General features: G+C 41.3%; 9 protein-coding genes across 16 annotated transcripts; 6 read left to right on the top strand and 3 right to left on the bottom strand.

Moving 5' to 3' along the window:
- Positions 1-53,050: 53,050 nt before the first annotated feature.
- Positions 53,051-55,770, top strand: NEUROD2 (neuronal differentiation 2). 2 transcript variants are annotated; one of them, XM_063301990.1, is made up of 2 exons: positions 53,051-53,065; positions 54,844-55,770. In XM_063301990.1, the coding sequence occupies exon 2, from the start codon at positions 54,859-54,861 to the stop codon at positions 55,768-55,770; it is 912 nt and encodes a 303-aa protein (XP_063158060.1). In that variant the 5' UTR covers positions 53,051-53,065; positions 54,844-54,858. The 2 variants fall into 2 exon arrangements, with proteins under 2 accessions (XP_063158060.1, XP_063158059.1); XM_063301989.1 differs by lacking the exon at positions 53,051-53,065 and having other exon boundaries at positions 54,709-55,770.
- Positions 55,771-175,460: 119,690 nt separating this feature from the next.
- Positions 175,461-211,378, bottom strand: CDK12 (cyclin dependent kinase 12). 2 transcript variants are annotated; one of them, XM_063300633.1, is made up of 14 exons: positions 209,218-211,378; positions 199,966-200,844; positions 197,393-197,569; positions 193,251-193,390; positions 191,836-192,006; positions 191,090-191,279; positions 189,858-189,914; positions 189,017-189,118; positions 188,429-188,506; positions 186,721-186,837; positions 184,737-184,868; positions 183,648-183,862; positions 179,580-180,032; positions 175,461-178,097 (listed from the first exon to the last, which is right to left on the bottom strand). In XM_063300633.1, exons 1-14 carry the CDS (start codon positions 210,276-210,278, stop codon positions 177,403-177,405), a joined length of 4,467 nt encoding a protein of 1,488 aa, XP_063156703.1. In that variant the 5' UTR covers positions 210,279-211,378; the 3' UTR covers positions 175,461-177,402. The 2 variants fall into 2 exon arrangements, with proteins under 2 accessions (XP_063156703.1, XP_063156704.1); XM_063300634.1 differs by having other exon boundaries at positions 175,461-178,073; positions 209,218-211,377.
- Positions 211,379-212,215: 837 nt separating this feature from the next.
- Positions 212,216-461,283, top strand: MED1 (mediator complex subunit 1). 3 transcript variants are annotated; one of them, XM_063300631.1, is made up of 18 exons: positions 212,216-212,478; positions 216,364-216,473; positions 216,927-217,005; positions 218,270-218,324; positions 219,212-219,344; positions 219,691-219,719; positions 220,824-220,895; positions 221,246-221,320; positions 222,417-222,490; positions 225,503-225,592; positions 227,440-227,551; positions 227,849-227,973; positions 229,342-229,466; positions 231,524-231,725; positions 233,787-233,882; positions 233,993-234,098; positions 235,583-237,522; positions 237,692-237,857. In XM_063300631.1, the coding sequence occupies exons 1-18, from the start codon at positions 212,448-212,450 to the stop codon at positions 237,727-237,729; spliced, it is 3,492 nt and encodes a 1,163-aa protein (XP_063156701.1). In that variant the 5' UTR covers positions 212,216-212,447; the 3' UTR covers positions 237,730-237,857. The 3 variants fall into 3 exon arrangements, 2 of the variants coding, with proteins under 2 accessions (XP_063156701.1, XP_063156700.1); XR_010067799.1 differs by adding an exon at positions 461,271-461,283 and having other exon boundaries at positions 212,218-212,478; positions 235,583-239,398; XM_063300630.1 differs by having other exon boundaries at positions 212,218-212,478; positions 235,583-241,382.
- Positions 256,607-324,328, top strand: FBXL20 (F-box and leucine rich repeat protein 20). 2 transcript variants are annotated; one of them, XM_063300629.1, is made up of 15 exons: positions 256,607-256,959; positions 282,494-282,555; positions 294,091-294,145; positions 296,192-296,266; positions 297,556-297,650; positions 299,259-299,327; positions 300,258-300,353; positions 301,018-301,144; positions 303,269-303,343; positions 306,552-306,682; positions 315,796-315,856; positions 317,248-317,292; positions 318,566-318,622; positions 320,023-320,235; positions 321,368-324,328. In XM_063300629.1, the coding sequence occupies exons 1-15, from the start codon at positions 256,918-256,920 to the stop codon at positions 321,473-321,475; spliced, it is 1,311 nt and encodes a 436-aa protein (XP_063156699.1). In that variant the 5' UTR covers positions 256,607-256,917; the 3' UTR covers positions 321,476-324,328. The 2 variants fall into 2 exon arrangements, with proteins under 2 accessions (XP_063156699.1, XP_063156698.1); XM_063300628.1 differs by lacking the exon at positions 256,607-256,959 and adding an exon at positions 258,614-258,833.
- On the bottom strand, positions 331,449-350,899 carry LOC134495299 (transcription factor CP2-like protein 1). Its single transcript, XM_063300639.1, has 15 exons — positions 350,817-350,899; positions 347,855-348,009; positions 345,876-345,949; positions 345,179-345,284; positions 343,994-344,100; positions 342,766-342,918; positions 342,038-342,148; positions 341,242-341,339; positions 341,084-341,138; positions 338,997-339,090; positions 338,340-338,430; positions 336,695-336,777; positions 335,697-335,842; positions 332,780-332,831; positions 331,449-331,616 (listed from the first exon to the last, which is right to left on the bottom strand). Exons 1-15 carry the CDS (start codon positions 350,897-350,899, stop codon positions 331,579-331,581), a joined length of 1,446 nt encoding a protein of 481 aa, XP_063156709.1. The 3' UTR covers positions 331,449-331,578.
- On the top strand, positions 387,049-431,009 carry STAC2 (SH3 and cysteine rich domain 2). Its single transcript, XM_063301988.1, has 11 exons — positions 387,049-387,368; positions 414,705-414,996; positions 415,809-415,906; positions 418,616-418,709; positions 419,414-419,529; positions 420,261-420,333; positions 423,622-423,683; positions 425,165-425,262; positions 425,555-425,606; positions 427,356-427,493; positions 430,323-431,009. The coding sequence occupies exons 1-11, from the start codon at positions 387,276-387,278 to the stop codon at positions 430,425-430,427; spliced, it is 1,221 nt and encodes a 406-aa protein (XP_063158058.1). The 5' UTR covers positions 387,049-387,275; the 3' UTR covers positions 430,428-431,009.
- Positions 451,946-456,819, bottom strand: RPL19 (ribosomal protein L19). Its single transcript, XM_063300627.1, has 6 exons — positions 456,713-456,819; positions 454,845-454,951; positions 453,968-454,090; positions 453,596-453,716; positions 453,056-453,166; positions 451,946-452,130 (listed from the first exon to the last, which is right to left on the bottom strand). The coding sequence occupies exons 1-6, from the start codon at positions 456,715-456,717 to the stop codon at positions 452,007-452,009; spliced, it is 591 nt and encodes a 196-aa protein (XP_063156697.1). The 5' UTR covers positions 456,718-456,819; the 3' UTR covers positions 451,946-452,006.
- A 2,974-nt stretch (positions 461,284-464,257) lies between the features above and the next one.
- Positions 464,258-519,376, top strand: CACNB1 (calcium voltage-gated channel auxiliary subunit beta 1). Of its 3 annotated transcripts, none has more exons than XM_063300636.1 (14): positions 464,259-464,529; positions 469,565-469,651; positions 490,256-490,375; positions 498,954-499,076; positions 499,901-500,037; positions 503,058-503,134; positions 503,831-503,991; positions 507,476-507,556; positions 509,237-509,295; positions 509,774-509,883; positions 511,915-512,066; positions 513,824-513,919; positions 514,783-514,968; positions 517,364-519,376. In XM_063300636.1, exons 1-14 carry the CDS (start codon positions 464,443-464,445, stop codon positions 517,892-517,894), a joined length of 2,007 nt encoding a protein of 668 aa, XP_063156706.1. In that variant the 5' UTR covers positions 464,259-464,442; the 3' UTR covers positions 517,895-519,376. The 3 variants fall into 3 exon arrangements, with proteins under 3 accessions (XP_063156708.1, XP_063156706.1, XP_063156707.1); XM_063300637.1 differs by lacking the exon at positions 503,831-503,991 and adding an exon at positions 505,893-505,912 and having other exon boundaries at positions 464,260-464,529; XM_063300638.1 differs by lacking the exon at positions 517,364-519,376 and having other exon boundaries at positions 464,258-464,529; positions 514,783-516,109.
- A 25,334-nt stretch (positions 519,377-544,710) lies between these two features.
- Positions 544,711-558,869, top strand: MYL4 (myosin light chain 4). The gene is made up of 6 exons (XM_063301987.1): positions 544,711-545,133; positions 552,765-552,792; positions 555,272-555,421; positions 555,887-556,060; positions 557,284-557,361; positions 558,785-558,869. The coding sequence occupies exons 1-6, from the start codon at positions 544,942-544,944 to the stop codon at positions 558,811-558,813; spliced, it is 651 nt and encodes a 216-aa protein (XP_063158057.1). The 5' UTR covers positions 544,711-544,941; the 3' UTR covers positions 558,814-558,869.
- Positions 558,870-576,716: the final 17,847 nt, after the last annotated feature.

The raw sequence follows: 576,716 nt of genomic DNA, 5'->3' as shown, positions 1-576,716 counted from the left end.
ATCTGATTGAGCAGCTCCAGATGTGTGTGTGTGTGTGTGTGTATTGGGGGCAGGGAGAGCAGAATTTGGAATCAGCATTGTCTTTTTATTAGCATGACAAGAAAGCATTTCTCTTTTTTCCTAAGCTACTACATAAAGGTTAATTCAACTAAGGTAAGTTTGATTTTTGACAAATCATAGCAGTATAACTAAGGCAGTGGTCTCCATTTTCCTGTCTTCCAGGGATGTTGGCACTGATTCCCCCAATCCCTAACCAGGTTGGTGAAGCTGATCTAGGAAAATGCTCTCTAAAGTTGGGATGTGCTGGTAAAAAAAAAATAATTGGACAGCTGAAGGCAGTAATGGTGACAGATATCACCACTGCAGTGGGAAGGAAGTTTAAAAGAAGACTTATATACAGTTCTTATTTGTACCAAAAAGATTGTAATCCAGTGGTTACTTTCTTGGGTATTAAGCTCTTTAAAGTCAGTAAGGATTATTTTTAAGAAGGAAAAAAGAATGACAAAAGAAAAATGAGACATTGGCTAAAATCTGGGTAAAGAGAAATGCTTGGATTTTATTTCATTTTTTGTAAGTTTTTTAAAAAAACCCTTGCCCCTAACATCACCTTCACAAATTTTGCAAATGTGAGTGTGTGCATTACACATCTATTGAGGATGTCAAATTTACCAATTTGCTATTTTCCTCTAAGGGGCGACAGGCTTGTGATGCTTGCTGGCTATCCACCTTATGTACGTTTTTTAAAAAAATAAATAAATCCCACCTTAACTGCCAATACTTCTACACCAGGCATTTATGGAAAATGTCTATGCTTCATCCATCTATCCATTCATTTTTACAGAGCATATATTATGCTGACATCCATTGGCCATCCTATGTGCTTTCTGTTCTTCCTCAAACAGTGGAAGCTCTGATTTTTTTTGTGGGGTGGGGGGAAGAAGAGAACAGTAGTGCAATGCAATTTTTATAGCATGTGATGAGTGTTCAGTATAAGTCTTCCAACTTACCAAAAGGTACAGTTTTAAAATGTGCAATGATGCATGCGACAGATTTGCCTATTGCCATTTAGTCATGATGATGACTAAATCATCATGAATGCCTTTTCAGTTGGCACAATTTTACCACCTTATTAATTGTTTAATTGATAATATAATTAACGTTAAAATGTGTAGTCAAACCTTGATTTAATGGATCCCCATTTAGTGGGCTTTGGACAATAATGGACCACATTGCTGTCCAGACCTCCTCCCTAAATAATGGACAATTATGTTGCATCCAACATAGGCCAGATGAGGCAGTTAATCATACATTAATTTTATGATATCAACATCAATTTATGACATTGGTGTAGTGATGTCATTATGCAAATGATGCAAATGACATCATTTGTGCCCATTTATGTGTCGTTGACACCAGTACCCAAATAACATAAATGATGAAACTTGTATTAGTTATGTAACGATGCAAAAGACACACTTTGCTATGAGTTAACAGACATTCAGGAATAATGGGCAACTGTTCCCCCACAATGGTCATTAAAAAAGGTGTGTGTGTGTGTGTGTTAGGGCTGTGTAGCACTGGATTTGAAGGCATAAAGGACCTCAGCTTGTGAGGGGGTGCAAACGTAGCACCTGTCGGCAGCTCCTTAAACCAAACATGTCTTTTCCCAGCTTTGCATGGAGGAGGGGCATTGTGTGATCACAGACAGGGGCTACATCCACACCGCCACATAACCCAAAGCCTTTTTGGTCACCACTGATTTAGCAACAGGTATGGGAGCCCATTTCTGTCAAAAACTTCTGTTCAAACACCTGGGTTCTAAAAAAAAACATTTTTTAAAAACGTATTTTCCAAGCCAGAACAGATACTGGGCAATCACACTTCACAAATCAGCATTACAGTGCAGTTTCAGTAATTGATTAAAAACAACCACCAGAAATAAATGCCGTGATTGTCGTTTTTAAAGGTATCAGCCCAAGTGAAGTACGTGTTTCTCTTCCCTGGGCTCGCTGCTGTGTTCCTTCAGCTTTTGTGGATGGGACACACAGGAAAGCCTCAGTGCTCCCAAAGGAGCATCAGCTAAATTAAAATGCTGCCTGCACAGTACAGCACCAGACACACAACTTTTGCTCAGCGGAGGGCTTCACTTCAAAGACAGCTTGGGCCAGAACAGAGAAGTGGGTCAGGCCAGGACAAAACTCAACTTGATTTAATTTAAATTAAATGTGAATTAAAATGAAATTAAACACAGTTAAAATGATTACTCTCCATGTATTTAATCATCTCCCCCTTCTGTCACATTAAAAATTACATATGATGGCAACTCTTAGAGAGGCTTTCAAGGCTTTTGCAGGCCGCCTGTGGCTCGAGAGCCTTGTGTTGTGCATTGGCAGAGCGGCAAAGGTTCAGTAGCCTCCTGAGCAACCGTTCTAGCAGACTTCTGCCATGGCTGCCCCCAAAGAATCGTGGGAATTGTAGTTGGGTAAGATACTGCATGAGACCCACTTTGGTGTAGCGGTTAAGGCACCAGGCTAGAACCCAGGAGACGGTGAATTCTAGTCCCACCTTAGGCACGAAGCCAGCTGGGCCAGTCACTTTCTCTCAGCCCTAGGAAGGAGGCAATGGCAAACCACTTCCAAAAATCCTTGCCAAGAAAACTGCAGGGACTTGTCCAGGCAGTCTCTGAGAATCAGACACGATTGAACGGATAAAAAAAAAGATACTGTGTATTCTCCATCACAGCACTAGGATTCCTTGGAAACTTCCCAAAGGCTCCTGTTCCTGAGGAAAGAGACAATAATGGCCAACGAGCTTCTTTGAAAAGCAGCTTCTGGTACTATACTCTTCTTTGCTTACAATAAAGGAGAATGCAGAGGGCATTCTGGGTCTCACTTCAAATACAAGTGCTTGGAATGAGAATAAGTCAGTCAATAGTATTGCGGTTGCTGCCACCCCAGATATAAGGCACCGGATCTATTGACATTGCTAAAGTCTGTGTATCTGCCCAACTCTGTGCTGTTAGGGAAGCTCAATCAAATAGTGCTAGAGACGTTACAATTGCTAAATAAATAAATAATCCCACAGTAGTCGGCACATTACAATACAGATTATATTCAGTGAAAGTTGCTCAATTAACAGTTATTCCATAGTACCACATAATTAGGCTGGACCCACAACATAACACTTCTAATTATTTAACACATCCTTTGATGCTTCGGTATCTCTGCGTGTCTTCAATTCCCGCACGTACCATAGTACCAAGATATACCAGCATGGATGAGCTTGTCCCCATAGAGATTCTTCCCATGCATCAGAGGGAAGCATTCTGGTGCCCTCTTGTTACTTTGGGTTTCAACTATCTGGTCATTATGGCCATAGGAAGCGGGCTGTGAGAACTGTCATTCAAGACAGTGGAGAACACCAGACTGTCCATCCTGCTGATATCCTAGAGTCGAGTCCATGGCCCAGTGTGGCTTTTCACATAATTTCATTGCTCCTTCCAAGCTCTTTAGGTATAGATTGGACAGAGTGACAACAGACACGCTCTTAGCTAAAGATTTATATCAAGCAGGCTGGTAGATGGCCTAATCCGTACTTTCAAGGGTGCCTTTTTATTTCTGTATGATCTCTAATTCCTGCCCCCCCCCTCTTTTGGATTAATGACATGCAAATTTTTTAAAAAAGAGTTTTCCATCCCATTTTAGAAATCTGGACAGCTCTTGAATTTTTCCCACTTTTTTCATGCTAGTTAAGAAGGATTGTAGGGCTCCAATGACTCCATACAAATGAGGAATTGATTAAAATATGTTTGCAGTGGGTATAAGTAAGTATATTTGCTGACAATGAAGCCAGTGAGAAGGAGGAACTTGCTTTGAGTAAGGTGATGCTAATGACTTGGAAAGCAGACAGAATCAGAGAAGAAAGTAATATGGAGACTAAGCCAGAATCAGTGCAAAACCTGGTCTTGATGTACTGTAGAGCAAAACAGATTCTGGAACTTCAGGATATTGCTATGGAAGGACCTAAGGCATATTTATCATTATAAGTGAATATTGTTGTTCTCTGAAATGCATTGGTTTTCCAGGCCCTAGAATGGTCACCCGATTCAGTAAATGTATTGCAAGGCCCATAATAATATTGGCTGGTTATCCCTGTTAGAGTGCAAGGCTGGCAATGATATTTTCTGGTTCCTGCAAGAATCTCGACCTGGGCATCCCACATCCCCAAAGTGTAGTGCTCTTTCTTACCCTGTTCCGTGTTGGCTGATGAAGATGTGAGCTGTAAAAGGAGGAAAGTTAATGATGCATCACGTCCAGCCTGCCTACACCAGGCAGAGTCACCCCACAGGACAGACCTGCTGTCCACAGACGGCTCTCTTGATGGGCAAGGGCTTGCGGAAAGGAGCCAGGGCAGAGACTTCCCTCCCTGCATCCTTCTCCTCCCTGAGTCCCAACCTGATGCTTGACTCACAATCACCAACCAGTTTGCAGCCTCCAGTCCCCAAAGAAAGACTAAAGTTAAAACATCTGTTAATTTATAAACCAATTTAACCATGACTGGTTAATAAATAGCGAACAGCTGCCAATTCCACTACCCCTTAGCTCAGAAGAAGGGCACTCTGGGAACCAGGATGGGAACAGATTAATTGAGCTGCCTTTTTAAAAAAACTCTGTTCTTTCTTGGGCACACATGTGGCTTTCTTTTACCCCTCCCCATCAATTCTCTGGTTAGAATTACTCCCCCAGAACTGAATCGCTTTCTTTAGGAAATTGAAGATTTGTAAGCGAGACGGATGGAAATACAACAAATGGAAAGATGTTCATTAATCTGATGCTGCTAGTTTTCTAAAATAGAGATGCTAAAGAAATAAGCTTCTAACCTACGGCAGGATACACATTCTGCTCTGAAAACCTTCACTTCCAACCCCTGCATGAATGAGGGCTAGTAGTAATTCCTCACTGGTTAAAAAGAGTACTCTTCATATGCGCAGAGGCAGAGTTACTTTATGCCAGCTTCCCTACAGAACTGCAGGGAAGAGTGCCAGTGATGCTCAGCTTCAGACTTTTCTACTTTTCTGGTTTATATTCACAAGGAAGAAATCAGAAGACATTTCAATCAAGCAAGACTTACGGTTAGTTTTAAACAAGCCACTTGCAAACCATGTTTTATGTATATCAGGCTAAACTATGACGCGGTATTATATGAGAACTGGATATCATAAACCAAATACTGACGTTTCATATATTTCAGTGCTGAGGTAGTTCATATTTGAGATCTTTCCTAAGGCATGCTACATGTTGAATTTAGGGCACATCATATATTGTTCCTGTTTCTTTGAACGGGGCATGTGGAGGAGAAGCTTCTAATGCAGCCTTTCTCAACCTTGACAACTTTAAGATAGGTGGACTTCAACTCCCAGAATTCCCCAGCCAGCATAGCTCCTGAGGTCAAAGGCCTAATTGGACAAAAGGTTGCAAGTCAGAGAAAGTTTTCAGCTTGCTCCCTGATATGCTGCCTTTCTAGATGTAGACATTTGGAGTGTGTCGTATTGTAAACTTTCACTTCAGGCTGAAATTCGGTAATTAAAAAAATCGCCACCTTACTGAATGGCTTACGTGATATTCCACACTTAGTGCCTTCTTAAATCTGCCACCTGAGGCAGCTCTCTCATTACGATACACAGGTTAATTATACATGAGCAGAAAGCCATTTGATATTAGGCCTGCCCATGGTATTTTGCTATCTAAGGCAAATGACAAAATGGCATCCCTGCCTACCAATTTCAAGTACAGAAAGCAAACAGATTAGAAAATGATGCTTTCTCTTATACTGGTGGCAGGGGCATGGGGTAGCAGGCAAGCCTATGACTGCAGGAAAGGCTGAGTTGCATACTGAGCCCTGAGTTTCTCAGCCCGACTCCCTAACCCATAGTAGCACCACCTTGCTCAGGCAGATGGTTCACTGAGTTTACCGAGGGGCTGGGCCTGACTTATTGCGCTAAAACCGTCCTACCACACTTAGCTGATTGGGTTTGTAAGCTGTTCCCCAAAGAACGGAAATCTGGACCTCGGACCCTCCACGCTGCTGTAGATGCAGTTGGTAGACTGGGAAGCAGTAATTCCAGATAAGGGTGAGCCTCTCCAACTGGACAACAAAGTCCAGGAGAGACCTGCAGAAATGCACATTATTCCCCAAGTAGGGGTGCACTAGGGCTCAAAAAATTCATTTCCAGCATTTGCAGAGCAGCTGGATTCTTCCCTCTCAACAATGCACCTCGCTGCCAGATTGCAGGCGTGAGAACATTGCATGTGACCTGAGAACACTACAGGATTAGAGATACATTTTTTTCCTGCATGTGGTAGGTCCCTGGGAGTGGCCTCTAATGAACTTTGCTGCCAGTTTAACTTGGTCTCTGTGAAAAAAATTATCCAATTGCTTTGCCATGTCCTGCACATCAGTCTAGGTACAGGTCTGATATAACAGGTCACAATCGGGGTGTGCCTCAAGGACCATATTTATATTGTCTAGATTGAAGCAACATTTTTGCAAGTGTTCAGAAATGTGTGGGGTTTTTTAAATCTAGTTGTGAAATGGGATGTGTCAATGTGTCAAAAATAGCCTGGGGAAACCACATTTTCAACCGACATTTGTATGCTTCTATAACTTATATCTTGCTCCATTTCCAGAGACTGAGCAGCTTATGGTATTAATATAAGAAGATTTTAAAAATCAGTTAATACCGTTATAATCAATCAATCTGATCTACCATCATTTGTGAACACCAATGTTTTACTCATCCCCAAATGCCACTTTGAAGAGCCATGTTTTTATAGCTCTCCAAAAATGAAGTAAGAAGGGGGTGGTCTGAATATCTGGTAGTAAGCCATTCCAGAAGAGGGGGCCATCACCAAGAAGGCTTAAGCCTAAGGTTGCTGAAGATGGTATGCCATTGGTGGTGAAACCTTCAACAAGCCCTTTCTCCCAGACTGGTCAGAGCCATTGAGATATCCAGGTCCAGAGCCATCTAGGTCTTTAAAGATGACAACAGTACCTTGAACTGCACTCAGAAACTAACTGGTAGCCAGTGTGGCTCCCCTAGTAGTGATGTTGCATTGGTGAACCTTGGTGTACCCATAACTACCTCGTGGCCACATGTTATGCCAGTTAAAGCTTCTGGACAGTATTCAAGGGCAGCCCCATGTAAAATGCATTGCAGTAATCTAGTCTAAAGATAAGAAGGCCATGAGTGACTGCGAGTAAAGCTTTTGATCCAGGAAAGACAAAAACTGACATACGTGGTGTAATTGTGCAAAAGCCCTCCTGGCCACAGCCTCTGCCTGCTATTCAAACAGGAACTGGGAATCCATGAGTATCCCCATGTTGCAGGTCATTTCTGTCAGTGTTACCCCATCCAGAATCAAAGACAGATTATCTTAGGGCTCAGTTGACTTCCAAATCCACAGCCACTCTGTCTAAGAACAGAATTTAACCTAAGCTTGTTTTTCCCCTTCCGGATTCACAGCCTCCGGGAACTCAGTCAGGACCTTTACCACATCTTCTGCTTAGCCTAGAGTATAGATATATAAGTGCAGCAATACTAGGGTATACAGCAAGATAGTATACATTGATTTATTCATTGAGCCATCATTCTAACTCAGGTCTGGAGAACTGAATGTGGAATTCTGAACTGCAACATTCAACACTACAAAATAGTTGTCTCCATTTGTACAACCTTATGACCCTAGGCTGTAATTACATTTCAAATTTTAAATAATATTTCCCCCCCCCTTTTTTTCTGGCTTTAATTTGCATTCTGTATGAGGCTACTTAGGAGCATATATTTTCTTCCTTGCCTTTTCCTAATGATAAAGTGACTTCTTTTTGGAAAACCCCACGGTGGGAAGCAACTCCCAACATTCTTCATTCTGAGCATGCTGCTGGGGGCTGCTGGGGTTTGTAGGTCAGCAGCACCTGGAGAGCCACAAGTTCCCATCTTTGCCTTAGAGAATCTTCAGCCATGTGGAATCTGGAATAGTGGCCATTCTAGAACTGTCCACATCCCCTTTTTGGCTGATGCAATGCAGCTGCCTACCAATGTATATGCTGGGAGTGGGGCAGATGAAGTAGTAGAAAATGAGAGAGGTCTAGGAAATGGGATTGGGCATTAAAAGTCTATACTTTTAGGTTGGTTTTTTTTTCAAATGGAAAGAAAACAGTCTACTCTATTTAAAGTAGTTTTGATATCGGTAGGATACATATTTCTTTCCATAAAATCTCACTGAAGATATCCTACAACAGGCCACCGTAATGTCTAATTTTTCCATCTATATTGTATAGGTGCTAAAATTAAGTTAAATTAAGTTATTTTCCTTCAGTTTGATCTTCAGATCTGTGACACCAGCAATTACTTCTGTAAACACTGTGCAGCCAAAGCCTTATCATATGCTATAGAAATAAATGCTGCTCTGTAGGATGCCTCAAATGAAAGAGTCGAGCTGACACCCAGAAGTGGGCCTCAGAGCGTCAGCTCTCTTAATGTCCATACAGCAGGGGGAAATTCTTTGGGACTCTGGTCCCAAGCTGTTTAAGGCTTTAAAATTTTAAAACCAACCATGTGAACTATGCTCAGAAAGACTGGCACCAATGTACTTGATGAAAAATCGGTAGGATATATTCTGTGTATCCAATCCCAGTCAATAAATTTGCCACTGCGTTTTGCTTTAACAAGTTTCCAGACAGTGTTCAAACGCAGTTTCATTTACAACACATTGAAGTAGTTTCTGTTATCTGTTCATGCATAAGTGGATGAAAAGAGGAGAAAGTGACTTGGGCCACCAAGGGTAGTCCTAAATCTCAAAGCATAATCTCACACTGCATGCCTGATCTTTTAGGAACAGTGGAACTGCATCCAGAAAGCTGTGTATAAGTGGCCTCTCATAATTCACCACCCTAAATGTAGGCAGGAAAATCAGGGGTGGGAGAGGGACCATTGCAATAAATCTTTCTAGAGCAGTGTTTGTTAAACTGTGGTCTGAGGACCCCTGGGGGTCCCCCACGACCCTCTCAGGGGTCTGCTAAATCAAATTTATTTGTCAGATATTGAAGATACTTGCAAAAATTAAAGCAATGTCACTCTTCTCATTGTTATTTTTTATTTGTTTAAAAAATAAAGGGTTTTTCATGAAAAATATATCTAATGGGTTCAATATTGTTATTTTTACATGATTCAATAAATATTCTACAAATGCATCAATTTTAGTTTTTAATACAGTAAATATTGATAAATATAATCCACGCAAACAAAACCTCTTTTGGACTCCTCCATAATCTTTAAAGAGGGAAAGGGTCTTGGAGCAAACAGTTTAAGAAACTGTTCTAGAGGAAAAAGATTTTTGAGCAATTTTTTGCACCCGAGGATTACAACTAGCAATGGGAAAACACAGTTTTTCTTCTTGTTTTTTGTCCAGTTTTGTGGTTGTTGTTATTGGCTATAACTATAAATGGCAGCAGTAATAACCATGTCAATAGATCACACCGTGCTCTAGATCTAGCATCATTTCAGAATATTGTGGGAAGATGGGATGTGACTCTTGATTCCACAAACATTGAGAAACATTCTGAGAAAATTCTGCAGTGGCCTTGAAGAAGGTGACAAGAGGAGAATCTCTGAAATGTTCTCAGGGGAAAATCCCTGAGACATCTTAACACCACTTCATTTTATTTAAAAATTGTTTAGTTGATAGCTGATTGGATTTCTATCTTAAATTTCTTCAGCAATCAAGGCAGCTTGTAGTGATAAAAAAAAACCTGTTAATTTACGTGAAGTGCTTTGAATTGTTGAAAGTGCTGTATAAATGTGAGCTATTGTTTACTGGCATACATGGAGCCTGGCAGCAGGAAACAATCCCGTGGATTTTGCAGCTTGAAACTACTGTTTCCTATCATTTCAGAGTTTTGGGTTGATTGATAATCTGGGAAACAAAAGATCATGGTCCAAAAGCTGTGCAGAGTCTGTTCAGCCTCTATCTGTATACTCAGTTGGTTATGGCTATTGGCCTGAACGAAGCACCGTCTTCTAGAAAATACTTCCCATGCTCTGGTTTGGTTGATTATGTACATCAGGCTGGAAGTGCAGTTTTGGAATTTGGTTTGTCTCTAATTACAATGATCACATCAACCTGAACTCTTCTTTTCCCTTCCCCCTTCCCCTCTTCACCATCAATAATGCATGGCTTTGTGTTTATTGCTACTTAATTAATCCACACTTAGGAAAATTAAAAGCCTACAGAATTCCCCAAAGTGGGTTGGAAGAGGGGGCAATATGCCATCATCATGACTACGGGCCAGGGGAAGTTGACAGGAGGAAATGGTCGAAATGGGAAAACTCATCTAGCTACAATCTCCCATGGATTCCCAGGAGTGGGATACCTATCTCCTCCTAGTGTAGAATGATGGGATGTTGCAAGCTCCAAGGCAGCCGATAAAAACTACTCACAGTTGTAAATGACAATTGTAAGCAGTGTCACTAGAGGTTCCAAAAAAGTTACAAATCCAAGAAATAGGGTTGGTACAAGTATTGGACATGTGAAATTACTTTCATTGGTTATGTTGGCAGGAATTCATGAAGTTATAATTCCACATCTGGAATGTCCCGATTTGGGGTGGCAATAGATTGACCTGTGGTCAATCCAAAAGGCAGTTTTCAATCCTTATGAGACTCTTCCCTCAAGTAGAGTAGGGTGCAATTGTCCTGTTAAACACTGAATGTTCACACACACAGCCTGTTCAGGAAACTCCTATTATGCAGCCAAATTGGCATATCTCTGAGGAGTCTTCTCTTAACCCTGTACTATTCAAGTCCAAAAACTCACCCATCTGAAGTTTCTTATTCTTAAAAAGGAGACCATTTTATTTTTGGATTAGCTTTCCTGTACTCTGCTCTCACACTAAAACACACAGAAGCAATTAAGTGGTTTCAAGGACAGTTGTTTGAATGTTAAAATAAAATACCTTTACGAACTCTTCACTTTAAAGTGAATTTCTTAATTCCATTTTGTAATGCAAAAAGAATCCATGGCTTTTGCTGGGACTGTAATTTTCCCAATTATATTTTGGGATGCTTGCAAATGTGGCTCTTATTGAGAAATCTCACTGAGTCATGATTTTTCCTTTTGAACACTCACATTTTCCATTACATTCTTCTGTCATTTTCACATCCAAGAAAATCCATTAAGGAGGGAACCATTCATCCAGAATCACCCTGTGTATCTTTTTCATTGCTGTGTGAGGAAGACACCAGCAGCCTGTTCCAGGGCTGATGGAACAGTAAGCAGTGTTAGTATGTGTCCACTGAGAGATAGACAGACAGAGAGACAGACAGAAATGTATTGGATCAGACCAAACACCTGTCAACATGGTGTTCCTACAGTTCCAACCAGATGATTCTGGGAAGCTCACAAGCAAAACATGAATGCAACTGATCTCCCATTTATCCCGCATTAGGTTGTAGAAGCTGGTAAGTCCTAAGAAAAGATAAGAACATGATAGCAACCCAGCTGAATTAGGCTAAGACCTGTCTCGGTCACTCCTTTGCTTGTCACAGTGGCCAACTAGTACCTCTGGTTGTTTGCAAGCAGGAAACGTAGACATTTCCCTTTCCCACTACTGTTCCCCTGCAACTGTTATTTGGAGCTATGCTGCTTCCAACCTGGAACTTGGAATGTCAAGATAAACAGTCTTTGACAGACCTGTCCTTTCATGAATGTATTTATCCCCTTTTAAAGCCATCCATGTTAGTGACCATCACCATATCTTGTGGTAATGAATACCACAGAGGAATGAAACAGTGTGAGGAACCCTTTCTTTTGGTTGTTTTAAATATTCTTTGAATGACCTCCAGTCCTAGTATTTTGGGATGGGAGACTTTTCCAGGTCCACTTTCTCCATTTTATACCCCTCAATCATGTCCCTTCCCATCACCTTTTTGCCAAGCTGAAGAGTACCAAATATTCTAGCCATTTCTCATAAAGAAGGTCTTCAGGCCCTCTAATAATTTTAATTGCCATCTTCTGCATTTCTTCCAGCTTTATTATACCCTATTTCAAATGTGATTACCAGAATTGTACACAGTACTCCAGATGCACATGGATCATATATTTGTATAAGAGCATTATAATGCTGGCATTTTTATTTTCTTTCCATTTCCTAATGATACTTAGTAGGAAATTTGCCTTTTTCACTACTGCCACATACTAAGTTAATATTTTCACTCTGTTATCCATTATAACCCCAAGTTTTTTACCCTGGCTATGTACAGTTCAGACTCCATCAATCTGTATGTGGAATTAGGGCTTTTGATACTAATCCGCATCACTTTACACTTACTCAGTCTGAGTTGTATTTGACCATTGATCAAATTTAAAGAGAGGTTCTGGAGATCTTCACAGTCATATTTTATTTCTCTACCCTGAATGGCAGATTTGGTCAGCTTCCTCCTAAATCAAGGTCATTTATGAGCAAATTAAAAAGCACTGATCCCAACACAAATTGTTCAGATTCTCCACTTCTTACTGTCCTCCATTGAGAAAATATGCTTTGCTTTCTGTTTTTTAACATGTTAGCAGACCAGAAAAGGAGAGTCTTCTTCTTCTATGGCCACTAACTTTACCAAAGAACCTTTGATGAAGAACCTTGTCAAAGGCATTTTGAAGCCTTTGATAAACTAATCAAGTTAGGAAAAATAATCAAGAAAGCAAACTAATCAAGCACTGATATTTGCCCTCCACAGACATCCTGTAATTCCTCCAGAGTTCTTGAGTCAGAAAGGAGTAAATTTCCAGACTTCCTGAGAAATTCCTAAGGGCTTCTTCCTATTCTTCTCTCACAGAACATTCAAGAACCTGCCCACTGTGAAGTACGTTTAGAAGGAAAGAGGTGTGGGCCCTCTTCCTAAAGGGACTTCCCCTAAACCCAGGGACAGAATGTCCCCAACAGAGAACTAGTGAACAATGTCAGTAGTTGCTAAGTAACTGCCAAGGTGTTGCTTCCTCCCTTCCTTGGAACCAGCAGAGCAGCTGGTGGGATGTATAATCTGGAGAAGTGTTAATAGTTGTTCTACAGAACTTGGACTAAAGATGGAATGCAATGGTTGCTATGCAACTACCAAGTGCTTCCTCTGTGTGTGTGTGTGAGTGTGTGAAAGAGAATGTTGCATGTAGAATTAATGGAAGCAGTAGCAAAAGCTAAAAACTGACAGATGTGAGAAAATGAGGAAATTAGCTTGGGAGGCAGTTATCAGTCATGGGGTGGGGTAGGGGTGGGGTAGGGGTCGGGTAGTGGTGGTATTTTTCAGGATCATCATTCTGAAGAAGGGGTTATAAACTTTCTTCTAAGTATAACATAGTTCTGGTCCAGATCCTTCTGCCCCATGACTATAATAACTTAGTTACAACTACACTTTTAAATTATAAGACATTAAATGTCAGATGTAGCTACAGCTTAGAAGGACATAACAGCCAATGATATTAGTAGCCACTAGCTAGGGAAAGGGAAGGGAGGGGAAGGGGAAGGGGGAGGGGAGAGGAAGGGAGGAGAGAAGAGGAGAGAAGAGGAACAGAGTTAGTGTTTCCTGGGATACATTGGAACAGAAGTAGGGATAGCCTTGCAGAAAGTTAAGGATGACACACTGCTAGTTGTTCTAGCATTCAACTGTAAGCTGTAATTTTGTTGTTATAAACAAGCATGTTTTGCATCCTAATCTGTATAGTGGAAGCTCATTGGCAATCCTGTTCAGACAGTATTGGAAAACCTTTCAGAGACAGTGGCTTTGAAAAAGGAGACCCATGCCCTGGAACATCGGTAATGCTCTGTATGTGGCTAATAGCCACAACATGTAACTGGAACTTTATTTACATTTTAAAATATTGGACAGATCTTTCCTTTGAGCTTACATGTGACATTCTTGATGATATATTATTTTTTTCAGATAAACATTCTAGGTTCCTTCTGCCTAACCTGTATTTGTATGTCTAGCATTTCTCTCATACTCTTTTGATCTGTCATGATTTATCTTTCACCAGAATTAGTTTTGGTTTTCTTTTGCATGTCTGTCTGATCTATCTATCTATCTATCTATCTATCTATCTATCTATCTATCTATCTATCTACCTATCTATCATCATCATCACCCTCAAGAAGGCCTCTGTCCCTTTAAGATGCTGCCGTTGTCCTGGATCAGCCCAAGCACCTATTAAAATTTTATGCGAAGTGTAAATGGGGCAAGTCTCCAGCTTCCTCGCTCCCATCGAATGATTTATTACTCGCAAATACCACAGAACTAATTAGTATAGTAATTAATTAATACGAATTTGCATATTTGCATGTGCAATTAGCGCAGTGGAGTGATTACTCTGAAAATGAGAAACTTGGGCTTGTCAGATGTTGGTGTGAACTGGACTGGAAAGGGGTGTGCAAATGAACTTTAAACAGCCTCACACGCCAGGCAAAGGAGAGAGACACACACACATATACACCCAGACAAATAGAAAGAAGACCTTGATTAGGAGAAAAACAGGAAGAAAAAAGGAAGGAAAAGGGTTAGACTGTGTGTGTGTATGTACAAGGAAGGGTGAGGCACATTTACACTTTGCATGAACACATGCTTGGCACTATTCTCCCGCTCTGCAAACTTATGTACGTGCTACATCAAAGCTGTCGATGTTATAAAGAAATCTCTTTCCCTCCACTTTCTGCTAGAAAGAAAAAGGTCCCTTTTATTCATTTCTTTCTTTCTATGGCACAGTTCCAACTTTGCCAGATCCAACCTTATTGTCATGCATTGCGCTTCCCTTTTGTAGCTAAGCTATGTGTAATGGGATAACGCAAGCTGTTTTCCAACCTGGGTCTAGAATTGTAGTGGTGACACCTTTAAGGTGCCGGACTTTATTTATATTTGCTTCTTCAGCATCTCTTTGTGAATATCTACCATTTCCCTCACTTGCAAACTGCAAAATCTGCCAACTTATAGAATTAACTTTGAATGTTTTTTTTTAACATTTCATTTCATTTTGCTTTTGGTTTAATAGGAAAATCACATAAACCCATGAACAGAATGCCAGTGTACTTTGTATGCTACGCTAGCAGTTGTGCCATTGAATGGTGGGAATAAGTCCCATATATGCAGAAAAATACCACTATGTCTCCCCCTCTTGTATTCACTTCCATGTTGCTGAAAGTTTATGACAAAAGGCCCTTATTATGATGATGTTTATCAGGAGGGGTGGTTGCAATAAAATTGCATTCGCACATATCCAGCCATGCCATGCTTTGCTTGTTTCTCTTATTTCCAGGGCTCCTCATGCCATCCTAGAGGTGAAATGTGAATCAGGCACAGAATTTAACATCTATAAGGTATTAGCTTTCTGGTAGCAGTTGTTTTTAAAGATCTAAGTGCTACAAAATTAAACATGAAAGTACAGGAAGAACTTCTGGAAAATCAGGTTTCCTGTGGCCAAGGGGCAGGTCCTCAGTACTTTCATTGTTCTCTCCAGTGGCTAGCAGCAAGATAATTGTACAGCACACAAAATCCTTTAAAAAATCTGCTAGCAAATAGCATATGCAAGCCTATGTATAATCTGGTGCAAACGGCTATGTTCAAGAACAAAGGAAGTGCAATATCAGAGCTGGTTATTGGATTCTGGATTCTTTAAACCTGAAATGAGTGTCTAAGAACACAACTAGTAATCTAAGTTTCATGGCTGGTAAAGCATTATCTTTGGCTTGTTATATTTCAGGCTTTCTTCCAGATAGGAATCTCAGTAGAGTAAACTAGGGAGTGGCTTTAATACTTTTCTGTCCTTGCTGCTGAAAATAACAAAAACATTTTTCTTTGGATTAGGAGGCCATATTCTGACTTTTCTGACATTTGAGACCCTGGCCTCCTTATTCCACCATTTTGTTAACTATCACAGAAATTCTATTTGTTTTTGAGTCCTGGGGAAATATCTTATTCTATATAATATATTCTGTACAATAGAAATCTAAGAAGATCCTTGCACTAGCAAATCAAGGGTCCATCTAGTCCTGTGATTCTGAACCACAGGACTTTTAAAGGATTTTCTCTTATTTCCAGGGCTCAGGACTTATCATTCCCAGCAGGGCTGCAACTAGGGTCTGTGTCATCTGGGGCAAACATGGATTCCACGCCCATTTTGGTGCCCCCCCCAGCGCTCATTGTGGCAGCCCACCAGCGTGGCGCCCGGGGCACATGCCCCAGTTGCCCCCCCACTAGTTGCGGCTCTGATTCCTAGCCAATGTAGCCAATGATCAGGATGATGGGTGCTAGAGACAACATTTGGACAACATAATAAGAGAAGCAAACATTGATTGTAGTCCAGCATTCTGTCTAGCCTGGTGCCCTTCAAAATGAACAACCATGCTGGGGAGATCATCATTTGTGGGGGAGTGGGACTAGTTGGGGGAATTCTGGCCTTTCAGAAGCCCATAAGTGGAGCATGAGAGCCCTATACGGTGTACATTTTAGTAAAATTTCTTTCAAGTCAAACTTGACTACAGTACTGGTGACTTTGTGGACAAGTCTATGTAAAGGGGTGGTGATGGTGGTGGTAACGTGATGGAATGGTTTGCAACTGTCCTCTTCCAGGATATTTTTTTTTCAACTTTGAATTCTAGTCTACAGCCCTGGAATTTCCTGATGATTTTTCATTCAAGTACTAATCAGGTCCAACCTTGCTTAGCTTTTTAAGATCAGCTAGGGTTGACTAGGTGCTGCCACCTGTCTACACTTTACATCTGAGCATAAACTACCTCTAAAGATGGAGGTTCCATTTATCTAGCATGGCTAATAATTGTGCAATTCCATTCTGTAACACTTTGAATTGCTTATTAGCTCTGGCAGAGTTTGGTGCTGGAACCCTTTGCCCATTGTTTAGACATTCCCAATTGTATTCAGTAGGCCATCTGTCTTTCCATCTCTTCTTCCTGTTCCCAAGAAGCAAGAACATAACACATTCATGGGGAAAACTATATGCAGAAAGTAGTCTAGCTGCTGCTGCTGCTGCAAAAAAAAAAGTGATGGGTTACTACTACAACCTTCTGTTTCAGAATGTCCAATGGTGGAGCCCACCTTTATCAGTCTAGCTTGGCAACCATCCAATTCTTGAAAGTCTTGCTTGGACACCAGCACTGCCCAGTAATTGTCACTTCCAGACTTGAGATTTTTGTATCAGAGGTTACGACATAACATTCTAAAGCTTTGGACTGCAATTCTTTTGCCTGCTTGTTCTTAATGACACAGAAAGTTTTTCAGATCTTTTTCTCCAGGCGCATAGCTACACCCACTGTCATAAGCACTGGTCAAATCTCCCAGTATCCATACATGGGATCATCATTGGACTGAAGGGGTGTTTGTGTGTATGTAAAAGTGTATGTGCAATATATGTAAAGTGCATGTGAAAGAACACCATCATGCCAATAAGTTCCCTGATTGGCCATGATCTGAATTGGTAAGTAGGAGCCCATGAATGCACATCTGAACATGCGTAGGATCTATTTACACAGCAGACACTTTATCAAGCATGTCAATAATTGGTAGCCTGCCTGATACAAAGCAAGTTCATGGACTAGCTCTGTCTGTTGCTGGGCTACTTCTTGCCTCTCCTCCAACATCATTTTTCTACCGTATTTGCTGCCTGGTATCAGCCAAGAGGGTAGCTGAGAATAAAACCTTCCATGCAATAAATGAGTATGTGATGAAGGACTGGGATTTCTCCAGTTATGTCCACCCCTATACTTGCTGGCCAACTCTCTTTAGCCATCATGCACACTCTGCAAAGTTTCATCTGAACAGGCCCTGAACCAATTTCAGTGGTACCACCTTTGGGTCACCTAGAATGATCCTGCCTGCTTCCAAATGGGATTTAAACTAAGATCAGGGAAGAAATTAGCTTGTTCATATTTTAATGGGAATTTGCCACATTTGCAGTTCTCAAATGCATGTGCAAACCAGAATGTAATATCTATACTCTTTCAAATTTTGTGATGCAGTTCACACACCCACACACTGCAGGTTAGGGTTGTGCACATGCTTTGAAAATGATTCAGAAAAAGTGCTTTGGATTTTGCATGAATAAAGCAATTATGTGCTATTCATTAAAGTAGCCTGACTTGTTTAGGTTTCTGGGCAAGCCTGTGGAAAAGATGCTGCTGCTTTAAGAGTTGCCTTAACTTTAACAAGTAAATTGCTCAAAGCAGCAGTGTCTTTTTTTTTTTTAGCTCACAATGAAGCTTGAAAAAAGTCAGGCTATTTTAATGAATAACAGATCCTGTCCAGGGAGCCACCTGAGTTTACGTGCATTCAGATCTCAGAGCCCTCTTCAGGCCCAGTAGGCAAATAGCAGCATGCAGCCATGGTCCCTGAAAGTCTCTATTCATCTGCTGTTGTGGCTCCAGAAGTCCCACTATCTGCCATCATGAGTTACTCATTGAGTTCCTCACTAAAATTAACTTCAGACTCAATTTCTACAGATACGACTCATCCTCAGTGATGGACCATGCCATATTCCACCCCCCCTATTTTTTCCACTTTATTTATTTATTTATTTATTTATTTATTGCCATGTGCTGTCTCTGTGGCAACCACCAGCATTACGTATTGTTGCTATGGCAATAGCTGTTGATGTGTGCCATCATCTCCACATTGCCTGTCTCCATCAAGGCCCATCTCCATGGTGACTTCTTCTGAGGCTATATATCCATGGTATTCTTATTAAGGCTCCATCTTGTGGCCAAGAGACAGCAGGCAGCCATGAACAAGCATCTTTAGCAAACTGTGTTCTGCCGCTCCCTAGTACCCTCTTAAGGCCACCAACTGATAAATGCAACATCTGTCCAATAGTGCAGCCAGACCTAGATTGCCTTCCTTTTCCTATTACATCAGTCTTCCCCAAAATTCTTAGCTTTCACAGTCTTGGAAATTCTGGAACTGGTAGTCTGAACATGCTTGGTGAGTAGCAAAGATGGTTAAGGGTATCAACACATAAAGTACAAATATAAACACATGTAGCATATGCATTCTACATGGATAGCTGAGTTAGTCTGTTGTAGCAAAATAACCATTGAAAGTCTTAGGGCACTTTAAATACATTCCTGTAGTAGAACATTTAATGATTTAGAGATATTCACAGAAAAAAAAGTAGGGGACAAAAAGATTTGAAAACAAGCCCAAGAAATCTAAAATGTTTCTGGGACTAGAACAGTATGTTTGTCATCTTTGGTAGTATCTTCCTGCATATCTTAGGTTAATTTGATATACAGTATGTGATCAGAGAAAAAAAAATCATGACTTCCTACTTAGTCAAACAGTGAATTTCACAGTTACTTGATTTTGGAATCTGAATTTGTCCCACTCATAGGAAGGTTTTATTCTGAACGGAGAGCTTTCTTGCACCAGCAGTTCTTTTCTGGTTATGAACGTAATATGCCATTTTTAAAAGCATGTGCTAAAAGCTTTCAGGCAGAATAAAGGTACTATAGGTCAACAGTGGACAACCTTGGCCTAATTTCTGGCAGCTGTCTCCATGAGATCACTCAAGACCTCTCCTGGGAGCACTCTGCCCCTTTCCTGAAGACTGCTGATGGGGTGAAAGAGAAAAGGATGTCAGAAAGAGAGAGAGAAGAGAGAGAATTCATAACAAAAGAAGAAAGTGTACTCAGGTTCCACCCACCGTTTGTTCAACCCCATGTACCATGCAGCCTCCCGGAAGGGTGATTTGGAGACAATGCAACCCTGGACAGTAGAAAATATTGCCCATCTCTACATACAAAAGTCATTTAATGTTAATCCCAGAGTCTTGATGACCTCTCATCAACTGCTGTGGAACTATATGAAGTTTTAATCTTCTGATGTGCGAGCAGATATATCATCATCCATAATATCCCTTACTCTCAGATGAACTCATCGATTGCCATGAGCAATGTGATTATAACAACTTCCCATGCGGCCTCTTGTTTTGTGCGTAAACTGCTTTGCACTTTTCTGTTTCTTGCAAACATTATGTAGCTGATATCCCATGTCTATGGCTCTATTTCGCTTGCACGTGTCTTTCTCTGGGATGTTAAATTTATAAATGGCAACTTGCTATGGTTGATGCTGGAATCTTTCATTTTCCTCATCTGGAGCTACTGTTCCCAAGTGACCTTGTGCATAAAAAAATTACGTCATTTTGAACTGTCCCATTAAAAAAAAAACTTATTTCCCCCCAATAGTCTCTGATGTTACACATGAAGACTGGGCTGTGAAACAAGCTGTCCATTGCCAGTCCTAATTTAAATTTAATAAAATCCAATTTGCTGAAATTCTCATTCAGGCTTAAGGTTCTCCTTGAGGTATTTTTTGGTGAAATATGGTGACATTCAGCTTAACATACGGATGTTTTATAGGCACTGTTATTCCAGAACCAGAATTAGTTAAAGCTCCCATTCAGTTGTCCATTTATATGTAAACCCAAATTTCCTGTTGCCTCCACCCTTGCCAGAGTATCTTCATCCTAAGATCCTTCTCTGTGCTCGGATCATGATGAAAGCTTTGGTGACAGGGACAAGACGGTGTTGTTTTTATGAAACGGTGTGCATTGTATAATTGATGTCAATGGTCATAACCAGCCTGGGTTCTACATAGGTGCTAGAAAAGTGGGAAGCTTTTCTCGCAATGATGTTTTACAAACTTTAATTGTCAAAATGTTATTCTGAGACAGAACCATGCACCCCTTTTCTCTTTATTCTCCTTTCTCTACCATCCTATGTGTTGAATAAAAGTTGTGTTGCAGTATTCCAAACACAACAGAATGACCTCTGACAAGGGATTTGCTCAAGAGTTATTTTTTTTCCTTGCAGCTTCCATCACATGATATACTTCTTGCATCTGAACTGTGCCATTTCAAAGAGCAGGTGGGAATTTCATACTTCACAGGATTGGAGATTTCTCTTTATCAGTCAATCAGTTCTTGCATATGAAAATCTAGATGTCAAAGGAAAAAGCTCTAGTCTGGCCTCTTTGTGCTACGTTTCTAGAGGCAGGGATTTTTTTTTTAACACCATATATAGTAAGAGTTCAGTATCACCCCATTAAGCCCTTGCATATAGTGGTGGTGAATGTGTAGAACGCATTCATTTTGGTATGTTTATTTAATTTTATATAATCCTGACTTCAGAACAAGGGCCCATTGCAGGTAAACTTTTATGAAGTCAAAAGTATATCTGTATGAAACTCAAACAGATTTGTTAAAGCATATAGTTTTTTAAAAAGCGTTTATCTGCTTTCTCCAAATAATAAATGTAAGGCCCACAGGATCACCTTGCATCCTGGTAAATTTTCTTATCCAGTGGATCGTGGTCCTCAGTTTCATCATGAGCTCACTGGGAGTATCTTCTAGGCCAGTGTTTTTCAAACTTGGCAATTTTAAGTTGTGTGGACTTCATGGCTGGCTGGGGAATTCTGGGAGTTGAAGTTCACACGTGTTAAAGTTGCCAAGTTTGAAAAACGCTGTTCTCTGCGTGAGAATCTATCTATTTCATGCTTTTCAGCTTAACTGGGGTACACGTCTTATCGTCCCTAGTTAGCCGAGCCATTGCTCATGTTGTCTAGGAATAACCGGAGTTGTAATCAAATATTTTTGGAGAATGCTGGATTGTGGAAGACTCCTAGAATGTTGGCTGCGTGCTTAAAGGTATTCTTAGTGATTGCCCCTGCCTCAAAACCCTTTTCCTGGAAAGGAGATCCTGTCCCAGACAATGGTTGATTTCAAAGTAACACGAGAGACTCTTCCTCAACGAGTTCCTGGTTTGATTTAAAGCAGGGACTCTGTTTATAACTAGTACTCTAGTCCAGTCTTACATCTAGCCCAGAGAGTCTGAGGTGGGCAGACTCTGTCCTTTTTTTTTTTTAACTAAAACTTTAGGTATCCTCCATCAGGTTCTGTGTAAAACTAGAGTACAGCTAGAATTGGAGGAATTCTTAGCTCAGGGTTTCTGTGCGTGTGTTCCTCTGTAAACTGGGTCTGAATAAAACTCATAACATTTCTACTCTGAAACTCTTCCATGGTTTGGGGAAATCATTTTGTGTCTCTTTGTTAAATAATTGGAAATCAGACATCCTTGTGATGCTGCTGCAAATCACTCAGAAATCTACCAGTAAATCCTGATCTACTTTCCCACACAATACTACGCTAGCTTTACTCACACCTTTGTCCTGTCCCTTATGGATTTCTGTAAGTTGCATTACATGGTGCTGCCCTTAAAGGTCTCTGAGCATCTCAATTGGTGCAAAGTGTGAACTCCCATATGTTCAGTGGGCAGTTGCAATACTGCCTTATCAGGAGCCACACTTGCATTGTTTACAAGTGCAATTCAAGCCTTTGATCACCTGTAAAACCTTATATTGCTCAGGGCTTGGGTATCTTGAAGGTCACCTATTCCTGAAGATCCCCACCTACCAACAGATGCAGTAGGAGGGGTCCCAAAGGGGGCATTTTCTGTGAGCGCTCCCCTCCTCTGGAACAGCTTGCCCTCCAAGGCAAGGGAGCGCTCACTCTCATGGGCTTCTGGGGGTTTGTAAAAGGTTGGTGTTTCAGAAGGCCTTTGGGACTGGAATGTTTTGGAACTCCCTGGGCCAGGACCAAAGTTATTATGTATGCTGATTACTGTAACTGACTTTAATATACTAGGTTTTATTGTATATTATTGCCTTTATTTTATTATTGCATTGGCTTTGTTGCTCTTGTACACTGCCTATAGTCTTTTGATGGAAACAGTATGTATGTGTGTGTGTGTGTGTGTGTGTACACACACACACACACACACATATATGAATAAATAAAGTACACGGGAGGAACAGAGTGAAGGATGGGCTTCAGAAAGGGGAAATAGCAAGGATCATTTAAACTGAAAACAGAGAGATGGAAAGCCCAAATTATAATGAACAAAATAAATTAGATAAGAAGAGATAGATAGATGATAGATAGATAGATAGATAGATAGATAGATAGATAGATAGATGATAGATAGATAGAGATATTCACTCTGTGCCAAATGTTGTGGCAGGCAGCCAACCCTGTAATATTCCATACGCCACTCCTGTGCTGCTTGGATTTAGCAAACGAGAAAGAAAAAGGAGGTGTGGATTGTGAGGGCCTGGAGCAAGTGGCACAAAGAAGAGAAGGGTTATTGCCCATCCCATGGGGGTAGCTGAGGAAAAAGAGACCATCACCGATCTGGCAGTGCTGCCATGGAAAATGGGGTCATCATACGCACACGCACACACACAGAGCTTTTCCCAGCTTCTGCATTTTCTGAAACTGGCAGTGCCAACCAAGCTCGCTTGCACAACGTCCTCCGAAATGGGACTAAGCCGACACCATCTGGGCAAGGGGAGGGGGTAGGTGGGTTTTTTTAGCACTTGTTCTCTCTCCCTGCAGACTGGCTCTGGCAAGTGCCAAAAGAGCTCTTGTTAATCCATGACATACTGTGGCGGTTTGGGTGCCAAGCATGCATTTGGGCTGCGAAATCTACCCTTTTCCCATTCTAACTGCCACACTCTTCCTTTCCAGCATTCTCGGCGTGGGTCCATCCATTTGTCCTAGCGGGGCAAGGCAAAATCCTGCACTCACTGCCCTTGCCCTCCTGCTTGTGCCCTCAAACCCACCCCACAGCATCCATTTCTTGCAATCAGAATTAATTATGTAAACCAGGAGATTTGCATAACATGATTAAAAGATGCAGCTTTCATTCTGGGTTGCGAATAGATGAGGTTTTCCTCTCTCCCATCTTTTCCCTTCTTTTTTGTTGTCGTTGCCAGAATTAGATGGTCCTTGCCTGGCCTGCTAAGAGAGAAAAAGGGAGGGAAGGGATGGGGTGTCAAGGCCAGAGCAGAGCTGCGGTGGCTGTCCCTGAATCCAGTCCTGGAACTGGGACATCCGAGCAAGGGGCACAGGTGTCACTTGCTGGAGATGGGAGCTGAGGTTTGCCCAAGGTACAGGCTGCTTGAGGCAAAGAACAAAATGGCGTTCTCTCCTCTCCTATGCACAAAAGCTAAGTAGACTGACTGGAATCTGTCTTCAGCGCTGGTGATGGTCACACACACATCTCCATCACTGGTAAAGGTAGCAGGATGTCTCAGGGTGAGTAGGGCAGGCCACATGGCACACTGCTCTCCAACGTCTTCCTGTCATTTCCAAACATCTATTACCTTGAGGCAGAGTTTCCCAACCTCGGCCGTTTTAAGATGTGTGGACTTCAACTCCCAGATTTCCCCAGCCAGCTTGCTGGGGAAAATGGCCAAGGTTGAGAAACCCTGCCTTAAGGGATGCCTCTCTCTGCCTAATAATTCAGCTGGCCCTGCAGCTGGTAAGGGGTTATGTATTGCCTGGGAAAAGAAGCAGCAGAAGCCCTCTACTTATAACCAAGCCAGGCCAATCATGTTACTGCTTACTACTGGGACTAATTTCTCATACTCCCTCCTTTCTGTGCCCTAAAGACTCAGACTGAAATTATTTTTGTGGCAGCTCCAACCCATGAGGTTCAGAATCATGGTGCTGGAATCCCTGTGATGGGCTGAAGACCACTATTAATGTGAAATGAAGTGGGGGGCTTTGCATTTTCTAGAGCAGTTCCCACCCTCACCCCTGCCCCAGACACAGACTGGACACCCTCCAGATGTGTTGGATTGCAACTCCAATTCTCCCAAGATGTGCTCATTATAGTGAGAACTGCAATCCTGCACATCTGGAGGTACCAGGTTGGGGAAGACTGCTTTAGCGGCCTCCCTGGAGGACTGAGTTAGTGAGTTATGGCTACGTGGGCTACTACAAGAAGGACACGCAGGAACTGAATTTGGGGGAGCCCTTTCAAGGCCACTATGGGTATCCTCATTTAGCAACCACAATTGGGACCAGCAACCTGGTCGTTAAGCAAAGCAGTCACTAAGTGAAACCACGACTGTGCTTGCACAGTCCTTCAGCTTTCCTTTGCTTTACAGACCTGCGAAGGACATAAATGTGAGGACTGGCCACAAAGTTACTTTTTCATCATTGTCATAATTGCAGTCACTAAATGAGGCAGTTGCTAAACAAGTACTACCCGTATAGATTTCTGTAAACTCCTCTCCCTTCCCAAAGGGCAGGAAACTATGCCAACTAGGATTGGCTTATAATTGGAGGGGTTTGGGGGGAACTGCCCAAGAGGGTTTCTGGACTGAGTGCTCAGAAAACCCAGAGCTAGGAGCTACAGACATGGCCCCATTCATAAGCAAAATAAGGCCTGCTGCCTCAGACAGAGGATTCTGTGTGTCCCCCAAGGACAATAAATTATTATTCATTTATTACAGCTATAATTCTGCTAACAGGTAAAGAGGAGAGATCCTTGTATTGTTCCCTGCCTCAGGTGCAAAAATATGCTGACTTGGCTCTGGTGCAATCTTCCTTGGATGAGGGAAGGAGAGACATTTGCCATTTTGTCTCAGCCAATAAAATGCCAATCCAGTTGACTTCATATTGGAACTGGTAGAAATGGTCTGGAACTTTCACCTACTCTGTATTTTAAGGAAGTGTTATTTATTTTGAATTAAAACATTGTGTTCCTTTTCAGTTAATAAGGAAAAGTATTGTAGCTGTTGACCTGGTGATTTTATGATGTGAGGTTTTAAGGTGAATTTTATTGTAAACTGCCCAGAGTCCCCCTTTTAGGGGGAGATGGGCGGTGATAGAAATGTGAATAATAAATAAATAAATAAATGAGTTTGGTTGGTTGGTTTTGGATTTTGGTGAAGGTGCTCTATAACTGCAAAACAAACAGCTTTATTGTAAGCTGCCATTGATTTAAACTGTTTAAGACTGTATTGACATCCAGCTCTGCTGCTTTCTTTTACTGCTATACTTCAAAATAGTTATTGTTACTTATTATGGAGTAGCATTCAGACTAAATTCCTCCAAAGATATCTTTGAAATCAATGAGGCAATAGATAATTCCTCTCTGAGCAAGTAATTTCTAGAATGTGTAGGTGTTCAGACAAACTAGGTCCCAGTTGTTTCAACAGGAGTTTATCTGAATACTTACGCATTCCAGAAATTACTTGCTTAGAAAGGAAATACATAAATGTACTTAATGCATGCTGTACAGTCTAATAAAGTACCAACATTCTCCCTCTGCCCAGGAAAGAAGGCAATGGCAAACTACTTCCAAAAATCTTGCCAAGAAAACTGCAGGGGCTAGTCCAGGCAATTGCCAGAAGTCAACACTGACTTGAAGGTTAAAAAAAATGAAATATGTAATTACTGTAGTCCTACAACTTTATATTTTAGGTGCTCTTCCTGTTAGAAGCCTACCTGCAGCATGCCTGCCATGGACCCTGGAAACAGGAACTCCAGGTGGGGTATCTTTCTGCCTGAAGAGGGCAGGGGATTTAGGTTGCTTGCTTATGAAGCTTCTCTCAGATTCAAAAGTGGGGGAAAGGCAGTTGCTGTTTGGAGAAAAATATTTGATAAGGTCCCTGTGGCATCAGGAAGGCAGTGCCTTTCACAAGACCAGTGTTATGACCCAGGCACCAAATGCCTCAGAAGTAACACCAGGCACTTCCATGCAACACAGTTTGCATTTCATTTCCACCTCACAAACCAGTTTAAATCTGATTTTCAGTTGTCTTCACCTGTGGAGCACAGGCAGGAAGAAACAGCAGCCAATCTGTTCTTCCTCCTGTTGATCAATAAGGGGGTTCCAAAAATAGTGTCCTGTCCCCTGAACTGCCACAACTCCTGGAGTAACAAAATCTACCCTCACTCCACTTCACATAAGACAGTAAATAGCTAGTGCCCATCCCACACCTATATTTTCATACATGCCGTGTGCACTTGTGTGGCAGTCTGCACATATATTGCGATTGTTACAAAGGAAAGCTGAGAATCTGTTAAGAAGCTGCTAGCTGGAATGCTTCACGTGCAATCTTGTGTGTGTATATTTGTGTGCGCACACATTTAATGATGCCACAGTGAGGTGGTGAGACTAGTACTTCCATTTAAATGAGTGCTGGGCTGAAAAATTACTCTGCTTTTATTGTTTTCATTCAGTTGGAACGAAAAATTACATATTTCTTCCCCCACACCCGCAAGAGTTTTAGTGAAACTCTCAAAGTTGGGGTTCATTTATAAGATGTTTGAAGTGTGTATTTCTATTTTGCCTGAATGTTTTTCAACAAACTTCTGCAGCCTCCTTGGCTTCCTAGGCCTCAGTTAAATCCCACAAAAACACTCTGGAGGAAGCCCAGCTGTGGGAACTGGGTGACAAGTGAAAAGTGTAAGCAGGTATGGCAGATGGAGAGACGGGGAACTGAACACTCCAGAACCCCAACAATGATAGTCTAATTTTAAAGTATCCTATAGAGAGAGCTAGAAAAACAGAAGGTTCTGCCTTAGGTGGAAAATCTAGAGAAATTGATAGACTGTTTTTCTTACAATATTATTTGCTTTTTGGAGCAGAGTCGGGACAGGGTAGGAATCATGAAACATAATACTAAGGATTCAATGCTCAGTTTTTTAAATCAGCATCTCTGAAGGCTTTTAACTTTACTTGGAATTGCTTGGTTAGAACCAACTACTTCGGAGATGATCTGATCTCTGCTGGAAGTGTCCAGAAGGTTCAAAGTTTTGAAAGATGTGGTAAATAAATCCCAAAGGGTGGCAGCCTTAGAATTGTATAGTGGTGGCTGACCAGAACAATGGAAACTGGTCCCTCCAGATTCCTCTGCACAGATAATTCATATAAACAAACCATAAGGTAAAGGTAAAGGTTTCCCTTGACGTAAAGTCCAGTCGAATCCGACTCTAGGGGGCGGTGCTCATCTCCGTTTCTAAGCCTTGGAGCCGGCGTTGTCCATAGGACACTTCCGGGTCATGTGGCCAGCATGACTCACGGAACGCCGTTACCTTCCCGCCGAAGCGGTACCTATTGATCTACTCACATTTGCATGTTTTCGAACTGCTTGGTGTGCAGGAGCTGGGACGAGCAACGGGAGCTCACCCCGCCGCGCGGTTTCGAACCGCCGACCTTCCGATCGGCAGCTCAGCGGTTTAACCCGCAGCGCCACCGCGTCCCAAAACAAACCATGCCATGTGTCAAATTCCTCTTTTTAAAAAATTTAAATGTTACCTTGTTTACCTCTTTTTTGTGTGCATTTATTTTTTTACCTTTATACTCCAGCTATTTATCATGTTTATACGTACCTGACAGCTAAAACATTTCCACATTCCCAAAATTAGATTGTTAAAAATGAATATTTGGCATTAAAATAGGAGTGTGCTTCTTTGTGATCATGCATTCTAGTTCTGGGAGTGTGTTCAGAATATCCAGTTCCTTAATTCTTAGCATATCTGTCTCTGGATTAAAGGATTTTAGGGCTCTTTTCTTTGATTCTGTGATTTATCAAGTTAGAAAAGAATTCTTGTATGAAAAGAACTTTTCATCACAGTCTTCCTCCACCATCTTCATTAATATTATCCTTTTACTTGTAAATAACTGTTCTTTTCAAAGTGGTTGAGGATGGTACATAACAAAATGAAAATATGGCCATGCTGCATCACAGTTTAAAAACCTAATGAAAGAGGCAAAAAGAAAACACAAAACACAATAAACAGATGGCTCTCAAAAGTAATGCTCAGATCACACCCCCCAAATTTGTGTGTACTTGTTTGAAACTAGACAGCATGGGGGCCAGCTGCACTTCAGAGGAAGAATGCTATGGCTGGGACTCTTGTCATTGAAAAGGCCCTATTAAAGTTGATTAGATTTAAGTGACACATAAATTAAATAAATAAAGTAAATGAATACTTGTTAAGTCATGTCACCCCCTGGCCAACCTGAGCTCATGAGTAAATACTTGCACCTACACAGTCATGTAGGGATATACACAAATATCAACATCTCAAATGGGGGCCTGAGAGATGATACTTTAAGGATGTTTTATGTGACCACAGTGTAGCCATGTCTCTTAGCAACCTGGCAGCTGTGTATCATCTTCAGCTTCTGACCTGGTTCAAGAATAACTTGAAATGCATTGCAGGACTCCAGCTGTGTGATTATTAGGACACGGAAAAATGTCATCAAGCTTGTGAATAGCCATAGTTGGTAAACCAAGACCATTCATTCAAGGAACTTGCAACTTAGAGCATATCTTCTTCTACTTGAAAAAGATATTCTACTACCTGAACTCTACTTCCATTCAGATGTGATGAAAAGGCCTGGCTGGGTTTAATTTGCCAAGAAAGTTCCATCAGTTTAGGGAAGCCAGGAAATTTTTGGCTGCGATGGTCACTTTTGTTAGTGGCCTGTACAGCAATGCATATTTTAAATAATATTTGTTTATCCTTTGCATATATGTCTGGGTTCCAGACTAGATCTTCATTGCTGAACTGGAGCTGTGCAATGATAGAATGTGAGAATTTAAACCAACCAACCAACAAACAAAAAACTTGCTGAATTCTAGCCTTCCTGGCAGTGAATAGCATGGCCTAACCAAAAGAAGCAGAAATACTATCATCTCTCATGTTGCCCAGGGAACCACTTGATTGGCGGACAGGCTGAAAGGCCGCTTGATTGCAAGGATGCTATTGGTTGGGAAACTTGGCTGTTCTTGGCCTCTCGTGTCCTTCCTAGGCAGCCATCCAGGATGGTCTGTTATCTGAGATCTAATACCATAGCTTATATCAGAGAAAAAGAGAGAAGAGGATATATATAGAGAGAGAGAAGCCAAATTTTCCAAATTGGGTAAAGTGCCAAAGGTGAATAAGGTGTTAGGAGATGGACAGGGATCCAACAGCTGTATTGGGCTGGCACAGCTGGGCAGCAGGGACGAAAATGGTCGAGCGAAGTTGGCTGTGGAGAATGTCAGGGAAATAGAGATCAAACAGGAGAATGACAGCAGCACAATTGAGACAGACAAACAAAATTAATGAGGAGCAAACCAAGGAGGAAAGGCAAAGAGAGATGCAGCCTAACAGCCACAAGCATCACCTTCATCGGGAAGCAACAGAAGCACAAAGTGGGCTCCAATCCATTTCCCAGACTACCAACATGGGTCGAAGTGGGGAGCTCTCACCAACCTAAAAGAGTTTCAGAATCCATAATAGTGTGACTAAAACAGATGACTTGACTTGAGCTGAAGCTGATCCAAGCTTTGCATAATGAATACAGTCACTGAGAGGCCAGTAGTGTCATACAGGTATGGCAATCCTCTCAAATGTGAATGACATAGCCTGCATCTTTTAACTTTTGGTGATACATGCACTTGGGCATCTTCATTTGACTTAGGGATCTCAACACATGTTTGCTGTTTACAGATAAGGATAAGCCAGCCACCCTTGATGCATTTGCTGTTAACACATCAGTGCAACCTAGGCATAGCACCCTCACCACAGCAGCTGTGACTGCCATGTAAAATGTGGTGCTACCACATTTCTCAGTCTGTCAAGATGTGTTTCAAAAGACAGGAAAACCCCACTTCTTAAGTCTTATATTAATCAACTGATTAAAAGTTTTTGGTTGTCTTTTAAATCAGGCGGTTAATTAAATCAATGCAGTTACAGTGGCTTGTTAAGCCAACCTCAGTATATAGATCTACTGTAAATGTCTTATTTGGTTCAAAGAAGAAGGTGGAAGCTCATTCTCAGAGGTAAATTGGTGCTCAGTCTCAGGCCCAAGATTTGAGTACTATTAAGTGTGGCCAAGCACAAGTCTGATCTGGTCCACAAAGAGGACAATCCATTGGAAAATGTTTCTGCATGCAACTGTTCAAAATTTTCAGTAGATCTGCAAGAGCACCATAATTGATCACTGCATGCCTGTAATCCCTTGACAAGTCAAGTAAGAAAAGAGGGAGGAGGGTTTCAATTCCATGGCTGCAGCTGCTATCTTGACTTTCTTGACAGCCCTCAGGTATGTAGTTAGCTGCCCAGAATAGCATCTGTGAGATGGGTGGCCATACATACAGATTAAATAAATACATAAATATCCCTGCCAGCAACTTCTTACATTTTAGAGGAAGGGTGGAAAAACCTTCTCAGTCAAGAAAGTTCACTTATCTGAGACAAACCCTATTAGGGAGTCACCTCCCAATGGAAGTATAGGCAACATAAGATATGAATTAAGCCAGAGCCAAGTAGGAAAAGTTTGTAGATGGGCTAAGAGCTGTATGAAACTAGGCTGAGGTCCACGTGCAATCCTTGAACGCTCTGCCCATCCGAGTGCTCAGCAATCAGAAGCCACTTAAGTTTTCTCTGCTCTCTCTGGCCTTCCCAATCACTCTGCAAATGGCCACAGGATCAAGGAGTATATAAAAGATCATAGATCTTGGATGGGAAATTTGTGGCTTCCCAGATGTTGCTACATTTCATGCCCCAGTATCTGTTGCCCAAATTAGCTGGGGCTGCTGGGAGTTATATGTATATATGTATGTATTTTGTAATTGGCGACGGTGATGGTAGCAGCAGTAACATCCCACCTTTCTCCCTGAAGGACATGCAAGGCAACTTAGTTTAGCAATATCAGCCATCATGCAGCAAGACCTGGAGGACCACAGAATTAAAACTGAGCCCTTGGGTGAGAAATCTGAATTTCTTCTTCTTTTATATAATAGATAATAAGAAATACATTCAAAGAAAAATATATAGCAAAGTAAGTGTGAAAAAGAAAAAAAAGGAAAGGAAAAGGAAAAGGGGAAAAAAACAGAGAGAAAAGAAGATACAGAAAAGAAAAAGAAAATTAAAAAACCAGAAAGCATATATAACGAAATGGTTTCCAATATCCCTCTTGGCCAGTGTTTCTCAACCTTGGCAACTTCAGGCTGTGTGGACTTCAACTCCCAGAATTCCCCAGCCAGTATGCATTTGCCAAGGTTGAGAAACACCGCTTAGCAGTTACATGTACAATTCTAATCAAAGCACTCTCTCCAATTTTGAAATCTGAACAGCATTTCTGAGCAAGACAAAAATTTTCTTAGGATCTGGCAGAATGCTACAGTTGACCAACTCACCAAGGGAACCTTGGTATCTCTGACCATGCCTGAGAGTGTTGGGTACTTGTACACCAGGAGTCCCCAGAGTCCCCAAATATTAGGGGATGGAAAAAGATGATGATGGGAGGTTGGTGTCACAGAAAGAACATAATGTACTCAAGGTCACATGATAGTCAGTAGTAGAGGTTCTAATATGCTCTATTTGGAAGAAAAAGAAAACTTGACAGACTGTATACCCAACACAGGGGAAAGAAATGGCTGACCAGACACCAGCCATGCTGCTGGAAACAGAGCCCAGCTGCTGCAGTTCCCTGTTGAATCTCCCCCAACCCCCACTGACAGACCATCAGTGCTTTGACACCACCATAAATCCCTCCCCCCACCTAGAAGCTTGCCAGTTTGGCTGGTAGCCAGATTTCCTTCCGCAGCCCTGCTGTCTATCGCTGAGATACTCTGGGGTGATGGGGTGGGAATGGTGGCTTATTAATACGCCTGTGCCCCATTAGAAACATCTGCATCGGTGGGGGAATGTGGATGGGGGAAAGTAGAGGTATAAATGAATTGCTACCCTGCAGGGATGCCTAAATATGAAACTCCTGTGTTCATTGGATGAATCTGTATATGTCTGCAAATGTGTGCATGTGGGTGATGGGGATGCTGCAGGAAATTGGGGTGCTCTCCACCTTGCCTCTCTTCTCATTCTCCTGTCCTTGTAATGAGTCCATTACACACTTTGTCACTGTGATCTCTCTCTTATATTCACTTCTCAGAAATACAGCAGCTTGTTCCATCTGGCTCCACTGTCATGCTCTCCCCCCCCCCCGCCGCCGCCACACACACACACACACACACACACACACACACTTTCACCAGCCCAAGACTTCCCCTAGCAGCCATTGCTCTGCCACACAGCAAGGAATTTCACTGAGGACATCGGGCTAGCCACAGTTTGATTTACAACAAAGAAGGAAGGAAGGAAGGAAGGAAGGAAGGAAGGAAGGAAGGAAGGAAGGAAGGAAGGAAGGAAGGAAGGAAGGAAGGAAGGAAGGAAGGGGTTCACTTATGTCCATGAAGCATATGTACTTCTCAGCTGGCACCCTTATCTTCAAATCCCAGATTCCCACCAACTGTATAGTATATGGCTCTTAAATGTTAAAGCATTCTGCTCATGCCCAGAGGTAATGGTTTGGCATACGAAATATATCCAAAATTTACACAAGGTCTGTGACAGCCTCTCTCAGCTTTTCTGCTTCAGCTGCACAAGGACTACAATTCCCAAAGTTTTCACTTCTGGAATTAATAGCCCAAAGTGCCAGGTTGCAATGGTCAGAAATTCATACAATTCCTTTTCTGAGACTATCAGAGAGAGAGAGAGAGAGAGAGAGAGAGAGAGATCATGTGGTTGGATGCCCAAGGCTGTCTTACAGGCAACATAATTGGACAAGGACATATCTCTGCAGTAGTTATGAAGACATGTTGGTCAGGATACCATGTTTCACTGTTCAGCAAAATTCACTATTGGACATTCAGAACATTTCCAAATGCACAATCTCAGTTATTGTTACAACTCTGTGAAGAAGATAGGTATTATCACACCTGGGCAGTTGAGAAGAGGTAGAGCTCACATGTCGTTCCAACCTGGTGCCATCCAACACTTGGGAGCATGAAGAACTCAACCATATGGCCAGGAGCAATTGTGATAGGCTCTCCGGCAGGAAGCCGTTAATGACCGAAAGGGATTCACGCTATTAATGCTGCTCACATATTTTCTTCTATTGGAATGGTTCATATTGTTGCGTTATTCACACACATATCCCTGCTGGGTAGAGGGGCAACATGTCAAAGTGGCTGCCATCACTGAAAACATGTGTGAAGGGAGGAGAGAGCTTCACGTGGTGAGAATAATGTCTAAAGCAGTGCTTCTCAACGTTTGGCCACTTTAAGATGCATGGACTTCAACTCCCAGAATTCCCCAGCCAGCCATGCTGGCTAGGGAATTCTGGGAGTTGAAGTCTACGCATCTTAAAGTGGCCAAGGTTGAGAAGCACTGGTCTAAAGGCTACTTTGTTCGATGACCCTAAAATCTAAATCAGGGCCTTCTTTGAAATTCACAGTCCTGCGACTGATAGCATTTCTGCTGAAAAAGCAAGCCACTTTTCAGAAGTATAATAAAGTACAGCTATTAAATGATTGCATGGGCAACAAGAAACTTTCATTTTTTATGGCATTTCAGTAGCATAGTGGTCATGGGGCAGAACTATGAACCAACCACATGGCTAGTTTGTTTCTCAGTTCTGTCGCTTCAGGCCTTTCCTCACTAACAGGTTAAAGTGCGCTGTCTATGTCCATTTCTGTGTCTGCAGAAAGCAATGTAGGCATCAAAACGGTGTCCCTGTTGCCGATCCTTACCCTGCTTCTGCTGCATGTGTTCCAAATTGCTGCCAAGTGATAGTGTCCTCACTTGTGAGTGTGCCTGTCACTGTAGGCAAGGTGACTGGTTTTCTCCTCTGACTTCGCAGCTCTCGCCTTTCAATAGGTCACCGTCCAGTGGGGAAAGCAGCATCAATGGGTCACTGCTGTACCAATGGGTTGGATCTGACTTCATGACTCTGCTTGGCATTTCCAAGCTGATTGGCCAGCTTACCCTCCTACACCCCATTTGGGCATCTCCCAAGCTATAATAACACTGTATGAAAAAAGGAAGTACATGGGAAATAGCAGAGCAGAAATAACTCTAGCGAGGGGGGTGGCAGTTATCCATGACTGTCAGCTAGCTAGGCTCTGTAGAATGGGGTAATGGGAACTAACAAACTGTGCTGAGCAATCACCTTTTCTACTTCACCGGGAGGGATAGGTGATTAAAAGGAAGAAAAACATGGAAGCTGCCGTTCAGCCTCCCTCCGTATTTTCTGGAGACTGCAATGAGAAACATCAAAGTCGCTGCAGGTGAAGGTGCGGGTTCATTCCAGAAGACGATTGAAGTGGGACAGCGCAAGCATGCTACTACTGCCTCTCCAGACAGAACGGCAGAGGTCCGCACAGAGGAACTGAGCAAGTGCGCCCCTCTCCTTCCCTAAATAAAACAGGGAAACTCTGCTCTGCCCTCTTCTGCCTTGTTTGAAGCCTAGAACTAAACTACGTTGAAAGCAAGGGGGAGAGGGGACTGGTATGAAAGGAATTCAGGAAACAAAGTGCTAGTGGAAAGGGCCAATGCTGGGAGAGAAATAGCTGTAGCTGAGGCTGGCTAATAACAAGTGGGAGGGAGCATACCCACATTTCCCAGTGTTCCCCAAACTCTCCTCTGACCAGGGGCATCTGCAAGGAGGGGTGGGGGGGTATTGAAAAGTCAAGATGGTGGCTGCAGTTACGTGATCGAAGCCCCAGCCCTTTCTTACATGCATCCTACTTTTCTTCTTTGCAACCTATCCCCCCAATAGGACTCGTCACTGGGACTGCTGAAAATAATGGGTATCAAACCATTCAAATCAAGATTAATTGCTTGAAAACTTTGACCCTTCAGAGACCATTTTTCATTCTTGAGAAATGGCACCACTAAATGACCCTCTCCTTCTTTTCCTGCTTTCTCTGCCACCTTCTGCTCTCTAGAGATCTGTGGAGAGGTGAGCTGAGGATCCTAACCTGCTAAGACAAGGACAATCACTGTCATATCTTCAGCATGAAGGGAGATGTGAGTGCTGAAGCTTCCCTCAGGCCCTGGCAGGGGTGGGGGGGAGGAGAAGGAGGAGGAGGAGAAGGAGGAGGAGGAGTTGAAAGAAGGAGGCAAGCCGGGTGGGCATGTGGACAATTGGACCTGCGCTGTATTCTGTGGGAAAAGAGTTGGGAAGTGAAAAGAGTTGGGAACTTGAACTTAGAGAAAGGTACTAATAGCACCATGAAAAGAACAATTTTCAAATAATAAGTCAAATTATGAGGTTGCCATCCTCATGTCTGGGCTGTACAAATCCATGAAGCCACTGGATGCAGCAAAATATTATAAGGGGGGGGGGGTATTGCTTTGGTGACATCTGGTGGTCATTTGGATTTTTGTAGACCAGATATGGAATGTCCACTTCTGTTGGACTTTTCAATCTCACAATTGGATTTGTACTTTTTTTTTTGTGCCGTCAAGTCAGTGTTGACTCTTGGTAATTGCCTGGACAAGTCCGTGCAGTTTTCTTGGCAAGGTTTTTCAGAAGTGGTTTGCCATTGCTGCCTTCCCAGGGCTGAGAGAAAGTGATTGGCCCAAGGTCACCCAGCTGGCTTTGTGCCTAAGGCAGGACTAGAACTCATGGTCCCCTGGTTTCTATTCTGGTGCCTTAACCACTACCCCTAACTGGCTCTCATATTCATACTAGTATTGATATATTAGTTTTAGAATTAGTGGTTTACTTACTCAGGCTGGAATCTAATCTTCTGGAAAGCTTGCCTAAGACTTATCTTGCCCAGGCTATCCTGCCAATTTAGCCAAACTAGAGGATAGCAGCCGAGCGCAAGCTGCTTTGTGTTTTATAAGTATTATAAAAGATAGGACTTAGCATCTGGCCAATCTTGTATGGGCTCAGAAGCTAAGCATGGTTAGGCCTGGTTCCTGGGAAGTCAAGAACATTCCATAATAAGGCAAAGGCAGCCCACTTTCATACTGTGGCCAGGAAAAATGTACAGTTGTATGCATGTACTTACTAGGAATTGAGTTCAATTTGTGGGGATCTTTTCTTTTTTATGGTACATTTATTGTTTACACACACACACACACACCATATTGCTGGACTTTGAATGGAATGAATTTTATCCTAGACAGCAACAGGTTTTTTTAAGGTTTTAAGATTTAACGTTTTTAATATTTGAGATTTGAGGATGTTATGGTAAGCTGCACAGAGTTGTTCAAGTAAGAAGGCATAAAAATAGTTGAAATAAATAAATTGGTTTTGCTGTAGAGCAGATTCTGTTGGTGGCAAGAAGCATGCGTTGTGAATTGCCTCAACTTTTCAGATGTATTTTATTTCCAGAGCCAGATTTTGTAAAATGTTAAGCCCAAGTAGTATTATTGCCACATCTACAATATCTGTTAGAATGTAGAGCTTTTGTTCACAGAAAAATATTTGGGCCACTAATTTATCTCAGTTAACTGGCATATCCCACCATAAACCATAATCTGTGAAATTAAGTCACAAGAGCTGATCTGTAGCAGTAAGGGGCTCTGAAATTATTAGTTCCCCAGACCACAGGTAACCACTTTTCCACACCGTGATGGCATCTGGCAAGATGTTATATATAAGGAGGAACAGGTCAACCTCATGTTATGTTTTTGTTCTTTTTCATTTGTTTCTAGTTTATACTTGCATTTGCTACACACTGTTTTTTTTTTACTCTACATATACTGATAGGTAAGATATAGCAGTGTTTCTCCGCCTTGGCAACTTTAAGATATGTGACTCCCAGAATTTCCCAGCCAGCCTTGCTGCTGGGAATTTTGGGAGTCAAAGTCCACACGTCTAAAGTTGCTAAGGTGGAGAAGCACTGCCATATACTATGCAAACTGAGCTCTCTTGGTGTGTGGGTGGGTGTGAATAGAGATAGATAGATAGATGAGGGAGAGGGAGAGAGGGAGAGAGGGAGAGAACAGATATTCAGACATAGAGATGGAGAGAGTCAGTGTGGTATGGTGGTTGAGGTCCTGGGCTAGGAGTGAGCAGATCCAGGTTTTAGTCCTCCCTCAGGCATGGAAGTCAGCGGGGTTACTGTGGTCAGGCGCTGTCTCACAGTCTTGGGAGAGCTGAAAAACATCCACCAACCAACCCACACTGGACCAACATGATAGGTTATAACTTTTAATGAAGCAGCCTTCATCCTGTAGTGGATTGATTTGGATTGGTAATAATAATACAGATACAGGACCATAAATGTACAAAGTAGCACAATGCTTTTTAAAATTACTTAATAAACACAATTACAAATATAAAACAGTTTCTTCCTATTTCTATCAATTACTATGTACCTATTTAATTAATTAAACATATTCGTATATCTGTTCTATCCTAGTTTAGTGTGTATGTCCTAAAGGATTTCTGTGGAAGCTTTGTGGCTGGCATTGTTAGCAATTATATAGTCTCAAAATATCAGTTATTAAGATCTTCCTTTCTAGTTTCTGCTTAAAACTGAGCTAGGTTTAGACACTTCATCAATAAGCTTCCTACATATTTAGTTACACTTCCCAGGGTTTCTATCTTCCTCTTCCACCTTTTTCAATTATATAGACACTGAGACCAACTGATTCCACAACTAAGCTATAAAGCACAATTTCTAAAAAGGCTTAGCAGAGGCAGACCTGCTTACTATGAAGGTGAAAGACTAGACTTTGCAAGGCTGTAGATTAGAAATCCCAGATTTTTATTTTATTTATCGTATGGCACATTCACATAACAGTTCAATAGAATAAAAACACAAGAGATAATATACAAGATATAAAATATACAGTATAAAATTATAGACATATGTCTAGATTATGAATATAATTTTTTGCTTCATTTGTCACAGCCAGGAAATTGGCGAAATCTCTATTATAGGCTCTCTTTTGGCACTCTGTCACTATATGTCGGATAGTTTGTTTTTCAGCCCCACAGTCACAGTTCGGTGATGTCATTTTGCCCCACTTATAAAGGACATCAGCACATCAGAATATCCCAGAAGGAGCTCATGACAAGGTACTTCTATAATGTTGCCAAGAAGAGTACATGCATGTGTCTTGGACATCACCAGGAGTTGGCCATGACTCAAAGGAGTTTTTACTTTTTCCATAATGTGAGGCCCCAACATTTTATGTTCCCTCCAAAATCTTGGTTGCAGCCATCAAGAGTCCCTCCAAACATAGCTTCTGCCTTGTAATTTTTCATGACACAGAAGGGGAAAACAATGAAATCCTTGGGGGGAGGGTTGTAATTTAATTAAGCTCAAATCCAATTTAGTTTGGCTCTGGCTCTGTCCCAGCTTTTGCCTCAGCCCAGCCCACCTTTGAGAGAAAGGCCCTCAGTAGGTATCTCAGCCACAGGTTGAGCCCTTGGCCCAGAATTGCAGTCCTGCTTTAGAGGTGAGGTATGAAGCATGGCTGAACAGTGGGATGAGCTCTCCTCAAGTACTTTGTACAGTGTGCCTTTAATGAACAGATCTGCACAGTGCACACATTGACACCATACTGTCTTGGGCGGTGTATAGCCTTTATTGTGTTGTTGTTGTGATTTCTTTTCTTTTTTTATTGCCGCAATGGTTGCAAGCTGAGCTGTGCACAAATGGCCTCTCAAAACTGCCTCCTTTATTTGTCAGTAGAGAAGGGAGGGCGGATTATTTGCTCCACCAAGTCCTCAGAGTGAGGCTTGCCATTAGCAATCACAAGAGAACGTTTTTTTCTCCTTTTCTCCTAAGTTAGTTATTGTTGCTCCTGCTATAGCAAATGGTACCAATGGCATTTTTATGTCAGCAGCTTGGCCATTATTTTGTATCCTCCACAGACCTAGTATTATTCAAGACATTTTGAAAGGAAAGTGATGCCCTTCCCAATCAATCAATCAATTGAATATTCAGAAACTATTCTGCAAAGAGGACTTTTTTCTGGAGGTAAGAGGAAGGTTGAGAATAAAAAAAAAATACCTTTTTGTATTTCAGCAAAATGTCTTTGGAGAAATTTCAGCTCAAGTCTACAGTACATTCTAGGGTCATTCAAATCAGCACCACTTGTCTCCATGAACATCACACAAAGTTACTGTGTTCCAGGAAGCCCTGCTCCATCCCTTCTTGATCTGAATATTAAATGGATTCAAGTTACTACTCAATTCTGTGATTTTGAATGTTTTCCTCAGTGGTATTGCTAGTCATACCATAACAATAGCATTCTGCGAGGCTTTGGATGGGGAAGAACAGGCTCTGACTCAACCCTTGCAAGGCTTTGCGGTTTTTCCCCCACCCCCATCCCCACCCCGCGGTCTGGTGATGTGTTATCTCTGACTCTCGATGGGATAGAACTTCCCCAGACAGAGCTAGTGTGCAATTTGGTCCTCCTGGACTTGTGACTCCTGCCTGAGGAGCAGGTGGCTGCTGTAGCTAGGGGATCCTTTGCACAGATACATCTTGTACACCAGTTGTGCCATTCCTGGACTGGGAGGCCTTGCTCATGGTCACTCAAACCTTGGTCACTTCTCAGATGGATACACTCTTCATGTGGCTGCCATATGTGTGTGTGTGTGTGTGTGTGTATGTATGTATGTGTGCGTGTGTGTGTGTGTGTGTGTGTGTGTGTGTATGAATTTTTCAATATAGTAAAAGTATACAAAACAAAAAAAAGAAGGTAAGAAAAAGAAAGGAAAGGAAAAAAAGCCATACAGTTATGCCTCCCACCCTTCTTTCTACTGAGTAATTATCATAATCTTTTCCCCATCCTCTTCATCCTTTTCTAATCCCCGAATCCCAAAATCGTCGATTTGATCTTTTCTTCTTTCAACAAAAAGTCCATATAAGATTTCCAGTCTTTCAAAAAAATCTTTGTCATTTTTTTTCTCTGACCAAACTGGTCAGCTTCACCATTTCTGCAAGTTCAGTTAATTTTATAATCCAATCTTCCTCTGTCAGTATTTCATTGCTTTTCCAACTTTTTGCATACAATAATCTTGCCAGTTACCACATATAATATTGAAAAGGTGAAAGGTCCCCTGTGCAAGCACCAAGTCATGTCTGACCCTTTGGGGGGATGCCGCTTTCGTGACGTTTTCTTGGCAGATTATAGAGCGGGGTGGTTTGCCATTGCCTTCCCCAGTCGTCACCTTCCCCAGCCAGCTGGGTACTCATTTTACCGACCTCGGAAGGATGGAAGGCTGAGTCAACCTGAGCCGGCTACCCGGGAATCCAGCTTCCACTGGGATCGAACTGAGGTCGTGGGGAGAGTTTCGGTTGCAATACTGCTGCCTACCCCTCTGCGCCACACGAAGCTCTCACATATAATATTAATTTCCCATATTTCTTTTCCAACTTCTTGTCCATAAAACCCAGTAGGAATAATTCTGGTTTCATCATGATGTCAGTCCGCAATATCTTTTGCATCATTGTATGGATTTGCACCCATTTTCATTTATTTATTTATTTGGTTTTTCACAAGTTCACCATGCATGATAGAAAGTCCCCTCTTCCTTTTCACACTTCCAACACTGGTTACATGGGGCTGCCCATGAAGACCCCTCAAAAGTTACAACTGGTCTAGAATGTGGCAGCCCACACAGAGTTGGGCACCCCTCAGTTTGCTCTCAGTTCCTTTCCAGGTACAATTTAAGGTGCTAGTTATTGCCTTTAAAGCCTTACATGGCACAGGGCCAGGTTATTTGAGGGACCACCTTTTCCTGAGGGTATCTGCCTGCCCCACTAGCTTGGATAGGGTAGGCTCACTCCAGGTCCTTTCCCCTAAATGTTGCCATCTTGTGGGACCTAGTAAGTGTGCCTTTTCCATAGCAGCTTCTGCCCTGTAGAGCTTCCTCCCCGGGATATGGCAGGCCCCCACCTTCTTAGCTTTCCAGAAGACCGTAAAACAGTGTTTCTCAACCTTGGCAACTTTAAGATGTGTGGACTTCAATGCCCAGAATTCCCCAGCCAGCATGGGGAGTTGAAGTTCACACATCTTAAAGTAGCCAAGGTCGAGAAACACTGCCTTAAAGGATTGTCTTTTTCCCCAGGCACTGGGATAGGGTGAGGTTGGAGCCTGAGGACAGTATTGTTCAATGATTTGGAGATTGCTGATTAGGTGCCAGGTTTTGGGTTTTATTGTCTTTAGTTTTTATTATTGTTATGAGCTGCCCAGAGCTGTGTTTCATAAGATGGGTGGCTATATGAGTCAAATAAATAAATAAGCATTCACACGATAGTTTCTAAAAAATTGAAATAGTATTTAGAATGCTAGGGAAGTCTTTCAGGAGCCAGTAAATGCAAAGCATTACATTTTTTTTCCTCTTGTATATTCTTATAAGTTCTTTATAACCATATGATCCACAAACATCTTTTCTTTTTTTTCTATAATTATACAGTGCGTGCTGAATTAGCAGTTTATTCTATGGGCAATTTAAAATTGTGTCCCTATCTGAAGCAAGAAGGAGACCTGTACTATCTTAAAAACTAATGTATTTATTTTGTGGGCCTGATAAAGTGAACTCTAGTCCACAAAAGGCATATAGGTAGTTCTCGTTTAGCGACTACAGTTGGGCCTGGCAACTTGGTTGTTAAGCCAAGCGGTCGCTAAGTGGAATGGCAACTGTGCTTACAATCTTACTTCAGCTTTCCTTTGTTTTGCAGACCTGCGAAGGTCATAAAGGCGAGGACTGGTCACAAAGTTATTTTTGCATCATCATTGTAACTTCAAACAATCACTAAACGAGTCAGTTGCCAAAGGAGGACTACCATATCTTACAATAATTATATTAATTGTTAAAGTGATTCTGGCACAGGTGTGGGTGAGATAGAGAGTAGAGAATTTGGTGATCTGGACAGTATTTTTTTTTCAGTAGTGGCAATAATAAGCTTCAGTCTTCAAATTATTTCAGTCTTCCTCTAGAGGACTGGACAACAAAGTTAAAGAATTATTACTGCTTAATACATCTCATCCATACTTGGACAGATATAAATCTTTGCTCTCTGCTAAATAGAAACTTAACAAGCTTTATACTTCTGAAGCCAAACATTTATTACACTGAACAAGCAACAGTACTGTGAAAAATCTCGTAAGCTACTGGCTTCTAGTTACACAAAATAAGCAATGTACTATTATATTGACTATTCATGATACAAATCAGAAGGTCTATGCAGTTTCCAGACTCATTAATCAACTGCTTTTGAATTTTACTCTGAACGATATAAGACCAATTCTTCTGCAGAAGATGAGATGGATGTTATTAATAGTAGGCCAATTTACACATTTATCGTAAGATCAGGTTTCTAATTTTGCTTTACCTTTCCTGTTTTAAGAATCATCACTGCAATTACATTTATAAAATTGGGGAAGATCCCTTCACTTGATAGTTTTCCAGTTAATTCGTATAAAAAGTGTACTAGATTTCTGTTTCCTACTTTTAATAGGGGCTTTTAGTGAAACTATTTGAAATATACCTTTTAGTTGTAATGAGGCAAACATCACAATTATTACCAAGTCAGCAATGCTTCTAAAAGGTCTTCTAACTATAGATGTGTTTCCTTGATAAATCTAGGTGCTAAGATTACAGGGTATCCCTCTAATTATAGTGTTCTCAGCTCAAGCTGGCTTTATACAGGATTATCAAGCTAGCAATATTAGATTTTTAACTAGAGTCCTTGCTTTAACTCAGAATAGAGAAGATTAGGCTGTGGGTTTGTTGGTGTGTTGGTTTGTTTTGGGGGGGAGGAAACATAATGGCAAGGAAGAATAATTTCAAGCAAATGGGCTAGAGTTTTTGTTCTGTTTTTAATATAATTTCCAAGGGTTTTTTTTTCCTTTTTCCTTTCCTGTTATTTGCTTTGCTTGTTGGTTCTGTGTTGTGTTGATCCTTTAATACAATTGTCTCTGTTAGTATTTCTCCTTTGTTGATTTGTTTAGCATAATAAAAACATTTTATAAAAAATTCTAATATTTCTGTCCTGCACCAATAAGCAAATAAAAAGGAAAGATGTATTAATTTCGTAGAGATCTGCAAACAGCATCTATTGGATCTTGTATTACAGAAACCATGAATGCACTTTTTGACCCCTGTAATTCAGTTCCACAACAGTGACTGGCGGGAAGTTTCCACAGCTTTCAGGACCCTGTTGGGAGCCACAGTAATCATTATCCAAAACAAATGATGAAATAGTTGGGAGGATACTCCCACCCTCATTCCTCCATAGCTCCATGTGAAAGGATTCGCAACTGATTAAATGTAACCTGATGCTCTTCAGATAGGTTTTATTACAATTATTATAATCTCAGTGGACTTGATGATGAGTGGAGGGCAGTACCTTGGAGGAATGTGGATTACAGGATACTGCTGATCTTTAATGGATCTTTAAAAAATGTCCTCCTCAATCATTACCTGTTTTATCTTTTCCAGAAGCTTTCCAATTCTAAGTCGTTTTGGCTGTTCTCTTCTTCTTTTACCCATTCCATTCCTGTATCGTTGGTACTATTACAACGGCTAGCTACCCTACAAAACCATACATTCTGTTTAACTCAAAGCGGTGGAGGGAAATCATGAAGGTGTGCAGCCACTGAATTTATTACATGATATTCTGAAGTGCCAGGGGAATTCATGGATTCCCTTTACTCTAGCAAGTGCAAGTGTAATAAGGAGTATTTTCAGTTTTCTTATTATTTGTGATAGACATATCAGGAATCAGAGAACGAAATAAATAATTAAGCAGAGATCAACTGCTTCTTTTCTTTATTTGATGGCTTTCCTACTTCATGTTAGCAGTTTGTATAACACCATACAAAGTTAAAGCTGAAGCTCTTCCATTAGAGATCAGTATGAATTACAAATCAAAAACATCACTGATTTGTGAGCTCAATGGCGCTTACTCCCATTTAAAATATATGCGTTTTCAGCCATGCTAGTCTTAGGAGTTTTTTTGTTATATCTACATCTCCCATTATGTCAACAGTTCTGGTGGGCGTCTGACTGGAGAATGCTATTGCTTGCACGTTGCACTTATATTTCTGTGTGCACATGTGTATTGCTATATACATTGTCATGAAGAAATTCTGTTCTTCAAAATTTGATTGTGAGTCCAGAAATAAAGATAGGACATTCTTCTGTGTGTGTGTTTGTGTATTTGTCTGTTTGTGTATATTTGCTTTTTCTCCAGAGTTTTCTAGTAATATTTCTAATTGGCATTAAAGAGATTCTTTGGACGTATATGCTCCTTAGGTATTCCACTATCTCGTCTAGGGATTAAGATGGCATAAATGATTGAATAAATATGTGATGACTGCCTACTCAGCTTACCATTAAATCCGATTCATACGTGATTAAGTAGAAATCTCTTTAATGGGGTGTAGAGTGTGCAGTACAGTGAAAAAGTTGCAAATAGAAGTTCCTGTGCTTTCCCCAAGTTAAACAGCCCAATGACCTCAACCCTGTCCCCCTTCTTCGGTATGCAGCCCCCCTTTTTGTGCCAGTCCATTCAGTTCTGTGCAGATGTCTGCAACGGCTCTGCTGGTTGACCTTGGATGCCAGAGATAGTCCAAACAAGTTGCTTTCACACTCCTGGCTTGTCCCCCTCCCACTTCTACTGACTCGCAAGTCTCAACACACAAGTCTCACATCCACTCATGCATGTGAGTCAGATCAGATGTTCTGGGAATGTTTGATCTGGGAGCATGACAAAATAATAATAATAATAATAATAATAATAATAATAATAATAATAATAACGACTATATTTACAATCAGCCTACCAAACATTCCCTGTAGGGATTGACATGCCAAAATTTTACTAATTTCCCTTGTTATCAACTTGAACAATGCATTCTGTACCAGTTGAACTTTCCAAGATGTCTTCAAAGGCAGTCTCTTATATATCACATTGCAATGATCCAGGGGCTTGGTGGTAAGGACATAAGTTATCACCAAGGCTTCCTGGTTCAGGTAGGTTTGTAACTGGTGCAACAGGCAAAGTATAGCAAAGGCTTCCTCTGGTCACAAGACCTAATGTTGATGCAGGAGACATAAGTCCAGGAGAACCCACAAGCCAGAGATCTAATCCTTCAGGGGGAGTATGACCCCATCTAAAGCAACATCTGGAGAGCCTAAATGTTTGAAGGCAAACGGCAGTTCCACCATGATAGGGTTTAGTATCTTCTTCCCTTCTGTTCTCTCAGTCTCTAGAAACCAACTCAAGACTTCCACACCATCTTTGACCTAGCCTGGGGTAATGATCCAGAGTTGACCCAACATGATGCATAACCTCTCCCAGCAGTTCCATATAGACATGGGGGAGAGGTTGAAGCTCTGTGGCATTCCACACTGGAGCAACCACAGATTTGATCACTCTTCTTCCATGATTTCTGAGTAGGAGTGGAACTTATTGATTGATTGATTGATCAAATTTATATGCTGCCCATCTCACTATATAAGTGACACTGAGTGGCTGAACTACTGAAAAATAGTCCCTTCAACCTCCAATCATTGTATGTTGAACTTGTCCAGAAGAATAACATGGACTTCATCTACAAAGAAATCCACTGGAATATCCAGATGCTTTATCTTTTACCACTAGGTACCCTTTCACTCACTTCACATCCTGAGAAAAGATTTATCACCAAGTCTACACTGGATGGCAGTGGTAGAGATTTCCATTACTATAGTTGTCTAAAGACTGTCCTATCCATTTGTTCATCTGATTTACATCCCACCTTTCTTTTCAAACTGATCAATGTGTGTATATGAGAAAGAGAATGAGACAGGCAGAGCAGCTTTCCCACTGGCAGGAACTCTTACCTTATCCTGCCACCCAGTTGCTAAGGTCTCTCCCCTCCTTCCTGCAGCCAAGGTACCATGGAGCCTTGTTGTCACTCATCCCATTGGTCAGTTGGAGACAACATTGGCTGGCACTGCAGTGTGAGGACCCTAAATTGCCATTTCCTATGAGAATCCCCCTTTTATTGTACATTTTGGATAGGACCCAAACATGTTATTGACCTATTCTATTCAATAGGAGAATTAAAAACATGTACTTAAGTTACTCCAACTGAAATCAATGAGATAATGAAACATTTAACATTCACTAGACTATGACCTTTGTCGGATAGGCTAATTGCACAAGCAAATTTCTAGAACCTTTCATGAAAATATATCCTTATCTAAGGCACCACAACTTTATGGAATTTGATTTTGAGCAGGCTGGGAAACTTGAGGGTCAGAAACAACTGTTGAAGAACCACTCCCAGTTGTTAACAGGTCAGTTTTGTTTAAAAGCTGTAAAGTGAAAAATAGGCTACCCATGGAATCTTTGATGAATGGGAGCTTTTCAAATGAAATGTATTGAGACATGTGCTAATGACACTCTATTACAGTATGACCTGTACACTGCAGCATTTACTCACTGTGCTATGATCCATTACGAGTGTCCAAACATGAGTGAAATTGATCCCTGCGAAGTTCCCACATTCCCACCTTGGCCAGCTCAAAGTAGAACCTGGACATGGCCAGCCTATGCCACTTAGGAAATGAAAAGACCAAACTGGGAGAAGCTGGGGTGATAAGGGTGGTGGAAATATTGTGTGGCTTGAGAAAATAAGCAGAGTAGGCCAGGCTGCTTTTCTTGCTTATTGGTCTTTTCTCCTACTCGTTCAGCACTGCAGTCTTGAGTGCAAGCTACAGCCTTTTCTTTTATTTATTACATTTTTATCCCAAGCTTCCTCTAAGGACTTCAGGCCTAGGAATTTGTTTGCCTCTTAATTCATAACCCCTAGAACTGAAAGGCATTGTTCAGCAAGTGACCCCTCATTATGAAGGGCTAGATTCATCACTGGGCTAAGTGGTGCACCTGCATCTCAAGGGAGCCAAGACTGCCAACCTCGCTGCAGGCCAATGGCATTTTGCTGCCTAAGGCAGAACAAATAATGACTTCAAGCCACCTGTGTCAAGGTGCAGAGTGCCCAAAGTCCACTCAATTAGGAGGCAGAAAAACTAATCCCTGCCAGTAACAATAGAGTAATAACAACATAAATATTTCTTATCAAGTCATGTTCTACCTTTTGATGACATCCCTGATCTGCTACCTGAGGCAGCTGCTTCATTTGACCTAAGAGCAGAACTGGCCCCAGCTCAACCAATTCCTGTTTTGCAGCATCACTACGAGGTGCCTGCTGCCAATTTTTTTGCTGGCCAGTCACCTGCCATCCACATTGCTCCAGTCTTCTCTTGCCCAAGAAAGCCACATACTAGAGTCTTACTTCTCCCCTCAGATGCTGTGGAGCAGGAGAGGTCCACCTCATTAACCATGGTTGGCTGACTCCCTGGAGGAGAACAGGAAAAAAGACCGTAAATGCACAAGTACAGAACAATCTGACAGCTGCACTTGAACCTATGTGGCAGAAAGGGTGCAGGTATGGGAAAGGAAGGTGCAAGACACATGCACAGACATCAACAGGAGAGAGTGGCAAATCTAGCCATGAATGCATGTGCTGCTGCTGCTGCTGCTGCTGCTGCTGCTGCTGCTGCAGAAATCCTAAGAATTCCTGCCCCAGCCTTCCCAAGCTCAACCAGAATCCTTAGTAGTTGCTATATGAGCCACTGCCATTACCCTCCATCTCCTTTCTCTGTGGAAATGCTTCCATTCTTCAGCTACCTCTTAGCCCTTGCTGGATGAGAATTCTGAGAACTGGGAGAAGCTAAAAGGGGCAGACCCAGAAACACTAGTGAGGTAAGGGCTAGAACTAACCCATACTCTTCCTTCTGGAGACCCCAGTTACAGAGAATCAATGTTGTTTTTATATTCCCATCTTGGATTCACTGAAGTATAATTTTATTTATTATTTAATGGCATATTCAGAGAGTGTAATGGAATATTGGTGATTAACTCTGTGTGTGTGTCTGTGTGTGTGTGAGAGAGAGAGAGAAAGAGAGAGACAGAGAGAAAGAAAGATGGAAGGGAAAAGAGAAATGGTATGTAATATGGAGATTGCCTTTTTTAGAATTTAGAAGTAATTACAGCTACTCAGTCTGCCAGAATGAACACACTTTCCAGTCTGATCAAGCAAAACACTAAAAAAACCAAAGTTTTTTAAGACAGCATGTTAAGCATTAAACACAGAATAACAAAACCCAATTGCTGTGTTCATATAACATGCTATGTCTTTCCTCCTTCCCCCCGCCCAAATATTATGGATTAATGTGATTGCGTCACACAACATGGTGAGGCAATGTGTCATTACAGAACACGCTGAACCACAAACTACCAGACCATTTTAAATTAGCCTAACATGTTGTGGGAAGAACCCACCCAACATGTTCAGTACCTCTATGGCAATAGAGTCACCATCATTAGAAGTTACTGGGTTAGCTATCACTAGGATTAAGGTTAATGGAGGGACGGTTCTTTAATACAGTGATCCAGGTACTGAGATTATAATACCATCACACCAGTGATAGCCAGATTCTGTAAGAACTTGTGAAAACCTGAAATTCAGGATAGGCTTGGCCCAACATTTAGCCCTCAAGTGCATTGCATATGTATCCAAACATAACAGTGTCATAAAGACATTTCAATTCAACACCAACTTTAGACACAAAATTATTTTAAATTTATTTTCAAGGTTATGAAATATATCCTACCATACACATATATATGAAAAAAGTATATCAACATTACCATGAAGTATAGCAATAATGATTGACAATCAGAACAAATGTTGAATTTATTTCTCGTTCTGATAATTTTCCCTATTTACTCTAGGCATGTACCCATGAATCTAGCTCCAGTATTCTTGAGATGGAAGAAAGTTCAGTGGTACCCTGGAAGTAAAGTTCATTAAGCACTGGAGTCCTTCATCCTGTTTGGATATTGATGTTTGTCAATGAGAGTACAGGAAGGCAGAGATAACCTTGTGAAGGAATGCAAGATCTGTTAGCAGATAAAAGGGAAGTAATCAACATCTCAGCCCTGGGAAAGGTGGGAGCACAAGAAAGAGGTTCAAAATCACCAAACCTTGATTCTGTTTGGGAAACTCTGGCAGTTTTTCAGGATTCTATTATTATACCGTTCAACAACAGATTGGAAGGTTAATCTGTTCAGTGGAAGATGACCAAATTTAGTCTGTGCATGGACATTTTTGAGGTCACTTTTTGCATACATGAAGAAGAAAGTGGAAAGGACCCCTTATCAGCTGAGCTTACATGTACAGCTCTGAGAAATCATATTTAAATGAATGGCCCAGTATGGAGAATTCATTAGCTATCATGGCTATGGATAGAACTATCCTCCACAAATAAGTCTAATGCTTTCTTGGACCTATATAAATCAGTGGCAAGGGTCGGATCTTGTGGCACTGAATTCTGGAAATGAGTGACAGGGAAACCTTTTTACTGAATCTGCCATGAATGTATCGCCTTCCCATTTTAGAGTCTTCCTTGTTCCCATCGTTTAGAAAAAAAAGGGAAATTCCATCCATATGTCCAATTCCTATCACATTTTCTCTTAACTGCCTTTAAAAAATATACCATTTAAGCTTTTCCTTTTAGCAAGTCGCTCTAATACTATCACCATTTTGGGTTCTCAACTGTACAACATCCATTTTTTGAGGAATAACTATCCATCAAACTTCCCAAATGTGGTTCCATTATTTACCTTAAACTTCAGTGGCTGCTGACTATGCCAATTCTAGGGCTTGGTGGAGTGGACTCCAGCACATCTGGGAGACACCAGGTTGGGGAAGGTGCCATGAAGACAGTGTTTGAGATACAGCGTTCGAACTATAAATATTTCGTGAGACATGTGAGAAAGCAACTGAGCAAGCAATTAGGCAATTCTGCTACCTAACAGCTAAATATTGCATAAGTTTGCTTCTTTTCTCCTCCATCCCAATCTTTTTTTCTTTTGTCTAGTATTTCCTAGATTGTCTGTAAACTACCCTGGGAGGCTGTTTCAGTTAAAGAAGAGGGCTAAAAATATTTTTTTGAATTCAAGAAAAAGGGATCCACTCAGAAGGGGGCCCTGCTGTCAGATAAGGTAAGGTAGTCCTGTGAGATGGTTGAATATAGTCACCTTGAAGCTCAAAGGGTAGTGCTTCTTTCCCATTGTTAATACACGTTTTGAAAGAGAGCCCTTTCATGGTGATCCATCACCATCTAGGTCAGTAGAACAGGAGATGGACAATTCAGATCCAGGGGGCACACTCCATTAAGAACTGCTCCATTGCAGTGAATGGGATCTGGACAGGAACAGCTAACAATGGTGGGTGAGTATTTGTTTCCCATTCTGTTTCTTGGATGGCAGATTTTGGAGTAGCAAAGACTGACAGTGTAGAAGACCTGACAGTTCTGATCCATGAGGTACAGAATTATGGGAATGTTCACTTGTGCAAACCCAGGTGAATTGGAGTGGAATGGAAGCAGCACATTTCAGTTCAGTTCCATTAAGACCCTGCAAAAAATGTCCCAGGGTGGGGGGGGAATATGCTCCATGTTAATTAGTAATGGTTGGGGGGACAGAATTTGTCCCCAGAAGAAAGCAAGAGAGGAGCACAATGCTGCACATCACCCCAGTGTGAAATCCCAGTTCTTTTCAAAAATAATAGAAAACAAAACCAATCAATGATTTTTTTTAACTACCAAACAGGAAGGAAGGTTACCCCAAGTGGAAGAGGGTAGGCCCTCTTCTGCCATGAGTGGGCTGTGACCAGAGCATATGATAGGCTGTGGGGGTTGAGATAATTTTTTTAAAAACGTAAGGTCTTTCATCCTTTCCTTCAAGGAATATCACAACCAGCCACATCAAGGTACATTCCACTATCCAGTATTTTTCTAACCCCCTGCCCCCGCCCCCACATCCGCGAATTCTATTGTTCCCACCTCCCTTTGCTATTTTCTTTTCCTCCCATCTCCTTCATCTTGTAGATCTGCAGATCTGGAGTCAGTGTGGTGGCTGGGTTATGTCTCTCTCTCTCTCTCTCGCTCTCTCTCTTTCTCTCTTTCTCTTTCTTTCTTTCTTTCTTTCTTTCTTTCTTTCTCAAGAGTAGGGAGTGACAGATGGTGGTCTCGCTTTCCCCAGAGAACGAGATCTCCCTACACACGAGCGCATGTCAATCTCCGCAGCTCATGTGATAACTCCAGCGGATGACGTGCCAGCCATATGGTCTGGCATCAGAGTTGGTACCCCTCTGCCTGCTCGAAGCGTGCCACTTCCCTCCTCCTTTTGGATAAGACAGTGAAGAAGACGGGGTGGACCTCAAGGAGTCTTTCCCCCCTTTTCCTCCCCCCCATTTTTTTTCCTCCTTACTCCCAAAAGATGCGGGGTCCGAGGACTTGAGGACTCCTCAACTCAGCTTTGGAGGTAAGTTATGTAAGGAAGGGGGGGGGGGCAGAAACTTAAACACTGGGTTGCAACTTGTCTCATCTCACCCCACCCCTGGCCACTTTTTAAATCCCCCCTTGCAATTCTTATCTTTCTCTTTTCTCCCCCCCCCCCAATCTTTTGCACACCCCAATCGATTTGTATCTTTGAGGATGAATGAATGAATGAATGAAGTGCGGGGTGGGAGTGGGGGGGTGGGTAGAAAAGCTATCTCTACGTAAGATGTAATAGATCCAAAACCTCTTAAGTGGCAAAGGCCGGTTTTGTATAGGAAGGAAGCTTATCTGACACTCATACAAAAACACTTAAAAAAACAAAAAAAGGCAAAAGCAAACAATTTGGTAATTTGTCACCCTGAAATAAAATTATGTTTTTTAAAAGGTGTGGGGCGAAATGAACACAAACATACACACACACACACACCGTGGCCTTATGGAATCAGATCTCCGGCAATTACGGGTGCGAAAGGCTCCCTATCTTTTCGAATCTCGCCTCTCGAGCGATTTATTCTAGCCTCAGGGTTTATCTGCGGCGGGGTTTGGTTCGTCGTGGGCTTCTCTCTCTCCGTCTCTCTCTCTCTCTCCCTCTCTCTCAACACTCCCGTTGCCTCCCCCCACCCCTCCGAAGGCAAAATAAAATGACTGCAAACACTCGCGCACAAAACTGGCACATGGACTCATCAGTTTCTCCGGCAGCTCAATCTTCTCCCAGGAAAATGGTCTCAGGTCTGGATGTGCGGGTGATTGGGTGGGGGGGAGGAATGGAAGGGGGGAGAGAGGGAGAGGGAGAGGAGCAAGCAGGAGGAGGAGGAAGACGGATCGGGAAGGGAGAATCTGCCGAAGATGCCACAGCCTCCAGGGTCGCCCTGAGAAGGAGGAGGAGGAGGAGGAGGAGGAGGAGGAGGATAATAACGATGATGATGATGATGATGATGATGATGATGATGCCATAGTCAGAGAAGGAACGTTTGAATCCTTTCTCCTCCCCCCAGGGAGCATGGAGAGAACCCTCGGACGGGAAAACCGACGGGGGAAAAAACAAAAACCGGGGCCCGACGGAGAAGTTATCAGGATTTTGGCAAGCAAGGGAGGGACTCGGCGTGAAGATTGCGGGGTCGGTGGGGTTTCAGCGCTGCGAAGTGTCTACCTTCAGAAATGTAATGCTCGTTTTAATTCTTCTTAGAAAGGAAAGGACCCCGGGAAAGCTAAGGCAAAGGATCCGATTTTCTAAGGGGAGAAGGGGGCAGGAATTGGAGAGAAAAGTTCGAGGTTTAGCTGAGCATTCTCGAGATCTCCGCCTCAAAGCTGTGCTAGCGAGGGCAGCAGTCGTATGCTCTAACGTGCCGGGATGCAGATGAGACAGGTTTAATGATTTTTAATTCCATTAAATCTGGTAAACTAATCAAAAGACTTAAGCGGGAGTGGGGGGCGAGGCTGAAAAACGCAGCTCTGAGTACCCTCAAGAAGCGGAGAAAAATCCATTGTATTTCGATACAACAAAAGGAAGGGGGATTATTTGTAATGAACCGGGATCAAACAGAAATATCAAGCTCAGCTTTGCACCAATTCAGCGGGAAAGCAATGCAGACACCAATTAATGTTAATCACACTTTTTAAACGAGTCAGTTGTTTTCAGGGAAGGAGTGGGGGGAAACCTATTTCAGGCAAGTTCTAAACAAATCTTCCTCCCTCCCCCACAAAGCTCTGGTTTTGTGTGTATGTGCGATGTATGTGTACATACCCGTGCATATGTGCAATACTTTAAAAATGAAACGGGGAGGGAGCAAGAGAGGTTGGCTGCCACCATGCAAAAGTAAAGCGAGTACATTTCGACAAGGGTCCTTGCATGCTCTTCGCGGCAAATTGGTTGGGAGGACAGACTCGTTTGGGAGGCTCCTCAATGAAGAGGTTTAGGCAAGCGTTAGAACACTTCTATCCTGTGATTTGGTGGGCGGTATTCCCCCCGCCCCACACACACACACAGGTAAGGCGAGAGACCTGGGTAACAAGGAAGACATTAGGCACAAGCTTTTGCAGAAGCAGCTACGGTTTCTTAAGGAAACTCCGTGTGTGTGTGAGAGAGAGAAAGAGAGAGAGAGAGAATCAACTGCGGAGGAGGGTGGGTAATGATAATCGACCTATAGTTTAAAATAAGACCATAAAATAACTCCAGCTCGGCTGGAAACAGGTTGATGTTTTGGCAAGAGGTGGGTGTCTGAAGAAAGTCCTTTCTTTCTCCCTCCAAACCACCCCAAGAGTCTTGTGGCCAGGCTGATAGCAAAGATCTCCATTTGGTGAAGGGAGGGCCCTTCAACATCTTGGCCTGGAAGACTGAAATCTGTGTACGTATGAGAGAAACTGGCAGCTTTCCCAGCGATTGGCTGGAGAAGGCTGAGCGACCAACCTATGCGTGGGTTGAGGTAATCTTCTAGGGATCCAGGGTAGTTGACTGGTGGATGTTGCGTGGTGGCTGTTGAGAGCAACTTGTGTGACTATTTCTCGTTGCCATTCTTCCCTTCTTTCCGGCCCGCTCAATCCGTGCGCCTTTCCCCTCCCTCCCTTCTTCCCCGCCCCTATGTCACCCCTCCAGCCACCATGTTGACGCGCCTCTTCAGCGAACCCAGCTTGATCCCAGAAGTTCAGAAATTCTCCAGCTGGGCGGACGACTGTGAAGAGGATGAGTCGAGCGACAAAGAGGAGCGGAAAAGCAAAAGCTGCCCTCTTGGCCAGGAGGAGCCGAACGACATGGAGGTAAAAGAGGAGAACGACCTGGGCGCTGATGAAGAGGAGGAGGAGGAGGAGGAGGAAGGGGTCGAGGAAGTGGAAGGCGATCGGCCTAAGAAACGGGGCCCCAAAAAGAGGAAAATGACCAAGGCCAGGCTGGAGCGCTCCAAGCTGCGGCGCCAAAAGGCCAACGCCCGGGAACGCAACCGGATGCACGACCTCAATGCCGCCTTGGACAACCTCCGCAAGGTCGTGCCTTGTTACTCCAAAACTCAGAAATTGTCCAAGATCGAAACCTTGCGGCTGGCCAAGAACTACATCTGGGCCCTGTCCGAGATCCTGCGCTCGGGCAAGAGGCCGGACTTGGTCTCCTACGTGCAGACTTTGTGCAAAGGCTTGTCCCAGCCGACCACTAACTTGGTGGCCGGTTGCCTCCAGCTCAACTCGAGGAATTTCCTTACCGAGCAAGGCCAGGAGGCCGGGAGATACCACGGGCCCAACTCCACCTTTGCCATGCACCCCTACACCTACCAATGCTCGCGGATCTCCAGCTCGCAGTGCGCTTCCAGCACCATGGCTAGCTCCCACGCCTTGCGGACGCACGCCTACTGCGCCACCTACGAGTCCCTCTATGGGAACGCCTCGCCAGACTACAATAGCTCGGAATACGACGGGCCGCTGAGCCCCCCTTTGTGCGTGAACGGGAATTTTTCCCTCAAGCAAGACTCTTCCCCAGACCACGAGAAAAATTACCATTATTCTATGCACTACTCCGCCCTCCCAAGTTCTCGCCCCTCCGGGCACAATTTGGTGTTCGGGTCTTCTGGAATGCGCAGCGGCGTCCACTCCGAGAACGTTTTGCCTTACGAGATGCACCTCCATCACGACCGAGGTCCGATGTACGAGGAGCTCAATGCTTTTTTCCATAACTAGCGCCTTTCCCCCTATTCCCACCGGCGCCTTGGGCGTCGCGTTCTCCCACCGGTTCCACGGGTAACCGTGACCACTTGTAGATTTCCAGTGGATTGGACTGGGAAAGGGAGGGGGTATCCGGGGGAAACAAACTAATCAGAAAGAGAGAGAATGAGAGAGAGAGGGAGAGGGAGGGAGAGAGAGAGAGACTAAACAGATCCTCGGCCTTCTCTGATATTCCCCTGTACTTCGTCCCGAGAGCTGCAGTTTTTTAATTCAACTGTGAACCAGTTTTCTCCTAACAGTTAACAAAAAAACCGGAGGGGGGGAATAAAATAATAATCATTCCGATCCGTGAACTAATTGAGACGTTCTTGTTTTGAAGCTGGAGCAGGGTAGCCTGATCCAACAGCCTCTTGAGCTGAAGCAGCGGGTTTGATCCTTTCGAATCTCGTTGAATTCGACGGGTCGCATTCGGTGTTCAGTGGATGGTTTCGGTTTAAAAGGAAAGTCGACGGCGTTTTTACTCTCCTTGGTTTCCGCTGGACTCCAAACGCGATTGGGAGTCAGATTATAAACCGAATCTGCGACTTCCCTGCCCCCACTAAGTACTATGAAAAAAAATCTGGTGCAATATATATGCTAGCACAATTTTATATTTAAAAACAAACGAAAGGACTCTATAGCTAATAGACTGTTTAGCTGAGATTTTGCCCACCCGAAAACAAAGTTTTAGATCCAGATTGGTTTTGTTAGGAGAGAGGATCACATTATTCAAAATTAAGGAGGAGGGGAGAGTCAAAGTTTCACCCCATCCTAATGGACTGCCTATACTAAACCATGCCTTATGGGTATTTAAACTAGAATTTTCTTGAAGTTCAATATGGCTTTAGAACAGAACAGTTTGTAAAGGGCAGGTGATGGGAGGAGGGTTTCCATCCTTCCAGCAGCTGAATCAAGAATTCCCCGAAAAAGTATCCATGCCATCTGCAATCCTTTACATATTTATCTGGGAGTTAGTCTTCATGGGGCTTACTTCCGTGTAAACATGTATCAGCTTGCACAAGTAAGGGTGTTAAAATATTTGCAAACTTTAAATCAAACTTTCAATGCAGTGAGAACTTGAAAAAGCAATAAAGGGGCAAACAGATGATAAATATATTCTATCTCTATCTATGCAAGTAGGTATTGAAACTAGGGAAAGAAATTTTTAAAAGGAAGGGAAAGAGGAAAGAAAAAAGAAAACCAACAACAACAGAAAGAATCCATATCAAATGTTAGAAATATGGACCAACAAACTCGCTGAGGTTTAAAATCGTGCACTTTTTTGATTTGGGGGAAACGGACTGGAATGTTTCCCTGGTATTTAACAATCACTGACTTTTTGAACCACCCTTGTAACCCCAAGTAACTTATTTTCCAAAATTTGTGTGTCATGCTGTTTTTTACCTGTTTTAAAAATGTTAATGAAAAATGTGGGGGGAAAAGATTTTTATGAAATGGCAAAATGTTTTGTTATGCATGGATAGGTTGGGGAAACGCAAATATGCAAATTTTAAAGGTGATGTGAAGAGAACACTATTCTGCTTAATATTTATGTTGGCTTATCCCCCCCTTAATAGTAACTTACATTCTTTCTTTCTGTAATGGGTTTTGGGGAGGGGAAGCATATGTTTATGTAACAATACACCAGTATATAAATCTCTCTATAAAAAAAAACAAAAACAGTAACTTCTAAGGACTCAGACCCATATATTTTCCCCCAACACAGTAATATTTCATTTCTTGTTCATTTGATGACTTTATTTGAGCACGAGGAGGATGAAAAAATGTTGCCTCCGATTTTCCCCTCCTTTTAATATGACCTCCATCACCTTTAGACATACCAGCATTTTTAAAATTCAAAGGCAAAGAACTTACATTTCTGAACAATGTTTTTAAAACAAAACAACAAAAATCAACAACGTTTTACAAAAAAGAAAAGAAAAGAAAACTAACAGAGAGAGAGAGAGAGAAAAAAGTTGTAGACAATATGAAATGTCTATGGGACACCAGAAGTGCTTTTTTTGTGTGTTTCTGTTCAGTTTCCTTAAGATGAATAAATATTTACGTCAAATCATATGCTAAACAAAAAACAATCTCAAAGTCTTGTTTTAAGTAAGGACCATTTTATAACTATCTATCTATCTGTCTGTCTGTCTGTCTGTTTATCCATCCTAATCTTGTTTAGTTTGGTTTATAGCAGGGTATTCTGCATTTTAGACAAGAAAATTTTTTTACAGGTCCTTTTAAACAAAATAATACAGATCAAAAGGCAAAGAGATTATAAAGTGCAGGCCTTCTCCCCACCCCTTCCACAATAATAGCATCCACATTTTTTTAAAATCAGGAACATTGGGCAAAGTTTAGCTGTGAACTTCAGACTTAAAAAAAGATACATTATTAGTTAGAAAGAGAGAGGGAGGGAGTGTAAAATTCTGATACACAGTGGTATGCTTTAACATTAATTTGTTGCTCTTTCCTGAAATGATTCCCAACATTTTTTGATGGTCTGAGAGCTGAAAGTCAGCTATGACCTTATTCAGTGAATTGAAGCAGCATCCTAAGAAGATAATTAATAAATAATAGATGTTGACTTCACTCCCTTAGTATTAGTTTACTTCAAAGAAGTAATGCTAAATGTATATATAGGCAAGATCTGGTTATTTCATTAAGGCCAGGCATGTTTCCAAGAGAGGGGACTGAGACAATCTCTCAATCCCAAGGTGAGCTCTCAATCCCAAAATGACCCAAGACATTAAAATAACTTTAAAGCAGCTTTAGTTTGACAATAAGTCTTCAGAAGGCCTGCTTAAAATATATTCGAATTCTTTCACCATCTTTGTCTCTTTCTGAACACATAAAGTACACTTTTTATGTGCAGTGGAGTGGGGGAGGAAACCTACTTCTCATTTTATAAAGACTAATGCAGTTTCCTCCTCATGGACAGATGGCATTTTCCCTGCATACTCACCCCCTCCCCACGCACATACACATACACAAACACATACACATGTATCACTTCTCTCTCTGTTTCTTTCTCTCTCACATACACCCATACACATAGCCACCCACAACCACACTACCCCACTTTCTTTGTGATCACCTAAGCAAGTAGAAGTTCAAGACAAAGTACAAACACAAATGATGTGTTCATGTTTTAAAGCAAGCAAATCATATCTAGCAACTAAACATTGATAAATAATACATCTTTGACCGTTCCTCTCCCATCCCGAAAGGTTTCTCTTCATTTATTGAGGGAGCCAATCCAATTAAGTCATTTGGGAGCTGTCCCGAGTGCGTATGGTGCTGAACCGGAAGCTCTGGGAAAACGTGCCCTTGATCTTTAAAACCGCTTTTCTCCCACTCGGGAGATCTCGGAGCTGGTTAGCATTCCTATCTGATATTCAAACGTTGCATACGGAGACAGGAGAGATTTCGCCCGCAAAGCCAAAAGTTAGACCAGCAGGCACGAGTTATGTCTGGGTGAAAATTCTAACAGAGATAAGCATGTATATTTTTACTTCTGCTGGGTGTCACAGTGTCCCGGGCGTATGAAACAGGAGTTTCAGGAGTATGAAACAGCTATTCGAAACATGGGTTGAAGAGAGAAATCAGTCACCTTAGATTATTCACACGGGGCAACCACTCACTCCAAATGTTCGTTGTTCTTGAGACAACCCAGCCCTAACACATTCAAAGCCTACTGTAGTTTATCTCAAGAAAAACTGAATTTGAACTTTTGGCGACAGAAATGGGTCTCTGGTATGTGCAGATAACAGCAACAACCTGAACAGAGACTGTATCTTGCCTGCCCCATGATCTCCATTGCTGGCACGGCTATCCCCTAAGGGAGTTGAAGATGGCATAGGAGAGAAGCTTTATTAAAAACCGCCATAACGCAGTAAATTTCCTTGGCTTCCACAGAACAGGTCGTCTATTTCCGGTTCTTGCTGATAGCGAGAATTTGCTCACCTGCTCTTGGAAAGTAATCATCTTTGACACACACAGGCACACACCTTCTTCTCTTTCCTCAAGTACCCCTTTTGAGGAGGAAAGAATGAATCCAATAAATAAATATGAACCAGAAACCATAAGATCTTTAGCTTTTGAGTAACTTCTGTCTGCGAAGTTTCATTAGCTTTCACCTCTCTTTATGCTTCTTTCTTCCTTCATCATATTCTTCTCCCTCCCTCCCTCCCTCCCTCCCTCCCCTTCTTCATTCTCGTCCTTTTTCTTCTCCTCCTCCTCTTCCTCTTCATCTCCTTTTATATGTAAGTCCCTTTTCTCCCCTTGTCTAATAGAATTTTATTTTAAAGACAAACTGGGTACAGGTGGGGTGTCTCAAACAGCCCTTGGGCTCATTGCACGCCAACTTCAGCCATTTACTCGGGTTCCAGAAAGCCCTCCCCCCTCCCCCGCTGTTCTCTTGCCTTTTCTTTTCCCGCAAGTGCACTTGCACATTTTTTGCACGTTTCTCTGTCTTTATCCTGGACAGGGAAAGCGATGGCCTCCCACGCCGTCCTCCCTGCCCCGCCTTACAAATCAGTGCACCGTCGAAAGAAGGGAAGCATTGCTTTGCCTCACGAAGTCAGCTTTTCCTTCGCAGTCCATGGGGGGCTGGGCATCCCAGTGCTAGAATTCCGGGAGAGCCGGCTGTACGCTACGACTCCAACCGGATTGCTTTCAGGCTGATTAAAGCCTAAATCGGCACCGATCCGTGTTTTTCTGTTTAAGGGGCTGCAGATGGGCTGCGCACATCCCCCCTCTGCTTAACTAGGGCACAGGTCTTTCACTGCCGTCTAGGCAAGACGGCTGCAGCTTCCTTGGAGAATGTAATCGGTATGCTATAACCGTGGAAATGGTTTTAACCTAGATTGTCAGTCCTCCCGATCTTCCTTTTCTCCCTCCTTAAGCTTTTCTACGCATCTATGAACGTTTTGTTAGTGTATGTTCGTGGAGGGAGGGGTGTTGTGGGGTTTTCGGGCAGTTTTCTGGAAGCCTGCACACCTGTGCAAGAAAAGTACATGTACACATGCATATACACTGCATAACCTCTGCAGTTGCAGATTCAACTACAAACAGTTTCAGCCTTATGTACATCTGAATTTCTGAACCGTTCAATTCAACAGTCATCTTGAGTGTCCCCTGGGTAAGGGGGCAAGGTATATGCTGAAATAATAAATACAAAATAGTAATAAATGGTCGAGGATGCAAAGGAACTTCAGTATCCTTGCATGCACACATATACACACAGAGAAATAATTCTCATTAAGCTCTACATTTGCAGAAAGTGCTTTCACACCAACATGCGTGAGTATACATATGTACATATATATGTTCCAAAGATTTTTATGTGGATAAATATTCAGTAACAGGTATGGCTCAATTTCCAAACTGCTCGATTAACTGCGTCCTCAGATGGTCTATAGCATTTACCTACAGATCAACTACAGTACATAATCACACCAGTCTTCAGATCCCTATTTTATTTTATTTTAGGAGGGAGGGAGGGAGGAAAACTGTTATTTAGAAAGATCCTGAGGACCTACCACTTGCAATTATTTTATCCTATGAGGAAATAGTGGACAATTGTCCACAGATGGAACTATGCCTGAACTCAGTGAAAGTGAAGATTAAAAGCTCTTTTCTCCATTCCAAAAGACACAGGCTCTTTAGACATTGGCCCGTTTCACGTGTGCCTATTTTATCATACACACACACCCACACACGAAAGATATCTCCACTGTCTTATGAGGTTGGACACAAGGAAGACCCCCGGTCTTCCAAGCTAGTGTGAAGTCATTCCCAACCTATGAAGCACCTGTCTGAGCTTCACATATGAAAGCTAGGAGGGGGCATATTTTTTGTTTTCAGATGCCAGTGGTTATATGAAGATTGTGAGCTCAGCCATATTGTCTTGGAAGTAAATTCCATTTAGACTTTAAATGCTGCAGCCACAGAGAGACTTCATTACAGACACGATATAGAGGCCATCCCATCTCTCCGACGTGAACTGTTTGAAGCTATCACTCTACTGCATGTGATGAATTTAGCAATAATGAGTATGGAGGTGTATTTCTGTACGCTGGCATAGAAATACGTGTCTCTGTAATAGGAACAGAAAGAGCTGGTCAAAGAAGAGAGGGCAGTTACTTTATCAAAAGGCTGGTTCACACATGGGCTACCTGAATGCTCATTGCCCTCAGCTGGTTCACACATGCTTGTCCATCACTTGATTTCTCTGTGAGCTGTACCACCACAGAAATTCAGGTGCTCTGTGAGGGTTAGATTTGCAAAGGAGCCCTCCCACAAGCAAATTCCTGTTTTGCTGTGCAGCCAGAAGGGAGAGGAAAGCAACCACTCAAAACTGCTCAGTATTGGAAGACTTCACCTGGATGTCTGAACTAGGCGACCTGGCCTCGGAGAAGACCCTGGCTGAGAGGGTTATTCTCCTTCCTTAATGCTGGCAGACCCTTCTGACAAAAAAGCCCCGAACCCCTTCCAAAGCCCTTGCTTCATGCATACTCTTCACTGTAATAGACCCCCCTCCCGAAAAAAGTATACGTCGAAAGAAATTACAGCCGCGTTGAGTAGCGCGGCTAAATATTTCTCAGATGCTCATCAGCTCTGCTCTGAGTCGAAGCTTCCAAGAGCACCTTTTGCCCACCAGGATGCCCTCCTCACCCAGAGAGTTTGGCACGGCAATGCTCAGAATTTCTGGCCAACACAGTCCGAGTAAGCCCAGCACATCTGGAGGACACCGGGCTGGGGAAAGCTGCGGCTCAATAGCGCTAGAAGTTCAGCTAGAATGTCTTGAACCCACCTCCGACTCCTCACAGAAACTAGAATTAGATATGAATGTATTAATCACCACTATCATCTTCATCCTCATCAAGCTATCATTATATTTTTATCTGCACGGAAGAGGCGGGGGGGGGGGTGACCCGAAGACGTCTGTGTTTGCTACATCGGGTGAAGCCCTTCCAAGCGCTACTGGAGTTGGCTTTCTATAAAGTGACTACTAGAGAGATGGATGGACGTTTGGGAACGGTCTACGCAACTATCAACATATATCGCGGCAGGCAGGCAGGCAGGCAGGCAGGCAGGCAGGCAGGCACTTGGAAGATGCCTAGAACTGAAGCTTGTTGCACCAATGTTGGGAAACTTCCGCGTATGTCTAAAAGCGGATATATGTTTAGCGCAAGCCTCCCCACTCAGAAGTTTAAGTCCTGGGAAGTTCAATGGGACTTACTCTCAAGTAAGTATTATGGAATTTCAGCAGTAAAAACGCTGCGGCAATGTAACAAAAGACGCCTAACAAGGCTGTGAACTTTTTATTTCTGAGCCGCGACTGCTTCGGAAGAGTTTTGCGTGTGCGTTTTTGAGACAGGGGAATCAAGCGCCAGTTCTGGAGCCTAAGGGCTCTTCCTCCGGGTAATCTGAATCCCCAGCGCGCGGTGCGGAATCTCCCGATTCTTCGTGCTTTGCGGCGGAGGGGCGCCCAAGGACCGCCTTCCTGCCCCGACCTTTCCCCTGAAGTGGGTTTCAAGAGCCTTCTTGAAACCAGAGACCTCCCTATAGATACCGCCTCCCCACCTGCGCATTCCCAGCCCCTCCGCCATCCCGGCAGCCCTTCCTCCCCGACCGTCCCCAAATAGGGACAGCTAAGTCCACCCACTTTCGAGCCCCAAAATAAGGCCCTGGGCTCGCCGAAATGCAACGCGCAGTACAATCTACGTCTCCCAAACGAGGGGGGAAACCGACGAAGGGAAACGGAAGAGTGGTATTTCGGAGTTTCTGCCCCCGGGTTCTCCAAACGCGCTTAGGACCAGACCAGAGAGAGAATTCAGATCGCGTGCCTCACTTCAGATCGCGTATGTGTGTCTGTGTGCTCGCACCAATGGAAATAAATATGAAATCTAGCTGAACTCGACTTGTTTAAGGATGTAAGTTTGGTAACTTTGGAGGGAGGGATGCAAAATAGCAATATACATATACATACACATATACATATACATACACGTATACATATACATATACGTGCGTGTGTGTAAAGCAAATCAACCCAGTCTCTTAGAAAGTTTTGCTGGTGGGCAGAGGAAGAAAAGTGAGAGGAAAAGCACAGGTAGCTGGGTAGCTAAATGGGCAGGTAGCTGTGTCCTGAAAGCATCTTTTTAGTGTTATGAAATATCCGAGCATTTTCTCCCTCCCCAACCTTGTCGGCCCCTCTGAATTAGAGCAGGACATTTATTCTGGATTTCCCCTTTGCACTGAGCGGGTTTCCTCGTCTGCGCGAGGGCAGGGTCGCTGCTGTTGCTGCTGCTGCTGCTGCTGCTGCTGCGGTTGCTGGACGCCCATCTCCAGCTAGCTAGCTTAGCTGGCATCTTTCTGGTTGGCAGCGCCAGCTTCCCGATTTCCGCAGTAGTAAAAGAGAGGCTCTCTGTAGGGAGTTAGATGCCAGGCTGTTGCCCGTGCCAACTGCCAGCCAAGGGCCACTGAAGGGAAGTGGTTCGTTTGCTACAGCGGAGGGTCGGACATCTGTTCACTCCAGAGCGCATTTAAAGGGGAAGGCCTCTCTTTTAAAGGGGAAGGCGAAGGCAACGGGCACAAGCCTGCCCAAGAGTACTCAGGGACATTCGTCGGGGCGGGCGGCGAGAGCCCCCTGGATCTGGGCAGCTGGGGGGGGGGGGAGGGAGAGAGAAATCATCAGTATACCTCACCTGTAAAATGCAGAGATGGCGTTTAGGCAAGCTGCCAATTGAGAGAGGTTGGGGGGAGGGGCAGGGGTGGTTTCACCGAGTATTTTTGGGAGGTGGCGCTATACCCCTTTCTGTCCCCCCCCCCAAAATCCTTCAACTAACCCCCAATTTCAGATTGGGAGTGCCCCTCATCGTTTGTGACCCCGCGGGGTCCCCTGTTTTCTTTGTCAAGGTTAAAGCGGTTCGCGGGGAAACAAGAGCAAGCGCACGTTCCAGTTGCCACCCCGACGGCTTTGGCTGCCCGCTCTGAAGTGTGTTCCAGGGGTCACTCACGGCGGGTCTTCCCAGGTGACCAGGTGCTCTGAGGAACGCTTCGCAGCAATAGCAGCGCATTTCCAAAGGGAGCTGCGAAGAAAGAGGGGTGGACGAGGCCTGGGAAGAGACCCAACCCGTTCGGGAAATGGCTGTGGGGATTAGACCAGATAGAGCACGCCTAAAATAGTTAAATCTCCCGGCGAAAAGGTGAAGCCGAGCGTCACGGGCACTCACTGCCTCTGCCCGCTCCGGATCTGAGGAGGCGAGCTGGGAAATGATCTCCGCTTGTCACCCGCCTCTCTTTGGAAAGGAGTCCAAATTAGGATCCGGAAAATCCTTCTTTTATTATTAGTAATAAAGCGGATCATTGTGCGAGGCGAGCTCCCCCCGCAGCCGCCCCCCCAGCCCCACATTCCCTACATATATAGCCTTGGAATTCACCTTCTTTGCTGCAAATTCAGCCCAAGCCTGAAAATAATTTCTCTTAGAAATTTGGGGGGTGAACTGCCCCCTTGGCTCTTTACTGCTACTTCCCCCCCTCCCCTGCGCTAAAATGAGGGACGTCTTCCTATTTTTCTCTTTTTCATTGTACTTATTATTGTTTCCAAATCCAGGGAAACGGGGAGGGAGAGAGAGCGAGAGCGAGCGACTAAAAACAGCAAGATCCGTGCCAAACGGCCCCATGGCTCCGTCTCTGCCCAGTGGCCGGGTGAATGCCAGGCTAAGCAGAAGGGTGGGCAAAGAGGATGGGGAGGGGGAGGAGGAGACCTTGCTTCAGTTTAGATTTCGTGGCATCTGTTCACTATTATACAGTGTAGATTTTTATATGGACAGCTAAATTAAAGACAGATTTCTGCCAGAATTACAGATATTCTTTTTAAAAAGAGCACGATGGAGTAGAGAAAGCGGAGAAAAGGCGCTTGAGATGGGAGGAGGAGGAGGAGGAGGAGGAGGAGGAGGAGGAGGAGGAGGAGGAGGAGATAGGATTAAACATCTCGTCTGTACTGATTTATTTCATAGGTGTGGTGTGAGTGGTGTGAGGAATAAAATATTCATTATAAAGCACTCCCATGGCCGTCTTGACATTCTTCCATGTCTACCTGCCCACCTTTACTCTCTAAAGTAAAGTGGCCTAACCATGGCCCTTTCCAGTTCACCCCAACAGTCTGCCCTCCGTGCCATTCCAGCCCCTGGATATAGATTTTGCTTCCTTCTGATCATTCCATTCATCGATTTTTGGGCCTTCTTTTCCCAGTCTGGTTTCTTCTGGTCCTCTTCTACAACACTTCGTGCGGCTCCGAAATATCCTGTCCTTTTCTTCTCCTCCGGCCATCCCACCTCCCTCTCCCCCGCCCCACCCCGCCCGCACAGCGGACCAAAGGTGGACGCGGAAGGAGCTCCGGACCTCTTGAAACAGACAAGGAGGCCTGGGGAAATCGAGAGGCTCCGGCCAACAGGGAACCGCAGTCGGAGCCAAATTCCCGCGGTCGGAGACGCTCAGGGGCTGACCTAGGATCCGTAGTATCTCCTCAGGGCCCAGTGTGAAGGAAGAAAAACACGGCATCCAACTCCCTCCACAAATCCTTGGAAGAAAGGTGGGGCGCAGCAGGAAAGATTCCAATTTGTTGGAAGGAGGGAGCTTCCGAAAATGCAAGAATTTAGGGTACCTGTGGCAGAATATGTGCACAAACAACGCAGCCTGATTGGCGCTCAAGATGGAATTAAAAACTAAATGATCGATAATTTATTAATCTGTAATGATGCTCCCAAATGTATCAGGGTTATGTTATAAATAGAAAAGCAGTCCACTCAACTTCTTGTCTGAAATAAATTTATACTCTCTTCTATTGGGAAATCTAATTCACAAAAAAGTGTGTGTCTGCGTGTGCGTGTGCGTGCAAGCAGATGTCTTAAAGCGAGGGAAGGCTTTCAAGAAAGATCTTAAAGGATGGGAGACAGCTACAAGAGGGCCGTTGTGCTGAAGCCTGGATGGATTTCTTGACTGACATTTGAAAGAGACGCAGCTGAGTGAAGACGGGAACATTTCACCAGTCTATACAGAGCGGGTGGAAGTGACACCACAAGTCCTAAACCTAAAGTGTTTTCACACACACACACACACACACATACACACACACACACACACACACTTTCCAGTCTGACAGATTCCCACCGAAAGAGTTAAAGTAGGGACATCTGTGCCTGCGAACTGCGGGGAGATCAGAAACCGGCCAATGAGGGTTGGCAGAAAACGCGGAACAAATGCTTGATACTTCGGAATGCCGGGCCGCCTGGCAGGTTTTTGTGTTCTCACACACACAACAGTCAAGGGACCTATTGGAAAATAGAACACCATGCTTTGCCCTATTCAGTTTCTTTCCTGGCCCCGGTATATGGGGGAAGAAGGGGAGGCGATCGGCCTCCCCTTGGCCGACTCAGGCCGACTAAGAGCGACGCTTCTTCTCTTCTCATCAGAGAAATGGGTTTCCGCTCTCGGAGGGTGCTTTGAAAAAAAAGAAAAACGAAAAGAGAAGTCGCAAGGAAATGCTAAAGACGGTTTGGGGCTGCAGTCTTAACATCCATTTTCTTGCGGTTAAACTCAGCTGAACGGAGTAGAAAAACATGGGCTGCGTTCACACAGCACTAGCTAGCTAGCCCCCTTACTCAATTCACCCCTTTGCTGGATTAACTGGGAACTTTCCCTGCCCAGACGCCGCAAAACGAACATCGCGAGGCTTGCGCACGAGAAGTTCGCATCCCCGTGGATTGGGACCCTTGGTCGGGTGACTCCCTTCGGGGCAGGCCGCACCGAGACTCAGATCTCGATACCGGTTGTTCCGGTGTCAGACCCGAGTGCTGGAAAAATTGAAGAGAGTACGGGTGGGCGTGTGCGAAGAGCGCTCCTTGGCTCGGGAGGATCCGTTTCCCGGGCCTACTCACCCCTCCAATCCCCGAGGGCGATTTCTAGGTCTATATTCTGGGGCTGGGGGACTTCAGCCGCGGTCTTTCTTCCTTTGGCAGTCGGCCACCGAGAAGGAGCTGAAGACTGATGCGAGGGGAGAATAAGGCCTGGGGGTGCGACTGGCATTCCCACTGCCTGGGTTGAGTTGAGCCGCCTCTGTTCGCGGCGACGAACGTCACCAAAACCGGGCGCGTTAATAGCGCGCCTTTCCCTTTCTCGCCTTTTGGGGTACAGCACAATTTCCCGGGTTCTCCTCCTGCTTCCTTTAAGTCCACCAAGTTAGGCCTCCGCATTAGCCAGCCTCCCTCGGGAAAGGCATCTCTGAGCGGACCCCCTCAAAGCGGACCTCGGAAGAGAAAGGGGTTGAGAAGGGAGGAGACTAGGAATTGCGACTTGCCATGCTCGTTTTTTGCCAGCCAAAATCGCAGGCTGCGGGTTTGGGTATTTTTTGATTTTAAACCAAGAATATGAAGCTTCGCTCTAGGGGGACCTTGGTGCCATTCGGTGCTCGTGCCAGCTGGGGGGAGGAGAGAGAATAAGGCAGGAAAGGAGGGGGGAAACCGCGTCTGAAATTCCAGGACATCTGTTCGCTATATACGACGGCGCTCCGGATAAAAGGGCCTGCAGCCGGAGAAGCCAACATCCCTCCCTTGCCGATTTCCCTGGGAAAAAAACGTGGACTTTTTCGGGGGGAGCGGGATCGCTATCTCGTATTGCACGTGGGTAGATCCCGACCTTCCTCGAAGAGCAATGCCCTACCCAATGCGCTCTCCTTTTGTGGTGTTGAGGTTTGGGGGAGGGGGCTGCTGGGTTTCCCAGACCCTCGCCCCGCCCGCCCGATCTAATTAGGGATGCAAATCCGCCCCCTTTCCCTGCGAGCTGGCAGAACCCCGATTTTGGCAGGCTCCTGCGCAAAGGTTAGAGGACAAGCCTGGTGGCAGAAGCCAAAATCAATTACTCCGTGCCCCTGTTATTACCAGTTTAATTTGGATAAAGGCTTAAACACACAGCGCCCAACCCCAACCCCATCCACGGTGGCGGCGGGGCCGGAAAAGGCAGCGCGGGGTGGTCCCCGGCACCTACAGCTCTAGCCCCAGCGAGGGCCCGGGCGGGGCCTGGAGGACACCTAAAGGTCGGCGGGGTGGAGACGAAGAATCAGGGAGGGCGAGAGGCGCCCTGCCAAACTCACTGGCCGGGATGGAGGATAACTTTCACCAGCCAGCCAGCGCCCACCTCCACCCCCAGCACGAAGAAACAAAAGCGATTAAGCCACACTTCATACACCGCCGGCATCCCTTCCTCCCTCCCTTCTCCCCATTCCCTTCTTTTCCTTTCCTCTTTTTTATCATCCCCTTTTCCTACTGTCTTTCTCTTTCCCTTTTATCTTTTACTGTATTCTCAACTTCTTTTTCGAACTTTCCCTTTTTTATTCCTTTTTCTCCCTCTTTTATTCAGTTTCCCATTCTCTTCATATGTTTTTCTCCTTCTCTTAAATTTCCCAGCATCTTTCTCCTTTCCTTTTCCTTTTCCTTTTACCTTAGCAGCAAAGTCACCTTTCTTCCCTCCAATTAAAGTAATCTTTGCAAGCTGAAAACAGGAAAAATAATATTTTGGTGTTTTGTTTTCATGAATATGGGAGGCTGTGGGGAAAAAGTTGTTCCAATTATTTCTCATTCTCTTTTCCCTTCCTCGGTGTTAATAAAACAGCATATTAGACACAGACTATAACTGGCAGGTCAGTGCCCACTTACATTTTGGAAATGTCAAAGGAGCTAGGTGGAGATCAGGAAATGCTGGAGGTGCATGTATAGTGTGGTAGGGGTGGGGACTTGAGGGAGGATTATGATGCTGGAAAATACCGGTGACTTGGTGGCATTGGCTGAGGGAGCACCTTCACCAAGCCTTTGCTCTTCGTCCCAGTCCCTTGTAATCCAACACCTTTATTCCAGGCCAGCCTTCCCTGAGAGGGTGCCTTCTGCATAGGTTGGACTATAATCCCATGATCCGCAGCCAGCACTGGTTGGCTGTTCTGAGTGACAACAATCAGAGTTGTAGCCTAGCAGGGCTGGAAGGCAAGGCCCAGAAGGCTGTTACAGAGTAGCTGACCATTCCCTCCCTCGCTGCCTTCTTGTGCTGTGGCAGTTTTTAATACCCTGAACTTGGGCACCTCTGGCAAAGCTGACCATCCGGAAGGACTTTTTCCAACAAGGCTAGCTAGCAGCTGTGCACAATATGACTGATAAAAGGGGGCAATTTTCAAAAACCCAATATTTGTAGAACACTTGTCAGGCGAGAAGCATAAATTGATAACACCACCACTTTCTTCCTCCACTAAAATAATATAAAGATCCCAAAATCATTGTGGCAGATTCTTTCTTTGCTCCTTCTATTTCTCCTTCCCCCTCCTTCTCCTTCCTTCTCTTGTCCCGATCCCTTCTAAGTTTCCTTCTTGAAGAAGCCAAGCCTCTTTTGCTCTTAGGATCATGAGAGTGTCACTACCTACATTTTCCTTTTTGTTGTTCTGCTACCATATGCCCTGTGAAGTGCACACACAGGTCTAGCTGCTTTAAAAGACTGCAGGGCTGAAAACTAGGACAGGCCTGTGTCCTCTCAGGCACAATGAGCCATATTCCAAGGAACCAGGTGGCTGGCACCTGATCCGCTCTTCCAAAACCTCCTTTAGGAATGAGCCCCCCTCCCAAGTGGAGGAGGGAGCGCTGTATGGCAGGGAGGAGTGTGGGGAGGAAAATTGGCTCCTTCTGTTCAACATAGCTCTGGTTGTTGTTCTCGTGGCTTATGCTAAAATTGCACAACAGATCCCTCCTGAACACATTGGGCCGGCAAGCACAAGGTGATCTGTTCCAAAGAAAGGAGGCTAGTTTACCTGAACACACCTGCAGGCAGAAATGCCATTTCACCACTTCCTTCTTGGTTGCTTTTTATGGTGTATCTGATTGAAAGGAAAAAATTCTTCCTGATTGGTTTGTGGAAATGCTCAGAACCAAGCTCATTCTGAAATGGATGAAGTCTGGCAGCAGACCTAGGGGAAAAATAAGATAGAAAAGAGGATCACATCAAGTGATTGATGAGTTGGAGAATGTTTTCCAAGAATAAAGTCCTCTGAGATTTAGGCTGATTTTCATTAAGGGGAACAAACCTAAAACAAGTACATAAAAAGTTGTGGGGAGCACCATGCAGGTAGATAAAACATTGAAAGGAAGAAAGAGAGGAGGGAAGAAATGGGGGGAAAACCTCCTCTAAGAATAGGTGATGCTCACTTACAGCAACACAAAGGAGACATTTCTTCGCCCAGTGAAGTGGTTTGCTCCTTCAACCATTTTTCATTTTCTTCAGCCAAAAAGGCAACACTGACTGACATCCAATCAGTAAAAGCAAGAAAATCCTTCCCTGCAGAAATACAGTCTAAAAGGCAGGGTACCACACATTGCACGGGGCAGAGGATGCGGGGAGAGAAAGGGAGGGTTGAAGCAAACAGCAAATTCCGATACAAAGTTAAGCAGCCTTTCTTACAATGACCAGCTGGCATGGAAACAGAAATGGTTCAACAACAGGAGGATCCAAAAATAGATGGCCTCTCGGCAGAACTGATGAAAGCTCTTATCTTAACTCCTACCTTTACAACAGCCAGATGGAATAGGTGCTGACAGGTGCCAGTTACTGCAAGGGATTCGGTGCCGCAAGATTTGATTACGGTTACTAGCTTAAATTAAAAAAGAAAAGGGCAGGGAATAGACAATTCACTGGGGAGACTGCAGATCTATAAAGCATAGGCTTACTCATTTTAACTATGAATGGAACCTTCTTGTTTGGAGGAAATGTGCCCATTAATCCCTGTTGCTGTCTGAATCCCATGATGCCCTGCATGTGGCCTTCCAGAGGCATCCTGCTGACTGCTGAGAGAAACTAAATGCCAGACCGGAAAAAACCTTGGGTCTTATTTAGCTATGTAATTCTTACATACACAAGATATTTTGCAAGCCTAAATCAACAAGTTGGTGTTAATTATTGGGACAGGTTACCTTATGGTCCAGCTTAAGGACCATGAAATTATTGGTTACTGCCTTGCTAGTTTGCCTGTCAGTAAATAAGAAAGGTTGGCAAGCATGATAGACAAGATCTTCTCAATGATAGCCCTGTGATTACAACATTCTGGTTAATTTATACTGAGCTAGTCCTTAAGAGTATTAATATTTCCATATTTGGTGTGAAACGAAAGAAAGAAAATATTTATTGCCTACCGTATATTAATAAATTTCAAGGCAGGCCATAATCAATAAAAGCAATAGGACAATGAAATGAAATAATACAACCCCAAACAATTTGATGGTTTCCTTCTCATTAATCATAAATCTATTTCTTGCAACATTCCTCTTTGTATGTTGCAGCTGATAAAAACGTCGACTAACTAGGCAATTGTATGAATGAACGAATGCCCATGTTCCCCTCTTATGATCCTTTTAAGTCCAGTACTTCAAAGCAACATTTTCAGGAATGTAGAAGAAGGAAGGTGAGTTAATGTAACAAATTTTGAAAGCCCAAATACCTACTCCCACCTAAAGGAAAATGGTTCGCACTTAAATCCTTTGTCTGATCCACTGGACTGACAGGTGAAATTGGGAACAGTCTGAGTTCAAATCTCAGTTCAGCCACAAATCCAAAGAGATGTCATGCATTAACTATTCCTTTATTTACACACTTTATATACTACCTTTCACTTCAATCTTACTATTTGTTGTTCTTGTTGCTGAAATACTTACCTCTTGCTTCTCTTTGTAATGTCAGACCTGCAAGGTTGGTGACAAAACATGAACATTAAGATGGTATAAAAATTTATTTTGTAAAGGCAGTGATGATTTAAGCAAGTCTTGGGAATAAGAGCCTGGGAAATACCCCCTCCCCAGTTTTTAGATGTTGCTGCTGCAGCTGCTGTTCCAGCTGCTGTTCTTCAGAGGCTCCATGGTGACCATAGGACAGAAATGCTCCCCTTCATCGTGTGTAATACCAAGCAATCATAGCCAGTAGCAAGATGTTTTGATCCCTTGTATCTTTAGAAGTATACCTAAAATGTGGTAACAAACACCTAAAAATAGCAAGAGTGTCCATAGGCCATGGACATTTCTTTTGGGGGATGTCTTTCTATCTACTTACCTGGAGGGATATTTAGTATGCCCTGCTGGCGCATATTAACATTATTGTGCCCAATTATTTTTTTCCCACAGTGGGGTCATCTTATATTCTTCTGATTCCCCAAGCCTTTATTATCTTCCCCCTTTACTGTTTTTCTGCTGCATGCATCTTAAGATGGGGAGGAATCCAGCAGACCTATCCTTCTTTGTAAAATGTTATACCTGTACCTATAACTATACTTATACAGTATGTCTACCTCTATCTCTAATTGTACAAAGAACAGACCCCCCCCACGCCCTCTCTCTCTCTCTCTCTCTCATTATATAAAGGAGCTAACCAACATGCATCTATTTTGAAAAGGGGAATGCAACAAACAGGTTTTGGAAAGCAAGCTTACCAACCTGGAACCCAGGTTGCTGCAGTGTCCAGTGGGCACCAAATGGCAAATATAGCCTGTTGCTGCATAATGTGTGAAGTCACCTTCAATCGTTGAATCTAGGGAAGTCTTTTTAAAGTCAATCTTCCCCATCTTCCAGAATACAAAATTGGAGAGGGCAGAGAAATACTACCTTGCAGAGGCTCACCACAAGTGAATGAAATGACTTTTTTTCCCTACACAAAGTTACAGAGGCAATATTTATGTACAACAATATTTCTGAATGGCTTAGAAATGAAATAATCTTTCTGAATACTCCCCTGGAGCAGGTCTTGCTATGCTAATTCGGACAAAATGTTTAGGAACAGGCTGAACATTTTTTTTTTCCAATAGCCAAAGTTTGTGGGGGGAGAGAGGGGGAGAGAACCCTCCCCACAAATCAGAGGGTATATTCCCTACATGCAGTTGGAATAAAGCTGGAATAGGCCTAAATTCAGAATAGCCTCAGAAATTCAGGGGGTGACAGAGGGGAGTTCCCACACAGGTGTGTGACAGTTCAGTGCACTTCACAGAAGACCTAATGCCCATTTATTTCCCATATTCATATAGCAATTTGGAACATGAGCTTTCTGGGCCTTTTTCAACCCCACTAATTCCAGGACCCCGTCCTTCATATCTGCCACTTACAGGGCTGCTGGGAACACTTTCCCTTTCAGTGGCAGTGCATTCCCGCAGCCTTCCTTCTCCTGGTCCCTCACTCATATATTCACAGTCTCTCTCCCTCCCGCCCTCCCAAGTGACTATAAGCAGGCTGGTCGTCATGCTGGTACTCACAGCTGCAACCCATCTGCTTTGATTGAATGCTGACATTGACGAGACAGGTTCGCTGTTTGAAGCATCCTTCTTTTGCTTGCACTGGCTGAGACAAGATGCGGATGAGCTGGGGGCTCTTAAGGGAAGAGAATCAGATGAAACTTTAAAGGATGGGGGGCCCATGTGCATTACAGGGAGCATTATGTTTGCAAAGAAACCTAAATGCAATTGCAGTCCCAGAAATGGAACGTCCCTTTTATTTTCTTTGCTTGCCACACCTCAAGCCGCTCCGGATGATGAAAAGCAAAGTGACCCTTGGTTATAAACAGCTGATCTGATTATATTAAGTGGGTCCACCAACACTTACCTGTTGCTGTGCATGTGAGGAAATAACACCTGCTCAGTACATACGTTCCTACTGGGTGAAAGGCCAGTCTGGCTGGGAAGGACCAGAGCTGAAGTCCAACACGTTTGGAGAAATTGGGAAACGGTGCTCTGACCTCTGGGCTCCATTCTACACAACACGGCACACACTGAAGGTGGTCCTCCTTAGCATCTGCATTCCTTTCACTACATGTAGCGTAGCCTTTAGTTCAGAGGTAGGCAGCCTTGCACGCAGCCCTTGCAGTCCTCCAAAAGGCACTGCCAAATTTGAATTTCAAAGGTGATGGACAGGGAAAACAATTAAAGTAATCAGAAAGTAATCATAGTAATTAATTGCATGTAGTATCTTAATTGCATTTAAATTTAAACTAAATCAGTTTTAGGTTTTGTCCTGGCTCCACCCACTTCTTTGCCTTCATCCTACTTACCTGAAGTGTGGTCTTCAGTGCACAAGCACAAGTGTTCCCAAGTGGTGTGTGCACCCCTGTTTGGAACTGAGCTAGAATTACTATGCTTTAGAATAGCTATAGTAATAAGTAGGTGCGGTACAGCAGTAAAGAGCAGCTCTGTGCGTGTCTGGGTTAAATACGAGATGGCCAATGCTGGTTCATCCATGCACTAACCAGCGTATCCGCAGTGGCCCTGGTTCTCTCGGTTAGTGGCATCCTGGACTCCAAGCCATTCCCTGGAGCGTCTGATAGCATCTTCTCAACACATCACCCTGCCACTGTTGAAGCAGTATAAAGTTTGTCTTGAAGAGATGTAAAGTTTGTCTTCGTTAGGGTTATTCTGGCATCACCATGGTTAGACCTGAAGATGCTCTAAGCTGCTAGTGGAGAAAGGACCAAAGGAACCAACTGTCCCAGTTGGCAGGCAGAGAGTAGGGAACGTGGTTCCTGTCCACACATATGAAGCATCAGGTTCTTGGTCTTTAGCTGAAACGGCAGAAACAAGGAAACCGTCAAGCTGTAATGATTGCCTATTCCAATAAAAGGAGTCTCATCAGTAGTTACTAGAGAAAACTAATTTATTGAATGAATAGTATGCAAAGTACGAAGAAAGCTGAGAATGAGCAAAAGCGCGCCAATTACAAACTTAAAAAGCCTTGCTCCTGTTGCAAACCCTCCCCTCAGGCTAGCATAGCAACCACCCACCCCAGACGCTAGCAACCGTTAGAATCGGCCTGAGAAAGTAACCTTGAACAGCAGAGATAACCCAAACATACATTCCAGAAGATCACAAGTCAGCACAAAGGAAATTTACCAGCGTGGCCAGGCAGGCACGCAACTGCAGACATGACATGTGAAACGTTACGAGGAACCATAAACATCGGAACGGGAACATGACACAAGCCCACAGCAGGCCACAGGACAGCACGTGGCTGTTGGGCTATGATCAGTTTGGTGGGTGACAAATTATACAGGTTTGCTGGAGTGGAATTGAGAGCCAGTTTGGCGCCATGATCATGGCACCGGGCTAGAAACCAGGAGACCGGGAGTTCCAGTCTTGCCTTAGCCACGAAGCCAGCGGGGTGACCTTGGGCCAGTCCCTCTCTCTCAGCCCTAGGAAACAGGCAAGGGCCAACCACTTCTGCAAATCTTGCCCAGGAAACTGCAGGGACTTGTCCAGGCAGTCTCCAGGGATCAGCACTGACTTGAAGGCACCGCCCCAAAACAGGGGGGAATTGGGTGCCACACAGGAACCACTCTGGGAAGAAGCAGGTGGCAGTGGCCACAATAGGGTGCGAAGTCATTCCTTAAGTGCTGCAATTAGAGAAAATGATGCTGAATCAAAGAGAACATTCCCGGGAATTATGAGAATCTTTGACAGGCATTCCGTAGAGGACAAGACATCTGTGTGCACAGTATGCAGAAATGCACTGCAGCCTCTCTCAGAGTTTTCACACTTAAAATATTCTTGCATCCAAGCTATCAGAATGGACATTTTGTTGCTAAGTGCTGTTCATGGTTTGCAGGTTAATGGAAAGGATTCACCAGTGTAAGTAAGGGGAAAGAAAACAAGGAATGCAAAAATAAAAACAAACATAAGGAAAACTTACTATAATACATGTTTAAGGATCTGGGATGACACCATATTTCCATCATAAAATATTTTTTTTCATTATACTCCATGCTTGATAAGTCACTAATTCTTCATACATTGATAAATTCCAGTGTTGGGGGATATAAATCAAAATTATATTTACTTTTTTAGATTTTGCTATATTATTGTTTCTAAAACCATACTGACAAATGTCTGGACTAAAGCAAAATAAATGTGGGCCAAGTCCATGTCATATCTGTGAGCATCCCTTTCATCTTATACTTCCAAAATAACAAAGCTGACAACACTTCAACCCTTTTAAACATTTTTCTGAGGTGACCAATAAACATGAAAAATATTTTGTTGAGATGATCTCATTTAAGATAATAATAAAGACACTGTACAGACAAGTTTCAGGCCAGGGTACAGCATGGAACCTGTGTAGTTTGCTCTTGTGGGTGATCTTTGTTGGGACAAGAGTTGAGGAAATGCAGCCCTCCTGATCCTCCTGATCCTCCTTGGTTTCTCAGCAGCTTTTGATAGCACTAACTATGGTGCTCTTCTGGAGCACTTCCACTGGATTGAAATAGGGGGCTTATTTTGCAGTGATCTTCTCCTTCCTGAGAAGGAGGTTCTAATCAAGGGGTTGGGAAAGAGAAATCTGCCCAGAGCCTTCTACTCTGTGAATGTCTTGGGCTCTCTACACTCTCCACTTCTTTTTAACATCTACATGAAACCCTGGGGGAGGTCATCTACTGGCAATGGGGCTGGTATCATCAATATGCTGATGATACCCACCTACTGTATATATCTTGTCTCTGGCCCAAGCTGGCAATGTAGTAAAAATGTTAAAATGCTAATCCAGTGCTGGAGACTGTCAGAATCTGATAGGGAGGAACACAAGGATTGAATCCCTGATGGAATGGCTTTGGGTTTATGGGCAAACAATTCCAGAGAAATTCCATCCTTGACTCTGAACTGAGTTCTACTCCCCCATTCAGAGATGGTTTACAATTTAGGGATCCTCTTCAACTCACAATTCCTGCTTGATCAGCAGGTTGCAGCCATGGCTATGAGGACTTTTATACAGTTACCGCTTGTGCATCAGTGGTGGCCATTCCCAGATCAGGAGGCCACTCATGCCCTAGTCACTTCCTGCTTGGATTATTTTAATGCGCTTTGTGAAGATGTCCTTGGAAAGCATTCTGAAGTTACAGGTGGTACAAAATGCAGCAGCCTAGGAAGTGACGGTGTATCCAGATATACTCACGTGAACCTGCTGTTTCAGAAGCTGAATTGGTTGCCACTTGGCTTCCAGGTGCAATTCAGAAAAGTGCTGGTTGTCACTTTTAAGCACATCTACACAGCTCTGGACCAATATATCTGAGGAAATGCTTTCTCCTGCATGTATTAGTCCATCCAATCAGATCAGAGAAGGCCAACTCCCTCCAAGTCTCACCTATATAAGACTGTTCTCTGGCAGAACTTCAGAATCAGGCATTTTTTATTGCTGCCCCCATCCTTTGGAATGCTCTCCCTTTGGAATGAGTCCATAAGGAAGAGTTTGGAGATCTCAGCCCTCCTCCTCTCCTATAAGTCCTCCGGATCTACACACCCTGAATCTATTTCTTGCCATGGGGTCCAGCTTGAAAGTTCTTATGGCCACCCTCTATCTTTTAGGAAGTGCCTCCCCTTGTGCCCTTCCCCCTAACCCCAGTGTGTGAGAAAAACAGAGCTCTCACACTCTGTGTTACTTTCTGGCAAGTTAAAAGGAAAAAAGATGAGAAAATATAATGAATTAAATTATATAGCACCACCTCCTGGCCATACAGCACTGAGACATGTGGCTAAGAGAATAATCCAATAATCCACCCTCCCCTTGGGAAATAGATCACTCTCACAAGAGATTAACAAAATCAAACTTCATATAGGAAAAAAAGGGAAAAAGAATGTAAAAATCAGTCACGTGCAAGACATTCAGTGACAAAAGGAGATAAAAAATATAGAGCTTTTCAAATCATAGACAGTATCTTAGAAGGATCTCCCATATAAAAATATCAAGGAAAATATAAATCCCAGGTATATCGTAAGATTATGCTTGTCTGTTTCTATTTGGAGGCAACTCTGCTATAAAGTCCCAGGCTGCAGAGACACACAAGTACTTAGCTTATATGGGGGAAATAAATACCAGAGACAAAATACTAGGCTTAGAAGCATACACAGTCAAAATAACAATCATATGCAACCTTCCTAGTTAAACTTGTAATCCATTTCTTGGAGTGACTTGATGCCTGAAACTAAAATCCCCTGACTGCTTGCTTTTCATAGCCTCAGTACTCAGCTTCTTGGAATCCTCCCTTACGGAGAGCTGCCTGCATTTTCCAAAAGAACAAAAGACTTTCCGCTAGGAGAGGGAGGGGTTTAGGGAAGCGGGCTTTTTGTTACATGCTAAAGTGAGCATCTCTTCCTTCGGAAGATGCAGATCGGGGAAGTCTGTTTCAGAGGATATACATATTGGGAACATCTGAGTTCTGCTGGCTGGCAAGAGAACTCCATTCACAATAAACCCACTGATTATAATGCTGTTTCCCTCCATTCAGTCATGTCTCATAGGCCCCTCTTTTTTCATTCCATGTAAGTCATTGTCAGGTGATAGCAAGGTGTAAGATGTCTTGGAACTCAGAGGGCTACAGGAGACAGGTCACTTTTCCACTCACTGCTTGAGGCTAAGGATTTCATTTGAAAACTGTATCTGTAGATCTGGTCAGACTGTTTGTTTATCTAGTCCAATATTGCTTGCTATTATTGACTCTGATTTTTTTTAGTTGGGCAGTGATTTCCCTTATTATCCATTTCATAATAGGAGATACCTGTGGGATCTTCTGTCTAGAAGCATGTGCTCAACATCTCAGCTGTGATCCTCAGACTTCATGCATTTCCATGTGCTATTTTGTCCTTATTCCTTGAGCCCTACTGAATTCCTGTATTGATGAACTCAAAGGGGTTGAGTAGGAGGGCCAAAATGATCAAGTGGACTATAGAGGACTATAGAGTCTCTGACCCATGGAACAATGCAAAAGCAGTCTTTTTGAATCCTCTCAACAGCTGCTCTTGCCCCTTTCTTCCTATCTGTGTTCCAACTCAAATGCCCAACCAGCTTTCCCCACCATTGAAAAGAAAAAGCATAATATAAACCCTAAGAAGTCTTAGAATTGCTTCAAAAAAAAAAATAGAAACACTCCCCCAAACAAAAAACTCTTATTTGAAATTCAGAAGAAAATAGACAATTCTGTCCCCAATCCCAGAAAGTGACATGGCCCTGTCCTTTTGTTGTTGTTGTTGTTGTTGAATCATACCCCACTCCTGGCACCTCTCCTGAAAAATTAGAAGGCCTGTAGACTCCAAAATGTTGCATGGAAAACAATAACAACCATAACAACCCACACACCCCTTTCTTGCCTTACATGGTATTTCTCAGCAATTTTCCAAGAAGTCCTCTTCCCTCTGAGAGAATGTTTGTGAACCCACAACATCACTCCTGCAGCTCAGTGTGTGAAAACAAGCCACAGGTGTCAGGTTTGATTGAGTATTTTGACCAGACATGTAAAATTCACCCCACCTCACATAGCTGGTCCCTGGAGAACTGGATCGCTCTATTCCTCTTTGACTTTCCTGGCCTTCATAAGCTCTGCTTCTGCCCGCATCCGTGCTCTCTGTTCCCTATTAACAAAGGGACACAGATTGTTACCAGTAGCTTATTTTCTGCTTGTGTGTGCGTGTGTGTGCATCTTGAAGCCCAGGAGGTAACTAAACCCTTTGCCTGTTAGAAGCTCCCTGAGTATCTCTGGAGCTTCTACTGCAAAGTAAACATCTGTTATTTCAGCTTTAATCCCATTAATATGGCAACAATCTCATCAAGCACTGGGAGCACAGAGAATATCATCATATGTGAATGTTGCATATAGGCTCTGTGCACTCTTGCTCACCGACAGCCTGAGCTAAGTTTACAAGGCCCATCCCACTCCATCATTACACTGACCTTTATTCTTCATTGGACCAATTTTGCAGATAATCTTCTGAACAGATTAATAGAGTCTTCAGATCTAGCCAACAACCTGCACAAGCAAACCAAACTGTTCTTATTTTCATTTAAAGGTCCTAGACATCATGGGATAGGTGAAATAGGAAGAATGCCAGCTTCAACTAGCATGTAAAAGATACAAAAGATGAGTTTTCCCAAAATCTTATCTACATTGCTTTGATTACATCTGATTTTGAATTCTTTGCAGATATAGTCAAATATTTGCCTATTTGCCTAATAAATGTTAAACTCACTGATTGAGGCTTATAGTTATGGGCCAATGCATCTGAAGAGCAGCAGGTTGGAGGTTGCTGGTGTAGATGGCAGGTATGAGCCATGGTGAATCTCAGGAGAAGAGACTGAAAATGGATATTGTTGCTTTAGGACACTGCTCATAAGCCAATCAGTGCCAGAGGTTTTGTTACCGTGAGCACAGAATAAAGTAGCTTTTATGAATAAGACAGATTTCAAAGGCAGGCAGAAGAAAATATTAACAAGTGTTATGGCCATCTTATCATTTATTCTACTGAATGTGCACTGATATTAAGGAAGAGCACAATTTAAGCACAATTTGTGTCAAGAGCACAATTTAAGCACAATTTATGAAGTTCAGCCACCTGAGTAAATGCAACTTACTTCTTCTAAACCAGGACCAAGAAGATCAGTTGAATCACAACCTTAACCCTTGATTGTTCAAATGAGTTCTACCCATCATAAAAGAAAGTGGTGCTCAACTGCATACCAGGTGTTCAAATGGTCCCCTGTCTGCTTTAGAATTGCAGATTCTAATCCCACTCTGTTTTTATGATAGCCTCATCTATTTGAAACCCTAGCTGTGTAAACCTGGTTTTCAATCAATAAAAAAGATTCTTCTATGGTTTATGTGCACGTTCTCTGCTTACCTGATGCTCTTCCTTGCATTTTTGTGTTATTTTAGTTTGCTTTAAAATTTAAGCAATAAGAAGTTCATTTATTGTTTATAATTCATAAGGACAGTCTGATCCAGTGTTTGCATCACAGCCATAAAAATTAATTCCCAAACTGAGCTTTTATTAAACTTGTTGGGTGGAATTTTATTATTTTTAAAAAATTTATTTGAATTTATTAGCCACCCAACTCCAATGGACTCTGGGCAGTGTTCAAAACAAAGTGGACGGTGTAGTCATCTTGTAAATTCAAGCCCAATGTTTTCTCCAACCTGGCATGCTCCAGATGTGTTAAAGTATAGCCCCCACTTCCTCACCCAGCATGAGCTCTTTGGCTGAAGATGATGGTGTTGTAGACTTAAACCATTTTGAGAGCACCAGTCTACAAATAGCTGATATATTCCATGCCAAAAATTGCAATTTATGTCTATACTTAGAACTCTAGTTCAGAAGTATTCACTGTTGTGTTCTTTCTTGGAGGCTTCTTAACCCAGATCCCAGAGGAAGTTGTAACTTAAAACTATTATAGGACTGTTCTAGGAAACACTCTCTATGTTCTCTCCCCCACTCCACTCCCTTCCTGTCTGGTTGCATGACTCCTGGGATTTGTGGTGCATGTGGTCCTTGCTTAACAACCACTTGTTCAGCAACCATTTGAACTTGTGACAGTGCTGAGCAACTGCTACTTACAACCAGTCCTCAAAGTTCCAGCCTTTGCAGCAACCTGACAAATGGTTGCCATTTGTGACCTTCTTTGCCAGCTTCCCATAAGCAAGTCGATGGGAAAGCCAGCAGGAGCTATCCAGATAACATCTTTGTTAGTAAGATTGCAGCACAGTGCATGAAAATTGTTGATGATCCGACCCCGCGCATCCAACATAGACCCATTATATGTGTAGTAAATGCTGTAGTGATACCCCAGGAGGTACCTTTTTGCAGACGTTTTAATTTTAATAAGGCTGTGGATTAATTTTCGAGAACAACTGGAAAAAGATGTGGGAAAGATTTCCCTGCACCCGGATAAATATGATGAATGTGTGCATCTTGTGAAAGTAATATCAAGGAAAAATATCCCAAGAAGATGTCGTACTCAATATATCCAGGGTCTGACTGATGACGCCAAACCCCTGCTGGATAGGTATCAGGTGCTTTACAAGCAGGACCCATTTCAGGAGGATACAGTCGAAGCAGAGGAAAAGCTGATGCAAGCACTAGCTGAAAGTCAAAACTTGCACTGGTGTGCGTTAGTCAAGAATCTTGACATGAAGCAGAACAGTAGACAAGCCTGGAAACTACTTAAAACCTTAGGCCATGATCCAACTCAACTACAGAAGAAGTATATTGGTGTAACAGCAGACCAAGTAGCCAGCCAGCTGCTGAAGAATGGGAAAAAGCAAAGAAAAAAGATAAGGGAACAAGTCATTCGAGCAGGGAAACCAAGGGAGGGATCGTTAAATACCCCCTTTGTGATATCTGAATTGGAGCAAGCCATAAGGAATATGGAACTAAATAAAGCAGCAGGTATAGATGAAATAAGAACAGAGCAGATAAAACAGTTTGGCCCTCATACACTGGAGTGGCTTTTACAATTGATGAATAATTGTACTGATGAGTTTAAGATCCCCAAACAGTGGAGGCGGGCTAGAGTTGCCACTTTACTGAAACCTGGTAAAGACCCAGATGACCTGAAAAATTATTGACCAGTGTCTTTCCTTTGCCTTCTCTACAAGGTGTTGGAACGGATGATCCTTAACAGAATTGTGGATATTATTGATAGTAAAATCATGAAGGAGCAAGCAGGTTTCAGACTGGGGAGGTCATGCTGTGGCCAAATACTTAATCTTATGCAATACATTGAAGACAGCTATGAATGAAAGACGGTCACTGGAATGGCTTTTATTGACTTAACTGCAGCGTATGATACTGTTAATCAGAGGATATTGCTATGCAAGATAAATAGACTCACCAGAGACAGTAAGCTCACTAGGGTTATTGGCAGTCTATTACAGAATCAGAGATTTTATGTGACTTTGAATGGAAAGAACAGTAGATGGAGATTACAGAAGAATGGACTGCCACAACGGAGTGTACTGTGTTGGTATTTCAAGTTATTATGCAAGGAGCAAGTCATAGAGGAGCCAGGTATCCATGGTAGTTAAGTATCGGCAGGGTGAGAAGGTCAGACTTAATTGTCCTCAGGCTGAGGTGTGGAAAAGGATGACCAAATAAGCAAAAGCTGCTGCTTGCCTGGGGGACTTGCCTGGACTTGCCAGCAGAAGTTTCAGTTTCTGTTTCTGTTCAGCCCAGCTCAGCAGCCCTATCTTTTTGCTCAGCGCGTGTGTGCACATGTATGAGCTTTTAAAACGATTCTTTGTATTTAAGGACTTTGCCTATCCAGGGCTCTGGATAAGGAAACTGTTTTATGTTCTATGCTTTGTTTAAATACAATTGTTTTTGTAGAAATGCCTGGTGTTTTATTTCTGATCTCTTGGGCCGAACACCTTCTAGCACTCTGCAACATACTGTCCCCGATATTATATAATATATGTACAAATGATCAGCCAGTTCCCGACAACACACGACTGTTTATCTACGCAGATGATACAGCAGTGGCTACACAAGGATCAAGTCTTGATGGGATAGCTGGAAGACTCACTGTAGCACTTGAAAAATTAGGACAATATTACACTACTAATCATTTGAGGCCTAATCCAAGTAATACCCAAGTGTGCGCTTTCCATCTTCGAAATCGAGATGCCGGGGCTAAACCGAATGTTATATGGCAAGGGAACCGATTAGAGAATTGCCCTACACCAAAGTATCTCAGTGTGACACTTGATCGGACGCTTTCCTTTAAACCGCACTGCCTGAAAATTAAGGCCAAGGTTAGTGTGAGGAATAACATGATTAGGAAATTGACAAATTATACATGGGGAGCCCGGCCATCCAGGTTACGAACCTCAGCGTTGGCCTTGAGTGTCGCTGCAGCCGAGTACACCACTCCAGACTGGTGTGCCTCTACACACGCGAAACAAGTTGACATCACCGTAAATGAAGCTGTACAAATAGTGACAGGATGTCTTAAACCTACACCAATTGAGAAAATGTGTCCCCTTGTTGGTATTGCACCACCCAAGATCAGGAGAGAAGTAGCAGCAGATGCTGAGAGAACAAAACAAGAGAAGGATCCCTGGCACCCTCTGGATGGGTACGAGCCTCAGACTCGTTGACTAAAATTAGGAAGAGTTTCATGGCAAGAACAAACACTCCTGAGGGCACACAAGAGCAGAACCGAACTGGAAGATGGAGGAGAGAAATCACTGACCAAGGAATAGTCCCAGAGGAGAATATGGCTGAAGGATTCGACCTCCCTTATGCTATTTGGAGGACTCTGAATAGGTTAAAGGTTGGAGTGCCTAAGTGTAAGACTAAGATGCTCAAGTGGGGATTGTGATGGATAATAACACGCTGTGTGAATGTGGAGAGATACAGAATCCGGCCCCCCTGCTGACCTGCCAATTATTACTAATAGTATGCACTGAAAATGACTTGTTTCTGGCCAATGACAAAGCCAAGATGCTGGCGTCATATTGGCAGCTTAAAGTTTGATCTGGATACGAAAGAAGAAGCAGGAGGTCACAAATGGTGACCATGAGATGTCCTCACTTAACAACCCAGAGTGATTTGCTTAACGACAGCAACTGGGAAGTGCCGGAACTGCTGTTGCTAAGCGATGCAGTCACATGACATTGTGCTTTACAACCACGTTGCTTAGCAATGGAAATTCCGGTCCCAATTGCCGTCATGAACTGAGGACTATCTGCGCTACACTATGTCCATCTACAAATACATTTATTTGAAAGCACAACCAAATCTTTACAATATCCCCACTGCTATGCATATTTTTATTTTGTATATTCTTATTGGAAACTGAAACCCAAAATTTACCATGACTTCCACAATGAGTTCCGCCCATCATACTGTACTCTTTCTCCATCTTCTTTTAACAAGGCAATCTGCAACATTTCATAGAACTGCAGACTTGGAAAAGGCCATTTAAGTCATTGCATCCAGATCCCTGCTCAGAACCAGCACTGAAGTTAAAGCTTCCTGACAAGTGGCTGTCTAGGCTCATTTTAACAAACCCAGTTAAGGCTAGATCGCTCTCGCCCTGCTGCACTGTCAAATTGCTCTTACTGTTAGAATGTTTCTCCTCATAATCAAACAGAATCTGCCTTCAATAAAAGACCATTATTTGGTGTCCTGTGCATGGGACAATAGAAAACTAGTTTTGATCTTCTTTGGTGAGACACCTACACAGAGACTTGAAAAAAATGCCATCATCATATTCTCACTAAGTTACTATTTCTCAAGGCTGAGCACACTTACTTCCCTTGGTCTCTTCTCGTAAGTCTTAGTTTCCAGCCCTTTGATCATCCTTTGCCCTTCTGTATACCTGTTACAGTTTTTTCTGAATTTTTCTTTCCAGAACTGGACAGAATACTTGAGTTTTATTTGAGTTTTCATTTGATCAATGAAGACTATAGTAGAACTATTAATTCCTGCAGCCTGGAAACGATACTTCTTTTGACGTTCTCTAAAATTATACTTGCCTTTTTTAGAATTTGCTTAATTAAAATCGCATTTGCCTTTAACTTACTTCATCTATGCTTTTGACTGTTTCTTTGCTTGATGCGCTTCTATCTCATTCCTACGAATCAGTCCGAACACTCCTCTTCATAAGAGAAGCTCAGGATGTGTTGTTATCGTTGTTTGATCCAAGGGCAGCCAACCCAGAAGACGGAACCACCAGCTCAACTTAAATTCCCTGAGTTTTCCAGAATATCAGTGTCTGTATGTGCCAGCTCAGTGGAAATCAAATATCAGTTTCTTGAAACTTCCTCTTATCCTAAAACAAAATAGCTGGAATGGAAGTGTGGCCTGAGAAGCTGTGATTATAAAATTGTTTTAGTGTTGTTCTGATATTAAAATTCCTGAGCCTTCATTTCCAACTTGCCCCCTTGAATTCACCTTTGCCTCCTGATTTTACCTACACAGGCTGGTTCATGAGATTTCCTGGGTTTGATTCTACCCTTGACTTTGTTAACTCCAGAAGACATGAGACAGGTTTATGAGACGTCACTTAATTAAAATAAATAATAAAATCAATGCTTCCCCCCCCCCCAAAAAAGGGAAAAAATTCTTTTCAACTTTGTTCAACTATGATTTATTGAATAAACCTCAGTTGGCTGAGCTCACAATGGGTTCATAAAATATTTGAAGTCAAAATTGGGGGGAAATCATGGCTTAGCACAGTTTATCTGGCTTTGAGAAAAAGAGCTGCCAAAGCTTCAGACTCTCCAGAAATGTGATCCTCTCATAGGTAAGCCTCTTCCACTAAAAGCCAGACCAGTTTGATTTGATATATCCCACATGCAGGTGGATCTGCTCAACAACAAATGGTTTACTAGATTTCTTCACCGACTGTCCTCCAGTATGTTGGAGAACTCCAATACCTATGTTGGCTAGGGATGATGAATAGTGCAGTCCAACATCTCTGCACAGCATCAGGTCAAGGGAAGCTGTGCTATGCCCAGTAAAAGACTGGAATTAACCCTCAGAGAAAGTAAGAGGTGGATCAATCCTTTAGCATGCTCCTAATTAAATTACATTTGACTATAAATCTTTCAGAAATCCCTCTTAACCCCATCATAAAATAATTTAAAGAAAGAGAAGGAGAAAGATAAACAGTTTTGGGATCACTGTATTCACCTGCCTCCCCTTCAATTATTATCACAATTGAGCCTATTTAATGTTAGAGCTGGAAAAATTAGGCCAGGACATAGCGTGATCCCAGTAAAGTAAATAATAAAAAATAAAAGCAAATGAATTCCTGCCAAATTAATCACATTTAGCGCCATCTGTGATGCTAATCCAAATTCTGATCCTTTTTGGTGGCAGAAATCTAAACTTCCCACACACCACACTCTGGGAAGTGGGTGTCACAGAACAAAGAGGAAAATAGGAAACAAGCAGTTCATGCATCTATAAGGACAAGGATGTTTTCACTGGAAAACATCTGTCTGAAGATAGGGATGATGGGGTCAGGTGCTTTGGGAAGAAGCCAAGAACAGAGTTGTCATCCCCAGCCACTGGATCCTCCATAAAGTTGCCTGATTTATCTTTTTCCAACCTGGGTGCCCACTAGGATTCTAATTCCTATCAACCCCACCAACATTAAGCTGACCATGTGAGTGGAGGTCGTGGGAGTTGTCATATAAAACATCCAGGGGTTGGGAGAGTTGCTTGATGTACTTTTTTTTTTTCCTTTGTTTTGGTGCCTTTGAGTCAACATTGACTCCTGGTGACTGCCTGGACTAGTCCCTGTAGTTTTCTTGGCGTGATTTCGGAAGTGGTTTAACATTGCCTTCTTCCTAGGGCTGAGAGAGAGTGACTGTCCCAAGGTCACCCAGCTGGCTTTGTGCCTAAGGAGGAACTAGAACTGCTTTATTTACCCAAAAGGAAGGCTAGTTCTTTCCACTAAAATAATTCATTGCTAAAATGGGAAAGACATCAAGTATTAGATTCTAAGAATTTGGTAATGGAGGCAAACCAGTTTTTTTTTTTCATTGTAATCTTGTCTTTTTGGCATAGGGAACCATCTTAATTTCAGTACTGTTTTTCTTTTGGATAAATTCAGAATGTTAGGAAGCCATATAAGGATCACTGCAATATGGAAACATTCTTCCACTCATGGGCCCTCAGTCTAAGTGCCCAATCAACTTCTAGAAGAGCTCACAGTACATGCGTTCCAGGGCTGCCTGTGCCCTCCCCACTCCCTGTAAATCCTTAAATGGAGCTCCTAGAACTTCTCCAAAATCTGCTGCCAGATTTAAACTTTTAACATGACAGAAAGGAGATATTATTAAATACATGGGAAATAATCATACTAACCATGCATAATCCAGTCATTATTACATTTAAATTAAAACAATGCTACTTTATCCTGGCCCCATCCATTTCCTTGTTTTGACCCCCACCTACTTTGGGACAGTGGCCCCCAGTACAGCATGCATATCCCTTTCCTTGAAAATGTTTATGCAACCCTGAACTTGAATCACGACTGGGAGAAGATAGTTTCCCTTTCTTCACACCCCATGCTTAATTTTCTAGACCACTGTGAGGTAAGTCCTCCACTTGTTGTATTTTTAGAGGGAAAAAGTGCCCCCAACCAAGTATACCTAGAGTGTGGTCCCACAAGTTTTTTGTCTGCCATTTCCATCTTTGTGGAATTTCTTAAATGGGGTGGCCATTTTGAGAGCTCTGTGAACCAGCAGAAAGCCAGTTTGGTCTAGTGGTTAAGGCACCAGGCTAGAAACCAGGAGACTGTGAGTTCTAGTCCCATCTTAGGCACGAAGCCAGCTGGGTGACCTTGGGCCAGTTACTCTCTCTCAGCCCTAGGAAAGAGGACATGGCAAACCACTTCCGGAAAAACTTGCCAAAATTTTTTGGCACCTTCATCTTTCAAGAGCAGAGGATCTTTAGGATGACTTATCTACAACCAGAACCCACTCTATCATGGGAGCCCCGCTTGTGAGCTGTCCATAGGAAGGGATCATGTTCTAGTCCGGTGCGCTCTCAGCACTTGGCATGCAGTGAATGTGAACATCCTCCGACAGTAAACCTGACAGGAAAGCAGTCCGCAAAGTATAATAGGCACAGGATCCTCTGCACCTACCATTAGCTGTCAAATGGCTGCCTCTATGTGCGGTACCAGCATTCATCACCTCGAAAATGTAAATACAGTTAAAAAGCCACAGGAAGAAACATTTCTGCATTTCACTTCATTCTAATTCAATCTAATTACAACTCAAATATATGTTAAAAGGTATTTAGGGTCTCTGTGCATGCGTGCGTATAATTATATGCTAGTACATATACACAGACACACAAACTCATACGTGCACACATGTTCCTTAATGCTACATTACATCATTTCTTTTTTTTAAAAGAACTTCATTGATTTTCAAAGTATAGTTAAAATACAAAACATAGAATATAGATAAGCTAGAATACAGAACTAAAAAGAAAAAGAAAAGCTATAGAATTATGAAATTAGATAGAGAGCAGAAAAAGAAAGTGACTTCCAACCTTCTCCAACTCAGATATAAATGCATTTTGTACAAATATAATCTCTTACCATTAATTAAACCTTAGTAACATTATTTCTATAAAATCAAACCATTTAATCATCAAAACCCAAAATCAAAACTTCATTTTTTTCAGACACAAGCAAATAGTCCAAAAGTGGTTGCCAAGTATGCACAAACATGGAAAGATTCACAAATCCCTACAGTGGAAGAATGGAAGATTGAATTAATGGAATTGGCCCAAATGGCTAAATCAGCAGAGAAAATACTGTGTCTGGATTGTTACATTACATCATTTCTTATTGTCCAACCTCTATCCCCTTTCACCATCATTGGCTAAGAGACTTCTTCATATGTTTATTAAAGCTGCTTTTGAGTTCTTGATGCGGTTCCGACCCCTTCCTGCACAAATCTCACTTCCCACAAAAGCAGCCAGTGGTCACAAGATTCCAACTGCCAGGGTACATGCATGGGCAGAGATCATTGGTTCAAGAATGTCCATTGGCTGTGGTCAAAAAGGTCAAGATGCCAGCCACAACAGTGCAATTGAAGTTCCACCCATTTTTTATGTGAGAGGCATATAAAAACCAGGTGGAGCTTCAATTGCACCATCTTGGCACCATCTTGACTTTTTTACCATACCCTGTGGACACCTTGTATTAGTTCTCCACAAGGGAGACTCTCTTCCTTGTAGCAAAAATTAGCTGCAAAGAAAATGTCTCTGTAGGTGTGGCAGCATTTGGCCGACCTCATCTGGACTCAGAAGCTAAACTGAATCAGGCCTAGGTAACCCACAGAGAGGAGTCTACTTGGAAGTTCCAGTTCACAGGTTAGACTGGGGTTGAAAATTGAAAAAGCATCGTGAAAGAAGGGCGAATCATTTCCCTGTTGCTGCCAAGAGAATTTCATGGACCATCAACTGCGGTGTCCATGGGGAGGGTAAAGGGGGTCCAAGTGGTACAACCTGGGTTGCATCATCATAGCATTGTGCCAGAAGCCCTGACCTTTTTCTACATGCACCACAATGTCCCATACACGCCCCAAAGGGATGGAGCTTGCAGCATGGAACAGTGACACTGCTTCTGTCATTTTGATGGAAGCAGCAAAAACCCAAGTGTCAATGATTCTTCAGGAGTCAAGAAGGAGACCTAATCTTTTGCACAGGAAATGTACTGTGTACATGCTTTGGGGCCCACTCTTTGTTCCATCGTTCTAACTTTAAAAATCCTACCCTGCTGGCAAGAACAGCTATTATCTACAAGGTAAACTCTTTCAAGAGCCTTGTTCTCCTAATAGTGCAGAATTCTCATTTTGCAAGAGCCGCCTACCAAGACCCAAGTAGTGAAAGAGGAAGTCTTGAGTGGCTGCATCCTTCCTCTTCTAGGTCAAGAATATTGACAGAAAGACCTCAGACTTAGGCTTCTCCAAATCCTGATGTTCCTGGTTGCTGGAACATCAGGCGTGTTACCATCACAGGGGCCTTCTCTGAACCTAAAAAGGAGGTGTAAGGGTGAAACAAGCGATAACAAAGGAAAATCCCAATTATCCTAATTTTACAAAGCTGGCTGCCTTCCACTTAGGCTGCCGATTCCTTGAGGGCACACTGCTGAGTAGATTGGGCGACTGAATTTTCAGAAGACCTGGAAGGTCTCAATCTGCTCTTGCCAAGTTGTGGTCTGAAATTTCAAGGGGGCTGGGGATGTGTGTTTCCTCCTCAGTACAGCTTGGAGAATCTCCTTTCTCCCTTTTGCTGATTCTTCCCAGCCCCATTTTCCAACAATACATATGGTATTTCTGATTGACACCTCTGCCTTTTTAGAAGTATTGCACAACATAGGAGGACAAATGTCTGGGAGGTTTAAGGGGGATGCTCTCTCACCCCCTCACTTCCCTCCTGCAGTACATCCCCCCCCCACACACAAACACCTACAAATATTTATTCAGACAGATACAACAAGAAAGTTGTCAGGAAGAAAGAACATTGGAAAAACGGCTACCAAAAAGAATTAGGAAATTGGGAGAAGGAGAAGGAGGAAGAGGGGAGGGAAGGAATTGGTGTGAGGAGGGAAACGGAGAATAAAAGGTTATTCACATCTTTCAAAGGTACCTCAGGGAGCATTTGCTGCAAATGTCTATTGGCGCTTTTTTATTAAAGTTGCCAAAAAAATTGTGTTAGCTAATGGATTCTTAATTCTGTCGGAAAATGAGTGCAGGAAAATTATGCTATTCATCTTATATTGGTTCGAAATCACATCTGACATCTAATCGATCATGGTGCGCAACATTAACTCTTTGGATCGGGACCAAATTTCTCCCCCCACCTCGTACTGTGTGTGCTCCATCTCTCTTTGTGAGTGTGTGGGCGTGCGCGTGCGCATGTATGCCTCCATTTAACTACTTTATTGCTGGTGTTTTGCACCCATCAAAAGGGCTTTTAAAAAGGTACATGCCATGTGCTGTGTGAGTTCGTTCCGCAGCATTATTTTCATTCCTCATTTGCTGACAGATTGTGATGTTGCCTTATCATCAATTCTCCCCCTCCACCTCTTTTAATGCACATTTAAACTTCTCTATTCCTCCTCATCAGTGCTCCCTCAGTGACCTTTACTTGACCTTGTATCCTCCGTTCTCCTCTATAAGGAGAAACAATGGAGAAATTGGCTATTTTGCTGGCATCTTTGCACAGAATTTTGCTGTGGTTATTGATTTTTTAATGGGGCCCAGAATCATAAAATCTCCCGCTCTGTAGAGGAACATTGCTTCTCTGTTAAATGTTTTTGTGCCTATTCCAAATTATATGTCTTTCCTCTGAAAGAAGTTTCTTACAGGGAACATTCTCAAGGTCACACTACTAAAGTTGGGTACCTTTTAAGCACCTTCATTTCTTTTCTATTAGGGAACCTCACCCTCCTGACTCTTTCAGTGCACGTGTGTTACTTCGGAGATTACTCTGATGCCTGTTAATAATGAAAGCAGACCTAGGAAAAACTGTCCAATATTTCCAAAATACTGTGTTTTAAATAACCACTACTGTTGCTTGAAATGTTTTGTGTATTTCTTCCCAGGGCTGGCTTACTTTTCTACACATTTTGAGTTTGCATGGTATAAAACAAGAAAACTTTGAATCTTGTGAATTTATCAAGGAGCTTAGAAGGTTGGGTCTTTCTTCCACATGAAGAGAGAGTTCTCTGCCCAGAGAGAGAGAGAGAAGGAGAGAAAGAGCAAAAATTCAGTGGCCCCAAAAGGAGTACAATGTAAATACCCTCAATAAGGAGATAGATGTTCATGAGACAAGTACAGCTACTATCTATGTGAAAATCACAAGAGTAACAAAGGTTCTAACTATCTACAGGGGAGAAGAATATTCTTTCAGCCACAAAAGTTGCCTGGTCAAGTCTGACCCTTCCCCCAAACTATAATCAATGACCTAATTGTGGATGAAGGGTCAACCTGATATGCATTATAGGGACCTGTGGGGAGTTGGAGGGGGGGGGAATGGTTTCATCCAGCTGTGCCTACCTGGGTCCTCAGTACAGCACCAGCATAAGGTGGAACAGTAACCAATGTCCTTATGGCCATAATCCATTGTCCTCACTAGAATACCCTTCTCTGGTGCTAGGTTCTGGGCCTGTGCAGGCTCAAATGTTCCTGCAAGAAAGAGATTATCGGGACCAGTCTGAATTATACGATTTGAATTATATGATTGAATCAATCATGATCACCATGATGGATGATCTTCACGGAAAGAGAAATGAGGGAGTGTGATCTTGCTGGCTCTCCTGGTTCTCTCTGCAGTTTTTGATGCCTTTGATTTTTACTGTGAAATCCTTCTTGACTGGCTTTACGGCTTGAGATTTCAGGATACTGTATTTTACCGGGTTCCACTCCTACCCGTAGGAGCATGTTCAGAGGATGGCTTTGGGCCACCATCTCTTGGCTTCATGGCAATTAAGCTGTGGGGCCCACTGGGACACCAGTGCTGTATAAAATCTACAGAATCCCACTGAGGACGGCTTTCAAGAGGTTTGCAGCAAACGTTGTCAGTATACTGGAACTCTAATTTTTTATAACATCTGAATCAGAAAAGGCTATGTTGGATTAATGTTTGGATGCAATGGTGGACTGGATTAAGACCAATATACTGAAACTGAATCTCGTTTCTAAGAATTAGGGAGGTTGCCTCCTCTGGATGAGATTGTACTCCTGGGTAGACCAAGAGTGTGCCGAGAGCGATGGTTTTCATTGATGGCTCAAGCCTCTCTAATTAGGGGTGTCTTTTCCAGCTCATCCTGATTAATCAGCTATGGTTATTTCTGCACAGAGATAGCCTGGCCATAGTGAGTCATGCCCTGATACTGCAAGGCTGGACTATTGTAATGTGTCCTGCATAGGAATACCTTTAAAACTGAACTGGAACCAGCAGCTAGCACAAAAAAGTCATGGCTAAAAGGGTTGCTGAAAGAGGCAGCCTACTGTGAACTCATTCCATCGGATTTGAAGCAGCTGTACTGGCTGCCTGTGTGCTCTCAAGCCAAATTCAAATTGCTTCTACTGATATATAAAGCCCAAATGCTTTGAGACCTGGTTATCTCATGGACCATCTTGTTCCTTATATAGCTGCCCAGCTATTACAATCAAGTAGGTGGCGGGGCGGGGGGGGCGTTCTCTTGAGCACAATGCCTTAGGCATGACAGCCAGCTGGGTGACCTTGGGCCAGTCCCTCTCTCTCAGCCCAACTCATCTCACAGGATTGTTGTTGTGGGGAAAATAGGAGGAGGAAGGAGTATTAGGTATGTTCCCCACCTTGAGTTATTTGTAAAAATAATAAAGGTGGGATAATAAATAAATAAATAAATAAAATGTCCAGTTTTTGGTGCTGAGTCTTGTTAGCTGCTGGCCTCAACTAAAACCTAGCTGTTGCCCAAGCCTTGAGCTGAACCTATGCTACTATGTCATTTAACATGTCTACTATCATGTTATGGTGTGGTTTTATGGTTTGTTTTACTGTATCCCACTTGGCAGTGACTCATGACTAAAACGCAATTTTTCTCAAATATAAATAAACTGCCATGGTTCTGGTGAAAGGTCCCCCATGCAAGCACCGAGTCACATCTGACCCTTTGGGGGGATGCCACTTTCGTGACATTTTCCTGGCAGACTATAGAGCGGGGTGGCTTGCCATTGCCTTCCCCAGTCGTCACCTTCCCCAGCAAGCTGGGTACTCATTTTACCAACCTCCAAAGGATGGTTCTAGCCCTGAACAAATGTAGTATCTAAACAACTGAAACATGAATGTGATGGAAAACTTGCAGAAAAGCAATATTTTTCAGACTGAAAAAGAATGACATTGTCCTTTCATCTCTGATATTCTTGTTTTGTAAAGTGTGCTGTGAAATCTTCACCAGTGCCAAGCCCAGCAAATTGTTGCAAGCATCTTCCACTGGCTCTGCAAAAAGTATTCTTGCCTCTCAGGGTTTTTGCATAGCTCACTTCCCGAAGGTGCTGTCTTCATGAGCATCGGTGGCTGGTGGCTACTAGTTAATGTACATACTTCACCTGCTCAGGGCGAGTGCTGGAAAAACAGCCTGGGTAGTGGGAGTGTAGTCAGCACAGAAGGCTGAAGTGTGTATGGGGAATTTGCAGCTGGTTGACAAGAAGGAGCTATTACTCAGAGGGCATGGTGTTTGCTTTTGGGAAACTGGCGGTATTCAAAGATTAACATTCTCTGTCTGGGTGTTTGCCGGCTTCCTTATGTGCATAAACAGATGTTATGAAAGTCTTATTAAATCGTCACTGTTGTCTCCTCAAACGGAGAGTGACCATATAAAAGGTTGCCTTTTCCCTCCTCCCCCAAACATTCTATTGTTCGACAAAGGGGTACGTGGGAAACAATAGAGAAACACCTTCAGTCAATGGATAGAGCAGCAGTGTCTGGAAGCCATGGACACATCGCACACAAAGGGAGCCATGCTGCTACAGTCAGTCTGTGCAACCCGTTCTTCTGGCATCTGGACCTTTCAAACAGTGCACAAGAATCTTCCACCCTGGGAATGGGGGAGATGCTCGAAGGTGGTGGAATGCATTTCAGCCCTCTTACCTTAACCCACATAGCCATCCTAATTCTCCTTGCTTCCCAACATTGTTTTCCCTGGGATATGAAGTGTTTTTCTCTATCACTTTCATCCTTCCTAATGCACATGTTACACACACACACACACAATACACACCAATCTGGGTTTTTTCCCCACATTTTTATCCTCCTTTTTTTGGCATGATGTCTCTTGAGGGATGGGGTGGGGGAAATGGCAAAATAAATATATAAAAGGAGGCCTTATGGAGCCCACCAATCTAGACTCGGAGGTGCCTAGAGGCAAATGTTAATGCAACAGCAACTCTGAGAAGAAGAAATCTAAATGACTAAAGAGGGGGCAGCTAGAACCATATGTCAGGAAGGCTTGGGATGCATTTGGGGGAAGATGGGCTTCCGTCTGCCAGCCTGGGCCTTTCTGTTTCATTCCTGTGGATCCTGCTTTGGAGAGAAACACATACTCTCATACAACCAGTATTCTCCAACCTACAGCCTTCTGGGGGGTTGAGGGAGATTTCCAATAACCAAAGGCCAAGCCAACTGGGAATTTTGGGGTCTGCCATCTCAGTCCATCTGAAGGGAGCCTGGTTGGGGAAGGCAGACAGACACCAAGGGTGTCCTCAACACCATTGGCCACAGTTGCCAACCCAGAGGAGAGAGTAGGGGGTGCGGGGGTGGGGGGAATGAATTGGCTTTGTGGCAACAGGATCTGCAAGCCAGCAAGCAGAGTTTTGGTGGGGAAGGAGGATTGTTGGCCAGACCTATATATAAGAAACTAAATGGCAAACAACTCTCAAATTCAGTGTTTCAAAGGAACCACACGTTCATTCTGTTTTATTTTTGGTATTCTCCCTTCTCCCTCCACTAAATTTAGACTGTAAATTTAGCTTGTGGCTGCATTTTTAATTTTTTTTTCTGGTTAAAATTCTTGCTAACTCAAAACCTTGCATGCTATTTTGTAAGCCTTCAACTGGCCCACTAAAGATATTCCCTGGACGTTTTTCTCCTTGTATTCAAGCTTGCCTTTTGTTTGTCTTCGTCCCTGTTGCCTCTGTTCTGTAGTATGCACACTAATGGTACAGCAATAACTGCCAGGAAACATATGGGCATACTTTGCAATCCAGTCCAATTTCTTCCAGACTAAATCCCCTTGAATTCAATACGATTTTAGTTGCTTAGTTGCTCATTTTCCAGTATGATAGATGCCGTCATTTGTCAACAATGTGCCGCTGAGCTCTACGTGGGACAAGGTTGCTTGTCACTGTGCAAAATAATAAATGGATCCCAATCTGACATCAGAAATGACAATATTAAGGAACAACTACAACTACACAAGAACAGTCACAGGGAAGGAATGGTCAATTCCCCAGGATCCACTGTTGCACAACTAATCTGTTATAAACTTTAACAAACCTCGGGATTCTAGGCTGATTTTGCAGCAATCGAACATGAAAACTATTTGAGTCTACAAGCCACTGCCCTGAAGTTCACAGGAGGACAACTGGATGGAGGCAGACTTGCTTGTTCATTAACCTTAAACCATATGAAACAATACTTTGGTCCTCAGCTTTGTTTGGCATATTCCTCCCCCACCCAATAAACAAATAGCTGTTAATTTTCCCTATTGCTGCAGCTACAATATTAATTTTGTACTTTTGCTAAATCAAGTACTAGATCCCTGGGCCCTGATGAGACCAGGAGTAAGACCAGATTAGGCACAGTCAAGAGTAAAATTTAAGAGGAATAGGCAGCTATGAGCTGGAATCAGACAAAATCTGGAAGATTGTATATCCTATGCAAACAATGAATTGTGGTTGCAGACCAAGAACCTGGCAAATAATACAGCATCCTGTGTGGCACCATGGAAAAAAATAGGTTTATTGTGGTATAGTATAAGCATATGACACCATAGGCTCTACTTGCAAAAAAGGCTTAACCATGTTTAGCTTCACCATGGTTTGCTTAGCCCACTTAGCACAATGAACTATAACGTACTCTGCTAAAGTGTCATGGGCTAATTACTGGTTCGGTGTGTCATGCGAACACATCCAGAAAACGGAGAAACTGTGGTCCTCCAGATGTGTTGAATTACAACTCCCAGCAGGCCCAGTCTGTTAGCCAATAACAGAGAGTTGCTGGAAGTATAGTTCTGTAACATCTGGAGAACCTCATAAAATTTTCTATTTCTTCTCTCTCCCTGCAATAAAGGAACACAGGTTTCTTCATGGAAGCATATAGCGTTTGTTGATCTTTCAGACTTTAATTCTCAGATAGAACACAGATTTATTAAAATTCGAGCTGATTGGCAACATATAGTCTCCCAAGTCTCTCCTTTAATTATCTGAGAGCTTGTAGGACCCGGTGTTATTGGCTGTGACACTTTAGAGCTACATGATCCATACAGATCCATTGTATGCATGTGCAAACTTTATCGATCCAGGATGAAGCAAACTATATTGTCTGGAACATCTCAAACTGCTCCCAGTTTGGAGGAGTTAATTCTAGAAACTGCCAAATTCCTCCCAGAATGGCATGGTCCTGGAGGAGTTTGGCTTGGTCAGGAGGGAAATAGAACATTTGGAGTTCTCAGAACATTCCAGTCCTGGATCAATGAAGTTTGCACATTTCTAAAGCACAGGAAGCCAAACTTGTTGTAGCAGCAGTTCTGAACAAACAGGACCTTGAGAATCTATTATTGAGGTTCACGCAAAGGACATCAGCAGGTTCTTGAGGAAGAGGCATACAGAGGTTGTCCTAAATATTATTGTTTCCCACGTACTGTTTGTAACTTGCTGCTGCTTCTTTCGTCCCTCCAGGTGTCCCAAGCAATGATAATAGAAACTCTTCCCTCCTGCAGTTATCATATTTCAGTGGCAAAAGTCCAGAATAAGACTGATTTATATTTCCATTTCATCAAGATAGGGGCTGATAAAAAGTAGTATACCTCTTCCTTCCTTCCTTTTGCGCCATGGACCTACCCCCTGTGGTTAAGGTGCTAGGCTAGAAACCAGGAGGCTGTGAGTTCTAGTCCCTCCTTAGGCATGAAAGCCAGCTGGGTGACCTTGGGCCAGTCACTCTCTCTCAGCCCAACTCACCTCACAGGGTGGTTGTTGTGGGGAAAATAGGAGGAGGAAGGAATATTAGGTATGTTCCCCACTTTGAGTTATTTATAAAAATAATAAAGGTGGGATAAAAATTAAATAAATAAATAAATCTATCTATTCATTTCTATTAAATTAGGGCTACCAGATGTTGCTCCACTTTAATTTCTAGCAATCTCAGCCAGCATGGCCATTAGTGAGGGATGCTGGGAACTATAATTCAGTGTCATCTGGAGTGTTATTGACTACCCCATTTTAGATTCTGAAAAATAGTCTTACAGAGCCCATCTCTTTATGAGCCTCCAACTGTTGTGGGATTGACCCCCTGCAAGTTGAATAAACTTGAGAAACACCCATACAGTGCTCCCCAAGCCACACCTCCCAACAAGTGGCATACTTGCAAAACATCCCCTCTACTTCAGAGCTTATTAAGAGTCTACCTCACATTTCCTACCTAACTTTGTTATCTTTAAAATTGCAAGCAATATGGAGGTCACTTTCATTCCTGTGTGGTATAAATGTGGAGTATTTTGAGCCCTGGTCATTAGGACTAGTATAACTCCATTGCACAAATCAGGACAAGTACTAGATGACAGTAAAGAGATAGAGAAGACTGTAATGCCTTGCTTCCCTCTAGTGGTCATTTGGAGTTTTGCAGTGTAGATCTGGTAATCCTCCTGGTCATGGTCCACTTTATAAGTGAAACTGAAATCTGCCTGGCAAAATGGGTGAAAGCGTTCTTTAAACACCAAACCAAATAACAAAAACACCAGTTTAGATTTTCACAGCTTTTGACTTGTGGAGAAAAAAACCACAGGTGTTTATAAATAAACAGGACAGCAGCAGGCTAGGTGGGGTCTCTATTTTTAACATGCAAAAGCGAACAGGTGTGCTTGAAGATCAGATGGGCTCCCCCCCCCCCCCCCCCACACACACAGACACAAACTCAGAATTTGCTGGCAGATATCTGGTGGCATTGAATGGATGGCTCATGGTGCTCCAGAGACATTAATGAATGATTTTGGAGCCCATGCAGAAAATCAGTTGTTTGGTCACGGAACCACATAGCCTTCCTACAGACTCTTGCACCTTACTCAGTGTGCAATGAAAAAAAAAATCAGTGGTACTGCTGCTTCTACTCCCCCCACCCCCCAATAAGGAAGCAGTGATGGATCTGCATCTGTTGAATTTCTTTTGTACTGTGACTGTGTATCTATTGTGCTGCTCAGCCTTCAGCAGACTTCAGATTTCTAATGGGAAAAAAGAAAGTAATCCCAGAGAGGCTGTGAGTGCATTTTGGGGGGCAGAAGCCTGGGGTTCCACTTAGTGGAATGAACAATGAGCCAACCAAAACATTGGGGCAGTTTTTCCACATTTAGAAAAAATACTCTTTACTGTTTAAAAAGATCAGGCTGTTCAATGCTGCACTAAAAATTACCTGCTTGCTCTGCCATCCAGCATTCAGAAAAAAGGCAGCCAAGACTATGAGGAGTTTGTAGCCTTCCTCCTACAAAGAAAGGTTTAAGCGCTTTAGGGTAGGTGCTACCAAATCTGGGCTGCAAGCATCTGGATGACCACAAGATGCCAGCAAAGGGCAGAGTTTATGGGTTTCTTTGCTGCCACCTAGTGGCCATTGGGAAGTACTGAATTTAGGTATATCATCTATTAGCTTGGAAAATAATGTATGTGGGTGAATGAAACAGACATAAAGAGTCATTAGGGATATCAGTTTGAAAGTGGCATTTCCACCCCACCCCCCCTTAAGCCAATCCTATTCCACCATAGCTTCAAGGTATATAAAATATGTAATACTTTATTTCCCATTATCCTGGGAGATTTTTTTTCTGCATCATGTTTATTTGTTTGTTTATTTATACAACAAAAAATCAGCAAAAAGTTCTGCTTCTCCTTTAAAAAGCCATTAGAGCCCCAGAAACCAACAGGTCAAACTCTTGATCACATGTCATGCAGACAAATTTTCTGACTTGCTCATATTTGCAAGTAAAGCTACTTTTCTCAGCATACTTCTAGAATAATTATTACTTCTTCACTTAAAAATCCTGCTGATGACCTTTGACCAGCAATCTCGACCAGCAGAGCTCACAAGCAAATAAACTTGAAGATTGTTTAAAAGATGGCAACTTGAGTTTTGAATGAGACTGCCATTGTTTATTGGGCCAGTTATCCAACCCAGCTAAACGATACACATCTACCCTCTCCATCCATGGTCTCCATGCCAGGAAAAGCCTCATTTGCTGTATTTCTGCATAGCAAGATGCTATTGAGGGAACTGGAGGTGGGATCTAAAATGAAATGAAATAAAATAAAATAGTCCCTTGACAACTGTACCCTGGGAAGGAAAGGTATCTGAAGTCTTACTTTAAGGCTTCTATGGGGCAAAACTCTGCCTGTTCTGAAGCTTATTGACCACTAGAGGGATTCTAAGATTTTTAAAAAGAGACTCTGGGGAATTAGCATTCTTTTATGAGAAGAGGCAAGGGAGGCATAATGGGTTTGCTGCAAATATTGTCTGAGATGTTGAAAGACATTCCTACTTTTAAAATGAAAAAAGCCCCAAATATTCCATTTGAAAAATGCAGCATATCTGCCTACAACTATTACCTTCCCAAAATGCCTTACCAATCTCACCTCCTGAATTTTGTATTAAATAGATGATACACACTCATGGACAGAATTATTCAGCAGTTTCATTTCTAAATTTCCTAAGTCTGATCTTTAGGCTTATAACAAGGTGACATGGTCTATGTTGATTTTAAAAGGTAACGTCTCCTTTAGTCGAAGTCAACCCCTGGTGACTCCATGGCTACGTCGTCCACGCAATTTGTTTGGAAAGTGATTTACGGCAGCCCCTTGAGATGATGCTTTCAGCCTCCAGGTTTAACGCATAGTCCTAGCATTCTGAAGAAATCTCCTACCCAAGTACAAATCAGGCCTGACCCTGCTTAGCTTCTCAGCCCAGACAAGCAGGTGGGCCAGGTGCTACCACCCACTGAAGCACATCTAAATTGACTCACAGTAATTAAAGAACAACATTTTATAAAGGCAGTTTGCACACAGCAAGTTTTTCCAACACCAACTATTTCATCTGCTAGGCATTAAGCAGAGATTAGGCATATATTTAGTGGGGTATGGTGCAATACTTTTCACTGTATTGTACCACTGCTAGCTGTATGTGGCTTTGAACAATGGGAATTGCAGACCAAACACATCCAGGGGACTCTAGACCAGCAAAGGCTGCCACATGTGTTTGATTGCAACACAAAAGGCTGGCCCAGTCTTTTCTTGGACGTGCAGTTTTTCTACATGCTGAGCTCTGTAGTCCTGGGATGGCATTCCAAGAAGCAGCCTTCCTCCTCACCTGAAGCAGTGCTGTTTGATGAAAGCTTTACCACTTGATTTGGCATTGGAGCTGCCACTGCTTAGGAATACCAACAAGATGGCAAGGGCAATTCCTCATCCCATTTGAGTCCATGCCAGTCCAAGATTGTGCTGCCTTTGTGCATTCCCACAATGCCAGGGATGTTCAGCAGGCTTGGAAAACTGAGCCGATTAACTCTGCAAGCTATTTGGCTTGGCTCCTGCTCCAGAAGCAGCACTGCAATAGCAGTTCCACAGCACTCTTTCTAGAGCCACGGGACTGAAGGTTTTCTGTTGGAGGAAGCACCAGCCCACATCCACCATCTAGGATTTCCCTACTTTCCTGAGAAGTCAAGGTGCTGTGGTGCTTTGCTGCTCCCTTCTTGGCTTTGCCACTTCCCCACATTGTGGCCTGCTTGTCTGTTTCCTTGATAAGGAGAGCAAACATAGTAAGATGAAGCTTGAAGTTGGTGATGGGGTGCCAGGGGCCTGCTGTTTTTTTGCACTCCTTTACTGGCTGTTGACAATAGTGCCAGTTGGCAGAGTAGTGATCATTGAGACCACTTGTGTGGCAGCAAAACCAGTGAAGTTAACTCCCCATGTGGAAGTGCCCCAAGAGTAATTCAATCTTGCCACTTTACATTGATCTGTTTGGTGTTAAATTACCATGGAAATATCCAAAAATCATTTCTTCTTGCATCGCCAGGGATATTTGAAAGAGCTAGTCAAAATGCTTCAGGAGAGTAGCAGCCTAGAATTTCTTCGACCATGGAGATGGTTGGATAGACAGCCTTCGGGGAGGTAGAGCTCTCCATCTGCTACAGAGCATTATTTTTCTTTTCACCATAAAAAACAAAGAGAGAAAAAAAGGAAGTGATCGGGATAAAGTAAGATTAGGGAACCTATGGCCTGCTAGAAATGGATGGCCCTCCAATTCTCTCATCCCCAGAGTCAGTGGTGAAGGACAAAGGGTACAGTGGCTCCACAATGTCTGAAGAACCATGATCTCCCCATTGCTCGTGTAGCTGACCCCAGACTGGTCTTTCTTCCAATATGATAGTGGCAGCACTAGGCTAAATAATCTGGTACAGTTGCAAATGGGCAAGCAGAAATAATTTACTTTCAGAATTAATACAAAATTAAATTAAACTTCCATAGAAAAGAAGATATGAAACCAGCCTTCAAAGTCCCCATCTTGGCTGCAAAATTGAGACTTAGGACGAAAAAGAATTATTTCATAGTATTTTCTTAAAATGCAGGGTGTATTAGATACAAAACCAAAGCTGTTCTGTTCTCTTCTAACGTTGGTAATTTTAACCCTAACTAGGAAAGCACAGTCTGATCAGCCTCAAGTTTTGCCTCTCCCTGCTTGTAGCCTATAAAGATAGAACACATCTTTATAGGCTGTGATAGAGGCTTTAATTACTCAGTCTGGCAGGGCGAGAAACCCTCATGCTGGCGAGCTACGGCTCCCTGAGCCGAGCTGGGACTGGAGACAGCCAGCCTTGAGCCCCAGCTGCACGCTTCGTTGTTGACATAATGTTGAAGATTTTTCAAATGTCTGTGTCAGAAAAAGGAAATTGACCTGTGGGTCTTGCTTCTTTTATTATCTTGTCAAAAAGAAGAAGGCGATGGTAGGTGGGGTGGAAGTAGGAGGGATACTTTGCTCCAAACCAGCCAGGTGAGCACACTGTTGTGGTTTTATTGCAAGAAGGAGCTCTATGCCAAAAATATTGTAAGTCCGAAACCAGGTGGTTCATGTGAAGCCAAAGTCAGCTTCTACCCAGATCTAGGACAGGATTTTTCCAACCCAAGAAATTTGTTGCTGTCTGTGAGTGGAAATGGTGACACAAGCTGGAAGTAAAGCAGGTGGAAAGTATTGCTCCGTTAGCCAGGCAAGGATAGATGTATCCTATTTTTATATTAGGCCCATCTGTCCACGCAGAAACACCATATTTGCCTTCCAATCACAGAGGCCAGTGCGGAGCATCTGGGCTTTATAAAGAGCACCCACAGTCCTAGGTAATTTGTTTAGCCGGGTCCCAGGGTAAACCATGAAGCTTATGGACTGAGACACTAGGATCCTTCACAAACAGGCTTCAGTGGGATATGATGATTTCCCAATATTTATACATCTATCAAGTAAAATAGACATTTCATACAGTAGATGTGGAAGTATGGAAAAGGTCAACAGATGAAGGCCAGACCATGGACCACTGCCATATGCTTCTCCACATCTGTCTTTCTGTTCTTTCCCTCACAGGAAACATTTTGGAATGGAAGGGAAGGCAAAAAGAATACCTTTGCTGCAGCTGTTGGTTGGCATAAGGTGGATGTAGGGGGCAGACTCCCACTTCATTGATGGGTCCTTTTTGGCTTTCCAGTTAAAATCTGGTTTATGGACCTTTAAGAAAGTTGAGCAAAAACCTTGAAATTGGCTATCAGCCATTTTTCCCTGGTTTGAACATTCTACAAAAGTCACTTGATTTAGTCTTCCCCATCATGATAATATATATTGTATTCATACTTAAATTATAATAAATATTTCTAAATTGGCATCAGTGTCCTGGGGGATGGGGGGCAATACACAAGTGGGAACTCTGCTCTGACATCCACAGGCTTACACAGTGTATCCAGAATTCTCTCCAAGGTACTAGGATTCTGTTGCAGGTGAACAGAGTCCCTTAGAAGACATATTGGTGTAGAAAGTATTCTCGGAGACTGAAAAATACTGATCAATACAACTGATGTTTTGCCAAATCCCATCCAGAGAAGAGAAACCCTCTTGCAGTTTCTGATTTTGGTTCCCAGACTCACCCTGCAATTGTAAGAGGGACAAACATGCAAAGGCCAATTCTGAATCTTCCCCTCTTCCTCCCCTTTAGTCAATCTAGAGCAAGTCCTTCCCATACAAGGACTATAACCCAAAGAGGTACCAAGAAAAAGCATTTGTGGAAGTTGCAGTTCCTTCTTCTTCCCTGTGTCCCCTTTTTTGTTGGTAGCTGGGACCCCACTGTGTGTGAGCTGCTGAAAGAATCAATCATCATAATGATGCTGCAGCCTGCCATGCATGCTGGCTCTCTGTGGGAGCACTGAGGATTGGAACTGGTGCCAGCATTCCAGACGGTTCAGAGAGGATGGGCCTGAAACTTGCAGGAGAAGGAGGAGGAGGAGGCTGGTAGAATATGAATAACCTCATTTGTGCCATGGCAATTGCATCTTGGCAGCACTGAAGTTCAGCTGACGTGACCAAGAAGAAGAAAGGCTTGATTATAATGACTTGGTGAATCTTGGATTGATAGGGTTGTTAGTAAGGCAGCCCCAAGGGAGGAACTAAGTTCTCCACAAAGGTTCAGGAGACCGTCATAGGATGTGTAGCCACTGTCTATCTATTCCCAGCCATGGAAGATGACTGGGCGAGTTTGGGCTTAGCTGCCACCTTCAGCTCCTAGAGAAATATCATATTAGTAAAGTAAATAAATAATCTTGCTCTGACCCAAAGTAAGCACTGATTTCATGTACATAGTATATTTTCAACACCATTTGCACCAGATTCAAATTTTGCTGGTACTGCATGGATTCTGCTTCCAGAGCAATCCATTTACTGGTAAAGAAGCCCTTATATCCAATATTTTGTGAAAAACCCTGTTCTAGAAAACAATAGAGTTCTTGAGACTTTAAACAGAAATAGCCAATCATAACTGCACCATGGTTTTGGGGAGTTTCCACAAGAATGGCTATTGGTTCTCTCCCCAAAAGAATATACTTCACTGTGGGAGGAGGGGGGGAGTTGTGTTCATGCAAGGAACTTCACCCTCAGTGACCAATCTAACAACTGTAATTGCATAGTGTACTTGGTTAGTTTTAACCTTGGTTAAGGTTTTGAGGTTTAGCATGCTTTATGAACCCATCCATTTGGTTATTTAACAGTTGACTGTATTGTGCAAATCCAGAAAAAGGTTAATTCAGAAACTAGGTTGAGCTAGTGTGTGAACACAGTTATTGCCTTACCAAATGCTAGTTTCTCAGTCTGAGCCCAATGTGAAACATGGGGACAATGAAACTGATCTACATTCTAGGATACAGTTACAGAGGAGTATATTGGGCATGCTAAGTTTATAGCTTGAACTCAAATCTAAGAAAGCTTTATTGGTTTGTCTTTTCTTTCTCACTGTGTTCATGATAATCCTAAACCTGGGTTAAGAAAATATAATTACTGTTTTCACATGTGTCTCAAGTAAATAAACTATATTATGACTGAATCTAAAGGCCTGATCCCTACAACATGCTAATGCAATGCCAGCCTACCCACAAGTTACCCCACCCCATTTCTGCCTTATCTAGTATGTTGTATGAATCCAGCCCATCTGTAACATGGAGGGTGGATAAAATTTGCAAGATTATTTTGAGGATGTGTTAAGATTTGAGGTTCACTTTTGCATATTAATTGTACAATCTTAGAGAAAAATATTGCAAAGCTAGCTCAAAAAAATGTTCTTCCAAGACAGTTACATTGAATTAGAACCTGGTTACTGAATCCAGTAAGACCTACTGTACTTCCAGGTAAACATACATAGGGTCTCTCTTTGCATATGGCATTTTCTTTCTTGTTCTTTGTTCTTGCTTCGAAATTGGTGCACAGAAAAATGGTGGAAGATGTCAGAGAAACAGTCTGATAAATAGGAGAAGGCTATATTCCATGTGGAATGAGCAGGTTTTCTGAAGTGAAAAGAGGAAACAGTCAAGAGTCAGTAAAAGGAAATGGGTACAATGAGAATGCAAGAAAAGAGACCCAACTAGGGCAAAGACCTGGGATAGCTCTTACAACTGTATATGAAAATCTTGTCACTTCTGAAACTACTTCCCTTTATGAACCCATTAGGTCTGGTTTGGCTTGGGACAGTGGCAATGTAATCTGGGAATGGGGGATATTTACATCAGTCCTATGCCATGGTCAAATCACTCTCTGATTGTGTTTTTCCAAGCACCCCCTGCTACAGAGAGCTATGACCTATTTAGTTGGTCTGACCTAGGTGCCTAATGGAACCTGCTGGGTTTTAGACAGAATTTGGACTTATTTCTGAGGGTCTGGTACATGATTTGACTGAGACCTTAGTCACTTCTTGGAATGAGAGGGTGACAGTGGCCTTGGATTTGATCTTGCCTGTGTAGCCTCTCCCTGCTCATAGAATCTGGTGAACCCAATGATTTTCAGAGGAGCTCCAGGAGATGAAACAGTAGAAGAGATGCCTAGAATGCTGTTGGAGGGAGTCAAAGAGTGAATCTGACTGAACATAGGTAAGAACCTTTATTAAATATTACCTTGTGGCAGTAATAGCAGCAAAAACTAAAAAAACTGTTATTGCATCTGTAGATTGCTGGCCAGTGGTCCTATTTAAGGTGACTTGCTTGAAGAGGGGGCAGATGAACACCTGCAGAGCCATGGTGAGGAATATTCTAGGCATCTGTTGAATAAAGTCACTCGGAGCAGGACTCCAGCTATGCAAGTTCATTGGAGCTCAGTGATTGAGTGATGACAGTCCTACCCAGTTTTCTGGGATGAGTTTGAATTCATGAGGATCCTCAGGACTGTTAGCTCAGCCACCTGTGTTTTAAACCCATGGCCTTCCTGACTGGTTAAGGCCTCCCAGAAGACAACATCTAGTTGGGCCCAAGCAGTAGGGAATTCAGCCTTGAGCGTGAGGTGGTCCCACCTGCACTTATGGAGTCAGTGGTCCATCTCACCCTACCCCCCCAAGAACCCAAGGTCCCAATGATACAGAAAATGTTTTGTCTGTCCCCATCTTCTCCTTTTGGGGGGAAGGTTGAAAAGGTGGTCAGACTGTAGCTTCAGATGGCCCTGGAGGAAGTGGATTATCTGAAGCTATTTCAATCAGGTTTTAGACCTGGTTATAGAATTGAGACAGCTTTGGTCACTCTTGTTGATAACCTGTGGAAGGACTGATGTAGTGGGGGTGCATCCATCCTGGTCCTCCTTGACCTCTCAAGTGTCCTTTGATGTCATCAACTATGGTATCTTTCTGGACATATTTAGGGAGCTAGGAGTGGGAGGCATGGTGTTGGTAGTTCTTTCTCTGGGGTTTGTTCCAGCTGGTCACCTATAGCCCTAAACCCCTAATGTGTAGGATGCCACAGGGCTCTACTCCCTTCCAACTCCTATTTCATCTCCACAAGGCTAGTGGGTAGGTTCAACCAACAGGGTGGGATTTGTTATCATCAGTACACTGATGATATCCAGTTATATATCTCTACCCAAGGCCAGCCAAGTGATGCAGTCAAGGTGCTTTCTCAGTGTCTGGAAGTTATCAGGGGCAACCAAGTGGCCATGGGTTTGCGGAACCCCTATAGCTGGGGACCTACCATCTCTGGTTCTAAATGGGGTACAAATTGGGGAACCTGTTAGATTCTCAGCTCCTATTCAAGGAGCAGGAGGCAGCCATGGCTAGAAGGGTCTTTGCACTGCTTCAGCTTTTGTACTAATTGCACCCATTCCTAAACTGGGAGGCCCTATTCACTGTCACTTATGCCTTGGTCACCACCCATTTGGACTATTGCAACATACTCTACATGAGACTGCCATTGAAGACTATTTGGAAGTTGCATCTGGCCCAGAATGCAATGGCACAGGTAGTTATGGGTGTACTTCACTTCACCTGTGTAACACCTCTACTCTGCGAGCTATGTTTGTTCCCAGTGGACTTCCAGGTGTAATGTAAGGTGCTGTTTATCACCTATAAAGCTCTTTGTGTCATAGAGCTGGGTTATTTGTGAGACTGCCTGATTTCAACTGTGTCTGCTCAATCCCACAAAGTGTGGCAGGGTGGGCATGCTCCAGGTCCCTTCCATCAATGTTATCTAATAGGATCCAGAAGGTTTGCCTTCTGTGTCGCAGCATCTGCCTTATGGAATAGCAAACCCCCAAAATTCAGGTGGCCTCAACCTTGTCGACCTTCTGGTTCTTTCCCTTTGGGCCTGAGTACTGGGTGAACCTGTTTTAGTGGGGGAACTATTTGTTTGCTTGGGCTTTAATCTAGGCATGCAATAATCTTCTGACTTGTTTTTAATTGTTATTGTGGTTGTTTTATTGATTGCTAGTCACACAGAGTCACACAATTGGACAGTCATATATAAATGTATTAAACAAACAAATAATTTATCAAACTGTAACCTCCTAAACAATGTAAGACCTAAAATGAAAAGAGATACAACTGGGGCAAAGACTTGGGATAGATCCTTACAATCGTGTGTGAAAATCCTGTCAGTTTTGAAATTAATTCCATTTATGTAGCTCACTGTAATTTCCTAAACAGACCTGAAATGCAAGTTTACCTCCTTTGCTTTCCCATCATTTGAAGGAACATATGACCTCCAGAGATCTGTTAACAATGACAGCAGAATACTTGTTATGTACCATTTTGCCACTGTTTTGATTTGGGTTTAGTCTGCAATTAAGCCTAATTGTCCCCTTTACTTGTAAATGGGTTACAGCATGGACTGTCCCCATCCCTTGCATGACCTTGCAAAAGGCCCACTGGGTGTAGACAGTGCCCTATAGACTTCATTTTAAAAAACATTAAAATAGACTCAGAAATATTGGGGGGAAATGGCAAACATATTTTCATGAGTAATGAAGTGGTGTAGCAGCCATTTAAAAAGGATGTTGTTTGGTGTTTTTAGAATAATTAATTCCAAATGGCATCTTCTTATAGTGGCTGTGCATGCACTAAATCAGGACAGGCATTATCAAAGGCTGAAAATTCTGAAATTGGGGTTACCCAATGGTAGACTGGCTACATAAGGCAATCTGATGGAAGGGCAGCAAATTGTTAGTTATTTATTAATACCGTATGCATTGCCAAGTTGAGACTGTGGTGCTTGATGGACTTCAGCCTCAGGTACCAGAATGAGTGGACTGGACTTTGGTAATATGTAGTCTGCACTCTGAATTGGAGATGGGAAACCATTTGCTATTCTACCTTGGGCATCAAAATGACTTATGCCAGGGCAAAGTTAGGCTGGCAGGGAGATGGGGCATTCATTGGGCTTTGCATTGATTTTAACCAGGGATGCATAGACACGGTGAAAGTGGAGAAATATATACAGAAAATTGATCTGGACATAATGAGTTCCTGAATAATTATGTGAAAAATGTTCAGGCGGTGTCTGGTGAAATCTCAGGATGAAGAGCAGTAGCTCTGTAAAATTTTCCATGATGCCAGGGGAGAGGCAGATTTCAGTGATCTGCATGGCTTCTTGTATCTTCCTCATATCTATCCAAACATGGGTGGAGAGTACATGGAGCTAACCATATTTGATTAGTGTGGGGGATTGTTAAGTATACCACCCTGAATTCCATGACAGAAATACTGCAGAATGTAAATATGAATAAACATATATAAAATCTGAATAAATCTGGATTGTTAGGCAAAATAATAAAATTTGCACAGCACTCTGCGAAAAAAATAAAAGGCCATTTAATATGCATAATTTATACAGTTCAAAGAATTCCACCTGGCACATTGTTTAGGTGGCCTCGTCCAGGAGTCATAAACTAGGAAAACTTTTGATGTATTTAAAAGTAATAAAGCACTGTGTTCTGATCTGTATCGCCGCAATCTATTTTGCACTCCCCTCCACATTTAGAAATGAGAGAGAGGGTTGAATTGATTTTCATACCCGAAAGATAGCATGGTTTTCTTACGGTGCCAACCAGATTTCATTTTGAGATCCCATTATTCAAATGAGACATTGTACTTTCCTCTTTACACCTTCCCTGTCCCCTTGGAAACAGGTGCTAATAGCACTTAATATTCAACCTTCCCATGGAGCAAGGGAGCCTGAATATGGAAGCAAGTTTTACTTCAGGGCCTCAGTGTCCCATCCCACTACAAACTGCCAGATTGCCAGGCAGGCACCTTAAGCTGATGGCACAACTTTGCTTGGCCAATAAAGCAAAGTGTTTATAGAATATCATAAGCTTTGCAGAACGGTGCAAGCATGAAAAAGAGGGACCCTGTCATATTTCATTTAATGGCCAGAAGCGAGCTAAGTGTGCGTATGGCGGGAATTCACAGGGGATTTCCAAAGAACCATAGAATGAGCATTTGAATGCAGAGTTCTGCTTTGCAAACATGTCTTTCTGTTTTCCTGCTTTCTAGCTATTCTTCCCAAATGCAGCTTTCTGAACCTGTATACTTTCCCAGGTTTCTCAACTTTATACTTTCTCAAGTATATTGCGGAGGTAACACTTGGAGAGAGAGCCAATTTGGTTTACTGGTTAAGGTTCCAGGCTAGAAACCTGGAGACTGAATGATCTAGTCCTACCTTAGGCACAAAGCCAGCTGGGTGACTCTTGGCCAGTCACTCTCAGCCCTAGGAGGAGGGAAATGGCAAAGCACTTTCAAAAAACCTTGCCAGGAAAACTGCAGGGACTAGTCCAGACAGTCACCAGGAGTCAAAAACTGACTCAAAAACACCCCAAAAAACCTAACTTGGTGAAATCTAGGTTGAGGGGGATTTGATGAATATTTTCCAGGGCCCTTTCCCATGCTTTTTTTGAGGGGGGGCTTCAAGTCATTGTTGACTCCTGGTGACTGTCTGGACAAGTCCCTGCAGTTTTCTTGGCAAGGTTTTTCAGAAGTGGTTCACCACTGACTGCTTCTTAGGGCTAAGAGAAAGTGACTGGCCCAGGGTCACCCAGCTGGCTTCATGCCTAAGGGAGGACTAGAACTCACAGACTCCCGGTTTCTAGCCTGATGCCTTAACCACTACACCAAACTGGCTCTCATTTTCCATGGTTGCCAGAAGCAAAATTATTGATAAAAAAATCACAAATATTGTAGAAGATATGCAAAATGATGCAAATATTTTATTTATTTATTTATTTATTTATTAAACAGTTTTATAAGGCCGCCCAACTCACACACAGTGACTCCAGGTGGCTTACAGAATTAAAAACCATAAAAACACAATAGATATCCCCCAGCATCAGCAAACACATCATATCAGCCACTTGACTGGCTCCAAAGCAGCCTGGAGTCCCCAGGCCCGTTGACAGAACCAGATCTTCAGGGCCTTCCAGAAAAGGAGCAAGGAGTGGGGCAATCTTATATTTTGTTGTTTATTCGTTTAGTCGCTTCCGACTCTTCGTCACTTCATGGAACAGCCCACGCCAGAGCTTCCTGTCAGTCGTCAACACCCCCAGCTCCCCCAGGGATGAGTCCGTCACCTCTAGAATATCATCCATCCACCTTGCCCTTGGTCGGCCCCTCTTCCTTTTGCCCTCCACTCTCCCTAGCATCAGCATCTTCTCTAGGCTGTCCTGTCTTCTCATTATGTGGCCAAAGTATTTCAGTTTTGCCTTTAATTTCGTTCCCTCAAGTGAGCAGTCTGGCTTTATTTCCTGGAGGATGGACTGGTTTGATCTTCTTGCAGTCCAAGGCACTCTCAGAACTTTCCTCCAACACCACAGTTCACAAGCATTGATCTTCCTTCTCTCAGCCTTCCTTATGGTCCAGCTCTCGCAGCCATATGTTACTACAGGGAACACCATTGCTTTAACTATGCGGACCTTTGTTGTCAGTGTGATGTCTCTGCTCTTAACTATTTTATCGAGATTTGTCATTGCTCTTCTTCCAAGGATTAAGCGTCTTCCGATTTCCTGACTGCAGTCAGCATCTGCAGTAATCTTCGCACCTAGGAATACAAAGTCTTTCACTGCTTCTACATTTTCTCCCTCTATTTGCCAGTTATCAATCAAGCTGGTTGCCATAATCTTGGTTTTTTTGAGGTTTAGCTGCAAGCCAGCTTTTGCACTTTCTTCTTTCACCTTCATCATAAGGCTCCTCAGTTCCTCTTCGCTTTCAGCCATCAAAGAGGCATCATCTGCATATCTGAGATCGTTAATGTTTCTTCCAGCGATTTTAACTCCAGCCTTGGATTCCTCAAGCCCAGCATGTCGCATGATGTGTTCTGCGTACAAGTTGAATAGGTAGGGTGAGAGTATACAGCCCTGCCGTACTCCTTTCCCAATCTTAAACCAGTCCGTTGTTCCGTGGTCTGTTCTTACTGTTGCTACTTGGTCGTTATACAGATTCTTCAGGAGGCAGACAAGATGACTTGGTATCCCCATACCACTAAGAACTTGCCACAATTTGTTATGGTCCACACAGTCAGAGGCTTTAGAATAGTCAATAAAACAGAAATAGATGTTTTTCTGAAACTCCCTGGCTTTTTCCATTATCCATTGGATATTGGCAATTTGGTCCCTGGTTCCTCTGCCTTTTCTAAACCCAGCTTGTACATCTGGCAATTCTCGCTCCATGAATTGCTGAAGTCTACCTTGCAGGATCTTGAGCATTACCTTACTGGCATGTGAAATGAGTGCCACTGTTCGATAGTTTGAACATTCTTTAGTGTTTCCCTTTTTTTGGTATGGGGATATAAGTTGATTTTTTCCAGTCTGATGGCCATTCTTGTGTTTTCCAAATTTGCTGGCATATAGCATGCATTACCTTGACAGCATCATCTTGCAAGATTTTGAACAGTTCACCTGGGATGCCATCGTCTCCTACTGCCTTGTTATTAGCAATGCTTCTTAAAGCCCATTCAACCTCACTCTTCAGGATGTCTGGCTCTAGCTCACTGACCACACCGTCAAAGCTATCCCCGATATTGTTATCCTTCCTATACAGGTCTTCCGTATATTCTTGCCACCTTTTCTTGATCTCTTCTTCTTCTGTTAGGTCCTTGCCATCTTTGTTTTTGATCATACCCATTTTGGCCTGGCATTTACCTCCGATGTTTCTAATTTTCTGGAAGAAGTCTCTTGTCCTTCCTATTCTATTGTCTTCTTCCACTTCCGCGCATTGCTTGTTTAAAAATAATTCCTTATCTCTTCTGGCTAACCTCTGGAATTTTGCATTTAATTGGGCATATCTCCCCCTATCACTGTTGCCTTTGGCTTTCCTTCTTTCTTGGGCTACTTCTAGTGTCTCAGCAGACAGCCATTTTGCCTTCTTGGTTTTCTCTTTCTTTGGGATGTATTTTGTTGCCGCCTCTTGAACAATGTTGCGGACCTCTGTCCATAGTTCTTCTGGGACCCTATCTACTAAGTCCAGTCCCTTAAATCTGTTCTTCACCTCCATTGCATATTCCTTAGGAGTATTAGTGAGCTCATATCTAGCTGATCTGTGGGTCTTCCCTAATCTCTTTAGTCTGATCCTAAATTGTGCAAGAAGAAGTTTGTGATCTGAACTACAGTCAGCTCCAGGTCTTGTTTTTACTGACTGTATAGATGTCCGCCACCTTTGGCTGCAAAGGATGTAGTCAATCTGATTTCGGTGTTGTCCAACTGGTGAAGTCCATGTATAAAGCCATCTCTTCGGTTGCTGGAAGAGAGTGTTTGTTATGCAGAGTGAGTTGTCTTGGCAAAATTCTATCAGCCTATGTCCTACTTCGTTTTGTTCACCCAGGCCAAGCTTACCTGTAATTCCAGGTGTCATTTGACTGCCCACCTTAGCATTCCAGTCTCCCGTGATGAAAATAACATCTCTTTTAGGCGTGTTGTCCGGTAGGTGCTGCAGATCCTCATAGAACTGCTCTACTTCAGCTTCTTCAGCATCTGTGGTTGGGGCGTATATTTGGATCACTGTGATGTTACATGGCTTGCCCTGAATTCGAATTGAGATCATTCTATCGTTTTTTGGATTGTATCCGAGCACTGCTTTAGCCACTTTACTATTAATTATGAAGGCTACTCCATTTCTTCTGTGGTCCTCTTGTCCACAGTAGTAGATCTGGTGGTCATTTGATGTGAAGTGGCCCATTCCAGTCCATTTCAGTTCACTGACACCCAAAATGTCTATCTTTAATCTTGACATCTCACCAATAACCACATCCAATTTGCCCTGGCTCATAGATCTTACATTCCAGGTTCCAATGGTGTGTTGATCCTTAGAACATCAGATTCGCCGTTCACCACCAGCATCGTTGGCCGCTAGCCGTCCTTTCGGCTTTGAGCTAGCTGCGTCATCACGTCTGGGGCTAGTTGAACTCATCCTCTGTTCCTCCCCAGTAGCATTTTGACCATCTTCCGACCTGGGGGTCTCATCTTCCGATGGTATATCGACATATTTCTGGTTGTACTGATCCATTTAGTTTTCACGGCAAGAATACTGGGGTGGGTTGCCATTACCTTCCCCAGGGATCGCATTTAGTCTGACCTCTCTGTCATGACCTTCCCGTCTTGGGTGGCCCTTCACAGTTTAGCTCATGGCATCATTGAGGTGCTCAAGCTCCACCACCACGACAAGGTAATGATCCTTTGCTGAAGAATCTTGTATTTGGGGGAATGATATTCCAAAGGGAGGAAACCACTATGGAGAAGGCCCTTTTCCTTGGTCCCACTAGATGTAGCTCCCTAACTGAAGGGACCCGCAACATGCCCTGCCTCCCCGCTCTGGTGGGCCATGTAGATGTAACTGGGGAAAGGCAGTCCTGCAAATAACCTGGCCCCAAGCCATGTAGTGCTCTAAAGGTGATAACCAGCACCTTGATTTGGACCCGGAAGCAAATTGGCAACCAATGCAGCTTCCACAAAAGAGGTGACACATGTGCAAGTCTAGGCTTGTGCAAGACTATGCAGGCCGCTGCATTTTGAACCAACTGAAGCTTCCAGATAGTTTTCAAGGGCAGCTCCATGTAAAGCGCATTATGATAGTCCAAACGGGAGGTGACTAGGGCATGGGTGACTGTGAGAAGGGCCTGTTGGTCCAGGAAAGGGCATAGCTGGCACACAAGACGCAGTTGTGCAAAGGGTCTCTTGGCCATGACTGCCAGCTGCTCTTCAAGCAGGAATTGTGAGTCCAGGAGAACCCCCAGGTTACCCACAGGCAGTGCAACCCCATCCAAGACCAAAGATGGTAATTCTCTGGAAACCAAAGAGCTCCAAACCCACAGCCATTCTGTCTTGCCAGGGTTCAACTTCAACCTGTTGCTCCCCATCCAGACCTCAACAGCCTCTAGGCATCGGGAGAGGGTGGTCGCAGCATCGCTTAACTCACCATGGGCAGAGATGTACAACTGAGTATCATCAGCATACTGATGATCTTTCACCCCATGGTGACGGATGATCTCACCCAGGGGCTTCATGTAGATGTTAAACAGGAATGGAGAGAGCGCTGACCCCTGCAGCACCCCACAAAGCAGGGGCTGAGGGCGGGGCCTCTCACCCCCAATCATCACCAACTGGAAATGGCCCCAGAGGAAGGAGATAAACCAGGACAACACAGTGAGCCCCAGCCCCAGCCCCCAAAGCTGCTCCAGAAGGATACTATGGTCGATGGTATCAAAAACCGCTGAGAGGTCAAGTAGAGCCAGGATGGTTGCACAAATATTCATAACATAACAGTACACAGAATTCAGCTTTGCTTTCTTGGCCTCAGAACTTGGGATGCCTGGACTTAACATTTGAAAGGAGTGTGGGTACCATACAGATCCCAGGAGTACAGCATAGGTGGACCACAGGGCCAAAGTGCAAGGCCTCACAGCACAAGGGATGGTTCAGAAAGTGATAGCTGATGGGACAGCAGGACCTGGACCTGCATGGACATCCCAGAGCCACGTGCCACAAAATCTTTTTTTTTTTTAAACTCCTTTGTTTACAAAAAAATGGGGCTCATTCCCAGATGGGCAGCAGAAGCAACCTCCATTTTATTCCTATAAGCAGTGTTTCTCAACCTTGTCAACTTTAAGCTGTGTGGACGTCAACTCCCAGAATTCCCCAGCCAGCTGGCTGAGGAATTCTGGGAGTTGAAGTTCACAGACCTTAAAGCTGACAAGGTTGAGAAACACTGCCTATAAGTCATTAGGGTGCGATGTTCATGCTGCTTTTTCTTGCTGGGAAATCCTTGTAAGGTCCAGCAGCCAGATGTGTAGACTATTTAGCCGTGAGAAGTCACGTTGCCCAGGGTGCACCACGAGGAGGCTAGTCTACATTGCACCCCAGGTGCCAATACTGGAAACAAAAATGGGGGCTGGTCGATAATTCTAACTGTGGCTACACCATTTGCATGATGCACATGCCATCATTCTGCTCCCCCGTTCCTTGGTTGCATGGCTGTTTGAAGACCCCTGCATTAAAACCATAAACTCTATGGCCTAAAATTATCTAGCTGCACATGGAGTAATCCTGATCCTTATTTGGGGTATCAAATGCTGAAAGGTGATGTGTTCAGAAAATCCCATTAAGCAGCACTGGAAGATGTACATGTTTAACTGTGTGTTTTGACTCTGCAAAAAGAACTCATCACTTGTGTTGTGTGCATGGAGAGAAACACCTTTCTCCACCCCACCCACCCCCGTTCCTATCCTGCTGTTGGCCTCTCTTCCCACTCGCCCATACTATCGTATTTTATGTGGCACGACATCTTATGGAAAATGCTCGCTCTCCGACCCCACCTGTTCCCAAGCTGCCAAAAGCCTATTAATGAAGTTGGGCTGGTCTAGGAAGCCAGCCAAATCCTTGTGTCCTCATCAAAAGAGACATCTGTCCTTATGAAGAAGGAAGCGATTCCCCAAGGGACAGAGGGAAGGAAGGAGAGGACGAGGGCTGCCAAAGGGGGTGTTTGTGAGGAACGAAGGGCTATCTCTTTGATAGTGATTACCCCCTTCCCATTGTTTTTAAGTGCAACATTCCACAGCAGAACTAGACATTCCCTTCCTCCCTACCACAAATAGGGACAATGGCTTGAGTTCCAGGCCTTAAATGCCCTCATCCACGGCTTCAAACCTGCACCACCTTGTTTCTGCATATCGGGGAGGGGAAGAAATTGTTAAAAAGCTCCTGATTTTCTTTTATTCATGTGTTGTTTTATTGCTGGCAAAAGCTGTCAGAGGGCGACTTCTGCCAAAAAGCATCCCCGAGCATCTTGGCCTAACATACAAACGGCATGCTAATGTGGAAATTTTAAAGAGCCTCTTTTGGTTTTTAAATCAGAATTTTAAATGAATGGCAAGGCACAGAAGGGACCCAGTCAAACGCTAACAATAATAGCGCATCTTTCCCCCTACTTTCCCCCACCCCGCCTGAGATCCAGCAGGCAAGGAACGTGGCAAGAATATACCACGCTCGGCCTTCTTCAGGTTGATCGTTCTATGTTCCATTTTTGAGGGACATGAATACTAAGTTGGCGTGCTTGGAAGTACCATATTAGTAAGCTGGAGATAATATCTTGGAGACAGGCTACAGCTAGCCTATGCCTAAATTATCAAAACAGAGTGATTCTGCACATGGGCAGAGTGCCTCTCTCTGCAGCGATATAAAACAGCAGGGCTTTAAATCAGCTGCTCACAGTGGGCAAAACCTTCTACTCCTCACCCCCCCCCCTTTTCTCTCCTCACTGACACTTCTTACAAGAAAGGAACAAATTCATGTCGGCATCACTTATTTATATAGCGGCATTACAATTTCTTTATCTGCAATCCTAACACACTTGATGACTGACAATTGAATGTGTGGACTGACTATCAACAATTGGAGAGAGCACTCTGTTGGCAGGCCCAGTTAGATAGAAAGGTGTCAGATCTGTGTCCTTCACAATGAAACAGGAGTGTTTAAAGATCATAAAGAGCACCTAATGGAGGGAGAAAGAAGAATCTTTCCTCTGCAGTTCTTCTCCACAATTACTTCTCTCTCCCCTTCCTGAGGTGGCGTTTTGGGGGAGGAGGGCAACACTTATAGGAATGGTGAGGGTTTTGCTGTTCAAATCTACAAGCCGAAGTTTGCAGTTAAAAATGAACCTCATCCATTCCTGCTACAAGAGTCGAAGTGATCTGGATTTAAATACATGGAACAACCCCCATGGAGTCTGTTTGAGTGTGGAGTCCTTGGTGCTCTCTGAGCCTTGCAGTTTTCTTGCAGACGTTTCATTGCCAGACTAAGCAACATCTTCAGTGCGTAATGGGAGTGGGGTTTGCGCAAACCCCACTCCCTTTTCACACTGAAGATGCTGCCTAGTCTGGCAATGAAATGTCTGCAAGAAAACTACAAGGCTCAGAGAGCACCAAGGACTCTACAGTTCAACCCTGAGCCACGAATATTCTCTTCAATTAGTCTGTTTGAGTCCTGAGGTGATTAAAGAATACTGTGCAATTCAGCCTTCCTTATCCTGGTTTCCTTCAGATGTTCTGGGACTACAACTCAGAGTTGCTCCAAGATACCTGGTGAACCCTAGGTTGGAGAAGGCTGATGGAGAAAACTAGATCTGGAGTGGTCTGTTTACTCAGCTGCAACTCACTGTGTGGTTTATTCACTCAAATATTGATAGGGTGTCACTGAAGGAAAATCCTTCCCCCTCCCATGGTGTTTTCCATGATTTAAAATAAAACTACACTATGACTCACATGCCATGTGTATACAAGGGATACCTGGCCCATGTGTGAAATGCTTCAGCCTGGAAGACCCTGCTAGCAAAAACCACTGATTAATATCTCCAAGCACAAAGATGCAGAAGCTAAAGACCACTTAAAAGCCATGGCTTGTGGCCATTCTCCTTAAGTGGTAACTATATGTGTGAGGGAGAATACACGTATAACTGCAGCTGATATGTTGAGTAAACGTAATCTCAACGAAGCATCCCTGTTCATCCCTATACCCAATCCTTCATTTCAGAGGAGGAGAATCTCTCCACACAGGCATCCACAAGGAGCAAAGGGTGCAAGTGACAAAATGTGCATTGTAATGTCATGATTAACACTCTGCTCCTTACATACTTCTAGGCAATATTACGATGAAAGTCCGATGGGACAGAGCTTACACTATGATGTCACAATGTATGTTTCATCATTTTGGCTTCCTCATGCTTAGGTATGGACACCTACAGTATGCCTATCCAGTATTTGCTGAAGCACAACTCACTGTATTCTTCCACCATTGGCCATGATTGGTAGACTACTGAGAGTTGAAGACCATCTGTTCCTCACCCTGGCCCTCTTTCATTGCCATCTTTGTGTATGATTGATAGATAGATGGACGGATAGATAGATAATCTGAAGTTATTTCACTGTCTCAAACTTCACATAGCTTCCTTTCTATGTCTTTCTTACTGTCTTTGACACACTGTTCTGAATATTTAAGTTCAGCTTTTCACTCATTCTCACACATTCATACATCTCTCAGAAAGAGGTTGCTCCATGATGAGTCAATGTAAAGCTAAAATATTACATGGCAAAGGTTAAGTAGTGCTCCTTTTTTTTTTTTTGCTTTTTTGCCTTCGAGTCAGTCTTGACTCCTGGGGCTCTGAAGACAAGTCCATGCGGTTTTCTAGGCAACATTTCTGGAAATGGCTTACTAGGGCTGAGAGAAAGTGAGTGGCCCATGGTCACCATGATGGGGCCTTGTGCCTGAGGCAGGACTAGAACTCAGGTTTCCCCACTCCTAATCCAGCACCTTAGCCCCTGGAGTAAATTTCTTCTCAGTGTTCTTCTGTATATCCCATTAATGTCATGTGTAGGAGAATCTCTTTCTGAGCTGTGCCCCATAAATATTAATAACAGGGAGCAATCTGCCTTTTACATTTTCTGCCTTAATCTTCAATATGGCTTAGGCTGTCCTTTTTTCATCCATCTATCCATCTTTCATATAAAACCTTTCAGAAAGAAGCATCTCTTAGAAATGAGCTTTCCACAAATTGCAACTGGCTGCTTCTTTTTTTTTCTCTCCTCTCTTCCTCCATAAAATCAATTTATTGATATGAACCATGCACATGATTTAGGAAATATTGGAATGTGAGCACACAGTATTATTCATTGTTGCTTTGTTTATTATAATGTATCACAAAGAGTTCTGGAGAACTCAGTTGCACATTATTTTGTAATCTATTTTGTTGCTGTAACAAATAACATGAAGTTTGAGATTTTATTTATATTTCTGATTTGACATAATGGCTTATACATAAAAACAAATACATATTAAAATAATGGGAATTCAAAGTAACATCATTTACATATGGCACAGCCCCCATAAATAAACAAACTGCACGCGCGTAACTTTTGAATGAGTGGCCTCACTTGGAATATTTGTCCATGATTTAATAAAAAGCTAAGTTTTACAAAGCCAGAGATGAGGGCCACCATCTATGGATTTATCCCTTGAATATCCCTTCCTGCCCAAATCACAGTTTACATTATGTGAGTTCTTCCTTACATCCTCATTCAGAAACCTAATGTTTCGTACTAGACTCGAATAAGGTCAACATCAGATCCTAGTTTGTTATGTGAACTTCTTAAACTAGCAACATTAAACTATAATACCCCACTTAGGATGTATAAAAACTCACATAATGAAAACCATGACTGTGGACAAAATCAGCCCAAGAAAAGCATGAACCCATAACATATATCCATGGTTATTTGAACAATAGCATATAAAGCCAGAAGATCTAAATGTAGTCAGTGATTGAGGGACCTGCTCTAAATTTTGTTATTACTACATCGGTCTCCTCTTTCAATTGGGCAACATTTCACAATTCTTAAAAAGATTTGAGTTTACCTTTAAATACATCGTTTGAAACGTAATACTCCTCCATCTTGTTTGTTGTAAAATCCTTATGCTTAAACCCATGTTATAATTAGGAATCTTGTAAGCAGGGAAAGAGATTTTAATTAAAACATATATTTTGGACTGTTACAGAAAAAATTGATTGAGAAGTCTGCCATTCCCTCTTCATCTGTTCAAATCTCTTACACTTCCTTTTTAAAATATTGCATTAATTTTGGCAATTGAACTATAAGCCTTCTGCAAAACAACATTATCCTTACTACAGTACTCAACAAACAGTTGACTGAACAAAGTGAGGTCACTGGTTTAGCTAGCTCATTTGTTATTTCATTTACAAGTTTTTGTTTTTGTTTGTCTGTAATTGGAATAATTCTGATGATTACATGTAATTTAGAACATTTAGAACATTTGTATATATGTCACCTTTAGAATCCAACTGAACCACATAATGCAAATAAAATAGCTAATTAAAAACAACAGTCATCATAATTATCAACCTGTGTGGCAGAAAAAAATCCTGTAACATAAAGCCTGGGTTTACATATTGTACTAAGACATACAGTAGGTGGCTTTGCCTTAACTATAGTTTATTGAATAGAAATTAACTAGTTGGGTTCTTACAACACAACCATAAACCATGGCACACACATGCAGGAGCTGGATTTGTGTAAAACATTAAGCCAGAAGCAAATAAACCACACTGCTACTATGTCTGGGGGGAAGGGGAACAACCCACAAGTCACATGTGAGTCCCCCCAAAACCCCTTCTTCAACCCACAGAGTAAAATGGGTGCCTTAAGCCTTGCATATCAGATCAATAATGTCCAGAAAAGGCAGCACTGTGCATCAGGCACATACCAATAATAAAACACTGAGATACTAGAATGAAAATTGGTATCAATTATCTCCTTTTGCCTCCCAACATGCACTGGGAATTCAAAACATGATTCTCTCTTACAGTTTCAGCCCCAGATCCTTTTTATAGGAAGAGGAACAATGGGGAAAAAATGTAAAATATTCTGCAATGTACTCAGCTGTCTATTTTGTGACAAACGGGCCAATGCAAAATTCTCTGCAGCTCTTCTCTAACATTTACTGTATATAGATAAAACAAGATTACATCAAACCAGTACAAGGAACAGGGCTTCCAGATCTGTGGTCCATTTAAGCTCCAGCAGCTGTTTATTGCAAAAGCAGACACAGACTGGCTTCTCAAATTACTAAGCTATAATGTGATTTTTCCCTCCAAGTTTGTGCCTCAGCCTAGTACATGAAATCTGTTTGTAAACCATGACTTCTGGTTTAGCTGTCTGAACCCAGGCATCTCTACTTTTTTCCATAAATCATCATCAAACAATATGTGAACCAATATCTCCTTCTACTATTTTTACTAGTGATAAGTTTATTGTGTCTACTGAAGTTAGCAAAGTTCTCAGTCCAGGATCAAATCCAGAAGAACCATCTAGGAAATATTAGGAGCCAAATGTGAATTTAAAGAGTTAAACCAGGGTTAAAAACATTAAGGTAAAAGAGTAATACAGATTAAAAAGCAAAGTCCAAAGAACAATCAGATGTTCCAAGAACAAAAGAGACAGGATGTCAAGATCAGAGTTTGAGCAAAATTAAACTGTTGTTCTCAGCAATTAGCTGTGTTCAACCTTTCTATAATCAGAGTTTCTATTTTCAAGAAATTGATTTTTGGTTTTTCTTGTTATAAAGATAGACACCAAAATGTTCACATGCAGATGCCAGTGTTATGGAGAAGTCAAGCTTAGTTGATGCTTCTGTTTTCCAAGTTGGCGGCCTTCAAATCAAACACGTATGGTGATTTTCATGAGCTTCTTTCTGATCTTCCTCTGAAAAGGAGGACTCTGAGTTATAGCAGCAAGACAGAACTATATAAGATAAAGAAAAAGCATGATTGCCTATGTAGCAGGCTAAATTAATGAGCCAGTTTGGTCTAGTGGTTAAGGTGCTGGGCTAGAAACCAGGTGACTGAGAGTTCTAGTCCTGCCTCAGGCATGAAAGCCGGCTGGGTGACCTTGGGCCAGTCACTCTCTCTCAGCCCAACTCACCTCACAGGGTTGCTCTTGTGGGGAAAATAGGAGGAAGATTAGGTATGTTCGCCACCTTGAGATGTATAAAAATAATAAAGGCGGGGTAAAAATTAAAGAATAAATAAGAGCATCAGTGTGATATGACTGATTAAAATGGCAAATGCAATTTTAAGTTATATCATAAGAAGTATAACTTTCAAATCATGGAAAGAAATAGTTCTACTGTATTTGTCATTGGTCAGAACCCAACTTAAGTATTAGATCCAATTCTGGGCACAACTTTTAAAGAAGAATTAAAAGAAACTGGAGCAGGTGCAGAGAAAGGCAATGAGAATGATCAGAGGACTGGAAATTAAATCTTATGGGGAGAGATTGAGGAAATTAGGCATATTTAGCCTTGAGAAAAGATGAGGGATGGAGAGATGGAAACCAGCTGGGTGACTTTGGGCCACTCACTCTTTTTCAGCAAAACCCATGTCACAGCATCGTTGTTGTAGGAAAAAGAGGAGGAGGGACCATTACACAAAATAAAGACAGGATATAAATTGAATGAATGAATATTTTCAAGTCCCTAAAGTTGTGCCACACAGAATCCTGTTCTCAATTGTTCCAGATTGCAGAATATGGAATAATGTTCTTAAGTTAAAGGAAGGCAGATTCATACTGGTAAGAGAAGTTCAACAACAAAGCTAATTACCAAGGGAAGTGATGAGTTTCCCTTCCCTGGATACATTTGAAAGAGGCTGAACAGCCATCTGTTAGGGGTGCTTTCATCTGGATTCCTGCACTGACCCAGAGAGTTTGATGGCCTAAATGGTCCCTTCCAGCTTTGATTCTGTGATTCCATGTGAGATTTAAAAAACAGAAAGTAAGTAGGTTTTATTTGGGCTCTCATTCAGCATTTCTTCCATGTAGGTTTGATCATATTCTCTGGACTGAGCTGTTGAAGCAGGTATAAGTGTATTTGCCAACGAAAACTATTTCAGTCTTTAAGGTTGGCTTTCTGCTTCAGAAGTTGAGTTGGTTGCGTGGCTAGCACCCACCACAACACTTTCCTGGCAGTTCTAATTCCAAATGTGAAGCACAGTCTGGAGCATGATACCTCAACCCCCCTTTTATACATATGCACAATATACATGTCATGTGTTTGTGATTAGCTACTCCCATGTTGCTAGTGAAAGCCTATTCTTGTCTATGGGCTGACTCAATCTGGGCCAGTCTGTATCAACAGATTGCATTTTTAAAATGTTTTAATCTTTTCTTCCCCTTTCATTTTTGCAAACCACATGGTGTTCCCTTAAAAAAATAATAATAAAAGTCACCCAAATCAAACTCTCCTCTCTCCTCCTCCCTGCAGTCTTGGCCATCACGGTGCCAGCAATTTATTAAAGATGAATGTACCGATTGTTGCTAAGCAACAGGTCTCAGCACAGGACAATCAGAGGATGCAGCGTGTTGGCAACCTGATGGGAAATGTGCTTGGAAAAGTTGCCCAGAATTGAGTATCACCCTCAAAGCTGGGCACAAAGGTCCTTCTGAGCCTTTCCACATAATTATGTAAGGCATGCCCCAAATACCATTTTTTTTTTAACCTTAGTGCATCAGCCCCATAAGACACAACTAGAAAATGGCAGTGAAGCATCACACCTGCATGTAATGGATCTGGGAAGAACACCTTACATTGCTTGGTTTTTTGAAAGGTATATGAACTGCATGGCAAGTTGCCTGTTTTCTGTGCTAGTTGTTGATCTATGTATTTACAAATTATCTAGATCAGGGCTAAGCCTGGGGCTCACTTACTATTTAGGAGAGGGAATGAAGCCACAGTGGGTAGATAATGATGCCAAGTGGGCCGGGCTGCATTACATTCTTGGGCAAAGCTGGGATTCTCTTTTTTCTGATATTTGGCAAAGGAGCGAGGTTGGGATTTTTCTCATTATTATTGTAATCAGACCTTTTTAGAGCTTATTCTGCAAAGCTCCTGTGCTCCCCAGTTCAAAATGGTGGGAAGCTGAGACGAGGAAAAAAAAAGTGGTTTAGGGCCACATAGGCAGCACTGCCATGATCCATCCCAGAGAGTGTTTGAAAAGAGTGAAAGGGAGGAGCCACCACTGTAGATGTAGTTCTACCGATTTGAGGTGCAAAAATCAAGACAACCACTAGATGGCAGCAAATAATTTTTGGATTTTTTTTTTTCTCCAGTAGATGAGGCGTGCTTGGGAATAATTTAGATTGTAACCTAAGAAGCTTCAGCAAAGGATCGTTACCTTGTCGTGGTGCTGGAGCTTGAGCACCTCAATGATGCCATCAGCTAAACCGTGAAGGGCCACCCAAGACGGGAAGGTCATGACAGAGAGGTCAGACTAAATACGATCCCTGGGGAAGGTAATGGCAACCCACCCCAGTATTCTTGCCGTGAAAACTAAATGGATCAGTACAACCAGAGATATGTCGGTATACCATCGGAGGATGAGACCCCCAGGTCGGAAGATGGTCAAAATGCTACTGGGGAGGAACAGAGGATGAGTTCAACTAGCCCCAGACGTGATGACGCAGCTAGCTCAAAGCCAAAAGGACGGCTAGCGGCCGACGGTGCTGGTGGTGAACGGCGAATCCGATGTTCTAAGGATCAACACACCATTGGAACCTGGAATGTAAGATCTATGAGCCAGGGCAAATTGGATGTGGTTATTGGGGAGATGTCAAGATTAAAGATAGACATTCTGGGCGTCAGTGAACTGAAATGGACTGGAATGGGCCACTTCACATCAAATGACCACCAGATCTACTACTGTGGACAAGAGGACCACAGAAGAAATGGAGTAGCCTTCATAATTAATAGTAAAGTGGCTAAAGCAGTGCTCAGATACAATCCAAAAAACGATAGAATGATCTCAATTCGAATTCAGGGCAAGCCATGTAACATCACAGTGATCCAAATATACGCCCCAACCACAGATGCTGAAGAAGCTGAAGTAGAGCAGTTCTATGAGGATCTGCAGCACCTACCGGACAACACGCCTAAAAGAGATGTTATTTTCATCACGGGAGACTGGAATGCTAAGGTGGGCAGTCAAATGACACCTGGAATTACAGGTAAGCATGGCCTGGGTGAACAAAACGAAGCAGGACATAGGCTGATAGAATTTTGCCAAGACAACTCACTCTGCATAACAAACACTCTCTTCCAGCAACCTAAGAGACGGCTTTATACATGGACTTCACCAGATGGCCAACACCGAAATCAGATTGACTACATCCTTTGCAGCCAAAGGTGGCACACATCTATACAGTCGGTAAAAACAAGACCTGGAGCTGACTGTAGTTCAGATCACAAACTTCTTCTTGCACAATTTAGGATCAGACTAAAGAGATTAGGGAAGACCCACAGATCAGCTAGATATGAGCTCACTAATATTCCTAAGGAATATGCAGTGGAGGTGAAGAACAGATTTAAGGGACTGGACTTAGTAGATAGGGTCCCAGAAGAACTATGGACAGAAGTCCGCAACGTTGTTCAAGAGGCGGCAACAAAATACATCCCAAAAAAAGAGAAAACCAAGAAGGCAAAATGGCTGTCTGCTGAGACACTAGAAGTAGCCCAAGAAAGAAGGAAAGCCAAAGGCAACAGTGATAGGGGGAGATATGCCCAATTAAATGCAAAATTCCAGAGGTTAGCCAGAAGAGATAAGGAATTATTTTTAAACAAGCAATGCGCGGAAGTGGAAGAAGACAATAGAATAGGAAGGACAAGAGACTTCTTCCAGAAAATTAGAAACATCGGAGGTAAATGCCAGGCCAAAATGGGTATGATCAAAAACAAAGATGGCAAGGACCTAACAGAAGAAGAAGAGATCAAGAAAAGGTGGCAAGAATATACGGAAGACCTGTATAGGAAGGATAACAATATCGGGGATAGCTTTGACGGTGTGGTCAGTGAGCTAGAGCCAGACATCCTGAAGAGTGAGGTTGAATGGGCTTTAAGAAGCATTGCTAATAACAAGGCAGTAGGAGACGATGGCATCCCAGGTGAACTGTTCAAAATCTTGCAAGATGATGCTGTCAAGGTAATGCATGCTATATGCCAGCAAATTTGGAAAACACAAGAATGGCCATCAGACTAGAAAAAATCAACTTATATCCCCATACCAAAAAAAGGGAAACACTAAAGAATGTTCAAACTATCGAACAGTGGCACTCATTTCACATGCCAGTAAGGTGATGCTCAAGATCCTGCAAGGTAGACTTCAGCAATTCATGGAGCGAGAATTGCCAGAGGTACAAGCTGGGTTTAGAAAAGGCAGAGGAACTAGAGACCAAATTGCCAATATCCGATGGATAATGGAAAAAGCCAGGGAGTTTCAGAAAAACATCTATTTCTGTTTTATCGACTATTCTAAAGCCTCTGACTGTGTGGACCATAACAAATTGTGGCAAGTTCTTAGTGGTATGGGGATACCAAGTCATCTTGTCTGCCTCCTGAAGAATCTGTATAACGACCAAGCAGCAACAGTAAGAACAGACCACGGAACAACGGACTGGTTTAAGATTGGGAAAGGAGTACGGCAGGGCTGTATACTCTCACCCTACCTATTCAACTTGTACGCAGAACACATCATGCGACATGCTGGGCTTGAGGAATCCAAGGCTGGAGTTAAAATCGCTGGAAGAAACATTAACGATCTCAGATATGCAGATGATACCACTTTGATGGCTGAAAGTGAAGAGGAACTGAGGAGCCTTATGATGAAGGTGAAAGAAGAAAGTGCAAAAGCTGGCTTGCAGCTAAACCTCAAAAAAACCAAGATTATGGCAACCAGCTTGATTGATAACTGGCAAATAGAGGGAGAAAATGTAGAAGCAGTGAAACACTTCGTATTTCTAGGTGCGAAGATTACTGCAGATGCTGACTGCAGTCAGGAAATCAGAAGACGCTTAATCCTTGGGAGAAGAGCAATGACAAATCTCGATAAAATAGTTAAGAGCAGAGACATCACGCTGACAACAAAGGCCCGCATAGTTAAAGCAATGGTGTTCCCTGTAGTAACATATGGCTGCGAGAGCTGGACCATAAGGAAGGCTGAGCGAAGGAAGATCGATGCTTTTGAACTGTGGTGTTGGAGGAAAATTCTGAGAGTGCCTTGGACTGCAAGAAGATCAAACCAGTCCATACTCCAGGAAATAAAGCCAGACTGCTCACTTGAGGGAATGGCATTAAAGGCAAAACTGAAATACTTTGGCCACATAATGAGAAGACAGGACACCCTGGAGAAGATGCTGATGCTAGGGAGAGTGGAAGGCAAAAGGAAGAGGGGCCGACCAAGGTCAAGGTGGATGGATGATATTCTAGAGGTGACGGACTTGTCCCTGGGGGAGCTGGGGGTGTTGACGACTGACAGGAAGCTCTGGCGTGGGCTGGTCCATGAAGTGACGAAGAGTCGGAAGCGACTAAACGAATAAACAACAACCTAAGAAGCTATTTCTTTATTCATTTGCTAACAATATGTATCAGAATATTTTCTTCAACAAATTTCAAGATGGCTTACAAATAAGTAGTATCAAATTATTAATCTATAGTATATGGAAAGTTGCACTAATAACACTCAAAAGTAAACTCCCAGTATCAATTTAATCTTCTTTCAACAGACATTGTCTGCACTGAAAAACAACTACACATCACTCCATGTTCTAGCCAGCATTCAACCCTGGCGATCTATGTTTGCCATGTGGTATTGCAGGGCCTTCCCTCCTTCACCTCTTGAGAAATCAGTGTTTTTATTTACAGTTTGGGCATCAGGTCTACCTTATTGGAATGACCAGACAATGAGAACAGAATCCAAGTCATTTCCAAAGGGGCAAAGAAATCTGTTCAGATACTCTTTACATACAGTATATTAGTTATTTACTAGCCCTGTTGGTTGGGAATTTTGAGACTTGCAGATCCAATACACCTGAAGACATGGGACATGAAAAACCACAAGATATAAATCATGGACAGGCAACTTTTTTAGGCAATTGGTTTTGTTTAGAATGTTAAGGGTATGTTGTGGGTCCATGCACAAAGTGGCCGTCCCGTGGGGAACTGCACTCACAAAACTCAATGGCCAAAAGTCAGACTACTTTGCAACATCTCACCTCCCAATTTAATTATTTTTTGAATTATGGTAGAAGAACCTTTAAAGAAAACAGAGAATCTGGCAAGCACCAAGGGAAGTGTCCACAGGCATGTTGGCACTGGTGTGACCTATACTGCCTCCCTCAAAATAAATTACTAAATAAATGAAGCATGAACTTCCTAAGGCAAGTTTAGGGACAGAAAGGAGACAATCCATGAGGACTGAGCATGCTCCATGACTCTAGGAGCCTGAGTGACATGTTCAGTGGAAAAACAAAACAGAAAGTAACAAGAATGGACTGAATGCCTCAAGTCCCCTTAAGAATATTTGCAAAAATTCACAGCCAGCACCTGAACAAGAAATGTTCTCTGGAGGCAGAAATACAGACTGTAGGTTGAGAGCCTCTAGAAACACTCTACTCTAAAATGCAGTCACAGCATAGCTGCTTCATGAGTATTGTAGTTCTGTATTCACATGATTCATTTTGATCTTAGGTGAATGGTATCTATGCGATTCACTTGCCACTTGGCTGTCTATTGAGGAAAGAGGGACCTACTGGCTTCCCCCAAAGGGTAACAAGGTCTCTGAATGAAAAAAGAAAGAAAAAATGAAGTACAGTAGAGGTCCTGAGCTGAACACATAGGAAGGAGGGAGGCACGTATTAACTAAGCTGGAACCAGGTTGTGCACATGGAAATGTAGAATCCCCAGTTACCATATTTAGAAATCCTTCTTCATCTTTCTTAATACAAAAAAAAAAGGGGGGGGGTTATGATATCGGAAGAAAAGATTGAAATGAATTGGACTCTGCACTAGCAAATATTTGGGGAAAATATGTATCTCCCATTCTCCTAACAGCTTAGCTATGAAAAAATTACATACACACACATCATGTGGACCATAGGCTACAATCTCCCATGAGCTGTTAGAATTCTAGCTGGCTCTAAGAGCATCCACTGTAACATGAATAGTCACTACACATGTGCAGTTCGTTCAGAATCGTACACTGTCTTGTGTTACTGTCAAAAGACAGTTCAAATGTGATCTAGCAGCAGAATGTGTCTGGATGCCAGCTTAGACTGAGGAGGCGAGGGCATTCAACTAGGACTGGAGGACCTGACTTCAAATCTCATTTGACTATGAAGCCATTTCTCAATCTAATATACCGCACAGAATTGTTGTAGGATTGAGACAGGATGAACTGTATCAGGGAGGGAGGGGAAGGGAGATAGGGGTGGGACGGGATGATGACATCTGGTAAAGCTTTAGCTTTCATATTTTTAAAAGACAGCAGAAAACTGACCTTTCGAAAACAATTATTGGCACTACAGCATGTATGTGTTTGAGGACCTTCATTATTTAAGGCACACTTAAAGTTAATACAGAAGGAAACAATCCTCCCTCCCTTCTGTATTTTTGGGAGTGTTGGGGACCCACCAGCAATCTACAGTAGCTGTAATTTTACTTGCATCATTTACAGTTGTTGAAAACATGCATCTTTCCCTGCCTCCTCTTCTTTTTACTTCCTCAGTTGTTCTGAGGCTTAGACTGTAAACTCATCTGGGCAGGGACTTGTTCTCCTATGTAAAAGGCTAGTTACACTGATGAAACTAAAAAATAACAACAGTTTAAACACAAATTTGCAGCTGTCTAGTTGAGCTATATGAAATGCAGACTGATGCCTTGCCAATTGTTTCTTCTATAAGCAGTAGATGTCATCCAGGCCCAACTCCATGCAAAATAACCTAGGACAAGTAACCTCACCACGGCCCAAAACACCTTTGATCTCTGTCTCTCTGTGTCTGTATGTTCATATGTATCTCTGTGTTAATTTCTCCCTTCAGCAGGAGGGGTGTGGGTGTGGGGATTCAGTGTGCACTGAAGGGGAAATGGGAGTTGCTCTAAAGCAGGTAGAGGGAACATCTGGTTCAATTTGAAGTGACTCTTGTTCAGAGTCAGAAGGAACTGTTGTCAGATGCTTTAGAAAGCAAGAGGGAGAGGAAAGCTGAAGGCAAGCATGCCCCAGGAGGTAAATACAGGTAGTCCTTGTTTAGCAACTGCCTCGTTTAGTGACCATTCACCGTTATGACAGTAATGAAAAAGTAACTTTGCGACTAATCTTCGCAGGTCTATGAAGCAAAGGAAAGCTGAAGTAAGATCGTAAGCACAGTTGCAGTTTCATTTGGCAACCGTTTTGCTTAACAGCCAAGTTACTGGTCCTAATTGTGGTCTCTAAATGAGGACTACCTGTAAAACTAGTGAGATGAGATTGGAACCCAGATCAACACTGAGGTGGTCAGTTAGGACTGGCAATGCCAACTGAGCAAGTAGGAAGAGGTTGCCTCCACTTCAAGAGCTTTGTTTCCTGTCACTTTCCACCTCTGATTATGAACCATGCTTATTTTAAAAATTCAGAGAAGGAAGCTAAAGCAGAGATTCTCATCACAGAATAAGAAAAGAGTGCCAAGGAGCACATGATCTGTATCAAGTATAGACCTGCTCTCTGTAGGATTATCAGGCTGACCGAATTTACTGACATGGTCAGAATTTCATCCTCTGGGCCACTTGGTCAGAACAGAAGGATTTATTGAGGGAGTGGGGTAGAAATGTTCTTTTCACAAGCAGAAGGACCTATGAAAGGGCAAAACACTTTGCCCTTATATTGAATATTGAATATTGAAGGGCAGAACATTCAACACACGCACAGAGGCGTTCTGCTGGTGGGTACTTCCTTAGGAAAATGGGGGGAGGGTGTAGACAGAGGGGGCTTCTTGCCTTGGAAGAATAGCATGTTGCTTGAGGGGCAGCATGTTTGAAAGCAGCCTTGGCAGACTTAGTACTCTGAGATATACTGAGGCAATGGGGACAGTTTGGTAAGGTTCTTCACCTATCCATTGTGCATAAGAGTATACACCCCAGTAGCTATCATACTTGCCATCTTATGTTTGAGGTTTTGTCCAGAGGTGTCTTCATGAACTGTACTTTTGGCTAGGATCCATTTGTGAGTCATGTATTTATTGCATTTTTTTACATCTAATCTTCCTCTCAAAAAGGAGTCCAGGATGGCATGCATAGGCTTCTAAACTGGCCTCCCATCCAGGCCTTGACCATAATTAAGCCTGCTTAGCTTCAGAAATGTGACTTCGTATCATAAGCTGTGCATTACAAAAGTCAATAGCACTGCCCTGAATTAAAGACATTCAGGAATATTTCCAACAGTAGAAATTCTGGGAGTTGCAGTCCAAATCCATCTGGAGGGCATGAGTTGGGGAAAGATGCCTGTAGCCACTTGGATCCATCAGGGACTGTTAGCCATGATAACTTATCTCCCATCAAAGTTAGGGACTGTCACAACCATATCTGTGGCTGTGGAAATGAGCTCTGTGAGTGAAGTGCATTTAGATAAAATAGTCCTGACTCTTGCCTGTGTGAAGCCCTTATTGTCAAATGAATTCAACGGTCCTGATTTATCAAGTATTATGACAGAAGAAGAAAAACAAGTATTCCCTTTTGCTTCTCATTTTCCTCAATATATTTCATGGGGAAAAAAACTGGCCCCAAAGTCCACTGGTCGGACTAAAGGCAGGCAAAATTAAGATATAGAATGTTAACGTATGTCAGGAATAAATGAGTGCCACAAAGGAGTATAATCTGTTTTTCTAATATGACCACAAGCAGAGTGTTAGTGGAATTAGGCCGACAGCTGCTACGTTATTTTTTCCTCTTTCAGCCCCCCTTCTCTGCCACCCCTCCTCCCAATCACTCCACGCGCCAGTAGGAAAAAAAAAAAACAGCACCCACTACCATCCTATTTCTTTGCCTCCATTCTGCGGTTTTTCCGCAGGCACTGCTGCCGAGTTGGCAGTCCTTCGGCGTCACACCTTACTGCTTTTCAAGATTGCTCCATAGAGAGCTGGGGAAAATGGCAATTTTGTGTTGACGCCGCTTGGCAGCGGGGGAAGAGTGAAGAAAAAGTTGGAACCCGTGCCAAGGCTTCCCTAGGGAGAGATTGGAAAGATAGAGAGAGACAGGCATAGTGAAAGTTCAAACACACACACATCACATACATGAAATACAGTTGACTACCTATGCATGTTCCTGCTTCACAGACCATGCTGAAATCAAACTTCATTCTAAACATATAAACATGCAAATACATGTTGTGATGGGAAGATGGTAAGGGAGAAGGTGCTGAAAGTGTGTTCCTTTCTGTGTGTTTGTGTATGTTGCTTATTTTTTTTTTTTGGATAGCAGTAGAATGCAGTATGCAAATGAGATTGTTATTACCGCAATGTTCATCAAGCTGAGCTGAGAAGACATTAATAGCCTGATGAATATGCATGTGAATTTGTTAATTAAGTTAATTATTCTGCTGAAAATGCATTCGTCTTCCAAGGACATTCTCCCAATGATTTCTACATGCTCCACTCATTAGTCATGCTATATTTTATCAGTGAAATGAGTTTGCTTAAGTTGTTAAAAAAAAAAGGAAAAGGAAATACAAAATAAACGAATGAATTAAAAAGGGAGGCGATAAAGGGTAAAAGTGTCAAAAATAAATAGGGAGCTAAAGAATTTAAAGTGACAAATACCAAACAAAAGTTTGAAGGACTCCGTAGTTTGGGAACAACAATGTGATATTCCTGCATTTTTACTGGAGGAGGGAGCAGTGAGGGCAATCCAAGTGCAGTCAATTTGCCTTTCCGTCTGTCCATCTCTCTTCTTTAACTTCTGTCTTTTGTTTGATGAAAAAGAACTTTTTTTTTATTCTGGTGCCAAATTTCCAACACATTAATTAATTGTTGTAGCCAATTAACTGTAGTTGTGCAAATGAGTTTAGCACTAATTACCATGCAGTGCTTGTAATCACATAAAAACTTGCTGAGAGAGAGAAGGAGGGGGAGAGAAGAGAGAAAGAAAGAGAAAAAGGGAGGAAAGAGGAATAACTGATAAGGGCCGAGCATTGTTAGCTTAAAACAATGGTGGATGTGGATACTCTAAATTAGGGTCACCAGAATTCCAGAGCCACCAGGATAGGAATAATCAGACAAATTTTGGAAGAAGTTCTAGCCAATAATCTAAGTACTGTATAGAGCCCCAAAGCTATCTAGGGAGTGGCTTGATAGGTCAAAGGGTGGAGTCTAGCCATTGCATCATTCTATTTTTTAATGAAGGCAAGTTTTCAGAGGCAAAAATGTTTGCCCATATATATGGTTTCATTTAAAAACACTCAAGTGTTCAATGGCTGCTTATGATTTTTAATATGACAAAAAAAACCCCACTGTATTAAACCATCTTGGTTGTGGGAGAATATTGATATTCTCCTCGTGGCTACCTTCAGATTGAGTTTGCTTCAATCTAGCCCAAATAAGAAAGATCTCAGAAAGAAGATGAACCTAAGATTTTGTGGTGTTATAAAACAGCTTTCCCCAGCCAGTAGTTCTCCAGATGTTTCATGGTCCTGCTAACTGAAAGCGCTGGGAGTTGTATTCCAATACATCTAGAGGATTTCAGCTTGGAGAAGACTGGTATAAGTAAGGATGGAAAGATATCAAAGGATGGAAAGATGCCAAGAGGGAAGATACAAGTAAATACCATATTTATGGTCAGAATAAGCCTACCGGAATGACCACCCAAGGCCAAATCCAGCTAAGAGGGTCTAAAGCAGGGTTTCCCAACCTGAGCCACTTTAATTTGTGTGAGCTTCAACTCCCAGAATTCTGGGAGTTGCAGTCCACACATCTCAAAAGTGGCCCAGGTTGAGAAATCCTGGTCTAAAGACTTCCTGTGGGAATGGATCAATAAAAAAGTACATACAGAACTGAGAGAAGAGAGTCCTCTGTTTTTATGTTATGCATGCAATGCTTCAGTTGATAACTATTCTTGATCATGGTGTTCAGAATCTGATCAAAAGTTCAGAGCATGCAGCATAATACTGTATGTTTCCATCACTCTCTTTGGACCAGCATATCAGGTTTATTTGGACATCCTAAACTGGCCATCTATTTATTAGATAACAACTCTGGAGAAGGATTTATATTAAATTAGAACTCATGCTGTGCTACAAATTATAAAAAAAATCAAGAATTGTAAGATGTGGGGGGTTATCACCAGTATTACAGATAGGAGGAGCATCAGTAGAAGTGCATTTTTAGTCGGTTATGGAAACAATCAATTATGTTTTTGACACAGATAACATTCCATATATATGCTTACCTGTTAGTGTATACAAGAACCAATTACAGTACTTGCACTTTCTTTCCTTTCTTCTATCAGCTCCCACACTGATAGAAATAGGGTGCATAATTAATAAGAAAGAGAACAAAAAAAACAGTATTTCTATTCAAAAGAAATTCCAGATGAGTTGTTTCATGCTATATAGTAGACAAGTTGTGTGTGTGTGTGTGTTTGTGTTTGTGTGTGTGTGTATCTCCACACACTCCACCCCAGAGCAATTTACAGTACAGTGCTAAAACAGCAGCATCAGGTATGTCATAAAGCAGTAATTAATAAACACATAATAAACAATTAAATAAAACAATAACAAGAGAGAGAGAGAGAGAAACAGTGTTTCTCAACCTTGGCAACTTTAAGGTGTGTGGACTTCAACTCCCAGGATTCTGGGAGTTGAAGTCCACACATCTTAAGATTCCAAGGTTGAGAAACACTGATATAGATATAGATATAGATATAGATATAGATATATAGATATAGATATAGATATATCAGTGTTATAAATATATAAATTATAAATATATAAATATAAATGTTATATATAAATAATACACACACACACACACACTGTGTGTGTATGTATGTATGTGTATATACACATACAAATACAGTACATATACACATACGCATACATATATATACATATACATACATACACCCACATATACACACAGAGAGAGAATGAGAGAGAGAGAGAGAGAGAGAGAGAGAGAGGCTGTACACTTCAAAAACTATTCAGAAGCAATGCTTCAGAATTGCATGAACACAGCACCTCTCTGCTATTTATTACAGCAGCCCCTCTTTTTTAGGATTCCATGCCAGCCTTTAAAAAAAGGCACAGCTGGGTTTTTTTCCCTGCTTCATTTTGCACAGGAGCCTGAAGAAAGACCAGCTGCTTTACTGAATATCTGAGAAGGGCATTTCTGAATCATTTCTGAAGAGCACTTGCATGCAGGGAACTATTTAAAAAGGATGTCTTGTCTGCTAGTGCTACAGCATATGGCCTGTGTGAATAGTGTGTGCCTGCATGCCACTTGTGCAAATGGCAAGGACTGAAGAGTTACCACACCTAAACTATAGCTGGAAAGCAGCTTTCTCCAACCTGGTGTCTTCTGGGCATGTAGTTGCCAACCAGCCATCAGTGTTCGGAAGGAATTTTCTGTGCTGCCGGGCCTTATTTTTAAGTGATGGAGTGTCTTGCATTTACCACTGCTCTACACCTCTAAGTGACGGGACTCATCTGAGACACTGCCACTCAAATGAGTAGCTTTTGGATTCATACAACATAGCTGACCAGGAGAAGGTAATTCAATTCACATTTGCCCTGGTACAATTTGGAATTAAAACTGTCCTTCTTTTATAACAAACCACCGTCACCCACTGTACTCTGCTCTGTGGGTGATGGAAACTCAGGACAGACTGCACAGCAATGACTCCTGGTATGTAATGGTATGCGGGAAAAACCTTGGGAGACAGGGCAAAAAGATGCTGCCTAGGGAACAGTCAGTTAAGAGACAGCATAGCCCGCAGCTGGGTAGTCGGCAGGCCAAAGGCTCAGAAGAGACCCTCCCTGGTTTCTCAGGCTGTAAAGGAGATGAGGGGAGAATTGTACTTTCAGACTTGCAAGATTCTGATTCTTAACAAGCTGTTAAGGTAGCTTTACGATAAAGTAGAATTAGTTCATCTGGTTCTGTTTCCCGTCTGGTTTACCTAGTAAGGCTGATATAGTGTGCTTGCACCAAGTCCTCTGCCTCAGTGCATGATTCAAGAATCCCACGGACTTCAAGAAGGAGTTTTAATGCAAAAAATAAGGGATAAGGTACAGAATATTGGAAATTATGATAGGAACCTCCTGCCCTCATTTATTAGTGATTTCATAAAGGTGGAGTCTCTTTGATCACTTTTAATCTCTTCTTCCTGGGCTTTTTACAACCTGGACTGAGCTGTCATTTATGAGGTAAGCTACTAATGAACTCCTCTCCTGTCTTTTGGTTCTTTATGGCTAACAATCTTCCCCTTACTTTCCCAGCCTCCCAACAATCTCTCACAACTTGTAAAGACCTGAATATTATAAATACAGATTTTAGGATTGAGTAGTGCTTTGGATTAGATTCCAAAAAGAAGGAACAGGGGCACAAGCATACCATCTGCCTGAAACTCTTTAAAACACACATACTTTCTGTGATTGCCCTTGGCAGTTGCCTGTGATCCCAGGAAAAAACACTCTGTTCATGCTCTGAAATGCTTTTTTAGAATTGAAGAAACACTGTACCACTTCTGTCTATATATTAGGGCTGTGCAGTACTCCAAAATGGTACTGGCGTGTGTACATCAGTAAATATATAGACAATATTACTTTCCAAGTTCTGGTAAGTGCCATGGTGAGCTAGACATCCCTGCCAAAGCAGGACAGCATTTACGGCGGAGATCAGCGGCTGGATGCTGGATCCTGGCCGGAGAAATCTCTCCAGAGAAAGGAGAGATCATGAGATTGCCCATGCACACTCTGGGCACCCGCTCCTCATGAGTAGACCGCAGGAACTGAGGTTTTGCGGTCAGCTTATGAGTCAAGTGGCTGGGAGTCGAGGAATACCATCTAAGCTCACAGTCATAACGCAGCCTTTTAGGGACAAAAAGCTCCACCAAGCCTCATTTCTTAATCACCTTTGGAATTATTTTTTACTGCTTTGGAAATATTAAAACCCTTTGAAACAGCAAGTTTTTATTGCATTCACTGGGTGAGTCTCCTCCTTAAAGAAAGTTTTAAATGTGATTTTAAGGACTTGGAAAAATATTATTTTTTGGAATAAACAGCAAAAGGGGGTTTAGAGTATTGATTTTGGAAAATTAAAAATGGACTAAGGGTCCAGACTGATTTGGAATAAAAATGTAAAATTAATTGTAACTATCCTTCCCATGGGAAACTGTGGTTGTTTGGGGTTTTTTTGGGGAAAAAAAAACATGATAGGATGGGTCTTGGAAGGTTGGGCACTAGAGAGAACTAGAATAAAATAAAGATTACAATTAAAGGAGAAGAATACTTAATTTCAACTTGTTAGCAAAGAATGGAGCAAAATGAAGTATTAACGGTGGATATTTTGAAGGATATTTTTGAACAATGGACTCAGAAATTAATTTTAAGAATGCCTGATACCATAGATAGATAGTGTGTCAATGATGTCATAGAAAAGAACAAGCTATACTGGGTAAGATTGAAATAGATTTGGATATGGATTTAAATATGACAAGTTACAAGAACAACATGGAACAAGATGATAAAATTAAGATTGTTAGAAGTCCAGGAAAGGAACATAGAGTTGGTTTATTTGATCAAGGTCAAAATAGATATGTAGTTATTTCTGGTAACTCTTATTGGACTTTGGCTGATAAGGAATGAATGATGAGGCTTTTGGATTTTGTTTATAGTTAAGAGATGAGATATGGGATGAATAAAGTTTTTGTTGTATTTTAAGAGATGGTCATAATTATTATTTGTATACTTTCTTTTTTCTTTTTCTTTTTTCTTTTTATTCTTACATTTTTTGTAGTTTCTCTTAGTGTTTATGTTTTCTAACTATAATCTTTAATAAAAATATTATTAAAAAGACAATATTACTTTCCAAGCAACATTAAAGTCTTAAAATATTTGTTATGCCTTTGAAAATTGCAGAAACAGCCACTTACAGATTTTTATCTTGATACCTAGGGCAGACGCATCCCCATGCAAATGAGTATACAACTGAGTTATATACTGAGAGAAAAGAAAATAATTCTATGGATCCCTTCATTTGCATAGTGAAGAATTCCATAGCTGTGCAACCTGGCATGCTTCTTCATACCTATTCAGCCTTGTGCTACCACTACCTGCCCACTAAAAATCACAAAAAATCACAAAGCATTCTTGTGTCTTAGTCTGTGTAGGGAACAGGACACTGAGAAGACCTAAAGGCACATTTAGATGAACTTCCCCAGCTAGTTGTTTAGACTTTCTCTAAACTCTCTTTCCATTCCTCTTCCAGTTAAAGAGCAATCTTCTCTGTTCACTTCCTCCAAACTCCACTCTCATACCATGTCCCATAGTATGGCTTCCAGATCACATAGGAAATGCTGAAGATTTGTAAAGGCACTGTCATTTGGAGTCTGACATCCAAGTGATTTCTGGAGCTGCAAATTCCTAGAAGTGTCCCTATTGCATTCCAATGCTTCACTGGATTTTTCCAGACACTAACATCAAGGTGCTACACACCAGTCCTTAAGCTAATAGAAAAGTATGCCAGCAAAAACTGTGCTGACTCCCTTGCTGATCCCTTGATCCCTATTCTGCCACAGTAATGAGGCTGACAAATAGTGCTGCCCTTACTTATTTAATGCATGACAAGTTAAGGTAAGTCATTGGTGGACTGTCCTGGCTTTGCTTATTCTCTGACCAGTAGTCACTTTCCACTGAGAAAAATAAGAACCAATTACATTTTAGAGAGATATTTAGGCAGTGGGTTTAGCTAACTCTCACGTTGTCTGACTAACAGGTGGCAGATGCTAAAAGGGAGGTCATGTAATATGAGGGATCTCTCAATGTTTCTTCCAACCCATGCTCCATGTTGGAAACATCTGGCTTTCTTCCTTGTTTATATCAACTTCCTGTGCAGCACAAACTCTTTCAAGAGAATGCTAAACCAGTGTTTATCAAGCAGGTCTAGTGCTCTTTCCAAAGAATGCTAAGCCCATGTTTATAATAAGCTCATGTAAGACCTGACAAGCTCAGTGAAAATGCTGGCCAGGCTTATGCCTTTGGAGAAGCCAAATGACCCATCACTTTTGGAGCACAAACCAAAATGGCTATGGAGGCCAATGCCCAGTAACCAGAGGGGAGGGTTGTGCCTAGCACCCTAAAGTCACAGAAGTAACTAGATTAGCTGGATAGATCCTAATCTCCAACTTCCTTAGCAACCAAATGGTAAGTGAAGTATGCCAGATTGGGTCCACACACAAAAAAAATAACATGCCAGGAGAAGAGGAAAAACACTAATAGAACAGCAAAGGAGAACTTTAATTTGCCTCAACAGTGGGCTGAGGATGAGACAAATGCAGTGTCATGAGGACATGGCAGAAATAAGTGTTACTGAGGCATGTTCATGTTGTGGTAAGCGGCGCTTAAGGAATAGTGTCTTATAAAGCATTTAAGGGCAAACATCCACCCATCTCTCTGCCATTAGTTGGCAGAGAGAACAGGAAGGCTGCCAGACACAACAGAATTGGATTTTCTGAAATAAGAAAAATGAAACACAATAGCATTTAAAGGACAATTAAGTGTTGGATATAAAATTATGTATGTTCCACCCATATATGCGTACATAATCATCATTATCAACAACAACAGTAACAAATCACACATTTCATATTTATCTCTCAAAATGCCTAGCATCTTGAATAGGGGACAAATATAGCCAAAAGCATTTATACAACCAAGCAAGTGATGGTTTAGATTACAGTGTATTTTAGCAGAAGAGATTACTGGAGGACAATCTGTAGTACAACTTTCTCTCCTTCCTCAATGTATTATTCCTCTACCTGCAACTTAATTTTGCAGAATGCTGTTCCATCAGTGCTTAGCTTGGCCTTGAAATCCATGTCTTCATTTCAGACCATGTGAGATTTGCACAGTTTTAATGGCTGAAGTTTAAATGACTTTTCTCCACATTCCAGAATTGAGGGAGATAGTTGTGCTTACACAATAAACAAATGAAGAATCAAATTGCCACTTTGTCTAGTCCAGGCCTTTTATTCCTTCTGAAGGCATTGGTTTTTCAAGGCCTTGGGCAAAAGTCATTCTCCCAACCCAGCTCTTTCAGATGCCGTAACTTGAAATGCCAGGGATGAAACCTGGAAGTTTCTTCATGCAAAGCATGTGCTACATCACCAATCAGTAGCTTCTCCCTTGCTGAACTGGGGATGGGAGGATGATGGCTAAGAAATTGTGACTTCCAACCCCTCAGCCTTCTCAAAGGGGTGAGGAAAGACATTTTGTGTATGCTCAGAAATATCAAGGCCTGTATATCACCCCAGACCTTTGGCATTAAAAACAGATGCTGAGGTTAAAGTGCTAGATAGCCTTGGTACAAATTACACCCTGGTTGGTTGCCTCTCTGCCAAAGAGGGAAGGAGTTAACACATGGTGTGGGCATACCATAAATTTCCTTCTGCAGAATGCAGAGGGAACTGAGTTAGGAGAATGGGGCGGGGGGTAGCTGGGAAAACGCCAGTAGCTTGTCTCTAGGTAACAATAAAGACTACAACCAAGGAGCATCTGCTTCCTTTACTCCTGCTGCATCACAATGTTGGAATAATGTTAATAAATTGGCAAGCACAAACACACCCATGCACACAGACTTGGATTGCAAGGCCAAGCTAAGCTGACCCCGTACTTAGACAAGAAAGGAGAGATAATTCAGAAAGAGGCATCTTTAAAGTACCGTACAGACTATATCCTTCATGACATATAGGACTGTAACAATGCTTGGCACCCTTGGGGTCCACTGTTCCCAATATCTGAACCTTGGTGTTCTGAGCAACACATGCCCAGAACGCTGCTGAAGCAAGCAGCACTGCCTGTGGGCAAGATGGGAAATTTAAACAGTGGCACTTGCTAGTTCTGGTCAGTGCTGCTAGGATTGCTGCCAATGCAAGCAGGTAAGTCCACTGGGCTCATTAAAACAGGCAGAAATCCGACAGAAGATAATCTGTCCCAGGAGGGAAAGGGAGGCTGGTGCATAGTAACTGATAGAAACAATATACCTGCACAGATCTTACTGTAGCATTAGGGAGACCGGGGACAGAGCAGTGACCATTAGTGATCTACCCTGAATATACTAAAGAGAAGCAACTTCTGATCTTCTTTGCAGCAGTTACAAACATAGCATTTTTTAAAATAATAGATACCTTTTTCTGGCTTTTTTGTTATTCTTCTCTTTTTCTTTTACCCTGTTATAATCCATTTCTTTTTCTATTTCTTCTTCTATGCTTCTGTAGTTTTTCAAAGCCTTGTAAAACCTTTTAATAAAAAATATTTTTTTAAAAAAGGATATGCTAAGGAAATAAAGTATTGCTCTACACTGTAATATGTAAGAGTCGATTATCAGTCTTTGTAAAAGCCATATTGATGTGTACACATGTATACATACATACAGTACATGTATGTGCATCCCACACACACTGCAATGTTTGATTCCCAGACCAATAAAGATTCAGGAGACTGTTACATAAACAACCAACTGCAAGCATCACCATTATCACTGAAAAGGCCTGTGTCCTTGCCTGATCACAGGAAGAAAGAAACCAAAAGAATATCCACTCTAATGTATTAGGGGATAAATGGGATGTAAATGGGAAATAGTTTAATTGCTGAAATTCTTGTAACCCCATCCCTTCTATCTCAATAAATCTTGTGAAAGAAAACTATGAGAATGTTGTTTGGAAAGCATCATTTTTTATTTGAGGCAGCTGCCAAAGAACCTGACATACATACACACACACAAAAAGCCAAATCAGTAGTTTTTAGGGACTAGTTTCACTAGGATCAACCAAAGTGGCCCAAAAAGGTTGGGTTCATGGAACACAATAAATGTAAACTCAGGATAACAAAATACAGCAGCTGGGGTTGTATAAAACGCTACACCCGAATAAAGAAACCATATTGTGCTTCAACTGTATCATGGCCTGAATCAGACAGCATGCTAAGACAATAGCTGGGTTCACCCAATATTCTGACATTTTTTTTTATCCTAATCTAGTACATTGTGAAAATCTAGCTCAAATGTTTGATCATGTGTATTTGGAATGGGAAAGTCACCCCCTTGTCTGCTAGTGAAGACCAGAGTGAACAGAGTGAGTCTGTTAGTGAAGACCATATTTTAAGAGACGGTGACAAATTACAAAAATTGTTTATACTTGTTGTGATGAAGGGAAAAATTACTTCTTTATATATTTTTTTCTTTTTTACATTTTTACATTTTTTCTTTTTTCTTTTTATTCTAATATTTTTGTGGTTTGTATTAGTTTTTATGTTTTCTAATTGTAATCTTTAATAAACATTATTATTAAAAAAGATGTATAGGTATTGCAATAGGCTCATTTTTAGAAGAGCCATTTCTTCTTCGATCAGGAAAGATAGAGGGGTTGCTTTTCAAAGTCTATATATGATATAGTTTTTGTATGAAGTGGTTTAAAAAGCCAATTTCCCAATTTCTTTATTAATTGGGAACACTTATTTATTTATTTATCATATTTTTATTACACTTTTATCAATCAATCAAGTTTTTAGTGGATTAATGTAACTTGTTAGCCAAATAAAACACTATAATTTCTTTATACTTTAAAAATGACATTTTGTAATAATATGCTTTAAAGCAGCTTTATCTAGTAATGTTTAAGCCACATTCTTACTGTGCTTTAGTACATGTAAACTCTGAACCCATATAGATATTTGTTTACATACATACACACAGACACATCCATACACTTACACAGATGTGTGCCAGAATGATGATGTGAGAGAGAGAGAGATGCATCTCTTCATGCTGGTGGTGCCAATCTGCCTCTCTCCATTTCTTCTAAATAGACAGCAGTGACAGCAGGAATACCAAAAAAATAGATGGTCAGCGAGGCAGTGGCCATGCAAGGAAGGAGGCTGCATATGCACGAGGGAATTACTTAGCCTGCCAAACTCCTGCATTTCTAGGTTAGTGCACACAGCTAGCCTATGGCCTCAGCCAACCTCAGGATGGTTATCCAAAAGAAGGGAACTATAAAGCACTATCATCCTCAAAAGTCTCATATCCAAATTCTGTCCTTCTTGACCACTTCCCCTGAGGCCCCAAACTCCCTTTGGGTTTTTTTGAATGTGGTGTCATTTCTCTCATCCTTCAGATCTTTTCTCAGACCTCAGCTTTTCTAAGACACTTCACATTTATGGCTAAGTTGTAATAATTACTGTACATTTGTCCACACGTCTCCATCACTTTCCTTTTTCTCTGTTGCTTTTCCCACTTACAACATTTTGACCGTGCACTTTCCCTTCTCACACAGATGCACCCAGACACACCTAACAGGTCATGGGTGGATGGCAACTCTCTCTCCCAAGGACAGCTGTCAGTGTTTGGCCCAGGAATTGTGGCAGTCCTGAGTCAGTTATACTGTCATGGATTTGGAGTTGGGAGAGTCAAACCTCCAGAGAAAGGCAGCCACCTAAAGCTCCTCTCCCTATTAGCCTATCAAACTCACCACACAGTCTGCCACAAGCCAAGAATCTGTAGAAAGATACTGTTAGGACAAATAGTCAGAAATGGCTTGCAAACATGAGTCAAGTCTGGGGGAGATGGGCAGTGGCTAAATTTGAGTAATAAATAAATAAATAAATAAAAAGTCACCCATGCCTCACTTTATGTGAACTTTTCTTGCCATTCAAGTCATCTTTCTCCATATTCCCCTTCTCTTTATTCATTTGTCAGTCCCTGAGCTGTCACTGTTCTCCCCAGCTGCATATTCATTCATATATTTGCAGATTCAAAGTCTGATTAGGGACCATACTGTGTTTTGTTCAGGACCTTTTAACACTGGTATTCAGCTGCCCTTTCCAGTTGAAAAGACCTGATTCATAATCCCCAAATGTGCAGATAGGCTGTGACAATTTACAAGTGATCAGTACAGTTACAAGAATAAGAAATACTATATGCATGGTGTATAGCACATACAGTATGCCCTCACACACAGACCTCATGCACATGGTGCACATGGTGTAAACATCTGAATTGGGTATGGGGCTGCAACACTTTCCTCTCAGAAAATAGTTGGAAGGAGGGTAAGGACTGGCCATATCATATGTCCAAATGTATTGACTGCACAACAAGTTCATATATTCAGTTCTCCGTGCAGATGGCAGCTTCCCTCTCTGCTCTGTGCATTTCTAGTTTTTCTGAACGTGTGAAATAGGTTTTAGGAATGGAGACAATATCTTCTGCTAAATTTCAGGAACCATTCTAGATGACCCTTTTAATAAAGAGTAAATTATTACAGTGTGCATACAGCATATGTGTGGGATTGCCTTTGGTAGCCAACGTAGATAAGAGGGCAGAACATACCACATTCATTGGATGTCTTGACCTTCCTGCACTGAGGCAGGAGGTCTGCAGGAGCCTTCTGCTCACACTAGCTTAAATTTGAGTGGAAGTTTCCATGTAACCAGGAGGATCCATCACAATGATCATCTGCACAAAGTATTCTGTTTGCTTTCTGGTACAGGTATCACTAAAAGTCCCCTGCAAATTTTGCAATTTAAAATAGCACGACAACTGGCCCATCTGCCTCACTCCTCTTACTTGTACTCATGTATCCAATTCAGCTGTAACTTCTGAACAGAGCCTGCAAGCAAAAATTCATCATACTCCTAGTACTGAACATAAAAACAGGAATACAATTTAATTCACCTAATATATTATGCAGTGTTATAGATCTAACTAACTGTATTTTTAACTGTATTTTTATTATGTATTTTTATTATGTATTTTATTATTATAACTGTATTTTTATTATTATTAACTGTATTTTTATTATGAGGGAGGGGTAAACTATCCTTGATATTATTTACCTTAGATGAATGAATAATTTGGCAAGCCTCAGCAATTGTGCCCTTTGGGAGGAGAGAGAGAAAGAGAGAGAGAAAGAGTCTGTGTGTCAGTATTGGATGGCATTAACTGCCCTGCTTCAGGCAGCAGTATTTTGTGGGCCAGCCTTGTGTCTACATAGTTGCCAACTTTTTTTTTAATCAGCACCTGCTCTTATGCCTGTAGCAGCACACTGATCCATGTACAAGCAGGTGACATTTCCCACCATATTAGTTAAGGCTACCAGATCTATGCTGCAAAAATCCAGCCAACTACTATACAGCAGCACACTGACATAGAAAACACCAACTCTTTGCTGCCATCTAATGGTCGTCTGGATTCTTGCAATCCAAACATGGTACCCCAATACATACATTTCAAAAATGCTTCAATTATTATTTCTTTTTAAAATGGTGGTATTATAGATAAAAATAGCAATATAGCAGGGTGACTATTTATTTACTTATTAAATTGATTTATAAAGCTGTCCATCACAGTACATGACTCTGGGCATCTCACAATATTAAAACAAATATAAAAATACAAAATAAAACAAGAGATAAAACACACGGCAGCTGGAGAATCATAGAAAAGCACAGCCAGGAAACAGGCTCTGCCAGACACCTGGGGCTGCAGGCTTGAGCAAAGAACCAGGTCTTCAAGACCCTGTGGGAGGCCAGCAGGGTTGGAACCAACCTAATTTCTGGACGGATGATGTTCCAGAGGGTGAGTGCCATGGCAGAAAAGGTTCTCCTATGGGGCCCCACCAGCCAACAGTCCTTGGCCGAAAGTACCCACAGCATGCCCCTCTTGCTGCATTGGATAGGATGGGTAGAGACAACTGGGAAGAGCCAGTCCCATAAGTAACCCAGCCCCAAGCCCTATAGGGCTTTAAAGGTAGCTACTAACACCTTGAATTGTACCCAGAAGCAAACTGGCAGTCAATGCAACTTGCAGACCAGTGGTTTCACATGCATGTGTGCAAAGGCCCTCCTAGCCATGGCCACCACCTGCTCTTTGAGCAGGAGCTGTGAGTCCAGGAGGCCCCCTAGATTGCACACCGGCTATGAGGCAGTGCCACCCCATCCAGATCCAAAGATGGAAGGTCCCAGAACCAAGAAGCCCCAAAACCCAAAGCCACTTGGTCTTGCTTAGGTTGAGCAGAAGGTTGTTGTGCCCCATCCAATCCCCCACAGCCTCCAGAAACTGAGACAGAACGTCCATGACATCACTTAGACAGCCCAGGATGGAGATACAAAGCTAAGCATCATCTGCATACTGATGATACTTCACCCCAAACCACTAGATGACCTCACCCAGTGGCTTCATGTATATTTTACACAGGAGGGGACAGAGTACCAAACCCTGCAGCACCCCACAAAGTAGGATCCAGGGGCTAGACTTCTTCCCCCCTCATCAACACCAACTGGGACTGACCCTGGAGGAAGGAGGATGACCAGGACAACACTGTGCTGCCCACTCCCAACTCCCAGAGCTGATCCAGGAGGATACCTTGATTGATGGTATTGAAAGTATATTACTACTATATAGAAGAACTGCATAGTTAAAAAAGAAATATAAAAAATTCCCTTCTTACCCCTATGGGTGGTATGTCTCTTCCTCAACCTCAGATCCTCTACCAGAGGCCTGGGAGTTTGAGGGTTCTGTGCAGTATCTTAGCAGTTCCTAGATTGCACCCTTCTGGACAGAGAGCTCTGATGTTGTTCCTGGGATCTGTTGGAGCCACTCTCCCAGCTTAGGAGTCACAGCCCCGAGTGCTCCTACCACCACTGGGACCACTTTGGCCTTCTCTTTCCATATCATCTCCAGTTCCTCCTTCAGGCTCTGGTACTTCTCCAGTTTCTCATACTACTCCTTCCTGATGTTGCTGTCACTTGGCACCGCTACATCTATCACTACAGCTGTCGTCTGTCATCATATGGTATATGATGAAGGACAAAATGTAAAAGTAAAATCCTATATTAGATTACCTAAAAAACAAAACAAAAACAAAGGTAGGTAGGTAATAGATAGGTAGGTAGACAGACAGACAGACGTCAGACAACTGAAATTATGTAACTTTTCTATTTTTGCAAATTGTGATTCAATTTTTAAACAATGAATTACACCACAAGCATATGGAATCATATTTTCTGGTCTTGCCTTTCCATCAGTACAAAGCTGATTCAAAGGCTCAGAATTGACAAACTTCATTAAGCTATATGTAGAGCAGTGTTTCTCAACCTTGGCAACTTTAAGACGTGTTGACTTCAACTCCCAGAATTCCCCAGCCAGCATATGCATCTCACATGCAAACATATCCAGAGCACATTATAGAGTGAAAGAATCCAAATTTGGGGCCTATAATTTAACAAAACTTTAACGTCTTTAACCCTTACCTGGCTTCAAAGAACCTGGTTTACCATAGTCATACCAATAAGAAATTTCAGGTGAACATGCCAATGAGATATGCACCAAAGTTCCTTTAAATTTATTACATCTCCAACATAAAAATGATGAGAGCCAACCTTGAATTGAATTAAATTAAGAAGTTTTTAACATCTCTATCTTGGATTTTATACTTTTACTTGCTTTTATTGTATTTTAATATTTATTTATTCTAGTTTTATTGTAAACTGCCCAGAGTCACTCTTTGAGTAAGACAGGCAGTGGCTTAATTCAAACTATAAATAAATAAAAGTCTCTAGGGGATCCAAGAGCATTTTTGCTAAATACTCACATTTTTAAGTTGCAAGAAACATTTGATATTCTTTAAAATCTGAACCCACTGACTGAGCAATATAGGACATTCCAATTCTCAAATTTTTCATACTGTTCAAATTATTTTTGAAAATTTTAAACCATTTTGGCAATAATAAATTGTCAGTCCTATGCCCCAGGCTACCATGAAAAACACAACTGCATTGATAAGGGCTCTTAAAACCTCAGAAACTGCTGGCGGGGGGTGTCCCTTTTTTCTGTACAAGATTTTTGGAGTTAGTATTCCTTAAGATAGGAATGTTTGGGGCATGCAACCATCCAGTCTTGAGGTGAAATAAATTTCAGGAGGACCACAGCAGCTTTAATCCTTCAGGCCAGATAAATCTCCAGAGGCTTTTTGGGCCTAGCATCTGGTACCCCTAAATGTCTGCCTGGGTAAACACATTCCAATGCAGAGGAGGCGGTATAGGCCAAGCTAGATGAAATCTCCCTGCCACACATTTGCACTTTCTTCCAATGACACTAAATATTAATGAGTGGCCTACATTAAATCCACAAGCACCTGACTCTCCCTCCCCTCTCTCCTTCTGCAGGGCAGCTGCCCTGGCGCATCACCGCAGAAACCATCATCTTTACTAGCAGGAACCCATCCTCCCCTCCTTCCCCCTGCCATCCCCTCCCCCCACTGCCAACTGGGGACTCGCCAGAAGGCAAAGGGAGGCTGGTGCAGCTGAGCAGGAAGAGAGCAGCACCAGCTGTGCATTCATTTCCAGAGGTTTCAATTCTAACCGGCCTTGCTATTCTTCCTTTCAACATCGGCAGTGAAATTACAAAGTACTAACATTGGGGAGAAGGGATAGAATAGGCAAAAAGAAAAAAGAAAAAGGTGTACCTGTGTCTGTAGGGCAATCATATCTTCTTTGAAGAACTAGTGTAAATATTAGATTCCTCACCCTTCAGCCAAAATGAATAGGGTTGCCATCTGATGAGGGAAAAGTCATTATCTGGCCAGTTCTGGTGCGGGGGTGTGTGTGCCCATTGGCACACCTGCTCCCAGAAAAGATAAAGAAAGCAAACAGGAACAAGACTAGTTATTATCCACCCCACCCTATCTCATCCCCTGCTTTAGTTTTAGCTATACACCAGATTAGGGGAATCAGTAGCTTGTGTTTCCAGCCTGCCAGAATATAGTGGGGGCAAACCCTAGACTCCACCCAAAGCAACCCCAATAACTCATACAGTTCTAAACTTGCAAGAAAAGCCTACAGTAAGCAAAAATGCGACTGATAGGTTCATCTTGTGGAATAAACCCTTCCCCAACAAGGTGTCCTCTGTCCTCAACAATTATCTGCCAAGGGCCACATTTCTTCAGGAATTATCTGTTTATTTTATTCCATTCTTGGAATTAGTACTTGCCTTTGTCAGTGGATGACACTCTAGGCCAGTGTTTCTCAACCTTAGTCACTTTCAGATGTGTGGACTTCAACTCCCAGAATTCCCCAGCCAGCAAGGCTGGTTGGGGAATTCTGGGAGTTGAAGTCCACACATCTGAAAGTGGCCAAGGTTCAGCAACACTGCTCTAGGCAGCTAATAAAATATATTTAAAACACATTAAAAACCATACCATAACAACAACAAAATCTATACACAGAAATAGATAGGTTTTAACTTTTGTTTTATATTTTTCCCAACTTCATCACTTGATCAGCTAAAACCTGCATGCTAATGATCAGCAGAGCCAAAGCCAGCCATGGGTGGGGCCAGATCCGAATTGGCACGGGGCTGTTCATTTCCTCCCCTACTTTCTGCCCCCTCCCCATCTCTCTTCCCCAAACAGCAGGTATGTCTGGGAAAGGCGGCTCTTGTCACAACTTTGAAATGAACTCCAGAGGACAGCTTGCCAAGTGAAGCCTGAGGGAGGCAGGCTGCCATCCCCCTGACCTATTTCTTTGGCTACCTTATTGGTTGTACACATTTCTAGAGAGTTGTAAACCATCAAAAGGCCTTATATATCAAGAGTGCATGCCAAAGGCATACAGCAGGGGTCAGCTTACCCGAAATGCCTGGACTATACAATGTGGGGTTCCCGGTGCCTCCCTGGATTTGAGGCCATCAGAGGGTGTGTGGGTGGGTGCATGTGTGTGTGCATGTGTGTGTGAGAGAGAGAGAGAGAGAGAGAGAGAGAGAGAGAGAGAGAGAGAGAGAGAGAGAGAGATGAATGCCTTGATTCTTCTGTAAGTTTCAGGCCTCCATTTCCTTCCCAAATTAGGCCTAGCCCTTGCCCTTTTTGGGGGGTTTAAGGACAGGAGCTTCATGCACCTATTTGACCCTTCAATGTCCCTAAAAATATGCCAAACATTTGGGCTCTTCCACCCCAGAAACCCCTGGGAAGTTGAAAAAGAATCCCCCCCCAACTGCAGGAAATTGCCTACTCCTGGCCAAAGGGCACCCATGTCTTTGTTTTCAAGCGGTGGTTGGCCTCTTCCAGTAGTTGCTGTTGTGTTACACACATATATATGCACACACATGAAACATTATTAATACATTCTACCATGAAAAGACCTTTGAGCCTTGCTGAGAATCGTGCTGTGTATATTCTCACCCAAAGTGAGAAGAAAGATGTGGGAACTTAACTATGGATACATAAGAATCTCATCTTTTTGAAGGCTGAAGTAAAAACAAGCTGCTGCAAACCTCTATCTCAACCTACCTATATTGAGATTCCTGACTTGCCCCGAGAGATTTCCTCCCATTGGCCAGGGTTCATCCTTAGAAGTAGGGAAGGCAAATTATTCTCTTTGATTCCTTGCCTGTCCTACACACACATCACATCCACACTCTACCCATTTCCCTTTATGCTGTGTTCCATCCAAACAGCCCAAAGTGGTCCTTGATTGATGGCAGTGTTTGCCCGCTAAGCGCACCCTGCGGTCCAATCCTTGCACATTCCCCAATTCCTCCCCAGTCCCTATTCAAAGACCGACTGTGTCTCATGTCAGTCCCCGAGGTGCTATTAATTAAAAATACATCCAATTAAATGGCAGGTGAGGACGTGCCACACAAGCTCCCTCCCCCTCCTGCTACGATTGGCTCATCTGTGCTCTGATTTGAGCGAGATGCAGAGAGAGGCTACAGGAGAGCTCTCTGAACCTGTGCCAACATGGGCCATGCCAGTCTGTTCGGGTGGTGCTGTGAGTGTATGTTGCTGTGTGTGCATATGCAAAAGAGACGTGGCAGGCTGATTTCCATAGCCAATGGTTGGGATTATTAGAGTTTGTCAGCTGCGGCCTCCCCATTTTTATGCTTGCTTTCTCCCAAATACCAAATTGAAATTAAGGGGAAGAAAAGCTTATCTAGCAGAGGGAGAGTTTGCTAAGCCGACAACAGATTCATTTAAAAACAAGTCTAAGGAATGGAGGCCTACAAGCAAAGATTTGGCTAGCAATTTCTAAGTATGAGACTAATTTCAATTTCTCCTTTGCAGTTTGGCCTGGATTACCACTGCCTCCCAAGCTTCTTGGCCTCCTTTGCCCATTTTAGCAGCCTTCCTCTTCCTCGGCTATACCATGCAGGCTTTACTTCAGTTCTGTGGTCTCCCAAGTCTCAGTATCCAACTGTGGAAGCTTCACAATCAGTCTATGGGGACCTAGACTTGGACTGGGGATGGGGGTAGTGAGGAAGGCTAAATTATTTTTCTCAGTCTGGTTTCTGTAACAGGAATCGATTCCCCAGTCTGCTAATATCCCTGGGAGACGGGTATTGTCTTACATGCTTAATAACAATAACCGAAATACAGTATAGAAGTGGTGAGACAGAGACAGAGACAGAGACAGGCAAAATATGGAATCTCTGAATGCTGATTTAGTCAGCAATGCTAATTTTACTCTTCTTATGGTGGTACAATTGCAAAATACCCATCTTTTTGCCAAGCTGGCAATGTATTTGTGTCCTATTAAAGGCAAAAATCCAACAGCCTTGTCTTTCAATAATGCTGAGGTAAAGGGAAAAGTATGCAGTTGAATAAACATTTCAACAAGTTAGTTCTATATCAATATCAGTCATCTACAATGACTCATAACAGTATAAACAACATTTTTCATAACTCATGGGCTCTTTTTGAGATCTGGTTCATAGCTACATGTCAGCTGATAGTATCACAGCTGATTCTGTGTTCCAAGTCATACTTTTCTGAAAGCAAACACTGAACTCAGTGGGACTTATTTCAGGTAACAAGAATCCATAAATTCTATAAATACTTTCCTCGGTCATGGATAATTTACTTAGCTGTTGCAAGTAGTTCAGATTAACTGGTATTGGTCAGTGATGCACTGAAACTGAATTCTATTGGACTGCACCACAAACTATATCTTTAAATGCTACCCAAGGAAAGCTAGAAATATGACTCTTCCTGCAACATCTAAAAATGACCAAATTTCAATCAGACATATAGTTGGCATTTTACATTTCAAAAGTTGAGATAGTGACACTGAAAAGGGGTTCTCAGGCTGAAAACTGAGCTTTGCTTGTCAGACGAATTTGGGAACAAAAGTATTCCTTCTGAAAGTGATATTGAAAGGAGGAGCATGGAGCAACATGGAACAAATCAGAAAAACCTTGCAATGAGCCTGGAAATGGGGTGGTTGGTTCAGAAGCCTGCATGGAGGAAGCCCTCCAAAGGTGTTCCTTTTTAGTTTTGGAATCTGCCGCATTTCTTGCCGACTTCACATTCCTGCTAATTGGAGATTTTAATCTTCAGCGACTTTCTGCTCAGGGGTGCTGACAGGATCACCAGCTGTGCAGCTATTCCAGCAGCAGCGGCTTTTTAATCAAGCCATCTTGGCAGGGAAGGTGGGATAGTGGAATTAGGGAAAGGGAGGGTGAGGTTAGGAGGATGAGGAAGGTGAGAGCTTGGTGTTTGCCCCCCTCCAAGGGCAAAGCTAATATGTGCGGGGGAAGAGAGACTGGTTTTTCCCTGCAGAAACCAAGGGTGGCAAGACCCCAAGAAAGACATGAGTCTATGCAGACTGCAGTTTCCCACCAGCCATGTATTAAAAGGGTATTTAAATTACATCAAGAAGCAGAGAAGGAAAACCCCGGACCCTTTCCTTTTTGTAGCAATCTTTAGCTACTATTTTAGAAGGCTAGAGAGCTATTTTTGGCTATATACGGTAAGGATAAAGAAATTGGGTTTCTGCTTACAGTATAATTAAGTGTCTTCCCATTTTTCCCCTCACAGCCATGATTCAAACACTGAGGAGAGACTTCAAGTGTTTGTATTGGAGTGGGAGATATAAGAGTCAGCTCCAAGATTTGGCACTAAACCACTCAATACAGTCCCTATGACTCATGGATAACTCATGGATCACTGTATTTGACCCATAGGCAATTAATGTCCATCTAATCTGCTCCTCATACAACATGGGGCCGAAAGTTCATCAAATAGTCTGACAGGAAACAACTTCCTTGGTTTCCTTTGGTTGTCTGGTAAGCAGCATTTTTGGTCCTCTGCAGATGGAGGCCTCTTCCTAGCTGTCAAGGCTTATCATTGTCATGGCAGATTTTTCCTCTAAAATCTGCCCTTTTTGGAAAAAATTATCAACTAGGCAAGAATCTATGATACACAGCTTTGGGGCTTCAGGCCTCCCTTTCAGTCCCTGCTGAAAGGTCCCACAGCCTCGCCAACAGCTACAGCTGAATTGTCTTTATTAAGAGGATAAAAGGAGAAAATTACATAGATGGAGAATTATCCAATGAATGATATTTAGATGTATTTTTAATGACTCTAATTAAATTAAATCCAGTGTTGTTTTATCCTGACCCAACCCCAGCTTTTAGAACGAAGCCTCTGGAATGACGTTAAAAAGCCTGAAAAGGTTTGCAGACCTCTGGTTTAGGAATCATTGAGAAAAGAAAGTGCATTACCAATAAAGAAGAAAGTGTGCATAAATTTACATATGCTAATTGATATGCATAAATGCCAAATTCAAAATAATTATGCTAATATAAATGAATATACACCCATCTTGGCAAAATGATAGGATGATAGTGTCTAGGAGGTCTCTGCACCAGCTCAGTCTGTTGTTCTGGAGGGAAGCGCTCTTAGGACTCCTTATCTCACTCAAAGAGTGACTCTGGGCAGTTTACAATAAAACTGAAAATAAATACATAGTGTAAGATAGTTGGTACTCTTGTATCTTCACTACATATTTTGGCAATCATTGTGTTATTTATTGTGTGTGTTCAAGCCAATAGATCTCATGCTCTGTTCTTAGGAAAGAAGGTGGAAAATGTCACTTGACACTCAGCAGTCCTATTTGCATTAATTTCTCCCATACTCTCCCATTTTTATTTTTATTTAACCAATTTACATGGCTGCCCATCTCGCAAATGCAATTCTGGGCAGCTAACAACACACAAACAATAAAACAATATTTGTTGTTGTTGTTTATTCGTTTAGTCACTTCTGACTCTTCGTGACTTCATGGACCAGCCCACGCCAGAGCTTCCTGTCGGTCGTCAACACCCCCAGCTCCCCCAGGGACGAGTCCGTCACCTCTAGAATATCATCCATCCACCTTGCCCTTGGTCAGCCCCTCTTCCTTTTGCCCTCCACTCTCCCTAGCATCAGCATCTTCTCCAGGGTGTCCTGTCTTCTCATTATGTGGCCAAAGTATTTCAGTTTTGCCTTTAATATCGTTCCCTCAAGTGAGCAGTCTGGCTTTATTTCCTGGAGGATGGACTGGTTTGATCTTCTTGCAGTCCAAGGCACTCTCAGAATTTTCCTCCAACACCACAGTTCCAAAGCATCTATCTTCCTTCTCTCAGCCTTCCTTATGGTCCAGCTCTCGCAGCCATATTTTACTATGGGGAACACCATTTCTTTAACTATGTGGACCTTTGTTGTCAGTGTGATGTCTCTGCTCTTAACTATGCTTCTTAAGGCCCATTCAACCTCACTCTTCAGGATGTCTGGCTCTAGCTCACTGACCACACTGTCAAAGCTATCCCCGATATTGTTATCCTTCCTATACAGGTCTTCTGTATATTCTTGCCACCTTTTCTTGATCTCTTCTTCTTCTGTTAGGTCCTTGCCATCTTTGTTTTTGATCACACCCATTTTGGCCTGGCATTTACCTCCGATGTTTCTAATTTTCTGGAAGAGGTCTCTTGTCCTTCCTATTCTATTGTCTTCTTCCACTTCCACGCATTGCTTGTTTAAAAATAATTCCTTGTCTCTTCTGGCTAACCTCTGGAATTTTGCATTCAATTGGGCATATCTCCCCCTATCACTGTTGCCTTTGGCTTTCCTTCTTTCTTGGGCTACTTCCAGTGTCTCAGCAGACAGCCATTTTGCCTTCTTGGTTTTCTCTCTCTTTGGGATGTATTTTGTTGCCGCCTCCTGAACAATGTTGCAAACTTCTGTCCAGAGTTCTTCCGGGACCCTATCTACTAAGTCCAGTCCCTTAAATCTATTCTTCACCTCCACTGCATATTCCTTAAGAATATTAGTGAGCTCATATCTAGCTGATCTGTGGGTCTTCCCTAATCTCTTTAGTCTGATCCTAAATTGTGCAAGAAGTAGTTCGTGATCTGAACTACAGTCAGCTCCAGGTCTTGTTTTTACTGACTGTATAGATGTGTGCCACCTTTGGCTGCAAAGGATGTAGTCAATCTGATTTCGGTGTTGTCCATCTGGTGAAGTCCATGTATAATGCCGTCTCTTAGGTTGTCGGAAGAGACTATTTGTTATGCAGAGTGAGGTGTCTTGGCAAAATTCTATCAGCCTATGTCCTGCTTCGTTTTGTTCACCCAGGCCAAGCTTACCCGTAATTCCAGGTGTCATTTGACTGCCCACCTTAGCATTCCAGTCTCCCGTGATGAAAATAACATCTCTTTTAGGCGTGTTGTCCGGTAGGTGCTGCAGATCCTCATAGAACTGCTCTACTTCAGCTTCTTCAGCATCTGTGGTTGGGGCGTATATTTGGATCACTGTGATGTTACATGGCTTGCCCTGAATTCAAATTGAGATCATTCTATCGTTTTTTGGATTGTATCCGAGCACTGCTTTAGCCACTTTACTATTAATTATGAAGGCTACTCCATTTCTTCTGTGGTCCTCTTGTCCACAGTAGTAGATCTGGTGGTCATTTGATGTGAAGTGGCCCATTCCAGTCCATTTCAGTTCACTGACGCCCAGAATGTCTATCTTTAATCTTGACATCTCCCCAATAACCACATCCAATTTGCCCTGGCTCATAGATCTTACATTCCAGGTTCCAATGGTGTGTTGATCCTTAGAACATCGGATTCGCCATTCACCACCAGCACCGTCGGCCGCTAGCCGTCCTTTCGGCTTTGAGCTAGCTGCGTCATCACGTCTGGGGCTAGTTGAACTCATCCTCTGTTCCTCCCCAGTAGCATTTTGACCATCTTCCAACCTGGGGGTCTCATCCGCCGATGGTATATCGACATATCTCTGGTTGTACTGATCCATTTAGTTTTCATGGCAAGAATACTGGGGTGGGTTGCCATTACCTTCCCCAGGGATCGCATTTAGTCTGACCTCTCTGTCATGACCTTCCCGTCTTGGGTGGCCCTTCACGGTTTAGCTCATGGCATCATTGAGGTGCTCAAGCTCCAGCACCACGACAAGGTAACGATCCTTTGCTGAAGATTAAAACAATATTAACGAAGAGTAAAAATCTACAGTGGTCCCTGAGGGTAAACCAAAACAGAACAGTCAACAAAAACCTTTCAATGGGCTATCTAACCTTCTGATTACCAGGCACACTTACTAGGTCCCATTAGATGACATTCTTTAATTGAAGGGACCTGGACCGTGTCCCTCCGGGTGGACCTAAAAGGATGGGTAAAAACAACCAGGGAGAGGCAGTCCTGCAAATAACCAGCCCCGTGCCATGGTCTTTTTAAGTGTCAAGGAGCATCTTCAGTTCCACCACACTGGGAGGCAGTGCAGCTCACAGAGTAGAGATGTAACATGGGTGTACCATGGTGCACCAATAATTGTCTGCACTGCTGCTTTTTGGACCAGCTGGATGGTCTTAAAGGGCAGCCCCATGAAGAGTGTGTTGCAGTAATCCACTCAGGATGTGATTAAAGCATGAGTAACTGTGACCAGTGCATCCTAGTCCAGGAAAGTTATGCAAAATCCCTCCTGGCCATGGCTGCCACTTGCTCTTCAAACAGAAACTGTGAGTACAGGAGGACCCCCAAATTGTTCACCAGTCCTGTTTGGAGTAGTGCAACCCCACCTAGAACCAAAGATGGCAAAAAACTGGAGCCAGGGGGCCTTAAAACCCACAGCCAATCAGTGATTAGATTTATGATCCCACCTTTTTTTTAATCACTGTTAACTTTTTTTAATAACTTTTTAAAAATAACTATATATGTTCCTGTTTTCCATTTTTCCCACAATAACAAACCTGTCAGGTGGATTGGGCTAAAGAGTGTGACTGGCCCAAGTTGGCTTTCATACCTAAGGGGAGACAAGAACCTCCCAGTTTCTAATGCAGCATCATAACCACCGCACCAAGCTGGCTCTTTTGTTATTTTAAGTTGTGATCCTCTCCACAGAAGTAAGTCCAGTTCTGAGTAGGTTTAAGATTACGTTGGCATTCTTAAACTTCACCAAAGCCCAAACAGTAGCCCAGGCCAGGAAGAAAGAACCTGTGACTGACCAGGTATTGTTGAACTGGAGCTACATAGTTCACCAATGGTTATGTTGACTGAAGCTGTTGTGAACTGTAGTTCAGTTACATCTAGAGAACCCAAAGACCCCTTAGTCTCTCTTCACAGGAAGGGCTCCAATGCTTTTTTTAAAAAACATCATTTTGATTGCTTTTTTCTATATCTTTCTCAGCTCTATTATATTTTCCAGAATTAAAATATTCCCCAAAGGCATACTGTTTGGGCTTTCACTCCAAACTTGTACAGTTTTCAATATTCTGTCATTTATTCCTTTTGTCCTATAGAATCTGGGAGAATTACTGTCTGGTGAGCATGCTGAAAATATTGCATCAGAAATACTTAACCCTTTTCCTACATTTTACAAATCTAAGGACCCTGATCTAAAAAAAAAAGGCTTTACAATCAGTATAAGTCTATTGTATTGCCAGGATTCTTAATCTTTGTATCTGAGCTATCACAAAGAATAAGGACAATAGGAACCCTAGTACAGCATAAAACATGCACAACTCTTGAGTTTGCTATTAAGTTGGGAGCATTTTGAAATGTCATCTTTATAAGAAGTTAAAACAATTATGATTAAGGGATGAATGCAGGTTTTATTGTTACTGACTACACCAACCTACATTGTGTACAGCTATAGCTCTACCTGGTAACTCTTTTGGCTTTCATTAGACTAAAGTTATTCAGCTAGAAACTAAAATGTGGTCAGTACAGAGAGAGGACTGTGGGGAGTGGGGGGCACCTGGTTTATGTGGCAGAAAAGAAATGAATAATAGGTGAGATCTGCCCTGGATGCAAAATAGGGGGCCAAGGGGCCCTTTTTATTCCCCATTAGAACCCTTCCTACAATCTTCCCTCCACCAACCCTACTGCCCTTACGTGCTGGAAAGTCTTGACTTCCAATCTGATAAGCATCCTCACTTGGGTTCCCATGAACCCCCACATCATGCCAACTTTTCCATCTTTCTTCAAATCCATCCTCAAACCATTATTTAGCATTCATTCATTAGCCATAGTCACACAATACTGCTCATCTTCACACTCAAGGGAAGCTTGAGAGTTGAAAGTAGGAAAAGAGATGGGGCCTGCAGACCATGTCCATATTTCTTCATCTAGTTTCACCCACCCCATCTCCCCTCAATTTCAGGCATTCATCTTGCTGTGTTGTGTTTCTATTTCCTTGTAATGGTGGTCCTCAAAACAGCAAGAACTATTATCTTAAACCTTGTAGTTCTGCATGGAAAGATCTGAAAGGGGCTGGGCTCAGCACATATTAGGATACTTAGCAAAAAAGCTGCTATGGGCAACACTCCCCACATTGAGCCCTCACAGGCTCTACACTTAATCATTTTGATGACTATAAGGATATAAATAAGTGTGTTTTATTCCATTTCATCACATAGATCCATTCTTAACTCTCTTGCTCTCCACTTGTTATCTTTTCCATTGTCAGTTTTAGTTTGTAAGGTCTGTGATGGCAAGAATCTGTCTATTTCTGTTTTGCTTTGGTTAAGAGATTGTTCACATGGCATGCTAAACCATGATATGTTTCATTTGGCTTGGACTTAGCTGATGTGAACCCAGCCCATATTAAATGCTATGAACATGGCACTCTACATAATCAGCTGACATGCACAAACCATATTGCTTTTCATATTCTGGAGAATGTAATTGGTGGTGTTGTCTGGCCAGTTTGGATTTTCCTTAATGTAAAACTAAGGAAGTAGGAAATATTTTTTCCTCCTGTGCAGCAGAAACTAGGAGGTTATCCTTCTTTCTTTTCTTTTCTTTCCATCCATTTCCTTCCATTTTGGTCAACAAGGAAGAGTGACTTCAGATGCATACGGATTTTCCAAGAACCTTTTCTGTCTCAGTATAGAGACTTCTTTGGCTACAAATACCTCCCTTCCTCAAATGGTAAAATGAAATGAAACCAAAAGAGAGGTCCGATGGGGTTAACAAGCCATGATGACCCAAAAGTGAGATGCCAGAACAGAATTTCCTATGGAAATGCTTGGAAGTTTTATTGGCATGAGCTGCCCTCTTGTGTCTAAAAGAAAAATGCCAGTTGTCATGAGGCGGAAACCAACCAACTACCCATCTTTAAAGATCTGCATTTATTTTATTGAACAGCAATATTTTATACAGTACCTTTGTTGTTCAGTCTTATGTTTAATTATGTAATGTACTTTTATATTTAATTTATGCAGCATTTCTTTTTTATCACATCTCAGAGAGATAGATTAATCATTCATTTTTAAATTTTTAAATATTTCTGTTCTACTTTTCCATAGAAGTAACCATTTTTAAGTTAGTAAAAATTTAAAACTGAAACTATTAAGAACAAATATAAGAACAAGATTTAGTTAAAACAGAATAAGCATTCTAAAACAGCCAGAAGCAGACTAAGAAACTTGGCATGACAAAGTTTAAAGATCTTCTTCAACTGTATAAATGGCAACATTGTATGCTATCAGCTACTACTGGCACCACCACTTGTAAATGTCCTCAACTCTTAACCTTAGGAGGAAGACTAGAACCAAGGGGGATAAGCTGAATCTAAATTGGGAAATTGTGTATCTCCAAAGATTGTGTCTCTCCACAATAGGTGACAACTTCCATCAGCTATGATCACGATCCATGATGGTGTAGTGATATTAAGGTATTGCACAGAATTGGGACACTCATGTTTAAGCCTACCCTCAACCATGGAAAATTCACTTGGAAAGGGAAGAATATGGGAAGAAGAGAATTATGATATAATCTTATAGAGGGAGGATAGATGATAAATTCATTTATAACAGCCTTAAAAAAGATTGGAAGCTGCTTATTTTTTTCTTTTCTTTTTCTCTATTTTCTTTTTTCACTTGTTTTATATCTTTCTTCACTTTTTCTTTTCTATAAATATATACTGAATGTTTTTCTTTTATTACTGTAAAAAACTTTTTAATAAAAATTATTTTAAAAAAAGAAAGAAAACCTACTTGGTGTTTTAGACTAGTCATTCTGTCTCAGGTCATGCCATATAAATTAGGCAGTTGTCAAAATGAAGCTTCTTGAATTTCTGGATAAAAAAAATCAGAATATAAATCTAACAAATAAAACGGTGATGATTGTGGCTAATGGGAGATGGAGTCAAAGAATATCTGGAAACTCACAGGTTTCACAATCCTGACCTGCACAAAGGGGCAGGTCTTTCAGTCACACAGAGAACTGAGGGAGTCTGGATTGATGAAGACCACTCACAAGAATTCCATTGGTTCGTCAGCTCAGAACTAATTCTATCACTGCTACCTGCAAATCACTGATTCCGGTGAACCATGTAATGAACTCGTTTTTGGTTCTATGCGCAAAGTACATCACTCCTTTAGTAATCTTTAATAACCTCAATGGTAACAACATTGCCATATAGGTAATCCTCATTTAGTGACCCCAAGTGGGACTCGCAACTCAGTCATTAAACAAAGTGGTTGCTAAGTGAACCCATGACTGTGTTTATGATCTTACTTCAGCTTTCCTTTGCTTTACAGACCTGTGAAGATCGTAAATGCCAGGATTGGTCATAAAATTACATAATCTCACCCTGTAACCATTCTGTTATACTGACTTTCTAATTAGATTCAGGACAGATGTATAAATTCTGGATGTGCTTCAGATCTGACTAAATCCTGAATTGTGTTAATTTGGGCAGATCTGGGAAATAGGTGAATGGCAGCAGGGAACCCAGAAGTAATTTGGATAGATTATTTCAACACCCCATCCCTAAACTATTGTGACGGAAGAGCTCTCCCTAAGCCACTCACTTTGAATAAAAGCTAGAATACTCAGTCACGAAACTAGATCTACCCTTCCCTTCCTCTGTCTGCTCTGTAGCTCTCCTCATATAAAAGGCTTGATGAGAGCGTGCACCATTGTGCAGAAGTGCATAAACTCTCTTCCTCTCATATACACAAAAACACACATAGGCGCATGGGGTTTTCCTAGCTATGAGATGGCCATGGGCTGAACTGGGAGATAACATTTACTTCTTCGCCCTTTTTTGCCTTTGATTAGAGTGCCACCTAGTGTCCTTCGTTAACACTGAAGTTAGAGCAGGAAGTATATAAAGGGGCCCAAGACTGTCTGTCTATCCGTCCATTTGCCAGCCGAATAATTCTCTGAAAACTGAAAAGAATAGGACTTTTCTCTCCACAAGAATCTGATGTGGGGAGAAAAACCACAAAAACAAAAAAATCAGTTTGCAAATGGGTTGGTTCTGGCAGGGGGCTGTGGAGGAAAACATTCCAGAAAAAAAAATCCCTCAGTGTAGCCCTGGATTAACGTAGAACAAAATAAGCCTGTGCTTAGGGCACCGAGGGAAGGGGGGCACCACAGAGTTTTTTTCCCTAGCTATCAGGCCCTTAACTCTTTCACTGCCACAGTTGATTTTAAATTTTTTTTTTTTTGGTAATTGTCCTTATCTTTTGTGTTTGACTTTAATCTGCAGCGTTAAAAAATGTTTTCTTTGGCATAGTGAGTGACTAAAGTTTAAAAGTTTGGTTGGAAGGTGTTGCCAGAAATCACACTTGTTTCCATCTCATGGCATGAGAGTTTCACTTCCGTTGAGGGGCACCATTGTTGGGCTGTGCTTAGGGCATCAGTTGGCCTAAATCTGGTCCTACCTCAATGCATCATTGTGGGTGTGCATGCAAACACACACATTCACACAGATGTAACACCAGGGGAGAGGAGAAACACACACACGCACATACACAAGCAAATGCAAGATGTCACACACATAAGAAAATAGAAACACCTCCTGTGGCTATTGCTGGTAAAGGGGTTGGAAAGAACTCCAGAAGCGATGCTCTGCCTGCTTTCCCTACCGTGTGTGTTTTTTTTAAAGGAAGTTAAAGAAAAGAGATCATTCCAATCTCAAATTGAGCCCATCTCAGTGCTGCTTTTATCAGAAGGGGTGTTGCAGGTTTTTTTAAAAAGTCCTGTCAAAATTAAAGGCAATATTGGGGTGACTAGAACATATGAGCAACTGTTTTCAATTCTCTGAAGAAAAAAAAATTAAGGATCCCCTGAGAAACACCAGACTTTTTTCCTGTGGGATTTGAATACCCAGAGAAAGAACAACTTGTCAGGTATGGGTCAGGTGTCCAAGGCCATCAAGCAGTGCAGTTAGGGAATCTGTGCTGTAGTTTATATGAAACTATAAAAGAGAGAAGCTTCAGTCTATTTTCTACTTCAGTTGTTTTGCCTCGGACCTTCCCAAGCAGGCCCCACTTTGCAAATTCACCTTTGTCTTAAATGAACAGATTATAATAATAAAACAATCACAAGGTACTGTTGATGTACCTTTTAAGAGAAGGAAATGAATATGTATGTATTCTGTATATGCTGCATTATTGTTAAAACTGTTTAAAAAAGGGAATTGTTTTAAATGAAAACAGTTTAAGATCCTGCCTGCCTGCCTTCCTGTTATAACCCCGCCTTTCCGAGAAAAAATGGTGGATGTTAAGGTCAGCTGAGTAGAGATAAATAAAATGCATCATGCTTTAATTAAAAACACAATTCAAAAACTACAGTTCAGCAAGAATGCAGGGATTATAAACATAAAACATGAAACAAGTACATTCCTATGAGAAAGTTCTTCCATCCAGCCTACCTAATCTTGTCTAGTCTATTCTGTGCCTCTACGCTCCGCCATGTCCTGCTGATGTTCACTTGGTAGCGGGGACGAGCAGGGTCTTCCCACTGTGGAACCACCTCTCCATTAAGATATTTGTTTGTTCAGTGAACTCAACCGAGCACGCAAGCCATGTCATATCAATAGTTTTTAGAGGTGGCTGGCAATGAGATAGTCAGGAAAATGCCCATCTTATTACCAGCTAAGTATAATGTTTGCTATTGCATTGTTTAACATTTTGATTGATTTACAATGATTTATTGTTTTATCCTTTGTATTTGGGATAACAAAGCATATATAAATTTAAAATTATTATAAAGAATGTCTTTAAATAATGAAAGGCTAAAAGCTAAAATTTTTAATTAAAAATTTTAAAGGACATACTGGCACCCACTGTGAAAACAAAGAGAATGAGATCCATCACAGTCCCAAAGGAAGAGTTTCTGAGAAACACAGGAGAAGGCCCTTTCATGTATGAACAACAAATATGTTCCCTCCAACTAGGTAATCTTTAGATGGGCTTTTCCTTGAACCTGGAGAGCAACTGCCAACCAGTGCAAATATTTAGTATGGGTACAGTACAATTATGACTCCGTACCCTGTTAAACAGCCTAGCTGCTGAATTTTGCTACATCAGGAAGCTTCTTTGTGGCGTTCAAGGTCCACCCATAGAACTTACTGCTACAGTCTAGTTATTATGCAATCAAGGCATGGATATTTGTTGCCAGATTAGCCAAGTAAGGAATAGTTGCAGCTATTTTACTCTCTGTAAAAGCACAAAGATATACTTATCACCAATGCCTGCAAGTCAACGGTCAGCGCAGCATCAATTTCAATCACTTCGACGTAGCTTGCTTTGATTCTAAATTTTAGCAGGACCAGCCCTTGAAAAAATAGCATTCAGGGCAAAGAGTACCTGAGCCACTCTCATTCTCATCCAAGAAACAATTTTGCATTTGCAAACTTGTAGCTTATGCAGAATTGTAAAACTTAGCAGCATAACAAGGCCAAGGGCTTCCAACATATGTAGGTGAAAGTACTGTTATTTTGCCTACAGCCTATCAAACTGTGCTGATATGTAATTTTACCTGCTGTGTGTTATTTAGGCAAGATAGATTAATAGCTTTGATAAAATTTGCTTTCGAATGGAAAGTTGCACTAGTGGATTTAAGGCATGTAGTTTGGGGTTTGTTCTTTTTTCTTTGTAATGTGAACAATATGCTGTGTCTTGTGTTTAAAAATAAGAGTTGAATATAACAGTTCCTGATTTTTAAAACTTATGGTTTTAAAGCTGATGTCTTACAGCTTTTAAACATTTACTGTTAGAGTTTATTATGTTCGTGGTGTTTGACAATCTTTTATTGTTTGACAAAGTCCTTTTAAAGAATCCATTTAAATTTTTGTCTAAAACAAATGGCAACAAACTAGATATTGAAACAGAACCACACTGTCAAATGAATTGCTGGGAGCTAATTTTCATAATTAATAGTATGCATGTATGTGTGTGTGTTTATCTATGTGCCTGTGTGTGTATATACATGTATGTGTGTGTTAGATAGCTGTCTACTTGACCGGGAAAAAGTTATATGGAATTCAGTGAGAATTATTTCTGAGTAGTCCATTATGGGGTTGCACATTTGCTTCTTTTTTTATTTTTGTCCAAGCCTACTCTGGACAGAGGACTCAACAAACACCAATCCATGAGCTCAGCTTGGCATCACCTTCAGCTTGGCTCTTGGGTGGGGGTCCAATTCATCCATCTCCAAGGTTGGTCCTGGATTTGGGCATTCATTGTAACAAATGGATACAGAGCATTTATAAAGAACAGAAAGCCAAGATAATAGTAAATAGCTTTTTATCACAACAATGCAACACACCAAAGGGAACAAGACAAGGTTGCCCCTTTTCACCTTCTTTATTTTTATTGGCATTAGAACCATTAGCAATGAAAATACATCCGGAAAACTCCTGAAATTTTAAATAAACAACTCAAGAACATAAATTGAAATTATATGCTGACAAAGTTGTACTTACAATTACCCAACCAAAACACTCTTTAGTTCTGTTCACGGAATGTATGGTCTTGTGTCAGTTTATGGGATTGTGTCACACAATACGGTCTTGTGTCAGTTTATGGGATTAATAAAGAAAAAAAAATCAAATGTTGACATGAAATTTAGCAGCAGAAGAAAAGCAATATCTGAACTTCATAGTGAGGTTTAACATTCCTGTAAAAAAGGTTAAATACTTAGGAATTTATATGACCAAAGATAATAAGGATTTATTTAAAAACAACTACCTACTGAATTAGAAAAATATAACAGCAAAAATCTCCAGATGGAAAAAATTAGATTTATCTTGGCTAAGTAGAACTGTAGCCATTAAAATGAATATTTTACAAACACTTAATTTTCTTCTTCAGATGGTTCTAGTACAATTGAAAATAAGATATTAAGTGACTGGCGTAAGCAAGTACTGAACTACATATGGTCCAATAAAAGATCAAGGATTAAATTCAAAATTCTGAAGGATTCAAAAGAGTGAGGTGGATCAGTGGCTCTGAACTTTAAAATTGTATTACAATGCTAGCTACTTAACATGGATTTCAGAGTGGACTGTATCTCCTTATGGCTCAGTTAATCTATAGAAGGGACATGACTTTCAAATGGTTTGCATAAATATCTCTGGTTGACATAAACAGAAACAAACAATCCATAAGAAATCATGCAATAATAAGTAATGTATTGAGATAAAAACAGGAAAAGGATCAGATCTCTGCCCATTCTTATCATTACCTGTTTATTTTTATGAAGAGGAAGGTGCCAAGAAATTTGTCCAGTAGAGAGCTAATATTTTGTTCACATTGCAAGATTTAATTATTAATAAGATAAAGATAAAATCATCTTTATGAAACTCTTAGTTGACAACGGCCCAGTTTACCCAATTCATGTTAGTATTTGCAGATAGGTAGCATACTGAAAAGTTGACTGAATTTGAAAAACCTGTAATACATAATTCAGAACATTTATTGGGTGGTATCTATAGAGTGCTACTGCAGTATGATTCAGAACCTGAATAAGTCAGACTGTATGTTTAAATGGATGCAGTAATAAGAGATGCAACAACTGGAATTGCAATGGAAGAAGAATGTCAAACTTACTTCAAACTTAGAGAAAATTGATTAAGATGTGTTATTGTAGATATATCACCCAGTGTGATAGCTAAAATGGATAATTCATTTTCAAAAAATTGCTGGAACCAGAATGAGCAGGTTGGATCATTTTTTCATATTTGGTGGCAATGCCATAAAGCTCAACAATTCTGGAAAACAATTCATACATTTTCAATATAAAAACTGAATTCCCATTTCAACCTATTATATTCTTATTAAACTTTACCAAACCATATACATCCCTTCAAAGTATACTGAATAGCTTTATATATGATAACTGCTGCAAGGGTACTATATTGCTATATGCTTCTTACCGGAAAGGTCATCTGATCCCTTTAAGAACGGCTAACGAAATTGTGGAAATAAGCTTCACTGTCTAGAATATCTTCATACTTTAAAAGCAGATCTGACACAGATTTCAACTCAAACTGGAAACCATTCTTAGATTATAATCTAATACATAGATTGGTACCATATCCAAAAATCGGGTTAACTTGTGCGTAATATCTATATTTCAATTTTATGAGACACTAAATCAGAATAAATTTTTAGTAATATGGACTAAATTTATTACAGTATGTAATTCCGTTCTATGATTTATATTGTCAACCATGGTTCTTGATGTTTTTTTGTAGCTTAAGTTTAATCGTGATTGTTAATCCTTTGACATGATATAATATATATGTAATATATTTAACTATTTATCAATGGTATAGTAGAAAACTATAACCTTGATGACATTTTAAAATCTTATTTATATCTTAAAATCCCTGGTTTATTTATTTGTATCAGAGTTAGCATGTAAGGGTTTATGAGGGTCACAGTTCAAAATATCCAGAGGACATCAGGTTACTTACCCCTTCTCTTCTCTGCTGGATGCAGAAATGGCTCCAGCACTAAGCACTATTTCTCCAAAGTGTCCTCTTCCACCAGGCAGACCCATTCAGCTCCAATGGAAACACTGAAGCAAGCTGAGAAATGTCTGGAATGCACGACATCTTTGAGTCAACCTGCCTAAACACATTATCAAGCCCATGTTGCAATGATGATGGCAGACTAACTGTCTTCACCACCACTTAATTCACAGCATGCTGCCAGCATAGTTTTCCTCCAATTAGGAGCTTAATATAACTTCCAGGAAAACTTGTAAGTCACTAATCATCTGAAGAATAAAATTGCTTATTTTATTCCGCTATATTTTCTGCCCATATAGATGCATACTATAAAAAACTACGTACATATGCCTTTGTAAAACTTCACCCAACACTGCCATTGAGTGCCCTTGTTTTGAAGTTATTTAATCCCTGACAACTTCCCCACACACTGCATAGCTTGCCTCAATGGCCTGATCTGGAATTATTGACCCAATTAGGGGACATTTCGATAGCAGAATGCTATCAATAACCCAGAAAGTATGGCAAGGCAGAAAAATAAGACCTCATTTATCTGGAGTCTATGCAGTAACCACTGTAGGTAATATTGAACTGTAATGTATTGGGAGTTAATAGCCTATAGAATGCAATTACTTACAAAGTTTGGTTCTCTTCTCCCTGAAGAGCAGGAACTTGCATGCTTCCTGAGCTGTTTGCTGAAAGTAGACATCTTTTAGCCAATATCCAAGAATTTAACCTGCAGTTGGAAAAAAAATAAGTTTGTTGTTGTTGTTGTTGTTGTTGTTAAAGCAGCTTAATTCAGATAGATGCAATCAAGAGAGCTGATGTAGCATAATGATTAAAAGCATAAACTAGGAGCTAGCCACCCTCCCACCCATCCAGATATCTGCTCAGCCTAGTTCCAATTTCAGTCAAAGTTCATCAAAAACTCACTTGGAGGCCTTCCACAAGCTGTGTTCTTTCAGCCTTCAGGGTCTGGTCTGATATTTCAAGATTTGAGCCTCCTTCCCTGGGTCTCTAAGGGAAATCTCAGAGTAAGGGGTCAAAACCAAGGACCATATCATTATTTTTATATTTGGCTCAAAAAAAGCCAGGTCATGTTCTTTGCTCTATGCTACCACGCTCCACCCCTTGCTCCAAGGCTCCACCTCCCAGTCAGCTGGATATTTGTTAGCCAAATGTGGGCATGGAAACAATGCAGGCATATCTTAGTGACTGCAGAGTCTATTACTAAGATAATGTCACTGTTTCGTACCATTAAAAAAACAGAAGTAGAAATACTAAGGGTTTTATAGAGTCATGATACTAAGAATAAAGAAGAACAAGAGAAAAATTATTTTCTGCTGCATAGATCGGAACTGTTTTAGAATTTTTGCGAACATTCAGATTTATACACATTCATCACAGTCTGCATTCAAACATCAGCAACAAGTGTTTGAATTCTAATGGGAAAGCATTCTGAACTAAATCCTTGCAAATTCTATGCCCATAGAAAACTTCAAGTGCCATAGGTTGGCTGAATCATACATGGAAGCTTGGCACTGGAAGGTTCCAGGCTTGCTTGATTTACATGTGCAAATAAGTTGGCACAAGTCTAAGCTGCAGAATAACACTTTCATACTGGTTAGTGAAGTGGGTCCTCATGTACTGCCAGCGCTAAGCATACAACCCTCAAGCAATACACATATGTGTGAACTGGTCCAGTAACTGAAACAGATATAGCAAATGGTTATGTAGGCAAACTTCATTCTGGAGGCAAAATCAGCATGTTTGTGTGGGGTTATGGCTATTAGGACTGTTAACAGAATTGTGCTTTAAAAAACAGCAAGTGGAACACTAAGGGGCGTATGAGCTTTAGGTCCACCTACAAAATTGTATGGCCTTCTTAAAGGCTGCATATATTTTGTCTTCTCTTCAGATTTCTTTAAAACTAGAAGTAATTTCTGTTGAACAAATCATGCCTGATTTGTTCATGTGTCTTGAAGGGAATCTGCTTAGTTTTCGTATTTGAATTACTGGAGATGAGCCAGCGTCCTTGAGTGATGGGTGTGTGCATGTTCTTTGGACTTGAGGTAGCATTCCCTGGCCTGATGCCCTTCAGATGTGTTGAGCTACATCTCTCATAACAACTAACAAGCCCACTGATTCTAGTTGGAGATACTTGGACTTGCACTCCAAAAGATATGGAGTGCACCAGATTTGGAGCAATTTGCTTTAGATATAGCATTAAGAGATTGAAAATGCTCTCAGGATAGAAACTGACCAAAGAAAACTGTGAAGGACATATAAACATGCTTTTTTCATCCATGTGATTGTGGAGATGACCCTGTATGTTGTTTTAAAATTGGGTCCTGTTCTGTATGGAAATGCTGATTTTTCCATGGGCAATTTGGTTGGAGATTAAATGTATGAGTGTACTCTGTCATACTCTGTCACTATAGCACAGTGCAAAAAATTGGCCTCATAGCACACACACAAGCACACATACCACTGCCACCACCACCACCATCAAATAGCTCCTACTTTCACCAATGTTTATATCATGGAGGAGTGAACTATTCCAGTTCTATGAGAAGAAACAAGCATATTTTAATCACATGCACCTATACAGGAAAGAAAAGAAACAGAAACACGGGAGCAATCTTCTTAGGAGTTGGGTAGAAGTCCTACCAAATGGGAGAAGAAAGAAGTCTAATTGTTGTTAATTTTGTAATGAGTACTCAAAAAGAGGAACACTGGTTAATCTTTCATTATTTGATGCCACATGTTGTTAATGCGCTCTGTGGTCCTCATTACAGCAATATTAGTTTTGCAGTTCAAATCTATAAATAATGGATAACTCATTGATGTTAGCCAAGCCCATGGAAGGTTAAAGAAATACATGACTCCCTATACTGCCAATTTCCTATAAAAAAAATTCTACATAAAATTTCAAAGGACAAGTGACATTCTGCTGTTTACATTTATGTTTGTATGTCTATATATCTACATAGAGATATCCACATATACAAGTCTGTGTGTGTGCGTGTGTGTGCACTTGGGGTGTGTGTCATGGAAATTTGAGGGTCAAAAATGAAATAAAATATTGTTTAAAGGAAAATCATTCAGAAAAGTACAGCATACAAAAATGTACAGCATATAGCATTCTCTACACTGAATCAAGGAAGCCTATAAAAAGAAGCAGAAATTTGATAGCAGGAAATTTGAATTAAAAAATTGCTTATGAAATATATATTAATTGGCCACAATGACCCAATACTGAAGCAGCAACAGCAGGATGCTGTTGTACTAGCAAATGAGTATCAATGTACAGTAATGACATGATGTGAAAGGTACAGGAAGGGCTTTCCCTGGAATTACAGCCAGGAATGTAGATTTGGGCTTCTTGAAACTGTTTTTCATTAATTAAAAAAAGCATGTTCCTAGTCCTTGTGGTTGCAAAAAGAAATACCATATATACAAATAGCTGATTAATTAACTTCTGCATTTCAATCTTCTGAATATTCTGCTTTGGTACTTCAATGGAGACATTTTGAATTGAATATTGTGAATTAGTTTGCAGTTTATTAACTGCTTCTAAAATGCTAATTGTAAGCAAGCGTTCACAAACCTGCAGCATTAATCAAGATCAAAGGCTGGAATTCTATTAAACACAATGTGGTTTCTGCAAAATACGTATATAATTGCACTGGAGATTGTCAAAACTGATGGAATTTATGATTTCTTAGCAAATAAAAACGGCTCACTTTTCTACATGCAAGATATAATTTAAGAATGAATACACTCAGAACTTGTTCTATGTCAATCTCTCACCCCTTTTTTTCTCTTTTCTCCCCTTCTGATGATTTTTAGAATAATGACTTTAAATATTTAAGAGATGGGCATAGTTTGACAACATTTTGAAAGGCACAAGAGTTTTTGAATAAAATTTCCAGTAATTAGCAAGGGGATCCAAATCCCGTCTCCTTGTTCTTCTCTTATGACTAGCAAAACAGGAATCACACAATTGTAAATAATGAAAAATAAAATATCTCAACAGTTTCAACTGTATGATTTAGACCAATCTTAATTTACCTTTCTTTAGCGCAGAAATTATGTTTTATAAATGTACAGCACACACACAACTCTGTGCATGAGTTGCAGAGATACTTTATAGCATTGAAACTGCAGTGTTGTACATTGTATGGGCAATTTACCAACCACCACTGGACTATTTAAACAGGATCAGGGCCTTGGTGTAGCTTGCAATTTCTCTATTTGCATCCTTTACTCAAGTTCAAATTAGCTTTTTTTTTTTTCTTCCAAATTTTGTTATGTATTTCTGGCACTGTAAGAGTAGAAGTCACAGGTAAATGATGGATCATAAAGGCTTACAAATAGAATTAAATAATGAACAATTCACAGGACAGAGGCACAGACCAGTAGCATTGATTTTTCATTTTTGTTTCCCCCCCCCACACACATTTTACATCTTTGAGCAATCCTTTCTCAGATGAGCACAATACATTTTTAAGATCTCAAACACTGTTCACGCTTGGTATTGTCCAGGTCTGTGTCTTGCATTTGCTTTGCACAGAGTTGGAAAACAATCTATTATTTGCCTATACTGTATATATTGCATAAGAAAGTTCAATGAACAACTGTCCTTCAGGGAAGACCTGCCTTCTGTCACTGATCAGAACCTTTAATGAACTTGCCAGACTACAGATAGAAGTCCTCTCTAATCTTTGCACTGGAATTTTGCAGGCAGCAACTGCAAGTTTTTCAATGCATTTTCCCAACACCCAAGAATAGACATGGTATTAAACATACAAAACTAGTATTAGCATGAACTGCTAGATTTTTTGGTGTTTTGTAGAAAATGTTGTAAGTAAAGACTTTTGCAATGATCCCTGAGGGTGCCATTGCTGATGTACTTGACAAGAAAAGCTAATGTTCTGTTACATGAGCACTGCAGTTCTGAGGCTGAAACAGACAGCAGAAATCTCCAGCTCTGATACAGAAAATCTATTTTACTAGATGTATCCTGCCACATTGTCAAAAGCTATGTACATGTCAACTTTCCAACTATTTTGAAAAGTATCACGTCCGAAGAACTAAGCCACTTAGTGTGTGATGAGACTTTCAGATAAGCAAGTAATTACTTGCAAGCAAGCAACATGAGGCATCTGTAGTTCCAAATTAGGGATTTAACCCTTTTCCTTTTCCAAAGGTTGGCTCAAATGATATTTGTATTTTCTTCTACCTCTTAATGGCTTAGTAGTCTTTTCAAAAGAAGTTCCCTCAGTTTCACCCAACAAGTTAATTGGGTATTATGGTTCCTTAAGAGTAGAGAGGGCACTCTTAAGAGAAACCATGGCAATCAAGATCAGGACACCATCCTATGGAAAGGGGCAGGTGGGGTGTGGAATAAAGTAGTGGCCCTCGGTGAACTATATCTCAATTGAATAGCACTAATTCAGAAATGTTAACATGGTTCGATGGTGATGATTTTAAAAAAGAACAAGGAAGGCAACCATGTATAAAAACTGGTAGGATAGTTGTTGAGAATTCAAGGATTAAGATCAGAGAAAGGCTTCTCAACTCCCTCCCAATGTACCTTTAATTGCACTAAAATTCAAAGCAATACCTTATTTCATTCAATGTACCAAATTATGTACTGGTATTCTGCAAAGTCTATTAGCCTGGTCTGCAAAGGACTAAGCGTGAAGAAGAGAGGGAGTTGAAGGTTCCCTACTAGAAGAGAAGAAAAAATGTCCTCTGAATCAATTTGCAATATCAAACCCTTCATCTGAAGAAAAGTGATCTAGAGTAGAGTTGTGCAATGCTTCTGATTCAAAGGCAAAAAGGTGCTTTGGGACACGTAAGTGTGCACACATGGCAGCAGTCCTTAAACCAAACACACCTTTTTCATAGGGTCACACAGTAGCTCTAGAGGGCAGCTACAAGATCTCAGGAAAAAAACAGTTATTTTAAGTAGTAGTAGTTAGGTGCTACAGGAGTGTCCCCATGCATACCGAAGCATCTATTTGCTTTGGAACCCAAAATGCTGCATAATTCTGGTCTGTAGAGTTTGATTACATGCCATCAAGCCATTGTCAACTCCTAGCCACCACACAGATTTTCTCTATGATAATCTGTCCCTAATCTGGTCTTTCAGGTCTTCCAACGGTTGGGGGGGGGGGGGGATTGTAAAGCAGGTGGTTGAATCTGGGATGGTCAAATTCTTTCAGGTGAATACAAGAGAAAATGAATGGCCATATGGCTGAATTATAGTAATTCTGTCCTTTGCCAAGAGGAAGGATGGAGAGAATATGGAAGGATGGAGAGCAGCAAAGACATAGCTGGGGCACCAGGACGGCTTAAGCTGGTTAAGGTAAGAAAACAGCAGGAAAAATGCATAATAAAGGAGGGGGGATCAGAGAGAGAAAACCCTCCCTTTTATTTGCCATACTCTACACATATAATACTTTTTTTTTGCACATTAAGTATGAACTGAAGATTCAGTTTAAAAGTACACACAAAATTTACACTTTGAATTTTGCAAACTTTGCAGAATGGAGAAAAACAGTATTTAAATATAAGGTGGCACATTATTATACTTAATGGGTCCCCCTCCCCCCTTTGCTTCAACTTCCAATTATGACATCACTCCCTCATCATGTTTAAGGCATATTTTTTTCCTCCAGACAGCAGCAGTGTGCTTCCCCAAATAATGTAGCTTTTCTTCTCTATAATATGAAAGCAGTTAAAAGTCCAATTTTTATTCATGAATGATCTGTAACAACTGTCAGAATTCCCTTTGCCCCTCAATTTCTGGCATGCTTCTCCCTTTGCAAACTGCCAAGTTAAAAGAATTGGAGGTGGGGAGGTGGAGATATGTTACTAAGAAATTATGTCTCTCCATAATTCTGCACTTTGAAATCTTGGAGCATAATACAGTCTCCAGTGAAATTTTTCCACTAAGATCTACATGGGGGGAGAGGGAGCAAAAAAATTAAAATTAAAAATTAATCAGTATGAGTGAAACTACTAAAGCAAAAAATAAAAAAGAACAATTAAAAATAAATAAGTACCCTCATTTCGAGGAATGCTGCAAAAAGTCTTCTCCAACACTGAAAACAGTGTTTTACCACATAAGAGATAGCAACACTTGTTATCTTTTAAAGATTGAGAGAAATAAACTTATTCAGGTTTCCTTCACTTTAGGATTTAATACCCTCCACCCCAAGAATTTAAGAATTACAAAGTTTTTGGTTTTTATTTTATTTTAGCCATTCACTCAGGCTGTATGAACTTCAACAAAAAGACACTTGCCATTCTTAAGAGAGGAAATTAAAAAAGAAATTCATTCCATCCACAAGTCAGTGGACTCATGGACACTACAGAAACTTAGTTCAGCTAAGGTTTGAAAGGTGAGTATAACAGCACAGGGCTTTTCACAGTAAACCAGGGAACAGCTTACCCTTGGAAGAATGTAGCATCCTGCCTTTTCACGTAAAGGAACTATAAGAAGGGGAAAAATATCCCAAGACTTACATAACATAAACAAAGTTCTCCTAATTCAGTATAAAAGGCATGTAGGCACCATCCGACAAATCTTGAAATTCAAGAAGGCAAGGGAAAAACAAAACACGTATGGACTTTGCAATACTGAGATTAGACCTACATGAGCCATAGAATGAGCTGGCTGAGTGACCAATGGTGCCAAACTGCACTTTTCAAATGCTCGTCTTCCCACAGAGGCACAGTCTTGCCTCTAGGAAGAAAATTAATACAGCCAAGGGTGGGCTGGGCCAGTATCTCTCCACAATATGCTGATTTTTCTACCTGCAAGAGGGCAAATTTCTGTCTCTTGGTCCCCACATGGACTCCTCCACCTATCGGAAACAGTACAGCTCATTCTAAGACCTCATTTTGTGACATGGATAGACCAGGACACTGATTCACCTCATCCAGATCTTCAGTGGGCTGTCAGAAATAATGGCTCAAGTCTTGCAAGCACATTCAATCCATGTTTCCAATTTATTGTTTTGTTTAAGGAAATTTTCCTTCTTTTCCCCCACCCCACCCATCTCAATGTAGCACAACTCACCACATCAAACCCAAATCAGTAGATTTTGGGGGATGGAATGATGTCACAAAAAGGCTAAAGAATTTTCACTCTAAAGCCCCAGAGGGGAAAGAGACAGCAGCAGCCTGGTGAGCAAAAGTGGGGAAAGTATCAACAATAAACCATTTCTATGGAGGGTGGTCAATGGTTTGCCCATCAAACTAGTTGCTCTAACGTCAAGAGAATAGGAGGGTAAACAACCTCCCATGCCACCTCTTCAGTCATTTTAGTAAGGTACCCCTCTTCCTCCTCTGGGAGGTACTCTATTCTGCCCACGAAAGGCTTTCCCATAAGCAGTGGACTGGATGGGGTTTCCCCACGTGTGGCTTGTTCCTGTGTCACTTGAATGAGCATCTGTTACTCCCACCTCATTGTAGTTATGAATTTTGGCCTCTGAGTGTACCAGTGTATTGTTACTCCCCTCAGTTTTGATGAAGGACTGCCCAACAGCAGAATGTATCCCTAGGGGGACTCGGGTGAAACGGAGGTCCTGGTCCCCAGGGAATTGAACTGATCCTGCGCTCTGGTAACTGCTCGACTCCCTGATGTGACTTGTGGAACCCAGGAAGGTCCTACTTTTCCCCAAGGTTGGGGATGATGTCTCTGTTAAAGTCTGGCTGGAATTCCTTTCATCAACATCAAAGTTGCAGCCCTCAGGCCCGTCGATGCTGTAAGTCCTGGATGAAGTTTGTGACCTGGTGTATTCCAAGGAGGGCCTCCCAACTTGGGGTTCCTGCTTTGTGTGGCTCAGCAGCCCTGCCTCTTGCTGGGATAAAAGTTGGAGGAGAGCGGCTGTCACAGCCGGGTTCAACTCCTGAGCTGCATTAGAGTTGTTCTCTTCAGCCAGATTGGGTGGTGGCAGCGGTGGTGGTCCAGAAGGCTCAGGGGGTCTCTTCTCTGGTGGGAGAATGTGAGGACAGGCTGTGGAATGGTTACTTCTTTTAAACACCATCTCAAAAGTACATGTGAACAAACATCAAACATTTCAGACACAGATATATAGGAAGTGGCCAAATTTATGGAAGAGCACATTCTTTGAATAAAAGAACTTCCAGATTATCAGACATAAAAAAGATTTCATATTGCAGGACTCAAAAATTCTCTTTCTGAGATCTTTGAGAGCCACTGCCAGTCAGCATAACGGTACTAGGTATGAAATTGCTGTGTGCGCTTTAAAACTTTTTTAAAAAGAGGTAAACAAAAGCAAAATAAATTTCTGTATCAAAGTAATCCAAATTCTGGGACCCAGGTACAAGATAAACATTTCTGTTTTTTACTGTTTATTATACATCTGATAGTCACAGTCAGTTGCAAAGATCTAGGCAGGATACTGAAGTTGCCCCCCCCCCCGGAAAAAATGGTGCTGAGTCCCTCCTTCATCTTCTAATATTTCAGCATTCATGGCCCATGTATTTTCAAATACTATCTCTGCAAATAAAATGGCTAAATATACTCCTTTAAACAAATGAAGAGATTATTTTCACTATGAAGAATATTGTATAGACAGAAAATTCCATGTAGAGCATACAGTAGCCCTTCCCATAATCAAAACCCATATGGAATGCCCAAAAGTAAGAAATGTGTACTGCTCCAATTGTACAAGAGAGACCAAACGATATGCTGCTCATTTCCATCCTGGTAAAATTTAGAGATTCTCCTCATAGTTACCTTGGAGTACTGCTGACAGCCCAAACCAGTACAGCTGATTAAGAATGGACCCCCTCCACCAAAATTAGCCTAGTTCAGACTAAGCACCTGGCATTTCTACTTCAGTTTAGACTGTGGTAGTTTCTTCCATAAGAAGGGTGAGATGATGGGGCAGGGCTCAGTCTCAGTGGGAGAATCTGTGTCCTCTCATAAGTAGAGCAGACGTCTTTTGAACTCCTTTCCTCAGCACAGATCAGCACCTATTTTAAGTTCATCTTCATAAAGTGCTTCAAGATACTTAATTTGAATAACATTAACTGCAGGTTTAAGTCGTAGTCTTCTAACATCTAAAGACTAAACTTAAGGTTTCCAAGCACAAAGCTAGGGCAGTAATGAGGAGACTACAACCTAGCCTTCTCAGTACCATGCTAGCTTCCACATGCATGAAAACTGACATGAGAGAGTATCTGAGCAATCACTTCTCACTCTAATGTGGTACAAGCCAAGACTTCCCAACCCTGCAGCCTGAAAATCTTTTACATGAGAGGAGCTGGGGGCAAGAGTACGCAACCTGTCAAGGTCTTACGACGAGTATTTTCAGGAACCCAAAGCTGTCGCCAGATTCCACACACACTCAGAGACGACTACCAGGCTTGGTTAAAGAATATTCAAAGTGTTTTTTATTTACCACATGGAAAGACCCACATAATTTCTCCCCTTAAGTCCTAGGAGCAAGGGGGTGTCACAATTATTTACCTGCAGTTTCCTCCTGAGGCAAAGTGGGGGTTTTCCGTGGCCCCCGCAGATCGCTGTTCTTCTCACTGCTATTCTCCTCCATGTTTGTTGCAGGCTCTTGGGTTTTAATTAGCTGGCTCAGCAAAACTGCCAGGACGCTTTGCATGTCCCCCTGAGTGCTTGCCGCTTCTGGAGTGGCTTGCTCCTCAGAGGGCCGGGCTGGTGGTTCCTCAACAGCTGTTTCCTCTTCAGGCACTTTCTGAGAATCCTGCAGTTGCTGAGTGGTGGTGGCTTCATTGAGTGCATTGATAGACTGGTTAAGGGCCTCTAGCTGTTGCTGCATCTCAGGGTTTGAATGGATGTTGAGTAGCTGGGCCATCTGTGGAACACTTAGGTCTGTCTGGCTCTGCAACAAGTTCAATAAGACAGCCAGCTCACTCTGATTCAGCTGCTGTGTGATGTCACCAAGACCTGCTGCAAACATAAGGCAAGGCACCAGGGAACAGAAAAACAAGAAACAAAAAGGCCTTAGGAAAAGTAGAGCAGGAAATTGTCATGAACATGCAATTCTATCCCCTGCTTAGACACATTTGGAGAACAGTTTCTCTCCTCCTCTGTCAAGAAATAACTTTTAAAATTATTCAGTGCAAGACCAGTAGATAAGTTCAATGCAAGACCAGTAGATAGGTTAACAATCTAAGGACATAGGATGTGTACACCAGGGCAAAGCAGCAACGTCAACCAGAATATTCAGTCAACATGCTGGATGGAGAACTGTGATGTAGGCCCAGCTGCTCAGCTGCCATACCAGGATGGATTGTATGCCTACTTGTGGAGCTGAATCTATGGCAGCCTCTCTCAATCTGGTATCCTCTAGTCATACGGAACTCAGTCTTCGTATTACTGGCTAGGGATTATAAGAACTGAAGTTCAGGAAGACTGAAATTCACGAGATGTGGAGAGATCAGTCTAAACTATAGAACAGGAAGGCACAGGTTTCAGCCTTGCTGGGTATGACTACAACACTATTAAGGAATTTCCTGTTTGATACACCTGCTAGTTCACACTACTGCCTGTTGGAATTGCAGCCTCAGCTCCCTCAGTGCATTTGCCCCATCTGTCTTCAGCTTCCAGAATATTCTGCTCTGGTCAGTGTGGTGGATGATAGATGTCAGGAAAGACAGAAGAATGACCCCTGTTAATTTTTCTGGAACTCTTCAGGAACTATTAATGCACTAGTCTTCTGCAAGGATCTTCTGAACTGAATGAAAAATAGCATTTTAGGGATTTATATTCTGTTTTTACCAGTCCCCAGGACTGTTTTTGTTGTGATTTGTGATAAGTCTTTGAAGTCAGTGATACACCGAGTAAGAAACAGAAGGAGACACTAGGAATAGATGCTTCAACAGTTCTTGAATGGTTAACTAAATTGTGGGAGTATGCATCTATGTCTAAAATAACCTTGTATCTCAAAAGTAAATCTGGCACAGATTTAATTCAAAGTGGAAACCATTCTTCAATGACAATTCAATACATGGATTTGGACCACACCCAAAACTTGGATTCCTCTCTGCACAAATTTTTACTAATAAAATACAATCAATGACCAGCATGACTGCATAAAATTTATATTGTAATTTTATAGGACTTCTAAAGTAGAATAGACTTTTAGTACTATGGACTGAATTTACTGTTGTTCACAAATTTCATTTTATGATTTATACTGTATTGACTGGTTTTTGATATTTATGCTTTGCTTAGAGCTTAATAGTGATGTTCAAGCTTTTAAAGTAATATAATATATTCCATTATTCACAACCAATTAATTATATTCTGGAAAATTACAATCTCTATAACATTTGTAAATCTCTTGCTTACTCTTTTGTCCCTTTCGTTCTTTTTCCTTCTTTCTCTAAAATGTCTAATAAAAATATATTAAAGGGGAGGGAGGGAGCTGGCTCCATAACAGGCACAAATAAATCCTGTTTGAAGAACACAATCTATTTATTGAAGTTAGTACATAATGTATTATACGTTTATTATTTATTACATAGATGCATAAACGAGAATGGGATTTTATGCACATGTAAAATGGTGAAGAGATTTCCATCAAGAGACTGCTAAACTGGAAAAGGATTTACTGGGTCTTCACCCAGGCCCTTGGCGAGGGAGAGTGAGACCCCTTGCTCCACTGTGCTTGCCATCTTTTTATCTTTACCTTTTATTGATTTTATTGTAATTTCTTGGTTTGATTGTTGTGAGCTGCCCAGAATTGTTGAGAATCAGGTGCCATACAATAGATTATTACTACTGTTGTATAAATTTCCAAAAACTGCCAAGAAACTTCAATTAAGATCGAATACAGCTCTGAAGAGTCTAATCAAAATTGGGTGTAGGGATACACATAGTGTTAACAAAAAGCACACGTGTCACTATTCTAAGCACATCTAAAAGTGTTGAGGCTTAGCTTTAAAGTCCTACAATGGCTTGGCACTCATGTACCTGAAGGAATGCAATTCCTTGAATGTGTTGAAATAATCCGTGGAGATTCATCTTTGGATTTGAAACAAGGTGACAGTGCCCACTAAATTTCAAATGAGGAGTTAGTGCCTCCAAGATCTGAAATGAAGTTGCAGTGCCCCGGGATCAGAAATGAGGCAGCAGTGTTTGCGGATTGTCCAATTTATAGAATTCCCTCCCAGAAAGGTTTGCCAGGTCCTACTCCAATTCCCTCCCCCACAAATTCAATACTTTAATTATAACCTCCTGTTTTAACTTAATGTTATAATAATAAAGATTATTACAGGTAGTCCTCAACTTATGTCAACAACTGGACTGGAATTTCTGTCACTAAGCTACGCGGTCATAAAATGTGACCCTGCAGTCTCTGTTGCCATCGTTAACTGAATCCCATGGTCATTAGGCAACTTCCTGAAGGCTTCCTACAACCAAAGTCAGTGGGGAACCCAGCAGGAAGTTGCAAGTCTTATGCTGGCATACACATAAGTGGGGAAGGGAGTGAGGGGACACATGGGAGTGCAGGGAGGGTGCAGGAAGGTGCATGAGAGGTACTGCGTGGGCTGGGAAGGGTGCACGGGGGTGCAGTGCTGGTTGGGAATGGTGCACAGGGCTATGTGAGAGGTGCGGTGCAGGTCAGGGAGGGCACATGGGGGTATGGTGCAGGCTGGGAAAGGTGTGCAGGATGTGCAAGAGGTGCCACATGGTTTGGGGAGGGCACACAGGGATGCAGCACGGGTTGGGAACGGTGCACAGGAGTGAGGCGTGGGTCAGGGAGGGCACGTGGGGGTGCATGAGGTGTGCGCCATGGGTTGCGGAGGACACATGGGGGTGCAGAATGGGTTGAGGAGGGTGCGCAGGGATGTGCAAGTGGCCAGTGCAGCATGAGTGCAGAGGGGCTGTGGAGGGTGCACAGGGGGAAGACTTACCCCAGCGACTTGTGACCTTCCCTGTTGGCTTCCCCATTGACTTTCTGGGGAAGCTGGCAGGGAAGGTTGAAAATGGCGATCACATGATAGTGGGGGGCAGCTGCAATGACCGTAACTTTGGGGGCCAGTCGTAAGTCCCTTCGTTCAGCACTGTTATAACTTTGAACGGTGCTGAACAAATGGTTGTAAGTCAAGGACTACCCATATACCAGTTTTTATGCTGGATTTCTTATACTTTGATTTTCTTGAAAGCTGTCTGGCAACAAATTAACTGAAGCTGTGATATAAATACATAAATTTAATATCTGCAATAGGATTATCTTTTTCTTCCTTGCTATGATGCATAACTCCTTTCAAAAGGAATTATAACTCCTTTCGCCGTCTTTCAAAAGGAGTTATAACTCCTTTCACCACCCAGAGTCCCCTTTTCAGGAGAGATGGGCGGTGATAGAAATTTGAAGTGTGTGTGTGCGTGCGTGCACGTGTGTATGTGTGTGTGTGTGTGTGTGTGTGTCTGTCTGTCTGTCTGTCTATCTATCTATCTATCTATCTTCCATTTAATGAACTTCCCAAGTATTTAAGGGGGCAAGAGGTTCTGCCAGTTAATTAAAACTTGGAGGATTTTCCTAGGCTATGCACTAACCAAATGAGTCTCCAGCACCAGGTTGTGTTTTGATCTGAGCAGGCTGGGGGTGTACTGGACTGCTATGATTCTTGATGGCATCGGTGCTTATTACAGAGGTTGTGTCCTTCCGGGAAACCTTTGCCAAGGGGGGTTCCTCCACCACAATCCCACTTTGTCGTTGCCTCCGGCGTTTCTTGCTCCACAGTTCATGACAGTCCTGCCAATGAGGGAGACTAGAAAGACAACGCATGAACATTAGAGACAATAATAGCAAAGGCAGAGAATCAAAAGAAAAATGCTAACATTAGATTACCAGTAGTATTTCTCTCCTCACAGATGATGTTTACACCTATAGGCCAACACAAAACTTCTCTTTTTCCCATGTTTTAGCAACTCTTAGATAAGTCAAAAAAGGAAGACATGTCATTTGGGGTGAGTGAATGACTCAGAAGAGGAACAAAGCTTGTCTTAAACTTCACAATGGGGCTTAAAGGCATATGGAATCAGCAAGAGTTGCACTACTGATTTTTGCAAAGTTTAGGACATATATATCTTGGGCCATTTCAGTAAATAAAATTTATATCTTGGGCCATTTCAGTAAATAAAATTTAAGATTGCAGAAAAATATGCTTTGTAATCTGGATATGCCTATTGTTTTCTTTGATCAAACAGTTCTCTCCTTGCCTCATCTACTGTAGGGGTGGTGGTAGTGGTTTTGTGTGCACATGAAATAAAGGAGATGGCCAGCAGCATCCTTGCATGTACAAAGAAAAAGGAGATATCGGGACTGAAGCATAAGGAAGGTAATTCTAAGCCATTTTCATCCTCCAAATTTTAACTAGCTTGTAAACCAGGGGTGGGATTCCTTTTCCCTGTGACGTGCAGGTTGAGTAAGTTCCTTGAATCTTCTGCTGGTACATTTAAGATGCTTCCTTCCTAACTGTGCAGGCAGTGATTCTAAAGGCACATATTTTTATGAGTGAAGCTAACTTACCTGCCTTGCTGTGAATCCAACAAACCCACCACATACAGATATATGAAGAGCACGTCTAAAAGACTAGGTATTTCATTCCTCAGTTTCCTTTCCTTAGAGAGTGGGATACTTACTCTGGAGGTTCCATCTTGCTGACATCAACATCCTTCAGGAAATCACTCTGCAAGGCTTGCTCTGCTGTACATCGTTTATTAGGGTCCAGTGTTAGCATGTGGTCTAGCAGGTCAAGGGCAGCAGAAGGAATGCTGGAAGATGAGAGAAAATATTGGGGGGGGGAGGAAGCCCACAGTCCCCAAGATGATCAGCACAGCTATTTTGTATCATTTTCAAATGTTTGAGGCAATCTGCATACTTTGTATCAGGCATGGCCAACTTGTAGCAGACAACTATGTATTTTGTGCCTCCAGAGCCCCCTCCAATATGAATACTAGGGCTATGTAGTACTTCAGTATCAGTCTCCAAAATGTGCTTCAGAGAGCATGGGAACACAAACAGTCCTTGTTTGCATTATGCCTTTCCCCAGGAAATTCCCCCATGAGGTAGAGATGGGCAGTGGATAAATTTATTTATTAAATAAATAAATACATAAATAAATAATAACAATAATAACAAATTCAACTGGCACCTGCAGAACTACATTTTTAGAGGGGAGCACTCCCTTGAAAGGTAGGTAAGACTGAGACATTTGGTGTCAAGGAAATGGAAAAGAACTTATTCATTGAACATTGATACAAATCTGCCTTTCACGCTGCAATCTGGTACTTGCAAGTAGACAGTACTGGCAATTTGTGCTTCAAACCCATGTATCTATAGTTAACAATTATAAATTGTTTGCCTGAAGAACTGCTACTACTGTAGTCAAAGTAGATGTTTCAGGATTACATGGACAAGTATGACTTCCTATTAGTCATCTCCACATGTTCATGTAAAAACCAATCCAGTGCACCAGCTCTAAGAAAGGATAGGATGATCTTAAAATGTGGTATCAGCAATGTTAGGATTAAATCACTGAAAAATAAGCCACATGTATGGATTTGCTCCTTTCTTTCCTGCCTACTGCCTCAAAATACTTTCAAAAGAGAGGATGTGGATCACCATGATGTTCAGAGGTCTAATACTCTTACTCTGCTGGCTAATCAGATGATTATGCCTCCATTCCCTTCCAGTAGATGTTCATGGTCATGGCACACACAGTAATGTCAAATGAGATCACATATATGATCTATGTACTGACAAAAGAGAATACAGTTTGGGAATTTGGCAGCAAAACCTGTATTTAGTCATACCCATGTGCCCTCTCCTTTCAACTCAAGACACAACTGAAATGAATGCATAGTAATACCAGCACCAGTTACTTATCAAAAAAGTCAATTCCAATAACAAAGTATTAGGAGTATATCCCCAATCCCTGAAATGAGAGCCTTGTAGCACTTTTTCAGCCTATCTTCTCTATATTTTCCCAACAAAGCATTGCTAAAGAGTTGATGCTTTAGGTGGGAAGGGTTCTCAAGTATGAAAAAAAGGAAAAATCTGTATTTTTTCCATTGTGCTGGCAGGAAGCTATCACTCATCCCAATATTAAGCCCTATATCCAAGACACTTACTGGACACTATTAAAAGCAGCTAAGGGCTGCAGCAGGTAAAAGTCTCCATTTCTTCTCCTAAACCCCATGTAGAAACCACCAAAATTCAATGGCTTTATGCCCATTAATGTTTTATGGACCCTAGAAGTTCACAGGTATTGAAGTTCATAGTCCAGTACAATTAACAACACATATTAGGGAACATAAAGTTATCTACAGCTGCAATAAGCACATATAAGACAGAGCTGCAAACAATTTCACCTTTCTCTCCTTCCCATCCTCAAAATTCCCAAAAATGCTCCCCAGAAAGTCTTAACCTGTTTCCTGAAAAGGAGGATCCCAAGCAAGCCCTTTTAGGAAGACAAGTGGAAAGCCTCTGCACCATATTACCTCATATTCACAGAGGCAGTATATGGAAATTAAAAAACTGGACATTGTGTTTTGTAGTGCTATACTAAACATGAGGACCTACCACACACTATGCTATGCTCTCACCCAAAGAACACAAACTTACAAGGAAAACTCCTCCCGCAGGCGCCTACGATATTGCTTCTTCGGTTTCATTGTGTTGAAGTAGGGGAGTTTGATGACATCTGGCCATACAGCCGGACAGGGGCTCCCACAAAGGCGGCTGCAAGGAAATGTAAGCACAGTTTTAAACCTCTCAATAAAAATAACACTTGAATTAAAGTCATTCACTTCTTTATCCACCCAAACGTAATGCCAAATAGTACAATAATCACATGTACCAACATACATGCATCACCCTTCACCCACTGCTTTATATCCTGCAGTGTGGAGAGAAGATGGATAACTTTATAAGAAAGTTTGCTGTTGTGGTTAAGGTGCTGGCCTAGAAACCAGGAGACTATGAGTTCTAGGACTCCCTTAGGCATGAAAGCCAACTGGGTGACTTTGGGCCAGTCACTATCTTTCAGCCCAACCCACCTCACAGGATTGTTGTTGTGGGGAAAATAAGAGGCGAGAGTATTAAGTATGTTCGCCACCTTGAGTTAACCAAAATATATTATAAAAGGTGGGATAAAATAATATTAATAACAACAACAGACTAAAGCATGAACAGAAACAAGAGATAGCAATTTTCATAAAGTTTATGAAGATCAGGCACAAGGTTAACTATATAGAATTGCCCAGAACTTTCCTATTTAAAGAACTATCATGATTGATTTAACTTTTAACCAGGATGTTTTTCACAATAAAGGTAAAAGATAAATCTAGCCACTAAATATTAAAGAGGAGATATACAAAGAGTACACATAAATGATCTTCAGTTCTAATTAACCTCAAGTTTTATTTTAAATATCCCAAAGGTTTCATAAATAGCTATTGGCATGGACTTTAAAACTGAAGTATAAAGGGCATCAGGGAAAATAAAATGAAATATAATTTGGGCAGCAAAAATGAACTTTCCACTAGGGATCTCTAAATGTGGAAGACATATAACTACTGTGACCTTAAGTATTTAAAGGAAGAGCCTATTTTTCTGTGGTATTCAGAGCACACAGAAAAGTCTCCCCATTCAATACACAACAGGATGGAACCTTCCTTGTACAAACAAGATTCTGACAAGCACAGAGATGATTACGATTAGCTATGGAAGATGGCCCAAGGCAATGGGTTTCAGATTTTAGAAAGATCCTCAGGCAAGGATTAAGTTATTTGAGGAGAGAATGGTGAAACTGGAAACACTTTTTTCCCAGGAATAGCAGATGTTACGTGACCAACTAATCTATTACATAAACCGCATAGCCATTCTTTTCTGCTCCTGCCTCTTTCCCAACTTTGTGTGCTATTTAAAGAGAATCTAAGATACCAGCTTCTAAGTCCTCCAATAGCACCATTAGAACCACAATTCACAGGTCCTTATAGATAGGAATAAGCTGCACATATAGAATTCTGGGTTCCTGTCTGCTGAAGGGTGGATTGCCAGGCTGGGGACTGGGACAGGGACTTAGAAGATAAAACACAGTCACGTAAGTTCAAAAAACTCAAGAAAGGCATTTTTCTCTTAAGAAGAAGAGATCTATGTACATTTCTAACACAAGCAACCAGCTGGTACATATTGTTCATAGATCTGATCTGGACCTAATATAATTGCTGACAATTCCAGGAAATATCACAACTGCTGGCACTGCCGAGGCAGAATACACAAACTATTTTCTGTACCCAATCTCCTTTCCACCACTCACAGAATGCTTTACCTGATTAATTCAAGCTGGGACAACTCAAGATTAGCTTGAAAAATAGGTTTCTTTGTAAACAGTTCCCCAAGGATGCAGCTAGGAAGAAAACAGAACAAGCTGAAACACCAACAGCAGAAATTGGATTATTTGGGGGGGAGGGGGCAGCAAGCTTCTCTTGGCTGCCTAGGGGTCTTATTAGATATCCCACCAATGAAAGGTGCGTGCAAAGGAATTTGTAACGCTATCTGCATTTTTACAGAGCAGCATTTTCCCATTGCCTTGTAGAATAGTTAGGTCTTCATCATTTCTGAAGAAAATTATTGCCATGAACAGTAGTAATGTTTCAGGTCACATTTATAAAAAAATAATAGAATATCTTGAATATAAAAACCTAAAAGTTATTTTTTTAGAAATTAGTTCCTGGATGTGCTTGTGGCTACTGCCCCAAAGCAACAGTAAAAGTTGATATTTATCACAGTTATTGAAGGTGGATCAGAAGTATATGCCATTTCAGCCACACTACGCTTAAAGTTTGAAGTATGAGCCACTGCAGGTAGTAGCCACAAGCTAACATCAGAAACCAAAGCACGAGAGTCACCGGCTTACCCACAGCTCCAGACATCTATAGCTGGTGTGTAACGCTCCTCGCCTAGCAGCAACTCAGGTGGTCGATACCATAATGTAATGACTTTATTGGTATATGGACGGCTAAGTGAGAAAATAATTATATAAAACAACACTTTAGGCTCAATACTTCTTTAAGAATCAAAGTAAATATAGAAGAATTAGATGGTGCAATCAACAGAGTAACTAATTGATTCTCTAAGCAGCACTTTTAAGCCACTACAAGTTTTATCTAAAGTCAACCTCAAGCCCAGTCAGAGCATTCGGAATGAGAAGGGATCAAGATGCAGTTGCAGAACACGTGTTTCTGGGTATCTGTACATCACAGTTCAGAGACAACAAGAAACAATAAAACTGCCTCTGATCTCATACAAACACTCCTCTCTCTAGAGAAAACCCCCACATGTCAGGAGATCAAGGAGGATATCTTCACTGAGAGAGGAAGATAGGTTAACACTTTCTCTCTGGTTTTAATTTCAAACACTATTAGGAAAAGCACTGCTTTTATTGTCAGGGATCTAAGGCTCAGAATAATTTGCCGAATGGCTTCAGTCAAGTTCAAGACTGAGGTGTGTTATACAGCAAACCATAAATTTAGATATAAGTCCAAGACACAACCAAGAAGATTACCAGGCAATAAAAAGGTAAAGACAGTACAATCAGCTCCCTCAGGAACACCACCAACTCAAAAAGAGAGACAACAAAGAGAACTCCTATATGCTAGTTTGCAAGTGAATTCAGTAGGGTTCGTACAGAAGCCCATTCTGGTGTATTATGTGTAAAATACCTAAAGTCACACCTACACTCCTCTCAAACATCTTACCTTTCTTCTGAACTGTAAAGTCGGGCAAGACCGAAGTCTGCCAGCTTGATCTGTCCACTGCAAAAAGATAATAGCAGACATTTAATAATAAAAGTTTACACAAAAAGGCAATAATACATGAACAAGAATTACTGAACTGGCAACAGGCTCTTGTAACTCACATTTTCAAAACAGAGATCTCCTACAGAAGAGGTCTCCACAAAATTATCCTACAAATTTATAGATATAACTCTATTTTCCAACTAAAGAGTCTGTCTTTTATAAAATTTTGGGGCAGGAAGAATGCATGCAATAACTATTTCAAGTCATCCACCACTCCCTCATTCCTTTCTGCTTCCTGTGTAATAACAGGGAAAATATGCACCAGGAACAGAATTACAAATGGTGAAGGAAAGCAACTGCGAAGCAGCCTCAGAATTTTTACCGTATCAGGCAGGGTCATCAGGCAAGCAATCTATCAGCAGAGGGCTGGGGGTCTGGGCCATCCAATAGCTCTGCTGAGGCCAGCTGCATCTGGCCAGCCCTCTCTCTAAACTGTTTCCATGATAAGAACTACTATTTAGCTATTTACTATTTAGCCTCTTCCTCTTCTGTCTAATTTGCCTTTCCTACCATGTATTTTAGTTTGTAAACATGATGCTGGGAATCCAATATGTTCTAAGAAGCTCTCTGACTGAAGTCAGATTAAAATATATTAAATAATACAAACAATCATGACAAATCCCTATTTGCTGTGAAAATGTATATATGACGTCACATATATGAACTGGGTTGGATCTTGTGCAACTGTCACTTCAATAAGAAAGATTTATACTTGAAACACCCTGACAGAAAACTATCAGCTAACTGTTTAACAGAAATGGCAGCCAGCTATTCAAATGCTATTGTATGGCAAAGACAGATGTAACTCACATGAATAAATAGAGGTATTACATAAAGGACATTTTACTTGCTGGAATGATGCCAATGAAGCAGTCAAGTAGATCTCCATTAGAAACATGTTTCATGATACTGGTATGTTAATAAGAAAAAGTTTTACTGTTTGCTTTCAAATTTTTACTTCAGCAGTCAAAAGAATACAGAGCAAAGCATCTTCCTCAGATCTCAGGAAGGAGAAGGATACAAAGAAGACATTTCTTAAATATACTGGACAGAACACACAGAAATCCATCTTCCAATACCCATAGAAAGTCATCTAATTGATCCAATATAAAATAAATTCACACAGTTACCTGTTGTTTAATAAGATGTTGGAACATTTGATATCTCGATGAAGAAAGTTTTTTTTGTGACAATAGTCCAATCCCTCCATCAACTGCTTCATGAACGATTTGATATGGTCCTCTGAGAAATGCACCAACCCAGATTCTAGCAATCCCATGAGGTCATGGTCCATATATTCAAATACAAGGTAAAAGGCACCTAACAGAAGATGAAAAAGAGAAAACACCACCACTTTTACTGAGAATGAAAGTATGAACATTTAGCACAACAAATGTCCTATGAATTTTCTAAGGTAAATTATGCCATAAGTAGGAAAATATAAGTGCCATAAATCTTGCTTTGGGAAAAAAGGAGGATTCAGGATTACTGTTTAATTTTTTTCTCTATCTCCCTTAACATTCATCATCAAGACAGTTGTGTCTACAAACCTAAGTCTCCCTTCCTAAGAATAGCAACATTCCTTCCCTTACCTATTATTAAGGTTAACCTGATCATCCTACACAGCACAGAACTCTTCTCAAAATTTCACAAAAGAATCTCAAGATAAATAGGAAACTTCTAACCCAGATATTTGTTATAAGGTAAGTCTTTGCCATTCTGGCATTTTAACAAAATTAAAATATATCTACTCACAATACATTAAGTTCTTCATGTACAAAACATGTTCATTACTGCTAAGTAAAGCAGCTGATTTGACGTGCGGGCCATAATCTCACATTTTTTTTTCTGAACAAACTTCATTGACAATGAATACCTTTGTCCTTCTTGAAATCCAGTGCATCTTGTTTGTCTGTAACGATTTCCTTCATGTTGACAACACTCCGGTGAATCAACTGTCGGAGGATCTTGATTTCACGGATGGCTGTAATAGGGAAGCCTTCCTTTTCATTGTCCAGTCTTACTTTTTTCAAAGCCACCAATTCACCTGCAAAATACAGATCACAGCAAATAACAATCAAAGTAATAATGGGCAAAGGAAACAAGAGAAATGAAAAATATCATCTTCTTAAAAGTGCCCCTGTCAATTACCTGAGGGGACACTGTCAGTACAATGAAGAATTTTGATTAGATCAACATAGGGTGTATGAGAAGTATAAAAGCTTTCATATTTCAGAACTCTTCATTTCCATACTTGAAACTGGTCCGATAACAGATACTTTGCATCCCTTATCATTGAAACCAAGAGAGCAACCAGTTTATCTTCTTCAATTTATTCTTACAAACTATTATAGGCAGGTCATTTGTTTCTTTTCATTTTTTATTTTATAATAAAAATAATCAAAAACAATCTTATAATCTCAATTTAGACAGGTGAGCAGAAAGGAGAGGAAAGACAGTGAAAAGAATGCGATGGGAAAGTCAAGGGTAACACATATGTACAAATAAATGTATTCAATGGGAGACTTCCTAAAAGTCCAAAATAATCTCAACAACACTACTACACTCTTGGAAGATGACTCATGCTACCTGGATTAGATATAGATCTGAAAGCAAGGGAAACAAGGATACTCATATGTATTATAGGTTTTGCTGGATACAATCTAGGATAACATCTAGCTGCATTCATTTGGGAATAATTTCCCAGTGCTATATGAGCTTTGGAAGCCAGTATTACACAGCTGCTAATGTCACAATCCCCTCCACCTCTACTTAGCCTTCTGTTCACTGAGTGATCTGCTATATCGACATTCTTTAGTCTAATTTTGCACTATTGATGAAGTGACAAAAATCTATCTTTTGGGGAAAGGCAAGAATTACATTATACCAGACTGTAAAATAAACTGATGGGCAACAGGTTCAGGACAAAGACTAGCAGTGTATACAATGCATACTACACATGCCTAGTTCATTTTGAGTTTGGTGCAATAGATAGCAGGGATGGCCACTGAGTTAGTTGTTCTAAGAGCTCTATCAATGGGTACTATCTATGTTAGTGCCATGGAATCTCCATATACAAAGGAAACACAGTTAGCTAACAATAAGGAACTGCTGAGATATTCAAGCTCTCTTCTTATATTGTCAAGATATCAAAAGGGACCCAAGTTTCTTATGAGAAAGCCATACCATCACCAAATCATGTGTGAAACTTCTGCTAGCCAATCTACTGAGTTTTATAGTTATCATACAACAGAAAAAGAAGGCTAAAAATAGTCCATGTTTTATACTCACCTGTATCCTTGTCCTTGGCTTTGTACACTTGCCCATATGTTCCCTCACCAATAATACCAATAATGTCAAATTTGTCCACACAGCGCTTTCCCCAATCACTTTCTGTCTGTCTCCTCTCACCATAACGAGGGCAACAGATTCTGGGAGAGATTGTGAGTGGGGGAGAATACACAAGAACTGTTAAAATGCAAAATTCTTATTTAGACAAAATTCTTTCATAAATCTTCTTATCCAGATTTGCATGTGTGTATGCATGTAAAGTGTATATAAGAATTGCTGTGTTACCTAACACATTTATTTATTATATATATGCTCCACTCTTTTTCTAAGAAGCTCAAAGAAAATTACACAGTTTTCAAGGTAGGCAGATTACAGTACTAAATAAAATTAATACAATTTAAGTATGAAACTGCATATTCCAACTTCAGATTGGAACCATGGTTTACCAGTTTTATTAAATAAACCACAATTGGCTAGATTCATACAACATGATAAAATACTAACCTTCGTTTACAAACCACAATGGCTATAGTATGTTCACATAATGTGCTAAACCAAAATGAAAAAGGTATCACTGTTTAGCATAATATCTGAGTAAAGTCACTTCCAAGTTGTCACCAATTTCAGATTTCTTGTGCAAGAAATTTGAAGACTCTTGACTCACATGATTTGTTCATATCCAGTCATGGTTTCCTTTTGGTTTCAAGTTACATTATATGCAACACAGTCTTAAGAAAATATAGATGTTAAAGATATATACGCGATGATGAATTATACGATGATGAAGTATGGAATTTGACATTTTATGAAGAATTCTGACTTAATTAAGTGTAGGGTTCAACAAAGATAATTATTTTATGTAGATGGAAAGAAATGTATATTCCTGATGTTAAGGAATGGATTCAAATATGTGGTCTTTACCAATTTTTGAAATTCTTTTATATTCTAAAAATAAGAAAATATTTTCCTATAGTTTTAATAATAAGTTTAAGGATTTAATTAATGTTATATTATTATTATTATACGGACCTTATTTTTTTGTTTTCCTACATTTTTTCTTCTTTCTCTCTTCAGTTTATTTTAATTACTGCAATATATGTATTTCTTCACTGTATTATCACTGATTATTACTATTTCTGGTTGGTTGGTTTTTTAACTTTTCAAAATTTTTATTAGTGAAGTATAACAATAGTCATTTCATCAGCCAGCATCTCTGAATCTCAGGCAATAATGCTGAGTATCTGGGCCTGGAGGGAGAGACATGTAAGCAATGATAATGAAGCAGGAGAAGATTTCTAATAACCAAAACGCTTGAAAATAAATTTCAAAGTTGACTTCTGGGGGACGCATAGCGAACTGAAGACAGTTCTGCGAAAGCGGTGCCAACAACCACGGCAAAGAGCGAGGAGCTTGTGAGTAGACTAGTTCCCTGGAACCTCTCCGAATAAGGAGGATGGGAGATTGCTTACATGTGCTCCGGATGGTTGCTCCTCACGAGACCGCAGAACAGCAGTTTTCTGCAGGTTTGAGCACTGGGAGATGATGTGCCGGAGACTTTTAAAGGACACTAAGTTCACAAACCTCACTTCCTAATCACTTTTGAAAATTGCTCATTAACTACTTCTAAGCCACAAGACTTTCAGAACGACAAGTCTGAAAATTCCACGTGAGTCTGCCTTCAATCCTGGGCGAAAGAAAATTTTAATCATAAGCTCAAGAATTTAAAGAATCTGAAATAAACAGCAAAAAGCTAAATAAGATTTTGAACTTAGAAAGTTATAAATGGATTAAGGGTCTATATAAAATTGAAATACTGAAACTTTTATAATATGATTTTGGAATTAATTATAAAGAACAAACATATTCTTGTGGGAAATAGATTCTGTTTTGGTTTTTATAAGACATAACAAAGATAAGCAATTTCATTACTTCAAAAACTGAACACTAGAGGGGACTAAAGTTTTTAGGTAGAGGAAAGATTTACAAGCCTGTAAAATGATGCAAAATGCTTTAACAATAAAAATACTGAAGGAGACTTTTGAAGAATGGAATCAGAAAATAGTAGCCACAATATCATCAATGTCAGTAATGATGTCTGCTTCTATGGATAGACTATGTCCAAAAGTTGTTATTGAAGAAATGAGATGTAAAATAAATTTTATCTGACAAGATAGAGAAGATATTGAAAGTGGATTTCGAACTGGCAGGCCAAGAGAATGACTTAGAAAAGGAGATCTTCACCAGATCTATAAAAGAAACTGGCTGAGGTTTCAAAATTCAAAAGGGAAATACAAATGACAAACTAAGAGAGTAACCTGGATAATTTTTTCCTATTAGATTTGCAAAAGAGGCTTGTTTCCTATTGGATTTACAAAAAAGCCTTGAAGAACTCTGTGCGATGGGACAAAGAAGAAATGAAGAGAAATCAAATCCTATGACAATATTTGAATGAACAAAAGATTAAGACTGTTAGAAGTAAAAGGAAGGAATATGAAGTTGGTTTATTTGATCAAGGTTAAAACAAGGTATGTTGTTACTTCTGGCAACCCTTTATGGACTTTCTGCTGACACCAGGATTGAAAAGATGATGTTTTCTGGATTTGTTTGTAGATAAGATGGGACATAGGATGAAGAGATCTTTGTAACCTTAGAGGGGGTGAAGAGTCACTAAATTTGTTTATACTTATTGTGATAAAGGTTGGAAGTCACTTCTTTATGAATTTGTCTTATTTATTATATTCTTACTTTTCTCTTTATTTTTTATTTTTTCTTGCACTTTCTCTCCTTTCTATTCTCGTTTCTTTTAGTTTGTGTTAGATTTTACCATTATAATAAAAATTCTTAATAAAAATTATATATATTAAAAATAGATTTCAAAGTTGTTCCCTGTAAAGCAATAGCTGAAAGAATATTATTGACTGCATTTGAATTATAACTCTGTTTTTCTGCTCTGTATATATGAAGGGTATTCATTAAACTGTTTTACCTTTAAGGTAGATAAAGGATCAATACAAATGTACATTCAAGTACTTGAAGTTCTGATACCTGCATACTGATCAGAGCATCCAAATTTTCTGGGCACTTGGACCACATATGACTTTAAAAAAAAGCAACTCGTGGGAGTTATCACAAAATGGCTGGGGTGTGTGTGAGATGCCTCATCACAAAATGATTTCTATAGGGTAGTTAACAGTGTGTATAGGAGGTCCCTCCCTGAATGTTGGTAATTTTTTCCAGACTGGATTCTCACAATACACTAAATCTTAAACTCAGGTAAACAAAATACAACTGCAATGTTCACATAAAATATACGAGCCATATTATTCCTTAATGATAATTACAGGGTTCCTGAAATACACTAAAATACAAAGTACTTAAACTATTTTATCTCAGTAAAAATACTGTTCTGAGCATTTTAGTATTGTTTTATTTTATTTATTAGTTAAATTTATATTACTTATAACAGAGTTTCAAGTTCAAAATGCTTCCAAAATGCTGAAAAACAGCCAGTTTTGCATCCAAACAGGACACTTAGCTTATCTTTATTTTATTTTTTTTCTGGGGAAATAGGTATCCTTAGAAACAAAGATCTAGCTGCGACCACCAGCCATTTTATTTTCAAGAATATTTTTGAGTTCTAGGTGAAGCCCAAAGGCATTAATAGAAATACAGATATTTGAGGGTGCTGCTTTGCCACTTGCTTGACTCTTATTTTAAATTATAGTATATAAAATAAATTAAAACTAGATAGGCACGAAGTCTGGCAATTACCAAGGGAGATGTTGTTGGACACGCTGGCACCCATGGGTACCAAGCTGAGGACCAAACCTGGTCAAACTGAATCTGCATTGTAAGCTTCTCTCATTTTCCATTTTTTTTCCATTTCAAAATGGGTTGTATTTCAATTGGAAATACCATAGTGATATTTACCAGTACTAATCAAAACAACCTAGAGACATGAGAATAAACAGATATATTAGCCACTCTTACTACAATATATGTCACTGGACAAGATGAAAGGTGATCTGGCTAGCTATGTGGACCATCCAATTTTTTCTTCTATGCCAATCCTAAATATTATCCTAAAGGTAATAAAGTACTCTGAAACAGATGCCATCAAATAAAGTATATTTAGTTCTTACTTTGGTCTCTTTCTCAATGATTGCTGAGGTGGTGTGGCTGCCTTTGGTTCTGGAGACTCTGGCGGTGAAGGGTCTCCACCAAGAAGCTCTGGAGGGAGCGGGAGGTCTGTAAGCAAGTGTCGTGGTCTCTGTTCTTTCTCTTTCTTCACAGACTTCAGAGGAACAATCTCTTTTGGACTAAAGCACCAGAGAAAACAGGGAAAGTGTTATGAATTATTCAGAGGCTGACCACTGCTCCACGTCTCCAAGGCATCACACACATGGATAATAATTTCTAGTATTGTAAGAACAATACAGCAGCTGCTACAATTTCAATTTTATTGATAGAAATATCTACTGGAAATCAATCCAACCAAAGGCTGTACCATATTAGCATTAAAGACCAGTATCTGGTATACAGTTGGAATCTCAAAATTCTGGGTTTTAGAAAATATATCACTTTTCATGTGATGGAAGGAAACAAAAATAAATTTAAAGAACACAACCACTAATTGAACTAATTTAATTTAATTTAAATCAAATGAATTTTCTCTTGGCCTCATACATTCTCAAGTACTTTCTCCCTCCACACCCACCACACTACTCAAACGTCAAGTGCAGCCATTGCTTGAAAGCGACTGTGAACTCCAGGCCAGGGTTGATTATCCTTTTTTCCTTAAACCAGCTGTCTGCCCCTCCACACACTTATATGAGTTATCTGACATTATTAATTTTGAAGTGAGGATTGAAAATATTCCCACGACTTGCTACAGAAGAAAAAAGAATACCCCCAGATTACTACAAATACCTAGAAATGAGTCTGCAGATAAACAAGTATACTAACTACAGCTCTGTAAATGAACACATTCAAAATAGCATTCTCTCCATAGATTAGTATTTGTCATTCATTCTTTTACAGTTCCTGGATATTATAATGTGCTGCCTCCCCAATTAACAGATATAGAGATAGGACTGCAGGCTGATTGACACGTGGAAGGTTAGCAGTGCAGTGTCAAGCGATGATGTCTAACTGCACCATCAAAGATATAACTATGAACAGAACTCTCGTCACTTCACTTTACACACTTTCAGTGGCCCCTGCCAAACATGGGATGGTGCAAATGCACCTGAGAATTAATACTGTTTGCTAGATTTAGAATCCAAAAAACTCCTTTCCCTGGAAATCAAACTGGCTAGAAGTCTGAAAAACAACTGATGGTCCCTGAAGTATTCAACCTGGCTTATTTATTGGAATATCAAGAGTTATTTGCTCTGAAGACTATCTCCCAGACTTCTGTTGTACAATTCTGCTTGATGAAGATTGTGATCTGTGGGCTGGTGGATAGAAATGCCTTCTCTTAGACAGAGGTTTAAGTTGTCTGGGTTCTGTGTCAAATTCCAACACAATTACAAAGACGGTAGGGATGCTTACACTCAAATACTAGAAATTGACTTATTGCCTCTCCTTCTCCCCATAACAGTTTCTTAAACAAACTATTTTTCTACAGTGTCATTCTTCCAGATGACTTTTGAAGCAAAAAAGAAAACTATTTTAATTTAAGCAATATTTCTGCTATAATAATAATTAGTAGTAGTAATAATAATAATCCACACAGGTAAGATTTACATAAATTTCCCTGTCTAGAATTACTTTGGTTTCATCAGACAGAATCCAGTCATGCTGCATCACTCAAGCTCTCAAAGGATCATAAAAATCCAGCTTTGCGCCCCCCAAAATCTAAGTGTTAGGCTCATGATTGTTACACTTTTTACTAGTTAGAAGCTCCCTACAACATGAGGAATATTTTGATAGACTGGAAGAGAAAAAGACTCAGACTAAAATAATGAAAATGGAAATAGTGCAAAGACTATAATCTAGCTGAGAAAAATCAGGTCACAACCACAGCAAATCTTGGTCTAGCACAGTCCTCCTATCATCCTATTTATGTATAAAAGGAGACAGGTGAAAACAGGATAACATGTCCAGTGAGACAGCAACCAAGACAGCTTCATGAAAAGGCAAAATTATGCTTTACTGCCAAAAAAAGAAAATCAGTATCTGACTTAAGAAGATCATTGCTGGCTCCAAATATGGCAAGCAAATACTGATAATAAAACAAACTGCTATGCATTGGCTATTTAAAGGGAACTTTGGATCCAAAAGCACAGTGCTAGCCTACTTAAAAATTTTCCAGACATGAACATTTCTGGGCTATCTTCATAAAGAGCAGTGCAAGCAAGAGTAAACACTGAAAACAACAGTAGGATTATCAGCCACATCATCTGAGTCTAAAACAATCTCGACATACCAAGCATTTCAGGCTAAGCACTCCCAGCAGTGCTACCCATGTTCTTCTCTATTAAGGAGAAACATCCTTCATATCCTGCAAGGAATTCCCAGTTCTGTCCACATTACTAATTCAAGGTTCCAGAGGTAGGAACCAGACTACTACTTCTGCCAATAATAACTGACTACAGAACTTACCTCACCAGGTCAACAGTTTTCAAATACCAACATTTGCATCAGAACAGTGAAGTAAGCGATCTATTACACTAACAAGCCTTTGTAGAATAGCAGTGTCTATAAACCTTACCTTTCCAACTCATCTTCCCCAGGCAAGATTGGTGGGAAAGGGAGTGGAGGCAACGTTGATGTTTTCAGATGTGGGACAGCTATGGTCACAGAAACATGTCCCTTTGAGGAGGATTGCATGGTGGACTGAGAGTTAGCCTGAGAAGTCAAGGATGTCTTAGAATGGGCAGAAGATGGCAGACACAAAGGAACTAAAGCAGGGCTGTGAATGGTAGATGACTGGGCAGGTGGTAGAGGGGGGACAACTGGCAATGGAGGCAAAGGGGGCAATGGAGGAGGAATCTGAGGAGGTGGGGATGATGTTGGTAAAGGAGGGAGTGACTTTACAGAAGGCAAAGGAGGTGGGACCTCTTGCTCAACGGTCTCTATTTCTTTTGGAGTCACAGTTTCCTCCTTTGCTATAACAAGTTTCATATCTTTTGTTCCCACTGTTTTTGAGTCTTTAACTGAAGCAGGTAGTTTCTTCTCAGAATTTTCTACTGTCTTTGTTTTGACAGGTTCAGGAGTTGTTTTCGCCTCTGCATTGTGCTGTAGAGTATTTACTGTCTCTAGATCAGGAGGACATTTTTCAGGCTTAGCCATTTTTGCCTTCTTGACATCCATTACAGACTCTTTTACTTCAGCTAAGTTATTTTCTTTCCTAGACAACAGGCTAGGTGAGTCCTTGCTCTCCTTTCCATCAACCTTTGCTGCAGCAGCTGCTGCTGCAGCTCTCTCCTTTTTCTTCCTACTCAGCTCAGCTCCCAAACTGGAGGTCAGTGGTAGCCGAGCAGGTGAGATACTGGAATGGCGACTGCGAGACCCAGTTCTCTGCTTTTTGTTATGTGATGATGAATGCCTTGAATAAGCGGGACTTCTGCTTCGGGATTTCATGGGCTTCCTATGAAAACAGAATAGGATATATCAGAATCCCATAAGATCAACTGCCATAGTTTTTGTAAAAATCAACCTCCAGCTCTCAGGAAGTATGCTTGATATGTTTTTCTACTACACCATATATATTTGGTTTGGGATTACAAGATATGTGAACCCAGCCATTGCAGTCTGTAAGCCATGGTTAAGTGCTGCATAAACCCAGCTGACTTATTCATCAAACCATGGTTAAAATACATCATGGTTTAACCATTTGTGAACCCAATCTATGTATACACAGTGACAATGACCCTAAAGCTCCAGTGCACATTCCAACTTGCTACAGACTTCTCCATTTTCTTCTATAGGTTCACTTTATTTATTTTATTTATTTACCAAATTTATCACAGCCCATCTCCCCCCCACTTTATGTGCATAAGCTGAATCTGCACCTTCCACTCATGTATACCGGATAACATAATACAACAATCTTCATTGTACCACCTGTTAAAATAAAAGGGGTCAAACATTTTAGGCCTGGATATGTTTATACCTCAACCTTTTGCTTAGAAGCTGGAAACCATGATATCACTTCGTTTGTATGTGCATAAACAGTGATATACTCCCTGCACTAAACATCACAGAAACTTCTGTGATAAGGCAGAAATCTTTACTACAAAGCTTTTCTTTAAAATGTTCTGACTGGAAGAGGGATGGGAGAGAGGGAAGCAGAGTTGCCTCTGTTTGGGTCAGCACTGCTTTCAAGCTTCACTTTCCCACATTGGTGGTTACTCTCCTAAGATGCCCTTAGAGATTCCATGTAACCAGAAAAAGAACTCATTGATGTTTCCTTTTCTTTAGCACCAAGAAGACTGAAAGTTCACTGGCCAGCTCAGAAAGGAAATAGATTTTCAGCTCTGCTGTTCAGCATGGGCTATGTACTTTCCAGTATAGTGTGGCAGTTAAGGTGTTAGACTAGAATAGGGAGACCCAGGTTCTAGTGCATCCTCAGCCACAGAAGCTTACTGTGTGACTATGGGCCAATCACTCTTTTTTAGATCAACCTATTTCACAGGGTTATTATGATATAAAAATAAGAGGATGGAGTGCTATATACCCTACCCACAGCTCCTGAAAGTAGAAATTAAATTAAAAGAACTGGCAAAATCAAAACTTAATACCATGTGTTAGAAACCCACACATTGGTTCTTAGTCTTCCCTAATCTTTCCCTGACAGTGTGCCTCCTCAGTTCTAACACTAGTGGACAAAACTGTTCTAAGAATCAGATCTAAGTAGATCAGTAATCTTACCTAAATCATTACTAACCCCAAACACTAGAACTCCAACAAAATTAACCTACAAACATAAAGATTTCAAAGCAATTTCTGTACTCAACTACAGGCAGAAATTACAGGCAGTTGAGAATTTATTTACTCCTGAGGTCTAACAGGAGCACCTCAGGTCTTTGCACTGTAGGTTACTAATCTAAAATTTAGGAGATATAGTAGCAGTTTGAAATGTGGATGTTAGCTGCCTTACTTTTTAATTTTTTAATTTTTTTTATTAGGGAACTATATTAAAAGCTGCCTCCTTACTTTACTTCATTATTTTCAGATTATTTAAAAGTTTTAGTATTTTTTTTACCTTAACTACATTCATTATTAAGACAGTATGGTTACCAAGACATGCAGACGCTGGTGTCCAGAAATCCAGTTGCCTGGATCATTACATAGGCAACATCGAACATGCAGTTGTTTATGACAGGCACTGTTGATTTAAATTAAACTCAGAAGATAAATTAGGCCATGAAAGAGGCCAGAAACAGCAGTAAGCCACCCACAAAGCCAGTAGAGGTCACTAAATAAACGTGATTGAGAAAAGAATGTCATTAAGTCACGAAATAGGGCTGAACTCAGATTTAAGCCAATTATTCTAATTTTATTCTAACTTTGAATAAGCTATCAGTAAGTACTTCAGCAAAGGATCATTACCTTGTCGTGGTGCTGGAGCTTGAGCACCTCAATGATGCCATGAGCTAAACCATGAAGGGCCACCCAAGACGGGAAGGTCATGACAGAGAGGTCAGACTAAATGCGATCCCTGGGGAAGGTAATGGCAACCCACCCCAGTATTCTTGCCATGAAAACTAAATGGATCAGTACAACCAGAGATATGTCGGTATACCATCGGAAGATGAGACCCCCAGGTCGGAAGATGGTCAAAATGCTACTGGGGAGGAACAGAGGATGAGTTCAACTAGCCCCAGACGTGATGACGCAGCTAGCTCAAAGCCGAAAGGACGGCTAGCGGCCGACGGTGCTGGTGGTGAACGGTGAATCCGATGTTCTAAGGATCAACACACCATTGGAACCTGGAATGTAAGATCTATGAGCCAGGGCAAATTGGATGTGGTTAGTGGGGAGATGTCAAGATTAAAGCTAGACATTTTGGGCGTCAGTGAACTGAAATGGACTGGAATGGGCCACTTCACATCAGATGACCACCAGATCTACTACTGTGGACAAGAGGACCACAGAAGAAATAGAGTAGCCTTCATAATTAATAGTAAAGTGGCTAAAGCAGTGCTTGGATACCATCCAAAAAATGATAGAATAATCTCAATTCGAATTCAGGGCAAGCCATCTAACATCACAGTGATCCAAATATATGCCCCAACCACAGATGCTGAAGAAGCTGAAGTAGAGCAGTTCTATGAGGATCTGCAGGACCTACTGGACAACACGCCTAAAAGAGATGTTATTTTCATCACGGGAGACTGGAATGCTAATGTGGGCAGTCAAATGACACCTGGAATTATAGGTAAGCATGGCCTGGGAGAACAAAACGAAGCAGGACATAGGCTGATAGAATTTTGCCAAGACACCTCACTCTGCATAACAAACACTCTCTTCCGACAACCTAAGAGACGGCTTTATACATGGACTTCACCAGATGGACAACACCAAAACCAGATTTACATCCTTTGCAACCAAAGGTGGCGGTCATCTATACAGTCGGTAAAAACAAGACCTGGAGCTGACTGTAGTTCAGATCACAAACTACTTCTTGCACAATTTAGGATCAGACTAAAGAGATTAGGGAAGACCCACAGATCAGCTAGATATGAGCTCACTAATATTCCTAAGGAATATGCAGTGGAGGTGAAGAACAGATTTAAGGGACTGGACGTAGTAGATAGGGTTCCGGAAGAACTATGGACAGAAGTTCGCAACATTGTTCAGGAGGCGGCAACAAAATACATCCCAAAGAAAGAGAAAACCAAGAAGGCAAAATGGCTGTCTGCTGAGACACTAGAAGTAGCCCAAGAAAGAAGGAAAGCCAAAGGCAACAGTGATAGGGGGAGATATGCCCAATTAAATGCAAAATTCCAGAGGTTAGCTAGACGAGATAAGGAATTATTTTTAAACAAGCAATGCGTGGAAGTGGAAGAAGACAATAGAATAGAAAGGACAAGAGACCTCTTCCAGAAAATTAGAAACATTGGAGGTAAATTCCAGGCCAAAATGGGTATGATCAAAAACAAAGATGGCAAGGACCTAACAGAAGAAGAAGAGATCAAGAAAAGGTGGCAAGAATATACAGAAGACCTGTACAGGAAGGATAACAATATCGGGAATAGCTTTGATGGTGTGGTCAGTGAGCTAAAGCCAGACATCCTGAAGAGTGAGGTTGAATGGGCCTTAAGGAGCATTGCTAATAACAAGGCAGCAGGAGACGACGGCATCCCAGCTGAACTGTTCAAAATCTTGCAAGATGATGCTGTCAAGGTAATGCATGCTATATGCCAGCAAATTCGGAAAACACAAGAATGGCCATCAGACTGGAAAAAATCAACTTATATCCCCATACCAAAAAAGGGAAACACTAAAGAATGTTCAAACTATCGAACAGTGGCACTCATTTCACATGCCAGTAAGGTAATGCTCAAGATCCTGCAAGGTAGACTTCAGCAATTCATGGAGCGAGAATTGCCAGAGGTACAAGCTGGGTTTAGAAAAGGCAGAGGAACTAGGGACCAAATTGCCAATATCCGCTGGATAATGGAAAAAGCCAGGGAGTTTCAGAAAAACATCTATTTCTGTTTTATTGACTATTCTAAAGTCTTTGACTGTGTGGACCATAACAAATTGTGGCAAGTTCTTAGTGGCATGGGGATACCAAGTCATCTTGTCTGCCTCCTGAAGAATCTGTATAACGACCAAGTAGCAACAGTAAGAACAGACCACGGAACAACGGACTGGTTTAAGATTGGGAAAGGAGTACGGCTGCATACTCTCACCCTACCTATTCAACTTGTACGCAGAACACATCATGCGACATTCTGGGCTTGAGAAATCCAAGGCTGGAGTTAAAATCACTGGAGGAAACATTAACGATCTTAGATATGCAGATGATACCACTTTGATGACTGAAAGCGAAGAGGAACTGAGGAGCCTTATGATGAAGGTGAAAGAAGAAAGTGCAAAAGCTGGCTTGCAGCTAAACCTCAAAAAAACCAAGATTATGGCAACCAGCTTGATTGATAACTGGCAAATAGAGGGAGAAAATGTAGAAGCAGTGAAAGACTTTGTATTTCTAGGTGCGAAGATTACTGCAGATGCTGACTGCAGTCAGGAAATCAGAAGATGCTTAATCCTTGGGAGAAGAGCAATGACAAATCTCGATAAAATAGTTAAGAGCAGAGACATCACACTGACAACAAAGGTCCACATAGTTAAAGCAATGGTGTTCCCCGTAGTAACATATGGCTGCGAGAGCTGGACCATAAGGAAGGCTGAGAGAAGGAAGATCGATGCTTTTGAACTGTGGTGTTGGAGGAAAATTCTGAGAGTGCCTTGGACTGCAAGAAGATCAAACCAGTCCATCCTCCAGGAAATAAAGCCAGACTGCTCACTTGAGGGAACGATATTAAAGGCAAAACTGAAATACTTTGGCCACATAATGAGAAGACAGGACAGCCTGGAGAAGATGCTGATGGTAGGGAGAGTGGAAGGCAAAAGGAAGAGGGGCCGACCAAGGGCAAGATGGATGGATGATATTCTAGAGGTGACGGACTCGTCCCTGAGGGAGCTGGGGGTGTTGACGACCGACAGGAAGCTCTGGCGTGGGCTGGTCCATGAAGTCACGAAGAGTCGGAAGCGACTAAACGAATAAACAACAACATCAGTAAGTAAGTATAAAGGCATTATTTGCTGTTTTAGGCAGTTTAAACTGTTTACATGGCTTCCAATATGGAAAAAACTAGTTATTCTTGGTGATACCAAATTCATGTTTACTGATGTTATTTTGGAAACATAAGGACAGACCTCTATCAAGAGAAAAGGGGAATATTCTTTCTTGAATGTAACTTAACTGGGGCTCCCTCCTTTGCAGTGATGAGTCATTACTGGGAAATACTAATTATCTACAGGAATTTAACAATAATAAGGCTCATAATAATTTAACAAAAAACTATTTTGTTCTTTCGGCTGAAGGATGGTTATTCCACCCTCTGGTTCTCACACATCACATTACAGTATGGTTTGTTTTAAAAGCTATGGTGTGGTTTGTTTTAAAAGCGAATTTTACCACAATAGCTGGATTCATTCAGCACACTAAGTCATAACCAAACAAACCACCACAAGATTTAGTGACATGTGAACCCAACCAGAGTCAAAAAAATGTTAGGTATGCTTCAGGGCCCACTTCCAGGTAAAGTAATATGTAGAATACTCTTCATTTGTTCCTCATACAATCCAAGAGGGTCCCCTAAAATGTTTCCCAGAATTCAGATCATCAAAGTGTACTAATAAATCTGCAACAAGATCCTTCACAGGATATTTGAGCTCCAGTGATCCATATCCCATTCTCTAACCTTCAATAAAGTCAGCAGTCTGTCAATCCCTGCTCATTTAGGAATCCAACACTGCACCTGAGAATTAGCTCTTCAACTCACTACAGACACCTAATTTGATAGTGGATTCTATCACATTTTTTTTAGCCCAGTTATAAGCAGCCATTCCCCAGCCATTATGAACAGTCAGTTTAGAGAAAGGGAATGTTCTTTATAGAAGACTTCACTGGAGAATGAGAGTTAGAAATGGTTAAGAGTTTCAGAACCCAATACATATAGCAGGTGGGTGGGAAAAAGAGTTAGCAAACTAGTACACCAGACAGAACTATGAAGTGAAATATAAGAGAATATGAAAAATGAACAGGAATGAGACGCCTCCTTGTAGCTTCACATATTTAAATACACTTCTTGTTACTGTTAGTGACATGTGACACTTTACCCAGCACATCATAAAGACTCAACCAAGTTACTTTCAGCACAGTTCTCTAAAAATAGTTAAGATCAGAAGATGTTTACTCAAATTAACCAATTCTTTCTCAACTGACAGATGGATGCTTTCCTGAGATTTGGTCCATAGTGAGCAGGAAGCACCAGCTCCATTTGTCCTACATAATTTAAAAGTAATTGCCCAGAGCTGATGGACCAACCAACTTAATCATGGAAACAAAAAGTATTGAATTCAAAATGTAGCACACCAAGTGCAGGATTTATAAAAGCATATACTTCACGGTCCAAAGGAAAACTATACAATGCAAAGAACCTACTTAATGGTACTGACATTTTTTTCTTATCACACTTGGTGGGCAGTTTGTCTAACAATCAATACTTGTTCCACAAGCATTTCCTCCACATAAAGTGCTGTGTGTTAACTACATACTTTCTCTCAAGGTCATTAACTATCTCATTGCAGAGAGGAGAATGGAGCTGTGAGAGACACACCGCATGAAGACCATCCAGAATTCACAACTAGGAAGATGTGAGCCCTGTGAATATTCAAAACCATGGGACAAGACTGTTGTTTAAGTTCCTTTCAGCTTTTAGGTTTCAATTAGTTGTTAAAAGTACAGTTCACAAGGAATAATATAAATACATTTTAGCTGCACTGACTTCCCTCGTGGCATTCATAAATATCAGAAGCTGCAATCAAAAAAGCCAGTCTGGTCCAGTGGTTAAGGTGCTGGGCTAGAAACCATGAGGCTGTGAGTTCTAGTCCCACCTTCAGCATGAAAGCTGGCTGGGTGACCTTGGGCCAGTCAGTCACTCTCTCTCAGCCCAACCCACCTCACAGGGTTGTTGTTGTGGAGAAAATAGGAGGAGGAAGGAGTATTAGGTATGTTCGCTGCCTTGAGTTATTCATAAAAATAATAAAGGCAGGATAAAAAATAAAAATGAATTTTGAGCATGTAACCACTGTTGTTTATCTAAGAGTTTATCAAAAGAAAGTATGTCTATCCCCATAAAAAAAAATCTAGTAAAATAATTCTGATAAAACTATGTAAGCAAAACTATATGGAAGTGCACTCTTCTAAAACCACTGGGATTTTCCCACTTTGTTACTAGCATAAAGCTGAGAAAATAGGATACCATGAAGGCTAATAAAATCTGAAACGTTAATACTATATACTTAAGTGATATAAAATTAAATGTACCTCATGTTCTTTGAGTTCAGCGTGCTAAAGAAAAAAAGTTCTTTGCAACCCGGAAGTTTACATATTTAATAAGCACATTCTGGCACCTATTCCAGTTAATTCTATAAAAACTGAAAAGTCACAATATGGATCATGGCCCAGGAGTATGAACTAAGCTGCAGTTTTGGTTATCAGAAATCACTGCCTGAAGTTACACTAAATCTGAATTTAGCATTATGAAAACAATGTAGCAGTAGATCTTGGAAGTTTGTTCCTTGTTTACATACCTCTGACACAGAAGCTACCTATCTGCATGTATGTCATCCAACTTTAATGAACTGTAGTTTATGCCAATCATGATTTGATTAATGATTCTAGTTTGCCAGGTTTTGATGACATGACAAATTGTAGACAAACCAAACCAAAATAAAAAGGTATGCTGAAAACATGCAAGACTAATGCTCACTGCAAATAAGTTTTGTCATTTTCAACGATGTCTTAGCATGATATCCAATCAGATCAGTGTCTTACTGGCTGACCTGGCTTCTTTTCAACTTCACATTCTCCAGATCAGTAAGACAAAAATTATTACCTAGGATACAACAATACTGCAAGACAAACAAAATAAGCTTGTACCTTAAATCAGCCTGCTTTAATATTGTGTCCTCCATATGTGTTAGACTCCAACTCCAGTCTCACTATCATGATCATGCTACTTTGTAATAGCAGGTGTTATAATCCAACACATATGAACACATCATGGTGGGAAAGGCTATCCTAATTAATCATGATACAGAGGAATATAAAACATTTTCTGTTCTGACAGACAGTAACAATGATTCTGGGACATCAGCCCCTTCCGTTACATTTGTACTTAAGAGGCCCAAGAGTTCTGATTTAACTATGAAGACCAAATACCTGGAAACAGGACTACGACTCAAAGACCGCTTGGAAACAAAAGGACTGCTGGAGCGCCTTCGATTGAATGGGCTGGGGGATCTTCCGCTGTAGGATCCACTTCCTCTTTCATAGCTGGATGAACGCCTCCTGCTGTATGGGCTGACTGATCGCTGTCTCCTGCCATAAGGGCTGGGAGAACGTATATTGGATTGGTAGGCAGCAGGTTCCTTATACGGAGGGCTGACTGATGGTCGTCGTGAGGATACGCTAGGACTCTTCTTATAGGAATCATAGTTACTGGATGTGTGTGAGCGTGGAGGGCTGTTGTCATAGTCCTGTGTATAGGATGCTCCTGAGGGACTGTCATCTTGTTTGGGACTATCTGACCACTTACGGTGTGGACTTCTGGATTTCCGCTTTGGACTGTCCAGTGACTTGTAGCTTTTGGGGGCATCTCTTTTCCGATGACTTTTACTGCGATCCTTGTGACCAGATTTTGCCTCCCGCTCTTTCCTAGACTTCTCCTTATGCAGTTTGGCTGACCGGGAATCTTTGCTACTGCTTTTGAATGATTTAATTGAATGGTCATCATTCTCCTCATGTAGCCTTTTGGAAGTCCCAGACAGTCTATCTTTAGTAGAACTCAACTTGCCTGAGGACTCTTGATTCCTGTCCAGTCTCTTCTCCTTGTCCCCCAGCTTACTTTTCATCAACTCACGGACTCGCTTGTGCTGATGATGACGATGTCGATGTAGTCGATCACTCCTGTCTGATGTCCCTTTCCTCTCATCATTTTCTCTACGTTCCAACTTGAGGACTGCTTCTTCTGAGAAGGTGTCAGAATCAGAGCTGATATCATCATATTCTACCAATGGCTTGATCATGCTGCCAAGTGGTGCTCCTCCTTCTTGGGACCCCAACGGTGAATCTTTGGAATGCCTCGATCTGTGTCTTTTATGCTTGGAGAGCCGGTGCCTCTCTCTGCTGTTTGAGCTCCCACTGCTGGACACTGTATCTTGATGCAAAGACCCCCCTCCTCCCGCATCCTTCTTGCCCCCATGTCTCTCTGGGTTTGGCATTCCTTCTCCACTGTGCTTGAAAAAAGGGAGGAATCCTCCAAAAAGCCCAAATTCTAATCTTCAAGACACCCCCTCCTACAATGGAAGGGCTGCTTTCCCTTTTGTTACCTGCGTCCTACATTCAACCCACTCTTGTCTCTTTACATGAGGGTAGATGGGGTTGCTCTGTTAATGCCTTTTCTACAATGACATGCAGAATATAATAAGATAAAGTTGTCTCAGAAATAGTCTAAAACTGAGTTGAGCCCACCTTTCAACTGGAGAAAAATAATTCTTTGTCAAAATATCTTCTGATCCCACACTTCAGAAGTAGGAAGGGAAGAGAAGGCGTTTTTAACCCTGAGTAAGCACCTGCTCTTCCTTAATTCCAGGTCTCAATTAACCTCTAGTTTCAGAAATGAATTCCCAAAAGGGTTGATTAAAGGGGTAAAAATATACATAAACCCCAGTTTGTAAATAGGCAAGGAATTGAACTTTCCAAGCAGAAAAAAAAAAAGTTATTGAAAGAGACTAGTTCACTTCCAGATTTTTGAAACAGGGGTCCCCTAATAGTAGCCCCCCAAAGTACTTAAGCAGTGGACTCCCTTGGGTCAAGGCTGCTTTGCCACTAACTCAAGGTCCCACGTCCCTACGAAATGAAAGTGGGGTCTGAATTTATTTGCTATATCCTTAACTTCCTGAGAGGGGTTACTATACACACCTGCAGCCCGCCCCGGGGCCTGGCTCACTGGGCAAAACCTGGAGGCCCGTGACCAAGCCCAACGAGTCTCACCTAAGGGGAGTCCCCCTTCCTCAGCCTGAATTTCTAGTAAGTTCCCCAAGCCAGGATCCCCATCTTTTTCCACCTACTTCCCAGATCGAAACGGCGCTGTTTCCAGATTGGGGGGAGGGGTAGGGGAGAGGAAGGTAGGAAAGTGAGGAGGGAAGAAGGTTAGCCACCAACTCTCGCGAGAATACGAAAAAAAAATCGCCGTCGTTGCCGTCCTTCGAGCCGCCGACGCCGTGGCTTCCTTTGGTACAGCTCGGGGGTTCCTTTCCCCCAACTCCTCTACCTGCTCCTGTTTCTCCAAATACCGCGAGAACACGCACGTGCGTGCGCGTACACCCGCTGTCACGCAGGCGCACGCGCTCCCACTCAGCCGGAGCTTTGCGAAGTCTCGCGACGCCGGCCTGAAGATCGAGGGTGGGACAGAGAATTAGGTTACCCCGGTTTCTGACCAGCTGGGGTTTTCTTACACGAGGTTTGGTGCCATGGTCTCGCGGGATCTGGGCTTCTTTTTCCTCAAAACTTGGATGGCCCTAAGAAGTTAAGAGTGAAACGCACTGTTCTTAATTAAGACATTTGTAATTGAAAAACCTACAAGACAGAAAAAAAGAAGAGGGAGTTTGCTTCCCGGCAGTCATTTTTCCTCTCAACGGTTAACAACCAACTGGGAAAGACCGTAGTTTAGATATATGGTTTTGTGCGGTCCTAGATTATTCTGACTTCCTGCTATGAAATGTATTAAATCTTATCACAAGACAGCTGCGGATGGGATTTTTTTTGTCTTTCCACAAAAACGTAATGAATTTCCTCGGAACAGGAACAAACATTTAGAAATGGCCGCTCCCCTTCCCCTTTTTCTCTCAATACAGGCTTATTAAGCAACTTGGGAACGACATCCTGTCAGCATCGGACGTGACAGAACCGTTGCTCCTTCCACTCCGGATAATGACACTTTATGGGAAAGCATTTTGTACTTGAAAACAGAGAAGAAAAACTGCCAGCTACTGTATTCCTGTGGATGTTAAGGCGGGCGTCCCGTCAACAAGGAATTAGACTCGACGCGGGAGGAGAGGGCAGAGAAAGAAAGACGCCGTTTTCAAATCTCGCGAGAGCTACCGGCCTTCCTGCCGTTGCATTGGCTGCCACCTGGGATTCTCAAACAACTTCCTGCTCTGCTCTTGTCACGTTTCGTTCCCGGAGAGGAGGAGCGGGGAGGTCTCGCGCGGCGGGCGGTGGGATGGCGGTTGCTGTGCAGTAGCCGCCGGCGCTGAGGGAGGCTGCTTTTGCCCGGTCCCGCCCCTTTCTCACCGCGGGAGAGGGGTTGGCTGAGGCAGCTCCAGGCCTCCACATGAGGGAGAGCGGCGGGGGCGCCTGTCCCCTTTTCCCCCACCATCCTCGGAGGGATGATGAAGGCAGCTCAGGGCAACGCCGAGGGTGAGCGATGGGGCTTCGGGCTGGGGAAAAGCGCCTGCTCTGCTCCTCCGTAGCAGAAGCTTTAGGGATGTCGGAGTCATGGAGGCCATCTCTTCGGGTGGGAAGATCCCTTTGCCAAGTGCTCAGTAGGAGGTTGCCGATGCGGCGGTGATGGTCGGGATAACCGTGCGGGAGGGGTCGATCTTAGGGATTTCGGAAAAGACTCTTTAAAGCGAGTTCTGGGAAATTTTGCCAACTTTGGATGGAGCTCCAAGAAGATGCTTTTGTAGAAAAATTGGTAGTTGTATTGAGGAGCGTGGGAAAACGTAATGAAAGAAAACGAGAGGAGGAGGTTTAGCTTGGCAGAAGCACCTATAAAAGGGATCTGGGCATGAGCAGCAGCCTGAGAGCAGCTGCTGAAAAGGCGGTTGGTAACACGGAGTGCCCTAACAGAAGTATAGAGGCCAGTCATTGCCCTAATCAGACCTCAGTTGGAGTACCGTGTCCATTTCTGGGGCACCACAGTTCAAAAAGGACAGTGACAAACTAAAGCAAGTTTTGAAGATGGCTGACAAGGTAGTGAGGGGACTGGAATCCAAGCTCTATGAAGAAGCGTTAGAGGATCTAGGTATGTTTACCCTGAAAGATGATTTAGGGGAGATATGAAAGCAGTCTTCAAATATCTGAAGGATTGCCATGCAGAAAAAGGAGTGGACTTAATCTTTATTACCCCAGAAGGCAGGACCAGAACCGATAGTTTAAAATTTCAAGGAAAGAGTTCAGGATAGATATCAGGAGAAATTTCCTGACTGTAAGAGCTATCAAGTAGTAGAACAGACTTTCTCTGAAGTGGTGGGGTCTTTTCTGTCTTTGAACAGAGGCTGGATAGCCATATTTCAGAGATAGTGCACTAAACAGGATAAGGGACTAGATAATTTCACTTCCAAGCCTATGACTTCTTGGGTCACTTTCATGTAATCTTCTCATGGGTTTTATCTGCGAAATGAATATTGGGAAATTGGGATAATCCTTTCTGTGTTAGTACTTATAACTGACTTCATTATTTAAAGTATTTTGAAGGGAAAACATTTTCAATGAGCTCCTCCTGCCTTCCAGTTATGTGTGCTAAATCTTCCTGTCTATTGCTTGCTTCTTTTTTCTCCTCCTTTCTCATCCTGTAGATATAGCATATGATTTGGCTGGAAAGGAATTTTGCTGTGGGATGGTTATGTATTTACATAATAAAAATCCAAAATCTACATGCTTCAGACCTATTCATAAAGCTGAATGTCAAGCATCCAAGCAGTTGGAGAGACAGGAGCGAAAAGAATCATCTGGCTTGATCAAAATAGGGAATCTGCCATTGTGTCTTTATATGTCCTAAAAGGCCTTGAAGCCTGTATAGCAGATTCTAATAGAACCTAATCCAATTGTTTGTTATTTCCTCCTATGCCTTCGGTACTGAATAAATTCATATATTTGTGGCTTCTACTTTCTTCTCCTATTTTGCTTGAAGAACTTAAATGTATTGTGATTTGGGGGCGGGGGGGTGGGCTGGCACAGACTGCCCAGCTGTGGAGTAGTTTCTTTTTCTGTGATTCTTGTAGGCCAGATTTCAAAACTTTAGAATCTTCCAAAGGAAAGTTAGGCAAGAGCTGGAGAGAGAGAGAAAGAAACAAAACCAGCTTAAGTACAGAAAGCAGGTGCTAGTTAATCTCTAGTAGATGGATCAATTGCTTGATTATAAACAGCTTAAAATGAAGTTGGCAACAAAACAAACTTCTTCAACTTGGTGCCCAGCAACTGTATGTGTGAAGGATTTTAAGTGGTGTAACGCCTGAGGCAATCTGTCAACTAGAATGGAGAATTCTAGCAGAAAGAGTAGAGAAACTGAGTTTTGCAGCTGTGTGCAACAACTAGAAATTTGCTATTAGCGTCACTCCATTTGCTTTTTTTCCCCCAGAAGTTCCCTAGGAATTTGAAGTATTTCTTTCCAGACCTATAAATAATATACAACTAATGATACATATTGAATAATTTTAGCTGCAGTATTGTCTCCTGCACACCAAAGAACTATCTTAGGATGAAGTTGATAGGAGAAAATTTGTAATCACAGCCAAACTTTTCTGAAAAGCTAACCCACCATTCTGAATTTTCTCCTGCAACATGTAGAAAAGGTTCACACATACATGTCAACCATGGTTTACAAACCACAATGGTCAGCTTTGTATAGTATCCTAATTCCATATGAAACAAACTATATTATGCTTAGCATGTGTGAATCCAGTCAGTTTCATAATCATATGACATATATTCAAAATTGCACAGTATTCACGGGGCAAAAATAAGCTCAGGTTTAATTAGTGCTGCACATGAATTGAAGCTGAATGATAAGCCATCATGTGGTTTATTTGATGTAGCTAATAAACATAGCCATTGGGAATTGTAATCCAAAAATTAGGATTTGGTTTGTGATGCACACCAAACTAATTGTGATTTTTTTTTAATCCGTTCAATCATATCTGATTCTTGAAGACTGCCTAGACATGTCCTCGCGGTTTTCTTGGCTGCAAGTGCCTTCTTTGCCATTGCCATCTTCCTAGGGCTGAGAGAAAGTGACTGGCCCAAGGTCACCCAGCTGGCTTTGTGCCTAAGGCAGGACTAGAACTTACAGTTTCCCGGTTTCTAGCCTGATGCCTTAACCACTACACCAAACTGGCTCTCAATTGTACTTAATTCATTGTTAAACAAATTGTGGCCATATCCATATCTAGCCAATATATCCAAATTGGCTGTGACTTTCAAGCTACAGTAGGCAAATCAGTGTGGAAAGGACTAGTTACAGAGCCTCAAATTAATGCAAATAGTGTACCTTTGATTATCAGACCCTGAGTTAAACCCAGAGGACAGTTATTATAATGTGCCATGCTTCTTATGTTTAAATAATTGTGAGCCTGATCTAGCAAGGCTACCTTAATTTTTTTTTTTAAAAAAACCTCTTTCAAACAACTTTAGAACTTTCTGTTGGGCTAAGATTGGCTTATTCATTTTGTTTATTTATATGCCATCCATTCCCAAAGCTAACAGTCAAGATCACAAAATAAAAAGCAACCCCATCAAAAATACATAAACCCACCTGTAATATAAACAAAATTTACAACGTCAAGATAATAAATAAAAAGAAATATGCCTGCTAGATTCCAGCCTTCACTTAAAGCATACCTTCCTCTTGCAGTAGATGGAATAACTAGGTCTTAATGGCTCTTCTGAAATGCTGTAGGGAAGGAATAGACCAGATCTCTATGAGGAAGGAATTTCAAAATACATCATCTGATTTGCCTTTTATTTCAACCTGATCTTTTCTCTTGTTTGAAGTCACTTTATTGTTAGCTCAGAAACTCTTATCTTACATGAATGCAGTGCTGAGAATTAATGGTAAAATAAGTGCCATTAGTTTTCTTCACAGGTGAAACTTATTTACTAGGTTTGGTGATCATTTATATGATGCTATCTGCAAGATGAACCCTGCAGAATAGTGATTTGTTTATCATCCCATCTATATCTGTAAATGAGGAATAGAAGAGAAAGGAGATGATGTATATCCACAACCTAATATGAACACTGAGTTAGATAGGTCATGGTCCTCTTCTGCAAGCTGTTTTTCTGTGTAGAAAACTTGAATCTGCTTTTCTAAGCTGAGATTAAATAATAATTTACACCACCCAACTCTCAATGACTCTGTGTGGCTTACAACAATCAAACAAAAAATTACAATAAAATCAATAAAAAAATCAAGTTAAAAGGTGACAAGTGCAATGAAGCAAGGGGTCTCACTCTCCCTTGCCAAAGGTCATGGTGAAGATTCAAGATAAATTACATATGATTGACTTGTGATTTTGCTTATAGAATCAGAGAAACTGAATAAGATGAGTTCCCTTCTGGAAAGACTTCATGTCAAGTTTAATCCCAACAGCAGACCTTGGACAGAAACCATGAAGCTCGTTCGACAAATTATGGTAAGGATTAACAGATTTTAAATTAACCTTTTTTAATGCTTTTGCTGTCATCCCGTGTGAATGGAGAACTCATCTTAGAACACGTCTAAGGAAAGATTGGCAGAGATGGAGACTTGTTACCAAGATATTGGGTTATTGATTGTCTTATCAAGCAGCTGTCTCAGATCTTAGGAAACACTAATTAGAATTAACTTAAGTTTGAGTAACAGTTGTCACAATCTATCATTCCATGAGACAATTCTAAACTGTCTTCAGTCCACTGAATTGTCATGATCCATATCCTTTTGTTCCTGTTTGCTTTGTGATGCTAAAGGACAACCTCACTGGATCTCCATTTTCTATAGCTGTAGAAGATAGAAATTAAGTGTTTTAATTTCTTAGCTGTTGCTTCTCTTTCATCATATTACTGAATGTGAACATGAAATCCTTTTTCCCCATTGCTTTTGAATGTAGGAAAAACGAGTTGTCATGAACTCTGGAGGTCACCAGAATCTTGTCAGTTGCTTGGAAACTTTGCAGAAGGCTTTAAAAGGTTGGTGGTTGTGTCAAAAACATACACATTAAATGTTTAACTTTAAAAAAAGAAATAATTCTGGTTTGTAGGAATTGGCAGTAGTAACATCTTTGTGGCTTTAATGTCTTGTTTACAGAGCATTATTTATTCAAAAGAAGTCGCAGTGTATTTATTGGGTCTTACTTTTTTGTAACTATATTTTTATACCATCACATTTCCTAAGGAGTTATGGGTTGACTGTAAATCTGATATACGTAATGACTTGCTGCAGTCTGTGTCAGTATGTTTTATCAGGTTAACCAGTAGGCACCATTTGCGTATTCATGTACAAAATCCCACATTCCTAATGTGTCAGTGCCTTTGCTGCATTTTTGCAATGGAACATGGGTTTGGGGACAAGCAGTACTACTTTTTCCTTTTCTCTCCACTCAGTCAGCAAACAGTGGCAGAGGCATGCTTGGTTTCTCTTGCTCCTTTGCCTGCTGGCAGTTAGAGTCCCAGCTGGTTAACAGGTGCAAGGTTAAGCCTCTGCACCCAGCTCTATCCTGCCCAGCAGAGCTAGAGAAGGAGTCAAAGACTGTTTTGCACGCAAGAGGCATAGAGTTAAAACAATAGACTTAGCTCCAATGTAGCAAATTAATGGGACTCTGTTTCCCTGATTTCTTAAAATGGGGAACTTGATTTGGAATGATGCATATCAACAGCAATGAAATTGTTACATAGCATGCAGTGCTGATATGGCAAACTAAAATAATAAAACAGGAAGTTATGGTGCTGAATTAGGATATTTGAATGAGACATACAGAAGTCTCCTTATCATGTTTCCCTGCAATTCCTTTTCTTCCAGCCATTTTGGCTATCACATGTAGCTGAAGAGAAAAGCAATCCAGAAAAGTTGTTGGATGGAAAACCACAAGATTCTGCCATTTTCATCTGCATAGTTTTCCTGTTCTTAAAATAGATGCCACCACCCACAACCTTTGCTAAATAATCACAATAGACTATAAGTGCATAGTGCTGCTATTGTCAAGTTTAGTTGTCTCTCAGCAGTCATTTACTTTGGAAAAATAAGACATAGACATTTTTGTTGGACAATGAAATTCTTAGTCCATCTTGCCCCAAGGCTTTTGGGTGAACAGCCATAGAAAAAAAAATAAACCTTAATGCTGCTTAGTAGAAATCATAAGAGTTAAACTAAAAAATAAAACTCAATTTCAACATTTTTATGAAGAAAAATAAAGTTGATAGAGAACTGGGTTTAATTAAACTGTCTTCTTCCTAGTGACATCTCTGCCCACTATGACAGATCGCTTGGAGTCCATTGCTAGACAAAATGGGTGAGTTGTTTAGTTGTTTTACAGGTGTTGCCTGGTTAATTTCAAAGAATCATACTAATCTAATTGGCCCTTTGATATACCACGAAAACACGTTTCTACTGGTAAGCAGTTTCAACTTCAACTCTTTTGCAGGAAACATAATTTCCTTTGGTTATACATGGAATATATCAAACAGCCTTGACCCAAGCTCACTTCTCAACTGTTTTTAAGGACTGTACTGCAGGGAACAGCTTGTTATTGTGGCCCTTTGTGATCTGAATTGTATGAATTAGTTTTTGAGTGGACTAAAACTGTAATTTTCCATAATTTGATGGAAGTAGAGTACTTCTTAAACGTTCAACATTATCTATGTTTGAAAGCAAGCTTGAAATAATTGCTATCTTAATGCCAAATCACTCCTTAGCTTTCATAGCTCTCTTTAGCCAGCACCTTGCTAATTACATTTTTATATATTTTCATAATATTTTAACATTGTTTTGAGGAAATAAAAGTGAAAATTTGGGTGGACAGTGCTTGGTTTGGGGTATCAGAACCTACTTTTCTAGTTCGGTACATCTCTGCCATGAGCTAAGGAGTATGATGAAGTAGTGGATAAATATACTAGCAAGCATAATCAGTACATGGAAAAGGGAGCTTATATTTTTTTATTGGTTTGGATCCAAATTGAATTTGCCCCATATAATTCCAGGTGCATTCAATGGAATGAATTACAACTAATTGGAATCTCATTAAATACAGTTAAATTATTCAAGTTTCAATTTGTCAGACTTGAGCCTCCAGGAGAGGTCAGTATATAGATGTATACATAAGGACTTGATGAAATTTGATAAAGTTATATAGTCTTGTAATATTTTTTGAAATTTATAATTTTTCCCCCTTTATAAAAGCCTTGGATCTCATCTTAGTGCAAATGGCACTGAATGTTACATAACATCTGACATGTTCTATGTGGAAATCCACTTGGATACTACAGGACAACTGCGTGATGTCAAGGTGGCACATCATGGAGAAAACCCTGTGGTATGTAGAGTGTAGTGGCTAAGTTACTTTTTCACATTTTATGTTGATGTGTAGTTTGTGTTTAAATAACCCAGATTCTAAGTTCTGATATTATCCTAAGCCAATGTTTGGCAGACTTTTCACCATCTTGGGTGCTATCCTGGTTAGATTTTTTTTTAATACCCATGGAAATCACAACATTTTCACTTTTAACAAAAAATAATTGTTTTCATGGGGGGGAGCATTCTAGGAGATTTCCCAGTCCCTGTGTTAAGCTTTAATGTGATTCGTTTTAAGGAAATGCTATTGTACTCATTAATCCCAGCAGTTTCTAGTTAATGTAGGTTATCCATTTTCTTTTTTCTAGAGCTGCCCAGAGTTGGTACAGCATCTAAGGTCAGTACTGTGTTCTTTTGATTGCTGGTTACATCATCCTTTCCTAATTGTATGTTTTCTAGCAGCTGATAACCATTTTATCAACTGCTTTTTGATTTTAGCTTTCTAGTTTATCAGTTATCCTTCTCCAACTTTAGGATTAAGTCTTTAAAATACCCAGTTTTGGTCACGCTGTAATCCATTAGGGCACCAGAAGGAAGGGTGATACAGATTATACTAGAAAATAGGAGGACAACCTTTTCAACACTTTTATTTATACACATACACTCTCCCCTTCCTTTCCAATGATTCTCTGCAAATTGCTGTCATTAACAACAGAAAACCAGTGATTTGGTCCCTCTCAGTCAGAAAATCAAATAATGAGCTAGCTAATACAGACTGGTTTGCTTGGTTCCTTGCCTTTAAGGCTGGTCAGCAGTGAGATTTCCCATAGCTCTAAAGCTGTACTTATTACTGAGGTTCACAGAATGCCCACCCATGCCCTTGTTCAGGCCGATGTGACCTCCATTGTTGTGTTTCATGGAACTATTGGGGGTGGATAAAAAGGCTATGATGAAAAATTAAGTGGGCTTCAAAGAGGGTTATGCTGTGAATCAGATAAATAGAACTGAATAATGGTGCAATGTGGGCTGGGAATACTCATTCAATATTTAAAATAGGGAAATTTGGAAGAAAAAACTTTGAAGACCATCTTAATTCTGCATTCTAACAGGATAATAGGGCTATTACATCCTTCTAGGACATACAATTGTGAAAGTTTCTTTCTTTTCTTTCATTATTCTTTCTAAATCTTTCTTTCTGAAGGTTTGAGCCTTAGAAACTGAGGCTTTGAGAAGCATATAAAGAATCCTCTGCTAGAGAGGTATAAGACAATCCAGGAAGATTATAGGCAACATACAAGTGTAGGTAGTTAACAAAGCCTGTGTATCTCTGAGAAGTATGCAGTGTCACATTTAGGCAGCTTGGGCTGAAATAGTCCCAAGCAGGATGCTGAACTGGAAGATTGAGAGCTTGCAATATCAAAACTGACACTTCTCCCCTTCCCTCTTAGAAATAATGTGCTAAATATAATTGTTAGTGTCAGATGATTTTCTTCTTTCCTAGAGAGAGAAACTTCGATGAATTTTCTAAGCATCTTAAGGGTCTTGTCAATCTATATAAACTGCCAGGTGACAAGTAAGTATTCCATTAACCCACAGTTTCTGTATTGGAGAAATATCCTAGAATGCAGTTTGCATGTCCACAAGCTCTTTTGTAATTCACTGTCCTATCCTGTCACAGCTCAGCCGATGCTGACTGCAGCAGGGGATAACACAGTACCATGATAGGGAGGATAGCAGGACACTGGATATAACACTATGGGAGGTGTGGGTTCTAGCATTCTAAAACATTGTGAGAACATTTTTCCCCCTGGCAGAGAATTGGGAGCATTCCCTGATTCTACAGCCTTTAGCTAGCTCTTATAGTATGGGGAAATCACTTTTTTCTGTATAATTTTTAAAGCAAGTTTCCTCTTTTTCTTTCAGCAAATTGAAAACTAAAATGTACTTGGCTCTACAGTCCTTGGAGCTTGATCTTTCAAAGATGGCAGGGATGTACTGGTAAGAGCAGTTTACCACAATGAACCCAGCATTTAGCTATAACTCTAAAAAAACAGTATTATCCAGGGAGTGAAACATTGGGCTTAGAAAGCACTGAGTTTAATCCTATTTGAACCATGGATAAATAATCATCTAATTATTTCACCAACATCATTTCTGTTCTGCATAGGAGAGCATTCACATTAACAAGGTTTAAGTCTTTTACTTTTGATGGTAACGGAGGGCGGTATAGTAACATCCCATATCAGGAGTGCCTATATCCATATTCAGACAAGGCGATAGAGATGTCGTCTTATGCTGCCCCTTGTACTATACCCAGTGTTCTGATTAAATCAGAACTCCTCTCTTAAGTAGAGGAGTTGTTTGGCCTGTAGAGAAAAATTTGCATTTTTTATTAGCAGATCAGTCTACAGAAATATGCAGGAAAGCTGCCACAACTTGATCCATTGTGATTGCTCTTAAAAGGTGCTGGGTCTGAATTCAGTAAGATTGCAAATGCCAGCTTACTATTGCCTGAAAGTTTGTCAGCATACTATATATGTTATTAAACTTCTTTCCTTTTTATTATGTTAATTCCTTACCCTGTTTTACTGGATTGCATTGTATTTGTAATTTTTTAGTTGTTGACTATTAATAACAACAGTTATTGTTATTAGTGTTACAATTATGTCGCAATATCTTAGCCTCAGTTTGGCGATTTATAATTATACTAAAGAACTGCATATGTATGTTACATCTAAGATTCCAAATGTGGCTTTCATAAGATGAGTTCCAAAGCTTTGAATAGGGAATGTGTGAGATTTTGTTTGAGGAACAAGATTAAGAAAGCGATGCTGATACAAAACTTGAATTGGATTTCCCAAATGCAAGAATAGATATCTATCTAGTTATCCTGGTTTGCTTATAGACAGGGATTTAATGGAGGGAGGAAGGAAGGAAGGAAGGATGGTTCTCATTTATAGATCTAGGTTGCAGTCCTATCCAAATTTATATGCACTTAACTTGACAGAATAAGTTTCTGATTGGACATGCATAGGATACGACTTTTGTATCATGAATGCTTAGAAATTTGTTTTTGTTTTCTATCTGCTTATAGGCAAGCCACCAATGCAAGCCCTTTGGACAAAATTCTGCATGGCAGCGTGGGCTATCTTACCCCTAGGAGTGGAGGTAGGAAGTATCTTTTGCTAAACATCATAATACATATAAAGATGTATACGTATAGGAAAAATTCTATATATACTATAGTCTAACCCAGTTAATGGTGCAGGGTTTTTTTTGTAAGATACCTTGTAAAATGGTTGATTCCTGACTGCTTAAAATATAGTTGTAAATTACTATTATCTAATTCTGTTCTTCTGGCAGTCCCTTGTTTAGATCAGCCTATGCAGTTCAGTCCATAGTGCGCTACAAGTAAGACGTGCATTTCAGAAAACAGCTAGTTCACCAAAAAGTTATAGAAAATGGACATAAACTGCATGTTATAAACAATCTGTACATTCAGAAACATTATTTTCTAGTCTTAAATATGAGCAACAGGAATAATACAAACCTTTTAATAAATCTTCCAAAAGGAAGTATGACCCATTTAATGATATACTTAAACCACCAGCTTTTAAATACATGTCTGGTTAGTTAGGTATGCATCAGCCAGTTCACAAATTGCCTTTTTACTCATTCAGAGCCAGTACTGAATTGGAGTTTCTGTATTGACTTTGGGTATAGAAAACTCAGGTTCAGTCCCCACTGAACTTATTGATCACACCTAGTTATCTTCATAGTTCAGACAAGGCACCTTCCTCATGGGGTGGTTGTAAGGATAAAATTATGCTATATATGCTATGCTGAGCTGTTTAGAAAATTTAAAATATCTTCAGAAACATACCTTAAATGCGACACAGGGAAAAGTAATATAATTGACAGCTCTTAGTATTCCAAATATATTAATTTGAATTCATCCTATAAATTTGATTTCATCCTATAAAACGGCAAACATTAGGGCTGTATACCACTTCAGTTTCTTTTTTTTAAATAGTAATTTTATTAAAGATTAAAATTGCCACAGTAAAACCTAATGCAAACTAAAAAAAGGAATAAAAAGAAAAAGTAGAAGGTGCAGAAAAGAAAAAAATAGAAAGAAAAATAGAAAAGAAAGGAAAAAATAAGAATATAGTAAAGAAAAGAAATATATAAAGAAGTGACTTCCCACCTTCATCACAAACAATTTTTGGAACTTACCACCTTTTCTTAAAATACAACAAATGATCTCTTCTTCCCATATCCCATCTCTTATCTATAAACAAATGCATCAATCCTCATCATTATAGTCCTGCTGTCAACAAAAGTCCATTAAGGGTTAGCAGAGATAACAACACATCTATTTTAACCTCGATCAAATAAACCAACTTCATATTCCTTCCCTTTATTTCTAAATTTTTTTTGTCCCTTCCAATAATGTCGTAGAATTTGATTTCTTTTCATTCTTTCTTCGTCCCTTCTCACAAAATTCTTCAAAACTTTAACAAGCCTCTTTTGTAAATCCAATATAGGAAAATTATCCAGGTCACTCTCTTGGTTTGTTGTTTGTATATCCCTTTTAATTATTAAGACATCAGCTGGTTTCTTTTGATGTCTAGTGTAACATCTTTTTCCATGTCATTCTTATAGCCTGTCATTTTTAAATCCACTTTCAACTCAGTTTCAGTCTTGTCAGGTAGAACTCACTCTTCTTCCATAGCATCTTTTAAACACAGTCTATCTATAGAGGCAGACACTATTAACTTCTGGGTCCATTGTTCAGAAATATCCTACGGTATGTCCAGTGTTAAAATATTTTGCTTCATTCTGTAATTTAAGTTGAGTTTGAGTGTTCTTCATCCTTAATTACAATCTTTAGTTCCCTCTAGTGTCCAATTTTTAAAGTCTTATGTTTTCTTTTAAAAAAATTCAAAGAAAAAGCATTTTCCCATGGGAAGGATTCTTTATAATTAATTCCAAAATCTTATTTCAAATTTATCTGGACCCTTAGTCTGCTTGTAACTTTGTTAAATCAAAGTTTTAATCATCCTTTTGCTATTTATTCCATATATATATATATTTAAAGTTATTAAACTTGTAGTTAAAACATCTTTCATTAAGGGATTGAAGGAAACTCAATCCTGACGCTGTGAAACCTGTCAATTCAAAGGTTCCTAATAGGTGAAAAGCAGCTAACAAGCAATTTCCAAAAGTTGTTAGAAAAGGAACTATGCGAACTTAGTGTCCTTTCAAATGTGCTAACCATGGTTTGAGCAAGATGGCCATTCCCTTGTCTCCCAGAGCTCTAAACCCGCCGGAGACTGCTATCCTGTGGTCTCCTCACAAGGAGCAATTGTCTGGAGCATTTGTGGGTGATCTCAAGTCCTCTCCTTGTCTGAAGAGGAATTATTGAACGTATGGTCTACTAGCCAGCTCTTCATTCCACCATGGTTGTCAGCTCCACTTTTCATGGAGCCATTTTCAGTTCACCATTTCTTCCCTGGAAGCCGACCACTTCAGAGCTTTATACAGGGCACAAGTGTAGTGGCTGCCTGCAACAAAATGCAGCTGCAGGATCCTAGGAATAATAATAACAACACCATCAGCATTCAGCATTCACAAAATCACCATCAATCAATTGTAAAAGGCAGCTTTACTTGGAACAGCTTACATTCTGCAGTGATACCTTTCACACCATCAGACAACAACATCTGCCTATCCCAGGTCCTTGAGAAGGACTCAATAAGTGGATAAAAATGCCAAATCCAGTCTAAGAAACATCTGGTAACTGTACAACCAATAACAACAACAACAATAATACCACTATTAAACGTGTATGCCACCCAACTCTCAAGGAATGGCAGACAGTATTATGTTCAGTATCTGAAGCATCTTTTCACCTTGAGTTCCAAAGCACTGCAAAGCTTTAGCAGGTGTCTGTGTCACAGGTGGTAGAGGAACCTGTTTTGGGCAGCATGTGACCTCAGGAGAAGAACAGTGCAGGAGTGCAAAACATTTATTTAATAACTAAAATGCTTAAGTTAGATCATAATAAATTCTCCGTGAAGAGATCAACTGTTATATATTCAGATCAACATTTAGACTTCACTTTTGCTCTTCTTACCCTTATTCTCAATTTTCCATTAAAAAAACTGCTTCTTTCAGGTCACCTGATGAATCTGAAGTATTATGTTTCTCCTTATGATTTATTTGAAGAAGGCACTGGAGCTCCCATCATTCTGAATGAGAACAATGGTACGTTATCCAGTTTGGTCTAGTGGTTAAGGCAACAGGCTAGAAACCAGGAGATTGAGAGTTCTAGCCCCACTTTAGCCATGAAAGCTGGCTGGGTGTCCTTGGGCCAGTCATTCTCTCTCAGCCCAACTCACCTCACAGGTTTGTTGTTGTGGGGAAAATAGGAGGAGGAAGGAGTATTAGGTATGTTCGCCGCCTTAAGTTATTTATAAAAATAATAAAGGTGGGATAGAAAGTAAATAAAAAATAAAAATAGTATTTGCAACCATACACTGACCTTCTAAATTAGGCATTCTACTATGCCGGATTGTTTTAAACCTTCTCCTTGAACATCCTTAATAACAGTAAGGCAGATTAACGCTTAAGTATGCAGTACTCATAATACTTTAATGAAGAATAGCTAAATCAAAGGATGCAGAGAAAAAACTTGCAGCCCCTTTCATCTGTTTTGTTATAATGACTGATGAAATTACTGCATTGTGTGACTCAAGTGCCTAAATGATGGGACTGTGAAAGGGCTACGCTACCTGCTTTACAAGTGTATCCTCAACTTGGGAAATAGCCTGACTTGCCTTGTTCTGCTCATAGAGATAACTTGTTCCAAATCATTTCTGATTCTCAGAAAAACCAGAGCTGTGTCCTCTCATAATCTAGCATAGAAAGACATAAATCTTTAATTGCATTTATGAAGTGTACCAAATTTAATAGAAATCACTTCAGGGGTTTTCAAGTTACATGATCTTTTGATTTTAACAACCACTAACCAGGTAACTGTGCAGTAACCCTTTGTCAGTGCAATTTGACAAGAGGACACATCCATACATGTGGAACCAAAATGAAATGGGAAAAGTGCTGAAAAAGATAAAAGACAGGAGGAAGGCAGATACACAAATTGATACATCATTTAAAATAGTTTACACAGCTAAAAAAGTAACTAGTAAGCAGTGAATTATTTTCTGGAGGGATATAAATAAGTGTTAAGTAACAAAGTTGGTACAAATGAAAAATTACTATTTTTCAACAAAAAATGTGACATGGAGAGACGGAGGGATAGAAAAGGAGAATGCAAAAATGCATAAACAAACTGAAAGAGGATTAAATCACAATGAGAAAGAAAACGTTAATTAGCTGTTTGCAAGAAAGCATCCCCACACATAATACACAAATTCAGGGTGAGGAGGAGGTGCGAATGCAGCGACAGCCAATACAATCTCACCAACCTCACCAAAAAGCTGAAGTTGGGCCGACAGTCACAGAGGCCACTGGTGGACATGTTGATCTCTTAACCAGTACTACACCTCCTTAAGATTTGGGGAGCAAAGGTAAAAACCTTTCCCCTTTCCAGTGCAGCTTATTGAAATAGATATTTCACACAGAATCCCACAGAGGACTTTGAATCAGAAATAAGTTAGATTATCTCCCTACTTCATGAGTTAAAGCTTTGAGAATGAATATGTAAGTGGCAAGATGATGATGATGAAGATGAAAACAACAGTGACTGACCATAATTTATTAATTTTATATGCCGCCTGTCTCCCAGTAAAAGAACATACATCAAGGATCTGAGATAAAAAGAAATTGTATTCCCGGTTTGTTGGGGAACATAGGACTTAGGTTGGTCTGCAGCATGAAATGGGCAAGTCTTACTGGGATAGCGCAGCCTTTGGGAAGATAAGAGTCATTGCTCACCCAAGAATGCCATCCTTTACCAGAGGACAACCTTCACACGCCTCTTTTCTGTATGATGGTGAATAATGTTGATGACAAGTTATGCAGTGTCTAGCATTGAGCTCATTGATCTACAACTGTTTGAAAAATTGTACTTTTTTTCTCTCCTTCCCTTTCAGTTCCTCGTTACCTGGGTATGAATGTATGTGTTACAATTGAGGGAACCTTGACTATGCACAAGCTTCCAATTGCCCCTCTGATTATGGGGACTCACCCTGTTGATAACAAAGGGTAAGAAAAAGGCATCACGTAATGCTTATCAAGTGTGGTAACAAGATTTAAATTAGTTCGATAGGACAAGGGCAGCTCTAGTGCCTTTTTTGCACATGTACCCTATTATGTTCTTTTTAATGAATAAAATAGATGAGTTAAGCCTCTGATAGGCCTAATATATTTATTTTACTAAGCCAAAAGTCCAAAGGGGCTAAAAAAAATTCCTCTCACCCTCCCCAGACATGTAATCATCTCCTCTGTAGCCCTCAGCCACTAAAAAAAAAATCTGACTATTATCAAATCCTTTTCTTTCAGGACACCCTCATTCTCCTCAGTTACCAGTGCCAATAGTGTTGATTTGCCAGCTTGCTTCTTCTTGAAGTTTCCAAAACCTGTTCCTGTCTCTCAGGCTTTCATTCAGAAACTTCAGAACTGCACCGGTTGGTCATAACTTTTGATAATTGTTGCAAGAATTTTATTGGCATCAATGAGATTTTTTTCAGTGGTACCATCTGTCATTAGAGGGTAGCAAAATACCTTTTTTTTAATGCATCCTTATTCTCTTTCACAGCTAAGACTGTATATTTTCCGTGTACCTGCTGAAGAAGTCCTAATTTCTGCTGCTGAAATTTTCTTTTTAAACAAAGCAAATGTCATATGTTTGTCATTATAGATAATCATGGAAATATATCATAGTCTGGAAAAGGGTAACATCTCAGAGTAAGGTTGAGCAGAGTTTTGTGGTAATAAAGCAATATAGGTAAAGGTAAAGGTTTCCCTTGACGTAAAGTCCAGTCGTGTCCGACTCTAGGGGGTGGTGCTCATCTCCGTTTCTAAGCCGTTAGAGCCGGCATTGTCCGTAGACACTTCTGGGTCATGTGGCCAGCATGACGACACGGAACGCCGTTACCTTCCCGCCGAAGCGGTACCTATTGATCTACTCACATTTGCATGTTTTCGAACTGCTAGGTGAGCAGGAGCTGGGACTAGCAACGGGAGCTCACCCCGCCGCGCGGTTTCGAACTGCCGACCTTCTGATAGACAGCTCAGCGGTTTAACCCGCAGTGCCACCGCGTCCCTAACAATAAAGCAATATAAATCTCATATTTTTCTCCATTCTCCCCTCTTAATTTCACCTGCCCTTGCATATCACCTAAAGCTACTTTCTATACTTTTTCCTGATTTTTTCTTCCTCATATTTGGGCAAAGCAAAACTTCTAAATATTTGGAGATCCTAATTTTATTAGCCAAGCAGATGATGTAATTTACCTAAAATTGAGGAGAATAGAATACATGTTTTTACAGCACATAGCTTGGATTATTCACATCCCTTTTAGATCACCTTTAGCTCTACAAGTACTCATTCAGCCTCAAATCCAAACCAGATATATTTTGCTAAAATATTTATTTAATGTATTGGGAGATGAGCAAGGAAAAAATTGAGTGGGAAAAGATATAGGTTTTCTAGGCCGCTTAACATAATAAATCTATTGATGATTACACCTCCTTATCTCCCAAGTGTAGTACTCTCTCTGTGGACCATGTTAATTTTCATGTTGGCTTTATTATGTAATTAATGTTATAATCCTTGACATCCAGTTGCCAAATGGGAATATGTTTGTGTATTAAACGTTCATGGTGTCTGGGAACATAATTATGGCAATTCCATAGTGCAATGAGTTTTCCCCCCTTAGAGAAATTGCAGAATTACACTAAACAATACAATATTCCCTCAATTGCAATGTAGTAACAGCTGTTCTTCAGTTAAATCTCTAGGGCTGATAATAATATTTTCTTTCTATTTCTAGGTATCCCGTTGTTTGACACTCCTCCAACATATGTCCCATTATATGAGCTCATCACACAGTTTGAGCTATCCAAGGAGGAGGAGGAAGACCCTCGTCCATTGCACCATAATATGCGCTTCTATGCTGTAAGTTATCAAGTGAGAGATTAACATGTATAGTCAGAGCTAGGAAACTCCCAAGTATAGAGTCATCTAAACACCAGGAAATATTGATACATAGTGATATAAATACAGATGTGCTTCATGCTGTAATGCCTTTAACTTTGAACTGAGAACTTTGTTACTATTTAACTGGGAAGTCCTGTACTGACTCAGAGATTCAAATACAGTAGGCTAATACCTTCTCCCACCTTTCTTCCTTCTTTTTCCTTTTACTTTCAGCATTCTGTGATTAATCTTCTCTTAACTTATCCTAAATATGCCCACTTTGGAGTAAGCTCCATAGAATTCAGTATGCTTTCTTCTTATAGACATGTATGGGGCTGCATTGTTAATTGCTCTATCATATGGTCCATTTTGTTTTGGTTCCTCTTTACGTTCAGATAAACAAATAGAGAAACCCAGGAATTAAGTGTAACAGTAATATCTCCCCTATTTTGGTGGTTCAGAGTAAACCTAGAAAATCCCTTTCTAGATAATAGTTGGGGTTTGTTTTTGTTTTTAATCTACAGAGTTATCTATTTCTGTATACCTGAGAAGTATCTAGAGAGCATTATAAATACTACCCTTTTTGAATGATTGTTTTAGTTTCATACTGCTAGAAACTTTACCAATTAAATATTCTATCCCAGGGAACAAGGTAGCTTTCTAACAGATTGCTGCAGTTTTGAGATCTTGTTCAGTGCTCCAGCAATACAGGGAGAATTATTGTTAGGCTCTTCAAAGTGGAGTAGTTAACAGGAAAATGGAAGTGGGTAAGGACATTTTTTTCCTCTTTCATCACACTCTCGTTGACATAATGGTGATAACCAAGCCTGGAAAAATCTCCTGCAGCACATACCCTCTACAGGACTTGATTTTTTTCAAACTGAAGTCATGCATTTTTATGGTGTGTTGCTATAAATTTGTAGGGGTTTTGACAGACCACTTCCCTCTTTCTGTTTTCTGTGCCCTTTATTCCAACTTTCCCTCTTTCTCACTTCTGCCAACAGCCATCTTAATACTCCATATATCCTGGAAGCGCCTAACTTTTCTTAGACAACTTTCAAGATTTTAAAAAATATGTTTGGCCCTTGATTTATGATGTGCCTACTTCTGCTTATTTAGTTACACCTGTATATATATTACCTTATCTTTTAATAACTTTTTTTCTTGCCAAATAATAAGTTGTCTGCAATCTAAATTAGAATAATAAGCCCATTTATCATTTTTTCATGTCAGGTTCTGTTAGGATATTATTTGGTTGGGGTGAACATGAATGAGCAATTCCTTCTTGACATGGGCAAATCTGTGGAAAAGGCCTTTTCTTAACTGTTTTGGATTTGAAGCATTATGTATTAATTTCTTCCTAGAAGAGTCAGTTAAAAATTAACATTTTTATTTTAAAATGTTGTCTATAAAATGTAATAAAGCAGAGTGTTACGTCTATATAAGAACATAAACCATAAGATCAAGGCAATCTTCTGCAGCCTATCTACAGATATTTTAGATTATAGTTTTTGTAATGATCCCCAATGATTGGTGATGATTGCTGGTTTTAATAGGAGTTGTAATCTGGAACATTTGCAGACTGAGATAGGATGTTTTCAGTATTAGCATTTGGTCCCATGTTATTGAATGAACAAATACGTTTGTTACTATATTTATACATTCCAGGACTAGGTATTTCACCATTGGAATATACCTCCTTTACTCCAATAAACATGCACAATGGTCAGATACGGTAAGGGATGTAGGCTAAGTATCTGATTAGTTTGGTACATTTTCTGGTAAGATGCTTGGAACTTTGGGGAAGGGTAGAATATAAATATTTTTAAAAGAGTAACTTTCCCCTGGAGAAAATCTATCTATATGGTCTTCAGGAGTCGAAAACAACTTAATGGCACATAATCAGTCAATCAGTCAATCAACTTTCCCCTTTGAAGGTGATTCAGTTCTCCTACAAAGCATGCCCTGGCTACTCTTGCCTTTGTAATATTCCTCCATACTTTACTTTATATGTCTTTGTGTGTTTCCAATACCAGGCCCTGCCAGGACAACAGCATTGCTATTTCCTCAACAAAGATGCCCCATTGCCAGATGGACGAAGCCTTCAAGGAACACTGCTTAACAAGATTGCTTTCCACCATCCTAGTCGAGTGCCTCTCATTCTCAGTATGATCAGGCATCAGGTGGCTTACAATACGCTGATAGGCAGCTGTGTCAAGCGAACTGTTTTAAAAGAAGGTGAGTGCTATGCACTTAAAGAGAAAGCACCCAAACAGCTTTTGAAAGATACCTTGGTTGCTGGCATTTTCAGCTTGAGAATAGAAGGTGAAAAATCAACAAATACGTTGGTATTTAAACATAAATATTGTTTTTGTTTAAAAAGCCATTTAAAAAAAACCATGCATGCTTATTTTACAGATATCTTGTTCCAAAAACATAGAAGATGCAAATATGCTGTACTTATGCATCTGTCATTCTGCTAGTCAACATGCATTTCTAATAAACTTTTTGTGACGCTGCTATCTTATTCTGTAATGGCTAAGAGTATCTATATGCTGTTATGTACTCTTCCTCCCAAGAATTATAGTAGGTTGTATGACTACCTGAAAGAAAAGTTCCAATACTGCATTTATAGAACTTTATTGATTTATTTGATTTGATTTTTGATTTGTTGCCTCCCAACTCCAAAGAGACTTGAACTTTCTCAAAGTACAGGCAAAGTACAAGCAGGCATAAACTAGATTGATATATGGTACTATTTTTTTCCAGCAGAAATCCAAAACAGCTTTTGTAGCATAAAAGAAACTTGGATAAAATTAGAACAGTATTGACATGGTGCCTTTAAGTATTTTAGACAATAGTTAGTAAGAATTGGAAACATGATTTAGGTATGTTGAATTTTAAACTAATTCTACCTGAAACTTAATGTATCAGTATTCTCCCAAAATAGTTTGGAAATGCTATGTCTTTGCTGCAGAGAGGAGATGAATATAGAATATGTTAGCTATTTTGAGCACGTATTAAAAGTAGGAAAAATGAAATCAAATTACAGTTAGGAGAGTTTGTTGTGTTTCCTCCAAGGAATCCAGATTGGGAGGTTTAGGATTTTTTTACTATATCCTCACAGCAAATCTATGAGATAGGTTAAGCTGCAAATGGGCAACATGTGGCCCTCTGGATATTTTTAGACTGCAATTCCTGTCAGTCTCACTGTTGACCTTCCTGATTTTGGCTAATATATAAATGAGAGTCACATGTAAGACCAAATAGCAGAAAAAAACAATTTCAGTAGTCTTACAGATCTCCCTTTCATTCCCAAATAGATTTGACTTAAAAAAAAAATTACCTGTCCTTTCAGCATCAGGAATGGTTCTCCTGTCAAGATTAAACAAGTATTTCACTTTTATTTGCATAATTTTTCCTTTGAGTTGCTTCCAAGAGCAATTGAATCCAACAGGAATAGGCAAAGTAAAAAGTAATAAAATGTCTAAAAATGGCAACAAAAGAAAATAGTAGTTTATAGACACATACAAATACGATTTGAGCAGCTAGGGTAAATTAGTGAACTCAGCACAGATTTGTTCTGTGCAGGGGACCAAGGCAATCTATCAGAAGGTGAGATAGTAGATTCCTGTGTCTCCTGGCAAATGTGCAAACCTCTAAGGAAAGCAGCATTTTTGAAAAAAAAATAGCATTTAATTCTAAAAGCACATGATCAGAAATAAGTTCTATTGGGATAAATGAGACTTAACTAAATCACTAAAGTAACCTTAGCTATGCTTTGTCTGTGAGAGAAAATTCATAGTATTAACCAAAATACTTTAATACGTGCTCAAAATAGCTAACATATTCTATATTCATCTCCTCTCTGCAGCAAAGACATAGCATTTCCAAAATTAAAGGGTGCAAAGCTTTTCAGTTTTTCAGAAGTCAACAAAGAAAAAAACTGTTAAAGAGCTGTAGCATTACTAATGGTTCTGTTGTTCTCTAGCACCCATTCTATTTGGGAAGATCTTTCATTAAATCAAATTCAAAAGCCCCTTCATTCTCTTTCATTTATGAATCACATCCAAATTATTTAGCTCTCAATATACTAAGTTTTTTTAAAGAGACAACAGACTACCTGACCTTGCCCTCAAATCCAATTTTTTCCGTGTCATAACTGAGTTGCAAATAATAGCATGAATTTCTCTTATTTCCATGACTTTTGCTGTAAAGTGAACATTTTTCTCCTGAACTTATTGATATCCATACTTTAACAGGTTTTTTGCAATATTGCCAAGTTTATCCTTTTTTCAGATTTCCCTGGCATCCTGCAGTTTGAAGTCTGCCCTCTGTCTGACTCCTGTTTCAGTGTGTCTTTTCAGCACCCTGTTAATGACTCCTTAGTTTGTGGTGAGTTACAGGAGGGGAGGAGGCTTGGGTCAAGATCTGTGTATAAACTGACATTGGCTGAAAATGGACCTATTTTCAACAACATTCTGCTTGTGAATCCTGTCTTGCAGTGGTAATGGATGTACAAGATTCTACCCATGTGAACTGCAAATTGTACAAAGGGCTTTCTGATGCACTCATCTGCACAGATGATTTCATTGCAAAAGTTGTTCAAAGGTATGTCTGCTTAAACAAAAGAAAAGTGATGACTTGAGACTATAGTAAAATATAAAAGTGATAATTCAGAAATATACTCAAATAACTTTCACCATAAATCTTTTTTTATATGTACTCATACTTGCCTTCCTACTTCATACACTGCTATTTCTCAGCTGGTACTACAAACATAAAAAAGACTCCACCAGTGCAACACTAGTCTTCTGAATTTACTTTGCCTAATTTTTTCAAAGCTACACAAGAAGACTGGCTGGATCCATGTACTATATTAAGTTACAATGTAGTTTGTTTTGTTATGGCTTCACATAGTTTGTAAACCCAGGCAATGTGATTTGCAAGCAGTGGTTTATAGCTTAGCAGTGTGTATGAATTAGGCCACTAGCTTGTTCAGCATATGATAACATGGCTGAACCTAACCAGATACCATTTCCACGTAGAAGAAAATGTGTATAACCCATGCATTTCTTCCTAATGAATGTACTTTATGCTGCTTTCATTGCTTTTAGCTTTTGCTGCCCATAATCTTTTCAACCATAAAACAATCATTTGTTCTTCATTGGTGTGGTCGTATAATATACAGTATAAATTTATGCATACTTTCAGCTAAAATGCACTTGTAGATAGTATGCCATCCATGCAGTCGTTCTGAAAAATAATGTATAACTTCTTTGCCTGCAAAGAGTGCTGAGATCTAAATAGCCCATATTTTCTTTCTTACTTGGGGTTGGCCAACTTACTTTAGCTGGGGGCTACACATTAATTGTATATTTGTTTAATTGCCTCTGAGAACCAGGAGTTGTGGCAATGATCCTGTGATATTCCCAGTGGGAACAAGGCTGGAAGTTTTCACGTCTTTCTTGAAAAACAGAAATAATATGGAAGGTTGAAGCACCTATTTTCAGGTGCTTATTTTTTGGTTAAGTAAACAGAAATTGCAATACAGTACTGTCTAGGAGGACACAAGTAGCCACAGGTTGCTCTGATCTGCACTCTTGAGCAGCTCCTCAATTTAACATAATCTAAAATAATTGTGACATACTTTATAAACCTGTTGGGCCATACTTACTTGAACAGTTATATTACTTTAACAACTCGGTATATTTTGTTTTGTTTGTTGATTGAGAAAAGGGGAATCAGGAACTCTCTTAAAAAATAACTGGAAGGGATGGGAAAGATTGTTAGAGAAAGGCCTCCATCTGTACTTCCTAGGATGCCATTGTCCTGATTTGAAAATAATGCTTAGTTGTTCTTCATTTATTCATTTAAAACAGTTATATGTTGCCTTTTTTATTTGAAAGAAGAAAAAGTTAAGGGTATATACTATCATTCATAAAGCCTCTGAACTGAATTATGTTCAGTAAAAAAAATAAAAAGAAAGGCCTATGATTGTTCACATCTTTTGTGATAAGAGCAGCTTTGCTTTTCCAAGGAAAATTATTAAATAGTGGCACTAAATCAGCTTTTTCCAACTTTGTATCTTGTAGGTGCATGTCAATTCCTGTGACCATGAGAGCCATAAGGCGGAAGGCAGAGACAATCCAAGCAGACACACCAGCTTTGTCCCTCATCGCTGAGACAGTTGAAGACATGGTGAAGAAGAACCTGCCTCCTGCCAGCAGCCCAGGATATGGCATGACTACTGGCAACAACCCAATGAGTGGCACCACCACCCCAACCAGTAATTTCCCTGGTGGCCCCATCTCCACTCTATTCAGCATGAGCATGGGCATCAAAGAACGGCATGACTCAGTAGGACACGGGGAGGACTTCAGCAAAGTGTCTCAGAACCCCATTCTTACAAGTTTGCTGCAAATCACAGGCAATGTAGGCTCTACCATTGGCTCTAGTCCCACTCCTCCACACCACACACCTCCCCCTGTGTCATCTCCTGCAAGCAACACCAAGAACCATCCAATGCTTATGAATCTTTTGAAGGACAATCCTGCTCAAGATTTCTCAACACTTTATGGAAGCAGTCCACTTGAGAGGCAGAACTCCTCTTCTGGCTCTCCAAGGATAGAAATGGGACCGGGGGGCAACAAGCAAAAGAAGAAAAAATCACGTGTCCTAGTGGATAAACCAAAGCATCAAACTGAAGATGACTTTCAGAGAGAGCTGTTTTCCATGGATGTTGATTCCCAGAACCCTATATTTGATGTCAATATGACCACTGACACTTTAGATACCCCTCATATTACTCCAGCTCCCAGTCAGTGCAGCACCCCCCCAACAACCTATCCACAATCTATACCTCATGCCCAGCCCAGTATTCAGAGAATGGTCCGGCTCTCCAGTTCAGACAGCATTGGTGCTGATGTCACAGATATTCTTTCTGACATAGCAGAGGAAGCATCCAAACTGCCGAATATCAGTGAAGATTGTCCTCCTATTGGGACACCAGTAAGGGACTCATCCAGTTCAGGGCATTCCCAAAGTGCCCTTTTTGATCCAGATGTTTTTCAGTCAAACAACAGTGAAAATCCATATACTGATCCAGCCGACCTGATTGCTGATGCTACTGTAAGCCCAAACAGTGACTCTTCAAATCAGTTTTTCCCAGATGGAGTTGACTTCAATCCTGATCTCCTGAACAGCCAGAGCCAAAGCGGTTTTGGAGAAGAGTATTTTGATGATAGCAGCCAGAGTGGAGACGCTGATGACTTCAAGGGCTTTGCACCACAAACGATAAGTACTCTGGGTGTGCAAGTACTGGGGGGAGATGGAGGGGAGAGTAAGTTCAAGGCAAGCAGCCAAGCGGACACAGTCGACTTTAGTATTATCACTGCTGCCAGCAAGGCTCTGGGAGCCCCTGATGTATTGGAGCATCATAGTGGAAGCCAGAGCCCCTTACTGAGTATGGGAGAATTGGGGAAAGAGAAATCACAGAAGCGGGTCAAAGAGGGTAATGGATCTGGGAGTTCTTTAACGGGCCCTGGGCTGGATGGCAAGGGTGGAAAACGCAGTCGCACCCCATCCAGTGATGGAAAGAGTAAAGAAAAGGTCCAGAAGCGGAGGAAGGTGGAGCCAGAAGGCAAATCTCCTTCTCATAGTACATCCACCAGGCCTTTCACCCCACCAGCAAGCACAGGTGGCTCAAAATCTCCTGGAAGTTCAGGCAGGTCTCAAACACCCCCAGGGGTAGCTACTCCTCCCATCCCTAAAATCACCATCCAGATTCCCAAGGGAACAGTGACTGTTGGCAAACCTTCCCATGGGCAGTACACAAGCAGTGGCTCAGTCTCTTCTTTGAGCAGCAAAAGTCATCACAGTCATTCCTCCTCCTCTTCTTCGTCCTCTTCATCGTCGTCATCCTCTTCGTCTTCCTCATCGACGTCAGGCAAAATAAAGAGCAGCAAGTCGGATGGGTCTTCGGGGTCCAAGATGAGCGGCAGCCTCTACTCAGGCCAAGGCAGCTCTGGTTCAGGTCAGTCCAAAAGCTCCACCCAATCAGTGGGCAAGCCTGGGTCCTCCCCCATCACAAAACACGGCCTCAGCAGCGGCTCTGGAGGTACCAAGATCAAACCTCAAGGGAAGCCTTCATCGCTTATGAACCCTTCCATGAGTAAACCAAACATTTCTCCTTCTCATTCTAGACCCTCGGGCGGTTCTGACAAGCTGGCCTCTCCGATGAAACCTGTTCCAGGTACTCCCCCGTCATCTAAAGCAAAGTCCCCTATTAGTTCCGGTTCTGGAGGTTCACACATGTCTGGGACGGGATCAAGTTCAAGCATGAAGTCATCTTCAGGGATGGGATCTTCCAGTTCCATGTCCCAGAAGCCGCCTCCTTCTTCAACTTCTTCAATGGGATCTTCATCTTCCTTTTCATCTGGCAGCTCTTCCATGTCTTCATCTCAGAATCAGCACGGGAGTTCCAAAGGCAAGTCTCCAAGCCGAAACAAAAAGCCATCTCTGACTGCTGTCATCGACAAACTCAAGCATGGAGTTGTCACCAGCGGCCCCACAGGGGAAGACTCAGTGGATGGACAGATGGTCCAGAATTCCAGTTCATCAGGTCACTCCATGTCCTCCAAGCACAATCTGTCAGGAAATGAATTGCAGGGGAAACGAGAAAGAAGTGACAAGGAGAAATCCAAAGTCTCTGTTTCAGGAGGCTCCTCTGAGTCTTCCAAGAAAGCATCTGATTCAAAGAATGTTGGAAGCACTGGAGTGGCCAAAATCATCATCAGTAAACATGATGGCGGTTCTCCTAGTATTAAAGCCAAAGTTACTTTGCAAAAACCTGGGGAAGGAAGTGGGGATGGCTTAAGGTCTCAGATGTCATCTTCCAAAAATTATGGATCACCCCTGATAAGTGGATCTACTCCAAAGCATGAGCGTTGTTCTCCTAGCCACAGTAAGTCACCTGCATATACCCCCCAAAACATTGACAGTGAGAGTGAGTCTGGATCATCTATAGCAGAAAAATCCTATCAGAATAGCCCCAGCTCTGATGATGGAGTTAGGCCTCTTCCAGAATATAGCTCAGAAAAGCATAAGAAGCACAAAAAGGAAAAGAAGAAAGTGAAAGATAAAGACCGTGACAGGGATCGTGACAGAGAGAGAGACAAAAAGAAATCTCACAGCATTAAGCCAGAAAACTGGTCTAAATCTCCCATCTCTTCAGAACAGTCCCTATCTATGACAAGCAGTGCCATCCTTACATCAGACAGACCATCTAGGGCCAGCCCTGATTTCTTGATTGGGGAGGAAGATGATGATCTCATGGATGTTGCCCTGATAAGGAATTGAGAATATTTGTAAGTTGTGCGTGTGTATGTGTGTAGGATGTTTAATTTATGTTTTTAAAAAAAAATAAAATTGTGAGTACTGGTTCAAGTAAATCAAAGCTGATATGGAGAGCTAATGAACTCTGTGTGTGTGTGTGTGTTCGCATGCACGCGCTTTTGATAGATATAGACACACACACACATTGGAAGCCTGTCTAAGAGTCTCTGCCACAGGGAGAAGAAAAAAAGAAGCATCAAACTGGTTATAAGCTTGTCACTTGTTCGCAGAATTGCATTCCTCTAGGTAGAACGGAAACTTAGGCAGAGGATAAACATATTACCTATTTTAGTAGAAATAGATCTTTATTGCACCACTTTTATATTTCTATTTGGTGCTTAATTTTACCTTTTTTTTTTTTTTTAGGATTTAGGGCTTGGTTGGATTTTATTATTCATATTTGGGAGAGCTTTTCGTTAACAGATTATTGGAAGCAATTCAGTGCCTGATATTTCTCCAGTTCTTTTAGGTGCTGATGCATTTCCTGTTAAGAAAAAAACAATCATACAAATTTTGTGTTGAACAGATAGCACCATTTTTGGCATTCATCCAAAGGGTGAAGTATTTTGATATTGATGTGTTATACCTGTAAGGTAATTTGACTTAATCTTTGTGTTATAAAACTGAATTTTTAAGGAGTACCTATGAAACCTCTGTTGGCTTTCGTGCCTGTTTTCTGTGTAATAGTTACACAGTAAAGGCTAACACATAATGAGAAACAGAAAGGGATGGTTTTAGAAACTCTTGAATACAGAATTTAAACATCTCTGGTCTTTTAATTTTGTATGTATATAAAAAGCCACAAAGGAGAGAATTCTAATAGTAAGCATCGTATCCTTTTGCCCCAGTGGGTATATTTTCTTAACATTATGGGCAGAAATAGGAACAGAGTCCTCTCTGATATTTAGAGCCACTCTAGAAATGTAATATTCTTGGTCATATAGGAGGAGTCAACAGTACAGTATTCTAAAGTGTTGTTTTCGCTCCCAAAGAGTTTGGCCAGCTCATTGACTCCTGTCATGTTATTGGAACAACGCTGAAAGCAGCTAGAACTGAGGAGAAGCACCCTCATCTACAGAGTTACATTTTGTCATAGGCAGTGAACTGAGACTCCATAGACTTCCAACACACATTATGGATCTTCGTTTTACAACCTGTGCTCCTTTGTCTTCTATATTTTAACACTGACATTTGCCCAGTATTTTGGAAAATTGTGCAGCCCATTATCACATAGCACTCTCTGTTTGTATCTGGATTAGGCATCAGCAGTAGATGGCCATCTCTGTACTGATAGGTTTAGCTGTGGCATTAGGACCATGCATTCTAAATAAATAGATTTTTCCAAGGTATTATCTGGCTGGTCTACCCATCCTTGGATTCTATGTATTAATGAAATATAAGGCAGCTTTCACCCAACCCAGTGCCCTGCAGTGTACAAATCCTTACATTTCCAGCCAGCTAATTAAGACATCTGGTAGTTATAGCCCCAACGCTTCTGGCAGATGCCAGCTTGGATAAGACTGCTATAAGATACCATGGAGACAACACCAACTGCATTTTCTTTGAATTGCATTCTTGCTTGCTTGCTTTTCAGATTTAGAGCAAGTAACATTATTCTGTCCCTGCAGGAGGTTGATTGAGAATTGCACACAAGGCCTATGAAACATTAAGGAATGTTCAACTGATATTCCTTATATAGCACCATATTACAGAAGTGCAATTCTTTACTGGTCAGGTTGTCATCTGTTCAGTTTCTGTAGTAGTCTTTTTAACTGAGAAAGCAAGGTTCTGAGTAACAGCACATATGATTCTCCAAATGGAAGCTTCACTGTTTCAGGCCTTGTGAACAGCTTGCTATAATTCCGGATACAGTGTCTTATGTAGAGAACAGAGATTCTTTTTCATATATTTCTTGAAAATATATGCAGAGTGGTGATAAGCAAACATAATACAGTTGTTCCTTTAAATATTACAGTGTCTGACTTGGAGGAAAGAGATATTGGCTCTAGAACTATGATTTTATAAATTGGCATTAAAACAGTAACTGCTATCAGAGTCGTATATTCTCCATATATATTGAGTTGCCGAGACATGTGGGACAGAATAGGATACATTGTCTTTTTTTCTTTTGTATACGTTAGATTGAGCCAATGTGTTCACTCTAAAGCTTGCTATCGTATCAATAAACAGAATAATTTTTAACAGTATGTTTACTTGTTCACAATATTTTACAACCTTCAGTATTGTCAAACCAAGCATTAGAAGATAGGAAAGCTACATCTTTAAATCTCAGGTGCAGCTGCTTACAGACTGGTTTTTGTTTTTGTTTTTCATGTAAATAATATGACCTGTACTTTCACTCTATGAACAATTTTTGTAAAGACTGCTTCCTGTGACAGGTAGGGCAAGGAGTATACTGTAATAAGTTTTAGCTTCTTGGAAAGTATTTTAAACTGTATGTTGGTTTTTACATGCAAATAAATTTGTTTGGTAGAAATATTTGCCTCATTTTGATTATTGCATTTTTTAAATGTCAGTGTCTACCTGGAGGAAGTTTTAGCTGCTTCGGAAAGAGTCTGTTGAAATCTTGACAAGTATCATATTTAAAATTAACCGGAAGGTGTGAATAATTATAGATTTTCACAGTCCCCATCAATATTATATTGGAAAACAAATTATCCATCTGTAGATCCTGATCAGTAAACATGATATATACTGTGTGCACAATTATTAGGCAAGTGAGTATTTTGACCATATCATCATTTTTATGCATATTTTCCACCTCCAAGCTATATAAACCTGAATGCTTATTGGCTATAAGCATATCAGGTGATGTGTATTTGTGTAATAAGGCAGGGTGTGGCCTAAGGAGATCAACACCCTATATCAAGGTGTGCATAACTATTGTTGTTTATTCGTTTAGTCGCTTCCGACTCTTCGTGACTTCATGGACAAGCCCACGCCAGAGCTTCCTGTCGGTCGTCAACACCCCCAGCTCCCCCAGGGACGAGTCCGTCACCTCTAGAATATCATCCATCCACCTTGCCCTTGGTCGGCCCCTCTTCCTTTTGCCCTCCACTCTCCCTAGCATCAGCATCTTCTCCAGGGTGTCCTGTCTTCTCATTATGTGGCCAAAGTATTTCAGGCCAAAGTATTAATTATTAGGCGGCAGCTTTTCCTCAGGCAAAATGGGCCAAAGAAGAGATTTAACTGACTCTGAAAAGTCAAAAATTGTAAAAAGTCTTTCAGAGGGATGCAGCACTCTTGAAATTGCTAAGATATTGGGGCGTGACCACACAACCATCAAACGGTTTGTCGCAAATAGTCAACAGGGTCGCAAGAAACATGTTGAGAAAAAAAGACACAAATTAACTGCCAAAGATTTGAGAAGAATCAAACGTGAAGCTACCAGGAACCCATTATCCTCCAGTGCTGTCATATTCCAGAACTGCAACCTACCTGGAGTGCCCAGAAGTACAAGGTGTTCAGTGCTCAGAGACATGGCCAAGGTAAGGAAGGCTGAAACTCGACCACCACTGAACAAGACACATAAGTTGAAACGGCAAGACTGGGCCAAGAAATATCTGAAGACAGATTTTTCAAAGGTTTTACGGACTGATGAGATGAGAGTGACTCTTGATGGACCAGATGGATGGGCCTGTGGCTGGATCAGTAACAGGCACAAAGCTCCACTTCGACTCAGACACCAGCAAGGTGGAGGTGGGGTACTGGTATGGGCCAGTATTATTAAAGATGAGCTAGTTGGACCTTTTCGGGTTGAAGATGGACTCAAAATCAACTCCCAAACCTACTGCCAGTTTTTAGAAGACACCTTCTTCAAGCAGTGGTACAGGAAAAAGTCTGCATCTTTCAAAAAGACCATGTTTCTGCAGGACAATGCTCCATCACATGCATCAAAGTACTCCACTGCGTGGCTAGCGAGTAAAGGCCTCAAAGATGAAAGAATACTGACATGGCCCCCTTCCTCACCTGACCTAAACCCTATTGAGAACTTGTGGGCCCTTCTCAAACGGGAGATGTACGGTGAAGGAAAACAGTACACCTCTCTGAACAGTGTCTGGGAGGCTGCGGTTGCTGCTGCACAAAAAGTTGGTTGTCAACAGATCAAGAAACTGACAGACTCCATGAATGGAAGGCTTATGACTGTTATTGCAAAGAAGGGTGGCTATATTGGTCACTGATTTTTTGTTTGAAATGTCAGAAATGTTTATTTGTAAATTTTGAGTTTTGTTTATTCTCACTTTAACAGATGAAAATAAATGAGTGAGATGGGGGAATTTTCGTTTTTCATTTAGTTGCATAATAATTCTGCACACTAATAGTTGCCCAATAACTGTGCACACATAGATATGCTCCTATGAAAGCCAAAACCTCACTTTTACTTTCTTAAATATTCAGGTTTGAGGTTTATTAACATTTTGGATTGACCAACAGCACTGTAGTTGTTCAATAATGAAATTCATCTTCAAAAATACAACTTGCCTAATTGTGCATGCAGTGTAATTACAAATCCTGCTTCGCTTGATTATTTGGGGGCTCGTGGCAATAAGATGTGTGGCATTCATTCTGCTACAAAGCTAAAACAAAATTCAAGGAGAGTATGCAAAGAATTGGCTTCCTTTTTTTAATAAGAATTTTATTAATTTTATTAAGTTTCAAGCAAAACTACAGAAAAACAAAAAACTGCAAAGAAAAAAAAACTAAAGAGTAGAAGCACAAGAGAAAATTTTTCAAAATTACAAAAAGAGGTGACTTCCGACTTTTAACAGCAAGGATAGAAAACAATTTTCCATAATCAATCCCTTACTCTATATTAAACCAAAATCACATTATTTCTATAAATCATTCCGTTGGCACATTATAAAAATCACTAAATACAGTTGCTCCCTCCCCTTATATTGATAGATATATAGACACACACACACACCCCTCCTAATCAACTCCCCCCCGATAACATTTATTTCCTACTACTATATATTCCTGTCTACTATAATAAAGATCAAACTAAAAAAAGATATAGATTGTCTGCCATTACACTTGATAATACAATTTTAATAATCACATTAAACCCAAAACCAGACATTTTTTATTATACCTTAATAATCTTAATCAAAATTCTTAAAAGATAAATGAAATCATCCAAACCCTAAAAGCAGTCCAGATAAATATTCTTAAACCCTTATCCCACTTCAAAATAAACCAGAATATTTACATATCCCCACAATGCATACAGAGCTTTTTTCTTAAAAAAAATCAAACAGCCCAACTGCCCCCTCAAAAACTCCAACTTCTCTTCAGGAGACCTCCCATACATAATAACCCCTTCTTTTCCATGTGTTCCATCAGAAGATCAATTTCACTTATGGTTTGCAACTCGATCTCTCCCTTTAATTTCTTCAACCTGACTATCCAATCTTCATCCAGCATTTCAACAGAAGTCCTGATCTCTCTCAGAAGAGACATTTCTGTTGCTGTTAAATTCCTCAGTTTCATCCACAACATGCCTAATCAGATGACACATTGTAGACCTCATGTTTTCCACAATGTCCTGAATGTCTTGCATAAAGACTTGGTAGGAATCAGAATCTGTTTAAAATCTCAGTGGAAGTGTCAGGCCCAAGAATGACAAGTCAGTGCATTCAAAATTCCAGTTCGTTATTTGCTCTCACCATACAGACAGAATCTTGCCAGACTAAAGCTACTCTAACTGACCTAAGGGGAAATAACCTGGGAGACTCTAGGGCGGGGCTATCCTGAACTTCTTTGTTCTCCCACCATTGCTCTCCAGACTGTGAATCCTCTTATATCCTTGGAATGTGCTCCCTCCTTCCTGAGAACCAGTGACAGCACCAAAATCCACCACAGGAAGTCAGAGAAAGTCTGTTTAAAATCATGTCTCACACAGTTGAATATAGCACCCCCTAGGAGCTTAACCAGCAAAAGTTGAAAATATGAAAGAATTCCAGCATGTGTTTACACAAGCAAAAGTGAGATATGCGGACAATTCCCCAGGGAAATTAGAAGCAGAAAACTGAAAGTTCAAAACAGCCGATTCAATGTATAGGAAAATGCTAATATCTTCAAATTTAGTACAAAAATAATAACAGGGAAACAATTATTTACTCTCAATCCTCAATATTTGGATGGAAAACAAAGTCCAAAACTTAAAAAGATACTTGAAAAAAATTGATCCCAAAAATAACGATAAGCACCAAGAGAACCTGTTTCTCCTTGCTGCAGAAAGCCTCTCTTAGATATGCATACTTAAATAAAAATTGGGTGATTTAGAAATGGGGTGGCCAGTCTTAGTGTCCCTTTAAGGCTACAGCATGGCTTGAAAAATGTTAACATCCCAGCCTCCCGGGTAGCCTTACCAGTCAAGCACGAATGCTGTTTGCAATCTGGCTGCAAGTAGCCATCTGGAGGACAAATGGGGTGATTCCAGGTGTTTTCCTTTTTCTGGAAAAACACTCCTGGGCTTCAGAAAAAAACTGCCTGAGCCCGAAAAAACTGCCACATTGTCAGTTCCGCCCGCTGAGCCCACGGGCACAGGTGTTCAGTCCACCATGTCCCCACCAGAAGTCAAGAATTGGCTTCCTGTTAATAGCTCCATATTCTCTTTCCATCGCAGTTTGTCTTAAAGACCTTTGTTTCATTCAGTAAAGGGACTTCACTCTACCAATAATACCACTGGATATCCTCTCACTATTATTCTGGCTAGCAAGTCCAAGTTTATTCAGAACTTAATATCTCAGATTACATATTGGGAGAAAACAGCTGGCAGTAGCTTCATAAGCCAAGGTTTCCATTCTAGCTAGCTGTATCTCAACACTTGGAGGCTGTAAGTGGGGAGACATCATGCTTATATAGCCCTGCCTGAACAAGGTTATAACATAAGAAAGATAATAAATTGTGAGCCTGAAGCCTATAGCAATAACAAGGGACAAGTGGCAAGTATTCCTCTGATGTCAACATGGGAAGCCTTGAGCCCATTATGTGGTGTGGGCAGAGGTACCCTTGATTATATATAAAAATTATTAAATGTTTTTACATATTGAACATATCTGCATATAAGCCCATTTGCGGATAAGCCGGCCCTTGAAATTTTCCATGTTTTACTTTTGATAATTGGTTTATCCATGGGTGGCATATTTTTCATGGTATTTTAGTTAAAAATTTGAGGGTCTGCTTAGCCATGGATGTGCTTATAGGTGAGTATATATGGGAAATACTGTCAGTCCAGACAGAAAGCATGCCTAAATGAACTAATTCTACTTTATTGTAAGGTTACATTAACAGAATCTTGCATGTCTGAAGGTCTATTTCTCCCCCCTCACCTTTACAGCCCAAGAAACTAAGGGGGGTCCTTCTGAGATGTTTGCCATGCCCACATTCCTTCTGTGGGCTAAGCTGCCTCTTAACCAACCATTTCCCTGACTGTGGCTCTTCCCCCATCACCTAAGGTCATTCCCACATAGCATTACATATATGGGTACTTTAAAAAAATATTACTGTATATACTTGCAGATAAGCTCATCCCTGGATAAGCCAAACTCAGTTTTGGGGTGGGTGGGTATTTTGGCACCTAAAAGTCTCAGCTTATCCATGACTACATACATGATATTGGATTTCTGCTCAATTACTATAATAAAGATTTGAGAAGAAAAAAGCTCAAGAATTGAACCTTTGTTTCATTATAAGTAGGGCTTTCATTTTATACTTTGTAGTTGCTAGAATCCCTTCTTAGCAGCTTTCATCTTTGCAGTAAACTTTTTTATAAGAGACTTGTCTCCCTGAATCACTATCTGCTCAACTTGGGCCTGTACTTCATTCAGCCATGGTACAAAATCGTGGCTCCATTACATGGATTATGAGAACGCATCACACCTGAAGGATAAACATTAATATATGATCAGGGTTATGAAACATGCTTTACCTTTTGCTTTTTTTTTGTACCTTGTATGAACCAAAATGCAATTGTTTATCATGGCTTTTGGTTTTAAACACAGTATGTTAATCCTGCAATTTCACTTTATCTCACTTTGAAATAGCTTATGCAAACCCGACAGCTCCATGCCACTATCTGCTGAAGGAAATTAAATTACTTTTTCTTGTCCATTCATAACAGCTTTCCGTGTATTTGTTTGTTTATGCAACTTCTTTGTGATCTCAGTTACACTCAAGACTAAACAGTTCACAAGTCCAATGGTACACTTAATCAATACAACAATAACAACCCAGTACAATAATAGGTCCTTGTTTAACATTCATTTATGGTGTCACATCTCTCTCAGACATCTACTTCCTAAAATGTTATGGAATAGACTTTAACACACCTCTAGAAGATCATGAGAAGGGGCCATTCTTGCTGGGGGGAGGGGTTGACAAGCTTCCACACTCTCTCCTGCCAGGCATCCCCGAAAGACTCTCAGGAACTTTCTGCACACACTGAGCAGAAAGCCAGTCAAACCTTTGGCAGCTCATTAGACTTCAACAAGATTCTCACAGAAACTTCTTTAACCACTTTATTGAAAAAGGGAAAAGACAGTGTAATGTGACATAAATCTGGATGACAATTTTAGGATTCCATTTATCTTTGAGTTTGCTAGGGGAGGGCTTTTTTTCATTTTCTTGGTAACCACTCTTTGATGAACAGGAGATGGAGCTCTTTTCTAGATTAGGGAGGAATCTCCAGATACTCTGAACCTGTGGTGTTTTCAACAACTCCCTCCTTTTTCCCAGGCTCAGAGAAGACCATTACACAGATTCTGTTCAGAACAGATGGTCTCAAAGATACCAAAGTCCCAAACCATATAGGGCTTTATAGATAATAATTGGATGTTATTACCTACGTAATAGATAATAAGGTAGGGCAATTGCCTGTATAATAGGTAATTATATAGGATATTTACCTATATAATGGAGGTTGTGAGATTCCTTCAAGGACTTGCTTTGTACTGCAGTGCATGAGAGATTATGGGAAAGCCGCAAGAGAGTCAGTTGAATGCTAATTTTAGAAAATGAAACTCAGTCCAGCTGCTGAGAGAAGTGGGAAAAAGTGTTTCAAAGAGACTCTGCCTTAATTAACTCACTATAACTGGGGCTGGGAAATTCCTATTAGAGTTTGCAAGATTCTGAATTCACCCTAGACTAACATTAAATAGTCTTCATTGAAGTCCATGTTGTTCTTGCCCTCTTTATCTTGCCAGTTACATGGGACTTGACCTAGGAGAATTGGTGTTGGGTCTGGAGCAACAAATGGTTGATCTAACAGTACAGAGAGATCTACAAGCATACTGTAATGTAGTCAACGATGCAGTGAGCACAATGCAGCACTCACCATTACCATTTATTTCACTTGTACGAAAGGCAATACCAGAGCCAGTCTGGGAAGTAACTAGGACTAACATCACTGGTAGAGCTGGGCTTCCTGGATCAGTGGCTGTATTTAAAGTAGGAGGCTCACCAGGGTGACATGGGGAGCTGACAGATGACTCCACCTGAAGTGGGAGGACTTCCTAACCTGGAGCACTGGTGGGAGGGTGCTGTGAGATGTAGAGGCTTTCTAGGATTTTATAGGGTTTGGGTTTTGTAACACAGAAAAAATATTTGGGCAGAGAGCCAATGTGGGATTGTCAGATTGCTGGCCTCCACAGATTATGAGTAGAATGAGTGTAGTTTGTTGGTAGCCCATGGTCATGGAAATGTACTGTAGTAGTACGGAGAGTGGCACATCCTTATTATAAAATGCCAAGTACCATATGGCAGGAGTCATCCAGTATGTTGCTCTCTACTTCCTGCATAGCAGTTCCATTCCTCTCCTCAGTCATAGTGGTTGATTACTTCAGCCTCAAGTTGGTGATGATATATGCCATATCCATAATTGATCTGGTAGAAGATGAACAGTCTGACCTAGCATACATTACTGAAACTTGGTTTGCTGAGATTGCTAACATCACTTTCTCAAAGATCTGCCTTCCAAAATTTCAGGTCCTTCATCAACTTCAATAGCAGGACCAGCAAGAGGGGATGGAAGAATCTCTTTATGAGGCCCTGGGTCTAATCTCAGAATTGGTGTTGGAATCACCTCACCTGTTGATATTAGGTGATTTCAATCTCCAACTGTCTGGATCTGGGAAGTCTTAGTAGTTCATGGCAACCATAGGCTTGTCCCAGGTATGTCAGGTCCAGCATATACAGATGATCCTACATTTGGTCTTGTGTTTCCCTCACACAGTTATTTAGTGATCCAGAGATGGAAGACATAATATCTAACCCTTTGCTATGCTCAGATCTGTTTCTGGTCCAGATGAGATTGGCTGCCACCCGTGACCTCCACAAGGCAATCAGGCCATTTAGAATGGCCTACTTCAAGGTCTTATGGATTAGAAGGATTCTGCTAGCCATTTGAGGAATATCTCAACAACCTGATCAGCAGTTCTGTCAACTGCCTACTTAGCTGCTAGCAGCAGGAGGTGGCACTGGCTCTTGATGTGATTATTCCCAAGCAGACTCTGGTTGCTGATCCAGGTTGTTTCCTGGGCTATTGTGGAGTTCCAGGAAATGTTGAGACAGAAATGATGCCTGCAATCAAAGTCACTCAGATTCATGAACATATTCTCTTCATGGGCAGAATCCATGGTAGTGACTGGGGCGATGCCCTGCCATATTAAGTTGGAATTCCTTTTGGCTTGTGAATTCCAGTGAAGTGGATAGAGTGCTTGTTAATGTGTCCTCTTCCACTTGTGGGCTGGATCGATGCCATCTTAGCTCTTGCAAAAGATGGGAGTGTCAGGTCAGCTAGATCTGGGAGGTGATCTATGCCTTGCTTCATTCTCTTGAGGCCTTGAAGGAGCCTGTACCATACCTCCTCTTTAAGAGACCCTCCCTTGATTCAGTTGTATTGGACAATTATTGCCCTGTTTCCAATCTTTCCTTTTTAGGAAAAATTGTTGAGGCTGAAGTGAGAATGCAAATACAGAGCACTCTAGAGGAAGTGAATTACCTGGACCCTTTTCAGTCTGGGTTCAGGCCTGGACATGGGACAAAAACTGCATTGGTCTCACCACCTGCCAACGTGCTCCACATGCAGCTCCTTTAAAGGCCACCCAGAAACTGCAGTTGGGACAAAATGCAGCAGCACTAGACACTACCATTATACCAGTGCTGCTGATTCTGCATTGATTGCCAGTAGGTTTCCAGGTGGGGTTTAAATGCCATTTGTAACCTATAAAGCTCTATATACCTTCAGGTCTGCTTCCTTCAAGTAGAATCAACCCATCCAACAAACATCATGGGAAAAATTGCTTATAATTTCCCACTACCATGAGATCAAGGGGGCTGAGGTCAGGAGGAAGTGCTTCTCTGTTATGGCCCCTGTGCTATAGAATAGTCTTCTCTTGGTAGTCAACTATACACCCAAACTGTTGGCTTTCTGCCAATATATTAAGGCAGAACTTACAAAGGACATTTTAACTAGCTAAGATAACACCATAGAAGTTCATCATATGTTGCTCCTGTTTTAGATTAAAGCTGATTGTTGATTTTAACTCTATTATTATTTTACTATATTTTAGAAATTTAAAAGGCCACCTAATTCTACAACTACTCTGGGCTCTGTACAGTAAAAACAAATCCTATAGTACAGTTAAAGAAAACACCCAAAAGTGGGAAGAAAAACAATAATTAAAAGACAAACACAGCAAGACCCATCATCCACTCTAACCCGACACGTGGGGAAAGAGCAAGGTTTTCAGAGCTGTTTTGAACATGGCCAGGGTGGGAGCCAGACATATATTGGGGTGAGATGATGTTGAAACAGAGAAGACGTGCTTCCTAGGCCCTATCAGGTGACACTGGCTGGGACCTAGAGCATGCCAACTCTGCCTAACAGTACAGGCTAGACCAGTGTTTCTCAACCTCAGCAACTTGAAGATGTGTGGACTTCAACTCCAAGAATTTCTGGCTGGGGGAATTCTGGGAGTTGAAGACCACATATTTTCAGGTTGCTGAGGTTGAGAAACACTGGACTAGACAGAAGCCATGGAAAATAGATGGTCCTTTAGATAACCAGGCCCTATGCCATAATATTATTATATATATTGAATTGCACAGTAGGTATTTTATGTTTTTGTATGCTACCAAGAGTCACATGATTGTAGTGGTTTAAAAATCTGATGAATAGATAAATAACCAGCACTTTCAGGCACACTCAGAAACATACTGGCAGCCAATGCAGCTTCCATACCAATGGTGTCACTGGCCTGAATTGAAAGCACATGGGCAGCTGCATTTTGTGCAAGCTGAAGTTTCCAATTGCTTTTCACAAACAAGCCCATATAAAACAAATTACAGTAATCCAACAGACAGGTGAAAAGGCATGAATGACTGTACTGTCAGTCCCCAGTCTAGGAAAGGCTGCAACTGGCACTCTCATCAAAGCTCAATTAAAGTTCTCCTAGCCACAACCTGTCCTCCAGCAGGAGGCATGAGTCCAGGAAGACACCCACAGCTGCAAGCCTGCACTTTTAGGGGGAGCACAATCTATCTAAAGTCAAAGTTGGTACAGTCCTAGAATTGGTAGACGTCTGGATTAACAGCTACTCCATCCTGGTTGTGTTCAGTCTGAGCCTGTTTCTCCCCATCCAGGCCCTGACAGCCCCGATACTAGATCATGATTTCCACTGAATCTCCTACTTGGACTTATGTGGAGGCATACAACTGGGCATCATCCACATACTGATGCAACCTTATCCTGAATTGACAGATGCCTTCACCCCGTGGCTTCATGTCACTTTTGAACAAAATGGGGGAGAGGACTGAGCCCTGGGGTATTTCATATAGGAGTGCCTGCGGGCTAAACCTCTGTTTCCGCATAACCACCAACTGGAATCGTCCACTTTAAAAGAAGCAGAACCACTGCAATAGAGTTCCCCATCTCTCAACCCTTGCAGTCAGAGATGCAACTGGGGGAGGGGGCATGCGGGGCATATGCCCCAGGCACCACGCTGGGGGGGGGGCACCAAAATGGGTGTAGAATCCATATTTGCCCCGGGTGACACAGACCCTAGTTGCAGGCCTGCTTGCAGTTGACCCAGAAGAATATTGTAAAAGATCCAGCAGGACAAGGTTGATCATTCTCTTTCCATTCAAATCCTACCACAGATCATCCCTGAGAGTGACCAGTGTGGTTTCCATCCCATATTCAGACCTGCATCCTGGTTGCCAATGATTCAGATCTGCTCTTCCAGACATCTTTGTAATTGCCATCCTACCACCTTCTCCACAACCTTCCATATAAGGAGACTGAGTAGAATGTGCAACCATTTTTGTTCCTTAAATATTAACAACAAGAACCAATATACTTGGGTCCACTCTATCTAATCCACTAGGTCAGACTGGGTAGCAGAAGGTGAGAAGGATACAATGACTCATGGCACCCTATTCGGTGCTATAGTAATTTGGTGAAGGAAGCACTGGGAACGAATGGGATCAATGGCAGACAAGTCATTGGTAGCACACTCTCTCTGTGCTCTGCAGCAACTGCAGGAGCACCCCATCGCAACCAGGAAAGTGCTGGTTTTTAGAACATTCAGACAGGTTAATTACTATCCATGTACAAACTGACCAAAAAGAATAAGTATGAGAAGACCCCAATTTCCTCTAAGCAAAAGAGCAAATGCTGACATCTTTCCTGGTAACTGAAGCTGAATATGGTTGGACTTCTACCATGAGATCAGTCTGTCTTATCACTACTAATAAGCAGATGGAAAACTGAAGAAATCTTAGCTTGATTAATTAAAATAATTCAAAAGGCATTCCTTGGAATTTAGCTTAAAATATGTGGTATAAAAGAGGGAAAATGGCTTAACTAAAGTCCAAGCAAGGAGCTCTATGAACAATAGAGGGATGTAGATATTAATGACTTGGAGGTAGGAGCATCAATTAAGCTGGATGTGAGGAAGGTATGAAGGCTGAGGGATAGAAAGACTAAGAATGATAATGCACATATTACCATGTATTTATGTGTTTGCTTGTTTGTTTTTAAGATTTATAAGGCTACCCAACTCAAACTATGTGAATCTGGGCGGCATACAGCATAAAAATGATAAATCAAAAAAAGAAAAAAATATGTTTAATGAACCACAGAAGAGAGTGCAGTTTCAGGAGGGATGGTGATGGATTCTTCATATAGAACATCATCTGATTCCTCAGGATCTGAGCATGGGAAATGACTTGGAGTGTAGATTTTGAGAGGGGAACTTTTTCTCTTTTGCCCTGAGTCTACAAACTTCATTCATTTAATATATTTATATGCCACAACCAAAGTTTCAGGATGAGAATATTCTAGAGCATAGGTGTCACCGCAGAGAAGGCCCACCTGTGAGGAGATTGCTTTCACTAGTTCTCAGTACACATAGAAAGGCTTTCCTGGATGATCTCAGTCACTGACTAAGCCTAAAATAGCAAAGGCAATCTGACAAGTATTCTGGTTCCACGTTGTTTAGGGCTTTGTATCATAACCAAACCCTTGAATCCGGTTTGATACTTAATTGGCAGACAAAACTGTGATCACCCAGGAAGAAAAATAATCCACAATTAGGAAATATTTGTATCAAGAATAATCAAGAGGCCACAAAAAAGGCAGGCTGTATCCTCCACCCCTTCCATATGCAGCCAAATATGGGATGCCTGTTTCTTAGATACACCTGAGAATGAACATCAGTTTCCAAACTGGATCTAATTAGCACATGTCATATTACTCCTTTCTAATCAGTTTTGCAACAGGGAGGGAAAATCCTTTTGTTTCAATGTTTACATAAATACAGCATCCTGCCAGTAAGAATGACAGTAGCACAACTTTAACGCACATTGCGCTCAACAGCACACAGAAGTCAGAATTTTACCAAATAGTTAGAGGAGGGAAAAAATTACCAATGGATTTCTTTAAAGAAACCAGCATCAAGACAATTGGTGGTGATATACAACTTACATTTTGTGAGATAAGCATCATGCTGACAGAATATATCTCTGCAGATCTGTTCCATTTAGGGTTCTTGCCATCTCCTTATGATCAGAAGATCAGCAAAGAACAGTCCAGTTGTATGTCATCCATGTGCTACAACCCAAACTGCCAAACAACTTTTCTTAGCAGAGTTTCATGTAGATACTAAGAAATGGGACAAAATTAAATCTCAAGGGATCCAACCATCAGCCAGTGTCTATTACACTATTTTCTGAACCCTATGCTCTAAAACAGGCATCCTACCTCAACACATTATGTGAAGACCCAGCTCTCTGGAGAAGGCTGTAATGCTGGGAAGGAGAACAAGAGGACAACCAAGAGCAAGATGGAGGAACTCAGTTACAGTGATGATGAATGTACCGTTGGAAGCCGTGAAAGACCAGGTTAAGGACAGATATAATGGAGAAAATTATCTATATGGTCATTAAGAGCTGACACCAACACAATCATCAATCATCATGCTCCACACAGGGTTGGAGCTATGACCATCCCCTTACTCCATGTCTGATTTATCCTTCTATCTTTTTCTATTTTATATGGCTGCCCTTTAACAAGTGGAATTCTGGTAGCAAAGATGCTCCATGCAGATATGATGGCTGAGTATGCCACAGCCACTGAGTAAGAGAAGTAGAAGTTCACATTTTCATCATCCATCATCCATCATCCATCACTGATCAAGACAATCAGGGAAATTTCAGTCCAAGCCCCCTGACCAAAACCCAGATTGGAATGGATTGTAATTTAAGATTCTTAAAATTGCCAGAAACAAAGCACCACAGTTAAAATGGTCTAAAAAATGGTCATATTTCTAATTCTAATGGCTTGCTGCATGTAGACAAATGGCTTCTGTGATTTGATGTTGGTTTAATATGGATTCCATGGTAGTGTCAAAAATGGTCAGACCCATGATTGTTAGAGTTCAGTCTATGCAGATAGATGCGATCTATACTTTTGGTGGTTTGATATGGATCCCATGTAATCATATGACATCAAGAGAATCTGCTTCAGAACTTTTTTTTTTGCATTATGGTGGAGCCAAAAATTCTTGGCTCCATTATTGTGATATTTCATTGTGGGTAGACAGAAATTATCTGAGATTTGATAGGATTTTCATGAGGATCGAAATAACAATTATGGCTATTCATTATATTCTAGTGCCTCATTAACACCCAAAATTGTCAAGTACGTTATTATAATGGCTCACTGCATGCAAATGGAGAAGATCTGTAACGTACAAGTGATTCCATACGAATCCCCTGCAAATTGACCTATGCCTCAGATCCAGGTTTTTGTAGCACTCTAGTACAATAGTCAGATCCACAATTATGATGGCTCCTTACATGCAGACAGATGTGCTCTGTGTTCTAATGGTGGTTTTATGTGGGTCCCATACTAGGGTACACTTTTGCTAACCAAGTTCATCTTGTGTGTTTTCAAGTATACCTCATGTAAAAAAACATTGACAAGAGAAATGTTTGATTCATGGCTTCAAGACATTCCAGTCTCCATAATCAATGCAACACTCTCATTAAACCAAGCCACTGTGTGCTTTATATTGTTGGTACGCAGACTGTTGTGACTGATAAAATAATAACTTTCTTAGACTCTCATAGTGGACACTTCCTGTTCAGAGCTTCAGGTGTGCCACTAAATTAGGTCTCAGTAAGTACAGTTTGGTTTATTAGGCATATAAGAAACCACATCACATTGTATCACAACATGGCTTGTTTGGTTTTGGTATATGGTGTGAACTCGGCTAACTTTGATTTATGTGAAGATTGATTTTATCGTTAATAAACAAACTGACTTACAGTACTGTGATGTATGAACCCAATCCTTGGGTTCACAGATGTAAAATATGCTCTCATTGGCTACCTTCTGATAACTTACCAATGGTTAATCATGGTTTATGGAATTAATTCAATTTCCTGCAGTACACTGAAGCATAATATACAGATTATATACAGACAACACACAGACTTAAATATGGTTAGTTTGTGATTCAATGTAATATGCAAACACAGCCATCTGAGACAAAATGGCTAAATCAAAAGAATCCCAGAGAACTTTAAAAACAGCATGTTGCATCTAATGGGCCATTAATCTTATTTTTAAGAAGCCCTTTAAGGCTGGGAAGCACAAACACAGTAATAATCATATACAATCCAGGGAAAAATTAACATCCAATAATTTGGTACTAGCTTATTTATTGATCTATGTGTTAATTAATGTTCATGAATAAACGACTGTAGTAGCTTCATGTAGTAACTCAGTTAAGCAGAAAGCAAGATCTAAGGTTTCAATCTTCTTCCACTTACATCCCCGCCGCTGAGTGAAACTGAAATGTGTAGCGTAGATATTAAAAGTACTGTACAGCGAAAAAGCCTAATGCACGTATGCACAGAAGAAAATAAGTACCAAATCTAGTGAGCGCGTAAAAGGTCGGCAAGCATCCCCAATACCTGAACTTTACAGGGGGGGAAAAACTGCATCAGACTCGTATGGGCAGTGGCCGCTGCAGCAGCTGCAAAGATCAGAGGGAAAAACAGACACCTCCTCCCATTTCCCCGTAGCAGGCGCGCCCACGGCAGCTCGCTCCAGGCCTCGGGGGCGCGCGCCGCCTATGCTCCCTCCCCCGTCTGCGCCGTCCTCGTCCAATGAGCGGCACTGTTGCTGGCAGGTGCGGCGTGTTTTTGTTTTGGGTAGAAGAATTAGTTGTAGTTGAGGAAGGCCAGATTCCCTATTTTCGCCCTTCGGAGTCGCGCGAGCCGGGAAGGAAGTCTCGCTGACCGGCAGCCTCACTCGCGCCGAGAGCCTGTCCCCGCCGCTCCCTCGGGGAGGATACGGCTCCTCCTCCCTCGCCATCCCCCTCCCGCGGCGAAGAGGGAGGACGACGGCCAAGCAGGCGACCGAAGCCGCCGCGCCAAGGAGGTGGGGGGCCAGGTCTGGCTCGGCCTCGCCCGAGCTGACCCCCGCCGGGCCTCAGCCATGAGGAGGGAAATGAACGGGGTCACCAAGGGCCGGTTTGAGGTGAGGAGACGGTCGGTTGGCTGCTTGGCCTTCTTGAAGTTTTGTTGGGTGGGGGAGGCTTTGTTTAGTGTGGGGTTGAGGAGGAATTGGAGCCGGGGAGGGGGCAAGGTCTCCCTGCTGGAGATGGTGCCTTTCCTCTCCCCCTCCCCGACTTGGAGGAGTGATGAAGGGCGGCGGTGGAGGAAGGGTTATGCATTTTCCTGAGCGAGTTGGGGCGGGGGGAGCATACACGGGTGGAGATGTCCCTGGGTTGAAGGCTGTCGTCTTCCTCCCTGTCCAGCCGAAGGAGAAGGAAACAACTGATTGCGGAGGGAGCAAGTTTTTTCTAAGTGGGTGTTGGGAGGATACTAAGTGTTGAGAATTAGGAGGAGAGGCAGGGAGTCGTTTCTCTCGACGGCGAAGGCATCCCTTCGGAAGAGACCCTTTACCTGCCTGTCTCTCCTTCTCTCTGCCAACACAACTACCAAACCAAAGATTGTCAAGTAAATGCCTCCGGTTGTGGGTCGAGATAGCTTGATTACCCAAAGGGAGGTTCTGGTGCTGCTGTTTTTTTCCGCCGATGCTCCGGCGCTGGCTAGAAGGAAGAGGCCGGGGTTTCGGCTGTGCTTAGCGGGGCCGCAGGAGCTGCTAGGAAGTGTTTGGAGTTGAAGGGGGAGGGGTACTACTTTGCACCGAGTTTTGCGTCCCATCCCCCGCGACTCTGGTGGGGGAGGAGCCAACAGAGGAAGGAGAGACGGTGGACGGGGAGGAGTCTGAGCACTAGGTTTGTGTGAAGTGGAAGTCCCACGGTAGGGCCGCCGTGTTCGATCGCGGGATTCCCCTTTGATAGAGAAATATGACAGCGACGTTATTCTTTTGGAGGGTGTGGAGGGTTTCCGGGGGAAATGAGTGCAGAAGAAATAGGTTGTGGGTATGCGACAAGAACAAAAGGAGATTGCAGTGAGGTGGTTTTTCTGTGTTAATGGTAGTTAGATATAGGCGGATACTTAGGGCCTGGCTGATGATGGGGGTGGCAGAAATATTGAAAGAACAGCGGTACAGGAGGGGATGCAGTGGAAATGTGTGTACCTGTGGGAGCCCTATGTCATGATGAAAATTATAAAGCTGCTGCTTTTGCCATAGCCTTGTCTACCATGTATTTTTTCAGCCTAGAGGAAAGGGGTGGGGGCAGTGACAGGCAGATATGTGACTGTGATTTTAAGGGCATTGTGCTGCTTACAGCAATTTAACAGGAAGGGCAGCTGTTTTGAGAATGTATAGTTGACCATGTCAGTTTGAAATCATTGTGCAAAACAAATGCTGAAGGGCTATTTTTCAATAGAGCAAATGACTAGTATTTAATATCAGATTGGGCAAAAGCAGCACAATTTAGTACTGTTGTTGCTTTCATATCATGAAGTTGAGAAAGAAGAGGGAGTTGAACACTTTGAAGCTGAAGGAGGCAGATTACAAAACAATGAGCTATTCAGGAAAATATGGCATGTAATCAGAATGATCTGGGACCACACAAAAGCACCCTATTTAACCGGGGTTGCTTCCAGTTATTTCTTGTGACAGCTGTCTTTTCCCCAATACCCTTCCTAAATTGATGATAGCAGGGAAACAACATGGGAGACACAAATAATAAAAATAAGGAGGAAAATAAACTAAGTATTATCTCTCAGGAATATGACACAGGAATAATTTACGTGCAACGGTAAGAATAGTCTTCCTCAAAAGCTACAACTCTGAACATTATTGCTTCTTCATTTTGTAGTTTAGAAAGGGAAAATAAAACTAGCCAACTGTCATAAAAAGCATTTAGCACCAGATGATAAATCTACAAAATGAAAAAGAATATCTTCGTCCAGAAATTGGCTGTTGGATTAAGACAGGTAAAATTTTGTTTTGGTTTTATTTTCCTACTTTTTACAAATATTAAATTACATTTTAATGCAAGGAACAAATAAAAAGAAGAGATGGTATATTCATTGAATTAAATGACATATGTCGAACAGCTTTCTATGATGTCACTAGATTCAAAGTCCAGTTGGAACTTTATGGCTAGCAAAGAATAACAAAAAAATCCCCTCATTTAATATTTTGTTCAGTTTTAATCACCTTGCCTGAAAGCTGAAAATACGTTGGACTTAAAATCCTTGAAAGAGAGTTTAACTGTTTAAACTGTACCATCTGAGCATTTTTAAATTTGAAATGAGTTTGAGAAGAGGGATATATTGACAGGTCTTCTCACTGATATTTTTCTAATAGTGTTACATAGTGAATTGTAGTATTGTGGTTGGGTAAACCATTGTGACTGTTTCTAATTGTATTGGAAATCAAATATATGCAAATATGTTGATCTTACATTTTGCTTATGCATATAATACAGTATTCTTATTTGAAAAAGGAAATGTATAGTATGATTTGGGAAATGCAGTCATCTTATTAGAAAAGGGAAAATGTAGAAATTCCACAAATCAGAAAGAGGAAAAAAAGTATGTTATTAAAAAATAAAATATATTATTGAATAAAGTACAATACAATGAAAACATTTTTTTAATCTGTTCAATTGTGTCCGGTTCTTGGAGACTGCCTGCAAGTCCCTGCAATTTTGTTGGCAAGGTTTTCAGAAGTGGTTTGCTATTGCCTCCTTCCTAGGGCTGAGAGAAAGTGACTGACCCAAGGTCACCCAGGTGGCTTTGTGCCCAAGGTGGGTCTAGAACTCCAGGTCTTCCGTTTTCTAGCCTAATGCCTTAACCACTACATCAAACTGGCTCTCAATGAAAAGTTATCCTATATAAAAAGAGGCTTCTTATGTAGAAAATATTTGATAGTGGTGCTGTATAATTGAGTTTTGAAAAAATTGAAAATTCTCTGGAAAATATTTCTATTACTGACTTTTTCCGTAGAAAATTTTTCATTCTCAGGAATATCTTTTATCATTAAATTACCTAGTAATAGTACAGATGGGCACTATGTAGGATAAAATGGGAAACTGGAATGGATATAATACTAATCAAATCAGAGTCGCAACACACTTTCTTCTAGAATCCATATTGAGGCAGCACTTCATTAGGGCCATTGAAGTTTTAGAAAATAGAATACAGTACTTCATTAGATAAAGATGGTTAAAGTAGAAGGGAAGATACATTCAGAGAATATGCACAAATTGGGTAATATCAGGAAGAAAAGTAGTAATTTTATCTTTTGGTGAGTAGAAACTAGAAATGAGATCATCCAGGAGTCTTTATATTAATAAAGTTGGAAGTAATTTAAGGTGTTGTATTTCTGTAGAAAGCAGTTGTGCATACAATTCTTTAAGCATGCTAAAATCAATATGTCAACAGGTTGTGTCTCCAATTTTTTCTTTAAATACTGTGTATATTAAATCTATACTGTTCAGTCACTGCAAGCATTTCAATGAAAATAATTTCTGAATAAATACTTGAATATGTATTTAAACCACACTTAATGCAGCTGATTCCAATTGCCTCCTCAGATCAAAATTACATTTAATCAGTTTGACTGTTGGGAGTAAAAAATAAAAAAGGTACTGTATGTACACTGCATATGAAACTATCTCCCTCAGTTTAGAATTGCAGCAAATTCTACAGAAGTTTCCAGAAAATATGGAGACTATTGGTAGCCTGATCACAAATATTTAGTACTTCATATATATCCAATCTGAGTAGAAAAGTGTTGCATACCATTATAATGACCAAGGCTGTCTATTCCAGTAAAAGGCAACCTAAAAGCAACTGCCATAGTTCAGAGTCATAAAGTAGATGTAAGGATAATGCCTCAAAGCCATTAATCATGGTTAACTGGTCTTTAGGAGAGTTACTAATTATTTATAGTAATGAACAGATGGGATACCACATTATGGTTAAAGAGGAAGAAATTTGAGCACAGGAGGACTGAGAAAGAGAGAGAACATAAATGTACTGTAGAAGCAAGTTTAATAAGTTTGAAAAGAATTGATAAGCAAACAATACTATTTTGTGGAGAGGGGAGAACTAACTTCAGTGATCTTATATGAACTTCAGGGTTATACAGGCATAGGTGCTAAATGCAAACATTTCATAGTGCTAGTAGAAAGCTGATATATCTCCAGAATATTGATTGAACTTCAGAAGACTTTGGCCTGTAACAAACTGGACTTTTCATGGAGTAAGGTTTTTACACATGTCTCCTAAAATTAAGAAAACATCTTGCAAGATACAATGGTATTGGATTTTTTTGAAGAATTTCTATTGCATGGCTCTTGAAAGAGACAAAGCTAATCAACATTAGATCTTGAGACTGGCAAGATGACAACTTTGTATATTTACTGTGAAAAATATCTGCCCTGAGAATTTTTTTCATGAACAGCATCTCATAAATAGAATATGATAAGAAAAATTAAATGGTGCAAATGAGCAATGTAATGGGAAGGACTGGTTAATTTTAAATCACTATACTTGATACATGTTAACATATTTGTTTTGAACTGGTGTAGTATGAATGAGCTGGGGTATTGAGTTGCTATTTTTCTCATAAAGTGTGGGGTACAAAACTTAAAGATAGTGTTTTTATCAGTGCTCATACTAAATAACTTCATAGTATTTAAATTTGCTTGCAAAATTTCTGCTTACTGTAGGAGAGTTGGGTTGTTTACAAGTATTTAAATAGATATTTTGGCAGGAAGGAGGACTTTTTTCAATAGTAAACTACAAAACTATGGAAAAATGTTGATTATTTATAATTTTTCCTCTTCTCTTGATTGAAAAACCAGAGAAAAACAGAATTTGACCAGTTAACCAGATTTCTGAAGAACCTAAAACCAACACTGGAACTTGGCTGTGGATCTCTAATTTATTGCTAGAAATTATTCCCTGCTTTGAAGATTTACAATATTTACATGATGTAATCCTGACAAATGTGCTTTAGCTTCCTGAAATTGTATACTGTACAGAGAAACTCAGTGGTAAGAGCCATAAGGCAAATACCTGGTTTTAAAAGGCTGAACAGCAATTTAAAATTTTTCCCTTGAAGTTTAATTTTCAATTCTTTACATCCATTTTTTCATACTTCTCTATTTTTCTTTTTGTCAGTTTAGATTCTGTCAAGATCTCAAAATAGTTGAGAATAGAATAGTTGAATAGTTCAAATAGTTGAAAATAGAAATAGTTATTTAGCTTCTGAAAAATGATAATGGTATCCTACATTGCCTCGACTGCATCTTTAACTGAAATATACTGTATAAGATTCAGACCAAACACATAAAACTAGAAATACTTAAAATAGGTTTTAAGGCAGCAGTGGTGGAAAGCCTCCAAGCCACATGTGACCCCTTTTTGCAGACTCATGAAATCATACCAGCAAAAGTTGGTAGCTAACTGCCAAACAATAATGACACAAATTCTCATCAGTTTTCACTGAGAAACAAACAGCAAAAAAGACTGCATTCAATACAATATTAAGTATTAGTATGATTTGTTTGGTTTGATTTAGTTTGTTATGCAAATCCAGATGTTATAGTTTATTGCTTAGTATCTAAATATACTTGTGTAAAATGTTTAGAAAGTCCTACTACAGTCATTGGCTCCTTTAAAAAAAAATACAGTACAGTCCTCAGGCACTGAAAAGTCCTTAATCCTTATTCTAAAGTATGGGCAGCTGCTATTTCTGTTAAGAGTAACACTGTCATTATACTGATTACAAAATGATTTGTTATAATTTAATATATTTCTGTTGGTTTAGATAACACTTTTGGTTTTAAGGTTTAAAGATGTTTTCACTTGCCATGCTTGTCACTACACCCATCCAAATGGGTATGGGGCCATTCATTTCTTTTATAATTTGTTTCCACTGCCTGCAATCCAAAACAATTGTAGATAGTTGCCAGTTTCTGCTATTCATTTTCCTACTAAGGTTTAGGGCTTCAGTATAATGTCTCTACAACTTGGTGACTCAGCAAAGGTAAATAGTTTAATCATAGGCACTCCATTTAAATGCACATTTTGAAATTTGGGTACTATGACTTTTCCCCACATGATGCTTCCTTTATGTTTTGAGAGCTGTGGAATTAGCTATACAACCCCTTAACAGTTGACACAGATCTTTTCACTCTTTATATGTCCCTGATCACTTGGAATTTAAATAGTGTAAAGTCAGTTACTGCTGAGTTTCAGAATATTTTTGTATGTTAACATTGTTATAATCACTTTGCTGATAATATCTTAATTACTTTGTGTGGGGGGGTATTGCAATATACTACATAACAGGGGCTTCAGAAACCATGTACCTACATGCTATAGTAAGCTAAAATAAACCTCTCCTTTTTGTGTGGAGAAATGAGCACTTTGGTTTCTCCACCTGAATGACTGAATGTTAACAGTGTCTGTCCAGATGATGTAACTTCTGTGGGGGAAGTCACTTTGGCTACAGCAAAACAAGTAGGGCAGAGTGTAACTCAGTGACTGAATCCTCACACCTATATATTCCCATCATGCTATCCCCTATCTGGGTAAACATTATACAAAGTGGACAAAAGGAGTAAAATAGTAAGCCAAAGAAATTACAGCATGGGATTAAAAGAACAAAGGAAATACAGCTAAATTTAGTTTGCATCAACACAGTTTATTATACCACTCCTTTTCTCTCCTTGCAAACCATCCTTGTTTCCACCAAATCCATATACTGCACAACACATTTTTTTTCCTTTGTTTAAATTTCTTACCTCTCCTTGTTTGAGGATCTCATCAGCTTCATTTAACCATGACTTTCTTGGTCTTCCTGTTTCTCTTAAGCCATTCACTTTTCCTTCTTAAATTTCTTTTGCGGTTAGATTCTCACTTACACTATCTGTACGATCAGACCATCTCAAGAAAGTTCTTTCACACTGGACATTCCCTTTGGTATTCAGTCCACATTCATTTTTGATCCCATCTCTTCTTGCTTTAGCACATAAACTCAAATAACTGGTTCTGCTGCATTCAACTTAACTTTTATATTTCTGCTTTCATACCCAGCACTCACTTCTGTATAATAGAATGGGCAGAAGCACGTTCTTATACATAGCCATCTTTACTTATTTCAACAAAGATTCATTTCTTAGAACAGAACACATACTTTTCTGTCAGCATTTGTGCATCTTAAAATGTCTCAATTTATTTTCCCACTTTCGTAAGCATTCTACCAAGGTACAAAAAGCTGTGTACTGATGATAACTAATCCTGTGTTGGCTGATGAACTAAATAGATTAAATAAGTGGGGGAATAATGTCAAGTCCTGCATCACCCTACAAGCAAGGAGCCTGGAACTCAGTCTCCTCACCTATCACCACTGACTGGAACCATCCCCTTTAGAAAGGAGAACCACTGTAGGACAGTGTTCCCTGCTCCTTACCCCCAGAAGGATATTTGATCAATGATACTGAAAGCCACTGAGAGATCAAGCAGCACCAGGAGGGTCGCACTCCAGAGGCCATCTACATGCATGATCAGTGTTATTCCCATGCTATGTTCAGACTGGAAACACCACTGAAATGGATCCAGATAATCTATTTTCTTCAGGGTCCTCTGGAGCTGTAGCCCCATCATTTTTTCGACAACTTCCCCCGAACAGCTTAATGCCAGGTCAGTGTCTAATAAGGCTCATGTTATTAGGGACTTGGTCCTGGATGAGACAGCTGACCTGGCATGTATTATTGAGACCTGGCTGAGCACAGAGCGGGGAGTACTCCTCTCTGAAATGTGTCCACTCAGGCTTTGACTCCAGGGCGGTGGGGGGCGGGGTGGGCTAGCAATGGTCTTTTGGGAGTTTCTGGAAGTAGTCAAGTGTGCTACTGTGTAGATAGCTGAGTGTCAGACCCTACATGTGAGGATGGGCATGATATCAGTTGGGATTCCTGTTGTACCAGCCTTCCTGCTATGTGGCAGTTTCTTCAAGGTTGTGGCTGGATTGGTGGTAGAGCTTCCCTGGTTTATGATACTAGCTTTCTCTGGTTGCGTCTTTAGAGGCAGCCCAGGAATTCATGGCAACCATGAACCTGACCCAACTTACTGCTAGCCTGGCACATATTGGATTTGGCTTTTGTCTTGGCACAATGGCAACATGATCTGATGCTGGGGGTTATTACCATCAACCCCTTGCCATGGATGGTCCACCTCCAGTGCTAATGGACCCAGCTGGGTTTTCACAGGGAGTTTGTTGTCCCCAAGGTTCTGATGCATGGTCAGGCCAAGGTCTTAGTTGCCACTTGGATTGAGAGGGCAGTGACAGCCCTGAAGCAGATTGTGTCTGTGAGGACTTCATCTGCACACAGACCTCAGTGGGCCCCTGGTTTACAGAGGATCTTTGGACAATAAAGTGGATAATCTGGATTTGGACATCTTCTGTCCTGTCTCCAGCCTTCTATTTCTGGTAAAGGTTGTTGAGAAGGTGATGGGACTCTAGGGATTTAGTTTAGAAAAAATATATCTCTTAAACCACCATTCTGCTGGTTCTGAATTTTTTAATCACATTCTGTTGCTTTAGGTCTTAAAATATAGTGGGTGTCTTTTTATATATTTATTGAACTTTCAGCTGTCCATGATACATTTTTTGGAACCTGCCCTACAGTAATAATAGCATAATTTTCCTGCTTTTAATGGTGGCATGAGATGTTAAGGCTTTTGGTGCAGCTGTTTATATGAATACGTGGTGCTATGGATCTCAGTGAGCCGGGTAAGGACAGGAACTTTAAATATAGAGGTAGTCTTCAACTAATGATGGCAATTGGGACCAGAATTGCCATTGCTAAGCAGTGTGATTGTAAAACACAATGTTTCATGACCACATTGCTTAGTGATGGCAGTCCTGGCTGGCATTAAATGACTGTGTGGGTCATTAAGTGAGGACCTCACCTGACCGTGATTTCCAACTTCCTGCTGACTTTCCCATTGACTTTGCTTGTGGGAAGGTGGCAGAGAATGTCAGAAATTGTGAATGTGTGTGTGGCTCCGTGCGATATAATCGCAAGCCAGGTACCAAATGCCTGGATTACAATCACGTGACTGCGGGGACACTGCGACTGCCAGAACTAGAAGAACTCATCATAAGTACCATTCATTCAGTGCTGTCGTAACTTTGAATGGTCACTGAACAAATGGTCGTAACCTACTGTATAGGATAGCTGTCTATATTTCCTTCCTCTGCTAGTGTGAAGCTTCTTTAGAGGTAAGCAGAGTGCTAGGCTTCACAATTTCAGTTGTAGTAGTTCTGAATCTTCGTGGAGTTTCAATAATCTGTCTGCTACTCCTTGTCCTTCCTCCTAGGTTTCTGTTTTCTTTAGACAAGTCTAGGGGAACACATCAGCTTTTTTTTGTTTGTGCCAGCTGTGAATTTCTGTGATTTTTTTTTCTCCATCTTGGAGCCACTACTTTTCTGACAGTTTCCTTTTTTGCTAGGTTTACCTCAAGATGTCTTTAGGGTGCTCAGGAAGGAAGCACTAATTAAGCACTGCACTAGATTATAGATATTGGGTCATTCAGTCTTTTATTATGGTCACTGACCAGAATTCCACTTTTAAAAAAATAAAAGTTAAAGCTTACAAAATAAAGAAAAAATAGACAATAACTAAATAATCAGTATGATTGGTTACAGTGGGTTTTACAAACAACAAAACAAAATTTGGCTACATTCAAAGAAACTGAATCATATTGCTTGGCTAATAACAACTGTACATGAATGTGAATGACCTGAAAATTTGGTTAATTATAGGGACATGAAATGTAGCTGTGCATTTTTATAAAATGGACAATGAATATATGGATTGTATTTTCAACCGCCCTTTCACCCCAAGGACACAGTCTTAAAGAATAAGCTGTGTTCCTGAATTTTCCTTCAAGGATGGCTGTTGGAAGTGCATTAAAACATGCTAAAGTCAGTATTCTTCTACATTTAGGGATGGATATTTGGTTTGAATACCTTGCTAGTCTAAAAAAAGGAGACTAGCTACTCAAAAATTATCTCTAGGATGGGTATTAGATATTGGGTTTGTGCAACCTGACTAACATTGATATGCTAGCATGGAGAAATATATTTGCTTGTTCTCGCATCAAAGTTTATATTTAATATATTCTATTTGAAAAATAAGAGAGTATGGAGCAGACTTGTTCTGGCATCAGTCATCGGCATTTTGGAATCCTTTATCAAACACAAGCCCACTGTAAGCACTGTGAGTTCTGTTTGAAGTAGCAGAGCATATCAAGATATTAGCTGACCTCCAGAGTATAACCTGCCTCCTGAGTATTTTCTTTTCTATACATGCAATTTAGAAGCAAAGCACACAGTATTTCATTTTCTCTTCAAAGAGCAAACTCTTGTTAATTTTATTTCTGTGAGTTACTGATTACAGTTTTGTTCTGCTCTGAGAAGCTCCAGATGTGGTAGATGGTTCCCTTTCACACAGTTTTCCTCTCTGCAGCCTAAATGTTGCAGTAAATATGTGAGTAATCCAAAGAATTGGGTCTTGTTCTCTCTAGTTAAAGTCTGCTCATTCCATCAAGTTTATTAATAATAGGTTTTAGTAGGTTGTTGGTCTTAAGAAATTAATAACCTGAAGAACTGGGCAATTGTCAATCCAACCCATCCTGCAGGGTTGTTGTGTGGGGAAAATAGGAGAAGGGAGTATTATGTACAGCACCTTGAGTTGTACAAAAGAAGTTAGAGTATAAATCTAATAAATACAGAAATGGCAGTGTGCTTATTTTATGCTCCCCTCTGACTTTTTTTTTTTTAACTTAGCTGAGTTGCTCATCCAGCAGACTCCATAGTTCCAAGGAGAGTATGGAAATGAAGATATGCTTATGTATATAATAATCAGACATCAATCAGTCCCTGTTTCTCAGGGCTTCTGATGCAAATGTCCAGTATAGGCTACTGAATGAGTTTACTGTTGATAGAATTTATCAGACCAGCAACTGTTAGACTGGAGATAGTCTTTCCAAGAGTGGTTTATAATCATTATAATCTGTATTAAGTGAAGTGTAAAAAGGAAAAGTAGGAAACATATAAAAGCCCCTGAACTGCAGAGAAGTTCCAAGGAAAAGTAACATTATGTATACGATTTATAAGTTGCAGTGAACAGTAATATTATCCTACTACTGCTTATACTGGAGGAATTGTGGTTTTTACCTTACATTTTTTATCTCACAATTTAGTAAGGTAATGCAGTAGCAGAATTTATTCTTCTTCAGTGTTACAAACCAAAATTAAAAATTGGTTATTCCCTTTGCTCATATTGAGTCACTAGTATCAGGAACAGTGAATGAGTGTAATTCTTCCATTTACATTTTTAGCATAGCTCACTTTTAAGGTTCATTATGAGCTTCATTGAATTAAATCTTATGTTCAAGTCTTTAACTGGCTCCAGTTCATGGCCTGTGAACTGGTAGCTAGCCATGAAATGGTGCATTTCCTCTATTCCTTTGTTGCCTTACACCAACTCTGAATTTACATCGCAGTGGAAGAATTCTGTTTAAATGGAAATATTCTTTTCAAAGCTGGCTTTCAATTTTTCAAATCCTATTTCAGATTTATGTGAAGTGTGTGGATGGAACATCAAGCAGTCATGTTGTTGGATGAATTTTCTATTTTCAGTGATAAATTAGGGTGAAGTCTAAAAAAATGTTTTGTACAATGAATATGCTAGCCTTAAAGATGTCATACACTCTTTGTTATAATTTTATGTTAGGTGATTTGTTTTCACAGTTATGCCAATGTAAAACATGGTTAGACAAAAGATGTAGAATATTTTTCAGGATGATGTCTGGCATGCAATTTTACTTCTAGATAAACCAAGTTATCTTTGGGTAGAAGTTGTATAAGAAGTTACAGTTAGAAAAATGGTGGTGTTGTAAGTATTAATTTTCCTTCTTTTGACATGCACTTTGTACATTCCTACTTGTGATGTTCAACATCTTCCATCAAGTACACAGTTTAGAGAGTGATGAGGATGCCAGTGTAACAGTGCAGATTAGCTGAATCATCTCTTGTGATCAATAGGGTGATGTTCTTTCAGATTTTTTCCCCTCTCTTTTCTAAGATGGCATAAGTGAGCACCCAATGCACTTTCCCTATCTATGATTGTTAACCGAGTACTGGACATTATCCTGTTTTCTAGCTTCAGTAGAAGGGTTACAACTACAAAGGTACTTCAGACAGCTCTGTCCTTCAGTATAGGTGTCAGAAAAATGTTTGGATGTGAGAAAGTACTAAATTAAGAACTTATTTTTATAATTCAATAGAATTTTTCATAAAAGTATGAAGAATATAAGCATTCAGTTCTATTTGCATTTATTCTTTAACCTCTTTGTAATGGAGTTGTATCTAAAAGTAGAGATTCCTTTACTTGAACAAGTGGGAAAGCACATTTAAATTAATTAGTATTTAACATTGAGATTGGAGATTGGTAATGGGCAGCCTTTTGGCAAAACTTTTCAAATACTCCTACATTATATCAGTTAATCAGTTAAAATATTAAATATTTTTCCAGACTGATTCCAGCAGGCTAGGACTTGACAGAGTTCAGCCAGTCTCTATTCAGAACTGTTCCTACTTTTGAATGTGCCATTAGAGAACTATAGGAGGGATTTGTTTTCAGCTTTTCCCTTGTACAACTTCTGAGCTTCAGAAAATTGCTTTTTCTGTTTCTGTTGCTTACAGATTTTGGTGCTGATTCTTTGTGCCTATGTAAGCTTAACAAGAAGGAAGGAAGAGATTCAGATTCTTTCTCAACTGAACTATTCAGTTTGTGAACAAATCAATATCAAGCCAGGGCTATAGGTATTCCATACTGTTCTACATCACACAGACAGAATTCACATATACATTATGTTACATAATATAAATAAGCAAACATGGTTTGCTTAACTTTAGCTGTTAAAGAACCCGCAATTGCTTGGGTTTGTATAATATGCTAAGCTATAATACCCTAATCCACAATGGGTATATTCATATGATACACAAACCCCAACCCACCCACCCCCAACACACTTTGTGATTTATATGCAGGAGATCAACCCCTAATATATCCAGTTTGGTTTTGAAAGATTCTTTCCAAAACTTGAAGTTCCAGCTGTATAAAGAAAAAAACATGTAGACACAATTATTATATGGGCACATACATTTTAATTTTTTCCTTCACCAGGCAGAAATGCAATCCATTACAGTGCAGTTATCTTGGCTTCAGTGTTTTGATTTTTTAAAACTAGATTACAATCCCTTTTGATTCCTGTAAAGTTTAAAAATAGTTCACCAAAATTAGATTACAATTTGACTGGTAATTCTAGGGGTCAAGGAAAAACCTTTTATCTATCCAATGCGTAAAATATTCCTTGTTCTTATTGAGAAATGTCATAATCAGGAGTGATAGCCCTAAACATAATTCATGAGATAACCAGGCCTCAAAGACAGGAATGAAAACAGTTGACTTTGACTTGTTTTTTAAAAGTGTGTATCTCTGCAAGAAGTAAATGAGAACTAGGACTCCTGCCATATTAAAGGTACTGCTACAGTGTTATCACTTGCAAGTGAGTATCTATATATATTTGTGGTTACATAATTTATATCTGATTTTCCTCTATCCTACTTTTCCTGTGTGTGTATTTTTTTTTTTTAAACAAAATGGTCTCAAACCATAAATTAATTTTATACACACACACAAACATGCATTAAAGCTGGTTTACCAGCTTTTTAGATTCTGGAGGATGAGATAAAAATTCAAGGGGTGAGGTAAGCCGATCCTTAGGCACAGTGGATCTAAATTGGCAGTTTTAATCTCTTTGATTAATGTATTGGGCAATAACCACACAGCAGTAAGAGCTGTTATAGATATTGCTGTAGTCCTCTATTTTTTGTAGATTTCTATCTCAGCTCTCTTGCAGTCTGATTTACTCAAAGACATATTTTTGTTTGGAATTCTTCAAATGTGTATCTTTTTCACTAGGGTCCTGTTGGTAGATCTTGAGTTTCCAAAAAAAAAAAAAAAAAAAGATTCTGCACATGGTTTCCCTACAAGATTGATTGCTATGTCTTTCCCTCTGAGGCATACAAAATGATCTCATTAGAAAGAAGCATAATTCTGATGTATAATTTCTTCTAGGCCCTTACCCGACCACTGAATTATGCTTTATTTTTAAGGTTGAATCTTTAAAAACTCACAGATTTTTAAATATCTTAGTGATTTTGTTCAGTTCCTTAATCAAAAACTTTTTGCTTCACGTTCCTAAATAGTATCTCAAATCCATGCCATACACAATGGTCTCTTGCAGATTGGATCTAATTTATGGATTACATTTTGGCAATGTGGTAGTTTCTAATAAAAATAACAGCTCATGTGTGTAGATATGTTGGAGATTGTGTTCATTGGTGGAAAATGTTTGAAGGAGTTTTACTTTGGCAGTGAAAGTCAACCCTTGTTAATATAAATTATGATACATAATTGGATTGAATAAAGCTAAAGTCAACAGATATGCTGCAGCAAAAGGTCTCATATTTTGTTTATATTGTCTGTTTAAGCCTAGAATTAAGGGAGAAGTGGATATGAGAAGATATTTTTGTTTTTGCTGTAAAGGGGCCTCACCTTAAAAAAAACAACACTGTGAGCTGTGTACCTCGTATACCAGAGATAATGCCTGGTAGTATTGACCACAAGTAGGACCTAGCTTTTTGCTTGTAGGAGATGGAGATTTTTTTTTATCTAAGAGGGTTGTCTTGGCTTTCTTCCAGCCAACCAAAGAATCCAGTAAGCAGCTATGAAAGACAGTAGCAGTCTTCAGTAACGCTTGGAATGTACTGCTAAAAAAATACTCCTTTTGCTATATGTTGACCTGCATAATTGTCAAAATCTCAATGAAGATACATAGTAACTTTCCAATAAAGCCCATGGAGGCTGATATTCAATAAAATTACTGTTCCACATAAATATCATTGGGCATTTATTGTATCTATAGTTTTGTAAGTATGGTAAATTAAAATCTCCTTCTTCAAGAGAGAGTCTCTGCTTAGTCAATGAAATACTTGGTGGCCTGTCTTGTCATATACATTTCCTTAGGAGTCTATCAATTTGAATAAAATGCCTATTTGGAATTACCATTGGTGTGCCACTTATAACATAAATCAGCTGAGGAGGAATGCACAGTCTGGTTGACTGGCTCACAGTTACGATGTTGCAGTGTCCTGTGGTCACATGATCACCATTTGCAACCTTCACTGCAAGCTTCCGACAAGCAAAGTCAGTGCAGAAGCCAGCAGCCATTTGTGACCATGTGACATCGTGCTTAACGACTTCACAGGATCTGCTTAACAACAGCAACCAGAAGTGCTGGAACTGCTGTCGCTAAGCAGCATGGTCACACGATGTACTTTACGACTGTGTCGTTTGTGACAGAAATTCTGGTCCGGATTACCAGCGTTAACAGACAACCGCCTGTACTCTGAATCTGCCATGGTAATATCAGTGATATTGCTAATGGTTCAAGAATTAAGTCAAAAAGCAGTGGAGAAAGTGGACAATCCTGACAGGTGCCATGATGAAATTCATGCGATTCAGAATTAATTATAGTTACTTTGCTATATTGGTTGAAAGTAGTAAATTTGAATCCATTTAGTAAAGGAAGATGGGAGGCTATACCTAGACATAATTTGTTTAGAAAATTAATCTGAACCATGTAAAAAGTTTTTTCAGCGTCCACAGTTTTCATACGACAGAATTCAATCTATAGAGGTATATCCATAATACCTATTAATGAACATAACTTACCAAATGTTGTCTGTTTTTGATAATCCAGACTGAGATGGATGAATTTTACATAGTAAGACTCTCACAATCACCAAGCCAAAAAGCAGTTATCTACATTAATAAATGAGATGGGATTAGGAACTTTTACTTGGTTGTAAAACAATTATAAGCATCATAAAAAGATAAAGGCAATTTGCCACATTTAAATGATTAATTATAAACCTCTAACAATACTGGAGCCAATAAATCTATAAGAAATATACAGCATTCAGCTGGAAAGCCAGGGGCTTTCCCATTTTTCATCAACTGAATTGTCTCCAATATCTTTTGTAATTTCAAAGATGCTTTCAAGATATCCACATAGTCCTGCGATAATAGTTGAATGTCAGTCTTACTCAAAAAATTATCCATTTGTATGCAGTTCATCCAGCATGGCATCAAGCATGTATAAAATTATAACACTGAATGGATTTTGTATGTGAGTCTCAATCCTTCGTTTGTTAATATTTCAGAAATTATATTTTATTTCATTTATTTAGCTTTGATCTATTCAAAGAGTTCAACTTGATCAACATAGAAATTCCCCAATCTGTAACTTAGCTAATATAAATGCATAATACTTCTGCTCTGTGGGAATTGTCTCGTGCCAATAAACATACTTTCACCAAATTTTCCATATGTTTATAAACAAGATTTCTGTTTCTCTTTTCTGCATAAGCAATAACACACCCACATATACATCCCATACAATTTGTAAATTGGTAGGATTTTGACTGAAGTAAAATAATTGTGTTTGTTGTCTGGTATAATCAGAAAAATTATCCTATATAAAAGAGCGTTGAAATACCATCCACCATTAACTAACTGAGAGTCTTCAGTATGAACTATCAATATAATTAAAGCATGGTCTGAAATCACAATAGGATTAATTTTTGAACTGGATGTCAAATAAAAAAGAAAATGTTCCAGTCTAAAAGAGCCTCTGTTAGTGTAGGAAATAAAAATATAGTACCATTTTGTAGGATAATGTATCTGCCAAATATCCTTAAATTCTTGTACCTCATGTGCAGGAGCCTATTTATATCTGGCTGGTTACATCTTTTATTGCAGCAGAGTAAGGTTGCACCCTGGACTTCAGCTTGGGAGGGTCCCTTAGTGAGAGCTGGGGGAGTGAAATTGGTTCCTATCGTGTGTGCTAGAATAGGTAGGAATGGGACAGTTTTGTGACTAGTGAGAGTGTCCTGGACTGTTTTTCTGACCCATTTAGGTAATTAGAGGGCTTGAGGGTAATGGGTAGAATGAAGAAGTGATATTAAGGATATGATGTGAGAATGTAAATGGATGGGAGTTTGGTGTGAATGGCTTTCCAGACTATAAAAGTGTCATGAGGTATGATAGCAGTGTGATTGCCCAGTACTCCTGTTGGGAGAGGGTGGGGCTGGGAATACAGAATGGGGCACATAGGTATAGTATCCCAGTAGTTTTGGATCATGGGAGATATGTAGGGGATGCCAGGATGCTGTTCCAGTGGAAGGTGATTTCTTACTTGAATGGCAATGTGTTAATTTGGGCCATAAAGAGTCCCCTTTTCGGGGGAGATGGGCGGTGATGGAAATTTGAAAAATAAACAAATAAATAAAGACAAGCTAGGGATTCTTTTGGCTTACTAGTCACCCTGTTGCCAGGCAGGGTCCCTTCCTAGACTTCTAGACCTGATTGCTGCCCTGGTGGTGGGGGGCCCCTACCTTTTGATATTGGGAGAGTTCAACCTGCATATTATGAGCAACAGGTTGAGTTGGGCCCAGGAGTTCATGGTTTCCATGGCAACCATAAGCTTGTCTCAGGTAACCTGAGGCCTAACAGACATAGGTGGGTTACATTTGGACCTTGCCTTTGCCTTGGATCAGTTGCTATGTAATTTGAATGTAGAGGACATACCTATCAAACCTTTGCCATGATCAGATTAATTCCTGGTCCAAATGTGATTGACTACTACCCAGGACCTCCATAGGGCAGGTCTGCCCAGGCACCTCATGGCTTCTGATAGGAATTTCATGACAATCTAACAGGTTAATTTATTGAGGACCTGGTTTGCCCCTGGATGGCATCATGGGGCAACCAAGCCCTTGACAAAATGACCCTTGAGTAGCCTCTCTGCTGGTTGTTCCTGGATGGCTCTTTGGTTTACTGAGAGCCTGCAGGAGATGAAGTGACATCATCCCTCCCAAAGTGAGGTTAGCCTCAACCCTTATGACCTTCCAAAAGGCCCTTAAAACTTGTGTTTTTCAGCAAGCCTGGGGATCTCCTGGTTGGTTGTGTTATATATAACATCTTCCCTCTCATGATCTTCCTTTATTTCTGTTCATTGATTTTAACTGGTTTTATAGAATGCTGGTTTTATTGTACACCGCTCAGAGTCACTTTGTGTAAGATGGGTGACCATATAAATTTGACGAATGAATGAATGAATGAATGAATGAATGAATGAATGAATGAATGATGCCTAGAGCGACTGTGGAAAAAGTAAGAAGGTGAATCTGACACAACAGAAGTATGTGCCTATATTCAGGCCTACTCTGTGATGATAAGAAATGTGAAATAATTACTTCTCTCTCATTACATCAGTGAGTTGACATCTGGCAGCTGTGTTTTAGGTGATCTTTCCCTGTTAGGAAAGAACCAACATCAGGAACCCCTGTGAAGTTGCTGTAATCAGTTAGCATAACATTTTGCTATGAGAGTTGCCCAGATTCTCTCAAGACACCATATGAGTAGGGTTCGTGATGATGAATGAGGCATAATTCAACATTGCTTAGTTATCTGGGATGTGGCCTGTGATGCCCAATGAAGTGGATAGGGAGCTCTCTAAAATGTCTTCTGCCATGTGGGGGCTGGATCTGTACTGCTCCTGGCTCCTTCTGCAGCTGGATAATGGGTAATTTTTTGGATCCAAGAGATGAATAATGCTTCATTGCAGGAGGGGCTGCTACTGGCAGCCTTGAAGAAGGCTGTGGTGCACCCCGCTCCTTAAGAAGTCCTCTCAGGACCCATAAGTACTAGACAATTGTCACCCACTCTCCCAACCTTCCCTTTTTGGAGAAGGTTTGGAGAATGTTGAGGAGAATCAGTTTTGAAGCACCCTAGAGGAAGCACATTATCTGGACCCTCTACAGGCAAGGTTCAGGCCTGCACATGGAATGGTTCTGGACCATCTGCAAAGGTTAGGATTGGGGCACTGTGCTGTGGTAGTTTTGTTCCTTCCCTAGTGGACAGTTCCAGTTGGTGGTGATGGGGCAGGAGAGATTGGCTGGATGACTACTTTCTTGTGCAGTGCCCCAGGAATTGGTTTTCTCTCCTCTACTATTTAACATCTACACAAAGCCATTGAGAAAGGTCATCTGAAGGTTTGATGTCATCAATATATTGATGATACCAACTTTAACATCACTACCCTAGGCCAGATATACTTTGTTTGATTGCAGTTTGGTTTAGTTAATTTTATTTTATTCTATGTTTTCATTAGTTTGTGGACCTGTCTTTTATACTTACTGTTTATTGTATATTGTTCTTGTGTATTTTATCTTGTAAGCTGCTGAGAGTCCTTAGGGATTCAGCAGTCTATAAATATGGTAGATAGTAAATAAATATGGTTGCAGATGTTTCCAAATCACAGGTGGATTATAATCCATTCTGCTTGGATTGTGTATTAAGTTATGTTCATATAATAACATCCAAAGTTATTTTTTGCCAGTTTTTTGTTAAGCCGTTTTCTGACATAGCTTGATATGTAAAATGTGTTATGGAGTTGATGTGAGTAAAACTGAAATTAATTAACTGTAAATTAGTTATTACTAAAACCCCATTGATTTTAATGAAATTTAAGAACTAATCCATATTGCTTGGTATAAACTACCCTTCTCTAGCTTGGTATTTTGCAAATACATTGGACTGTATCTCCATTAGTACTTGCAGCAAAGCTATATTTTATTTATTTAATTTTCAAGAGGTGGATCTGTCTGTCTGTCTGTCTGTCTACACTGCTAGCATTCTGCAGTTCACCCCATGTTGGTGAACCACCTCTGTTGAACTGTTTAAGTAAGAAAAAAAGCTTTACTTCAAAGAAATTGCAGTGACTTGCCAAGATGTGCACGTACAAAAAGTCTTCTACAATTGGTCTTAGGAAAATCCCATTCCCTTCTGTATGTCTTCCATACTTGTAAATTTCTTCATAATATTTATTTCTTAAAGTTAACAAAAAATGATTTTAAAAAATTCTGAAAGAATACATCTCAGACTGCAAATATATGTTAGTCAAGATGAACTGTGACCAATTTTTTTTTAAATAGCACTTTTTATTTTCTCAGTATGTGATTTTAAATACCATAGCTACATTAACACAACCGTGGTTTGTTGAACATATTATGTTATAAGCTGTAGTTGCAGGCTCATCACACTGCCAAAAACAAACCACATTATACCTAATTGTGATTTGTAAATATGTCTACTAGAACTTAGTATTATATCTGCTTGTTTAGTAGTATCTGGATAGCACCATGTTGCATTAAGCTATGTTTGCTTAGTTGGGTTATTGTATTCTGTGAACAAAACATTTGAGGTTTTTAAACACTGTTAATGGCTTAGAGCAGTATTTCCCAACCCTGGCAAATTTTAAGATCTGTGGCATGCTGTCTGGGGAACTCTGGAAGTTTAAGTCCACAGATCTTAAAGTTGCTAAGGTCAGGAAATACAGGCTTAGAGTATTGTAAGGAAGCAAACTGGAGCTTATTAAGTAAATTGGCCAAATAAAACATGGCTTAATATAATGTGTAAATCCATCCTTTATTTCTGAGTTGTACTATACACACACACACTCATTCATTCATTTGTATTTGGTGTATAAAGCACACTCCCAGCTTAAAAAAAAATCCACAAGCAATGAATAGAAAGTCTGCATGCATTTTATATTTTTTGAAGTGTGATGTCTCAAACTAAGTGAAGCTATTTTGACCTGATAATACCATTGGCAATTAAAATTCCATAGAACTTGAAATAACTAAACCAGGGTTTTGACCTTCCAAGTGATATTGGACCCCAGCTCCTATCAGCCCCAACCAGCCTGGCCAATGGTCAGAGATTATGGGAGTTATAGTCCAGTGACATCCAAAGGGCCATAATTCAGTACCGCTAAACAATTATTTAACATAATATTTAAATATCCGAACATACTTATCTGGTGGCAGTATGCAAATAGCGTTTCAGCTGCTCATGGTATTCTGTCTAAAGAAATTACAGGTAGTCCTTGTTAGTGACCACAATTGGGACTGGCAACTTGGTTGTTAAGCAAAGCAGTCACTAAGTGAAACATCACAATTTTACTTCAGCTTTCCTTTGCTTTACAGACCTGTGAAGGTTGTAAATGCAGGCCATTGGTTTCAAAGTTACTTTTTCATCATCATAACTGAGAATGTTCGCTGTTCGAGGCAGTCACTAAACAGTTTCAGGAACAACAACTTTTGCTGATGACATGAGATATTAAAAATGAGATTTTTAGCTAGTTCATCTTTATTGAACTTGTTTTTCAAGTTTTCAACGTCATATCCTGTAATGCATTTACAAATAATGAATTGGAACTGCTGTATATTCCCATCAGGAGAACATGATAGAAAGCATTAGGTCAGAAACTGTTAAGAGGAAGAATCTCCTTAAGGTAATTCACTGCAAATGCAACAGTGTTCTTGCAGACAGTCCTGCATCTATGTACCTTTGCCTGTAGTGAATGTCAGATCCCTGATAAAGTCATCATCAGTGATTATATTCTTAATTTTGATGAAACAGTTATAAAATATAAAATATGGATCAATTGAATATGAGAGTTAAAGAATTATACCTAGTAATTTATTCCACTGAACATCAATTATTCAGTATTTCATATAACCCAAATAGGTGGGTGAAAGAGTCTCCATTGTTCAGTATAATACTGAGGGAGACCTATTAAGTTCAGACGTAATATAATTTTTAATAACATTTTAATACACTTGTTTCATATGTAGCTAACAATATGAATATATTGTTAGCTAATCTGTTTTACTATTGACAGTTGTATAAGGACCATTATTATGTACTTTTGGTTCTTACATTCTGTCTATCTGTATATGTTTATATCTGATCTTTCTCACTGAATCTTGTTTTGTTCATTTATGGAATATAATTAGAATTTGGAAATGACTGGTAGCCAGAGAGGCAGTCATAAGATAGAAATCACATGCTGCACAAAATTGGTCCCAGTCAGAAGTTTGTTGTAGCATTCTGGCCCAGCTGAAGTTTTCAGGCGCTTCTCAAAGGCGGCAGAGTCACAGAGAGCACCATGCTGTGATCTAAAGGTTAAGGATATCATCTTTTGAATCCTTCTTAAGTCTGATGAAAACAATAAGAATATTATGATTATGTAAAAAAAATAGTTGCTTCAGTTTGTTGTTTTATTAATTATTTATAAAACACTTGAACATTTCTAGCTGTACAAATTAAACACACACACACAAATATACGATCAATAGTCAGGACTCCTCAATCTCCCCTGTAGTGTTTGAGCTCGCTTCCTGGTGACTTCGTGAACATGTCCATGTAGTTTCCTTGGCAACAATGGGTATGTTGTTTGTCATTGCTTTCTTTTGGCATACTGTGTGTAATAGTTTAACAAATAACTATCACTGAAGAAGTAATGTGATGGTTAGATGGAATCTTCAGTTTGCAGTGAAGGTGTCTATAACTGATTGCCCCTCATTGAAATAAAAGATATCTTCTTAATATAGAAAAGCTAATATGTTGGACATGTTACATTAGCCTTTGTTCGCCATACTAGTGTTTATATATCCTGTCTGCTGTAGTCTGACTATGTAGCCCAGCCACTTCCCCTCTAGAGCCTCCAGATTTCCAGTTTACTGGGACTTTTGCCTTGCAAAAATAAAACATCAGTATTGGCTATACTGGCCTGTATCATGGATGGAATAATGTGTGTGCTTTAAGAATAATAATTTAAAAAAACCATTCTCAAGTTTTGTTACAAATTCTATATGTTTTTTCTTGTATGGCCTAATACTTATTTTGGTTTTCTTAATTTTTGGAAAAGACAAAGAAGGATTTAGTGGCAGTGCCAGTCCTCTGGAACAGTCTCCCCATGTGTCCTCAGTCTGGCACCATCCCTGAGTGCATTTAGGAAGATCTTGAAGACAGAGAGCATTTTAACCTGCTTGATTCATCTTTTGTTTTACTTTGTTGTGATGTGTTTTTTATTTCTTGTTACTTTATTGTCCAGAAGTTTGTTTCCATTTTTAGACTTATTGTGGACATTTTAAATTTGCTTTCTATCATGTAAGCCACCAAAAGGGACATACAGTTCTCCTGCATATCCACTGGAAATCTCACTTGCCTGCTGACATAGAGCTTTTGAGATGTTGTGTAGAGATTCCAGGCACTAGCCAGACTCACCTCTACTTAGATTGAGTATGTTTGTTGAATCATGTACATTCAGACAAACCTTTGGGACATAATTTGGCAAGGCAAGATATATGCTGAAACTCCTTTTTTTAAAAAAATAAAAATTTATTAAGGTTCAAAACAAAGATAAAAGCTACAAAAAATACAAAAAGAAAAAAGAAAAAACAAAAAAGGTGTGAAAACACAAGAGAATTTTTTTTTCAAAATTACAAAAAGATGTGGCTTCTGACTTTTAACAGCAAGGATATACAAAAATTTCCATAATCAATCTCATATTTAAACCAAAACCACATTATTTCTATAAGTCATTCCACTTTACCACATAATAAAAATCACTAAGTATAGTTACTCCTCCCTCTTGTATTAAAAAAAACATATAAACCTCCTAAACAACTTTCCCCCAAAAGATAACACATATTTAATTATTCCCTTCCCACTACTATTCTATACATTTCTACTATAATAAAAATCAAATTGAAAAACACATAAATTGTCTGCCATTATACTTAATAGTTAACGTCAGTCAAACCTTTAAAGCAAACCAGATAAACATTCTTTTACCCTTATCCCACTTCAAAATAAACCAGAGCATTTACACATCCCCACAATGTACACAGAGCTTTTCTCTTGGATAAATCAAACTGCCCAACTGCCCCCCTCAAAAATTCCAGCTCAAAAAACCTCCCATACATAATGACCCCTTCTTTTTCATGGCATTCCACCAGGAAGTCAGTTTCACTTATTGCTTGCAGATCTCTCTCTCCCTTAAACTTCTCCAACTCCACTCTCCAATCTCCATCAGGCATCTCAATAGAAATCCCAATCTCACTCTTAGAAGAAACATTTCTATCACTGTTGAATTCCTCGATTTCATCCACCACATCCCCAACCTGATGGCACATTTTAGATCTCATATTTTCCACAATGTCCTGAATATCTTGCATAAAAGCTTGGTAGAAGTCAGAAGTAATCTGTTTAAAATCTTCCATGTCTCACACAGTAGATTATGGCACCCCCTAGGAGCTTAACCAGTGAAAGTCGAAGATATGGAAAAGTTCTGGAATGTATTTACACAAGCAAAAGTGAGATAAGCAGACAGTTCCCAAGGGAAAGTAGAAACAGAAGCTGAAGGTTCAAATTAGCCAATTCAGTGTGTAGGAAAATGCTAATATCTTTGAATTCGTACAAAAATAATAGGAAGACAATTGTTACTCTCAATCCTCCTTTATATTTGGAAGGAAAGTGAAGTCCAAAACTTAAAAAAGAATTTTTAAAAAGTATTCCCCAAAATAATGATAAGCACCAAGAGAGCCAGCTTCTCCTCACTGTAGAAAGCCTCTCTTAGGGTACGCATACTTTAAAAAATATATAAATTGGTGATTTAGAAATGGTGTGGCCGGTCTTAGTGTCCCTTTAAGGCTACAGCGCAGCTTGGGAAATGATGACAGCCCCACCTCCCAGCTAAAAGCTTTTACGAGTTGAACGCAAAATGCTGTTTGTGATCTTCTGGCTATAAGCAGCCATCCGGAGGAGAAATAGGATGATTCCAGGCATTCTCCTTTATCCAGAGAACGTTTCTGGGCTTCAGGAAAACCTGCCTGAGCCCAAAAAGAGTTGCTGCATTGTCAGCTCCTCCCACTTAGCCTGCGGGCACAGCTGTTCAGTCCGCCATTCCCCACTGGAAGCCCACGATATATGCTGAAACTTCTGAAGATCAGTTTGCAATACTGTGTTAGAATTAACCTATCAGATGACCCCGTATTTTCATGATTTGAACAGATGTTTGAACTCCAGTTTCTGGGAATGCGCCAATGCTTCAGGATCATGAATCTGTCTGCCCAAAGAGGATAGTTTTATCTTTAAGGAAAACAACCTATTCAACTAATATAATAGAAAAGAAGTGTTACTTAGACCCATATCTACAACCTGTGCCTAACACGCACAGATCCATATGATCTGGCAGAAAAAAGTGAAAGCCCTGAGATTTTGGGGGAATAGTTTTCTTGATCCCAGTGCTATATTACAGAGAGATGAACAAAATGAGTATACTCTAATTAATAATAACAACTTGAAACTTACACATAGTCCCAACAGTTCAGTGTTGGTTGCAGAATATTTCCAAATTATCTTTCAAAATAAATGTACAAAACATAATCTCTAAATGCTGTCAATCCAATTTGCCTTAAAAATAACTTCTTTGTACAAAGGTGACATATTGATTTGTGTTGGTAAGGATATGATCTATAATGAAAATACAGAAGGTTTAATGTGTGTTTTGCTTTTATTTTGCAGATGTTCTCAAACAATGATGAGGCTGTGATCAACAAAAAGCTTCCCAAAGAGTTGCTTCTTCGGTAAGATGCCTTCTGGTTTGTTCAAGGTTTGAAAAGAGGTTTAGATAATATGTGAGTAAGCCAAGATGCTAGTTGACTGCAGACAAAACACTCCAAAGCCTAGGAATTCCCTGCAATCTGGGAAGCTAAATTCCCAAATTTTCTGAATCGTTTGCTCTGTCAGTTTAGTTCTGCTATATGCAATGCAGCCTTTCAACAGATTTAGGAAAGGGTTGCTTACAGGTGATAAAGCACAGTTAGTAAAACCATGCAACTGTGTGTCCCATCTCCTCTTGCTTCCATAAGGAGTCATAACCTGAGCAGTGGCATTATGATTTTTAATCTGTCTACAAATATTCAAAGAAAGCTTATTGAAATGAAGATATTCCTAAAACAAGGTGGAAAATTGTTAGGTTTGTTTCAGATTCCAGAAAGAACCATCGTAGATAAGTGGTGCACCTTTAGGCTATTCTCTAGTATGCTCAACTATCTATGTGTCCAGATCCAAATTTTCTCCAAACATACTGTATTAACCTTTTCTTCTGTTTAGAGAAAAGAGAGATTGTTCCATATTTGGAAAGGGTGTAGAAACACCTACTAGGATATAATCTCCTCAGTGTTTCTCTCTGTTCACAATTGCAGAATTGTAGGTCTCATCCTACAGCAAAAGCCACAGATTTTAGGCTGATTTTAGCAGTCCAGTTTAAGCTTTGTGGAATGAAACATCTAATCCTATTTGTTGTTGTTGTTAGCCTGTGAAATGTTCATAAATTCTCATGCTTTCAAATTCCAGCATTATGGCAAATCTAAATAAGGAAAGGGAAAGTAAAATTTGCCTTCAGAAGAATTTTTTAAAAAGGTCTGCTCGCCAGAATTCAAGTTTATCACATCCTGATGAAGTGATTATGCTGTATCTCATCAGTATGGCCTTAGAGTTAAGACAATAGTTGCCAAAACTTCTATCTTACTTCCATATTGAAAAGTTGAAAAAAGTCCTTCAATGCTATAGCTAGAAATGCTAATGGAATGTTCACCTTGTTTCATCTTCATTTAAGGCAGGAAGAAGGGGATGGCATTTTTTTTTCTTTTTATGTTTCTAGCTGTCACTTTAAATCAGTACCTTAAATCTATGATGTATCTTCAAGTAAAACATGTTTGTGTATTTTAATTACTCAAGCTCGAGAGGAAGAATACGAGGAGTATCTCTAAGTTTTAAGATATGTTCAGTCAAGGACTGTCTTACTCCTTATTCAAGAGAGGAGTTTCTCCCTCTCCTTTCTCTGAGTCTCCCCTCTTGATTGAAAAGAAGCCAAGGAGAGGTTTCATTGTGCTCATATCAGGAAATCAGACCAGGTTCTTTTGGCTTTTGCACTAATGTATATTTTTTCTACTTGCTTCTTAAGACCGACCTTTCTCTTTTTTACTATGAACCCAGCTTCTGCACCTCCAGAGCAGAAGCCTTTTCTGCGACGTACTTTGTGACGTACTTTGCTCCCATCCCCATCAATTTTATTTCAGTTCCTAATCTCTCAGCTTACTTTTTCTTTATATTTGTTTGCATTTAAATCATTTCCTCCGCTGCCTTTAGAAACTCATTTATTTTACTGCTCCCTATCCTAGCAGTGCTTTCGGTCTTAAATTCTTCTTTCTTCCTGACATAAATCATTCCAGGGTAAGAGTCACCATTCTGATGCCTTTCTCCTTCCTTTCTTTATCTTCCCACCCCAAAGAATGATACACACTCTCCTGCTAAGGAAATACACATTTTCCACATAACTGGGGTTTATGTAAAATAATTCAAAATCACTTTATTATACCATTAGCAGTGATATTCAATTCAAAATTTATTTATGGTCCAAGACCAACACTACCAGCAATAATGGCATCAAATGCCATGAAATTTGCATTTCTTATTCCAGCAAAAGAAGCAATATTGAACAATTTTGAACCTATTACTTATGAACTGTGTCTTCCTCCCAGAAAAGTGCATAAAATGGGTTAGGGTACAGTTAGTACTTCTGCCTTCTTCTTGCTTCATCTGCTCTTCCATTTGCCAACTCTTCTACTCACTGTTGCCACACCTTTGCCTGCGCCAGGCTTCTGTCTATTCTGCCACTTTGCACTCATTGCTTCCTACCCACAGGCACATTACAGAAGCACTGCATTAGTCAGCTGGTTATAATATAACTGTAGGTTTTTTGTAACCTATCTGAGGAAAGAGATAATATAATATGTAAGGTAAGTAAAGTCTCCTCAACTTGAGTTCAACTCCTGGTGCATGTACATGGACATGTTATTTTCTTGGTTACGATAAGAAAAAGTGGGTTGCCGTTGATTTTTTTTTCAGAATGTTCTTTTTCCTCCTAGTCTAGTCTTTAGGGATTTCCTTTTGGTTTCCAATCAAAATCTGGTCCTCCTTAGCTTTTTCAAGATCAGCCAACATTGACTAGTTCCTACCATGTACTATGACATAGTACTTTACTTTGATTTTTTTAGTAAGATAATTATTATCAAGAAGTCCTGGAACATAGAATAATGATAGGCCTGTTTGTATTAGTGTGGCTGGGATTCCTTCTGTCACCATAGCTTTTTCAAATCACCTTCTATCGCATAAGTGTCAGTAAAACTGTTTATTTTGCAGAGATTGTATGTTGTTCCATTCACTGCCAATTTTCAGCATCTTATATATCATACATCCATTTTAAATATGTTTAAAATGCTGAAGAACAATCAAAAGTATAACAATTGCATATCCACTTCCATGCCAATGATTGATAAAAGTCCATTAAACAAACTGTCCTAACAGTCAGGAACCACGCTGAGACGAGGAATAGGTCTCTAGTGTTTATTACTGCTACATTAGACAGAAAATCCTAACAAACTGAAGAAGCGTGGGAGAAACCCAGACAGATAAACCCCAAAAGTCAAGGTGGGTCTGATCTGTGTCTCTTTGAATGGCTGCTTAACTCCTCAGTACTACACATGCGTTTTCCCCCCTGGATAGGGGCCCCCTCCTGCTCACTATCAGTGCTCATGACACAAACAGCTTACCGCAAGAGGGAACAGCCTCATAACATATCTGCCTACAGTGCTTCCTAGAACAACCAATTTTTTTATGGCCTTCCTAAATCCCAGTAGGGTGGGACCATACGGAATACAGGGGACTTGCAGTTCCAAAGAATGGAGGCAGCAGTTGGTTCCTGCTGTCATTCTTTGAGGGAAGGGCCCCAAAGAGAGCCAGCTCTTCCTGAACTTATTAGATAACAGTTACAATTGGGAGTAGGCAGTACCAGATACCTGGATCATATATATAGGCCATATAGGGCTTTGAAAATGACAACCAGCACATTGAATTGCACCCAGAAATTAACTGGTAATCAGTGCAGTTCTCAAAGTAATGGTATTATATGGGTGAAAAGATGTGCCTATAACTACCCAAAGGTTCTGAATAGTCTAAAAGGCAGCTCCATGTATGTCTGTAGTCCAAACAGTGACCAAGGCTGGTGTGTTTGTGAGTAGGATCATAACTGGCACACCAGGTAGAGTTTGCAGCAGCCCTTCTGGTCATATCTGTACTGAGCAGGAGGTATAAGTCAAGAAGGGCCCGCATATTATGATCAAGTTTGGTACAGGGGAGCATGATCACATCCAGAACTAAAATTGGAATATTCCTGGAATTGGATGGCTTCCAAACCCAGACCCACTCCATAATTGCTAGGATTGGGCCTAAACCTGTTCTTTTTCACTAAGACCCTAACAGCTTCCAGGCACTGCAACAGCATCTTGACTTCATTTGTTCACCTAGAGTGGAGTATTTTCAGTATGATTTCATATCCATGTCCAAGGATTAGAGATATTTGCCTTTGGAAGAGAAAGTCATAATTTTTAGAAATCTTATGAATTTTCTAGGCACTTAAAACATGTAATCATTTTCATCTCCCATATTATGTGAGAACTAGAGAGTTTTGTGTAGTCAGAATTAAACATGAAAGAAGAGATTTTCAAACTTTTTCAGGCTGCAGAACCTATTGGTTAAAAATAAATTCCTGGAAATCCTGATCAAGAGCTAACGCTGTAGTGATAAAAAATTGGTTGTTTTTGAGTGAACTCTTTTTCTTTGCTCATAGTCTTAGAACACAGTTTGAAAAACTCCAGTCTAAAGGACTATACTAAAAATTGCACTGGATGGAAATAGGAAGACATGCAAATCAGTTTGAACACATGGAAGTTTTTGCTGTCTGACACCAGGTTTTGCCAGCAGAATAGAGAGATATAACCAAAAGGATTAGGCCAGGTTGAGGGTAATTCTAAACAATTTCCAAAACGTTACATCCTGTAGAATCTCCAGAAGACCCATCCCCTCTTCTGGACTGGATAAGGAGATCAGCACAGATTTAGCCAGACTAACGATAACTCATCCTCGGCAGATGGCAGCACCTAGCTAACCTTGCTGCTCTCAGAAAAGCTGAATGTGGTCAGACCTGATTAGCAGAGACACCGACATTGGTGTTGCACCATCTCAACAAAAAAACTTCCCTTTTCTATATGGGCGTCATAATGTTGCATGCATGTACATAAGGGGTGGAGTTTGTATTGAGCTATTGTGACACTCGTTCTGTCATTTTAATGAAATTGTTGTGTTCTGTGGATGCCTCTGCTAGGTAGTACTTGGATAAAAGACAACAGGAAAACCCAGGGCTCAAGCTAGAATGGAAAAAAAATCTCAGAAGAAGGCAATGGCAAACCAATACCATATTGCTGCCAAAAAAATTATGCATCTGTGAAGTCACTAGGAGTTGAACTTGATTTGAGAGAGTCTTTACCCTTTTAAACATTTGCTCAGCTGTAACTGTGCTATTTTGATTTCTTAGAATTGGGCTCCTTGACTGCAATCCTAGATGTACTTTTGTAGGAACAAATTGGACAGGTATCAGTGGAATTTTCTTCTGTGTAAAGGGATTTGCAGGATTATATATGAGATTTGTGGCTGTTCAGTTGATAGAAAATTTAACTTGGATGTGGTTCAGACTTAGCCACAATATAATTGGATGGCCATGGGCAAATTACTGTTCTCTTGTATCTGTAAAAATAGCAATTATAGCCTACTATGTGGGATAAATGAGAAAGATATAATATGGTATTTATTTTTATTTTATTTAAATGTATCCCATAGTTTGAATCATACTCATTTTGTTGTTAATTTTACAATACTGTGGTAAGCCCAGAGCTATTCATTAGAACTAGGGATGAACAGTCTGTTTTTGATCAGTATCATTATGCTTACTCATAAGTCCATTCTGATTAGCTTCCATATTTTTTAAATGCATACAAAATATGATAGTAGAATGTTAATTAGTCCCTCAGATCTTGATTTATTAATTTAAAGATAGTGAGATCTATAGCAATATTTTTTGTTCATTTGTGATGCAAACTGAAGCCTAGGCTTGAAATAATCAGGATTGTGTGTCTCTAAAACTTAAGGCTGTCCCTTTAAAATATTTTTTTCAACCTCAGATGAGATTCTCACAAATGTATAGCAGATTACCATATTTAGTTCAACACAAAAGCAGAATAACAAGTTAGATAGTATACATCCCACTGCTCAGTCTGTAAATTTTTTGATTCCGGTCTGTCAAATGTTACTGTGGACTTGCTCGTTATACCAGTTTTACACTCTCATTTCTTGACTCAACACTGGCAGTTTCTTTAGGGTGAATACCAGAGAACAGCGGTGTTCACTTTCTTAAATGTGAGCAGTCGATTCTAATGTTACAAGTGAGATCTGGGAACTGATAGCAAAAAGCTACAAATCTGTTTAGCTCTGGCTCTTGATATGGTATTCAGCAAAAGGCTATTTCACATTATGGAATTAAGGAATTAATTTAAACTGCTTTGTCATCATGCCTTGGCTGCTAAAAAGCATCCCTTAGATTGGTCTTTCCCTATTATAGAGCAGAATAGTTAGTATTTAAAGTTAGCTTAAGGGACGCGGTGGCGCTGCGGGTTAAACCGCTGAGCTGTCGATCGGAAGGTCGGCGGTTCGAAACCGCGCGGCGGGGTGAGCTCCCGTTGCTCGTCCCAGCTTCTGCACACCAAGCAGTTCGAAAACATGCAAATGTGAGTAGATTAATTGGTACCGCTTCGGCGGGAAGGTAACGGCGTTCCGTGAGTCATGCTGGCCACATGACCCGGAAGTGTCCTATGGACAACGCCGGCTCCAAGGCTTTGAAACGGAGATGAGCACCGCCCCCTAGAGTCGGACACAACTGGACTTTACGTCAAGGGAAACCTTTACCTTTACCTAAAGTTAGCTTGCCTATTGGTTATCATAGCATTTTGCTATAATTGTACTATATACTGTAAATAATTGTTTCTGGCTCCTGAAATGTGTTTTTTCTAATTTTTCTACTATTATAGCATATGAAGATTAAAAATGTGTATTAATATGACTCCTTTCTTGAACACATTGTTAGTGGATAGAGTTTATTTGTTTGAGATGTAGAAAATATAATAGCCATGATGCAAATTGTACACTCTGAGCCTAATCCTCTAGGCAGGTGCTTGAAGATTAGACACATGTTGTAACTCACCTGAAATTCTCCATTGCTGTTTATTAATCTGGAAATTGGATTACATGAGATTCAGTCTTGCAGTCACCCAAAACCATCTATTTGCCTATGAATCTCAACGTACTTTGAATTTTAGTCTGTACTTAACCTTGATCAGCTTTCTGTTAGTAGATTTTTTTAACTATGACATAAGTTATGATCTTGAAGCCTTTGATAAACTGATTGGCTGTGGCAGCTGGTGAATTAATTATTGCATTGGCCTTTGTCTTTCCATATGGAAGATTGTCCTGTACATATCAATGACTTTTAATCTCTATTAATAATATAAAGCCTAATGCTGCATCTCACCCAAAATCCATTTAGTCTAGTACTCTGCTTCCACAGCGGCCAACCAGATGCTTCTGGTTAATAAAGCAACATCCTTCAAAAATAATAATTATTATTATAATAGCCTTGATAATTTTTTGCGTTTACCAAATGTTTCAGTATAGCAATAGGGCCTGGGAGTAGGACAGCATACTTGTTTTGCTGCCCTTTTTTAAAGTAACCAAGCACTTGGAGTATTCTTGAGTTAAATTTTGCATCTGAATACAGGCCTATTCTTGACACAAGCATTTCTGAGTTTTAACACCAGCAAACTACTGGCTTGCTATTGGGCAGATCAAAAAAGCAGTTTAGGTAGTGCTAATTGATACTGCTTAACCTAGATGTTGAGCATTTGATTTTTTAATCAAATTCTCCTGAAAGACATCAGGGTTTTTTTTCAGTGTGAAAATTACAATTTTCCTTAAAATTAATCCAGCTACCCTTAAAAACGTTCAATGCCCTGGTGTCATCCCATTCTATCACCACATCTCTACAATGTGCGTTAGATTAAGAAAAGAATTTCGAACCTGGGCCTCAATAGTCCAGGTCTAGTACTTAGCAACATAACTGTACGAACCTTTGTCTTTTGGACTGATTTTTTGTAGAGAGCTATACATCTGGTACTACATTAGAGAATATTTTCAGAAATGCATTCTCCTATGGAAATAAAATGCAGACTGGCCCTCAAACCACTGCATTTTAAAATCTTGAAGCAGACTATTACCTATGAAAGTATATGCCACAACAAATTGGTAAGTTTTCAAAGTACTGCAAGACCTTTCCGCAGATCAAACTGGGAATACTTCCTGACAAACTTAATTGTGTGCCTTGAGGAATCTCTGCTTTTGAGAATTTATAATTAAACATTTATCAGAAATAGTTTTGGGAACTGGAAACTTTTTGCATGCTTGCTGTGAAAATTTATTAATGCAAATGCATATAAGACTTTGAAAGAGCGCTTTATCAAGGGGATTGTCTTACAAATGGGCTTCAGTTTCTGCAAGACAAAGACTGGTGTGTTTTCGTACAGAATTATTGCATAAGCGCTTGTTCCTACATTTCTTGATATCAAAGAATGTCTTGGCATCTCACATATGGGGGTGTCAAGTGAAAAGCGTTACTTTTTTCTCCATTCAGTTGCAGTAGGTGTTCAATGGGTAGCTTCCAATTTTGATGACTTTGCATTAGGAATTTTTCACTGTGCCTGCCACTGAAGGCTTGTTTGCCTCTTCCCATTGCCAGTTTATCATATACTAGAAATCCAAGAAGAAGATGGAAGAATGAAATAGAAGTATCAGCATCTATTCAACATCTTCTTTCTTTTACACATTTTGGTATTGGTGGCAGTTACACACTGGTAGAAATCAGAAAGTATGAATAATAGTGCCAGCAGTGAACTATAATTGGAACTTCCTTGATATGCTGTAGTGTGGCTGGTTGTGTCATACTGCACAGACAAACAACATTACGTGTCATTAAGCCAGGTTGTGACTTATCAAACTTTATCATTATATATAAACCCATTCTGTAAACATACTGTAGTTGGTTTTCCAGTACAAACCGTAGTTAAAAGCTAACTGATGTTTACAGTTCTATACATACAAATGCAGCATTCTGGCTGATTCCTGATTGGTTTTTATGCACCATCCACTGGGAAACAGATGGGAGGCAAGAGTGGTTTAAGAAACTGCAATTGCCCCAAAGATGTATTTGTTTTTCTTGGCACTTTTCCTAAACTAATCCTCCTGCTACAAACAACCTAGCAACAAGAGTCTGTCCAGTTGCCTTCCTTCTAAAAGCAGAGACTAGCTAGTTTCATAGCCGCTACTAGAGCAAAAGGAGATTCAAAGTCACCACCATAGAGTTGAAGTTGCTTAATAGAACTTCATATTCAAATCACCATTTTACTGTCTGCAGATAACCTTGACTTTTACAATCTCAGCAGCACAGATACTGCAGTACGAGAATGCGATTTGTTTGTTGCTTAACTTTCTAGTCTTGGTGAAATATCTTTCAAGAGATGTTTTAAGAAGAACTCCCAACTTGCTGACCAATTAATGACCCTAGAAAGATATGTGCTGTTGTTTGCAGCTCTCCCAGAAGGCTCTCCCAGAAGGCTAACATACATTGATTAAAAGCTAGGTTTTTTACACCATGGGATGCCAAACATCAGCTAGAGATTAATAATTTCAACTCTTCCCCATCACAAAGTACCCTCCTATTTTCTTCTGAGAAGAAGAAAAAAAATTAAAATTTAAAATGCACTGAACTTTTTGGAAATTATGGTAGTTCTTTGGGAGCTTTATTTTTCCAAAGACATACTTGTATTTTATATCTATTGTATATAAGTACTTCTACCACCACACCCAAACTGTAGCTTAGAGACATGATTCCCTGGCATTTGCTTCCCTAGCATCTGCATTCCAAGGCATTCTGTAACCATGAGGTCCCAGGGTTGGATGGGGAGGGTTCTTTTAATGATTCTAGAGATGTAGTAAGGATTCCAAAATTAATTATAGAATGAGGTTGTGGCAGCACAGATGACTGAGAAATGTATTTGAAAGATTTCCATTGTACTGTGTTTAGTACAGGATGAAAATGAATGCCTTGGGAGGGGAGGGGAACCTGACGTCATTACACAGACCAAATGTTCAGGCATGGAACCCAGATCGCGTTCTTTGTAAAAGGTTGACAGCTATTGTCATGGATATGAAGGATATCTTGCTTTCATTGTGGGCAGACTGATCACTTTAACCAAGTAATGTCAACAGCATTACCCTAAAACCAATCTCAACTCTTTGGACATCTTCATAGCCATCTGCTACTTAGCCAATGTAACTAAGCTGCCATAGCTTTTATATCAATAGTGGAATATATGTTCCGATATTGCCAGAAACTTGGGGGCAAGTAGAAAAAAGAGAGCATCCCAGAAGAAGGAAGAGGTATCACATAGAACCTAGTGAATTTGGATAATAACTTTCTCAGGAAAACCTTAGTCCCAGGGAGGAAGAACTGCCCACTCACTGCCAAGAAGAGGTATAAGAGTATCTGAACAGTGACAGTAAGAATGTAATATATATGTAATATCCAGTGTAATATTAGTAGAGAAAGGAGAGTTTTCTTGAAAATAAGGGGAAAAATTTAATGAATAAGGGGAAAAAGTTTTTAAATCTTATAGCACGTCTCTTTCCAATCCTAATGTTCCCTTCAAAATTATTCTGTGGTTAGATTCATGCATTATTTTAAGCCTTAGTGTGGTTTGTGTGGCTTTGGCTTACTGTGGATTCATAAAACATTGTGGTGTATATGCCATCGTTCATGACTTCGTTGTGTTAACCAAACTAATAGTAGTTTATTCAATAAACTGGGTTAAGCTGTGGCTTTGTGTGAAGTGTGAACCTAGGGCTTGGTAATGGAGAGGAAGGTTCTGTTGGGATGGGGGGGAATGGTTTAAATTAGTCCTGTGCTATTCTGTTTGGAACGTAACTGTGTAACTGTTTTAATACTGTGCTCTCGATTTAGACAGTAATAGTGGGGCAAAAGAGAAAGTGTTGTCTTTAATTTATAACATGCATCAAATCAAATCTCACCCTAGGTTTTGCATTTACTTCTAGAGAATGTTCATGCCTGGACTTCAGCAACCACCTAAACTAGTCTAGACCTTTCTTAACTACCCTTACAAAAGTCAGATCTAAATCCAAAGCTTTGCTAGTACATTTTACTTAACTTCCATTCAATAGGTAATGTCTACTGAAAATCTCTGATGTTAGAGCAGTGTTGAATTAAGATTCCCAGTGGCTGAGGGTGGGGCTTCAGTGCGTGAAGAATTCCTTACTACTAATAAAATATTCCTCAAAGTCAAGATCTTCATGATAAGATATCTTTTAATTGCATCATAATGATATCTGATATCAAGAATGAGGATAGATTTATACTTTATAATTACAACCATATTTTAAAACAATCTTTTGTGATGTATTGTGAGTTTTGTGATTTAATATTTGGTTTATTCCCTTTTGCTGTTAACAATATGGTACTTTTTGGTCTGAGATTCCAAATAATAAGACTTTTTAAACTAATAAATATCACATTTATAGTACAGGCATTGTAATTTAGATTGCTTCTATCAGTAGTTTTAATCTTTGTCTCCACAACTTTAACTAATTTTACTTGTTTTAGTAATTTAATCACTAATTCTGATTTGCCAATTTAAATTGCAAGTAATGCAGAAGCATAAGCTCCAATTAACTAAAGTTAGGTACATGATCCAGTTGCATTATCTTAAGGTATTAAAAATTGAGTTGTAAAATCTTTACTATACTTCAATTATTAATAAATTAATAATATATTATGCCTTGAGATACACAGTTTATTGTTGCAATAATCAATCTGTATCCTATTAAATGGTTGCTTTAAATAAGTGACCACTCCCTTGGCTAATTTTTTTTTTCCCTGATTAAATGTCTTATTCTACTTTAAATTTTCAGAACTGAATCCTGGGATATTGAAACCAGGCTTCCAGACAAAACTCTTGGTAGCTCTTGTTTAAGTCATTTGTTACTAACAATTTTGCAAAAGACTCCATACATTTAGTTATTTGTTTGTGTGTGTGTTTTAACAGAATATTCTCCTTTCTGGATGTGGTCACTCTATGCCGCTGCGCTCAGGTCTCCAGGGTAAGAAAGTTTGCATACTAGTACTGGTAAGGCTTTCTCTCTTAGGTATCTCCAGGTTGACATCTTGAAACCCAGGAATCAAATCAAATCTTTATTATGGTCATAGACCAGCATATGAAACCCAGGAATGTGTCAGCTTTAAGTAATATTTCAGTGTGAGTCCGTGTTCTTCCACCCTCTCTGCAGTTTATGTGTTGGTAATAGTATCAAAAACTTTCACTCATTGTGTTACTCTGACATACAGACTCTCATGTTGCTTAGCTGTGGAAAATGGTGGGCCTGCAGTTGATGTCTTCTCCTCTTCTGTAATTCATGTTCACGGTCCAGGGTAGCAAGAATTCTGGATGGGCATGGGTGAGGGAGGTCTTGCAAAATGGACTTTATACATAGAGACTACAGAGATCTCTATGTGAGCTAATACTTGGCTCCAATAATTAAATGCTTGGCTAGGGAAAAAAAACCATAAGAAGCTCAGGCTCATATTTTGCTGGACACCATCAGGAATGAAATTTTAAAACTGGAGATCAGTTACTGAGAACACTTTCCTGCATGCCTGTGAGGTTCATCTGTCTCATATACATGCACATGGTATACTTCAGAGGAGATCTTGTTTAATGGTGAATGGTATAGGCCATGAACAGAGTAGCACAGTTATTATAATTCACAATGTGAATTTGGTAATATGATTTAATAATCCTGGTTTATTCTGTGGCACATTCTTAATATGTGTCTATTATAAGTTTTTTGCTGTGTACCAGATATATTGGACTTCAATTCCCATAATTCCCAGTCAGCGAGACTGCAAAATCCTGAATGTGGATTTTGGGAGTAGTTATTCTACACTTTTAGAGAATACTGTGTTGAGAAAGTTATCTTAACTTTTAAGGGTTCCTTACTTCATACATTTGATAAAGCATGGGGTAGCTCCATGTTAAATTAATGTTCTACAGCTGCGAAGTAGACACATTCCATGTTAGGGTTTGTAAAAAAAAACAAAAAACAAAGCACTAAGAATAAAACCGCCATATTGCCATGTATTTATACATGTATAAAATTATATGTTTATGGAATTTAACATGTCCCATCTTAAAAAAAAGAAAGTGCAAAAAGGGAAATCCAATTACTGTAGTCAGAAGGTTGGAATGTTACAGTCTAGGGCTGTGCAAATCCTTCAGAACAGGTACTTTGCAGTACCTGGCGCATGCACGCAGCGGGCAATTGGAGCAGCTTCTAAAACAGCTGCACAAGCCTGGAAAAAGTCTCAACTGCTTTAATGATTCACAACTCTTTTGAAAGATTTGCATAACCTTGTTGGAGTCAGTAAAATCTGCACTGGGAGACATAATTGTGAAAAATAAGCTTTGCTTGGAAGCATTATTGCAAAAACAATAAAAGAGTTTAAAGGATTTTTGAAAGTATGAAATATAGCATGAGTCTCATGAAACAATACAGACATCTTTTTGAAAAGGGGAAGGCAGATATATAATCTGTTCACTGATTGAATTAAAGCTTCTTTGCAGCTTCTCATACTTCATAAAGAAGGCTTTTTGCTGCTTTAAACATCTGGGCTTTATATGATAATACCATCTGATTTAAACCAAAATAAAGTAGTCCAAGCAATTGTGTTGTACATTTCAGTATTATATTCATTACACAGAGTCTTTACTCTTAAAGGGTCATGAGGTATTATTATTTGGGAAATGGAAGTGTGGAAGAGTCAGCTATGGGTTGTCCATGCATGTGTGTATGTATCCTCTGTAATTTCTTAGACGTTCTGAATGTAAAGATTTAAATGGTTAGCAACAGAAAGATTAACTCAGATCTGATTTACGTGTTGTTTTAAACTGATACGTGTTTAGACTTTTTGTGCTTGAATGCATTGAATCTCGTGAGGAAGTACCTCACTGACAATATTATAGTTACTGGAGGATAGCAGCTTTGGTGTGGCTTAAATCAGTACAGAAGTTTTATCTGCCTTCTGTTTTCCCATATTTAGAGGTATATATCTAACATTCTTTTCTCAACATTCTATCTATTTCATTACAGGCATGGAATGTCCTAGCTTTGGATGGTAGCAATTGGCAACGCATTGACCTGTTTGATTTCCAGAGGGACATTGAGGTATAATTAAGTGACAGGCAAAGGATTTTCTCTGGTTGAACTATAATTACTGTACTGCCTCAGATTAGTAACAAACCATGTCATCTTTTGCAGATCTCAAGAGAGAAATTGTTAATTTTTACTCCTAGTTCCTAAGAGCCTTTAAAGTTATAGTATGCTTTAGATGGTAAAACTACACTGAGTTGTACTGTGTATATCTCTGTATGAATTTATTCAGTATCATCTGTGCACAAAGACATATATCCCTAATCCGAAAATATCTCTTTATTAAAGAAAAATCCATTATGTGTGGGGAGGTAATAATCCTCTCGATTTGAATGTTGTACCTTATGAATATTGTATCTTTGAGGTATATCTAGCATTGAGCAGCATGAAGTGATCTTCAAGTGTAGAGGTGTGGAGTACCATTAAAAGTCACCATATTAAAGGTTATTTGGTTTAGATTTTTAGTAAAGAAATGAAAAGTAGTAAGGGTACCACTTGGTTTTTTTTATCTTGGGCACTTTTCCAGGCATTTCTCCTTATGCAGTTCTTTATGTGACAGCTATTGCCCTAAGGGTAAACCTCAATAGGAAAAAAATTACAAAAGCTGCATAGACTTTGAAAAGTAGTTAACTATGGTGTTTTGCCCCTTGTAAATGTGTCTGAACGTTTTCTCGGTGCTTCTAGCCAAATTAGCTAATTTTTGCCTATCTAGCACCCAAGTCTATGCTACTGAACAAAATACCTCTATTGTTTCCATCACAAACTATAATAGAAAGCCAAAGTCAGCTTTCTGTAAGAAAACCAGCCCTTGACCCCCCCTCCCCCCAGTATAATCATATGAGCCTGGAATCATGATTATGTGACTAAGTTAGCTGCAGGGTCTTTTGTAGGCACAAACTGAGAAAGAATACAGCACAACAGACAACATCTAAGGTGGATTGAATGACAGCAAATTAAATTATGATTTGTGCTTATGCTTGAAAATATTCAGTTGACCAGTTTGCCACAGAGAGGAATCTTAGTGCCACAAGCTTAGCACATACAGTAGAAGCTTCAGCTTCTATGAACTGACCCTAGAGACACCTGTTTATGAACCAAATAAATGCAGGCATTCCACAGAACATAACATTCTGAATACAGTTTAAATATACAGCCCAGATGTGAAGGAGGATAGCAAGGTATGGTAAAATAGTATCAAATAGGAAAGGAGGGCTTTAAAGAAATGTTGCAAAATTGTAATTGTAAAATTGTAAAATTAAGCAAAGAGAATTCAGAAGTTTTTCTTTCTGGTCTTCTTCTTACAGGGGCGTGTAGTAGAGAATATTTCTAAGAGATGTGGAGGATTCCTTCGAAAGCTGAGCCTACGTGGATGCCTAGGTGTGGGAGACAACGCATTGAGGTAGAGAGGTCAACACAAATTATTTAACATCCAGCTGAGAACTGAGCATGAGAGGATAAGGCAGTTAGCTAATTTTGGGTATAAAACAGGCTTCAATATCTTCAGATATTTGATTTCTGTGTTATCGTAATTATCTTTAACACCAAACTGGAGTATAACTTTGATGCCATAGGAGGGGAGCATCCTTTCTCTCTCCTATCCTCCAGACCAGGCCTGCACAACTCATGGAAGGAAAGGGCCACATTGATAAATTAAAAATCCTTGTGGGCCACAAAGAAATACCAGGAGTGCCAATCAGCTGTTCCACAATTAGTGGAGCGGCAGAAGTGCTGGAACTGGCAGCAGCAGCAGGGCTTGGAGGTGCTTGGCAACATGATTTTTTGGGCAGCGGCAGCTGTGAGTTCTAGTCCTGCCTTAGGTGTGAAAGCCAGCTGGGTGACCTTGGGCCAGTCTCTCTCTCTCAGCCCAACTTGCCTCACAGGGTTGCTGTTGTGGGGAAAATAGGAGGAAGAAGGAGTATTAGGTACGTTTGCTGCTTTGAGTTATTTATAAAAATAATAAAGGTAGGATAAAAAAATATTTTAAAAACCTTACCACTTTTAAAAAAATGTTGACCTGCACAAGGCTGCTTGATGGACTATATGTTCTGCAAGCCTGCTCTAGACCTTTCCCATGTCCACACAACTCTAAGCAGAAGATTTAGTACTATATAGTGATGTAATGGGGAAGCTTTTAGGAAATGGGATAGAGAAAAACATTTTATTTATTCATTTATTTAGCAAATTTATTTATATAGCAAATTTATATAGCCGTCCATCTCACAAACATGACTCTGGACAGCATACAGCAATACAGTTAAAAACAAATGTAAACAACTATTAAGAACAATTAAACATAAAACCAAGATTGTGGGAGAGTGAACAACATTCTACACACAACTGGCTTCAACTTTTATCTGGAACAATCCTGTTAGGAGTTTGGAGCATACTGAAATACTTGGTTGCATGGCCTGACTATAGATTATGATTGAATGAGAATCTAGTCTAGTATCATCTAATCTAGTCTAACCTCAATTTAGATTGAGAAATGTTAAATTCAGATTAAGTCATAAGCTGTCAGGTAAAGCATTGCTGTTTCTATCCTATGCTTCCCCAAGTCACTCCTGGTAAGTTATGCTGGCTGGGGAATTCTGGGAGGTGAAGTCCACACAATTTAAAGTTGCCAAGGTTGAGAAACACTGGTTTAGAGTAACTAAAATAAAAAACTATCAGTTCGGCAATGCTTACCCCAGTAAAAGGTGGCTTTCATGTGGTACATAACCACTGGACTCCTATCTTTGTGCCATTTCAAATATAATTTAAAAATAGGGGCTCAAAATTGGTAGAAATTCATTCTGTATGAAAATTATTTTCAATAGAATTGTGTTTGGTGTTTTTATTTTGCTTCCTGAAAAAAAACTGGGTATTCTCCCTAGATATCACCAAAATACCACTTAAAGTTTGTTGCTGGCTTTACTTTCCAGTACATATGATACTTTTTAAAAGTCATATCATTGCTATAAAATGTGCCATTAAAAGCCTGAAAGAATGTATACTTCTTTGCACGAAGGACATTTGCACAGAACTGCAGAAATATTGAAGTCTTGAATCTAAATGGCTGTACCAAGATTACAGATGCGTAAGTGACATTTATTTTGGAGCTCTGGGATATTGCATTAGCTCTTTAAAACTTCAGTCTTACACCACTTAACTGAGCGTAAACTTCATTAGAAACCAGTAGGATCTTCAGAGCAGACATGTGTAAGATTGTACTATGATTCATCTCCCCTGCCCCCACCGCTTTTCTGTTAATTTGATCAAATTGATATTTTCATGTAATACTCTTATTTCTTATTCCATGATTGAGGAAGGATATTGGGGTGGGATTAGAGTAAATTGGTGGTGGGGCTCACCTTAATCTCCTTACCCTTACCCATAACAACATAGGGAATTATATGGCCTACATCTACCCTACCCGGGGTCTGTGTGCACTTTTTGATTAAGCAGGACATCAGAGGCTGACATGCCACACGGTTTGAAAGAACCAATTGTGACTTACCAGTTTTCTAATAGGGTTTTTTTTACTATAAATTTAAAATATACATGCACTTTCATTAAAAGTAAATTTAATTGAGCAGAATCCTGATTATCTCACTTTGGATTATTTGTAAAACAAGCTCATGTTGCTTGTTCTCTGCATTTCTTTATATAGCCTAAAATAGAACTTTCTCTTCCCTAGGGAGATGCCTGGATTTTTTCTACATCAAAAACTTGAATGTTTTACCATTTGGGGAATGAGAGATGAATGTTCTGTTTAAAATTAGGTACAGAATATTACAGAGGTCTATTTAGTGTCATCTCCTGTTTGTAAATTCCCAATATTTTCAACCATTTCTGTTTTTATTTCTTAAAAGAAAATCATTGAGGAAGGTAAGATGGAATAGCAGCACAATATCTTTTAACTGCTAGAATTAGCTATTGGTATCCATCTGAAAATGTCTCCAATGCTTTTTCCTATTTTTTTTTAATAAAAGCACAATGAACCTGTGGGTATTCTATTTTCTTCCAGTACATGTACTAGCCTTAGTAAATTTTGCTCAAAGCTACGGCATCTTGATCTAGCTTCCTGCACATCAGTAACCAACCTGTCCCTCAAAGCACTGAGGTGAGTGTTCAGATTGTTCATAAAACTAGCTGCTTGAATTATGTTAATAAATGTAGACTCAGTGATTTTCTCTGACTTAAATATGTCAGATGCTTTTGTGATGCATTTGTTCTCTTCCTGTCCAATGTGCCTGAATTACTGATAGTGCTGGAATTGGCCCAGTTTATAACTTGAAGGGAGAAATATGTGGTTCTTTTGTAGTTAATGTAGCTTGTGAGACTCAGATATGTGGGACACAGGATGACTTTTCGTCTGCTAGTAGGCTGTTTTCTTATAGGACAGTCCCTAAGTCTGGGATTTTTGATATGCCTTTCAGCAGCCATGATCAGCAAGCCTTACATTGGGAATGTTACAGGAAATATACAAAGAGAGAACTATCAGTCAAATCAGAGGTACTGTCCTGTCTCAGGTCCCTAATGGCAGGATGCAAAAACGTGCCAATCCCTTTCTTCCAGCCCTACTTCTATATCCTGGTTGTTCCAGCTATAGCTTTCAGTTGGGTTGTCTATTAAGGCTGCAGCAGGGAAGAAAGCTGTTAACAATTTAGAGCAATAAGCATAAGCAAGGGATAACATCTCTTGGTTCCTGAAACAAGATGTTTATCTTTAGAGTTAACACATCTACCTGCATGTTCTTTCTGTGCCCATCCCCTTTCACCTCCCAGTGAGGGGTGCCCTCTACTGGAGCAGCTCAATATCTCATGGTGTGATCAAGTGACAAAAGATGGCATCCAAGCTTTGGTGAGAGGCTGTGGTGGACTCAAAGCTCTGTTTCTTAAAGGCTGCACACAGGTACTGTATAAGTCTCCACTGAAAGTGCAACAGAAGGTGCAAAACTGTTGGCTGAACTTGATTTGTTTCATGTAGACAAAGGGCAGTGTCTCATGACTCACATATGAGACTTTAGAATAATGCTAAAGATACAAGATTATTCATCTATGTATTATTTTGTTTTGTCATCTCAGTCTATCCAAAACTGTTATAATAGTGATTTATAATTTGTTCTTTAAGTCATAGCATTACTGTACTTCTTACTCAATTATACAAATATAAAGCTTATGATGCAGGGCTTTGGGAAGCTTATTATATTGGCCGTAGAACAACTGCCTTTGTTCAAGGGGTTGGGTCGCAAACCAACTACCACAATTATTTGTGTTTCCATGCCAGATTTACAGTTGTATGCATTTTACTGGAGAGTGTAGGTGTATGAGAATTGACAAAGCTGAGTGTTATTTCTACTGTATATCATAGATTTATACAAGTAGGTGTCCTCCAGATACGTTGCTTACAATTTCTAAAATGCCCAGTCAGCATCGTCTGTATTGGCTGGGAATTCTGAGAATTGAGGCAGCATGTCCACAGGTACCAGTTTGGGGAAGGTTAATGTATTGTATTTCCAAGACAAATTTGGCCAGTTTACCGAGATTTTGCCAGATATGATCAAGTTCAAAACTGAATAGTGAATAGGTTGTCTAACTATGATTTTTTTCCTTTACTAATTGTGTTGATGCTTCCTGTGCAAACTTAAATAGTATGACATTACTGGGCACATTTAAGTCATTAATACTTCTGTTCAAGTAGCCCAAGAAGTATCAGTACAAACTATAAAGGAAGGGACGATCATTGAGAGGTTTAGCAAATGCAGTCTTAATTTTAGATTCCAATTCTTTTTTAAATATAATATGAGCAGTTTTTTTAAATGTATGGCATTCTAAGAAAAATATTGATGGCATTAAGGGTCTTAATTATTTGTCATCTGTTCTCGATGCAGCAACATGTGTAGCATATTAGCAAAAATAATATATGTGCATTTTTTGCTTTATGGAAAACATCTTTGTTTACTCTTTGAAATAAAATGTGATTTGAAGCCCTTAATTCTAAAACTGCACTCCTATTTTTGAGACCTGTTATGCCAGTGATAGCATTTGTTGTTATACCCATAGAGCAGAGATGGAGAATTCATTTGCAGCCAGAAGTTATACTTAATTGGTGTTTGTGTAATACAGGTAGTCCTTGTTTAGTGACCACAGTTGGGGCTGGCAACTCAGTCATTAAGTGGAAAATCACATGACCATGACTGTGCTAAAGATTTTGCTTCAGCTTTCCTTTTTCCCCACTTCCCCACCCTTTGGAATGCTCACCCCAGCACTGGGGTAATTAGCAAGAAGGGAATTAATGTTTGTATTTACATTATTTGGAGAGGAAGGAATTACAAGAGAGTAAGCCGGCACACAATGGGGAATACACATGAAAAGGAATGTGCTAGCACCAGTTGTTTGCCTAGCACACTCAGGGCTCCCAGCACTAGCGCTTTCCTTTTTATGTGTAGCCCCATTATGTACCGGCTTACTCTCTTATAATCCTTTCCTCTCCAATATCTCTGCTCTGGAAATGGGAAAAGAAAAAGAACTGGTGAGGCACAGGACAACGCACACTGACTGACTGTAATGGCAAACATGTGACTGAGAGAGAGACGCTGTGAAAGTCATAAATGTGGGCATTGGCCACAAAGTTATTTTCTCGGCACTGTCATAACTTCAAAAAGATGCTGCATGAGGCAGTCAGTAAGCGAGGTGTACCTGTGTATATTTTAAGTAACACACACTCAAAATTTCAAGGGCTGCAGGAGGCATAGCAATGATTCAATGACATAACAATGTTTGCAGCTTCATTTGGGTGGGTCGCTTTTTTTTTTTAAGGAGGGCAATGAAAGGAAAATAGTTTTGTTGTCAATATTGAACTATGCCACCAAATTGCTGGGTTTTGCTGTGAATTACAGCATCATGATCTGTAGTGGGGCAGGAGTAAGAAAAACAGGATTGACTATACATTGCCCACTCATGCTATAAATGAAAAGTACAGTGAAGAGACTTGGGAAATTGTCTATTTTTTCCTTTTCTGTCCTTCTCCTCTTAGCTGGAAGATGAAGCTCTCAAATACATTGGTGCACACTGTCCTGAATTAGTGACTTTGAATTTGCAAACATGCTTGGTAAGAAGTTGGCCCTTATAAATCCATCTTTTTCTCTTTCTTATAACGTGGCAGCTTTGTAAATTATCTATTCCCACATCGTATTCAATGTTTGATGTTATCACAATTGGCTTAGCAGAGTGGCTGTTTATTTTATTTTATAGTAGAAAAATATGGGGGATAGGAAGGTGTTTAAAAATGTGAGCTATAAGATGAGCTGGAGGGAGTGGGATGTACAGGTAAAAATCTGTATATTATACTATCCTAGTTCAACTAGCATTTTGAATCAGGCAGTTGATTTTCTTACCATGATCAGAACAGATATGACTTTTTCCCCTGCCATTTGTTTTGTTTTGTTTTGTTTGGGGCTTGATCCCTTCAGATTCTGAATTGTGAGGACCATTAAGGAAAAAATGCATCAAGCCTGAAGCACAGTAGGTTTAGGAGCAAATCAGGGAATTACTTAATTGGCCAACCATCTGCATGGTTAGGAAACCTGGTTAACACTGGCACAACCTCTTAATGTCCATATCTCCTTTGGCACCCTTCAGGTTTTCTGCCCACGTGAGCTTTTTTTATATACATCCTTGTGTGTGTATATGTGTCCGGGGCAGGGGGCAGAGTGGCATAGTGCAAAGCGAAGCATTAGTCTTTCAGCATTATATTGGTTCCAAGGATACCTTTGAGTCACCAATGGCCCCCATAAATATGATAGATGACTGCAGTCTACTAGTTTGCTTCCAGATGTATCTGTTTGACCAGAAAAAGGATAAAGGTAGATTGGGAGGTAAAGAGATAGCAGGTACCTGCCTGATAACTCAATCCTTTTTAATTGATTATGCTCTCCAAGGCAGCTATTTTGTGAATAGACAAGTTCCCCTAGAAGCCATTTTACAAAATTCCTAGGTGTTCCCCAGATTTCAAACATGCCATCCAAACTTGCAGGGTTGAGGGTTCATACTGCACTTTCTGAATCCCTTGGTGCTTCACCTGCTTTTCTCATACACACAAGAAAACCAACATGGAAGCAGCATCTGAGTAGAATTATTGGGTAGCAAGTCTTCTTCAGCACTGATTAATATGTGTGTGTGCTTGTGTGTGTCCACACACATGTAGGCTCATGCAATATTAAAGTGGCAAATTATTCTTTATAATAATGAGCCTTTCCCTTGCATATACAGATGCCTTTCTTTCAAACTGCAAGTTCCCTCCATCACTGTCTCTCCCCAGAATCAGAATATCTTTATTATGGCCTTTGACCTGCCTTTACAATAGAAGAAAAATAGTTTAATCCAACAATTCATTATCAGGAAAAAAGAAAAAAATAAAACAGTGAAACAATTATATCTAATTAAAAGTTTTGCTCAATTGTATAACTTGATAAAAAATACTTGGCCACCTGCTATGTGGGTGTAGAATCAGCACCCCTTAAAAAGAAGTACATCAAATCTATCAGTATGACCCTCAAGTTTAGAGATGATTGGAGAGATCAGAGCACGTCTTGTGGCATCATAAAAAGGACACCATATGAGGACATGGGCAAGAGTTTCTACCTTCTTGGATCCTCAAGGGCAAAGTCTCTGTAAATAAGTCCCATGAAATCTTCCTGCCAGCAGTGCTGAAGGGAGAGCATCAAAGCAGATTCTGGAAAAGGCCCATCTATGTTTGTTTAAGATTAAGTTGTATAGATGCCCTGCAGTAGAGGGTTTACAGCTATCTCGAATTCGGTGATAGAATTCAGGATCACTAGTAATATCATTTTGGTGATCGGTGTCCCTAATTCTAAAATTCCCTTAATTTTACTATTGATTTGGCCTTCTCCACGGTTAATTGGCCTAAATAGAGAGAAGGGAGAGAGGCAAGACTGCAAAGTTCTTTGCAGGTACAGTGCCAGTGAGATTGGGAGCTGTCTGATGACAGCAGAGGCATCAGGCCTGTAAGGGTTAGGGTTGGGCAGCATGTATATTTATTTTGTATTTGTCCTAACAGGCAGGAACCACGCTGAGACGAGGAATAGGTCTCTAGTGTTTTATTACTGCTACATTAGATAGAAAATCCTAACAAACTGAAGAAGCGTGAGAAAACCCAGACAGATAAACCCCAAAAGTCAAGGCGGGTCTGTTCTGTGTCTCTTTGAATAACTGCTCAATTCCTTGCTACTACGCATGCGTTTTCCCCCCCTGGATAGGGGCCCCCTCCTGCTCACCATCAGTGCTCATGACAGTATTTATTTTATATTTTAATTGTTTTAATTGTAATTGTTTTAACTGTTTTATAGTTTTATTGTTGTAAGCTGCCCAGAGACACTTGCTGAGATGGGTTGCTATAGAAATCAAATAAATAAATAAACAAATAAAGGTCTCCCCACTAATGCATTTAAAATGAGAGTTTTTCTAAGACTTACATTCTGGCACTTTTCTTTTTAATCCCGTATGTGGGTACTCTATATCTCATCCTTTCTATCAGCTGTCGTTTTTGTTCCTAGTATAATTTGAATTTTGAGTTGGAGGGTTTTAAAATACTGTTTTGGCTGTACACTTTTATGACCTAGACTCTGACCTCTGACAACCAGCCTAAAAGGCATGATATTTCACAAAGCAAAACTCACTTTATTCCATACCCAAACTCTGAAGACTTTGCTTGACTCCATTCAGTGACTAGATGTTTTTAAACTCTCAAATTGGCAACTATTTCTCCACATAGCTATATAACGAATATCACTTTAATATCTTGGAAAGTCCTCCAAAATAATTGTAATATTAGCATTTAGTCTATAAATCCATCTGGTTTTAATTTGCCCTTGTACATGATTTTTTTTCCAAGTTTGTTTGTAGAACAAGCTGGAAAAAAGTCTTTATTTTGAACTGCCATGCTTTGTTGGTCTTGTTTCCTTTTTTTTTTAAACGTGTTAAAAATACAGTCTGTTTTTATGTGTGTATAAAAAAAGCTGGAAGAGGAAGTACATTTTTTTCTTCCAAGAAAGTATCCTGAACCAGTCTGTGGTGATGCCAAAAGTGGAACATTTATCCAAAAAAGGAACTGACTTGTGATTGTATGCAGTTGGCATTCTGGTTTTTCACATGATAGTTGCCAAATAGTCATCCATCCAAATGTTTCACTGACAAATACTTTTTAACATTTAATTTTAGAATTTGCAGAGCAAATTGGACGCAGCACCACCCCAAACCTGCTTCTCACTATGAATGATTGACTCCCTTTCCTTTTCTAGCAAATAACAGATGACGGCCTCATTACAATATGTAGAGGATGCCACAAGTTGCAGTCTCTGTGTGCTTCTGGCTGTTCCAACATCACTGATGCCATCTTGAATGCATTAGGGCAAAATTGTCCAAGACTTAGGTAAGTAGGCTTCTTCTTTTTGGTCTCTGTGACTCACACACGTGGGTTATGTGCCTGTTCGGAACCTTTTGGAGCTTACAGAATTGTTTGATGGGCACTCTACCTTCATGCATACCATGTGACTAGGCACAGCTCCTGCTGAATCCCTTCAGTTTTGGCTACTGCTGTGTTGCATGTTCTTCTGTGAACCGACTGTATTTCAGTATTATTAATACTTTACCGTTCTTTTTTTAATTTTACATTTTCTTTAATCACAATTCTTCAAAACTCCTCCTTAGGGTTCGTCAGGACTAGGAGTGCACAAAATGTTTTGAAATTGAACCGTTTCAACTTCAAAGCCCCCTGTTTTGAGTGTAAAACATGTGTTTCAAGTGTGAAACAAGCTATTTCAAGTATTTTGGGAACATTTTGAGCCCAGAACAACTTGGTATAGGCGATAACATTAGGAGCTAGAGTTTCCCAGGATAGGAATGTTAAAAATATAAATAACCAATTATCACCTAGCACAGGCCATGGGAAAGGTAAATTATTTTTTTCATTAAGCTATGGAAAGGACCATGTTTAACCTTCAGAGGGTGTAAGATATGAATAGCAACCACAACTGTCAGAAGGAAGTCAGTTGTTTGAATTGACTTCAGTCCTTGTGTACAGTAAAGATACTTTTCTTTTGTGTTCTGCTTTGTCAAGTGTTTAAGAAGCTTCAACAAAATTCAAGTCCACTAAGAGCCTGACATCATTTTGATAAATATTGGCATATCCTTGTTTAGAACAACTTTTGCTCTAATTGCAGGCACCTGGCCATTGGCATTATGGCCCCATTTCACATAATCTAACTTTGGGGAAGGAAGGTCTTTTGCCCCAGTAAAGATCACTCACTAAATTGCTATAAGTATTGCCAGCTGTTTACCAGTTGCTTTACAAATAGAAGCTACTGTTTAGATGCAGGCTCTAGGGGCAGTAGACTCCAAAGCTATTGTAGTCCCCTTGTCTTTCTCCAAGCCTCCTACCATGTACTGTACATTGTCTGGCAGCTTCTTCATCTCTTTGAGAGATCAACTGAATTCTCTATCACCTACAGAGGATCCTCAGGTCTCTACTGTGCATTATAACCATCAAGGTTCACATCAGAAGTTCAAAGCTTCCTAAGAGGCCTGCTTCAACAGCTCAAGGAAGAAACAAGAGAAATAAAAGCTGTAGTGCTTCCCTAATTACAGCTCAAACAGCTTTGATTTTCTCTCCTTAATGGTCTTCTCCAATTCTACTACCATTGGCTCCATCATTGATTCTAATTTGTACTGCCCAGTTCTCACAAGTGGTTTTTAGGCATGGTTGTTGATCTTGGAAGGAGAAATTTGGAACAGGTCCCTGTTTCAAACTGTCGTTTTATCTGCTCCTCTAGACCATCTCTTACCCTTCAGGATAGTCAAAACCAAGAGCTTCCCTTTCAAACATTTCAAGATTAGCAAGATCTCCTTATGCTCAGGCAACTTCCAATGGGTATCTTGTGTCTGATTTTGGTTGGTTCCACGCTGTCCTGTTCTTCTAGACAGATCACTGGTCCTATTAACACCAAGCCTTTCATGATACAGATATAATGAGTCAAATCATTACACTTAACTTGTTTTGGCTCCATATCCTTTTCTGATTCCACCACCCAATCATGCCTAGTACCAACCACATGACAGGCAGGTTTTGCAAGCATCTCTCTCTCATTCTCAGGATTCTTTTTTCCTCCAAGCAATTTCTTCAAGGCAGATTGTGCATTTGAATTGCAGCCTGACATAATCTCTTATCCAGAGATCACCATCTTTCTTTCGGTCAGGTCTACGTCTGCTGAGGCCATTTGATCTTAGATTTTTGTCCCTTCTATGGGTTCTATCTGTTACATCCCCTAATGGAGCTTCCATTGATGTCTCCAAACTTAATTATTGCCTCTCACGCCTCTTCACTCTATTCAGAATTTCTGTCAACATCATCACTTGATACACCAGTTGGGGACCTTTCTCCTTGCTCTGTGTAGGGAAGTACAGAGGAAACTTTGAAGAAAGTATGCAAGAACTGTTAAGTAAATATCAACTTAGTTCTGGGAGAGAAAAAGGAGTGATAAACTCAGAAGAGAAGCCTGCTTTGATTCTTTTTGATATAAGAAGGGGTAGAGGGAAATCCTGGCAAGCTTTTAAGATTTTGTTATTATATCCTACAGTAATAAAGTTCCAGTAGTTCTAGTGGCATCTTCTCCCTGATCTGGCCTACCTTGAACGGCTGAGACCAATCTGGAAAGCCTCATTACTCTTTAATTAGAGAGGCATTAAACCATGCTTTTGATTCTGAAGATGGCATCAGATCCTCAGGGCATGCATAGAACAACTTGCGGAACCACAGTTATAGTATCAAAAGCAAGTGAATATACAAATAACCTATACAATGCCATGGTACAACACAGCACTTGGGACAAGCCTTCCCATAGCCAGGAGTTGTTCAAAGGCCTGCAGCCCAACCAGTACTTATTCAGTCTCATGGAAGTTTGCTGGAGAAGTTTGGGAGAACCCAGGATCAATTTTTGATTTTCACAACTCAGTGTGAATTGTGTATGGGGGTTGGCCAGCAGAATTTCCCTCTGATACTCTACGTTCTGATTCTGCTGAAAGAAGTGGTATCTATATGGGCTGTGCCCCTCATTGAGGCAATGATCCATTGCTGGATCATTGCCAGGCCTTCATGAAAAGATTTCAAGAAGAACAGCAAATAAGTTATTTGCAAGCTGAAACAGAGCAACTGCAGGGTTCTTGAGTGCATACTAGATTTTCAGTTATATACCAGAGATGTGGGGTGAAATGATCTTGCTCTAACTGACCAGTTTGAGAAGGATGAACTGAAGTACTGTTCCAAAGTTTTGTGTTAATTGATAGGCAGTTGGAGAAGTTGAGGCACAGAGGAAATAGTAAAGGGAGAAAGTTTTACAGCCTCCCATCACCCCTTCCCTCCTTCCTGTGGCTTCCTCAGACACCAGCACTAAACAGCCCACACTGTTTGGCTCACCAAAGATCCCTTTCTTTGGCAGAGAAACAAAGGAGAGACCTTGCTTTATGTTTTTACTGTGGAGCCCCAGGGCATCTAGCCAAGACTTGCATGCTAAACTACAAACTTCTGAATCAGCTGTGAAGTGCTGCATCTGTGGAATAGCAGGCTGCATAGATTACTCTGGATTACTCCAAAGCCTCACCTTCAGGAACTTTGCTAGCTCTGCTCCCAAGAGCTTGGCAAGGGGCCCTCAGTCAATTAAGAGGAGCTCAGGCAGCCAACAACAGGCAAGTGCATTTTATTATCCCTGTTACTTTACTCTTCATATATCTTCAGGTTCTGAAATAAAACTCTCTGCTCTTGTAGATTTAAGTGCAACAGCCAATTTCATAGACCAGATTATGGTGCAACTTGGTTTAAATTGTCCATGCAGTTGTTAAAGAAACCTGTGCTTGTGGAAACAATTGACAGGCAACTGCTTCAAGCACAACACCTTTGCTACCTACAGTAAATGATCATGCAGAATTTTTGCCACTGTATGTCACAGCTTCCTTATATGTCTTCATTGTGTTGAGCCTTGGTTGGTACAAACTCATAAGCCAGATGTTAGCTGGGAGCAAAGAACAATTTCTTTTCTGTCTCAAATGTGTCAACAACATAGTTTGCAGGCTTCCTACTCTCATTCTTCCTCCACAGCATAATTCTCCAAATCCCCTCCTTGCTGGAAAAATATGCAGGATTTGCTGATGTTTTGGGAGTGGAGGAAGCAACTACATTGTCTTCTCATTGGGCATTTGACCATATCATGCATTTGAAGCCAGGAGCCCAGATGCCAGCTAAGAGGCAATACTTTATGTCTACTCAAGAGTTAGCCATGTTGAAGGAGTTTCTGGATGATAACTTGAAATCAAGATTTATTTGTCCTTCTAAATCTCCAGCATTTGCACCTTTATTTTTTGTCCCTAAGGGAAATAACTGTGCGTGACTAGACTTCTGAACAGAGTAATTATTAGATATCACTACCCACTGCTGCTTATTTCATATCTTCTGGTCTGCCTTCAGAGGCACAGATTTTTACTAAATTGGACTTGAATCAAAACGTATAATTTGATCAGAATGAAAGAGGGCTGTGAGTGTTTAATTGCCTTTGATACCAAGTATAGCACATTGGAATACACAGAATAATGCCTTTGGGATTGACTAATTGTCTCATGGTCTTCTCCAAATTCATGAATGAAATAATTTCTGATATTTTGGAGAAATATGTAGTGGTGTACTTGGATGACATATTGATTTTTTCAGAAAACCTTTCTTGCATGAGACTCTTATTAAGAGTGTCTTAGAGCAACTCCACAAAGACAAGCTTTTTTCTAACTTAGAAAAATGTATGTTTGATTTTCTCTAATCGTTTCAGTACAATACATAATCTCACTGCTGGCACCAAGATATGTGAAGAATGTCCAGCATTTTCTGGGCTCTGTTCCTCCAGCTAACAAGCATGTATGGTGAAATGCCACAATTTTTTGTGGAAGAAAATAGTCCAATTTGCATCTCATTTGCCAGTGGATAAGTGGATAATAATAAAATAATAAAAATAATAATAAGATAAGTCTAGGTTTTCAGACAAAAATGGCATGATTTACCAAGCAAGAATTAAACACAGATCCTTAAGTTGCAGCTTCTTCATCACCTTGGATCACTATGCCTGGCTCTACTCAACTTGATTTACACTTAGGCTAGAACTGAGGACCTTTCCTTCAATGAAGATGGATTATTCAGCATATAGACTGATGACATTTGGAGAAGCATGCACATGGGGGGTGCAGCAACCCTCCTTTGTCCTCTCTTGCTAACATTTGTTGTCCAGTTCACATCTCAACTGTTCAATCTTGTTCTCTGACTAGGGGCTTTTGCCTTCTTTGTTGGGCATAGTAGAGCTATAGGAGCTAGTCTCAAGGCTTCAAGTGGCATCTTTGACCTTGATGCTCTCCCGTACGAGACTCCCAGGTCTATTTGCATTACTTTCAAGGTCCATGAGTTTCTGTAATCACATTATTTGGGTTCTGTTGATTGTTTTGCAAGGTTACCATATTAAGTTCTTTTTTAACTCTACACCAAAGTGCACTGTAACTTCTAAGGCATCACTAGACTTTCCTCCTCCTACAAAAAGAGGATTTGAAAGCTTCCTTCCAGGGAACTGTGCTCCTTCATTTTATAGTAGATGGATCTGCTTACCAATTTTACAGTTAGACATTCAGTCGCCCTCTCCTTGCATATCTCTGCTTCCAGGCTATCATTTTGTTCCTAACTAGATAGCTGAATGCATATTCCCATTCCAAGCTATCTTGCTACATAATTCAAGCCCTTTGGCTCCTCCAGCACATTGGTGTCCAAGTCACTTATGACAAGGCTTCTCTTCCTTCTTTACAGGTTATCCTGTTAATAGGGGTAGTGATAGATACTATCAGAAGATCTGCTTTTGTGTCTTGCTGCAACTCTTCAGGACTTCCACAAAAGACCTCCTTCTTAACGAGAGTCAGAATCTACAAGTTTTTCTTCAGCTACTTGGCCAAATCATGGCTGTGACGTCAGTTGTATGTTTTGCCCATATTTGGAGGCTTTACAGACTTACAGGTAGTCCTTGTTTAGTGACTGGATTGGGACTGGCAACTTGGTCATCAAGCAAAGTGAAAACCATGTGACCACAACCATGCTTAGGATTTTACTTCAGCTTTCCTTTGCTTTACATTATCAGAAGGATATGGCCCCAAACAGCTGGGTGAGCCCGAATGATGGGGAAGGTTTCTGGAACTTGAATCATGAGGAAGCCAGGTAAAACGGCAACTCTTATAGCCCTTTTCCCCCAGTCTCCGCCCTTTGGAATGCTCACCCCAGCACTGGGATAATTAGCAAGAAGAGAATATTTGTATTTACATTAATTGGAGAGAAAGGGATTACAAGAGAGTAAACAGGCACACAATACACATCAAAAGGAATGTGCTAGTACCAGCTGTTTGCCTAGTGCCCTCAAGGCTGCCAGCCACCAGCTGCTTAGGAGGCAAGCAAAAGCCTTTAGTGTGAAACTGATTAGGGTCTTGTCAGTGTCAGGCAGCATTCTACTCAACTAATTAAGGTCAGGGAGTTTTGCTTCTTAACTTGCCATTAGCACTTTTTAGGGGTGCACTGTGCTGTGGAGAAAAGCAGCTAAGAAAGAGATGGCTTACTCGGGCAATTTCTCTGCTCCATGAGGGGTGGGGAGGAAAAAAAACAGGTTGGGCACGGGACAGTGTGTACTGACTGACTATAATGGCTAACATCTGACAGAGAGAGATGCTGCAAAGGTCGTAAATGCCAGCATTGGTCACAAAGTTACTTTTTCATCATCTAACTGCGAATGGTCGCTGTCTGAGTCAGTTGCTAAATGAGGACTACCTGTACTCCGTTCTACTTTTCTGGGCTCAGACATATGACAGCTCCTTTCTCTCCCCTGCATCAAGGAATCCTTCTTCTGATGGCTGGTTTCAGTCAATCTTCCTGGAGGTATCTCTTTCACATCTCTCTTCCCAGTGGACATCCTCATGTCCGACGCATCAGTGCTTAGAGGAAACTCATTTGTGGGCCTTCTGCATCTGTGGTTCTTGGTCAAGGCACAGAGCTTTATGTTATCAGCGAACTCAAGCTACCCACAGTACAGAAGGTATTCTGAGCCTTCCAAAAGTGTCTCTGTAGCCAAACTGCCCAAATTATGTCAGACAATTCCCCAGTGGTTTAGTACATCAACATATAAGGTGGCGTATGTCTAGCCTTCTTTGCGTGTTACATTACAGATTTAGCATTGATGCATCTATTAATCCATCTTTGTCCTGGCAAACCTTATGCTTGGAAGTGACAGCATCCTTGCTCTTCACCTTAGACATACAAGAACAGCTTTTTATGAATAGAAACTGCAATAATTGGCAATGGCCCCCACCAAGTCATATTAAGGCAACTCCAAGATCAGTCTTTTTGCATCATGGGACAACAAGCAGTGCTTTATGGCTTGGAGGATTTGATTTCCACAACCTCTCTGGAATGAGGCAAAGCAACTTAGGTTGTTTTCTCTTCCACAAGGGCTTCCTCTGCAGCTAAATGGAAATCTGCTCAGAAACAGCAGTTCAGTCCCTTGCAATATCAGCTCCATCATTTCAATATTTTCCCCTCACTTAAAACAATGAGACTTGATTCTCTCTTCACTGACAGTATATCTTGAAGCAATCTCTTCCTTTTTTCCCTTTCTTGGAAGATACTTTTCTTATTTTCTAGCACACTTAATAAAGTGTTTTATGAAAGGGCTAACTTAGCTCTGGCATCTGTTATTTCTGGCCTGGAGCCTCTCCCTGGTTCCCTCTGTGTTATACTCTTTGAACCCATGGTTACTCTCCCAATTAATCTCATTTCCTTGAAAGTAGCAGTTCTGGTTGCTGTGACATCAGCTTATCAAGAGTAGAAGTGTATGTTTACAAGAAATTTTCCCATCCTCATTTTTCATAAGGATAAAGTAATCCTTTACCCATTATTTTTCTGTCCTTTCAAAGTCAGCCTCAGTGTTCCACTTGACTTGACATATTTTATTGCCTGCCTTTTTTCCCAGACTCTAAATACCACTAGAAACACTGCTTCATTCTTTGGGTGCCCATTACGCTTGTACTTTTTACCTGAGCCATACAACCGTGTTTCACCAGGTAAGAAAGTTTATTCTTGGCCTTCCAAGACCTCTCTAAAGGGGAAGGCATTTCCCCACAGCATTTCTCCCAATAGATAGTAGCAGCCATGAAGGCTTGTATGAGCTGGCCAAACAGCTTTGCCCCTTCCAGTCTGCACGCACTCATCAAGAGTGACAGCAGCACTGGCAACATTTCTGTAGAGCCCTCTCCTACTGAAGCTATGTGGGCAGCTGCGTGATCTCAGCCCCCTACCTTCATTCAAGATAAAGATGGACTTGAACTTCCAGTGAGATGCAGTCTTTGGAAGGGTTGTCCTTGCTTTGGTAACCTTGTGCCATCCAGACCCTCTTCCAAGTAAGAAGCTTTTACATGCCAAAATGTGAATCACAGAGACCATAATAATGAAGCACTGGTTACTTGTAACTGCAGTTCTTACAAAGGTCATCTGCAAATTCACACAACGCACCTTCCTTCCTTGCTTCATCTCAAGTGACCTTACTGTTTCTTCAGGTCTATTGTGTCAGTCTTAGGAACTGAGTGGGTTCATTGAGAACTGTGCATAGTCATATGGTACATGTGAGGATGGGGCTCCTTCCAAACAAATTTGTAAGCTCTTGAAGGTTCTAAATGGGGCTATGTGCACACACACAACCCATGTGTGTGAAATCACAGACCACTCAGCCCAGTTACAGGTAAGTAACCAGTTCTTTGTCCAAAGGACCATGTAGGAGCATGTAAGCATGTTATAGAATGTATCCCATATGTTTGCGGGAAAAGGCATAAAATATCATTGCACAGAGCAGAGTTTCATTATACTGTAATGAAGAGTATCCACCTCCCTTCCTAAAGCTAGCTTATAGTTCAGAAACAACAAATTGATTCTTCCATAAATTAAGATAAATTTGATTAGATCAGTTTGAGACCCACAAATATGAAGCATTGTTGGGAACCAAAAAAAAAAGAGATGGCAGTGATATATGTTGGAGAAGGGGATAGCTGACAATAGGGATGAGCTAGAGATGTTTCCTTAACTAAGAAAGGCAAGCAAACAGGAATGGAAATTTTTGTCTTTGAAAAACCTTCAACACCTGTGCTGGGAAGCATAGTAAAAATATTAAAATTAGAAATAAGTAGTTAAAAAAAAGAAATGAGTTGTTTCAGAGGTTTATAGAGCTTTATTTCTTTCCTCTATGGGTGTTTGATTTTCTTGATAGGATTGCTGGTACCTAAAATCCCATGGAACAGGAGTAAGAAAATTTCACCATCTCATCTACTTAGAATAGGGGATTTAAAGATTATTCCTTAGTTCATACTGGGTTTCTGAGATTTCAGAAATGGTCTCTAAACAGCAAAACTGTTTGTTTATATGTTTGTTTATTTTCTGTGCAGGATATTGGAGGTGGCTCGGTGTTCCCAGCTTACAGATGTGGGCTTTACCACTCTGGCTCGGGTAAGCATTTTGATGCCAAGGCTGCCTTTTCCATCGGATGCTATTGATTGCTGTCTAAGTGATTGAGTGGTTCATAAATGAACCACTCAGTATTGCTTTGGGAACCATTCTGCTGCTGCTGCTGCTGCTGCTGCTGCTGCTGCTGCTGCTGCTCCAGAGCTTTAAGTAGGGATGGAGGGGAAAAAGCAGATACAGAATCTCACACATCCAGATCAGTAATGCTGAGTGCATAGTAGGTCCTGAGCCTAAATGGTAGGATTAGTCCTGGTGACAGAGAAGAAAAGAAAGCTCATTAAAGACCAGACTAGATATGAAAAGTCTGTCATTCTCTTGTCTTTCCTGAGATACGTGCAAAGCAGGATATATCCTTTCTCAAAATAAAAAGGGGCTATGAGAGGAATGAACACAGAATTTTTCTTCCATTCATGCTTTATCACCTGCAGTTGATTGTTGTAGCCAGTCCTCTCTACCTTTGAGTCCAGAAGTGAGCCCACAGTGCAGGAAAGAAGCTAGCTTATACTGAGAGGAGTAATGTGTGAGCTCAGTGCTCTTTTCCAGTCTGTATTTTTTCAAATTATGTACCCTACCTCTGCTTTTTGTGCAAACAGGAAAGTTCTGAAAAGAACCAGAGTTCTGAGCTTGACAGGATGTCCAAGAATTTTTAAGATTATTATAATTTGATAGCTTCACAGGTGCTTTGATGTGGTTGAATGGAAGATGCAGCAAGTTAATATTTTTTATTGGTTCTACTTCATTCCCCTATCTAAGTTTAGTGCAAACATTCTAAAACCTTGTCCTCTAAATGTTTCTTGTTTTTACTCTTTGTATTTTATAACCAGCTTTTCCCAGACTTGGGCCCCATTACTTTTAGATTACCACTCCCATACTTGACCATTGGCCCCAATGGTTGAATATGGTAGGAGTTGAAATGTAATAACGTTTGCAGATAAATGACTAGTCAAAACCCATAATGCACAGTTACTTGTGTCTCATTAGTATAATCCAGTTGAAGTAAATGTGAGTAGTTTGAAATTATCTGGTGTTGAAAAAAAATGGTTCATGGAACAAGAACAAATTGCTTTGATAATTAGACATTTCCATACATTTATATAATCTACTCTGACTGCAAAATTAAGAAGGAAGAGGGGGAAACAATGCTGTGCATTTTCATCTTTATTCCTGAGCAAAATTAACTTGCCCTAAAACAGTCCAATACATTATGTGCAATTCAGTTCTCTGGCAAACTTGATTTTTGTCCTTATTTTTAAAGTAAGTGTTTTCCAACTGCTTACACTGAAATTATTTCCAAGGGACAAATCAAACTATTCTGTTATATCAGGGCATGGTTCTAAAAAACAAATTAAAATTTAATTTGTATGTATGTTCTCCAGAATTGTCACGAGCTTGAAAAAATGGACTTGGAAGAATGTGTTCAGGTAATTGTACCATTTTCACCCTATTCTCTAGATTAATTATTTAGTTAATAGCTATCTAATGCAAAGTAAATTATATCATAATTTATTAAGAATCTGCTTGATATTGCTTTTGAGCATGATAACAAGCACTGAAGCAGGAAATATTTATGAGTGATAATTTGGCTGTTAGGCCACTCCTGTAATGTTGAAAAAGGGAGTGTCACCCATGTCTAATGGCATTTTCATAGGCCTTCATTATCTCCAGGAAAAGAAATTCATGATCAGCTGTAATGCCAGATGGTTGAAATAAATCTCTGAATCATATCTAGTGACTTTGTAAAGAAATTCAGAAGTGGAACAAGATGATTCTCTAGTGGGAAGCAGTTGGTCCACTTTCATTTCCTCTTTTTGGCCCAGCAAACATTCTTGAAAGTGTGTTAATACCATTAGACAGAAAGCTTCCTCACTCTGCTTCATTAGCTGCTTTGAGCAAAAAAGGAGTGTTTATGCAGCTTTCTGACATCATACGTCCCTTCTTTATTACACATTACCAGAGAGTTGAAAATATAGCACAGAGGTTCTGCCCTGCTGCTGCTTTGGAGAATAATCAGTTCAGCTGCATACCAGTGTCCTAAGAAGGTTCAAGCACATGATAAGTAGGAAAAACACTAGATTACATGCTGAGCCTTTTCAAGATGGGGAAACAACAACTGGTATGCCATCTACCAGTATCCTTTCTTAGTATCGGCCTGGGAACAAGCAGAACAAAAGATAGTGGAAGAAAACAGTTTTTAAAGTACGAAGGATTGATTTCAGTTCTGCATGGTCTAGTGCTTTCGTTCCTTCTTTAACTAGAACCCTCCATTACTTTCAGGCATAAGTCATTTGTGTTTAAGTGACTCTGAGTTCACATGTCTTCTTCAGATTAACATTCCTCTTAGTTATTATTTGTAAAGAGGCCCAAATTTTAAATTCCCAGGAGAAGAATCCTATGTAATTTGAATTAGAAAGACAATTTTTACCTAATTTATGGATACCTCAGCATCGGTACTGGCTTAGAAATACAGTACTTTCTATAGTGAGAATTTGACATTTTGCCTCTTGGCCCCACCAAACTTCTCATTGTGGAAATGACCAGAGAAGAATCCGTACCTCTCCTAGCAACCATCTCCTTCAAGCTATGTTGTGCCTGGAGGAATGCTAACCCAAAATAAGTGAAATGATACACATGAAACTCCTTGTGAGTACAATATATAATATTAGTCTCAAACATGTCTCTTCTGTTTTCTTCCAGATAACAGACAGCACGTTAATCCAACTCTCTATACACTGTCCACGGCTCCAGGTTTTGGTGAGTTAAATTTTTCTTTCAAGCTAAGAAGACTTTACCCAAACCCAGTTTTCTCAGCTGCACTATAAATTTTGGGATGTGAGTCAGAAGGGCCAAGAGGATATTTTATTGTGTATCTTAGTTGAAGAACGCCTTTAAGAGGCTGAGTTGTATAGCTGAACATATACCATACATACAACCAGCTTAAATAAGATACTCCTAAATGCTCTGAACAGGACTGCAACTCTGTTATTAAGAGTGTCAACCAAGGAAGCTTTTATATATTATATAAAGGCCAAGCCTGCAATGACTTGGAGAAACAGTAGGCATTGCAGAAATCTGAGGAGGAGTAATAAGTAGTAATGTTTATTCGGTCAGTGACCAGCAAGATAAAATTAATAAAAATAACAAAATTGAAATAAGTCAAATGAGTACAATTATATATAGACAACTGTAAATTAAAATAATTATAATATAATCTGTAGTTCCCTATTACAATAATGACATATTTATTTACCTAAACATTAGTAGATCCAATATATTAATACTATATTAATACTATATTGTAATACTATATTATAAAATATATCCTCAAAAATTTATTAAAAGATAACTAAACAAAATATTGATAAAAATAGAAAAGTAAGCAAAAATCCTTACTTCTTTAACCGGTTTTGCCTTATTATCATTGCTGTAGCACAAAATTTAGCTACTGCACATGTGATGGCTGGTTTTGAGTCCTGAAGAAGATGGTTCCCATAAAAACTGTCTGGTCTTCCTGGGAATCTTTCCATTAGGGCGTGAAAAGGGATATGAAGAAAGGGAAGGCAACGCGTGCCCTACAGAACAGCATCCCTTTGGAGATTAGGATGGCCCCACCCTGTTAGCCTTTTGTAAGGCATTAAAGACCTGGCTGTTCCCCCAGGTGTCTGGCCCCTGTGGTTAGGCAAGTTCTGCTGGTCAATGTAGATATGTTATTTTCATGAGTTGGATTGTGTATGGCCTCAGGCGTTAGGTTTTTGTTAAACTATTGTGGTGGTGGATTTAACCCTTGTTTGCCACCCAGAGTCAGTTTGAGGAGATGGGCGGCCTTATTGATTATTTAAATAAATAAATTTGCAAAGGGAGGGATTGGCATGCTACCCAAAATATATCCAGAATTGGGGTTTGTTTATTTTTATTTATTTATCAAATTTGTCATGGCCCATCTCCTCCCACCAGAGGGACTCTTATCTGAAGAAAAGAGGATCCATGTGGCCTGTGTATTTCCACCTGAGGGCCTTAAAATATTGTGCAGGATTTCTGAAGGACAGTTTGTAGAGGATAATTGAGGCATGGGTCCGGTAAGTTAGACTGGAAAATCTGCACAACCAAACCTTGGTAAATGCCACCTGATGCTTTGTTTTCCCTTTTGATGGCAGAGTTTATCACACTGTGAGCTGATCACCGATGATGGTATTCGCCATTTAGGCAATGGTGCCTGTGCCCATGATCGCCTGGAGGTGATTGAGCTGGACAACTGCCCCTTGATCACAGATGCCTCCTTGGAACACCTCAAGAGCTGTCACAGTCTGGAAAGGATAGAACTGTATGACTGCCAACAGATTACCCGAGCTGGAATTAAGAGACTCAGGGTAAGAATAAATTGACATTGTTCAATAGACCCATATGCATACAGTTCTAGCCCCTGTACTTGTTTGACTCTTTTCTCACCCAAACAGTAGCCACAACTACTTTAGTTAGAAACTTATTCTTCAAACTGAAGGTAAGGATATATGGCATAATATGGGTAGTTTAGTAGACTTAGTGTTCAGTTTGAATTGGGAAGTTATAGGTTCAAGTCTCCATTCAACCACAGAATGCCCTGGAAGTCTGGGGCCAATCATTCTCTCAGTCCAGCCTTCCTTGCAGGGCTGTCATTAGGGGATAAAATTAGAGCAGACTTCCATGTAAGCTGCCTTGGCTGAGATAAAAGACAGGATATAAATGTGACAAATCAATAGGAGATCAAAATCTGGGACTTGTTGCCTGGGTAGGTTAAGAGTGACGTGAAAGTTAGTTTCCAACTTTACAAAGTATTCACAGGGCCCAGTGACCATTGGTAACTTCCTACCAAAAAATGCGTCCTTCTAATAGATAACTAAGATTGACTCTGTCTACCCCATTACCTCCCTCCTTCTGAGATACTTTGATCTGTTTGTGGGCATTCCCTGCTTCCTTGAGAGAATGCTGATACTCATGCACACTAGTCAGATCCTTCTCAGTGCAGAAAAGCACTTGCACAGCTCCACGTTTGAAGGAGCTCAAAATGAGATCATCACTTACACTGTTCGAACATCCTAAGAACTTAGCTGGCTGACCAAATGATACTTCTTGGCCTGACCGTGAAATAGCCCTTCAGTCATATAGGTTTGTGTCCCCACCCCTCTTTTTTCTTTTTCATTTATGAAGCAGTGCCTTTTACAAATCTTCAAAAAGTGAGATGCTTCTGCAAAATTGAGAGAAGGGAAGTTCTCTTTACTGGCCAATTGAATAGAGCAAATATAAAAGTAAAAAAAAAAATGTGTGCAAAACTAAAGTGGGGAAGATTGGAAAGAACCCATTAGTTTCCCTTAAAATGACTCCCTGGCCTTTACAGAGATTTGTTCTGCAAATTACAGGTCCAGTATTACTCCATGTGCAACTTTAAGTTTACAATCATATTTGTTCATATTTTCAGTATCTTTAAGTTTTTCTAAATGGGAAAAAATGTGTTTGTCTTTTCAGACCCACTTACCCAATATTAAAGTCCACGCCTACTTTGCACCTGTAACTCCACCACCATCTGTGGGAGGCAGCAGACAGCGTTTCTGCAGATGTTGCATCATCCTATGACGTGAGAGCCAGTCTACCTTGTAAAAAAGAAACTGAGTATTTAAATTACCCTTCTAGAAGTTACAGTGGACACCAGTATCTCTGCCAACAAAATGATGCCAGTGCTCCTTCACCAGGGCCTTTGGAAAACAAAGCAGGGGAAGCTGGTGCAAAACATTGTTCCCCTTTTAACCCCACAGCTACACGCAAAAACACACACACCGTAGTATACACGTACTTACTTATTCCAACAGACTGAAGGTTCCTGGAGCTGAGGACCTGGATCAATGGGAACTTTCTCCCCCCCCCACACACACACCGTAGGTGGATTGGTATAATTATAAACCATTCCTACAAAGCCTGCTCAGAAGAAATCATGGGGAGGCGGGTGGGAGAAGGAGTTGTTGGTTGAATCACTTCGCACATCAGAAGAATTGCTGTTGCTTCCAAGCGGGGGAGAAGTTGTTCTTTTGACATTGAAAACAGCAAGATATAGCAAACGTGATGTTGGGATGGAAGGAGAGGTTTATAACTGAGGAGGGAACAAACATGAACATTGAACCGTGAAGGTACTGTTCAGGTGGGAGAAAAATGTACAAAGCAAAAAGAAAACAAAACACCCATGGGTATATTTTTTATTTAAAAAGAAAAAAATCATACGTGTGTTAAGGAATGTTAAAACAGCCATTGTGAGATGTAGATTCCTGCGCTTCTGTACTTCCTTGTTTTCTGTGCCGTCACATACACTGAGCATGCTCATCTTGGAAGTTCAGCACTTTCTCTTCTTTCATAACATTTGGCTCAGAGGCTTCCTAGATCGTTGTGATGATAAAGCTAGAAATCTGTAATGTCAGGCCTGAGATCTTTTTTTCCCCTCTCCCCTCAGTATCTCCATTTTTTTTTTATAAACTAGATGTCTAATTCTGAAGCTGTATGAAATGACTGAACATATAATACATATGCCAAGTTAATATTTCTTTTAAAAAGGCATCTTGTACCGCTAGGAGACCAAGCTTTGAAAAAACAGCTGTGAAATGGGTTGGAGTTACAAAAGCAAAAAAAATCTACATTTTTTAAAAAGTAATGCAGCCTGGGGAGAAGGGAGAACTTCTGTCCTATGTATTCTAGTGTATCACCTCCAAAGGAATGGTGGCTCATAAATCAGAAATAGTATACCGTACAGACATGGGTTACTCTGATTTCAGTGATAAATACCCTCTTCCATTATTAGATGAACTCAGACAATCCCTTTTCAGATAGCTGGAAATTAATGGAAACTACATCAGATGTTTGCATTTGCCTTAGAAGTAAGTGGCTCTCATGACAGGAAAATTGACAAGGTCCATCCAGTTCAATACTGAAGGATACAATTACTGAATTTGGTTTGATTTGCTCAAAGCTGCTGTTTCCAAAAACACTGGAATTATCTTATGGTGCTTTTTTTGGAAGCCATTTTTGGTTCCAAACGTGGTTTAAAAGGGCTGTGGGAATGATTCAGCAACATTCCAATATTCTCTTCACAAATAATGCACATGGCCCCAAAACACCTGCCAAAGGTCACCAGACGCTTTTCCTGATGCCCAATGTCCTGTTTTTATGAACACACCTTATTAATGAATGTTTATCATTTGCTGTTGTCATTCAAATTACTGGATGTGCTGTTTTGTTTTCTTCTGTGCCAGCATTTGACACAGTATAATTTACACAACAGGATTTTTTTCTCTTGCAGTGCAGTTGGCTTCAAAGGTGTAACCTGGGGTCTAGACCTTCCCCAACTTGATATTCTTTAGCTGTTTTGGATTACAAACTCCCATTATAATCACACCCGTCTCAGCCTTCAGATTTGAATATTATGTCTTTAAAACAAATCATGGCAATTGTAGTATTGTCTCAATACAGTCTGGTGATACAGGAAATTGAAACCTCTCATGGAAATGTCAGTATTTCAGAATGTTCAGTTGACACCAAGATCAGGGAGGCAGAAATGCAGGCAAGGCAGGAGAACTAAGTGTTCCCTACATCATGTAAGTTGCAGATTTTAAAGAGACTGTGGTCTTCACCCACCTCTGGAAGCCAGAACCCAGCATAAACTGCAAAGTCAGACCCAGACAACCTCCCACACTACTGGAAAATAAATTCATTTTACATGAATTTATTTTTATCTTGCAAGCTTATAGATCTTAAAGAAGCTTTCTTAATCACAAGTTAATTATATTCAGAAAGACTAAGGTGGGGTAGAATTCCACTGTTTTATTAAATGGTTCTGTGACATGTTCTTTCATTTTTCTTAAAACAGCAATGCGTTTGAGATCAGAAAATACGTTTTCCCTTTGCTCCATATGAAATTTGTCTGATCTATATATTCTCAGTTTCTCTTGTGCAGATACTTGCTTTCTTACACAAGCATTTACACTGAATTTTCCAGATCCACCAATATATAGTTTTTATAGGGCTTTAAAGCAGTATACACTGTTCCAAAATATTTTTTTAAAAGCCTTGTTTTAAATGTTCTTTTCTCTCTTCCCTAAAGTCTCTTCTAATTTATAGTTTTAAGAAACAGTCATCTGGCTCCAGTAGAGAAATATGATTATTGATTATCAACTATTGCTATCTATTATTGATCTACTGTTACAGTGTAATTCCCTTTGAATCTCAAACACCACAGTGGTGATCACTGATTATCCAGAACAAGTTAGGAACTTGTGTATGTTGTTATCACCTTGTCAGTGTTTAGCACAACTTTGAAAGTAATCCTAGAATGTTCTGGATTTTTTGTTTTGTTTTGTTTGTAGGAATGAAAATGTGGGGATAATGGTCTATCACGTGTTACTCATGTGCAAAGCCCCCTTGAAATGAATGGAAATATTTGCTGCATTATGTGTAGTGTATTTTCAATTTAAATGGTTCCCTTAAATGCTCCATTCTCACTAACTGTAACATAGGACTACTTCGTCAGGGTACAGACAGAAAATGCTCTAAATATGTCACATTTGGGATTGAGAGAAAGACTTTGGGCAAATTGATAGATTGAATCCTAGCTTTTTCTATGGATTTTTAAGATTCAGCATCAAAACATCCCATACGTTTCACTTGCATTCATGACATTAAACAAGGATTTGCCGTGATTGTAAATAATGGACTGCATTTTCTGGAGTTAAAACTTTGGAGACAGACGAGTGTTGTTACTCCATAATTTACCTAGATACCTGGCTGCTGCTCCCAAGAAGCAGATTAGTCTTATTTTTATTATGAATGATTAATAATAATAGAAAAAATCTTGGCTTTGACAAACATCGGGTGAGGTTTGATGAGTGTATTATGTGATGAAAATTCCCCATTCTCTGAGAAACTGAGTTGTCCATACTCAGTTCTATGCTTGCTAGCAGTGAGTATCTAGGTCATTAGGAGCTGAGTTGGATGAAGATGTATGACTGTCTAAACTGCTGCACAAAAAAGATCAGAGTGAAGAAATAGAATTTAACAGTCTTGTGACTGATAATTTATTCTAAGATGTTGTGCTAAAATAATTTTCCTGCAATGGAGCCATGGCATTCTACAGTAGGATATCTTCCACTTTCTCCAAAGGCAGGGCTAAAAAATTCTGATAATGCTTCCAAAGGGAAGGGATTGCACCATCCCTAGTTCTAGCTCTGCCATTCTCCAGGGAGCATGTATGTTCATCAGCTCTGTACAGGACACCTTTGATCTTCAGGCAGATCTCTACCTTTCTCACCTAGCTGCTCGTTCTGTCCTGATTTTTTCCCCCCTTCTCTGCAGGAACTCTTAGGTCCAGAGGTATGTCAGAATGCTTCCATAGTGAGGGACTGGGCCCTGAGGCCAGAATGCATTGACATGCCAATGTACTCTCTTGCTTCACCTCATTGCCACAATCTCTTCAAGAGACATTCGCCAACACCATAATTGCTGAGTCACTAGCCACAAACCATGTGACCAGCATAGCTGCTAGAGAGCCTGTTGCCATCTCTGGGTAGCCAGATGGCCTGGGCAGTGGGGGTGGTGGAAATCAGCAGTGCTAGGCATTGTTTCTCCTCATTGCCCTTTGTTAAGGGAACTACAGCTTCCAAACTCTCTCAGCCTTTTATTCTCCAGTAAAAGCCATGATCTCTGTACGTGGCCTGCATCAGTAACCATAAGGGGTGAAGAGGATGGGAAATGCTCTAGAGTCTTCCCAATCTGATCAGGGGTGGGGGCAGGGGAGTGGGTCTGCACTTATTCCACTCCTCATAGGCCTCCTCTCCTTACTGCAGATGTCAAGGCCCAGGCTGCCCTCAGAGGGGAAGGAGCTGAATATCCAAATAAAGCTGTCTTCAATTCTGATTGTATATAATTTAGATAATTCCATTCAAGAAGAGGGAGGAGGGGAACAATCTCTGGACCACCAATAGCCAGTCCCAGAATTCACACACTCAGACTTACCCCAGGTCAGTAAATTTTGTAAAACCCAAACTCTCGGGGAACCCCAATTCAAGGATTCCTGTGGACCCACAGATAGTGGAGATTATCTTTGTGGCTAACAAGCCTGCCTTGTGCTTCCCCTTGTCTGAAGCATATAACAAAATCATTAGGATTGAATGAGGAACCAGGGTGGTGATGAGTGGCAAAAACCAACTGGGTAAGTAGGAGGCTAATGGAATTTGCCCACCAGTGTAACCAAATAACATCAGATAATGGAACCTCGTGTAACAAAAGCCATGGTAGAGTTCTTCAGTGCATACAAACCAAGTTACTTTATGCCCTCCCACAAGTTTCATAAGAAGACCAAACATCTATTCCTGAAGGTCATAAATTGCCTCAGTGCACAGGCAATCAAGCAGGTCCCTCAAGACCCCGTATTTCACATTCTTCATTCCTGAAAAAAAGGTTTACACATCTATCTTAGATATGTAATCAGTAAATTGCCATATCAGATACTACAGGTTCAGGATGGAAACACATCCATTATAGAATGCCTCAAGGAAAAAGATGGGTTTATCTAGACATTCTCCAGGCACCCACTATCTTCCATTCAACTTTTATCAGCTCCCAAGGTATTCATGTAGTTGACAGTTACCACCATATATCCCGGGACATCCACATTTACTCCTGCCGATCGGAAGGTCGGCGGTTCGAAACCGCGCGGCAGGGTGAGCTCCCGTTGCTAGTCCCAGCTCCTGCTCACCTAGCAGTTCGAAAACATGCAAATGTGAGTAGATCAATAGGTACCGCTTCGGCGGGAAGGTAACGGCGTTCCGTGTCGTCATGCTGGCCACATGACCCGGAAGTGTCTACGGACAACGCCGGCTCTAAGGCTTAGAAACGGAGATGAGCACCGCCCCCTAGAGTCGGACACGACTGGACTTTACGTCAAGGGAAACCTTTACCTTTACCTTTTTATACGATCTACTGATTTGGTCCCCATAGATTGATCAGGAAAATGATGTTTGCAGACTCTGAAGGATCTGCCCTTTCTAATAATAATAAAAGACAACTATCACCCAGTTTATAGCACCTCAGAGCCATTTTTGACACCAAAGAGGGCTGATTTCCCTGGCTTGGGCCCAATGTGCCACATGACTCAAAGATCTATTTTATGCCTCTTAAGACCAATGCATTCTGTATAATCCAGCTGGACCCCATTACTGCACCTATATCCAACCTTTGACTAAGATGAATTCAGCCTTTCCCCTAGAGTCAGGAGTTGATTCTCCCCTCCTGTCTCAACTCTAAAGTGTAGTTAGAGGGTGTTTGGCAAAAACTTGGAAGTCAGATGGGCTATCAAGCTCTATTTGAGATGAACAGAGGAATTCAGAACCTCAAATAGCCGCCTCAATTCCTTCCACAGATCCACCTGGGCTGCAGAGCTTCATTGGTTACGTTTTCTGTATCAAAGTAGCCTACAAGGCCCAAAATAGGCCCACTCTGTTAGAAGTATAGCCACCTTACCCACATTGACACAAATGCCTCCTAAAGATACCTGTACAGCTGATACATAATTTTCTGTGTCCTCTTTTGTAAAACACAATACGCTTACTTTACATGCCTCAGTCAAAGCCGCCTTCAGCATGTAGGTCTGCAGAAAATAGTTTCTAGCAAAGAGAAGGGGCCATTCAGGTATAAGATCCCACCCCCAGGGACATCCTGGCTCTGTGGTAGGATAACATTATATACAGTGCATTGCACTTACATCAGAGTCAAGCCCACCCAGTTATTGATCAAAAGCCAAAACCACAAGAGAGTTTCCAATTGGGTTCAACCAGTTATACATAGTTTCATATACCTATCCATTATTCCTATCTTTCTCAAGGGTGCTCCTACTGAGCTCTCCTACAAGTCATTCTGAAAGGGGATGACAGGGATCCTCCAACAAGAAATGTCATCTGACTCTTCTGTCCTGCCTCGAACATGAGCAATGGTGGGGGAGATTCCCCGCTTTAGAATGCTGAATGTATTGAAAATTGTGCAGTTAGAAGGTCATTGTGATTACTGTATTTTTTATTCATTACATCCTTTCTTTCTTAGTTAATTTGAAATCATGATAACCTGAGATGTCAAAATATTAATATTGGCATTGGCTATGTCTGTACCTAAACAGTAATAACTAGTGCCTCAGCAAAAATTACATGCAACTCTCCAGGGATATCCTATGTCACATATTGTGGAAAACATAATTCTTACGTATCAACTGAATTACACATCCATTTGCATTATAAACAGGAAATGTACTGGGAGTGAAAATACATCTTCAATGAATGATATGAATGAACCTGCAGCTCTACTGAGTCAATAGAATCTAATGCTCAAAGTGTGCTAATGCAGTCATATCTCACAATCCTAAAACAAATCCCCCAAGAGATAGAAAAATTAACTTTAAAAAATGTAGCAAATCCAACTTTCAGATTTAATCTGATGCCAAATTAAAAGACAGATTAATTTCTCCAACTGGAGCACATTTAGTGAAGGGTAACCCATTACTTCTCTGACTAATTGATTCCATAATGGTGTAGTCATATAGGGTGTACTACTAATTGTCCAAAAGCTGGCTATTTGGGGATTATATGCCAAATGTCTTTAGACTTTAGAACCCTAAAATAGTATAGTGCAATTCAGCCAATTCCTTCAGGAAACCAGTGTCAAAGCACTCACACAAGCACTTTTTAATTAAATGTTTTATTGAACATTTCACTCCTGGAACAATAGAGTGTCTGTTTTTAAATTTTAAGGTTGCCTTTGTACAACTGCTGATATCTTGCTCAGTGTGGAAAAAAAGCTACTTGGATATGTGGAGCATAATTCTCCTAATATATTTGTTCATATTAGACATCCAAGTTGGAATCATGCCATTTAGTCCCCTAAGTATAGGCCCTACAGAAATCTGTGTATTTCAAGAACATGGAGTCTCTGTATTTGCTTCTCCTGGAAACCGTTGCAGATTTCATAATGCCAATTTACTAAAACTAGAATATGCACATAGATCAGTTTGCTGCTTTCCATTTTAAAATAACATAACCTTGGTCAAGTTCATAGTGTAGGAAATTGGTTGCAAAAAAAAAAAAAAAACTAGTTCCAAATGCTTGGCATTCTGTCACTATGAGGAAAAGCTTTCCAAGAAGAGATTCGGAGGAACAGATTGAGTAATTTAACTCTTCTTCAAACTGTCTTCTGTTTATTGCAAATAGGTCCAGAATTAATTTGGATTTTTGTGTCATAGGTAATGGACAAGGAATTCTTATGCTCTGAAATAATGGAAAAAGGAGTGTAATATATTTGATAGGAGTTCTAAAATCAGTGTTATGCTACAAGCGTTAACTCTTTTTGGAAGTTAACACTAGGTCTATCAAGTATTCTTATCAAGCCCACCTACCACCACATGAAAGGAACAGGCAAAAAACAGTGTACGTGAAGATGGAAAATCAATATACCTTAATTAAAAGGTAATGTGTTTACATGTCCAAAATAACTCCCCTGGAGTGATTCTAGGTCTTTTCCCACTTCACAAAGGGCAGACCTAGATTTACTGCATTGTATAGTATTGCTAGCAGGATCTGCCAACTACAGTACATTTACCAACCAATACCTACCTGAAACAAGTGTGTTTTGTTCATACTCTGTACAGTTAAGCACACACTTTAAAATTACAGTGTATGAAGAGAGCCTTGAGCTGAGGTTATGTGTTAAAGCTTTCATCAGTATCTGAGAACTGATTAAAATATTAAGGTTGCCAACTCTCCAGGTCAATACCGAACGTTCAAGCTTTAGCAGGGTTCCCTTTGCATAGGAAAGGCATGAGTTTTTTAGACATCAAAGGAGTTGCGCATTACAAACTGAGATCACTGTTCGAAGGGATAGTTATGCTCTCTTTGTTCTACTGACTTAGCACTTCATATGTGTTTGCATTAATACATTATGTTTATCTGGCATAAAAATAGGCACACTTGATTACTTTATAATTATGCTGCTGCTTTCCTACTGTGCAGAAGGATTTAGAAATCATTACAAAAAACTACCCAGCTGGTAACAGATGGCAGTAAGATACAGTCATGTTTTAATATAAAAAGGCTTAGACAAATAACAGCAATATCCAAATAAAATAGATGTTTTAAAAAGATTGCAGTTAATACTAGTAGGTGAAATAATGGTTTAAGCCAAATGAGTGTAGAAATGTTTCTTATGAAAAGACTTCAGAGCTAATGGTTTACAGGCACTTCTTTTTTTGACAGATCAAATATATTAATAGCAAGATTCTGTGCACATTTACTCAGATGTTGGGGCTGTTGAGGTCACTAGTGGTTACTCCTAGATAAGCAAATGATTGAGTGCAATCTAAATTTTATTTGAGAATCACTCAACCACCCCTTTCAATATTTGATTGGCTTTTTAAATCAAAATGCTGGCAAGAGTTGACATTCAATATCTCACAATCTGTATATTTTACAAATGAAAAAAACAACTTGTCAAATGTCTGGAGAAGTGACCTTGACTGCCCTGGTAGTTAAAACATGCAGTAATTTGATATTTAAGGAAGATTGTTACATAGTCTTTTCTTGTATGACCTTAGCTTAACTCTCTTGGATTTCTCCAACAAGATTTATCAATATCTAACTCTATTTTCTAGTAGAAGCCCACAAAAGCAGCTGGCGCCTCTCCCACTGAAACCATCCAATGTCAAAAATCAAAGAAAGCTACAGTGACGACACTGCAATCCAATGGAGGGCAGAGACAAGTCTGCTTTTTGGTTGAGGGAAGGATGGAGAGCAGAAGCAAAAGAAATTTCTTTACAACCTAATAGTTTCTGGCATTATCACCCTGAGCTAACCATTCATAAGCACTTGAAAAGCAAAGCTCTACTTTGCTTGGGTGTTTTCATAGAGAAAGAATTTGGCAAAGTAGGTGGCCCTGCAGCATCCTCCACAATTCCAGGTGATCGATTGATGTGCCATCTGTGCAGTGGGCATCACCTTCATAACAGATGCTGCCAACCATCATTCGTAGTAAGGGTCCAACCAATTCTTCAAGAAATATGGGCTTTTCAGTCATCTGTTGGCCTTGTAAATATATTGATCAGAGGATGAGTTTCCCACCCAGAAATGCTCTTGACTATAGCCTGCTTCCCCACACAGCAAAATCAGGCTGTGATACCCACCAACCCCCTTGCAAGGGAGAACCACTGCCTTTGCAAAGGGTCAACTATCTCCTTCCATCTGCTCATTCTCTTACATAAAAGCACCTGACCAGTTTTCATCACCTCAGCAAATACAGGTCTGAGAGTATCTTCCTCCTAACAGAAGATGGGGAATTCTGCAAATGATGCCATGAGACACACAATTATGAAATTGCCATTTTGCTTGCAGCCTATTACATAACCAGTTGATAATATATTCATACTTCGGAGTCTGTATGTAAGTGGGGTGGTGGGGTTACCACTTTTTTTTGCAAAAAATTATGAAAAAAAAAGTTTATTGCACTACAGATTTCTGTTGCTAAGAGCCGTTCCAGATTATGTCAGCCCTGAGTTCATTCGTGTACAGTGAACTTGTGGGGTATTGTTAATATTGCACCTGCTTTTGCATCTTTCAGCTCCCCATCTTCTTGCAGGCCAGCAGCACACCATCAAGAAGGTCCCAGTCTTATTTTAGAACTAAATGGTAGCCTTCTGCATTCTGTACTGTAGTGACACACAAGACAAGACAAAACCAAGTCACTTTCCAGGCAGTTCATAAAAAACCAAGTCACTTTCCAGGCTGTTCATAAATGGGAGTTTTCATCCCTTCTTGGGGTGGGCCAGTGCTGGGTAAGTGTAGGTTCTGTTTTTATAGCTTATTAGAAGTGATTGCTTCAAAGCGAGATTTTGTGCAGTCTTCTGCAAGAGCCTCCAAAGGAATATTTTGAGCTACTGCCCCAATGCTGCACTATTCAGTGAATTTATTGTGCCTTGTATATTTAATTGGATAGGTATAATATTTTTTCAGGACTCCTCTGCCTACCACCATAGGTGCAATATTTTCCTGCTGACTTAAAAAATGCCTTGTTCTACATAGTGACATACTACACAGCAGTAAAAGTGACAAAATGCTTTGTGGCAAAGAGGTTTGTGTACAACAGCCTAATTTATTTATTTATTTGTTTATTTTATTTTACAAATTTATTCACCACCCATCTCACCCCTACAGGGGGGCTCTAATTTGTCCAGTGCAGGCAAAGAATAAAGGACACAGGATTCAGGAGCAAATCCCAGGAATCCCAAGTAGGCTTGAGCCTGGTCACTACTTGAATCCTTTGTGGAATCCACTTTAAGTTCCATTATTTGTATGTATGTATGTATGTATGTATGATTTGATTTGATTTGATTTGATTTGATTTGATTTGATTTGATTTGATTTGATTTGATTTGATTTGATTTGATTTGATTTGATTTGATTTGATTTGATTTGATTTCTATAGCCACCCATCTCAACAAGTGACTCTGGATGTTCTGGCTGGAAGTATTATGGTGTGTACTGTAGGGAAATAATGATTTTTATTCATTCCTCCTCCTCCTCCTCCTCCTCCCTGTGCCCCTGTGGAACCTAGAACAGACTGGAAGGGTAGTGGGACCCACCAAATGAAGAAGGAATTTATGGACACCTCTACACTATCTCAGTCTTCTTGTAAACAAAAACCACACTTCTGGAATAGAAATCTGGGCCCAATCTGTGGCATGCACACCTCGACAACTGAGAGTATCTCTAAAATTGAATAGTGGGTTTGTGTCTACACACGCTCATGCCCCAATAAATCAGTCCTTAAGGAGCCAGAAACCTGCTCCTTTCACAGGCAGACTTAACCTACCTTTTGTTACAGCTGCTATGAAGCATGATTCATCTGGAAGATTTCTGACCATCTGTGATAACCCGGGAGAGAACAATGCAAGGTTAGTTCTCTGGCTAGATTCCTAAATGCCTGCTTTTTGTTTTGTTTTGTTTTTAACTGTGAGTTGCCAGGTTTAGTTTTAAAAAGAGAGTTCAGCAACAGATGGCAATATGGCAAATCAGGATTGTCAGGCATCAAAGCCAGTGGCCGTGTGGATATAACAGGTGTGCATATGTACCTAGAAAGAGATGGGTCATAAAAAGCCAGGAAAAGTTTGGGGGAAAAGATTTAATAGAAATGTAATTTAGTTTGTCCAAAAATCTGTTAGTATGAGAATCCCCCCAAATGATTGTGTAAAGTGTAACTGCTTGTGAGCTTAAGCAAAGTACAGTTTTGAGTATCTGAATGACCAGAAGTTGCATTTTTTTATTTAGAGCCAAGATGTCAGACTTGATTTGTAGGTCTCCAACTTGGCATCTGTGGGTGCTACTGGGTATATGCTATAATCACCTCTCAGAGCCTGACAGGGGCTTGGTCCCACCTTGCCATTTTGCACTTTTAAACAATCTTTTAATTGAGACTGGTTTGCTGCAGAGCAAGACATCAGCCTTCAGCCTCATCTTTTCATCCACAAATATTTCTGGTACCCAAACCTGTCCCATAAGCTTCCTTTACAAATAAAAATAATGGAAAATTGCAATCTAAGTGGTTTCTTTGGAAATATGTTCATTTGCATAGAAACAAGACAAAAGAAATAATGGGAGTGACCTGCAGAGGGGAATAGATAGTATTCTTTATCATTGGCAGGGTCCCCAATTACCATGAAAGAGCAAGCTCCCTCCCCTTCTGCCCACAACCAGCCACCTCCATGACCGCCAATTTACAAGAGAATCCACCTGTTCTCAACATTCCAAGTGTGCTCACCAACCCACCAAAATGGGGGACCCAGGGTTCAGGATAAAGAAGGGGAGTAGCAAAGTGACAGTTTCACTAGGTCATAATGTGGCTTCTTTAGTACATGAACTCAGTTCATGTGGCTTAACATGTTGTGTGATCCCTGCCAATTGTAGTTAAATAAAAAAAAAACATGGTGAGTTGTAAATTAGAAAATGTCCCACTCAAATCTCATTTTGGCCGAGAGTTGACAAAGCGGCCTTAGGCAAGGAAATATTTTTTTTCAGCCCCAGCAATCTGCAATAAAAGCAGGGATATTTTACTAGCCTGGATTGATGGTATCCTTTTATCTGAAAATAATCTATAAAAATCACTGGTAGCTATTTTGGTCCATAAGGAAAAAAAACTTCCCAAAACAAAATTGAGGTTTTATGACTGACTAAATAATTAGTCATGCACATGGATTTTGAGCTACCCAGAACTCTTCCATCTCCCTAGGGCAAGATGATAAAGCCCCAGTTTACAGTTTTTAACTATTTTAAGATGCAGAGCAGATGGAATTAATGCAAGGAGGCAGATGCGTTGTGACTGCAGCTTCCAGAATTTCCAGCCATCACAAAGGGAACAAAATTGGGGAAGGCAGGATTAGACCAATAACCCCTTTTAGAAGTTCATTACATATTGAGAAGACAATCTGAAAAGGCTGTTCAGATAAATCTGCACAAACTTCTTCACATTATCAGGATGTAATCAATAGAAACAATGAGCCCCTCCCCTTAGTTCTTGAACTTATAGAAATATAACTTGTGAAATTGTGAAAACAGATTTCACAACTTCCCAGACAAAATCAATCAATCATCCATACATCCATACATACTCTCTAGCACTTACTCAGAATTGTCTCCATTACTAAGCATACTACTTGCAGCACTTCTGAGTCATACTTATGCTGATTTTGTATAGTATACTTGGGTACGTGCTATGTAAATGAGAAATACTACTAGTACCTTAACACACACACCCCTGCTAATTCACTTGAGTAAGCCATTAGGTTGGGTTGTGTAGGTTAGTTCTGTGGGCCTTGCATTGAACTTGGTGTTATCCAGATATGTTGGCTATAGATTATGAGGGTTGTATTCCAGAGCATTAGGAGGGCATGCTGTGGGAATATTGCTCTATATTTTCACAATCTGAAACTCTACTATCTAGGGTAATGCAGTAGCTGAGTCTGTGGTCTGATCTGGACCGCCCAATCAAGCAATGCCTGTTAAATATGTCCTTTCAGTCATATATGACCATCATCCATTCTCAACTGCTGAGATTTACTTAATGGGGAAAAAAAGGCCAATCCGCTGGTGTTGGCCAAAGTTAAATACTGGCAGAGGTCACAAAAGATGCCAGTGTGTAGACTGAACAATTGAACAAAGTCAGCAGAGGGCAAGAGATGGTTAGTTTAATCCAGAACATCTTTGGGATTATTGAGGATTAAACTACTCTTCCCAGTTAACCATGTTTGTATAAACAGCAAAACACATCTAACTAAATCCTACTTAGTTCTTCAAGAAAAATAGCTGGAGACCCAAATGGCTGAAAAAAGCTGCTCCACTACTACACTTACTGCTAAGGTCTAGCAGCCTCGAAGACACCTTCCAAACAGTGACTGGCCACAGGGTCCAAATCACAGTGCTGCCTGCCTCATCCGTAAGGAAGGGGACAGGGGTGCTATGAAACTACCAGGACTCTCCTAGTACACAGATCAGCAGAAGTGAATGAGGGCATTAGACCAATTTGGTGTGATCATTGTAGCCAGAATCCTGCAGCACTAAGCAAAGATTCGCATCTTGGAAAGTGCAGGGCCAGAATGCTGCAAGAATGATACTGTGATCTTCTAGTCTCTACTCTTTAATCCTTGGGGGAAAGGATTCTGCCTTCTGGGTTTCTGAGAGCTAAGGCTGAATAAGGCTGAGTTCCAGCTCATTCTTAAAATGAGGCTCCTCCATACCTGATCATTGACGAGGATGTGAATTCCTGTAGGCCCCTGTTTGGAAACTTGCTGGACCTGATTGGCTGGGAGGCTAAGCAGTTCTGCCAATTTATTGGTCAGCTCCGTGGCAGTCAGTTCCTCCAGATATAACTCCTGGTATATGACTTTTGGGGAAGGAACATCAATGCATGAAAAAATGTGCAGTTTTAAAAAATACATTAAAAAAGGCTACCCTCAATTTACACAACAAAATTATGCTATCAGTGCTTAAAAGTTGTGAAGGGAAGACTGTAGTCCCCAAAGTGAGCAGCACAGCTCCCTTGGGCACCATTGTGCCTGCAAATTCCTCCCTTGCTGCCTTGCTACCTCATCTTAATTTTTTTAGACTCTTTCATCAAAGCAAGAAGAAAGAAACCAAACCACCTGGCACACTGCAAAATGAAATGCCAACCTCCAGCATCCTCATTATTTCTATGAATGCCTCTGGGCCCTAAATGAGTCCCTCGGGCATTCTTAGAAAATGGTTTGGTGCTTTGTTTGGAACTAGGCCCATCTAGCAAGAAAAGCTGAGAATTTAGAAGGGGCAATGGGAATATCTTTGATCAGTTTCACTCTTGGTAAATTAGTGTTTTTGCAACCCGCCACACCTACCCGGGAGCCATTTTGTGAATAGGGGAAACCTCCCCCAAGACTGCTGTAACTTGCTGGAAAATTCCAGAGCCAAAGGGGCCACCTGCCTCCACTGTCACCCTTGTTTCAATGCTTTTGCCAAATTGATTTGTTGTTTTGCTTCAATGTTTGCCAACCCCCCTTTTCAAAGCTGCTGATATTAAATGGAACAGAAACACAGCATGCAATATTGCAGTTTTTAAAAAACGCACAGCAGCAGCATCACAACAGAACGTGTGGCTAAAATGCCTTTTAGAACAAAAATCAATGGAGATGTGTTTGGATTGTCTGCTGGGAGGTGTGCACAGGCACCCGAAGCTCATCTTTATGAAGTAATTCTGACTTACCAGATCCTGGGTTTGAGGGGGCATTGTTCCCACTTGTTTCCAGTTCCTTGGACACGTAAAGAATGAGACGAGGGCGCACAGACCTGGGAAAAGAGAATTTTTAGACAGGTCACTTTTGATAATTTACCAAAATCTGGCAGGATGAAATGATTTCAGGGATTAGCTAGAAAGTTCTCAACAGCCATGAACTCACTATGATTCAGGTAAAAGGGCTGGGGCTTCAGTCACATGGTCGCTTAGTGGTCATGGATGAGCTATGCCTTCAACCCCACTGGTATTATATATATTTTCACTGCAAGCTTAGGCTGGCCAGATACAAAAATAGCCTGATAGAAAAAGGAATTTCAACCTCTTCTCAGTTCTCAGACTACGGAACCCAGCCCTCTTTTATATTTGGCTATTCTCCCTAAGCTGCTTTTGAAAATCTCCAGATAAAACAAGTATTACTTTGGGGAGACGGGGAATTATTTATTTGATTTAATTTCAGTTGTTATGCTCTGACAAGCACTCAAGACAGCTAACAGGATGTAAAACAGTATGGGAAGTGAAATACAGATTTTAAATAATAACTCCTAAAGACATAGAATTGGAAGGTACCAGAGTGGTGATCTAGACCAATCTCCTGCTCAGTGCAGCATCCCCCAGACCAGAGCATGTCTCACAGAGGACCATCCAGCGTCAGAAGACCACTAGTGCATGAAAATTCACCAGATCATATAGCAGCCTATCCCACTAGCTGGCAGCTCAAATAGTCAGGAAGTTCCTTGTGATGTCTAGTTTGAAGTCCTTCCTTGTAGTTAACCCCCTGGCTGTGGTTTTCTTCTCATGTAATCATTAAATCACAATAATACTTATTTTAAGAGTGGGGTAGGCTTGATTTTACCTTTCACCGTGTATTTATATTAAAAGTTCAGTCTTGACCCTTGGTGACTTCATGGACTGTTCTGTTAGCTTTCTTTGGTCTCCTGAGACAATAGAGAATGCTCACTCCTTCTTTGGGGTGACAACTTTTTAAAAAAGACCACTATCATATCTCCCGTTAGTCATCTTTTTGAAACATTTCCAGATCCTTTAACCTTTCCTCCTAAGGCTTGGTTTCCACACTCTTCATCTTGGTACCCCACCTCTGAACTTACTCCAATTTGTAACTGCCCTTTTTGGACTGGGGTGTCCAAAACTGGACACACTATTCCAGAGGTCTGAGCAAGGCAGGGAAGAGTCTAAGAATTAAAAGCCTGGGCAAAGAAATGTTTCTTTATGGAGTTCCTAAACACTCAGAGAGGGGGATTAAATGCAAGTCTTATGCTTTGTGCACTCTATAGCTGGGAAACAATGTGGAAGACAGCTGTTTTCTGCATGTCAGAAAGATGAGTCTCGGACAATGGGGGGCATTTTCAAAAGTAGCTTTCCTGCTAATCTTAACAACTGGAGAGAATAATAATGGGAGAAACAGTTCCTTAAATACTCAAAACCTAAGTAATTTATGGTTTTCAAGGTTTAAACTTTAAACTGTGCCCAGTAACCAGTTGGCATCCAGTGCAAATTTTTGTTCTTTCCCAATAATTTTTTCTCTTCTTTTAATAATGTTTTAATTGAGATTTTTAAAAATTCCATAAGCTTACTACCTTTGTTTATAACTCCATACCTAGCTTTCAGAGCATTTGAAAGTCTGATTCCATCTGCCATTCCACAGATCTGTACAAGGTCAGTGCGCGAGAGTTTGAGCAAATCAGTTCCTAGGGGAGAAGAAAAGGTTTTGGAATTTGCTGCTAAATCATGCAATCCACTGATTGGGAAAAGAAAGGGAGGGAGGGAGGGAGGGAGGGAGAAAATTTTCAGAGGGCAAGGCAGAATTGAATAAACATTCATTTCACTACATCACAACCCCTCGTGATCCATAATGTAGTTAGAATTTTTTTTTCACGTTTGCAATATCGGATTCGCAGAGCCCATTTTTTATTATTATTTTTAAAACATAATATATATGGTGCTTTGCAGAGCAACTTAAGAAAAAAAGAAAGAAAAACATCTAGCCTAAGAAACTTGCAATTTAAATCCAGCTTTGATATTTCCCCCTTCCTCTACAATCTATTCAGAATGGTAGGTGTTTTCTCATAATTTAAGGCATGCTGGAGAAAACCAGGGTGTTTCCCCACACTTAAGAAATGTGTGTGGGTTTTTTAATGGTCTGATTCAGGAGGCCATAAAAGGCACTGGCCTGGGGAAAAGGCAAAAGTGCAGGCTGAGCCCTCTCGGATGAGTTCATTGGCATCTGTACCCCGGAGAGAGAGAGAAGCCTCACCTGTGTAGCTGGCAAAAACCCGAGAGTAATTGGAGAACCTGTTCTTAAGCAACCATTGTTGAGTTTCCAGAATGGAGGCACTCGGACTCAGAGTCTGAAAAGAGCAGAAAATGAAATGGGTGTCTTTAACCAAGCCTCGGGAATCAAAACAGGTTAGAAGAAACTCCCCGCTCCAATCTGCCCAGGGGTTGTGATGAATATGGGCTGTATTCCAGATGAACATATTCTCTGGAAGCTTAGGAGCTCTTGTCTAAATCATTGCTTTCTTTTCAGGACTGAGTTTGGGCACAGAAAATTTATTCTGGTGCTAAATTAGTCCATATAAATCCTGAAGCCACCAGTGGTCATCCCTACCCCTTAATGAATTGATTATATATATATATGTTTTCAGTTACAGATCAGTTCCTTCCTTATGTTCATATTAGCATTGGAAGCCACCTCAATTTAAAAAACTCTTGAGAAACAACTTATAATTACTTTAAATAAATAAATGCTTCCCAAAGAAAAAGAGGCCTTAGATCAGAAATCTTATACATCTTTAATCTCTGTGCCATAGTAATAGAGAATTGGCCCCCAAGCTAGCCAAGAAGTCATATTCTCTGATTAGAAGACTTTCCTCCTTAATCCAGATGACAGTGGTTTGTTACTGGTACACAGTGATTAGAAAAACTCTTCAGCACATGCTGGAACATGCTTTCTGATTATGTTCATGTATTAAGAGTCAGTGCTGCTGCCATATGAATGCTAGAAAGTGGAGTTTTACTTCAATATCAGTTAAGTAATTCCCTTTTTGAGGGATCTGCCAAATGTTTCAATTTCAAAGACCCATTTCAAATCTGAAATAGTCATTTTGAGTGTAAAACAGGCATTTTCAAATGCAGAACAGTTCATATTTGAACCATTTTGCACACTCCTAATATCCTGCTCCATCATTATGGCTCTAGGTTACATGGGTAAATATTTAGACTTTCATTTTCTAAACTACATGAAAGAGCTATCAGAATTTTCCTACATTTATTGCAGCAGCTGAAAAAATTGGAAATAATTAGAAAAAGAGTTCTCAAAATCTGTGGTTTAGCAGCTTTATATACAATAAATTCAGTGCTCTAGACGAAGCAGCGGGCAGCCATCCACAACCCGCAGATGCATTGGACTACAGCTCCTGATATTCCCAGATTACTCTAAACACATCCGGAGGCCACTGTAGTAGGAAAAGCTGATTTCGGCAGTAGCGTATCATGTAAAGCAGGAGTGGGGAACCTGCAGTCCTCCTGCTGTGCTGAAGTGCAACTCTTGGCATACCTTACCATTGGGCCAGGCTTTTTAAGGATGCTGGGAGTTGTGCTTCAGCCTCATCTGCAGCACCAAGGGTTACCCACTCTTAATGGAACTTGATATAGGTAGTGGTGGTGATATCCTCTGATTTTTTTTCCTTATCCCAATAGATGAATACTGGGAAGAGCACCACCATTTAGCTTAACATTTTATTTAAAATGTGATGAGCCAACATCAATTAGCTGCCAGCTTTGTGTATGTTGGATGTCCTTTTAGAAGCTACATTTCATGCATTTTTATTATTTTTTTAATTGCTGGTAACAAAATGGTCCTTTGCCACCAGGGGGCAACCTTACATTGTGTTTGGTTGGGTGAAAGGGAGGCACAGACTGAATAAACCTTTCATCAATCCCAGCTGACAGCATGTATTGGTGGACTGTGTGGCTTCATCAGTCTGGTGTCTTTGAAAAGACAGCCCTTTCTGCTGGTCACCTCACTCAGTCTCAGCCTAATGCTGGTGGCTTGCTGAACTCTGCACTAAAGCAGGGAAGACAGACCAGTCAATTAGCAAGGACTTTTGATAAATGACCAGGTTATCTAGTAGAAAGGTTGACAAAATGCACTTTGTCTGAAAGAGTTTGCTTGAGTTTAATGCAGAACAGGATCTGGACAAATTCCAAATACCAAAAGATCCATCTGGGTTTTATTTAAACTTCATTTATTTATTTTATTTTCATAATAAATTTTACTTTCATGATGGACAACATGGCCTTCATAAATAGTTCCACCTGCCTGAAGATGCTATTTGTTACCTCCGCCATGCTCTCGGATGAGCTGTCCAAGGCATAACTGGGTGAGGAGCAGACCCTGCCGAAAAGAGCAGCAAAGGCAGTTATCGTATGGGGCTGCCATGGTGTCCCAAGAGCCAAAGGGGAGAAGGTGTTCTTTACAGATGCTCCACCCAGGGTACCTTTCAGGTGTCTGAAGCTTGAAGGGGTGTGGAGAGACAAGGCCAGGTGTTGCTGGAGGACTGTGGAGATTGCTGGAAACTTCAGGCCACGGGGCACACTAAGAAAAAGCATAGGAGGAAATGGGTTGGAGGAGAGAAATGGTAGATCCTGGAATTTGCACTGTGCAATTGTTGAATTTAAAGCAAGTTTACCGTTCTGAAATGGAGCAGAATATTGTGGGAGAGGTCATGGCTGGTTGGCATACTGGACGTGACATTTTACTGCATGCTTCACTAGCAAAGGTATGGGTACATCAGGTTTGTTTTGGGTAATCCCAGCTATTACAGTGTGTAAAGTGTAACTTATGGTGTAGTGAAATATGGGAATTCAGCCACTGTGGTTTATTCAACAAACTACTGTTAAAACAAACCAAGGCTTTGTAAAGATGTGTGAATATAAGTAGCAGTGTTTCTCAACCTTGACAACTTTAGAATTTGTAGACTTCAACTCCCAGAATTCCCCAGCCAGCAAGGGAGGCCCATCACTTTCATATCCTCTTAGTGAGCTTCCAGAGCTGGTTGACAGTAAATAAGGAATTGTTCTCTATTAAAGCTAAAAGATTTACTGTACCACCAAAAGGAAATAAACATAATGTTGTGAAATGTATTTTTGCCTTTTATTTCCATCCCATAAATTAACCTCTATAGATTATGCTTCCTGGACTGACTTCTCATGTTGCTAATGAAAGCAAGCTTTCAAATCGCACAGAGCTCTTTGGCAAGACGGCGGCTGGGATGAGAGAAAAAGCACACGTACCTCTGTCAATACTGTGCTGTCATATGAAGGCTGGTACTTCTCCCGCTCTTGAAGGGACTGTTTTTCAATCTTTTCCCTATCTGTTTTTTGTTTCCGGTCAGCTCCTTTGGGCTGGAGAAAAAAAAGCCTCATGTAGAATATAACAGATATTCAGGAACACTGACACATGTCAGCTTATCATGCAACTCATGATTTCTCTGTGTACAGTTAATGTACATGGGATAACTGGCAGGGGAACATGAGAACGATCTCTGTTGATGGCTTTGTCTTCCAGACAGTGTGAATGTTCCTTCTGGCACATTAAATCCTTGATGTCCATGCATGAACAATATTGTCTGAGGCTGTTACCACCCAGCAAAGGTGTGTATGGACCAACTCTTATTTAGCTGCCGTTCACACGTCCCATTTCCCAACAGAAAAGCATGCTTGGCAGCAGTGCTGGCTCAAGGATATACTATATGGTACCCCAAGGCCCATGTGATGATGTGCCTTTTTAGAATGGTTTGGAAGGAGAGGCAACATTGGCGCCCCCTAAGCCTTGGCACCCTAGGCCAGTGCCCACTTGGCCTTAGCCTAAATCTGGCCCTGCGTGGCAGTGATCCTTTTGCTCTGTCCTGCTTTCACTGTACTGTATCTGAGGCAGGGAAGAGGAATTGTAGCAGGGCTTTTGCATGAGGGATCCTGCTTTCAACAGTGAAATTTGGGCCTACTGAGTCAGGCAGGCTTACCTTGAAGACTTTGATCAGACAGCTGGCGGAGTGCAAGTGTTCCACATGTTCGTCCTTCTCATTGGGCTTGAAGGTGTCAACTTGGATCCGAAAGGGGACCCCTTTTTCCCCACCATTCTTACGAAGAGTGAATTCAGTACTAATGCAATGGACCTGGTTCAGAAAAAGAAAGAGGAAACAGACAAGCCCTCTCATTTGGGAGGAGAGCTGCTGGATCAGACCATAAGCATATCTAGCCTAATCCAGCACTCGGTTCCCAAGTGGCCACTGTAGGACACTGTCACAAATCCTTGGTTCCCAGTAATTAGTGTCCATGGCAATTAACTTACTGGAGGTAATATATAATCACCATAACTAATCAACTTTCTAAAGCCACTGAAATTCATAACTACTCTCACATCTTAGGAAGCTCCCTTTGATCAGCTAGAATGAGTACCAGGACCATGTTTTAGCTGGTATTGTTGACCTTGACTGGCAGTGGCTCTACACAGTTTTAGGGCATAATGATTTTTTCTGTATCTGGGTACCACCCTGGTTCCTTTGTGTGAAAAGCAGGTACTTTGGTATTGATCTACCTGAAAAGCCTCTTTTCTAAGCCAACCCCTGTACATAAAAGCTGGGGTCATACAAATCAATTCTTGCAGTTTGAAGGTCATTGTTTAAGTAGCAAAAACATCATTTGTACACAAGGGAGTAGAATCAACAGGAAAGGTGGTCACAGGTTTGTCAAAGTATAACAAAAATTGCCGGGGAGGAATAATTGGGGCAGTACCCTAATATAATCTACTGAGTGCTCAGCAACCATGAAATGTTGACTAATTTGGTAAGGAAGAACAAAGAAGAGTGGATGGCTGGAATCCCAAACAAGGAACAATCCATGCTGACCCATTTTGTTGCAGATTCCCCTCCTCCACCTCCTTTTTACATATATTCTATGAATTTCTATCATCATGCCTATATCCATCTAGTATACACTTCTCTAGGCACAGGATTTTGGCTTATTTTTTGTAAAGCAGTGACAATTTCAAAATTATTCAGGAAGCAAAAGTGGGAAGAGCTGAATCACAGTATTGGCTGGGTCTGTCGGAATTCTGTTTTTTTCTGTATATTAGGGGAGGGGGGCTTTCATTGTTTTTAAGCTTATTAGTTTGCACTACTGTTTTCATAAAAGTGAATGAAAGGGGAAGGGGACAAAGACAGGCCTACAGACCAACAAGTTGCTACCCACCTGCACAAAGACCGAAGTGCGCTTGGTTGGGTCCCACAGGAATTCCACAGTATTGAGCAAAGTGGAGGGCATGTGAGGCTCCAGAATGCCCACAGACATGGGGATATCTATAACAGGCCAAAAAAGGAAAAATCTATCAGAACTCTCTCATGGAAGGGGAACAGAGTATCTGGGGGCAGGGCGGAGAGAGAAAGTTGTACAGAATTAGCTATGGATGTCCCAGTCTGATCAAGTAAAGGAATCTTTCTCACTCTCTCTTTTTCCAAATTCCTTCTCCTCAACTTTTTCATGGGGATGTTGGCTTGACAGTCCTTTAGTCCTCATTCCAAAGGGCCAGAGGGTCTGCAGGGAGAGGGTCAAAAAAGTCAAGAGAGCAGCCACAACCATGCCATCTAGGCTCTGCCCTCTTTAAAAATGTGCCATGATTACAGTGACCTTATTTTCTTGGAAAGAATAAGGGACAAACCTGAAAAAGGGGCAAATCTGAGAGGTTCATAAGGATTGAAAAAAACCCACATTTATGTTTATACTTTGCTTTACAAAGGAAAATTCAAGAGCAAAACCAATAAAATAAATAATTATATTAAATAAACCTGAAGGACAGCTTTCTGAAATAAAGGACTGTCCTTTATAATAAAGGACATATGGTCACTGTAGTCTTGATGGTGGTTGTGACCACCATCTTGACTTTTTTGACTCCCGGAGGATACCCTGCCTGTAAAGGCAGCAATCCATGTGCTTTTAATTAGAACACTGTTATTGTAGGGTGTGATGGATGCTGAGGGTGGCAAGTATAGATTAAAATGAGAAGGTTCTGCCAACTAAGCACAGACTAGGAGGGGAAGAGGGAAAGAGCAAATCGGAATGGATGCTAGTGATGCAGTGGATAAGTCCAGAATTGTGCCCCAAAGCCTTGTAATGGTGTTGTGGTTGAAGCTAAGGCCTTCTGGGGCAAAAAAATACTGTGGAGCAGCCCTTCTGAATGGGGAGCTTAGAAGGTTTTCCTGGTAAATGAACATCCCCAATCCCTTTGTAGCAGAGCTGAAATGATATATCTGTTTCTCTGTGTTCAGAGCAGGCATTCTCAATTACAATCTCTTTGGAAGATGCTTATAAAAGCACATTCCAAGTTGGGCGATTGGGTGGGTATTACCGTGCCCCCCCCAATTTGAAAATAGGCCTTACCGATATCCAGGATGCGGTCACCTGGCCTGTTCCATCGCCATCCCTCCAGTTGCTGGTGCTCTGTGTACTGCAGTCTTCGGTCATGGAAGACCACCCTGATTACACTCTGAGCAGGGAAGAGAGAGAGATCCAACATTTCCTGGATCCACTTCTGTCACCAGAGAGTTGCAACTGAGTCACAGACAACTCGTCTTTCATTAGGCTGCTCATAGGAGAAATGCTGTGAGATTGATTGATTGCTTTAATTAGATTCAGTGGCTGCTCAACTCCATCAGACCAAAGAGATGTTGGGGTGGCAGGCATGTCACTCTCCTCCTGAACTTTTGGGCTCTGTGGCTTTTGCCCCAAAGTCACTGAACTAGTTGAACTACATGAAGTTTTGTTCTGATTAATTTTTAGTCCACTGTCTACTGAACAAGATTCTCCTCAGACAAACTCTGCGAGCAAACCATGATGGGAATATCCTGTTCTGTTAATACCAACATTTGAAAATTTCTGAAGAAAACAATTGTTTCTCTGGGAATTAATGATTAATTATGGGTTCTACTGGCCCCTTAGGCAGTGAACTGGATCTTTTAAAAAAAGATTTGCAATATTTTGTGTCAGCGAATTCTATATATGTTATTAGTGTAACATCAAGCCTCATGAGGACCCAATGTTCAAAAATGCCAGTCAGTACTCCCATCCTATGCCTCACCTTCAATAGCTTCCGTCCCTCAGCAAATTCTCCTATTTTGGGATTACACAGCATCCGGATTTCATATGATTGTCCTAGAAAATAATAATACACCATGTGGAATGGGAGATAGGCCAAATATGACAAAAATTACCCCAAAATCCAACTATCACCTTTAAATTTTCCATGTTGGTTTTCTAATACATTTTCTTTTATTTCTTTTTTTAGTGTGTGAAAGGTGAAAGGTCCCCTGTGCAAGCACCAGGGGGATGCTGCCTTCGCGATGTTTTCTTGGCAGACTATAGTGGGGTGGTTTGCCATTGCCTTCCCCAGTCGTCACCTTCCCCAGCCAGCTGGGTACTCATTTTACCGACCTCGGGAGGGTGGAAGGCTGAGTCTACCTGAGCCGGCTACCCAAGAATCCAGCTTCCGCTGGGATTGAACTCAGGTCGTGGGGAGAGTTTCGGTTGCAATGCTGCTGCCTACCACTCTGCGCCACACGAGGCTTTTCAATATTTTTAAAAGGTGAAGAAAAAAGAGAAAAGGAAAAAGAGAAAAAAAAAGTTGCTACAGATACATAATGTTAGTATGTAGACAAAGGAATTATCAAGATTCTACAGTTAGTGCTCAGTATATCATTGAGAAATTAACCATAAAAAACAAAGTACATTAAATTATTTTAACAATGTGAGAAAGGATTTGAATCTCTGAGCTAAGTACCAAAATCTCCAGTTATTTGTTATTTAAACATACAAAAAGAACTACTAAAAACATTATAGATAAATATCAGTTTATAATTTCCCCTTTGTTGTACTCTGACTGATGTACAATGTTTATAGACATTTACATTTTGTGTGTGTGTTTTTCTCATATGTTTTGAAGTACAGGAACTCCTAAGGGCCAAGCTCTTAGATGGTCCTAAGCTTTGATTTGTTTAACTATACTTGAATAATTGTGCCATGATTGTGCTAAGACATACATTCACCAAGCACAGTGGCAAGTTCACACCACATTCAAACAAAAAAATATATTCTAGTTAGTTTAGTGTTAATGTTAAATTTAAATTTAGCTTAGTCTTAATCCAACCAACAGTGCCATAACCACACCCCCACAGAGCATCTATAATTTTGCTTCTAAAAGTGATTAGTCAGCCTCCTCCCTTGATTACTTATATTAGTGTTTCTCAACCTGAGCAACTTTAAGATGTGTGGACTTCCCAGCCAGCAGGGGAATTCTGGGAGTTGAAGTCCATACATCTTAAAGTTGGTCAGGTTGAGAAACCCTGATTTATATGAATAAACATATCCAGAACATACCAACAAAATTAAGAAATCCTTCCATGAATGTAATCTCTATTGATATCAGTAAAAATTACATTTGTATGCCTAAATTCAGTTGCTAAAAAAACATCATGCATTCATACACTATGCTAAGGTGGGTTAGTGTTAAGCCAGGCAAAAAGAAGAAATAGCACATTGTGCAGACCCAACCCATGTGGCTAGTTTTTGGTACAATATATTGTGCAAGCCTTGACAATGAGTTAATTCAGTAATCAGATTAAGCATATTGTGTAAATACAGCATACAGTTCTAACAAAAGATCTTCTGCTGGATAAAATGCAACCTTTAGCTTTTAATTAGAAAGGCAATCAATCTTGCAATGTGTTAGGATTTAAATGTTTGAAAGCCTTATTGTTACCTGGTTCAGCTGTCAATTCACAGAAGGTCTGTAATTTACCCTTCTCTTTCAACAGTTGTGTGGTGTGTGTGTAAATCCAGTCATTCTGTATCACTATATGCTATTCAACAGTGTTTCTCAGCCTTGGCAACCTCAAGCTGTATGGACTTCAACTCCCAGAACACTGGTATATACAGTATATATTCCAAAAAGGCAGTGGAACTTGTCTGTAGTCCATTATGTTTACCGCCAGGGGGCAGCTTTTAAGCAGGACTTGGCCACTTTTCCTCACTCTCCAGCGCCCCCCACCCCCAGGACCTTACCTTGGTTGAGATAGGTGAGAGTCTCCTCGTGCTGTTTGACAGCTGGAGAGGTAACAGCACACAGAATATACTGGAAAGATGGACAGTGCTGCTCAGCTGACGTTGAGATATTGTTTGGTTCTTCCTGCTTTAGGAATGGCAGTGCCAGTGGCTCTCTGCAATAGCGGAAAAGGGATGGATAAGAGATATAGAGAGCCAGTTTGGGGTAGTGGGTAAGGCATCAGGGTAGAAACCAGGAGACCGTGAGTTCTAGTCCTGCCTGAGGCACAAAGCCAGCTGGATGACCTTGGGCCAGTCACTCTCTCTCAGCCCTAGGAAGGAGGCAGTGGCAAGCCACTTCCACAATTTTGCCAAGAAAATTGTAGGGACTAGGAGTTGCCAGGGGTCAACACTGATTCAAAGACACAAGAGAGAGAGAGGGGGAGAGATTGATTGATTCAGGTTGCCTTCTAAATGACACTTGATACATCCAGAAGTCGAGAAATTACTGCACAAACAACTCTAAAGTCACATTTATTTACAGTATTTATTCATTCAATTTGTATAGCCACCCATCTCACACCTGTGACTCGGGGCAGCTCACATAATTAAAACAACCACAAAACAATAAACAAATTACAAAACCAACACAATAAATAACACCTTTAAAACCAAGTTAAAACCATAAAACATAATCAGTGGGAAATTACAGGTCATGCGTCAATCATTAGAACCATCTTACAGGCTCCACACCACCACCAGATCCCCAAATACAATGACAACACCATGTCTTCAGAGCCTTTTAAAAGGCAAGTAAATTTTTCCGAGGTCGGTAAAATGAGTACCCAGCTTGCTGGGGAAGGGGACAACTGGGGAAGGCAATGGCAAACCACCCCGCTCTATAGACTGCCAAGAAAACGTCACGAAAGCGGCGTCCCCCCAAAGGCTCAGACATGACTCGGTGTTTGCACAGGGGACCTTTCACCTTTTCAGGTTTTGTGATGTCTTGCTGCGAGTACTTGTGTATTATCTAAATGATGGAATGATGAAACCAAGAGTTGTAAAGATTTATTTTCTCTGTGATTACTCGTTATTTTTGCATCTTTTTTTCTTTTTCCTTTTTCTGATAAGCAGGGGGTAGTAGATCACTAAGGCTTTCTAATTCTTGGTCGCTTCAAGTTAATAACAGCTAAAAAACCTTTTCCCTCCTGCATCCTGCATTTCATCCCTGAAAAACACCTGTTTGGGATAAACCTGTTGTGGACTTTGGTGCAAAATAACTTTTGAAGTTCAGTTCCCATACTGATCATAAACTCCTGAACTGAGGACATGCTCAGAGGCACTTAATTTTTAGCACATCACAAATGCCGGGGCCTCTATTTAGCATCTGCTTTGGATTAGCAGATCTTGCGATTTCAGTAAAAGACGGAATATTTTACAAGCCCACCTGTGATAATGTATAATGATAATGTCCTTAAACTAAACATAATTTGAATGCTAAGTCTACATTGGCTTGTTTATTTTAAAATTGGTTTTCTTTCACATTCTGTTCTGCACTGACATTGTTTGTGTTGATTTTACAAGTAAGTACACAAGTTGCTTGACTGTAAAATATGTAATTAGTCTTTATCACAATAGATACCAGTATTAGTCATTAGCAGCACAGCAACAATTTTGAAGGGTAGGAGGAAAGAGAGAATATTTTCTTTCGGTTCGCAAAATCTTCTCTGCCTGTTTCCACAGATAGGCCATATACAAGCCCAGTTCCCCATCACCTATAAAAAGACTGCATCACAACAGGCTAGCCATATTGCTAATAATAGGGTGGCCTCGGGCCAATGGCTGACTGTCTACCTAATGTACTTCACAGAAACATTTCATGCTTTCTGGAATTGGATGTCTGACCTTGAGCTCTCAAAAGTGAAATGAATTTTTTTTATACAAATGTTTTGGTGCGTGGCTGCAAACCTGGACTTCAACAGGCACTGAGTCTTCTTCTTGACATTCCACTAAAGTGAGCTGGGTAGAAGACAGTTTTGCTACAGGTCTTATGAAGGAGAAGGGTAACTATGATAAACAGTAAGCGAGGGTGTCCCTCTTTTCCACAACTAGGGAGCCCTTAAATGTAACCAAAGCAGATGAGGGAAGAAAGAAAGGGAAAAGTATCAAGACATTTGAATAGCAATTCAAATAGTAGAATAGTAGTTAGTAGTAGTAGAATAGTAGCTACCTGCATGCTAAGGATGCTGACAGTCAAGGAACTTGAATAGAACTAAGATAAACCTCTCTGTTAGCTTCTGAGCGAGATCCGGCTACTGCTGGATGTTGAGCATGGCCAGCCCTACAATTAGGCCAAGGGCGGTGGTCTTCTCAAGCAGCAGCTTGTGTCAGAGGATGGAACAACGGGCCCCACCCTTCCTGCTGTGCCATTCTTAAGCCACCTACCTGTCTCCAGAAACTAAGCATGACACGGTCCTATCACCAGTCCCCAGACAAGATCCAACTGTCACTCATGTCAGCTTATACAGAAGAAATGGAGAACGTGTGCCATTTGTTCTTTTTCCTTGAGCTGGCCCTGATGCCAACAGTTCATTTCCTTCATTTAGCCACAGATTGGGAGAAACAGTGACACTACTCAGGTTTAAATGGCTTTAAATTTAGAGGAGACCAACTTATGGAGAAGTCTTTTTATAGCAACTATCCACCATGCAAATCTTATGTCAGAAGAAGGACAGCTCTACATACAAGATACCGGGAAGAGAAAGATCAACATATTGCAAGTCTTCATCCTCCCTGATAGTCTGACCATGAGCTTTCCAGACATTGTCTTGAAATAAGCCAAATTCTGGAAGCTGAATCACTACAACTATTTCATACATCCCATCCTGGACCATTTGATTCACTTGCACGCTCTTTCCTTCTTGCAGGTCTCAGCTGTTGGCACGGCTGGAAAGGGAGGGGTGGAAAAAAGGAGGCTGCTCACCTTATGAGATTGCTGCCAGAGCAAGGATACATTTCTCCTGGACTTGGCCAGTAATGATCGGGTTGGCTGTGCCAAAAAAGCATGATTGATGGATTCCCAAAGGTGGACTGCAGGAATTCAGGGAAGGGGGGAAATCAGATCTCAGCTCTTCAGCAGTTACTTAGTGCTCTGGAGCGTCATCCAGTTTTTCTTTTTATGCACCTGCCAGCCTGGTAGGTGTGTGCAAGGAGAGGTGTTGTCTGATTGGCTGAGAGTGAGGTGCTGTGGCTAGCAACTTTTTTTACAGCTTTTCCTCTCAGGTTGACCAGAGCTATGTGTAGATAACTTTTACCACCAACTGCCTTTTAGTGATTGCCAAGAGCTAAGATATATTTTCTTACCTCTGAAGAGACATAAGGAAGATACGGGTTTTGGGGGGAGGGGGAGGGGGAGGGGGGAAGGAAAAGCAGAGAAATGCCAGGTTGGGAAGGAGAGCCGGTGCTTCCAACAGCAGGTAAAGTTGCTTGTTTCTGTAAGAGATTCACTAAACGTTGTTAGACAAATCTCAACTTTTATCTATACATTCTGAAAAAAGCCCTATTAAATGAAATATAAACAGAGATGTGGGATTTTTAAAATCCTCTTGTGAATAGTTGTAATGAGGAATGCAAAATAGATTTTTTAAAATACTAGATCAGTGTGTCTCAACCTTGGCAGCTTTAAGATGTGTGGACTTCAACTCCCAGAATTCCCCAGCCAGCATGAAGTCCCCACACCTTAAAGTTGCCAAGGCTGAGACACACTGCACTAGATCACCATCACCATCATCACCATCATGGTCCTATAGCAAACTGTATGACAGAGGAAACCATGAACTGAAATTTGCTTTCCCAGAAAATGTTTTATTTTTTTAGGTGCAGGTCAGCTAAAAAGGCCAAGGTGACAACAGAACATAAAACGCAAGTCATTGTTCAGATGTGTGGTCTGCACAGAATGACTCTGGAATCCTTGCATCTTCCAATCCACACACACACGTTGCCTTCCAAAACTTTCTTTGTTTCAAATATTTTTACCTTGCAGTTTAGCTGGAAAGGTTCTCAGGGGAACTTTCAAATGTATCGCTAGTAGGACAATCCCCATCCTACCTGGCCTGCGAGGGGGAAAAGGGCCGGGCAGGGCAGAGGAAGTGTCATGGCTGCTAGCACAGAGGTGGAGAGGGGCCAAGGCAACCATCTATCAACAGCACTGATGACATAGTCCCACTTCTCTTCCTCTCTGCAGCCTGATGGAAGAGGTACCAGCTGTTGGGATGAAATGTGGATAGGCTCCATTATCTTTTCTCTTTCTCTCTTTTTTAAAATGCAAAGTTCCTTATCAGAATATGGGTGAATAATTCTGAGCATGTGTAGAATGCCTTTCCTTGAGTATTGAATTACCAACCAGCTCATCTGTACCTGAAAGCATTTCCAGGGCAAATAACTCGTCTTTCTGGCTAACTTGGACTCTTGAACTTCTTGCTTTGCACAGGAGGGGTTGTTTGGTGGAAACTTCAAAAAGCTAACCAAATTATGCACTTTCCAATGTTGTGTCAACTTTAATGGGACCAACAATGATGCTAGGCAGAAGAGCAGGGTCATTTGCAAAGGCTGGTATCTCCAGGGACAGGAAGCAATTTCAGTCCTCCCTTGTAGGATGTCCCTAAATAGACCCATTATTTCTTCCCTATACATAAATGGTACAACGCTTTTTGAGCATTTATTTATTAGGTATTTCAAGAAGAAAAAAAAGAATCTGTCTTCCAATAAACAATTACCCAGTCAGTTGACAAAACAAAACACAGTGACAATACTAAACAGAATGATAGCATTATAAAACAGCAAAGAGGATTGTGGCAGGAAGAACATATATATTAAAAGCTTTGCCACAAAAAGGAATGTATTATACTATAATATTTATTTAAATTTTATATTTAAATTATATTAAAAGGAATTTGCATTGGCAAATACACTTTATCAGGTACTAGGTGAGCGTTCGGTGGGAGAAAGACCCAATCATAAGTAAGTAAACTTCATTTGCAGTCAAAGACTATTTGCTCATTATGCATTACACACAATTAAAAAGAGTGGAGAAAGATGAAAAAATCTAGAATGACTCAAACAGTGTAGTACATCAAGTGTTCCACTCTGTGTTCTCTGCAAACACACACCATCCATATACCTCTACTGTATCTCAGTGCAAAGCTACAGTATATCAAAAACCCTCAAACAGCAATAGCAATAGTGCAGAACTTAGCCACTCCTTCTGTATTTCAAGAGATGAGTCAGAAAGTAGGTTTTCCTTGTCTGATTTACCAGGATAGTTAGATAGCAAAGGTATTATTAAATTAATGCACCAAACCAGACAAAATGGGCAGCACAATTATGGTTTAACTGGCTCAGGACACAGGAAAACTTGAGTTGGGGACTGCTTGTACATTTCTTTGGTAATCATAGAGGATGAAACATGCATCATCACACCAATGCTATGACTCAATGCACTTGTATCAGGTGGCATTTGTATGATGATGTCACAAGACACATGCCATCACTTTGGCTTCATCATGGTTTGCTGTGGATTCTGCTGTGTAGAAGATCAGGCACTGAATCTTGCTAAAGAGAAAGATCAGCAGTGTGACATACACAGAATGGGTCAAGGTCCTTTGCCCTTTATTTATTTAAACAGAATAAATAAAGGGATGGGGGGGACCCAAAAGAGCAGGAAAATGAAAAGAAAAGGCAGAAAAGGGAAATATATATATTTCTTATATGTGTATATAAAGTTTTACACAACAGTTACAATAAAAGATGAGCATATTTCATTATAATTATTCATACATAATCTATGTTTGTAAGCAATTTGTTAATAAATATTCATAAACTGCGAATAACAGCAGGCGTTTTTTGGATCCGTACATTTATCTTTCCAGTGCTGAAGGACAAATCTCTTAGCAATAGAAAGGGCACAGAAAATCCATTTCCACTGTCCAGCCATTTGTAAGTATGCAGTTTGTCAAATTTAAATGTGTAGTGACATCTTCCCAGTATGTAACAATTTCAAGACAACACAAAACATACACAGTATTTAATAAACCATAATTCTCATTGCATCTTCAGAACATGATGAATTATCCATTCCTTATTCCTTTTCTATACAAATGCAATGGGATCCAGTAAGTCTGAAATACTATTTTTTGCTGAATAAGTCATAGTCTAAGAGCTATTGAAATTTTTGATAACAGACATTTTCACATTATTTATACAAAATGGGGGTCTCCAATTCCTTGTTGTGTTCCATCTTTAAAATATGCATATCAAATTAATTTCACATAATGTCAATTAGATAACTGAGTGGGATAAAAACCCTGCTGGGCAAACCACTATTATAATGATGGGAGATGGATTTTTCTGGAAGTCAGAGTCAAACATTCATTGCTTCAACTCCAAAAAAGTTCTCTCAATTCTACAGTAAGTAGAATCAAAGACTGAACCAAGGGACCATAGTGTCTAAGATCCTACCCTAAATTGTTTATTGCACTTTTTGGCTAAGATCAAATGTAGTGAGAGACACAGAGAATGGGCACAAGAACAGATAAGATCTGACTAATTTCAGGTGGTCATAATACCTGGAGAAATATATCTCAAGTCAGTCAACATAACAAGATATTGTGCAAACGGTTCTCAAACTAGAGAACTTGTCAAGGTCAAGGAGTTCCCCTTTTTGGGGGGAAATGGTGATAGAAATTTGAACAATAAATTAAATAAACAAATAAATAAATAAATACTCAAAGCCACTGTGAGATCTTAGAGGATTTCTGGAATCAATTTTTTTCCAGTTTGCTCACATCAGTCATCAATCAGAGTGACTCATGGCCATTTCTGTAGCAAGACCAAGCCTGAAACCCAACTGAAATGGGGCCAGATAGTCACCTGCAGTCCAGAGTGTTCGCACCATAACCATCCACTCAATAATTTTGCCAGAGAAGAGATGACAATTTCAACTGCTTAAGGCTTAATCCTTGAGGTTCAGAGGATACATCTTCAGGAAAGGTTTCTCAGTTGCCTAATTCATGACAATTAGAACATCACTTCTCCCAGTGAGAAATGTATTCCTCCTAGGATTGGTAGCCCACATCTGACAGCAAAACCTTCCCTAATATTTCCAAATCACATGGCCAAAAGGCTGCTTAGGGAGTTGAGATCCCAATATATCTGAAGAACACCAGATTGGGAAAGCCAGGATGGAATTATAGACAGGAAGAAGCCAGACTCCCCAAGTTCTCAATCTCCTCCTTTGGTGGCAGATTAAATTCATACCACCAACATATGCCTGGACAGTATCCTGGGTGTGATCTTTGACTTGGCCAACTCATAAAACCCCTAGCCTTCAAATATGGGTGGAGGAGAGCAATTTTATCTTCAAATAGCTTGGCAAACATGACACATAATTTGCCTCCAGAAGTAAAGGCAAAATTTGTCTGCTTCGCCCCCAGAATAGAAAGTGTTACTTTCACAACAGCTGTCAGAGAGGCTGACATTCTGGCAATGGACTTGTAATAAAGACCCCTTCCTCACAGATACATAAACATGCATCCACACATACAAATACCATAATGTCAAGTTGTTCCTAGTAAATAATAACGTATAACATGAAATGTAAAAGAAGCACTGACCACAGACATAATTTTAGATCAACAGCACATTAAAGTGGCACGTTATTTATTTATTCATTCATTCGATTTATATAGCCGCCCATCTCAAACCAGTGACTCTGGACAGCTAACAACAATAAAAACAATCATACTATAAAACAATAAAACAATAACAAATATAAATACAGCCGAGAGAACTTAAAAGCCATTGGTGTTAACATAACTATGAAACAGGGCCCTTCACACACTCAGGGCCCCAGGCCCAGGGACAAAGCCAGGTCTTCAAGGCCTTCCAAAAGGGTCGGGATCATCCTAATCTCAGGAGGAAGGATGTTCCAGAGGGCAGGTGCCACAGCAGAAAAGGCAAGTCTCCTGGTCCCTGCCAGCTGACATTCCTTGGCTGACGAGACCCGGAGCATGCCCATTATATTTATTTATTTATTATTTATTTATATTAGATTTATTTATTAGATTTATCTCCTGTCTTTCATTTGGTGCACAATACATTGTGCTTCCTCCTTTTGTCTCTCCCCACAACAACAGCCATGTAAGACACATTGGGCTGAGAGAGATTGATCCAAAGTCACCCAGAGTCACCCATGGCTGTGTACGATCTAGATCCTGGGTCTCTCATCTCCTAGCCCAACGCCTTAACCATTATATGGTCAGCTTTCGTATCTGAAGCTAATAGGATGAGGGCTGACATTAAAACCTCTTTAAAAACCCCAGCATGTCAAGCAGCATTGTATGGCTGGATCAAGTCATATATTTAATTCCTGACCATATCCTGATCCAAAATCTTCCAAGGCATTATGGGAAATCACAAAGCTAGCTAGAACCATGGGTCATGGCTATTCAGAGTGCTTCCACCCCAATTAAACCTACCCTACCCTACCCTATGGAGGGGGAGGAACCTATGGCCTTCCAGATGTTAATGAACTACAATTCCCTCCCCATAGGCTTTCTTGCCATGCTTAAAATCTGCCTGCCTACCCTTATGGGAACTGATCTAATAATGGGTTAACTTAAGAGGCAGCACTGATATTAATTATTGTTGCATAGTAAAACATACAGTTGCCTGGGGCATCTAGGAGGTCAAGGAAAAAAAGAAAGAGATCTGACGCAATCAGAAAGGATGCATTCTTTCTGCTCTTGCACAACATTGCTGGAAACATTTCCATTTTACAGAGAAGTGTTATAAATGTTTCATTATATAAAGCCTCATAGTTGGACAATCACTGCTGGAATGAAATAAGACCCAGAGGGAGGGGGAAATTGTTGCTTTCTTACCCGTTTGCCAGATCATTTCCAATTGTGCTACAGTTTAGTAGCGTCACTTTCAGCATCATAAAAATTAAGTTTCAGCGCATGATAATCCAGGTGTCATATCAAGAGAAGCCAAATTGCATCTATATTTTCTACCCCAGATCTGCAGGAGGTAGGGGAAACACTGGGAGGAGAAATAGCTCAGTGGTAGAATGCATTCTTTGCATGCATAAAGTCCCAGCTTCAACTCTCTCCAACATTTCTGGTTCAAAGGAACTTGGGCAGCAGGGCTGGAAAAGGCCTTTCCCTGAACCCTTGGAGAATCATTGCTAGTCTGATCAATAGTGGGCAGACATTAAGCTTGCAGGATCTACTTTGTTCCTTATAGAACCTCAAGTTCCCAATAATTGTGCAAATAACCTTTACCATTAGGATACTTCTAGACCACGATGACTTTTTGTCATTAATCTCTTCTGATGCCATTTGAAACAGCTATTTTGACTTGTAGAGCTCACAGAGAACTGACTGCCAGTGAGCTATGACGGGTGGTTGATGCCTTCTCCTTCTTACCAAACCCATGTTCCTTCCCTCCTGAAAAAAGTAAAACACAATGAAGACATTGCTTCAAAGCTCCATATCCTGGGCTGATGGCTACCCATTGTGTAGGCATATTGATCTGCCAAGAGCTAAGTGCTGTGGGCAGAGCATGTCAACCATCCCTTCCAATGACAGAACATCTCATTCCTTAGAACTCTAGTTGGTGAAATGCTGCCATTTCTATAGCAGCATCCACTACAGGAAATAGGATTCCCTCACTGGAAAATAGATCATATCAGAATGGTAACTGCCTAGTCGTGGTGTTATGTGATCAGTAGAAGGCTCCTCTCAATCCCTTATCAGATCTTCACCCATCTGGAAGAGTTCTTAGAAATTTGAGACAAAAAACAAACAAAAATCCCCAAGCATCTACACATTATAATGTAGAGCAGGGAGGGTCTTGGGTTGCTGCCCTTATCAAACTATCAGGAGTCAGAAATCTCTGCTGATCAGCCAGCAAATGATTAGTATATCCAGATCTGCCTTCTGCCTGCTCTAGACTTAGATTGGCAAATGGGTCTCTCTCACTTATAAAGGAGCTTTGTAATTTCCACACAACAACATATGATCTACTATCAAAAGTCAGCAAGCCATCAGCCATGAATGGTGGGTATGCAGACTAACATTTGACCACTCCTTAATTTTGCTGGTCTGGGTATATTACACCCCAATTTGGTGGGGCACTTTTAGGTAGGTTTCAAGTTTTCTGTGTACATGTGTGTAAGTGTGTGTGTGTGTGTGTGTGTGTGCAGACAATAGACATATTTAAATTTGTCTTAATTTTCATGCATGTACAGTATGTATACAACGAGGAAGTTGCATAACTGTTGTAATTACAGAAATATTTGCTCCTAAGTCAAACCTCTCAGATACCTTACAAGTGGGTGGTTGGGGGGAAAATTATATATGAATGTGGGAAAAGGCAATGCTGTTAAACAAAGTTCCCAACCAGTATTATAATTTGATCCTGCAGAGATTATGAGAGAATGTGACTTGTTCAGCATCACCTATTATGGTTATGTCCAAGGCGAGCTTTCACTCCAGGTCCTCACTGAACTAGCCCAGTTGCCTAATATAGCTACACAGACTCCTACAGTAAGCTGGGGTGGCTGTCAATGCATTTGCTTAAGTAACCTATTAGTGCCAAGATTAAAACTGGGACAAATTCAAATATATTCATTGTAACAATTTTGAAGTCTTAGTCTTGCTTTTAATTTTTCTTTTAAAATAAAAATAGTAAAATCTTGATCCAAAGCTACTGTATTGCTTTAATAATTTGATATCATTGTCTTCAGCAATGGCTAAACTATGTTAATAATTGGAATGTAAAAATAATATAAATTTGATTGCATTTTTCCTAGTTGAATTAAGACAATTTTGCTTAAAGGTTCCCCTCACCTCCCTCTCCCCAAATATTAATTGCCCCCAAACTACCCAGTTCTTAAAGGAAAGGGATTCCAGCTCTAGTGTTTTACTTTTTGTTTTTTATTTAATCGCAATGGGTTGCAGTGATTCTTAGCTGGCAAGTGGCATGTGAGGAATCTATCTTCTTTGCTGACAGTATCTTGTAGCAGATTTATCCTCTTCTGGAACAGAGTCTCTGCAGTCAGGAGAAAACGAAGCAAATAAATAAGTCGAGGGAAGGAACACTTTGGCTGGGGGTGAAGGTCCAAGAGAGAGAGGGAGGGAGGGAGGGAGATGCTGGGACGGGGATCCAGGACACGGAGGGTGCTCCTAGTTTGCCAAGGCAGACAGGGTGCTAAGAAGCCGTTTTGTAGCACTTCTTCCTACGCAGCTTTCTGACTAAGAAGGATTAGCAAAGGCCACAAAGATAGGAGAGCTGTACGATGTGTGAGTCATAAATGCTGCCATACGTAGCACTGGCAGTGTACAACTGTCCTATTATTTTGTTTGGACAAAAAGGATGATCTTGGACTCCACATGAAGAGGACGGATGATTTCACTTCCTATGACTCCGTGCATATGAAATACGTTGTTCTGGTGGCAGCTAGATGCAGCCGAGTTTCAAATAAAGCTTCAGGTTTCTAGGCCTCCAATCATTCACAACCACACAAGAGGATCTGGTGGTCAAAGGACAGAGCTGCTGTTTTGTTTTAAGATTTCTTTCAGGGAAAGTCCATCCTGAGAACAAATGGGCTGGGCCCCACCTGGGTCCAGTCAGTGCCCACCTGTTGGTCTCCTTCCTCACAGCCAATCCATATGTGGTATAGTGGTGAGACCCTCCTTAGTCAACCTCTTGATCTTCCCTTCCTTACAAAGATGCAGCCCCACAGAGGGTTTCTTCCATCCCTTCCCTTTGAAAGAAACTAGAAGGACAGAGGAACTTTTGGCTCCCAAAGAAGCCACAGAGCAGCAGGAACCACAGCAGCGTAGAAGGCTGCATTGAAAGGCGCAATGATTGAAACTATCGGCCATGAGGCCATCAGGGTTGCAGAAGAGGAGCTGGGGCACCCTCTCCGGGTAATAAGCCCCCATGCCAGGGCTACACAGAATAGCTTGGCCTAAGCAAACCACTGGGGAGTTCTGCTTTTCTTTTGGTTTTGATTTGTCTGGGAGCAGCAGCTTCCTTCTGCTCGAAAGACTCCATTTCAGGGCGTAGTGCTCTCTGCTGAACAGGCCAAAGCCTTTTTATTTATTTCACTGTGCAGTTCAGGGAGGCAAATTGAGAGAAACCTGCCTTGAATTGTTTTTTGTTTAAATTTTTTGGAAGCGAGAAAGCAGAGGAGGGAGTTCTGTGTGTGTGCGTGTGTGTGTGTCTGTGCAACAGAGACATTGTGTTCTTAATTGCAAGCAGTAAACTTGCAGAAAGGCAGTGCTGAATTTCAAAAAGGAAAGGAGAAGGAAGGGGCGGAGGGAAGGAAATATTGCAATCTGTCTTTGCATTTCATGCTGAGCTCAGGGTGCATGAGGGAGAGAGAGCTTGGGGTTCACACACCATGCTAGGTTTTGGTGTAGATTGCTTCATTCAGCATGCTGGTTTAGAGTCACTACAGGGTGGAAATGATTACCATGAGCAGTCCCAACTGACCGTGGCTTATTCACTATATCATGGTCAAGCAAACCAAGTCTGAAAGGCGGTGGGAAGGAAGAGATGAGATGATGCTGACTGTACTTTCTAATCAGCTGGGAGCCCAGAAAAGATGAATGAGGTCATTTCTAGACAATTGGCCCTGAATCAAGCTTGGGCCAGCAGTAGCAGCTGCCTGAGCTAGTGCTACCAGAGCGCAGCTGCAAACATCTGGATTGCCACTATATTGCAGCAAAGAGGGGTTGTATCTTTCTGCTGCCCTCAGGTGCAGTGTTTCTCAATCTCAGCAACATTAAGAATTCCCCCAGCCAGCATGGAATTCTGGGAATTGAAATCTGACACATCTTAATGGTGCTGAGGTTGAGAAACACTGCTCTAGTGGCCACCCACATTTTTGCAGCCAGAACTGCTAGTCCTATGCAAACACAGTGTCCTCAAATTCAGTTTAATTTTCCCCTCATGACAAAACAGTCACCCTCTACTGGGTTCTCCAGGGCCCAGACCCATCTCTCTCCCCTGAACTGGATGCTGACAAAGACCTCCTCCTCACCCTTCCTCCTCCTTCAGGGAACTCTGGCTTTCAGCTTTCCTCCCTTCCAAACAGAGAGGAGAGGAAGTCAAGCGCTGCAGTTTTCCAGCGCTACTGACCCATTTATCTCCATTGTGGAGCTGAGCACAGAGAACACCACGAATCCATCCCACGTTTTTCTTTATTACACTTGTAAAAGGAAAGAAAATGTGCATGCAGATGCAAAGCTCAATCTGTTACAAGTGGTAAATGAATTATGACCTAAATGAAAACATCCACAAATTCAGTACCTTACAAATCAATGTGGAACGTTTTAAACAAATTATCTCTATTTGTTCTTTGTACAATATACAACATTATGGATTGCATTTGAAAGTCTTCCACCCTGCCTCACCATCAGTCTATCGCCAATTCCAGTATTAAGAGGGATTACATATCAGCTATTCACTGTCAGAGATCAGATTTCTGTTGAGATGCCATGTAATTGTTTGTTTAGCTGGTTCTCCCACTCAGGGGCTGACAACCCTTAATATGAGCGTAGATTCTCTACATTAGGGAACATTTCTAAGAGAACTGACGTATGAATGAACAGCAATAATTGGCCTTTGCAATTCTTAATACCAAATGAAACAGTAATAAACTACACGAGTGACTGTTCTTCCAAATTACAAGTGCGGGTTCATTAACAGTTCTTATTAAACAACCTCAGATGTGCTCTATAAATATGAAATAAATGTTCTTGTTGTTGTGATAATCTTATTTTAAGAAAGTAGAGCATCAAGTATGATGGCACATAAGCCTGCTGAACCCAGCTAAGAGATTATCTTTATGCTTAATGAGATGTTAAACCTTAAGGAATTGGCCTGTTGTGTTTATATGTACTTATAGTCATTGGAAGAGAAGAGGGCAAGCCACTAGGTCCTCCTATTGCTGGCCATCTTTTCCTCTGCCCAACCACTGTCAGAGGGCATCAAGCACGTTGCCCCTAACTTGTCTAGCCTATATCTCTTCTGCCCATTCCTCTCCTGCGGCCACCACTGCAGCTTGCCATTAAAACTAAAATCTGATTTTTGCAAGAGTTGAGAACTAAGGCTGGAATAAGGCATGAGAAGTTTCTACGAATTAAAAAAACCACAACTACTGATTTACATCAGAATTTAAGGAAGAATTTGGATATTACAGAATATGATACACTAATACACTAATACCCTAGAGGGACTTAACCATGATTCAACAGCAAGGTATACTTGTAATATGAGGCTTTTTGTCATGGCAGCATCCCATGCAGCTGGCCATGCATTTTAACAGTCCATGTAAAAAAAAAAAAGATACACAGTGTGGTGCAACAAAAACCTGACTCCACATGTATAGGTGCAATTGCCAAGCAGAATTCAGAAGTGTACTGAACAAATAGCAACCAGTGTCATATTTGGCAACAGAAACTCATTCATTTGAGGAGTTTCCAGAAGGATAGTCCTACTCATCTGTTGCAATGAAAACAACGGTGTCTTGATTTCTATGGTGTGTGATCCTGATATACTGAATCTTGCTGGATTAGATCAAGAGTCCATGTGATAAAGCTTTCTGTAGCATGCCAGAAATGCCTGCACGAAGAATGTGTGAAGGTTGTGGTGCCATCAGGGGAGGATTTTAGAACAGAAGACAAGGGTCTCCCTCAGTAGAGCAACCAGGACCAGTGTGCCAGCATAGTGTACATTATTTCAGTATACATTGAATTGTCTAATACAATGATACAGTAGTAAGTTAGTGATGTGGCAATCTAAAGATATGCCTTCCCAATCTTAAACTCTGCAGAAGTGTTGGAATACAATGCCTTTAATTCCCAGCAATAGGTACTATAATCCAACACAACTGAAGGATGCCAGATTCAGGGAAGTTGATCTATAACCATGTTTCTGTAAGACTATTATTCTAGAATTTACAGTGAACTAACTGCAGCTCTGCACGCAATCAACAAAACAATGTAGTCTTCAGAACTGTATTTGCAGAGGGTTGGACTAGACGATCCATATGGATCGTTCCAACTCCACAATTCTATGATTGTATGATTTTGCCATCACAACTAACAGCTAAAACAGGATTAATTGATTGATTATGTGCCATCAGGTTGTTTTTAATTCCTAGCAACCACATAGATTGATTTTCTCCATGGTGACCTATTCCTAACCTGATCTTTCAGGTCTTTCCATGGTGCACTTATTGCCACTGTAACTGAATCTATCCACTGGTGGTCCTCTTCTCTTTCCTTCTACCTTTCCCAGCATTAGAGCCTTTTCCAGAGAGTTGGATCTTCACATAATGTGTTCAAAGTAGGATAATTTGAGCCTGGTCATTTATGCCTCAAGTGAGAACTCTGGGTTGTTTTGTTTGATGATCCACTGGTTTGTTTTCTTGGCTGCCCACGGTATTCTCAGGAGTCTTCTCCAACACCAAAGTTCAATACTCTTCCTATGCTGCTTCTTCAAAGTCTAACTTTTGCTTCCACAGAGAGTCACAGGAAATACCATGGCTTGCATGATTCTTGTCCTGATAAACAGGATGGTATGGGCTAATTTCAACATGGATGCCACTGTTCTTACTATACCCAGATATCTGGATCTGGCTGTAGTTATTTAGGGGTGACCAGAGGGTCCTTTGGAATAAAGGTGAGTCTATCCATTCTCTCTTCTTTAATCAAGTGTGGAGACTGAAGCTGGCTAGAAATGGAAGCTTTACCAAATGTAGTATTTGCAGCAACTCCCTTGTGCTTTCCTTCCATTGTAACCTTCTTATTTCCTTTTTTTCAGTAATGAGTTCAAAGCAAGGTGAAGGAAGGAAAGGAAGAAAGAAAAGTTTATTTATTGGGTTTACAGGAATCATTTTTGAAAAAGAGGATACAGGAGGGGCAAAATTGGGCAATGGGGCAGAAAAGAGCCATTAGCCTGAGTGTCCATAGCATTGGCTGGTATTTCCCCAAACAAGAGAGGTCAAAGCAGTGTCTAGATCAGTGTTTCTCAACCTTGGCAACTTTAAGATGTGTGGACTTCAACTCCCAGAATTCCCCAGGCAGCATGAAGTCCACACATCTTAAAGTTGCCAAGGTTGAGAAACACTGGTCTAGAGAAAGGAAGACTATGCATTCTATCCTTCCAATACCTGCCTTACAATAAGGTAGATTCTATCTAGGTCTCTTTGAGGACCACATTCCAAACAGTAGGAAGGTAATACTAAGACAAAAAATGGGCAGGACCAGCCAAAAACGTAACTGAAATGTAATTAAAGCTGGTAATTCAACTCATGATTGTTCCCTGTGTACTTAATAATGTCTTTTTTTCCCTGTCAGATTAGAAACTATAGTTCAGTAGTAACTTTTGGAAGAGTGTGGAAGCTACATCTAAGACTTTCAGGGAATGGAAGTTGTGCTGGGGTCTTAAATTAAGCATCCTTAGTCAATTTAATGACAGATGACTGTCCTAGAAAGAAAATTTCCACAGCACTACAAACATCTTCCTTCCCCACCCACAATGTAGAATGCCATAAGGAAAAAATGTGAGGTTGTGGGTACCTGTATGGGCTGACTGTCAATTTGTAAGGAGAGACAGTATGGTGCAGTGAGGTGCACAAACCCTTGAACACAATACCAAATCCTTACAACATGCATGGGTCTTCCTGCACACGCACCTTGACAAATGACATGAGGACCATCTGGATGTGTAAGTTTCAAGCATTCTAGTCTGTAGCTGTAGAAGAAGGGTTTGTGAGAAAGCAAGGGGGCTGTTTTTGCCTCAGCCCAGCTGGAATGCAGGGGCTGGAACTAGATTGGCAGCTGCTGTGAAGACATATTCAATGCACCTCCAACCCATTTAAAATCTAAACCTGTCTTCTGCAGTAGTAGTACATTTCTTCCGTCTATCTTATCCAGTGCCTTGCTTGAGGAAGTGTAAGTTCTGAAATGTTGCTGATTTATAAGATAAAAATCTGCCTTGGGAATTTTATCCTGGAGGATGTCTCATAAATTATCTCATTTAAATAAATAACACAATGGAAGGGTTCAGCTTGAATGTGTGAACAAAATATGTTTTTAAAGAGTGTTTTTGGACCTTGCAGCTATTTTACTCAGCACCAATTGCCCCACCCTTTACTGTTTTAGGAATTAGCCTTTGAGTGAAAGAGCCCATCACACTGTTGGGGTTTAGATCAGTGCCCATTTCTCCCCAAGGGAGTTCTTGGCACTTTCCTATCTGTCTCTGCTGAAGTTTATCTGTAAACAAATAAGCAAAGGGTGTCTGGCATAAGTTGTACCTCTCTCCCTACCTTTAAACCTCCAGCCCCTATTTCTTTTGTTTATACAGTATACACCCCAGAGGCTCTCACGCTGTCCTAGAAACTGGGCAAGTGTTTGATGTCAAAACATATGGAGATCAAAGGCCTGAAGGAGAGCAGTAGAGGGAAGAATTCAGAGCCAAAGTTGAGGTGCCTGGATTCCAGCTGTAGCTCCCTGGGGAATATTGTTGCTTATTCACTGCCAAGAGAGGAAGGGTAAGTATCACAGTAAAAAAGGAAATAAACCAGTACAGATTTTGGTGTGACATATGCAACAATAGAGATCGTTACCTAATTTTAGTAAAAATCTCACTATAGTCATCTGTATATATGCTCAATCTGCAGTCTAAGCCGCCCAGAGTGGTACTTTAAGATGGGAGGCCATAGAAATCTTTTAAACAAATTGAATCCATAAAATAAATAAGTCTACTGTCTAAGTCAGTGTTTCTCAACCTTGGCAACTTTAAGATGTGTGGACTTCAACCCCCAAAATTCCCCAGCACTCTCTGGGACAAGCATAGATGTCCTCTCAATGAACCTCACTGAAGAAGCCAGATGCAGAGCAAAAAGTGTACACAGAGATAAGCTTATTTTGGATTCTCCCCCACCCACCCACCCATGTTTACTTCTTCATTTACTTTTCATGCTTTTCCCCTCTGCGTTCAGTGTGAGACACAGAGCAGTCTTCTGCTACCTATGACCTCCCCATTTCCTATCCAAATAAACTGAAATAGGTTGACATTTTGCTGCTGCCCTTCTCCAGGTAACTTTCAGATAAATGGAACAAAATAATTCTCATTGCACAGACATTTTTTAAAGGAAGAACTTTCTATAATCATACCATTACGGCCCATCCATATTTCTTTATAGATACTGTTATAGATTCTCTTCTGCCTCTGCAAAACATGTGACATTTCAGGTAAATAAGATAAAAGGCACTTATTTTATAGGCAATTAAGGAGTTCACTATTCTAAACTGCCAGCTTTGATATACTCTAGCTTTTAATACTTGGTAACCCTTTTGTGATGTGTACAGGCTCTTTTAACACACCTTTATACTTTGTCAATGTTATCACTCTCTCTTACACACACACACATACACACCCCACTCCCCGTGGCCTTTCTGTAAACTGCACATAGCATTCTAGTCTAGCCTATTTCTTCCATGCAAAGCAATTAAAATAAAATTTCATTTTTATCCCCAGCGTTTCTGTTGTTGTTGTTGTTGTTATAACAGCATCAGCATATACTCAGTTGTGTATGTAAGACTCAGTTTCTTTTGAGCTGAAGTCAGAGAATCTGTGGTCCTCCTGATATTGCTAAACGACAGCTCCCAATACCTTCAGAAGCTGTGGTGAGGAATGCTGGGAGTTCATAGAATCATAAAGTCAGAAATGATTACGTAACCCATCTAGTCCAAACCCTTGCTCAGCGCAGGATCCACCACAGCAGTGTTTCCCAACCGGGTCAATTTTGTGTGGACTTCCGTTCCCAGAATTCTTAGAAATGGTCGGTCATGCTGGCTGGGGAATTGAAGTGCACACATCTTAAAGTTGCTAAGGTTGGGAAACACTGATGTAGAGTATTGGCCACTCCTCCTACTTTTGAATCCTCTGCAAACTTTATAGCTGTCCCTCAACCTCCCCCATCCAAATCACTGATAAAATATTCAACCAAGCTCTGGCACTCCACATGTTACTTTCCCAAGCTAAAGTGAAGTTAGTAATGAGTTGTAGCTCAGGGACGTCCAGCAGGCTACAGCCTCCATCTGTACTTTTCTTGCAGGCTGAAATGGATTGGGCGGCGGTAGTTACACAACATACTAACTCCATGGTTAAGTGACTTGGGCCTAATTGCCTGGGTTCACAACTACAAACTGTAAAGAAGCCACATAATCTGGGTTCATGCTGAACAACAAACTAGCCAATTTAAGCCAACCATAATTTAGCTCAGCGAATTATATGCACTCAGTCCTTGTGTTTGGCCAAACATGCAGTTCCCAGTTTCAGGCTTCACTCAGCTCACCTCCTGCCTCTCTCCAGATACCCAAATGTTTGGAATAGAGAACTAGCAACTGTCAGTAGAAGAAAGGTGAGACAACAGTTACAGGCCTTGGGTGTGGGGTGGGTAATTCTGTGCTTTGGATGTTTTTTATACACACAAGCCCAGGTTTTCCTACCTGTTTTCAGTAAATACTGTTTCACGTACAATGCTAGTAAAACTGCAAAGTCCTGCCTTTCTGTTAGGGAGGAGGAGAATTTTATAGATAGACACATAACAGAAGAAAGACTATTTTTTCTTTAACGGTTAACCCTTTACAGCCATTTCTTTGGCCTGAAGCTGAACTGCTTCCTCCTTTGTAGGATGCTCAGGCATTTTCTCATGCAAGGCCAAAGAAGTTCTTCACATATCCGTAGTGCAGATAGATCATTATGGCCTGTTGCTCCCTGCCATATTACTATTTCAATTGTGAAGCAGATTATTTTCTCTCTTTCTTACCACCACTGTTGCTACTCCAGCTTTACAACAGGTTCTGCACTGGTGATATTTGTTATTTATTTGGGGATTTATATCTTGCCTTCCCTCTAAGAGCTCAAGGCGGTATGCATAGTACTCCATCTTCCTTCTTTTTTTTTAATCTGTAAAACAACCACCTTGTGAGGTAAGGGGGAGAGATGATGACTAATCCAGAGTAATGCTGACTCTCCCCAATACAAATCCCGAGCACTGGCCAACCTGATGTAGAAGCAGTTAATTCTGAATGTCCAGCTCACGTAAATCACAGCTTCTGCAGAATATAGGAATAGCATAGAGCAGTGTTTCTCAACCTTGGCCACTTTAAGACATATGGACTTCAACTAGCTAGCATGCTGACTGAGGAATTCTGGGAGTTGAAGTCCACAAGTCTTGAAGCTGCCACGGCTGAGAAACACTGGCATAGAGTCTTCTTCTGCCTGCTTCATGCTAAGCACATTCGCTTAGAAATAAGGCCATTTTGTTGAAGAAAAGAACACATGGAGCTTAGGAAAAATAAGGAACTCATTAGTTATATTTTTTTAACTGTAAGAACAAACAAACAGACTATCAGGGTTAGCCCCGGTGGGTCACAGAACGCCCATGCCAACCCGGGATTTAATGCCACATCTTGGGCTGCGGCTGGCATCATCGGCTACTCCAATCATAGAATAGTTATATTAGCTGTTTGAGTGGGACTTCCAATTTTGACATCTGCATTTAAAGTTCATTCTTATTTGCCCCAAGTCTTACCACGAAGATACGGGCTTTTCAGAAAAGTTCCAGGCTGGAAGGAGCTTCAAAGAATTATAGTGCCCCCTGCAGCACAAGAAAAGAACAGCACTATCTCAAGAACAGCACCATCTCTCACATTCCAAATTTTTCAGATATTACAGGGTGTCTACCTGATGCCTGCCCCTTGTCCCCCAAGATCTATAACCGAGCACACTTCTTGCCTTGGCTATGGTGATAGGGGATTATGGGAACCGAAGTCTAGAACATCTTTTTTTTTTATCCATACAATACTGTCCAATTCTCAGAGACTGCCTGCAGTTTTCTTGGCAAGGTTTTTCTGAAGTGGTTTGCCATTGCCTGCTTCCTAGGGCTGAGAGAGAGTGACTGGTTCAAGGTCACCCAGCTGGCTTTGTGCCTAAGGCAGGACTAGAACTCACGGTCTCCTGGTTTCTAGCCTGATGCCTTAACCTCTACACCAAAGTGGCTTTTTAGAACATCTATACTGGGAGATACTGTAAATCATCATGTTGCAGCCCCATTTTCTTTAACCAATCACTGTCCAGATATTTGGGAATGTATTGGACATCCAGAGAGATATGAGATATTCCAGCTTTTTGGACTTCTAGCTAATAAAATTTAAAATGACAACACATGAAAACCTAATAAAGCAGTGTTTTTCAACCTTGGCAAGTTGAAGATAGGTGGACTTCAACTCCCAGAATTCCCTAGCCAGCATGCTAGTTAGGGAATTCTGGGAGTTGAAGTCTGCCCATCTTCAACTTGCCATGGTTGAGCAACACTGTAATAAAGCATGCAAAGAAACCCAAATGAGACAGAATTTGAACATCTTTAAATAAAAAAAGAATGAGCAAGTATCTAAAAATAGCAAACATCTAGACACTCAGGCCAAGTTGTCCTTCTGATTTCCCCCCACTGGGTTTAGGTGGTGGAAAGAGAGCACTAACAAGGCAATGGGGTAGCAGAGATTTGCCCTGTATGTTGGCGTTCTGTCCACAAATGTGCTGGTAGTGTGGCTGGCCATGAAGGCATTAAAATAAGATTCAGTTTCAATCCTGCTCAGCTTTGTAGCGAAATGGGGGTGGGCAGGACAGTCCTGTTATTGTTCATGTCAGGTAATAACATACGTTGGCCTGATTCTGGGTAGTGACAGCAAATCTGACAGTTTAGGTTTCTCTTATTCTTCCATCTCTTCTCATTTACAGAGCAGTTTGAGTTTTTTTTTTTAACATGCACATGCTCCATTTGTATTTTGTCTAGTTTTCTTGAACATATTTTTTGTCTACAATTGTACCTAAAGTACAGTTTTCCCACACAATGTTGCCTAATACAATGAATTTTCATATCTTTTTCAGGAATATATCTGATATGGATACATGAATATTGTTATATAATTTACCATTGATTTTGCTCATTTCTTTCTAATTATTGAACTGCTCTGCATATCCAGAAAAGCATGAATTTCGAAAGGTATCCGAGTTTCAGTTCATACATATTGGAAAGAAAACGAGATCAGATGAAACTTCTTTCCACCCTGAACTAAATTAATGTCTCTCCATCTCTAGTATAAGGCTCCCATCTGGTTCTTACTAGGAAATATTTCAAGGCACAAACCGTGCTTTTTCTTTTTTCCCATCTTGCCCAATTACAAGCTCTGGAAAAACTCTTTCTGCCACCCCTCCAATCAGGAAATGAAGAGTCAGCCAAGAGAGACCCGCAAATAGGGTTATTTCACACCATTAGCGCCTTGCCGCTGAGGCCTAAGAACACAGACAGATAGATAATAAGAAATGGCTGGGCCCAGCTGTGCTACCTATGTCTTCCCTGATGAGGCAACATCGCACAGAGAGATTGGCGTGTGTCTGCTGGCAATTTTGGTGTCTCAAAGCTCTAATGCTTCTCAATGCTTGCTTGCTTTGCTAGTGAAATGTAAATGTCTTGTGGGGGGGGGGGCTAGTATACTCAACATTAGTTTTGCTGGACAGGAATGGTGGGACTTGTAATCCAACAACTCTGAAAGGCAGTAAGTTAGAGAGGCTGCCTCATTCAAAGGAGAACAAAGCGATCCTGCACCCAAATTCTGTGAATAAGATGATGAAGTATGTGACAAACAGGCTTACTTTTAATGTAGCTGACATAGAACCATTTCTAGCCAAAAGTATGTGTTACTATATTATTATACTGCTATGCCAAAGTGAGAGCTATTGCTGGATTGTGGGAGAATGCACTAAGCCAATGTTTCTCAACCTCAGCAACTTTAAGTTGGGTGGACTCCAACGCCCAGAATTCCCCTGCCAGCATGCTGGTGGGGGAATTCTGGGCGTTGGAGTCCACCCATCTTAAAGTTGCTGAGGTTGAGAAACACTGCACTAAGCCAATCAAAGGCATCTGTGGGGATGTCAAATGGCAGCTTCAATCACATGGTCAAAACCCTATATTGACCTTTTTGATCTCCTCTATGGATACCCTAATGCCAATAGGTCACTACTTGTATAGTCTGGTCTGTAGACAAGGTCACTACAGGTGACCACTGGGTAGTGGGGGAGAAAATATAACAATAATATAATGCCTGTTATGTTGTCATAGCAGGTGGCTGAACTTTGCCAAATTTGGCTACCTCTGAAAAGCTGAAGAGGGCTGAGTCCAATTAGTTCTTAGCAGGAAAACAACTAGGAAATACCAAGATTGAAGGCTAGATTGGGAATTCAAAAGAAGATCCAGGAGTTATTTTTTCCTCTTTCATATTCAACGCTAGATTACTATTCCTAGTTTTGTAGCTTGAAAATATTCTTGGGTAAGATGACATTCTCTGAATTGATTTGGCATGATGTCAGTGTAAACTGATGCTCTCTGCATAGTCAGTAAATCCAAGAATAGATCTGTGGCTTTTATCTAGCACCCTCAAAATACAGTGTGTTTTTAAGTGCTTACCTGCATGGTGGTCTGCAAAGGTTATGGAGGATAATGTAGTGATTTACATAAAGGAAAAGGCTGGGAAACACCCCATCATGTCATAACATTAGAATATAAATTAAATCACTCAAATTACTATGGTGAAGGATGAATGTTAACTTCGGATCTTTTTTATAGCTTAGCATGTTGTGTGAATGAAGATCACTTGGTGAGTCTTTGTTACAGTGTATTAGGCAAACCCAGAAAATGGGTTAATTCAGTAACTAGGTTATTATTTTTGTGGATGTAACCTTAGATTTCAGAGAAATGGGTCATTCTTCACAGTCAGGGATAGCCTACTCTAGTGTTTCTCAACATTTAATAATATTTCAACATTTAATAATATTCAATGTATTTAATAATACTCAACATTTAATAATATTTCTTATTATGTCTATGTTCTTAGGCCTCAGCAGCAAGGCTGGCTGGGGAATTCTGGGAATTGAAGTCCACATATCTTAAAGTTGCCAAGGTTGAGAAACACTGGGCTACTTCAATTCCAAACAGCTTCAGCCAGCATGACTAAGGATGAGAAATAATGGCAGCCACAATGCAGTATATATCTGAAAACACTCAAACCAGCCAGCCCTGGCCTAAGTGATTGACCTAAGCAAAACTTTAAATTAGCCTTTGCTGTTGTCCAGCATTATTCTGGCTTTGAAAGTTTCACCAATTCCAGAGATATATTTACAGTCTTTGTTAACGCTGATCCAGCTTTTCCTCAATCAGGGACTTGCCTTGCTGGCTGAAGATAATTCAGCAGTTCTAGTTCAAAACATTTTAAGTCATCAGCTGTACTTCTCCTTTTATCCCCAAATTCTTGGCACTCCTGGAAATCACGTGTGGTCTTCCAACTGGAAAGCCAGGGTCAAACCTACTATTTAGTGACAGTAAAACAACTGCTTTATGGACCTTCAGAATACTGCTCTGCCTCGACATTTATCTTCCCCATCACCATAAGATAAAAGCAATTTGTTTTAATGAAAAAATACAGCTGCACATCAAATCACAGAGTTTATATCAGATTCTGTGAAAGTGTTAAAGCTGTCAAGAAATACTGCAGGTCTTCAAACTTGGGTCAATCAGGTACTGCCTAAAAAGCGCAACCAAATTTTGATTTTAAAAACTGCAATACTTTCAATTTTTTAATTATTATTTCCCCCCTCCCACTGTTCCAAAGTGGCTGGCATTTTTCAAAGTAGCCTGAATTCTTTGCCCATCAGTTGTGGGGCACACCATTTCATAGCTATTCAGACATGCCCGTTATCTGAAGGTTGCCCCCACCATTGGCAAGACACCACTGAGGAGAAGGATAGCTCAGATTTGGCAACTCAGTTACTCTTGTCTAAAGTAATGTGTAATTCTTCTGGGCTGGATGGCTCAGCAGGGCTGCAGATGGGGTTCCTCATTCTTTGTCTCCCTTAAACTTCCACCACCATCACTTCCATCTCAGCAGCATTTTTGCATACACATTTTTCTAACCATCCTGAAACTAGCTGCATTGCAGCTTCTTAGCAGTGGGTAATAAATCCATGCATGGTAATCAACTGCTAAATATAGCCAGTGCTGGAAGCTTTACATACCCAAGCACACCTGATTTAGTTGAGAAAAGAGGAGGGGCTAGGAGGTCTGCTTCTTCAGCAATTACTTGGGCTTCATGACCCAGTAGTAGTTGTTGTTATTACTACTACTATTATTTCTTTGTGTGTTCCTCAAAAAAATCACCAGCCAGGCTGGCATTGTATGCTCAGAAGCAAACGAATGGATGAAGTGGAATTAATGACCACGCTTGGTTTTCATCCAAAGCCGCAATTCAGTTCTGTGTCATTGCATGGGCTGGCAGTCTGATATTCTCCATACTTATATGGAAATAAGCCCTACTGACTTCAAGGGGGCTCATTGCCAAGGAAGTGGGCAACTTGAAGCCCGCTTGCAAACCACTCTGATACAAATATGAATTCCCAGTGAATTTTGTTCTGTATGGCACAATCTTTTCTATCTAAGCATCTTCTGATTTTGTATATTCTCCAGCTCTCTGTAATACTGAATGTAAAACATCATACAGTCCAGAAAACAAGCCACCCCACCCACTGTGTTTTAGGACCCAGAGACATCCTCCTTACCCCCAGGTGTTTCAGAGTTGGGAGCAGCCATTCATTAGGGAAGTGCAGTTGTAGTTCATACGTAGTTGTCTTCTGATATTGTTATTTCACCTAGTTTATCCTTCCTTGAACTGGTGCCCCGGACTACACTCTCCCATCATCTCTTGTCATTCCGTTGTTGTCTAAGATAATTGAATGGTGTGGGGCCAGGGAAGACTGACCTAATTCTAAGACGTAGCCCTATTGTCAAAAAGTGGCCCTTTGGCTAAATGGAGAGCGAGCTGTCTCAGCTTAAACCAGTGTTTCTCAACCTTGGCACTTTAAGACGTGTGGACTCAACTCCCAGGATTCCCAGCAGGCTGGGGAATTCTGGGAGTTGAAGTCCAGCCGTCTTAAAATTGCCAAGGTTGAGAAACACTGGCTTAAACCCTTCACATTCCCTGCTCCCCTCAATTTTTCTCTGACTACCTCAACCCTTCTCTTTTTGCAGGTCCGTTTCTTTCCTCTGGTGTCACTCCAGGTGTATCTATTCCCTGTGCGGCTCTGCTGTCTCTCCCTGTTACTCTTCATCCCCCTTGCCTCCTCTACGCTCGTCTCTCTCCACCCTTTTCCAGTTTCAGCCTTGCCTGTCAGTTGAACCACCACACACGGCCAAAGAACAACTTCATTCATATTAAATGAAACAGCAATCTTTAAAAAGCAAAACAAGCCAAATCCAGTTGGATTTCCTTCTGGGATAAGAGGTCAACGATCTTTTTAAACCAGCCAGAGGAACAAAACCTGATGACAGGCCCCTCGCTCAGTTTCCTAATTGAAAACACACACAGAGAGATTATTCAACCCAAATGTTAATTCACTCTGACAGTCATGGAGAAAGGAAGGTCTTTCTGAGTGGCACTGTAGAACAATAACAATCTATATTTATATAACATGACTTTTGTAAGTTCTTCAGCTAGTTTTACAACAATTCTTTGAGGTAGGCAAATAGTACAGTATTACTCTATTTTCCCAAAGATATGTGGCCACTGGGTTTGTTGCCAGGGCTAAAATGAGATATGCACCAGTTTCTTCCTGACTCTAGCAATGCTGGTATACAAGATCGGCTATCAGTTTCCTCTACAGATCCCCTTTTTTTGCTCCGGTCAAAGATGGAGCAGATGAGGGTGAACAAGCTAAAGCTTACTGCAGATGGCTGAACAGAAATGTTGCTGCAGCTAGAGCAGGAAAGCTTTTTTAAAGACCATCCCAAACCAGCAATTCATTGTTATGAAGGTGGCAGCTTGATTATTAGAAAAACTGAGTTATAGAGAGTACATTATTCCAGCCAAAGTCAGTCCTACCATGAAGCAAGATAGAGCAGGTTGCTTCAGACAATGGGTGGAGCACAGTTCATATTCGAATGGGCCAGGGAGACATTTTGAAGCTGCTTTTTCCATCTGGTGCCTTCCAGAAGCATTGGACTTCAACTCCCACCTCTCTTCATCACTGAGGACAAACGTCACTGTTACGTTGGGTGGCCAGGATAGTATTTGAAGTCCAGTCTGGAGGGCACCAGTTTGGAGAGAAATACTTAAAATGCTTGGCCTCACAAATCACAATCTGATGTCTTGAGTGAGTACTGATTCCATGACTGAGTCTTCCCCTAAGTTTCCATTATTTTTTTTAGAACAAGTGCATTGTCCATATTTGCTGCATCTATGTTGTTGCTGTTGTTTAAAACAGCAAAATATTTCAAGTGTTGTTTATCAAGCTACTCAGCTATGGATAACATGGAAAGATGATGTGTATATTCTGAAATGCTTTTTTATTTTTAGACTGCATTCCTAAATATATTAGGATGAATTCAAAATTAGTAACAGTTAGCATACACCCACTGGAACAATTAACATTGCTTAGTCATGAATAACTTCAGACCTATTAATGTCAAGACATTCTCTAAATGTGTCTAAATTTGAACTCAAACCCCCAGGTGTGCCAGATTTTAAAACTGTCAAGATTGCTGTACAGACTGAAACTTCATATTTTCATTCCAGATGTCCCACAAGAAACAAAGGGGACAGATTCCTTCCTGTTGTGGACTAGACTGCAATTATTTAGACTTTTTCGGAGTAACAATTATGTTTTTATTTATTTATTTAAACAACTACTTGAAAAGGCATGGTGCTTTCTGCTTTGTTCAAAGCCAGGCAGGTTCTAATAGCGTCTTTTTTCATTGTCGCAAAATAAGTTGATTGACTTTTTGGATCAGCAGGTATATGAGAGCATTTTGGGGTGGGGTGGGGAGATACAAGCTACCTGAGCCCTTCGGAGGATATAAATCTACTAAATCTAATAAGTAGGATTAGATTCAAACTAAGAGAGCAATTGGCTGGAGCCGAAGAAATTAGAAGGGGGTGGAACAGCTTCTCCACAAACTGAGAGGAGGTCTGCTAATGTGGTAGGACAACTCTTCCCAGCAAGGCAAGCCTCCAGTAGTTTTTCCCCACGGCACAATTCACTCGTTCTATGTAGAGAAATAATTGCTTCTTGAATTTTATTTTAACATTGGTCATGAAATAACATTCTTCTTCCCACCCAAACGCACCAGACTATGGAATGCAGATGGCCAAGCTTTGTTGCACCCCCTACCTACCCTCCGACCAGGGGTGTCTGCAGGGAAGGGGGTCAAAAAAGTCAAGATGGCACCCGCAACCATGTGGTTGAGGCCCCACTCCGTTTTTACATGTGTCACACATAAAAGGGGTGGGGCTTTATTTGCATGGTTGTGGCTGCCATCTTGACTTTTTTGACAACCCCGGAGACACCCTTGTCTCCAAGAGTGGGGAATGACTGCCCTGACAGCCCTTGCAAAAATTATAGAGGTGTTTCTGCCATCCTAGGCCCTGAACAAGGCATTCTGGGATACCGGAAAGCAGTGTGGGATCCATGGAATCCAAGGTTCAGTCTCTCAAGGCTCATCTCTAGATAAGATAGAAACGTCTTTTGTTTAAATCCTGGGAGAGCCATTGCTGGGCTGTGAGAATTTCTGCACTAGCAGTTCAGAGCGTCACCCTGCCATGGCTGTGGCGATATAAGCCCTGTCTGCATTTATGATTTATTACCACCTCTGTGGCTTGTTGACACTATAAATCATTTGCGTGGAAATCTTCAATGTAGAGGCCATACTGCCCAAGATGAGAGAAAAGGGCTGCCAAGGCATTCTGCGTGCTTCTGATCTTGGGTAGTTGCCCAATTAAGAGATTTAATGTTAGGTACTTACCAAAATAACAAAAGGTATACTCAAGGCTAAAACAACAATTTTTCATGCTCAGCCAGCTCTGCATTCTGCGTGAGCCATCGTTTCAGCCTCTTGCAGCAAGAAGAATCAGAAGTCTGACTGGATCTGAACAGCTGACCGATTTCACGGGGTGGAAACTTTTGTGCGTTTTAAACCTATATTTCTCTGTGAAGCTCACTTCCAGGACTGAGCAGGGAGGGTGAGCAAAAGGACTAAAACAGCAGGGGTGGGGTGGGGAGTCAAGAAGACAGCAGCATTAATTTCTCCTCCCGGCTTGCTTGCTTTTACCCACCTACACACAGAGACATTGTTTAGATTACATCTGCAGAGGGCAAGCATCAAAGCTACCCTGCCGCATCCAGTGTGTTGATGTGTGGGGTTCCCTTCATTTGGTATCGCGATATCCTAGGGTGATGTCGCAGCACAAACTTCACCCCTTATAGAAGGACCCATACAACAGGAGAGGCCCTCGCATGGCAACCTTGCAGTGCTTATTTCATCATTTGACTCCCTTTCCCACCTCTGTGGGTACCCATGGCAGCAACTGGGCAGTGTTTGGGATGTGAAGGGAAAAAGGTGTTTCAGACAAGAGAATGTTTCAGCGACCCCTTAAGCCCCAAGTGCCTTTTTCTGGGATTGCGCTGCACCTGGAGAGGGCAGCCACAGGATCCTGAAAAAGGCACAAGGGCTTAAGGAGCCACCGATAGCTATTACGTGCACATTCCCAAAAACATCGTCTTCCCTTTGAGTTCAAAGCAACGCACAGCTCTGGCACACACCTAAAGAAGAGTAAGAAGAGAAGCTTCCCCCTCTCCCCTGTACCAATTTACCTGTGGGGCAGCGGGGAGAGAGAGGGAACTGATGGCTGTTGGCCATGTGTGTCCCCAAGCCTTTGTCTTGTAACCCTGAGCCTTGAAATGCCTGGGTTCTGTGGCTGATTTTTGACAGTTGTTTATTTACAGAACTCAACCCAAGAAACGGTGGATGGACCACATTAGACCCAAGGAACGGTGGATGGACCACATTAAGGAGGACATGAAATGCGTGAATGCCAGCCCTGAAGATGCCTTGGACTGAGCCAAATGGAGACGAATATGCCGACAAGCAGACCCTGCCATAGTACGGGAAAAACACTAAGAAGAGTTGATTTACAGAACTGATTGCTTGGCTGGCCTAAAGCGACTCCCTGGTCAAGCGTGGACTTCAACCTGGGTCTCCCCAATCCCAGGCCAACAGCTTAACTACTAGACAAGACTGGATCTCAGGGAAATAAAGGAAACGTATATGCTAAGCTTCCTCCAGTGTCAAAAATAAGTCTCTACCAAAGAGAAAACATTAACCGCCATTCCCTTCAGTGACATTGTAACCTGACCGCCATGCCCCAGGCAGCCCTCAGGCCCCGCAGCCCTCCATACCACAGAAATAATTTATCTTTAAAAAGATGGTCTGCCTCTCATTGTAAATGCTCATTTCAGCTCCATTTCTTAACGAAAGATGCAAATGTCATGTGTTTAATATAGTTCAGTATAATTAAGTGGCAACACCTAGGTTTACCTTGGTTATTTCGAAATGCTGAGGGGGGGGAGTCAAACATGGTTAGCACTTAAACAAGAAATACCAGTATAGTACACTAGACTGTGAAATTTATATTTTTAAAGTGGAAAGAAAGCAATGTATTTCTCTGTTTCTTTACTAGATAATACCCCGCCTTTCCTCCAGGAGTTTTTTCCTCCATTTTTTTCCCACAAAAACAAACTTGTGGGTCAGGTTTGGCCCAAAGATAACCAGTGAGTTTTCATGGCTGAAGGTGGACTTGAAACTGAGTCTTCCCTTTTTCAGCCCAACATCTTAATCACAAGGCCACAGCAGCTCTCAAAGGCAAATCTCCCTCAAGTTGAATTCAACCCTTGGTAGCTGCATGGCTTTTCCTATTGCCTTCTTCTAAGAAGGTTTTCCTACTTTCTTGCTGGCAAGAAAACTCTGTTGATGGGTCCATGAAGCTAGACATGAAGGAAACTTTACCTTTTCTTGGTTATTTCATGTACCAAGACCCGAAACTATGGTTGCCAGCCCTCCGTAACAGATGGAATAATCTTGAGGAACAAGAGGAAGAGCCACTGCCAAGACAACGGTCAGATAGAAGAAACCTAAATCCAAGGCAGAACTGTAACCTGAGAAAACATCTTAGACAAGACCCTCCCTAGTTCTTACAGAGCTAAAGGGAGGGAGGGAGGAAGGGAGGGAAGAAGCATATTTAGACTTGCAAGATGTGTTACTGTTACCTTATAATAAAAGTAATATTGGCCTGCATGACTTCTGGTCTACCTTGAAGGGCTGACACCCTCCATAAGATCTCTCCCTTGGGTTTTGCTGGACAACTACTTACATTTACCCTAGCCAACATAGTGAGGTGATGAGGCTTGTACTTTAACTTACCAGGGGGGGACTGAATGCTGATTGTTCTCCTTTTGTATGTTTTCAACTGAATAACTCCAATTAAGGAGTCTTCAGGAACCATGTCTTGAAGCCTGCCCTCATGAGAAAGCATGGATGCAGCACAGATGAGAAGAAAAATGATCAGTGTAAAGACACTTGGTTTCCTTCTATGTCTTTCAAAAACATAACACAATAATTACGCTGCCCACCAAGTCGCCCGTGTACCCTTTGGAGCAACGTTTGTTAATTAAAAAACTGTGCTCAATCAGATCGATTGGATTCAAACATGGCTAGTGAATAAATTTAAACTGCAGTTTAGATACCGTGTCATCAGTGATGTATTATGCTACTTCACTCATTTGTTCCTGTGTCAATGCTTGTATCATATTTACAGCCAGCTGAAGATGCACTCTCTCCCCTGTGGATAAACTCAACCTGGTGTTCCTCATTCTCTGGTATGGTTGGAAGCATTTAATTTAAAGTGATGCTTTCTCTCCTGATCACAGATGGGTGACCCACTTATTGGAAGTAAACTGTCCAAAGCTTTGCTAACCTCCAAATAGCTCTTTGTCTGAGTGACCAATCTGACACAGGCTGATCCTAAAAGTAACAGTGGTTTCTGAATCTTGGGAATGTTATCCTGGCCAGCGAGCTGGTGGATAGAATCCAGAAAAGAGACTGAAGCTGAGGTGGGGACTGTACCACAAGCAAAGCATGGAATTCAGGAGATGTGTTTCAACAGGAACATCGAAGAACATCTCAAAGAAAAGGAAGCACAATTGGGGGTGAGGAGAAAAAGATACAGTAAAGAATTAGAAAAGAAAGAAAACAACCAGAATGGAAAGTCAAGGTCTCTTCTGCTCCTATAATTCTCTGTATCTTCTACCAAGTAGTTCCTTTAGCTAGAACTATCCCCTTTCAGTTCATTCTCTGTCTTCTTGCAAAGCTAAGCTGCATCTGTATCTCTTATCAATAACCCCACGCGTGTTCTCATTTGGGTGGCTTCTAGTAATGTGGAAAGGATTCTGCAATTTGCATGGGGATCAGGTGTATCCATGTAAAGTTTACCAGGTGCGTAAGGCCACTATGGGCAGACTGAGATGGCTGCCTCAGATGGAGGAAGCTGAAAGGTGGCAATAAAAGGAATCTGTTCTTGGTAGTTCCATCTTCTTGAGCTGGCATTCTGATATCAGTGATGCCTACTTGCTGCTGGCCTGTACAGAGTGGCTAGCCAGCTTCTCCTGAGCTGTTGTAGGCTCAGGACCCTTTGAGAAAACCATCTGAGTCAATGCCTGAGAGGTAGCTGATCCAGGCTACACAATCCAGGAAGCATTGTGCATGCATATGCATTGCTCCGTTGTTGGGATGTGTGTTGCTGCATTGCAGCACTTACCTGAACAGGTAGAGAAGGGATACCAAGCACAGCAATGAGTGAGTAGCAACAAGCTATTGAGAGCTCTGTTATCTGTATGACACAGGACATCCTGCATCTTTCTAAACCAGCACTCTACTGCTTTCATTTATCTGTCATTACGTACCCTAGGCCAGTAGGTTGCCCTCTTGGAGAACCCTGTCCCATTTCCAAGGTTGCAGAAACAGCTGCCAGCCAGCCACATCTATATGTTAAAGAGGGCAGCAGCACCATCTTGTTTTTTTCACCAAAGTGCCTTGGATCAGCCATGACTACGAAGGATAAGGGCCCATACACTGCCTCTTTAATATGCAGAAGCCCAAAGGGTAGAAACATATATTCCCATGCAATCCAAATTCTGTGCAGTCCAAAAGCTGAATCATGCATCTTCTATTAATATTGCAGATTGTATTACTGCATATCCTTGGGTAGTTCGGATAATTTATTCAGAATGCGCAAGGACTAGAAGCTTGCTTATTGTTCAGAAAGCTGAACTCCATACCCACTATTCCCAAATTCCATACTTTTTCTACTCTCCTCCAGAGATTTATAGGGGAGGAACTTAATGCTGGTATGTTTGTTCCAGTCTGAAGGCCAAGGAATGTGGAAGTTACACAGTCTGGTGCTATTGTCACATACAGTAGAGGTATATCTACTTTGCTTTCATTGATGGTATATCAGTACTGCTGAACTATTTCTATGTAGTTCCCTTTTCTGGCATTGTCAGCTGTTGTTCAGTGACATTTTTCATGGAGAACACAAGAGGACATCCTTGCCAAGGGTCAGGTGTGTCAGGTGGAGCAGGAAATGCCACTCTCCAGCTATCAAAATGTCTTGCATCCAAAGCCAGTCAAGTCATTTTGGTACATGAGGCAAAAAATCCCACCAGAATTTCTCCCCACCCAAGGCAGTAAAAATAAAACAAGAACAAATGAAATAATACTGTATAATACTGAAATAATACAGTTTGCTGTCCATCCATGATGCCCAAATCTTCTGCCTGGGGAGGCTACCTCACTCTATGACATAGTACAGCCAGCCTTGATTCCAACATCTCCTCCTCCCTTTTAATTTTTATCTATATGATTTCTATTCAAAGAAATCCTGGGGACCGACTATACATTCTAATAGCTTGCGGTGAAGAGCAGTCTAGTGGTAAATTTGTTTGCCCATCCATTGCATCAAAAACCAAGCTTAGGAAGAGAGCTTGATTTGTAACTGTTCCTGTGTTTCTGCTTGTTATCTGGCAATCAAGGAAGAAAAGGTTCAATATGATTTTGGATGTCTCATATCAAAAGTAGCACCTTGGCTCCTATGCCTCTGCCTCCATTCAACTCAAAGGCAAATTCAACCTTTCCCTCACCACAAATCACTTGAGATACTAAAAGCACTTTTCATTTTCTGCTGCTTTCATTATCGCCACCTCCTGATCTGCTTTCCCAGACTGGTATGTTTTCCTCTTTTCTCTGTTCATCTGGTTTTCCAAACAACCCCTTTTATTTGTTTTCTATGAAGAAATTCTCCCCCCACCCCACCATTTGATGACAATGATGCCAGTTCCAGGGATTTCTTGCCTTCTGCCTTGGGGGGTGTGTGTGTGATAATCTTCCCTTTGAACAGCTGCTGTAATTTGCCAGGAAAGTAGGGGGTAGAAGGGATAGGGAACGGGGTACTCTTATGTTCATTGCAAGGTCATTGGTGCAGACAATGGCTCATTTCCTTCCTACACTCTCATCTTAAAAAAAAAAAGCACACTCACATTTCAACAGAGTAAGATAATTTATGGTTTTCTTCCCCCAGAATTAAGGAGAAAAAATACTTTTGGCTGTTCATTCCATCCGCCTGATGACTTCACCCGACCTATTCATACGCTTCCCACCACTTTTTACTCATACAGCTACCACCAACCCTGTGCACTGATTGTACCAGATGTACATTATGCAGGGATCATGCACACCCATTCTCCTCCTTTCTCTGACCTTCATCTTGGCATCTCACTGCCACAATCCCCAAAGGGGCCTTTGCTCTCACCCAGGAAACCTGGCTGGAGCTAACAGAAATGCAAGACACCAAGGATGGAAGAGAAACAAAGTAAACATTTCCCATAATTCTCCTTACTCTTAGGCCACATCCTCGCTTACAGTTTACTGCAGCACCATCATGCCCTGACAACTGCCAGCTTCCCCCTTGTTCAGACAATGTTGTCTTCAGCCCCAGCCTAGAATGAAGCAGCCTTAAGTTGTCACTAAATGAACCAGTGTAAAAATAGTCTTTCCCCCCTTAAGACAACACTATCTCCCCACAACTCAAGGTTTGTAAAATCCATTATCCTTCAGATGTGGTACCAGCCTTGTGAGGTAGTCCAGGCAAGAAGCACACCCAGAAGTACTAGCTCTAACTTTCTTGTAAGGTTACACTAACAGAATCTGGCAAGTCTGGAAGTACATCTCTCCCCCCTCATCTTTAGAGCTGAAGAAACTAGGGAGGGTCCCTTCTGAGATGTTTCCCACACCATCCCTTCTATGGACTCAGCTGCCTGTTATCTGACCGTTGTCTAGTCTGCCACTCTTCTTCCTGTCTCCCAAGGTCATTCCCACATACCATGACATGAGGTCAGGTAATCCGTTGTGATTATGACCAGAGGTGTGTTGGGGAGTGCAGGCACAACCCTCCCCTCTAATCACTAGCCAGCCTCCCTGCAGCCATTTTTCTCTCAACCTTTGTCCACCCTGTTACATTGCATTTCCTAAGCTCCTTTTATCACATCATCTTCCCCCACTTGCTCGTTTTGAAACCCGCTGCTCTCTAGGCTTCCCGTGACCTGGAAGAGAACAGGCATCCACTGTTTTATTTGGGGAAGAGGAGACAAATTTGTGCAATTTCCTATGAACAGTACTTAGAAATGCCATCAGGACATCTGTACCATGGGGTGCAGCAGCCCCACTTTTCTTGTAGCAGCATCCAGAAAATTAAGAGGGTATTGAACTGGTTTGTTTATTCTCCATTTCCATGTATTCATCCATTTCAAGCACTCCTGGCACTCACTTCTCTGAAATAAGAGAGGTAGCCACAAGGCACGAGTCAGTTTCAGCTTCCCCACCCTGCAGAACTTAGCTCTTGTACAGGCACGGCAGGCACTGGACAATTTCTATGGCTTCCCCTGTATGTTTCATTATGTCATATATTTTAAACTTAGTGATGACCAGATGGAATGTGAATCAGAAGTCTGAAGCTAACCAAAATGACTGTGTTGTGTTGTGGTGGCAGAAGCTCAGCATTTTTGTGCCATGAGTTACATAGGTTTGTAGGGGGCAAAATTTGCATCATGATACCTGTGTCATCCGTTGCCCCTCCTTACCTGCCTGTGGATGCTCATGGGGTGGGACAACCAGCTTAGAGAAATCCAAGCAGAGACCTGAAGGCAGACCCACTCCATTTCTGCTATAGTGCCCCACTGATAGATGTTTTCCCCACTGGCTCGTCATATGCTGAAGGGGTATGGCAGATGCATAAAAGGCATGATCAGGATTAAGAATGCGAATAGTAAATTTTATGCAGGCATTATGTTCTGCCCACTGAAGGAGCTGTGGACAGCATCTTAACTCAATTGTGGTGAGCTAGATGTAGGAACTTCCTTATGTTGGCCTTCCATACTATGCCTTCAACAGAAGGGCACAAGAATCCCCTAAAAGAGAATAATGCTCCTCCTTCCTAAAGATGAGTTTCAGCCCAGAGAGTGACTGAATGGGGTGGGGGTGGGGGTTGTCATCTGAGAGATTCATGTAAACTTTTCTAAGAGCCCTGAAACAAGCTTGGGAGTGTAGACACAAGCATGCCAGGAGCTGAGCAAATCAAGCCCTCCACGTGATACCCTGAAAGGGAGGACAGCTAACAGCCTGCCCTCACTAGGGTTTCTTAAGGCAATTGAGCTCTTGCTGTACTGAAAGGAGGTTTGGCCAGTTCTCCTGCCCCCACCCCCATGCATAGTCCTCATTGTTAAGTATGGGGTGGGGGAGGGAGGGTATCTTAAGGCAAAGAATCACCAGGAAGGGTCAGTCCACTCTCCCTCCTAAAAGACAGGTACATCCTCAAGAATCTACCAAAATTAGATCAAGGCTGGCCTGATCACAGTTCTCAAAAGGAGAGGCAAGGCAAAACACAAAAAGGTTCCCATACAATTGCCCAAAGTCATCCTAAATAAAAAGTTATTTTCTGACATGTGAAGGGGCAGCCTAAGACTAAATCTCGGTCTGAGGGCAAGAAAAGTTAATATCATGTGAAGAAGGAGCAACACGGGAGTTGCCACAGCATTCTGGTCCTATCATAAATGGGAACTGAGGAAAAGCCTTTTATTTGCACATGCATCTGCACTTTGTAGGAACAAGGAAAGCTCAAGGGGGTAGCACTATCTGGTTACTGGGTCGACTGATGGTGTAGAGTTAGCATGGCATGCTAGTTTGCTCACTTTGCTTCAGTGTCCCCACAATATGTAAACAAATGGACAGATTAGTGGACTGGCATCAAAATATGGAGGGTTTCACACAAGTGAAGATTGTAGGCATCCAACAGACCTTGGCTATCTTTCCTCCAAAGGAAAATAACCCCATAAATGGTCAACTTTATTAAATCAGACTTATATCCAGATTTAAAGGTGGAAGGAAAGAGAAGAACAGGACGACCAGCAGCAAGGTGGATGGACTCAGTTACAGGGGTGATGAGTGCACTGTTGGGAGACTTGAAAGACCAGGTTAGGGATAGACCAGCATGGAGAAAATCTATCTGTGTGGTCACTAAGTGTCAACACTGACTTGATGGCACATAATCAAGCAGAAAAAATCAAAATATTCAGATTTGTCTAATACATCTGGTTGGGGTGTCACTCCTTTTAAGGGAGTAGGTTTATGATGTGAGAATCTTCTTGGGATCATGGCCACTGATAGATTCACAGGTGGAGCCAACGGCTGGGGGAGGTATTGTCCAGCTGCTGTGCCGGTGGCGGTTTTAAGTGGAGCAGAGACTTGGGAACACGAGCTCATGCCCTTACCACCACTAGTTAAGACTACTGCAATGTGCTTTACGTGGCTGCTTTTGAAAACTATTTGGAAGCAACAATTGGTGCAAAATTCAGCAGCCCTCTGGTGGGTTAAAGATGCTACAGCTTTGTAGCACCTGTATTGCAAGCACAGAATTGGCTTCTGCTAGGATTGTGGGTTGCACCCAGAAATGCTGGTTACTGAGAGATCTACTTTAGGTCCCATCACAATCAGCTTGGTGATATGGAGAAGGCGGCTTTTTCTGCAACGGCACCACTGCAGCCTTTTTTTATCAGGAAACCTCTGCTTGGCTCATTTCTTACTGGATTTCTTCACCATATGAAAGTATCTTGCCCAAACCAGACTATGAATAGAATGTATCATTTTTGCATTGGTTCCTTGGAACAGTCTTCTATTGCTGTCCTTAGCTGCCTTGTTTTATAAAATATGTTTGAATATCATCTGTTTTAGACATTGCTGAGTACAGTTCAAAGGCAGATGAAAATAATTTGTTTCTTCATATAGTAGTATCTTGGAGGGCTTTGAAGGTAAGAGGAAGGAGCCTGTGCTGAATCTGGGAAAGCCAACTAAGTCTTTCAAGGGAGCAGAGCCTAGTATACCCCGGAGCAGTTGCCCCGGCCCAAGGTTGGGGACAAAGGTACGTGGCAGACTGCATCTCCAATGGCCTTGCAAGAAGTTGCTACTCCCAGTTGGCAAAATCCAGGGGCATTAGAGCTGAGACGGACAGCCCGCTAGCTCAGAATGTGAAAGAGGCCACCAGCGAAGCGTGGGTGCGTGCGCGTCTCGCCCCCTTAGGGGTAGAACTTCTCTTTCTCTCACAGGTAGGTACACGTAGAACTTCCCAGCGCGGATCCACCCGTCGGTGAGGAGTCTCCCTCCCTCTGCTTTCGTTGGGCGTAAAGGCCGATGGGAGAAGGCTCTCCAACATTCCCTATTACCATATCAAAAGGAAAAGGCGAGGTTAGCAAACCATTCGTAAAAAAAAAGGGTTGGTGAGCAGACAGAGAGAGAGAGAGAGAGATTCGGGGTGCGTGTGCGCGCGCAGACACACAGTTATGGCAAGAGCCGAGCGGCTCCTGAGCATCAAACTTGCAGGAAGAGCGTAGAGAGCGTGCAGGCGAGGAGACTTCACCCGCGCTAGTCAGGGGGGAGGGGAGAGTAACTACGTGGGGTTGTAAATTCTGTTTTGATTTGCATAAAAGGGGAGGTCCGAGTGGTAAAAGAGACCCACCAGCGTCGGCTTCAGAAGAGTTAGCTGGAGTGAGGGCAGAGCGTTGTCGCTTTAGAGAACGGGTCTTTTCTGGCTCTCCTAAAAGGAAACTAAAGTGGAAGAGGGGGAAAACCGTCAAATATTTCTCCCAGGGGGCTGGGAGAATAAGGCTTCCCGGTCCAGCGAGGCGGGAGAAGAAGCGGCTTTGGATTTAAGAGGGGAGGGGAGGAAGAGCTCCGGTCCGCAACCTCTCCGGAGAGCTGTGCTCAGCTGCTCGAGCTCCGGACGCCCAGCTCAGCCGGACGCGTCCTAGGCGCATCATGACCGAAATCACCGAAAAGGAGAACGACCCCCAACACAGCACGGATGCGCAGCAGACCCCGACGACTGGTTCCTCCCTGCAGGAAACCAAGGTAGCCATCTCCGCGTCCCCGTTTTTTTCCTCTCTTTCTCTCTGTCTTTAAGCGAGTTACGGGTTGGCGCACTTTCTGAGCGGCCTCTGCCTCCTCCAGCGCGGCGCTCTCCTTTCCCAGGGCCCTCTCTCCGGATCGAGGGGGCAGCGAGCGCTTGTATGCCGTGCGGATGTGTGCTTCTTGGTTGTCTCAACAGAGCCTCTCGTCCTTTCTTCCGCCCCGCCTTGCTCCGTAACTAGTTCTCCACGAGCGCGTGTCTTCCCGTCGCCCGGTTCCTCCAGTCTCATCTCTCGGCTCCGAGGGTCAGCCGCGCTTCCTGCTCTTTCGCCTGCCTTTCCTCCCTCAGTAGCCCAGCCGAGCGCCATCCTCCCGGCTGTTTCATCACAACCGCAGTCTAATCCGTTTGAACTAAGCGGTAGCGCGCTCTTGCTGCCGCTTCGCCAATCTGGCGCCCTCTAGATGTGTTGGATCACCCGGCCGATAGTCTGCAGCCCATCTGGAGAGTAGCAGGCTGGCGAAGGGTGATGTAGAGCGCTGCAGGATGTATCTGGGATTCCTCTTAGGCGCACCTGTTCTCTGCATGTGGCATGGTGGGGTTACCATTGTCTGGGATCGGCCGGTGGGGAGGGAGAAGAGCGAGCTGTTTACGATCCAAGACCCTTTCTTGTCTTCCCAGCCTTGTGACTGATTTTCCCTGTATTAATCTGAATGCTGGATATATGAGAGGATATAAATGTTTATGGCCATCTCAGTACTGTAGAGAAGCACTGTATTTTAAAAATTGGAGTTAAGTATATATTTTCTATGTCACATTTATAAGCAGAAGGCCAGGTTATAGGACAGATAATTACACGGCTGGCAGTAAGAGATGTGGTAAGTAATGCAATAATGTGGTCTCTTTAAAGTTGGGTTTTTAAAACATAATCAGAGCTGAAAAATGGTTGTATATCCCCACTGTCATCCTCCCCTCCCTATAGCCTTAATGTTCAACATAAAAAGTAAATAGGATTACCAAGAAATATCTTACATGTTTGTGAGGATCTAAAATAGGATCTTTGGTGCTGGATGGGGTTGCACTTGTGGACCCATAACTGCTCAAAGAGCAGGTGGCAGTTGTGGTTAGGAGGGCCTTTGCACAGCTTCAGGTTGTGCTCCAGTTGTGCCCTTTCCTAGATCAGGGGGTTCTGATCAGAGTTACTCATTTATTTATTTAAGAGGTTTATATGGCCACCCAACTCACTCATGGTGACTCTGGGCGGCTTACAATAATAAAACCCCAAATACAAAACCTACCACACCCCCATGCCCTAGTCACCTCTCACTTGGATTACTGTAATGCGCTGTACATGGGGCTGCCCTTGAAGAGTATCCGGAAGCTGCAAGCTGGCGCATAATGCAGCGGCGGGGGCAGTTTTGTATGCATCTAGAACAGCTTATGTTATATCTCTGCTCTGCAAGCTGCATTGGTTGCTAGTCTGCTTTCAGGTCCAATTCAAGGTGCTGGTTTTGACCTTTAAAGCCCTTCATGGCCTGGGGCCGGGTTATTTGAAGGACCGCCTCTCCCCGATTACTACTGCCTGTCCCATCACATCCAGCAAGAGAGACATGCTACGGGTCCCATCAGTCAGGGAAGTAAACTTGGTGAGCCCAAGGAGGCGGGCCTTCTCTGTCCTGGTGCTCGCCTTATGGAACATCCCCCCCCCCCCCCCAACTGAGGTCACCTCCATCCCTACTTATTTTCCCTCAAGACCTGGCTATGCCATCTGGCCTGGGGATCTCAGGGGACCAGTGAAATCTTGAGGTGGCTCCCTTGCTGATCTAATCTCTTGTGTGCTTTATGCTTATTTAAACTTTTTAATTTGACTGCTTTTGACATGTTTATTGTTTTTATATTTTTTGCTGTACGCCGTCCAGAGTAACTTTTTGTTAGATATATCAATTTTTTGTTAAATTTGATATATCTGTCTATCAGTGGACTCTTATCTGTGAAATAAGTGCAGAAAGACTGGAGAAAAGGGCACTGCCACTCAGTGTACGTGGGTGTGCGAGTAACAGGAAAGAGAATGAGTTTCAGAAGGTACGATCTGGAAATCAAGGTATCTAATTATGAAGGGGGGGCAGTCTTGGAGAGAATAGAGGCTTCAGAAAGTAGCAAATTAGCCTTGTGTGTGTGCGCACATGCATGTTTCACTGCAGAAGGGTGACTTATTAGAACATGCTTTAATTACAGGCTTTGTGTTATAATAGTTGTGTTCTTTTGTGTTTTAGGATCAAGCTTTGGAGGGGAGAAGGGGAAAAAATGGGGAACAAAATTATTTTGCTATGGAAGAAAAAAATGCCTGGCTATATCAGCATTTCATTGCAAGAGCTGCTAAGAAGACCACTGGCAATGCACAAAGTGGGTAGCAATGTTCTTTCATTGCTGCTTATTTTGTAGAAGCTTCTGGCATGCAGAGGAATATTACTTCTGCACATGGAGGCTCTACTAGTTCTTGTGGTTAACTGGCTTATTGTCCCTTCATGAGACATATGTGTATTCCTGTTTTTTTTTTTTGCATAGGTGATGACATTTCCAGTTCTGCAGGAAGCATATGTAGCCAGTGCCCACTTTACTGAAAAGAAGTGTTGACTTCCCTAGAACTTCATTTGGGCAGCCCAGTGCTTACTCCTTCTTTATTAGAGTGAGAAGCAACATCAACACTTCTTTTTCCTGTTCTTACACTCCTGAGACCTGAAACCAAAAACAGACATTAGGGACTGCTACACCTAGGATTGTGTGGATTGAAATGAAGCTTGATATATATGTTAGAAAACAGGTTTAAGAGAGAATCAGATCATCTAGATTAACGTTTCCAACCACACGTTCTCCACATATGTCAGACTACAGTTTCCATAACCCCCAACTCAGTGTGGCTGGGGACAATGGGAGTTGTGGCCTAACCATCTGAAAGGCCCCAGGCTGGGGAAGGTTTCCCCAAAGCCTGACCTGTTATAACCAGTTCGATGAATCTGCAAATATAGTCCAGAATCCTGTGTGTCAAAATTTGGGTTGTGATGGAAGAAATAAGAATTTCAGTTGTCAAAAACAATGGGTGTTTTCAACCCACTCCAGTTGTTCCTAACGTATGCTGTGATGCGGGAATGTGCAGGCTCACTTTGCTGCCTGTTTTGATGTCTAGAGCCCTGCTGATGTCAAAACTGTGACGTTGGTTGCTAATGCACGTAATAACTCGAGCGGGTTTTAAATTATAGGCCACACATGCAGTGCCAACAGTGATGCTGCAGCTTCCACCCTTGCCAAATCCGTACTACCAACAAAAGGTGTGTGTGTGTGTGTTTGCATGCTTGTTTCTGGCAAGCACAGCCGAGCATGTTCCTACTTTACTCTGCAATTCACTCACTGGGAAGTTACGTCTGCAGTGTTCTGCAGGGTCCCTGTATGGGTGAGGAATTCTCACATGCCTCTGAAATCTATGTAATGCCTGGCACTTTTTCCCTTGCGTTATAAATTGCTTGTCATTCATCGGTCAAGCTCCTGGCTGGTCCACTGCCAAGTCTGTGAGGTGAGTCCACTGTTGCTTTAGAGGCTGACAGAAATGAAGGGAGGTTTTATATCCTGCGTGTTCTGGACCACGTTGTTCCTGCCACTCAAGCCAAGAAATTTGGCTTGCCTGAGTTGGAGTCATCTGAGGCTGATCTGCACTGAAGACAGAAAATCCTACCGACACCCCTCTCCTGCTTTGGCAGCAAAAATGTAATTACCATCGTTGAGTAATTAACCATTTGCTGCTCTTCCATGGCACTTACGAGCGGCTGCCTAGGGCAGCTGCCTCGTTCTGCCTGATGGTAGAGCCCCCCATGATTCCAAGTACTCATAAGAAAAGGAGTCACATCCTTGACTGCTTTTGTGGTGGGCAGGAGAATCGTTCTTTATATGAAAGATGAACCTTATCAGTGGAATGGCACAACCTAGCTTTCTCCCTGATAGGCTATATTTCATTGCACAAAGAAGCTGATAGGGGTAGGTATTTAAAAAAGAGAAGAAATGATTAAGTAGGCACCCTGCCCATCCGCAGGCAGAAATTATGCTACTTGATTCCATTGTCTGGATAAAATTGGGCAGAAACAAGGGGCAGAGTCAATAGGAATGTAAAGGATTGTAATAAAATAAGGGGCAAAGGGTGTAATGCATTAGGGAGGGTTTCCCTTCTACCATTTTTCTGGCTAATCCCCATTTCCTGAACCTGCTATTTCACTTGCATAGAAAGCAGCATAGGATATGCCACCTGAATTCCCATTATGGAAGAAATAACAGCAGGGGAATGTGGTAATGTTGAGGTGGAAAGGTAGTGTTGTGGGATGGGGGGAGGGAGGAGTTTATTCAGATCCTTTGTCCATTCCCTGAGTCACCCTTGAATTTCTCTCCCCATCCCTGAAGTTGCCTGGTTGTTTAAAGACACATGTGTCTGTGTTTACTTGTGCCCTAAGTTGTGCTTTTGGAGCAGCTTTTTCAAACCTGATACTCTCCAGATGTGTTGGACTATAGCAAACCATGCTTCCCTACCAGGTAGGCGGTTGATGGGAATTATAGTTCAATACTTTTAGAAGGCACCGTTTGGGGAAAGCTGCTTTTGAGGATCCTTGTTCCAAACTGTTATTTTTGTTTTGTGTTGCTGTTTTAACTGTCAGGGGAATTATAATGTCTTGGTTAAACAGTTCAATTCGTTACCTTCTTTAGTAGTTTATTAGTAATTTGTAGGAGTATCCTTAACATTTTAGTTTATTAACTACAGTCACCAAAACCAAACAAACAGCATTAAAGCTTTGTGTGATGTATGAATCCAGATTAGATTACCTCTGCAAATCTGGTTCTTGATCACCTGTCTTATTGGTGACTGTTGTTGTTATGGCCTAATTCATAGATGTCATTGTACCATACGCGTCTATGTTTATAAAGATACTGATTGCACTTCTAGTTCACAGATACAGTGTGCAATTATTTGATCTTTCATCTTGACCATTCAGGAACCAAAGATAATCCCCTGAAAGGCACAAGCTGTCTAGTGGAGGAACGTTAGATCTGAGCTGGCCTTGGAAAACTTTGAGTGGACTGCTCTATGATCATTCACATATGCTTCTCTTCATTTGATCCTTCACTCAGCAAGTCATAAAAGGCACAGCTGAAGCACTCCCTGGCATTTTAAGGATATCTGTGCAAATTTTAACCTTGACCAATTTTGTAATATGTGCATCACAATTCTTTGGACCAGGCCTGCACAATTGATAGAGGAGAAGGGCCACACTGATAAATCCTCAGGGGTTGCAGAGGAATGCCTGGTGTGCCAATCAGCTGTTCCGCAGCTAGCAAAGTGATGGCAGTGCCGGAGCCGGCGGCAGTGGTGAGTCTTGGGGAGGGGAGAGTTTATTACTCAAAAAAATAAAAAACACTGGCAGGCTTCCGCAAGGCTGCTTAGCAGGCTGCACGTGGTCCTCAGGGCATGTGTTGTGCAGGCCTGCTTTAGTTGCAAACCACAGTGGCTGTTTCTTCATTTATGACATGTTGAATCAGCTCCACAGATGTCTGTAGCTCTCAAGCAACCAGGACTGTCCGCAGTTTGTGTGTTGGGGAACCAAGGTAGTGTCCAGAACCTTTTTTATGCATTGTGCATAAAAGGGCAGAGCTTCTAATTACACCCTCATGGTCGCCATCTTGACTTTTTTGACCATATGCTGCAGACACCCCTGTAAGCAACAAAACCTCAGGAGCTCCTCAAGTATGAAACACTTTGTCCTTTGACGCTGGACTGCCAGCCAAAAGAAGGAGCAGTTGCTTGCTTTATTTTGGGCAGCTGAGCTAACCTTGGGGAAATAGCCCTGCAGAGCTATTTGGAGGTTCCCAAACTTTCTTGGTTTACAGTGCCCTTAGTATCTCAGTGATTTTTTCATGGCACCCCTAGACTCATAGCTTGCACGGTGTCCAACAGATGCCAATTATCATTGCGGTATCCCACAGTGCCCCTGTAGGTTTGCCACGGCACCTGCAGACAGTTTGGGAACCACAGCCATATGCTTATTTGAGATTAAACCCCAGATGGTGACTGAAAAACCTATAAAACCTATTCTAAAAGAAGAAGAAAGGAAAAGCACTTCAATGAACAGCCTCTGTCCTGAAAGCATACCATGGCCAACTGTTGGTGTTAGACAAGAAAAGTACTCAACACTGGTCAGCGGGAATGTAGCTCACCTTCAACAGGCTGTTTCCATCAGTACCTCTTCTACTAACTTGGTTTTCCTGCTGAAATTTCACCAAGTGCACGGTGGTCACATTTCCCTTGGGTAGCTTCCCAGGTGAGATAAGATTAAATTTCCAAATCATCTGGTTGAATATTCTTCTTCCATGCTTGGGTGTTGTCCTTTTCAAGAGAAACCTGTGCCACAGAATTGATCCCCAAGTGCTGGTTCTCTCCATGGCTTCCTTGCTCATTTGTGGGAGAAGAAATGCAGCCTAGTTCAGAAATGCCCTAGAAGACAACAGATGTTTTGTTCAGTCACTTAAAAGTTTGTATTTTTGTCATGGGGCATCTTTCCATACAATCATTTTGATACAAAAACTGATATATAAAAACATTAATACATACTGCCCCATTCACAGCATTCTAACTGCCATTATCCCCATCCAGAAGTGATGGTAGCTGTAATCCAACATCTGTAGGGTATCAGGTTAACAAAAAGGGCTGATCTACTGCCTTTAGGGAGCCTTTTTAATCTTTTTTGCTGGCTTGCCAAGGGGCAAATATGAATGAGTAACCAAAGTAAACTGAGGACTCTTCCAGAGGCTTAAAGGAAGGGGCTGGAATAACTAAAGTAAAAAATGTATGCATCAGATGCCTTCTCCCTGCTGGTTGGGGATGTTGCATGGTGGAGTCCAACTAGTCTGGAGGGCTCCATGTTGGGGAGGATTGGTGATTGCTGCTCTCATGTTCAAAAAGGATCTCTTATATACCACCCCAAAGGCAAAACAGGAGACATTAGGGCTGTTCACCTGATACCTTTTCTTAGGAATGGGAGCCATCCTTTTTAAAAATGTGCCACCCTTAGGCCAAAATATTAGGTTTGCTTTGCAGAATTGCCATGAGCAGGCATGGACAATAGACCTCCTTCTTTTTTTTCTCTGATTCCCCCCACTTTTTAAGACCTTTCCTTCATCAAGCCAGTTGCTTGGCCAGCAGCCTGGCTATGGATTTGCTTGCAGCTCCTTCTAAAGGAGCTCTGGGTTTTGTTTTGTTGGGAAGGGAAGGTCTAGCAGCCAAAAAAAAAAAAACCCCTGGAAATGAAGTGATTAACCACCCAAATACAATACTCCTGATGTTAGAAAGATCTCTCTAGCTTTTCCATTTCCAGGGGAAGCAGTTTGGCCTGTGCAAACCTGATAGTTTTCTAGCAAACCCAAGGATTCATCAGGAAACTTTTAAAAAGCGTGATACTTTGCTTGCTCCCTCCCCCATTTAGAAAACAGATTTCCCCATCTTTTAAAATCTTATTTAAGGCCAAGGTACCTCACCAGAACAGGCATCACATATCAAGGTTATGATGCGTAAGGGAAATCTTTTGGTGTTTTTTACAACAGCACACTGAGTAGGATGAAAGATCCAGTGGAGCAGACCCGAGAGATTTCTGCTGATCTGTACTTTTTCTTTTCCTCTATTTCCCACTCAGGTTACAGGAAGATGTATAAACAAAAATCTGTAAAATTCATACAGTACACAATTTCTGTAATTTACTTTTGAGAAGAGGGTTTATAGAGCTTGAGCCTGTTGTGTTATAATTCCCTATTCTCAACAAAAAATAAAATTTCCATACCACTTTAGGATACCTGCTTTAGATATGAATGAACTCAAGTCATAGTCTCTTTCCTGGAGTGAAATTGATTTATTTGTGACTCTAGTCCCGTTTATTGGAAATCACTGAAAACTGGCATTTTCCTTTGAACTGCTGTATCTCTGCAGACCTCATGGGCAATCTGTTTTCTGTTTGTCAGGAGGATCCTGGCTCCTGGGCACAACCTGTCTTTCCCCTCTCATCATGGTTAAATGTCTAAAGGTCTTATTCTTGGAGCTCCTCATTGCCTCCCCCCACCATAGAGTTGGTGAAATTTCAGCAGTAAACCCCCCCTTGCAAAGCAGAGAGATTGGAGAGGAAGGGATTTCAAGAGAGTAAGCTGTCTGCTCTTCTACACATCAAAAGCAATGCAATCATGCTGGCAGCAGGAAAGAGTCAGGCAAAGGAGAGATTGACTATAGAAATCACTTGCCTTTTTTCTCCCCCCACCCCTTGCAGAGCAGAGAGATTGGAGAGGAAGTGATTTCAAGAGAGTACTGTTAGCTGTTTGCATTGTGAGCCTACGGCTCCCAGTCCCGGGCTGCCAGCATGATCACATTGCTTTCAGTGTGTACAAGGCGGGAAGTAGGTACTCAAGCATTCAAAAGGGTGGGGGAGTGATTGGGAGGCAAACAAAAGCTGAAGGTGTGAAACTGAGTAGTCTTGTCTCTTTCTAGCAAGAAAGCACAGTCACAGTCACATGATTTTCCACTTAGTCACTGCTTTGCTTAGCGCCAGAGTTGCTGGTCCCAGTTAGGGTTGTTAAGCGAGGACTACCTGTAAAGACCGCCAGATCATGCACCATCTCCTTCAAAAGGAGCACTATCTTGTCAAAGAGTTCCTGTCAGAACCAATGTTAAAAGAATGCCATGATGATCACTGGCACCCAGCAGCTCAGTCTTAGCAGGGTTTGGTCTGAGCTTCTTTCATTCCTTCCAGATCCTGCCCATCTCCAAGCACTGATTCAGGATTTCCATATGTGCCTCATACAGAGTCAGAAAATCATTTGTCCCTCAGTCCAGGACTACCTATGATGGCTCTTCAAATAATGAATCAGGAACCTGATTAATCCTGCTTTTATTAATCTGGAGGTACCAAGGGTTGTTACCTTCAGCATACAAATCATAGCTTACCACTGAATCCTGGAAAAATGTTTACTTAATGCATCTCAGATTATTTATTCAGAACAGATTCTAATCATAAACTCTGATGAGGTCTGATTTAATTTAAGTTCTGAATGCTACATCAGGAATGCATTCATGAAAGATTTAGATCCCTTGAGAACAAGATGTGAGGAGACTTACTGGTCAAGAACCACCCTCAATCATCTTTTTCCAGCCAAGGGCTGCATTCAGACTAGAGGCAAAGGCAGGATGCAATTGTGGGCAGGCCATAAAAGTAATGGAGCTGAATCATTTGTGGTAAGTGTATTCTTTACAAGCTTCACCATTGGTATTTGGTTGCAAAGGAGGAAGGTGTATTGGGGTGATATTAACAAAAGTTAGGTTTGTATGATACTTAAGAAGAATTTGAATGGAGATGATAGGGGGTGTCTGCCTTAGTCCCTTCCCCTGCAATTGTCTTTCCATCTCCAACTTTTCCCTTACCTCCTCCTGTGACTGCAAGAAGTGGAACTAGGAATTGAGTCTGCTGGAAGAAGGAAGAGAGGAACCAAAAGCTAGAGATTTTGATCTTGTTAGCAGTACATAGTTCAATCTATTAATTTAGATTGCTTTAAAAAGGATTGCCACTAAGCGAAGCAGTGACAAATGTGTGCAGGATCAGGCAGTGAATAATAATCTTGATAATTATTTACAACTCCAGGATCATGGGTGTTTTTGTTGTTTATTCGTTTAGTCACTTCCGACTCTTCGTGACTTCATGGACCAGCCCACGCCAGAGCTTCCTGTTGGTCGTCAACACCCCCAGCTCCCTCAGGGACCAGTCCGTCACCTCTAGGATATCATCCATCCACCTTGCCCTTGCCACCCACCATACCATACCAATGTGCTATTATAAGCTTATTTGAAAACAAAGATTTGAACATTCTTTAGTGTTCCCCTTTTTTGGTATGGGGATATAAGTTGATTTTTTCCAGTCTGATGGCCATTCTTGTGTTTTCCAAATTTGCTGGCATATAGCATGCATTACCTTGACAACATCATCTTGCAAGATTTTGAACAGTTCAGCTGGGATGCCATCGTCTCCTGCTGCCTTGTTATTAGCAATGCTTCTTAAGGCCCACTCAACCTCACTCTTCAGGATGTCTGGCTCTAGCTCACTGACCACACCGTCAAAGCTATCCCCGATATTGTTATCCTTCCTATACAGGTCTTCTGTATATTCTTGCCACCTTTTCTTGATCTCTTCTTCTTCTGTTAGGTCCTTGCCATCTTTGTTTTTGATCGTACCCATTTTTGCCTGGAATTTACCTCCGATGTTTCTAATTTTCTGGAAGAGGTCTCTTGTCCTTCCTATTCTATTGTCTTCTTCCACTTCCACGCATTGCTTGTTTAAAAATAATTCCTTGTCTCTTCTGGCTAACCTCTGGAATTTTGCATTTAATTGGGCATATCTCTCCCTATCGCTGTTGCCTTTTGCTTTCCTTCTTTCTTGGGCTACTTCTAGTGTCTCAGCAGACAGCCATTTTGCCTTCTTGGTTTTCTCGTTCTTTGGGATGTATTTTGTTGCTGCCTCCTGAACAATGTTGCGAACTTCTGTCCAGAGTTCTTCCGGGACCCTATCCACTAAGTCCAGTCCCTTAAATCGATTCTTCACCTCCACTGCATATTCCTTAGGAATATTAGTGAGCTCATATCTAGCTGATCTGTGGGTCTTCCCTAATCTCTTTAGTCTGATCCTAAATTGTGCAAGAAGAAGTTTGTGATCTGAACTACACTCAGCTCCAGGTCTTGTTTTTACTGACTGTATAGATGTCCGCCACCTTTGGCTGCAAAGGATGTAGTCAGTCTGATTTTGGTGTTGTCCATCTGGGGAAGTCCATGTATAAAGCCGTCTCTTAGGTTGTTGGAAGAGAGTGTTTGTTATGCAGAGTGAGTTGTCTTGGCAAAATTCTATCAGCCTATGTCCTGCTTCGTTTTGTTCTCCCAGGCCATGCTTACCTGTAATTCCAGGTGTCATTTGACTGCCCACCTTAGCATTCCAGTCTCCCGTGATGAAAATAACATCTCTTTTAGGCGTGTTGTCCAGTAGGTGCTGCAGATCCTCATAGAACTGCTCTACCTCAGCTTCTTCAGCATCTGTGGTTGGGGCGTATATTTGGATCACTGTGATGTTACATGGCTTGCCCTGAATTCAAATCAAGATCATTCTATCGTTTTTTGGATTGTATCCAAGCACTGCTTTAGCCACTTGACTATTAATTATGAAGGCTACTCCATTTCTTCTGTGGTCCTCTTGTCCACAGTAGTAGATCTGGTGGTCATCTGATGTGAAGTGGCCCATTCCAGTCCATTTCAGTTCACTGACGCCCAAAATGTCTATCTTTAATCTTGACATCTCACCAATAACCACATCCAATTTGCCCTGGCTCACAGATCTTACATTCCAGGTTCCAATGGTGTGTTGATCCTTAGAACATTGGATTCGCCGTTCACCACCAGCACCATCAGCTGCTAGCCGTCCTTTCGGCTTTGAGCTAGCTGCGTCATCACATCTGGGGCTAGTTGAACTCATCCTCTGTTCCTCCCCAGTAGCATTTTGACCATCTTCCGACCTGGGGGTCTCATCTTCCGATGGTATACCAACATATCTCTGGTTGTACTGATCCATTTAGTTTTCACGGGAAGAATACTGGGGTGGGTTGCCATTACCTTCCCCAGGGATCGCATTTAGTCTGACCTCTCTGTCATGACCTTCCCGTCTTGGGTGGCCCTTCACAGTTTAGCTCATGGCATCATTGAGGTGTTCAAGCTCCAGCACCATGACAATGTAACGATCCTTTGCTGAAGAGGATCATGGGTAACATACCTTAATACAAGGTGACAACACACAAAAGTAGAAGAGAGCTGTTGCACACTTGTCTATGTTAGCTTTCTGAATGCACCTGGTTGGCCATTGTATGACACAAAGCTGGACTGGAGGGGACATTGGCCTGAACCAGCACAGTTCTTTCTTACATTTTTGTCACCAAGAAGGAGGGAGAGGCCAGCTTGGAAAGGTTGACAAATCTTGGTAGCAGCTGGTAGTGCCAGGGAGGCTCCTGGAGAATCTTGCATCACAGGAGCTCTTGTTATATACTGTACCAAAAGAGTTAAAGGTTGATGTTCTGTGTTTAAAAGCCCAGGCCATTTGCTGGAGAAACTGAGAACACTTTTATGTCCGTTCCCAAACTGTGGGTCAAAGTGCTGGGGGGGGGGGCGGTCACAGGAAAAACAGAGGGGGTCCTTCTCTGAACATTGGCAGCCCTCACTGAGTGGTTGGCATTGGACTGGAGCGTGGCCAGGATCCAGGTGGCCAGGGCCCTCTTCCAACCATCTTTTGCTTGCAGTAGCAGGCAACTTACCCCTAAATGCTGGCCAAGGCAAATCTGCCAGGACTGAGTGCTTTTGCCTTCCCCTTCCTGGGCTTCCTTCTGCAAAGTGTCATGCTGGATGCTCAGGTGGAACCTGCCTGTCTGCTCCAGGCAGCTGGCGCAGGCTGGCCTCCCCTTGTAAGGTGCCATCATTTTGCAAAAAGCGGATGTGGCCCCTTGTTCAGTCTGGCCAGAGAAGAAAAGCAGACCAGGACCCAGCCTGGCACTCCCCAGGAAGAAGCCCAGGAAGACCTAACCTTGCTCTTTGGGGAGAAAAAAACAGAAGGAAAATTAAAAGATCTCTGGTGTCTGTGTAACCTATAGGGAAGTTGCATAGCTGTTATATGCATAAGAGCTCCTGTAAATGTAAGAAAGACTTTCTTTTAATTGTTCATTCTGTTTTAGATAACATCTGCAGCTTGTTTATGAAAGCCGAGGGATTCTGTTGTTTAAAGCCCATCATTTATTTATTTGTTTGCTTATTGAATCTGCACGGCCACCCAACTCCACAATGACTTGAGGCGCTGTCTCCCATTAAGACAGTTTGGAAGAATAAGAAACAGAAAAGAGCAACAAACATCTGGGAAGAGCAAAACAAAGACATCCCTTTAGCATAAAACTTCCCTATTACCCACCCTAGCCCAAGGCCTGGGGAAAAGCTAGGTTTAAATGAGGTCAGGGTAGGGGTTACCTGGATCAGGGCAGGGGGAGTGCTGTTCCAAAGGCCACACACTGCAACAGAGGAGGCCCGTTTCTTGGGTCCCATCAGATGACACTGTTCGGTCAAGCCAACTGTAGAGAGCAAGGGAAGTGACCTTGAGAGAAATAGGCAAGAACTGTTACCTTGGTATATGAAAGTCTCTGGTTCTGGGTGGTCCAAATACCTTCAGGCACTTGGTGCTGCTGGAATTGAGCCTGAATCTGTTCCTCCTTATCCAGACCCCCACAGCCTCTAGACACTGGTACCAGACCTTGACAGCATCACTTAGTTGGGCCGGGGTTGAGATACACAATTGGGTATGATCTGCATACTGATGATACTTGACCCCAGATGGTGGATGATCTCACCCAGAAGTCTCATGTAGATACTGAACAGGAGGAGTAAGAGTTGATCCCTGTGGCATTCTGCATGTCAGAGGCTTTGCACTCAGTTTCTCCCCCATGCCACCACCTACTGGCACCAACTACAGAGAAAGGAGGAGAACCACCATAACACTGCACCCACTTCTAATCCTCATAGGAAGTCCAGAAGGATACTACGTTTGATGGTATTAAAAGCTTCTGAGAGATTGAGAAGAACTAGATGGTTTCACTACCCCCGTCCTGCCTCTGGCAAAATCCATCAACAACTGTGGCCCGTACTGTCTCAGGGACAGGGACAAAGAGCTGGGCTATTTACCATCATTGAATATTCCTTACTGCCTCACTTACAGACCTTGGTTAATGAGCCAGGATGTGTGTCCTGTGTGAGCATGTATAATATATAACATGTGCCTATTTCAGGCATGTTATCTTGTTGTAGATCTCAGAGTGGGTATATGTGGAAGGAAGCATGGCTTTATTTTCAGTGTTCTTAGCTACCAAAAATAGACCGAGCACCCTCCCCCTAAATTGGTCTGATGTCTTGTAGGATCAAATTAAATTGGACATTGGAGATGCTTCATTATATCTCCCTTCTCTCTTCATTTCTTCTAAGATCAGTCAAGTGGGGAAGCAAATCTGATCAAGGCTGCAGGATTGGAGAAGGATATTTTAGTTGCTTCCCCTGTTCCAGCTTCTTCCCACCTGACACCCGCTAAATAAAAGGTACCAAAATGTCAGCTCCACCTTTTAATCAAATACTTCAGGCACCTTTCAGTAAGAAGCAAAACATGATGGTGAGTTAGGGCCTTGACCATAGCGCCTTGTCATCTCATGTTTAGACTATTGCTCTGCACTTTACCCAAGGCTGCCTTTGAAGACTATTCAGACACTGCAACTGGGACGGAGTATAGCAGCCTGATTGTTAGCCAGTGGGAGCTGCTATAACCATGCGTTCCTGCACCGATAGGTTTCCAGATACAATTCAAATGCTGATTGTGACCTATAAAGCCCTATGTGGCTTGACTAAAGGTAGCTCCAGAATTGTGATCATGCCATAAAGGAGGGGATGCTTTCTGTCGCTCCTCTCTAACATGGCTGGGGAAGACTGAAGATGGGGCTTTTTAAGTATGGGAATCGTCTCCCTCTAGAAACCTGAATGGCCCCAAACTTGCTAGCATTCAGAAAGCAGTTAAAACTCTTCTGTTCAGCAGGGTGTTTGCATTGCAACTGATATATCATTCATTGATAAGGGTTCTAGCTGGCTGTTACGTAGGTGTATAGGTAATCTTTAAAGCATTTTATCTTCGATGGTATGATTGTAGCAGTTTTATTGTTTTGTGGTCTTGTCTATACTAAAGTGCAATGGAATATGGTGATATATAAAATAACAATAAAGGGGAATACATAACAGCAAAGAACATGACTTTTTTTTTGCCATTGTTTGCTTAAAACTGGGCAAAGATGTTTCCAGGCAGAACCATTTTGAGAGATGTTCCAGATCTTGGGCATCCCAGCTGAAAGAATTCTTATCTCAGGTACTTGCTTGCAAAATTTCTAACCCAGCGGTCCCAAAGCAAGGTATCAGAAATGGATGGAGTTCCCATTCTGGCTCATATGCAGGAAGATGACTCCTGAGATATCCTGGTCCTGGATCATTTAAACCAGAGATGCGCAATCTAAGAATGCAAGCTGTGTGTTCCCCCCCCCCCCAAAAAAAACATATATGGCCCCACAGACCCTCCAAAAGTTGGCAGTGAATTGTACTTAACAATATCATAGAAGATAATATTTATTTGCAAGTAAAATAATGTTTAAAAGGGAAACACTAAAGAATGTTCAAACTATCAAACAGTGGCACTCATTTCACATGCCAGTAAGGTAATGCTCAAGATCCTGCAAGGTAGACTTCAGCAATTCATGGAGCGAGAATTGCCAGAGGTACAAGCTGGGTTTAGAAAAGGCAGAGGAACTAGGGACCAAATTGCCAATATCCGCTGGATAATGGAAAAAGCCAGGGAGTTTCAGAAAAACATCTATTTCTGTTTTATTGACCATTCTAAAGCCTTTGACTGTGTGGACCATAACAAACTGTGGCAAGTTCTTAGTGGTATGGGGATACCAAGTCATCTTGTATGCCTCCTGAAGAATCTGTATAACGACCAAGTAGCAACAGTAGGAACCGACCACGGAACAACGGACTGGTTTAAGATTGGGAAAGGAGTACGGCAGGGCTGTATACTCTCACCCTACCTATTCAACTTGTACGCAGAACACATCATGTGACATGCTGGGCTTGAGGAATCCAAGGCTGGAGTTAAAATCGCTGGAAGAAACATTAACAATCTCAGATATGCAGATGATACCTCTTTGATGGCTGAAAGCAAAGAGGAACTGAGGAGCCTTATGATGAAGGTGAAAGAAGAAAGTGCAAAAGCTGGCTTGCAGCTAAACCTGAAAAAAACCAAGATTATGGCAACCAGCTTGATTGATAACTGGCAAATAGAGGGAGAAAATGTAGAAGCAGTGAAAGACTTTGTATTTCTAGGTGCGAAGATTACTGCAGATGCTGACTGCAGTCAGGAAATCAGAAGACGCTTAATCCTTGGGAGAAGAGCAATGACAAATCTCGATAAAATAGTTAAGAGCAGAGACATCACACTGACAACAAAGGTCCGCATAGTTAAAGCAATGGTGTTCCCCGTAGTAACATATGGCTGCGAGAGCTGGACCATAAAGAAGGCTGAGCGAAGGAAGATCGATGCTTTTGAACTGTGGTGTTGGAGGAAAATTCTGAGAGCGCCTTGGACTGCAAGAAGATCAAACCAGTCCATACTGTAGGAAATAAAGCCAGACTGCTCACTTGAGGGAATGATATTAAAGGCAAAACTGAAATACTTTGGCCACATAATGAGAAGACAGGACACCCTGGAGAAGATGCTGATGCTAGGGAGAGTGGAAGGCAAAAGGAAGAGGGGCCGACCAAGGGCAAGGTGATAGATGATATTCTAGAGGTGACGGACTCGTCCCTGGGGGAGCTGGGGGTGTTGATGACCGACAGGAAGCTCACGTGGGCTGGTCCATGAAGTGACGAAGAGTCGGAAGCGACTGAACGAATAAACAACAACAAAAATAATGTTTGACTTTAAATTAAATGTTGGGTTTTACCTAGCTCTAAAATGTATTTATTCTGGCCTCTCCTGTTTGTTTGTGTACAGCCCCTGGCACATTAATCAAAACCCCTGTGAAGCTCTTAGTCCCAGGTTTCACCAGAAATAATCCAAATGGCACACCAGTTTTGAACAGGAAAGTGCAACCCCATTCAGGGCTAAAGATGGGAAGTCTCCCGTTCTGTGTGGTCCCACAACCATCCACAACCACTTGGTGTTGCTAGGGTTGTTCCTGAATCTTTTGCTCCCCTTCCAGACCCTCCTCCCTTTCACAGCTCTAATTTATGCCTTTTCCAAAATGCTCTCCTTGAATTGAGTCTGAATGGAAGTTGGCATCCAGCACAACGATACAATCAGTTAAATATCAGGCTGGCGAATTGGCTCCGCTCAGCCCAACAGGAACTGCGATTTGTACCAATTTAAGCTTCTCTAGGCTAGCTTCAAGCCTAGTGACTGGGAATGCACTATAGTAATCCACCCTGAAGATGACAACATGAATGGCCAAGTGAGTTCTGTTTTTTCCCGCTTCTGCTACATGGGAGCAAATTCAAACAGAGAAACAATTGCAAACAGCAACCCCCCCTCCCCAACTGTGACCCCAAGGTAATGGTGTCCCTTTTCTGGATTAAGCTGCTGTTTGCTTACCCTCATCCAGAGCATCCATAAGATAGCAGTTCTGGACTCCTGTTGTTCCCCTGATTTGGTTAGATGAAAATGGGAGAAACAGCTGAGGGCCATCTGTATACAACCCAGCCCATTCCTTAGCAGAAAACAGGCACAGATTCTAGTGTGATGTGCATCCTGAACACATTACTAGGTTGGCACATTTCACGAAGCCATACTGTGATTTGTTTGCTTTTAGCTAAATGTATTATGTCAGCCCAGCCACTCTGGTTTGTAAACAGTGGTCTGTGCCTTGGTGTGATATGTAATCCCATCCAGTAGGTTGTGGCAACCGTGAATATCAGTGGAGAAGGAAAGAGAGTTGTTAAAGACATCCCCAAAGTTGTGAACTTGTGAATCTGTGCTTGCAGCCCGTGGAGGAGATGCAGCGGGGGTGGGGGGAGGTAAGCACGGCAGAAAGTTAAACAGTGTACATCATGTCATACATATGGGGGAAGGAGAGTTTTTGGAAAGGCTGGGAGCTGAGTCGCCAATAAGACTTACACTTGCCAAGCTGTTTTCACAGCAGCTGCGTTAAAAATAGCTCGCAGGGGCTGGAGCTGCTTGTCAAGAAATATTAGTCTTTTTTAAATAGTGTCTTGGCAGGTTCCTTGAATGTTGCAGAGGGTAAAAAAGTGAGAAATGGCAGCACCTTCTGTTCAGGCAGGAACCTGGAGGCTGCTCTTTTGATCATCTCTTTAAAACAGTACAATAGAGATTCTGGGTGAAGGGGAAGACCTCATCCTCCCTCAAAGTAATGCCTCCCACTGGATGCTCTCCAAATGTGTGGGGACCACAAGTCCCATAATGCAAAGTGTACATACTGGCTCTGTGTGCTGAAAGTTGTGATCACAACATACTGTAGTTGGAGGGCAATGAGGAGGGAGTTAGGGGGAGAGAAGTCATTTTGCCAGCGTTATTTCCCATCTTCTGCAAACCTGTTCCTAAGGGTTGTATGATGCCTTTAGAAAGCCACAACTGTATTAATTTCCCCCATCTTATCAAATCTTTTTTCACATCATTCCAAATTTTAACATAATTATTCTGAAGTAACATACTATTCTTAGTTGACAAAATTACCCCCAGATACCTGACCTTTTTTTCAATCTGGAATCCTGTCTTACCCATCAGTAACTCTTGATTGAACAGGGTCATATTTTTAGTTAACATTTTGGTTTTTTGTTTATTTACTTTAAGACCCGCCAATGACCCAAATTCTTTCAGTTTCTTCATCAGACGTTCTGCAGTATCCAAGGGATCCTGTAATATCAAAATTAAATCATCAGCAAAAGCCCTTAATTTGAACTCGCCTTGTTTGATCTTTAAACCCTTTATTTGTTTATCTCTTCTGATGTCTCTGTTAAGAACTTCCAATACCAAAATAAATAGCAAAGGTGATAAAGGGCATCCTTGTCTTGTTCCTTTTTGTCTGGTTCAGTTAATTCATCATTCACAATAATGTTTGCCTTTTGTGGTGTATAAATTGCCATAATTCTCCAAAGTCCATAATTTCCAAAACTTTAAACACAAAACTTAAACATAAAGTTCAAATTATCAAAGGCTTTTTCTGCATCTAAGAAGGTAAGAGCAGCTTGACATTAGTTATGATATTGTAAATATTCTATAATATCCAAAACCACTCTTACATTATCTTTTAACTATATTTTTGGTAAAAATCCACATTGATCATATTGAGTAAGTTGTTGTAAAACTTTTTTCATTCTTTCTGCTGTAATGATTGCCTATCCTAACAGAGTCAGACTCACAAGCAGGTACTTAATGATATCTGATTTATTGTGAGAATAGTATGCAAATACAGAGAAAGCTGAGAATGAATAAAAGCGCGCCAAATACAAACTAAAAACCCTCGGCTGAAAAGGTCATCCCTCCCCTCACCCGGCCATAGCAAACCCCCCCCCCCCCAGGTGCTGTTAACCGTTTTCTGCTGTTCCTGGGAAAGTAACCTTGAACACATGTGATAACCCAAACACATTCCAAACCAACAGCCAACAGATAACTCCCCGAGATGGAATCCTCCTCCCTTCCTAGATCAAACACGTATCAGGTAAATGACATGCGAAACGTTACGATGTACCAGGAACGTTGGAACGGTGAACATGACACTGCCAACACTGATGCAAATATTTTATAATCATTATTCAGCAATGATATTCGTCTATAATTTTTAACTAAACAAGGATCTTGTCCTTCCTTCCAATGTTAGCTTCTTTCCATGAGTCCGGCATTGAAGACCCTACCAAGATAGAGTTTATTAATGCTTTGTGTTGAGTTATGCTGTAGGTTACAATTATAGCTGAGGGCTTAGCGTATGTTTGCCACACTTTTATGGATTGTTGGGTTAAACCAAACCAGTGACTAAACTCAGACAGACTCAAAGAATATCTTTCAAACCCATTCCACTATTCCTATGCCAAATGTTTTGTTGCTTATGTGTGTCTCTTCTCTGGTAGTCCTGCTTCTTAGAAAAATCACTCAACTTTTCTTTATCAAGAAATAATAACAATAACTATTATGTTGTTGTTATCATCAGCATCACCGGTACTTTGATGTGTCTTCTTCGAGCAGTGTGAATTTGAGAGCTTCCTTTGCAGAATTCCCTTATTCAAAGGCAGGGAATGGGATTGAAGCCAGACTTTGCCCCGGAACTAGTTTTCAATCTGAGCTTATATACTGTACACCAATTTTTCACAAACAGAATGATTGGATCCTCAGTGGTAATACTAAGCCACAAACCACAGTGGTTAGGTTCGTACAAGTATTGACGTAGCATGTGGTGTCAACCTAACCACTGTGGTTTGTAAACCACAATTTATGGCTTAATACGATATAAAAACTCAGTTGTATTTGTCCAATTATGGTTTAAAAACCTAGTGTAACGTGAACCTAGCCATCATGACTTATAAAGAACCATGGTTAAATAAATGATGGTTTAGTGCAATGTGTGAATCCAGCACGTATCTCCAGTGATGCTTTATTTTAAAAATGAGAGATACTCATAGATGGCAGAAACCTTTACCTAGCCTTGGATATAAGAGGCCTGGTGGTGCAACTAGTAGTGTGCATATGTGCTCTGTGATATTTTCTCCTTCTGTATAGCTGCTGTGTTAACAAGGTTAGTCTGGAAAGGTGGATCTCTTCATCAGTTCTGACCTTCTCATCCTTTACATTTTAGTGATTTTCACTTTTCCATCCTAATAACAAGCACTTTCAGATATTAAATAACCGAAGAACACCAAAAAAAGTGCCTGTTTGGGTTCCTGAACAAACTGATGGTGGCAAAATGATGATACGTGTGACATTCTGCAAATGACACGGTTATGTCATTTGTAAAGGCAATCTTTTACATCGCAGTGCACATGCCATTTGTCCTCCATGGCCTCTCCTGTGGTACCAATGGAAGCAGCAGGCTCTTCTGTCTGAAGAACTTTCAGCCTTTCCTTGCAGATTGTCCTCCCTTCCTGGTGCTAGAATGTCTCCCCTGATGCCTTGAAAGAAGTATGAAGGAACAACTAAGGCAAAATAAGAGGCAACTCAGTCCTGGGAAAGGAGAAGGTGTGAGAAAGAAACTCAAAAGAATTCTGTCTTAAGTTTGTTTGATACGAGAGGGGGCAGAGGGAAACTGTGGCAGGTTTTCAAGATTCTGCTATATCCTACAACAATCTAGTATAATGTTTCTCAACCCTGGCAACTTGAAGATGGACTCCCAGAATTCCCCAGCCAGCCATACAAGAGCAACACTGTTTATGAAAAGAGGAAAGGGAATGAAGGCAATCAAATATCACCCTACCATCTGTGGCTGGGTGGGTACCCATATGTACATGTACACACATGAACAATTTTAAGAAGCCATAGCCACATAGTGTGATAGTGAATTTAAAAAGAACTTTTGCCACAAAGGGCTCTATGGCTTCCTTTCAGTTCTACTGTGGTTTTATCAACTCTTTAGCAGGGGCAATGTCACTTTTCAATGTTACGTATAGAATTTGATCCACAGTAGAAGCTGTTGGAGAGCCAGGTTGGGGTAGTGGTTAAGGCATCAGGCTAGAAACCCGGAGACCGTGAGTTCTAGTCCCGCCGTAGGCTAGGCACAAAGCCAGCTGGATGACCTTGGCCAGTCATGCTCTCTCAGCCCTGGAAAGGAGCCAATGGCAAACCACTTCCAAAAAACCTTGCCAAGAAAACTGCAGGGACTTGTCCAGGCAATCTCTGAGAATAGGACACAATTGAATGGATTGGAAAAAAAGAAGCAGCAGCTATTGATGATTTATTTAGTTTCTAACATCCCCCAGGGGAAATAAATGGATGATTTGGAGTCTGTAGTCCATCTGTACATGGATAAACACTTGGGCCCAATTCAGGTTCCAGGTGGGTCTCAGGCACCTTTTTACAAATATCCTTCTTGAGCTGAGATAGATCTCGTGCTCCTGGATTGTGTGAAATGAGGCAGCCTCTATTAGCACACCAGATTTGGAAGCCCAGCAGTATTTCTTTCGCTCCAGAGGTCCCAGCTCATCAGTAGTTAGTGGAGCTGAAACCTTTTAAGCTCAGACTGCGGAGACAGCTGGGTCCCCCCACCCCCCCACCCCCCATACAGCAAAAAGCCACAGCCAGTGAGGTGTACAGACATCCCACATGCTCATTTCCATTCTCTCACCTTGCACGTCCCCCACCCCCAGCTCAATTTTATCTATATTTCATGTCCTTTTGCAATTCCTCCATTTTTCTGTAACAAGGCTGAATTAATTTCACTCCACAGCCCATTTTAAAAGCCAGCCCTGGTACATGCAAACTCATGCTAAATAGCAGTTCTCTCAGCTTTTCCAGAATACTGTCTCTTCACGGGCACCCCAGAATTAGGAAGCAGGACATCCAGACTAGAATCATGCGTTACCCTAAACCGGTGTTTCTCAACCTTAGCAACTTTAAGATATGTGGACTTCGACTCCCAGAATTCTCCAGCCAGCTACAGTTGAGAAACACTGCCCTAAAATATTACTGTGGTTTGCTGGGTTGTGGCTTGCTGCATTTATGAAGCCTGCCACTGTGATTCTAAACTATGGTTTGGGGCTTAGCCTTGGGTGTGAACCCAGATATTGGCAGCTGTTTAATAAATACTGTCATAAGTACAATATGTGAACTTTGCAGGAAGGGGGAAATCAGGCAGAATTTGGTACTGGGCGCAGCATCTAGCTTGCTATTTGTAATATAATATGTGAAAGCAGACATGATGGAAGCAACTAAGGCTAGAGCAGCTGCTGATCCTACATCCCCCAACAATAGACCACCTTTCCCAAGCTGGGATGAGTGATAAAACCTGGGCTGACAAGTAGGGACCAGCCGACATTCACACACCAAGCTTCATGGCTGCGTGAAAACTCTAACCTAGCCAGCTGTCCATTGTGCCCAGGCAGACCTAGACCGAGCTGAACTTGGCAGATCTCTAAGAGCTAGGCAGGTTTGGATCTGGTTACAATATGGATGGGAAACCACCAGGAAATCCAAGGCAGTAGGTTAGACTGAGAAGTTTAACAAAAAACCCAGAACGGAATGAGAAACCACTTCTGTTCTGTTGCCAAGAAAGCTACGTGGATGGATTTCTCCCTAAAGTCACCGGAAATTAAGTCAGAGTCAAACTTGTTGCTAAATACTACACCAGAGAACCTTGCCTTCACTGGGATTCAGATACATCCAAAGCACCTAAGAACACCCTTGTATGTAACAATAACAACGTACAAACACGTAGATGTATTTTGGAAGTTTGCAAGGATGCAATCTACTCCCCCCCCCCCAATTTAAAGTGCAAATATCAAAAGATGGCCAGGTGTTTGGAACTTGATGCAGAAAATCTCACAAGGACTCCCTCCCTGCCCCCACCCTTGCGGCAATAAATGTAATTAAATAAATAACCAGTCATTTGCAGTCCTTGTAACAGGCAGCTAACATGGTTTGATGGGAGTCCCAGCCCTGTGGATTTTTCATAGTGTCATAAATGCTCTTTTCTCTTAGGAGATATTTCTAATAAAAATGATTAGTTGGAAGTATTAGTTAATAATGTAGCTCTCCAGCTTTTGCTGCAGCACAGAAGTTGGTCCTTGTTTCAGGAGCTGAAATCCCCCAGAGATTACTTAAGCGAAATCTCTTCCAGTTTTTATTCTCACTGATCTTACTGTCACTCTTTTCACTCACAGGGGGAGCTGTAAGAGGCACCCTGCCCCCTTTTCCAGATCCAGTAAAACACAAAACACTTCTCGTTACCAACCAACATCACACCTTTACTTCCTTGCTTTCAGAACCAAAGATTGAGAACAGTTCTATTATACTACAGTATTTGCATCGAGCAACCATATAGACCTAGCATACCAGTTTATGCTGATACATACATACATATTTAATCAGTTCAGTCAGGTCTGAATCTCAGAGACTGCCTGGACAAGTCCCTGCAGTTTTCTTGGCAAGGTTTTTCAGAAATAGCTTGCCATTGCCTCCTTCCTAGGGCTGAGAGAAAGTGACTGGCCCAAGGTCACCCAGCTGGCTTTGTGCCTAAGGCAGGACTAGAACTCACCGTCTCCCGGTTTCTAGCCTGATGCCTTCATCACTGCACCAAACTGGCTGATACAAGAATAACTTTATACACCAGCAACTCTTTAAATCTGTGTGAATGGCTCCATCTCGCCGCAGTCCTGAGATACATGCTTGGAGAATGCAGCTCCTCTTTGAAATTCAGGACAAGCTAAACCCCAAACATATTCAACAATCCTAGTTGCCTGGCCAAAATCTTACCAACAGCAGCTTCCTCTCCCCTCTTCTGAATTCTTCTGGCACCACCAGGTTGCTGGGCTGGATTCACAGCCAGGTGGACTGCTCAGCGCTCTCCCAATGGTGATCTGCCCTCCCACCTGTTCCACCTCCCTGGGCCCTTCTTCTGCTCTTGGTCTCTATCCTTTCTCCTACTGGCACACTGGGTTGATTTGCTTTGTGGGACAGGGTAGGGACTTCTCCCCCTCTCTGCTTCCCTGGAGCCCAAGCTGCAACCTAGGAGGGGGAAAATCCGTTTGTTTGTTTGTTTGTTTTTATTCACATTGGTCATAGCCGCCCAACTCCAATGGGCTCTGGGTGGCATACGGGACCAGAAAATCCATTAAAAACATTAAAAAACCCTAAAACCACAGACTGGACTAAATTAATCTTAAAGGCGACATAAATGAAAACAAAGCTGCCGCCCTCCCACCCCCCACATACAGTAATACATTAACCCAGCCCTGGGACCAAACCCAACCCAACCTAGGTTTTAAAAGCTTTCCAGAGCCCAAGGAGAAAGGGCATTCTTGGGGGTGGGGGGAGGCTATGCCGGAGAGGGTCTGCTTCCTCAGTCCTGTAAGATGATAACGTTTAATAGAGGGGACCTGGAGCACATCCAGGTGAGCAGAAACGATTGGGCACGTTATCTCCGGAAAACTGTTTATCTCCCTCACTGTAAATCTAATTCCTTTTCTTTTCTCAGGTTGCTTCATTGAGCTAACCACTTCCTTTTCTGCTTCCTAGCCATTGCTTCCAGGCTCACTCTCTTTCTGGGTCAAGCTTTGTCTGTGTCTTGCAGAATCCCTGGATCTGTGGGTTCCTGGCTGTATCACTTGCACCCCACAACACACCTTTTATATCCTGTTCCCCAAACTTTGCTTTCACCTCTCTCACGTGACCTCTCCCTCCTACCAAAAGGTCTCAGTTCGTATGTCCTTGTGCTTTGTCTTCTAAGATGCCCCGAATCTTATCCTGTGGTCCCGGTATCTTATCTTCCCCTTGTTCATCTTTGCATCCTCGTTCCTCTGTTTTGCATCCATCCATTCTATTGCAGTTATTACTCCTAGCATTTTGCTCTGGCTTCACTCATTGTTCCAGTTTATTGCCACCCCGAGTCCCAATAATGTGTGGTGTTGGCTATATTTATCTTGGGCTACAGATGCTGTCCTTAAGCATTTCTAATTCTTAGCAGTTTAAATGATTTTGCATTTGTTCATTTTAGAAGCTGCTTTGGGATAAAATCTACATTTCTTTTCCCAGACTATAACTTCAGTCATGGCCTTTCCCTAATCACAAATCCCATAATTGCCTGTGGTGGTCGAGGACGATGGGATCTGAGATTATGGGAGCTGAAATGCAGTGCCACTGGAAGATGCCACATTGGGAAAGATTGCGCTGCACCCCCGCTGCTTGGTATGGGCTGCACTGACGTCAGTCCTTTTATTACAGTAACTGGCTGGAGTTTTGCTGCATAGCAAAGTTAGCGAAGACACAAGGAGAGTAGAAAAGATGTTAGTAAACAGATGATGCAGAAAAGTTAAGGTGAGCCAGATTACAATATGCATGGATGTATTAAAATGCTGAAACCAAAAAGTAAAAGGCTAAATTGCTAAACTTCTATAAAATACTGGGGTACTAAACTACTAAAATTCCAGAACGCTAAAGTACTAAGACACTAAATTACTCGTCCCTGGAGCATCCTCATTCTCCAGTATTGGCCGTACTTTGTCCAGATATAGCTGCCTCACCAGCCAATTGATTCAGCCCTCACTTGCCAGAAAGAGATAATGAAAGGCACAGTGAAATGAAGCTGAGGGCTAGCCAGCTGTAAGCCAGCCTGTGCCAAGACAACCCTAGAGACTGGAGCATCTGTGGCAGTCCCCTGGGCCCAGATGTTAACCAATGGGTTGCTGTTACACCGAAAAGGCCTTTTCCTCCAGGCCTAGAATGTACCTTGAGTGCGGTTAGCGATGGCCTCTGCCCTCTGTATTCATGGTCCTGGTCTCACAACAGCAGGTCAGTGGAAGGTTTTCCTAACAATATGTTAAACTACTTTAGGATCTTGTTCCACTGTTGAAAAGTCTCTTTTCCCCAGCAGGAAGGAAAAACAGAGAGAGGATGGTTTTTCTAGCACATAAATGGCCAGCAGCCTTAAGCAGTCTCTTCTTCCCCTTTTTTCCCCTCTCCCTCCCTCCCTCCCCCACACAGCCTCCCTTCCAAATCAGATTAAAATAGTTTTTGCTTGCTTTTTAAAATAGGAAACCTTTTACTGACTCCCATGTGTCCTCCTCAAGTTTATTTATTCAAGGCGTTTCTGGGAAATGTAGAAAGAGATTTGTTAATATGTTTTCTACTACAGATTAAGGTTACTATGGTAACTAATCATTTTGGCCAGGTGAAGAGGTTGAATTTAATTGTCCCCTTTTCAGTTGTTAATTGTTGCACTGGGGGGGGAGAAGAACTTGCCTGGACTTGTTTTAGGTTCAGTTTCCCTTCTGTGTAGGCTTGCAGAGAGTATGCAGCTGAGAGAAATATCTCCTCTCAGCAAACAGCCTTTAAATATGTTTGTTTTCTGTAAATAAAATTATTTTTATAGAAATGCCTGGTGTGTGTCTTTTCTGATCTCTCCTGGGCCAAATGCTTTCTAGCACTCTGCCAACAAGATTGATGCTTCTCTCCCCCACAGGAATGGGGAGAAGGAAAATTGTGTTGGGTTCCCACTTTGACCATTCCTCCAACATGCACCAAACAGCACTGCCTTCAGTTTTCTTCCTTTCTGGAACTCTGCAGCATGAACGTGATGATTCAAGGGAAAGGCAAAAATGAAGTTTATGAAGTAGATGAGAGCCAGTTTGGTGTAGTGGTTAAGGCACCAGGCTAGAAACCAGAAGACTGAGAGTTCTAGTCCTACCTTCAGCATAAAGCCAGCTGGGTGACCTTGGACTGGTCATTTTCTCTCAGCCCTAGGAGGAAAGCAAGGGCAAACCATTGCCAAAAATCTTGCCAAGAAAACTGCGGGCAGTCACTAAGAGTCAACACTGATGTGAAAGCACAACAACAACAACAACAAAACCATGGGCTCTTTCATCACTCCCAGTGGGCCCTGGGCTAAGTTTATGGTGCTAATGTAATAAGCTCCCTCCTCAACGCATGCTGTTATTTCCTCCTTTTTTCTTTCCCCTTGTCTGCTAGCTCCAACGGTTCAAACGGTCTCTCTCGCTCAAGACCATCCTGCGCAGCAAGAGCATGGAGAACTTTTTCCTGCGCTCCAGTAGTGAGTTCAGGCTGCCCTCTGACGTCCTGCTCAGCCCTCCTGACTCCGTGCCACCCCCTTCTCCACCCCCAGCTCCAACTGAAGCGGAACCCTCCCCCAGGGCCCTCCACAAGTCCCTGGGGACCCTCAAGCCCATGAAGACCCACAGCTTCCAGGAGCACATCTTCAAGAAACACAATCCTTGTGAGATTTGCCATCAGCTTATTGTAGGTAAGCAGCCGAATGCCTTGTTTCCCACTGCCTTGGTGACGTTCACTAGCTCTTGCCAGGCACACTCAGGGACTGAACTCGAACCATGTTTTTCCTGTCCATGTCTGGATCACTTTAAACTCTGAATGCTGAGCTCCTGCCAAACCAGGATGACCCCCCTCCTCTCCCCCAAGTAGGTGTACACCTAGTAAGGATCAGGCATTGATTCTAGGCAGATGCTTGGACCAATAGGCATTGATGGCGGTTGGCCATTGATGTACCTCATCAGCATGAGTGGAGGCTGCAGAGAAGAGATAGAACAGCTGGAGTACAGCCAATGAAGGAGGAAGGAGACACACGCAGACTGATTTTTCTATTTTCTTTCTTTTTTTTTTCTTTCCAAGGAGGCTGACAACAAGCTATTGGAGGTAGGTTGAAGCTTTAGAGGCCATGAAGTTTGACTTTCTTTTGCTGGCAAGCATTGTTTGTATGGGTGCTTGCCCATTGCTCTGGGCTCATTGAGTATATTAGTAAAATAATTGTTTTTTCAATAAACACAGAGGAAAAATAACCTTGGAAAAGGATGGGGAAAAAAAACAGAAGATGATTGGGTCCTAATGGGCCACTTTCCAGATATGTTGACTAGGGAGGATGGGAATTGTCATCTACCTCATTAGAGATGGGTACATAGCCTGTTCCTTTCTATCGGGCATCTATTTCCTATCTTTTAACTTCTTTTCCCTTGCCCCTCAGTATTATTGCCCCAACCAACACACCTCCATTATCTTGATAGAAGACCTTCTAACTCCCTTGTGTCCTGGTTTTACCTTTAGGAAACTCCAAGCAAGGCCTACGATGCAAGACATGCAAAGTTAGTGTGCATCTGTGGTGTTCAGAAGAAGTTTCTCATCAGCAGTGCCTGGGCAAGACAGTAAGTAGCTAAGCAAAGCAATGCATGGGTTAGGATGGAGAGATCCAGGGTGGGAGAAGATATACTGTACTCTAAAGTTTACTCAGGGCTGATATAATACAGTACCACAGACTGTGGTAATTCATACATACTGCAGGAGGAGGATTAGTAGTGATATGGGGAAAAAAGAAACAGAGGAGGGTGGATTCTGAAGTGCCTACAAAGTATTTGTTGGTGCATTGAAGTTCTGTGTCAAGAGCAGTAGGAACGGGATTTCTTTACACAGGCTTTATCTTGCAAACAAATCACTGAAGGTTTTTTTTTCCCCCAAAACATATCCCAGGTATTCTAAACAGGCATATACCTGAATAGGTTCTGGGGTTATGAAGATGTCCAGAAGGATCTCTCAAAACTGGGTGAAGGGTTAATCAAATGATGAATAATTCAATTCAAGTAAGCGTAAAGTGATGCACCTTAAGGCAACACATAGCTCTCCCCAAATTTCAGATATACGCTGATAGGATTTGAATTGTCTTTAACCAGGCAAAAGATCTTCAGGTTATTCTGAGTAGATATCTAGCCAAAGCAGTTTTGCAAAAGGCAAATTCTATGGTAGGAGTGAAACCATAGAGAACCAAAAATAAAACAGCCAGCATTGTAACGTCTGGAATATCTGCACCTGGAATGCCGTTTACAGTTCTGGTTGCCACTTTTGAAAAAGGATTAAATGGAAGAAGTGCAGGGCGGAGCAGCCCAAGATGATCAGGTGTCATTAGCATCCTCCTTACAAAGAAAGGCTGGAACATGTGACACTCATACTCAGAAAAGAAATGACTGAGGGGGGCATAACTGAGGTATATAAAATCAAGCATGACATGGAAAAAGTAGACAAGGTTTTCTCCCTCTCTCAGAGCATTAGGAGAAGAGGTCATCCAATGAAGCAAACTGAAAGGACATTTAGAACAAGCAAATGAAAGCATGTTCTCACTCAGCACATAATTAACCTGTGGAATTCATTACCAATGGCATGGTGATTGCTACTAATATGAATGGCTTTAAAGCAAGATTTGATGGACACGAACTCTAACAGGGTTTGTTAGTCTTGAGACCGGATGTTGCCTCTGGGTTGGGGACAGCATGCCTCCAAACACCAGTTTTAGGGGAACAGGGGCAGAGGAGGGTAAGTCTCCATCTGTTGTTTAAGAGTACTCAGAGCCATCTGGCTGGCCACTGTGGCAAACAAAATGCTGGACTAATATAAACCTTGGCCAATCCAGGAAGGCTGTTATTATGTAAGATCAAAGTGAGCATATGGGATCAGGTTTGGTTTTAAAAATTGCCCCAACAAAAGAGAAGGTCTTTACGTTGTTTGAAAAAACCAAACTAAATCAATGAAGATAAATTAGACATAAAGCCATATGCTAAAAATATATTTCTTGCAACCCATATTTTTCTTTACACTTACTGCTAGTCCCAGCTGCCCGAAAATACTGTTTTGTAGATTATGCAAGGAAAACAGCCGACTCGTGTTTAGAAGAAGAATATGTTCCTCAAAATAAAGACTCCTGAAATTAATATCTCAGTTCTTGCTTATTTGATATGTTTTTCTGCTTACACTGGCTAAATCAACTCATTTGTCCTGCACATTCTACAAATTGAAAGTAGATTATAATGTTTTATTCCTAGATGCGTAATTTTTTCACTCAAGGACATTCCAAAGAGCACTTGGTCACTAATAAACACTTTTTTAGGTATTTCTCAACCCACCTCCTCTGTTTCTGTTCTTTTACATTTGCTCTTAACAAATTGTGGCTTATGAAATCATGCTTAAATGAACCATGTCTCGCTGCATGTAAACAGTTGCTCGAATACAGTCCTTCCTCGATGTGAGCAATAAACCAGGAAAAGGGGAGGTTTAATATCCATTCTAAGAATATGGTTAAGAAAGAAAGATCGGAAAGCAGCTTTAAAATACGATTTGTTCTAATTTGTGGACATTATGACATGCTAAGCTTGCATTATTTATTTAGTTGTGCAAAAGGAGAAATGAATAAGCTGCAGGCACTAATATGCATCTCTTCTGTGTTATAGTTAATTACATTTGATTTCCTAGTTTTATCATGATGCATTGAATGTGCTTTCTGTGGCTTACCAATTGACATCATGAAACAGAAAGTGAAGGTTTTGTACCACTTAGAGCCAGTTTCTACAAGCTAATTTTGGCTCAGATTTCACAACTTTTGTTTTATTATGCTTATATTCTACCTTTCCTTCAGGGATCTCAGAACAGTAGGTGTTGGTCTCTCATTTTGTCTTCACAACATCCCTGTGGGATCAGTTAGGTTTAAAGTTAGTGAGTAACCAAGGCCAGTGGATGAGTGGGGAAGTTTCTTGGTCTGAGACCAAACTCAATCTACTACACCACGCTGCTGTGATCTGCAGACAGAGACTTCTAGGAGCAGAGAGTGAATTGAAGGATCACCATTTTCAGAAGCTGATCTGCAGATCTGGACTATTTCCTGTCCTGTTTTACTTAGCTTAAAATTTCTCCGCGGGTTAAGGGTATAAAGAGGAAATAGAATATAAACTGGTCCTTAGCAGCCTTTCTAGAATGGGGCAAAACATGCTTCCTGTATTAATTCACTCTCTTCTTAGCCACATGGCCGAGGGCCAAGCTCTTGGTCCTCCACAGCAGTGCAGGGAAATATTCTCCTCTCCTTTGTTCCTCAGCAGGCAACCTCTTTCCGCCGTAATCTCAGTTCTCCTTTGCTGCTGCATGAACCACAGCCCCAGCCAGCCCCAGCCAAGGACTCTCCCCCTGCAGGTAAGAGCTCAGTCATTCCCAAAGGACTGGTGGGTAAAATTTCTGACAGAAACTCAGCCACTGAAAAAAGGATGATGAGGTGCCCCCAGGCTGCTGACTCCTAGCACTGCCAGCCAGGGCTCTCCAGGGGTGGTGTCAGGATGGCAGCCATGCATGTGCAAGGCATGTAAAAAAGAGGCGGGGCTTCTGCTGCATGCTCACAGTTCCCATCTTCTGACACACACAAACCCCAGATGCCCCTGCTGCCTCCGTAATGGATGTTTGTGGGTAAAATAGAATACAGAAGAAGCAGTGAGAAAATGCAGGAGGGTTAAACGTGGAAGATGATGGTGATGATGCTAGGGTCACCTAGAAAAAAGCCATGATTGAGGCAGAGAAATTGCGCTGGGGTGGAGGGAGCCTTATTTTGGAATTCAAAGGCCTCCCAGATCCAGTTTAGCAAACCGAGGTTCTTTCTCGGGGGGGCCAGGGAGCTAGCAAGAATTTGACTGGTCGTAACTCAATCCATTCGGATCGTAACTAGAATGCATGGTGGGTCAGTCTGGCTGGTGGAAACTGATTTGGCTCGTTGCACAAGCAATTTTACAAACCACCCAGGACAGCATCTGCCAATCAGAGTACAGAATAAGTACCGCTTATGACAGCTTCCTACACTTCTCCTTCGTGCCTGACAATCCGATCCTGAAGCGTCTCTTGTTCACCAGCAGGCCCCAGTGGAAAGGTGGATCCCATTTATGAGACTTTGCGCTATGGCACTTCACTGGCCTACATGAATCGCTCCAGCTTCAGCAGCACCTCAGAGTCCCCCACCAGGAGTCTGGTACGGTCCCTTAATGCAAAGATTGCATCTTGGTAAAATGAACAGGTTCCTGAAGAATGCACTGGGATTGTGGGAAACCTGTTTATGAGATCTAGAGGGAGATAGTGGGGAAAATGTTACTGGAAATGGGGGTATGTGTGGAGAAAGATAGGAGGAAAGATGGAAACTATGAGTAAATCAAGGAAGCAGTACACGTATGTTCTCGCATCAAGACTAATTGTAGGGGTGCTAGACTTTTCTTTCACTGGTACTCAGGCCATAAAGAGTCAAGCTCAACTTGAGGGAGCCTCTAGTCAAAGCAGGTAGCAGCATCTAGCCAACCTTGGCTGGCCTCAGAGAAGCTAAGCAAGGCTGAACCTGGTCCGTACTTGTATGGGGGAGTATTTGGAATCCCAGGGCTTTGAGTAGATGGAAAAGTTAAAAAGAGATTGCAGAAGATGGCAGTGGCAAAGCACTTCTGCGCTGTTGCCAAAAAGAAAAAGAAAAAACATGATGTAGTTGAGTTTCAGTGGGGAAGTCTTACTTGAGGTAGAAAAGTGTCTGGCTTCTGGAATATCTCTGAGGGTTTGGATGATGACAGTCACTGCAGCCATTCCTCTCCCAAAGCCCTTCCCGCCAGAGCCAGCGATCTGATGATGGAACTGTTTAAATTGGCTCTTGAATATACACACACAGACACACACAAGACTCCTGCCTGACTCTTTGCGTCAATAGGTCTTTATCTCTTCCAGAATGAGAAGGAAGAAACCGCTCAGAACACGGAAGCAGGTGGATCAACAGCAGAGGAAAATATGACTGATAACGGTGAGAAGAACTCCCATTCCCGCTTACAATATGACATATGTAAAATAACTTACTTTGTTAATCATGCTCAGAATTTACCTTCCCCCCCCCCGCACACATGTGTAATACATGAAAGGAGGAATGGGGTTGCACATTCTGGCCCTATTGTTTGTTTGTTTGTTTTTAATCCCGCCTTTATTATTTTTACAAATAACTCAAGGCAGCGAACATACCCAATACTCCTTCCTCCTCCTATTTTCCCCAGAACAGCAACCCTGGGAGGTGGGTTGGGGGGAGAGACAGGGACTGGCCCAAGGTGACCCAGCCGGCTTTCATGTGTACAGACGCACATCAGTCTCTCTCTCTCCCTTTCCCTCCCTCTCCTTCCTCTCCAGTTCTTTGCCAAATGCACAAAATTAGGAGGAAAAGATCTATGGGGCAAAGGCTAGCATGTGGTCCTGCTCTCTGCTCTCCCTTCCCGGGTGGGGAAGTGTAATTTCTAAACAGAGCTATTGTCTAAGTCAGAATTTCCCTGGAAGCATTCATCCCCTTCTTTTGGTCTGTTCTGGGCTGGAAGTGAAATTCATCCCAGCAATCACTGGAGAACTCCAAGATTTGAAGGTGGACCTCTGGCTCTACTCAAAGCAAGAAGTCTTGCTCTTTCTAATTCTGTCTTATTTCACGTGAAGCATATTGTGTCTTTTGTTTTGAATTACTAAATCTTTGCATACCCCTAGGTAGTCTGCTACAGTCAGTCTCCAAAAAGAAAACATTCTCTGCCAAAAATGGTTCCAGTGCAAATTCAGCCCTTTAGTCGTAAGTTATACTGTGGAAGGCAGGACTGGCTCAGTGAGGAAGGTCTATGACTTTATACGGTGTTCAGCTCCCCCCATTATGCTAAAGGTGAGGCTGAGGCTCTTTTGGAATCCTAACAAAAAAAGTCCCCTGTACAAACACTCCTCAACTTGCAGCAAAGACCATTTTGCTTAGAATTTCCTCTCAAGGCTGTATCTATCAGACCTGGGCTGCAAACATCCAGCCAATCACTTGTGGTCCAGGTCGGCCACTTCCTAGTCTTTGTAACCTGAGGGGCGTCATTTTTCCCAGGTCATCTGCCGGTAACTGCCTCTCTGGTTTCTTGTAAGCTCTTGCTTGTGCCATCAACGGCAATTCCTCTTATTGTAAACCGCCTCAGCAGAGTTGCTCTTGCAGTGAGATGGGCGGTGACTAAATCTGAAATATAAATAAATACCCCTTCGCCTTGTCTTCTGTTGAGCTCTTTTTCCAAGCATCATGGTCTTCTCGGAAGACTTTTCCCTTCATGTTGCGTGTCCAAAATATTTAAGTTTTAGCTTCATTATTTCTGCTTCCAGCAAGCAGTCTGATTTTACTTTGTCTGGCACTGAATTTTTTTTTTTTTTTTTGCGGTTCAAATTATTCCAACAATTTTCTCCAGCAATACAACTCAAAACAATAAATTCCTCTTCCTTCAGTGTTCTGACAGTCCAGCTTTCATAGCCACGTTAAAGGTAAAGGTAAAGGTTTCCCTTGACGTAAAGTCCAGTCGAATCCGACTCTAGGGGGCGGTGCTCATCTCCGTTTCTAAGCCTTGGAGCCGGCGTTGTCATAGACACTTCCGGGTCATGTGGCCAGCATGACGACACGGAACGCCGTTACCTTCCCGCCGAAGCGGTACCTATTGATCTACTCACATTTGCATGTTTTCGAACTGCTAGGTGAGCAGGAGCTGGGACGAGCAACGGGAGCTCACCCCGCCATGCGGTTTCGAACCGCCGACCTTCCGACAATATGTACTTTTATTGTCAGCATAATGTCTCTGAACTTCAATATTTTGTCTAGAGCTGTCATAGTCTTTCTCCCTATGAATGTTTGAGCCCAGAAAGATATTGTTTGCTCCTACTTAAACTTCTACTCCACTTATTTGGATTGCATTGGCATTGCCTCTGGATATAAGCAGCTTTTTAAATAGTAAGCAGCAGACCAGCTTCTGCAGTCTTTTCTTTCACCTTCGACAAGAGATTTCTAAAGTCTTCCTTGTTTTCACTATCATCAGCATATCAGAGATACATGTTTCTCCCAGCAATGTAGTTGTTATTTCTTGTTCTGCATTTCTCATGACATATTCTACTTATATGTAAGGTGATAATTTACAAACTTGGCACACTCATTTCCCAGTTGTGAACCATTTCATTGCTCTTTTTTGCATGCTAAGTCACTTCTTAGTCATCATACAGATAGGCTGAGGAAGTAGCCTGGTACACCCTTGTTTTTAAGGGCTCTCCACAATTTCTTGTGGTCTACCTAGTCAAAAGTCTTAGTGTAACCAATTAAGCAAAAATAAACTTTGTTCTGGAATTCTCTTGGCTTTTCAGTCAGCCAACAGATGTTAGAAATGTGATCTTAGTCACCTCTGCTTTTTCTGAAACCAGCTTGTACATCTGGCAATTCTGTGTTGAAGTCTCGATTGCAAAGATTGGCTTTCTGTATTTCTTTCCTGCCATCTAGTAGTAATCTGGATACAGTTCTGGTAGCCCTGCTCCAGGCCTCAGAACAAAATTCCAGTACTCATTTCCACCAAGGAAATTTGGGCTCTGTATTTTTCATTTAGATGAGTTATGCTTAAAAGATGTTTTCACACAAAGTAAGATCCAGGTTAAAAAGTGGACAAACTCTTTTCTTTGATGCTATGCTTTCTTTGGTGAAGGGGAGATAACCTAAGTACCACCATGCTAAATCCTGGATTCCTGTATTATTTCCATAAGTAGCTCTTACTTCTTCCCTGGGGGAGGAAAAAAGGGACAACCTACAGAAATCAGGAGTTAGGGCCATGTAGGAATCTAAACATGGTCTGGCTCGTGCATTGTATTAAGGCACAGCTTATTGAATAAACCACAGTTAGCTGGATTCACAAATACACTCAAATATAAACGACAGTTTAAAAACTTTAATGGTTGCTTTCACATTATGCTAAGGCAGTGTTTCTCAACCTCGGCAACTTTAAGATGGGTGGACTTCAACTCCCAGAATTCCCCAGCCGGCTTGGGAAGTTGAAGTCCACCCATCTTAAAGTTGCCGAGGTTGAGAAACACTGGGCTAAGGCAAAACCAAACTTGGCATAGTAAGTTGTAGGAATGCAGTCAACTGGATGTTGTTTTGTAGTGAATTCTCCAGAATCTCTTGCCATCTCTGATGCTGGATTGCATCCTTGTGTGGGAAAAACTAGAGGAAAGAAAGAATATATGTGTTGTTGCATATGGGAATACTGAGCCTTTCTCTCTTTTCTTTCAGTTTTCTCAGTGGCAACAGAAGGCGAAGGCCCTGTGTTGGAGGAAAAGAACTCAGGGCAACAGGTAGAAAATTTACCCATTTTGTATCAAGATTGAGGAAAAGCAGAGATCCATCCCAAAAATGTGGGATCCAGCAACTTGAGAAAAATGGCTTCATGAATTAGGCCCTCCCCCAGACTTTTATCTCCAGAGAGAGTGGGGAGAGGGAGGAAGGAAGGAAGGCAGGCAGGGAAGGAGAGAAATTGCACCCAATAAGGTTATATTTTTTATTTAATTATATTTGGGTTTTATTCCTTTTTAAAATTCAAGGGCAAGAAAAATAGTACAGTAGTTCAGCTTTAAAAGTAGGGTTGCATGGAACAACGTGCCATTTTTAAATAAGCCTACTTGATTACTTCCTTTTGGGGGATAATTATTTAACACTCCAACCCAGAAATTCTCTACCTTTTCTTGTCAAACTGTAGTTATTCAGTGATGATCCACTGGAATAAAATTCCTTAGTCATGAAGGAGACAGGCATTTTATACACATGTAGAATTTCTCAAAGAAAATGTAGTGAAGGACAACGAGAATGACTGGCAAAATAAATCCTACTAGACACAATTGAGGGAACTGTATTTGGTGTTGAGAAATGAAAGACTGAGGAGGCTATGACTGCATTCTTTGGAGAGATTTTATCCAGAAGAAGGCCCTAACCTGTTCCCTGTCAGGAAGACAGTTTCTGTTTGAAAGTTGTTAAAAACTTCTTGACAGTTAATGCAGTTCATCAGTGGGTTCAATTTCTTAGGGAAATTTGCTAGACATGTTTGGACAGGGTGGGTCAGACATTTGTCATGAATGCTTTAATCTGGGATTCCACATTGATGGAAGTTGAATTCAGTGGCTCAAATGGCCTCTCTGTGTTTCTATGAACAATTTAAAAGGTTTTTTAAAGAAAGTAAATGGCATGTGTTCTGACTGTTTTTCATCAAAGAAAGTTAAGCTGGGAAAAAATACAGGCAAGCAAAACAATCAATTTCAGGATGGATAAAATGACTGGGAAAAGAGCCGTCAGCTGAGTGCTTGGCTCTTTCACACAGCTTCACTTTTGTGCTGCCGTCTGCCCTGTTCCTGACCCATTTCTCCCACCCTGCACTCTTTTCCGTTCACAAATTCCAGCAAGCCTATACCATCCCTAGTATGGAAAATAGCAAGTTCTGAAATCATGAGATCTTTATCTCTCTGTCCCGTAATAGCATTTTGCAAAACCTTTAAAATGTAGGAACAGTTTGCATCAAATGTTGTTTTGCTGTTTTCTTTTTTAGTCCAAAGCTGAGCACAGCTTCTCATGTAGCAAAATCTCAGGCAGTATTACTTAGAAGGACATGCTGTTGATTCACTGAGCTGATACCATACAACCGAGTTGCTCCATAGGCAGCAACTCTGGGCCCTGGTAGTGAACCCCAGTGAACTTAGTAAGATTTACTTCAGAATAGATCCCTAAAGATTGCACTGTGTGTCTAAAGCCTGCAACATTTCTTCTTGACTCTTTCCTTTTCCTATAGCCAGCTCAAGGCTCTACGCGCAAAGAGGTCTCACCCATGTACTCTTACGTTGCTCTCTACAAGTTTCTGCCTCAGGAGAACAATGATCTGCCACTGAAGTAAGCGTGCCCCTATCCCAGATTTCCAATCTAGCAGTCCAGAGTATGAGATAGGCATGAAGTGGTCAGTTCTCAGGCTGCGGGACTTTGCTGATGGGGCTTATAGGAGCTACCACTCAAGGCTGTGGTTGCTGGTGGGGACACCTGCTAATAGTGGCTGATGTATTACTAGTAGGTTATATATTTTTTTTGCCCAATGATGCCATAGAGAACTTCTTTATATTGTGGCATTCCCTGCATCTCATTACCCAAGAGGCAACTGGAGATAAACCAGACTTTGTCTGTCCTGCAGGCCTGGAGACCGAATCATGCTGATAGATGATTCCAATGAAGATTGGTGGAAGGTGAGCAGAACATTCTGGCAGAACACAGAGGTCTGAACATGTATCTCCCATGTTCAAATAAAACATCCTCTGCTGTGAATAAATAAATACAAATAGAAATACAAAAATAAGCCTATCACAAATAAAAAATATCAGTATAAAACAACCCAACTCTTTACCTGAACAATTGCCACGAGAGGTGTTTGATTGATTTATTGATTGGATTTGTACCCTGCTTTTCATTCAGGAGTCCAAGGCAGCTTATGCAGTGCTCCCTCTCTCCTATTTTTCCCCCACAACAGTCCTGTGAGGTAGGTTGAACTGAGAGAGGAGGACTGGCCAAAGACAGCCAGTGAGCTTCCATAGCTCAGAGTGGACTAGACCCTGGGACTCCCTGATCCTAGACCAGCATCTTAACCTTTACACCGCACTGGTGACACTCTCTGCTCTGAAGGCTCTCTGAAAAGGTCTTTTCTTCAGAGCTTTCCTGAATGATAGTACGTAAGGGACAGGATCCTGAACATCTTGAGGGGGGGAGAGGAATCTGCAGCCCACAGGCATTGGGTGAAAAGATTCTGCCTACAACCCTGAAGGTACGGAGGACCAGTGCCTCAATACCTTTGAAGGTATTATAAAGTGGAGATTCTATCACTAAAATTGTATGATTTAATTGTAAGCAGTTATATACTTCTCTGGGTCTCTTTTCCTCAATCCTGACAGAACCATAAGCCTGTGCTTATCTGAAATACTGATAAGCCTGTGCTTATCTGAAATACTGGAACAAGCCTTATATGGTCTGCAGGCCAGGAGGAATAGTGCCCTGGTATGTATGTATGTATGTATGTATGTATGTATGTATGTATGTATATATGTATCTCTGTATATTTTTTCCAACTTTCCAAAATGAGCCATTGAATGGTTCTTTGAGTGGCAAAGAACAAAACCAACAAACCACAGTGGGCTCTAGTCAGATTTCTCACCCTTTAATGTTGCTACTATCATTCTGCCCAAGACCATCTGCTTAGCAATCAAGGAAGGCAGATTGTTGGTCCTGCAAAACCTTGGAAATACCTGCTGCAGAGCAGCTTTTCCAACCTGTCACTCTAAAGATACTGTATATTGGGACCAAAATTCACAAAGACGACGCTGGTTGGATATTCTGGGAGGTGCAGTAGAACCAAATTAGGAAAGTACAGGATAGGGAGAGCTGATCTTGAGAAAGAAGGTGATGAAGCTCAAAAGCAATATTCTAAAGAATCACCTGCAGCAGACAGTAAGGATGGTACCCCAAGCCTTATTGTGTAAAGGCAAGTGCAATGGCAGATGCTTTACTTGATTCAGATATTTATTTCTGAATAGAGATACTTCTACATTGCCTTTATAAAAACCCTCCCCCCAGGTGCTTCCCACCATACCGTTCAATAAAAAATTGAAAACAATAAACCCATTACAAAAACAAAAAATGTAATTATATAGGGAAAATCCAATAGAAGCCTGATGAAATACTTTTCTTTATTGCCTGTTGAAAAAACAGCAAATACATGACCATCCATGTATTTACTGTAAAGTGGAGCAATTCCCAAGGCACAATTCTGTTCGCTGTGGTTCTTATTTAAAACCTTGAAAATTACAGGTCTCAGTTTATAATTTTTGATTTAAAAGGCCAAGTTTCTATCCCTCTAGATGAGTGAGATAGAAAAGTATATAGCACAAATACTAGCATAGACTCTGTGGTATGGACCTTGGTGACATTTTTGTTTTGTAACCTAGGGAAAGATGGGAGACCGCATCGGCTTTTTCCCGGCCAATTTTGTCCAGCGAGTTCGTCCAGGTGAAACTGTCTGGAGATGCTGCAGGACTTTCTGTGGCAACAAAGAACAGGGACAGCTGAGCCTTAAAGAAAACCAGGTACACACGTACGCCCCAAATATAGAGGTGGCCAAGTAAGGCCTTTGGCCTCCTTTCACAAAGCCCATCTGCGAGCAGTCAGGTCAAGTCCGGGAAGACGCACCCGGCCCCTCAGCTGGCGCTTACCTGAGCTTGAAGAAGTGGGAATAGAATGGGGTCATCCAAAGGAGAAATAAAATGGCAGCTTTGGTCCCACTCATAACTTTTTCTGTAGTCCTTATGAGAAAAAGTTTTCCTATCCCTGAAGTAAAAGATAATTTAAGGTAAAAGGTGAAGACTTCTTTGAGTCAGGTGTGATTCCTAGTAAATTCATGGACAAGTCCATGTGGTCCAATACAGGAACAGCTTGGCTGGCTTGTTTTTAAATCTTACCTACATTCCTGGTATTTTCTATTGAATCCAAACACTCACCAGGTTGACCCTAAACAGAATCGTATTGGTCTTCATTCTTGTGACCTGGTGGACATCATTTTGCTAGGATAGTCTCTCAGTAACTTTTTAATATTCTTGCGAGCTCTTGCTTGTGTTATATGTTGATAGTATCTAGCCATCTTGTCTTCTGTCAGTCTCTTCTTGAATTATCTTTTATTTTTCCAAGAATTAGGTCCTCTCTATAATGACTCTTCCATGCACAATATGCATCTAATATATTTAAGCTTTAGTGTCCTTATTTGTGCTTGCAGTGAACAGCCTGATTTAACTTCAGCAAGTATTGTTCTTCTTGTGGTCCAGGTTAAACTCAACCATTTTTCCTGATGATTCATATGAGCCATATGTTACAACTGAAAAGCCATGGTCTTGACAATATGTATCTTTGTTGTCAATGTAATGTCTCTGTACTTTAACATTTAAACTAGATCTCCCATAATTACATAATATGTCAGAACTACCTATCCTCAAAGTATCTCATCTCCTATATTTAGGGGCAAATATCTGTGCTTCAGATTATGGTGATGAATTGGATGTGAAGGTTTTATACGATCTTGTGTAGTATTCCTGGCGACTGCACGCAAGCCAAACCACAGCCGAGGGGCACCTTGGCTGTGTTTTGCTAAAGGACCAAACTCTTGGGACTAAGCAAGTCAGGCACTGGAGACATTTTGTAGGGTCAGGACTTCTCAGTGAATCACTATGTAATTCAATAGCAATGCTTCATGGACACTTTCAGATGGACTGTAATTCAGCAACATGAAATGGTTGTGTGCAGCCAGGGATTGTACAAAGAGATGTGCTAGCTGTTGCCCTTCACTTGAGTCAAGACTACAAGATTCAGATTCCCAGTGGCCATGCTAGCTTTATGACAGGTTAGAAAAGGGAGCAGATGGAGAAGGATGAATTTAGTAATATTAGAGGTGAGCTAAATATAAAGCTCCCTGGTGTATAGAGCATGTTGCCCTTAGTCTCCCCCTCCCGTGATTTTAGTAGAGAGTCTTAGCCCTTTTGAACTTACAAAAACCTACTCTGGGTCTTCTTTGAGCCATGTTGTTCAGTCAGCCTGATGCTCCAGTGGGCAGGATGCCAGCCGACAGAATCCTTTTGGTGCATTTTAATAAGTCTCAAGCAAACCGAATTATGCTGAGGCTGTTCAGGAAGGGCTAGCTGCCATGAATAATGAAAGAAAAGAGCTTAAGCCAGTTTGGATGCCAAGCAGAAGAGGGGCAGTAGATGGTGGAGGGGAGGGGAGAAAATAGGGATGGTACCCTTGAGAACAGGGCTAGTTCTAACATTAAGAAACACAAGGCAGCTGCTTGGGGCAGCTCATGTGGAGTTTCCATTGAAAATGCTTCATTTATTATTGTTCTTATTGGGTGAGCCACCCAGAAATGTATCTAGAAAATTTATCTTGTTGGCAGGCAGATTCTTACACGCGCACACATTAGTGAATTTTCTTGTTATTAGAGTCTTGTTCTCTAATATGTGGAAGCCTACACAGAGTGGCCGGAATAACTAGGAGTGTTAACAGCACAAACACAGAGGAGAATTATGTTCAAACTTCATATAAGAGACCCGGTGAAATCTCACAAAATTTAATCCAGAATTAGGGGACCCAATCTCTTCCTCTTTTTTATATAAGCCCCTCTGCTGTAATACAGTGTCCAATACATTTCCCTCCTTTGTTTTGTAACCACCCTCTTACTTTATTTTTTCCATACATGTATTACTATAGTATGGAGTTTAGATGTGCCACGTATAGCATTTCTCTTTCTCTCTCTTGACCAGTCTTCCAGCTATTACAGCCACTGATCAAGAAAGGAAGGTTTTGTTCATTTCCATATATGTTGTATGCACCACTCTTTAGCTGCCAGTTGAAACTTTGGCTAGCTGGGGAGACATGGTAGTACAAGCCACCAAAGTCCTTGGGGTATTTTGGAATATTTTTTTTATGAACGTGACCATCTGCTATAGCCTTTATGGTTTAAAAGTGGAACCTCATGGCCAGAACAAGAAGACTCTTGCCAAAGAGCAAGCTTTGTTTAACAAAAAGAAAAGCTATCTATGATTTTAAAAATGCCCATAGGAAGCATGAGTTTTAAAATACTGTTATGATATTCAAATGCTTTGTGACAGAACTTAAAAACAGTCTGACCATAAATTAGAACCAAAAGTAACTGAATAATGCTGAGCCAACACCCACACTGGATTTTTTTAAATTCCCCCAACACACCCAGACAGACATTAAGTAATAATTAATTATTTAGTGCAATTGCATACTTTAAATGCCATATTCTGCAGTTAATAATAAGTGTACACTCACCAGCTTTCTTTTTTAACCTTTCAATAACATTTAAGGTTCTCCCCACCCCCCACCCCTTCTTCTGATTCTCCTAGGTCTGTGTTGGTGTGGGGAAGACCAAGGAGAATGAAGGTTTCATCAAGGTGACGAGTGGCAAAAAACGAGGGCTGGTGCCTGCTGATGCTCTGACAGAAATTTGAAGATGAAAGGAGAGTGCAAAGCAAACCAAGAGAAGTATAAAAAGAGGACACCTGCAAGGCGAGGGCAGCTGCCTTGCGTTCCTCCAGGCCGCCCCATACCGGAGCACCCGGATAATCACTGTTTCATGGAAGCTTCCCTCTGGATCCTGAGAACAGCTTTTGTGGAAGGGATGGAAGAAAGCTGGGGGGGTGGACTGGCAGGAGCACCACTTGCTGTGTGCTTTTTTCCATGTCGAGCTGGAAATTCACTCCAGGTTGACTTAGTTTCTTGTCATGTTCACTGCAGTCTCTGTAAAGGTCTTTGGTGAGAGCTCTGTGTTGTGAGTGCGAGGGAGGTTTCCTCTGCTTTAATTCACCCCCGTTCTTCTTGTCTTTGGACCCTGGCAACAGATGCCAGTTGATAATCAACCAGCCTTAACTTACTGGGAGGGGTCTATCTTAGTATAAGGCTCTTGTCCCCCTCCCATTTTCAGAAGTTCCCCAATAATTCTGTGTTGCATGCAAGCTACCCATGGAAACGCAAAGCCCTTCTCTGACCAAGGAGGCCACGTTGGTGTGTTGGTCCATGTGTTAGTTTTCTTTCTCTGTTATGTTAGTGTGACTCACAGTTGGTATCACCTTCTGTCAAAGAGATGATGTGGCAGGTAATTATAGACAGCCTTGTAGTGGTCACATATTGAGGACTCTTATCCCAGAGCCTCTTGTGCTTAACGTTTAGGAGCCAGATGGTGTGCAATTCTGTTGTCCCCCTTCCTGGCTTCTGGCGGTACTCATAAAACTTTGCTCCTCAGCGTGTGGTGGCTCATCCACCATATAACTGATGGCAGCATCGACCATTTCTCAGGGACCTTCCTTAGCCAGATGCTCTTCTGAACTAGCTGAGAACGTTACTGCACTGCTCATAGGAGGAGTACAGAGACCCTGGTTACTCCAAATTTCCTTGTTTTCCCAGCATGCTTTCAGCTACTTGTCACTTGCAGATACATTTTTGTAAAAAAAAGAGAAAAGAAAAGAAAAAGAAAAATTCTATGACTTGAAAAGAGTTATTTAATATGCTATTTGCCTAGACATCCCTAGTAAGACTAAGCTGGTATTTTCCTGACTTGATCTGCTGGTTAAGAAGGGCCATCTTGTTAAATCCTATGTATCTAAGGCCCAGTTGGCATATATAGCAGGCCATGTATGGAATATTTGGCCTGTGAAAGCATGCATGAAATACTTCCATGATGTGTTTTTCTTACGTACCACACAAGTAATCAGTGACACAGGCCGCTGATCACCATTAGACCAATACTATATATAAATGATCCAATACACCAGAAATGATGTACATGCATGCCTTGTTTACACAGGCAAGCACTTTACTTATGTCTCTTACATTGTATAAATCAAGCCAGAAAAACAGAGCTCTTCCTTAGCTCTTACCCAATGACCCTAGCGTGTTAGTAGCTTAGCAATAGATACTCCTTTGCTTCCAACCCCCCGCCCCCAGAAATGACTTTTCTGTATTTCATTCATTAAACTGCCCAAAGAGAATTACAAAATATACTGTTAAGTACTTAATTCATTGGGTATTTCAGAATAAGGCTTACCAACATATTCCTCTTTTCAAAATTCATCCCAAGCTGCAAAGCAAGAAAAGTTCAGCCAGTGTTTATGTACAGCTGAGATCAGAATGCTTTGCTAAGTATTTCCATATCACAAAGTCATCGCTGTATTGGCCTGACCCACACCTAAATATCTATCATGGAATTTCTGCAACACTAAGTGATGACTTGCAAATATGACCAAAGACCAAATTGGACAGCCAGGAAGCTTATATCATCTGAAATGCTTTCAGTAAGTTTGCTTATGCATTCAGTTGCCAAAAATTAAGTGTAATGAAATCAAATAATGTAAATGCATGTGTGAGTCAGCCTCTAGCTTGGGAAATTTATTGCTTGCAGAGCTAATACAAAGACAATAGAGGTTAGAATGTACTTAAACATCAATGTCATCAAGTGGAAACTCTAGAGGAGAAGGAAGCGTCTTAATATTTGTTGGACAATATGATGTATTAAATCATGGCACAGGAAATCTTCCACTAAACACACAGGCTCATCTATATTGCCTTTGCTGGGCCAGGACCATGAAAGCAGCTCATGCGAGCAGCAAGAGATCATCACAGTACCAATTTTCCAAAATAAATAATGCTCAGATAGAGACCAATGATGAGAAAACCTATTTAGGAAATGGGTTTCCCATTCCTGTTTTGTTGCGTAGTTATGTTTGTACTGTTTTCAAATTACCGTGAAATGGAACTTTTCCACTTTTTCTGCACTAGTTTGGGGTTATCTCAGGCAGACCAAGCACACACTGGGAATTGAGCCGTTGTCTCAGTGAACATGCAGGTTCTCAACATGCATAGCAGCATTCTTGGGGAGTTTTGCCAGCTTGCCAGGACTAAAAACCTTTAGATCCATAACCTTACGATCACCATGTCAAGAGAGCTAAGGTGGGAAGGACATAAGACGTAATATGGGAATATTCCAATTATTCCAGCTGGAGGCTTTAATTTCCCTGCTGTGCTAACTCATGTAGCAGATACAACGTCCTCACTGGTGACCTTTCATTCCCTTCTAAAGGCTCTATTCAGTGTGTTAAGTTAACTGGAACATACTGAAGCACATAATATTTACTTATTTTCTAGTCCACAAATGATATAATTATTTCTCAGTAAAGAATACAATTTTTTAAAATATCCCTAGTGGGGGCTATAAAATGGATTAGAAAAATGGAATAGTAGGGGAAGGAGGACGTGTGGCCAGATCCTACTGACCATACTTGATTAATAATCCTAATAAAGGATTAATATTAATAATTAATAATCCTAAACACAGTCGTGGTCTGATAAGCGTTCTCCAGCATGAACTGCAGCAGGAAGCTAGGTGAGATATGGAAGATGTGAATGGAGGGAAATACAATCAGAATTGCATTATGAGAAAAGATAGGCTCTTCTTTGACTTAAATGGTTCTCCTGATAATGCCATACTGGTCCTTGGAGTTGAAAGCAAAAGATGTGTTGCCCCATGGGTCTCCTGTGCTACCAGAGCTATTTTCTGTTTTTGTTGCCTAATTGTCAACAGCCACAAGTGACTAAGCTTTTTCTAAAATAAACACAATACCATGTCAACATATTTCCCTCCTTAGACAGACTGAGTGGGAGGCTGATCACAAATACACATCCTCAACATACATTTGAAATCCCCACGGTACAGAAAGTGTAGCACAGTTGATTCCCTGCTGGAATCCCATTCACCTAAGCAATAATGTCCAGTTCCTTGCTGGCTGCATTGTAGACATATAGGTGTATAAATGGCACACTGTATATGTTGAAGAATGCATTGTGGCCAAAGAAGAAAAAGAATGGAAGAAATGTTCTGGATTAAATACTGTAATGCACCAAACACTGTGTGATTGATAGGTTTTTCTCCTGATTTGCTCAAAGTAATATCTGATCTGTTGCGTTTTAGCAGGATAGATAAAGGTATGGAGAAGAATTTGGTAAAGCCCAGAACCTTATCCTTGAAGATCAACACCGTTGACTAAGCTGTTCTTGTCAAGTGCTTCTCTGTGTCTTAACTGAGTACTTCATGCTTCAACTAACTGTTGTTTCACACTTGGATTTCACAGTAATGCTATCACTACCAAGCAGATGAAGTTTGTGGCCTGTTGGTATGGACTGGATATTTAAAATATTTGATAAGTTTTCACGTAATGGATAACGTTCTTAACTTGGATATGTTAAATATCCAGGCTATTTAACATATATCCTGGAAATTTACTATTGGCAAGCTGCTTGCAAATTCTAGAGCCCGTAAATATACTTATCTGTCCATTATAGCCAGACATCATGATTTGAAGAACCTGGATGGCTTGGGAATGGTTGTACTGTACACCTAATTGGGGTAGCAATAATAAACCTGTCCTTTACACAGTGAAAGTATACTTCAGGGTGGGGGGTTAGAATCCTGCAAATAATCTCTGTATGTGTGTAATAGAGAAAGATACAGGTGTAGGGAGCTGCCATCTTTTAGATCATTTGCTTAAATCAGTTTGCTATTAACCTTGCTGGTTTTTGGTAAGTAATTCTCCAAATCTTCATGCAGATGTTTTCTACTGGTACTTAAGATTCTTTAATGTGAATGGGTTATGTTTTTTTGTATGTGGTATATATTTGGTACCAAGATTACGGCTTCTCCCCTAGAAGCTTATTTTTCTTCTATCCCTGAATCTGTGAACCACTGGTTCTGAGTTTTTGGGTGTAACACCCACAATTGGATTTTGCTTTGGCCTATAGTAAGGCACTTTGTTATCATCTGTACCATTTTGTCTTAAGTTTCCTCATTTATTTAAGAAAGCCAGTATAAAATAATTCTGTTATTGTCATGCATTGATCCTTCTACATTGCCCTACATGGGTCTTTGATTAGCAGAGAAAAATAGAGTACTAATGTTTCACTGAAAAATCTCCCACTTCTGGAATAAGGTGATCCCACGGAATAATTCTGTGGCAAATAGTGGCTCAAAGGTCCTGGACCCCTTTCCCTGCAACATTGGTAAACTCTTCCTCTTTGCCCCAGAATGCTGTTGGTGCTGATCAGTTACAGCCACACATTCCTGCTACCTTAAATACTATATTCCTGCTTTAACTTGCAGCATATAAGGAAAAATTATACTGAAATAAATAAGGAGAGGGATATAATGGAATATTACAGAAGAGAAGGAGGAGATCACATTGATAAAAATACAGATACCTACTATATTGGTGCTGCAAACTCAATGGCAGTTCTGTTTTTTTAAGGTGATTTTTTTTCAGACTCAATCTGCATCTTGCTACATTTGTTTTTGTTTGGGTGATACTAATAATTGAAGGAAGAAATAAAGGAGGAAAATAATAATGAAGCAATTAGCAGTAGTGAAAAATGCAAATAGGTATTACCCCCATTTGATATGATACCCCTGATATAGTGTCCAACATTCAGTGTAGTCCTCAACCTGAAACAGATTGCCAGACCCTCTAAAGTTCCCCAATCATATATACTTTATAGGCCACGTATGGCAAACGAAGGACACAAGACTATCCAGTTGTGCTTGGCTCCTTAGTATATTTGCTAAAATTTAAGTCTGATTGGTGGAGGTTGGGAAGAGAGAGAAAATAAGATGATGTGGTATGTAAACTAAAATAATTTTTGTCCTAAAGATTGTTGATGGCAGTAACAAGTCAATCAAGTGAAGTTAACAGTTGCATAGAGAAAAGGAACAGTTTCAGTTCAATGACTTGAAATAGCAAGGAAAGGGTAATTGTGTAATCATAATTTCCTGGAATTCCTTCTGTATGCAGAGCCAAATTAGCATATCAAATAACAATTTACTTTAGCTTAGCATGTTTTGTGAATCTTGCCAGTTTATGATGCAATGTGTCATGCTACGTTACCTATCTTTATTTCAGCCATAGGCCAGTATAAAATAACATGAGTAAGAATTACAACCATTTCAGTAATAACAATGAAGCCTATACAATATAAATACACTTAAAAGCTAGCATTATCCACATAGCACTATAATATTACAACACTAAGATCTTTACATAAAGGTTCTTAATATTAAAACTAAGACTAAAGTAAAAATATAATAGAAAATTGAATATAATGATCATAGGATTAAAATTAAACTTTGATAGAATGAGTACCTAAAAATATAAACAGTTATCATCTAATCTACTTAATTCTTTATTATCATAGCTCAGATACAAATAAAACAAACTTTGGTTTATATTTATGTTTATACAGAACTTTGCAACTGCAGTGGAAACATTGATTTGCATCAGGAAAAGGTTGGTATAAAACTCATATGATCTCCCTGAATAATTTAAACTCTTCACAGAGGATAAAGTACTGCATCATGCAAACCCAGAAAACTGGGTTGAATAAACCATTATTAAATGAACCATGGCTAAGTAACATGATGAGGATGACAGTTGCAGTCCAGCTCACCTGCAGGTGCCAACTTGAGGGAAGCCTGTTCTAGGCATACAGTTTCATACTAATGTAAATAGGTATTGAGATACTGTCATGATTAGATGAGCAAGGAAGTAGAAATGAAAAAGCCAAAGGTTTAAAGAATGAATCATGACCAATAAACAAGCCAGGAGGAAGGCTCCAGAAGGAATTTGGAAGTGCAAATCAAGACTAACGAAGCCAGAACCTAGAGTAAAATAAAATCAGAACTGTGGGGAAAATGGGAGCTAAAATGGAATGCCAAAAAAAGTTAAAGGAACACAGCAGAATTAAAAATACCTTTTGCTCAAGCAAGGGTTTCTGGGAGCAGGAAGATCTTTGTATAATCTCATTAGCCTGGTTGGGCTAAGAGGCTAGATCATTCCTTGTCCATGGTGCTGATTTGTAATCAGAATCCTGTGCTGACACCCTCTAGATCAGTGGATTTCAGCCTTCTATATCTTGTGACCAATCACTTTGACATTGAACCTAGGTCCCACCATGATAGAAACCAAAAACTCACTTCTTCCAAGACAGGCATTAGGGAGGATGGGACTTGTAGTCCAACATAGCTGGAGGGCACTGCATTGTGGAAAGCTAGCCTAGGCACTGTGGTATTCTCAGCTGTGGCTGTTCCTACCCAGTTACTAGCTTACATTTCACACACAAACCAGCTAATGAGGTCACAGTACAGAATCTCTTGGCTTTTCAGGTAACAGAACTATTCCTAACAGTCTTACATTTGACATTAGTAAACTGGGTGATTGGCAACTCTTATCAGGGATATCTAGGGTAGTATAAAGAGTAGTTAGGACATGGGACAAATCATTATTAGATTATTGCATTTTATGTTCTTAAATCTTACAATAAATTATGAATTTAGTAACAAAATACCTGTGGCATAACCATATAAATGCATCTTTTGTAGTGGAGATACAATAGCCCCTTTGTCTTTTCCCTTTCTCAGTCACTTGAAGCTGATTCATTCCTTCAACATAAAGGCAAATTCTACACTTAAATGAGTTTATGAGTATTGTCCTGGGATAACAGACTGTGAAATTCCTCCTCCTGGTCTATCCATATGATTCTCCTCTTGTATTCTGCGCTGAATAATTTGCAATAACCACCAACCTTATTTCCTATATATCTTACAACTTTTCTCTAAATCTATTTGCCAGAGGAGGGGAGTTCAAAGAGAGGACCACTGGAAAAAGTAAAGCTGATCCTCTTCTCCCCAGCTGCCACCAATCCTGACCAAGAAAGAGGAAAGAATTCCCCAAAATTAGGTTTAGTGAGAGGAAGCTTCAGCTGAACGTATGGAACCTTTTAATTTAAGACTAGCTACACACCGGAGGGAAATTTTGATGAGACAGTAAATGGGGGAGAGAGAAAAAGAACATGGGAAAAGGGGAAATGGATGGAAGATAGAACCATGCTTACTACTTACTACTGGCTTTAGCTTCACCTACTTGGGCACTAATCCTGCACATCCCAAGCTGGTGTTAGTGGTCTCTGATACCCTGAGCATCCAGATGTAGAATTCAGAACTTAACATTAAAAGGTTGTTCACCATTGTACTACAGTGTTAAACCTTTTTGTCATTGTCATATATATCATAAATTCCAAAGAGGACCCAGTACTTTTAGCATCCTAGTTTCTAACTCCACCCCATTATATTCCATTTTCCTTCTGCAATAACAGTAATTGTTCTCAGACCTCCTCCATCCTAATTATCTGTGTCCATCAGCTCCCAGCCTGTGTTCATTCTTCTCTAGCGCCTGCCTTTGTCTCAACCAAACTCCAATGACAGATGATGTATTGTAAGGACACATTGTCTAATGACACGACTGGACCTCTTCCCTTTCAGGGCTGCAAAGCCTGTGTTTATGATGTAGATAGAGCTGGCTCTGACATGAACCAGAAAAGAATTTTAAAAGGTTTGGCTCCATGACAACCTCTTTGGGTGACCTTGAATTGCTCCTCATTTATAAGAGTATTCCGCTTTATTGCTTCAGCTGATCTTTCCAAGTGAGAAGTGCTATACAGTCTTGATCATCTTCATCCTCACAATCCCGTAAGGGAGATCACAACTATTCTTATGTTACCTATTTTATTTCTTTTTCTTTATCTCCCTTCCACCTCAAAATTGCTCAGAGCAGCTTCTGACAACAAAAATCACAGTTAAAATAACAACAGCTTGTCAAGCAGTAATATAACCATAAAACGTTAAAGTATTCATAAAAATTCTTTAATAAGTAGGTAAATAAAGCTGAATTTAGTAAGACCACCCAAGTTTCCTCTGAAACTTGACAGCTGGAGACTGTTTTCTAAAACTAGAATGAGGAATCTGCCTCCAATCCATTGGAAGTTTATTCCAAAGATATGGTGCTACTCCGGAGAAGGTCCACCACCAAATACAATTTAGCAACTCCTTGCACAGGTGGGACAATCAGCAATCTTCCCCAGCAGATTTTAGAATGGGGTGTTGTCAGTACTGGATGAGGCGATCTCTCAAGAGCCATTTTGGACTTCATAGGTAAGTAGCAGCACCCTGAACCTTGCCTGCTGACAACAGCTTGTGCAATATTCATAGAGCAGCAATAATGTGAGCCGGTCTTTCTAGCCCACTTAGTACTGGATCATAATGTTCTGTACCAGCTCTACTCTACAGATCATTTTCAAGTGTAGCCCCGTACAGAGTCCATTACAGTAACCCAGCAAAGAGGTGGTCAATGCATACATTACTGAGGTGATCAGGTTGCAGTCTCTAAGTTTTAGAGCTGACTTCAGGGTACTGTAGGTAGCAAGGATCTCATTAATCAGAATGAGCAGGAAGGCCTCCACACACACGGGCTGGCTTACTACATTTTGGAATAAACAACCTACCCCCACAAAAAAAGGCAGAGCCTTAATTACCTGCTCTGTCCCTGCAAAGATTTCAATGTGTCTCTTTCTAATGCTGTTAACTAAACCACCATAACTTACTAGAAAAACATACCCGAAAGAGCAGCTGACTTTTTCCAGCACCAACCACTGCAATCAGAAATCCTCTAGCTATTTTGGAGTGCTTTCTATCACCCTCAAGCAGTATAAGACCAACCACAAGGGATTATGAAAACTCTCGTCCAAAATATCTGAAAGATTACATGTTGAACCTACTGATTCATTTTCTATGTGAAAGAAGTGATTTTGATTGGTCCTAATTGCCTGACTTTTGATTTTTTTTTTTCCTAATGAGCCAACACATTTTCTATGATCTATATAGATCAAACCAGGATTTTTCACAAGTTATACTCTTCCTTTATAGTATCTAGAGTTTGTTCATATGACATGGTCACTGCCAGTCATGATTTAGCCAGAACAACTGTTACCTTTGGCTTGTATCTTTGTTTTTAGATTTCCTCTTTATTTCATTCTTATTAGAAAATAAATCACGAGTGGGTGGTTTGAAAGTATATTCATGTAAATAAATATTGGTGGCAGCTGCATTCATGCAAACCTGCCTAAGGTCTTAAAATCACAGTGAAAATAAGTTTAAATAGAATCACATAGATTAAAATAACCAACTTAGAAAGACACACACAGATGGAGTAACGGCATAACCTCAAACAATAACAAATGGTGAAATTGCTTATTAAAAGCTTGAACTACATAATGTAACAGAACCTAAATGGTAAGAGTAAGAGTAGCAATCAGTCTCTCTAGAGAGAGAACTATGTAACTATGTACGCTCAGATATTATGGCAAAAACCTTTAGGTAGTGATATCTGGTAATGGGTACAAAAATGCAAAAATGACCAGTCCTTGTGTACTGGGGGGATTGGGGAGGTCATCCCTTTGGTCAACCTTCACAGGGGCCCCCACCCCCCATACTGTTAAAGGGTCTATGCTAGGCGGGGTACACAGATCCCAGACAGTTTTTAGTCCAAGCACTTGCCCCTGTGGAGACTTAAACATTGCCATCAGCTTACCAAAATACAGATGCCCAAATCACTGCCCAGAGTGGAAATGCATCAAGGATCTGGAAAGCAGCGCAGTCCTATCAGCTACCACTCTTCTTCTAAAATCTTCAAATGGCATCAGTTCAAGATGGGATAAGCTGCTGTGCTGAGGAGGACAGGGCATGTAATCTTCAGCACGAGTGTATGTCCAGAAACACAGGTGGGGGAGAATAAGATGTCCAGAGGTCTTTTGGAATGTCTTCTGACATAAGACCTCGCCCAATGAATAGCATTTTATATTGTTACAAGGATATCCCAACATCTGTTTTCAGTATCCATAGTGAGCTGGTTTTTTATGGGATTGATGGAGCAGAGATAGAAACTCAAGTATAGTTCATACCATCAGAAGGATGAAGTGGTGAAAAAAATGGAAAACTCTAGCTCAGCCATGCGTGTGATTTAGCCTTACTAACTTTATACATCCACTAGGTGCTGAACTCCACCCAAATTATGAAGGTCTTGTTTGTGTGAAAAAGCTGACCCAGGGATTCCTTCCCTAGCCAACTTTCTCCATGGGCAAGCAAAATTACAATGGCTTCAAAGGTAGGATGCCTAGGGACACCCCATTTTCACAGGGCCTTCCTAGAATGTTGACTAATTGAGGAAGGGGGAAGGGATGGCCAATTCTCCAGTAAGTAATTTGCTCAAGGGTGAGAGCTAGTTGACCAGAGGCAGCTGGGATTGAAACTAACCTCCTTAGATTACTTGGTCAAATAGCTGAATTTCAGAATTCACATGGCACATTTTCTCCCACCTATGTCACAGTGAAGCAAGTTGTGCAAACAAGGCCAAAGAGTAACTCCCAGCCATCAAAGATTTCCCCATAGCTATTTTACAACCCAGGCACACATCAAACCATTTAGTAGAGACAACCAGCTATAATCATGGTCTACCTTACCAAGTACAGACAACCTAATAGCCCCCCTGAAAGTTTTAGACTACAGTTCCCATAATTCCTTGCCATAATCTGTGGACCATTGTCCATGGCTCACAGTTGAAGTGCAAACCAAACTGAGTAGGCCTAAATCCTATACTAATCCTATACTACTTCTGAAGTCTCAGAAAAATCACATTCTTTTGTGGCATGCAATCATCTTCTTTGTACAGCCATACAAAGATGTTTTTAAGGCTAATCATAAGTGTTCTGAAACAAATCAAGGTGACAGTATTCTTCTCTTTGCCTTTTGTCATGCAAATTATTCTGGTTCATATCAGCCACTCCCTCCTTGGGGGAATAAAGGAGACCATGCAGAAAACAAGAAATCACATTGAATTGTCAGTGGCAAGTCGATTTTTAGTTCCACAGGAATGAGATTTAAGGAGAGGGGAAGAGGAAAACAGTTTTATTGCTGGAAGAGAAGCATCTTTTTCTTTTATTCCTCCCACTTGGCCTTATTTAAGTGGGGCAGAAAACAAGGAATGGGATATGTGGGAACTTACCTGTTGCATCATGTAGTGGCTGGGAGGAAACAGAAGGAATGCTTCAGAAGGTTGAATTGCCCAATTTTGTACTATAGCTTGTCCTGCTCCAGATGGCAGGTCAGAGAGTTAGATGTTGGCAGTCCAATTTTTGTTAATATCATTTTCCGAGGGGCCTTATGCTAGAAAGCATTGGACAATCTTTCTGGGGCCCAGAATGCCAGCTATTCAGAAGGAGAGAAATATAGTAAAAATGATCATATAGAAGCAAATTAAGATTTGATGTCTATTCAGGTCCTTGAATCATACACACACACACACAAAATAGTGTGAGTCAAAGCTATTTGGAATATCTAAATAAATAAAATATGATAACTGGAGTGGAGGAAGGGATTGCAAGTGAACAAAATACTAGGAGCCAGTTGGCCAACAGACATGTTTAAGATTACAGGAATTATAGCCCCACATATGTATAAGTCATGAAATAGGAAAGGCAAGAGAAGATTTGTTTGGGTATATCTGCATCTACACAGGCTTATTTTCACCGCAATCTTTTGGAAGAATATTGTAGGGGATAGTCATACGAGGTATTCTGAACAAGACTATGTAAGTCTTCTCCAACGGGACCCCTGCAGCTCTGTTGGACAATAATGTCCAACATCCTTAGATACATATTCAAATATCTTTCTGTCTAGAGATTAATGGAGTTGTAGATTAATCCTTCTGATAGGTACCACCTGCAGGACTCTCATAAATCATTTCTAGAGTGGATTCTATCTATCTGTCCATCTGGATTGCTCTGTACTTCTGCGAAAGTGAACTTCTTTCACCATAAACAAAACAGTGTTTGGATTAGCAGTTGAGATGTAGTAGTAGCCAAGGTAATCAAATACATAATATACCTTTCATTTCTTACCTTCTGTCTGAAGAACAATTCGGCCAATCTTTGAATAGTCTGAAATATTTTATTTGCTTAGGGCAACTTCCACTTGGAGAAGAGTCCTGTGTAACTCAAAGACTTGGATCCAGCAGTTTTAATACTGTAGTTTTAACAAGGCTGAATTGTGGTTTTCTACTGCCCTCTCCTGTTTTTAAAGAAGAACAACAATGATGACAGCCAAAGCACCATATTGACAAAAATACCCTTTAGAACTGTGGTCTGTTTATGTTATTTGTTATATTTATTTCCTGCCTTTAGATCCATCTTCCTAAGTGTACTTACCGAGTCATATTTTTCAATAAGCAATACAGGGTAACACTGTATACTAATAATCACTTTTCTATGTTTATTTTGTTCCTTTCATTTGGGTTGCTTGAATGTGCTAGTTGATATAGTTCAGGTCATCTCAAGGAGCCCAAGTTGGGCTTTGTTTACATTATTAAAGTTGATATTATTAAAATTCTCATTGTGATTTGGTTTCTTTAGTATTGTTAATTGCTGTAAATCTTCCAAAACTGAGCTGCAATAATCCAGGCAACCATGACATTGCAGAAAAGGTTGGGTTTTTGTATCTCTTTGCTGCCATCTAGTGGTTGTTCAGATTTTAGAAGTCCTAATATGGTAGCCCTGTTCATGTACTGTAGCCAGAATAGCAGCATCCTTGTTCTAGAGGAAGAAATCAGCAGAATTTTGTAGAAATATTAATTTCTTTTATTTAAAAAAATGTTAGCAGCAAAGGGCAGAACTTGTTAAACAGCCATACAGTGTTGACTGCTGAGATGGAAAAAATAATAAAAGTGAGATGGAAAAATAACTGGGGAAGGAAAATTAAAGAAGAGACATACAAATATAAAACAGAAGGAGAGAACTGCCTCGTTATTAGGAGGCGTAATTCCTTCATTAATTCTGGGGAGCTATTATTAAATATCTGCAAGATTGAGAGGTTTTATGTATATATAAAATCAGTGGAAATTGTCTTCAAAGGAAATTGTTTTCAAAGGCAGTCCTCCAGATTTCAAGACTACCACATCATGGATACCCATGGCAAGGAACATAGATGACACATTAACCAAAAATGATAAAACATTTCATGCCATAAGGACTACTAGTTTCTGTGGACAAAGCTAGATCAAGAAGTGCAATCAGAACCATCTGATTTTCAGAACCATTTTCAGAACCATCCAATCATATCTTTTATCAGAAGGAACTTCAATTTAATCTCTTTCACCCAGTCCACTATTAAACCCAGATGCCGCTTCAGCATATATGTCACTTTGCCCGAATCAAATATAAAGATAACTCAGAGTTATGTATCTTCATATTGGTGAACCCTCACTCTAAATCCCCAGATGACCTTACAGCAGTTCCATATAGATGCTGAAATACTAATATAAATGTCGATTATATATCTGACAATAACCCATGTCCTTTTATCCAAATGCCTCTCGAATCCAGCATCTTGACTGAACAGGGTCAATCAGACAGATCTGGGAATCCCGTAAGTAGGATAGGAAGCCAGTATGTTGATGTGCGTATTGTGATTTTACAATATACTATAGCTGATCTGTATGACTATTTGCAATTGTTTTGGTAGCAAAGTTTGCCTTATTAATAGTTTTGTCATAGATTTATGAATTCTATCAAAGAGTTTGAGATTATGTCTACTTCTTGGAAATCCTGATTATTTATTCATGTTTGCTTGACTTGGATTTAATTATATTTTTCTTCTGTTTATGAAATAGAGAGCTTGAGAGCTTGTGGATGTGTGTAGATCAGTGTTTCTCAACCTCAGCAACTTTAAGATGTGTGGACTTCAACTTCCCAGGCTGGCTAAAGAATTCTGGGAGTTAAAAAAAAAAAAAGTTACCCATCCCCCCCAACCACCCCTGAGGCGGCTGGAAGCTGTGCGGGCCCTCCAGAGTGAATGAGAGGCTCTCCCCCAGGGTGAGACGAGAGGGGGAGTCTGGGAGTGTGTTTGTGTAAAAGGGCACTCACCCCCTGAATGAGAGACGGGGTGGGTGAAGAATGAATGAGTGCCCCCTGTTGAGCAGTGAGAGAGTTCAAGGGGGGGCATAGTGAATGGAGGGGTGATGGTTGGGCTTTGACGGCACCGAGAGCGGAAGCTGGTGCGCCGGAGGGCCTACCATTGCCCTGTGGGAGATTGACTGTAAATAAGGATGTATGAATGGAAGGAGGGAGCCCTACTTAGAGCCAGAGACTCCTGAGGTCCAGGAGTGGGGGCTAATGGATCAGGAGTCACTGGGGGCTGTAGGGCGGGTCTCATTATTGAGGTGGTGATGGGTAGGGGATATTATGGTGGGAGCTGGAGGGTGGGCCATCTTCGGGGAAGACGCCCCTGGTGTTTGCTACCAGTGGCGTGTTCCAGCCCTCTGCGCTCAGACCCAGGCCCTGGTCAGCAAATCCATAGGGGCCCTGGTTTCCGGCTGCTGCTTTTTAATGTCAGGTCAGCTAATAACAAGGCCCCCCTCATATGTGACTTGATCACTTAGGAGGGGGCAGACCTGGCATGTATTACCGAGACCTGGATGGGCGCTGAAGGTGGGGTGCCCATTTCAGAAATGTGCCCAGCTGGGTTTATGGTATGGCACCAGCCGAGATCCCAGGGCAGGGGAGGAGGGGTGGCTGTTGTCATCTGAGAGTCTCTTGTGGCCTTCAGGGGCCCTGCTCCACAAGTGGCTGGCTGTGACACCCTGTTCTTCAAGTTGGGTTCCCGAGAACAGTTGGGAGTGTTGCTGCTGTACCAACCTCACTGCTGTGTGGCAACCTCCCTGCCTGAGCTGCTTGAGGCCGTCTCGGGGCTGGCGGTGGAGTTCCCCAGGCTTATGGTTCTGGGAGACTTCAACTTGACATCCTTGGGGTGTGCCTCGGAGGCAGCTCGGGAGTTCATGCCTACCATGGCAGCCATGGGCCTGTCCCAGATAATTCAGGATCCGACTCGAGACAGTGGTCACACCCCAGACTTGGTTTTCTTGTCAGAGCAGTGGCAATGTGATCTGAGGGGAGAGTTAGATCTGTCCCCATTGTCATGGTCAGACCATACTCTGGTGGCCCTGAGATTCTCTTATGCCACCCCCCTCCACAGGGAGGCAGGACCCATTCGATTGGTCTACCCCTGGCGACTGATGGACCTGGTAGGGTTTCAGAGGGAGCTGGGGGTTATACCCGGTGATCTGCTGCATGGTCCAGCAGAGGCCCTAGCTGCAGCCTGGAATAGGGAGGCAGCCAGGGCCTTGGACAGGATTGCGCCTGTTCGGCGTCTCTTGTCTCATCGAACCCAGCACTCCCTGTGGTTTACGGAGGAGTTGAGGGTTCTGAAGAGGGTTAAGAGATGCCTAGAGCGCTGCTGGAGGAAGACAAAGACTGAATTTGACCAAACACAGGTAAAAGCCGCCATTAAGGCCTACCTTGTGGTGATAAAAGTGGTGAAATGTCAATATTTCTCCGCTCTTATTGCGTCTGCAGAATGCTGCCCAACGGCCCTATTTAAGGTCACTTGATCCTTTTTGGGGAAGGTGGGTTCAGTGACCCACCTACAGGGCCATACAGAGGAATTTGCTGAGCATCTGCAGGACAAAATCGCTCGGATCCACTCCAAGTTGGACTCCAGGTGTGAGGCGTGGTCTGGAGAGATACCAGGGGAACAGGCTTACCCAGTTATCTGGGAGCAGTTTGATCCTGTTGGACCTGAGGAAGTGGACAGGATCCTACAGATAGTAAATGCCACCACATGCCATCTAGACCCGTGCCCCTCCTGGCTAGTAAAAGCAGGCTGGGAGGTGACATGCGGTTGGGTCCATGCAATGGTTAATACATCCTTGGGAGAGAGGGTGTTTCCAGCAACCTTTAAGAGGCGATACACCCCCTCCTCAAGAAGCCATCGCTGGACCCTACTGTTCTGGACAATTTTCATCCAGTCTCCCACCTCCCCTTTTTGGGGAAGGTGGTGGAGAAAGTGGTGGCTTTGCAGCTCCAGAGGGTCCTGGAGGAAACAGATTATCTAGACCCCTTTCAGTCAGGTTTCAGGCCCGGTTATGGGACGGAAACGGCATTGGTCGCACTTATGGATGATCTCTGGCGGGAGCGGGATGGAGGCAGTGCATCCATCCTCGCTCTCCTTGATCTCTCAGCGGCCTTCGATACCATCGACCATGGTATCCTTTTGGGGCAGCTCAGGGAGTTGGGGGTGGGTGCCGTGGTCTTACGCTGGTTCACCTCCTTCCTCCAGGGCCGATCCCAGTCGGTGTTGATAGGGGAGGAGAGATCGGCCCCACGGCCCCTTCTTTATGGGGTGCCACAGGGATCAGTACTCTCCCCTCTCCTTTTTAACATCTACATGAAACCGCTGGGCGAGATCATCCGTCACCATGGGATGAGGTATCATCAGTATGCTGATGATGCTCAATTGTATATCTCCATCCCAGGTGAAGTAAGTGATGCCGTGACTACCCTCTCTGAGCGTCTGGGGGCTGTGGGGGCCTGGATGGGGAACAACAGGCTTCAACTGAACCCTGGTAAGACCGAGTGTCTGTGGGTTAATGGTGCTTCTGTATCCGGGACATTAACATCTCTGGTTCTGGATGGGGTTGCACTGCCCCAGACAGACCCAGTGCGTAACTTGGGGGTCCTCCTGGACTCAAGGCTCCTGCTCAAAGAGCAGGTGACAGCCGTGGCCAGGAGAGCCTTTGTGCAGCTACGTGCTATGCACCAGTTACGCCCCTTCCTGGACCAGGAGGCCCTTCGAACAGTCACTCATACCCTTGTTATCTCTCATATAGACTATTGCAATGCGCTCTACGTGGGGCTACCCTTGAAAAGTATCCGGAAGCTCCAGCTGGTCCAGAATGCAGCTGCGTGAGCTGTTTTTGGTGCCCCCAGAAGGGCACATGTAACACCGCTGCTGTGCAAGCTGAATTGGGTACCAGTTTCCTTCCGGGTCCAATTCAAGGTGTTGGTTATCACCTTTAAAGCCCTACATGGCATGGGGCCAGGTTACCTGAGGGACCACCTCTTCCCCATTACATCAGCCCATCCCACCCGATTGTGCAGAGAGGTCATGCTGCGTACCCCGTCTGTAAGAGAATTTCACCTGGCGGGGTCCAGGAAGCGGGTCTTCTCCGCAGTAGCTCCCGCCCTGTGGAACATGCTGCCCCCGGAGGTGAGATTGGCCCCATTGCTCCTGGCCTTTCAGAGGAGTCTGAAGACCTGGTTCTGCCGGCTCGCTTGGGGTGGAGAGGGGAATAGATCTACATGGGGATGGCTGCTATAGACCACTCCTCCCACACTTGGACTGTTTTAGATTCTTCGCCACTTGGATTCTTTATTTTTACCTCTATTTATGTTATTTATTACTGTATTTTACTCTCTGTATTTATGGTGATGGTTTTAATTGATTGTTGTAAACCGCCCAGAGTCCCCTGACGGGAAGAGATGGGCGGGGATAAATCAGATTAAATAAATAAATAAATAAATAAAGTCCACCCATCTTAAAGCTGCTCAGGTTAAGAAACACTGGTGTAGATTGAAGAGAGAGAGGGAGAGAGATAAGATACGCCTAGAAGATGGAACACCACAGCAGGCCCAATTAGCACAATTGTATTAATTGTGGCCACACTTTACTTTCTACAATTTGTCACCCAAGTAGAAATAAGGTCATCATAAATCAGTGTCCAACTTAGTTTTACAAGAGACTTCTGAAAAGGCCTGGGAAATGACAAGGGCTGCATATTCTTCCAGCTGAAGCAGCTTGAGTAGTTTCAGTGCCAAGCCCAGGCCTGATTTTAAAAAAAAAATGGATCCAGACAAGCAGACTCTTCCAGAAATCCTGAAGTTGTTTTATTAAATGACTCTATGTATTCTACCTACTAAGTAAATTTGTAGGTGGTTTTAAATATATTTAAAATAAAAGAGTAAACCAGAGTTAGGAAGAAGAAAGGAATACCGAAGTCTACTCACCCACCCACACAACCACTCTCTCTATGCCTGCCTAAATCTTTTCAGTTTTTTTATTTTTTGCACCCAGAGGAAATTATTTCAGACTGGAAACAACTGCCAGTTCTCCCAAGATGGTGTTTTCTTCACATAACTTCTGTATCTCAGAGTGAATGCAGAGGAACTGGAAATGCAAGTGATTACAAGCGTCTCCAGTGCTCAGATTTCCCATATTCACAACCAGTCCTCTCCTAGGACAAGAAAGGGCTTTTTCCTCCCATCCTCTGGCCCATGCAAAGACATTTGGACGGTGGAACTGTTGTACGTCGGCTGGAACATTACCAACGATTCTGGGTAATACTGCAGGAGGCATACTTGGACCCAGTTTCGAGTGAGGTGGAAAGCTTAGGGCTGAGATTAACATCTGCAAGTGAGGGGGCTCACCTGCCAGAATGCTGCTCTGTAGCAAAACAAGACTTCACACAGAAAATTAAACATCAGGGAGAAGGAACGCTGGCCTGCACTAAAACACTTGCCCCAGACATCCAGTGTTCCATGTGCAAGAAATTATTTTGTTCTGAAGACCACTCAGTCACAATTGCCCCCTCCCCAGAACTGATGCAGCCCAGTCACCTGCCAGACAGATTTGAATGGCAAGTCCCAGAATTTCGGCCAGCGACAGAACTTAGCATCTGTGACAGCAACAAATACAATTAAATTACCCTCCTAGGATACAGCAGTTCAGAGTAAATTAATTTAGGTTGTTTGACCTTGTCGGAATGGGAGAATTGGAATTAGGACTGAACAAGAAATAGACAATTTTAGAACAGTAGGCTGATTTCTGATAAATCAAACTTTTCATGTGCTTTAAAAGGGATTTGCTCTTACCTGCTGAATATAAGGTAAATGAATAGGTTTACTGACTTAAAAATGAGATGAGAAATTATATGGAAATTAGTTAATAATGGTGCAACTGATATATTTTATCCTGAGGAAGGTCTAACTATGTGGTTGCTAAGAGTCTACACCAACTTGATGGAACATAAATCTAATCCAATGGTATATTGATCTAATCCAGTGGTATATTGTTCTTCGTTCTGAATACGTTGGATCCATATTTAGCCATATCAAATGAGAAGACACATCATAAGTTCAGTCCATTTATTTTCAATTCAGTTCTAAGTTAAGAGTCCTTTGAGTCAAGTTCAAGGTGGTTACACAAACATGTCAATGTACTTTTATTGGTAACAAGAAAGCAGTTTGTCATTGCTTTCTGCTGGGATGGTTTTTGAACAGACAAGCCCACAGTCCTATTTCCTAGTGGTCTTCTATCCAAGTACAAACCTGAATTAATTATACTTAGCTTTTTCAAGATCAGTTGGATCCTGCTGTGAATCTATTCTAAATATGATTAAAAGTGAAACAATATAGTAGTAGCAATTTTAATAAAAACAAAAAGTATTGGCCAAACAAGTCAAAAGTCATTACTGCTCTGCATGGGCAGAGTGTAAGAGCTACCCAAGGCTTTGTTGTGTGGGCATACTGTGGAAAAGCCTCTTGAAGAATGTCAGTTGTACGTGTTTATTGAAAGACCCCGGTAAAGGAGCTTCAGGATTCTGTAGTTTAAAAAGGTCTGGAGTAGCGTGATGTCAAACTAGCATTCATTTTGTTACTTGAAGTTACACCTGGTTTGCTATATTACTGGCTGGCTTTTTAAGGACTTGACTTTGATACCATATTGTGGATTACTGCAGGCCTGTCATTCCTTATGTTTAGATTTCTCTATGTGGAATATGGGTAATTTAAAAAATGTGGTGCAATACACTGAAATGTAGTCTACTTAACAAATTACTAATTCAGGCCAAACATGTTGAACTTCAGCCTACACTGGGATTAATTAGGTACATGTCAGTTTATTATTTGCCCCCATGTTGACTTTAAGTAATGCATGTAATTGAGGGGAGGAAGGTCAGCAGACTGTCAACTAAGACGTGTACATAACTATCCTGGAGTTTGACTCCTGTGAACCCCAAAATTATTTTTAAGACCTGTAAAATTAGCTCAAAAACTAACACTGTAAGAAGCACAAACTTTTAGATCCAAACCTAAAGCAAAACTTGGAGTATACCTTTGAAATCCGTGCCTAGGAATTAAAATGTATAATCCAATTGATTAAAATTGATTGGCTTATTATTTGCACTCCTGCTAGTCACTGCTGGCATATCTGAACAAATTTATGCATTTCCTGTTAGAAAATTAACATGTGTCTAGAAATATGTCCTTAAATTTCTGGAAATGAAGGTGCGTTGATTATTTCATTCTTTTTCCCACTAGTTTACCTTTCATTCATTATTGCTGCTGTATTCCACTAAGGACACCATAGTGGTAGGCACAGCTAGTGAGCTTCATGCCTAGACAGAATTAAATTATTAAATTCAGCTTCTGCTTTTGTCAATCTAAATGAGGTTGTTGCACATACTCCATTCTGTCCCCAGTCTAGTTCACCCCATGACACATTTTTCCACACACATTTCTCAATATGGAGGCCTAAAAATTTAGTATTTTTATTTGTATGTTTTTATGTCTAAGCAACTACTGAAAGCCAGTGGTGGTGAAGGCACCAGGTTAGAAAGTGAGAGACTGTGAATTCTAGTCATGCCTTAGGCATAAAGCCAACTGGGTGAACTTGGGCCAGCCACTTCTCTCAACCCTAGGAAGAAGGCAATGGCACATCACTTCCAAAGAAAACTACAAGGACTTGTCCAGGAAGTTGCCAAGAGCCAACATTGACTTGAAGGCGCACACACGCATTAAAAAAATGTCAACGCACAATAAAATACCTGTTTTTCCCCCACAATTACCACCTTGTGAGTTGTACCTCAGTTACTGTTTGAAATGGCCACAGGTTTTCTGCCTTTGTCTTAGAATATTTAAGTGTTCATGGTTGAGACCCCTTATAAAAGTTAAGAAATACCAAAAATTAGTTAAGGAAACACAACAGTGAGCATATTACAGCATCCGTTTAAAATCAATTGAGTAGTTGTATTATAGAGGCTTGAACCAGAACATTCTTTAAGAGAAAGGTTTAGCTAAGACCTGTTATTCAAGAAAGTAAAACCTAGCTTATTCTAAGTTCACCTCCTCCTACATAGAAAAAAGTATCGGTCACTGGTGAATTGTTGAAGAGGTTTATTAGAGACCCTTTGAGCACTATGTACACAGAAAGGCAGAAATTATTTCTTAGTTTCTTCCTCCTTAGATAAGGTTTTGATAATTTCCTCCTTTTTCGCTTGGAGACGTTCTTCCCGGCGCTTACGGGCCTCCTTGGTCTTAGACCTGCGGGCTTCAGCCTGGTCACTGAAGAACAAAGGAATGCTCATGATAGTGTAGTAATAAAACATTCATTTCAATATCTTTGATGTATCCAGTGATTATCTGTATCTGAACTGGGCCAGGTATTTCCCCAATATCATCATTTAACAGCCATGCTTCCCTTCCCTTCCCTTCCCAGATTAAATTCTAATTTTTTTCATAGAAGGAGCATTCTTATCTTTTCAACGAGGTGGCAATGGCTTTTCTTCTTCCTCAACAAAAATCTAGCTATCTTACTATTTATGAGGAGCACCCTAAAGATTTATTTCTGTCTCATATATACAGACTGATACAAACTTTGGGGGAAAATTTAGCTAACTCCCCCCCAAATGGAAAAAAAGGCAGGATGTTTATTTAAGGACTGCTTCCCTGTTGTTGGAAAGGGGAATTTTCCTGTTGGTTCAAAAACCCTAGATACCTAATTTTGACTAACCACTGCAAATTAACCTGGATGCACTAATGTGATTTAATTTCATCAATTCCACAGTGGAAGTACATAAACAACCAAGCAATCATATCAAGAAGTCTTTCTAACCACTATTCTCGCTTGACTCTCCCATGTTTAAAAAAATAATTGGAATTTGCACTGTGTTTTTTTTGGTGAATTTGCACATAGGCTACTCGTACTTCTTTTAATGAAGTGTTGCATCTTTGAATGCTGAAACCAACCAGATTCTTTTGGATCACACTTCCCAAGGCAGAAAATCTACACACCAAACCTTATTTTCCAGTATCTGTTTTCCACTTTTCAGTTTCTTAATGCGCAACACCTTCTTACCAGTGTTACATTCAAAACTGTAATACTGTCATGCCATGTGTGGTTCTTCATATGAAAAGAAGAACAGGAGAGAGACATATCTAAGCATTACTGAGTAAGCAACTCTGCCTAATGATTTAGTAAGATACTTACGCCAGAAGCTTCTTGCGAGCCTTATCTGCCTTCAGCTTATGGATGTGCTCCATCAGGATCCGCTTGTTCTTGAACACATTACCTTTCACCTTCAAGTACAAGCTATGGTACCTTAAAGGCAGAGAGAAAGAATTGAGTATGCTTTTGTAGAATACTGAGGAACAAATGCTACCTTATATAAAGAAATATCTGCCCAGACATACTCAGTGAGTTCTGCCTTGGCACTTGGACCTTATATTCTCTTGATATGCTTTCCCCAATTTGGTGTGCAGCAGAAGTTGTGAACTCTCATAGGCTCTAGGCAACATACGTTGCAGAATCTGGCAGCCTGCTCACCAAACCTTTAAGAAATTGACTTTATGTGGTAATCAACACTGCTAAGAAGCCTTCTCTATAATGTTCTGTTGCAGTGGGAAAGAATAGGCCCATAAGTAAATAGGTAATCCTGGACATTAGCAGACAATGTCACTACACAAAGATAAAGCCAGAAAATTTTTAAACGGCAAGAGCTGTGTAAGCACGCTTGTTTCATAGACTTACATATGCCGATCAATCTTCTTGGACTCCCTGTATCTACGTAGAAGACGCCTCAAAATTCTCATCCTTCTCATCCAAGTAACCTTTTCTGGCATACGGGCATTAGCTGTACCCTTTCTCTTTCCTGGAGAGCAAAGGAGGTGGATGTTAAACAAGATCAATCAACTCTCAATATTTAAAGGGTATCTGCACTTCTCCATAACCTTAAAGCATTTTTGTGCCTTATTATGACAGAAGTCTATATAAAACTGGTTTTACTGACATTTTTTATTATTTCAGAATTGTAGGCTGAGTTGGCAGCATACAAGTATCTGTAAATAAACAAACTTCCTCTACAATCTGATACATTTAATAGTGAGGGAAAACAGTACTTACCAATGCCCATGTGCCTGCCCTTTCGGCGAGCCAAGGTGTTTTTCCTGCACCGAGCTCTTGAGTGAACAGTCACGGGCTTGCGGATAATCAGGCCATCTTTTATCAGTTTTCTGATCTGCTGGCCTGGAATGGCAGAAAATCAATTACCAACAGATGGTACTGCTAAGAGCAAATCTGTAGACATCATGTGAAGAATTTTCTAACTTCACATAAATATATGCAAGTATGCTTATATTCTGCTCTAAATTCTCAGTTTCCAAATCAAGTTAAAACATACAATTGAATGGCCCTTCAAATTGCTTGTCTCATAAACTCACCTACTTTTTAGTCTAATACAAATTAGCTAAAAAATGAGATGGTTCTATTGTTCAAGCACAGTGCTGGCAAGTTTGTTTGTTTATGCGTGCATGCTTATAAAAGTGAAATCTGAGTAGGTACTTGCTGTTTTAAACCATACATATCCTTAAGTATGTCACGATAGGAAATGCTATTAACATAAGCAGGCATTATTTGAGGTGTACAAAATATTTCAATCTTGAAATATTCTGACCCCAAAACAGCCATTCCGAGGTCAGAACAAATCACTGCAACCTCACCAAATGTGTTCCAATATTGGAACAAGTTGTTTGGATCTTGCTAGTAGGTATCCAACCTCAAAACACACCATTTTGACTGCAAAGTAGAAGTAGAAGCGATTCATTCTGATTACTTCCAACAACATTGGAACAGCCCATTTTGGGACCACAATACTTCCACTGAGAAGAGAGCCTGAACTGGCAATTCTGCAGCTGGAATGATTCAACCTTAAAATGTTGAAAAAAGCACACCTCTAAGTGCTACAACATATGCCTCATGTTCATGGCAAATGATCACTTACGAGAGTTGGCATTAGCAATTTCATTGGTCTCATTGGGATCCAACCACACCTTTTTCTTGCCACAACGCAAGACGCTGGAGGCCAGCCTCTTCTGCAGCCTTAACATACTGAGGGAAAAAAACCACTACGTTTAAGTTAGAAATGTCATCCAGGAAAAAAACCCCGATGTGAAGATATAACATGGGAATTCTAAGTACCTAATTACTACTGATTTTGAATAGATAATATCTATGTAGGAATCTTAGATAAAGCCTACATGCTAGTTTAATAATCTGGACCTGTGACGATCAGTATGTAGACATGCTTGAGATTTTAACTCTTTTAAATGTAAACACATAAAGATTTGACATATTTTTTTTCTGACGAACCCTGCTTACAGGGCACTTTTATTAAACAGAGATTCCATTTCATGAAATTCTACCATCTAACATCTGCTTTACAGTTATGGTGACAATTGTGAAGGGGAGGAATTTCAAGGTAAAAAAACCCATTAACATGAAAAACACAACAGCTATTTAAACTGAGATTGTCCTAAAAAAACTGTTGCTCACTTGTTTCCTTTGCAAGAATCACCCCAACATATTGGCATACAATTCCCATTATCCAAGACAAAATGAAGGGTATCAAATTAGCCAAAGATACATTACAACTTTTGGATAATTTTACTCAGATGATTTATGGAATAAGAACTTGGCTATTTGTGGAAAGGTGGAGATAGTTTTAAGAAGCAGTATTATTCTAGATTTATAATCTTAATACGTTTATTTCATCAGGCATCCTTCAACTAAGAACTGTCCATATAATGATGAAAATCTACCTTTCAGAATTGTGGTATGAATCACTGTGTCATATACACTTTGATCTATGCATAATTTTTTCTTCAAACCAGGAATTCACTTTCAGATGTCTCTGTTACTGCAAGTGTAGATTTATAGTCCACAAACTAAGACTTCAAGATATAGAAAAGTGTTTGCACAACTTCAGATTACTGGGAAAGGATATACTGCAGTGAATGGCCCTGATGTGAAAACAGTATTCTGCACATACAAATAACATACTCAAGAAGTAGATCATTATTTAACCCCACTAAATAATGTATCCAGTTTATCTATTTATTTTAATATATTTATTTATGTTGGGCTTTTTTACATAGCTATTAGAAAAAACCCTCTCTGGACAAAGAAGTTTTTTGAGAGGAATCATCTGGCTCCTCGCTTTTACTCTGAAGAAGCACAGCCAAGAGTCACCTGAAAATAGTGAACAAAATTATGATCTGTGACTAAATGGTTTGAAAATATAGCAACGTGACAAGTGTTCGTCTACTTGAGAACCACATATTATAGCATATTCGTTAAACTCCACAATGTCTCTACAGTCTTATTCTTAAGACTCAATTAAATGAATGGAAGTTACTTGTAAAGAAACACGCAAAAGACTGCAGCCGGGTACTGTGGAGCGAGAAAAATAACTTTTATTTTAGAAATAGACGGCGCCAAACCCCATGAGGCCACCGATGCCTGCTACCGATCCTCCCCCCTTCCTCCTGCAAAGCCTTCCAGGCGCCTCGCAGTCTCTCCCTGTCGGCTGTTCTCCCTTACGAGAAAGGGACGCTTGGTAGGAGGTCCCGAAGGCTCCCGATTTTCAAGAGCCACGAGTCACGTTTTCGTCGCCGGGCTCTTCCCCGCTTCACAGGCCTCTAGGCCGCACTCCTCGGCCGCCTAGCCGCAGCCCTTCGCGCCTCCGTTCCCCACAAGACCCTTTCGCTCCAACCGCTTGCCTTTCGGACCACTTCGCCAATCGTGGCCCTCAAGTCTCACTCCTTAAGGCTCGCCCTAGGCCCTCAAGCCCCTCCATAACAAACTCCTCACCTCATGGCGGCAACGCCGACGGCAATGAAAGGAAAGAAGGGAAGTGGCGGAGGGCCAACCCACCGCACGCAATGGGCTGCACCACTCGCCTCCACCCCAACCCCACCATCGCCTTGCCTTCCTCACTTTTTATTAATTGGCATTTATTTTATATTACACCCTTAAGTCTGACTTTAAAGCATGTATCGAGGAAGACAGGTGACATTACGGGTAAACAAAAATATACCCTTCCCTCCAATGAGGGGTAAATGGTATGATCCAAAGTCTCACGGCGCTTGCGCACACCTCTTGGTATGTTATCGCTGGGTGAGCAGTTCGGGGCAGAAATGTTGCGTTTGTTCCATGAGTGTGCGCGAACTGCTTTGCGCATTCTTACATTTGACGTGCTACTCGTACAGATAGTAATTTGCTACAACCATAGGGATATGCATTTTAAATTACCGCCTTTAAAAAAAAAGAGCAATCTAGAATTTCCTCGTAGCCGTTATTAGCCACTTAGCGACCTCCGCCTTTTCCCCTCATTTTCGGAGGTCGCCTTAGTAAACAGTAAAGAGATTTCGTGTTTTTCTGAATTGTTTTATTTTGCATAAGAGGCTTTTTAAAATGTCTAAATCGGTTGGAAACTTGCTCTACAAATGCCAACAGTTTCCCCACATCTTATTTGGGGGGGTGGGGGGTATTGCGGCTGAAGAAAATAGGAGAGACAGACCTGCGATACCATTCGTGACTCTCTCTCATCAGAAGACGGGCTGGAGAATTGGGTCGAATTCCTCCTCATTCTCCATTCAAAATATCCCTACTAGAATCGTTGTTTAAGAGGCTCGCTCCAAGTCCAGGCCTAACGCTAGTTGCTTGCAAACTTTTTGTCTCACTGATGAATATATGCTCTCATGCCTTTGTCGAGATCAAACTTTTCCAAAACTGCCTGTTCATCCAAAGGAAACCTGTATTCAAAAAAGGTAGAAAATCCGCCATTTCTTTGCTATCTATTGTTAAAAGCGAAATTCAAAACGGCCTATCACAGCTACAGTACTGTACTCCGTCCAAACCTTGGGCTTCTTCGTTTTATCATATCCAATCTCCCGATCCTGTTGCTTTCCGGATATGCTGGACTATAAACTGCATCATCCCTAACAAGTACAGCCAGTTGCATGCTAGTTTGAGGGGAAGAGATAAGGATGATACTTCGAGACAGCTGGATGCTCAACGAAGTTTGAAAGTTACTTTTCTAAAGCTGATAGCCTAGAGGGGGGCGGAAAATGGATCCCACGAACGCGGAAGTTGGCCTCCTGAAGTTTATGCTTAGTAAACCTGCGTTTTAGTACAGCATGCTGAATCCGTGATCGCGCAAAACTTGCCCGGATTCAACTTCAAAGAGTGCGCCTGCGCGATATCTTGCAAGTTGTAACATGCTTCGGAAAATACTGTATTTCGTTGGGATTATTTTCGCTGACCAGTAAGAAGGAAGGTGAGAGTTTAGCCGTGAATAAAACTGTGGAGTTAGTAGGTTGAACATTTTCTCAGAGCAGGACAGCAAGATTAACGTGATCCTGAGCTGTTAGTGGTTCTATTTTCGTCTTAAAGACAACAATGAGGTTTTGAATGTACTTATATTGGTTGCATTCACATGACACATTGAACCAGTTTAGCCCCATTTTGCAAACTCAGCCCTTACGGTTAGTTCATTGCGTTCTTCACATGGCATGTGTTCACACAAAACACTAAATTGCTTTGCTTAACCATATTTTATTAACCTGCATAAGTCACAGACATGCTAAGTGATAAGGAAAATACATTTTCGCTTTCAGTGTGAACTCAACCAGGGACTTCACTCACTGGGTCATGCATTGTATTAAACCAAGCTTTATTTAATAAATAAAAGCCCAATTGCTATGTTCATATAAACAGCTAAACCCAAATCAGACATCCCTGAATTAAATATTAAGAAAATGAAAGGGGAAAACCCTGTACCTTATGATGAGTTTCTAGGAGGATATATAAAACAATTTAAAATTAAAATTAGAGTTGAGTATAAATACTTCTATAGATATTTTGTTTGTTTTAATATAAATTTAAACATCTGTTACTGTTTAGTGTGTGTAAATACACTAAACCATAAACTAACAATTTTCCTGGGACTTATAGCACACTGAGCCACACATTGTAAGGGGTGAAAGGTCCCCTGTGCAAGCACGGAGTCGTGTCTGACCCTACTTAGCCAACCATATTTTAGCTTGACATGTCAACAAATCACCCTAAATCATAGTTTTTTAATCATGGTTTCTGAAATACACAGTGGATGAATTTGTACAACTTGTTAAATCAAAGCTAAAAATAGATTACCATGCTACGTGAGCAAACCACACTAATGGTACATAGTCTGACCCTTGTTTTTGTGATTTTCTTTTTCAGAATGCTGATATTCTTCTGTTGACTACATTGCTATTAATTTGGGGCGTTTATGTGAACTGAACATGCCATCATAAAAGAAAATCATTGTGCTGATCTTTTTTTCACTTTTATCTAGTCAACTAATATTTCTATTTAAACTGGAGACAGTTCGTGAAGCATGTGCTTATTTGTATAGGAAAATGTATTTTTGATGTGTGAACAATTTATACTGATTCCCCCTCCCCTTGGGGATTTGAAACAGATTGCAAACATCGGTTAAAGTAGAATGGCTCACAATGTTGAAAATTGATTCACAGATGCTCTATTGGATATTGGAGTTGTTCCATACCCATTTTAAACCATTAGCTAACAGCAGTTTAAATCAGAGGTTCTCAAACTTTACTGGACTGTAACCCCCAAAAATTATAAATTAATTTGTGTGATATCTCCCTGACTAAAATTAATTATTTTATTGAAATTGGAGTTGGTCAAGAAATAAATATGGCACTTACCTTTAATAATTTAAAATTCAATTAAATATATCACAACTGCCCATTATGCCAGGTGAATAAGGTTTTTTTAAAGGAAGTGATACATCCACATCCATGTGAGCTATGGTATTATGGCACCAACAGTAGGGACTTAATTTTTGGGCTGTTCTCCTCTTTCCCCTAGGGGGATTTTAACACATTATACTTAAAATAAGCCAATGATAAAAGATAAGTTATTTCATTTTCCCTCAAAAATCAACAAGAAATTGTGCCATCATTACTGAACAGCTTGCTACAACATTTCAGCAGTGCAGGCTTAGGAGGCTCCAGAGGGTTCAGAAGAAAAAGGAAGGATTGGGGTCCCATGTAGAGCAGCAGTTGCCATCCCTCTTTTAAATCAAAAGGCTATGACCAATTTATCAGTTTCTATCAGCAAAGGATGGTTTTCAGATATGGGAGGAATTCCCTAAGGATCCACAGAAGCAATTTGTAGGAATAACAATACTGCATAAACTCCAGAATTTCTATTACAGCTTGGCTTTTTCAACAGCACAGGACAATATGCTTGAACTCTGGGTTAAGCATGTCCTCTGTTTTTCCACTCTGATCTTTCAAAGCCTCTGGTTTCTGTCATTTACCTGCCTCGTTCTAAGTGGCAAATCCCCTCACCTTTGTTTGCTCTTTCAGCCTTCACATTTTTTTTTTTGCTGCAACTTGTTATCTAGTCCCTGGGGAGACTTGGGCTGCTGGTGATGGAACCAGTGAAAAGAAATAACATCTGGAAGCAGATGTCTTAGAATAGGCTGAATTTTTTTCTCTGTAAACAACCACTCCATACAATTCCAGAGTCAAAGCTGGCACACACGTATTCAACAAGGGTGAGCTGTCTTCCCTGGAGAGTGATTGAAACCTTAGATAAAGCTAGGAGATAAATATTTATTAAAGGAAGTCCCACACTCATTCATTCTCCATTATTGCCAACAGGAGCAGATATGACAAGGATTACAGAGCCCCAGGCAACTTCCCAATAAATCCCAACAGAAATTTTCCCCTTCCTTTGTTGGCAGGACAGCTAGCCCCTCCCCACAACCAGGAGAGCTTTTTTTGCATAACTTGAGGTCTTGGATTTTTAGGAGCTTGAGTTTATCCATCTCAAAAAAATTTTAAAGTGCCAGATGTGCTTGCAAAAAATCTTGTATCTGGGCTAGATGCTTGCCTTAACATGCAAAGACATTGGTTAGGTACACACTTTGTAATGAGCCATGATTTTTAACCATAGTTTACATTATGGTTGGCTTCACTTTCTTAGTAAACCATAAACTATGGTATACACACTGCAAGGCCTGGTTCACCCAAATGTGCTAGGCCAAGCCTAAACTCACCTTATTATGACTTATAAGTGAACCAGACTGCTGAGTTGTTTTGATCTACTGAGAGCTGGTTGGCAAGGCTTCTTTTGTGCTCTCACAGGGTGGTGGACCAATATTGCTGCCTTAGTTTTCAAGAAGAAACGGACAGCACCCGGCAGTGCATATTTATTTAGAGGTTTGTTTCTTTATTTAGAGGTTTGTTTCTTTATTCACTCCAGGAAGCTTCCATGACTGAGGGGACCTTGAATCTGGGTCTCCCTGCTTCTGGTCAAATACCTTAATTGTTAGGACCAGCACTATCCTCAGGGGTGTTAAACAGGTTATTCTGATAAAAGCTCTGTGTGGTGGTGTCACATGCATGTCCAAAAGGGGTGGAGATTGCAGCACAACAGTGCAACACTGTTTGCTTCATTTTGATGAAGGCAGAGCAGCCTGCAGCCCGCCAACTAGGTCCTACTGTTTTCAAAAGGGCTTACCCATCAAACTATGCCACAGCATGATTTATTTAGAAATAAAGTATTGAGTGAACCCAGCCATTATTATTTATAAGCCATGGTTTATACACTGGCAGGTTGAGCAAACGCAGACAACTGGTGGATTCCATAAACTATGGTGAAACAGGATATATTTCCATAATGTGGAAACCATACCAATAAGTTACCTGGAAATCCTGGGAATTACAATTAACGGTGCTTAGTGTATCTGTAATATTATAAATCAGAAGTAAACAAAGTCATGGCTGTGAGACCAGATACCCCATTTCCAGAAATTAGGAAACCAGCTTCCAGAATTTTTTTTTTAATCCATTCAATTGTGTTCGATTCTTGGAGACTGCCTGGACAGGTCCCTGCAGTTTTCTTGGCAAGGTTTTTCAGAAGTGGTTTGCCATTGCCTCCTTCCTAGGGCTGAGAGAGTGTGACTGGCCCAGAGTCACCCAGCTGGCTTTGTGCCTAAGGCAGGACTAGTCTCCCGGTTTCTAGCCTGATGCTTTTACCACTGCACCAAACTGGCTCTCATTCCAGAAATTAGGAGATGAACCCAGATGACATAGGGCATGTCCAGACAGCCAGTTTAATGCGTTTTCCTCCAGACCATGAGGCAGTACAAAAGTGTGCCAGCAAAATGTATCCTGTCCTGACAGTGGATTTTATTCTGCCTTGGTTACAAGGCCAGTGAGTGTTGCTGCCTTGGGAGATTTAATGTGGGACAAATTAAGAGAAGTGATTGGTGGATTTCCTGCAGTTACTCTCCCTAACATGGACTGAGCTTGAGACCAGTTTTGACTGATGGGTTTAGCCATCTGTCAGAACTCTGATCTGCAGGGTGGAAGGGGCTTTCTCACTTTACCGGGAAGTCACATTTGTGCTGTGGATCAAGTACTGCAGCCCCCACCCACTTTGTGGATGATCCCTCACACTCATGCTCTCTCCTGGTCTTTCTCTTGCATTTTGCACTCACTGCACTCACTGGTTCAGTTTTCTTCATCATTTTTCTCACTCATCCTCCATCACCCTCTGTGGCCCCATTGTCACTCCATCCACTTTTGCTCCATCACTTTCAACACTGCCAGCTGTTCACTTCATGGCCCTCATTCATTCCATCACTCTCTCTTGCTCCATCATTCCCACTACCTGTTTTTCCTGAGTTTTCTTTTGCTCACTTGCCTTTCTCCTCACTCATCCTTCTCCCACTTTCTCTTTCTTGCTCTATTGCTCATTGTGTTACTCTCTCTCAATCCCTCACCCACTGTGCCTCTTGCTGTCTACAACAGGGATGTAGGAGTTGGGGTTCAAGCACACTGGTGAGTGGACTCTCCTGCTTCAGCCAATGTTGCTCAGTTGTACCAACTGTCTTTCAGCCCAGGCATTTATCTAGCCAAGCAGATGAGCCTGTGTAATGCCAGAGTAGTGCTTCGCATCAGATGCCCACAGTAGACAAAAGCAACTACAGGAACTGAACAGATCCTAGCCTCGGTTCCATCATCACTCCAGTAACCACTTAAGCACCACAGATTGTGCATAAAGCAAGCCGTATTGGTAAAAGATGAAGACATTGGATAAGATAAACACAGAGTTACGTGGTCTCCGCTACAGGCTGGAATGAGATGAAGGCTGAGACATGAGATGTCCTTAAAGAATGGTTAGGAAGGCATCTTCAAGATGCAGTTAGCAGGGCTTGTGGATGAACCCGGAGTCTGGTTGAGAAGCAGGGAATATCTCTTGTGTTTGTGTGACATGATCACTTACAGCTAATTTAACCAAGTTTACTCAATCATTTTTATGGATTTGCACAACATCAAAAACTAATTACACAGTCTGGGTTCACTCAATATGCTAGGCAAAACTGTGGTTGGCTAATTTGGGGTTCTGTGTATCATCTGAATGTAGACATTAAGTTCCTTGCATGAAATCCCTCAACGATGCTCAGTGTTAGATTAGTTCCAGGCCCACACTCCTGCCCCTCCAAAGAAGCACTACTGCCATCGTACAAGTGTACAAGTACAGAAGAATATTCCTGTCCCAAACAGCCATGTTAAAGCAGCCACAGGAGTCTGCCCCCACCCTCCACTTTGCCATTCTATGCTTATAGCTACACGGGGGCAGTTCAATTATCAGTGTTTAATGAAGCATTTGAACCAAGCTTAATTCCTGACAACCGTATGGAAGTGCTTTGCCATGGCCTTTTGCCAGGCAGCAGGTTGACTTCCCAGCCACAGGAGTGCCAGGTGGCCTTTCATCCAAGTACTAACCCCACCCCACCCTGCTGAGCTTCAGAACCCAGAAAGGGCCAGCAGCCAGATTTAGCTATTCTCAGTGTGCAACCCTGAGACCTTCTTGCATGACCCAAGTTCTGCAGGGATCTCATCAGAAGACGGGGAAGGGGAATAAAAACTGGGTTGGAAGCAATATGGTAGTCTCCAGCCTGCTGCTAAATCCCGGGAGGGGAATGTTAAGAGCGGATGGATAAAATAAAGAGGGAGAAGGTGGCTATCTATAGCTGGATGGGAAGCTGGACAAAATTCCTTCTTTCCGTTTTGGTTCCCAGGCCGTGGCAGCAGCAGGTGGACCCCGAGAGGATCTATGTGAAGAGGCTAGCTAGATGTGGAAACCAATTATCTTCCCCTCCCCTCCCCGCCATCTGCTCGGCCCCACTTTGGCTCAAACCACACCCACCCCTTCTTCCTTCCCCTGGGGAGCTGCAGGCAGCAGTCAGCCCTTGCCAGTTGCCAGGAAGCGCTCGTAGGCGATGCCCTATGATTGGAACGCTGGGCTCATCCATCACGGCGGCGGCGGCGGCGGCGGCGCGCGCGTAGGGGGCCTGCTTGCTCATCTCAGCCGTCAGGAGGGGCCATGGCGAGGCTACGGGTTTAAGGAGGAGGCTGGTGGTCGGCTCCCTGGGCAGGCGAAAGGTGCCCCCAACCTTCCCTGGCTTTCATCATGAGTCCGGCGTGAGCTCAGCCGACGGCACGGGCATCTCCATGGTGCAGGACAGCGGCATGTCACGCACACCTTACAGCTCCAGCCAAGACATCCAAATGGAGGTCTTAGACAACCCTGGCCTCCAGGTGCGTAACTGGCAGCCCGCTCCTCGGCCGGCTGCACCGGGCGGTCGCCTTGCAGTCCATTGGGCGTCGGACTGCTTGGCTGCGATGTGGGAAACTTTGGACATGGAAATCGTGCCCGAAAAAAAGGAGGGGCTGGGAGAAAATCAGAAGAATCGCGGCGGCGGCGGGGAGGGGGAGGAGGGAGTGGAGAGACCCAGTGGATGCGACCGGGGGACTTTGCGAGACCCGACCCGGGCCGAGCCACCCGCGTTCTGCGCTGAATTGCACCCCCCCCGACCCGCAACCCAGCACGTAACTGAGAGAGACGCTGATGCTGGAGTGGGGTGGGGGGCACGTTGTCAGTTTCCGCGGATCCTCCCTTCTCCTGCCTCTGATCTTGAACTGCCGGCCACCCGGGAATAGTCAGGCACTTTGGGATGGGTGGATGGGTGGTGTGGTGCAATTCACGGAAATGGGGCTGGTATGGGGGCTCGGGCTGGCCGGGCGCCCCAATGAAAAGTGTTGCTCAGCTTCAGGCCCTTCTCTTCTCCTTTGCGATCCTTGAATCTGTTCTTAACCGTCGACGGTGCTTCCAGACCAGACTGTAACTGAGCAATCGCCATGCCTCGGCCGTGGAATTTGACGGGGAGGGGGAGATACTCAGTAGGATCTTGTGTTTGTGCCCTTCCATATTTTCCTACCACTTCCTCCACCCACCCCCCATCATACGGTAGAAATTGGTTAAAGGGAAAGAAAGGCGGAATAACTGCTTTTGAGATTGGTAATAAGAGAAGCTCCTCAGGCTGATCCCAAGAAGGACTTTGGAGGTGCACCAGCCTTCCATTACTAGTGCACCTTTCCAGATGTGTCAGAATTCCCAGCCAGTTATGATCAGGGAAGTGGCCTGGGAATCAGATGACCAGTTCTTTGCCACTGAAGTTCAGATATGCTTCATCTGGTTTCCTCTCTCAAATGGAAATCAGGAGTAATGGATCCAGGAGTAGTAGTGATTCCCCCTATTCATGTGGGGAGACACTTGTGGGGTACCTCGACAAAGATAGTTAATTTCCTATGGAGGAAACCTGGGACTTAGTAGTAAAGGTTTTCTCCTCTGCTCCTTCAGCTCCTACAACCAGGGAACCTGATGAGTCTAAAAACAAGTTTCAGGTAGACATGAATTGACAGAATAGGTGGAAATGTCCATTGATCTTTCAGGATGGAATAGGATGAAAGTTTCTATTGGGCAAAAATGGTTGGATTTCACTCTTCAGCTCTCCAGATGTGTTGGACTGTGCTCCCATATTCTCCTACTCCTATGTTTTAACTTTCCAGAGCAGAGAGTTGATATTCAACATCTCCTAGCACTTACGGCATAATGACACCATATTGACTATTGCTGAATGTTTGTTTAGATGCTGATTTTAGCTATAATAGCTCCCAAGACAACCATTTACTAGGTGGAATATTAGAACATATATCAGGTGGTGGTCTCTTAATCTGCCAGCCACTTTTTAAAGGGGTACGTTATTGGCCCTGACTGGAAAGGAGAGATTTTTAGAAACGGCTTTACTGTATGGTTTTGGTGAGCAGAATGTGATTCTGACTGAAGAAGCACAGGTTTTTATTTTGTGTGTTTGGATGGCATGAAATAGGTTAGAATAAAACAAGAGTAAGCTGGAAAGGGAATTCTGGTCTTCATTACAGTTGTCTGTTTAGTTGTGGGGGGAGAAAAATGTTGAATGCTGGTGAATCCAGGCAGGCAGTGGGAGTTGGCAAATCAGATGGAACGACCAGTCAGGTATGGGTGTTAGGAAATGCCAAGGTATTCCTTGTTTTGGTGTATGTGGATAATGACAGAACTCAGTGGCAGAATATTTTAAAAGAAGACGTTGAGCTACATAGGTCTTTTAATTTGATCCAAGAGATAGACAGAAAATGCCAATTTTCTTGTACTCGGTTATGAACATCAGAGGAGTTTTAAAAACACCAGTGTAAAGGTAGAGGGAGGGGAAGGAGGAGAGAGAAAGAGAGAGATCAAGTTGATAAGGAAGTAGCAGCTGCACTGCTCTCACTTGATGGAAGAATCAAGTGGAATGAAAGATGCGGTGTTAGATTTTCCTGTGATGGGGGAACGCGTGGTCCTTCACTGAGAGACTCCATGCAGCTCCTCTCCCAAGCATAGCCAGATTGAGTATGTGTGAGGTGCATGGCCTGTCGGGAGCTAAAACCTCCTTCCTCTCTGGCAATTCTTTTGTCCCGCTCTTCATGGTCCTCCACGTGTTGGATCCGGACTGCGTATTGCAGCTATGAGTGACGCACGTGCCTGAATTAGAACAGGGGGAGGAAAAGCCTAAAAATACCAGCCTCATCTCTGCCTCCTCGCCTTGCCCTGCCTGGCCTTAGAACTACGAGAACCATGTCTGCAGGGGCCTAATCACAATGGCTTCTCCTCAACCAGCTGTCCTTTCTCTCTCCGGGAGACATGCTTGGGAAGTGTCTGGCTCATTCCTGGCCTCGTCTGCTTTGCTCTCTCTTCGCTCTCTCTCTCAAAGACTCTGGATTTTTCTGAGGATCAGGGCGAGGGGCTGTGATTCTTGGGGGAGGGAGCATTCACTGTTGGGATATGGACGGAGGCATGATTCTTAGAAGCAGGTGAAGGAAAGAAGCTTAAGTTGATATCCCCTCTCCTAAAAAGGAACCTGGTGTTGCTTGCTTGCTATGAAAAGAAAGATCCACAGGTTATAACTGTAGTGGGTGTGAAAATTAACTGGGAAGCAAATATGGCTCCAGGGCACATGCATGGAGGGAGAGGAGCCTCTTTTCTCTTTTACTTTCAGTAGAACTTCATAATTTCTTCAATGAATATTGCACTAAGCCCCCTGACTATTTTTTGCTCAATAACCCTTGTGATTGGATTGTATAATCTATAGCAGTGTTTCTCAACTTTAAGGTGGATGGACTAACATACTGGCTGGGGAATTCTGGGATTTGAAGTCCACACACCTTAAAGTTGACAAGGTTGAGAAAAACTGATCTATAGTATAATATTGATCCTCACTGTGCATGCACCCTCTCAGTAGCCTTTCCCACAGCCTTGATAAACCATCTTCATTAGTTCTGATATTCAGCCTGGACAATCCAGGCTGAAAGATGATTTTTAAAAAAGCTCATGGTTAAAGAAGGGTTTGAACCTAGACATTTGGCAGTTCACAGCTTACACTCTTGCATTGGATTAGCTATCTGGTTGATGAGATGTGAAAACAAACTAACAACGTTCCTCACTCAGCTCTGGGGAAAAGTGAGGAATGTTGGTTATGAAGACATTTTGGGCCAACTCTTCCTAGCTTTTCTCAAAGGAGGTACCATGGTGGAATCTTTCCCAAACTGTTGTGTTGACCAGCAACTGCAGGGGCAACAAAAAAGTCAATATGGCAATTGCAACCTTTCCAACAAAGTCCCACCCCTTTTTATGTGTTGCACATGACAGTGACAGGAGTGATAATCCAACCACCTGAAAGACGCCAGGCCAGGCAAGGATTCCCCCATTGCAGAATCCCTGGTATAGTTCATCTTTTAAAAGCAAGCATTTCCTACAGTAGTTCTTTTCAGAAATTACAATGTATTGCAAAGTTGTGGCATGTGATACAACACTGTTAGGCTCACAGTTTTGGGCCCTGCTGCAGTGCTTACTTGTGTGAGCTTAGGAGACCGACCTGTGTGTATCTGAACAAAAGCACTGAAGGGAAGGCATCTATGGTGTACGTGCCATTGGGGTATGTTTGCAGCTTCAGGAAAGTAGAGAATTCATTCTTGGTGTGGTTTTTCAATGCTCTTCTGCTTTACATGCAGCAAGAGACCTTTGTAGCTGGATTTACAGATCATGGTAAGTCCTAGTATGGTTTGTTAGTGAGGAGAGAGCCATGGACCTTGTGAACCATGGCTTATTATTTAGTGTTATCTGTGAATCAGGTCACTATGTCTTGTTCGTAAACCATGATGGAAACAAATCAAGTGATAGTGTTATACATGAACTCAGCCAGTGAGATTATTTCCAGAACTCATAAAATGTTGATGCACGTTAACTGGATAAGGCAACCAGTGCGGAAATGTCTGGCCCCCATTTCCCAGACTCCCTCCTTTCAGCAATTTTTGCAGGGTCTAACCAGATGACCCTTTCTTTCTTTTTTAATTTTACACAAGAACAGTCAAAAATGTCATGGCCCAGATCAGGATCAAAGGCTCCCACAGATGGGGAGGAAGGCTAAGCTGAACCCATTCCACTTTATGTCACCGAAGTATTTCCTGTTTGCCAATAGGATGAAAAAAATCAAACAAGAGCAGCAGTAATGCCACTGTAAGAATATCTCTACTTTGTGGTGGCTCCTTCATCCCACATTTTTGTCCAGGAGGATTAATGGCTGCTTAATCCTAAACTAACTATTAGACCAGTCTCTATAGTATCTTTTGCTCTACTCTGGCCATTTACTTAGAAATAAGCTTCCTGAGTGGAGCTATAATAATTCTGTAAGATTATTATACATGTTAAGTGCATATTAAATAGGATTCCCACCCACCCCCAAATTCCTGTCACTCTTTGGCAGAGTTACAATTTTGTTTTGCTCCACTGCCACAATGATGGAACTGTCAATTGGCAGAGCAATGAAACCTATGCCCCTCCATATATTGTGGGAGTCCAACTTCCAGCAGCCCAGTAACATGGTCAGTAGTTAGAGCAGTGTTTCTCAACCTCAGCAACTTTAAGATGTGTGGATTTCAGCTCCCAGAATTCCTCAGCCAGCATGGCTGGCTGGGGAATTCTGGGAGTTGAAATCCACACATCTTAAAGTTGCTTAGGTCGAGAAACACTGAGTTAGAGAATATGGAAACCACTGTCCAACTATTTATAGGTGGGGTTTATATTCTCCCTTGGCTGGGTTAAAGTATAACTTTACTGCAGCCCAGTGTGAATCCACACTTTTTGTCACCTACCTATCGGCTTGTATATGTTTTTCTGCATTTGCACTGCTCTGACCTTTGTATCTTTTTCCCCTGTTAGGGAAAGTATAGCAAAAGGAAGAACCGCTTCAAACGCTCTGACGGCAGCACCTCTTCTGACACAACTTCAAACAGCTTCGTCAGGCAGGTAAGAGCAACCAAAACAAAGGAGCATGAATTTTGCTTGAAGGGAGGAAGGGTGGGGAGGACTACTGAATTCACAAGTTAGAAATTAAAGGCTGGGTTGATGTCATACTAAACCAGTGTTCTTCAACCTCAGCAACTTTAAGATGTGTGGACTTCAACTCCCAGAGCCATGGCTGTCTGGGGAATTCTGGGAGTTGAACTCCACACAGCTTGAAGTTGCTGAGGTTGAGAAACACTGTACCAAACTGTGGTTTGCTGCTCTGTGTGTGTGTCTTCAAGTCAGTATTGACTCCTGGCGACTACCTGGACAAGTCCCTGCAGTTTTCTTGGCAAGATTTCTGAAGTGGTTTGCCACTGCCTCCTTCCTAAGGCTGAGAGAGAGTGACTGGCCCAGGGTCACCCAGCTGCCTTTGTGCTGAAGGTGGGACTAGAACTCCCAATCTCTAGCCTGGTGCCTTCACCACTACACCAAACTTCCTCTCAGCTGGTTTGCTTAACCATATTTTATTAAATTACAAAGTTCATGCTTGGTCATTGGGTAGTTTGTATGCTCTGGGCTGAGCATAGGTCTAAATTCAATTACAGGGTTTTTCCTCACTTGCACCCAGCCATGGCACAAACAAACCTTAGCATCATTTTTCTGCCATGTCCCTCTTAGGCTGCTTCATATCCAGGGTGTTCAAAAAAGTCAAGATGGCAGCCACAACACCATGATTGAAGCTTCACCTGCTTTTTATGTACAACACACATAAAAAAGAGTGCAACTTCAATTAGAACCACATGGCCACCATCTTGACTTTTTTTTTTTAACACATCCTGTGGAAATCCATCTCCTGCCCAGCCAGCATGAGCAAACAGCTTTAAGCCATCCTCAGCTGTACTGGTTTTTACTCCCCTTATTCCAGCATCATTCAGGGGCAGCTCAAGTATAATGAATGCCTATTCTAAAACACTCTCAGACTCATGAGCAGGAATTCAAAGATATCTGATTTATTAAAGAATAGTATGCAGGATCACAAAGAAAGCTGAGAATGATAAAAGCACACCAAATGCAAACTAAAAACCCTCGGTGCAAATGAGATCCCTCCCCCCGTAGAATCTTCTCAAGTTCGCAATCTCAGGTGCTCCTAACGGCTTCTGATGGTCCGCGGGAAAAGTCCTTGAACAGAGCACATAACCCAAACACATTCCATTGTAATGAACATAGATACAGAGCTTGGTGCAAGGTTTCACAGCAGCTCCCTCCCAAACAGAAACGCGTGTCAGCGCCATGGCATGTGAAACGTTACGATGTACAGTGCACATTGAAACAGTGAACATGACATACTGCCCCCCAAAAGAAAGAAAACACTAAGCAGCAGGCTTCAAAGGGTAAGCCAAGTGGAAACGGCGAATTAAATCAGGAGCATTAACGTGGCGAGCAGATACCCATTCAGGATGAGGAAAGTGTTTCCATCGGACCAGATACTGGAGGGTGCCGCAAAGCTTGCGAGAATCAACGACCTCCTTGACCTCAAAGTGCTGTTGGCCGTCAGTCATCATTGGAGCAGGAGGAGGAGGTTAAGGGTGCCAGCGGGAGGAATGGTGGACAGGCTTGAGCAAGCTGCAATGGAAAACAGGGTGCAAGTGTTTCAAATTGTGAGGCAGGTCCAACTTAACAGTAACTGGATTGATAAGACCAACAATAGGGAAAGGACCAATGAACTTGGGAGCAAGTTTTTAGAGGGTTGTGGTGACTTGATGAATTTGGTAGATAGATACACCTGATCCCCAGTCTTGAAGTCGTGTTGCAAGGAACGATGCCAAAGCCTGTTGAATCACCCTTGAACAATATGGCCAGAGGATCCTCAAAATGCAGCTTTAACGCCCCCATGAAGTCCTCGAAATACTCGAGTTCAGGGGAGTCAGCCTCACTTAATTGAACATACCAGTCAGCCGCTCGACCCTTCAACTTGGTGGCAATGGCAGTTATCTTAGCCTCTTCAGAAGGGAAGTATGCTCCAAACTGCCTCATGTAACTTCTAGCATTGGTTAGAAAGAAAGATAACTTGGTTGGATCCCCATCAAACTTGACAGAAAAGTCTCTCACCCCCACTCCTGTTGGAGCGGAATCGGCGGCTGCTTGAGTGGTTGGGCCCCAGGTTACAGTAGTTCTCCCCCTTCGGGGTGGGGACACTAGTGGTCGAGCTTTGCGGGGTGGAGATTCATCCTGGAGCCATCTCCGGCCCTGCTCCGCCGGCGGTCCGGGTGGGAGGATGGGGGATGGTTGCGTGAAGCTGGGACCTCCGTCGTGCCTCCCCTGCCCCCCCAATGATAGAGACAGGTTTCTTAACATGTATTCCATCGATTCTATTTTGGCCTCCACCACTCTTAGCCTTTCAGGGGTTTGAGATTCCTCCCTCCCTCGCGTGTTTGGCTGTCTCTCCGTTGATACTGTGGTAGATTCTACGTCTGGGGTCAGCAGGAACCAATACTTCCAGGACGCCTGGGACGTCCCTGGCTGGGGTTCTCCCATTTCATCCCAGGTGATCAACTCTGCGGGCAATTCGCTGGGTGCCAGTTGCTCTGGTTCTCCCCCATCGTCAGATTCCTCCACCTCAGGGCTGGAACTTGAATCCTGCCGGAAATCTGAAGGTTCTGGGGTGAGGCTCAGTTCTCCGCTCTTGACCATCGACTCAGGCATCAAGCTAGCCGGCTCCTCAAGTCCCCCGGTCGTGAGCTTGGACTCAGCCATCGTTAACTATTTTCCCTCATAAGAAACTGATCTTGGTAGGAGCTAACGGTACAACTTTGGTGATTCTCAGCTTTATGTAATGAATGCCTATTCTAAAACACTCTCAGACTCATAAGCAGGAATTCAGAGATATCTGATTTATTAAAGAATAGTATGCAGGATCACAAAGAAAGCTGAGAATGATAAAAGCACGCCAAATGCAAACTAAAAACCCTCAGTGCAAATGAGATCCCTCCCCCCGTAGAATCTTCCCAAGTTCACAATCCCAGGTGCTCCTAACAGCTTCTGATGGTCTGCAGGAAAAGTCCTTGAACAGAGCACATAACCCAAACACATTCCATTGTAATGAACATAGATACAGAGCTTGGTACACGGTTTCACAGCAGCTCCCTCCCAAACAGAAATGCGCGTCAGCGCCATGGCATGTGAAACGTTATGATGTACAGTGCACATTGAAACAGTGAACATGACATCAAGGAAAAGTGAGGTGACCCAGTGCTTGAAAGCTGAAAGAGAGGAAATGAAGGCTGAATTAAAGGATCAGCCATGGGGATAGCAAATATTATGCTGACGGAAAATGTTATCTTGGATTAGTTTTCTGCTAACTCAAAGGCAGGTGAACAGCCCTTCAACTCAACAGTGGAGAAAGGCCTTTATATGGTCTGAGCCAGTGTTTCCCAACCATGGTGAGTTCCAGGTGAGTGGACTTCAACTCCCAGAATTCCACAGCTGGCATAGCCATTGATGAGAATTCTGGGAGTTAGAGTCCACTCACCTGGAACCTGCCACTGTTGGGAAACACTCTTCTAAACAATTTGTTAGTTCAGGGCATTTAAAGTAACAGTGCATTTTAATTTCAGAGTTCACTTGTTTCTGAGATTTTCTTCCACCCATCAACATTTTTACTGCAAGGTTGCCATTTTCTTCACCTATTGAACATGTGCAGCTCAAAGAGGAAGAAATAAAAGAGGGATTTCAATGTGGGGAAGAAATTGGGTTTCTTCCCAAGTACACTTCTGTAATCTATTCCTTGGTTTAGAAGCTTTGTGCTCCTCCACTTCATCTGTTTGCTGTGCAGTACTTTTCTTCTTTTTGTTGCCTTTCTATTCCTCACCTGTTTTCAAAATATTTGGAATAAGTCAAAGTGATCTGAAGTTTTTGGGAAACAAAATTTGCATCAATGGGGGTGAGGGTGGGGGGTCAAGGTTTTGAGGTTTAAACTCTGTTAAGCCTGCTGTAGAACTTGCTGTGGTTCTAATGTTTTTTCTACCTTAAGATGATGAGAAATATTATCACCAATTTTCAGCAATAATAGCAAGAAGTTCTAGGGGACTCAGTGAAATTGCTCAGGGGCTTGGAGCTACAGATCAGCCAGCCAGGTATTACAGCAATCTACCATTGGTTTACCAGAATAGGATGTTCATGCTCATTATTCCAGAGGTCACATCAATATTTACAGTGAAACCTTGCTCTAAAGGATATTTGTGGGGAAGGGGTAGCTGTTATTCCTGAAAATCTGGTTCACTGAATCAAAGAATATATCTTTGCAGAATTGACATCATTTACATCACTTGTGTGAGGACTTTGTGTCTCAAATGATGCATATTAAGCCCAATGATGTCATTTGTATAATGCAAATTACTACAGAATTTTGTCCAATGCATGGGAAGTCCATTCAGTTGAACTCTGGAACATCTAGATTTCCAGGTCAGGTCAATGTCATCAACTTCCTTCAGTTCCTATAAAAGTAGGCTACAGTCTTAGGAGCTTCAGTGGATCCCCCCAAACCTTCCACCACAATAGGACTTCAAAAATTGTAATGTCACCTGGATCAGATAGTCCAAATATCAAGTGTTTGTGCTAACTAAATTGCCAAGAAGCCCTCTCAGGTAACCTAAATTTGGTTTTTAAATCTCCTATAATTTTAAAAACAGCTGAACTGAGTTGATCCAAAATAATAATGAAAGACCTATTTTACACAGATCCATTTTAAATCTAGGGTTACCCCATAATGTCAGCTTGCCTTTTATGGGTAAAGTGTAATAATTTGATCTCCAACCCAATATTTCGATGCATGCATTGTGGCATTCAGTGTATGCATTAGAAGTGATTCTCTTATAAATTAGGATCTCAATACTTCCTAGGATTATAGGGATGAAATAAATTTCAGGATGAACCCAAAGAGGAATTTCTGAATTTCTAGTTATTCAAGCTAATGATTGAACCTAAAATAAATGTCCAATAGTAATCCTGAAAAAGTATAGAAAATTAAATCTACCTTTCTCAACAGATTGTTGCGATTTTTGTAATTAAAATCTCACAGAATGTGTTTGCCAAAGAAATGTATTTAATGTCCTGTATATTTGCTTAAAGCAGGGTTTCTCAACCAGGGTTCCGTGGAACCCTAGGGTTCCACAAGAGGTCTCTAGGGGCGACCTCTCATGGAAATGATTTAAATAAAAATCATTTCAAATTTGTGCAACTTCACATTAAAGAGGTAAGTTTCATTCTTTATTTTTAGTTTAAGAACTCTGTTAATGTATGTATGTATATATATATATATATATATATATATATATATTCTCTCACACACACAGTGTATGTATGTGTGTGTGTATATATATATATGTGTGTGTGTGTATATATATACACACACACATATATGTGTGTGTGTATAAACACACACACTCACACAGGCCTACCCATGAAACAAATATAATAATTTTGTAACTTAGTAAACATAATAAGAAGCTTTCCCAGCTTGGAAAGGAACTTAATTAAAACTAAAGGATGGGAATTTGTTTGAAAGAAACTTTACGACATATCTCAGGTAAAATAGAATATAAAGACCACATTGACTGGAGAACTATCAGGTCATTTTTCAGTTTCATAGATTAAATTCTAGAGAAATAAAAAAAGCAAAGTAAGATACTGGCCCTGTGACAATTGTGGTAATCTCATATTCAATAAAACAGACCTATGTCATCATCTGTTGATAAAGATTGGACTTATATAATTCAGAATAAAATTAAAAAAAACATTGACTATGAAATCTAGAATCTGTATATACTTTCCCAAGTGTATTCTGAAGAGATTACATTGCTTAATTTTTTGAGACCAAAAGCCAGTAGCATACTAGATTTTCTCCCCCTTCCCAATACTTTGCCTGGCAAAGTAATAAAAATCTGTTTCAGAAGCATAAAACTTGTTCTAAAGCATAAAGTTCATTATTCAGCAGAAGGTCAAGATCTAGACTGCTCACGAGATGGATGGGATGCATTGTGTTAATACTGTTTAATGCTGTCCTCATTTGATTTTAACTTTTACTAACTGTTGCTTCTTTTATAAGAAACATATGCAATAATACAACCTCTAATAAAGCTTTGGCAGTATCCCACAAAATGATGTAACCCGGTCCCTATATATATTTAATATATATCATTTACTGAAGATATAGGGGGCTGCAGTGGCTCAGTGGTTAAGATGCTGAGCCAGAGGACCGTTAAGGTCGGCAGATCAGCAGTTCAAAACCCGACAGCGTGAGCCGCGTGACAGAGTGAGCTCCCGTCAACTTGTCCCAGCTCCTGCTAACCTAGCAGTTTGAAAGCATGCAAATTCAAGTAGATGAATAGGTACTACTTCAGTGGGAAAATAACAGAGCCATGAAAGGAGCCTCCTCAGGCAATGTTGACATCACTGGCAAATCCTCTCAATACAGAAGCGCCTTAGTAGGTGCTTCTGACACACACGCGCACACGCACACACACACACACACACACACACAAAACTGAAGATATATTCAAGGACCACTTAAAAGATTTGTTTAATTTTTCATCAAATATTGCTATAATATTTGGGCATGATCTAAAATAGTAATAGCATTTGTGTTACATGTGTCAGTTTAAGAAACCAAAGAATAAGATATAAGGAGCTAATCTAAATGGAAACAGTGTCTATGTAATGAAGGGAAAAAAGTATGTACACAGTGGGAAAGATATTAACAACAGGGAAGGATTAATCTAACATGAGATAGCCACTAAACTGAATTCATACATACATGGGAAAACATGAGAAAACTCACAATAGGTGGCTGAGGCTTATCAGCTGTACAGAAAGGAAAAGCTTTCCATATCTAGCTCTCAATCTTTTGGCAAAGCTAATGCTTCATAACTTTGAGGTTCTACAAAGAAGAGCTTTGTTTGTTTGTTTTTCTCTGATTGCTCAGGAAACCCAAATCACCCATAAATTGGCCTGGTGGGAATATCTTATTCTGAAGGAATTTATCAGCCTTCAGTGAATCAGTTATAGATTTACTTCCCTTGCGTCTTCCATCTGAGATAATTTTATTCCATCTGAGAAGCCATGTCCAATCTGGAATGTAAAATGTTCACAGTGTTATAATAGCTTTCATATCCTCACTCATCTCAAAAAAAATAGCCATCACATCTTTTGTAATACCCACCAGAACAGTTGTTACCTTAGTGGGGAGGACGGGAGTTGTATTTTCTTGAGCATGAGCTAAACAAGCAACAAACAAGCCCTTTCTGATAATCGTAGCAGAACATAATTACCTGTTTCTGATTCTGGAGAATGCCTGCCTATCAGATTACACCAAAGTCTTGCCTAAAAGATGCCTGCCTGTTACAAGGTATGAATGAAGCCAGAGAGTTGGTTCACCCAGCTCACTGAGTTATGGTTTGCTAGAATCATGGTTTGTTGAGCAAGCCTGTGGTTTTGTTTCTGTATAACACCAAGGTATAAATCTGGATTTGCAATCCACAGGGGCAGGACTCCTACGACAGGCTGAGTGAAACCCGGACAAATCACATTACTGCTTTGTATGGTGTGTCAGTCATGCCCTTTTTAAAAATTTTGCCAAATGTTGTTGGTTGTGTACAGATAAAGGAGCCAGCATCTGCACCTCCCCACTATTCTTGTTGTTCGTGTTTGTCTGTTTCAGCTGCTTCATCAGTTTCTTGTCTTAGCAAATAAAAAAATAAACAGAAAACATTTCTTCCTTTGCACAGGGAAGCAATGAGGTTGCTATAGCAATTCTCCATCTGCTGAGTGTCTGGAAGGACAGAAAGGAAGCATCTAACAAAGCAGGATTTGTAAACCAAATAGGAGAAATATCTTTCAATTTAGCTTTAGTTGTGGCTCTGGAACAGAAATTGCTTGGGTCACCTTGAGATGATCTCTGTTTATGAAGACAGAGGCAAGGGAGAAAGGAGTGCAATCTTGTGGACACCACTGAAATAAAATAAATAGAATAGTAACAAATTGTAGCCTGCCCTGTTCTGAAAGTTTTGAACAGAGAGCAATGTTAAAATCAGAAAAGAGGGGCAAATACTGAAATAAGGATTTGATCACTTTATGCCTGGCCATCAAATGTGAATTGAAATGTAACAGCCTTGGGCCATTTCAGAAAACTGGCTTGACAAATCCTCTGAAGACAACTAAGAGTTCACCATACCCTGCCTATGATTTTTTTTTAAAAGGTTGTGAGTACCAGAATAAGAAACCTAATTTATTGGAAAAATATCAGATGAGGGCTGTTGCTGATAGCAACTAATTCTGCAGTTTGGATGGAAGATGGTCGCATTGGTTCAGGGGAGGGGGCAGCTGTGACCCTTCAGATGTTTTTGGACTCCACCTCCCATCAATCCTGATTCCTGGCTATGTTGGCAGGGACTGGTAAGGGTTGGAGACCAGTGACCTTTAAAAGGCCACCAATTCTCCAGTCTTGCTTTAGGATCTTTTGGGATGTTTTGATGGATGAAAGCAGGAATATGTATATGTTTCATATAGGAACAACCAAGTTGCTTTAAAATGAGGCCAAGTGAGAAACATGGAGGAAAATAGGTTTTTGAACATCCTGTTACTCCAGTTTGATTTTTACCAGGTTGTGTCTCCTATGAGGCAATATTGGTAAGATAAACTTCTGTACTCCAACACACATGGACACATGCACAGGTACCTTGTTTCAAATGTGTGAATGGAAAAAATAAGAAAATGGAAGGAGAGTGGGAGGGAGAACATCAGTGACCTGGACTTGCATTGCCACAGTGATGACGTAGGAGGCAGTTGCTATGGAGGAGATTCCCTGAGCGATCCTTCAGCACAGCACCAGCACACATTTAGAGGCCAGCATGCTATGCATGCCCTCCATTTACAGCAGAGGCCCTTTGTGGTGCAGGGGACCACCATGAGCCCAGGCTTAGAGGATTGGGCACAAACCATGGCAAAAAAAATTTTTTTTTTTGAAATCTTAACAAGAAGGCTGTTAAACAGTCTGAATAAGTGGAAGCAGTGAAACTCAAGCTGGTTTGGAGAAGAAATTAGAAACTTCTTGTCTGAACAACGTGCAGCAGGAGAGATCCAGTTTGTCCTCATGGTCCATCCTTCATGTTCCTTCTGAAACCAACTTCCTCTCTTTGGTTAGCATGGGGGACTGTAAACCTGAATCCCAAATTAGCAACTTGGAGCTTGACAGCCCAGCTTACAAAAGGGAAGGAAGCTTCTTTCCGCCTCCCCACCCCACCTTTCATATCTTGTTGTTTATAGACTGTGGGGAAATGATTGGGAGAACAATGTGTAGAGTCAGAGGAGGGCTGCAACTGCATAACATTGAGGAAATTTGGGGTTTAGATGTGGGAGACACCCCATTATTATTTATTTATTTATTTTCTTGTTCATGACGCACTTAGGGTAGCAAGTTGTATGAACCAAACCAGTGTAGTTTGTTTATGATTTATGGTTTAGTGTGTTGTTTGAACTCAGCCAGACAACATTGTACATCTGTAGATTCCATGTCAGTTTTTTGTATCCTCAGAGCCCTGCCCTGACCATGATTGCGAAAACCTGAAGTCACAGTTTTCTGCCTATTTGAGATAGGAAACAGATAAGAATTATAATAAATCATATATATATATATATATATATATATATATACACACACACGCCCACATATACACACACACATACATACACGCACGCCCACATACACATACACAATATTTATTCATTATAAATATTTTAAATTAATAAAATAATATACTACAAATCCTGAAATAGATCTCCCTCCTGTCCTCTCTGCTTAAGTGATACTTCTCCATCTACTCTGAAGCTCACAGCCACACACTTGGCCAAGTCTTGAGCTACCCCAATATAGCCTCTTATATGAACATATTCACTGTGTGTATCATGCATTCAAATTTATTCTTCAGGAAAAATTTCCTGCAGCACCATGCCATCATAGCTACTGTGAGAATGTGTTCTCCCCTCGGCTCCTTGTCAGAAAACTTGGATGCCGCATAATTATGTGTATAAAAATCTGAACTAGAGACTCAGTTCTTTGCAGGAGATCGAGGAAGCTGTGTTTATAAGGTGCAGAATTACCAGCATCACCAAAATCTTAGGGGAATCTATGACATTAAGAAATGCCCTTAAAAGGTTAAATTATTTTTTTAAAAATGTCTGCAAGGACACCATGAGCCAAGATGACAGAAGGGCTCATACTCATAAAGAAAAGCCTAGCTGTGCTGGTACATATATATGCCAGCTTAATATACACACATTTTCTATATTGCTGAGCAACCGGTTCATCTTTTCCACAGATGAGGTACAGAAGATTCCTGAGTCTTCACAAACTGTATTTGTCTTTAACAGTGTCATTAACACAATTGTTAAAGCAGTCGCATCATATTTTAGGCCTGCAGAGAGGCCTGCAAGAAGACATGTGTGTATTAATGAGTAACAGGGAAGTGCTGTCCTTGTATTCGTGCAAGATCCAGAGAACTAATTTTGAATTATTTTCAATGAGTGCATAGCTCATAGATTAGATAAATGAAAACTGATGCGCTCCCACCACACCCCATCTGAGGAAGGTGTTTATCTCAGGGTGATCATGTTGTCTGGTCCCAGAGCAGCCACCATTTCAGAAAACAGGAATTCCTAAATTCCAAAGCTTGTAATAATACTAAATTCCAGTTCCCCCAAATTTAAAACTGCTGTTACATTGGATGCAGAGACCACTGAATGAGTGTATTATGTGAACCCAACCATTTTGATTTGTAAACTATGGTTTATAGCTTAGCAAGGGTAGAATCCAGTGAACTGTAGTTTATCCAATAAACCAAAATTAACTAAACCAACTGATCTGTTCTGTAATGGCTCAACACAGAAGCAAATTAGACAATAACCTGTAATATAAGGAAGGCCTTTTCTCAGCTGTATCACTTGGAAGAAAAAAAGGATGAGGGGTTGCCTCTGTCTCTAGTTTAGAGAAGAAGTAGAGACAGTTTATTACCAGTTCATTTCTGGGTTGCCTCAAGAGCCTTTAGCTCTCCCTCAAGGGGGCGGGCATAGCTGCAAAGAGAAGAAGTTAGAAGCAGTGGGAACCAGAAGTGCATATCCCACTGCCTCTGTTGTCTGATTAGACCTTTATTAATTGCCCAGCATATCCCACAGTGTGGGGGTAAATTTTAAATAAGTTCTTATTCCAGAGCATCCTCACCCACCCTGCCTTCCCCATAAAAGCAGCTCTTTTCTTAGCCTCTTTTACTTCTACCTCTAGCTTACCATTCTTGGTCTCTTTCAAGTACATCCAATAGTGCATTCAGAAAGCTTAGAGGTTTAATGGCTTCATTCACTGGAAGAAGGATTAGTATGGATCACATTGAACTATTTGGCTGGTGCAGAGTTTGAATCATCCTTTTTTAGGCCACTTGGGGGGAAAAAATCCCCAGGTACACCTGAGTGTAGTAGATAAATTTCTACTTTATATAAAGTGAGTTATCTGAAAAAAGAGATCTTAAATGTATGGAAATGGGATCCTTCAGAATTGAATTATTCTTCATTCCAGTTGGGATTGGAATGCTGGGTTTAAAAGCAATTAAGAAGCCCTCCATATGGGGCAATGACATTCACACAGTAGCATCAGCCTTGGGCAATGAAGCCCATTTTCTTCCAACCTGGCTGAAGCTGAGCTCCATGGAGCATTGGGGTTACCTCCACAGGTGGTAAGTTCCACCAGTATTTCCTCCTGGCTTTTTGACTTTCCACCCTCCCTGTGGTTGGAAAATCTCCAGAGCACTATGAGAATCATATTTTTTTTTGCAGACAGGCTTGTTCTGACCTTTCTTGCTACAAAACCAAACTTGATGGAGCTCTAGCAGCCTGCCAGTTTCAGTACTTTCCCACTGATCAGTTGGAGGGATGCTAGTCAGCTCAGGAAGACCCCTTGATGACTGAGAATGTTCATATTGTAGTACAAGTCTGTTTTTGCCAGGGAGGAGGGCTTGCAGGGGAAACATCATGGCCATGTAGATAAATGCCCTATTTAGAACTGGACTCAAATGGCCTTTTCAAATTCTCCACCACATTTAAGGGCAAAACATTGAGTGGAAGATTCTCCAAGGAAGGAGAAATTCTCCAGTGATTTCTCAATGGCAAGCTTCCCCCTTTGTGATCACAGTAGCACCACCGCTGAAAAAGCCCAAAGTGATGGTGATGGGGTGTTCCCATAGCATACATTCCCCTGGGATTAAGTGAAAGCCGGGGAAGCTAAGGCAGCTACTGACAAAAAGCAAGGATATTCACCACTTTGTAAGTTGTTGTTGTTGTTAGTTGCCATTGAGTTGTTTACTGCTCCTGGCAACCCTATGTATAACAGAACAAAATGCTGTTCGATCTTGTGCCATATGCCTGACTGTTCCAATGTTTGCATCCATTTTTGCTGTGACTGTATCAATCCATCACATTGAAGGTCTTCCTCTTTTCCCCTGGCCTTTGACTTTACCAAACATGATGTCCTTTTCAAGCAATTGGTCTTTCCTGACGATGCGCCCAAGTATGAGAGTCTAAGCCTAGTTATCTTCGCCTCTAGGGAACATTCTGGTTGTATTTCTTCTAAAACTGATTTGTTAAATGCAAGGAAACTGTGCTTTGGTCATGAGAATGTCTCTGAAATTCTCCTATCCTTTGGAATAGTTTCTGAAGCAAATTCCCCTTCTGCAAGAATCTCTCTCATTCAAAGCAGAGGGAGAACTACTAGGGAAAAAACCAGGAGAATCCCTCTGCCCAGACTCATTCTAACCCTGTATTATCCCAGATTGCTGGACTGCCTGGTTCTCCACAAGATGATGCTCTTTCCTCCTTCCTAAACTACCCCTCACTTCAGCCTGGGTATTAGCTCCTCTCTGAGTATCAACCAGAATGACTTTTGGCATAGCCTCACATGCCCACCCCCCCACCGACTAGCTGGGATGTCCAGTCCCTGTCTAAATATACCGCAGCTGTTTGCTAATGTAGCAGAATGTTTGTAACCTGAGCCCCCAGGAATCAGGCAGAGCCACCTCTGTCCACATAGCACCAGGCCTAGGCAGCATGGAGACGCCCAGCAGCAAAGACCCCAGACCCGCTTTGGTGAGCACTTCTGCCTCTTAGCCTCCCCTAGCCTCATGGGGAAACACCCCTTTTCCATGGCCATCCATCCCCCCCTATCATTAACTTGGCTCCCAACCTCAATTCAAGCTTTTAAGCTCAGAATAGACCCCACTGCTACCCTCCTAGCCCCTTCAATGCTACAGTGCTAGAAAATCTGTTGCATTCCAAACCTTTCCTTCCTTCCCTATCTATTCACTTCTCTTTTACCCCCAGAAAAACCCACCTTCTGCCCCCATCACCTGTTCTTTTCTAACCTCCCCCTTAAAATGCAAATGTACTGTGACAGATAGCCTTACAATATATTTTCTTTTCCTCCTACTACTTGCTGGCCTTTCCAAATATAATTTGCAATATTACATTGTACCTATTTGATCAGCTAGCCACTAACTCATGATTGTTTGGGAACTAGAAGTAAATCTCTTCTGAATTTTTACGTTTTGGAAATGTTTCTGCTTGGTTGATAAAGGGGTATGAAATGCTTTATAAAAAATAGTAGTTTGAAGTAAATAACTGAACCCTGGATTTTTCAGGCTAGTAGGAAAAAAGACATTTTTCAACCAAGATTTCCAGATTTCTTTTGCGATGTGCTAGAGAGGAATGTATTCTTCTCAGGAAAGTTGCTGGTTGCTCTGTCCCATAATGTAAGACAAGATAGTAATCTTATGAATTCAAGTGTTGTAGAGTCTGCAATCTCTCCCAATCTTGTTCTTTATGCAATTCCCATTCACCATCTTTCTCACAAGCTCCACAGTTCACTTCTTCCTACTGCATGTAAGCTGGTGCTTTTACTCTTGCACATGCAGTCATCATGCCTGAAAGGAAAGATTCACTCCTTCACAATTTACTGGAATCATTTTTATTCTGAGTGTTGTGATATTAGTAGCTATGAATAGAGTGTCAGAGAATGGTGGTAGCTTCATGCTAAGGGAATTTAGAATAAAAGGGTATGATGTTATTCAAATGTCTCCTGTTTTTAAAATTCAATTCTTTGTCTTCCTTGTGACATCACCACTCTTTTCCTGGTGATTTTGGCTGGATGAACTTTTTCTAACCTGATGTTCTCCAGATATGGCCACACTAGTTAGAAATGCTGATGGTCATAATCTTAATACAGGATAGGGAGGGCTAAGCCAGACTAAAGGAGGCATGATCCATCTGCTTCTGGTTTGGAAGTAAAACTGTTGGATTGAACGATAATACCAATCTTTGTAGCCTGCTGCCAGAGGTGCCTTTAATTCTGAACAAGTCCAGCCAGTCCTTGATGCTTGTTCTTTTCCTGAAGAGCAAGTCTTAAACTTGGACATTAAGAGAGGAAGGGCTACTTGCTTTTTTCTGCTGATCCTAGATTGCCAGGATCAGTGCATCAGAATGGACATTTGAAGTGATGGTGGGCTTGGGTAGAGGGTAGGTGGATGTCTTCCATGAATATTGCAGGATAAAAAGATGTGCTTCTCTATAGAGAGGTATAATCTCTCAGGGATGTCCACCTTAGGGTTAGAGGATATTCTTGGCATATTGAAGTCCCCAGGTTTAATCCTTGGCATCATTGGGTCATGTGGAGAAAGCTTGCCACCTGAAACCCCACTGAGCCATGGCCAGTCAAGGGAGAATCAATACTGAGCTTAATGAGGCAATGGTCTGATACAGCACGAAGCAGCTTTCTAAGTGGAAGTTTTATTATGCAATCCAACACGTGCCTACTCAGAAGTACAGTGGGGCTGACTTCCAGATAAATGGGGATAAGGCCATATGAAGAGACTGACTTTCTTTAAACCAGGGTGTGATAGGAAAGTGACAAAGAGAATTCATATTCATCTCTTTGTTTTGTAAGAACAGCATCCACATGGGGGGGAAACCCCAAAAGAAAAATCTAGTATTTGTGAAATCTGTCTGATTAACCAATCCCATCTCTCTCTCTGAAATCAAAAACATGCTATATATTGCACTACAAAGGTTAGTTGGACAACAAGACTTTGGAGGGGGATCTGTCGTCTGGGCTAGGTTTAGAATTAGAAGACTCAAGTGAATTCAAGGTTCAGTTCAAAAATAAAACCACAAATTCATTTCAGAGATGTTTTTACACTTTAAAGGATGGCTATGAGAAATAAATAAGATGGGTCGTACTGTATCCTTCCTTGAGACCTTAGCATTAGGTGGGAAACAAGTCTTAAATGTATATGTCTATGGTTTTACATATGTAAAAGCAATTTTCAGGATAAAGGTATCACTACCACTTTGATTTAATGGAAGGATCATATGGGTGAATACAAAGACCTGGTTCATTCAACATACTAAAAGAAAATGTGGCTTGCTTGATTTTGGCTTTGTGCATTGTATTAACTCAGCCCTTCCAGTTTCTAAACTATGATCTATGGGTTGGTGTGCTATGTAAACCCTGATCATTGTGGTTTATTCAGCAAAACCATGATTAAGCAAATCGTTACTTACAGTGATGTGGGTACTCAACCAGCATTGGGAATTCTGATTGTACAATTACCGAGGGAGAACTTCCTAGTATGAATGTTAGGTCACAAATTCCTTTACATTCCACTTCAGTTTAGGATAAACCAGAATCTATTATATTGAAAGTCCCTGACCACTTGACTCTTGACTACCGGCAGTGCTAATCAGACTCTTGATGATCTTAGATTTTTATGAATTCCACCTTCACACTGTTATGACTTTCCTTGTTTACAGTAACAAGATTTGGAATCTTGTTCTTTGCAAGGCAGAAAGATTCCTTCCTTGCAACGATACTTAGAGCTCCAGATGATATACCGGCTTCTCTAATGGGCATGTCTTAATTAGTGATACAGGTGTAGTCTCACATGTCTAAATACAGTGCCTGTAATCTATAAAAACTACAAATCAGCATGTGAGAACATTTTTGTTTGCTTTGAGAATGTGAAATAACGGTTTGTGTGAACAAATCCTTTTGCCACTTGACACAAGACAAGTTTTTGCCCCTTCTCACAGGCCAAGTTCATGCTCCAAAACATTTACATGACAGGACATTCACCCCGAATGTCTACACCGGTTTTAAACAATGAGGCTCTGACGTGCATGTTACAGACAAACTAAATCACATACCAGCTTTGCTAATGAACAACACACAAACGAATAAGCCAATTGCATCTCAGAAGAACGTCATCAGCACTTGGCTCTTTCCAACTCCAGTCTGTAGATCTCATGCATTGGAAGCAAAGAAGCTGTTGAGCCAGCAAGATTCTCGCCCAGATTTCTCTTTTTTGTCTCTCTTCCAAGTGAGAGAAGGACAGCTGGTGCCACTAGCTGGATTTGCCATTCTTGCCTCTTGCCTATCTGCAGCTTTGTGCTTCTGGAAGTGTTGGGCTGTGGCTTTAGCTTCCAAGCCAGTGCCTCCGTGCATGATTTTGGGCACAGGGAGGAGTATTTGTGCTGTACCCGCAGCTGTATGCCTGAGCTGCCACCTGCCAAGATGTACCTGTATGAATGGGATGATGATTCAGAGGCGGTGAGTAATTGCATATGGCCAATTTTGGTCACCCTACCTTGCACTGCTTATGTCTGCCTATTGCTAACTTACTGTGGCGCATTTGAAAAACATCAGGGCTCAGATTTTATCACTCTTTGCTCCCCTCTTTTGTATCAGGGTTTTAATCCGCATCTCTTTGGCTTTCCTATGAGTTTGATCTTTTCTTTCAACCTTTCTTGTCCAGGAAAGTTGTCCGCCCTTAAACAGATCAAAAAGTTCCTAAAAGAAACGTAACTTGAGAGCCCTTTCTCAGACCAGATCAGGTTATCTGAGTGGGGATAGATCTTGACAGGACCACTGGGGAAGTCAATCTGTACTCCTTGACAGTCATTTCCAGCTCAGGAATATTCTGATTCTGATTCTATTGGTGGGGGGTTGGTAATAGCAGGATAATAGCTTCATCTTTCCCCAAATACCCTTTTCACCAGGAAAAGATTTTGTATATCACATGCCTGGCTTTTTTCAACTGCACAGTCAGCCAGAGAAGCACTTTGGTCTCTGTGTTGCTTCAATCCCCTTGGCACCGCATTCATGGGAACCTCCCTTTTGTTTGCACACATTGATGATACTGGGCAATCCATAGCAAACCTTGGGCTTAAATAATGGAAATATATCCCTTGGAGTTGGAAACTTTTTCCTGAAAGCAATCAAATTCCCACAGAGCTACCTTAATAGGTGCGCAAAAAAACTCTCTGTATAGAATTGGGTTGAAATAAGCAGCCCCGTTCCTTCCATCTTACTCCTTGATTGACAGCTGCCTGGAGAGTTCGCACTCTTTTGAGAGCTTTTCCTCAGCTTTTGCAGAGAATCAGCCTTCTCATCTAAGCCTCGTGGGGGGCTGCTAATTAACGGTGGCATTTCAGCCCCTCACGCTCCCTCCAGTCAAGTGATCGCTATTCAGGAATTGTCAGGAGCATTAACGATCTGTTCATCAGGAGAAAAACATTATTTCTTCCAAAAGGCCCTGAAAAAAGACAGGATAATTACTGCTTGTGTGTTCAGAAAAAGACCCAGCAGCACTTCTATTAGATAGTTTGTCTGGGTTTGTTAAAAAGGCTGTTTATACATTATAGAGGATATTATCCTGTGACAACCAACATGTGGTTATGGAAATATTTAAATGCATCTCATCCTGGATGCTAGGATTCAGCAGCTATGGAGAAAATGATCAGATGTACAAATAAAATTAACTCTGCAACTTACAGTAACTTAGAAAAAAGACCATTGAACCAAATGGCCTTCTTTTGAAGGAAACATGGATAAGACCAAACTGTAAGAAAGGGAAGAATCCAATCAGATATTTTCAAGACAGGATGGTACACTTCTGTCATTTTCTGAACATAATTTATCAATATAAAACTAGATTATAGTAAAAGTAATTCTTTATTGAACATAGTCTACTGACCTTTACAAATAAAATGCAGGAAAGCAATAAAATATAAATATGACATTATAACTAGTCTATAAAGATAATGCAGAATGACAAGTTTCAGTTCTGAGAGACTGATACAGCCAAGAGAAATTGCTCAGAATAAACAATTGTTACAATTAAATCTAGTTCATCTCACCTTGAGTCTGTACTGTTAGGTACTTAGCTGTTCTAAGACAAATTTATTAGGCCCTTCAGAATAAAACTGCTATGTAAGGTGGTTTCTTCAAAAAATCTTTAAATAAGGGATAGGTAAAACACTCTCTAGAGCAAAAATGAATGTAAAACTAAGCGCAAAGTTTTGTTTTAGTCTATTGCCTCTAGCATACTTCATCCATCTCCCCTGCTTTGTCTTCACCAATAGTGACTTCCAGACAGGTGTATTGTGACCTGGGATCCCTCCACCAGCTGGAACTGCTGAACCTCTGGGTGGATTGGGGGCTACAGGTTGCTTTCAACCCTCTGGAGAAGAGATCGGGTCCCTGCATAGCTGGCCATTCTACATTTCCCCTACTTTCTCCTCTATGAGAAGGAGAACATTACATAGGGAAAGAGGAGGGGAAGGGTGCCCAGAAACTAGACTTTTTTGCATTTTGAACTACAGCAGGTCCCCAGTTTAAGAACGTCCCGGTTTATGGATGATTCCCAGTTAAGAATAGATGCCATAAAGACTATTATACTGTATTAAAAAATTTAGTTAAGTACAATGTTTTGGGTTAAATACACAATACTGTTTGTGTATTATGATGTTTAAGATGTTTTAGTGTATTTGGAAGCGTTTCTTAAATGTTTTATATGCCTAGAAAGATAAAATATATACTATATACTAAGACAAACATTTGACTAACTGATGCTAAATAACTGTTCCAACTTACATGCAAATTCAGCTTAAGGACAGGCTTAGAAACGGAACTCGTTCTTAAACTGGAGACCTGCTCTACACCAGCACCAGTTTGCTATTGGCAGCATATGATTGCCTGGGGGCCAGGGGGTGGTGGTGGTTACTCTGTGGTAGAACTTCATGCTTTACTTAATCCATGCACACTTAATCCAGCCAGCCAGGAACTCAGTCAAGGCTCCTCGCCAATGTTCTGGCAATATACAATCACATTAATTGGGTTATAACCCATTATTTGGGCATTACACAGTCCACACCCACCTCTTTCAGGAGATGTCTGGTATCTCTGTGCTGGAAGAGTACTGGCGAAAGCTCTATTACATCAGTAGCCCTTTCCCATTGTCCAGGCAAGCATCAGGGGCTTGACTTGGTGCTGCAGCCGACCAGTGCTCAGGAGGAGTTCTGTGGCTGCCTGTCAATTCTGTAATAGAGACCCTGTTGTTTTCTGACAGCGCTTTAGATCTATCCCAGTTTTGCCTAGGTTATGCATTTGCACAGCAGGACTGACCAAGTGAAGATGGTTTAAGCCCAAACAAAACCTGGAGCTGTTTTGGGATTCCGACTAGATGTTTTCTGCCCCACATGTCTGACTGGGTTATGGAATTTGCACAACATGCTTACTCCACTACTGCTGCAACTAAGCATGTTGTGCGGACCCAACGTTTGAGCTGACAGTCACAGTGCTACTGTATATTAAAGACATAGTGCCATTCACCTGACCGTAGCTTTTGTTCCTGATGGTCTATATTGCATCTGCATCCCAACCCTTTGTTTCATGACAAAGTACAAGTACTGCTGAAAGAGCTATTTTGTTAGAATGATTCTTGAGGTCTAGAACCATAAACTCGGGTAATGGGTCTGGACCCACTTTCTGTCCGGACTCCCAGGAAACACTCTGAGACGGGGAACTGTTCTCTAATGTTTATTTGCTAATACATAACAGTAATCCTAACAAACTGAACAAGCGTGGGAAAAACCCAGCCATATAAACCCCGCAGGTTAAGGCGGTCCCAATCTGTGCCTCTTGGAATGGCTCACCAATTCCTCAGTGCTACGCATGCGCTTAACAGTCTGGAAGGGAGCCCCCTGCTCGCCATCCTTACTCATGACATCTTCTTCAATCTGATGCTCTACAAATATCTGGAACTATAATTCCCAAGTTGAAGTCTGAGACATCCAAAGATGAACACCTTTGGGGGAAGGCTGCTCTGGCCTGCCTCTGAAGACAAATAATGTTACCAGTCTTATGGTCTGACAGGCAAAGGTACTTTACAGCTGATGAGACTTCCTCTCCACCTACTGTCTTAATGCATCTGCATCTGCTATCAAGGAATGTTGGAATGTAAAGCCAGGAAAATTCCTAGAAGCAATACAGATGGATAGGTGAAGTGTTGAGAGTGGGAAAGAGATTGTAAACTACTGAGATTTGTTTATTCCTGCTTGGAGTACGAGGAGACATTTTGACTGGAGGATATAAGAGGCTCTGTGTATCAGCTTTCTTGCTGATTTGATCTCATGTGGTTCTTCAAGCGTTAGTCACTACCATCAGTTCATCTTATTTCCTACTTCCTCACTCTTCTTCAGGGTTCTGCTGAGTCCTATACCAGTCGCCCATCTGACTCTGATGTGTCCCTGGAGGAAGACCGTGAAGCCCTGCGCAAAGAAGCAGAGCGACAAGCATTGGCACAGCTGGAGAAAGCCAAGGTAAGTATCTGCTTCCTATGGAGTTAGAGAGTTAGGATTCAGAAGATGGCCTGTTGCAAAGCTTGTCTGCTTCAGACAGAAAGGTAAGTATCCCATCTTTTTCTTCCAGAGGGCTGCAGTGCAGTAAGTGGACAGTAGAGGAGCAGAGGTTTCCATGCGAATCAAACTGTGTTTCCTCCACCTTATGAATGAGGAAAAATAGAAGTTATCATAGTAAACTCGGATTGTTTTTTCTTTGCCTAAGATGGACAAACCAAGGCTGCTTCTATTACATCTACTGAGTCCTGTAGCAAAAGATAGCTTATGTTCATGTCAACACTGTCATCACATATGCATTCCTGCTGCTTGAGAAGTTATACCAGAGCATGAACGTTCCTCTAGAGAAAAGTATGTCCCCTACTATTAATGGGTCTCTTAATGGAAGAAGAGTCTGCTTTTCCATAATTCTTGATATTGCTTTTCTAGGATTTGATATATATATATCTGATATATCTGTTTTTTGAAAACAGAGCAGAGCAGAATTTGGGATGTAATGTCATGTGGCTTTCTCAAAACCTTCCTTATGCACAAATGAGACCAATTTTGCCCTGCATGTAAAAACTGAACCATTCAGAATGGCTGTTCTGACACAGGGCAAGAAATATTTTGAATCAAACTTCTTGTATTTAAGCTGTACTAAGTTAGGCGATGTTGCTGCCTAATTGCTAGATGAAAAATTATCTCTTTGCTTTGTTAAAGACCAATATTCCTCCTGGCTCAAAGGCGGCTTTTGTCAAGAATTCCCCCACCCCCCTTTTTTGTATTATTCATTTTTGTAGGGATTCTGCATTGTAAGTTAATCCTTTGTTGCACTTGAAACTTCAGCCTGTAGGAGGAAGTTTGTAGTGATCTACATGATATCTTGGTTGGGCTAAGCAGGTTTCTTGTGTAGTTTTATGAAAGTAACCCATCTGTGCTTTCATCTTCTTTTAACAAGAAGAAAGTAATTAAAGAGGTTATGACTGAATAGTTAGCTCTAGGTGTCATCCAACTGGAAGGATTCTTGGTCACACGTATAACAGTAGACTTTTCCAAGTGGTCGTTCTCCAGATGCTTAGAACTATAACTTCCATTCCCTCTGATTTTTTGTCTTCCTGGCTGAAGCTGATGGAGACTGTAATCCAAAACATCTGGAGGTCCCCACCCTGGGGAAGCAGCTATAGAGATTATAGTGTTATTAAGAGCTCTTCTCTCATTTCTCAAGAAACAAGGTAGTTCAGGTCACCAATATAAATGTGGCAATCACGCTGTGCATCAATAAATAGAATGGTGCTACAGCATATCTGTCACTACATTTGAAGTAATAACCTGACTGGAGTATTACACTGAGGGGCATTCAGATTTAAGTGGCTTTATGCTGTACCAGCTATTTTCCTCCACAAATTAAATCTCCTTTGTTCTGCTCATCTAGAGCTTATTTATTTATTTATTTGTTTGTTTGTTTATCATGTTTTTCCACTGCCCATCTCGAAAACGACTCTGGGCAGTTTACAAAGAAATATGCACTACCTTGGGAGTATTTTAGATTCAGTTCTGTTTTGGATGTTCAAGGTGTCTCCCTAGGTTAGTTTATGGATGTGTCCAGAGAACTGGGATGACAGGCATTCACATTGCCCCATTGTAAACCAAATTAACTTACTTTACTAATCTATTTTACTCTCTTGACCTTTGTGGTAGAAGAGGGCTAATGTGCTCTGCAGCTAACATTCCAGAAGAAATTGAAGATGGAAAAGAGTTTTCTTTTCCATGCTCCTGGTGTTCCTGCCAGGGGCCAAGAAGTACCAAGAGACTTCCACACCTTGCCTCAGATGGTGAAACTGTACTAGTAATCCAGCTCTTCAGAGTCACAGAGGATATGGGGTATAAAGGGTAGCAAGGGCAGGAAGATGACCCAGCATGAGTAGGGAAAACAAACCAGAGTTTCTTTGATTGTCAAAGAGACATGCCATAGTTAGGATAATAAACCATGATATAAACCAGGCCTCATGTGACATGCAAATGTGGCCACTATGAACCATCAGTTAGTTTCCTAAATTGAAATTGTTGTTTGAAACCTTCCTACCCTAATTGGATGGGATTTAAAGGATTACCTTCTCCCACAAATCTTAAAATTAGTTTCAGAGAACCTTCTATGTTCATGCAACATACCTGACCAAGTCAGTTAGAAATCTATCAATTGCTTTGACATAACACACTAAATGTGGTTAATTTTACTGTTGGTTGGTTGTTTTGTTTTGTTTTGTTTTTATCTTCTTTGTTGCAGGAAAGTCTATATGGTTATTACAAGTTTTTAATGGCCTTTAGTGCATTCTGGTTCTTTTTACTCACCTTTGGCTTGCTGATTTTTCAAATGGTTTTAGCAGCTGGTCAGTTGTGACTTTTTAAACTGTTACTCTTGTTTTTTAATTTTAGTATTGTTACCTTTTAGGGGAAAAAAAAATATGAGGTCAAGCTGTCAGGTCAAACACTGTGAATACCAAAAGCACCTTGGCTTTCTATTTACACTGAACAACACTTTCCTTAAATATATTAATCTCTGCACTACTATAGCAGTTCTCCAAAAATATTGTGTGCATTCCATTAATGGTAACTCATATCTCTGCTACGAGATGATCAAATAACGCCCTCCAAGGTGGGAAAGATGAAATAGGGACTTGAGGACATGCCATATGAGGACGGGCTGAAGGAACTTGGGTTGTTCAGTCTGGAGAGAAGAAGGGAGGGGAGACATCAGTGTGCAAATACATGAAGACATAAGGAAGATGGTCTAATTCCCATTACTGCAGAAACTATGACCAGAAATACTGAGTACAAGTTGCAGCTACCTAGGTTTTACTTAACTACAAGGAAAAACTTCCTTTTCGTAAGATCTGTACAACAGTGGAACAGTCTGCCTATGGAGGTTTGAGATCAATGTCTCTGGAGGTTTTTAAGAAGAGTCTGGACAACCGCTTCTTAAGGATGTCTTAATTAATTTTCCTGCAAATTATAGGAGGTTGGATTAGATTACCTTCATTGTCCCTTCCAACTCCATAGTTCTGTCATTCTGTGATTTACTCCATCAGGGCTTTGGCTACTTCCTCTGCTTTTGTATGGAGTGTCCAACTTTCTGATTAATGCAAGGCAGCTATACATTTCACTAACAACTTCTATCAAATATTATGCATCCAAAGAATCTACAAAGATAGCTGTAACCACTGGCCAGACTGTCGTGCTTGTTTTTCCAGCTTCTTTCTTGATCAATTCCCCATGTATGGGACTACATAAAGATATAAAGAAGAAACACAGGTTGTTTATTTGTAATCTGCCTTTCTGGTATGGTCCCCCTGCAATCATACAACCTTCTCTCCTTCCCTGCAGCTGGAATCCTGCCCTTTTTCCCTAGAATGTATTGTGCAGGGGACCTGAAAGAACAACTACTTTCTGGAGTCTGAGACATGTGCAAATCACTGCAAACTTCTACTTGGTTGGATCACCAGTTCTCTAGCTAGGCTTCAGAAATGTTCCCAACCAATTTATGCAGGCACAGAAATACCCCATGGCTGGGTTGACACAGCTCACTAGATTAGATTAAAATGGGTTGGAGACATTTGTGGTTCAGTATATGCATGAATCCAGCTATTGTTTTAGCATGTTTTATGATCCCCCAATGTGTTTTATTACCCCCGTGTTAAGGTTTAGTGATTTCTGTAAAGCCAGTCCATGCATATAACTATTCCAGAAAGGCTCTAAGTGACTATATCAGTTGCAAGTAAGCAAGATCCAGCCTATCTTAGATAGAACCTATCACATAATTTTTTTTAGTAGGACATCAGCATCCTAGATTATCACTCAGGGTTTACTAAAATTTTTTTAGAATTTTATTGAGGCTTCATCTTATGCTATAACAACCTACACTCCTTAAAATCATCCAAGAATTCATCCAGATGAGAGATTCCATGTAATTCAAGGAGCTGAAATATTCTTACCTAGGAATTAGAAAACCTTGCAGGTCTTCCTCATGATGCCCTGTAAGCCCATTCTTTTCAAAAGCTTATGGTATGGTCTTCTATGAAATCTAATGAGATGTTGGCCTTCTCATAAATCTTGTGACTTATTGGGGGCGTTTCTGGTGGGCACCATGTTGCTGAACTGAAGTAAGCAACCTTTCTTGGGCTGAAAACTATGTTCCTAAAAGAGTAATTTGGAGGGCTGCATTATATGGGCAGAACTGCAGGAAGTGGTAGATGGAGCCAGGACCAAGTGTTGTAGGTCCAACATTCTCTCTCTTGATTACCACCCCCCTGCTTTTTTTTTTGTAGAGTGGGGAAAGCTCCCCTTGCCTTTCTCAGAAATAACCTCTTTCACATGCTTTGCCAGTCTGCTTTTTTGCAAACAGCATTTGAAAGCAGGCTAAGAATGTATTATAATAGGTAAGATATTAGAAACACCACCTACATTTTGTATCTAACTGATAGAAGGACTACGCAGATGATACTTTCTGTAATATTATTTAGATGTCTTGCCTTCAGTTGTATTGCTTTTTAGCTCCCTTGCTTATCCCTGCCGCCTGCAGGTTGTTTATTACCTCATCTAGGTGGGGTTTTTTTAGCATACTAGTATACTACTGATCCAGCGTAATGTAGTGGTGAAAATGTTGGATTGGGACTAGGGAGAGCCATGGTCAAATCTTTGAGCCAGTCATTCTGTCTCAGCCCATCTTTTCAGGACTATGAAGATAAAATGAAGGGAGACCCCAGTGTATGCCACCATGAGCTTCCAAAAGATCTGTTCAGTTACAGGTTTTCATAGTAATCTCAAGTCTGGGTGTGATGCCTGGGTCTTCTACCTCCACTTCAAAGACATTGGCCCAAATCTAGGTGGAGCTCACATTCTTTGCAACTGGCTTCATCCCACCTATCACTACAAATTCCTGGCTGGCCAGTCATCTGCAAATTAATTTGGCTAATGGCATGGGGATGCTTTAACAATTCAGGAGGCAGATGAATGGCTTTAGTAATATTCCTTATTAACTGAACTGGCTAAAGCAATGCTACAAAAAGCATGGACCTCTGCTGCAGATTGGCATGGTCCCAAGTCTTGTCTCAGCACCTGTTCAGGTGTTTCACAATTGCTATTTTCTGCCTGCTCATGATAACTACAGAAAGCAGCCTAAGGAGAACTACAGAAAACTGTTCAGTCAATCTACTCAGTAGCATCCCTTAAAACAGGGACTGGAAGTCTGGACTTACTTATGCTTGAAAAAAATTGAGACTCAGGCAATGAACAAAATGTGCAAAGGCTGACATGTGTCTTCTCCTCTTTCCTCCCTGCTACTCTTTCTACCATTTGTTAATCGATTGATGTGTTTCAAACTAACAAACCAACGGTAAAATAGTATTAATAAAGAAAGAAGCAACCAGATTAATTGGCTCAAAGGAAAATATAATCTAGAGTAGTGTTTTTTAAACTGACAACTTTAAGATGTGTGGACTTCAACTCCCAAAATTCCCCAGCCAGCATGCTTCGAGGAGTTGAAGTCCACACATCTTAAAGTTGCCATGTTTGAAAAACATTGATCTAGAAAATAAGCTTCCCAGATTTGTTCTTGGGTTTGAGGAAGTGACTGGTAAGTTATATGGGCATCTCTATGTGGTTTTCTTGATGTGAAATTGGTGGCTTTTCACTGCTTTCTTTTGGGCAGGAGGCAGCATCTGGCCAACTTTGTCTGGGCTCAGAAACTAAGCAGGGTTGGGACCTGCTTCATACATGAGTGGGAGATCTCCAAGGAATATCAGCCCTGTAAACTAGCCTGAGGGACGCGGTGGCGCTGCGGGTTAAACCGCTGCGCTGCTGAGCTTGCCGATCGGAAGGTCGGCGGTTCGAATCCGCGCGACGGGGTGAGCTCCTGTTGCTAGTCCCAGCTCCTGCTCACCTAGCAGTTCGAAAACATGCAAATGTGAGTAGATCAATAGGTACCACTTCGGCGGGAAGGTAACGGCGTTCCGTGTCGTCATGCCGGCCACATGACCACAGACGGGTCTATGGACAACGCCGGCTCTAATGGCTTAGAAACGGAGATGAGCACCGCCCCCTAGAGTCGGACACGACTGGACTTTACGTCAAGGGAAACCTTTACCTTTACCTAAACTAGCCTGGGTATTCAAACAAACATCCTGGAAGTAGGTGAGGTTCCACACAGTTGCCGAGAGAACTGCATAGAGATGGCCATGTAGTCAACCAGAGTCAAGCTGACTCAAAGTAGGCATGGCCTTACCATTTGGGGGAGCTGATGGTTGGGATCCAGTCATTTAAAATGTTACAGAAAAGAGAGATGCCCAAATGGTATCAGTGCAAAGGGTACTTTCCTATACAGCTCCCCAACCTTGTGGCAGGCCTTTCCAGCAGATTTCTTTTAGGGTCCTGGTCATGACAGCAGGTATTTGTGACCTTATTGTAAACCATCACCTTTCTAACTGAAAAAGAGGCTCCCCTTTGGCTGCAACCTCATGATTTTGACAGATGCAATTAGCTAATGAAGCCTCTCAGTCTCCCTGTTTCAGCTCTTGGCGGACCCTGTTGCAGCCTTCTTGCAATTAGGATGTCTGGAAGCATTTAGGCAACTGGGATCTGGCCCAGCCTTCTTGCTGCCAGGATGATCCAGGAGGTAGAAGTAAGTAGGAGTGGTTGGCACCCAGAACATCCCCAGCTTTCTGCTCTGGGCTTCAGGCCAGCAAGTTTCATCCTTTGCTTTTCTCAGCAGGTTTTGTAGCTGTGTGTTGACAACAGTTTCAGATTATCTGTGGGGCCTGATAGGGGTCTGATAACTCTTGGCATCAGGTGTGCTTTGTACGCGGAATGGTGGTGTACTTTCTTACCTGTTTCTTTTGCTAATTGGCCTCTGGGATGAGCAGAGCACAAGAATTATTTTTCATTTTTATACAACATCAGACTAATTAACGTGAAAAACGCAGATGCAAAACAATTACGTTTTAAAATGTATAACAGTATTTATATACCATCTTACTTGTCATGACTCAAAATGATTAGCAATGCTGATAAAATAATACGTTACCAAAATTCACCAAATAGCAAAGAAGAGGAAAAAAACAGGTCTGGAAATATATCTCACAATCAAAACAACTGCAAGGAACTTGAGAAGGTTCCTCAAAAGTCCTCTTCCATGGCCATTCCAGTGTAGCTTATTGAGCACAGTCAGTCAGATATTTACACTGGCTTTGGCATTTCTATCCACCTATCGAGTCCTTCCCCAGGACCTAGGATAGGCAGAAGTTGTTTGATGGTGTTAAAGGTATTGTTGAAGGACATAAGCTGTTCCAAGTAAAGCTGCCTTTTGCAATTGACTGGTGGTGATTTTGTCAATGCCGATGGTGTTCAAGTGGTGCTCCAGATGTTTTGGGATTGCACCCAAGGCACCTATTACTATTAGGGCTACTTTTGCTTTCTTCTGCCACAGTCCTTCTACTTCCATTTGCAGTTCTTTATATTTTGTGATTTTCTCCAGTTCTTTCTCTTCTCTTCTGCTGTCTCCCGGTATTGCAATGTCCACTTCCCAGACTTCTTTGTCTTTCTTATCAACAATTGTTAAGCCTGGGGAGTTGTGTGGCAAGTGCTTGTCTGTCTCAATTCTAAAGCCCCGGGGCACTTTAGCTTCTTCGTTTTCTATCACTTTGTCTATTTTTTGGTCCCCTCAGTTGTTGTTGTTATGTATATTTTACTGATTTTAGTAACTTAGGCTACTTTTGCATGTCATGAGGAAGGGTGGGATGGTTGGTAACACTGATCAGACAAGAGCCACTTTTTGTCAAAGGTAATCTGCTGGAGGGATGCACAGTGAGTATGGCTGAAGCAGACAAGGGGTGAGACCACAAATGAGTGGGGACAGCCGTTCTCTCTCATACCCTCTTCTTTCTTTCCCATGTGGCAGACTTTGGGGAAAGGACAGGTATCTTTCACCACAGATTAGAGCTGATCTCTTGCAGTGAGCTTAGATTGAGAAGATGGAACATAGAGTAGTGTTTCTCAACTTTGGCAGCTTTAAGATGTGTGGACTTCAACTCCCAGAATTCCCCAGGCAGCATGCAGGATGGGGAATTCTGGGAGTTGAAGTCCACACATCTTAAAGTTGAAAACACTGACATACTGTAGATGCAAGATTGAGGGCTGTGTGAAGTTAGTCTGAGGATTGTAGGTGTTCTGCTTCTGTGTTACAAGGAGTACTGAAATGGCGCTTTTTGATCTCAGGAAATCTATTTCAGTCACTCAGTCCTCTGAGCTCAGGGATGTCAGTTTATGTAAGCAATAGCAAAACTTATCTTTGCTGCTATAAAAACTAGGAAATAACTCACCCATTGTGCCTCTTTCCCCCTACATGGATATAGAAGTGATTTTGTGTTCTGTTCTTTTCTTTTTTTAAAAAAACGGAGAGGTTATTATGCAACTTTCTTTTCCATGCTAGAAAGTGATTTCTGGTTGCTCTAGGCCGCAGTTGTGTCATCTCTGCTCCCGCATCAAAGTTTTTTTGTTTGTTGCTTTATAGACCAAGCCAGTAGCATTTGCTGTGAGGACAAATGTGGGCTATAATCCTTCTCCCAGTGATGATGTGCCAGTCCAAGGCATGTCTATTTCCTTTGAACCCAAAGACTTCCTTCATATCAAAGAGGTAAGAAGTGCAGATGAGGGAGTGGAAACCATCTGATGGGGAAATGTGAGGGCTTGCCCCAATCCCAGTGGTTTTGAAATGTACGGAACAGTGTTTCTTAGCCAATGGAACTTCTACCACTGGTCTTACGTAGAAATAATCTAGGTGGGGCATGACTCCCAACCTTAAATCAGGAAACAGGAAAGGGGAGTGGAGAAGTGAAGCAGAGCCGTCAGCAGAGCCAATACAGCATGCTAAGGCAAGGGGAAGGAGTAACTTGGCCGAGCCTCTTCCTGCATGTGGGACCGAAGAAAACTCGGGGGGGGGGTTGACTTAGGAGCAAATTAAACATGACCGATCTCTCTTTCCTGCTCCCTCCCATCGGATAATTTTCATCATTTGAAAATATTTTTTCATCTGGGCTTAGGTAAAATTGCTCCCATACTGGGAAATGCTGCTTCAGCCCCATTAGCTGTCATTTTATAGTTGTCAGTATAATTAATAGAATTAATGCATCTTTTGTGTTCTTAAAACTTATGATACCTGATCAATACAGTAAGAGAGTGCTGTAAACATGTACAACATATATCAAATACACACACACACACACACATTATATCCTTCTTGGGAAAAGTAGACTTTTGATTTTTATCTAGGGGGAGACCCAGTGTTTGGTGGGACTCATGATATGAAAACATGAGAAGCATTGATATAATAAAGGCGGGACAGAAAACAAACAAACAAATTTACCAGTGGAAGAGCAACCAAGAATGGCTGTCCTCTCTCTTTTACTCCTCATTCATTTTATGTGCTTTGTATATTTGATTCTGTCTTCTCTGCTTCAGAAATACAACAATGATTGGTGGATTGGACGCCTGGTCAAAGAAGGTTGTGAGGTGGGCTTCATCCCAAGCCCTGTCAAGCTGGAGAACATGAGGATGCAACAGGAGCAAAAGATGAGACAATATCGGCTCAGCTCCAGGTGGGATAGGATGAGATTGGCTGGAGGAGAAGGAGGAACTACTCTGCCACTTAGTGCTCTGATAGTTGATTGCTGTGGTTCCCTGAGAACCTGTTTTGCTTGTAGAAAGGCTAAAGTCCTTGGCATTTTTCATCAGATCAAACAAGGGAGACCTCTTGCCTTTCACTGTTTGAGAATTACCCCTACAATCATCTGTCACCCTGGCTTATGTCAGTTGAAGCTGACATTAGGTGGAATCCAAGAACACCTGAAGGGCTTCAGGTTCCCCACCCCTGAGTTAAAGGCCAAGGGAACTCCTGCACCTGAGAAACTTTAGAAACTTTCTCAACCTTGATGCCTTTTAGTAGTGTTGGACTACAGTTCAGAATTACAAGATGGAATAAGTTTTTGAAGGTGGGGAATGTTCCTTGTGTTTTTCTAGTTGTTCTATTAGCTGCTTCCAATCATGGTGGGCAGAGCACTAGACTGGAAGGACACTTGGCCTGACTTAATACAGGGGTGATTTTTATAATTATAACAGCAGATTTAAGAATTATTCTTCAAGTACACACATGTGAGTTCAGAGTTGGGGTTAGAAAAATAAAAATGAGATAGGGCTGAGATAACCTTAGATAGTTTATCATACTGTTTGCCCTTGCAGATGAGAATTAGCCACCTGAACGTTTAGTTTTTCCATCTGTAGACAAGGCTGATTTCAAGTTCCCTGACAAAGGTTTTGGGGGGCAAAGTACTAGAGATGCCACAGGGGAACAATCAGACACATACTATGTATCAGTGTTTGTCAAACTTGACAACTTTAAGATATATGGACTTGAACTTCCAGAATTCCCCAGCCAGTACAGAAGTTCAAGTCCACATACTGTATCTTAAAGTTGCCAAGTTTGAAAAACACTGCTATATATGGAGACTGGATCTAGGATTGGTTGGGCAGATGTATAGAAATAGTGGAACATGAAAAGTGCCTTTAGTTGACATGTATTATACAGTATTTGAAGAATTTGGCTTATTTTACTGTTCCTGGAAATTCAGGCTACTATGAAACTTTTTAATGAACTAAATGGAGGTGAAAATGTCCATTATTCATGAATGTAGTATAGTATTTTCTTATACGCAATCACATCTAAGCACAGCACGACCCATCTTCCCACAACAGCAACCCTATCCTATAAATATGAAATTATTCATATGATGCAAGTTATCACATGTCATTTGTGTCAATTTATATCATTTGCATAATTATATCATTGCACAAATGATGTAAGTATTCCTGAATAATCAATTTTAACAAAACTGAAATGGAGGATACAGTGGAGAGGAAGACTAGCTGAAGGAGAGGAAAGAGGCTGCACTGCCTCTGTTCTGGCCATTGGGGAGTCCTATTCAGCACCTGCCACCAGGTGGACAACCAACATTCTCCGTCAACAAGAGAGCTAGCAACTTGCTTTTCCTTAATGTGGCCTTCCATGACCTAGTGCTGTGATGGCACAGGATGTTGGAAATACTGATCCAGCATATTTTGAGGGCAGTGATTGAGGAAAATTTTTGGTTTAAACAAAAATAAATTTCTTTAACTCACATTTAGAAATCTACATCAACTTATACAATTTTAAGGAAGAAAGGGTTTGCATAACCTTAAAACTAGGTCAAAAATATAGGGCTTGGAACTTCCCTGAATAGCAGCTGCAAAATTCCAAAAATAAGGATTTTTTGAAAAATCAATATAATCAACAGTGGCATTTCCAAGGAGGGATCAAAAGAGGCAAGCATAGGGCAGTGCAGTCGAGCCCACCCGTTTTTTTACATGCAGGCAACATCAGTGCAGGTACCCAAAGGGCCAAACAGGCCATGCTGCTGTAACTGCTTTCTTGCCTGTTTTTTATCTCCTCCCTTCTAGGTACCACTGATAACCAGTTATCTCTTTAGAGTGGTAAATCTCATTAAATTTAATGTTCTTGCGAGATTTTGTCATTCTCAAATGAGATTAAACAAGATCTTGGAGCTGAGCCTGCTGAAATCTCATGTTTGAAAAATTATTTAGTTATCCATGTTATTATGCAAAATTGTACAGAAGCACCTGGTGCCTGCAAAGGTTGTCAATCACTGCTTTAGAGGACATAGTTGGGTGTCAGTTTCATGTTTCCTTCTACCCTCAAGTGTTTCAGGAAACTGCATCTAAAATGAAACTGAAATAAAATTGCCATGCATCTCATTAATCTCAAGGATCATTAAGCTTCACTGTAACTTGTGGATCTTAAAATCCCTTGGACATGCATTCATTCATTCAGTTGACTTAGATGGCTGCCCATCGTATGTGTCATAAGCTTGGGTGGCTCACAACAAAAGTAAAAACAGTAAAAACATCCAGCAACACCAAAACATGTCATCAGAGGGACTGCAGAATCCTTCACATGATCTGCCTCTCTCTTACATACATACAGAAGATCATCTCTGCCTTACAATGTGCATAAAAGCAGCTTACATCACTTAATCAATTAAACCAATTTAATTCTCATAGCTCCTAATCTTTTAATCACTGGAGCTGTTTTTCTGTAAGTCCTTTTTCGAATGAAGAATTTTTAGCAATCTGCAAACTTCAGTTATTAATGGAGCAACATTTTTGGCAGTTGAATATGGTTACCAAATGTTTTGTATCTATACTCAAGATATGCCTGAAATTTCATTAAAATATTATTATTTATTAGATGTAGAAACCCACCTGACTCCAAAATATACTATAAAGAAAGGAACTAGAAGAACTTTTGCTGCAAGTGGCAGTTACCCAAGGGGAGCTTACAAAATGACATAAATAGGTAATTAAAGAATGTTGGTCTGAGTCCCCTGCAGCAAAGTATGTCCAAGGATCAGAACATCTAGTTGAATAAAGAAGTTAATTTTTTTACTGAGAAAAGTTGTCAAGCTTGGATCGTATGGTGGTTCTCCTATGCCACAGCTGATTTCTCCACAATCTCCTTTCCCCACCTTATTTCAATGGCTTTTTTTTTTTTTTTTTGCTTTTGCAGTAAATCAGGAGACAACTCCACTTCCAGCCTAGGAGATGTGGTGACCGGTCCCCGGAGACCCACACCCCCTGCTAGTGGTAAGGTATCTCATACCCAGAAAGAGTGGCTGTCACAATTTTTCTACTTTCATTCTAGGTGAAAAGTCCTGCATTTCTCCTTACTGAGAATGAGAAAAGTTTGAAGCATCAGGAAGACATGACTCAACTCTTTCTGGATGGAGATAGGCATTCAGCAAAATGAGATGCCATGGGAATGCTATATTTGAATATTCCCCACATTTATCTTTCCCCTTCCCCAAAAAAGCCTTTATGCTGGTCAATAACATGCACTTCAAAGATACTCTTGCCCAGCCCATTTTCTAGGATGCCAGGTGTTCTGTTCTTTTTTCCCTTAGTAATAATAAAATAATTGCATTTGCAAATAACAAAAAATTGCATTTGCCTATCCATAGTCTGAAATGGTATAGGTCCCCCTGCCTCTTCAGGACTCCATCACTGTAATCCATTGCTCATGAGCAGAGCCAGCCAGCCTGTCCCTTAGGCCACTGCCAGGTGACAACATACAGTGGAAACTGGAATTTCTACTCCATTTTTTCTCTCTTGCATTCTTCAGATGATTTTATTTTACTTTATTTTTCCTTTTTGATTATTCCTTTTCATTTATTTTACTTCTTGCTATTTTCAATTCATACTTTCTCATTTTGGTTATTGTTCTTTGGTGCCTTGTTTTTCCCCCTCCCCCTTTTATACCTTTTCACCTCATCCTTGTCCCAGGTACTTTGGACCTGACTAATTTAGCTTATGACCCAGATGCCCTTGATTTAGAGGAGGAGGAGGAGGCAGGAGCCGACGAGAGCCAGCGCACCCCTAAAACTAGTGTTAGCAGTGTCACCACACCTCCCTCCACCACCAAGCGCATCCCCTTCTTTAAGAAGGTAATGGTGCCCCTCTTTACTTGCACCTGCTTGCTATGTCCTGATAAGATGCCTGCCTGTGTGTATAGGCTGTTTTTGTCAAGATCAAGCGCTTGTGTGACTAGGCTAGAGGTGATCAAAAAGCATGTCTGGGAGCTTCAGTTGTCACTGATCATCCACTGGCAGCAATGAATCTAGAGCATAAGTTACGGGAATGAATATGGTGATGGCCTTCAAACAGTAATTGGCATATTAGTTGCACAATCTCTTGGACAGCAAAAAACAGAGGTTCTGTTTGTAGCATTTGTAACATGGGAATATGTAAGTTATAAGAGAGGTATGTTCCAGTGATCACACATATTTTTCACATGTATGAGCTAAAAGTTGTATTGGCAGCTAGTTCATACTCCTGTGTGGACCATATTGTAAGATGGGCCCAACAGATTGTGTGTCCTTTCCCCTGTTCCTCCCTGCCTTACATATCATGAGAATAAAATGATTGAATGGGTTCTCCAATAGGAAGGATAAGAAAGGCATATTTCAGTCATCCAATCATTTTCCCATTTCTTCCCCCCTGTATAAATCCTTGAAAATTAAAGATTCTAACCATTTTCTCCATTGTGCAAGTAACATGTCCCATTCATTCTTCCCTAAGATGACGGGCCTTCCCTGTGTTGAGTATAGGAATGGAACATTCCTATTCTCCATTTCCTCATCCAAGGAAAATTCTAGCAGCAGAATGTTCTAATTCCAAATGGGTGAAATAATTCTGCAATTTCCTGTGACACAGACATGGGATTAAAGCATCCTGTTGGTTGCAATCATTCCATAATAAGCATGAATATGGGATGCTCCAATAGCTTTTCCTCTCCAGATAAAGAGAACATTCCTAGTGCTGAATGTACCCAAGAGTACCTCTGAATATGAAATGTGCCCATTCAGACCCTTCCTGAGAAAGGTGGCTGAGAAGAACCTGGAGCCTTGTTGTTAAACCAATTCAAGGTACAGAATAGGAAGTATTGCAGGACCAAATTACATATCATGTTAATAGCCCCACGGTAGTTTGCTATGGAGAAGAGGAAAGGGGGTGCTTAACTCTGTTTCTACTAGCTGCCTTTCTCCAGGGTTTCAGATGGAGGTGTAGATAATTGGAGAAAAGTTTCAGGATGGAATGTCTGGTAGGTTAAGAGTTTGCTTCCTTATAATTTTGCCGCTGAAGAGAACATACGGCAGGGGCAAAGGAAGGAGGCAATACTCCATAGAGATGCCTCAGTAACATGCAACTGGGCTCAGATTAAGCAAGAGGGACATTTCATTAGGCAGAATGACCTTTGTGTTAAGCTGGCAAAAGCTGGTGGGAAATACAACACTTCCTGGGCAATTTCTCGCTTGGAAGACCGAGTTGTGTGTGCTACATAGCTTATCCTGGACCTCTGCCCCCATATCAGCCAGCTGGCCTTACAGATGATGGAGGATCCTACCCCATGGCCAGTGCTAATGTTTAACTGCTAGTTTATGTGGGTTCTGTACCTGGAGGGAGGGACACCATTTTGTTCTTTGCCTTAAGCAGCAAAATGACTCTGTTCCCCTTTAGAGTACTTGTGGGATTACCATGAGCAAATCAAGGCTGACCAGAAGAATAAGGAGAAAAGAGATCAAACCAGACATTTGGTGGAGGGTTGTTCCCCACACCATTTCTGAGTGTGAGGATTAATTTGCCCACACTGAAAGACAGCCAGTATCTAGCTGTCCTCAGCACTAGTATTCTTCTCCCTTTCCTTCCTGTGCCTACCTGTGCTTCTGCAAGTGTGAGCTGTCAGTAACATGCATGCCCTGTTTGTTTTTTCTCTTGCCTGTCCCTTCTCCCATTCCCATGTATCCTTATCCCCATCCCAACCATTAATGGCGATCACTGGATATAGCCAAGCAGAAGCAAAAATCGGTAAGTAAGCTTATAAAATATCATACTAGGTGATGGTTTCCCAGGAATTTTTCCCACCAGAGAATCTCCATGAATCTAAAGTCTTGAAGCTCAGGTCTTTCCCCATTTTGGTCTCTATTTCTTTAAGGCCGCCTTCCCCAAGCTGGCCGCTTCCAGGACTTCAGTTCCTGTAATCCTTAGCTATGAAATTTTGGGAAAGGCTGCCTTAATGAGTTCACTGCCACAACAAAACTTGACTACAACCCCTAAATATCTTGCATTACTTTAATTTTGAATTTCCCCCCATCCAAGTGTCAGAGACAGACCTGAAGCACTGGGTCCCAGAATGGTCTCTCAGCCAACCACTCTTTCTTGCTTCTCTTCTGTGATTTCCTTACTTCCTCCCCACCCCTAGCCCTATGCCCATAGCATGAATATATTGCCTCCTTAAGAAGAATGGAGGTGTTTATTTATTTATTCTAATTTGTATGGCCACCCATATTATCATGATGACTCTGGGTGGCTAACAATGGTGAAAATCCAAAATAATAAATAAATACCACAACAATAAATACATAATCAGCAGCTGAGATAAAACCAGAAAAACCCATCAACATAACCATGTGAAAGGCCTCAAGGTCAGGGCTAATCTAATCTCTTAGGGGATAATGTTCCAAAGAATGGGCACCATGATTAAAAAGGCTCTATTTCTGGGTCCTGTCAGATGGCACTCTTTAATAGGCAGGACCAGTGGCACACCTCTCTTGCTGGATCTGATGGAACAGGTAGACACAATCAGAGAGAGGCAGTCCCTCAAATAACCTGGCCCCTGCCATGAAGGGCTTTATAGCTAATTAGCAGCACCTTGAATGGAACCTGAAAGTATACCAGCAACCAATGCAGCTTGCAGATCAGAGGTGTAGTATGCACAGGTTTGAGAGCACTCATAACTGCCTGAAGCTTCCAGATGCTCTTCAATGTAAAGCGCATTGCAATGGTCCATTCGAGAGGTGACTAAGACATTAACCTCTCAGTTCGGGAACAAATGCAATTAGTATACAACATCAAGCTGTCCAAAGCCCTCCTGTTCATGCCTGCCACCTGTTCTTTGTACAGGAGCTGCCAGTCCAGGAAGATCCCAGATTGCGCATTGGTTCTGTTTTGTTTCCATCCAGGACAAGCAATGGAAAATCCCCAGAACCTGGTGGCCATTGAACCCAGAGCCACTCAGCCTGGGTAGGGTTGAGTTGAAACCTGTTCTTTCTCATCTAGATGCCCACTGCCTCCAGACACCAAGACAGAACCTTCATGGCATCATTTGGTTGGCCAGGGGTGAAGATATAAAGCTATGTATCATCAGCATACTGATGATACCTCATACCTTGTCAACAAATTACTCCACTCAGTGGCTTCACATAGATGTTAAACAGAGTAGAGAGTGCCAAGCCCTGTAGATCCCCCCAAAATAGGGGTTAAGATTGTGAAAATCTGGAAGCAGTTTTCACCGAAGTGGGTTTTGATGCTAGCAAAATAAAAGTGATCAGGAGCAAACCTAATGTTTTGTTCTTTTTCCTTTGCCCTCAGGCAGAGCATGTGCCACCATATGATGTAGTTCCTTCTATGCGGCCAATCATTCTTGTGGGCCCGTCCTTGAAAGGATATGAGGTGAGGCATTGAACATGTGGGGTGGAAAGAGAGATTAATGGTGATGTGGAGGAAAAAATTAATGTGGAGGAATTGGATTACTTTACAGGGAAACTGGAAACATTTCCAGAGAGCCATCAGAGGTCTGTACATATTCCTCATCTGCCAATCCGTCATTCAGATTTGAGATGCATCACCTGAAACCCTTGAACAGCACCTCAAAAGCCTTGGTGCAGCCCACAGAGCACCTCCAAAAGTTTAATTGCAATTTTTAATTTATAACAGAGCTGGGGAATTATTACATAGTCTTTAAATGAAGTGAAATCAAATGTAACATTTGCTCCAGCTTCACCCATTTCCTAATCCAATTCTTGCTCATTTTTTTGAATTGTGGTTTCCTGTGGGACATCAAATGCTGAGTGCAATCTCAGCCCCGAAAGAAGTCATCACTCCAATCCAACTGCCTTCCATACATCTGAGTGAGAGCTGATGTGTCATTTTAGTGCAGCTCATCTCAACTCTGCTCCCATTTTGACCCAGGTTCCTGTAAAGCATTTTTTCCATCCTTCCTTTGGCTCTCCACGCTATTTTCCAGTAGAAACGTTTGGGAAATGGAGCAGTATTGAATAGCTGTGAGATCTCCCTTTTGTTGTTACCAGGCAGAGAGGAAGATGAAAGACCTTTCATAGGTGTCAGTCAAATATTTAGAGCAGGTTAGGGATTTACTCAAGCATGTTCCCATCACATTGTTTGCCCAGACATGCTCATTTCCTTTCTAACGTAGTTGACTTTCCTGGTCTGTACCCTATCAATCTAAATTCATGTTCAGTGTTTTACGCTCTCTTTTCCCACACAAATGCTAAGGAGAATTCTCATAACCATTAAAAAAGCAGAAAGCTAATCTGTAATATCTTTATTTAGACTAACAAATCTCTCTCCCTCTTTCTTGGACAGAAAAGAAAGTCAAACCATTGCAAAGGCATTTTGGTTTTGATTTTAAACTAATATTTTGTATGAAGCCAGCTATAGTGCTTTTTAAACCATCTATCTATCTATAACAGATAGATAGAAATAGAGCCAGTCTGTTTTAGTGGTTAAGGTGCTGGGCTAGAAACCAGGAGACCGAGAGTTCTAGTCCTGCCTTAGGCATGAAAGCCGGCTGGGTGACCGTGGGCCAGTCACTCTCTCTCACCTCAACTGACCTCACAGGGTTGTTGTTGTGGGGAAAATAGGAGGAGGAAGGGAGTATTAGGTATGTTCACTGCCTTATTTATAAAAATAATAAAGGCAGGATAGAAAATAAAATTATCTATCTATCTATCTATCTATCTATCTATCTATGTATCTATCTATTTCTATCACATTCGTAAACTGCCCACCCAGAATAACTCTGGGCAGCACTATGGCTCAGTTGTCATATGAATGCAGCTGACTGGACTAGCCAACCATGGTTATGCAAATTATGCCTTACTGTGTCATATGAACCTAGTTACTGACTCAAAAAGGAGACCTAGTCAGGATTGTATCAGTTGGCAATTAAACTGCAACATATCTGAGAGCTTTACACCCAAAGCATGCTGGACAAACTTTTATCAAGTGCTGGCATCAACATTTGCACCCGTCTCTTACTCTGCACATATGCAAACTTCTGAATTCTGACTTCTGCATACCTCTTCTCCCCTTCCTGCTTTATCTTCCCAGGTGACAGACATGATGCAAAAAGCCTTGTTTGATTTCTTGAAACGCCGATTTGATGGCAGGTATGAGCAGGAGGCTTGGGGGAAAAGAGAGGTCTTGGGGGAAACCTGGAAATCTTAATGGCCATGTCTAGGTGACTTTGGGATAAAACCCGAGTAGAGGTCATCGGGTGTGGGAGGGTTGGTACAGAGTTTCTGCCTTCCAGAATTTCTACAAGTTTTCCTGCATCCCACTGAGCACAAAACATTCCTTCCCCTCTTTCTTTCAGGACATGAAGATTAGACATTTCTTTTTGAAATAAAAATTGAGGGGCAGCTAGATTTGTTTATGGTTTGTTAAAAACTCCTTTCCTAATTCATTAGGAGAAACCAGTTTTATTTTAAGTGGGATTGAAATTATTAAGCTTCTGTTAGCAAATCTTTAGATTCCCTTCCCTGGTTGTGACTCCACAAAGACTCCTAAGTGTCCTAGTGATCTGGTGGGGATGCCTGGCGAATGAACTTGGCTCCCTCACTATCCATTCCTCTGCATCTTCCACAGAATATCCATCACACGTGTGACGGCTGATATCTCTCTGGCCAAGCGCTCAGTCCTCAACAACCCTAGCAAACACACCATCATTGAGCGCTCCAGTACCCGTTCCAGTCTGGGTAAGGCTGTGCTGAGATCCTGCAGAAAAGTTCAATTCTTTCCTTTCTTCTAATTTTTTTTCCCAGCAATTTTTCTCTAGGAATAGTGGGTGGGAGGAGAAGGCATGGACACATGACACTAACATTTTGCATGGTGGCTATTTAAGCCTTGTCTAACTCTGATCTGTATCAGCTGAGAACATCTTTTCCTGGATGCTTCTTGATTTTTTGTAGTGTTGTCTCTTTTTTCCCTCTCCCTGGCAGAACCCCATTGACACAATCCTTGAGCAGGGCATTCGGATGGTCTCTACAACAACATGAATTTGTCTGTATCCAGGGATGGAAGTGGGGACACCCTAAAATATGCAGACCATGGACAATGGTTTCAGAAGTATTACGGGGTGGATTTTAAATCATTTGCACTTCTGTGCATGAGGAAGAAAGGATGTTCCTTCTCAACAAACCATTGAAAAAGGAGAAGGCAGTTGGGTTTGTCAGCAGCCTTCTCTATTTTCAGTCCCTCTCCATGTTGTGACTTCATCAGACTTGTAGGCATCTTTTGTTGCTTCCCAATGACTTCGACTCACTCTTCTCTTTTTCCCCCCCTTCCCACAATTTTCCTTCCCTTGTGTCTGCGCATCCTCTTCCTTTCTGTGCTCCTGATACAGATGTCTTGGGTATGTAACCTTTAACTTCACAAGCTCTCCAGTGTCCCTTCCAAGTGCCAATTTAACACACTTAAGTTCAGCATGGGAAATATGTTTAAGAGAATGGGATGGAGTGTGTTCAAAACAAGAACAAATATATATGCTTCAGTCTTGCCAAAATGTTTAATAAGCATTTTTTTTTGGATTTTTAATTGTATCTGGAAAAGTGAAAAATGCAGAGCCACAGCAGTCTCATTTTTCACTTTCCTTCACTTCCTAAGCTCTTAATGAGCCAAAGTAAATCCAGAAAAGAATGTTGTTACTTATTTTTAATTCATGGCCATCTTAAGGACAGCAACAATGCTTAATGTTTTTGGTTGCAGCCCTATGCATATTTACTTGGGATAAGATTAAATTCAGTGGAAGATGTCTTTAAGTAGACTTAATGCTCTAACACTGTTAGAGAAATCACTTGGTTGTAAAAGGTTACAGATTCTATATTTAGATTTATTTATGTATCTATTTATTTATTTGTTGGACATTTCCTATATCTGCCATTTCCAACGTGGGTGTCCTGCAGGTTTGTAGACCAACTCCCAGAATTCTCAGTAATGGCCCTGCGACCTGGGCAGTTCTGGGAGTTCCACACATTTGGACTATGGCCATATTGGGGGAGACCACCATACTCAGGACACAGCATGTTTGCATCTTCAGTTGAAGAAATATAAGAAAAAATAAGCGCAAGTAGAAATGTTTAAAACAAGGAGATCGCTATGGACTATGAATAGCACTTCTAAATGGTGTATTTCCCACATTACTGCCCTAACATGGCACACAGTCCATTAAAAAATTCTCCTAGAAGTGATGGGGAAGGACTGGACACTTCCCATTCATGCCCTTGAAGACATCCTGCTGGATCAGGTCGCGTGGATCAGAACTTAGCCTTATTTATACTTCAGACTCGCTTCTTGTGGCTGGCAGCCACTTCACTTTTCATCATTTGAGGGATGGCTTTAAGCCAAGTCTCTGACTGCTGCTCATTCAGAAACAAAAAGAATTAATGTTTGTCCTACAAAATAGACCCACAGTGAGGGGAGTTATAGCTGTAATACCTAAAGATCCAGGTGAAAATAGTCAGTTAAGGGACAATTATAACTGGTTATATTTCACTCATTGAACAAATACTACAGTAGGGAAAACATTCCCAAATCTGATGTCTTCCTGATCAGCTGACGTTATTTCTCAGAATTCTCCAACTGGAATGTCCAGTCCTTCAGAAGGAAACCATGTTGAGAAAGGCTCTTCTGGGACTATCACAGGGCAGTGTGAATCTTGCTGCTATTTTTTTTCCCATGGCAGTGCTGACCATGTCTCCTTCTTTGCTGCTTGCTCTCTGCCTTGGCAGCTGAAGTGCAGAGCGAGATAGAGCGCATCTTTGAATTGGCCCGAACGCTACAACTGGTTGCCTTGGATGCAGACACCATCAATCACCCAGCTCAACTCTCCAAGACCTCGTTAGCACCTATTATTGTCTACATCAAGATATCTTCCCCAAAGGTGAGCAAATTCCCTTTTCCTTCCACCTGATTCTACTAACAAACTACCTCCCACCTGGTTTGGGAAAGAAGAGTGGGGAACCAAAGAGGAATTTGGTGCCAGGATAAATGACAAAATTGTTATGGTACTTCAGTGGGCATGTGCAGGTGAGAACAGCATATAGGAATGTATTATCTCAGAAGGAATGCATATGGAGATATATGAATATTTTTTGATACAAATTGTTAATATCTTTCAGAAACTGGCTAGTGCTAAACTACAGATGAGAATGCGTAGGTCACATAGAAGGCAGAAATTATTGAACCGAACCAGAGGTGCACCTAACCTAGTACTATTTTCATTGGCTGCCACCTGTTCTCCAGGATTTCAGGAAGGGTTCTTTCCCAGCCCTTTTGGTGTCAGCGATTGAATTTGTGACCTTTTGCATGAAAATCCCGTGCTGCCTCTACTGAATTACAGCACTTCTTTTGTTCATTTCTTCCTGCAAAAGTTCTGTTCTTAAAGGGGAAGATGTTAAACAGCCTTGAAAATAAAAATACAATATTCCTGAGAGTTGATCAGCAATTTACAAGATACTTTATACCCTTATTTTCTTACTTTTCATTATTTATATTTTTCCTTGTTGTTTCATTTATATTATTAAAACTATCTGTTACCACCAAAACTAGAACAATGTTTTTTTAAAAAATCCAGTAAAATTGCATAAGCTGCCTACTTTGGCCTGTGGCTAAATGGCTGGTCATTTTTGGAAGTGACTTCATGACTCTGGTAGTGCTGGGGTTGCTTCCTTAGTGAGTTTATTTATTTAAGAAATATATACATTCACGTTTTACTACTGGTTTCCACTCCCACAGACCATAATAAATGCCTCTATGGTCTAAACCTGAAATCAGAAACCACTAATAGGAGAAATGTAAAATGTGGATAATTTGCAAATGTTGTTCTGTTTAATTGTTTATAGCTGTAATCATACTTTTGTGATGGGAAAATACTAAGAACACTATGAGTGAGGCATGGGTGTAATCTTGATCATGGGAAGAGAATAAACAACTCTGCTATGGAAGAGATGGAAGAAAGAGCAGGTCCTGATCCCTGAAGGCAATGAAGACCAATGGGTGTTCCAGTTTTCACCCCCAGCTATTTGTGTTTCTTGTTTTCTCTTTTCAAAAACTTGTTCTTATTTTGAGCATAACATGCTTAAAGTTGCATATGATCATACATAAGTGGAATTATGTTCTATCAAATGTAAAGACATCACATAGCTCATACGAATTTATCTGTGGCTTCTTGTTTCTCTTTTCCAAGCAACTGCACTTAAGGAAATAACTTGTGACAAATTAGATCACTTGCCCATCTAGCTCAGAAACTCCTCTGCTCAAAGGAGTTATTTAAGATCTCAGGCAGAGATACGATCATTTTTACACAAGATGCTAAGAATGAATACAGGATTCAGAAGGCAAAACATTGTTCTATTATCACTGCAATTCTCTCCACTCTAAATCCCTACCTCATCTCCACAATATGAAATATAGCCTTCTTCCTGTGGCTCTGATGAACAAAGACTCTGTGTTCAGAGGAATACCTCTTCCCTGTCAGTAAGTATTCATACATTTGGACAGGGGTTTCTCCAGAAGAAGGATGAGAGCAAAAGTTCCTTGGAAGTATCCTCCTCTCTTTGAATAGTTGGTTTGTTCTGATCCTGTCTCCATTCTCCTTTTGGTCCCTAACAAATCTTTCTCCCATTCTTTCCCCAACAGGTGCTGCAACGGTTGGTGAAATCTAGGGGCAAATCCCAGGCCAAGCACTTGAATGTTCAGATGGTGGCTTCGGACAAATTGGCACAATGTCCCCCAGTAAGTCCTCACACTGGGTGCAGCATCCTAATGGCCAGGACTCCTTAATCTATTCTCTCCCTTCCTTCCAGGTTCCTAATCCCAGTTACACCATGGAAATGGGGCATTCGGCCCACTTCCTACCACCAGTTTGCCCTGCCCTTCTTCTGTTTGTGGTGCCAAACTTCACATTTCAGCCTATGCTGCAATACTCCATTGCTTAGCTAACTCCTTGGTCCTTTGTTTGCACCATCCACCTCAGGCATGCCAGATGCCTCTCTGAAAATAGTATCTTTGCCCATGCTTACAAAGTAAGCCCAGTAGGGCAGATAGTATGCTCTTCTGTGCTCTGTATCATGCATAGCCTAGGTTTTTCTGTCGGTGCCCTCCAGAAATGATAGATTACAATTCCTAGTACACCTGGCCAGTATGCTCATAGGGAGGAAGGGCTGACCAAAAACATGTTACCACTTATGGAAAACAGCAAGGTATATTACCCCCTTTCTCCCAAAGTCCACTGCATTTGCAGCAGAATAGTTTTTCAGTACAATAATGGGACAGCATCCTTCATTGTATCTGAAGGATGCAGGCAAGCTTAGGTGGTACGGAAAGACCACATTGCTCATGTAGCTCTCCCCTTCAACTCTTTGCTGCTACCTCCCAGCATTTACCTCTGGAAATTAGAGAAGATCGTGTTTCTAAAAACCTACTGCTATGTAGTAATAATTCCAGCCTGCTGGCTTCTCTCCATAAGACCTGTCTAGCTTCCCCATGTCCTTATTGCTGTTCCTGATACTCCATCCTTTTTTAATATATTTCTTTCTTTCTCTCTTTCTACTTCATTGGACCAAGTTACTCCCACTCTTCCTCCTATTTCTCTGCAGGAAATGTTTGACATCATCCTGGATGAAAACCAACTGGAAGATGCTTGTGAACATCTGGCTGAATACCTGGAAGCCTATTGGAAGGCCACACATCCCCCTAGCAGCAATCCACCCAATCCATTGCTGACCCGCACCATGGCAACCGCTGCCCTGGCTGCGAGCCCTGCCCCAGTCTCCAACCTCCAGGTACAAGTGCTGACCTCCCTCAAGCGCAACCTGGGGTTCTGGGGCGGGAGGGGCAGCCTGGACCAGGGGCTGAGTGGAGCTATCCGGGTTGAGGAACATGAATTGTAGCTTTCTGGAAAAACTGGGATGTTGTTCCAGAAAGAAGAAATAAGGGAGACCCACCAACAAGGCTCTCTCTTGCCCACAAAGGACTGTTGGTGCTGCTGTTCAATGAAGGTGATTGCTCTCTGTCTCTTCTCCTTCCGCATTCTGCCTTACACTTCTCTGATGAATCTCTCTTCTAAAGACCCCTCCTCCTTTTCAAAACTTACACTGATTTTGTTGAAAGGATGGCCTTGTCATGTTTCCTGTGTGTCTCCATCTTCCCCTGCCTGGTCTTCCTGGGACACTGAGCTAAGAATGGTGGGTCCGGAGTTTAGGGAAGATATTGTGGTTTATTTTAATCATGGGTAAAATAGTATCACAGAAGCCATAAAAGCATTAATTTTCCTTCACTTTCTTGCCAAGCCATGCAGGAATTGACCAAGTTTTCTGCAAATGTGTGTACATTAATGCAAAAGCTGGGTTACTATGCCACAAAGGTACCCACAGTAACCATTTTTTATCTGGGTGCACTACCATTCCCACCTTCTGCCATGCTATTTTCCTGTTCTGTTCCTACACAGAGTATAGGAATGTAGACAAGGGCTGTACTCAAAAGGCCAGCTTTCCCCAATCTGGTGCTTCTCAGATGTGTCAGCTTCAACTCAACAGCATGCTGGCTGAGAATTCAGTGAGTTGACCTTCAGCACATCTAGAAGGCACCAGGTTGGGGAAAACTTCAGTGGATTTAGATTATCCAGAAAAATCTGGAAAGGATGTGTGACTCCATCACTACTGCCTTTCCAAATAATGTGCTGCCAAACAACCTAATCATTGTTGCAGCTCATCAAAACAATGTCCTATTCAAGCTTCCAAACAATCAGTACACAACTCAATATCCAAACTATCAGAATCAGCACCCTCCAGATCACATTATTCAATGCCTTAGCTTTTTACTTCAACTAGGACTCTCATCTTTGCCAATTCACTTCCATTGTGACCCTAAGCTAGTTCACAGATTGATAGCCAGACATAGTAAACTAAACTCCAGCATGAGGCTCATCAAGGTTTCTTTCTTAAATTGAAAATGTGAATTTGCACATTATAACAGTCTACTTTTTCAGGGGTGAAGGTGATCCATTCATTCAGGAACTGAATTTTCCTTGTTTCAAATTGATGTTTGGGTGTATGGTGGAAAAACCCACATGTTTTTGTTTTAGAAAAGTGCAGGCTCTGAAGTGGTAAACATATTTATGATGCTCCTAAGTATGATGCTATCATACTTAAGCTGATCCTCTGCCCAATTGGCCTCCTTTGCTTTTTTATGGCCTTGCATGATGAGGCGCAATGATGGTACTAATTTTCAATTCAAATGGCATTGTGTCAGAACTTGACCAGAATCCAGATAATCCAGCAGAGCAGTATGCATTTCAGTCTCGTCTTTAACTATGTGTGGTGATATCTAGCAGATTCTCAAACTGGGTGTTGAGCCTTTCTAATGTTATAGAAGCAATGGAAAAGTCTCATTTCTCCCATAAATAACTACATGTGTGCATATGCATGTCTGTCTGTCTGTCATGAGGAATGAAATGCAGCCAAATTAGGAAGAAGGAGTGGTATTCAACTTGTGAGAAAAATCCAATTGGAGGGCCAGAAAATTCTCAGTCCTATTCTAGTTCATACATTGGTTCTGCCTCACATCCAAAACTACATCCAAACAGCAATTTCTGACAATATGCCAGAGCTAATATCCCTCTCTGAAGCTATTTCTCTTTCCAAATTGGTGATGCCATACAGGGCAGGATTTGGGGTCAAAATTCTAGATCCTAATTTGGAGAGCCAAAATACAGCATGGAATGGTTTGTTTCCTGTTGAAGTAAGTCAAGTAATACGCGTTATTGCCTAAAAATACACTTTTGACCATTAAGTCTGGAGTTTAAACTGCACCATTGTTCCAAATCTTTCTCCCACCCCCTGCCCATTTCTCAGTCCCTCACTTGTGCATCTTCTTTATTTCTTTCAAAGTTACTTTGGCATTAAGATGCATGGGGCTTTTCTTGTTCACCTGCTGGGGACAAAGAAGAGGAAATGCTGCTCAGAAAAATGGGCGTCTTGGCCAGGGGAGAGGGAGGGAAAAGAGGCTGATAGTTTTCTTAAACCTAGGGTGATTCACAAGACCAGAGTTCAAGAATGCCTCATTCTAACCAGTCTGGGGATATTGCTGCTGCTGCTGTGTGGTGGCTGTACTAACACTCATCTTATCTTTCTCTCCTGTTCATTTGCATGGTGTGCGGTGCCTCCCTCTTTCAATCAGGGACCCTACTTGGTGCATGGGGAGGAGCCTCATGACCCAGAGCATCCCAGCCTCCACAGCTACGCAGGGCAGCCGGTGGGGCATGGCCAGATCCGTTCAGTGCCGCCTCCCTCTCACTTGGCTGCCCGAGGCCTTTCCCGACAGGACACCTTTGATTCAGAGATGCCGGGCAGTCACGATTCTGCTTACACCGATCCAGCGGATTCCTGCATGGACATTGAGACTGACCCTTACGAGGAGCCGGAGCCTCCTCGCCTGAGCCGCCGCGAGGTCATCTGGGAGGCTGTAGAACTGGAGCGTAGTCATTACTTCCCGGGCCACAGCCACCGCCCCCCACAGTGCCAAGGCTCCCGAGAGGCCGAAGAGCCTGACCGACAAAACCGCAACCGGCCTCTGCGCGGGCGGGGCAAAGGGCGGGAACGCTACTGCCAGGAGGAGGAGGAAGAGGAGGAGGAGGAAGAGGAAGAGGAAGCTCTAGGTCGTAACCATAACAATGTGGAGGACTGGGGGCGTGATGCTTATATCCGTTAAGGCCCCAAGGGCAGGTTTTTATCCACCTAGGGAGAAGATTCTTCCCATTCAGACCTTTGGGGGTGGCAGCTGATGGCCACTGAGGGCAGAGACTGCCCCTAAAAGATTGGCCTTCAGCCCCACAGGTGGAGCTTGATGGCTGTAGTGTTTGTACCCCCAAAGCCGCGCCATCGTTGGCCAGGCCTGTGAGTCAATGCCCCTCCTCCCCGTTCTTGTCTGGGGACTCCCTCCATCCCCCCTTTGCCATTTGTGCCAACAACTTCTCTGAGCATCCTCACCCTGCCAGCAGCACTGCCTGGGCCTTCCCACAAGATCATGAAGAATCACATCGACCTTAAATTCTTCTTTCTACTTCAGGGCTGGGAAGGTGGGGAGAGCATCCCTTGAGGCCATGGAGAGGGAGAGGATTGGTCTCCGCTGGTGCCTAGGGTTACCCCAAATGCTTGGGGAATGGCTAGGGTGGACCGCTGACCATAGACTGGCCCTTCTTAAGTCCTTCTTGCCTGACCACAGCCAAAGCCAAACAGCTCCTGGAGGAAGATGACCTCCTTTCCTCTTTCGATTTAAGCTGTCATAGATCTCTTCCTTTGCTATCTTATGGTGCTGCGCCAGCCCAGCCACTGTGGGGGAAGGGAGAAAAGCAACTCTCAATTTTTCTCCCAGGATTTGTTCATTGCCAGATCTTTTCCAGTGCCTACAAAAGAATTACAACACAAATCACCTTAAATCAGCCTTCCCCATTCTGACAGCCTCCAGGCCTGTTGGATGACAACCTGCATAATTCCCAGCCAGCACATCTGGAAGGTGTCATGTTGGGGAAGGCTGCCTTAAACGCTTCAGCCCTCCAGTGCCTCTGCTCAGGACCGTTCTGGATGTATTTCGCGTGCTGGATAGATTCTGATCATACAGAGTGCATGCATGTATGTGTGGTGTGTGCCATGCCTGGCAGAGAGAAAGGCTTTGACATCCCTGTAATTTGCTGTCTTGCTTTTAGTACTGACTTTGGAAACCTCTTTCCAGCATGTGTGATAACTTGGCCTGGGGCATTGGGCAGATAAAGGGCAGGGCGGCTCTCCCACCCCCTGAACCCACAGGGAGGCAATGCCAGCTAGTCTCCTTTGCCTTTGCTGCAGGAGGTGCCTTCTCTCACAGTGGAAAGCTTGAGGGTTGGCCCATCCCACTGTCGCTTCTTTGTTCCTGTGGATTTCTTTTCCTAGGTGAACTTGGGAAGCTAGCCTGTCTTTCTCTTCTTCTGATAATGTGCCAGATGAATTGCAGGAAAAGCAACAAACACATGGCCTCCAGGACAGAAAACAGAAATAAGAGGTATTGGGGCAGCAGGCTGGAGTCCTACATCTGCCACTACTGATTCTTCCTGTGCAGGCCCAGAGACCTGCTGGATCTCTAGGACCAGGGATGACCACCAACCTAGAGCATGTTATCACTCTACGGTCCACAGAGGGAAATTTGTAGCTGCTTGCTCCTGGTAGACTCCCTCTTACCCAGACCAATTTTTTAAGGAAGTAATTCTTGGGTCCAAATCTGCTTCCTGCCTCTAGACCCCAGGATCTTCCTTTCTAAAGATTTTAACAGGTAAGGACTGTGACTTCATGGATACATCCATGTGGTTTACTTGGCAACAACATGGAGGTAGTTTATTACTGTTGCCTTCTAGGAAGTTTTATTGAACTGTGCTTAACTTTTCTTCAGATCAGCTAGATTCTGTACTTACACTTAAAAGGATTGTTCTTTACTAAGATTTGTTATTGTTGCATGGAACTGTAAGCAACACTTGTTATTTCTAAATAACACAGAGACCTCAGGAGTTTCCCTTCCCTCATGTATAGATATTTCAGGCTTTTATGCGAGCTTAGAAAAAAGGTGCCACTGCTTTAAGAGTCATGTTAATTTTAATGAGTAGATTCATTAAGACTTGCATGGAAACCTGGAAAAAGGGGGTTACTTTAATGTACAGTGGAGAACTGCTGCGCTCATGCTTCTGTGAGCACTGAAGCACTTGTGCATCATTTCCAAAGGCTGCCCAGCCCTTGTTTATGAATCAAATGCCCCAGGCTCCATTACAGTAGTGATTGTAAAAATATTCAACAAAGGAAGATTCTGGAAACTTGGTTGCAGTTGGAGGGACAAAAAGTGAAAAATGGCTTGAAATCAGACTCTTAGATTTGGGCAACCCTCCTCAATGTGGTACCAAAGGTTAAGGATTCAAGGAGTCATAGCTCAACACAGCTGGAAGTCTCCAAGTTGAGAAAGACTGGCATTGAATACAACCCTTTCTTTGATGAAGCTGGTAAGATCTTGGCATATTCAACTGGCAGGAAAAAGGGAGGTCATTGTGGCATATAAATCCAGCCTACCTATTAATCCACCAAGAAAGTACAAGGAATTGAAATGAAAGAACACTGCTGCAAGATAGAGGAATAACTATTAACCAGAAATACAGGTTGGGGAAATGAGGCACAATTTTTGGATTTATGACATCTTGCGATGATTGGGGGTGGCTGATCCTGATAGGTTTTGACCTGGTGGTTGATGGCAGAATGATTGACTTGATATCTTTCTGGTCCTTTTTGCTGTAGGGACTCAATCAAAAAAAGGAAAAGAAAACAGATAATCCCTCCCAGAACTTTGCTATTGATTTGGTCCAGTTGTGTAATTCTTCCCCACCCTACCTTGGAAACTTTGGTTTACTGGTATCTTTGATTCCTTATTTTAAGCTGCTGCCCCTTATTCCAGAGCTTTGCACACCCACAGCACTTTAATGGATATCCTTTCTATCAGACACCATTGCTCCAAATATTGCTTTAAATTTTTTGCTCCAGGAACTTCAGCAGTCCTGGACTTCTTGATGTCTGATTGGATTTTATGACAATGGAGATAGGAATAGACTATTTTGAGTTCTGTAGATCCAGATTAGCTTTAGTTTTTTCCCTTATTACCATGCCTACAGAGCTGTCAGTGTGAAAGACAATAGAAGATCTATTAGTCTACCTACATGTTCAAGTTTGTTCTGTGATGGATTTAACATTTCTCTTTTCTGCTACTTGGAGCTTCAGTGGAGATAAAAAGTCGCAGATTCATAAACTCTCTACCAATGAGCTGTTAACTGTTTAACTGAGTTGGTTTCTTTGCAACAGACAAAAAGATTACAAATGGGATCTGAGCAAGAAGAATATGTCAAATTATAAGATTATTTTAAAAGAGTGTATATTATATTATTTATTCTAGTGTTCCTTGGGATAAAATTACTTGGCCAAATTTCTAATGAACAATTTCACCAAAAGACTTTTAACAGGAGTTTCTGGGGAAAAAAGGGGGTGGTGGTGGAGATATTTTTAAGAATATGCTGTTGAACTTTCAAATAATTAAGCCTGGTCATCTTCATTCCTGACCTATTTGCACCTCTTGGTTTTATTCTCCTCTTTGGGTTGCTTTATTGTTGAATTTGAGTGGGGAGCAAAAGAGAAAGGTTATTGTCAATAGAATATAAATTTTATTAAGTCTTTGCCTCATCATTATACAACTGGTTCTTCAGTGCTCCAATAATCCAAACCCATCATTATCATGGGAATAAAACTATTTTCTAAAATGCTATCTCTCTGAAACTTTTCTTGTGTTCAGTGAGGAACAATGAAAAATACCATATCCCTAAATCATAAATATTAAAGAGAGGAATAGAGAATACTGACATGCTGCTTGCATGCAGTTGTGTAAAAAAAAATCCTGCAAAAACCTTGCATGTGGAATGTGGAAACATCAATGTAGCTAGAAACCCAAAGCTACTATAACCCAGGTGGGTTCTTCTGCAATAAGAATCTGTCCTCGAAAGGCTGGTCTGCAGGAACCTTGATGACAAGGTAGGTACACACATTCTACCCAAGACATGAGAAGCAAATGAAAAGAGACATTTTAAAACAAGGGCCTCTTCCAGGCAGCTTCTTTAACCTATCTTCTGGTCTAAAAAAAGTAGGCCAGTATAATCTGCTCTGTTTTGACAGCTGATTTCTGTTATGCCTCAGTACAGTAAAAGGGTCAGAAGATGGTGTCCTTACTGTTTTAATGCAGGACTAGTCAAGGGCAGTAATAAATGGCTGCATTTCCTCTTTCTTCCAGGGCTCCCCCTTCCACTTTCTAGTTGGAAAAAACATTCACCAATTGCCTTCCTTAATGGGGTGGGGTGGGGTGGGGTGGGGTGGGGTGATGGGAGCATGTGAATCAGAGACCTGGCACCCTTCCTCCCATTGAAGCTGTTAGAGTTACATTGACAGTTTAACAAGCATCCTGAAAATAAATGCCTGTAGTGCTGTCACTTCAGCTAATTCTGAACATGTGTCTAGTGCTATTCTGGGACAGTGGTAGACACATGTCCCAAAACAAAAAGGTTGATAGGTAAGTTGGCACAGGACAGGGGTGGGAGCACAAGGAAAGTGCCAGCTGAGCTCCATCCTACTTCACCCACTACCCAGATGCCCTTTTTTGACAGATTAACACACAGGTTAAAATCATTATGAGTGATGTCCACTGCTGCACCCAACTGGAGCCACAGTGGATCTTACAGTCCGTCTTCATACTGATTTTGCTGCTGCTGCTGCTGCTCCATTCCTGTTTTTTAGAGGTTTAAAAAAAAAAAAAAAAAGCGCACTCTAGTGCTGCCTCCAAGAGCGCTGGACATACATTTTGGAAATGGTCTAGCACCATTTCACAAGAGCTGTGAACTTGTGTTAATAAGAAGCCTGTAAGATCCAACTCACGCTTCAGCATTCTGCAGGCAGGCAATCTGTAGGCAGTGGAAGCTGGGTATCATGCCAGTCCAACAGCACAAAGCAAAATGGTCAGGTTGGGCAGCAAATAGAAAGGAGGTGGTTTGTATGGTGCAGCCAATAGGTGCCGGTCACCTCCCAACCCAACCGTGTCATCACCGTAGTTGCTCCTGAAGCACCAGATATCTTGCATAAAGCAAGCCTTGTGATGGGAGAAGATGGAAAACACCATTTTAATATTGGATCAACAAAAGCTAAAGTTAGCCTGCCTCAGCTATGGGCTGGGAATGAGTCAGGGACAGTGGCATGAGCACATAATGCCCTCCCCACCTCCTCTCCCTCCTCCCCAGCTTGGGGCTGGCACACACAGATTGCAACAAGTCATAGTGTAATGTATAGGGCTAGCATGTTATGTGAATGAGCCACGGTGAATTGTACATTACGGTTTGCAGCTTAGCATGTTAATGTGAATCTAGCTAATTGTGCCTTATTCAAAATTCCATGGGCAAACAAACCACGGTTTACACTGACATCTTACAAAGTCATTTGGTTCAGTAAACCAAAACTAAATAAACCACATTATATTTTAATTGAATGAGTGAACTTGCCATAGAGATTATTTCTGAGTTGTCCACTTTATTAGGATTACAACAGCAACAACAGCAACAACAATGCTACCAAGAAGGACCAAAGGGAATTTCAACGCATGGATCTCTCTTCCATTCTCCAACTCCTCCTCCTGGCAATGGAGAGGTGGCAAAAAGGGTTTCCCCCCCTCTTCTGTGTTTTAACAGCCATTTTTTTACTACATTGAATGATTATGTCAAAGTCAACAGAGGCACTGCCATACCTTATCCCCATCACCCTCGTTTTATCTGCAAATCTTTCAGCAGCTGAAAGAAAAGGACTGGCCCTGAGACAACAACCTCAGGCAGCAATGCTGAAAGCTGAGGGAACAGCCATGAGCTATGCCCCAAAAAAGGCTGTGTGTGCCATTTTCTGTGGCCAGAGCGGGCTGGGAAAACTTCACTGAGTCCCAAGCATCCTGTAACCTTCAAGTGAGGTAGAAGAGGCTGCTCCATTTCCAGCATTTAAGTAAGATTCAAAGCTAGGCAGCTTCTGTGAATAGAATTGGAGTGAGCCGTGAAGTGCTGTTTGCCTTAATTCCACAGATTTTGCCCCAGCCCCAGAAAGAAGACAATATACTGAGGGCATTTCCTCACTGCTGACTCAAGTTTACCCTTAAGTCAACAGAAAGATATGCCAGTGACATGGCATTGGCTGTCCCCGTTGCCAATCCCTATTTTGCCTCTATTGTTCTCTGTCCCTGCAGCCCCCACTGCAGCCCCCTCTCTCCATGATAATACTGGGTGACAGAGCCTAACAGAGTTTATCCACCTTGAGGCTGCCTTTGGATGGTGTTGGAAGAAGGCAGAAAACATTACTTTTAACATCAGTACAGCTAAGGATGATTTAAGTCTGTCACCGCCATGGGTTGGGGACAAGATCAATGAAATGTCATGAGTCCAGCAGGGGAAAACAAAAAAGCCTGTTGCTGGAGTCTGCTTATGCCATGGTTAGGTGCAAGTGGGGAAGAACCCATCGGCTTGTTATGGGCTCAGACACACTGAACCATAAGCTCCCCAGCTACATTTAGTATGATGTGCAAATCCAGCCTCTCCCTTTAGCTCATGGTTCAGGTTAGGCTGTAATCCAGGGGTGTCCATCGGGTGAGGGTCGGGCAAGAAATTGCAGCTGAATACTTGAAGAACCACCCCTTTTTAACATGCATCACACATTTTTAATACGTCCCTCCAGTGGATGCCCCTTATAAACTCAACAAATCAAGTTGAGTAAACCATGCCTGATTGAATCATGGGAAAATATTGTTAAATTCAGCCATATTATCCACTCATACAGCCCTCTCCACACACTCGAGAAGTTTTTGTAGAAGATTCCCATATGCATATAGGCTTGTGCAGGGTTCTACAATCAGGGCGTAACCAGCAGAGTGTTACCACACTGTTCCACAAGGTATGGATTGTGCACTGAGAAATGGAAATGACATAGGAGCCCTTCCCCCCAATAAATTATGCTTAAGATGAGGACAGATATTCTTGTGGTCACTCTAGTTTCAAAGACAAATGAGGAGCATAGGAAAAACCGAATGGCAGATCTGAATAAAAGCCAAACTTGCAAGATTATGGACAACGATTGCTATCCACAACCCTTGGAAGTGCCCCTACTTCATCAAGACCAGATTACACTCACAACTGCTTGTCCGGGATGGATAAGGTCTTCTTGGCTGTATCCTCCTTCTTCAAATTCATCAAAGCATCAAGAACAGTGGGCCCTTCATGCATGAAACATGGCCAAAATAATGATTGTACAGTATTGGAAAGGTAGATTAGATCTATACCTGATTTGTAGCCATTTGTCAACATTTGCATTAGTCTTTTTTCTCTTGAGGAACAAGGACTTTTAAGCAATGTCTGCGGGGTAAATTTGTTCAGCATTGCTCCAGAAGACAAGGTTTAAAATGGATTTAAATTAAAGGGATGCAGATTGGATATCAGTATAATTTCCTAATTACAAGGGCTGTTTAACAATGGAACAGAGAGTCTGGGATGGTGGACTCACCTCCACTGGAAGAATTTAAAGAGATGCTAGCACAGTGTTTCTCAAGCTTGGCAGCTTTGAGATGGGTGGACTTCAACTCCCAGAGTTCCCCAGCCAGCAAGGGTGGCTGGGGAACTCTGGGAGTTGAAGTCCACCCATCTCAAAGCTGCCAAGCTTGAGAAACACTGTGCTAGATGATCTCCTCTTGGGGCTGCTGTAATAGCCAATTCCTGCACTGGGTGGGAGGTTGGATGAGATGATCTCTAGCATCACTTCTAACCCTTACAGTGATTCTGTGGATGTAGTCAAGTTGTCTTTTTTTTGTGTGTGGGGGGGAGTTAAATTATTAATGACACATATTTCCAGAGATCTTTTTCTTTTAATTTTATATGTAAACTGCCATATTGTTAAATACTAATTTAGATCACAAGATCTATATTTTTAAAACACCAAACGATAAATTTGATATATGTATTTTATGCCTGCATTATTATTTTGTTATCACTGGCTTTTGTTTGCTTAATTAAACACGTTTTTTAAAAAAAGCCTTGGCTTTTCCACGCCAGGAGAATTTTTGCAATGCCAAGACAACAAGCTTGTCCTAGGTGAAGGAAATGTGCACGAAGGAAAGAATATGCTGTATTTTCCCTGTCTGAAAAACTGTATTTAATATATTAATCTCCTACCTTTTCTTCTCTCATCAGACTCAAATTGGCACTCTTAGGATTTTCAGCAGACCCAAACCTACTTGCCTTCAGCAATACAGTTGCATGTTGCTCTTCACAGCATTCAGAGCATGTGGTCTGCCCCTGAATAATTTCTAACCATCAGCCTGGCAAAAGTCAGTTTAGTCAAATCACACCCTTTTAAACTGAAAACTCACTGCTGAGTTGTCTGTAGGAGTCTTCTGTAGGCAGTTGAACTGGGTTTAATAGTCCAGAATCACGAGCAGGGTGCACTGCTTGCATACTATGTTTGAGCTCCGCTTGGTGTTCACTGTTAAGTATTGCAGCTCTATATCAGCGGATTGATTGTATATTTTATGTAGTCCAAAATGCTTTTCTTTATAGATTTCAGGATGCTTAAAGATTCAAATTTTCTAGTCAAAAGATTTCCTGCAATTATTCATTCTTTTCCTTGTTGGGAGATACTTTATATTGAGAAAAAAGGCTGGAAGAAGCAGAGAGAAAACATGGAAGGGTTACAAATGGAAGTTAATGATGTCCAGATGACTCATCCCCTGGTAAATTCTGTAAATGTAATGGTACGTGGGAATGACCTTGGGAGACAGGAGGGAGAGCCACAGACCAGGCATGTAAAAGGTATCTCAGCCACAGAAGGAGGGAGGGCGTGGGAAACATTTCAGAAGGGAACCTTCCTAGTTTTCCGGAGAGTAAAAGGAAAGGAGGAGTCAAATAATTTCAATCTTGCCAGATTCTGTTAATGTAACCTTATAATAAAAATAGAGCTAGTACTCCTGGTTGGGCTTCTTGTCAGGACTACCTCGCAGGGCTAAGAGTGAACGAGGCAGGGACAGAGAGGTCCTGTTCCACATTCTTGTCTGCCACCTGTCCCCCCAATTTTTCAGGCAACTGTTTTTTTTTAATAGCTACACTGGCAAAATGATTTTTTTTTAATTCCACAGCTCTGCAAGAAGCAGTTTTAGGATACACACAGTCAATACTGAATCCTCTTTCTCCAAGGCCATTTGGCTCTGAAAACTACACCCTCTTTTTGTATCAGCCATTCCTGATGATGTTGGCATTGGGGATTGTTTGGCTACCTGCTGTGTTGGATTTAGGTACAAGGGATTGTACCAGGAGAGCCATATTGATCAATGGTGGCAACAAATCAAAAGGAGGCTGATAGCACCTTTTCCAACTAACAGGTTTTCTTAAAAGGCATAACCTTTCGTGAGCTGCAGCTCACTCAAGAAAGCTACAGGTGAAGGATTCAGGTTATGAGGACCTGGTTAGCTGAAGAGATTTTACTGATACTGATATGATTTTAATTGCAATGTTTTAATTCTCATGTTTTATAACATAAATACTATTATATTAATATTATAATAGTAAGCCACCTTAAGACAGAAAGGCAGGGTAAAAATCCAATAACTACATAGAGGAATCTGGTAGGGGTAATACTATACCACTTTTTCACAGATTTGGCAACTTCACATGATTTGTCAGGAAAAAAGTCCCATGATCTGTAATAGAAGTATAGGAAGCTGCTGTATGCCATCTATCTCAGCACTGCCTACACCAGTGTTTTTCATCCTTGGCAACTTTAAGATGTGTGACGTCATGTCCCAGCATACTAGCTGGGGAATTCTGGGAGTTGAAGTCCACACATCTTAAAGTTGCCAAGGTTGAAAATCACTGGTCTACACTAACTGGCAGCGTCTCTCCAGGTTGCAGTTTGTTGTTTCCCAGCCCTACAGAGGGATTATTTAAGTGGTGAAAAAATGAAATAGAAAAGTTCTAAATGAAGGAATGCCTGGAATGTGGCATGCCAAGCAAAGGCTCTGTTACCAAATTATACCCTTGCTCTTCAGGTTGGAACGGTAAGTATACAGAGCAGCAGTGGGATCATCAACTAATATAATACCATTTTTGCATTTTTTGAATTCTATTTTGCACATGCGCTTTTGGAACTGATGTTTATTTCTGGAACTGCAGATTTTGTATCTGGTCACACATCTAATAAAAAAGACTGAATGTGCTATTTTGGGCATTCTGGTGATTGAGCATCCTGGCCAGCAGACTTACCAAAAGAGATCATGAGCCAGCATATAGTACTGGACCACCACTTCTTTTTTTCATTAGTAAACTTGGAATGCAGATAATAGCTTTCCTCCCCCGAATCCTCAAGATCTGGACGCTATTTTGAATGGGACTGGATGTTGATGGTTATTCCTGGGAATGTTTAATTGTTAATTGGGATTGGACTTTGATTATTTCAGAGGGATTAGGGGGAATTTGTTTAAATGGAAATGGAGATATAAATATTTAAGTTGTTAATTCTGATATCCCTTACTGGACTTTTGCTGATTAATAAGGACAGCTGAAGATTTAGAAATGGGTTTATAGAAAATGGAGTGAGGTACGAAATGAAGAAGTATTTGCTTGTATTTTAAGAGACAGTGTTAAGTTGTTAATGTTGATTATACTTGCTGGGGATGAAGGGGGAAGTTTCTTCTATATTTTTCTTCCTTTTTTCTTTTTTCTTTCTTTTGGTTTTTTTTCTGATATACACACACACACACACTCATGCATAGAAAATGTATTTCTGTATTAGGTTGTTGTATTAGTTTTACTTGTTTCATATAATCCTCAATAAAATTATTGCACAAAAAAAAAGATGTGAAAGCTGTTCAAATACTAAAACAGTGTACGATAACCATAATCTGCCTCTCTTTCACATGATTCCCTTTGTTATTTCTTTATTTAAATTTATTGGCCACCCAACTCCAGTGGACTCTCCTTTCCAAACTTGTTGTTTATTTGTTTAGTCGCTTCCGACTCTTTGTGACTTCATGGACCAGCCCACGCCAGAGCTTCCTGTCGGTCGTCAACACCCCCAGCTCCCCCAGGGACGAGTCCGTCACCTCTAGAATATCATCCATCCATCTTGCCCTTGGTCGGCCCCTCTTCCTTTTGCCTTCCACTCTCCCTAGCATCAGCATCTTCTCCAGGGTGTCCTGTCTTCTCATTATGTGGCCAAAGTATTTCAGTTTTGCCTTTAATATCATTCCCTCAAGTGAGCAGTCTGGCTTTATTTCCTGGAGGATGGACTAGTTTGATCTTCTTGCAGTCCAAGGCACTCTCAGAATTTTCCTCCAACACCACAGTTCCAAAGCATCGATCTTCCTTCTCTCAGCCTTCCTTATGGTCCAGCTCTCGCAGCCATATGTTACTACGGGGAACACCATTGCTTTAACTATGTGGACCTTTGTTGTCAGTGTGATGTCTCTGCTCTTAACTATTTTATCGAGATTTATCATTGCTCTTCTCCCAAGGATTAAGTGTCTTCTGATTTCCTGACTGCAGTCAGCATCCGCAGTAATCTTCGCACCTAGAAATACAAAGTCTTTCACTGCTTCTACATTTTCTCCCTCTATTTGCCAGTTATCAATCAAGCTGGTTGCCATAATCTTGGTTTTTTTGAGGTTTAGCTGCAAGCCAGCTTTTGCACTTTCTTCTTTCACCTTCATCATAAGGCTCCTCAGTTCCTCTTCGCTTTCAGCCATCAAAGAGGTATCATCTGCATATCTGAGATTGTTAATGTTTCTTCCAGCGATTTTAACTCCAGCCTTGGATTCCTCAAGCCCAGCATGTCGCATGATGTGTTCTGCATACAAGTTGAATAGGTAGGGGAGAGTATACAGCCCTGCCGTACTCCTTTCCCAATCTTAAACCAGTCCGTTGTTCCGTGGTCTGTTCTTACTGTTGCTACTCGGTCGTTATACAGATTCTTCAGGAGGCATACAAGATGACTTGGTATCCCCATACCACTAAGAACTTGCCACAATTTGTTATGGTCCACACAGTCAAAGGCTTTAGAATAGTCAATAAAACAGAAATAGATGTTTTTCTGAAACTCCCTGGCTTTTTCCATTATCCAGCGGATATTGGCAATTTGGTCCCTAGTTCCTCTGCCTTTTCTAAACCCAGCTTGTACATCTGGCAATTCTCGCTCCATGAATTGCTGAAGTCTACCTTGCAGGATCTTGAGCATTACCTTACTGGCATGTGAAATGAGTGCCACTGTTTGATAGTTTGAACATTCTTTAGTGTTTCCCTTTTTTGGTATGGGGATATAAGTTGATTTTTTCCAGTCTGATGGCCATTCTTGTGTTTTCCAAATTTGCTGGCATATAGCATGCATTACCTTGACAGCATCATCTTGCAAGATTTTGAACAGTTCAGCTGGGATGCCGTCGTCTCCTGCTGCCTTGTTATTAGCAATGCTTCTTAAGACCCATTCAACCTCACTCTTCAGGATGTCTGGCTCTAGCTCACCGACCACACCGTCAAAGCTATCCCTGATATTGTTATCCTTCCTATACAGGTCGTCTGTATATTCTTGCCATCTTTTCTTGATCTCTTCTTCTTCTGTTAAGTCCTTGCCATCTTTGTTTTTGATCATACCCATTTTTGCCTGGAATTTACCTCCAATGTTTCTAATTTTCTGGAAGAGGTCTCTTGTCCTTCCTATTCTATTGTCTTCTTCCACTTCCACACATTGCTTGTTTAAAAATAATTCCTTATCTCTTCTGGCTAACCTCTGGAATTTTGCATTTAATTGGGCATATCTCCCTCTATCACTGTTGCCTTTTGCTTTCCTTCTTTCTTGGGCTACTTCTAGAGTCTCAGCAGACAGCCATTTTGCCTTCTTGGTTTTCTCTTTCTTTGGGATGTATTTTGTTGCCACCTCCTGAACAATGTTGCAAACTTCTGTCCAGAGTTCTTCCAGGACCCTGTCTACTAAGTCCAGTCCCTTAAATCTATTCTTCAACTCCACTGCATATTCCTTAGGAATATTAGTGAGCTCATATCTAGCTGATCTGTGGGTCTTCCCTAATCTCTTTAGTCTGATCCTAAATTGTGCAAGAAGTAGTTCGTGATCTGAACTACAGTCAGCTCCAGGTCCTGTTTTTACCAACTGTATAGATATCTGCCACCTTTGGCTGCAAAGGATGTAGTCAATCTGATTTCGGTGTTGTCCATCTGGGGAAGTCCATGTATAAAGCCGTCTCTTTGGTTGTTGGAAGAGAGTGTTTGTTATGCAGAGTGAGTTGTCTTGGCAAAATTCTATCAGCCTATGTCCTGCTTCGTTTTGTTATCCCAGGCCATGCTTACCTGTGATTCCAGGTGTCATTTGACTCCCCACTTTAGCATTCCAGTCTGCCGTGATGAAAATAACATCTCTTTTAGGCATGTTGTCCAGTAGGTGCTGCAGATCCTCATAGAACTGCTCTACTTCAGCTTCTTCAGCATCTGTGGTTGGGGCATATATTTGGATCACTGTGATGTTAGATGGCTTGCCCTGAATTCGAATCGAGATCATTCTGTCGTTTTTTGGATTGTATCCAAGCACTGCTTTAGCCACTTTATTATTAATTATGAAGGCTACTCCATTTCCTCTGTGGTCCTCTTGTCCACAGTAGTAGATCTGGTGGTCATCTGATGTGAAGTGGCCCATTCCAGTCCATTTCAGTTCACTGACACCCAAAATGTCTATCTTTAATCTTGACATCTCACCAATAACCACATCCAATTTGCCCTGGCTCACAGATCTTACATTCCAGGTTCCAACGGTGTGTTGATCCTTAGAACATCAGATTTGCCGTTCACCACCGGCACTGTCGGCCGCTAGCCGTCCTTTTGGCTTTGAGATAGCTGCGTCATCACGTCTGGGGCTAGTTGAACTCATCCTCTGTTCCTCCCCAGTAGCATTTTGACCATCTTCTGACCTGGGGGTCTCATCTTCCAATGGTATACCGACATATCTCTGGTTGTACTGATCCATTTAGTTTTCACGGCAAGAATACTGGGGTGGGTTGCCATTACCTTCCCCAGGGATCTCATTTAGTCTGACCTCTCTGTCATGACCTTCCCGTCTTGGGTGGCCCTTCACGGTTTAGCTCATGGCATCATTGAGGTGCTCAAGCTCCAGCACCACAACAAGGTAACGATCCTTTGCTGAAGCCTTTCCAAACTAACATTATGCAAAGTATAGAAAACATGTAAGAAACAGTAAGCAAAAGAAATTGAAGGGATGAGATAAAAGAAAGGGAAATGCCATTCACTATTGTTTCCTACAGATTCCTGTGTTGCCAAACATCCTCTCATCACATCCATACCCCAATTCACACATTGTTCTTTAAACTTCCCACCTCTCTTTTTCTGAGGATCCTATCAACTCCATTCAGCTACAGCTTGCTTAGTCTTCCCTTCTTTTCAACCCATGGACTCATATGCTTATGTGGAGTCCTTGGGGCTTTCAGAACCCACATTCAAAGAGTTGTTAGATCTGTTGATTGTGTTCTCTGCCATTGAACCAAATCTCAAGCTCCGGATTGGGGGGTGGGAGTTGTTGAGATTGAAAAGAAATCCAAGGTCGTACCAGCAAGCCAGGAGTGGAATGCTGGACTGTTAAGGGAAAAGGGGGGGAGTGTGGAGGAGGTTTTGACATGCCTATGTGTCTTTTATCAGGTAGCTGTGTGAGAACTTTTTTAGTTGTGGCTTTTTGCTTAACATCTGTACACATCATCAATAAATCTGAAATCTGGATGCATGAGTAAGAATTTTATTGAGTCAACTGTGTCAGAACTTTTCAGGTGCTCTCTGAGCCTTGTTGTTTTCTTGCAGACATTTCATTGCCAGACTAGGCAATGTCTTCTGTGTGAAGAGGGAGTGGGCCTTGCTCTCAGTTTATATACCGTGGCTTGCCCTGCTTGTGTTGGTGGGGGTGTTGTTCTCTCTTTGGGAGTTCTTTGGTTGGGCTGTTGTTTGCTGCTTGGTTGATTGACCGAGTTAATAGTTCCTTGATTAGGGTGTGTTCTGCTGTTTGATGGTTCATCTGGTGTTAATCCTAGTGTTGATTTTTGCATATCTGGGTGTTGATTGCTGGCAAGGGAGTGTACTGGTCTTTTGGCTTTTCTATTGTCTCTTTTGAATGTAAATGTTTACTTCTATGTGTCTGTTGATGGCTGCTTTGTCTGAGTGCCAGTCTTCCAGGAATTCTCTGGTGTTTTTGGATTTGGCTTGGTTTAGGATACTCACCTTTTCCCATTTGAAACTATGGTTGAGTCTGTCCATGTGTTGTGAGATTAAGAAGTTCTCATCGTGTCTTCTGACTGCTAGCTGGTGTTCGTGGATGCACTCTGCTAGCCTTCTGCCTGTCTATCCTACATAGTGGCTGTTACAGTGTTTGCACTGTATGTTGTAAATAACTCCTGTTTGCCTAGTCTGGCAATGAAATGTCTACAAGAAAACAACAAGGCTCAGAGAGCGCCAAGGACTCCACAGTTCAGCCCTGAGCTACAAATATTTGCTTCAATTGGTATCATATGCTTATTTCGCCCCTTAGTCCTCCTCCATTCACTCTATGTGATCAAACCTCCTCAACTTATTTCTTTCATTACTAGTAATTCCATTTTGTATTCAGTCTATACCAAGCCTGTGCTGTACAACTTGTAGAGGGGAAACGGCCACACTGATACATTAAAAAAAACCTCACAGGCTGCAAAGAAATACCTGGTGTGCTGATCAGCTCTTTGGCGGCTAGCAGAGTGCCAGTGGTGGTGAAGCCTGGAGGTGCTGGAGGCACTTGGCAGTGTGTCTTTCAATGGTGGCAAATTTATTGACTTTTTGAAAAACACTGGCAGGCGGCTTGATGGAACATATGCAGCCTGTGGGCCATATGCTGTGCAGGCCTGGTCTAACCCCATTCATTCTTGTCCTTATCTTTTGTTATTTCACCACACACATTTCTTAAGAAGTTCATAACAGAAGTTCTAGAGTGTACTTGTTTTACATAGGCTGGTTAGACTCTTCATTTATATGCCCATCCATGTTAGGAATGACATTATACACAAGGCCAGCTTTATGTATTCTACAGCCAGGGCAGGGGCTGAACCTAAAGTTAATTGTACTTAGAATAGACCTGTGGGAAGGAGTGTCATTCCACCTGATTTCAGAGGACTTATTATAGTCCTCTCTGTATCTAGATCTAATCCACATAAAGTCTGAATTTACTTAACTATCTTACTGTAGGTATTTCTGCATTGCAGACGTATGGTGGCATAGACCAGTATTCAGTGGAATACTTTTCATGTTTTTAAATTATATTTAAACCATATTCTGCAATGTGGAAACACCTACAGTAAGATAGTTAAGTAAATTCAGACTATGCTTCTTATTTACATTTAAAAACATAGGATATGCCTTGTGCCTGGCTTAAAAGAGATTCTTCTAGGTGGGCATGCACCTTTCAGGTATGTTGGACTATACAAATTTTGGATAAAAGACAAACATTTGGAGGGCAATAGATTGATGAAGATACCAACATATTTTATCAGAGTGCTAAGTGATGCTTCAAGGCTACAGAAATGAATTCCCTTCCTAGGTTTGAATCAACAGAGACAGCAGTGAAGTACGTAAGGAAAGCAACAGAACTGGTCTGTGGACTTTACACAAACTCAGCAATTTCAGCAGCTGCCCAGCCCGTCCATCTCCACTCAACCTTCCCAAGAGCTTTGAGGCTTGCACATATCCCAGTCTGCTTGCTACTCAGCACCTGCTTAAGAAACCTGACCATCCCCCTGAGAGGCAGCAGAGTCAGAAATATCTCCTGGACTGATGTTCAGCTCTTCCCACTTCAGGATGTGTTGTGATAAACTTAGCTGGCTGAGAAAGACAGCTGAGAAGGAAGAGCGAATCTAAATAAGGATAGACATGGAAGCAGGTTTGGAAACAGCTCCAGGATCAATTCATGAAGAGCATTTTCTCTACAGCAATAATAAGGGATCGTGGGATTGCAAGAGATGCACTTTTTACAGTCAAACTAGAGGAGGTGTTATTCATACCAATAACAGGCATGGAAGGCCATTCAGATTGGGATCCTGCCAAGGAATAGCTTTTAACTCTTATCTTCCTGTGCTGCAGACTCAGTAGCTATTAGGAGTAGTCTGTCATATACATTAAAATAAAAGCTTCATCCTGTTCAGCTAAGAGGAGCTTTCCTTCTCCTGCACATTAAAGTAACAAGATAAGTCCATCCCAACCTATAATATATGCGTTCTCGTAAGGATGTGCTTTCCGAGTACAGGTTCTCTAATAGGGAGATGTATAAGAAGGCAAAACAGTTAAACCCTTCGCATGAGCACAGTGTTTAGTGATAGGATACTTTTTAGTGGTTCCTCATCCCCACCAATGATTACTTTAGTCCTACTTAAAGCAAGGAGACTGTGCCAACGTTGCCATTTATACTTAATTTTTGCTTCAGCTTCTGCACTTCTACATTCTTTTTCCTCCTTGAATGTAAATGCTTCGAGGAACTGGTGTGACATGGCAGGGATGTGCAACTTTTTGCCCCAGTGCCAAGCGTTATTCCCAAGACATTTTCTCTTGCCTACAGAATTTTCAACTACACCACCAACTTTCAGTGGTAGAGTTGCCAAAATTTGTGGCTTGTCTGAGGTAGGAAACAATAAAAAATGCAACTGAAGCTACAGAATAGGTTTGAGACAAACGTTTTTAAAAAGGAGGGAAAAATCGACCCAAAGTGAAAAACGATGATAATCCCAGTTTTACCATTGTGTATATCGTGCCCCCCACATATTTGGCATGATTGCACCACCTACAGCAACTGTGACCCCTTCCCTCCCTCTCATCAGATCTTGGCACAAAAAGCTCATCATCCCTATTTTGTGGAATCAGATAAACTGCAAAAGATAGTTCCATTCAGGATTATAGAATACTGAGAAGATAAATGTGTAACTGGCATGATGATCCCTTGGCAAACAACTCATTTCCCAGGCAGTCAGTTAAGGGAAGAGGTTACAGGAAATAAATTGTTTCTGCATATTTCAGAGGTGATGAACAAGAAGCATGAGAAAGAGTGCTTTCTGAGAAGCTGACCCATACACAGCAGCATAAAATGTTGGGGAAGTACACAGAGACGGCCAATTTAATGGACACTGACAAATTACATCCTGGGGCATCCTTAAGTTTAGGTGGAAGTCTACCGATGCTGCAATCTGTAAATTGATTTCTTTAATAAATTAAATCAGATCTGATATAATAGGAAGAGTAAATTGTTTTCATTAAGGAACTGCTATAGGAGTATTTTTTATAATTCATAACAACTTATCTTTAGTGCTACAAAACATTGTGTACAGTAAGTTCCTCCTAGTCAATACTCTAGTAATGTTCTTGTAAGAACATCTTTTTTATATAAGAATTTTATTAGATTTAAGACAAAAATAAAAACTACAGAAAAGAAGAAAACTACAAAAAGAAAAAAGAAAAAACTAAAAAAAAAGTGAAAACACAAGAGAAAAAAGAATTTAATTACAAGAAGAGGTGACTTCTGGCTTTTAACAGCAAGGATATAAAACAAATTTTCCATAATCAATCCTTTACTTTATATTAAACCAAAATCACATTATTTCTATAAATCATTCCATTGACACATTATAAAAATCACTAAAAACAGTTGCTCCATCCCTTTATATTAAAAGAAAAAGAATATATATATCTATCCTAATCACCCCCCCCACAAAATAACATTTATTTAATTATTTCCTTCTTACTACTATTCTATACATTTCTGTCTACTATAATAAAAATCAAACTAAAAAGCATATGAATTGCCTGCCATTATAATTAATAATACAGCATTTATATTAATCTTAATCACATTAATTCTAAAACCAAGCATTTATTATTATACCTTATTACTCTTAATCCAAATAATTAAAGACAAATGAAGTCAAACAAGACCTAAAAGCAATCCAGATAAATATTCTTAAGCCCTTACCCCACTTCAAAATAAACCAGAGCATTTACATATCCCCACAATACACACAGAGCATTTTTCATAAAGAAATCAGACAGCCCAACTACCCTGCTTAATAACTCTTACTTCTCAACAAAAACCTCCCATACATAATAGCCCCTTCTTCTCCATTACATTCCATCAGCAATTCAATTTCACTTATGACTTGCAATTCGATCTGTCCCTTTAATTTCTTCAACTCAACTATCTGATCTTCATCCAGCATTTTGACAGAAGCCCTGATCTCACTTTTGGAAGAAACATTTCTATCATTATTAAGCTCTTCAATTTCTTCCACAACATCTCCAACCAGATGACACATTTTAAACCTCATATTTTCCACAATGACCTGAATGCCTTGCATAAAAATTTGACAGGAATCAAAAAGTATCTGTTTAAAGTCTTGATGAAAATCCGAGAAAGTCTGTTTAAAATCCTCCATGTCTCACGCAGTAGATTATGGCGCCCCCTAGGTACTTAACCAGTGAAAGTGGGAGATAATAGAAAAAGTCCAAAGTCCACTGCTTACAGAAGTGAAATTATGATAACAGGCAGTTCCCCAGGGAAAGTAGCAACAGAAAGCTGAAAGTTCAAAACAGCAGATTCAGTGTGTAGGAAAATGCTAAAATCTTCAACTTTAGTATGAAAATAATAACAGGAAGATGATTATGTACTCTCAACCTTCCTTAATATTTGGATGGGAAGCAAAATCCAAAACTTAAAGAAAGATTTTTTTAAAAAGAAATTAATCACAAGAAAAATATCTTGGGTGATTTAGAAATGGGGTGGCCAGTCTTAATGTTCCTTTAAGGCTACAGCATGACTTGGAAATGATGACACCCCAGCCTCCGAGCTGCTCTTACCAGTTGATTGCGAACAGTTTGTGATTTTCTGACTGCAAACAGCCTTTCTGAGGACAGATGGGGTAATTCCAAGTGCTTTCCTTTCTCTGGAAAAATGCTCCTGGGCTTCAGGAAAATCCTGCCTGAGTCTGAAAATTGCCTCATTGTCAGTTCTGCTCGTGGAGCCTGCAAGCACAGCTGTTCAGACTGCCATGTTCCCACCAGAAGCCTCATTCTTGTAAGAACTTCTTAAAGGAACAAGGACACCTCTATGGGCATCTTAACACTGATAGTCCCTGAGGACAACCCATTCATGTTAAATGAGAAAAGCATATCTGACAGTTTCAGTATACAGTAATCAGAGTTATCAGTGCAACCTCAACCAAATCTCCAATTCCAGGAAATGCAAATCCATATTTTGTGAGCTCTTTTGTAAATTGTATCAGTGATGGTCATTCTTTAATTCTTAAAATTTAATTTTACTAACATCTAGTTACTGGATTTCAGAGACTCTGCACTACAGAAAATTAGATGTGAGACCCTGTGTGTGGAAAGTCATACAGATGACATTGGAGAAACTATACAGTGACAGTTTAAAAAAACATAACTTAATCCTGGGAAATGAAAAAATCATTAAAAAGAAACTCAGCTGGGGTATAAGAAGGAGGGAAGGGAAAACACAGGCTTTCAGGCTCCTGTTACTTTAGCCTACAGCATATCAATAAAGTAAAATTCCAGCATTTGTGTGGAGTCTGTTTCTGACTGAGCCTCTCTTGAAGGGCTGACACCATGGCTGAAGCTAGGCTCAACAGATCTACTGAGTTTGTTCTGTTGCTGTTGTTTTTAAATAAGAATTTTATTAAGTTTGAAACAAAGATAAAAACTACAAAAAAGCAAAAAGAAATGCAAAAAGAAAAAAACTAAAAGAGTGTGAAACAAGAAAAAGGAATTTTGATGATTACATAAAGAGGTGACTTCCGACTTTCAGCAACAGTATACAGCAATGTCCATAATCAATCCCTTATTCTATATCAAACCAAGATCACATTATTTCTACAAATCATTCCATTAGCACATTATAAAAATCACTAAACACAATTGTTCCTTCCCCTTATATTAAAAGAAAAAGAAATATATAAACTTCCAAATCAACTTCCCCTGCCCAAAAACAACATTTATTTAATTATATCCTTCCTACCAGTATTCTATACATTTCTGTCCACTATAATAGAAATCAAATTATAAAAATATTTAAATTGTCTACTTTTATAATTAATAATACTATAACAATCTTAACCCTATTAAACCTAAAACCAAGCAATTATTATATCTTATAAATCTTAAAAATCAAACAAACCTTAAGAACAATTCAGTAAATCTTAACCCAAATCATTAAAGAAAAATGGAATCATACAAGCCTTAATATCAATTTTTAAAAAATCTTATTTTTTTACCCCACCTCAAAATATACCAAAACATTAACATATCTCCATATTACACACAGGGTATTTTTCATACAGAAATCAAACCGCCCAACTGCCCCCCTTAGAAACTTAGAAGTCTGCTGACTTCAGCAGAAAACCTCCCACAGAACAGGGTTTCTTCTTTCCTGTAACATTCCATCAAAAAAACAAACAAACCTTTGTAATTTGCAAGTCAAACTGTCCCTTTAACCCGCTCAATGCCAAAATGTAATCATTGCCTGGCATTTCAACAAAAGCTTCAATCTTACTGTCAGTGGAAACATCTCTATCTTTGTTAAAACCCTCATCTTCTTCCAAGATGTCCTCAGCCAGATGACACATTTTAAAGCTGATATTTTCTGCAATGCCCCGAATATCTTGCAAAATAGCTTGACAGGTATAATAAAAGATTTGTTTAAATTCACAGAGAAGCTAACAATGGAACTCTGAGAAAGTTTCCTTGAAATCCTTCATGTTTCAGGCAGTAGATTATGGCGTCCCCTAGATACTTGACTGGTGAACGGAGTTAATTAGTTAATGGAAGATCTCCAAAAGTTGTTGACACAAGAGAAAGTATGCTAACAAGCAGCTCCCAGACAAAGTGAACAGAAAGCTGAAGATTCGAAACAGCAGATTCAACCTGTAGGAAAATGTTAAATTCTTCAAATTCAATAAAAAAATAATAGCCGGGAGACAATTATTTATTCTCAATCCTCCTCAATATCCAAATGGGAAAACAAGCCAAAGCTTTAAAAGATTTTTGAAAATTAATCCCCAAAATAATGACAAACACCAAGAGAGGTCACTTCTCCTTGCTGTAGAAAGTCTCTCTTAGGGTACATAACTTAAATATATATACATACATATACATACATACATACATACATACATACATATATAAATTGGGTGATTTAGAAATGGGGTGGCTCGACCTAGTGTCCCTTTAAGGCTACAGCATGGCTTGGAAATGATGACGTCCCAGCCTCCTGGTGACTCTTACCAGATCAGCCCAAACGCTGTTTGCGATTCTCAGGCTACAAGTCCCGTTCCAGAGGGCAGATGGGATGATTCCGAGCATTTTCTTTGCCCATGAAAATGCTCCAGGCTTTGGGAAAAAACCTGCCTGAGCCCCCCAAAATAGCGCCACTGTCAGTTCTATCTGCGGAGCTCATGGACACAGCTGTTCAGTCAGCCATATCCCCACTGGAAGTCCTGTTGTTGTTGTTGTTGTTGTTGTCCTGTTGTTGTGCTGAGCCACATCCATCACTGAATTGGCAGTGGAGTCTCTAAGAGAGACTTCTGGGAGACTTCAACTTGCCTGCACGCTGCATAGAGTCTTATATGGCTGAGGAGTTCGTGGCCACCACAATAACTATGGACTTGACCCAGATTATTGAGGATCCATCACACATGGATGGTCGCATACCTGATCTGGTTTTTGTCTTGGGGCAATTGCAATAGTGATCAGAAAGTGGAGGATACCACTGTCATTGTCAGATCAGTGGTTGTTTTTTATCTTGCTGGTGCTGCCTCCCCCCATAGGGAGGTAGGACCCATTCAATCAAACTGCCCCAGGCAACTAATGGTTTTGGATGAGTTTCAGAGAGGGCTTAGGGTTTTCCCCAGGGATCTGGTGAGTAGTTTGATATAGTCTCTGCCCGGAATGAATATGTGATGAGGGCCTTGGATCATATTGCACATATATGGTCTTTTGTCTGTTTGTCAATTCTGTAGTGCTCCTTGGTTTTCTGAAGAGCTTTGGGAGATGAAACAATAGAAGAGACACCTAAAGCACTGTTGGAGAAAAACGAACAGCAAACCTTATCAAGTACATATAAGAGCCCACATTAATCGTTACATCACGGCAATAAGAATAGCAAAACATAGGTATTTTTCAGCTCTTACCTGGTCTGCAAATAGCTGGCTAGTGGTACTGTTTAAAGTGACCTGTTTGTTGCTGGGGAGGGACAGGTCACAAGCATATCTACAGGCCATTACAAGAAATATTCTAAGGCATCTGGCAAATGAAATTGCTTGGATCCATTCTGAGTTGGACTTCAGTCAGGCAGCCCCTATTGAGTTGTCTTGTTACCTGGGAAGTGTTTGACCCTGTGACATTTGAGGAAGTAGACAAGATCTTTCATTCTGTTAATCCAGGTGTCTATGTTTTGGATCTGTGTCTAAAGGCTTCCTGGGAGGTGACATGGTTCAATCCATGGAATAGTAGATTCATTCTTGGGAGAAAGGGTGGCTTTTCTGGCTTGAAAGAAGACAGTGGTGTGTCCTCTTCTCAAGAAGTTACTATTGGACCCAACGGTTTTTCTTGAGACTTCAACCTCTCCTTTTTAGGCAAGTGTGTTGGCAAGGTGGTCAGACTAGAGCTCCAGACAGCCCTGGACCCATTTCAGTCAGGTTTTAGACCAGGGCATAGTACAGAAACAGCACTGATTGCACTTGCTGATGAATTCTGGTGGAGTTGTAACAGGGGTGGCATAAGAGTCCTGATTCTTCTCGATCTTTCAGCTTCTGATACTATTGAGGAAGGTATTGTTCTAGACCAGCTACAGGGTCTGGAAGTGGGAAGGATAGTGTTGTGGTGGTTCTCCTCTATCTGTAGCCAATTCTACTCAGTGTTGACAGGTGTAGGGAAGTCCAACCCAAAGTCCCTGGTTTGGGCTGGACCTGAGGATGCCTCAGGGCTCTATGCTCTTACCTCTTCTGTTTGACATATACATGAAGCCACTGGGTCTCATCATTCAACATGGGGTAAGGTATAATGGTGAAGTCATGTTTCAGAATCTGGAGGCTATTCAGGCCTGGATGGGGAGGAACAAGTTCAAACTTAACCCTGACAATACCAAGTGTTCATGAGTGCATAGTTCTTTTGGTCTCGGTGATCTTCCAACTTTGGTTCTGAATGGGGCTGCACTTCCCCATTAGGAACTGGTGTGTAATTTAGAAGTCAACCTGGACTCACAACTCCTCCTCAGTCAGCACACGGCAGCTGTGACCAGAAGAGCCTTCACACAAATTTACCAAGTGCACTAATTGCACCATTTCTTGGTCCAGGAATCTCCTCTCAAAGTCACCCATGCCTTGGTTACCTCACAGGTGAACTACTGCAATACATTCTTGAAGAGCACTCTGCCCCTAACGTCTACGCTGAAGCTACAGCTATTTCCAGAATGCAGCAGTGCAAGCAGTTATAGGCATATCTCAGTATGTCTACGTAATACCTCTGCTATGCAAGCTGCACTGGTTACCACTGAATTCTGGGTGCAATTCAAGGTTCTGGTTATCATGTATAAAACCCTTCATGGTATAAGGCCTGACTACCTGAGCGATAGCCTCTCTCCCATCATTTCTGCCTGCCCCATTAGATCCAACAGAGTGGGTGCACTGCATACCTCATCCATTAAGCAATATCATCTGATGGTTCCTAAGAAGTGCATTTTCTCTGTCACATGCCTGCTCTTGGGAATAGCATCTCCAGGTTGGCACCACCCCAACTCTGCAAGCTTTCAGAGTTTCTTTAAAAAGAAACTCTTTTTCTCCAAGCTCTGGGACAGGTTGGTAATGTGCCGATTTGATGCGTATTTTTTGCTTTGGCTGTGATATGTTTTTGGCCCATATGTGAAGTTTCTTTTCTGTTCATTTTGTCTGCTTTTTCAGGTACTTCTTTTAATTGTATGGGTTGAGTCAGTGTTGAGTCGGGGTGACATTTGAAATTGAAATTATAAAGAAATATAAATACAATTGATCTGAACAGCACCATTTGCATAATGATGACATTATGCAAATGGTGTAAATGGCAGCAAATGAAATCAAATTTAATGGACTATTTTGGATCCAATCTACTTGTCAGGTTATGTCAGGGATGGAAATCCCACTACTAGGAATTGAACCACATAAAATCTAATACTGTATAACTATAATAGTTGCATGTATGATGAGTCCCAATAAGGGCAAAACCAGTCATCCACTGCCTCTTGATGGTCAAGTAATATGTAAAGTCACAGGAATATATACAGAAATAGTTCCCCCTCTTGGATGTTGGAGTCATGGAACCTCCAGTATGAAGGTGTGACCTAAGATAACAGCTCTACAAACAAAAAAGCTGTATACCACTCATAGACTGTTCAAGCACTTTCGGAAACCATCTGAATCCATTTGCTGCCTAAGTTGGACCATTTTAACATGTCTTCCACCCTGCAGAAGTTTATAGCAGTCCCAATTTAAACCTGATCAAAGAGAGATCTAGGCATGGCAACTAATCCTCAACTTTCGGATTACCAACTACAGGTGAATAGAAAATCAAATTCTGTTCATTGCCTGCTGTATATATGGGGCCTGATATCAACTGGGTCAAGTGTGTGATTGTCATATCCGACATGATATCCTGAGCCATTCCTGTCTGGGTGACCTCAGTGTGGACACTGAAGTCCTCTGAAGAAGTTTAGAGTAGTCCATTGCCCTGGTTAGCCCAGGAAGAGGCAGTGTCATGCAGCAGGGTGGATGATATCCTAACTATCCTTACACTAACTGGGCCAGCCAGACACAACAGGAAACACTCAGAATTGGCAGACTTTTGGTTTGAGCTTCTGGTCAGTAGATGGCATTTCTATAGACTATGACCAATACATTCTTAAGGATTTTGTGCTTTGTTTTTATTATGTAATATGATGCTAAAAAATGCATAGGAATGTTTTAGTAGTAATATATGCATGCAAATGAATAATTCACTGTGAATTGCAGCCACCCTTGTAAAAATTGCTGCAGACACCCATGTTAAATTTAGGCCTAATGTGTTGCAGACTTAGTCTGTGTTGTTACTTTACAATTGAGTATGTTAGATGGACCCAGACAATTAAGTTAATTGAGTAAATTATGTTTAAGTTAGCCATGGGTAAGCATGGTTATAAATGAAAACACTGACTGGATGTTTAGCATGTCAACCCATAATGTGATTTGTTTGGTTTAGACTTAGCATGATATGCAAACCCAGCCATTGTTGTTTGTAAAATCTGGCTTGCTTTATCCCTCATGCTAAACTATTATTATCTAGTCATGCTTTGTTGAAAAAACTGAAGCTGGCTGGGTTTGCACACCCTGTTTAGCAAAAGTTAAACAGTTTTTGACTTAGTACAATGCAAGAACCCAGTTGCTCTCATTCAGTGTACAACAGAATACATTTTTGAAAGACAATTTGAGTTCTTAGGAAAAAAGGCAAGATTGAAAAAGATATCATTAGTAATAAAATGAGGGGAAGGCCAAATAAGGCTCTCCGGCAGAGTCAGCCAGTGAAACACACACACACATCTGTTGATCAAACAGCTTGCAGTCAACTATTCCACTGGGAAAGTGTCAGAAAGTAAATCCAGAGCTTGAAAGGAATCTGTGGCATTTGCACTTGTAGGCTTGCCTATAAAAAGACACACTTTGTCCCCCTTGAGTATAGGGGCAGGTTGGACGACATAGCTGTGTGGTTCTTTCCGGATAATCCCTTTAAAACAAAACAAACAAACAAACAAAAAAAAAAGCATTTCCATTTCAGTTAGCGTTTTCTACAGCCTTCCCAGCTCAGGTGTGCAAAAGCCACCTGCATTCTCTATCAGAGGACACCAAGCCAGGCCAGGCCTCTGTGGATGACAAAGGACAGTTGTTGAGTGAGAGGGAGGCTGCTTTTTTGGAGCGCCTTCCTTTTATAGTAAACAGCAGTTGTCTTCGCAATCTGCCCACCCCTCGGGGGTGAGACCCACAGCTGAGTATATAAGCTGTGGATGCAAGCATCGCCTTTTGTTCCCCGCGGCCCCTGGGGTTCTTCATCCTGGCACTTCGGCGAGAAATCCGGACTCATGCCTCCTAAGAAGCCTGATCCCAAGAAGGAAGCCCCCAAGGCAGCTCCGGCTCCCGCTGCTGCCCCAGCTCCAGAGCCCCCTAAAGAACCCGCCTTTGACCCCAAAAGCGTGACTGTAAGTAGGCACCTCCACTGCTCTGTCTCAGCCTCTGCCCATCGGCTGCCCTCAGAAGTGTCTGACAGCAATGCCTATAACCCCCAGATAGCAATCCCAGAGAAGATTATGGATGTCAAGATCCAACAAGGAGCCAGTTTGGTCTAGGGGTTAAGGCTCTAGGCTAGAAACCAGGAGGCTGTGAGTTCTAGTCCTGCCTCAGGCAAGAAAGTCAGCTGGGTGACCTTGGGCCAGTCCCTCTCTCTCAGCCCAACTCACCTCACAGGGTTGTTGTTGTGGGGAAAATAGGAGGAGGGAGGAGTATTTGGTATGTTCACCACCTTGAGTTATTTATAAAAATGATAAAGGCAGGATAGAAAATAAATAAAATAAACACATCTGGAGGGCACCAGGTTGGGGAAGCATAGCTATTCAGTATCTTTCTTTGAAGACGGAATGCAAGGCTGCGCTCAGATTCCCACTTCTGCCACTGACACATCCAATGGCCCGGAGCAGGCACCAAGTTCACCCGTAGTTCCCCAGCCCAGTGAATTTAAATGGTGGAAGATGCCACATTTCCCTCAGCTACTTTGAAATGTAGCCTGCCAGACTCCCATTTCCTTCCATGTCCAGCATCAGGTAACATAAATTATTCATTGACGTTTTCATTAAATGATGTGACCCACAATGAAGAGAGTTATTTTGGAAATCAGCTTTGGCTCAGTGAATGTAAATATATTTTGCAGAAACTGAGGTGGTAGCTCAAGTTAATTGTGACTTTTAACTTTTCAGGTGCTTGTTAAAACTAAGGAAATGTTTCTTAGGTTTTGAAAGTTTTGACAAAATTTGTAGTTAACCTGAGATTAATTGTAGAACCATTTCCATTCTATACATTATGGTTTGAATGAATGGATAGTATATTTGTTCATTTTCTTAGTCTAGAAACAGTTGAAAATGTTGAGGATTGTTTCATTTCCCATGATATAGTCATATATTTCTTTTCTGCGTTATCTTTGTGGTTGAATAGATTCTGCATGTTTTGTTGGAAATAGACTGTATGTTCGTGAAATAAATATCAGTCTCCTTTCCACTTTGTTTTCAACTCCTTGAAAAAAACCATCTCCATCTAGCTTTGTGTTTTTTTCCAAACACTGAAAATCTGTCTATTTGGGGACTTTTAAAAGTTTAGTATAGATTCCTTCTGTGATATTGCATTATTAATTCTGAAGGCCTATAAGAGGTGGTTACTGTACAAAAATTGGTTTTACTTTGAGACAAATTAGTTTATAAGTGTATGCATAAAGTATAGACAGTGTTTTTTCCATGTCATAAGCAGCTGTTATACTATATGATGCATGCTACAAAGCAGTAGCACTTTCAATAGCCAGTTTGGTCTAGTGGTTAAGGCAATGGGCTAGAAACCAAGCGACTGAGAGTTCTAGTCCCGCCTTAGGCATGAAAGCTGGCTGGGTGACCCTGCGCCAGTCACTCTTTCAGCCCAACCCACCTCACAGGGTGGTTGTTGTGGGGAAAATAAGAGGAGGAAGGAGTATTTGGTATGTTCGCCGCCTTGAGTTATTTATAAAGAAATAATAAAGGTGGGATAGAAAATAAATAAATAAAATAGGGAGACTGTGCTTGCCTCTCTTCAGTAAACCAAGGGTCAGTGAGCCACAGCTTCATGTGCAGCCACAGCCTCTGACCAATAAGGAGCAAGCCCAGTCACCAGGTACAGAGAAGCAGCTGTAACAAGTGTGGGGTGCTTGAGCACTTGACTTAGAATTAGATGAAAGAGCTGAATCTGCCACATGGCCCATCCTGTACTCCCTCTAGGACATTTGGGGCACAGGAAAAGACATTGTCCAATCATCCATATTAAAATGATATTCTACCGTTCCTATTCTCTATCTGGAATAGAGAGAGTTCTGCTCACATACCAAGCATAACTGCATCAATGACCGCACAAAGAAATCATCCAAACTTTGAAACCTGGCATTTCAAAGTCAGGCCATTTACCCTCTGTGTACCCAATGTATCGGGTAACTTCAGGGGCATCCACAGGAGGGCAGGAGGGAGGGATCAAAAAAAGATGGCAACCACACAATCAAATCCCTGCCCTTTTTTGAGGTGCGTTGTGTGTGATGCACATTAAAAAGGGGTAGGGCCTCAGTCATATGGTCACAGTTGCCTTCTTGACTTTTCTGACTCCCTATCCATGCTATAGATATACAATAGACATCCCTAGCACCTAATTTTCCTGACTCAACAAAATATACTCCAGGTATAATCTCATAGAATTGTAGTGAATTTTGGAGATAATGAACATCAGAATTGAAAGGACTTGAACACATAAAGAAAGATATAGTAGGTTTGCACAAACACAGGCTGAGTATTTCATTCTTTCCCAAATAACACACTTTCCAATCTTGAACTTCTTCAATATGTTGGATTACACTGACATCATCCCTTTTCTCTATGAATTTTCACATGGAAAAGATGGGGGTGGGAGTGTCAAATAATGGACATCACAACTTTCTAAATTTCTTTCCTAATGGCTATGGAACTCCCCTTGAACCCCTGGGCTCCATTTTCATTTTACAGGTAGAAACTTCCTTTGATAACATTTGTAGAGGATGTCTCCATAGTCCAACCCATGGCATAGAAAGCACATTACAAATTATAATAATAATAATAATCTATAATTTATGGCATGGTTTCAGAATTTCAGCTGATATGTAAACCTAGCTAAAGAAAAGTAGATGAGATGAGATAAAAATAGCAAGACATGGATTTTTTTTTTTTTGAAGTTCTTTATCTTTCAGAAGAAGAGAGGGCTTGTCCTGTTCGGCCCTACTTGTCTTATTGTCAGTGCTGAATATAGTAACTAGGTCCATACATCATACTATGGTATGTTTAATCGTGGTTTGGCAAATAAACCACAATTGGCTGGATTTGCACAGATTCCAGGGACTGGATTTACACCCAAACTAAACAAGCTGCATTATAGCTTAGCATGTTGCATGAAACAGGCCAATATATCTGCCAAATGTAAGCAGAAGCCAAATGGTGTCACTGAAACTGCATAGAATCATAACATTATAGAATGGGAAGGGCCCACTTGGGCCACTGAGTCCAGCCTGTGGCTCAGTAGGAGAATTTAAAGTAAAGCACTCCAGGCCTAGCCTCTGCTTGAACATTTCCAGACAGATGGAGATTATCATCCTCTGGAGAATTGGTTCCACCATCAAACTGCTCTTTATTCTGTGACCTGCACTCTACAATCCTACAGAATAATCTTTCCCTTTTTCTGTGTGACATTAGTTCAGGTATTTGTTAAGTTCTGTCATTTTCCCCCTCTATCTTTTCTTTTCAAGACTAAACCTTCCTAGTTCCTTCAATATTTCTTCATAGAACTATTTTCCTAATCCTCTTGTGATACTCTTTGCCTTCTCTGAACCTGTTCCACATTCTCTGAATCCTTCTTAAAGCGTGTTGCTGAACTGAACACAACCAAGTTATGGGCTGATCAGCACAGAAGGATGATTTGGAATTTATGTTGATTCTGTTGATACAGTTAAAACTGCATTTGCCTCTTTTCTAACCACATTCTTGTTGATTCGTATTCAGTTTGTAATTAATTAGTATTCCAAGATCTTTTTCACAGTACTATTACCAAGTCAGGTATCCCCTAGCCCAGGGTTTCTCAACCAGGGTTCCATGGAACCCTAGGGTTCCATGAGAGGTCACTAGGGCTTCCCTGGGCGATCATGATTTATTTAAAAAATTATTTCAAATTTGGGCAACTTCTCATTAAAGAGGTAAGTTTCATTATTTATAGTTTAAGAACACTGTTAATACATATATACAGGCCTACTCATGAAACAAATTTAATAATTTTTTAACTTCTGGCCTATATTTGAGCCTGAATGTGCAGGGATTCCCCAAGGCCTGGAAAATATTTCAGGGGTTCCTCCAGAGTCAAAAGGTTGAGAAAGGCTGCCCTAGCCTATGTATGTTCAGCTGATTTCTGTTTCCTAAGTGAAGAACTTTGCATTTGTCTCTATTAAATTTCATTTAAAAATGAAATGACATTTAAACCTTAAATTTAAAGTTTTGTTATTCTCAGCCCATTTCTCTACCCTACCTAGGTGCACCATTAACCTAAAACTCTACATAGTAAGCCACCTTTTCACCTTTCAATCTTACAATTTGGCATTAAAATACTGAATGTAAAAAAGGAGAGGTGCATTACCTACAGTAAAAAAAAAAAAAAGAGAGTCCATCTAGTCCTGGATCCTGTTTCCAACAATGCTCAAATGTCAGGAAAAAGCATATGCAGAAGGTGTCAACTTGTTTTCCATTGTTTAACCATAGTACTTGTTATTTAGAGGCATACTTCCTCTTAATCTATAGGTTGCAGTAAGCAACTCTAAATAACAGCTAGGGACAGATGTTGAACTATGTAACACATGCAAAAGATAATGTGATTCTTGCTATCATTTGCTTTCCATTGCTTTCCACGGCCACTCAAAGCAAACCCCAGAAAAGCTTGGTCCCTCTAGTTATCATGCAGGCCAGGCAAAAAAACTTTTTCCATTCCTCTCCTTTGATATTGGCACATTCTTGCAAGATAAGTCTTGGAGTTGAATTATTAATAGCTTCAGAACAGAATGGAAATGGTTTGAACCTTGTCCATGGAAAGATGCCTTATGTCAATACATGTATATAAGCACGATCACAAATAATGATACATAAACATGGTAAATCATAATAACTTGGCTTGGATCACTCATTGCCCTAGGCCACATTGTGGTTTGTTTGATTTATTGTTGTGTGAATTCAGCCAGTTGTTGTTGATGTACCTCAGCTCCTCTGGTTAGGGCTTGCTGTGAGTTTAAGACCTCACATTTTCAGTAAATGTGATCAATTAACACTAACAACCTATAATTAAGTCAGAGTTACTTATGTGCTGAAATCTGCACATTTTAGAATAGTCCTATCAAATGTGGAATTCAAAGCATGCACACAAAATGCTTATGTGAGGAAAAAGGCATATAAATATGTAAGCATGCACATGTTGCTTGCAAAGGATGCAAACAGAGGCGCCAGAACTGGATGATGTGCTGGTTAAGGATTGGAATGGGATTGTGGAGATCCAGTTCAAGTCTGTACTGGACATTCACTGGGTACTTTTGAACCAGTTGCTATTTCGTAGCCCTGTTTGTTTATTTATTTTATCAAATTTGTCACCGCCCATCTCCTCCCACCAGAGGGACTCTGGGTGGTTGCATTGCAGTAATAAACATTGCAATAATAAAAAATGTGGAGACACAACTGGAGCATCTGATGGAAATAATCTAACAAGTAATATGAGGGAGAAATCATCTGCAAAAAATGCATGTCCGAAGAAAGGAACATACAAAAATGTATACATTAGGAGAAATGTTCATGAAAATGAATAGTATTTTTTAAAACTGATGTAGGAATGGACAGGAACAAACTTGATTAAGAAACAAAAATTGACATACTGTATTTCCCCAACTCAAAATGACAACATGATTACATTTCCTTCAGCCCTCGATGAGGTCAATTGGGAGAACTAGGACAATAAATGAAGAAGTAGAAGTTGCCAGGAGATACTATCAGAAAATAAGGAGATCTTTTAATAATGGGACTGCAAGAAAAACTTGCAATGGCGGAGTGCTCCTTTTCATTCTTCCAGTCAGCCACATTCTCTTCCCGGATACTCCAAGCTATTTCTGCTCCGAACCCAGCTTTCTATCTTTCATCCAACAATCAGCATTCTGTTGAGTTCTTATTGGGCTGTTTGTGAGTCACACTTTAGTTTTAACTTGCCCCTCTTTTTGGTGCCTCTGAAAACCTTGTAGGTTTTCTCCCAAAATTCGGTGTAAGTGGTAGTACTGATGCATGACCATTGGCACCAGAGAGCTGATGAAGTGCAACACAGGACGGAACTTTCCTGTCCAGATTTTCAGTAAACTGACCATTATCTTTTGCAAGGTAACCAACTCCCCTTTCTGAGTTTTTATCCTCTCCCATCAGGCAGCGACTATTTCCATGCTAGTGAACATGCTCGGTTCTCACTGTGCTATTTTGGCTCTCTCTTAAGACCTAACCTTCTACAAAATAATTATAAAATGGATGATTTTGTAGAAAAAATTACCTTCTACAAAAATTCTGAAAGTATTTTCTACAAAACAGTCCATATTTAGATAATGTTCCTTCATACCTTGTTCTAATCCAGCATATTTTTAATAATGAGTTATTAAACAAGCCAAATAACCTTGGTTTGCCTATAATTGGAGGGGGGTTTCTCACCTCAAACCAATCAACCACATTATAGTTTATTCTGGTGTTCTTTCATGTCAGCAGGAAAAAAAGCCTTCATATGTAAAAAGTATACATAGATTGGCTTTTAGACGAGCTAATGTGTGTACAGTTTAATGCACTTTACACAGAGCTCCTGCAGATATGTGCTGAATGTGTTAATGTCTACATGAAGCCAGTGCCATTTAAGTGACATGGGGTGGGGGTGGAGCTTAAATGGAGCACTGGGGTTGAATGCTCAGGCTTTAAGAATGTCTCAGCAGGGCTTATCACTTAAAGGAAGGTGTGAGCTCTGACACACATACTGTACAGGTGTGTGCCTGTAAGTTTGTGTGTGTGTGATTTCATGGCTAGATTATGAAAAACAACTAGAAACCTAGTAATGTTATCTGAGCTATAATAAAACTTACAAGAATTTAAAAACTCCAGCCTCTCTTTATGAGTAGATGAATATTTTACTCTATGGAATCATTACTGATTATATGTTTAGCATCGTCATGTGGTACTTCATAAAAGCAACAAATAAACTCTACTGTCTGACAGATGTTACAAGCAAAGTTTCAGAGTGAGAGAGATAACAGAAGGAAGGGGGTATGGTTCAGGTAGATTCTGAACAACAGGGGATACTTCAGCCAGTTAGGGAAGAAAGGGTCATGAGAAATTTGAAGAAGACATGTCTTTTGGCTGGGATGTCTAACATGAGAATAATTATATCATCCACTCTTTTCATGCTGTACCAATTTCATGCAACTTGTATTCATTTTAGTTTGACACATATGACTGAATTCTCACATCATCCCAAGACATAGTTTGCTTAAGTATGGTTTATTGAATAAACCACAGCTGACTAGGTTTGAGCAATATGTTAAGTCCAAACTATATAAACTCTGTGTGAACTTACCTACAGAATCCAACCTGAGAAATGCACCAAAATCTAAAAGTATAGTTACTACTCATTTACTTCTCCTCTCTAGAGTGCATGACCAGATTTAAGGTTAGTGAATGCAATTATATAGTCTTGTTTGTACATGTAGTACAAAGCCTGTAGACACCTCAAATTATTCAAATAATTGATTAATTTTGATTATGTGCTATCATATCAGTGTCAACTCTTAGCAACACATAGATTTTCTCCATGATGATCTGTCTCTAACCCGGTCTTTCAGATCTTCCAATGGTGCACTCATTGCCAACCTTAATATACATGCTTAGAGATGGAATTGACCCAAGTTGAGTCAGACTGTAAGAATAACATAGGAATAGCAAATAATTAATAGTTATCCCTTCCCCTTTCTCTCCCACAGATTGAATTCAGTGCTGATCAGATTGAAGGTAAGTAAAAATAGGTTAAAAACTCTATTTGTATGTATGCTACTATTTATTTTCCCATGTTTTATTGAATAAATCATCATTACTTGGGTTCACAAGATACACTAAACCATAAACCATGAAAGCCATTAAATTCAACAGAACTTATGTTACTCATGATAATTATGTTGGTATCTGAATCTAATACATTGGCTGCATTCACACAGTCCATTAACCAAGAATTTTACTTATGGTTTTATAAACAAATTAGAATGGCTTGTTTTGCATATAAGTCACATTTTAGTTTAGCATGTTGTATGAACCAAATCAAAGTCCCTATGTAATACCTTCTGCCCATAAGCTGGGTACCACCTGATGGCTATTGAATAGGCAACTATATTATCTACAGTATATATAGAAATTTCACAATATTTATAGACCTATCTCTATGAGAAGTTTCAACCTGCATTTTTGAGCACTAGCAATTCCCCTTTTTTCAGGGGAAAAGATATGCTACAGCACAGCCTTTTGCAACCTAGAGAAGGTTTCGATCATATTTTACTTCAGGTAGCATGGCCAATGACTCTGCCATCTACAAATTATGGGAATTATTGATTAAGCACATCTCAAAGGCACCAGCTTGAGGAAGGCAGAAAAACTGCAGTGGTAGGCCTGAACTTCAGACCTGAAGTTCAACCCAGTTTACAAACTCTTTGGGATATTATTGTGATGTCACTGATGACATTCCCCACATATGACAGTGCTGATAACAAGCCAACCCCACTATTGCTGTGGCTCAAGGATTTCTGTAGGGTTTAAGACAATGCCTCTTGAGCTTCCATTTGTCTGAGGTTGCACACTGGCACAGAGCTCTTGCAGTCTTTCAACAGTGGAGATACAATCATGAAAAAGGTGGTGTTGGAGATCCAGAAAAAAGTAGATCATGCCTCAGAGGCAGTGAAGGTCATTGATGGTAAAATCTCAGCCTTGAATTCACGGATGGACATGCTGGAAGAGCAACTTCACAGCCTGGCCCAGTCAGTTGCTGCAACTGGCTGTATAACTGAGTATGAACAAGCAAAGGTGCAAGCATGCGGAGAAGATTTGGATGGTCCAGTTGGAGACAACAAACACCTCAGTTGCCACATGAAACAGATCAAGAAACAGATGCAACTGCATACTCTCAAGATCTGTGGTTTGCCTGAGAAAGAAGAAGGCCACAACTTGGTAGCTTTCATAGAAAAATGGTTGCCACATATTCTGAAACTAGGAGGCCCTTCCATCGTGGTGGAAAAAGCCTATCGACTACCTTGGAAAACAGAGAAGTCAAATGCAGATCAGCACAGCAGGATTGTTCTTGTTCAGCTTGCAGAATTAAAGGATAAAAATAGGATTATGCAACAAGTTGAGAAGCTAAAAACTATCACATACAAAAATAAAATAATTCTGATTTTTCCAGAAATATCCATCCCTGGAGGTAAGATGCTGGGCTACAATTGAAACTGAACATTTCAGAAGGAAGGAACCACAGTTTTCTCTAATGCCACTGACTAGGACCCAGATAGTTATACTTTGAGTATGACCTTTGAAATCAATGGGACTTAAGTTAATCATCCCCACTAAATTCAATGGGGTGTACTTCTGAATCCATATTGAATGTGCTATTAATTAGGTTTCAGTTCAATTGCTTCACTTCGCTCTTTTCTTTTCTTTTCAGATAGCCATACAAAAGAATATAAGCCTCCTGCAATTTTAAATAAAACAGATTCAAAACATAGGATAATTTATTTTGGAATTATCTAAGTCGAGATAGATTTAACATGATTTAATAACCAAAAAGCCAATAAGTATGATTCCTTTAAATGAAATGATAGCACAATAGTATAGAAATAGAAAAATTCTTGTAAATCATCATTCTGATCTGCTAACGTAAGATCTACAATGAAGAATGCATTGGCTTCCTGTTTTTGCTTGAATATCTCTTCAGAGGCAAGCAGGCTGTACAGTTTTTAGTATTAGGAATTCTCTTTTAAAGTTCAACTAAAAGCTTTTTTCCAGTAATTTCTACCCTCTGTTGTAATAAAGAACATGCCTGGCACAGCTTCTATATTACAACCTTTCAAATATTTGAAGAATATTATTAATGTTTATGTTAAAATATTTATTTTTAAGCATTTGTTTCCCTCCCCTTTCTTTATTATTCAAGACATTTGAAATGTTGAGCTTCCAAGAATGTGTCCATAGGACAGCAGCCCAAATCCCTGTCTGCCCAGCAATTTCTCACATGGTAAAGACACAAATTATTTCTGTTTGTTACATCATCTAGCTGTTATGCTTTCTTTTGACAGGTCAGATAAATATAACCTCCCCCAAACTCCCACATATAGATAAAAATAGGCCTCTGTCTCTGTTCTTTGAAATCCTTCCACATCTTGGTTGGGAAGGATCTCTACAACACTTTCTGCTGATGCAAAGAGCCAACCTGATTCTGTTTTTTGCACAGAGTTCAAGGAAGCATTCATGCTCTTTGACAGGACCCCAACTGGAGAGATGAAAATCACATACAGTCAGTGTGGAGATGTCATGCGTGCCCTGGGGCAGAACCCAACCAATGCAGAGGTCTTGAAAGTGCTAGGGAAACCAAAGCCAGAAGGTAAGTATGTACAGGATAGACTCAGCCCTTTTCATTTCCTATTCCAGAAGTTTCCTGCGTTCCTCAAAACTATACACCTGCATTTTCAGTAACTGATCTAGAAGCAATTGCCAAGCTTAATTCCTCTGAGCCTATGACAGATCTGTAATATATCCTTTCCAAGTTCAGATCTGTAGAGAGCATTTGCTCTAATCAGTTTCCAGGTTTCAGTGTCACAAGAAGCTATACTGATGAAATAGGGAAACATCCTTTGTAACTGAACACATGGAAGAGGTGTGTGTGTGTGAGTGTGTGTGTGTGTGTGTGTGTGTGAGAGAGAGAGAGAGAGAGAGAGAGAGAGAGATCCAACGTGATACTTCTTCAGGTGCCACCAGCTACATACTTTAGGATTATTGGAATTGTCTGTTGTGTATCGGAATCATTACCATTGGTATTTGTCATCATCAACATGTTCTTCTTTGTCAGAAATGAACACAAAGATGCTGGATTTTGAGACCTTCCTCCCAATGTTACAGCACATTGCCCGATCCAAGGACCAAGGGACTTTCGAGGATTTTGTGGAAGGACTGCGTGTCTTTGACAAGGAAGGAAATGGCACTGTCATGGGAGCTGAACTGCGTCATGTCCTTGCTACTTTAGGTACAGGAAGGAATTTAGTCAGTAGCATCTGTAGAATTTGTGACAAGAATTACGTTTTGGCAAGGTTTGACCTTTCAGAATAATTAACATATAGCCAATCTGCCTGCTGTCTTCCAAATCATCCATATGTTCATACATACTCTAGCATGTACTGTATACGCTATATAGCACATTGCTGTGATTAGTTCATGAGACCCACTTTGGTGTAGTGGTTAAGGCATCAGGCTAGAACCCGGGAGACCATGAGTTCTAGTCCTGCCTTCTGCACGAAGCCAGCTGGGTGACCTTGGACCAGTCTCCCTCTCTCAGCCCTAGGAAGGAGGCAGTGGCAAACCATTTCTGAAAAACCTTGCCAAGAAAACTGCAGGGACTTGTCCAGGCAGTCCCTGAGAACTGGACCCAATCGATCGGGGGGTGGGAAATGATTAGTTCAGACAGCAGATTAGAATTTAGAGTGGGCTATTTTCTGTGATGCTTACACATGTGCTGGGGGTGTCTTTGTAGTGATAATATGTTGTGGTTTTTGGAGCTGCCATTTTAAATTTCTTTCCAGCTGATTCTGTAAGATCAGTGCCTCCAACAGGATAAGCGGCCCAAGTGTGAAAGTGACTAAAGCATACCAATAATATACTGAAGGAGAAAATCCTGCCCTAAAAATCTCACAGTAAACGTACTTCTTGAGCATCAGCCTCTGAACTGTTCATGATCATGGGAGTATAGCAGCTCATATGGAGCCAGAAGGCATTTCTGTATTGCCTGCTTTACTAACTTCTTTCATCTCTGTCACCACTTCCATCCATATTTAAAACAAGCAGAACATCCATTTCCTGCAAGAATTTATTCTCTCATTTGGCAAATGCAATTCATTTGTGACTACAGACACTTCTGGGATGTTTTCTTTAAATTCAACTGCATTAGGAGCTACTTACCACAGGATGTGGTTGTATAACTGGAGGCTTCTGCTGTTCTAATGATCTGCCTATATCAGTTGTCCCTGACCTGGTGCCGTCCAGAATTCTTTTGTCCATGCTGGTTAGACATTCTGTGAATTATAATGCCAATAGATCTGGAAACTGCCAGGTTAAGAAAGACAGAACTAGATCTTATTTAATATTAATTATCAGATTTAATATTTAACTAGATCATATGTCATTGTTCTTAGTACTTCTCCTGAATTCAGAGATAAGTTCTGAAAATTAAACTCATTTGATTTCTACTTATAGGGGAGAAGATGACAGAGAGTGAAGTTGAACAATTAATGGCTGGCCAAGAAGATGCCAATGGCTGCATCAACTATGAAGGTAAGTGGATAAAACCCACTTAAAAACAAACAAAGAATCCGTTCATCTGTTAACTCAGGATACGTTTTACACTTGCTATTTACTGCTGGAGCTGTTGCTAAATTTTCCTAACACTAGAAAGTTTCCACTGCTATTTTACTTCTTTGAACTCTGAGTACAAAGCAGGAAGGGAATAGCAGTAAGTCATTCCCTGAAGAAATGGAACTGAAATAATATTGAAATGTTTGAGCTGCTGCTGTTATCGCTAGAATAAAAATTGGTATTGCAATCACATAGGTCTCCATGAATATGATTGAGTTGGCTTTCCACCCCATCTAGCTGCTTTCTGTTTGGGCCATAGGGACTACCCCAACTAGTGATACGATTGGAGTGGCATATTCCTATAGAAAGCAAATTTTATATTTAGGATCAAGAATACTTTTTCACCCACTCACCTGCACTATCCTTACAGAAGGGGTTGGCATCGTTCTGGTGATCAAAGGACAGACTTTGCCAGTGGGAGGGGGGGGGGAACAGAGGTTTATGGCTGTAAAGTAGAAGTTGCTACCTTATATGTGGGCAAGGCATAATTTGGGAGGTATTTTGAAGATTTCGTTTGCTTTTAAAATTTTGGTGTACCTATTTCAGCACTTATACTGCAGTTTTTACATGTTTTCCATCTGCAAATGGTGAAACTGAAGACCACAAAGCGGGTGGAGGAGAGAGAGCTATCTACAAAGTTTCTGCACAATTATTGTAATCCAGCCCAATCTGCAGATTCTGGGCAGCATACAGCACAGCAAGAAATATGGAACAAAAACAAACATTCAATCCTGGTTTAAAGCACAGTGGAACAGTGTTATTTTAACAGTTTTACAAAATGCCAGGAGAGTTGAATAAATTTATATTGAAATATATATACACAGAGAGAGAGAGAGAGAGACAGAGAGGAGACAGAGACAGAGAATATATTTATTTGAAGGCTCTACACTGACTGTAATGTGACTTAAAGGTAAAGGTAAAGGTTTCCCTCGACGTAAAGTCCAGTCGTGTCCGACTCTAGGGGGCGGTGCTCATCTCCGTTTCAAAGCCTTGGAGCCGGCGTTGTCATAGACACTTCCGGGTCATGTGGCCAGCATGACGACACGGAACGCCGTTACCTTCCCGCCGAAGCGGTACCTATTGATCTACTCACATTTGCATGTTTTCGAACTGCTAGGTGAGCAGGAGCTGGGACGAGCAACGGGAGCTCACCCCGCCGCGCGGTTTCGAACCGCCGACCTTCCGATCGGCAGCTCAGCGGTTTAACCCGCAGCGCCACCGCGTCCCAATGTGACTTACATTTGACTAAATCTGCAGAATATTTTTATGTAAAACAATCCCTTCTGATGATCTAGAGATTAACCTGGTGCTTCTTCTAAATTCCTGTTTTTCTTTTTCTTAGCTTTTGTCAAGCATATCATGTCTGGTTGAAGCTGGAATCTTTAAAGTGAGTCCTTTTCCAACTTTCCTTGTTTGGGCTGTTGCAGATGAAACCATGGAACTGAATGTGACTGCCAACAGTGAAAATACCAGATTGATTTCAGTGCTTTTAGTGGTAGAAAAATGACAAGTGTAAATAATGCAGATTCTATGCAGTACTGATAGTTCTCCCCTGCAATATTTCAGCAGGGCTCTGTATAGGATGATTAGGAAAAGAAACAACATGTTTTCTGATATACATTAACACTTTTCTTAGCCCTGAAAGTAGGTGTGGAAGATGATGCTAGTTTCAAGTGTTTTAACATTAGCAAGTCTCAAAATAGCAATGAGAAAAAAAATGAAGTTAAAAAAATAGAGAGTAATGTCATGGAAGATTCAGGATGTTGCAAAACCAATGATGATCTACAAATATGATTAAAATTAATACTAGGAAGAGAACTAAGAAGTAAAAAAACCAACTGAGCTATAAATAGACAGACAGATAGACACTGGGATTATCAAGATTCCTTAATAGGCATTTTTTGCTTGGCTTTCTTTTGCATTTTCATAAACATCTGTACAGTCCAAATGATTGTGCAGTACTGGTATTGGGGCAACATGGCACGCACAAACACATACACACACTCCATTAATCACAGAGTATTATTCCTGGGACTTTGCTATTGCCATGAATTTGTGCCTGATGGTGACAGATGGCACAACTGTGATATCCTCTTCCCATAACATGTGAATAAATAAGTTTTGGCAATTCCTCATTGAGGAAAAAAAATCAATCGAGAGACACTAGGCGCAATACCTAATACCTATTTGTGAAATTCAGAACTGCAGTTACTCTTGTGACTTTCTGGAGCAGAAGAGATGCAAAACTGGCCTCTTCCAAAAGACTAAGTTCAACAAAGTTCTGCAGCTATAAATCACAACACTTATATTAATAACTACAGTCTTTTATTTTCATTATTGAAAACCATCTTGTTCCAACTGAATGAAAATGTATAGCTAACTGTATCATGATTAGGTGATACATAGTTAACATTTTTTTTAAATTACTAAGAAGTCATTGATTGAGTTACATTCAATTATCATGCTCTTTCTTTCCAGATTCTTCAGAGGAGTAAAAAAACTGATTCAGCAGAATTTTCCTCATATCCTTTTCACCTCAAAACTTTGTAGGAGATGCATCTACCACAAACCATATTGAAGGGACTGCCAATTATAATAATATAACAACCTCTGTATTAAATGCCTCTGCATCAATTTCAAATTTTAATTTATTATTTTGAATAATTTCTTCCTTCTTTTTGTTGCATCTGGTCCATTCAAATTAAAATGTGCATATTTGTGCAGGATGCACAAACTGTTATTTGGTAAAAAAAAAAAAAAAAACAATAGATACCACTTTTTCTTAAAAATTGCAATCACTTCTTTCCTGAATGATGATGTTACACATCAGAGAGGTCCTGTGCTTTGACATTTCTTCAGCCCCCAAAGTATTCCTTTAATTTTAAAAAAATAGTCTGTTCTTGTGTAATCCCAAAAAGAAAAGTTAAAACTATATGTGTAGCCACTTACCTGAAAGTAAATTAAAGAGTTTTACTTCTGAGTAGACCTGCAAAATATTCAGCTGAAAGGGGAGAATTAATAAGGCTACACAGAAATTTAAAACACTGAATGTTTAACATTATTAAAAAATCAATATAAAGTTTTCTAATCCTCATACTCATGAGTGTAAAAACCCACACAGACACACAGAAGATTTTTATATTTCTTAAAACAAGCATGAGGAACCTCTGATTGACAGATCTTACCCAATCCCTAAAATCTTGATCCAACAAATAAATCTTCTTCCAAGATAGCTAGTCCTACTCCAAGCTTCAGTCTATCTTTTTTTGCATTTTCATGGTTTATTAAAACTTTCCTTTAAAAGAATGGCTGCCAACTGTTCTGCACTATTGGGAAAATATGGAATGGAAAGTTTGAACAATGGAATCAGTGCAATTATAAAAGACCTTAAAGCAAATCAATCATTCAATCAATCTGTGAAAAGAGCCAGAAGGGGAATACAGTATAGTATATGATGGCCCATAATCTTTCTACCAATGGTTATTCTGACATGGGATAGTGGGAGTTATAGTCCACCAGAGTTGGAGCACATCAGATTGGATAATGTTGCCATATGAAATAATAAAGATTTCCTTGTTCTTATGCTTCGTCTCAACCAACAGCAGAGGGGAGACACTGGAGACATGCATGTACATTCCATTCCTGGTAATGGGTAGTATACTGAGTGCCTGTGAGATGTTCTTTAGAAGGGGAGCGTACAGTTGTTGAACTCTCTTTGGGATGGATCTGCATAGTAACTGTATCTATAGAAGCTGGATTGAACCAAACGGTCATTAAGAAAAACAGAAATATAAAAACAATATTAAAAACATGTAAGATAAAAGAAATCTAGCTTTTAATAATTAATTTTATATCAGTAATTTAATGGTTTGCCAACGTAACAAATATTGCAATCTAGATTTTCCTCCTGACATGTTGAGCACCCTCCCCAAATTGATGCTATATACACATGTGGGATTTCAGCACCTACACTTGACCATGACATATTGACTAAGGTTTCTGTAATCCAGGATATCTGGAAGGCACCAGGTTAAGGAAAACATTAGAAGGTGGCAACCCTTTGGTTTTAGCAGAAAGGGCAATTCATAATCAATATGTACTTTACCAACAATTATTTCAAGGTGTCTTTTTTTTTTTCCTGTATCATGACAGTTGTGTGTATTTATTAATCATATGCCACATTTTTGTTTGGAAAATAATTCAAGGTAACATAGTTAAGTCAATGCAGACATAAACATGAAGTAAAAATAATTACAGCATACATAAATATAAAAACAAGAAGATACAAATATAAATATTTGTTTGTTTGTTTATTTATTGCAATCATTTATATCCCACTTTTTAGGATAACAATCCCCGTAAAGCAGCTTCTATTTAAAATAAATAATTGCAAATAAAATTACAATATTTTAAAGTAAATATCTAGGATCTTTCCCATATGGAAGGCAATGGTCTTGGTTGAGGGACTCCATCAAGAGTCCAGCTGGAGTAGGCTTTGGTGATGGTCTTTGACTGTCAAATATATATAGGCTTCTAGGTGCAATTTAAGGTACTGGTTATCACCTATAAAACTCTTCATGGCACAGGGCTATTTGCAGGACTGCCTATCTCCAACTGTCTCTGCTCGCCCAACAAAATCTGGCAGAGTGAACATGCTTCAGGTTCCTTCAATGAAACTATGTCACCTAACAGGACCTAGGAAACATGATTTCTCTATCACAGCACCTGCCCTGTGGAACAGCATTCCCCTTGCAATTTGGATGGCCCCAACCCTGGCCTCCAGTAAGGCCCTGAAAACATAATTTTTTCCCTGAGCCTTGGGCCAGAACTTAGATGAGTCTGTCCAGAAATGAAGTGACTTGAATGAGAATATGATATGGTTGGCCTGGGTTATTCTGTATTTGTGCGTTTTGTTTTCAGTTCCTCTGTCTTTTCTGGTTTTAACCATATGTAAGCCATGCAGGGTTGCTATTTCAAGTTGGATGGCCATATAAATCATATTCATGAATGAAAGGAAGGAAGGAATCTAGGAAGAGGCCAGCATGGTTTTCTAGTAACATCCAGGAAACTATAAATGATAAAAGATGGAAAGTTAATAAGAATAAAAAGGACCCTAAACTGTGGCAGAAAAAGTGTAAAATAATAAGGAATGAAGCAGTTTTTGAAAAGCATATGGCAAAAAACATGAAGTATCTCTCTTCTATATACTACTAAAACTCTCATGTCTGTTTGATAATTTGTAACCTTCAACTGGGAAAAATGGTGAATCATAGGTCAACAATTTCTGAACCAAGGCACCTTAAATGGGCTAACTTCAGGATGCATTTAAAATCCAGGACCCATGACTTCTGTGGAATTGAAATTTGGCAAATTTTATAAAATTTGGGAAGGAGGGAAGGAAGGAAGATGGAGGGAAAGAGGGAGGGGGAAAGAAGGAAGAGGGAGGGGGAACAAAGGGAGTGAAGGAAGGAAGGAGGAGGGAGGGAAGGGGGATGGAGGAAGCAAAGAAAGAAGTGATGAAGGGCAGGAAGGAAGGAAGAGAGGGAGGGAGGGAGGGAGGGAGGAGCTTTCATTGAAATATATTTGAGCCAGATGACAAAGGGTTGAATAGATTCCTAAAAGGATATGGAGACTGCAGAGGAATTGAATGAATTCCTTGCATCCGTCTGTAGTACAAAAGATACAAGACAGATACCTAAGTTTATACAGTATTGATTTTTTTCAGGTCAAGGGACTAATTCCAACAACTAAAGTACATCAGGGAAACAAAAGAAGATATTCCAGGACATCTTAAAAGAGAGTGCAATAATAAATCATTGAATCACAATGGCATCCACCTAGGAGTTCTCAAAGAACTCAAATGTGAAATTGCTGATTTCCTAGCAAACTCTAACAAACCAGCAAAATAAAACTTGGGGTCATTATAGATAGGGCAGTAAAAGTGTTGACTCAGTGTACAGTAGCTGTGAAAAAGGTAAAATTCATGCTAGGGATCATTAGGAAAGGAATTGAAAATAAAACTGTGATCACTGTTATACAAAAAATGGGACGTCCACATCTGAAATACTGTGTATCATTCTGGTTGCCATATTTGAAAAAAATATATAGTAGCTTTGGGGAAAAAAGTGCAGAAGAGGACAACTCAAATTATCAGAAGGCTCAAATACCTCCTCTGTGTCCATGATTTTTAGCATGAAAAAAGGCAACTGAAGGAGGAATACGATCCAGGTGAATAAAATGAGGCATGCCATGAAGAAAATTTTTCTTCCTCTTTCAAAACACTAGGACCAAGGATAGAGGTTATCCAAAAAAGCTGATTGGAAGGAGATTTAGAGCAGACAATAAAAATGACTTCGTCACACAGGGCGTAATAAACTTAGAGAATTCATTATCATAAAATGTGATGATGGGATTGAATACATTCATGGAAGACAAGTCTACAAAGGATTGGGACAGCACACCTCCAAATACCACTGCAGGAAAATAACAGCATGAGTAGGATAATGCTCAGCCTTCTGCTCGCAAGCATCCCAGAAGCACTGGTCAGCCACTATGAGAAAAAAAAATGCTAAACTAAGATGGACCTCAACTGATGCAGCAGGCCAATCATATCATGTTAGATCATTGCTCTATGGGCACAATCCAGTTTAAGAATGAATTCACAGTATCCCGTTACTGGTTCCAACATTTCAGTGTTGTACTTGGGCAACACTGGAGGATATGTAGTTTTCCTTACAGGAGGTTTCAGTGGTAGCTAAAGACCAGTGGATTATAAAAAGCAGAAGGTAGTGTTGTTCTTTAGGGGAAAAAATCTCAAAGTCTATTCCTAAGCAAAATCTTTGTAAGACGCACGCAAAATTTGTCATGCTGATCACCACAACAGGCCTCGAACTGATGTGTCAGAAGCTGCAATAAGGAAACAGGCCTTAAATTTGATACAATTTAAGGTGCATTTGATACAATTTATGGTACAGTTTACTTTTAATGAAGTAAATTAATTACATGTTAATTGTTTATTAACATGTAATTAATTTATGTATTTAATAATTTACCTGTTCTGCAATATGAAAATTATAATTCAACAGCAGTTTTGAAGAGGCCCAAGAATAGGGATTACAGGTTGTGTTTTGTTGCTTTCTTAGAACCAAATATTTTTTTAAAAATTAAGCAAGCATAACAACCAGTTTAAGATTTTTGGTGTACTTGCAATCATCCTCACTGTTTCGTGACATTTACTTGATCAAAGACTTTTTCAAGTGAAATTTGGCTCCCCATGACTTGCCTTCTTTGAGTGTATTGTTTTGACTTGCCCCCTCTTTTTTTGGCCCTAAGATTTCCGATGGTGTCCCATCCAAGTATTAACCAAGTTTGATCCTGCTTGGACTTGAACATATTTTCTAATGGTAGATTTTAGACGAATGGATGTTGATTCTACACATGGTGGACTTGAGGACTGGTGGTGCAACATTAAAGGTAAAGGTAAAGGTTTCCCTCGACGTAAAGTCCAGTCGTGTCCGACTCTAGGGGGCGGTGCTCATCTCCGTTTCTAAGCCTTAGAGCCGGCGTTGTCCGTAGACACTTCCGGGTCATGTGGCCAGCATGATGACACAGAACGCCGTTACCTTCCCGCCGAAGCGGTACCTATTGATCTATTCACATTTGCATGTTTTCGAACTGCTAGGTGAGCAGGAGCTGGGACTAGCAACGGGAGCTCACCCCGCCACGCGGTTTCGAACTGCCGACCTTCCGATCAGCAGCTCAGCGGTTTAACCCACAGCGCCACCGCACGCCAAATCATAATTATATATTTACTCTAAATAAAAGTTAAAATCACTAGTAATTTCTATCAGCAGACAAGATGTGAGGTATGGGTTTTATAGGGTTTTATAGAATTGAAGTATGATAACAGCGTTTCTTAAAATTGTAACTATACTTCCTGAATACCAAGTCAGAAATTCCTCATGATAAACTCACAGGTAATTTGGATGACCGTCTACAATACTTTGCTGATATAAATTGGCCCACTTCAATTCTTTCTACCTCCCCTCAAATCTCATCATAAGTTTGCTGTTCAAACAGGTTCTCCCAAAGGATAGGTGACCATATAAACAGCCAGCATGTTTTATTAAAAGTTTTTGTTGACATCAGGTGTTCTCTTCTCCTTCAGAATTGCCTGTCACAGCTGGAGAAAGAGGCCAATATAAATAGAAACTTGAGTGAATCCTCCCAGGACAATGACCAACACTTAGTTGCTTCCTTTTAAAGTTTGGAAGCATTTTCTTTTTTAGCTCCCAGGATAGGGCATGACTTAGAAGGCAGTGGGCTTGAAAAGAAATAAAAATAGCAACCTGTTCAAGGAGAGCCTTTGCTGGCATTTCTTGAGTTTAAGAAAGCATGTCATACCAAAGGTGGTTTTGATAATGGTAGCATGAATTTAGTTAATGAAGAGGTAGAAAAAGGAAACTGAAGAAAGCTAACAGAACAGTCCATGAAGTAACCAAGAGTCAAGCTTGAACTTTTTAATATAAATACATAGTGAAATGTAAAATCAAGCCTACCCCGCTCTCAAAATAAGTATTGTTGTTGTTCAATGATTACATGAGAAGAAAACTCATTTGCATACCCCAAGAATAAGATGTAATTTTGCCCTCTAATCAAACCCCATGAACTCATTTAGGATGATCCATAGGCTACCAGTAGAAAATAATAATAATAATTAGAACCTCTAACAGTGTGCATTTTCTGTCAGCCACTCCCTGATTTTATTTATATTGTGTATGTGTGTGTATTAAAGGAGAGGAAAACAAGCAAATACTATAGCTTCAATGTTAGGGGGCTTCAGCATACTGTTGTCTGTCCAGCAATTAAAGCTGAGCTTGTTTGCATTGTCTTTCACCTATCACTCCCTGGAAAATCATTTAGCAATACTCTGGACTAAAGGATATTTATTTATTTATTTATTTATTTATTTATTTATTTATTTATTTATTTATTTATTTGCCCTAATTTGTATTTATTTATTTATTTATTTATTTATTTATTTATTTATCTATCATATTTATCATATTATTTATTTATTTATCATATTTTGAATACTAGCCAAAAGTTCTAGCTGTATCAATAGATCAACTTTTCTCTGGTAATTTCCATTCTATATTACAGTAGATAACCCGTGACCTGTTGGGTCATTGTTTCAGATATTTCCTTACAAGATTCCTCAATGCCTTCAACAACGGCAGAGCTCCTAATGTACTGCCTTCACTGGGAAAGTTCTTAAAAATTTAGGGAGACGTTCAGATACGTATCTGCCTTGAAAGTAGCCAATGTTGAAGTGTATAGCACAGTCAAACATCAGGAGCTGATCACAGGAAATGTTGTATGACATTTTGCATTATGTCATAAAATGTTTTATGATTATTTTTATGTCATAAAATGTTTTATAAAATTTGCCAAATTTCAATTCCACGGGAGTCATGGGTCCTGGATTTTGGATGCATTCTGTAAGTTAGTCCATTTGAGGCATCTTGGTTCAAAAATTGTTGCCCTATGATGCCCTGCTTCACCCAGTTAAAGGTTACACACAGACAAACAGGAGAGTTTTATTAGTATATGGATGCCTCCTAAGCAATTCAGCCAGTGTTGGGATGGCTTTTAACTCTTTCCTTTTTACATGTTATATTGCTACAAATCTTGGAGTTTGAGATGGCTGCAGAGAGGTATTGTAACTGCCTCCAAGGATCTGAAAGGCTTCACACAGAAGTTTGGGCAGAAGTTTTCAGAGTTGTTGCAGAAGACAGGACAAAAAACAATGAGTTTAAATTACAAGGAAGTCAATTTTGGTTGAACATCAGGAAAAAAAATCCCAGTGGTAAAAGTTGTTCAGCAGTGGAACAGAGTGCCATGGAAGGTGGTAGACTGTTCTTTGCTAAATGTGTTTAAACGGAGTCTGGATGGCTATCACTGGAAATCTATTGTTATGGTATTGTCAGCACTGCCTGGCAGTGTGTCATGAGTGCCGTTGAGCTAAAGTCATCAGCGCAATGGCACTCATGACAATGACAAGGAAATAAGTGAAGGGGCACAAGTTAAGTAGCCATCAACCCACAACGACTAACGGCTAACAAACAATAGCTAAACTAATCACGGAGCCACCCAAGCCATCAGCGACAATACAACGGGGATCGCCCAGCTGAAAGCAATCAGCAGAAGAATGGAAACCTGAGGATGGGCGATCCTGGAAACCCTCAACCAATGGCAGGGCAACGCATGGGACAAAGGGGGGTGACGTGACCGTGAGCGAGGGGGCGCTGACCGGCGCGGGGTATTTAAACCCCGCACCGGCGCGCTCCTGTCACTCTCAGCTTTTTTCTACCAACGTTGTACCTAACCTGAAATAAACCAGAACCTGCTTTGCAAACCAGCGTCTGAATGTTATTCAGAGGTAGGCAGCGCATGACATAAAGCTGAGAGTCATAAACTCAGCCTCGCCGAGCCCCACCGGACGACAACGAGCCGAGGGAGGAGTAGACGGCGAGAAGACCAGCAAGATGAGGCCGGAACGGCGCGGGCAAGGAGGGCGAGCCGCGCGGCAAGAGACAGAGGAGGACCGACCGAGGCCAGAGGCACCGCGGACTCCCGGAGCCATGGACGCCCACCCCACCCGACCCGAGCCTCAGCTCCAACCCCAAGGGGAGATGGCGACGGAGGCAACCCGACCGCGGGAGGGAGCAGCACGACTTCCGAAACCAGCGGAGGACCCCGCGCCCCACATCGCACCCCAGCAACGGGCGTGGAGCGACAGCCCCACGGTGCTCAACACGGAGGAGGACGACGGAGACACCCATCAGACGGAGGAGGAAGCGGACCCGCGGCGGAGGGACGATGAACCCCACCGGCAACCCACCCCCGAGGACGCGCCAACGGAACCGGCCCCAGCGGCGGCGCGGGCTGTGGACGAGGAGGCACGAGCTGAACTCGCGGCCATGCGGGCTCAGCTGACGGAACTCCGGACCATGCTCCAGGCGCTTATGCCCCCCACGCCACCCAACGACGTCCCCGCACAAGCCCACACCCCGAGCGAAGCACCGAACCCACACGGGCCAGCGGAGAGCCAGCAGACGGCACAGGCGGCCGACACCACACCCCAGGAAGCGAGAGGCGGGGCCGCACAAAACGCCCGGGCCCCAAAGGACTTCCCCATCTTCTTCGATGGGACCCCCTCAAAACTCTCGTTTTTCATCACCAACGCTAGGGAGTTCATGGGGAGGCACGGACACTCCTATGACTCCGAGGCCGACAAGATCGCCGCCGTGGCGATCAAACTCCAAGACAGGGCGGCGGACTGGTACGTCCAACTGTACGAGTCCAGCTCCCCCGCCCTCGCCACCTTCCCTGCTTTCATCAAAGAGATGAAAAACTACTTCGAAGACCCCCTAGCTAAAGTACGGGCGAAAAGCGCACTCCAGAGACTTAAACAGGGCACACGCACGGTCCCTGACTACGCCCTGGAGTTCAAAGCCCTCGCGGGAAAGGTCTGCGACTGGTCTGAGACCACCCTGCTGGAAATCTTCAAAAGGGGGCTCAACCGCGACGTTCTCCAATGGGCCCTCTACCGCGACGACCCAGAAACGTTACACGGCTGGATCCACCTCGCGGGGAGAGCCGAACACGCGCACCGCACCTTCCTTATGACAACCACGGAAGACACAAACTATGTCGGGGAAAAGGTACCCGCACCACACGGGGGGATGGCCGGCCCCCTATACCCAAAAAAGAGGTTCAACCGGGAGCCCTGCGGGAGGTGTGGCAAATTAGGGCACAAGACGGCGGATTGCTTCGCCAACCGACCGCCGACCAGCGCGCCCAAGCCCGCCCCGAAAATTAGCCCCAAACCACCCAACCCGGGGCCGCCCCCTCACCGCCGAATGACCGTGGCCACAGCGACACCGGAAGAGGGCTGGGACGCGTACTGGGGGGAAGAGGACAATACCGACCCCGACCAGCCGGCGGGAAATGCTCCCCGCCTGCTCTGAGACGCGTGGCAAGGCAGGCGGTGGGACAGCAACGCGGACCACCTCAACGAAACGACAAAAGCTCCGTAATATTGGCAGCAATCCAACTCTCTGCCGGCAACGGAGCCACCACGGCCGCGGCACTAGTGGACTCGGGGTGCTCAAAAAACCTCATCCACCCCGACCTAGTTGCCAAACTCGACCTCCGCTGCTTCCCCCTCCCCACGCCGCTGGCATTCCACCAGCTGGACGGCTCTACAGCGGGAGGGAAACCAGCCACGCTACAAACCGAGCCGGTCACCCTGCAAATGGGCACTCACACCGAGCGCACATCGTTCGTAGTCACGCCCATCGGACGGCCCATTGCAGTCCTGGGGATGCCATGGCTCGCGAAAAACAACCCGCGGATCAACTGGGCGACCCGCACCTTCACATTCGGCGACGGCGAGTATCGAGCACCAGCACCAGCTGGCAAAAGCAACCCCACGGTAGGACGAGCGGAGGCGACCACACAAGACAACGCCGCTACCACAGCAGACCTACCAGAACAGTACGCCGACTTCTCCGAGGTCTTCGGAGAGGCAGAGGCAGACCAACTACCCCCCCACCGCAAGACGGATTGCCGGATCGACCTACTGCCCGACGTCCCCCTACCTAGACCAAAGATCTATTCGATGACCCCGAAGGAGATGGCAACCCTCCGGGAGTTCATCGACAAAAACCTAGACAGGGGATTCATAGAGCCAGCATGCTCACCGGTCGGAGCCCCCGTCTTATTCCGGGAGAAGAAAGACGGGACCCTACGGCTCTGCACCGACTACCGGGGCCTAAACGCGGCTTCCCTGTCCAACAAATACCCCTTACCCCTGGTAAAGGACATGCTCGCCCACCTCTCCACGGGCAAAGTCTTTTCCAAATTGGACCTTCGCGAAGCGTACTATCGCATCCGAATCAGGGAGGGGGACGAATGGAAGACGGCGTTTAACTGCCCCCTAGGCGCCTTCCAGTACAAGGTACTGCCCTTCGGACTCGCGGGGGCCCCTGGGGTGTTCATGCAGCTCATCAATGAGGTACTGCATGAACATCTGTTTAAAGGGGTCCTGGTCTACATCGACGACGTCCTCATTTACACAAAAACACACGAGGAACACGTAACCTTAGTCAGGCAAGTCCTCGACAAGCTCAGAAGGGCGCAGCTCTACGCAAAGCCTACAAAGTGCGAGTTTCACAAAGAGCGCCTAGACTATTTGGGGTATCGAATCTCCGGGGACGGCATCGAAATGGACCCCGCAAAAGTCGAAGCGGTGCTAAACTGGGAGCGGCCCCGCAACAGACGGCAACTACAGAGCTTCCTGGGATTCGCGAATTTCTACAGGTCCTTCGCCCGGGGGTTCGCTGAGATAGCCCTCCCCTTAACGGACCTCCTCAAAACCAAAGGGGTGGGGGACACCCGACGCGCCAAGAACCCAGGCACAGTGCTGAATTGGACTCCCGCGTGCCAGACCGCATTCGACAAGCTGAAAGCGCTGTTCACGACGGAGCCAATCCTCGCACACCCGGACCCAGAACGGCCGTTTGTGGTCCAAGCCGACGCCTCAGACTTCTCCCTGGGAGCCATCCTGCTACAAAAAGACTCCACGGGGCTCCTGAAACCATGCGCCTACCTGTCAAGGAAGTTCTCCGAGACAGAGAGGCGATGGCACGTCTGGGAGAAAGAAGCCTTCGCGGTGAAATCGGCACTAGAGACATGGCGTCACCTACTCGAGGGAGCCACCCAACCATTCGAGGTCTGGACGGACCACCGGAACCTCGAGGCCCTACGAACGCCTAGACGCCTTAGCCCAAAACAGGTCCGATGGGCCCAATTCTTCAGCCGCTTTGATTTCCAGCTGAAGTTCATGCCGGGCAAGAAGAACTTCCTGGCCGACGCCCTCTCCCGGCTGCCCCAAGACGAAGAGCCCGCCCCAGACACCATTGGGACGGTCCTATCCGCCTCGCAACTGGGAATGGCCGTGACCACCCGAAGCGGCGCACGGAGGCAACTCGACGCTACGGCGCAGCCGACGGCGGGACAACCGGCGACGGAAAGAAGCCAACCGCAACTACCAGGGGGAATGCGCACGGACCTCGCCGCCGCCCTCAAAACCGACCCCTGGTTCCTGGCAAACCCCGACAAGGTAACGATGGCGCAAGACCTGGCATGGGGGGAAGGCAGAATCTACGTCCCGGACTCGCAACGCCAGGCGATCTTGCATAGGTCACACGACGCCAAGCAAGCGGGACACTTTGGGTTCCTCAAGACCCTACACCTAACACGGCGCCAATTCTGGTGGCCCGCGCTCAGGCGAGACGTAAAAACCTACGTGGCGTCCTGCCCAACGTGCGCTAGGGCCAAACGGGCACCAGGCAAACCCGCGGGGCTATTGCAACGAGTGGCAGAACCCTCCCGCCCATGGGAGGAAATCTCTATGGATTTTATAGTGGACCTCCCACCCAGCCAGAAGAAAACGGCCATTTGGGTGGTGAAGGACTACTTCTCAAAGCAGGCCCACTTCATCCCCTGCACGTCGGTCCCATCCTCACAACAACTAGCCAAACTCTTCCTCATCCACGTGTACAGGCTACACGGATGTCCCGCACGTGTGGTGACCGACAGGGGCACACAGTTCACCTCCAAATTCTGGCGGGCCTTCCTGAAGCTGACGGGGACCCAACAGGCCCTATCTACGGCTTGGCATCCGCAGACGGACGGAGCCACTGAGGTTCTTAATGCCACCTTAGAGCAATTTATACGATCATATACGAACTACCACCAAGACGACTGGGCTGAACTGCTCCCGTTCGCCGAAGTCGCATACAACAACGCCGTCCACACGAGCACGGGGAAAACCCCGTTCGAAGTAGTCTCGGGGCGCGACTTTGTCCCCATACCGGAGCTACCTCAACCCCCGGAACCCCAGGTGGACGCCAGCGACTGGGGACGGAAGATCGCGGAAGCATGGCCAGTAATCACGGCGGCGCTAAAGGAGGCACAGGCTGCTTACAAAGAGCAGGCCGACAAGCACCGGCGCCAACAACCGCCGTTCCAGGCGGGAGATATGGCCTATCTCTCCACCAAGTTCCTAAAGTCAACCCAACCCTCGAAAAAACTGGGGCCTAAGTACATCGGGCCGTTCCGAGTCACGCAAATAGTGAACCCGGTAGCAATACGCCTGGACCTGCCACACAACCTCCGGAGACTCCACCCGGTGTTCCATACCAGCCTCCTAAAACCGGCAACCACCTCCCGATGGCACCCAAGCACGCCACAGCCCGCACCGCTAATGATCGACGGGCAACACCACTTCGAGATCAGGGACATCCTCGACTCCCGCAAGCAACGAGGAACTCTACACTATCTGGTCAGGTGGAAACACTTCCCCCACCCGGAATGGGTGGCGGCGCACAATGTTAACGCGCCTGACCTGACCAGAGCATTTCACCGGGCATACCCCGACAAACCGCAACCAAGGTCAGCAAATCCAACCCCCCCCCCGCAGGCCCCCCCCCGCCTCCCGTGCCCCAAGGGAAAGGGCCCCCCCCAAGCCCGCGACTTGGGTGGACCTTCCCCCCCCCGGGACTCACTCCCCCCGCCCCGGGCCCACGGGGTGGTGACAAACGATCGCCAGCACCCTCCCCCCGCCCCCCGGGCGCGGGGGAGTGGCAAGCAAGTCAACAGGGCAACCTGGGGGCAACGCCCAGGAGACACAACAAAGGCGACGCACTCTAAATAAGAAAAGAAGGGCCCTACCTGGAGCTGAGCAGCACCCGACCAGCCACGCCTCTCGCCTCGCCGAACTGAGCCAAACAAACAGGGTGTGGTTGGAGCATGCGCACGCCAGGTCAGAACCCGAGCATGCGCACCATGGACACACCCTGGGAAGGCACGTGGTAGAGGGAGGAGCAAAGGGAGGGGCGACAACTACTCCGGCGGGAACTTTGAAAAAAAAAAAAAAAAAAAAATGTGGCGTTTTGACAGCTCCACGGGGAAAACCCAGAAACCCGAGGGAGAACACTATTCGGAAAGGGGGCAGTATGTCATGAGTGCCGTTGAGCTAAAGTCATCAGCGCAATGGCACTCATGACAATGACAAGGAAATAAGTGAAGGGGCACAAGTTAAGTAGCCATCAACCCACAACGACTAACGGCTAACAAACAATAGCTAAACTAATCACGGAGCCACCCAAGCCATCAGCGACAATACAACGGGGATCGCCCAGCTGAAAGCAATCAGCAGAAGAATGGAAACCTGAGGATGGGCGATCCTGGAAACCCTCAACCAATGGCAGGGCAACGCATGGGACAAAGGGGGGTGACGTGACCGTGAGCGAGGGGGCGCTGACCGGCGCGGGGTATTTAAACCCCGCACCGGCGCGCTCCTGTCACTCTCAGCTTTTTTCTACCAACGTTGTACCTAACCTGAAATAAACCAGAACCTGCTTTGCAAACCAGCGTCTGAATGTTATTCAGAGGTAGGCAGCGCATGACACAGTGGCTCTCCAGGGTTTTGAGAAGGATTTTCAAGCCCTGAAAATCCTTCTCAAAAAACTCCAGAGAGCCATAGCTAGGCTGTGCTGACAATACCGCAACAATAGACCAACTATCTCACTTAAATAGATTTCCAATATTCGTTTCTCATTTTTCATGCAAGCTGGCTCTGAACATTGTAGATTGTAACAAGTGCATTCTTCTCACTCCCAAGCTTTTTACCAAAACTATGCTACACAATTGCTTAATTGCTTAGCTTTCTTAAATAAGTCAAATATGTCCAGGCATATTCAGAAATCATTACTTTCCCATCAATTTTATTTTGATACCTTCTATGCTTATTATAGGGACGCGGTGGCGCTGCGGGTTAAACCGCTGAGCTGCCAATCGGAAGGTCGGCGGTTCGAAACCGCGTGGCGGGGTGAGCTCCCGTTGCTCGTCCCAGCTCCTGCTCACCTAGCAGTTCGAAAACATGCAAATGTGAGTAGATCAATAGGTACCGCTTCGGCGGGAAGGTAACGGCATTCCGTGTTGTCATGCTGGCCACATGACCCGGAAGTGTCTATGACAACGCTGGCTCCAAGTCTTAGAAACGGAGATGAGCACCGCCCCCTAGAGTCGGACATGACTGGACTTTACGTCGAGGGAAACCTTTACCCTTTATGCTTATTATAAAGACTTAGGTTTAAGATTGGCTCTCTCAGAAGGAGAGATAATTAGGAATTTTAGGATATTCTGTAACATTTACTGATAGGCAAGATATATTTAGGAACAGCTACACAGCTTAACCCTACAGATAACACTTCCTTTGCCATCCCACCCCCAAGAAGCAGTCCACAATGATAGACAGCGTGATTTAACAGAGTCTAGGACCCCAAGTTACATAGGGTACATAATGTTCACATTTTGAATTATTGCTTATCGATAATCATGGAATTGATTTTCAGCCAAACATTTTACCACAGAGCTACAGTTCCAGTTTTTCTGGAAGTGGCTTAAGCCTTGTTTCATTAAAACATTTTTAAAAAACCCTACAATATTTTTTTTGGTGAATATGCCTTCAAGTTAGTATTGACACTGTTGGAGATGTTAACAAATCAGCATGCCTCATTTTAGCAGACTCTATGTGCAAGGAATCTGTTTGTTGCCACTCCCACTTCCTCTCTCTCTCTCTCTCTTCCTCCTTCTTCCACCGACTGAGAAGGCAGCATGCATGCTGCTCTCTCTCCATTACGGCCACATGCTTGGGCCTTGAAGAAGGATTTTTCCCATTTTCTGCATGCAGCTCTTTGCAGCTATGAGAGATAAGAAGTCATTAAGTTTAGGGAACAGAAGAAACAAAGAATCTTAATTTTTCTACCAAAAATGGATGTAACTGAACCAAGAATAAAATCAGTAAGACTCTTTTTACTTTTAAAGCTACTTTGTTTAAATGAGTGATTCTTTATGCTTGGGAGGGCTGAGTGTGTAAGATCAATAACCTGTGTTTCTCTGATGTGCTCATTAAAGCTATTTAAGATAATATTCTTTTTCAGTGCGCAGCTTCTCTGCTGTGTTAAGCTCTGCTCCATTCAGTGGTCCTAGCTGTCCAATAATGGCTTCTGACACCTGGTGACTACATGGACAAGCCCATGCAGTGTTCTTAGCAACATTTTCAGAAGTGGTTTGCCTAGGACTAAGAGAGAGTGACCAGCCCAAAGTCACCCAGCTGGCTTCTGTGCCTAAGGCAGGACTATTAATTATTAAATGGGCAACACAGAGAATAAGCACTGATGCCTGATATAGCTAATCATTTCCTTAGATCAACAGGTTATTCATTTGCATGAACAATCTGACATATTCCCAATGAAGACACCCTATCATCAAGGTGCAGCAGGATTTTGTCACTGAATGTGTTCAGTCCTGGAACATGTGACATTTCTGAACATATTCAGAGTGGAATCACTACCAGCCCCTCACATCTGGATCTAATAGTAGTTTGGAGGAAACTGCCCCTTTCTTGCTGTTGTTAAAATACATTTCCCAACATTCTTTAACCATTGACCATGTAAGTGGGAGAATTGGAAGATGTGGTTCAGCAACATCTAGAGGAAGAAACAATCCCCACCTCTGACTTAGAACCATTCATACTGTTTGTGGAACTAACATGCATGTTTAAAACTGCTACCTTAGTTACAAACAGTTAAAAAAAAAACATTAGGATTGGTTCTTACCACCCTCTTGGTTTTAAATGTATGAGAGCCAGTTTCGTAGTGGTTAAGGCACCAGGCTAGAAACCAGGAAACTGTGAGTTCTAGTCGTGCCTTAGACATGAAAGCTGGCTGGGTGACTTCGGGGCAGTCACTCTCTCTCAGCCCATGACATCAGGCTCGGTGACAAGCAGGTCAGTTAATTCCTGTCACAACCAACAGATCAACATTCAGTTGATCTGAAAAAAGCAGACCCTGCACCTGCAGAAAAATTCTAGGAAGAAAAAAAAATACAGACACACACACGTGTCTGTTTGTGTGTATCCTTATTGCCAATAAAGCACAGTTTTAGTGGTTAAGATGTTGGACTAGAACTGAGAAGTCACAGAAGTTCTCTGGGCAACTGGGCCAAAAATTCTCTCCATCAAACCTAGTTTACAGGATTGTGTTGTGAGGGAAAACAGGAGAAAGGTGTGTTATGTATGCCACCTTGAGCTCATAAAGATGGTGGGATACAAATTTAACAAACAAACACATGATATCTTA

This window comes from Candoia aspera, chromosome 4 (assembly GCF_035149785.1).
Source record: "Candoia aspera isolate rCanAsp1 chromosome 4, rCanAsp1.hap2, whole genome shotgun sequence".
In the NCBI taxonomy this organism is placed as follows: Eukaryota; Metazoa; Chordata; class Lepidosauria; order Squamata; family Boidae; genus Candoia; species Candoia aspera.
This window is presented reverse-complemented; position numbering and strand designations above follow the sequence as displayed.

Coding starts and splice junctions, on each gene's coding strand:
- CDK12 (XM_063300633.1), bottom strand. CDS start 210,278: ATGCCAAACCCAGAGAGACATGGGGGCAAGAAGGATGCGGGAGGAGGG. Junction 192,007..193,250: donor AGCCAAGGACAAGGATACAG/GTGAGTATAAAA, acceptor TGTATTTTGCAG/GTGAATTGGTGGCTTTGAAA. Junction 186,838..188,428: donor TCCCAGCTTGAATTAATCAG/GTAAAGCATTCT, acceptor ATTTCCTTGCAG/CCGCCTTTGTGGGAGCCCCT.
- STAC2 (XM_063301988.1), top strand. CDS start 387,276: ATGACCGAAATCACCGAAAAGGAGAACGACCCCCAACACAGCACGGAT. Junction 414,997..415,808: donor TTGCCATCAGCTTATTGTAG/GTAAGCAGCCGA, acceptor TTTTACCTTTAG/GAAACTCCAAGCAAGGCCTA. Junction 418,710..419,413: donor CAAGGACTCTCCCCCTGCAG/GTAAGAGCTCAG, acceptor CTTGTTCACCAG/CAGGCCCCAGTGGAAAGGTG.
- LOC134495299 (XM_063300639.1), bottom strand. CDS start 350,899: ATGCTTTTTTGGCACAGCCAACCCGATCATTACTGGCCAAGTCCAGGA. Junction 342,919..343,993: donor GCACTTCGGTCTTTGTGCAG/GTGGGTAGCAAC, acceptor TTTCTGAACCAG/GTCCATTGCATTAGTACTGA. Junction 336,778..338,339: donor TCAAATGCTCTGAAAGCTAG/GTATGGAGTTAT, acceptor CTCTTTTCCCAG/GTCTGTGCGCCCTCGTCTCA.
- MED1 (XM_063300630.1), top strand. CDS start 212,448: ATGATGAAGGCAGCTCAGGGCAACGCCGAGG. Junction 219,345..219,690: donor ATCATGGAGAAAACCCTGTG/GTATGTAGAGTG, acceptor TCTTTTTTCTAG/AGCTGCCCAGAGTTGGTACA. Junction 227,974..229,341: donor GAAACTTCAGAACTGCACCG/GTTGGTCATAAC, acceptor TTCTATTTCTAG/GTATCCCGTTGTTTGACACT.
- NEUROD2 (XM_063301989.1), top strand. CDS start 54,709: ATGTTGACGCGCCTCTTCAGCGAACCCAGCTTGATCCCAGAAGTTCAG.
- MYL4 (XM_063301987.1), top strand. CDS start 544,942: ATGCAAGCATCGCCTTTTGTTCCCCGCGGCCCCTGGGGTTCTTCATCC. Junction 552,793..555,271: donor CAGTGCTGATCAGATTGAAG/GTAAGTAAAAAT, acceptor TTTTTTGCACAG/AGTTCAAGGAAGCATTCATG. Junction 556,061..557,283: donor TCATGTCCTTGCTACTTTAG/GTACAGGAAGGA, acceptor TTCTACTTATAG/GGGAGAAGATGACAGAGAGT.
- RPL19 (XM_063300627.1), bottom strand. Junction 453,717..453,967: donor GGGCAGGCACATGGGCATTG/GTAAGTACTGTT, acceptor TTTGCTCTCCAG/GAAAGAGAAAGGGTACAGCT. Junction 453,167..453,595: donor AAGAAGATTGATCGGCATAT/GTAAGTCTATGA, acceptor TCTGCCTTTAAG/GTACCATAGCTTGTACTTGA.
- CACNB1 (XM_063300636.1), top strand. CDS start 464,443: ATGGTGCAGGACAGCGGCATGTCACGCACACCTTACAGCTCCAGCCAA. Junction 469,652..490,255: donor CAAACAGCTTCGTCAGGCAG/GTAAGAGCAACC, acceptor ACTCTTCTTCAG/GGTTCTGCTGAGTCCTATAC. Junction 512,067..513,823: donor TCAAGATATCTTCCCCAAAG/GTGAGCAAATTC, acceptor TTTCCCCAACAG/GTGCTGCAACGGTTGGTGAA.
- FBXL20 (XM_063300628.1), top strand. CDS start 258,786: ATGAAAAAGAATATCTTCGTCCAGAAATTGGCTGTTGGATTAAGACAG. Junction 306,683..315,795: donor CAAAATTGTCCAAGACTTAG/GTAAGTAGGCTT, acceptor TTTTCTGTGCAG/GATATTGGAGGTGGCTCGGT. Junction 315,857..317,247: donor GCTTTACCACTCTGGCTCGG/GTAAGCATTTTG, acceptor TATGTTCTCCAG/AATTGTCACGAGCTTGAAAA.